Source organism: Salminus brasiliensis, chromosome 3 (genome assembly GCF_030463535.1).
Source record: "Salminus brasiliensis chromosome 3, fSalBra1.hap2, whole genome shotgun sequence".
In the NCBI taxonomy this organism is placed as follows: domain Eukaryota; kingdom Metazoa; phylum Chordata; class Actinopteri; order Characiformes; family Bryconidae; genus Salminus; species Salminus brasiliensis.
This window is the reverse complement of record NC_132880.1, coordinates 38,503,617-39,080,332: the sequence shown is the minus strand read 5'-3', so window position 1 is coordinate 39,080,332 and position 576,716 is coordinate 38,503,617. Positions and strand designations below refer to the sequence as shown.

The 576,716-nt window shown below is 41.2% G+C and overlaps 11 protein-coding genes and 1 long non-coding RNA gene across 22 annotated transcripts in view; 6 read left to right on the top strand and 6 right to left on the bottom strand.

Annotated features, from left to right (window-relative positions):
- Positions 1-5,875, bottom strand: part of elmo1 (engulfment and cell motility 1 (ced-12 homolog, C. elegans)) — a 103,418-nt gene extending 97,543 nt beyond the window's left edge. For all 4 annotated transcript variants that reach the window (XM_072676083.1, XM_072676087.1, XM_072676086.1 and 1 more), the window contains exon 1: positions 5,743-5,875. The gene's annotated coding sequence lies outside the window, so the exon portion shown is untranslated. The remainder of the gene's footprint in view (positions 1-5,742) is intronic.
- A 4,254-nt stretch (positions 5,876-10,129) lies between these two features.
- On the bottom strand, positions 10,130-15,556 carry rp9 (RP9 pre-mRNA splicing factor). The gene is made up of 6 exons (XM_072674840.1): positions 15,268-15,556; positions 15,002-15,032; positions 14,731-14,860; positions 14,108-14,199; positions 13,794-13,855; positions 10,130-10,963 (listed from the first exon to the last, which is right to left on the bottom strand). The coding sequence occupies exons 1-6, from the start codon at positions 15,414-15,416 to the stop codon at positions 10,762-10,764; spliced, it is 666 nt and encodes a 221-aa protein (XP_072530941.1). The 5' UTR covers positions 15,417-15,556; the 3' UTR covers positions 10,130-10,761.
- A 1,694-nt stretch (positions 15,557-17,250) lies between these two features.
- Positions 17,251-36,720, bottom strand: c3h18orf21 (chromosome 3 C18orf21 homolog). Its single transcript, XM_072674839.1, has 5 exons — positions 36,478-36,720; positions 30,574-30,593; positions 29,953-30,152; positions 18,299-18,495; positions 17,251-18,166 (listed from the first exon to the last, which is right to left on the bottom strand). The coding sequence occupies exons 1-5, from the start codon at positions 36,573-36,575 to the stop codon at positions 18,022-18,024; spliced, it is 660 nt and encodes a 219-aa protein (XP_072530940.1). The 5' UTR covers positions 36,576-36,720; the 3' UTR covers positions 17,251-18,021.
- Positions 36,721-38,686: 1,966 nt separating this feature from the next.
- LOC140551416 (uncharacterized) lies at positions 38,687-45,423 on the top strand. Its single transcript, XR_011979257.1, has 3 exons — positions 38,687-38,831; positions 43,753-43,831; positions 45,178-45,423. It is a non-coding gene; the product is annotated as an uncharacterized lncRNA (long non-coding RNA).
- An 18,933-nt stretch (positions 45,424-64,356) lies between these two features.
- On the top strand, positions 64,357-86,497 carry poc1bl (POC1 centriolar protein homolog B (Chlamydomonas), like). Of its 2 annotated transcripts, XM_072676082.1 has the most exons (12): positions 64,357-64,737; positions 65,000-65,147; positions 70,974-71,412; positions 74,641-74,810; positions 76,686-76,875; positions 77,503-77,688; positions 78,102-78,219; positions 78,766-78,942; positions 80,466-80,597; positions 81,083-81,193; positions 83,145-83,297; positions 83,385-86,497. In XM_072676082.1, the coding sequence occupies exons 3-12, from the start codon at positions 71,036-71,038 to the stop codon at positions 83,511-83,513; spliced, it is 1,743 nt and encodes a 580-aa protein (XP_072532183.1). In that variant the 5' UTR covers positions 64,357-64,737; positions 65,000-65,147; positions 70,974-71,035; the 3' UTR covers positions 83,514-86,497. The 2 variants fall into 2 exon arrangements, with proteins under 2 accessions (XP_072532183.1, XP_072532182.1); XM_072676081.1 differs by lacking the exon at positions 65,000-65,147.
- A 1,581-nt stretch (positions 86,498-88,078) lies between these two features.
- On the top strand, positions 88,079-113,086 carry galnt12 (UDP-N-acetyl-alpha-D-galactosamine:polypeptide N-acetylgalactosaminyltransferase 12). 3 transcript variants are annotated; one of them, XM_072676080.1, is made up of 11 exons: positions 88,079-89,186; positions 92,705-92,874; positions 95,223-95,412; positions 95,502-95,687; positions 97,091-97,208; positions 97,975-98,151; positions 102,460-102,591; positions 103,333-103,446; positions 105,516-105,671; positions 107,689-107,868; positions 111,047-113,086. In XM_072676080.1, the coding sequence occupies exons 1-10, from the start codon at positions 88,822-88,824 to the stop codon at positions 107,824-107,826; spliced, it is 1,746 nt and encodes a 581-aa protein (XP_072532181.1). In that variant the 5' UTR covers positions 88,079-88,821; the 3' UTR covers positions 107,827-107,868; positions 111,047-113,086. The 3 variants fall into 3 exon arrangements, with proteins under 3 accessions (XP_072532181.1, XP_072532180.1, XP_072532179.1); XM_072676079.1 differs by lacking the exon at positions 111,047-113,086 and adding an exon at positions 109,956-110,953; XM_072676078.1 differs by lacking the exon at positions 111,047-113,086 and having other exon boundaries at positions 107,689-110,953.
- A 29,299-nt stretch (positions 113,087-142,385) lies between these two features.
- Positions 142,386-397,995, top strand: gabbr2 (gamma-aminobutyric acid (GABA) B receptor, 2). Its single transcript, XM_072676076.1, has 19 exons — positions 142,386-143,474; positions 204,126-204,263; positions 278,985-279,155; positions 296,134-296,235; positions 305,721-305,786; positions 306,059-306,247; positions 308,043-308,285; positions 316,843-316,903; positions 324,137-324,217; positions 325,035-325,185; positions 325,841-325,973; positions 328,736-328,843; positions 334,795-334,917; positions 378,583-378,693; positions 384,501-384,725; positions 386,477-386,659; positions 386,780-386,909; positions 388,504-388,621; positions 392,804-397,995. Exons 1-19 carry the CDS (start codon positions 143,205-143,207, stop codon positions 392,967-392,969), a joined length of 2,769 nt encoding a protein of 922 aa, XP_072532177.1. The 5' UTR covers positions 142,386-143,204; the 3' UTR covers positions 392,970-397,995.
- A 2,837-nt stretch (positions 397,996-400,832) lies between these two features.
- On the bottom strand, positions 400,833-430,178 carry elp2 (elongator acetyltransferase complex subunit 2). Of its 3 annotated transcripts, none has more exons than XM_072676074.1 (22): positions 430,038-430,178; positions 428,662-428,740; positions 428,395-428,465; positions 427,935-428,076; positions 423,660-423,737; positions 423,333-423,397; positions 422,371-422,437; positions 421,844-421,987; positions 421,547-421,630; positions 421,345-421,445; positions 414,726-414,857; positions 414,406-414,555; positions 413,618-413,809; positions 413,218-413,287; positions 412,998-413,096; positions 410,248-410,305; positions 409,126-409,198; positions 406,942-407,140; positions 404,253-404,374; positions 404,021-404,163; positions 402,956-403,069; positions 400,833-401,281 (listed from the first exon to the last, which is right to left on the bottom strand). In XM_072676074.1, the coding sequence occupies exons 1-22, from the start codon at positions 430,167-430,169 to the stop codon at positions 401,101-401,103; spliced, it is 2,496 nt and encodes an 831-aa protein (XP_072532175.1). In that variant the 5' UTR covers positions 430,170-430,178; the 3' UTR covers positions 400,833-401,100. The 3 variants fall into 3 exon arrangements, 2 of the variants coding, with proteins under 2 accessions (XP_072532175.1, XP_072532176.1); XM_072676075.1 differs by having other exon boundaries at positions 406,954-407,140; XR_011979301.1 differs by having other exon boundaries at positions 401,192-401,281; positions 402,956-403,055.
- A 239-nt stretch (positions 430,179-430,417) lies between these two features.
- abitram (actin binding transcription modulator) lies at positions 430,418-433,916 on the top strand. Its single transcript, XM_072676073.1, has 6 exons — positions 430,418-430,518; positions 431,774-431,825; positions 432,254-432,383; positions 432,464-432,540; positions 432,660-432,729; positions 433,403-433,916. The coding sequence occupies exons 1-6, from the start codon at positions 430,440-430,442 to the stop codon at positions 433,538-433,540; spliced, it is 546 nt and encodes a 181-aa protein (XP_072532174.1). The 5' UTR covers positions 430,418-430,439; the 3' UTR covers positions 433,541-433,916.
- ctnnal1 (catenin (cadherin-associated protein), alpha-like 1) lies at positions 433,909-506,469 on the bottom strand. 3 transcript variants are annotated; one of them, XM_072676070.1, is made up of 19 exons: positions 506,041-506,469; positions 469,615-469,804; positions 461,503-461,690; positions 459,029-459,148; positions 457,276-457,365; positions 455,704-455,874; positions 455,135-455,335; positions 450,573-450,659; positions 450,199-450,357; positions 449,303-449,395; positions 446,792-446,942; positions 444,791-444,828; positions 444,647-444,697; positions 444,044-444,198; positions 441,435-441,483; positions 439,704-439,760; positions 437,641-437,760; positions 437,005-437,088; positions 433,909-436,067 (listed from the first exon to the last, which is right to left on the bottom strand). In XM_072676070.1, the coding sequence occupies exons 1-19, from the start codon at positions 506,158-506,160 to the stop codon at positions 435,903-435,905; spliced, it is 2,289 nt and encodes a 762-aa protein (XP_072532171.1). In that variant the 5' UTR covers positions 506,161-506,469; the 3' UTR covers positions 433,909-435,902. The 3 variants fall into 3 exon arrangements, with proteins under 3 accessions (XP_072532171.1, XP_072532172.1, XP_072532173.1); XM_072676071.1 differs by lacking the exons at positions 469,615-469,804; positions 506,041-506,469 and adding an exon at positions 464,910-465,388; XM_072676072.1 differs by lacking the exons at positions 433,909-436,067; positions 437,005-437,088; positions 437,641-437,760; positions 439,704-439,760; positions 441,435-441,483 and adding an exon at positions 442,979-443,406.
- A 28,454-nt stretch (positions 506,470-534,923) lies between these two features.
- Positions 534,924-543,693, bottom strand: sla1a (Src like adaptor 1a). Its single transcript, XM_072676069.1, has 8 exons — positions 543,469-543,693; positions 542,388-542,472; positions 540,918-541,017; positions 540,731-540,817; positions 538,904-539,007; positions 538,649-538,780; positions 537,250-537,379; positions 534,924-535,968 (listed from the first exon to the last, which is right to left on the bottom strand). The coding sequence occupies exons 2-8, from the start codon at positions 542,449-542,451 to the stop codon at positions 535,764-535,766; spliced, it is 822 nt and encodes a 273-aa protein (XP_072532170.1). The 5' UTR covers positions 542,452-542,472; positions 543,469-543,693; the 3' UTR covers positions 534,924-535,763.
- Positions 543,694-574,927: 31,234 nt separating this feature from the next.
- Positions 574,928-576,716, top strand: part of ccn4a (cellular communication network factor 4a) — a 6,961-nt gene continuing 5,172 nt past the window's right edge. Inside the window, exon 1 of the mRNA XM_072676068.1 lies at positions 574,928-575,030. Within this exon, the coding sequence (XP_072532169.1) occupies positions 574,983-575,030 (48 nt within the window). The 5' untranslated portion in view covers positions 574,928-574,982. The remainder of the gene's footprint in view (positions 575,031-576,716) is intronic.

Here is a 576,716-nt window from a genome sequence, read left to right as displayed (position 1 = left end):
ATACAATCAGCACTCTTTGTACTGTAACAGATACCGCAGAGATCCTCACACAAAAGCACAGCGGGATCTTGCAGAGAAACAAAACCATGAACGATTTTCATGACTGTCCCGATTAAGAACTGAAGCGAGTCTCACAAAGGAAGTTCACAATGCAGACGTCAGGCACGCCCAAAACAAACATTTCTAGTGGGGTTAGGCCTAATAAGATCTAATGGCACTCAGTTCATCAACAGGAAAATGCAATCCAAAGAACAAGGGCAAATCTGGCCTCTAGAAAACAAACAGTCTGAAAACTGCAGCTGATAATGCAATATCCGGCAAAGGCTGAAAACGAAGGAATTCACTTGTCAAAGCAAAGGAAGCTACAGGCAAAGAGAGTGCAGTCTTTCTTAGAAGTTGAAGCAATGGGGAGATTTCTTAGGAGCCCAAGCACAGCACAGCCCTGCTAACTTGATGATATCGGATTCACGTCAGCATCAGACAGATGTTTAGATTTCACCAACATTTAAAAATAATATTTCATGATGCATTCATAGATCTGGCAGGCACTGCTCTTTTGAGGTCTATCCACAGATTTTTGATGAAGTTCAGGGGATTGCGCGAGCCACGGCAAAACCTTTAAACTGCCCCTTTTGAAGTAGTCTATTGTGGATTTTGAGATGTGTTAAGAATCATTAGTGCTGTAGAACACACTCTTTTTTTTTCTCCAAACATCTCTCATAGTTCATTTTCATCAGCCCACAGGACAAAAAGTTTTCTAGGCTTTCCAGACCTCAACTTGACCTCAACCGTTCTTTTCGTTACATTATGAACTGAGAAATATGGCTACCGGAAAGAGATGTTTAAGGACAATTAAGTTTTCTGATATTTGGGACACCATTTAAGGAGAAATTAATACATTTCTATTAAATGAGGAGTATTTATAAAGCTTTGAAATTGACCATTTTTGACATTTCAAACAGTATTAACACATAAGCCATAGCTCTAACAAGCAAAAGCTCAAATCTCTTGACTGTCCAAACTTTTGCATGGTGCCCACCCCCCCACCTAAAATGTACAAATTTACAAATCTAATCTTACTTCAAGTGTTAAAAGGAATGGATTGTATTTCACTGTGTGCTTTTCTGAGATCAGTTCATCTTCTACACACTTATCTATTCACAATAACATTTTCACCGGGGGGCCCAAACTTTTGCATGTCACTGTACATCAAAAGCATCACATTTGGACACATCAGTCCACAACTCCTATATTGTTGTTGTTTCCATTCCTTGCATTGTTCCTATATGCTACTACTAACGACCTAGATTTTCACTTCCACTTTTACTCTTTTACTGCCTAGTCTTCTAAATGTGCTCTCCAATTAGATTTTCAGTTTTGGTATGATGGGACCCGCAGTACAAGAGGTCAAAGAGACTCGCCCTCTCTCACCGGTCTCTCTCTGTACAGGAGGTCTGAAACAGAGTTTAATGCTGTCCATCCCACAGAAATACTCTTATAGTCAGGGAACCAGTGAATTAGTGGCACCACAAGCAATAAACCCAGAACACCTGGCATGTCACAGTACATAAACATTAAATCTCACCCTGATAGCAAGTCTGGGCTAAACTGGATCAAGATCTAAGCCATTAGTGCTGTACTTTAAAGCCATATGATCCATGGAGTGGTATCAGGATCCCTGCTGGATTTATAGAGATTTGCATTTGAGCTCCAAGTTCGTTAGCGTCATCGCCCTGAGCCAACTGCTCTTTTAATGGCAGTGCCGGAACAGGAGAGGTGGTGAAGTGAGGAGACGGTGGGGGGAAGAGTAGCTAGCCACGGGGACGCTGCTTGATATTCTGGCTTGAGGGTTCGGCCAGGAGCCTCCGCATCTGAGAACTATAAGAGAAACTTTTTACAGCAGCCACAGCTGGAGCATACAGACAAGCACAGCTGGACAGACCTCGAGCACACAGCTGCAGAGAGCAGAGGCACAGCTCTATGGTGAGCCTCTGTACAAAAGACACTCTGTGGCCAGGCAGAGGCTGAGAGGCTGGCATAATGTGCCAAACTAGCACCAGCAAGGTGCTACAAGTTCATACAGGAGAGGAGCAAGCACATGGGCATGCTGCTGTATTCCTTGGTTACTGACTGTACGGCTATAAGGAAAATCTGGTGGGTTAAGACCCTAAATCATCTATATTCAGTTTAGTGCATGAGTACAATAATGCATAAAGGGTCCATATCACAGAAAACATCACTGTCCTCACAATTAAAGGCTCAGTAGTAGTGCTAAGAAAAGATGGAGAGTTTTAATTAAAATGTTTACAGTTGGTACAAAACTTTGCGGTATGGTGTAGTGGATAACAACACTGAATTCCTCATAGCAGACTAGGGTTCGATTCCCTGGTTGGGCAAGCACACCACACTACACCGATAAGAGTCCTTGGGTGAGACTCCTAACACTATTTTCTACCACTAATGTAACATAACTTGAATGTAAGTCTTGCGTGTTGAAAGTGGTAGTAAGTTCAGACTCCTGCAAGTTGCGTTGCACAGGCTGTAAACACCTGCGGGGTGTGCGACAGGATTTACAGATTGAGAAGAGGTGGTACAGTGAAGTAAATGTCTCGTGTGGAAAATGGGTTGCAAAGCAGATGTTAATAGTTGGCAAAAAAGAGTGATTGCATTTGGGCATGCCAAAGGACATTGTGTAAAGGAGGTAGCTAAATTTGCATACGGTCATACGGGTCTACCAGCAGTGGCAAAAATCCCAGTCTCATCAGAACTGCGGTTGAAAGATGAAAATGACACCCTCGTTCAATGCCATCCTCAGGAGCCTGAAGTTACCACCACCTTAAACACTCATGGTGACTATTTTCTGTCCAGGGAGCTTTTACAGAACATTACCTGTCTCTGTACTGATGCTGAGTATGAGGGCTTAAATATCCAAATACAAGAAAGTCTCCTCATAATTCACAGACTCCCATCATTATGGCTTTAACACCTCCATTTGCACCTGTCGTCTTCTGTAATTAATCTAAGACCAGAGGCGATAATTACATGCATGGCAACATTCATCTCAACTGGGATGCAAATTAATCAAACTCTGCAAACTACGGCCCAGTGGAGGAAGGGTGTTGATCTACCCGCCATCAGAGTGTGTCGACTAGCCCCAGAAAACCCTTTCAGCAACTACAGCAACTTCAGTGCATAAAAAGTGAAGTGTCTAAACCTGCAATACAGGGTTCTAGTGAAGACTGTTCCAGGAGACCCGCCATTAAGAGGCAGAGATAAGACAGGGCAGGGAGGAACCCATCAGCAGAGCAGCAATTTACAAAGCAACAACTCCCTTAAAGAGTTTGGATATGAGCTGGGTGGGAAGGAGAGAGAGAAGTGAGATCCGCTAACAGTTCAGAACTGATCGTAAATTGAAAGTGGAAGGTGAGAGACTGAGGAACTGCAGAAGAAATTTATATCCACGTCAGACATGCGGTAAATTCAAATGAGCTCCTTCTCACATTTAGACAAGCCGGACGTTCAGGAGAAAAACAGACAATCTCTGCTGCTGACTCTGCTGCTTCCCCACAGATCTGATATCAGGAAAACAGGCAGAAGGCGCCTACAATCTCAACTGACACCCTTCTACACCACATGTTCTGTGTTTCTAAGCTCGGTTAAGTGGCCTGAAAGTGGACAAACTAACCACATGTGTGTAGTGATGCTCAATAAACCAACCAGCTCTGACACATGTGAGGCATGTGTATGTACTGCACTACACACTGTCATCAGCTGTCCTCATAATAACAGAGATAGCCATCAAATAAGCAGTTGGACCTTGGACACCACACATTAGTCACATATGAATGTGAGTGAGTCCACTGCTATTACGACCATGACTACAGCCATCCATTAAGCATTGACTCCGCTGTGATTTAATGAGATCTGACCCAAAAACATAAGACGTGTGCTTCTGGACTGCTCTGTACGGACACATGCGTGCTGGCCAGTCTGTGCAGCATGGACATGAGTTCACTGGGCGAAGCCACTGATGTCACCATTAGCCTGAAGCCCAACAAGTGACTCAACTACTTGAGGATGAAAGAAGGCGACCGACGCTGCAAAGAGACAAAGTCTTGTCCAACGCCGTCAACCCATTCTCCCAAATAAGCTGAGGTTTTGTTCAAAACCGAAGGAAGAAAGAGGACATCTGGTGCACTGAACTTTTAGTGGATGTAGACGACCTACAGAAATACTGCAGGAGGTTCTGCAGGATTCATATACCAATCGTGCAGTATACTGCATCTGCATAGCCTCATTTTAGGCTTTATATAGAAGCTTGATACGTTGATTTTGCCGGCTCCCAGATCCGAACCTCACCTTAAAAACTAACCCTGACCTTAAACTGTACTCTGGTGCTTGTGCGCCTTAACCCTGATGCTCTTGAGAAGTAGCTGTTGCACAGATAAGACTGCAGATCAGAGGAAAGTGAATGAGAAGGCCAGCCAGAATATTATAACACATTCTAATAATTACCATCATTTACTACAAACAATAATAAATGACAGGAACATTACAGTAGGAAGACATCATGGGTCATTATCCATTACTAGACATAGCATCTAGTTTCCTACTGTATAGTATTACTGTATGTTTAATGATGTTGTAATTATGTACATTCATATCTATCTGACCCATCCAGCTATCTATCTGATCTCTCCAGCTATCTATCTGATCTCTCCAGCTATCTATCTGACCCATCCAGCTATCTATCTGACCCATCCAGCTATCTATCTGATCTCTCCAGCTATCTATCTGATCTCTCCAGCTATCTATCTGATCTCTCCAGCTATCTATCTGACCTATCCAGCTATCTATCTGACCTATCCAGCTATCTATCTGACCTATCCAGCTATCTATCTGACCTATCCAGCTATCTATCTGACCTATCCAGCTATCTATCTGACCTCTCCAGCTATCTATCTGACCTCTCCAGCTATCTATCTGATCTATCCAGCTATCTATCTGACCTATCCAGCTATCTATCTGACCTATCTAACAATGTAGACATAAACAATGGCACTTTCCAACCCTCAGATATCCCAGTAAACCTAGGGGAAATTGAATCCCATTAAAACCATCACGTAACACGCTAATAGCACCTCTCATTAACAGCTACAAGGCCAATCAACCCTCTCTAAATTCACACAGACCCCCTGCAACGCTGACAAGCCCCTTAATGTATACATTATACTGTAAACTTCCACTTTTCGTGCAGTTTTCATGGCAAACGCTGCTGCTGCTGCTTCATGGTACAGCTGTGTGAGGCGACACTGCAGGCTGACACACGACGCTCTGTGGACAAAAGGCGACACTTGCTTTACAAAGTTAGCTGGGTCTTGTTCTGGAGGCTACCCTGCTGTCACGCCGAAACACGGAGAGCCAGGCGCCGAATAAAACCTTTAAAGTTAGATAGCCCGAGAGAGAGAGAGAGGGAGACGAGGTGGGCGCCACCACTCTCCTCACCCCTTTAACCTCTTCCCACCCTTCCTTCCTTCCTTCCTTCCCTCCTCGCCATCTCTCGTGTGTTTATGTCCACTCGTATAATCACACGCAGGGGTGCCGCACCGGCCAGCTGTCCTCAGCCCAGCGGGAAACTATTCACCCACCGCCCGGAGAAGTGAGACACAGACCGGCCGGCTGGTCTGGTGTGGTCTGGTCTGTGGCCGCGCCGCAGAAGCAACACGGAGGCGTTTCACTAACCTGAAGCGGCGAGGCTCCACCAAAGTGCTGCTGTTGGGAGTTGGGAGCAGTAGCAGTGCGCTCCCCGTCTCCTATCTTTCTCTGTTTGTCTCTGTGTTTCGCTCAGAGCACAGACACTGCTGCTGTTTTCACTTCCTCCTCCTCCTCCTCCTCCTCCTCCACCCTCTGCTGCTTGGTTCCCTCCGCTCAGAAAGCGAGGCAGCGCACGGACCAATCGCAGCGTAGGAACCCTGAGCGCTGGCCACGCCCTCTCACTCAGAGCCTCACGAAAGCCAGCCCAGCATGGAGTCCACAAACACAGCACTGTACATCTACACATCTGCATTACATGTACTTGCACTATTTGTCCAAATGTTTGTGGACATTTCAGCTACTTTTAGTTGCACCCGTTGCTGAAACCCATTGCTAGAATAAAGACTCTCTGGAGCAGATAGATATGAGCCTATTGGCACCATGCCTCATGCCAGGTGTGGGGTATAGAGGGGTATAAAGCCCCCAGCATTGAGCTGTGGAGCAGAGGGACTGTGGACTCTCTCTGGACTGATGGTGCTCCAATACCTTTGGGATGAGTTGGGGAGTTGGGTATGAGGTGGGGTGATGATCATCCAACATCCTAACCTTACTAACACTCTGTCACTGAATGCAATCAAATCTTTACAGCAGTGCTCCAACTTCAGAAAGCCTTTCGCTGGACAGTGGAGACAGTTACTTCAAGAAAAGCAGGATAAACTTTTGAATATTTCTCTTTTGATAACACTTTAGAAGAAACAATGAATGAGCAAATGTCCGAATACTTTTGTCTGTATAGTGAAAATAACTACACAGCACAACATACCAGCACTAATATACTGCTACATCTCCAAAACAAGGGTGTTTTATCCCTATTTGCAGAATAATCATGTACACAATCTCCTACAGTCTCCACAGTCTCTATTCATAATCTCTCTCTCTCTCTCTCTCTCTCTCGTGTTCAGTCCCTGAAAGATAAAGCCTTTTCTATCTTTCTACTACAGAATACGCAGAGTTACATGAAGGAACCATTAGAATCAAAACCCCACAACCTGTATTCATAAAGAATAACCTTATTTAAAGCAACTACATCAGCTTGGACAGCCATTTACTCTATTATAAAGAAATGCTACAAGTCACTCCTGCTGAAACATCCAGCTCAAGACCAGCTTTTTCTTTTAAGTCTTTGATGGTGAAGGTGGTTGAAAAGCTGTTCATGCAGACAAAAACATCCCCTATGTCGGTAAGCTAACTGGTTAACCAGCTCTTGACCAGCATAGTGTATGCTGCTTAGTCATGCCAGTCTTACTGGTCAACCAGCTTGGTCATGCCAGTCATACTGGTCGACCGGCTTGGTGATGCTGGATGTGCTGGGCAACCAGCTTCGTCTTGCTGGTTGTGCTGCTTAGTCACACTGGTCAACCAGCTTGGTCTCGCTGGTCAGTCAGCTTAGTCATGCTGGTCATACCAATCAACCAGCTTGGTCATGCCGGTCATACTGGTCGACCAGCTTGGTGATGCTGGATGTGCTGGGCAACCAGCTTCGTCTTGCTGGTTATGCTGCTTAGTCATGCTGGTCAACAAGCTTAGTCATGCTAGTCATACTGGTAGTCCATCTTGGTCATGCTGGTCACGCTGGTCAACCAGCTTGGTCTCGCTGGTCAGTCAGCTTAGTCATGCTGGTCATACCAATCAACCAGCTTGGTCTTGCTGGTCAACCAGCTTGGTGATGCTGGTCACGCTGGCCAGCCAGCTTTTTTTTTCAGCATGAATATCACAGTAAACTCCTGTATAAGAAGATCTTCTCATTTTCATATTTTCAGTGTTCGGAAACCTTTTTATCACCTTCTGCGTTTGATACTTTTAAGGAGAAGTTGTTTTTGTTGTTTTCTACGATACTGTAAAGCTTCCAGTTTTGACGGTGCTGAAGGGCCTTTAACAGCTGCACCAATCCTTCCAAATGAACTTAAACCACTCGCTCTTAGAACACAAGTGATTCGATAAGGAGCGTCTGGTTCTCGCTCTGGCTGAGGAACACAGGGGTAGGTGCCAGTTAAGAAGACTCATCTGAGAGATTGATGTCTGCAGTCAGATAAAAGAGCTGCACACACACAAGGCCCTAATGCTGCTGATTTATCTGATGCCTCGGGCCAAATCGCCACAGAGACAGAGGGCTACCATGGAAAAAAAGGGGGAAAGCAGAGAAACCACAGGAGACTCAGCACACTATTACTAGTAGATACACATATCACACACACACACACACACTTGCTGTAGGTCAGCAATTACACCAAGCCAACACATTATTCTAAATCCAAATAGAATGTATCCCAAGGCCTCGGTTAAATAGGCTGCTTATGATATTCGGTGGATGCCACTGCTGGCTTTCTTTTTTTTCATTCTGCTCATATGTATTTAAATAGCATCTAATTAAGGCGGGGCACAGCCAACGCGCTCTTTTAATGTGGAGCGCTGTGTTAAACTCTGCACGGAATGGCACACACACGCCCAAGACAGCTACAGGAGACGGATTTCTAGGCTGAGCTTTTTTTCTGCCTCATCTCTCCATACACGAGGTTAATGATTAAAAACACTAACCCCTCTGTGCTCTCATAAGTGGGTGTGATTACGTCATGATGACGTGCAGAACATTGAGCTGTGGGTACAATAAAGTAAATTTAGACAATTAATTATTGTCTGCAGAATTGGCACAGCAACTGATGTCACTGTGATCCACCTCCTGCATCCGCAGTTCTGCAGTACCACATGTGATGTTACAGAGCCCTTGCATTTTCCAACATTGCTAACTTTTAATGCTATTTATTAACTTATAATGAAATCTTCATAAGCATAGGTGGCCGGCATTACTGAACCGTTACTGGTTCTTCACACGTTAGAGAACAAAATATTGCCAAACTGAGAACTTAGAACCCTTCTTCTAGACAAGCTTGACAATTATACTGTCCACTAGTTTCTCTGAGTCATGTACATGAACCCTAGAATTCTTTATCAGACTGAAAATCTATAAGTAGTGTGGACATGCAGGTATGTGTGGTTAGTTAGCGTACGTTCTGTTTGTATAGCCTATAACCATCTGCAAACTTTTTTATTGTATGTTTTTAAATGCTAATATCAAATGATCTTTAGTCATCAAAATGATTATATTCGATAACATTGACTATCAGCACAGACCAAATGAAAATGGCTGTTCTGTAACATGCTTAAACCACTAATTCTTTAGACAAGGTTAAAATTAAGGTTACCTTATAATGACTTTCCCATAAAGACTAAGTCGCTGCACAGTAGAAAGGTGCACCACACTCCCTATACCCTAGCATTCTTTATCAGACTGAGTACTGTGTTCAAGTGTTTCTGCACGTGTGTTTTTAATTAGCTGATGATCTGATGATTGCCTAGCCTCTAATTAGGTACAACCTTTCTAGTGTACATATCTTTGAACAGGGCACAGGTTAACATTACTGCATAAGGGGAATGGCTAAATAAATGTAATATCAGACAAGTAATACTAACGTTGCTTTACTTATATCTTCACTTATTAAAATTATAATATGTAATAAGATTAATGATCAACACAAGCCAAGTGGATTTGGATGTTCTATAGCCTGCTTTAACAGTTGAGACATTTGTGATGAATTCACAGCTAAGGTGTCTTTCTTATGATTTTTCCTTGAAGATTGATTCTGTGAAGGAGAACAGCCCACCATGCTCTTGATCCCAGCAGTTTTTCTCAGACTGAAACTCTACATATTGACTTATATATGTGTGTAGTTAATCAATTAATTTCATCCATTAGCTGGTGTTCTTTTTTTACAGCCAACAATCATGAGCAAATGTTTCTACTGTGTGTTTTTCAACTGAGAATAGACTAAAACGACTGTATAATTGCAGTGACTTAATTACAGGAGAAGCATTTGGGAAAAATCCTGTGGCAATTTATGATAACATTGTAAAATATTGTCTAGCGCTGGACAATATGGCCTCAAATCAATGTCACGATTAAGTGAACATTTTACCTTGATTATTATTAATCAACGATCATTTTAATGCATGACAGACAAAGCATTGTTTTTCGGTACAAGCTGCTTGAGTTGTTTAGTGTTTGAATTCTACTAATAGAATAAAGAAAAAAAAGAAATGAATACGGGCAAGATTAAGTTAATTAGAGGTTCTGAATGTTGGTTTTGATTATATTTGATTAATTGTTCAGCCCTAATATCTTTTATATTCACTTAAGTATGACGATCGAAAACATCCATTATTAGCACAGAGCAAAAGGAAGGCATTCATGGCGTAGGTGAAATTTCAGTGCAAGTGCAAGATTCTCTTGTGACAATAATTCACCCAATGGCTTCACAAGTGAGGAAAACACTGAAAACGTGTTTAATAGCATCACTTTAAATAAATGAATGAATTTTCAGCAGTACAGAATGAACATACTTTCCAGATTTGCATGCGTCTATCTTACAACTGGACAGCATATTATTATAAACATGGTAATTTTAATTTCTTTCACATTGGGTCGGTCTGCTAGATATGGATGATGCCTAATCATGGACTACACTGCAATGTCAATACAAATTCACCTCCGGAAATTTAGCATTAGTGTAGGTTTTGGCTCAAGCTTGGTCAGGTAAACTGCTCTACATAGAATCACTTGCAAAGCACACGCAGCAAACACTCAATACATTCAATACAAATATGCCTTCCTCTACAAGCAAAGACAATCTTGAGGCGCATACATGCTAATATGAACCATCCAGCTATGGGGCGGATGAAGATGTCACATAAGCAGACCATCCTTGTTGACAGGGGGGATGAAATGCCTGTATGCATTATTAAACAGCTTTAGGGAGCACCCAGCAGGCTAGGGGGAAGGGTGGAGCCAAAGTAGAGGTCCAACAGAGATCTCCATAGCTTCTGCAGCTCTAGAGCTATGTCTAGAAACATCATTCATCTCCCGACAGGGATACCAACACTAGCTTTCTTTGTTCAGTCTGAGCCATCATCACTACTCTTCGACTTGTGTTTCTTCTTCCTCTTGCGCTTCTTCTTCTTCTCCTTCTTTTTCTTTTCTTTTTTCTTTTTCTTTTTGTGGGTGTGGCGAGAGGAAGAGGAGGAGGAGGAGGAGTTGGATGAGGATGAGTCTGAGTCAGATGTGGTGTCCTGTAAGAGCTGCCTTAGCTGCTGGATCCTGCATAGAAGTAGTAGTTACAGAATTAATACAGACCATGCAGTGTGTGCTGTAGGGAAGAAATAAATAAAATTAAATAATAAAATAAATAATAAAAATAATAAAATAATAAAATAAATAAATATATATATACCGCCTTTTGAACACAAATAAGTACATATCTACACACCAATCAACTGCAACACTAGCACCACCTAATGCGAAGTATGTGCTCTTGTGCCACCACAACTGACCACTCGAGGCATGGACTCCACAAGACCTGTGAAGGTGTCCTGTGGTATTTGGCACCAAGATGTTAGCAGCAGATACTTTAAGTTGTGAGGTGGGGCCTCTACGATGCGTCTTGGGTGCCCACTGACCCTGACGCCTTTGTACTGGTTGTCCTTTCTTGAACCCCTTTTGGTAGGTACTGACCACTGCACAGCAGGAACACCCTACAAGAGCTGCATGATGTTTTGGAGAATGTTCTGACCCAGTAATCTAGCCATCACAACTTGTCAAAGTGCCTCAGATCCTTATGCTTGCCCATTTCACCTGCTTTTAACACATCACCTTCAAGAACGGACTGCCTATCATATCCCACCCCTTTATAGATTTCAGAGACCGCAGATACTGTCGATGTTATGTACTAATGTTATGGCTGATTGATATAAGTGGCAGTCTAGAATTTAAGTTCACAATTAAGGTTTATTCCTTCCATGAATATTGCCTGTGCAAGCAACACTGCACCACTTTTATTTGACTCAGCTACTCTTTCTTGCAGGCAGTTATATGGGAGTTTTCATTTGCCAAAATCCATGCAGTTCTCTCTGAGAACTTTTTCTTGGTCTTCCAAATCCAATACTGTTTTTCACACTGGACTGATATTTCTTAACATCGCAGAATGTGATATCTGACCAAGGGTTTCAAATGTATAAGTACATGGTGCAGGAAAGGCACCTAGTTTGCACACATATCTACTGAAAAATTCATAGGCATTACCGGTCCTTGCAAATAAACTTGCATTGATTGGATATGCATTTATGCATATGTCAACAAGCCTGCATCACAAGGTACAACATGCAACTAACTTCAATATAGCCGTTCCCATGCAGCCATGAAACTGTTAAGAATCTATCAGTGGGGCCTTGTTCTTCAGAGGGTCCATATCCTCCCCTAGAGGTCCGTATCCCTGGGAACCGCACAGCAGCAGCACCCCACTCGCACAGCCTCGCTCCCATTGATTTGCTTCTCTTCATGCTGAGATGGTTGCATCAGTTGCAAAGCCCCTCAAATCTGTTTTTCAACTCTGGATTTAACAAGACTTTTCTTGTATTTTTTTGACAAGCTGCACTAAGCCGTCAATAAGACAAGAAAACTGTCTCCGAATAGCTAATTTTCATAAAGACAAAGAACAGCGGTTTCACATTGCCTAAACTCAATAATTATAAACCATTAAAGTGATGTGTGCTGATCTTTTTTTTTTTTTTTTAAATGTTAAAAAATAAAACACAAAACAAACAAACAAACAAACAAAAAAACACCACGTCACCCAGACACTACTCAGCCTGACAGACTGTAAAATGCTGCTCCACTGGAAACTTGTGTCTATATGAGGCCTAAATAAGAGATGAAATCAACTCCATGCCTGCAGAAAGTTTACTACTCCCCCAGCAGCACCTAATTACCCCTTTGTAACAGAAGTACGGCGTCATCACATAGCTCATGATAATTACAGTGTGTTGAACAGTTACATAATAGTCTGGGCTACATGCTCTTTTGATGCACAGATACAGTTAAGCATTTATAAAGAATGTTCATGATAGGTCTTCATGTTCTAAATTACTTTCTAATTACATAACCGATCCCTGAGCTGGCAGGGCTTTTAAAAATTCAAGTATGGTGTGTTTAAAAGACATGAACTGCATGAACCACAATGGATGATTTCCTTTTAAATGAACAAGTCACTTTCCAAACACAACATCATCACTGCATTAAATACTCTGCGTTATACTTGAATATGTTGTCTCGTCACTTACGGTCTTACTTTGCAGATTCTGAAATGAGCTCTGGACAAAGACAGAGGTTTGTAGGTTTACACACCATATGGACTAAATTATTGATTTTATCCTGCTTTTGTTGGAATAACTGTCTCTACTGTTCAGGGAAGGCGTTCTACCCAATTCTGGAGCATTGCTGGATGGTCAAGATGTTGGATGATTACTACACCTCATCCCCAACTAAAGGTAGAGGTAAAGGTCTGTCAGGTCTACTATGTACAGCGAAATGTGTCCTCTGCATGTGTGTGTGGTAGTGAACACACACACACACACACACACACTCACACTCACACTCACACTCACACACTAGTGAACTAGGGGCAGTGAGCGCACACACACCCCCAGAGCGGTGGGCAGCCAACTCCAGCGCCCGGAGAGCAGTGAGGGAGAAGGGCCTTGCTCAAGGGCCCAACAGTGGTAGCTTGACGAGCCCGGGTATCGAACCCACATCCCTGTCATCAGTAGCCGGGAGCTCTAACCGCTGAGCCACCACTGCCCCATGGACAAAGCACCATCATTCCAGAGAACACAGTTCCACTGCTGTACATCTCAATGATGGGGGTTTTATACCCCTGCAGCCCACACCTGGCATCAGGCATGGTGCCAAATGGGTTATGTTCATCTCCTCCAAAGAGTCCTTTCTATTGCCAGTATTTCTTTACAGGGAGACAAACGGTGTGGAAGTGTGTGTGCATTTGCACATCTGTTTCAGCAATGGGTGTAACCTAAAGTAGCGGAATGCATTCATCAGAAGGGGTGTCCCATGTGGGAAAGTGAAAGGGGGAATTTACCTGGTCTCTTTTTCATTGCGCTTGTTTTCCCTAATGATGTCATACATTGGGTCTTCATGTGCCTGCAACCAAATTATTAATTTTTGTGATAAGTCACTTTTGTCAACACTAAATATGAAATTAAACACTGCTATGAGAGCACAAGCATTTCTACTATTTTTGTACACAAACTTGTATTTAAATATATTACCAGACCAAATCATGAAGCTTAAAACTTGTATTATTCAGAGTCTTCCTGCCACAGTCCATAATTACATGACATTAGATTTTAAGACCTTTTTCAAGGACAGATCACATTCTGTTGAGGGACTCACCACTCTGAACTGCTCCAGTTTTTGGTTGCCTTTGATGAAAAAGGGGCATTCTTTGTCACCGGTCCTGTGGCCATACCGCTTGCACCTCCAGCCTAAAATAGACACAAGACCCTTCTAACAGTCACCTTCTGTGGAGGGAGCAGCAAGATTTCAAAGATCAGATATAACACTGTCAATAATTTGACAAAAATAATAATAAAAATTGTATTTGCTTATTCTCTTATTTCAACGTCTATGACATACTCCGAGTGCCTTCACTCTACCACTCCTCCAAGCTACAGTTTCCTTAGCCTGGCCATCTCCGCTCAGAATACATGAATGAAAAAGGCAGCCCATTACTGCTTGGACAAAAGTGACACCACCTGGTCTGTGGGAGGTACTAAAGAACTGCAGTTTGCTCATTTTGACAGGAAGACAAACCCCATTTGCCACTGAACAGCTGTGTTTGCATGCTCATTAAACTCTCTCACACTAACACACTGTCTCCCAAAAAGTATCGGCTCTCTTGTAAACAAGGATCTTTCCTTCTTGTTTAGTTTCCCCACCTTGGATTAACCTCACAGGCTATGAAACAGCCTCTCATTTCTCTTGTGACGTATTGGGACAGCTGGCTGCTGACTTACACTGCATTACTTTGACCTCCTTTCCAAGAGGCATCCACAGTCCTTTGGTTGGTGCATGGGCCAAGAAATCCCTGGCATTCTCATTACCAGGAGCATCAGGAATACAGTCTTCAGGTCTGTATTCTTCTTCCTGCAAGTATGTTGACAGGAAATAACACTGATTTAGGTCTACAATGAGCAAACAGTGAGATTAGCCTTTATAATGTGAGCCTATCTGAAGAGCATATGGATTTATCATCATCATCATCATCATCATCATCATTTGACAGACCTTTATAAGTCCAGGGGGTGGGTTTTCATAGCTGCAAAGGGAAAAGAGACATATAGATAAGGCAGATATGCTTTTATCTGGTGGTTATTAGTTATTAGTGACTGTTGGGTGTCTCTAACATCTCCACACTCAACACCACGACTGCCACCAGATCACTGACGTCCCCACAAAGCACGTTAACCAGTTGTGCATTTCCAAAAGGACACCTATTAGCAATGCATAACCCATAAAGCCTTATAACCCGTTAATGTAAGTGACTAACTTACAAGGTCTCCACGTGCTTCAGCGCCTGCACCTCCTGGGTGAGTTTAGCAGTGTGTTTCTTGAATTTCGCCTCCTCATGTTTGGAGTCTTTGGGCTTCTTTTTGTCTCGTTTTTCCTCGTCGTGATCTCTGCGCCGCTTTCTGTCCGACATTGCAGTTGGTTTTGGACATCTACTAACTTTACAAAGGTACAGTTTGTATTAATACAGTTCAATTTTTGAACAAACACTTAAAAACCCTTTCTGTTGTTTCTTCAGCTGAAGCGATAGAAAGTTAATAGCCTGTTATTCGCTTCCGGGTGAGCTGGTTTGGTGCTGGTTTTTCGAGCTATCAAAATAAGAGTCCCTCATTATATATATATATATACACACACACACCTAAAGGTAGATACCAAAAGGTATTAAAAATAAAATTAGCAATATTCATAATTATTCCCTATTTTCCTGTAGTTTAATTGAGCAGAGCGGAGCAGTTCTTTAGTACCTGCTCCGCTCTGCTCAATTAAACTACAGGAAAATAGGGAATAATTATGAATATTGCTAATTTTATTTCGAATACCTTTTGGTATCTACCTTCAGATACATATAACTATTAAGGATATTATGCCAGTATTAATACATATATTTTTAAAAGTCTTAATTTACCTAATACCTTGTAGACTAATTTGTTTACACTATGTCTAAATGTTTGTGGACAGCCCTTCTAATGAATGCATTCAGCTACTTTAAGTTGCACCCATTGCTGACAGAGATTGTCTAGACCCTGGAGTAAAGCATTGGCAATAGATTAGGACCCTCTGGAGTAGAGAAAAATTATGGCTCCCATTGACCCCATGCCTAATGCCAGGTGTGGGCTAGAGAGGTATAAAAAGCCCACACCACCCCACCTTTTGGGCTGGGAGGCAGTCCTTTTGGGATGAGGTGGGGAGGTGATCATCCAACATCCTAATCTCACTAACGGGCTTTTTGTTGAATGCAGTTAAACCCTCACAACAGTGATCCAAAATGTAGTAGAAAGCCTTCTTCCCCGGACAGTACAGACAGTTACTCCAACAAACTCCCAACTCTTTTTTTAATACACCTAATTTAAGGCAAGAAACCATGAATGAGCAGTTGGCCCAATATATTTATCCACATTGTGTAGTTCAGATCTGGCAGTTGTCTTTTACATTGTGTCATAAAATGACTTGGAAAAAATCTTTTTACACTGACTTCCATTGAAATTATGAAGGTTTTTATGCTGTAAAGTTGCCATTTCGGAGATACAAGAATAGGTTTTTACATAACAGCGACCATAATGGACTTATATGGACTAAATCATGTTCACATATTGTGTATGAGCAAAATGAGAAGGGGTAGACGGAAAAGTAGTCCCTATCCCACACGTTTTGCTACAATCACATTTCCACTGTATTAACATCCAAAAGGGACAGACCTTCAGTTCTTTGCTTAATGAAAGGACTTTATCGAATTTTAGAGTAAGGATTAATTCTCAAAAAAGTATCATACTATAATAATCCCACATAATTAATTTTCAGCTATGAAATACTAATAGTACCTTCTCTCACATGTATAATTCAATGCTGAGACCCCAATAAATATCAGTGTGTTATGTTGACGCTTTAAACCAAATGACGCGCGTTAAAAAAGAAAAAGTTTCAAATATTGGATTAGACATGATCTCCATGATCATCATCTCCTTTGTTCCTAATCTGTAGGATGACATCCTGTAATCCTGTACACATAAAGATTACATTACATATTTTTAATGCCTTTCTAAGTGTATTTGTAGCATCAACAGATACAAGTGGGTGAAAAACACTGGATATCAGTATAGCAAATGACTTTGAGAGGCTCTGAAATCCATCATGTGAAGTAGACATAGGGTCAAACAGGTCTAATTATCTCCTTATTTACAAGAACCAGTTACTAACCATTTAAATTCACTTCCATAAACATGCTGAAAGTATGTCGCACACAATCTTCATTCAGTGTGGACCTGGTTTATTGAAAATAGAAAGTGATGAAGTACATAAAAACAGTGATTTTCCAACAAGCTGTATTTGGCTGAAATTGCATGAGAGTGACATTCAACAACACATCTTTGGTCTTTGAAATACAGTTGCAGGGCAGAAGAACAGCCCAGCAAATGTAAACATCAGATGAACCACTAGCAACAATCACAACTTTGACCATGTGTGCACCTTAAGTGTACAAATGATCTCTGTTACAAAGGCATTGATATAAAAAGTAGTAGTAGTGATCTTTAAATAACAGGATCACATATATATTCATGTGTAAACTCAATGAACAATCACTGGACATTCAATAAGCAACCAAAGTGACCCTTCCCCTCTAGTTGCCAGTGATATAAAAACAAATGACGACATTCCTTTATAGCACAGATACAGTGCTTACAGGCATCCAGCTGTGCTGAAAACCTCTGTGAAGGCTGTGTAATTAACTGTGTGGTTCTCTCCAAGTCCTTAACTCAAACGGGACATGACCGATCCCAGGACACCCCAGAGGGAACACGTACGATTTGGGGGTGACTGTGCTGGTAGTATGGAAGCGTGGAGTTTGTAAACCAGGCTGTAGAGACTCCTCCACTCATCCACTTGGTGGCACTGTGGCACACGTGGAAGTGACCAGCAGTCCAAACCCCCTGCCCCACTCTCCGAGCTGCTCTGAATTCCAGGAGCGCTGCTCAAAGTAGGCCACAGCCTGCCGTGTGGGGTTTCTTTGACCCTCAAGGCCCTCACAAAGAGGAGAGGAAGTCTTTCAGACCCCCTTTTTTACTCTTCTGGCTATCCTCAAGCATCAGTAGCTTCCGAAGACGAGAGAAAGCGGACTTCTTCCCACTCTCTGTCTTTGATGAGCTGCTGGGGTCAGATGATTTTGACCTGCAAAGAGAGAAAACAAAAAAAGAGTGAAGAAAGCTCATGGTTAACAGCTGGTCAATAAATGTTCAAGCAAACATGGAGGTCTGCTCAGGTTTTATAAATGACAATTCACTGAAGTTTAAGTTAACTTACGCCGGTGTTCTGTGAGGTGTTTTGTGTGGTGTCTTCTCATGGATCCCAGACTTTGGAGTAGGCTTGTTTGATGACTGAGGAGTCCTGCGCTTGCCCATGCTCATCGGGGTGCCATAGGTCTTTGAAAAGGCAGCCAGAAAATCCCTGTTAACTCCAACTTGCCTGGACGTCTTATTGCAAGCATGACAGGTGGCCATCTACAGAAAAGAGATAAAATATCAGCATGTTTTTCCACATTTCAAGGGGCAGAAATATTATATAAAAATATAATAGAATATAAAGTAATATAATATAATATAAAATATAATATAAAGTATAAAATATACTTTTAATACATTAATTTTACCACTGGTACATTCATAGTACACAGTGGTTTCATACTTTGTAACACACTTGCAGTAACTAAAAGACCAGACTGAACACCTCGGATGGCTTTGTAAAGGTAGGAGTGGATGAAGAGAATGGAAACAAGGTGGGAGTATGTGTGGTTTTCGCTGCAAGGAGCCAAAGTCAGCAGCATTAATGAATCATGCTTGTGGAGTGGCAGCTATGGTGGGATATCTGATTATACGTCTGCACACTCCAGAGCAGGGGACTTCAGAGACATCATAGGGAGACAACATGTGATGTTCTCCCTGTGGCATGAACTATCTCCCAAATATGAAGCACTCAGAAAAATGGTGGAATGGCCATCATGGGTATTATCCCCACATTATCAGTATATGATCACTCATATCAGTACAGTTAACAGCAGCATACCAATGACAAGATTTGTATTAACAGTAATAAGTAGTGTATAATACCTGCATAGTAACAAGTAACTCATTGGCTGACTGTTAATTACACCATTAGCTAACTTTAGGTAACTGTTTTAACATTTGTTAGCAACTTATTTTTGTTAATAATACTGATATTTGGATGTTGAGTATTGTGATGCTGTGATTACAGTAAACGTATGCGTGATAGAGAATTTTTACAGGAAAACAAACAACAGCTAAATGTCTCAAGAAACACCGGGCAAGCCCAAGCCCCATCTTCACCACCAGCCCCAAAGACTCACTACAGCAGAAAGCAACAGGAGGTACACTCAAACTTAAGCTGGGCAATACAACAGCATTGCCCAGACACACCAGAGCCTCCGGCTGCACAGCCTATACACACATCCATTTCTAATGAAATAGCTCCACCAAACACAAACGAAAGATCACACTTTCAAAAGTTGCAGAACTTACCGAGACAAATGTAGCCATGTTTGTTGAACGAACCAGATGGTGGAAACAAGGCTAGATGAGAATGACTCAGGTTCTCTGTGTTTACAACAGGCTGCGTGCACAATGTTATAAAGCAAAAGTGGCTCAGGCACACAGGCCTTCCGCCAATCACCTCCCTGGAGGCGGAGACACAGAGTAGTTCTGAGATTTCATTGGTGATCAAAAATAGATTTTTTTTTTTTAAACCCAATTCATAATGTAACAACAACAACAACAACAACAACAACTCATTTTCATAATTTAAACAAAGCACTATTGGACCAAAAGCACCTACAAAATATATAACAGGAGGGCCTTTTTACTACCATGTAGGTCATTTTAGATGTTTTTATCATTTGTTATTACATTGGATACCTCTTCTTATTTTTTTCTTTAAACTTTTTATATATATATATTACACACCCACACACGTCGGCTCTTTTGGTGCACTGATACAGATTAGAATTTATAAAGAATGTGCAAGATGCACTATATGTCTACGTGTTCAGGTGTTTGTGAACACCCCTTCTAATGAGTGCATTCAGCTACTTTTATTTGTAAACCTACTGCTGATACCAATGACCAAATGCACATGCGCACACACACACACACACACACACACACACACACACACACACACACACACACACACACACACACAGACAGCATGTCTAGTCCCTATACAGAACCATTAGGACTCTTGGCACCATGCCTAATCCCAGGCGTGGGCTAGAGGCGTATAAAGCCCTCCAGCATTGAGCCGTGGTGCAGTGTAACTGTTCTCTGGAATTATGGTGCTCCATCCAGTACTTTAGAGATAAGGTGGGGATAGTCAAAGGGTATTGTAGAAAGCCTTGTAGCTTTGTATATTGGGTGTCTCACACACACACAAACATTTTTCCATTTTCAAATGTTTTACCATAGAGAGTGGGGAATCCCCATATATTTACATTTCTAATTTGAAAATGAATGCCAAAATAATTGAGTGGAAGTATAAGTGGTATTTGAATACAAAATAAAAAAAATCAGGTCTGCAGGACGGAATAAACACAACAACACCTTAAAAGGGTCAGCAGAGCAACTTTGGCTTAAACACTATTAAGGCAACAGCTGAGGAAGCCAACAACACCAGTCGTGATTGCTGATTAGATGACTACACTTCATAAAAGTCGAAAGTGCTCGTAAAAAGAGAAGAGCTCTAGACCATATGTAGCTGAAAAACGTGCCACAAAACCACAGTCACAAAATACAGCAGACTACATCAGAGGCAGCAAGTGCTCTCAAAACAAACAAAAAATAAAAAAACAAACACATAATAAACCAGCTAAAAAAAAATACCATACTTTCTTATGGAAAACAGAGTGTTGTCATTTTGCTGATTTATGATTATAATCCTCTGGTCTAAACCAATATGGTATATCTATACTGGCCTGGATTAAAATGTAGTGGTCCCAAATTACAATTTATTCAGTACTTCAAAGGTTTGTGGAAGAATAGTTGAAAATACAGTACTGTGATATCATCTGAAAAAATTGTAATGATAGAATTCCTTTCCAAATGTATGGACACCATTATATATATATGGCAGCAAGTCTGCAATATGTAAAAATGCAATATATGGTGCAATAAGTTCACCAGAAACGTGATCCAACATGTGATATTAATAATGCAGTTATAATTCAAAAATAATGCAATTTTAATACTATTAATAAATTATGTTTATCTCTGGTGGATAGGTCACAGAAAACGAACAGTGGGATTTTCTCCTTTTGTATTAAGCAGCAAAAAAGCATAAGGTGTTTGATTTAATGTGCCCACTGATATGAGTATTTCACCTGCCCACATTGCAATGACAATGCTAAAATGACATATTATGCAGCGCGCGCACACACACACACACACACACACACACACACACACACACACACACACACACACACACACACACACACACACACACCTTTTCTGATGTAACAGGCTCTACTTCTCTGGTAAGGCTTTACACAATATGTTGTAACATCTGTACTGATGTTGGACGATTAGTTCTGCATCAAAAATGCCACTTCAATTTATCCCAAAGGTGTTGGATAGAGCTCCATCACCCCAGTGAGCACAGTAACACTGCTCCACAGTTCAGTGCAGGGGGACTTCACAACCCTATAGCCGATGTTTGGCATTGGGTGTGGTGCTTTTGGAAGGCATATTGTTTAGGAAAACACAATTTTAATGCAATACACACAAGCTGTACATCATCAATTCCATGTAAAAACTTTGTATCTCCATTGTTGTTGTTTTACAACAATTTCAATTGCAAGTTAAGATACTATTAAATACACATAATAATACACATTAAAAGTAGGGATGCACCAATCCAATATTAGGTTTGAGTATTGGTCCCAATAGGAACAAAATCAGCTGGATCACGTATCAGATAATTAGGTCAATCCATGGAACCGATTCTTTCACTTTAATTTGGTGGAGTAAGACTGCACTAAATGTGCAAATAAATAAATGACAAATGGTAATTCAGTACATTTATATCTTTGTGATAATTTGTTAAACAAAGTAATGTTTAAGTCAATCCTGATGCCTAAAGTCTCTCCCACATGGTGAGGTATACGGTTTATTAATTCAGCAATGGTATCGGGCTGGTATCGGGTATCGATCGATATGCAAAGTTTATGTATTGTATCGGAACTGAAAAAAGCCGGATCGGTGCATCCCTAATTAAAAGATCTACAATGTTATGTATTTACATTAAATCATCCACCCTCCTCACAAGGTATCAGTAACCCCTAATTAACACAGTATCACAGAAGCACAAGGGCTATCTATAGGCTTCTTACACTGATTTGTAAGAAGCATTGTAATAGAAACCTCTGCAGTAGACTAGTGACGAGAGCGGAACACATTTAAGCCAAAGAAACTTTTCTCTTCCTCCAAGTTAATCCTACCACAAATCCCATGCAGGACACATACAAAAGTGTCACACTGGAAGGCCTATAATTAATACATTAGTCACAATCACAATCACAATCAGTGATGTACTGGGATGGCTATAATTTTATTTCCCACCATCATGTGCAGGTCTAATTTCCTGCAGTACACAGACATGTATCCGGTGCTATTTAATGCACACATGCGAACGGGTTGCTATGCCTATACAGCAGGAGGAATCGGAGGGTCCTCTAAAGCATTTACATACCATCAAAAAGTCAGCAGCTCCGACAAGACTGATTGATGCAATCAGTCAACAGCAGCTGTGTGCACAGAGAGCGGCAGGGAACAGAGAAAGACCATGAATAGAGACCAGCTGTATTTAGCTTAGCGTTGGGCAGACTACACACAGTCATGTCCGATACGTCACTATGGCTGCAAAAAACCTTGCAGTGTATACAAAAGGTGCTACACTATATTGACAAAGGTATTGGGACACCTGCTTATTCATTGTACTTCCAAAATTAAGGCTTATTAAATCAAGTTATACTGCTTTTGTTGGAGTAACTGTCTCTATTATGCAGGGAATACTTTGGTCTACTAAAATTGCTTTGAGGATTTGATTAATTTGATTTAGCAACAAGAGCGTTAGTGAGGTCAGGATGTTTAGGATGATCACCACCCTACCTCATCCCCAACTCATACCAAAAGTATTGGATGGAGAACCATCATTCCAGAGAACACAGTTCCACTGCTCTACAGTTCAGTACTGGGGGTCTTTACACCCCTTTACTACTGTAAAAAATGACCTGTGTAAAGTGTTCAACAACCCAAAAGGGTTTAATGATATATATATATATATATCATTAAACCCTTTTGGGTTGTTGAACACTTTACACAGGTCATTTTTTACAGTAGTAAAGGGGTTCTTAAGGTCATTTCTTCCCATTTGGGAGGTGCCAGTTCTCTCAGACTCACCTAAGCTCCAGATAGGGCTGGCTCCGACTGGAACGCTTAGCTTTCTACACGCTTCCTGAGCACTCTACCACAGACACATGCACAAAATCAATCCTGCAGATGGGCTCTTTGTGATCTATTAATAGGCCAGGCTCCTAAAATACCCTCCTAGCCGCAAGCTGGGCTAGGCTGGCTGCTGTGACCTTGGTACCGTGGCTTTAGCAGGCACAGCTGCCCTTCATATGGAAGAGCAGCAAACGTCTGCTTGTGTGGGTGGGTAAGTGTGCACCGTTATCGAAACGTTGAGACCCATCTGCTCTCCAGAACAACTGATCCCTTTTACCCAAACATGGGCAGGCCACTCCAGGGGAAAACAGGATGTCACCCACATCAGGAGCTGTGAACAGACTGTTGAAGGGTAGGGAGGAGCAATTAAGAAGCTAAAAGAAAAGATGCTCTGGGCAATAGATGCCGTTTAGTAGAGATGCACACATAAAGGAATTTTGAGCCAATTTCCAGAGTTTCGCATGGATACTCCTAAGCACCATTTTATAGGAGTAAATACAAAAACCATTTATACATTAAATTATCCCCAAAGCTCTCTTCATAGAAGTCTAGTATTATTTATAGCCATCCTCCAACACCTGGATTGGTAAATTAGGAGAGCTGTTGATGGAATTTAACACATCCCTAAGCAGGCTGTTTGGGGCGTCCAGGAGAAATCTGGAGATCTCAACTACTTTCTTCCAAAATAAAAACTTTTCTTGTTTTATTTATTTCTTTTTACAGTATGTGTTAACATGCACCTGTTATAATGTGATCTGGTGGTCTTACCAAAAAATAAATTAATTAGAAATGATGTACAAACTTATTATAAAGGTTTTTTTAATAATGCGCTTAGGTGCCCAAAACCTCTGCACAGCACACAGTACCATCCCTTCCACTGGTACTGGAACACCAAAGCCAAGTCGTTTGTTTTTACTTTACACTGAAGACATTTAATGAATATAATTATTACATGAGCAAGCGTCCTAAAGTCTTAAAGTAAATAACGCTTATTATCTGACTGTTTACTATTATACATCAATCTGGCAAGCAAACTGACTTCACCAAGCATAGAGCTCAATGGACCCATTGCGCAAAACAGGCGAATACGTGCACCTTTATCCTTTATCCTTTTAAAAAATCATGCAATTGCAACAGAGGTAAGGCTCTATAAAGCTCACATCAGAGGTGTCATAATATCGCGATAACACAATTTATCACAATAACTGCGCAGCAAATAATTGCTCAATCTAGTTTCTTTCTACATAAAATACATGTTTATGCGTCAGCACCTGTTTCAGGATTGGCAGATATGTACACGAAGAAAATGTTAGCTTAAGTTATTGGCAAACAATGAATAAATAAAATAAACAAAATGCACATTTTAAGCTTAATCATCATTACTGAGACATGCTGCTCTTTCAGAGTACAAAAAAAAGTCATTAAATATCAGTTTGAAATATCAGTTAAATCTAACCATGTCCGAATAACCCTAACCAGGTCTGTCAACACTGACATGACATATTATTGTGCATCCCTAGATATCACTCAACAATGGTCAGTTTTTCCATGATGAATAGAACACTAGCCACTAATCACGAAGCAAACACTGAATAGGAAATATCAATGTAAATGATGAACAGCCGCATCAAATCCCATCTTGTACAAAAACTGTTTTAGGATTAGGACACATTAAGCATTAAAATCTATTAAAATTAATATTCCAGCATTTATAAGCTAATATCCATCTGCTACATCTATAGCATACAGTCCATTACCATGGATGCATTTTCCTGTACTTCCTGTAGTAAAATATTATAAACAGTTATCACAGAAGTCAATCAGCCAGTCCTGTAGCTCCTTTTATAAGTGTGTTTTAATTCAAAAGGCTTTCTGTTCTTATTTTTTTTTTATGTACATATACATTTTCATGCGATTACTGTAAATAGATGAGGCAAAGGTTGAACAACACTGAGGTATTCCTTTAATCTTCCAAATCATGTTGCTAAGAACACAGCCAGCAAGACCTTAATAATCTTCTGAGGACTTAAAAAAACAGTTTAACAGAGTTAACCTGAAACTTGATCAGTCTAAAATGGGGCTCAAGCCCGGTTTAAGGTGATGTAGAGGATGCAGAGACACGGCAGTTAATCATCTTGTCCCACGAATTCCGCATCCAAGGTGATAATAGCAGATCAGGACAGTGGCACGTGCCGGATGGAGCCAACGGGGGAAGTATGTATGGGAAATGAGATACACCGAGGTGGTCTTTAAGCCTATGGCCCTCGACTGCTGTGCTTCACCCAAGAGACTCTCAGTACTACACAACAGATAGATAGCATTTCAAAGCAGGAGTCATATCTCTTTATCCACTACTAAAAGTTCACTCGTTTAAAACCATCATAATGAAGTTAAGTCGGAGTAATGTAGACTGGAGACTATTTATAGAGTGTCCTGTCAGGACAGATAAAATAGCCATCATCCCTGCTTGTTGACGGAGACATACCGGAGAAAGGATGCTTGAAATAATTCACTAAAGACCTGACAGCGCTTGCACGTGAACAACGTGCCGTTTGCTCAGACTGATTAAAACTCCAAGGCCAAACAACCCCCGCTTTGCCTCTTCCGCTCTGTCATCTTATCCATTGATAAACATACTGGGTGTCGGATGCTTTGGTCTCTTCAGTGGAAATGGTTCCCTTAAGCAGCTTCTACTTTCTAAACCAAAGTATCAAAAAAAGGAAAGAAAGAAAGAAAATAAATAAATAAATAAATAAAATCAAACAAAAGCGCAAAAAAAAAACCAACAGAAAAGATCGATCTATCTGAAATAGACAGATATATAGGTTTTAAATAGTTCACTTTCAATAAACAATAGTCAAGGTTATATATTAAAAAAAAAAAGTTTTTATTCCAGAACATTTTGGAACATTTCTATTGGTTGACTCATCATGAAATTGTGAAACAATTCAAATTATGACAAAAGTAATATATGTATCCCTTGTGCCACCACAACAAATATGGGAGGTAGGGCCTCACATTAATGAGCCTTAGGTGCCCATGACCCTGTCACATACCACAAGACCTGTCCGGTGTTTTGGAGATGTTCTGACCCAGTCGTCTAGCCATCACAATTTAGCTTCTGTCAAATTGTCTTAGATTCTTATGCCTGAACACTATTTAACACAAACGACCACCTTCAAGAACTGACTGTTCACTTGCTGCCTAATATATCTACCTCTTTGACAGATGTCAATGCAGATGACGATCAAAGGGTGTAGGTTGGTTGCAAACAAGCATAAAATATCATAGCCTTTTGTACCAGCCACGTGCAGCTGGGTTCACGTGTCTACAAAGCGCAATTCGCTTCTTGGCTATTTTTGCTGGCTGATACATTTAGGCCTGCTACTCTTTTCACTCGTGAATGCACGATTGCTGGCCAGGCCGCAGAGCTTCACCACTTACAGATAAACAAAACAATTAAAGGAGAAAACAAAATCAATCCTAGTAGAACTGAACCACTTTCTCCTAATTTCTCCTAATCACCATTTCCAACCGGCCCAGCATGAGACAACCAAACAGGGACTGAAACGTGTGATTAATAGTATTCTACACACAGACGCTGAACAGTCACGCTGAGCAGCAGAGAAGTCATCTTGTCCAGCTGGACGCTGGAAAGCTATTGATGGTAGGTGAAACTGAAGCCCTGGGAATTGCCAACTATTTCAATGGACCAAATTAGTAATGGCAATATGTCACTGCAAATCAGACATTGCTGTGTGCACATATTTTAAGAGACCCTTGTGTCATAATATGCATATGCAAAGATCATTTGCATGGCTAGAAATACATATCAAAGGAAAACAAAATGTGAATGATGAGGGAATGGAGAAAGATCATATGCAGTGCAACAGACAGCATGGGCGACATCCTCCATGCCCAAACATGACTTTGTAGGCCAGGCAGAGGTCAACAAAGATGAACTTTCCTGACTTTCCTTTCAGCAGTTCACTCACATGTATTTCATTCCTGATCCTTTTGCCAAGCGCTGACACACACACGCACTATGAACACTATCTACACACTCCAACTAATGTTTCCCCAGAGATCCTTCCCTCTCAGTATCAGTAACATTAAGCTATTAAAACAGTGTGATTTAGCACGTATACCACTCTTTTGTATGACACAGAGGGCAGAGTTTCCACACAGCCTGGAAAATCTGGAAAACCCGGAAATTTAGGGACTAATTTTCCAGTCTCCAGGAAAACGAGAAAGCTGCTAAGGGGGTGAGCCACTCAGATTGCATATTTTATTTTCTGATGCTGTATTTATTAAAATCTTTAATGCTGCACTGTCATGTGGACAGAAATGTTACATGGCCACCATGTTCATCCTGTTATTCAGCTTGACAATAAGACCCCATTCAACTGAGAGATGAAGAGATACCGTAAACCTGAAAAACTAAAGTCAGATTTTAGAAATTCTTTAGAAATTCTTCACATTTATTGTAAAAACATACTTTATACTTTATCATTATCCAAATACACCATATGTTCAAATGTTTGTGGACACCCCTTATAATGAATCCATTCAGCTACTTTACGTTGCTCCCATTGCTGACACAGATGTACAAATGCGCACAAACAGCTTTTCTAGTCCATGTAAGAAAGTACTACCAGTAGAATAAGACTGTCTGCATAACAGATAAACATAAACCTATTGGCACCATGCCTAATGCCAGACCGGGGCTACAGATCTATAACGCCCACCAGCATTAAGCTGTGGAGCAGTGGAACAGTCTTCTCTGGAGTGATGGTGCTCCATACAATACCTTTGGGATAAGTTGGGGAGTTACAGATGAGGTGGGGGGGGGGAATCAAACATCCTGACCTTAATCATCAAAATCCAGTAACCATGAGTGTACAATCAATTTATACTAAGACACTTTTAATAAGTTATTTGTATGCATGTTGTCATGTACTGTACAGCACGGTAGGTCATGGCAAAAAATGTCCTGGAAAATGTTTTCCTAAAGAAAGTGGGAATCCTGGGAGGGTTTGTACTACTACAATAAAACCGAAACCCTAAATTTACCACCACCACTAAATACTTAGCAGTCGCTTCACATACAAAGAGGGCTGAAGAAGACAATTAAATTTAAATTCAATTTAAATTAAATTTCTATGTCTAAAAGTCTCTGCTGTGGCGGTGAAGTGTCCCAACGGGGATTCCATGCCAACATTCCTCTCTGCTTGTTCTGCATTCTAATGAGGCTGCAAAGTCAATGGCAGACATGCAGAGGGCCACGTCGATGGTACTTTCCCTCTCAGCCTGGGGCACAGAAACAGCCCCTGTAATGGGCCACAGCATTTCCATTGTCCTTAGCCGAATGAGCAGCCACATTCTGCTATCTGCCTGTTATCCACTGTGCTCGTGTGGACGTGGCCCAGACGCTGAACAGAATGACAGCATTTGCATTCCCAAGAACTACTCTGAACCACATATCATTAAAACTAGAACTTCAGAGTGAGCAGACTTTGCCGCATACATATTTTCCTGGTCTTTCATATCCTCTATATTTCTGAAAACAGAGTGGTAGTAGTATAGTACCCTAATCCAGCCTCAGACAGTCTCCTCAATGAGGCACATGGACCATCCTATATTCATCAATCATATATTTGTCAGTTACAATCTGACTGGCTAACACTAGACATGCTGATATGCGCCGTTTTATCAGTCTGATGGGAAAACAGTGTTTAAATACCAAACAAAATGCCATCAGCCTAGGTCAGCTGCCTTATTTGTACACTGTGACACCTATGTTAAGGACATTGCTATCTCTAAAGGTTATTTGTGAGTTGCAGTTAAGGCAGGAGATAGTGGGTAAACTACCACTAAATGCTTTGTTACACACAGGTCTGTTTTTGCTGCACTGACATTTACATTACTTACATTTAGGGTGGTGTAAATAGTGTAGCACTTTTCCCTTACAAAACGCACATTTATAGACGTCCACAAGGGGGGGCTCAAAGTGTAATTTATATTAACGCCAGCGGGAAGAAAGTAGGTTACACTCGATCACCTCTAGGGGGAGCCCAGGAGTGAAAATATCATCTCAATTCTGCCATTCTGTCCCCCCCATGCGCAGAAATCAAAGGGCCTTCCAGTGGTTCATTTTGTGTTGTTTAAACCCCAACCACTAGATGGCAGTGGTATGCACTGTTTAAAACCTACTGCTCAGATTGCATAAAATCTTTTTACTCCTAAAATTAGTCTGAAAAATGGTAAAATAGCACCTTGCTTTCAATATTGCAATATACATCACAATACATTAAATCATAACTCCTGTATTGTGAAACATATCGCATCACCTGGTTCTTGCCAATACACAGCCCTAGTGATTCTTGTGATGATTAGATCTGGTCTGCATATGCAGTGCACTCAGTTTGGTGTACAGACGCTCACCAGAACATTGGAGGCCTTTCTGAACTTCTGGAGAACCTTCATTTCTTCTGAACTGAGCCTCTTGTGGGCCGCCTCTCTCCTGAGCAGCCTCTTCACTCGCGCCGATGGCCTGCGCTTGGGCCTCACCCGCATGCGGCACTCACCCGGTTGGCGCCACTGGAAACAGAAGGGGCAGAGCACAGTCTCTGGCAGGACAGGAGCTAGAATACAGGATAAAACCTCATGAGAGTTTTGGCCTGTTAACTAAAACACAGCAGGTGATGGCTTGCGCTATTTTGAGGCTGACAGGTATTTCTTTCATGTAACAGATAAAAATTCTTACATCTTTTCCAATATGTGGTCATCTCGCTCTGCAGAGAAGCAGGCTTTAAGCCTGGGATAGGGCCAGAGAGTGTGTGTGTGTGTGTGTGTATATATATGTGTGTACAGCCTGTGTTTATTATATGGGCTTATAGGCATTGTCAGGGGTTACTAGTCTTTTGCTAACTCTATATGCCCCCAAAGTCTATTATAAAGACTGCTATTCTATTACCAAGGCCCCACCAAGGTCAAAACAACAATCCAGTCCAAGGAAATAAATAACACTGAAGTAATACAGTTTAAATGCCTCATGTAACTTACCAATTATCTGATGCCTCTGCCTGAAACAAAGACAAGAGAAAAGGTAGGGTTATTTTATGAGTTGGCAGCTGTTGTGCATTTTATTAGCTATAAAATTACAAAAACAGATCTGTTGGGCAAGGTGCAGAAACGTGGGTGAGAGAAGCAGCCCACCATTCTGAACACGCTGTGATTGTTGTTTTTAAACACACTCAACATCCTGACAGCTGCCATAAAACGTGAAAGTCTAATGAGCAATTACACTGCAAAGCAGGGGTTCTCAAACTTTCTGCAACCAGGTATCTCGTCCTATGTCAAAAACAAAATATACAGGTCTGGCAAGTTTTCTACTTAATCTGCTGTACGCTGGATTTTGGACTTGTCGGAGAAAGCACAGAACAGAAAACTGAAGAGAAGCACCCTAGATATTTTCCTTTAAACATCAAATACTAGTTTACTAGATTTTAAAATGTAAAAAATCTCCAAGGAAAATGGGAGTCCGATATCCGTAAGTATTCCACGGTGTGGTTCGGCTCCTGCTGGATGTTGCTGTATGCTGTACACACAGTTCATGCTTAGTTTTTGACTTGTTAACTGGGAAGTCGCAGCTTTGCTTCTACAACACCCAATCCATCTGAAGGAGCTTCTCGGTATAACAGACAGGGGGATTAAATCTATACACTGTAGGGCTGTAGATCTCCAGGGCTGGAGTTTGCTGTTCCCGGTTTACTGTTCAGCTGATCTGAGGTCTGAAACAATCAAGTTTAATGCAAGTGGAACAGCACAGTAACCCCTAACATTTCTAATGTTTGGAACACAATCCAAATGTTTGACTATTAGGCAAGCAGAACAGCACAGCAACCACCTAGCAACCCCACAGCAACCAACCAGGGAATTTCTTAAGCCGTGCAGCCCCTTTGCATTCTGTTTGCCAATCCAACTGCTCAGATTTTAGAGAAACAGAACAGCATAGCAACCACCTAGCAACCCCATATCAACCATCTGGCAACCCCCTAGCAACTACGAGTGAATTTCTTAATCTGTGAAAATCACTCACCAGTTCCTTTCTTTTCTACATTTAGAGATACAACCAACTGGTCTAAGCAAGGCAAGTACAACAGCACAGAAACAGCCCAGCAACCCCATAGCAACCATCTTGCTCAAGTTGAGCAATCATCCTGCATTGGTTTAGGAAACGTACAGGAACAGCACAGGAAAAATCTAGCAACCCAACAGCAACCATTTAGTAACACATAGCAACCATCTGGTAATTACTCAGGTTGTGCGATCATACTGTAGTTCAGGAAATGGACTCTTCTAGTTCTATGAACACAGTCCAACTGTTTGAATTTTAGACAAGGTGAACAGCACAGCCATCGCCCAGCAACCCCATAGCAACCACCTAGAAACACTACAGCAGCTACCTTGGAATTAGTGAAGCTGTGAAATGACTTGTACGACAGCACAGAAAGAGCCTAGCAACCCAATAGCAACCACATGGGAATTGCTCAAGTTATGTAATCACTCTGCATTTCTTCTAGTTTTATGAGCACAGTCCAAATTTTCGTCAAGGAGAAAAGCACAGTTACCGTTTAGCGACCCCATAGTAACCACCAGGCTTAGGTTTTCAAATCACTTTTTCTTCAATGCATTTTTCTAGTTCCAGGAATCTATCAACTATCAACTAATTGCATTTTAGACAAGTATAGTCAGCACAGCAACCGCCTTGCAACTCCATAGTAACTACCTAGTGAGACATAGCAACCACCTGGGATTTTCTCATGTTGTGCGATCACTCTGCATTCTGTTTAGGAAACACTCTTCTTTAGTTTTAGGAAAACAATCCAACTGTTCGGATTTTAGACAAATATGTGGTTTGCTGGGTGTTATTAGTGTATTTGTAATATCATAAAAGGATGACAAATGTTTGCATCCCATGATTTAAAACAAACAAAAAAAAAATCCTACCAAAAATATAATGAAAAAAAATATATAATGAAAAAAAAAAAAATTATATATATATATATATATATATATATATATATATATAGATTAGATACAAATATTGCTTAGCAATGCCCAACTATAATTAGGAAATTCGAGATGTTATGATTGGACTGATTCCTAAAAACTGTAATCAAACTGAATCACTCTGTAAAGTCACATTACCAAAGCAAATGGGGCATTTTTATGCAATCTGCTTTATTAACAATCAGTTACAGTGATTGTGTTTTAGCAGCCTGTTTTAAGAATGCTCAGCGTCTCAATCAGTCCTCTACTCCACTGTAAAGGCCTCTTGTGTAAATGTAATTAAAATACCTCTAACGCATCTCCTTATAAGTGCACACTCAAGTCAGATAAACATCCGGGACTACACGAAACCCTCTCAGAGATGCTATCAACAAAGCACTCAGGATGAAGGGGGCTCTCAGTGGACGCCTGATAAAAAGGAAAGAAGGGGAAAAAAAGAACATTATGGTCACCACACAAGTCGGCAGATAGCTTTAATGTACAGGGCAGGAGTAATTCCAGCTAAAGGGTCTGATCGATGGGCACTACGGGCAGGCGGCTACACACCCCGAATAGCAGCTGCTCAGTCTGGTCCTAGTATGTGAAAAGGCTTAACAGGAACCATTCCAACCACGAAATAAGCAACTTGCGAGCGTCCTTTCGAGCACTTAATCAACACTGGCTGTCATGGTCCACATATAACAGACATGAGGCTTCCAGTAAGTTGCGTACAGGCTTGGGTGTGAGTCAGAGCTGACACCTTATTCGTAAGGGGGCAGGAGGAATGTGAAGGGTTTAATATGTACAATGAGGCAAACATCTGAAGCATGCAGGGCTACAGCACTGGCCAGGGACGGAAATGACGTTTCATCTAAGATAAGTTACACAATTATCTCTTGGCTAAATTGCTGAAGGCTACTCCGCAGTCCCAGTTAATGGGACATGGAGATCGAGCCTATTTGTAGCTGCTCCTAAATTGTAGAAGAGCCACCTGCTGTTCATCAGGTCTTTCCTGACATATGACTCTGATTATATAACTATAATTTATTGTCTTAAAAGACACACAGATAGCATATACTATATGGGCAAAAGTATTGGGACACCTGCTCATTCACTGTTTCTTCCGAAATCATAGGTATTAAAAAAAAATTCAAAAAGGATTTGTCCTGCTGAATTACACTCCCTACTGTCCAGAGATGGCTTTCTATTAAATTATGGAGCATTGATGTGAGGATCTGATTGCACCCAGTATCCAAAAGAACCATAGTGAGGTCAGAATGTTGGGTGATCAACTCATCCCAAAAGTATTGGATGAAGCACCATCAATCATTCCAGAGAACACAGTTACACTGCTCCACAGCTCAATGCTTGGGGACTTTTTACCCCTCTAGTCCATGCCTGACATTAGGCGTGGTGCCATTAGGTTCATGTTAATCTGCTCTAGAGTCTCCTATTCTATTGGCAATACTTCTCTACTGGGCCTACATAAGCTGTGTGCACTGTGATAAACATTTGCACAGTCGTGTCAGCAATGGGTGCAACTTAAAGTAGCTGAAAGCATTCATTTGGAGGGCTGTCCACGAACATTTGGACATACAGTGTACGTGTACATGGTGGATAGACATTTCAGCCGCTAATGCCTTTAAACAAAGAGATGATATGCTCACTGCCTATTCACTGGATCAGGAATTCCCCCCCCTCAGCCAGTGATGATCTTCATAAATGCCTAAAAAACAGGACATTCTAAGCTAACTCAGTAACTCCCTGTTGTTTTGAAAGTGGTCCAGGAGCTCAAAACAAGAGGTTACACCATAAATATAATTACTATTAATCCAGACAGGAAGCTAGATATTTTGGCCCAAACCCACACAGGACATCCAGCCACAATTCCAGCATATCTGGGCAATTTTCTCCACTGCAATATCAACACCTCTCCCTAAAATCTCACACAGGTTGAACTCATAGATGAAATCTGTGAAGTTCAGAGGATTTAAGGCTTTGACTCGTCATTACAAATCCTCCTGACATTTCAATAACTTAGCTTGATAGATCTCAGTCGCTGGCATAAAGTTCAACAACAGCTCCAAAGAAAATCTCCCAAATACCACACAGTGAACACACACAACATGCATGTGTGTTTGTGCATGTGTGCGACGGGGCTGTAGGATTAACCATTTTAGAAGACACTCTCCAGCGTACATTCAGTTTAATACGTGCCAGGCTTGTCACGGTCATACACCAAACAGAACAGCAGTGTCACATGAACACTGTTGTGTACAGCACACGCACGTCCAGATGCAGTCGGCTGCCGCCCACAGCCAAGTGTTGAGAGCATAAATCCTCCACCTAACTTGACGTTCATGATTATGACTCAAGCCTGACTTATATGTCTCAACATTTACATTTACATTTACATTTATGGCATTTAGCAGACGCTCTTATCCAGAGCGACTTACAAAGTGCTTTGCTATTTACTCAAGAAAAAAAACCTTAGCTAGTTAGAATAGACTAATAATTCAAAGATACCTCTAAGTCACATAAGCTGGATATAACAGCACAACTACTTTGTCAGCCTACTTTCACCCTTTTCGTCGGTGGTCAGGACCCCAGAGCAGGTGTTATTTGGATGGTGGGTCATTCTCAGCACTGCACTGACATGGTGGTGGTGTTTTAGTGTGTGTCTGATCTAGTTGGTCCACTCTGTAGATATAAGGTCAGAGACAGAAGCTCATCTGTGCTGCACAGTTTGTGTTGGTCATCCTCTAGTCTTTCATCAGTGGTCACAGGATGCTGCCTACAGGACGCTGTTGTCTGGATATTTCTGGTTGGTGGACTAATCTCAGTCCAGCAGCGATGCTGAGGTGTGTAAAACTCTGACCCACTCGTACCAGCAAACACATACTAACACAGCACTGACACCCATGTCAGTGTCACTGCCCAAATAACCCAAATAACTATACTATACACCAGTTGCCTCAAAAGAAAAGTAGATTTCAGAGGGAATGGCAGAATGTAGAAGGTTAGTGGTTCACATATCCAGACAGTTGTTAGGCTGTTGCTGTGTGGTCAATAAGGTGATATTGCAAGGTGGTTCTTATAATGTTGCAATGTGGTTGATATGGTATTCCAGGTGGTTTCTATGGGATCCTAGGCATTGCTAGGGTGCTGCTAAAGAGTTGCTATGGTATGAGAGAGTGACCCACCACCCAAATAACACCTGCTCTGTGGTGGTCCTGGGGGTCCCAGTTGAAGAACAGGGTGAAGGGAGACTAACACAGTATAGAGAGAAACAGATGGACTACAGTCTGTAACTCGAGTGGTCCTATATGGTAAGTGGGGCTGATAAAATGGACAATGAGTGAAGAAACAAAGAGGTGGTGTTAATGTTAAGGCTTATCCGTGTGTTTTTCATATTAAGGCACTTTTTATTTTTGCTGTATTGAAGTCAGTATCATGGCAATACACACTTCTGTGTATTATTCATTTACAAATAAATCCAAAACACTGAACACATCATTTACTAAAGAACAACCTCTCTGTGTACAAGCCACTATAACAGAAGTGTCTTACTCCTGATCTGGTGTGTAATTATGTTATGGTCATAAATTAATGGCACCCGTGGGCTAAACCGTGCTGCCCCACTAATAATAATTAGGAGCTGGTGGACCGGTCAAGTGCAGCTTTTACCAGCCGGGACTAAAAACACGTGGGGATAATGGGCCTCATGTAAACAGTGGCGAGTCTGCCATCTAGCGGTGATCCTTCATCATTACAACAGAAGCCACCATCAGTATCTAGCAGTCACCACACTGTGTCCTCCTGGAGATCTATCCTGCAGAGTCGAATCCCAACCATTAAACAGTTCTGAAGATGATCAGCTGAAGTGTAAACCAGGCTGATCCATGCCTTACTTACATGAGGAAGCGCGCTTGTTCTGGACACGTGTGTGTGAACAGCGCAGACGCCTTCATGAGAAACATCTCGGTTTTGCTGAGGAGCTTCGGGTCAGCCATGGTTCTTCACGGCTGCAGTGATCAGACACACAACAGGTTCCTTAATACCAAAACAAAACGCTGGTGATGTTATATTCAAGCGACTGAGGGAATCAAGACAATAACAATAATGTTGACGACAAGCTAACACGCTAGTCCAGCTATGACTACCCACAATCATTCGCGAGTGACCTCAGGGATTATGGGAAATGAAGTTCTTCTGCACACACTCGGTAATAGTGAGGGAATCCAAAAATGCTAATATCAAGTATATATATATATATATATATATATATATATATATATATATATATATATATATATATATATATATAACCACCTAATTTCTACACTCTATAATTACATACTCTATAATTACATTACACTACTTAGCTTCCTTTTATCCTATTCTCCAATTGTCAGGACCCCACAGGACCACCACAGTGCAGCCAGTGCTATTATTTGGGTGCTGGGTCATTCTCAGTGTGTAAGTGTGTGTTGCTCTGGTACAAGTGGATCAGGCACAGCAGTGCTGCTGGAGTGTTTAAACACTGTGTCCACTCACTGTCCACACTATTAGACACTCCTACCTAGTCGGCCCACTTTGTAGATGTAGAGCCAGAGAGAGCAGCTGGCACGGTTTGTGTTGGTCACAGGATGCTGCCCACAGGGCGCTGTTGGCTGGATATTTCTGGATGGTGGGCTCAGGGATGCTGAGGTGTTGCTCAGTCCAGCAGCACTGCTGTATCTGATCCACTATTAAGGATATCCCTACTAAAATCAGGGCAAAAAAAAACCCAGATACAATAATATCAGTTTAGGAAATATTAATGTTAAGAATTCCATCTGTATTAATAAAAAAAACATGTATAAAGATGCACTTTTAGTCACTTAATGTTAATTATTTATCTCTGCTCCTTTTAACCTTTCTGTATTCTCCTCTCTCTTTGTAAAGCAGTCTGTTGCATTCAATACCTGCGTCCACTAAGCTGCCACTGTTGGGCCCTTAAGCAAGGCCTTTACCCCTCTCTGCCCCAGGGGTGCTGTAGCATGGCTGACTCTGAACTCTGACCCTAGCTTTCCAAGCTGGAATATGCAAAAAAAAAGAACAATTAGGGGCAGCTGGGGCCTAATCGTTAGAGAAGTGGGCTTAGGGCTGGAAGGTTGCTGGTTCCATGGCTAAGGTGCCCTTGAGTAGGCACTTAACCCCCAGTTGTTCCCTGGATGCTGAGATGACTGCACGTTGCCCACTGGCTCTGGTGTCCTCTCTGCCCTAATTACTAGTGTGTGTGTGTGTGTGTGTGTACACTGCCATGGATGGAGAATATGTTTTATAAATGAATAGTGAATAATAATAGAAATAATATTAATAATGTTATTATTATACTTTTATATCATTATTATTATATTATACTTTTATATTAGATTAGTATGCTTCTCCTTTCAGGACAGGCGTAGTAGCTAATGTAGGTATCCTTCTGGAGTTTTTAGAGCAAGTCAAGGTCAGTAAGTGTCTGTAACACTGGCAGTAGCGCTTCTGCCTGCAGATCCAGAGGCTGAGAGACTGGACTCACACCATTACAGCCTCGCCTCAGAAGGGACGAGCATAAACAGGCCACCTCGCGGCCAGTCTCGTGGTGTGGCTTCTCTCCCACCCGGGAACAATAAGAATCGCATTGACTTTGCCAAGCCCCCTGGTGGTGCAGTGTGTGTGTGTGTGTGTGTGTGTGTATGTGTGTGTGTGAAAGTGGACAGAGCCCATCCCGTTCACTGTGCAGGTGGTGGACACACTTCTCATGACGAGCGACCAAAAAAGACTGCTAAAAAAGCTGGACCTCTCCACGGTCAGGTAAACGTGACCGGGCAGAGAACAAGTTACGGAAGACGCTCCGTGAAGCACGACCGTAAATCTACCATACCGCCTGTATTCCGACAAGCCCCGCCTCCTGGGCTAGGATTGGACGGTTCGGCCCCGTTTTCTGTGCTGCGATTGGCTAGTAGCGTCAGTTTTCCAGCGATGGGATTGGCTGGGCAGACCCTGTCTTCTGAGGTGGGATTGGTTAGTGGTTCCCACTCAGTCCGCCTATAGGCAGGAGGCGGGCTTTTGTCGGAATACGGGTGGGGAAAAGCCCTAACGCCTTGAGGACAGTGCTGGAGCTGGAGAGCACCTGCAGTCCTGGTCTGAAACGGTTCACCAGCGCTTTCTACAGACACACAGCATCTTCCAGAGGAGAGCCTGGACTCGCTCGGTCAGAGAACTCGCCTCCAAAACTGCAGGTAAACACATTTATTCAACGACGAGTCTTTTAAAGAGTCTTTAAGCCAACGTTTGATTGCATTGCAGCTCCTTGCAAGCTTATAGTAGTAGTTTTTTTCTGGTATTGCTAAAAAGCATCTTTTACTATTACTATACACTTATTGCATTACGATATACTGTGCGCTTTATTTATTCATTAATGTATTTATTATTGTTGTTATTATTATTATTATTATTATTATTATTATTATTATTATTAATAATAATAATAATACTATTAATAACTATAATGTATATGTATGACATAATGCATGTGATAGACCTAGATAGACCTTTATTTTATTTTGTTAATCTATGTTATATGTTTGAGGTTTGCTTGGCACAGTTTTCATTGGCAAATTATTGACGTCATATTATTATTTCACCCTTCATTCATTCATTCATTCATTCATTCATTCATACATTCATTCATTCATTCATTCATTCATTCATTTCTCTTAGTGATGACCTGAGACAGTGCATATACAACCAGATTCATAGACACTGGAGATTTCAGTTTATTATTATTTCCAGACCTTTATTTTACAGTTACTTAAATCACTTTACCTGTATCTGTATCACTGACTATGTTGTCTATACTATATATATATATTATAATATTGTAATATTAATATCTTGGTTTTTTTTAGAGGCTATTTAATACTATTTCCCCAACAGGATTACCATTAACATGTTTGCCGTGCGATTGTGTGCTCATTTTAAAGGTCCAGTGTCTTTGGCAGCTATTCTCAGAAGCTTCTGAACTTTTGATGCTTTTGCTTCAGCAGACTGCCAAAAGAAGCATTTCTCTCCTGCATGACCTGGCAAGAGAGAGCTCTGCATGCACACTAAACTGATTGGTAGGAGGCAAATAGCTAAGCTTTACTTTCATAACACGACACCTCCCCCGATTTTTTTGCTGAGACCTGTGAATGATAGCTGGGGCACTGATGCGGGACCCCGAGAGGTGGGAGATTCAGGAGGCTCAGGGTGGAAACTGCACACTTTCCAGTCCATTTAGCTCAGTGTGTTGCCAGATGCAGTAGCAGGCTCACAGTAGAGCTGATGTAGGTCCAGGAATGTTTGGGTGTGGGATGAGCATGGGAATGAAATGCTGTTTTGCTTAACACATGATTTAGTTTTGTGAGAATGACTCGAAAGCTAATAGGCAGCTAACCTTAAATATTCAACTCATTTGCATCTCCCCTTTTTTGATGAAAAAAAGCAATGAGAGCAATTTAGAACCACATTCGGCTTTTCATTCTGTATTCAGAGTGAAAACCGTGCACTCAGACCCATTCACTCATCCTTCCAGTACATCTGTCAGAGAAAAGAATGACATTCAAATCTGTTGTCTGCAGCCTAGACGGGAATTCTTAAGCACGTTGGGATGGGTTTTGAAAAGACTCTGTTTTGTTCAAAGAAAAGAGAGATGCTAAACTGGAGGAGACACTTGTGTTATGAATAGAACTGAATGAAGGGCGTCATTTTAATGAAGCACTTTTTAGCTGCGCATCTCATCCAGTCTTTGTGAGGGATGGAAAACACAGGGCCTTGGGGCCAAAACAAATGTGCATCCTTAAGTAGTCTCAAGATAGTTATTTTTATGCTGGTTAAAAGATATTTTACTGAAATGCAGTTGAAGTCAGTTACTATGTTCTGGTTTGATTCATCTAAAAATTGCGACATCATCTCTAGGAAAAATGCCTCAATGACCAGTAGCCAACATAAGACCTTTTGGATAAAAGCCACATATCCATCCTGCTCATTTCTGCAGTGCACAAACGCACCTGGACTGAGGTTTCCATTCAGTTGTCATCAGATGGTCCCAAAAAATGCACACTTAGTAGGCCCTGACCTCACCATACATGACGAATACGAAGTTTCACTCTCCATACGTGGAGTATACACTGTTTGAACCCTTATTAGCATTCAGCTGTACATGGCTGTAACAGTTTAGAGAAAGCTGACACAGTGAACCTGAGCATAACTGCAGACTACTACACTAAATAATATGTACAAAATATTAGAAATGCATTAAGTAGTGAAATCTGTGGTTTGGGACACAGCCAATTTGCTACCATCCACCCAAGCCCTGCAAATGCCACTGCAGCAATTACTTCTGAGAGGACATAGTGACTTTTATGTCCACTATGTCATCAAAATCTCAATATCATAATATGTCACATAAACCTACTTATCCACCTCACGTTTTTGTGATATTTTCCATCCATGTAGGATGCACATTTATATGCACATTTTTTTAAAAATCACATAAAAGAGGTGGATGTAAAAACCCCCAGAGATGGCATATCAGTCTTGAATATCAGAGGGAAATTAATGAATTATTTAGACCCGATCCTGTAACAAATCTAGCCTGAAACAGCACACACTCGCACTGAGCGATGCTATATTGTAAGCTGCGGCTTCCTTCCTGTGGGTTAGTTGAGTGTTTGGGTAACTTGAGCATCACAGTCCACTTTTGGATGCTCGTCGTTTTTGTCAATATTTTATTTTGAAATTGACATTTTTAAACAGTAAATACAGCAGTAACAGAACCATGAGTACACACATTATAAACACTCCACCCACCCCAGATTCCAGCATTGACCAGCTCCCCTAGAAATAGATGCTCATACTAAGAGAAGAGTTTCAGTTGAAAACAGCTCATTTAAATAAGACATAATAGCTTGGCTTCTGTAGGATTTCAGTATCAGTATGAGACCAAAAAGTGCTATTATGCCATCTCTAATCTGGGTACAGTGTATAGAAAGAAAAGGGCACTTCCTAGTATAACTGCAACCTCCCCCCCCTTATTTTAAGACTTGCTTCAGGCCAAGTTAGTTTCTGTGGTTTGCTCTGGTTATGGGAGTCAGTAAAACAAGGCAGTTAAACGCCTCATCAAAGTGACATTTCAGGCTATGTCTGTCCTGACGTCTTCCTGCATGAGCTACGGTGCTGCAGGACACCCTAATCAGGTTTAAGAGAATAAAGATGCCAGGCTTTTCAAAGGGGTCATGTGGTTCAGTGCTCAGCCAGAACCAGACTTTTCATTGCCCATCTCAGCGTGGATAACAAAAGGACAAGACGGAAACTCACAAAGTGGCGTCTTTCAGCGAAGCACGAATCACATTTAAGCTGTCATGAGCTCACCAATTTTCTGGCGTGTTATTTTTGCTTTCTGACAGTGCTACCATCTTGGCACGTCCCATTCTGTAGTGTGTTATGTGATGTCAGTCTACTGAAAACCTTCCTTATGAAATCCTTTTATTATTTTTAATTAAGCCTGGATAGCTAAAATCAAACACGGAGTGATGAATCGGAGCTTGTCAAACACAGCTAACGCTAAGCCATCTGAATTTCTTTTACTTGGATAAAGCACAGATGGCTCTTATAATTCCATGTCTGTCCGTCCACTGATCTGATAAAGATTAAGCTCCTGTCACTTAAATATGTGCCGTGGCTTGTCCTGGTACAGAAGGAGGTTGTCGCTCTGGTCCGAAGGCCGTGTACATCCAGCTAACAGTAGGCTAGCAGAACAGTGCACCACATTGTTTTGGTGGCAGGCACAGCCGTGGGTCCGTGCGTGATGGGAATGGGGCCCTTCAGAGAACACAGCACAAAGGAGCCTCATACCGACCCCCAGATCACAGCCCACGTGCTCTGTCCCAGCTTTGTGCTGCTTTCGAAGATGGCAAGTGCTTTCTGAAGTGAGCACTGTAGCTATTCCTGCTGGCACGGGTGCCACTCTTTTTCCTGAGCCATTGTTGCGGACCCCACAGTAGCCTATTGTCACAGCGCGAGGCCCCCTGTTCAAAGAGGAGTTTTTTATTATTTGCCAGTCACAATGCTGCGCACGTATCCGTCCCATTCCACACTGTCATTGTCCTGATTGTGTAAGTGCTACTTATTAACTTGCATCAATACTTTAATTACAAGTCTCATTAATCGGCCACAGCCACTTTAGTGAGGCACCGCGCCAGCTCGTTTCAAATCTATCTATTCTGCTGTCGCGCGGGTAATAAAAGGCAATTCAGATAAGCAATGGAATAAATACATTAATGGGTGGCCTAGTTTTCTCTTAACGGAATGAGCCTACATTCTGCATGCACTTAAAGTGATTTCGAGACTGCCTTTCAGTCTCTTCAGCAGAAATATTGGTTTAAAACAAATCAGACGGCAGCTTCTGGTTGTGAGAATCAAAATTGCTCCAAGTATTCTTGCATACGCTGTTTATTCTCAGTTAGATATGATGTCAATTCATCACTGTGAGACATTACTCTCTGCTGACATTACTCTCGTCTGACAATGTCAAAGCTGCTCAAGAGGGCACATCCGCACTCTCTCATTTCTACATTATCTGATTGAGCCCAGGCTGGATTTCGCTGTTTTGTTCTGTGTGCAAGTTTTTCTCCCCCCCCCATCGACTCCTCTTTCTGTTAACCTTGCTGTCCTTGGGCCACCTGGTGTCACGCTGTGCTCAGCCTCGCAGTTTCTGAAGTTGGCTGGACACGTTTTCACACAGAACTGCAGGGTGTCACTGATTGCTGTCCTTAACATATATATATATATATATATATATATATATATATATACATAAATAACACCTGCATAATATTGAGAAGATCCCCTTTGAGCCACCACAACAGACCATGTATCTGGATCTAAAACATTAGCAGCATATTCTCTAAGTCCTGAAAGTTGTAAGGTATGGCTAATAGATTGCATCAGTGAGTCTTAGGTGCCTATTACCCTGTCACCAGTTTCCTGGTTGTCCTTTATTGAACCACTTTTGGTAGGTTCTAACCACTGCATACCAGACCCCCCCCCCCCTAAAGACTTGCCTGATATTTTGTCAAAGTGTCTCAGATTCTTATGCTTGTCCATTTTTCCTGCTTTTAGCACACATCACCTTCAAGAACTGACTGTTCATTTGCTGTCTAATTGATCCATCCATTGACAGATGCCACTGTAGATGAAGGTAATCAATGTTATTCACCATTAATGTTATGGCTGATGGGTTGAGAATGAGAGAAAGAGAGTGCCCTATACTTTTCAGTAGGGACTGACCACAGATAAGGTCCACAATGATATAAGGAGGCTCATGTGTACTTCTCGACAGATGAATGAGAGCCTAAAAGTGCTGGAAAACCTTGAAACAGGGGCTGAAGCATCCACACTGTGACATTTTCTGAGATAGCCTTTCATTTTGTTATTACCGTGGGGATTTAAATACCTGAGATAAAAATGGAAACATCTCTGCTCCAGCAATGACCGATTTCCGAGGCATGAGGCTCTCGAGAGATTTTTCTCTTTTTGTTGGAAGGTGACTTAAGATGTCATTAACCTCACTTTCAGGCAATTTGGGCCATGGCAGCCTTTTTTTCCTCGAGTGGCTGCAGGAAATGGTCTGCCCTCCCTGGGTGCAAGGTGAAACAGGAAGGCTATTTTCAGTGCTGTTGATAAATGCAGAGACCAAGCATGGTAGAACATCCTCTCTCTCTCTCTCTCTCTCTCTCTCTCTCTCTCTCTCTTTCTTTCTCATTCTCTTTCTTTCTTTCTCTCTGTCTGTCATTATATCACATTCTTTCTCTCCCTCTCTTCTACCTCTCACTCTCTAATTCTTTCATTGTCTGTTTCCCCATTTTTCTCTCTTATTCTCTCTGGCCTTCTCTTTGCATCTTTGTCTCTTTCTCACTTTCTCTCTTTCTGTTTCTCTTTGTTGGTCCTCTCAACCTCTCTCGCTCTTTATCTCTCTGTCTTTTCTGCCTCTCTCCTCCACTGTCCTTCCTCTTGATTTCTCCTTTCTCTCTTTCTTTCTCTGTGCTCTCTCTGTTCTTCTTACTTCTTCCTCTGCCCATTGTCCTTCACTGTCTTCTCTCTCTGCTACTCATTATCTGCCTTCTCTCTGCCTCTCTCTTCGTCTGACCTCTCTCTCTGTTTCTCTTTGCCTCTCTTGTCCTCTTTCCCCCTCTCTGTCCCTCTGCCCCCTCTCTGTTTTTCTCTGCCTCTCTCTTTCTCTGTCATCTCTTTGTGGTTCTCTCTACCTGTCCCTTTCTCTGCCTCCCTTTTCCCTTCTCTGTTCTTCTCTGCCTCTCTTCCTTCGTCCTCTCTCTCTGCCTCTTTCTTCCTATGTCCTCTCTATTCCTCTACCCTCTCTCTGTTTCACTCTGTCCTCTCTGCCTCTCTCTCCTTCTGTCATCTCTTTCTTTCCCTGTCTTTTCTATTTTTCTCTGCTTCTCTCTTCATCTGTCCTCTATCTTACTCTCTCACTTCCCTGTCTTTTCTAACTATCTCTCCCTCTCTCTCCCACTTTCTCTCCCCCAGCGGAAGCAGGAGCAGCTGAAGGTGATCGGTGGCTGGGCCAGGGGCTGCAACACAGGACATGGGAGCTGCCTCTGACTCCCGCTCGTGTCTTGTGTTGCAGCCAGTGGAACTGCTGCGCTGTGCACGTCAGAAGTCCAAAAAAACAGCATGAAGATCCAGCACCTCCCTCCACTCCAAGCCTCTATGATGCACAGTCCTCACTTCTTTGTTAGTAGCCTGTCAGAACTCTGCTCACTCCTGAATAAAAAAGCAAGAGTTTGCAAAAGCTTGTTACGTGCTTTTGTTACGTGTTACCGTAGATGATAGCGAACGTGTTCCACCTTGAGCCAAAATGCAACTTTCCGCTCCTCTAGCAAAAGCTAACATTATTGCAGAGCAACCAAGTGAGACAAGGTCAACAATAATGCACCTGTGTGTGTGTGTGTGTGTGAGTGAGTGTGCGCATGTGTGAGTGTGTGTGTGCTGCCTGTCTGCTCCCTTATTAATGGTGCTTTATCTCCCTCAAGGTTAGGGATGAATAGCACCGATGAAGAAGCAGCACAAGATTGCCTTTTCTGCACACACACACACACACACACACACACACACACACACAAAGAGTGGCCTCCAATGAGCCATTTTCAGCCTGGTGTAAATATTCAGATCATGTTGCTGCTGTGCCAGCTGAGAGCTGCCATGCTGAGGGGAGCAGCTTCAGGGTGGTGGGCATAATCTAAACTTGCGAAATGAAATCATTTTCTGTCGGAGTTTCACTTGATTGGAATTCAGACCCAAGAGCAAGTCCAGGAGGTCGGGCTGTTTTCTGTGGCAGCTGAATTGTTGAAGGAATTGCAGGCCATGCTTTGAATGCAGCCTGACAGAAGCAACTGTGGCTGTGGCTCAGGCTAATGGCAATTGAAAACAGGAATCTTCTTCAACACAGCGTGACAGCGCACAGGTTGATCTTCTACCAAACGACACCCAAATACAGTAACGTGTGGGACGACCATATGCTGCTTTTTTTTTCCCAACTTGGGGGCGGAAAAAAAAGGTGTAAAAGGAATTCAAGTGTAAAATCCGTCCAGACTGTGCATGTGCTGCCGTTTGTCCCATTTATTTTAAGTTCGAAAGCCCGCAAAGAACATGACGCATAAACAACTTCACAGACTTCATCAGGCATGCCAGATAAGGACTTGTGACAGATGCCACAGGCTTGGCATCAGTCAAGCACCTCAACGCTGCTGAAGCCTTTGACGCTTTTGTGTGAGGTTCTGCTGAGAAACATCTCCCTCCCCAGTTCTTCCTTTCACAGATTCTTCTATTCAATTCGGATCACTGGGCCTCATTCACCACTTCCTTCCTAAGAATTCTCTACCATTTGTTCTTGAGAAAAGTTATTGCAGAATTATTAACAGCCATGCTTTTAAAATAATGGATCGCCTTTGTCCTTGTAAATTGAACAAATCCCTAATGCGACAACATTGAGGAATGTGAGAATCTTCATGAAAACTGTGAAAGTGAGTTTCAAGAGGAAACCTTCTTAAGAACGGTTGGTGAGTGAGGCCCATACTTCTTATAGCACCCACCAATTATCAGGACACTCCATGGGCCTGTTTACACCTGCCATTAACATGCGTTTTGTGTGCGGAGAGTATCTGGATAGTATTGGACCGGATTCTGTTTACACTGAACATTAAAATGCGTCTCCAGTGTGACCAGATGAGATCTGATTTTACTTACCTTTTGACTTTACTGTCTAAAAGGCTACAGCAACCCATACGTGATTTCTGTTTTACCTCCTGTAAACAGCAGTTTCTCATCAAATGTCTCCTGATCTGGGAGACTGTGAACAGTTTAAAGGAACGATGGAACACCATTACAACACCGTGGAACAACGGTAGATGGTTCTCGCATTTCCGTAACGGCTTAATGAGAAAATGCCATGGACTATTTAATCAGCAAGGAAACAAACTCTGTAATACTGCTCTCATCTACTGGTAAATAAGCGTGAACGCACACATGCACACATAAACTGCACACAAGAGAGAGAGGGAGCGAGGGAGGTGGAACAAGAGGGCGCACAGACCCATGTCCGCTTGCCTGAATGAATCCGATCACTGAAAGCACATTCGTTTACACTTGTATCAAATCTGGACGAGATCCGTCTCTGACCACCTTGAACGTGGTTCAAGTAATCCGATCATAATCTGATCGCAGTGCATCTTGGGGGTGTTTGCACCCGTGATGCCGGGTTAATGTTAATGGTAGGTGTAAACAGGCTCTATTAGCGGGCCTAGAGCATAGGTAATGTGTCATGCTCATTCTTATCATCCCTTGTCTCTGGCTTAACCTTGTAATGCGGAGCAGTGACTGGATTACTGAAGCTTCTGATTGGTGGAGTCGGGCTACTGGCTGGCTGCCATGCCCTTTAGACGGAGACTTAACCGCATCTGTCACTGCATTACTTCAAACGCTCGCCCAAGAAAGAGCTGAGCTGAATGCGGAGAGGAAGCTCACTGTCTCCTCTCAGCACGCCCATTCATCAAGCTCTTTATCAGCAATATTCTTTTGTATTCATTTACACACACAAGGTCAACACACGTTTGTGCCGCAGAGAAGGGCACTTCCTCCCTCCGCTGCCTATTATAAGCCCACTTTAGCACCCCTCAGTGAAAAGACCTCTCCACACCTGAGAAGGCTTTCCAAGGACTCGTGCCTCGACAGCGTCCTCACTCAATATACAGTTCCTCCCCAGAGAACGAGGGGAGGAAAAGTGGCCCCTTTTTCAGAAATGTGAAACAGAGTGCAGTGGAGGAGAGAGAAAGAGCTCAATGTGATTTACTAAAGGAACACTTCAGTGCTTTTCTATAACCTAATGTCAGTCTGCTGTATTAGCGTTAGCTTAAGGCTCACTACTATGTACAGTAATCACTACTATTTTCTATGTATTTAGTAAACCAACTGGAAATGCATTGACTTGAAACACAGGATTGACTGGAATGCAAAGGTTTGGGCACTCCTAGCTAAATTGCCTTCTAAGGAGAAAACAAGTAAAGCTAACATCTGCAAATGTTTGTTTTTATGCAAATGTTTTTTTTTTTTTAGAATAACTAAACAGGAAAATATTGAACATGTGCAAATATGCATACTTTCAGTTATAAAGTCACAGGCCTTAGGCCTTAACTGACCCGTCCAGACTGGTAAAGCAAGTCGTTTGTCATTGTAGGCAGGCCAACTACCGTGGCATTTGACAGATGTTCTTATCCAGAACACCCTACATTATAATAATGTTACACAGGTTGGAGAATGTAATGTTAGGAGTCTTGCCCCAGGACTCGTACTGGTGTTGCATGGTGTGCTTTCCAAGCCAAAGGAATCAAACACTTGTCTGCCACGGGAAAGACAGGGCTGTCACCTACTACGCTACACCAACCACTGCTGGTGTAATGTAAACCATGTGCTCCTCTCAGCAGTTGGCTGAAGATCTGAAAGTAAAGCTAGTTTATGCATACGAAGCAGGGAAAGGCTTTGTAGGACAGTCTGGGGGCAAATGTGACACAGTCAAGAAACTAAAGCTGAACAAAGGCTGGCTTCTGCAACAGGCAGCTGGTCTAATACATACCTAAAACTCCAACACTCCAGTCCTTCAAGAAACACTTTTTGAAAAAGCTCAACATTGGAAGTATGTGAATAGATTTAAATTATTACGCAAAACAGCAGATCATTGAATGTGATTGTTGAGTATTATAAATTGTAAGTATGTGACTTTGGTTGGGATGAAAAAAGCTTAGATGCTTCGCTTCCTTCTTCCTAGTTTTATTTCTGATTTGTACGCATTTTCATTTTCATAAATTTGGATCACCAATTACTCAACTCATATATTTTGGCCCCCTATCACATGCAATGCTCCCAAAACTAGGAGGGTGAAGACCAACACACGCCCTGTTTGGCACGTGCAACACCTCTTTTTCTGAACTGCCGCTGATGCAACTTCCCTGATGCATTGCGGCTCTGATGCATTGGCCAGCAGACACCAGTGCCGGCCAGCACTGCACTGGAGTGATGTGGAGCGAAAATTCCATCTACCCACCCTGGAGAAAGCAAGGCCAATTGTGCTCTCTCCGGGCCTTGGCTGCCGATGACGAGCCGTGTGACCAGGATTCAGAATAGCGATCCTCTGGTCATAGTGACAGTGGATTATTCCGCTGGACAACTCGGGCCCAGTCTCGCTTCTATACCCAGCTAGCAGAGAATGTTATAGGAACGTGCATTTAACATTATTAGAACCTTAGACAACACTCCCAGTTAGACAAAAACTAACATTATGGAAACATCTGAAGTTACAATCTGAAGTGCAAATCTGAAAGTACAATAAATAAAACGAATACATAACCAAACTGATATCACAATGATAAATTAGATTTAATGAATGAGTCATAAAACGTTTTGTGAACTTAAATATTTTCTCATTTATACTGATAATTTAAAAAGTTTAATGATGAACTTGCATTACTTTTTGAATAGCTGTTTCGTTTAGTCTCAAACATTTTTTCAAGTAGGGTGGAACTATGTCAGTTTTGGTGGCGTAAAGAAACTGATCAGACTGGTATATAACAGTACTGGGGTTTTGGAACCAACAAAATATGTCATTTGGGCAGCTGTGCAACTTTCTGACATGAATGGATGTGTTGTTTATTTCTAAATACGGAGAAAGGATCGGCTTTTGTAACTGACTACACATTACAGCTGCAGCACATAGACCTCAGGTTTGAAAGGGTGGCGTATTCCTTTAAAACATCAGCTTGCTCAGCAGGCCTCAGTGACAGCTGTGATCCACAGTGTTAAGACAGTCCATCAAGGGCTACACTGCCTGTGTGGTGCAGCAGATGGAAAAAAAATATCACCAAACTATGAGGAAGAAGGATTAAGGGGTCAGAGTGACTTTGAGGATGTTCGAGGATATTGTGGTGGAAGGTGGCAGAGGTCCAGTAAAGGCAGCCAGGCGTAGCGGGGAGGACGCAGACAGATGTAGTTTTAGCCGTGCCCCCGCAGGCCAAGCTGGAGTGGCAGTCTGAGTGTGATAAGGTACACGTCACCATCTGCTCCGCTCTGTGGGCCTAGGGCTGCAAACAGGGAAAAATGGGTAAATTCATTTAAAGAGACATTGCACTATTGCGTCATCTTTTTTAGTAGAGTAACTTGGGATCCTATGGGCTCCAGTGCAGAAGAGGATATGTGTGCCCCCTTCATGAAAATTTCCTAAATATGGTAACAGTTTTTTATGTTGTCAGTGTCACTTACTGTGGCTATGGCTCACTATGGCTAAGCAAGCATATGGCTATGGTGCTCTAATGTAGAAGTTGACATTATGGGCTATGGGTGAAGTATGTTATTAAAAAGCCAGTCACACGGATTTCTCACTTTTTATTTTATTTATTTTTATATGATTTTTTTAAATAAGCAGTTTGATGTAATGTAAGCATTTCTTCCATGTTTAAATGTACTGTTCACACTGTTCACTGTTGTGATATCACAAAACACCTGCTCTGGCTCTTCTTTTGGGTGGGAAAAATAAAACAAAAAATCAGGCAGATATGGATTTGGAGGAAATGTGTAGCTCAGTAAAGAGCAACTTAAGCAAACCTATATTTACCTTTTGCTTATATATAAGCAGATTATATTTACCTTTAGTAAAAAAAAAAAGATCTGACTTATTTAGAGGGGTAAAGACAGGGTGGAAATTATTTAGGACTTTAAATCATATAAAATACATAATTAAGCCATCTTAATTAAACAAACATAAAGTGAACCTAAAGTACAAATACATCATAAAAACATAAATACAAGAACATAAAGAATTTGGATAAGCCAGTAGTGTTAAATGGCATAAGTAGTGATATAATAGGAATTAAGTAGTGATATAATAAGGGTCAAACAGTGATGTTGAGGCCCCTTGTTGGCACTGGCCGCAGTGCAGTTGCCCCTCCTACACTTCCAGTACTAACACCAATGCATAGCTTGGCGTGCATTTTTAATTTCTCCTATTTGGGATTGGTAGGACCTAACAAGTATAAAAACTAAACTTAGTCTACAGAAGGTCCTCATATGAGGCCAAAGGGTCATAGTTTTAAAAAACTACGAGAAGCAGAAATGTAATGTCCCCATGTGAGGAGGCAGGGTCTCAAGAGGTTAATAGACTTGCATTAAATCCCATGGGCCAGTTTCATAGATCCAGATTAAAAAGGCTAAGCCTAGACTGAAAAGAATTTCCAGTGGTACTAAACTGAGCTCGATTTATGTCTGGGAACGCAGCCATTCATATACTGCAGCAATACTCTTATTTCACTGTTTGGGTTGAACAGGAAATCTTGAAAAAGAGCCAATGTAAATTATTACCAATGTAATCTTTCCCTACATCCCACATCTTTCCTGTGGTATCTAGATAGACAGAGGCGAGTGGGCTCTTCTGTTGGTCAGGCCACCAGGAGCTGGACTGAAAACCTTAATGCTGCATTCAGGTGCTCATCAGATGGTTGTACATTCTAGATGATTAACTAGTAATTAGAAGATTTTTGAAAGGTATGCCCACTGGAAAGCATGGAGATCCAGAGAATATATATCTAGCCCTTTTCTGTTATATTATATTTCACATTTCATAAAGTCATGTATCAGAATTTAGAATCCTGCATTTGACACTGGTACACTCACATTACTCGTTAGATTAATTGCCAACATAATTGAAATGCCTGCGTTTAATCTAAAGCAGGCAAAATCTGCCCATGTGCACTTAGCATTAGCTTCGCCTTACCCTATAAGAATTCCTCTTGTGAGCTAGCAGCAGTAGCGTTATCATTGAGGTGTTTCCTTCCTGTGTTTAAGGGTTTGAAATTCACAGCCCAAGCTGAAGGCCTAGCTGTAATAGTCACAGCTTGCCACCGAACAAGGACACAATGTTAGTGATGTGAAGCACCAGGGGGTGTCACTACAGATTTATGGATAGGGGCTAAGCCTTTACATGGAAGTCTGGGGCATGCTTGCCTCAGAATAAATAAAAAAGCCCCTAAAATGTATGTGTTGTGAATTTCTACACAGATTACACAGATTAGATCGGTCTGATTCTAGTATTTGTCACAGATAAACTTCCAGCAGACACAGATCAATTAAAAGAACTGAAGTCGAGCAATGCTTTCTCAAGGTTGCTTCTGGGGAATGTACGTGCAGGTTTGACATTTTATGCAGGGTGAACGTTTACTCTGAACAAATGAGGATATAGCATCAAATAGAAACACCACAGAAAGGTCGGGAAAGTGATATGCTTGTATATGATATCTGGAAATTGAAAACCAGAGAGCTATCTAACTCAGCACATTCTGCGGACCTGTCTGTGCTAACTGCTCTGCTTTAAACATCTAAAGGCCGACTCTGGCTTTTCACATCAGCATCCGATGTGCGGAAAATGTCACACTTCATCCAGACAGGGAAAGTGGAAGCTTTCCGTCCGCCTCTGCGACTCACAGCTTTCAATGACTTCGAATGGAGGAGGCTGCAGGCGGAGACGCAGGTGAGTAAAAGGACAGTAAGGGCAGACCTCTCTGTGCTGGGCCTGGCAGATTGGGGACATACTCTCTGACCTTTATCATGATTTATTTATCTCCAGTGTGAGGACAAGAAACCGCACTGTTGCCAGCATTCACAGAAAGTAGAAGCTTTACTGGTGTTGGGGGACAGCTGGGTAAAGCCATTTTACTACACACAGAAAATAAATGATGGATGTTATGAGCAGGGGTATCAATACAGATTTGAGGAATGAAGGGTAAGCTTTTACTTGGGAGGCCCTGGGGAGGGAAAATGAAAAGCCTTGAAAATGTCAGATGTAAAAATGTGACAGATGTAAAAATCGATCACAAATGTGGCTATTTTTACATCGGCACACAGCATATCTGTCTCGTTATAGTAAGCACTAAACTCATACAACGTAAATACTCTCTGTCAACTTCAGCAGACCCAGATCAATCAAAGGGAATGCTATTTAAATACACTATAGCCTTTTAACTGTCCAGACCTGCTCCTTTGGCTTTGTCAGCCTCCTTCAACTGCATTCTCAGTAACACACTGCTTATTATGCTGTGTTTCATTTACCACGGACATCATATGTCTAAACTGGGAATTACGTCACACCTGAGTCTACTGTGTTCAAGATAAAGATTTCCATAATTGTACAGTATAAGTGTATTTCTAAATATTTAATTTGAAACTAACCAAAATATGGCCCACTTTTTATATCCTAGGTTAGCACAGTTACTGATACCTGCTGATATCAATGCATTATATAGCATTTTGCACGTCCAAACATCACAGAAACAAATAGAAGCTGGATGATACTGTGTGTACTATTGACTTAATGAGACACAAAGAGACAGAAGTGCTGATAAACTGTACAATACTACTGCTTTTATTACTGTCGATGTGAGGTGCAGCCATCTTGGATTTTGAACTTGGGGTTGGTGAGGCTCACTGGCCTTCTGAGCTTCCGTCTCATTTTGTGTATAGGTTGAGGAACTGATTCACTCTTCATAATAAAGCTGCTACAATGTGGTTTTAAAGTGATGCCATAGACAAAAGATGCTAGTAAGAGATTTGTAAAAAAAAAAAAAAGCTTCTTCACACAAACAAACATGGTTCTTCTGTGGAATTGCTCAAAAGACCTTGGTAGCGTCTTTATTTTTAAGAGAAACATATTTGTGTTATAATCAACCCTGTGGGACTTTTCCACTGACATCTACTTACTAAATAACTGTCATTGTCTGTTTGTTTACAAAATCACTGTATTCATCATGTTACTCTGATATTAGCTAGCTAACAAGCACAAAGCAGAGAGAAAATAATAGCTAGCTGTTGTAGACAGGCTATGTGTCTCGATAGCCACTGTAGGCACAAACTTTATTCACAAAATCATCCGCCTCTACACCGCATTGTTCCCAAAACACATACTTCTTAATCATAGGGGTTAGGGGTGCAATAGCAAGGCATTAAAATGGTGTGCTGAACGGAATAAAAAAAATGAAATGAACCATTTATTGATTGATTGATTGATTGATTGATTGATTGATTGCAGCAGTGATACCCTGATGCCAGCGTGTAAATTAAGGCAATTGTGGCTATATTTAAGGTGGAACTCAAAAAACAAGCTGGAGAATGAAGCGAATAGAGGAGCGAACCCTTACTTTTGAAAGGTTAACCCTGTTACTAAAGGTTCATTGGTTTACAGGGCATTGGGTCCCAGACAGCCCAGCAGCAGCCAAAGAGCCAAACAATGCTGGGACAGAGCTCAGGTCCTAGCGCCTTTCTACACCACATACTTTAAAGTTGCACTGCTGGGTAATGTATTAATGTACCGTGTTGTATTCAAAATGATAATGTACCTTCAGGCATATTTAGGGGGGTCATAAACATTTAGGAAGGACTAAAGCCCCCCAAAACCGGACTAGCGACGCCCCTGATAATAAAACTAGTGGGTCAGTTGTTAGTCAAAATGAACGGGCTGCTTTTACCACCCGTATTCCGACACGCCCCGCCTCCTGCACTGGGATTGGTTAATAGGAGGAAAACGGGTGGGGTGGGGGGGATTTGTTCCACGTGGACGTGTGTTTGAAAGCACCTCGGTAGGAGCAGCAGCAGCAGCAGCAGCACGACGTGGCCCTTGATTAATGTGCTGTGGGGGAGGAGGCCAGGAACAATCCCCCCAGTGTTATCAGGAGCAAGCAGAGTCAGGAGACTCATCCCACAGCACGGGACTCTTCAGGAGACAGGGAGAGAACTGCACATTAGCAAACATCTCTCATAGACTTTCACCCATGCCTACAGATCAATACCAGTTTTCATCATCATCACCATGATCAGCATTGTCATTGTCATTATGATTATTTCACTCTCTGTCATACACATGTGAAAAATATATGGGCCCAGTGAAAGAGGACTGTATAGTGTGCTGGCTTACTCTGAATCTTACTGATCTCTGTTACATTAAAGGTATATATAATATCTCAGTGGTTATGCAAAGTACATTTGCAGTACATTTTACCTGACCAGCATGTTCATACTTTTAGCAGTGTGTGCTGGGCTGTTTTGTTCTACAAACAATGACTGAGTCATTCTACAAAACTGGTGCCATTTTCAACGTTTGATGAGATGCATAAAGCATAAAAATGTGCCAAAGTGTGTTTTCAAAGCTTAAAGCTATTCACAGTGCTCTTGCTAACAAGAAGAAAATGATGAAGAAGAAAATGATGATCCTAAAAGAGTAACATACTTTTAGTAATTTTTCATTAGTACATGGCCATTTTCATATATCTGTACCAACCAACATAGCAGCTACCTCCAAAAATAAATGCTATTAACTATGTATGTGTATAAATATATATATATATATATTTAGCATCACTACTGCACCGGTACAGCCCAGTATCGCTAACATGCTAGCTGGCTTTGCTCAGCATCACTACCACAGCATTAGTCACAAGCCAATCCTCAGGGATCCTGAGCCCTTCACATCTAAAACTAGTAAATATGTGGTCCACATCTTAAGAGTCCTTTACCAGGCAGGGTCATATGAAATGGTACATGCGACATTGCAGATGTCTATGCCACAACCCTTTTTAAAGTAAAGAGCATACATTTTTGCTCCCATACAATCTATTAATCTATCCTTTAAGCTCAACCACTTTATCAAGCCAAAAAGATAGGAAAGCTGTTAATTAATTAATTAATTAATTATCTAATTAATTTATTTATTTTAGACTATTAATGCAAGAAAATGATATTTCAAACTGATTGGCTTATGTACTCGGTCCGAAACTTGATCTTTTTTTGTGAATGTGGCGTCCATATCTGAATAAAAAGAGTAATATTAGTGGGGATTTCATGCCTAAGTTGGGAATTGAGGATTTTATGCCTATTTTGAGGATGAACATATTTTCATATTTTGTCTTGCAATGTGGAAATGGCAACTGTTCTGTAGTATGACTCAGCATCACGTACTGCACACAAACCTATTTGCATTTAAATTTTCTCTCAGTTTTCAGAGTTGGTGTTTTTATCTGAAATGTGCTTCTACAGCGCAAGATACAGCGCTAAAATGGCCGTCTTCACTGGTGTGTGGCATATAACAGGGCAGCACGATTGCTTTTACAAACTCTTCTTGTAATGCAGCAACTGAAAATTTATCATAACACTTTTATAGTATGATCTGACAATGAACTTGTCTGGGTCTGTTTAACCTGTCAAATCAAGTGTCTTTCTAAAAAAAGATTTTTTGATCCCTTTTTTATCTTAAATGATACAGTTGTGTAAAAATGAATAAGGCATAGTTTGTGACACAAACTAAAACAAAAAATGTCATAAATTGTTATTTGTTCATTTCAAAAGTTATTTTAAAATGTGTTATAAAACAGCATTGGGAAATCAGTAACATTGAGAAATCAGAAACAGCACTGATAAATCAGTAATAGCATTGAGAAATCAGTAACAGCATTGAGAAATCAGTCACAGCATTGAGAAATCAGTAACGGCATTGAGAAATCAGTCACAGCATTGAGAAATCAGTAACGCATTGAGAAATCAGTAATAGCATTGAGAAATCAGTAACAGCATTGAGAAAACAGTAACAGCATTGAGAAATCAGTAACGGCATTGAGAAATCAGTAATAGCATTGAGAAATCAGTAACAGCATTGAGAAAACAGTAACAGCATTGAGAAATCAGTAACGGCATTGAGAAAACAGTAACAGCATTGAGAAATCAGTCACAGCATTGAGAAATCAGTAACGGCATTGAGAAATCAGTAATAGCATTGAGAAATCAGTAACAGCATTGAGAAATCAGTAATAGCATTGAGAAATCAGTAACAGCATTGAGAAAACAGTAACAGCATTGAGAAATCAGTAACGGCATTGAGAAAACAGTAACAGCATTGAGAAATCAGTAAACAGTAACAGCATTGAGAAATCAGTAACAGCATTGAGAAATCAGTAACAGCATTGAGAAAACAGTAACAGCATTGTGAAATCAGTAACAGCATTGAGAAATCAGTAACAGCATTGAGAAATCAGTAACAGCATTGAGACATTGGTAGCAGCACTGAGAAATCAGTAACAGCATTGAGAAATCAGTAACTGAGAAATCATGCCATCAGTTAACTTTCGTCTGTTTTTAAAGGGTTAACTGCTGCTCACTTGATTTAGTGTTGTTGGTGAAGATGCAACTAGTTTGGCACTTCATGTTCCTCTCTCTCGCTCTCTCTCTCTCTCTCTCTCTCTCTCTCTCTCTCTCAGGTGTAGGAACACGAGCCACTAAAGGCACTGTGATGTTTTAATGCAAAAATAAGGACACACAGTGTCATTGATGCGAAGCAGCAAAAGCTATTCAGGATCTAAGAGTGCCCCCTTTGTGGAGAAACATGTGTGGGTGAGTGATTGAGTAAGTAAGTGAATTTCAAACCAGACCCACGAGGTAAAAAACCCCACTATAGTATGTAGTTAGGATTTACACTACTAGGAGGGTATTAAAAAGAGTCTATCCTGCTTTTGTTGGAGTAACTGCCTCTATGGTCCAAGGAAGGCTTTCTACCAGATTTTGAAGAATTGCTGTGAGGATTTGATTGCATTCAGCGACAGCGATTCAGAGTGTTAGTGAGGTCTGGATGTCATCCCCCACTCCCCAATTCATCCGAAAAATATTGGATGGAGTACCACCAATTCAGAGAACACAATCTCCACTGCTTCAGCACTGGCTCAGTGCTGGGGGGCTTTGTACCCCTCTAGTCCATGTCTGGCATTAGGCATAGTGACAATAGATTCATGTTTATCTGCTCCAGAGAGTCCTATTCTATTGGCAGCACTTCTCTACAGGGACTAGACAAGCCTTTTCCTTCAATAGAATTTCCTGGCATTTGGCACGCCAGTGCAAGTTTCCTCATGTCTACTGGTGCTGCCTATTACTCGCCTATGCTGCCTGCCAACGTCACACTTCCTCTTTACGCTTTCCCCCTTTTGTCTCGTTTAAGCCACAAACAAACAGCTCGGGCTGTTGCCGAGGCAGCAAGTGCAGATCTGTGGAGCGTGTGGTAAGGGTCATTGGGGTAAGTAGTGGGTGAGGGCCAGTGCAGAATAAAAAGCTTCCCAATTTCTTGTTAGCGCCGCCCTTTTACAACGATTCAAGATAAGCTGCACCAACACAAAACTCACTCCTGCCATTTGTTACAGAGAGTGCAGTGCTGCTCTCAGATCAGTGTGAAAGGTCTCACACTTGCTGACACGTCCAGAAAGAGTTGAAATCAATGTAAGTAAGTTGCTGACTCGTCTGTTTGGGACGAGTCCTTTCTCTGCACAGCTCACAGTGTTTTGCTCTGCGGAATCGCTGGATGGCACCCTGCCAACCGTAACCATGGGCCAACTCAGACTGAGGACGACAAAGTGACCCCAGTGACCTCTGCTGCATAATTTTAGTTGTTGAGATGTACACAGAGTCAGTCATTCAGAATGGTTGTTGTGAAATGGGCTATTTAACAATATACCCTGTATGTCCAAATGTTTGTGGACACCTATTCTAAAGAATGTTGCACCCATGGCTGACACAGATGACACAAATGCACACACACACACAACTTGTCTAGTCCCTGTAGAGATAAACATGAACCTATAAGAAGGGTATAAACCCTACCTCACCATTGAGCTTCGGAGTAGTGGAACTGTGTTCTCTGGAATGATGGTGCTCCATCCAATACTTTTGGGCTTAGAGTGAGAATGAGGTGGACTGGTGATCAACCAACATCCTGACCCTACTAATGCTCTTGTCGCTGAATGCAATCAAATTCTCACAGCACTCCTCCGAAATCTAATAAAAAGCCTTGTCTGGACAGTAGAGACAGTTACTCCAACATAACACATTTTTAATACCTATGATTTCAAAGGAATCAATGAATGAGCAGGTGTCCCAATACTTTTGTCCATATAGTTTATAATCCTCATCATGAACATAAAATGTTACAGAAATGAACAAGAAAACACCTTTTTAGGCTATTTTGCCTTATAACATCATATTATATATATTATATACAATTTTCTAAATACATACATTGTAAGTGGGATTCTGCTTACTTAAAGATTAAAGATTAGAAATATTTATTAGATGCAAAAGTATTAGAATATGTAGTGTTTGATCTATTCTGTTATTTAAATTTATGACATTTAGCAAAATCACAATTACCTAGAGTAACCGTGGTCAAGGTTGCCAGCACCTCCTGATATGGATAAATAGACAGTCATAATGACTGAAGATGCTGCAAGGTCACCACTCTTATTACTATTCTGTGTATGAGAGCAGCCTCTGTGGGCCAGAATCAATTTCAATTAAGGAACAGTGACCTCCAGAAAGAAACTAAAAACTACAACTAAAAGTGTATGATTTACTTTCTAGTCAGGGCAAGAAAACAGAGTTATAAATCATAGTACGTTTCATAGATCCCAGTAGATGCGGTAAATCTATGATTGCGTGCTTACGGTTATGACTCAGCCTCCATTTACACTGCACCACTATATTCATTGCCATATTATAAAAGCATTACAACTGAGACACTACATTTGTTTCTGTAATTATAATGTGACTGCAATTGTTTCTGAGAATAAAACATATTTTAATGAGCTTTACAATAAATGGAGTTTCAAGCGTGTTTAATATTGTCCTCATCCATTTGTTTACAGCAGCCATGTCCATTAAAATGAAGCAAAACAACCATTTGATTTTCATGAGTTCCAAGCGATTACCACTAGGTGACAGCAGACTCTGAATTATTAGACTTCACTTGCCCTGTTCTGGTCTGTGGGTTCAAATAACTGAATACAGAAATGCTCGTTTTGAGTTGAATGACACTCTTGACACTAAATGCTCAGTGACATTTTAGGAAGACTGAATGGCAAAGAACCCCCATCCACCCAAACGTAGGTTATATCCGTTCCATTATTTAGGCCTATTCAGGGTGCCTGTGTCTATTATCCCACAAAGTATGCTAAAAAATTCACATAATTCGTTGTAATTCAGCACAAATGATTTGCTGGACCACTGGAAAAGGCTCATTCTTGTCACGCCAGAGCACACAGCAAGGACTAACACAAAGGCTTCAGCAGCGTATTAAGTTTGTGCACTGAAGAAAGGCAGTAATGTAAGACATACAGTATAAGCACCTGCCTTGTAAAGGTTGCTTGATGTTATCAGGGAAATAGAACTCTAGTACCCGCCAATTCCTGGAGGGGAAAAAGAGTCAATTGGTTTTAGCAAGGAAAAGAATAGCAGGCAAAGACCACCAAACCTGGGGAAATGCCAAGTGTCACAGGTGTCTGGCAAACAATGGCTCCGAATGTTGCCATGCTCTGTGGACACCAGACGGCATCCGGCACTAGCAGGACACGTTGGGAAGGACTGGCCGGTCCCTCCATGAGTAAACAAAGTGGGTGGAGACAGAGAAAACCAGTCACTCCACATTTAGTAGAAAAGAGCAAATATCTCAGATATCTCAGCCATTGATAATATCAGTTAGGTGGCCTGTAGGTATGTAAGAACCTTAAGACATACCTAACAGCCTTCTTACTACAGCACGCAATAGCTACAATAATGTGAACATCATAAATACACCATACAACCACAAAAAAAGCCTCACCAGCAAAAGGTCTGGCAGAAAATATACTGGAACATCAGGGCCATAATTGCTGGACTTTTTGGCTCTTAAAAGGTTACAAACATGGTTCTAAAAAGGGATATTCTATGGCATCACTCAAAAAAACAAACATTTAAACCACCTCCATACTATTTTTAAAAGTATAGGCCTTTAGATACTCAGGATGTTGGATGATCACCAACCTACCTCATCCCCAACTCCCTAACTTATCCTAAAAGTACTGGATGGAGCACCATCATTCCAGACAACACAGTTCCACTGCTCCACAGCTCAGTGCTCAGGCTTGGCATTAGGCATGGTGCCAATAGGTTTGTGTTTTCTGCTTCAGATAGTTTTATTCTATTGGCAGTGCTAGTGCCTGTGTGTGTGTGTGCATTTGCACATCTGTGTCAGCAATGGGTGTAATTTGAAGTAGCTCATTAGCTGCATTCATTAGAAGGGGTGTCCACAAATATTTGGACATATAGTGTATCTCTGTATTTTTGCCCTTACCACTTATATTCCGTACTGAATGCTGTGTTGCTGGGAGCTGCACTGTTCTACGTGTTTATACTCTGTCCTTTTGTCCTTTGTATTTATCATATTTATTGTACAGTTTGTGCTCTGTTTGCATATTTGTAGTCATGTGTGGTGTCAGGTTGCGCTTTGTTGCACGGTGACCCTGGAGGAATGTTATTTCACTTCACTGTGTACTTGACTATGGCCAAAACAACATCTTGAACATATTGAAGTCTATGTTTTTTTCATATAAGATTAGATATAGCTATCTTCCTAACTCACCCTATTCAGGGGTTAAATTGGCTGTATTTACCAGCATTGTATAATCATGACATGTCATCTTGCAAATAAAACCACCCCGTCCATATCAGTGTAGGAAGACGTAGATTGGCATGGAGTCAAACGTTGCAAGTTATCTAGAGTGACAGACTAGAACCAGCATAAATGTTTCAAACAAAAGTGATGTGCAATGTCAGTGCAATGTCGGGGTAATTGAGCTCAGCTTTCCCTCAAACAGTCCTTGTTGGCCAAACTGCAATTTAAGTTCGAGCCTGTTTAATTATTTCTCTCGCTACTTCGGCTTTCGAGACGATGAAGAATTGTCTTACAGAGCTACAGCAGGCAGTGTATGCTGGGCACACTGTTGAAAATGAATGTCCAGTATCTTTTCCTGAGGTTTCCTGGAATTTTATCTTTCTTTTACATGAATATGTTGGGCTTGATGAGGCTTTGCATGCTTGGGTGGGCTTTTTTCTGAATAGCATTTAGACCTGTATTTCCAGTTTGTCCCTAAATCAAATCTTACAGGCATCCACTTTCACATTTTGCAGCACATGTCCAAACAATGGTCGATCCTGGCTTATCCAACATTTCTTCTGAAATCAGTGAAGGCTTTATAATGAATAATGTATGATTTACTTGTATTCAGCCACAAGAGCATTAGTGAAGTAAGGTACCGATGTTGGACAATCAGTTGTGAATTGGAAATGTACCTCCAACTCATGCCAAAGGTATTAGATGGAGCTCAATCACTCCAGAGAGAATGCAGGCCCCACTGCTCCACAGGCCAGTGGCAGCCCAATGGCAGGGGGCATACACCTCTTTAGCCAACACTTGGCATTTGACATGGTGACCTTTAGGATAATGTGAGGCTGTTCCAGAGCATTTCATAGAAAAGTAAGAGACTTGATTGCTTTCTCTAGAAAAAGAAAGGATGAGCTTTCATGGCTTGTGCACACACAACTTAGTGGTTGTCCACTGGAGTAGGATAGTGGTAGGCTTACCGTGTGAATTTTCTATTCACCTTTCCACTTATGCTGACAGAAACCTTAGCATCTTTAATCCTACACTTTTTTTTAACATGAACAGGGTCTAATCTCTCACTGAATGTACCTTTTTTCAGCTCTGCAAACTCAACATTTGAATTATGCTCTGTAGCATCTAAAATTTCCAAATGGGTTTTGGAAACAAGTGCTGTAGAGTAATGAATCAGCAAAGGTCCATTTGAAGAAAAAGAGGAACTGCATTTAATGAACATTACACCGCACCAAGGATGAGGTGGATCTATCACACTTTGGGTTTGTAATCCTGGATTCCAATGTAAAAAGCTGAGGTTGAAAAAAGAGATGGCTTCCACAACAGCATAACCTCAAAATCCACCATGGACCAGTGGAGTCACTGGCTGGAGCACATTTGTGAATAGACTTTTTAAAAAGGCCACACTGATGATTTCTTTTTATGTTTTAAGAGACAGATGAGTGTATTAGGACTTGCTGGGAATATTTGCTGGAAAGTTTTACAACTTCTCAATAAAAATTACAAATAAAAAAACAAAACTTTTGCATCAGACTGTGTAACTGTGGTCTCTCCTCACATTATTGCACATAATGACACATTCAGTTTGACGTAAATGATCATTAAAAAAGACAGAGGCATGTAATTGTATGACGTGAACTACGTATGTCACGTTTACACTGTGAAAGAGTTCAGCACTTCAGCTCCAAACACCTTCAAATCAAATCAAATCACGTTTATAGTCACGTCACATTACACAGGTGTAAAGGTGAGTGAAAAACTTTGGTACATCGTTCCTCACTGTAGTAAAAAACAACATATTTACAAAATAGAAATCCTGAGTATTTACACGTTAACTTATACTATACATATACACACATTATTTGCACTTTGCAGTGGTTTAAAGCAGTTTAAATCTACAGGTTTTATATCATCTGGAATTGGGTAAGTGGGGAGAGAGAAAAGCCCTTAATAAATACAAAGAATGAAAAATAAATCATAAATAAAAATAAATAAGAGATGAACTGAATGCTCTACCATTTAGCTATTTAATTTCACTAAACAAATTTGAAATATATACTTTTTTAAAAATGTCTACTGATGTAAACATATCAAAATATGTCTTTTATGTAATAATGTAATACGTCCTGGTATTAGGATTAGATTGAAAAGAACATTACCCCCCCCCCTCTCTACTAGATAGGAGAAAACATCATAATAATGTTATTTTTGAATGAGATTTTGTTAGATTATAGCTATATTGTTTTGTCTTATTTATATTTATGTTTGTTTTTTTTTTGCATCTGCTCCTGTGTTATTAATATTTTCACTCTCAGTTTATGCTGCTGCAAAACATGACTTTCCCTCAGGGATTAATAAAGTGATCTACCCATCTACCTATCTCCCAATCATCATCATCACCATCATCATCATCATCATCATCATCATTTCTGTCGTCATTGTGAGCATCATTGGGTATTTTTCTCCTGCGAATATTATTTTGCTGTTTTTTGTCTAATCACGGCGAGATATCAACCGAGGTCGAAAGATATTTTATATAAAATATTTATAAAATGTTTTATTGCTTGTTTATGATTTTCATGGCGAAGCTGGGGTCACGTGACGAGCGGCATTAAGTGAAACTTGGCCAACTTCCTAAAAGCGAAGGCCCCCGAGAAGAAGATGTGCTCTCCGCCCCAGAGCGGCGCAGAGAGGGGCTGAAGCTGCCTTCCCCGCCTCATTAGCCTGGAGCAAAAGTGCTCGAACAGTATGGGCTTACCAGCGAGGCTAAAACCACCCTCCATTAACGTTATGTGAGAGGAAACGGGGGGAGCTCGGCATTCGGGGCTGCTGTGTTCTGCTGAGTGTGTGTATGTAAATGTGCGCGCGTGCGTGTCTGCGTGTGTGTGTGCGTGCGTGTGTGTGTGTGGATGAAAGAGAGCTGACAGCTCCAACCCCTTTCTGCAGCAGCGAGTTAGCTAACAGGCTAAGCCCTGCTAACCCACAGCACTCCGTGAGGGAATCTGACAAGCAGCTGGAAGGACGGGGAATGCAGACGACAGGTAGGACCTCTTACAGCCTGCTGCACAAAGCAAACAGCCTGTTTACGGTCTCAGTAACTGCAGCCCGGCTTGGCCAGGCCAGCTAGCCCGCGTCCGCTTATAGTGTAACTGTGAGGGGTTTTGGTTTTCTGAAGCTTTCTGATGAAAACATTCATTAAAAACTTCAAACCGGGTCACAGAGTAACGTAGTGCTAGCTAACCTCGCAGGCCTGCCCCTGAACGAGTGATCGTGTTAAAACTTCTCTCTCTCTCCTCACTGCAGACAGTTGTTTTCACTGCTGACGTTTCTGAAAGTGGAAACCTGCGGTCGTGCTTGTCTCAGCTCTGTGCTCCACTGTGGAACCCAAATACAGGCTCCACTGACCGCTAGAGAGGGATCCTGCTGTGCTCATGATGATGTGGAAGACCAGGTGAAGGATAGGTGGACTTTAGGACATGTCTCAGTCATCGAGTTGTCCACAGCTGTTGAGTAATATTCCTGTGGAAGGATTAGTGTGGTCAGAGATCTGTGAGTTTACCTGCATAGAGAATGAAGCCAGCTTGGTAAATGGAGAACATGCTGTCGGAGTTGTGTAATAGCTGAACACTGTGAAATCTGTGTACATGTACATGTCAATATAGGCAGGTCATCATATGTATGTAGTACAGTTGGATGGATGTATGTAGTGTGTATATGTATATATATGTGTATGTATATAAAATATATATATATACATACACACGTGTGTGTGTGTGTGTGTATATATACACACATAATGTATGTATATATGTGTGTGTATATAATATACGCTAATATAAGTAAGGTAATATGACTGTAGTACAGTTGGATGTATTGTGTGTGTGTGTGTATATATATGTATGTATGTGTATGTGTAATATATAGATAGATAGATATAAAATTACACATACACACACACACACACATATATATATATATATATACACACATATATATACACATATATACACACATGTGTATATACACACATATAATGTATGTATATATGTGTGTGTATATAATGTACGCTAATATAAGTAAGGTAATATGACTGTAGTACAGTTGGATGTATTGTGTGTGTGTGTGTGTGTATATATATGTGTGTGATATATATATATATAATTACACACATACACACACGCACATATATATATATATATTAGATAGATAGTTAGATAGATAGATAGATATAGTACGGTTGGATGTATGTAGTATTATATATTTTTTTTAGTGTATATGCATATATAGCAAATTGTAATAGATACATGCGTACACACACATATCCATCTGTGCTGCATAAGTAAAATTACATACACTACACTGTACTACATTCAGTTCAGGTCCTTTATTGTCATTATACTAATACAGGGTTGTACAGTACAACAAAACATTATTGGGCTATGTCTCCAGTGCAGAGAGGGTAGGACATGACACAATATTGGGTCTATGGACGAAAAAAAAAAAAGACAGGGTGCGTAAACAATAAGTACAGAAATACACGAATATGTCCATGTGCAAATGTGTGAATGACGTCTGGGTGATTAAGATCCAGCTAAGTTACTATACTAATAGTTCAATGGAATGAATATGTAAATGAGACCAGTGATGTGTTGTGTACATACATGCATTGTAATTTACACATGTATGTAGTACAGTTTAGTGTATGTAATATGATTAATGTAGTTGGATGTATGTAGTACCTTGTTGTTGTCACACACAAAACCTTGATTCTCCAAAATCACAATTTTACAGTAGAAGGAAAAAACCTTCTTGATTTTAAATGGATGTCAGCACAAGCAATTTTATTCCAAATAATCATAAATGGAACAACTACATGATTCACAGTGGACAAACAGCAAAAATAATGATGTAAGGTTACACAGTGTTACCCAGGTAGGCAAATGTAGCAGTAGGGGTCTTGCCCAAGGACTCTTATGGGTGCAGTGTGGTCTGCTTTCCTGGCTAAAGAATCTGACCGCTTATCTGCTATGGGGAATGTGGTGGTGGTATTGTGGTGTTACCCACTACACCAAAATAAGAGTAAAATAAGATAATGGCCTTCTAAAATAGCTTGTTACTTGACAAAGTGCAAGATAATGATCATACCATTGAAGATCTCTTTCTCTAGCTGAAGTTATTATTATTTACTATGGCATGTGCCCCAGTTGTGCCACCCCTCATTCTTCAAAGTGAGCTAGCATCCATCTCTCCGTGCAGAGAAATGAATGCAACATGCAGTTTAATCTTTCTCTTGTATTCTTCCTCTGTCTAGTGTGAGTTACCCGTCCACAGTCATTGTATTGCAGTAACAGTATTGTGGCCACAGTGTGCAACATCACATGGGGTTTAAGAGTACAGCAGCAGAGATTGAGAGACAGGATCAGCCTGAACGTCTATCACTGCCACTGTTTGTCCAGATCCCTGCCAGCTGAAATATTAATGATGACCAATTATGTGATTACAAACCGGGTTTCACTGGATGATGATGGATCCTGTTCAGACACAGCCTTGGCTCTCTTTGCCAAGCTCTGTTAACCTCGCAGACTGGGATGGTTGCCTAATAGTAGATTTTAAATGGCAAAGTAAGAAACAAGGTGATGCTGAGGAGCTTGTTTTTCCAGTCTGAGGTGAAAGACTGGTGTTCATTTGAGTACATGCTTAAGGCTCTGCTTGAGTTATTTGTAGCTTCATAACTCTTAAAGATATATAATATATGTATGTATATACATGTATGTGTGTGTGTGATATATATATATATATATATATATATATATATATATATATATATATATATATATATATATATATATATATATATATATATATATATATACAATGTATATATATAAAATGTGTGGTTGGTGTGGCGCAACAGATAACACCACGTGGGAGACTGGGGTTCGATTCCCAGTCTGGGTGACTCTGCTGTGCTACACCAATAGCGTCCTTGGGCAAGACTCCTAACACTACATTGGCCCACCTCTGTAATACAAGAACCTTGTAAGTCGCTCTGGATAAGAGCGTCTGCTAAATGCCATAAATGTAAATGTATATATGTGTATACACTGTGTGCAGAATTATTAGGCAAATGACTATTTTGATCACATCGTCCTACTCCAAGCTCTATAGGCTTGAAAGCCAACTACCAATTAAGTAAATCGGGTGATGTACATCTCTGTAATGAGAAGGGGTGTGGTCTAATGACATCAACACCCTATATAAGGTGTGCTTAATTATTAGGCAACTTCCTTTTCTTTAGCAAAATGAGTCAGAAGAGAGATTTGACGGACTCTGAAAAGTCAAAAATTGTTTTTGAAGCGTGATCACTGAACAATCAAGCGTTTCATGGCAAATAGCCAACAGGGTCGCAAGAAACGTGTTGAAAAAAGGGGCATAATAACTGCCCATGAATTGAGGAAAATCAAGCGTGAAGCTGCCTAGATGCCATTTGCCACCAGTTTTGCCATATTTCAGAGCTGCAACGTTACTGGAGTATCAAAAAGCACAAGGTGTGCGATACTCAGGGACATGGCCAAGGTAAGGAAGGCCGAAAAACGACCACCTTGAACAAGAAACATAAGATAAAACGTCAAGATTGGGCCAAGAAAGGTTTTATGGACTGATGAAATGCGAGTGACTCTTGATGGGCCAGATGGATGGGCCCGAGGCTGGATCAGTAAAGGGCAGAGAGCTCCACTCCGACTCAGACGCCAGCAAGGTGGAGGTGGGGTACTGGTATGGGCTGGTATCATCAAAGATTAACTTGTGGGACCTTTTCGGGTTGAGGATGGAGTGAAGCTTAACTCCCAGACCTACTGCTAGTTTCTGGAAGACACCTTCTTCAAGCAGTGGTACAGAAAGAAGTCGGTATCGTTCAAGAAAAACATGATTTTCATGCAGGACAATCCTCCATCACATGCATCCAAATACTCCACAGCGTGGCTGGCCAGTAAGGGTCTAAAAGAAGAAAAAATGATGACATGGTCCCCTTGTTCACCTGATCTGAACCCCATAGAGAACCTGTGGTCCCTCATGAAATGTGAGATCTACAGGGAGGGAAAACAGTACACCTCTCTGAACAGTGTCTGGGAGGCTGTGGTGTCTGCTGCACGCAATGTTGATCGTAAACAGATCAAGCAACTGACAGAATCTATGGATGGAAGGTTTTTGAGTGTCATCGTAAAGACAGGTGGCTATATCGGTCACTGATTTGTTTTTGGATTTGTTTTTGAATGTCAGAAATGTTTATTTCTAAAGTTTGTGTTATATTGGTTTACCTGGTGACATGTATGTATGTGTATGTGTATGTATATATATATGTATATATATATATATATATATATATATATATATATATATATATATATATATATATATATATATATATATATATATAGCCTACTTGCAGTGTTTGGCCCAGACTGTTTACATTTAAATTACATGGTTGATTGATTTTAAAAGTAAGAGCAACTTAAAGATTGTTTCAAGTTTTTGAGCCCATTTATTTAATTATATATATATAATATATTTAATTTTTTTTTTTTACAGATTCAACTGTATCAAATGCAAATGTTTTGCACCTGGCATATTAGCTTGTGGATAGTTTGTTGATTTGTGCATAACATACGCTTGATTCAAAAACCCTGTTTACACCTCGTCACTTTCTATCTTAAGTATCTGAATTATATCTGGATATCTGGCCAAGCCACTTTAAAATGCATTTGAAACACATCTGATCACTCAAACCACTTCAGAAGGTGGCCTAAGATGCATGTGAGCCACGTTATAGCAGTGTAAATGCATCCGCCTCTCCAAGACACATTCCAAAACCTACCAACCAAAACACCAGTAATAATTGTCACACAACAAGCGTATGTGCATATTCTGTCTCACACAGCGATCGGATTTCTGTCTGACTAACCAGGGATGCATTTGACTTCCCAGTGTAAATTCATCTTATCTTTACAGTAGTGTAAAGTATTTCATACCAACAACTATGAGTATAATTGTGTTTTATTCAGTATTTCACCCATTTAACTAGGAATAATTATACTATTTTCATAATGAAACACGTAGGTGGTCAGTGTTTTAGAAGTGGGTGATACACAACAGGACCAAAATATTGCTCATTTATTGTTTCTTCCAAACTAAGGAGTACCGGGTGACTGTCGCTAGTGTCCTTTCTACTAGATTTTGGAGCATTACTGTGAGGATTTGATTGCATTTGGTGACAAGAGTGTTAGTGAGGTCAGGATGTTGGATAATGAACACCCCACCTCATTATACCAACTTATCCCAGAAGCATTAGATGGAGCACCATCTTTCCAGAGAACACAGCTCCACTGCTCCACAGCTCAATGCTGCTACCCCTCTACCCACTGGGGCAGTGGTAGCTCAGCGGTTAGAGCGCCGGGATATCGATAACAGGGTTGTGGGTTCGATTCCCGGGCTCGGCAAGCTGCCACTGTTGGGCCCTTGAGCAAGGCCCTTTACCCTCTCCGCTCCCCGGGCGCTGGAGTTGGCTGCCCACCGCTCTGGGTGTGTGTGTGTACTCACTGCCCCTAACACGTGTGTGTGTGTGAGTGTGTGTTCACTACCAGATGGGTTAAATGCGGAGGACACATTTCGCTGTACAGTCCACACTGTACAGTGACGAATACGTGCACCTTTATCCTTTATCCTTTATCCTCTAGTCCATGTCTAGCATTAGGCATGGTGCCAATAAGTACATGTTTATCTGCCCCAGAGTCCTATTCTTTTGCCAATATTATCTACAGGAACTAGATAAGCTTTGTGTGTCATGGTCAGTAATAAGTGCAACTTAAAGGAGCTGAAAGTGTTTATTAGAAGGTGTGTCCACAAACATTTGGACATGTAGTGTATATCTGGTGCTTAGTGTTATAAGTATTCTCAATATAGGAAGTGAGTTTTGACACACTGGAATGTAAATTATGACAATAACTTATTTTGGTCTCATCTCCATTAAACTGAGATCACAACGCTGTATTGTATCAGTTTCTGAATTTTGTGAAGTTACACCCCTGTTTTTTGCTTATTTCTTAACATTACTGTGTGAGTTCCTTTTTTTTTCTTTTTTTTTTTTCTAAAAATATTTAAACTTCAGCCTTGGCCTAATCACCTAACTTGCGTCATGGCCCAGTCAGTTTTACCTCAGGATATCAGACCTCTTTTGTTTGGAAAGCTATTCATTTTCATGTTGTTTCACAATCTGTTTCAGTGAGCAGTAGCACCAGAGCTGTTTGAGTGGCAGCACGGAGTGCTGTGTGTGTGGTCGGGGAGATGAGGTTGCGCTTGTCAAAGAAGGTGACCCTGCTGACGAAGGCATGTTTCTTCCTCTCCGTCCTATGGCTCTTCTACCTCCTCCTGTTCCGCACCTCTACTGCGGCACCGTCCGAGGATGGGGCTCCCCGCAACCTCCTGGTCCGGCAATTCTCGTCACAGGCTGAAGAGGATGTGGAGAGCCTTAAGCGGCCCATTTATGTGAAGCCTCCGGCGGACCCTAATGCACCTGGAGAGTGGGGCAAGGCCACCCGGCTAAACCTCAACTCCGAGGAGAAGAAACAAGAGGCGGACAGCATTGAGCGCTATGCCATAAACATCTTCGTCAGTGACAAGATATCCCTCCATCGCCACATTCAGGATAACCGGATGCATGAGTAAGCTTATCTTCCCTCAAACTTGACAGAGGATTAATTGAAAACTGTAGTATATTGCTATTGGAAGACCCAAACAAAGTTCAGGCTTCAAAAGAGCTACCACTGATGAGTGACACGTAAGCAAGTCTGTTTCAGATTGTTTCACAATTTCACACCGCTTAAGGCAAGTGTGTGTTGATGTAGGAATGCAGTTTACATGGTAGGGATAAGCTTTCATTACTTGCCATTTTATAATCTCGTAATCTCCTAGACAAGTGTAGTAGTGGTAGTAGTAGAAATACATCATTTTTTCCCTTTAGACAGCACATTTCACACATACAATGCTACTCAAGGTGCTTTACAACATTAAATGATGGCCAAAAAACCTAAACAACACATAACAAATAAAATAGATTTGTATATTATACATTATGTATGTTTTAACAAAATAGGTAAAGTTGTTAGATATTTAATATAACCAAAATGAGGCTACTACTACAAGTAATACAATACAATACAATACAAGTAATTTTTTATATAGAACTGGTATGTGTTGGTGCCTAAATAATATTGGACAGTGTTTCAGAGCTTTGATGCATAAATGACAGAGCACTGTTTCATCAGGCATCCATTCTGAGATATATATTAAGGTGCTAGTCCATTAAGTACTGGGGGGGGAAAAACCCAACAACTAGGGAATCTTAAAATCTGTTCCTTAATGAACAGGCAGCTAGTGCACCAACTACGACCTGTGATGGGAGGTGGGAACGGAATGGAGCATGACATGATCTCGCTGGAGCTGGGTGCTGATTGGTGTACTATGTAGCTGCATCAGTTTTTGCAATTAATGCCTGTTCTTCACAATACATCGTAACGTCTCCATAATGCACATTTCTGCATTGCAATGTCACAAGCTGTATTTCCATTATTGCAGCTTAATTAACATTTTTACATTTAGTCTCTTTATCAGTACAAGCTTATTTAAACAGAGTCCATGCATCTACCCATCCATGTCACGTACCTATCCATCATTGCACTCCCCCATCCACCTATCCATCCATCCATCCACAGTGCAGATACAGTCAAAAGTAGTGGACATGGAGACTTATGGGCCTAGATTAGCATTACAGAGGAACGTCGCATGGGTTGGGTGGGTTACAAATTTAGTAAACTGAATAAAATGCAGACATTTTAGGGCAGGAACCCAGTGTTAACTCAGCCCAGTGTTGAATAAACACTGTGCTCGTCCAGAGCATGATAAATACATCTTGAAATATTGATTTGAATTATTAATTAAATAGAAACTTCTGGTCGATGCCAGTAATCATTAATCATTCAGCTACCGCCAATACCAGTATGGTTCCGATTTGTGGTGAAACGGATCATGGAATAGAGTTTTGCTGCCGCTGTTGCCTTTTACGGTAATAACTCCTTAATCTTGATGCAAAGCTGCAATGGAAACATACAGACTGAGCAGCTGTCTGTTATGTGAAGGGAGCGCGTGGATAAAATCATTACGGTTTCTAAACATTGAGCCATAAGGGAACACCTCGAGCACAGCCACACATTACTGTAAGGCGTGTGAATCTTATATGGCACAGGCTGAGTGTAAAAAAGAGAAATCTTCAAGTAAGTCAACCTCAGAATGACTAACTCGGCTATTAAATTTTAATGTGGAATGGAATGAATGTTGCTTCCTCACAAACCAACTGGGTCAAAATAAAAGTCACTAATACAAATGAAGCAGTAACACACAATACTGTCAAACTCAAAGCTAAAATTACTTTGTCTTTGCCTTCTTTTTTATTTTTTGTGGATACAAAAAAACATCTGATCCGATACACCACTAATTCTTGTCATGCAATCCCATTTGATGCCTTGTGCATTTTAAGCTCTAGTGGAAAACTAAAGAAGCAGACTTGGACAGCAGACATGTCTTTGCTGATTCAGTGCTTTTGAGTTGAGGGGGATTTGCCCAAACCAAACCATTGCCTTAAGTAAGAAACCAGGTCTGGCCTCTAATGACCCTGTGATTTAAAATGAGGGGGGAAAAACCCTACCTTTATCACCAAGTTAATGTCATGTTAAGGTCTATTGTTCATGGGCATAGATTGCTAAAGCAAACCATGTAAGCATGTCATGACTACATTAGTATAGCGTGAAAATGACAATGTTGGGAAGAACTTTGAATGTTCTCCACATGTGTCCCTGTAGACTTTGGCAAGTCCCACAGTTCAGTCACTGGTGTGGTTTTATCATGCGATTCTCTTTTGTGATGTTCTTCTCCTCTCGTGCAACGAGTTTCTCTAATGAAGCACAGACTTGTGTGTGAAAGCTAGTCTGCCTTGCAGCATATGCTCCCACGCTGCCCCCCTTCCCCCCCGTTAGCTCATCTCAACCATGCTGGTTTAATCAGGGATCTCTCTCCGAGTCTCTTTAATGAGTCTCGCTTTGCCATAATGAGGAGGCGTTTTGCATAATCCCTGAAACAACTGTAAAACATTTTCTCGGTAATGAAGGAGTGACCAAAAATGAAGGAGTGACTTGCTTTGCCAGTGTCTCTAAACTCTGTTTCAGATGCACCATCAGCCTGTTCTGGAGCTCTTAAGCTGCACTAACACATTTTTCGACACTGTCTGAGATCCTTGTCAGCTGCCGTTACATTTTAACACCCTCTTTCAAAAATGCTCTTCAGCGTGTCAGTACTTGTCTGCAAGTCAGTCATTGCCCCCTATTAGTCTTCTGCAAAGGCTTATTTTCTGTCCTTGTCTCTCTTTCCATATCATGTGTTGTGATGAGTGATCCTTGAAGAAAACGGCACTACTCGAGATTTGGTGCTTCTAAGTGAGTGCGTGGAGCCTCTGCCCTTGTAGTTGTGTTTTGGAGTGAGTCCAGGAGCAGTCTGCAAAACACAAGCTGTCACCCTCTATTTAGTCAAGGATACTGCTGCCTCTCTCCTTTAACCACTGCTTCAGCCCCTGCTCTCACGCATTGGCTTCTGTTCTCCAGGCCTCTGTGAGAAACTGCTCTGGCATGTCTAGCTGACGTGTTAAAAGCCTTTTTGCTTCACACTCCTCTATCCTTTCTTACCTCGAGTCAGTCATTTTCAGTTTTTTAATGACACAGATTCTTAGACTAAAAGTCAGTCAGTCATGCAAGTCTGGTTCAGATGGATTCTAATGGGATGTTAAGTATTTAATGGTGCTGGTGACCTTGAATAAGCCTGAATTTTCCATTGTGCTTTCACAGATGTAAATCCAAGAAGTATGACATCCATCGCCTTCCTACCACGTCTGTGATCATAGCCTTCTACAACGAGGCCTGGTCCACCCTGCTGAGAACCATCCACAGTGTCCTGGAGACCACACCTGCTGTCTTGCTAAAAGAGGTCATACTCATTGATGACTTCAGTGATCGAGGTGATGCAGAACTTGAGTGTGTGTGTTTGTGTGTGTGTGAGAGAAGAACATAGACTTCTCTAGTCACACCCTACTGTTTATATGAACATTAATCTCTAGCTTGGTTCGGATCCAGTGCTGTCTTCAGCTCAGACATTACACTGCTGCCTGTGGCTTGATTCTTAACTGACCTCATAAGAAACCATTTCCTCTCAAGTGGCCTCCCTGAAGCGGCTGGAATCTCGCACTCATTCTGAACCCATGCGGCTCTTGCTGAGACACCAGAAATGCTCTTTGGCAAACCCCTGATTTAAGTTCATTTTGCCCTGCCTCAAGTGTAGTGGTATGTAATTATAACTAAATTAGGCTGATTGCTTGGAGTTGAGTAAAGTGGACGTGATAAATACTTAATGTGATGTGGCTAAACGTAAACTCTGGATTCAGGGCCCTCTCATGTTCTCTTCCAAGGGAAAAAAAGAAGGATCAGCAGAACTTGTACCAACCACACGTTCATACTTTTGCTGTGATCTCATCTCAGGGTCTGCTGTTCCTTATTTTGTGCGTTGTTCAGTACATTCCCTTCAGTTAATCCACTCTTGGCCTGTTTCTGATGTTCGTTTTAGATATAAAGAAGAGAAGAACTGAACACAGTGGTCACACTTATTATCCTTATTGATTATATTAGTAATTAGCGAGTAACCTGCTAATTGTTTTAATGATAAATTGTGGAACAAGGCATGGGGAAATTTGTGAGATCATCCACATCAATAAGAAAGTCTAAAGAAGGTCTAAAAACATGACTGGTTGCAAATAACCCTTTCCAAAATGGTCATGAGACGTCTCTTAGCTTTGCCCCCTGTTTCAGTACTGTTTAACACCCTCTCACTAATTTAGCTTACCCCTTTGTCATCCGTGATATCAACAGTATGTTGGTACTGTAAGTGGCCACTCACAGCACAAGGGGAGGCGTGAAAAGTGTACCGTATTTGATATCCTGAAAGCCAAGCCAAATGTCACAATAAAAGTCACGAATACAAATGAAGCAGTAGCACAAACCCCTCATTAACTGAAAGCTAGAATTTGTTTCCCATTTATCTCTTTTCTCTCTTTTTTGTCTGATTGGAATAATTATCTAATTTGTGACCTTAAACAACACCAGTATACACCACTACTCATTACATAGGGAGTGTACAACCTAAAGCTCAGCAAACAATTGGTTTGTAGGGGGTCAGGTCAAAATGATTTTCTGGGCTTTAAAGGTTGAAGGTTTTCTTGTTCTGCAGCTGAAATCGACGCTTGCGTTCACTTGATCCCTCACCCCTCTGAGGGCTCATATAACCAACTCCACTTCAGCTAATAAAGTAATGAAATTGCTGAAGATGCTGTTGTGAATTCTTCTGATGGCAGATGAAGCGGCTAAATGGATGAGGACAGTTTAAACTGGTATTAAAACACAAGGCTAGTTTCATTAGTCTCATTAACCTTCATTTTAGTTTTGTTTAAATTATCGTGAGACCATTGAATTGTGAATCAATTTGACTCGTGCACTCAGGGAATCATTACACCCCTAGGAACCAGAGGTTTTTATCTTTTGGAAAAATAAATGTTCGTGTTCCCTTACAAATTTATGATTTTTTTTTTTTTACTTTGGAAGAGACCTGAAGAATACTGGGCAATTAGTGACTTTTTTTTAAATCAAGTAATCAAGTTTAATCAAGTAATCATAAGAGCTCTAATTATTATGTAAGAGAGAACTGTTAATTAGGCCTGTAGAGCGCCCTGGAGAGCTCAGGTGTTCTCTGGCATTGTTGAGCACTCTGCTGGGGACCAGTAAGCCTGAGTTACTGCTAAAGCTGCTTTTCTCTCTTTCTCACTCTCTCTCTGTGCTAATTACAGTCTATCTGAAGTCCCAGCTGGAGCACTACATCAGCAACCTGGAACGTGTGCGTCTCATCCGCACTAATAAAAGAGAAGGGCTGGTCCGAGCCCGACTCATCGGTGCCACCTACGCCACTGGAGACGTGCTCACCTTTCTAGATTGTCACTGTGAGTGTGTGCCCGGCTGGATCGAGCCACTCCTAGAAAGGTATACTATGTGGTGGTGATTTTCCATTACGATTAGATATAATGGTCTTTAATTTTGAATATGTGGCTTTTCAGTCTGGAATTTTCTGCTTGAACCCACGCCTTCTACTAACTTAATGAACTAGACCACAGCAGGGGCTCTATCCCCCACCATCGCTATGCAGTGCACAAGCCAGAACTAAAGTTTATTAGACTGTAGTTCCAAAGGCGAGAGAGAGTTGTGTTTTTTAACATGGAGCTGTCCTGCAATATTTAATCTGAACCACATTTGATCTTATGTCAAGATGACCAGTAAGAACAAACAAGAACAGGGCAGCTGATCACGTATTGCTGTAGAGCATATCCTGTAGCCCTATCCATGGAGGGCTAGCATTGACGTAGGCCATTAATAGGACTTCATGCTTACTCTAAGTCCCACCAGTTAGTTTTTATTGTTGTTGGTTTTTGTTTTTTATTTTAATAGAAATATCCATAACAGTATTCCTACCCTGTGTTGGGAGCAGGTCTCTATCATGCATGAGAGATCATGTCCACTGAGTAATATAGGAGGAAACGGAAGCATTGACGGTTTTGGAATATTGTCAGCTAAACATCAACGCTATATTGGTTTGTATGTCATTTCTTGCAGAATTGGGCAGAATGAGAGCACTATCATATGCCCAGTGATCGACACCATTGACTGGAACACCTTTGAGTTTTACATGCAGACTGAAGAGCCCATGGTGGGCGGGTTTGACTGGCGGCTGACCTTCCAGTGGCACTCTGTGCCGGAGATGGATCGCAAAAGACGGAAATCCCGGACTGACCCCATTAGGTTGGTGCTTCATCTGCCTCTCTGAAAAGAGCTCAACTTTCCACATTTCTTAGTAATTGAAGGAGAACATGTAAAATGCTAAGCAGGAAGAGTCCGGCCAGAATCCGAGTTTTTCTCATTAGTGTCTAGCAGATGGCACATGGGTCTGATATGCATAGTTGTTATGTTAGCATCTCTTTTAGTTAATGCAGTTAAACTGGGATTTAAAGGATGAATGTTTAGGAAGCACATAGGTGCTTAAGCTCTCTGGTGTGTAATTGTGCTGCTCTCTAGTCCTGGTTCTGAAAGACTAGATGCTGGCCAGAGGCACTGAGTGCAAACTAAGGAACACTTACCCACTGGAGAGTTGGCAGGGATGTGCTGATGAATATCTCTGATGTGCTGCCAATGTTCTGCTCCTCTACATTTCACAGGTCTCCTACCATGGCTGGGGGTTTGTTTGCTGTGAGCAAGGTCTACTTTGAGTACCTGGGAACTTACGACATGGGCATGGAGGTTTGGGGAGGAGAAAATCTGGAACTTTCATTTAGGGTAAGATCTTCATAGTGCTGTGTGTTTTCCTTCAAATGTTGGTAGAACTTTGATAGCCTTACAGTATCAATGTAATTACTTGAATCCTGCATATTAGATTCCTTTCTTCCGAGCCTGTAAAAATGAAGATTGATGGTGCATACTTCTGAGTAATGTTTTATGCATGTGGAAACTGAATACAGCACAGCTTCTTCAAGAGACTTGTAGGAGCTTTCATTTATAATTGATGGACTGTGAATTGGTTTACAAACACATTTGAAAGGATATTATTGTGAAGTGTTCCTGTCCCATAGCCACTTCTGCTTTTTTGGTTTGAGGGACAGAATTTTTCAAAATGCAAATAATGTCACAGTGCAACATTTCATGGAGTTCAGGAAAGGGAACTGAAAGAGAGTGCCAGTCATTCTGACGGTTATTTCTGCTATGATATTGTTATTTTCTGGTCTCATGCTTGTTCTTATGATCGGATTTTCTGAATAAACCTGGGTTTGCTTGCCTTTTGAGGAAAATCAAAAATGTGGGTTTTTGTTGTTATGTTATTTTCAGGTCTGGCAGTGTGGTGGTTCCCTGGAGATTCACCCATGCTCCCACGTGGGTCACGTCTTCCCTAAGAAGGCTCCATACGCCAGGCCCAATTTCCTCCAGAACACAGTGCGAGCTGCTGAAGTTTGGATGGACTCCTACAAGCAGCACTTCTATAACCGTAACCCTCCTGCTCGTAAGGTACAGCTTTGGTCCACGGCCATTTGTTTTTATTTGTTCTTCTGTTGCCTGTGCTCGAAAAGCACTGTGTCAGAATGCCAATACAGAAAGTAGGCCAGGCATGTATTATGTCTCACTGAGCTTTGCTTCTTGTAACTCCTGAGTTCATATAACTGCACTAATACTAATACGACTGCATTATTAAGGACAGGAACATTTGATCAAGCAATACATTACACCCTTCCACATCTAGGTAGATTGATGTGCTGGCAAGTAACACTGGCAGGCTTGCTCCCCCAGATTAGAGTATCACAGTGCTGATGGATAGGTAATGGTGTCCCTGCAGGAGCTCGAGTGTGGATTATTTTGTTACATCCTGTTTGAATGTAAACACCCCAACGTTTGTGAGTGATCTGGGTGTGGACACTAAAGGTAGTCCTGCCTTATGTTTGTAATAGTAGGTCGTGTTTAACCTGTATTTGACACGTATATGTAGCTTGTATGTTCTGCCACTAAGAATGACGTGTCTGTGTTATCCTGGAATTGGACTGGGGGTAGAAACCTGCAAGATCCTTAATTGTATAGAAAGCAACGCTCCGTTTTCTATATATTATCTGTTAAACTGGTAGTTTTTACACAAATCATAATTTTTTACACAAAATTTTTACTTACTTGGAGTGTAGTTAAAAAATTTGGTGCCTGAAGTATGATTGGTAGTTGGCTTTTAGTTGGCTGCCCTTGGAATAAAAGGAAACTGTACATTTATTTAGTTTAGCTGAATTTCTTATCCTAATAGAACAAGGGAATGTCCAGACCTGTAAGAATAACTAGTAATGATGCCAATAGTAGACCACTACTTCCAGTGTAATTCTGTGCAATTCCGTGTAATTACTAAATAATAATCCTAATCCTAATAAATAGTTTCAGTATTTATTTTATTTTTTTGGCAATTTGCCCATCTCTGTTTACGTGTTTAAAATGCTGCATGCTTCATGTCACCTGTCAACTGCACCAGGTGCAGTTAAGTGTTATAGCAGACATTTTGGCACCATTCCATAATTATCCATAGTCCTAAAGGTTAAAGGTTATCAGACCGGTTAAGCCACACATACCCACGTGTCCTGTTCCTCATTAGCTCTGAATGCATACGTGGTCTTTGTCTATGCTTGGGGGTAGAAACTGGACTGTAAAAACCTGTATGTTGAAACCGGTCTTCAGACTGTGTGTGGACCAGCTTTTGTGATGGACTAGAAGAGGCTAGACCAGAAAACTGAGCTGGACTGGTTTCATGGGTGCTCATTCTGTGTGCAATGTAAAGAACACCATTCTGCATTCCACCCTCCTGATTCTTCTCTTTTGAACTGGAGAAATTAAATGTACAACAGTTTGATGTAGTCATTTGGATGAAGCCAGACATGTTAGCTGATTTAATTTTGGGGTGAAGACAGGATAGTGTATTTTTGTTTTTTGCCAAACTGTTGCTTTAAGATTGACTCTTCTTGATTCGGTGCTGCTTGTAAGAACTTATGTATGCTGTCTCATAGGAAACATATGGGGATATCTCAGACAGGATTCTTTTACGGGAGCGGCTCAAATGCCAAAGCTTTGACTGGTATCTGAAAAACATCTACCCTGACCTCCACGTACCAGAGGACAGGCCCGGCTGGCATGGAGCTGTAAGTAAAGTGGAAATCAATTGCTAGAAACAAACAAACAAACAAACAAACTATACATTGTTAGATGAGGGCTAGCTAAGATTGGTGCTTATACACTGTGTGGACAAAAGTATTGGGACACCTGCTCATTAATTGTTTCTTCCTAAATCAAAGGCACTAAAAAAAAGAGTTTGTCCTGCTTTTGCTAGAGTAACTCTCTCTGCTGTCCATGGAAGGCATTCTACTACATTCTGGAACATTGCAGTGAGGGTTTGATTGCATTCAGTGACTAGCCTGTTATAGAGAAGGTTGCCCACTATGTCCACTATACCAAGCCATGATTATGAAGTTTTGTTAAAACAGATCAATCTGACTAACTGCCAGACTGGAGTGCTCCAGGACCAGAACTGAAGTGCCCTATATAACATTTCTGTGTGTTCCTCCACCCACTGTCCTTTCATTTTCTTTTCTGTCATTCTTTTCCCTTGCCTGTCTCTCTGCTGCAGGTTCGTAGTGGCGGGATCCCTTCTGAGTGTCTGGACTACAATGCTCCAGAGCACAGTCCCACGGGGGCGCACCTGTCCCTTTTTGGCTGCCATGGACAGGGAGGCAATCAGGTAATTAAAATCCGTATCCTATTCCTGACAACAGACAACAATCTGTCAAAAAGATGAAAGAGGTATTCTGTGAATGATCGAGCTATCGTGTGACTACAGCATGAACACAACATGATGCAGTTCACCCCCAGTTTTGTTGGCATGTGGCCAAACCCGTTTTGTTTCATTTGCCAAAAAGCAAACGGGCTTTATGTGTTGTGAAATAGGATTCCACGATGAAGCACTGTACCCCTTTCAATTCTTTTTCCAGCAGAATAAGTGAATCGTCTATAAGGATGTATATTTAATGGAGAAGTGTAGGCTTGGGTGTTTGTCTTGTGATTGATATCACTGATTACTCATTGATGCTGTGCATCAGGTGTCTCTGAAAAAGCACCATGTGTGAGTGAAAATCAATGTTTCCACAGCCCAGACTGTAAGGGAAACCGTAGCCACCTCTCCACAAAGACTGGTCTCCGCTTAAAAGATATATGAGGGTCTCTGAGCAGAATGGCCGATGTGGCCTGGGTAAATATGTATGTGCTCGACAGGGGCCATGTCTTTAAAGAAGCTCCATGTGGACGATATGTGAGAACTCAGTGAGTGAGAAGATTGATCAGCGCCTGGTGATTGATTACCACACTGCAGTGTGGAAGGCTCTCGGCTTAGTTAGTTAATTAGTATAAGGAGTTTATAACCTACAGTACAGTCTAACATGCTTTCTTGCGTTTAATCTGAGCCTGTGCCCTGCAGGGCTGGGCTGATGTCTGACATGGCAAAGCAGGATCAGCAGGTGAAAGCCACTCTTAAAACAGAACTCTCTTTGTAGAGACACACCTCACTCTTGACCTTTATCCTGAAAGAGTCCTTCTGTGACGTTAGAGAGGGAGAGAGAGTGCCTGCTTACTTACTAATTATTAACCTCACCTCCATTGTCTGACAGTTTAGTAATACCACACATCGCTTTTATGAATCGATTCACAGTGAGTTCACAGTGTTTGCTACTGCTGTTTTAGCGGTGTGGCTTTTGCCTAATGTCAGAGAGTTTATGAATGAAATAGATTTTCAGGGTAAGTGTTATGGCTCATTTGTGCTCCCTTTACACATGAAAATTAACATGTTTCAAATGTTGTCACTGCCCTTATACTGCCATGCGTCTTCTATGGTTGGGCTCCCCTGTTACTGGTGTCAGACCAGCTGCCCACCCTCCTGCTACTGCTAGCTGCCTACCGACTAAGTTGAAGCAGTTGTTTGCTACTTCTAATATTATTATTATTATTATTATTATTATTATTACCATTTTTAGTTTTTCTCACCATCTCTATTATGATTAAATCAGCACACCTGAGCAGAGGAACAGTCTTGGTGACTTTTATCAATATAATAAATCTAATATCTAAAATATATATATATTTTTTTTATTATTATTATTTTGTTTTGTTGATCTCTTGTCCTGTTACTGGATTCCTGGAAAGCTGCTTTGTGATAACGGTAGTAGTAAAAAAAAAAAAAAAAACACATACTATACAAAGAAATTGTATTTAATTGTTTAAAATACATCCACTAGAGGGGAGTTCAGCCTTAAAAGTTTCTAACATCAACAAACATGGCGACTGTGGAGGAGGTTGTGATACTGTATGTACTACAAAAAAGACGAAAGAGGCGGCGTGGTAAACAGTTGTGAAATTTCCTTACACTTCTACCTTAAATTACAAAGTGTCAATTCTCAAAAAGTATTGATTGTTAACTAATAGTTTACATGCAAAGATTGGTGGCAGACAGTGGTTCGTTTTGTGCTGTGTTTATACCCTGACCACTAGACAGCAGTGTTGTGCTCGGCCCAGCTCTACCCCAGCTTCTCTCCAATACACAGCCCTAGGGTGATGCAAGTGTGATGACTTAGGCCTACTCTTAAGAAGGTCTGATCTGTTTAGCTAACAGTTGTTTCTTTTTCCTTTGTTCCATCTCTAAGTATTTTGAGTACACTTCTAAAAAGGAGATCCGCTTCAACTCTGTGACCGAGTTGTGTGCTGAGGTTCCAACGGGCCAGAACTACATAGGAATGAAGCACTGCTCTCGAGATGGAGAGCCTGTCCCTCCCACAGTCATCTGGGAGTTCAGAAATGTGAGTGCTCCTCACAGACCCCTCACAGATACACTCTGACTCTTTGCTTCATGTCCCTAAGCTAACGTGGTTATTTTCTTGTTCCAGGATGGCAGTATATATCACCCTCACTCAGACATGTGCATCACCTCTTACCGCACATCACAGGGGCGCACAGATGTGCATATGAGCAGATGCTCCAGCGTAGACAAACACCAGCAATGGAAGTTTGAATGACTATAATTCCACGTCACTCTTAACCGAAGTGCAATTACCATGAAGACAGCTCTTCATTCATGGGGCGGAGGAAGGAAACGACCTGGCACAGGCCTCTAAAAGCACAGATGATGTCAGCACTCCAGTGGCTTGGTGCAACCATTCGAAAAGCTTCATTTTAGTTCTTTCTATGAGTTTCTCTGTTCTCTATAATGTGTAAACTCATTGGACTACCCAGAGGAGGACGGCGGAGCCGAGAGGCACCACAACTAGGTGTGGAAATGGAAGATGATTCAGTTGCTTGGAAAGAACATTGGCTTTTTGCTGGCAGAAGGTTGGCTTGTCCCAGCTGAAATGATGGACTGGAAAAAAGGTTTTCAGGATGGCTAACCAGGCTGTCAGTTTAGTGCTTTTGCAAATCAAAAGTGAGCTGGAGTGCCATTTTTTCCCCCCTTTGTCTCTCTGATGGGTAGCTTTGAATACCAAGAATGTACCAAGTCCTCTCTGTAGCATCATGGGAAGATGTGTTGGAACAGCATTTCATTTGTGTTTACATGGTTGCACTACAATGTTTTAATTAATTAATGCATTCGCAAATTTGTGAGTTGCCCCTGGTTGGTTAAATCTCACAGCTGTTTTATTTATAAAAGATTATATTAGATGGGGATTTTCAGGGAGTGAGGTGAACTTTTTGGGCTTGCTGTATATCCCCCCCCCCCTTGTCATTACACTCTGATCCATTTATTTGTTTTGTGGCTGTAAATATACAAAGACCTGGGGGTCTTTTTTTTCCCTCATTAGGATGTAAGTATAAATTGCAAAGACTCTTTTGTAGCAGCACATTGCGTCTAATTAGTTAGATTATAATTGGAAAAAATACCTGGATAGACTTAATAGATTACATTGTTTTACATTATGCTTCAGTTAAACAGGGCCAAAAGCTGAAGACTGCACATGAAGGATGTCAACGGATGGGAAAAGGACAAATGCACTCCGAATATGATCAAATTGTGCCTTATTGACCACTTAAGCCTTTAATGACCACTTCTTTTCTTTTTTTTTAATCATCATCTGATTTTTTACTTAGAACTGAAGAATTCTTCATTCTTGTCAGTATATCTAGTTTCCCATGTGCAATCTTACAAAAGTCACACACTGTTAACAGTCTAAGTACCTTGAGGAAGTTTGTGCAAAAACTCTGGAGGAACCCCTTAAGGTGGTCTGAGGAATCTTCAAGGAACCTTTTTCCTGAAGTTACCTTAAGAGGTTCCCCACAGTTTTACTGAAGAAGAACCTCCAAACATTGCTCAAGAAACTTGGACTTTTAACAGTGTATGTCATTTTGGTGGATGTTCTTATCAAGAGCAACATTTTAAACATGTTCTAGAGGTCAGTGAATGTAATGGTAGGGGTTCTGCCCAATGACTCTTATTGGTAGAACAAGGTGTGCTTGAACCAGAGTCCACCATGTGAAGAGCTGTACTCCTACTCATAACACTGATAGTGTGGTGGGTAATACTTGTCACCTTGAGACTGAATTAAATACAACGTAGAGACCTGAAAAATGTTTAACTGCAGACCTATTGCAGTTTTACTGAAGTGCAACCTACAGTGGTCAAAGAGAATGTTCTACATCAATTTCACATTGTTATAAAAACAATTCTCAAAACTATTGAAATTTCAACATTTTATAAACATATCTATAGAAACTGCCTTGTTTTCTGTATTAAAACTTCTAAGAGAGTGGTCTCCAACCCTGCTCCTGGAGAGCTATGCTATATATCCAAATGTTTGTAGACACCCCTTCTAATGAATGCATTTAGATCTGCTGACCCAGATGTGCAAACGTATACACACAGCTTGCCTAGTCCCTGTAGAGAAATATTGCCAAATAGGACTCTCTGGAGCAGATAAACATGAACTTATTGGCACCATGTCTAATTCTAGGTGTAAACGAGAGGTGTATAAATTGGTGATAATTCAACATCCTGCATGCTCCAAAACCTAGTAGAAAGCCTTCCCTGGACAGTTGAGACGGTTAATCCAACAAAAGCAGTGTTTTGTGCATTTTGTATACTATCCTTCCAGACTTTGGAACTACTTACTACCTTCAGCAATCCTTGATCCTTTGAACAGGGTCTGTTATATTTGCATTGGAGCTAAAACCGGTAGCTCTCCAGGAGAAGGTTGGAGACCACTGGGCTAAGGAGACAAGAAGGTTTCCCCAAATGTTAGCCAAAGGAAACCTTTAACTTCGAATATGTTTCTCACAAAGGTCTTCCAGCTGTCAGAATGACATACTGTACAAAACCGAACACTTTCAAAAGCCTTATTTTTCTAGATTGTCCAGTTTGAAGGGATGGGGGCTAGATTACAGGACCAGTCATTTCACTGGTCTCTAACATGATTTCATGGACATTACAAAAAAAACAAACAAAGCAACTATGGCCTTGAAGAGTTGTCATAACTGACAATTTATTTTTTTTTGGCCATTTGCAGAATGGCATTCAAGGTCTCCAGCAGCCTGTTTGGGGGGTCTGTCTGTCTGTCCGTGTGTCCGTCTGTAGATGAAGCTTGGTTATAAAGGGACCTTAAGGGGATGGTGTAAAGTGTAAATGAGTATTTTAAACTACTGAATAAGCACAAACTATGGTGGGTGTGATTGAAAAAGACTTGTCTTGTTTGTTTGTGTGTGAATCATGTTCTGAATCGTCCATTTCTGAACAAGTGACCTTTTAATGCTTAAATGAATCAGCTGTCATTGTACTGTTTAAATCAAGGTGATTTTTTTTTTTTTTACATTTGAACTGTACACACCATAAAGATGAGAAACATCTGTGGTCCGTCTCTGTGCTCTGCTGTAGTGCCACCTGGTGGTGGAAGTTCAGCTATTTGCATATCCTGTAAACCTTGCATCTCCATTTTTGTCCACGTTTTATGATGAATGGACCAATAGAAATGCTCCAAAATTACTTTGAATAAACTTTTTTAGACTTCCATTAAAAGCTAAGAAGGGTTTTTTTCTGGCTCATGTAAAGCTGGCATTTTGGAAATACAAGTTTTTAATCTGCCAGCCTGCAATGTAAAATCCCACCTTGTCCATCTTAGAGTCATGGTTTCACGCTCGACTTGTATAAGGGCATTATAAATAAACTCCAAATACGTTTATAAGGAGCCTAGTGATACATAATGATGTTTCTCAGCAGAAGTAATAGTGCTGACTGTATTTCCTACAAATGAAAATCACTGTTATAGTCATTATGTTGGATCACACATTTTTTTTTTACCCATGTGAATTCAGTTAGTGGCAGCGAGCTGCCAAGGTGCCAATGATTGATGATCCTGTATGGAGGATGCATTGCTTTACTATCTGTTGCAAAAACAAAAGCATTAATCCATAGTCTTGTGATAAATGAGTATCATTACATGTTTTTGACAGCTCTTTTCAGCTCTTGCCATATACCTGCCTTCTGTTTGCATTTTTTTTAAAGGCTGTGCAGAATGGTGTGCAGTGCACCATAGATTATTACGACACCCTTTGTCACCTTTACAATAAGAGTACTCAATCAGAGCGTGTGGCACTCAGATTACCATTTCATCTCTGTTAGATTCATCAATTATTGAGCATTTTAATTTGGATAAACATGTATTTTGTTCCGCACATATGAGCTCACGTTTAATACACATCCCAGTCATAAGCCATGGTAGGTCAAAATGCTTTCGCATGGATAATCTATTATTCCAAGGGTCATGATAATGCTCTGCCATTATTAAATACCTTAAAGGGCTTGTACCATGGAAAAAAATACACTCTTATTTTTCTTTATTTTGATTCAGTGTGTAAACACTGTGCGCATACTGATAATCCCTCGGCCCACATGTTCCTAAGATTGAAACAAATTTGACACTTTTATAATATTTTTACATTAGGTTTTTTAGTGACATCACAAACACCAAGGTATTGTCTCTGGCATGACTCTATTTTATGCTCACCACAGCATTTCAGCCCTGCCCTTAAATGTTGACTTGATAAGTCTTGATAAGGCAGTTCTGACAGAGCAGCCAATCAGGATGGAGATTATTTAAATTACACAGTAACCGAAAAACCTGTTTAACAAGGGGTGAAGGGGGAGGGGAATGATTATTAAAAATAAATTAATTAATAAATAAAAATTATAAATATATATATATATGAGAAAAACTTAGTATGGCTGTTTTGGTGGGTGTTTTTTTTAGGTTTGTGTAAAGGTAACACTCTCAGACTGTCCCCGGCTCAATCCCAAACGGCTCCTGCTCCCTACAAAGCGCACTACCTGGGTACTATAATGACTTCCTCACTCAAAAGCGCCCTAAACTGCCCAAGACGAGCCGATTGGGAACCAACCACTTTAACGCTCCTCGCGTATTAAACAAGTAACACCACCAATATACAGGAAATGACTTTCTAAAGATTAAACACATGCAGTTGCTGGTTTCTTTTTTTTAATTTTTTTTAATGATCCACTTAATCCACCTTAAACGGCGGCTTCTGAACGTATAACCGCTGCCGCTTCACTTAAGGTGGACCGTGAAGTTCGCAGGAGCGGCTAGCTAGCTATAGCAGAGAGCCGCTCTCAGAAAGTACGGCGAAGTTTTAGGCCGTCAGCACTCGCAGAGCACTCCGCGAAATCAACTTAATAACACTAGAAACACTTTCAGTGCAGTTTAACTTGTTTATTAAATGCTTTTAGGGTGGTTTCAGGCGTTGCTCCCCCTCTCTCTCCTCCCTCCAGCTTCCTGGAGGCCGGTCTGGACACTTTCCGCCACTTTACCGCGGAGAACGTTACCAGCAGTAGGAGCGCTCAGCGCTCAGCTGTTCACCAGCTAAAGTTTCCTCTACCACAAAAATGTGATGTGTGGACACGGGCGGGCGCTAAATGGATTTGGATTAGCACTTCTTGCTGTGTAAACGCCCCGAGAAGACTCTGTGATTTGACCTGGATTTCTTTCTCCTTCGGCGCTAGCTTAATCTAGCTGTAGCAGTTAGCTAATCTGATCGGGTAAATCCTCCTTCCCCGAACCCCGAGCTACACGCTTCGCCCTCGGCTTCAGCTCCTAGCTGCGGCTGCTGCGGCCGACGCGGAGATGAGCAGTCGGCTCGTTTTCGGTTGGTCGTTCACGGGCTAGATTCAGGTCTCGTCCATGTGAGCAACTTTCGTCTCAGGCTGAAACTCTGGGAATGGGCGGACTTTCAGAAGTTGTCATGGAGTTGAACTCGGGCAGCTCGGGCAGAGAGTAGCTAGCTAGCCAACTCGGCCGCTCTCTCGGCACCAGGAGCAGGAGAGACACCATGGCAGTATGGGGGAGAAGGAGCCGACCAAAGTTAATACTCTGCATTCTCGGAGCCTCGGTGCTCGGATACTTCGTGTTTCACAAAAACAGCCCCACAGGCGAGGCCAGTCGGGCGAACCGGCGAGGGGTGGCAGACGGCGACAGCGCCGCTGTGGACGACCCTGAGTTCCTGAAGCGAGCCGTGTACGAGAAGCCTCCGTTAGAGCTGAACGCGCTGGGCGAAATGGGGAGAGCTGTGAAACTGGACCTGACGGGAGAGGAGAAGAGGGAAGAGGAGGACAGCATTAAAAAACACCAGATTAACACTTACGTTAGCGACAAAATATCGCTCCACCGCAGACTGCCTGAGAGGTGGAACCCCCTGTAAGTCTCCTTTTCCTTCTCCTGTAGATGTTTGGAGCAGCTCGGACCTAGAGCCGTGGGTCCCAGCCCTGGTCCTGGTCCTGGAGGACCTGTTCTGACCCTGTCCTGCACATTTGAGGGGTTTCCTGCTCTGACACACTACCTTCAGCTCAGGAAGGGCTTGTTATTTAGCTGATTAGCTGGATCAGGGGTGTTTGGAGCAGGGTGGGCAGGAGATAGGCCTCCAGGAGAGAGACACAGTGGTTGTGGATTGAGAATCACCAGCGTTTCAGGGCAAAGTGAAGGCAAGCCTGGCACTGTTGAGCCTCACAGCATCTTTACTTAAGATATGAGAGATTTTAGTAATAAGTGACTGAACTTTATTCTTATGTAGTAAAGATCTGCTGTGCATGACTGGAAGCACCTGCAATGCAATGTACAGCAACTTGACTTATTTCCCCCCTGAGATTAATGTCTTAATTATATTATTGTTATTATTGTTAATAATAATAATAATAATAATAATATTATTATTATTATTATTGTAGATCAGCTTTTGAACAATGCTGTTTGAAAGGGTTTTACACAAATACACACCAATGTGTTATATAAAGGTTTAATTTTAACTAAGGCATGAAGTTTTACTTGCCTTCTCTTCATACGTCTTCAGTAAATAATTGCTAAGCATGACTGGAAGCACATGATGTGCAATGTACAATAAATAACAGTACAGTCTTATAATAATAATAATAATAATAATAATAATAATAATAATGAGTTGCACCCATACTGATATAACATTGGTATCGGAGCAGATACTGGCACTTACACACAGTATTGGGATCGGCAACAGAGAGCACAGATACCATGAAGCTTACTGACGGCCTATTTATTTATTTATATATATTTTTTTTACATAACATTTTTGTTTGCATACATTGACTGAAATATAAATCCTGATTTTTATAGTGTTCCACTTTTTATAGGTTGTACTTTTTCATATCTTTTCAGAGTAGATATCATTATTGGTACTTAATGTAAAAACTATCTGAAAGGTATCTGAAAGGAAAAAGAGGTATCAGTGCATCCTTAATTTATTAATATTATTGTTATTATTATTATTGAGCACTTTTTGAACAGGTATTGGCTCAGAGTGCTTTGCACAACGTCTTAAAGCTCAATAACGTCAATAAAAGCACATTTTGGCACATTGTAGGGACTTTGTCATATTACTTTTAATCCAGCCTAAGATTTCTATAAACTATAAATGGTGCTTAGTAATGTAAGTCACTATGTATCTTATAGTACTTAACGATAAAGAAAAATGTCAGTTTAACATGGAAAAAGCATAAGCATAAAGTAACACATGATACACCAAAAGTAATATAATATATCAAATGTTTTTGCATGACAGCGTCAACCTCTTATCGCTAAACTAGCAGCTTCACAGGAGAAAGAAAAAGACCTTCTTAACTTTCAATGAATTCTTTTTTATTATTTTGGAGCGTTTCTATTGATCCATTCATCATTGGGTTTTTACACCCATAAACTGGCAAGTCAAATTGGCTAAAAAGCTGCAAACATATATGGAAATACAAGATTATTTTGCCGAACAGTGGAATTATGCTGCATAGTCACAGTCTGAAATGGTGAAACTAAGAGTATTAAAGCTGTTGCTACAGCTGTGCAAGTTCATGGTACAAAAACAATGGATTCTACTGTACACTATCAGAAGAGAGCCATTGGTGCTGTAGTGATGTTATTGCTGTTGGAAGTTCTTCTGTCCTTTACTGTGTTCAGTAAAGGACGAGTTCCTCAGCAAACAGCTTCCACAGTTTCACTAGAAAACCCTTGAAAGCAGGTGTGGCATTGTTTAGCAGTCCTCACACTTCAGTCTCCGTAAGATAAGAACTAGGCCGTTAGCCAGTTTACACTGAGCTTAGTGATAATTCTGTGGAATAAAACAAAAAAGTTGTTTGCCGTACAGATATCACAAACACAGAAGCTACTTAACTGACTCCACTGAGGCCACTGAAGAGAGACGTTAGCTGTGTGTATAATTACTTAACACACTATAAGGTAAACATTTACATTTTAAAGAGTGTTGGTATTTTCATGTCATTTAGTATGTTCATGTCAATGTTATGGCTAATCGGTGTACTGTATTAACACCATCTCCTTGTATCTGCACTCACTGTCCATTACATTAGCTCCACTTACCATGTAGGAGCACTTTGGAGTTCTACAATTACAGGCTGTAGTCCATCTGTTTTTGCATACTTTGTTAGCCTCTTTGTTAGTCCTACGACCACATACTTTTATTAGCAGTCACAGGACGCCGCCCACAGGACGCTGTTGGCTGGACATTTCTGGTTGGTGGACTATTTCCAGTCCAGCAGTGACTCTGAGGTGTTTAAAAACTCCAGCAGCACTGCTGTATCTGATCCACTCCTCCCAGCACAACACACACTCACAAACCACCACCATGTCAGTGTCACAGCAGTGCTGAGAATGACCCACCGCTCAAATAATACCTGCTCTGTGGTGGCACTGTGGGGCAGGGCTGCAACAAACGACTCTTTTGATAGTTGAATAATCGATGGATCATTGAAAAACATATTTGATTATTCAGATTATCAATTGCTTAGTTACCAAACAACTCTAATGTAGCTTTTAAGCTTTCAAATTTTAAGTTTAGTTTGATGTTATTTTAAGCATTTGCTTACAGTAAATTGTCCTGCTAATATAATATATAGATGAAACTTTAATATAATTTTCCTGTCAAAATGTAAAACCAGTAGTGTGCAAAGTAGCAGCAATAAAATAAAGGCAAATCAGTTTCACATCAACCTTCCTTTCAGACAACATGTTTAGAGTTATGAGAATTCCATAATTCATATTTCAGTTGCCAACTTTTAATTGACAAATCAATTAGTCATTATGCCCGAACTGTAGGGTCCTGATCGTTGAAGAACAGGGTGAACATGTGCAGAGAAACAGATGGACTACAGCCTGTAATTATAGAACTACAAGTGCTCTTGTATAATAAATGGTGCTCATAAATGGACAGTTAGTGTAGTAACAGGGAGGTGGTGTTAATGTAATTCATGCTCAGAAAAGCACAAATGTCATTCGAAACAACAGATTACAGGGTAACAAGTAGCCTAACACTTGAGGTATAAACAATGCAGAAGCTTGGGCTGTCTAGCTTGTCTCCATTTTTAGCCCAGCACAATCATATCGACAGTAACACGCCACAAAAGCTTTGCTAGAATTAGTACAAAATGTACATGGAGTCTGACACTAAGCATTAGCCATATTAACTGATGAATGAATGGATCACTGACTATCACAAAATGCAGCAAACGTGAGACCCTCAGAAAAGACCAGAGGACTTATCAGTACAGTTTTGCATTTCAGATCTGCTAATATTTTTGGCCGCAGTTTTATAATATCACTGTAAATATGCAAAACTCAAATTATGATGATCTGCATCAGGTCAGAGTTCTCCTTTTGTAACTACTCTTTTTAATCCTTAGATGCAAAAATCTGAAGTATGACTACCGGAGCTTGCCCTCGACCTCTGTGGTAATTGCCTTCTACAATGAGGCCTGGTCCACTCTGCTGCGCACAGTTCACAGCGTGCTGGAGACATCACCTGACCTGCTGCTTCAAGAGGTGATCCTGGTGGATGATTACAGTGACAGAGGTATGAGCTGGACTTTGTACTATAGAAATATGACTCTAGGGACACTTTGTCGTGTTTAGGGTTCTGCTTGGAAAACGTATTTACATGCAAACACAAGAAGAGGCTGATCTAAAGCGTCAAATATTTATATATTGAACAATTCCATGACAAAATTTTGTATTTGTCTATTTAAATTTTTTCATTTAATAATCGGCAGCAGTTTGTCACCTTGTGTTAATTTCAGTCTGTGATGAATGTGCAGATTGCAATGCTCCCAAATGACCTGGGGTAAAATACAATAAAAGTTGGGAAGGTTTGGTTATTCTCCTGTGAAGTGTTTATTTTAGGCCTACAAAGTTCTGTTTTGTCATTGCAGCAATATTAAAATGTGTATATTAATCTCTGTGTTAGCTGTTGTAATCGCCTTATAGCCTAGATTCTTATCCCAGGAAGTTTAGTCACACTGATCCAGCTCTCAACTCAGCTAAGCGACCAGAGGCTATAGAACATTGTTCATCTATTCTTGATGAGCATGTATCTGATACACAATATGCTTTTCTAATATATCACAGATATTGTTAGTGCTCTAAGAACACTGATCAACTGCAGGTTTTAATACAAACTGAGTAATTAGTCTGAATTAATTAGATTAAGTGCAACAGATATTAAATAAAAATCACTGTATTCAGTACTGAAAATAGTCTGAAGTTGTTTTTAAGAATCTGTCGCTACTGATGTATTTAGTCTAATTACATGCATAGTGATAAATATCATATATTTACAAAAATGTCTTTAAATATCGTGATATAGTATTTTTCCATATCGCCTAGTTCTACATTCAACCTCAGTAGAGAAAAGGATTAAATGAAGTAAACGTTAGGATGACATGTGAGTTTCTTTATGCAATTCATCCCAAAACATTAGAATAGCAAATGTGCTTTTTTCTGTTCGTAACTGAACTCAAAAAGGTAAACTATTATATTTTATATTTGTTACATGTAGTGACATATTTTAGAATTTGTTTTTGTCATATGTATTGCTTATGGCTCATGAAAATCAGAAATCCTGTATATAAAATGATTAAATATTTTGTTTCAAATTTGAGTAAATTACCATTTGAACAGTATAAATACTGTTTATCTCTTAGTCCAGTTCAGCACACGCAACCATCGCCATGGGGATCACAACTGACTTGACAGTGGTCCAGAAAACAATCATCGACACCCTCATTAAGACGACTAAGCCTCTGATAGTCATTGCTGAAAAGTTGGTTGTTCGGAGAGTGCAGTATCAAAGCATATTAATGGAAAGTTGTCTGGAAGGGGGAAAATGTGGTAGGAGAAGGTGCACGAGCAACAGGGAAGACGGCAGCCTTGAGGGGTTGTCAAGGAAAGATTATTTAAGAACTTGGACCTTGGAAAAGGTGACACACAGGAAAGGTGATCGAAAGTGCTCATGTCAGATGAAAGTCAATTTTACATTTAATTTGGAAATCAAGGTCCTTGAAGAATGGAGCACAGAATCTAAGTCCAGTGTGAACTTTCTGCACCCTGTGATGACCTTCTGGTGTTAGTCCACTGTGTTTTATTAAGTCCAAAGTCAACACAGTGTCTACCAGGAGATTTTAAAGCACTTTATGCTTCCATCTGCTGACAAACTTTTTGGAGATGCTAAATCTCTTTTCCAGCAGGACTAAACCTTCCCACAGTGCCAAAACTACTATCAAAAAGTTTCCTGAACATGATATTACTGTGTTTGATTGGCCAGCCAGCTCTCAGGACCTGAACCCTGTAGAGAATCTATTGGATACTGTCAAGAGGAAGATGAAGCACCCGATCCAGCAATACAGACGAGCTGAAGGCCACTATCAAAGCAACCTGGGCTTCAGTAACAGCTCAGTAATGCCACAAGCTGATTGCCTCGACATGGCATTGAAGCAATAATTTGTGGTAAAAGAGCCCCAACCAAGTATTGGCTGTATAAATTAACATATTTGATGGACAGTTTCTGTATTGTACATCCTTTTCTGTTTGATCTTATAAATATTCTAATTTTGATTTGGATTTCTTATTTTCATGAGCTATAAGCCATACTGATCAAACATAGAACAAAAAAAGCCTCAGAATATGTAATTTTACACAAAAAGAATATAAAATAAATGACAGGGTTGTTAATTCAATTATGAAGAAAATGAAGATTTAATGTATTTTTTTTTTTTAGATGCACTTGTGCAATGTAGGTGGAATATTAATTTTGCGTTAAAAACAGATCTATGAAGATCTCCAACAACCACTGAATGGATTTTATGTGGAAAGATTGTGTAAGAGATTCTTGCTCCTGTGTGGTAATTTCAACATACTCTCCTTTAGAGCATTTGAAGCAGCCTCTGGAGGACTACATAGCCAGCCTGAGGAAAGTGCGTCTGATCCGAGCGAGAAAGAGAGAAGGCCTGGTCAGAGCTCGGCTTCTTGGCGCATCCATCGCCACGGGCGACGTGCTGACTTTCCTCGACTGTCACTGCGAGTGTCATGAAGGATGGCTGGAGCCCCTGCTTCACAGGTAAAAGCACCTCAGCATTCTGTCATTCTTTCGGTCCTTCTTTTCAACATTTGTGCTGAACTCCAAATGTCCATGTCTCTGTCCTGCAGAATAAAGGAGGAGCCCACTGCTGTGGTGTGCCCAGTGATAGATGTCATTGACTGGAAGACTTTCCAGTACCTGGGGAACCCGGGAGAGCCTCAGATCGGAGGCTTTGACTGGCGCCTTGTTTTTACCTGGCACACTGTTCCTGATTACGAGCAGAAACGCAGGCGCTCCGCCACAGATGTCATCAGGTACATAGCTGGAGCAGATTGTGGCCAGGGTGGGGTTAGCACTATTATGTGGCTGACATCTTAAGTGAACATTAAATAGTATAGTCACTGTTTGCACTGCAGGGTGTTCTTTTTGTGCCCATTGAGCTTATTTAAGGGCTTTGAGTTTTATGCTGATTGCAGAAATTCACCTTATTTCACATTTCACTTAATTTTTATATAAATTGCTTAACTTATTTGTTAAAATGAAATCAGATAAAACTGGCTGCCTGTTCCTGTAGAACACAGTAATATTAATCTGAGACATTACAAGAACCACATGCTAAAATACCATGAATGCCTTGCTTTGTGGTGTTGCTTTGTGGGGTTGTTGTGTATAGCTGGGAAACAGTTAATCAAAATCTGAGCATGATTAATGTCCCAAATGGCTTGATTTTAACTGTCAAGCTATTCTATCACACTTCTCATGAGTAGCACACATTGATATGGTCAGTTTTCCATTCTTAATCTGGTAACTATTGGCAGCTACAGTTCGGCAGTTTGAACGCTGCACAATTTTCTGATGAGATTGGCATGTATAACCAATTATTTTGATGTTTTGCCAATACGACAAGCTAGATCAACAGAACAAATAAACTAAACACGGAAACAAATACTAAAGATGCTGTATAAGCTAAATATACTTATCAAAATGCAAAGGTAGTATTATGAAAGTACACTATATGGCCAAAGTATTGGGACACCTGCTCAGTCGTTATTTCTTCTGAAATCCAGTGTATTTAAAGAGTTTATCCTGTTTTTGTTGGAGTAACTGTTTACTGTCCAGATATGACTTTCTACTAGATTCTCCTAGATCGTTAGTGAGGTCAGGATGTTGGAGGATCACCATCACACCTCATCCCCAAGGCATCTTAAGAGTATTGGCTGGAGCGCCATTATTCCGGAGAACAGTTTCACTGCTCCACAGCCCTGTGCTGGGAGACTTTATGCCCTTCTAGCCCACACCTGGAATTTGGCTTGGGTCCGATTGATTTGTGTGTATCTGCTGCAGAAAGTCTATTGTACTGGCAATACTTCTGAACAGGGACTAGACAAGATGTGTGTATGCCTGTGCACATCTCTGTCAGCAATGGGTGCAACTTAAAGTAGCTGAACACATGCATTAGAAGAGGTGTCCACAAACATCTGGACATTGAGGGTTGATTTCCCAGACAGAGATTAAGCTAAGCACTGGACTAAAAAGCATGAAAAATGTAAATTCTCCATTGATAGGAATAAACAGAGCATAATAAGACTTAATCCCTGTCTGGGAAATCGAAACGTAGTTTATAAATAAAGAGTTTTGTGGGTCTTTGTATGTAAAGTGTGTGTCTATAAGTCTCTAAAAGATGCAAACTTCAGGGTTATCGCTTATCTTCTTTCAGATCTCCGACTATGGCTGGGGGCCTGTTTGCAGTCAGCAAGAGATACTTCCATTATCTGGGCACATACGACACAGGAATGGAAGTTTGGGGAGGAGAGAACCTTGAGTTTTCTTTCAGAGTAAGTTTATTTGGACCTGTGTGAGCGCATTATTTGCCATTTCATTCTCCTCCACGCTGCAGTGGTATTTTGTGACCATTTTGTTTATTTGTACCTGTGGAGTGATTGTACTTATTTACAGAAGATCTCTGGGTCAGCCTATGTTGTTTATGTGATCAGTCAGCCTCTATTTGGCAGCCAACTCTGTGATTAGTCAAACCTCAAGTGGTCTGTGCTGTATATCTTCACCCAACTTCGCTGTATGCTTGTACTGTGTTAATTTACCTCCATTCTTTAATTACTGACTTTAACATAACACAACATAACGTATGTATCTCAGAATTGTGTCATTTACAATGATGTAATAACAGGAAGGAACCCGCTTCTGTGGGATTATTATATTGTGGTTGGTGTGGCGCAACAGATAAAACCACTAGCTGCCAGTGAGTTATTACACCATGTGGGAGACCAGGGTTCGATTCCCAGTCTGGGTGACCGTATGCTGCGCTACACCAATAAGAGTCCCTGGGCAAGACTCCTAACACTACATTGGCCCAACTGTGTAATACAAGTCACCTTGTAAGTCACTCTGGATAAGAGCGTCAGCTAAATGCCGTTAAAGTAAAGTAAAGTAAAGTAAAAGTATATTGCACAACTTGCTTGACCATTAAAAAGCCAAGAGTAGTTCTGTCCGCTCGTCAGCGCACACACAGGCTTGGTTATTGCATTGCGTTCTGCATCACTGCATTAAAGTAATTCCTTTCTCATGCTTTTGCTTTTTATGAAGATCTGGCAGTGCGGAGGCAGTTTGGAGATCCACCCCTGCTCCCACGTAGGTCATGTGTTCCCCAAGAAGGCTCCCTACTCGCGCAGCAAGGCCCTGGCCAACAGTGTACGGGCAGCAGAGGTCTGGATGGATGGCTACAAGGAGCTGTACTACCACCGCAACCCTCATGCTCGTTTGGTATGAAAACACTGATGAACACCGGATGATGTGAGAGTGAGCTAGTCATGCTATAAAAGCCTTGATCAGCCAAGACCTGTTTGTAAGGAATTTAGCTTTGTAGTAATGCTGTTAAGGACAGCATTGGCCTAAAGAGAGACAAGCAGGTCTAGGACTAAAGGGTCTCTGGTTTGATCCCTCGACCTGCAGGAAGGTAACAGCGGCTTCCACTTCTTTTGTATTCAGTTTCTAAAATGTAACTGCCAGATCGTGGACATGTATAATCACCATAGTCCAATAGTCACAGTTAACTTCATGATGCGTCAAGCATGGTTCCCATGCATTCTGGAAAACCTAGAAATTTAAAGACTATTTTCCAGTCATGGAGAAAACCGGTACAAATGTCCTGGAAATATTAGTGAAATCCTAGTAAAGTTAAGCTGTTGAGCCACTAAGAATGCATATTTTAGCATCTGATGCCCTATTTTATGTAGTCTTAATGCAGCATTGTCATGTGGACAGACATTACACCTGTCTCATGTCTTTCCGTGTTTACAAATGTAAGGAAAAAGACGACATGTTTGACATTCATTATTTGCGTTGGACGCACAGATGGAATTTGGCCTCCACCTTTAACCCATCAGTGCAGTGAACACACACATGCACACTAGCGGGCTGACTCGGAGCAGTGGGCAGCCATCGCTGCAGTGCCCGGGGAGGAGAGAGGGTTAAGGGCCTTGCTCCACTCTTGTCGCTGAATGCAATCAAATCCTTGCCCCAGTGCTCCAAAATATAGTAGAAATATTTCCATAGAGCAAAGGGACTGTTACTCTGAAAAAAAAAGAAAAAAAACAAAACTTTTTTTTTAATGCACTTGATTTTAGAAGAAACTATGAATGAGCAGGTGTCACATATAGCCTTGGCCTATCACCTACATTTGGCAAATGGCAAAACTGTAGATTTTGGCCGAACCATCTCATTAATTTGTGCTTATTGTGTCTTGATGAGCATTTGTTTGCCTGCCTGTTTCATGAGGCATGTTTATCACCCTGTCATCTAAATGACAGCTTAGCAGCAGCATAAAAGAGGCCTTGATTGATTATGAGGCCTCTGAGAAATAGGATACACATCCATGCTTGCTTATGCACACACATGCACTCAAGCTGTAAGCATGAACATATTGAGTGACAGGCAGCACTGAGTTGACTGCCATCCCAAGGTGACACACTGTGTGTTAGGTGTAAGATTACAGCGGTGAGAAGTGGATTCTCTCTCTGGGTGTTTGCGTCTTCTACTCGCCCTTGAGGAGCGCCTGCACCCGATGCTCCTCTGAGCTCTGTACTTAAGGGAAGGGGCACTCTTAGCATGGTATCGGGTACCTAGCACATCTCCCCATCAGGGAGGTTATGCCAGGTTGGCAGTGCCAGGTGGAAATTGATCTGGTGCGATTGGAGCTGATAAGGCTCTTTCTTCTTCTGGATTTGTACCACAGGCAAACACCAGCGCTGCCAGGGTGGATCAAGTGTGACCAAGTCTTGTCCTTCTCTAGGCAATTTTGTAAAAGGATCTCGCTCTCTTTCACTCTCAGAGACTCAAACCATGTTTTATTAATGGGCCAAATCTCTGTGGATTGTGCCAGTCTGGCATAAAAGCTCAACATAGCGACCCTCACTCGTAGATCTCGATCATCAGCTAGCTTAATCAGACTGATTTTGACGAGTGCTTCACAGCTTGGTTACATGCAAACATTATATATTATGGGTGCATCACCACATTATTAGAAAACTGAGCGCTGTAAGTTACACCAATATCCAAATGTTTGTGGACACTACTACTACTAATTAATGCATTCAGCTACATTAAGTTGCACCCATTGCTGACACAGGTGTTCAAATACATGCACACAGCATGTCTATCCCCTGTAGAGAAGTATTCTCTCTGGAGCAGATAAACATGAACCTATTGGCACTATGCCTCTGTGTGGTCTAGAGGGGTATAAAGCTGAGCCATTGAGCTGTGGAACAGTGGGACTATGCACTGGAATGATGGTGGTTCATCCAATATTCTTGGGATGTTAGGGATGAGTTAGGAAGTTGGGGATGGGGTTGGGTGATGATCATCCAGCATCCTGACCTCACTAATGCTCTTGTCAATGAATGACGGAATCAAATCTTCACGAATGTTCTCCAAAATCTACTGGAAAGTCTAACCTGCACAACAGAAACGGTTACACCAACAAAAGCAGGAGATTTATTATTCATTTGTTTTTAATACACTTGGTTTCAGAAGAAACAATGAATAAACAAGTGTCCCAAAACATTTGTCCATATGGTGTATTTTTGTGAGCTTTTATTGTACTTGGGCAGCCAACCGAATTAGCCACTGCATGAAGCTAATGAATTACCTTCTCATCAGTAGAAGAAATGGTAGCTCATTTGGAGCAGCCCCTGCAGTCATCTGTCTTTGCACAGTGCTGCTAAATGGCTCAGACAGGGTTCTGCCTCCAACAGATGTTGCTCGCAAATAAGTGCGTCTGCACGGTTCCTCTGTGGGCCATAGCTCAGCAGGACCCTGCATCTGAGATGGCAGGAATGTGGGCTGACCGCAGCCATTCACACACAAACAAGCCCCATGCCTCTAGCCACATTTCAGGTTGTGTAAGGACTGCTTAAAGGGTGAGGCTGCAGCACGCATTCCTCATCCTTGAGATGTGAGGTGGCAGTGTGTGGGTGACTGTTTGTCACTTGGGTTATCATGTCGAAATGCCCGGTTGTTAACAGCACAAAGTTTTGTCCTGGCTGGTGGATGTTTATGTGGTTTTTGGTGGTAACAGTAAAACAGATGCTGCTGCTGTATTCAGCTGTTTTGAAGGGGAGTGCTGATGCTGATGGATAGCCTCAGCTCATTTTTATTGTTCTTCTTGCTGTGGGTCAATACCCTCTGCAGTGGCTTCTGCTGTGCTATTACGGGCAGTACATTTTTTTTCCTTTCTTTGTCCAGGCGGTCTTATGATATTAATAAAAATATATGAGGCACTTAAGCTTAAATTCATGTTCTTCATAATGCCACCTAGTGTTCTCTTTATGACATGCTTCAGTCTAAATGAATGTCACATAACCGAGACACTAGGAATATCCTTTGGGAACTTTAAACATGACATTGTACTGTCATGTATCCCAAATCTCTATCATAGCTCAACCTTAACTGGAGTGTCAAGATCTGCTCGTGGTGTTCAGTGTGTGCTCTGGGTGTCCTGCACACATTTCAGGTTCACCTACAGTGTGCTAATATATATTCATGCTAATTTTGCATGTTTTGTGTATCTGATACAGGAAACAGTTTCAGTTTCTCAGATTCAAAACCTTGCCTCTGTACTTGATGGCAGTGGTCAAAAGCTGATCTGTTCAAGCTTCAAGTACGGCTCAGCTCGACCCGTCATTCCCTCAAAATCCATGGAAGACAAGCATCCAGGCTTTTTTCTGTCCTGGCACCAAAGTGGTGGAACGAGCTTCCCCTGGGTGTCTGAACAGCAGAGTCGCTCGCTGTCTTCAAACACAGACTGAAGACTCACCTCTTCCGAGAGTACTTGGGCGAATGGCAGTATAGAGTGGTCACCTTACTGACTTGTGTTTGACTTAGAGGTATCTCTAAGAATATAAATAGCAAAGCACTTTTGTAAGTCGCTCTGGATAAGAGTGTCTGCTAAATGCCTTAAATGTAAATATAAATGTAAGTTTCTCATACAAAATCTAACATAAGACAATGAGAATGCTTCATTTAGCGCTATGATTGGTGAGATGTTTTAGCCTGCTGCACTTACCTGGAAAGGTTCAATTTTAAGAAGCATTATCTAGCATTCTTACCATAAAATAACAACCAATTTATTGCTTTATCGACTTGTAATAAGGAGAATGACGTCTCTGTCATTCTGCCACTCCGGACTGGAACCCTAGTACATACTGCAGTGTAACTGGTGGAGCTTCATGAGACCTCTCATAATCTGTGTATTGCTGTGTCACTTTGTGTAACCCATGTCATAATTGTTTAAAATTATCTTCTGTGTCAGTCCACATTTCTCTGTCACTTTAGATACCAGTCCTGTATCGCTAAGCATGTCCACAAATGCATGTTTAGAACTGTCAATGAGTTTAGAACTGTAAGTGTGTGTGTGTGTGTATTTAAATATATACACACACATGTTTGTGTCTGTACAAGCACTGTGTGTGCTGCTAGTTTAGCTGACCTGCAAAATAGGGACTGGAAAGGTTCTGCTACTCTAGAGCTTTGTGTTTGAAACCTAATGTAATATCAATCCATTCTTGCTTCTAGGAGGCATATGGTGATGTGACGGACCGGAGGAAATTGAGAATGAGGCTACACTGTAAGGACTTCAAGTGGTACCTGGAGAACGTCTATCCTGAAATCCATGTCCCAGAAGACCGGCCCGGCATGTTTGGAATGGTGAGGTGACCGACTACACTATTTAGGGCTCCACAATTTAGCGCTACAAATGCAAACAAATCTTTAAAGCAGCACTATGTAGCATTTTCCCCTCAAATATCAGCTTTAAAATCATGCTGAGAATAGTGGCTCTCTCTGTGTTTTGGGGTCTTTTTGAGTTTGAAGATGGGGCTCAATTCCACATTAACGATTCCAGGCAAACTTGGTAATGCTTATTTGTGCGGGGCTCCAGTTGTGTTGCGTGCATTGTCTCTCCAAATGAAATGTTCTTTATCTTTTGGAATCAACCACATAAAATCAACCATGTAAAATGCTGTTGAACTCACATAATTTCAGTGTAGAACTGCACGGTGGAGCTCAGAGTGCCATTACCTAGTAATTTAGCTAGTTCTACTATGTTCTGATTAGGGCTGCCACTAACGATTATTTTATCTAATGATTTATCTGACACTAACGATTATTCGATTCATTGATGAATTGGATTAAAAATACATATCCATGTCTTTATTTAAAAATTGAACATTGAATAACAGAGCAAATAAGTGCAATGTGTATTACTCTACCACCTCAGTCCACAAGCTTCTTTTCACTTTCAGCTTGTTCATGTTTACAGTGTATGTGTAAAGTGCGTCATTTAGCTGTGGCTCAAAGTGCGATTTACACTTTTCAACTGTAGGGGGAGGCCAAGAGGGCTTTAATTGATTATGTTTCTCTCTCATTTTTGTCTCTCATTACTTCTAGTTAAAGAATCGAGGAATGACCAACTATTGCTTTGACTACAATCCACCTGATGACCATAATGTGGTTGGGCACAGGATCATTCTGTATCCGTGTCACGGCATGGGCCAAAACCAGGTAGGTGTCTCTTCTGACATTTTTTAGCAGTTTTGCACTTTTTTCTTTAAGTTCTCTTACAGGTAAGCACTGTAACTCATTTAGTCTCCATATCCCATTCTGAGTTAAATCTGTAAAATGTGAGTTAAGTCTCATCTCTAAAATATGTCCCCCTCCCTTAAAGACTGTTGTACAGCTGTATGATAACAGTACAGTCCATTAAAACAGTCCGTGCAGTCCTGTTATTAGTGCCTCTTGCTGCCTGGTTGCCTGGCATTGCAGTATGACTTCAGCAGCTCCTCCCTCTCGGGGGGATATGAAATTCAAAAGCTGCAAGACCCAAAGACGGGTGTGTGCACAAGATCAACCTAACCTACCAAATGCTTTTAATATAGCCTTACCATGTAATCACTATGACTGGCTTTAAAACAATATGCCATGTTATTACCTTATTTATCTTTTAAGAGCAGTCTTCGAGGACTGCTCTCTGAATAGATCATGTATGGGCGATGATTTCAGCGTTGCTTGGTGTGGGATGTTTGTGTAATTCTCCATGGTGACATTAACCCATTGTTATATATGCTTGCTAATATAAACACAGGACCTTTTATATTGTACAGCAGTCACTACTTGCAGTGAAGTACAGTATTTTAGGAATACATTTTTAATTCTAGTTGTGTTAGAAGATATATGCCTTCACTGTGATGAATACCACCACAGTGGGTCACAATATGCTTGTGTAAGTATGTTGTAGATAATGTCAGCAGTAAAAGCACACTGACTAACACCATGTTTAATTACAAAGAGAGCAAAAGTCTAAATAAAAGTCATTTGTACTCATTAGTGTTGTCACAATACTAAAATGTATCCTTGGAAATATATTGATAAAAGCAATTTAAATTGAGAGTCTATTTTCATAATTATAAGGTAGGATAAACATGTAAAATATTCAGAATAATTTTAATTTAGAATTGAATCCTGTTAACATTCATCATCTCTTTGTGCTTTATTAAGTACAATAGCTTTTTTTTTTTTTTTAGATATTTTTTACTGAGGATGATCCATATATATTTCAAGCATCTCTGAGGCCTGACTGCTTTGAAGAAGTTAATGTGAGACTTCAAATCATGGCAAAATATCAGCTTTACATTGACTACTCACACCAAATGCTCTTAGCACAAGAATAGGATAATAAACATTTATCAGGATGAGTCACCCCATTAAATGTTTCAAAGCCCCTGAAAACGAGAACAATCCCCAACCTCTTGGAACTCTCTGTACAGTGAGGGGCTCCTTCTGTTCACATTACTGTCATAGCAAATAAATCCATGTGACAGGTTAGTCCTTTTTCCTGAATGTAAGAGACTAATCTAAACTAAACTCTTACTAAAGCTGGCAGAAGGCAGGCTCCTCTGCCTCAGAAGTCCTTGTGATTTGAATGTTACTAAACTACTTTTAGTATGAATGTTATTTGTGTTTATTTGGATATTAATGTTTTACTAAGAAAATAAACACTTCATGCCCAGAAAAGAAGTTTTTTTTTTTATTGTAATTTTCAAAGGTGCCTAAAACTTTTGGACAGTACTGAATATCATACTTTTTGATAGTATTGTTGTTTCTTGTTTGATCCAATTTACCAAATGTCAGGGGGACATGTAGTGTATTATTCCTCATGAAAAGTAATATGATAACATCACCTACCCCCAGTGTCTGTGTAGTAATGTTATTTGACATTCAGTTGACCTCTCACCAGATCTGCCTTTTATTTTAGTGTTCTAGTGTAGAAAACACAAAACTTCTAAAGCCTTAAATTTTAAGATTGATGTGAAATGATGATCAAATCTTAGATTCTTTAAAACATTCTATGATTTTCGGGAACATAGCTAGCAGAATAGCAGACGAGCACAATCAACGTTTGAAGCTCTTTCATCTAATCATGAAGACACACATACAAAATCTACTGCCTCTAATGTCTTAAACTTAGGCTTAATTGATGTCTTGAAACTAGGAGGGCCCAATGTTGAATCTCATATTCTTTGATATCTCTCTCTCTCTCTCTCTCTTTCTCTTTCTCTCTCCCCGTGTTTCAGTTCTTTGAGTACTCTTCAGACAAAGAGATACGCTACAACACAAGGGAACCTGCCGGTTGCGCTGTGGCTGACCCCATCAGTACTTTCCTCAGCATCAACCTGTGCAGAAAACCCAGGGAGCTGGTGCCCGAAGACCAGAAATTTGTTCTCAGAGAGGTGAGATGGTGTAACTGGTTGTGCGTGCGTGTGTGGGGAGACGTGTGATGTTTGAAGTAACTTCAGTAGACATTTGGTGTTCATTTGAACTCTGGGAGAAAGCTCTTGTTCGTAAACTCGTTTGGCAGTTCTTAAGCTGAGCAGTGAATGTTCAGAAGAGAGATTCATTGTTTCCCAAACAATGTCAGGAACATGGTTATCAAATTTGTCACAGAATGCCTCTGTTCCACTTTTCTCTGTCATATTATTATAATTTTGTATAGCACCCTTCATTCTTAGTCCAAAATGTAAAAGTGTTTTATACCATAACAATAAACCCCCAATCCCAGTCAGTAAGTCTGACATACTGAGGCCTCAGAATAAACTATTCTCTTACCTTTGCCAGGACTGAGATGACTCAGATGCAGTTAGTGAGCAGAAGGGGACTTTGTCTGGATAGCAAAGAAAGATGGGGACATTGGCCACCATAGCGCTGAGTAGGGCCAGTGATGGCGTCCTTTGGGGACTGGGAGAGGGTGTGAAACGCTGCGTTTGGCTGGTGCCTACGTTTGAGTGAGCCTGAGGCCTTGGAGTACTCTCAAAGAGAAAGACCAAAAGCTCTGACATTAGGCCTTCTCGTTCCGCAAGCGTTCGAATGGGAAGCCTTCGGCAGTCCTGCAGGGCTTTCATTTCAACACACAACAATCAGCTTTTCCGTATGCTAATGTGTAGCTCTGCAAATAGCTTGTCCTGGATTTTTTTGACAGGCTGTTTTGGGATAGCTTAGATGAACAATGACTCTGATAAACTTTGCAGTAAAAACTTAGTGGGCTTTATTCAGATGTGTACATCATTTCCACATGAATCAAATATGAGCTTTAAGAAGGTTTGTTTATTTCTTCAGTGAAGTGAAATGCAAGTATTGAGGAATAGGGGCTGTTTACACCTTGCATTAACAGATGTTTCTGGTGATTGGATCACAGTCGGATTTCATTTGATCACGTGAAAAGACACTCAGGGCGCATTGTGATCGGAAAATGATCAGATCACAAACTACATCCCGAGGTGGTCAGAACACCCCATTTTGTTTTTGGATTTTTTGACAGTTTTTCTCCCAATTTGGTACTTCTAATCAACCCACCCGTTCGTAACTCACCCTAGCACTAACAATGCGTCCGACACTAGGGGAAAGACCGACTGTTTTCATTCTGCCACCAATACGCTTGAAGAAAAGTGTCTGGTCTCCCCAGCTAATGGACGCCTGTGCCAGCCAACATCACTTAAGAGTGATTAGAGGAGATCGCCCCATCTACCCACCCAGGGAGAGAGAGAGAGAGAGAGAGAGAGCACAGCCAGTTGTGCTCTCTCAGACTCTGGCCGCTGTTGGCCAAGCGGCATGGATCAGGATTCAGACTCGCGACCCCCCGGGCCATAGCAGCAGCGTGTGAGCCCTGAGCTACTCTGAGTCCCACATCTCGACCACATTTAACAGAAGTGTATATGCAGTGTGTTTTACATGAGTGTAGATGCTTTTGTTGGAAAAGTTAACACAAGGAATAATTGCGGTTATGGCTCCTGGTTTATTGCTCTTGGTCTCTCATGCTCTGTGTTTGTATGGTAGGTGACCGGTGGATAATTAACTGCATCTGGCAGTATTTCAGTTCCTTTGCATTTAAAATAATACTTTTCTTAATGACGTTGCGGGAATGTGTGAACCACCTGTTGTTCCACTGCGTTGTGTAAACACCCCAACATTCCTCAAAACTGTTCAGGATGTCCAGGTTTTGGACCACCTCGGTGAAAAAAACATGATATGCTTCGCTGATAGGTGTTGAAATGCTTTTTACACAGGAAAGTAAAACCGGTTCTCATCTGATCACACTGGTGAAGCATTTAAGTCTAAATCCAGCCACATACTATCTGGATGAAATGCATGTTAATCTCAGGTGTCTAATCTTAACAGCCTTTTAGGGGTACAAGCATTATTCTTGATGCCTTATGCTGTCTCATGATGTCTTGATGTCTTGTGTTTGAACAGGATGGCACTCTATACCATGTCCAAACTCAGAAGTGTGTCCAGGCTGTGGACAAAACGGACAACGGCAGCCCTGGCCCTGTTCTCAGGCCTTGCACTGGGTCAGCCCACCAGCAGTGGTTCTTTGAGGAGAGGTCTTAACAGAGGAGAACCTTCCTACCTTCCTCCTTCCTCCTTCCTCTGGTACTTGTTCTGCAGATCAGCAGCTCTAGTGTCAGGTTTGAATGGACGTTGTATAAAGACGATTCTGTCACTCTCAGACCTTTCTGTACATACATTGCCCAACTTCTCCCCACCTTAGTCTTTTTTTGATGTATTCAAGACTGTCTTCACACGAGGGTAGTGTGTTCTGGAATTATGGATATTCTTCTGATTGAGGTGTGCAAACTTCATTTAAAATTGGTTACAGATTTTTTTGTACTGCACTCATAAAGATGTTTCAGAGGGTGCTTCTTTGAGCAATGCCATAGAAGAACCACATTTGGTTCCATAGCAAATGGTTCCATGTTAATAATAGAACACAGTGTCCAAATGTTTGTGGACAGCCCTTTTAGTTAATGCATTCAGCTACTTTAAATTGCTCTGTAGCAGATAAACAGGAACCTGTTGGCACCATGTCAAATGCTAGGTGTGGGCTAGAGTGGTGTAAAGCTTCCAGCATTGAGCTGTGTAGCAGTGGCACATTTCCCCTGTGAAACAATAGTGCTCTATCCAATACTTTTGAGATGAGGTCAGAGGGGGTGATGATCATCCAACATTCTGACCCCTGAGCGGGTTTCCCGATACTTTTGTCCATATAGTGTATGTGAGTGTTAAGAACTTAATTGGTAAAGAATCTTAACGTCACATGAATGTTCTTTAGACCCTTTAAAAGGTTCTTCCTCACTCTCAAATTACAGAACCTTTATTTTTCAGAGTGTATAGCTAAAGCAATGATTGACTAAAATCAAGGGCCGGATCCATGTTCAGATACAGTACGCTGGTTTCCTACTCTTTTCAGTGCAGATGTTTTTTGATCTTGAGCTGAGATTCTTATTTCAGTTTTCTTTAATTTTTTTTATGATATCTCAGTGTGTTGCGTCATGCTATTCTATGCTAGATGCTCAGTGTTACTGGCTGAAACACATGCAACACATTCTAAACGTCAGTTTTGCCCAGGCTTCACTGCGGTAATTGAATATTCTAACTGGCGTTTAGAATGACACAATGACACAAGCTGGACATTTTGTGTTATTTTAATCATCATGTGCTGTCAGCTCAATTAGGTGTCATCCTCCTATTTAGTGGACCACGCTTTTGCACACTCTAGATCATATCAGGAAAAATTCACCTCTGCCGTTTGGTCAGTCATCAAAGTCATCTCTTAAGGGCAGCTGGAACGCCCCTACCTTCTCCTTCCACTTGCATTTTTCTTTTCAAGATATTCAGCCTCCGTGACATTGGTGCAGTTATCGTTATGAACCACTTGATGGTGCCAACTCCTCCATTTTTCCCCTCACATGTCCTTCTGCTGCATCCTCCATGTTCTCTTTTCGGGTATCACTGCTCATTCGCACTATTCACATTTCGATTACAGTACTTCAGATTGTTGATCCTAACAGTGCAGAAGCATTTCATGTTCAGGATGAGGATTAATCCACATACTGACATTTAAAAGCATACGTTAGGCTACCTCTTACGTTAGGCTGTAGTCACGCACCTGCTGATGAGGACCTAGAAAATGATTTTGCTGATGGGACCATGTTTTGAATAAGTGTTCAGTATTGTGCGTAAGGGACTTTTTATAGGTTTTTCTGAAATTAGGCTATTCCGTATTAATCAAATCAGATTTTTCTTTATATTCCATGCACTCAGTTATAAGGGTAACCTGAAGAGGTTTGAACATGAGCAAATTTCTTTAGGTCTGTTAAATCAGATTGTTAATAAGCAGTACAATTCACATGCTGATTTTGCAAAATGCATAGATTAACAACAGAATAGATAAACCTAATGTTAAAAAATATTTATTGTTACTGGTTTATAACTATAATGTGCAGTGAGGAACTGCAATGTGTTATGTTATGTCTTTTTTTTTTTTTTCCACTGATTGTGTGTGTGTGTGTGTGTGTGTGTGTGTGTGTGTGTGTGTGTGTGTGTATATGTATGTATGTATGTATATATGTGTATATGTATGTATGTATGTATGTATGTGTGTGTATATATATATATATATATATATATATATATATATATATATATATATATATATACACACACACACACATATATAGTGCCTTACCTTGTGTTACAGGAGACGCAAATCATTCAGATCACAGATCTGAGAGATGAAAATTTACTTGATGACACACCTTTTATGACATGATTTTTTTTTTCTCATTTGTTTCTACATTACAATAGATTACTGATATGAACATATGGTTTTTTTTTTTGGGTGAGCTCTGCCTCCCAGTGATCGAGTTGAGGGCGTGTGACATTAGCCCAATACTACACAGATGTTCATGGAATTTCTGCAGATAAGCAGGCGGCCCTCTTATTGATTATCTGTGGATTTACACTGGAGCCTATTGTGTCAGCGATGGGGGAGCTTCCTCTGGTAAAGCCTCAAAATGCAAGAGGGTGGGGAACGGATTAAGCTGTGAGGGGAAGGTAAATCTATGGACACCAATTATGATCTGTGTAAACCTGTTTAGCTTCATAAATGTTAACTGTTGTGTCATTCATGACATGGCAAAGATGTCCATATCCACAACACGGAAAAATCATAACATCAGTGTATTTAAATGTACGTGCTGGCTTTGGTAACTGGTTCACTAAATGCAACAAACAGCTAAAAGAACCGCAGTGTGTTTTAGACCCACTGCTTTATGCACTTTATTGCAAAGCAATATCACAGCAGAGGGCATTCTAACTGCGAGAAGCAGTTATGTCGGGCATCTGCTTACTTTCCATAATCTACACAGTCTGTTTCTTACATCACGATTGTAATATAATCGGAACGGGATTTACAATGAAGGCATGATTTTTGTGATTTATCTGTATGCTGGGAGTTAATTCAGGTCACTTTTGTTGCTGTTATTCAAGTGTCCTTAACAGATCATTTTTGTATTTCTATTAACTGGCAATTAAAATCTCTGTGATTTCTGATGTAACATACTATTCAAATGATGTTCTGTTAGAACCTTTGGCGGGATCAGACGTGTTTCAGGTGTACCTGGGTCTTATTTGTATTTTGAAATTTAATATTTGACAATAAAACCTTTCAGTAACATTCTGGGAGTACAAGCCATGTCATGTCTGATGTCGGGTCTAGTATGAAGAAGCTTTTTCCCACCTGACCCATGTTTCTTTTTTCCCTCCCTAGGAACTCTAGAACACTAATCTTCCCAGCCATAACATCCCTTCGAAATCCCCTTTTTCTTAGGCCTACTTCCATCGCTTTCTCCTGTGAAAGGATTATGAGCTAGCTGAAATCACACCCGCCACTGCAGGAATATTAAATCCTAAAGTTTCCTCTGAAGTATAGCATGTGTGCATGCTGTTCTACTACTTTTTAATGCCAGTGCTTACAGAGAGAGAGCGAGGGAGAGACATAGAGTGTGAGGTGTGGAATACGTTGGAACGAGAGAATGGATGAAGAAGAGGAGGAAGAAGAGGAAGAGGAAGAAGGAGGAGATAAAGGAAGAGAGAGAGTCCTCACTCGCAGCATATCTGATTGGTTTGAACATGTGCAGCTGAGTATGAGAGAGCACTCATGCCAAGTCGCTCCTCGCTCTGCGCTCTGCCCCGCAGTCATTCGAAATTACTCATTCATGATGCGCGTCTGTTTGATATTTCATACTGTGCGTGGGCCTTCTTTGTTTAGTGTCATCTGCCTCGCACTCGGGCGGCGGGAGGGGATTAACAGAAACCCCGTAACTGCACTGCTACAGAACACACCAGAGGGCTTTTGGGAAGTGGCGCCCAGAATCAAGCCGATGTCCCTTTTTCTTGCATTTTGTCCCCCCACCCCAACGCCAACCCAGAGCCAAGCTCTGCTCTCTGCTCTCTGCTCTCTTTCTCTGCTCTCTTTCTCTGGAAGCCTTTTGGAGTGTACCTCTAATTCCAGGGAGGCGTTGGTGTGCCCTAACTGTGACGCACTGAGGAAACGCTTATTCTCAGTGCCTTGCTTGAGCGCTTGCACTCTGACAGAACGAGGCAGTGCAGTTTACACTGAATTGGATTATACATACACAACCCTCTTACAAAACTATACGAGTTGCTATCCTAAGAAATCTGCATTAGTAATGGAAATGATCTTTCTGTTAAACGCAGCTCACACCTCGGCGTGAGTGCTACATTTGGGATCTTTGATATCGAGGCAGCTTGCTCGCCTACGTCCCATGTGTTGTTGAACAGGGTCTGTGCACACCCTAAGCTGCTCCTCTCACCAACTCAGAAAGCCGGAGTTGGCTGAGGGAACCAGGACATGCACTGACCCATCTATATCCTCTCACTAACAGCTCGATTTCCTCAGCTGGCTTCATGTAGTAGCTGTTTGGCAAGGCTTACAGGTGTCCTGCTTGCTTTCTGAGAATGAATCTGCAGAAAAACACTCGTAACCATTTAAGGAGACAATTTTTCTGTACTGAATTCCTTAAACGGCAGTTGTTTTGGTCTCGGAAACACAGAATTTGGATTTTATTTTGATAACTATAGCTTTGAATACAGTCTCAAACAGAGGCCTACTCACTGAAGTGAGATACAAACACCATGCTGTCGATCAGAGATCTTCCACAGAATTGTGGGCATCATAATCGGAATGTTGCCGAAAATTCCAGTCGCCAGGGCAACAAGAAGGCAAAAAATTTAAATAGTAACAGGGGAAAAAAGATGATGCTGCTGTCTCTCCACACCACAGGCTTCATGCAGACTCAAGCAGTATGATAAATGGACTCTATTGCGAAGAAAATCCAAGGTAAGAGTGGGGGTTGGTGATTAAGAGTCCATAAAAAAAAGAAAAGAATTTGGTCACTTGTTTGTGCCTAATTTCTTGTGCCTGCGAAAGATTAAACCTTTTGACCACATAATTTTCAGCCTTTCTGTGGATGGCCATTAGGACCGTTATGTATAATCCAACTCCCCATGGCACAGACTGCATTATCAGCTTTCAATTCCATGGCCTCTTTCTTCCTCTTCATGTTTCCTTTTCTCTCTCCCTTCCTCTTGCTGCTTGATTAAGCGGAGGGTGGCCCCTCCTCAGTCCATCCGTTCATTATCAACAGCACTCTCTCTTAGTTTTACAGTTTGCTAAAATGATCAGCATGTTTTAAAAGGCAAATATATATTGTTTGTGTCTGCTGAATTTGAACACCGAAGAGTGCTTTTTGAGACATGGGTTCAATAAAGTCACTATGAAGCACTTTTTCATTTTTTTTGGCTGAAAAAAAAAATCTCCATTAACATGGTAATTTAGTGTTGAATTAAGCTGTGTCCGGAAGACTAGCCCTGAACAATAATGTAATCATTCCGTATACTTCTTTTATTCTTGATGGACATTGGACTCTCTTTAACTGTCTCAGCTATTATAGAGTATTTCTGTCTTTATGTCTGCTATATTAGAGCTTGATGTCTCCAAACTTGTTCCAAAGGGATGGCACAAAAAGTTCTCCCCAGAAAAGAGAGGCAAGATAGACAGTGGCAGCAGAAGCCCTTCAAAAGCAGGTAATATCATCACTGTGCTCTAGCTTGTTTTACTGATTACTGATTTACTAAAAACAAGGGTCTGGTACTGTTATAATGCTGTGGGTAGCATTTTCAGTGATGAATCTTATTAATAAGGCCATGAATGTTGCCATTGAAGAATCACTGTTGGTTCCAATGAGCTTCTAATGAATTGTTAGGTAATTTATAATTATAGTATTTTTTTTATTTTTAACCTGAATTGCTCTCCAATTTCACTTGCTTGCCAGTCTCACTCAATCACATATACAGTTCTGCCAGGCTGGATGTCTGTGTTGGCAAGCGTTTTGCTGAGGAATGGGCAGGACCATCTTACCCACCCAAAAAGATCTAGGCCAAGTAGGGTCTCTTGATATCTGTGGCATCACCAGGCATTGAACTTGTAACTTCCTGAAGATAGGACCAATTCTTGCCCTATTGCACCATTAAGGAGACTGTGTGGTTCTTTAAAGAATCACTTTCTGACTGATGATATGAAGAACCCTAAACCTAAAGGTCTTACTTAAAAAAAACAACAACTTTGTGGCACATTTATTTTTAGTAGTGAAGGCTTAGAAGGTAAAAGATAAAAGGGAAGCTGGCTAATGTTGTTCTCTGACTAGTTGTTATAATGTTATGTTGTTTTGATGTATTGATTTATAGGGCAGCCTATATCCTTTCATATAATGTCAATGTGTTATGAGGAAACTGTGAAAATCTTTGGCATGTAATAAACCAGGCTAAGGGGCAATCAATCTTGGGCAAAAGGGCTTATATCTTGGATGGATTTACCATTAAAGGCTTACAGACTCGTTAAAGGTCAAAGCAAATCAAAGTCATTATTTTGCCTTTCACTGTGTATTTTTGGAAATGCATGGCCTTTTTCGCTGTCTGTAATCGTCTGAAGGAGCTTCACGTTTAAACACTTGTGAAAAATGTCCTCTTGTAAAACTCTGCAGAACCCATGCTCTGCATATTTTTAAGTTATCGATCATACAGATAGATAAACAGATAGATACTGAATTGGTCTTGAAGGAACATATCAAGAACATCTGATTCCTTAATGTGCTGGGTCCGGTGTGTTAGAGTGTGCAGTCTCTCTTCATTTGGACAGTATGTGTAATCCACCTATAGATGATCTTGCTACAGAAGTTCAGATTGTTCCATAAGTCCAAACTGGCAACATATGTCAACAGTGCCAGACATGGGCTAGAGAGGAATAAAACCCCTAAAACTCTTTTAGGCTAAGTTGGGGAGTTGAAGATGAGGTAGGGTGGTAATCATCCAACCATCCTGATCTCACTATTGATCTTGTTGCTGAAGGCAATCGAACAACAATGCTTCAAAATCTAGTAGAACGCTTTCTCTGGACAGTAGAGACAATAACTCCAACAAAAGCAGGATACACTGTACAATAGAAGTGCAAAGCAAGGTGTTTGGGAGCCACTGCTGTAGTTAGTGCATATGAACCTTTTGATATCTGTCCAGGGCATGAGAATTCAACAGACCGTTTGAAAGTACAGTCCATGGCAGTAAAGGACTCCTCATCCAGAGCAAGGTCTGGCCTCCCAGTGCTTCATTCTGGCCCTGACACCTGTAATGCTGGTCCCTCACACAACATCAGAGAGCTAACAGGTGTGCCCCCTAAGGACATGCTTCCATCAAAAGCTGAGAACAACATGCCCACACCCGTTGACGTTGACTTTGACTTGTCCAATCAAGTGGGTCCCCAGCAGCATTCTGTTGACTTACCGAATGCTCTGAGCTCAATAGACCCTTTCTTCATCCGCTCAGTAACCGGAACTGAGCTAGTGTGTGGGGAGAGTAGGTATAAGTGTTTGGGCTGCTTGCGTTACTACAGTCCCTTGGCCAGTTTGCTGGAGCACATTCAGCTGGGCTGGAAGGAGGGCTTCAGCTGTAAGGTCTTCTACCACAAACTGAGGAGCATGCATGAGCGCAGAGATTGCATGAGTGGGCAAAGGGCAAGCGCACTCTCCAGATACAAGCCTCAGTCTAGTGACCCCACACTGGTCGCCTCGCCAGTGGAGACTCGTAAAAGCTTCAGTCCTAGAGATAAGAAGACGGATATGATCCACAAGTGGCTGCAGACAGTGGAGATAACCGCAGTGCCTGAGTGAATAAAGTGGAATGACTCAAACATCCCCAATGTGTTTCTGAATTGTGCTACAACTTTGGCGCCGTTCACATTAACAGGCTGAAATGACTTGAATCTCATTTTTTCCTTAATCTAACACATATCTGAATTTCAGTCTGATCTTTGCAAATCAGATTATAGTCACATTAGTGGGTCTAGATCATGCTATATAAATGTGTATGATCAGATTTTATGCATCTTTGTTGCTTGCACATAGGACCAATTTTTCATAGGCAAGTCTCTTTACTTGGTGGCCATCTCTGCAGGGCTGCCAGGCAGTTATTTCTAGTGCCACAAGACCAGGCTCTGATCTCTATGAATGGGGAGATTTTCCAGCTTGTTGGGGCTCCTGCACTCGCGCAGATCTCCACACTGAGGAGGGGCTTCATACTACCATGTTTACCCTCCTCTTCTCGAGGCATAACCAGCAAGCTGATTTTTGTGGATAGACTGGACTTTATCTGCAAACAGATGCCATATTGTGCGTTACGAGAACTGCCATTCATATTCAACTTGTTGCCGGGTTCCTCATTTATACCGCCTCTGCTGAGGTGACGTATTAATGTTCGCACGCAGGCCATTTCAGGATCGGATTCGTTCAGATGCAGATCACTTCATGAATGTGAACTGTCAAGATGGCCAAAAAACGGAATGTGAACGTAGCCTTTATTTATCAGTTTCAGCTTGGGTTGATCATGCTAATGTGACATCATTTCAAAGCTCTGAATAATAAAAATAATAATGCATATTTTTAGAACAAGCATAATAGGCAACAGGCATGAGCGTGCATGAGCACGTGCCTGTGCAGAAAAACACACATAACCACATTCTGAATGCCTGAAGCAAAATGTTGGCGTTTTTGCCTTCATTTACATCACACACGAGTGCAGCACACTAATCTAAAAATGGTCAACATTGATGACTTACATGGCATTTATGACAACATTGTTAGCAATCTAAAATCCCCCTAAAGAGGAGCCTGCATTTCCATGGTGACAGAGAGATGAGCACAGTCAGAACACATATCACACTTGCAGGGCAAAGTATGGAGTATGCTCATCCTTTCAGCCCAAAACGAATGTTCCTGGCACTTCCTGTCAAAACAAGCATGTTTCCCTCTCAGAGGGGGGAAAATTCAGTCGACACATTTGAAACAGCTTGTTCTGGTGGTTGATGGAGGATCATAGGCGCTTCACTTCAGACTAAAGGCGTATGTATGCACCATGTGTTGTATCCTGAGTGATTTATTCAAGTGGATGTATGATACAGTTTGCAGTGTGCATGTGTTCATAGCCCAATTTTTCCTGAAACCTGTGCCAATGTGCCAATGCACACCAATCAGCCATAACATTAAAACCAGCTGCCTCATTGTGTAGGTACCCCTTGTGCCACCAAAACAGCTGTAACCCGTTGAGGCATGGTCTTTACAAGACCTAGCCAGTATTAACATTTGCTATATAGTGTGCTATAGGGGCTCTTCTGTGGGATTTAACATTCAGCCTTCATCCCGCCTGCCCGCATGCATCAATGTAAGTTGGACCTTGTTGTCGGTTCACTAGTTGTCATTCCTTGGACTGGCTTTTCTTAGATACTTAATGCTGCATACCGGGTACATCCCATAAGACCTGCCTGATGTTTTGAAGATGTTCTGATCCAGTCATCTAGCTATCACGGTTTGGCTCTTGTCAAAAGGGCTCAGATTCATACGCTTTCATCACCTTCAAGAACTAACTGTTCACTTGCTGCCTAATATGTAGATCCTACCCTTTGACAGATGCTACTGTTACAATGGGAATACATGTTTTTCAGTTTATGTGGGTGGTTAATGTCAGGCACCGCGAGCTTCATCAGATTTTACTTACCTTTTCAAGTGTATGTACATTAGAGTTTGCCACGTGTGCATGTTCATGAGTCATTTTTGCTCTGCACTTGCCATTTATTTTAGAATGAAGAGGTTGATGTTTCTTTATGTATTACCATGCATTCATAATGTCAGGAAATGAGGGCTTCGTCAGAGGTTTATTAATAGACACAATGATGCAAGGCCTGAAATGGCCCTCTTTCAGATCCCATGAGATGATCTTATTCTCTTCAGTTTTTGAGAGTAGAGAATCTTTGGGCAGTGCGGGCCAGTGGCTGCGATCACCTCCAGGCCCTAAACTTCAGTCCAAACCCCAGGGACTCTTCACAGATCAGGGGAGAAGTCAGGCCTTTGTGGACCTGCCAAGAGCCAGAGCTTCCGGGGCTTTGCTTTTTTACATTCCAACACCAGTGTGGAGTGTGTTAATGGCCAGCTGCTCTAGAAGTGTTCTGGCAGCCTGAGGCTTTACCCTAGTATAAATGCTCTGCAGGGTCATATCTCCAACAGCTGGATGGAGGGGTATGGCTGCAGGGCTTTCTACAGAAAGCTGCTGTATTTCCAGCTGAAAAATCAAAGCTCAGAAGATGCCAGTATTTACACACAGTAAACGTTCACCAGTAGCTCTAATGCCTTGCCCAGTCAGCAAGCAGTTTAAGGACATAAATGAGGCTCTAGGCCATGGATTGTATGGACATAGTGAGGAGGAACGATGCTGTTCACAAGTGACTGAAGAAGACTGAAATAAGCTGCATTGCTCCTCTACAGCGCAGCACAGTAGGACCACCCGCAGCTGGCTGGCAGCCATCCTCTGCCTCTCACAGATGGTGTGCTAGACATGTAACTTTGCACTGAACCTCCGAAACCGATGCTTTAAATGACTGGTTTTGGTCATTCGTAATTGTTGTCTCGTGGAATGTTCGCCTAATTAGACATTGTCCCTAATGAGATCGGATATGCAGCTGAGTAATGTTCACATATGCAGCTGTAAAAGCCTGGATTGGTGCACAGTCAGACTAAATAGTGCAGAATGAGTCTTCGCTTCATGCGGTGAGCGTTCTGATATCAGGCATGACTGCCCGCAGGCATCTGCTTCTCTATCCACTCAACTGAATCGCTTAATTGAGCATCATTATGTCCTTTGGAGGTATTGGGGGGGGGGGGGGGGGGGGGAGAGAAAAAAAAATCCCCATGCCAAAAAATTAAGCAGTAAAAATGAAACGTATTCTTCAAGCAACAAAGTAGTGGAAATTTGCCTTCAAAAAGCATAGATTTTCCTAGTAGGATTCGAAAATCCCATTGATGCCCAGATGGTTGTCAATAAGTGCAGGTACAAAGACTAACCCAGAAACAAGTCATTTGGTGCAAGTCTGAGTCGAGGCTTGAGTCTTTAGTAAATAATTTCAGTTTCGTTATTAGTTACAGGCATTCCATTAAACCACATTAAACCCCAATTATAAACCTGTGAGGGGGCTAGTTTTCTGATTTTGCTCATTAATCAGAGGCCTGGGGTTTGGGCTCGATCCTGGGGAACCCACATCTTTGAGAAGTTTAGTGGTTTCCTCTAGGTGCTCCGGTTTCCTCCCACCTCTCTAAAACACAAATGCTAAATATTAAAAACACACTATGCTAAATTGACCCTAGGGGTGTGTGTGATATCCTATGATGGACTGGTGCTCTGCCCCGGGGGGGTTTCCTGCCTTGTGCCCAATGACTTGTGGCACACTTGTCCATAGACAGCTCATACATACCTTTAACTAAGGGTAGCTTCTCCCATAGCTAGCTTCAGAGCCAGACTGGGCATCTTTTCTGCCTGTCTGGGGTTTTGGGACTTTCTCTTTCCCAAAGGGATGAGTTGGATTGGAATGTCGAAAGTAATTTGAATGAATAGAATTGAATGGGTTGTATAGTGTCTTTCTAATACTCAAGGACACTTTATCAACAATCAACACGATACACAATCCTTTATACTCAGCACTCAACCAATACACAGCCAACTACTCAGTATACTCCCAAAACCAGAACCAACCATCCACCTGGAGATAGACAGTTGTTACCTGAAAGACTGCATTGAATACTAAGGGGGTTCACTGTGCACTGTCTGCAGTTGTATCAACTATTATCCAAAATATTTTTTTCAATGATGATGCCAAAACCAATTCTTGCATGTTGCTGCTTTAATGAATTCCTATTTCTCGAGCGACCCCTCATAAAGGGCATGCTTTACACATGCATTTCAGGACAAGCTGAGAGTTACAGAGCCAACACTGAAAGTGGACTGATGAGGTAGAGTAATATTACAGGAGTTTACATAAACATGACTTTGGTTACACAATTCTTCCAAGTATTTTCACATAGTGCAGTTAGCAGTGGGCACGAGCCGGAATTAGCCACAATGTGGAACCTATTCTCACTATTGCAAGTCTGTGGAGCATCAAAAAGAGTTTGAGGCTGTTATATTACTTAGTAAAAATACTACATAGTGATGCTTTAAATGGTAATTAATTTATCAATTTGCAGTTGAATAAATGTTGATTTCCTGTTCTTAAAACACTTTAACCATTGATCAAACTATATATATATCTTTATATACTCTATAATAATTCAAAAAAATCATGTTATTGAATAAAATCATATTATAGAATGACAAGTGATTTAAGACATTTGAACAGTATTGTATATTTTAGTTTGTTTTTTTTTGCAGTCCCTAATTTGCATGGTTGCCATGGCTTATGTTGAACTTCAGGTATCACTGAATCTCACTTGAATATGTTAAGCACAGAAGCTGCGGTTTAAGCTTTGACTCAGTAGTCCAGGCTCTCTGTGAGGGGAACTGGTTTACTCTACTGCACTGGATCAGCCAGTCCCTCTCTTCCTCTCTCGCTCTCTCGGCAGTTGGTGGGTGGGCTGTGAAGAGATTGTGGGCAGGGGGCGCCGCTGCCATGCCAAGATATCGACCTTTTGAAAGAGGCAATCGATGAGGCTCAGCGCCAGGGGCTCCGGAACATTTATGGCTGTCAGGTGGGAGGGAGGAAGTTCACACAAACAGCGGTGGCGTGCTAATTGCCCTAGGTTGCTGGCGCCCCTACAGTTTTGGTTCAGGTGGTGTGAGTGTGTGTCCCTGTGGAGCCTGCTGTGTGTCCACAACAGCCCTGGGGAGCTGCAGTTTCCTACCAGTGCCCGTGCTCTTCTGCACAGATGGCTGCAACCACCGCACAAACACTTTCTATTTTTTCCCTGTTCATACTCACATCATATTACTTTGCCTCAAAACCTTTAGTGCAGTTAGGTGATACCAGCACATCTTTTTGAACTGCTTTAGTCATGTAGCATTGGTAAGTGATAAGAACATCATGTTCTTCGTAATACCATGCAGTTACCTGGTGGCGTGTTGCTTAGAGATGGTGCAGAGACCAACCCTGATGCCCTTCTTATGCAGTCAGTTGTGTGTTGGCCATGGACAGCACGTAGCTTATCACCTGCACTGCTGAGCAACGCAGTTCTCTTAGCATGGCCACTTGGTAACACACTGATATCAAAGCTGCTGAAGTCAACTAGCCAACTGTGTGAAATTCTATGTAGTAGCTAGAGCATTTACATGTTGCAATTTTCTATATTTTCATTAAGAGCAAACACTTCAAAGATATGTTCCTTCCTAAAAATCCTAATTAATATTCTTGTCTTTATGTGGTCAGGGTCCTGACCTAGCACACATTCATTAAATTATATATTAATAATATATTTTTTGTGTTTATATATATTTGTATTATATATGGTTTGGCATTTCATTATCATTAATAGTATGTACAATGAATATAAATAATACAAAAAATAGCTGTCTATTTTGTGTGACAGGGTGGTTTGGTTGAGCTTGACAGACCCTGTTCAACATGGAAAAAGCAACAAATAAACAAAACTTGACTTCTTCTGGCTGCCTCAAAGGCGGAAATGATGTCACTTCCTCCTTGTGATGTCATACAAAGTAATGTGTACATTTAAGAGTCATCTAGCGTAATAGAGTTGTAGGTCAAACACAAACTCTACAATTTATACAAAAACAATGATTTTATTTTAAATAAATGTATCTTTTACAAACAGGGACACACATATAATCCTGTAAAATAATAGATAAAAATTTTCTTATAAAACATTTATTTGCTGCTGTTTTAGACGCAAATGTAACATTGGTCAAGATAGACTTGTGAAAATGGCCATGTACTAAAGGAAAATCATTATAAATAGTACTAGTATAGTTACTCTTTAAAATATGGTATTTTCTCATATACCATCTTACCAAGAGCACTTGAATCACTAGCTTTAAGCTTTGGAAACACACTGTGGCAAATCATTTTTGCTTAAGGCGTCTCCTCAAACATTGTAGACGCAAATGGCACCTGTTTCGTAGAATGACTCACTTTGTCCCAAGACGCAACAGTTGTAATACAGAATAACTGTTTTCCTCTAAAACAAAAGTGTTTTAGCAGAGAGGCCTTGGGTTTAAATACTCTACAGAAATCCATTATTTCATAAACACAAAATGCTAAACACAATCAGGAGGGACCTGTGATGTCCCTATATGGGCTGAAAGAAGCTTCAAAGAAGTAGGGTTCAAAGTGTTATGGAAATAGATCTCATTCAGCTGCCCTGGCTCAAACCTTAAGTGGCAATAATTTTGGCTTTCATCTGCTGTAAGGGTCTAGTCGCTCCAAGACCTGTGAATTTAATTTAATTTCCAAATTTAATTTTGAACTTCAATCTTTTCACAGATCTGGAATTGAACTTTTGTGTAAACTGTGAAATTTAATCTTTCATTTGCTGAGTGTGACGATCGTGCTTCACGTTTATGTACTTTAGCCATAGCATTAAAACCTCCTGCGTTTATTGTGTGGGTTCACCTCATGTCGCCCGAACAGCTCTGATCCGTCAATGCATGGACAACACAAGACCTCTTAAGGCGTCCTGTGGTATCTGGCACAGAGATGTTAGCAGCAGATTCTTTAGGCCCTGTAAGTAGTGAGGTGGGACCTCCATGGATCACCCAGATGAGTTAACAGTTATCCGTCCATAGAAAAACAAATCAATGAGCCAAAACATTATGATCTCTGAGAACAGACGTTGTTCAGGCTCATTGATGCGTGGGGTAACGAAGAATGCATTTTCTGAAATCAGTTTATGGGTGCCAGCATTTTTGGCCATGGCAGTAGTTTTCCGTTCATTAACTACAGTATTTTCCTTCTCTCTTTTCTCTTGTTCTTAACTTTAATGGATGCTATTAGTGAAAGATTTTATTCCAAGTCAGAGTTCAAAAACTTGAGAAAACAATGGGCTGATTTTAATGAGATTTCTCCACATTAGTCTGTGTATTATACCACATTGCGGTATGTAAGTGTGTGTAACGAGCGGAGATGGGGGGGATGTGGAGGGACTGTGGCAGGATGTCTGGCTGCATTGTGTTTTAAGTGGTTGGTATGCAAAAGGTATGTTTAGTTTCTGATGAAAAATGACTTTCAGTACAATTGCGTTTCAGCAATGCATGCTCAGCCAGATCATCAATTATGGATAAACAACTGACAATCTCATTAATCATGCATGACGTTTGTTTCACTAAGTTGATATCCTCCTTTTCTGTTGTTTGTTTGTTGTTTGTTTTTTTTTTCGACACATTTGAATTGGACTGACTCGAGCATCTCCTGTTTGAGTGCTGCTAATCATATTACATGCTGAAATTACACTGCATCTTTGCTTCCATTTCAGGTTCAGAAATGAAGGTCACTGGTGTCAAATACTACTACAGGCCTTAATCTCCTGTTCTATATCCTCTCTGCTCATGCATTGCTTTACACACATGTTATAGTCTGAAGATTATTGGTTAAAGGAGAAGAGCTGTGGTTAATAAATCATGTCCAGGCCTCCCTTAAACATGTGTTTTTGGTAGTGAACATGAAATACATAAAAAACAAAGTGTCTTTGTTCTGGGTATCAGTACTAAGCAAGAACTCTCACACCTACACAGCCTCACTGTTCTTAGTTCACTACAACGCTGCAAGCATTTTTTAATCTGACTTCAGCAACCATGTAAATATGAGATGTAAAGTACAGAACTGGCCCATAATAATATTTCATGTGGAAAAGTACAGTTCTGTGATACAGATTTTTCTAACTGTTCATTTCATTTGATCAAATGTCTGATTCAACAATGTAATGACTTACAATGTGTTAAATCTTCAAATATCAAATTTGATATGATTAGATTCATCAGCCTGGTCTGAAGAGGAGTTTGTACATATGTGACTAAAAGACCATTTTAAAAGACCAAAATCTTCCCAGGACAATAGAGACAGTTACTACCCTTGATTTTGGAGGAAACAATGAATCAGCAGGCGTCCCAGTACTTTTGTCTTTTGTCCATATAGTGTATTCTTTAACTGTGAATATAAAAAAGTGATGGGGTGGTTACTAAATACAGAGTGTGTCTAGACTGCATTTCTCAGACAGACAACAGTGAGCCCAAGCTTTCTTAGCAATCCGATTGCATCCACTAGCCATACCACACCAATCTCTGCCATACGAAGAGCTGCAGGGACATATTTTAAACTGGCACCCGTGCACTCAGTGCTCCTGTCCAGTCACACTTGCCACGTGCATGTATAAATCATGGACCGGCTTTTAACCTTTCAGGAGCAAATGCACATTCGTCTCTTTGGATCCAGCTCATTCCATAATTAATGCCACTGCTCCAATGTGCTGGAGGGCCATCTCTTGCGAACAGAGCCTCTTCCAGAGCCTTGAGTCATACCAACAAGCTCTCACAGACATGCTGGACACACTGATGGCATAATGCATATTTGAGCTGTCATGATTACTTTATTAAACTCTAAACTAGTATCAGGCCTGGCCCTAAGAACATCATCATTAGGTGTGTTGTATACCTGGTGCATATTCAGTAACGTCTCAAGTTAAATCTTTAGATCGGCCAAAAGCTGATCTGTACCAAAAGCCCTTTGAGCTTCAAGTACGGCTCGCCTTGACCCACCATCCTTTATAATCCACGGAAGACAAGCATCCAGACGCTTTTTCTGTCATGACACCGAAGTGGTGGAACAAACTTCCTCTGGGTGTCTGAACGGCAGACTGAAGAACCACCTCTTCCAAGAATAATAGGCAGTGTAGTTTATGCTGAGTATTGTCCCTGTACTGACTTTTGTGTTTAGTAGTATCTAAGCTTAGAGGTGTATTTTGGACCCTGGCCGATACCAACTAAGCTAAGGATATTTCTGAGTAAACAGTGAAGTACATTTGGAAGTCGCTCTGGATAAGAGTGTCTGCTAAATGCCTTTAATATAATATGAATTTGGACTCTCCAAATAAAGTAAAAACAACAGTTATTTTTATACATTAATAAAAAGTCTCCTGATAATCTGCTCAATGTACTGATATGATATTATGATACTATCAATTGCCATAATTATATGCATATTTTAAAGTTTACTACTGGTCTGTCTATAGAGCAAAATAACACATTTCCGTCTCGTGTGTCAGCATGTTTGATGCAGATGAAATGGGCAGACCTGAAGAGCTGAGTGACTTATTGAGTGACAATATTCAAATCGTTATGACTTCCCTGTAATGGTAGGTGATCCAAGAAAAGAGCAACCTCAAACCAGTGACAGGACGTTGAGTGCCCATGATGTACCGTGAAAGGAAAACAAGCTGGTGGAGGGCGTGTAATGCTCTGGGCAGTGTTCTGCTGGGACACCCTGGAGTCCAGGCATTCATTTGGACATCGATTTGACACATGCCAGCAACCAAAACATCTTTGAGAACCAGATAAGCCCCTTCACAACAATAGCACTGTTTTCCTTGGTGGCCGTGGCCTCTTTCAGCAGGATAATGTGCAATGAGCTTTTGTAGTCCAATGTTCAATGTATTATGTGTTCTGAGATGCTTTTCTGCTCACCGCAAATGTGTGGAGTGGTTATGTGAGTTACAGTAGCCTTTTTGTGAGCTTGAACCTGACTGGCCATTGAGGTTGACCTCTCTTTGACCTCTCTCTGACTGACTGTTGTGCTGAAAATCTCAGGAGATCTGCAGCCAATCCAGCTCCAACAAACATGCCACGCTCAAAATCACTGAGATCATATTTTTAACCCATTCTGATAGTTTATGTGAACATTAACTGAAGCTGCTGGCCCATAACTGTATTGCTTGCTACCCCATGATTGGCTGATAAGATGAAAGCATCCCTGAATAGATGTACATTGATTAATAATTGCATCAATAAGTAGGAGTTTCTAATAAAATGCTCATTGAGTGTACATAAGCCTTTTTAAAGGCTTCTTAATTTATGCTCAAGTGTTTTACAAAGCTATTCATTTTGTTATTGCAGTTCTTTATTATTTGGCATCATGTAATTGGCAAAATGAATGGGTAGATATCCTGCTTACTAATTTCATGTATAGTGACAGCACTAATGCATTTGGAAGCATGCCTACAAACACATAGAGCTGGAGAAAAGGAAAAGGAGGTGGCTGGTCAAAAGACTTCTGTAGGACTATACTGTCACATCAGGAGAGCACGATTAGCAAGTTAATATATGTGGCCACATTTATTGTTTTGAAAGCTTAGAGAGAGTAGGCTGTGTAACCCATCCCCCAGCATTCAGACAATGGAGAATAAAGGTAACACTCACTGCTGGCATGTTTCTGAGGCTGACTGTGTGAGATGTTCCAAATTACATGCTTTTCAAGCTCTCTAGAAAGAGCACAAAAGCCTGTGAGTTATTTACCTGCTTGCCTTGCACTCCTCTGCCGCCTCCTCATGGCTTCTCCTTTGTTGATTCTACACATTGTCTGTTTCAATTGCACCATACTTGGGGCGAGAACACTGCAGTTCAAATTGGCCTTAGAAAAAAGCAGAGGTTTACACAAACAATTAATTGGACAGGACTGCAAACATTATGGATGCAATTTAGGAAGCTCTTGGGAGATTTGTCATGCTTGCATTATGGTAAATTGTGAACTATTTGTTCTCAGTTGCATGAATGTAGATACACCACGTGGTGCACATATTGCTGACACAGGCTTTCAGTTGCGTACGAACAGCTTGTATAATCTCCAGAGGAAAGCATTGCTTATAAAATGTGATACTCTAAAACAGTCACCCATGGTCACAAGGTCATCGTGCCCAATGTCAAGTGTCGGCCAGAAGGGTACAAAGCCCATTATTCAGTGACAAGAGTGTTAGTGATGTCAGAATGTTGAATGATCACCACCCCACCTCATCCCCAACTCATCCCAAACGTACTAGATGGAGCAAAATCATTCCAGAGAACACTGCTCCACAGCCCAACAGGCATGGTGCCCAAAGGTTCATGTTTATCTGCTCTAGAGAGTCCTATTCTATTGTCGGTACTTCTCTACAGGGTCTAGATGAGCCGTGTGTGTACATTTGTAGATCTGTGTCAGCAATGGGTGCAAGTAGCAAGTAGCTGAATGCATCCATTAGAAGGGATGTCCACAAACATTTGGACACATAGTGTAGTTTGCTGCAGACTTTGTGTTGATTTTTTTTTATTTCAAAAATCAAGTGAACACACTCACACCTGGAGCAGTGGGTAGCCACCTCAGCGCCTGGGGAGCATGTGGGGGTTGAGTGCCTAAGGGAGGAGAAAGCACTATTCCTTCACTCCACCACCCCCAATTCTTGCCAGTTCACGGGATTAAACCGGTGACCTTTTAGTCCAGCTAGGCCTTGGCTGCCCCTGTCGAACAATCTAAATAAATGACCAAAATAAATAATCTAAATAAATGACCAAAATAAAATATGACTCATTTCTGTAGTTTCCAAAAGTATTTATTAATAGTTGTGTGTGTGTGTATGTGTGTATGTGTGTGTGTGTGTGTGTGTGTGTCTGGCTGCACAGTATACTGTAATATCAGTGGTACAACCTGAGGTTGCCAATGTTTGACAGTAGAGGTGCCTGGGGTGACAGTTGGTGGGACGTGTCTTTTGGGCCTGGCTGGATGCAGGGTTAATTGCCTGGTCCTGTCTGCCACTCTGAATGAGTGTGTGTAGAGGAACAGTAGATGCACTCTGACATGTCATGTAAAGCGTCAGACGTGGGCAGTCCTGTGGAGCGGCTGTGCAGCGACTGTGTAGTGAATCTGGGGTTGGCCAGGCCTGACAAACCAGCTCAGATACTTATAAGTGTTCCCTTGGGGAGAGATCAGGAGCACATGGCTCCGGGAGCACATGGCTACAGCTCGTAGATCATTCATTTGGTGCAAGTTTATTTATTTATTTATTAGTTTTCCTTGTTTGATGTAGTGTGTAAACATTGCTCAGGTTAACTGTTTGTGTATTACACATAAGGTTGCAGGAAAAAGGAAGAAAACCCTTTTGAATGATCTGTATTTCTGCCATATTTACTAATAAAATGTGGTCTGATTGTTACTTAAATCACAAGTGTAGATACACACACTTACTAACTAAACTAATAACACACAAACAGTTGTACTACTGTTCATTTCTTTTATTGAGCACATTGAGTAAATATCCACAATGCAGGCTAGAAAAAGTAAGTGAATACTTCAATTTATTATCCCCCCCCAATTACCTCCACCAGACATTTCTTGTTGCTGCAAAAAAAAAAATGTAGATGTGTTTCAGTTCTTCAGTGTTTTGACAGCGTCCTGATAGGGTTATGGTCAAAACCCAGATCTTCTTCTCTTTCAACCAATCTTTAGTTGATTTGCTTCTTATCTGTACATAGAACGTTTTCACAGCACTATTTTTCCCAGAAGATGTTTTATTTTTTTCCCAGACAGTAGCAGCTTCCTTTGTGGTGTCCTGCAATGAACTCCATTCCTGGTCTATGTTTTTCTAAAAGTGGACACATGAGCAAAAGGTTTTGCAGTTTGTAGAGTCTCTCACCTCTTTTGTGATTGGCAGTTGTGCTCTTGGAGTGATCTCAACAGGGCATCTATTCATATGGAGAGTAGCAAGAGTCCTGAATTTTCTCCATTTGTAGACAATCTGTTCACCATTGATGTCCATCCAGATCTTTAGCAATGCTTCTGTAGCCAGTAGTTTTCCAGCTGCATGCATCTCTATAACACGTCAACATAGGTTTACAAGGTGAGTAAACACATTTTGCCAATTAGCTTGTGATGAAGTCATTAACATATATGTCCACTTACTTTTTCTAGCCTGCACTGTGGATGTTTACTCAATGTGCTCAATAAAACTGAATGTAGTATGAAGTGGTGCTGTGGACACTGACCATGAAGTGGCTAGATATGCTAACCCACCATTTATACAGGCTAACGTTATTTACCGCTATTTACAGCTGTCTTTCTCATGAACATAGGTCCTCTTTAGTTATACAGCCTCCCACATCACTCTGATCTCTTTGTGTTGTGTTCATAACGATGCTGTTCAAGCGAAATTCTCCTCTTTTTACAATTATTGCGACACCCTCCAGTGGTGTGTTTATTGCCACTATAATTGTACTGTATCTGTGGATCCACTGTTGGACCAGAAGTAATAACGCAAAGTAAACAAAGATGGCAAACCCTGTTGTTTCATGAAAAATAAGAAAATAAGATGCATAATTGTGAAATAATTTAGATATATTTTATTAGTAACCAATACAGAAATCCAGATCATTATAAATGGTTCAACTACTTTTTCTCACAACTGTAGCGGTCTTAAGGTCACAGAAACAGTCAGCATCCTCTTCTAAGAGTTCAGAGAGATAGAGAGAGATTGAAATATGGTCACGTAAAACTGAATGATGACTGCTTTTGGTACATAGACCCGCACAAATAGCATAAGTGGACCTCAGGGAGAAAAATACAATATAAGACAATGTTGGATTTGGCTCCTTTTAATTGCAAAGTTTGCCGGTACCTGGCACACCACCCCAGTAAGCGTACAGTAGACTGTTCGTGATACGAAGGCAAGCCATTTTTCAGTTGCACTAGGGAGTTTGAATCCAGGGCTTAATTGCTTCTAGACTGCTTAGTCATTCGCCTCCCTACTGTACCACCATCTACTGCCGATAAGCACTGGCAGTATAATGAGGCAGAGTCATGCATTGACTGTGGCTGTAAAAGTAATCCTCTTTAATGTGGGTAATGACAGCTCTGTTAAAATCTGATTCCTGTGGACGGAAATTTTAATCAGTTAAGTAAACAGCATGCGAATTAGATGAAACCCAAACCGCTCAAAGTTCTCCAAGACCTCTGTGATATCTCCCATGCTAATGAGACATGCAGCATGATTTTAAGGGACACTCATATCCAGTGGAGCTCATGAGTGACAGGACTTCCAGAGAATACAATACAGCTGTCGTCCTCCTTCTATTCCGGGTGGTGTGAGGCAGGGCAGGCCTACAGCACAAGTGCTAATGAACAGGAGCTGCTGGTCACTCACAGACCTACAGGGGGAAAGCCCAGATTGTGCCGTGACACACAGTGGGCTCTTGTGAACAAATGGTTCATTTGGACCGGCTCTTTTACAATAAATTGCTTAAACTGACTTCATTCAGTCATATTCGAACATTTTGTGAACAACTCGGCCCATTTGATCAGCTCCGCTAATCATATAGGAGCACTGTAGTTCTATAATTACGGTCTGTAGTCCATCTGTTTCTCTGTATACTTGGTTAGCCTCCTTTCACCTTGTTATTCAATGGTCAGGACCCCACAGGACCACCACAGAACAGGTATTATTTGGGTGGTGGGTCATTCTCAGCACTGCAGTGACACTGACAGGGTGGTGACAGTGTGTGTTGTGCTGGTGGTACGCATGGTTCAGGCACAGCAGTACTGCTGGAGCTTTTTTAAACACTGTGTCCACCCACTGTCCACTGATGCTGTTGGCTGTATATTTGTGGTTGGTGGACTGTTCTCAGTCAAGCAGTGACACTGAGGTGTTTAACAACTCCAGCAGCACTGCTGTGTCTGATCCACTCATACCAGCGCAACACACAATAACCCACCACCACCAAGTCAGTGTCACTCCAGTGCTGAGGATGACCCACCAACCAAAAAAAACAAAAACTAACAAAGTATGCAGAGAAACAGATGGGCATTAATTATAGAATCAAATGCCCAAGACAGCCCATTTAGTCCATTTTCACTGGTCTTTTAAATAGTAAATATCTTATCTTATCTTGTTGACGTGTTGACAGTACAGCCTTCAGGTTTTTATTATCACCACTGGGAAAAAAGCTTATTTCATAGGTTTCTCCACAATGCTTTATTTCACATCACACCCCATACATTTGTTTACATCTCACTGACTGCAGACATATTTGGAACTTCATGTTCTCACTGTAGGCTGTAGCTCCATTCCTTCATCTTTGTTCTCCAGAAGTAGCAATTAGAGACTCGCTTTTTGAACGTTAAGACACTGAACATGAAGATGATATAAGGTTCTTGATGACAATGTTAACAATGTCGCAGGTTCACCGATTAGCCATAAAACTACTTGGAGGTGAAGTGAAAAACATTGACTTTCTGGTTACATCGACACCTGTCAGAGGGTCAGATCTACATATTAGGCAGAAAGTGAACATTCAGTTCTGGAAGTAGATGTGTTAGAAGCAGGAAAAATGTGCAGGTGGAAAGATCCCAAAGACTCAAACAGTGATGCCTAGATTACTTGATGACATCCCCAAAACATCAGACAGGGCTTGTGGGGTGTTTCTGGTATATACTGGTCAGTACCTACCAAACATGCTCCAAGGAAGGACAATTGATGAACCGGCAACTGGGTCATTGGCCTCTAAGGCACATGGATGAAATTCTTGGAGTGAATATATATTTAACTAGGCCCCACAGCTCTAACAATAATGCCAAATTACTTAATGGCTATGTTTTTTCATGGCCCCTGTCAGTCACAGGCCCTTAGAACCATCTTAATGTCATCTTAAAAAGACAGGAAGCTTGATATGAACAAAACCAAGATCCAAGAACTCATCCTTTCTCATCCAAGGTTAATATGCTGCTCAGTTTTGATGCTGTAAAGGAATATTATCATTTTATCTGGAGAACTTTTGAAAAATCACCATTCTCCTTAAAAGAGCTACATTTGCATGATAAAACTTTCCTTTGGGATATTTCTAAATGAATTATGGTTCTTTGAACAATGCTCCAGAGGTCTAGAAAACCTTCACTGGATGTTAAGGGTTCTATACCGGTGTTTACCCAAGATTCTGTTCTTTCACACTCACACATCTTTACTACAAACATGCTTCTTTAAGGAAAGTGTTTTTTTTCTGTGGCATCAAACAAAGAATCATTTAGTGTTGTTCTTACTTGTGCATGCAGTTACAGTTGTTTTTAATCTGTTTTGAGAAGCAGGAAGACCACATATGTGTAATGACATAAGAGGTGTTACATAATATCTGTAAACTGGTACTGTCTAAGTTGTGCAAATACGGCAGTAATGAGATGTAATTTCAGTGAATCAATAAAGTCAATGTTTGACTCAATAAAGTGGACAGCTCAATAGAATCAGTTTGGTTAACTGAATCGAACCTTGATTGACCGGGTTCACTGGGAACGCGTTCTCCGTCAGTACATCTGCAGAACGCTTTGTTTCAGATCTTATTTCCTCTCGCTCTTGCTGGAGACACTGCAGCAATCGGCGGAATACGCTGTGGGTTTCTGCTGCTGGTGCTCAGCTGAGCAGGTGATGGATGTGACAGATGGAAGGACACTTCTGGGATGGTCCTCCGGCACTTAACCATATTGCTCACGCTGCTTATTGAGACATTATTGGCGAACAGTCAGAGGGGAATAGGTCAGGGAGGAGAGTATTTTCCTTTGTAGCAAAGATTCATCCAGAAAATACATCAACGCTTTTGCTAAAACGTACATAAGGGCTACAATAGCAACCACCTGTCAAAACCATAGCAACCACCTCACTGCTCTTTTATCCCATGTGTGTTTGAATATGCCAATCTGCTCATCTGTGTGCATATGCGCACCACAATGTTCTAATCTTCTTGCTTCTAAAGCATCCATTATATACTGTAGACAAGTCTCCAGCCGATGGCCTGTAGAACGTATACACTGTTTGATTATGCATGCAGACTGTCCAGATAGAGAAGATGCGCATATCGCAGCTGCATTTGTCTGGGAGGCATTCCTATGCAAGCTGTACATAAATATACTATATCTGCCTTTCCTCTTCTCTCCTTCCTCCTCAGTCTTGTGCAGTTATTTGAGCCTCATGAAACAGTACAGTAGCTATCTCTACTTCATGTCCCACACAAAACCTTATAGAAGTGACTCTGTAATCTCTGTTGTCATGTAAAAATCGTGGATTACCCAAATCTAGCATGATTACATACAGACAGTGAAACGAAGAAAATAGAAGGGCACTGCACTACAGCGTGTCCTTCTTAATGCCTGCTTATTGGTGACCTATTTACCACCAGCTACTGCTTTTGTCTCTCCAACAATTTAATCTTTAATCTTTGAACAGTCTAAGAAACTGTGAAGGAAGAATGAGAAGGACTCTAGATTGATTGTAAAATGTTCTGAGATAGAATGTGCTATTTAAGCAGATATACAGTATATACACTACTTTATATATTATGATTGCGCATTGCAAAAGGTTTATATCACATAGATTTTGACAGCGTTCCAGCTCCAGATTGTTGGGTCTGAATTGTGTGATTCATATAGGAATGAATTAGGTGCAAAGGTTTCTGCACCCTTTCTATGTGGACCATAGGCTTTCTAAGGGGTTAAGTGGCCTTGCAGTGCAGCAAATGAGAAAAGGTACCGTAGCCCAGTTCTTTAAGACAGACTGTCTGTGTCACTGCAGTGCTGAGAATGGCCCATACACATACCTGTGGGATCCTGACCATTGAAGAGGGGGCTAACAAAATTAGCAGAGAAACAGATAAGTCTGTAATTATAGAACTACAAAGTGTTCCTGTATGGTAAAAAGAGCTGATAAAATGAGTGCAGAAACGAGGAGGTGGTATTAATGTTATGGCTGATAAGTGTATGCTGAAGAGGATAATGCAGTTTAAATGTAGCCTGTTGCTAGGCTATGTAGACTATATATAGTCTATGGCAGGTTAGCTTGTATGTGATCAAACTGTAAACATCTATGCTCATGTGTACATTATTTGACTGGAGTTGAAGACCTCTGCTTTACGCAGTGTTGCTGTTGGGACTTGCGTAGGTCAGGTTTGCCCCAGAAGTATATTTTGGCCTTCTCGCATAGAACATACAGTCTGCGCCACAATGTTGTTCAGGGCTGCCATCAAGTCACACTATGTGCACCCTTATTAATACACAGTTGGTCTAGCGCTCCTATGTCGGGGGAGAAAACACAGAATTGGATTACTGCCAGAAAAACGAGTGGCTTAAATTGTAGAGGTGTTGAAAACACTTATCGTGCTATCTGAAATGCCATAGATCAAGTCTCTTTTATGTGCGGGTCAGGGATAGTAGTGGAGAAAACTAGTGAAATGAACACACTTTTTGATTATTGTTAAACTTTGTGGAGAAGCCTGTAGAGTTTGGCATGTTTTTTCGATGTGTTTGGAGTGCACTCGGGCCTGCGTGCTCATGAAAGCTGCATTTTCTCAGCAAGTGCTGGAGCTGCCATAAGGATCACTCCTAAATGGTTGGTATGCATTGAATTGTGAAAACTGTGACTTGATTCGGAAACCAATTATTGTTAAGAACACTCTAAAAACCCATCACAGATCACAAGCATGTCTGGAGTAAACAAGCGTAGCGCTGTCTTGCTGCATATACGATACACTTCACACTGCTAAATTGTAACAAAGCCACCACAATTGTTCTGCGCTTCAGCTTATAGTGTGCCTTACATTTTCTCTTGAGCCTGGAGTGTATATTAACTCTGGTTTTGTCTGACTACTTCGGTGATTCTTACAAATGTACAGCTATTGCATTCAGCCCAGGCGTAAGCTCTAAATTGCATACATCAGCCATAACATTAATACCACTGACAGGTGAAGTGAAAAACATTGATTATGTTCAGTATCTAGAGTGGCAGCTGTCAAGGGGTGGTTAGTAGGTTCTTGAAGGTGATGTGTTAAAAGCAGGAAAATGGGCAAGCAAAATAATCTGAGCCACTTCGACATGGGTCACATTATGATAGCAAGACAACTGGGTGAGAGCATCTCTAAAATGTCAAGCAGGTCTGGTGGGGTGTTGCTGGTACGCAGTGGATAGTTGGATAGTACCTACCAAAAGATCAACCTGTGAACCACTGACAGGGTTAGGAGCACCCAATGATGCATTGTGTTGCTTCTTGGTGCCAGGTACCTTCAGAGTTCTTGTGGAGTCTAAGCCTCGAATGCACAGACATGTTGTGGTGGCTCAAGGGGGGCCTACTCAATATTAGACAGGTGGTATTAATGTTATGGCTGATCAGTAGATTCCACACTGATGTATTTTTTTTTCTTGCTTGCACTGAGGCATTAAATCTCTTTTAATTTCAAGGCTAAAACTGCTCTAATGTCTTCTGAAAGCCTCATTCACTGTGTTTTGCAGATGTTTGTTGAGTGAACAATGTGTGCTGTTAATGAGAATCCTAAGAAACCTATAAAGAGGCACCTTGTTAATGTGATCTAATCCCCAAACACAGAGGAGCCATGGCTGCATTATGAAGTGCACAATTGCTTCCTTCTCAGACAAAGTAGTTAGATTGCTGTCATCACTGGGAGAACAGATGGTTGTGATCACACACAATCAGATAGTTAAAATGGTGAATGTGGTCCAGTGCCTTGTGACTAAACTTTTAAAATAAAGGTTTCTAAATGGTTCTTGGATTTGACATATAGTCCTATGCAAAAGTTCAGGCACCCTTGGTCATATTATACATTTTGCCTTTTTTCAATTGAGAGGAAGTAAGCTTTGGAAGCTAATTAAGTATCCATCCATCTATCCACCTGTCCTCTAGCACAAGGACAGGGCGCCAGTCCACCACAGGGTACCTAATCTAACATAACACACAATATTGTCAGCAAATCCTAATTTTTGTCTTTTATAACATAAAAACAATGGTAAGAAGACACTTTAAGCATTGTAAAGGTTCAGATGTTTTTTGACACCTCGATTAGCAAATCGCAGTCAGCTGAATCAAATTTCCAAGCTTTATAAATTCTCGACTTGTCAAACCTTGTACTAACACTCATCAAACATGAGCTTCTCTAAGCACCTGTCTAAACATCTGAAAACTAAAATAAGCAATACCCACAAGGCAGAAGAACTCAGGGGAACTGTGGTGGTTAAGATGAGATCTGAGTCAAGACGGTGGTACACACCAAATAACACCTTGCCAGCTGTGAGGCCTGGGATAGATCTATCAAGTTTTGGAGTTGTGTTGCCAAAATTGTATGGATGGAAGGAAGAATGGATTTCACAAAATACCAGCAATTCCTGACCTAATGTCAAACCATCTGTTAAAAGGCTGAAGCTGAAAGAGCGTGGCTTTTACAACAGGATAATGATCCAAAATATACCTCACAATCCACCACAGACTACCTGAACAGAAACCGATTAAAGCTTTGGGAATAGCCCTCACAGTCTACTGACCTAAACATCATAGAAAATGTGTGAATAGACCTTAAACAAGCTGGGCAGCAAGATGAGCCAAGAATATCTCAGAACTAGGGACCTTCTGCAAAGAAGAGTGGGGGAAAAACTGCACTACAAGAGCTGAATATCATTTGGCTTTTAGCTGCATACATTAATGATTGTGTTTTTATTTTTGAATGAAAGACAGAGTAACTGTGCATTAGGATTTATTAAAAATATAAGTAAAAAAATGTTGATCCATTCACAAAACTGGTTCTCTAAAGAGCTATTCAGTATTCATTTTTAGTGTAGGGATCTAAAAGGGATTCTTTGATGACATTGTTGATGTCACTGGATCAAAAAATCAATGCTTCTTTGGAATGTGTTCAGTTTACAAAGACAATGGGATCTATTACTATAAAATTGTAGCTGTGAAAAAATCTGTAGGACTTTTTGGCAGAACATTTCTCAAGAACAAATTGGAGTAGGAACATCCTGGTGAACATTGTTGCCTTCATACTACAAACAATCTCAGAACCTTCGGCATTGAATTGATGTTATATGACAGTCAGTTTACTGTTCGGGAGATATCTGTTCATAAAACGAAAACATATTAGCATTGGAATATTTTTGTTTGCCGCAGGACGTGATAGTGGGAATATGACAACATGCTGTTCATTTTCCACACAGAGAAAATGGCTTAGACTGGGGGTTAGTCTGGATCTGAACTTTAAAAAGACAACAAGTCCCCAGAGGTCTGTATAAGGGTCTACTAAAGGACAAATCCTCCTGCTGTCAGGTAAAACATCTTTATTGGGGTTCTCCCCAAGAAACATTCAGAAATGGTTTAATATGGTACTAAAATCTTCCCAAACCTCTAACTTTTATGTCTTATAATATTTTCATTACAACTCAGGGCCTGCCTTATTGAAGGGTGCAGTAAATGGGCAGCCAGGGATATTAGAACCTGCAGCTCCCTGTCTTTTAATCTTATTTCTTTTATGTATCCTCAAGGGGATTGAACCTGTGACCTTGCATTTATGGATCTGAGGCAATTCATAACTGTGCCCCTGGCACAACTCTTATTGCATCTTCCAGGACACTTTAAATATCATTGCTATGTTGGTGTATTTGTTCAGGCGGCAGAGAACGCTAAGGATCTCGTCTTGAGGATGCCGAAAGGTTTGTTTGAATGTTTGCTTCTAGTACCCTAGAACCTTTCAATAGCACCTTCCTGTTTTACAAATGACATGCTGTAAATCTCACGCCTGAACGAATATTTATTTCCCCAGGATCAAACAGGATTATCATTCATAGGTGACATGTCTCCATTTTCATGATACGGTTCTCTTAATAAATGACTAGCTGAGGAGACACTGGAAAATGGTCAGGGATTTTTTGGAGGTTTCATTTTTCATTTATGCTGTTTTGAATATTTGACGTTCAGAATTCCAACTGCATCCAGCAGGAATGCATTGTCAGAGGTGCACTGAAGGGTATCCTTGGGCTGTCCTATTAATCTCTATTAAGCAGAGACATGTCAGACAAGCCTGTAGGTGTGTGTGTCCCTGTTTGTCTGTCTGCTCGTGTGGGCGTGTCTACATGTGTAGCATGGACAGGAAGATTGCTCCGTTTTCACCTGAAAGCTTTGCTTTTTGCTTCTGTAGCCCGTTCCACATATACAGTGAATCCATATGGTTCCTCTACCCACATTCTAACTACAACAGTCATTCAAATCTTTTATAGACACTTTAATATGGCTTCTCCTGACCACAGAATTATAACACTGCAACTGGAAATCTGTTGTTGAAATCTGTTATTGATCACTTCTTTATTTAAAGGTGGGAAAAATGTAACGTCATCATGTTAGAAAATACTTCATAAGGTAATTGTAAGTAATTGAACTGGGTTTATTCAACTCAGGTAAATGCTTTGAATCAACTAATATTTGATTCAAAGTTTAATCACTTTCTACCAAATGAAGTATGGATAAACCACTTATTTTTTACAGGAAGTTCTTCATTTATAATAATATTATTTGCATAAGAACAAAAACTGAATTAGTGAGAAATAGATTATCTGACATTTGAACATAAAATTAAAATGAACTTTTAGTTAAGGCCATGGTTCTGTTTAGAACAGTTTGAACGAATAAATGCTTCTTTGCCTGGTTAAGTGGTTCTACATTCCAGAAAAAATTGCAAAATATGTTCTAAATAGATCCTTAAATAAAATAAAAAATGCTTCTATATAGCACTAACATTCAACTGAATGTCTCTTAAATGCAACTAAAATCTAAATTAAATGTAAATTACTATCTATTAAATGTATCCCTACACTTAACCCTAACCTTAACCATACCCTTTAAGCTTTATGTTTAGGGTTAGATTTGAGGTTAGGGTTAGGGTGAGGGTTAGGATTTAGGGTTGATTCAAGGGTATGGTTATGGTTATTTGCAGAAATGCATTCAATAGACAGTCATTAACATTCAACTTAGAGTTCAGTTGCATTTAAGAGACATTAGGTTGAATGTTAGTTAAATGTCCAGAGAGCATCTACAAGCCATCTGTAATGAACCATCCAAGTAAAGTGATACCAAAGAACCATATTCACCACAAAGAACCATGTTCGGTTCTTTGACAAAGCTGTATCTAATTGCTTATCTTTATATATTCTACCTTATCTTCTATACTGTTGTTTCATGTCTGGTCAATGCCCCAATAATTTGCTTTAGTTTGAATAGTAACCTACAGCAGAATTTTACTTGTCCTATAACTTGTGTCCTATTTTCCCCTAAATTCTTAATATTTCTTCTGTTTATTTCCAGGTTTATATAAAACAAATCCAGCAGTATTACAGAGTTTGTTCCCTTGCGCTTGTAGTATATTTATTAGCTATGCAGATGTTCATTGACCTGAAGGAATGATATGGAGTTGAGGAATAATATAGTAAGGCCCATGGGTTAGACTTGGGAAAAGAAGAGCAAGATCCATTCCCAGGCCTAATTTGATAAACTGTACATGAACTGAGCAAATAGAGGCTATTCTTTAGACTGGACATACTTTCCATTGTATGTGACAGGGATGTTAAGGGGTCAAGCTGTGTCTTCATCACGTAGACCAAGTATGGTAAACAATGGTGGGGACTGATTTATATCCCTTATGTATAAGATGTGGACATCCTGCATATGGGAGCAGTTCAACAACATATGACGTGTAGTAGGGTATAAAACGCAAGGTATTTCTCTGTCTAGGGAGAGAGAGCAGGAGGGAAAGGGAGAGAGACCCTGACCCTGTCTAGAGAGAGAGACCCTGAACTGGCAGGCTCTCTCCACACTGTACTTTTGACTGGAATAAAATGTTTAATTATTGCAACTGAATGACGTGGTCATGAGTCTCCTTTCCAAGAGAAGTCCCTCCAAGAACACCTCAGGCTTTAAGTAGCCCGTCGTATTTTCTGAGCCATTACAGGATTGCGAGAACCATCTTTTGTTCCTCTGTGTTGTAGAACCCCTATTGTTCAAATGTAAACATAAGCTGGTCAAAGTAGATCCACATGCTATCCAGATATAAAATGCATGTTAAAACAAGTCCAATGTGGTCTCAGAAGCCTCCAGTACAAAGCCTAGTAACAAGAAAAAGAATCAGATTCAAACTCCCGAATTTGGGGTAGGCTCTGGACCCAACGCGACCCTGACCAATGTTAAAAAAACACGAAGATGGCTGGATGAACAGGGGTATAATGATTTCTTGTAGGCTGACATGCAATTAGTTAATCGGTTCCTGTAATGATGTTACAGCCTTCAGCAAACAGCAAACTGCTATTCAACACCTTATACTCACGCCCACAGTACATTAACACACATGTGCAGTACCTTCTGGTCATTCTGGTCATTCACAATGTAATCATTTAAATGGTTTATTAGATCAGATTCTATTGAACAAGTGGGTGAGCATTTATCATTCGACACAGACAATATATTCCCCTGCTGAGTCACTGAGAGCTCCCCTTTGTCAGTTTTTCAGATGGACTTTGTATAAAACCATGGTACAATGAAAGACACTCGAGCGTGCAGACATTTGATGAATACTGCATTGTATTACAGCTCACAGCCTGCAGTGATCTACACGGGGCAAAATGAGTCCTGGCTCACTGTTCAATTCACTGTTTTAAAGTCCACTTGGACTGGATTGCACTAATTATACATAATGTTGTACTTAAGTGTGTGGTATATATAAGTACATATATATGCTGATATACAGCTGAAATATGGCCAATTTTGAAAATGCTTATTTCAAACAAGTTGGCATATATATCACACACATATTTAAATAAAATGTAGAAAAAGTTAGGACACCACATGAAAATAATTTTTTATATATTTTTACATAAACATCTGGACATTTGATCTTCATTTAAACAATATTAAGAGATGGAGGTAATACAACTAAACATATAAAACTAAAAATAAGTGTTTTCTATCAGTTATTAAATATCATTAATAAAAATGTAATTTTTTTGTGAGAAATAAGTGAGGACCTTATGCCTCAATACCTGGTATTTCCCTCCTTGGCTGAAACAACTTCATTTAGGTGTATCTTATAATAAACTACCAGTCTCTGGCTTCAACTGGGTCTGTTTTCCCCACTCCTCCATGCTAATCTTTTTCAGCTGTGTGACGTTTCAGCTTTAGTTTTTAGACAGATGGACTCAAGCGCCCTCTGACACAAAGAATTCCTAGTGGATTCTATGTTGGAAAGCTCTCCAGACCCTACTGCAGAAAAGCAGCCCCAAACCATGACATTTCCACCTCCATGCTTTACAGCTGATATGGGTTCTTGTGCTCAAATACTGTGTGTGGTTTACACGCCAAACATGTCCTCTGTTACTGTGTCCAGATAATTCAACTTTAGATTGATTTCTCCAAACTACATTGTCCCAGATGTCTTTTACATTGTCCCAGATGTGATTTCTTTTTGTTTTTTTGTGAGAGCAAGCGTTTACTCCTTGCACACCTGCCATGAATATCCTGTGTGTGGTTTCTTTCTTAAGGTAGATGCTGTAATTTGACTTTAGCTGTGGCAAGAGTGACCTATAAATCTGGGATGATAGTAGTGATAATTTGGGGGTGTCAACTTTTTTCTCACAGGAAAACTGTATTTTTATTCATTATATTTTACAAACGATAAGTTCAAGTGGAGATCAACTGTCCATATGTTTGAACATATTAAAAAAGGACAAAGATTGGGGTGTCCTAACTGTTTGACTGTGTATTGAATACAAGGTAATTACATATATTCCATTATAAACGTCATATATTTGAGATCTGTTTATTGTAATATTAGATTTCTGTATGGGTAATGTGTAAATCTGCTCTTCTTTACGTTATCTGAGGTTTCTTAGAAAAGGGAATAAGGTATACACAGTAGATAACGATAACACCTTTAACCACTATTCAACCTACTGGTTTCAGGGTTATATTGAGATCATGTTCAATTCATGTTAAATGCTGAGTGTTTAGGTCATGTGACGTCGGGAACAGAATCCAAGAAAGAAGACGTCATGTCGACGTTGTGTGTCCGCTGGGTAGTAAAACCCTACGCTCTAACTAGCCGCCACGCACATCTGGTGCAGCCGGTTCAGGACCACGGACAGCGCTCCGCTCTGCTGGAACAGGCAGGACTTTCTAAACCGTCAGAACACAGGAGATCTCTAGGAGGAGAAGCACTGAGGCTGAATTAAAGGGTCCTGGAGCAGGACAGTGTAGAAGCAAATGTTTAGCAAATCATTAGGATGGCATTGCTAGGTGGCAGTGTTCACTGGAAGGAAGTGTAGTGCTGGGCTGCAGAGGACTGTATGTGCAGTTTCCTGCAACTCAGCCGCTGCTTATCAGTAACTGCTGCTCTCTCTAACCCTAAAACCTTCATATCAATTACAGGATCTGGAAACGTTCATAACATCTAGCAGAGGTTTCTAGTAGTTTATTCTTAGATATGAATGTAGCACGAGATCGTTACAGCAACCGTCGTAGTAACTAAAAAACACACAAAACACACAAGTGTGATTGGAGCCCCCCTCTACACCTCTCTCTCTCTCTCTCTCTCTCTCTCTCTCTCTCGCTCTACCTATCCCTCTTGCGCGTGCACCCTGCTTGCTCTCTCTCTCGCACGTTTCCTCTCTCTCACTCTACCTATCCCTCTTGCGCGTGCACTCTGCCTGCTCTCTCTCTCTTCCTCATGCGCGCGCACTCTCTGTCTCTCTCTCTCTCTCTCTCCCTCCCTCTCTCTTGCGCGCGCATTCTCTCTCTCTCTCTCTCTCTCTCTCTCTCCTTCAGCTCTAAATAATCTACCCCCCTCCTCCTCCTCCTCTGGTGTTTTTTTTCTGAGCCACTCAGGCGCGCGCTCTCCGCAGCAGTAGCAGCAGCAGCAGCGCGTGCAGGCCGCTCTACTCTTCCTCCTCCTCCTCCTCCTCCTCTCTTCTTTACTGGGGATTTTGCTTCAGGACTCCAGGCGACGCTTCTCGTGGACTTTACATCTTCGCCGTTTCGTTCGTAGGTGCACGCGCTCGCAGACTGCCAGCCTGCGCAAGAAGGAATTCCGGGCTCGAGCTCGCTCTTTCGCTCTGGACCTGCTGCATCCATCCCTCGGCAGCGCGTCAGTGCTCGCTCGCTCGCTCGCTTTCTCGCTCTCCCGGGGAAACTCTCGCGCTCTGCATCTTCGCACGGATTGAACAGGGGATCGTGTGCGCGCGGGAGAAGGAGAGAGAGAGAGCAGAGGAAAATACACACACACACACACACACACACGGGACCAGAGCAGCACCGGCGTGGCGCGCGGAGGGGGAAGCCGCACCATCTGAGAGTACCCCCTCTCCCCTCCTCTCCTTCCCCAAATCTTCATCCTCCCATTCTTCCTCTTCTTCCACTTCCTCATCAGCCTCTCGTGGAATTAAAGCGCTCGTGCTCTTCTACTTTTACCCCCCCCCCCCCCCAACCTTCCTCACCACTTCACTAGCGCGCGCCTTCGAGCACCTACTCCCGCGCCACCCTCCTCCCTTCCTCTCCCTCCCTCTCCAGACCTCTCTGCTTCTCTCAGAGCATCGCAATGCCCGCGCGCTGAGCCCCGCGCGGCTCTTCTAGCTCACCCCCCCTCCCCTGCGCGCGCACGGCGGCAGCAGCAGCAGCCTCGGCAGCAGCAGCAGCAGCTTCAGCAGCAGCAGCAGCAGCAGCGGCATGGCTCCGTCCCTGCTCCTCGCCTCGAGCTGCCTGCTCTTGGCGTCCGTGGCCACGGCCAAGGTATGCAACGACTACACCGGCCACGGCGTGGACGCGGCGTGGTCGGCCAGGGACGTGCCCATCATGGTGCTCATGCCCATGAACGAGTCCGCGCTCATGAGCAGCATCAGCCAGGGCATCGAGCCCGCGGTACAGCTCGCCATCCGCCACATCCGCGAGTCCCGCCAGTACGCCTTCTCCCTCATCACCAAGATCTACGACACCGAGGTACGTGGGAGGAGGCTCATGCCTTTAGTGTTTGTTTATGTGTCGTGTGTGTGTGTGTGTGTGTGTGTGTGTGTGTGTGTGCGTGTCCCAGTGTGCGCACATATCCAGCAAACCAGGATCGTCTTATTCAAGCCTGTACGCAATGTTGCACAACTCGTGCGCTACGTCTGGCGTTTTGAAGCCCTCAGACCACCAAAACAACCCAGATACGTTCATGGCCTTATTCAGTATTCAGCATCCCCTTCCATACATAGCCCCCTCCTACCAGGTGTTGTGCAAAAATATCGCCCCCTCCAATCCCCCTCCAACCCCACGTGCACATAGCTCGTGACACCGTCACCCACCTCCCTGCTCATTATGGACAGGTAGAGCTGATCATTGATCAGCCTGTAGCTGAGTGTAGCAGTCCACAGCAGTGGCAGTATCAGCATTCATGCAAAAGCCCCACATTTGAATGCTAATGCAAGATTCAAGGCTGTGTACATTGTGACAATACATTATGCAGCAGTTTCCATAGTGCAGTAAACACACTTGCTGCTCAGTCAGCTGGGAAAGCCATCATCATGCTATCAGGGGTCCAAGCACTTTGTTTTTAATATGATTATTAATATTGTACATGGACGATATCTGGACTGCCTGACCAAGCAAAACAGTATGTCCCTCAATCTACACCACACCCCACCCCACCCCACCCCACCACACACATACTCTTGATTCTTTATTCACGCTCCCTGTACGAAAGCCCACAGCTGAGCTTGCCTGTCTCCTCACCTGGATGTGCTTGGTTTCCTTTACACCTGAAGATGGCAGTCATTTGTTAGGGTTTCTCTCTTGCTGCGTCTGACCTGGGCTCCTTCAGCTCCTTCAAGGATACAGGAATTGGATTGTAATGGTAGCCTCGACACGTTAAGGCTCAGACTAAACGCTCAGCTCTGCTGGATGAGCTCAGGGATCTATAGAGGAATATGGATGACTTAGTTGGTTGATGGTTGACAGTTGTTCCTGGGCCCTGTCCAACACATTTGGCATGCTGTATGCTACAGTCCCTCCACTCCCTTGCCCTTGGATTACTTTTATCTGCATGTCCCAACCTCGCCTAATCATTTACTGAGCGTCTGCATTATTAACGGTTTATCGTAATTTCCCTTCTCCCCACCATCTGCTAGCAAACAAAGTAAACAACAAGCCTCATTCTGTGTTTAGAGAGGTGCAAGTGTGTCCAGTTTATGAAGGGCTCGTTTAAAGGTCTTGCTTTGTTTATGTAGGACCAAGGAAATGAGGAATCTCGGGGAAGTGTGTGCCAGAAGGGTTTATATAGGCTAATTATTGACGTAAAGCCAAGTGCAAATTACACAGGCGATAAAGAACGTGTAAAAGTTGGCTCATTAAAACAGATTGTCACTCTGACTAATTTGGACCTACAAGCTTCAAACCGAATCGTCTCCCTGTCATGGTTATTGTATGTTGCAGTAAAGGTCACAAGGTCTGATAAATTAGCACCTTCCAGCTAACTACACTGAGAGAAGCGTCCCAATATACACAATATGGCCAAATATTTGTGGACACCCCTTTTAACGAATGCATTCAACTACTTTAGGTTGCAGTTATTGCTGACATAGACGCACAAATGAACGAACACACTCACAGTTGGTCTTGTCCCTGAACAGAATTGACATGATTCCACACGTGGGCTAGAGGGGTGTAACACAATTCCAATTTTCTGGAATGATGATTTTCTGGATGATGAGGTGGGGTGGTGTTAATCCAACATCCTGGCCCCACTAATTCTCTTGTCGCTGAATGCAATGAAATCCTCACAGCAATGCTCCGAAATCTGTAACAGTAGAGACAGTTACTTCAACGAAAGCAGGATAACCCCTTTTTTATTCTCTTGATTTTAAAGAAACAATACATGATGTCCCAATGATGTCCCAATACTTTTGTCCATACAGTGTAGCTGGCTTTATTCGTGAATGCGTTGTGTCTTGCATCTTTTGCTGTGTTTTCATACAGCAAGTGATGGTTGTGCAGCATAAACTAGATTGCAGACTATTACACAGATTGCTTGAGTCAATTATTCTGCCTGGGATTTGCCCTTAATGCCTCTGTGCTCTGATGTAGGCCTTCTAATAATTTTCACCCTCCGCAGTATCTAACAAATCATCATCAGCTGGATGTGTCGAAACTTGATCACACATTTATTTATTTATTTATCTATCTCAACAGGAAGCATTATGTAATGGTGTGAGAAAGCTGTTTTTAAGGTTAAGGGTTTGGAACTAATGTTTTCATGGATGGCATGGTGATGCTGCAGGTAGTGTTTATGCTCTAGGGGCCTGGGGTTGTGAGTCCAGCCCTTGCTTTGGTCACTAACTGTGAGAAGTGAGGGCATGTCCAGAAACGTTTCCCACTGCTCCTGCCCTCCCCTTCCCTTCCCTTCCCTTCCTACTGCTCCTTTCCTACCCTGGAAGAACACAATGAACTCAAGGAGATGAAAGGAGCAGGAGGAACGGAGAGAACCAGCAGCAACTGGAGAAATGGGACAGCTGATCCTTTTCAAATATGATGTTGACTACTGACGAACTGAGTCTATCGCATTTGCTTTCAGCACACCCCTAATACTCCTACCTAATACTCCCACCTAATACTCCCGAGACAATCACAGTTGCTGCCAGCACATGTACAGCAGTTCCATCCATTTAATTGCATTAATTGTAAATGTAGAAATCATGTGCTCTCTAGGTGTGCATGCAGTGATGTCACTCCAAAATCTTCCTTGTATAGCATACTCTCGTGTATCCTCAGTTAAAAGCTTCTTCAGTGGGTATTTTAAAGGGGTTTCCTCTGGTATTTGGACAGGTAGTAGGATGGCATCACAAAATCAGTTTCCAGGTTGTGGAGGAGGATCGGTATGAAAAAGCAGTATCTTTTAGGGTCTTTGGACACACCCCTTGTGTCCAAGTGAGTTTTCTCTAAGTGCTCAGGTTTTCTCCAACCTCCCACTCTTAAAAATGCAGGTGCTTCAAATGGTTCGTTTAGCGATACCATAGAACTGCTAGAAGGCTCCAGACTCAACCAGATCTTAGACCAGATCTAGAAAAAGTGTAAAAGAAGACTGTGGTGAATGCATTGGGTTTCTGTTATGTTACATGCACTGCTCTAGGGTCTGGGCATTCCACCAATGACATACATCATTTCTTTCGAGCCTCAGCATGGTCAGAGAACATTCAGTAGGTAACTCTTTCAAACCAATGGTTTCTATTTGTCTTAATGGCAGAAAGGAGAAGCACGATGCCACCCTCACCTCTCAGTGAGAAAGCAGTCATGCAGATCTTTTACACAATCATTTCTCAGCCCAAGGAGCTCTTCATAGCTCTCAGAGAGCACGGCCCTCTTCTGCTTGTATCTTTGAGGTGATATGAGGGTATTCAGTGTGATGGTTTACGCTCAGATGTGAATTCTAACTAGGAATGGCAAAGAAATGTTAATAAAAGGAAATCATTAACGTCTGCAGTTGCAATAACAACAAGTATGAGGCCTGGTCAGGAATACAGGTGTTTTCTATTCTTATGCTCATTTCTGTTCCTGGACTGTAATTGATTTTGTAATAAGTAGGCATAACACTAGATAACCAGTCAAATCCATGAACAGTCCAAGTAACAGTAATTCCAAAATCCAGGACTGGGAACTGGATTCAAGCACCAGAACCGCACCTGTGCAGGAACCTCATGTTATCTGTTACAACACCCCCAGATATGAAAAAATCATTTAAATCTATATAAAGAAGGACGGCCTTTAGTTTCTAGATCAATACATAGATTTCTCTGTCACTTCTACTTAGACTTCACACACAACACGCACATAGACATTACAACAAAGCAGGCACTAGTAGTAGTAGTATATGCGTGTTGGGATTTAACAGGGCAGATGTAAGTAATCAGTCCCGGAGCAGAGGCTCTTTATCCCTTTATCCTCTCTCAGAGGAGCGGAAGGTTGGCAGAACCCATCCGCTCGGCTGGGCCGGGGCGCTGCCGCACCAAGCAGATCCACAGGGCTACACGCAGCACAGAGCCACTGGAGGGATCCAGAAAGGCATGCAAGAGAGAACTGGGAGTGCAACAAAGCTCCTCACTAGGCCCAGTTGAATGTATTTTGTGATGAAACACACTGTTGCACATCTGAAACAGCCGCAGCTCTTTCTCTATTACTAAGAGTATTTTTTAGTCAGTCTATACTCACAAAAATACAGGCTTCTAAATAATTATTGGACTAAAAAAGCTAAGGAGCTCATGTGAAAAGAGTCTTCACACTCACATAATCTCAGAATGCTTCCTCAAAGAATCATCCATTAAAGACTGAATACATATAATAGGAACAAAAGAGCAGTTGCTATTTTGTGCTTTTACCTCATTAAATACAGTTGCTGTCACTCAAAAACATTGTATGTCTATTCTTATTCTTCACTTTTTGGCATAATCTGAATCTTTGGGACATAATTTTGCAGTTGTTCTTTACATTGTATTCAAAATCTATGATGAATGGACCAATAGAAATGCTTCAAAGTGACTTAAATGAACTAAATATTTTTACATTGAATATTTTTTACTTCTACCTAAAGTTGGAAAGCTGAATTCCTGAGATACCATGTTTATACATGACACCAACATAGGAAAGGTCTCTCTAAAGGCATAGGTTATTATATGGAATCCATTTCTTCGATTTAGGCTGATAGCAAATTCTGGCTTGGTGGAAATGCATGCTGTTTAATGCACTGATACAAGGACCGAAAATGAGTACAAACAAATTTGCAGTAAAAATAGCATAAAAAGACTTTTGGCTTAAATAGAAGAATATGACAATCAAAGATATGAGCAGAACAGGTTTGTATATCATTCATATATAAATCATGACTTTTGTTCATTGATTTTTGTTCATGTTGGAATTCAGTAGTAAATTTAAAAGAACAGCGAGTACATTTACTAAAAGAAATGCTTTTTGTAAGTGTACCCTAAGATTCTGAAGGAACCTTCACAGAATTTAAAGACCGAAGTTTCCTAGTGCCCCGGGTCTACGCCAGAAACCTTTATTTTTAAGAATGTATGTCCAGGCCTTATGAGAAATCTGAGAGCTTGTTTTCTGCAGGATGCACTTTAACTCACATCTGCAGTGTGTCGTCCTTTAAAATTGATTATTGCGGTCGTGGAAAGCTTTACCTTGAGAAGCTGTGATTTGCCTCAGGCCACACCACCCACAGAGCGCTGGAGCTCAAGTGGTACAGTGAGGTGAATAAGAGGGGGAAGGTGTTTCAGAAAGAGTGAGAGAGGGAGAAAGAGAGCAAGATTTGAATTCTTTTATTAGCCCCTTGGAAGTACAATATGACCTACACGTTACACCTGTCACAGTTATTCAACAGCGTGTATGCAAACTGAAGTGGAGGAAAAAGGCCTTTGTCATCGTTTGCTTCATATGCTCACTGGCCCAGCTGTTTTGTATTGGTGTTGAATAGTGTTCTGTAACAATATTTCATGAATATTACGGACCTCTATGAAAATATCAACGAAGCATGAAATAGCTCTAATATCCAAGAGACGTGGTGTTATTTGCCCAGATTTTACAGTGTCGTGATTGTTCCTGGAAGAGTATAGGATAGGGCGTGCTGCCTTGAGAAAGATTTCCACAGTGAGGATTCGCAGACTCATGTATGGAATACTAATTTCCTTTTCTTATCCATAACATTTTGTGCTTGGCTCCAGCCATTGACCTCCTTAAGTCCAACACATCCCTAAAGACCTTGTGTAATGCATACGGATATATCTGGTGCTTATGCCTCGTGAGGGAACAAATGCATCTAGTCAGGTTTACACACAGCGCACAGGTACTTGTGTATTGGTCTAGGCCATAAGCATGTATTATTTTTATTCTCAAAGGACCAAGACCCCTCAGTGCAAAGTCTCCTCTCATTAACTCACAGTGAGTTAGGAGGTTTGTGAAAATCTCAGCCTCAGTAGGTTGCTTCAAGGTAAAGGATAAAGCATCCTAAGAACATAGAATGTGTAGATAATAACTTTTAAGTTCTGTCAGAGACGAACTGTGAAGGCCTAAATACTTTTCACATGCTGAATCCGTAAGGAACTGGCTGAAGGGGAGAGAAATCGGGAGCACTTGTATATCTAATGTATTTATTTGACTTACAAATGAACACAAACGCTCTGGCACTTAGGCCTTTGCTAGCGTGCTCATGGTACATCAGCCAACACCACTGGTATATAGACCAACCAAAGGTGTATTCCACCCCCTTAAGTCAACAGGTCACAGGTAGAATTCATCATCCACCGAAATAATGTTAATTTTGCCTCCCTAAACTTTTCACCATGTCAGTGATTCAACATCCCTGTGTATCAAAGATGGGAGTAAAATAAATGATATTGGGCAGATACAATCTCCCTCTGGTAGACTTTTCTTGCAACAAGCAAGTTGTAGCTTACTTCTTTTACCATGTGATGTGTCTATTGCACAAGTATACATTGTGATGGCAATGCCGAAATGATATATTGTGCAGCCCTACGCTAGATATATGATTTTATCTTTATCAAGAGCCTACTACTAAACAATTCTCAAAAAAAAAAAAAAATCCAACATCGATCTTAATGTAAACATGTGTTTCTAGAATAAAACTAAAAAAAGATTCAGAGTACCCAAACTTTTTGTTTTTGGGGAACCAAACGACAAAAGACAAATCAATAAAAGTGTATTTTACAACACTATAATTTGTTAAACAATTTTTCAGAAATAGTGTTACATTAAAATAAGAATGTTAAGGTGTTGAATAAAATAAAATATGGTCACTTTTGCAGAAATTGGTGCCTCAATTTCTGATGATTTGTACATATTTTGAGACTGTCCAAATGTCAATAAACCAATAGAAATGGTCAAAAATTACTTCCATTAAAAGTTAATACTTTTATAAACGATTATTTTTCCACTTGAAATATTGAAAAAGATTACAGATATTGAAATATTTTTAAAACAGGGTGATATGTTGTTTTTTTCACTGGGCAAGGGTGGGGGTTAGATGTATTTTAAGAGGCCATGGTGTACAACTTTTTTTATATGGATGTTCATTAAACACACTCCCAAATCTCCTGAAATGCTCTGTGGAGAACCATGTGTGTTTTTAAGAGTGTACAAGCAAATGATGAACATTTGCCTACAAAGTAATCATACTATTCTCAGTTTTCTCAGTGAAGGCCCTGAAACAAGTAACTACAAGTTGATTGCCATGGCTATTCAGTCTGACAAAGCAGGGCCCAAGTCATATTTCCATTAGACTGTTTAGGACAGTTTATGGGCACATTGCAGGCATCATGGTTTATAAGGTCAGAAAGTCAAATGTGCCCCCTGTCACCAGTGCATCCAGTACATACAGAACAAACAGCAGGAAAGAAGAAGGCTTAATTATTGGAATAAGGAGAGCTGATGGCTCAATGGGATGTTCTTTCAGTATTTTCAGTGAAGAGAATACATATAGGTGCTTATACTGATGTAGATTAATGGACTTTATGTCAGTGTTTAATAGCCCTGGTTCTGGAAGACCCTCTGACCTTCACATTTTGTTGTTTTCCACGCTTCCATCAGTCCGTTAACAAGAGCTTTCTGAGTAAAAGTGGGTGCGTTAAACCAAGAAAACACAAAAAATGAGCAGAGCACAGGTTGGTAACTTGTGATTTTCTGTTGTTTAAGAACTCACACACAATGTAAAGGATAACTGGCATTCCCAAACAAACAACAAAACATTAAGAGTTATGTTATTTTAACATGACAACAACAGTGTAATGCTACTAATAGTTAGGCATAACTGCACAGTATTCTCTTACTTAGCCCCACAATGTCCCACTGAGCCTAATGTCCCTACCTAAAAATCAGTGTTGCCTTTTCTCCTGGCTGAAGCTAATCGTTCGTTAGTGGATGTTTAGAGTGGGTTGCTAATTACTGACCTTTTGATGAATCATCACCATAGCCTTGAGTCAGGAGGCTAATGCTCTGTGGTGTTCCCCCTGACCTTGCCACCACATCATGGAAACATCCTGTGTACAGTACATGCAGGATGCTGAGCAAGAAATTTAACACAAGAATGCTTCCTGCTGTGTCCAGAGGACACCAGGGCAGTGAGGTGCCTGGGCACTGTTTTAGCGGCCTAGGCCTGCTGCTTTCTGCTGTCATTTCCTTCATTCATAGGAGAATCAGTTTACATGCTACGAAGGTCTCACAGGACAAAATATGGTTGGTTGAGTGTTTTCCATTTTATATTCGACCCTTAATTAAAGATTTGGCGAAGACCTATAAATGTCTTGGAGAAATCATTTTTGCAGTAATTTTGTGTTCTGCCGAGCCTGCAGAGATGTGCAGCCCTATCAGAGCTGAAACATCTGCTCTGAGAGGCGTATTTTAGTGCCTGATGAACAGTTTCTGATAAGAAAATATGTTCATGCTTTTATTGTGAATCTGATCTCTGCCCTGAGCATTCATTTACAGCCTTTAAAACAAGAAGCCCTGTTGTTATTCTGGTATTGATAAGATTGGAGATAAGGCTATACTATTCTGTCCCTAGTGCAAGCATTCCTCATAAATCTTACTTAATTAAGTAATAAACCCTCTGTGTTGATGCAGCTGTATTGTAGGTTTTCAAGATTAGTAATGGAGAGATAGAGACCTCTTATGCTGAAACATCATATTACAGTTATGCATATTATAAGTAATACATTAAACTACAACATGTGTGATAGCATTGTGTGATTCCTTAAAGGCACAATCATGGAATTGAAGTGCTTATCGTTGACATCAGGATATATTTAGTGATTTTCTACAACTGCTGCAATGATGTCACCCTAACCTCCATTTCTACATCCAGTCTGTGCAGCTGAATCTGAGCAGAGCAGAAACACACACACATACACACACGCACAGAGACGTGGGCATTTGACAGCAGCACACCAGTTCTCTTTAGCGTTCGCATTTGCCTCTTTGATTATCCAGCAAATGAGATGTGTGATTGTTTCAAAAGGTGCCGGACTGGAGCATCTGGCTGCCATTAACATGAAACAAACATTTGCTCAGTGATTGGTTCTGTTGCTGAGGACGAGGTGGGGGAAAGGGGGTGGCTGAGGTGTGATGGAATGCCCGGGGAAGGCGCAGGAGGTGGTTATGCACTCCGATTCCTCTTTCCTCTTGCCAAAGCGCTTCAGGGCAAATGGACACGGAGTCTGGCCTTGTCTGTTGGGCTGTGAATTGGTGAACACTGACCTCTCGGCATTCCTTGTGTTATTTGTGCAGTCGATCACCCAGCTTAAATTGTGTTCCTTTTTCAAAGGTACAGACCCCCCCCCTTCTCTGTTTGTATTAATACACTGCAAATGATGTAAAGGCAGGTGAAATCAGGTTAAATATAGTCAATAAATCTATTTGGAGGTTATAAAATTTATAGTATACACAATATAGACATATTATAGTAGTTTTGGTTCATTTTATATAGTGAACTCATCTGCACAGTTAAATCGGACCCTGGTTTGTTTTCACCCTCTGTGTGATTTGTTTGGGCAGGTGTGAATACAGTAAATGTACTCAGATGTGGACCAAAACAACCACACCCAGACCCTTGAGAGGAGGTTGTATTGGTCCGGTCCCAAATGAACTCGGCTCGTTTGTGGTGGGAATGTGATCTGACCTCGATCCGACCCAACTATTTTTTGTGCTGTGTCAGTTTGAGCTAAACGGCTCTCATAGCCAGGTGTTAACCTGGTATATTGCCCAGGTAATTACTACACTTATGAACAAATGCTGTCTCGGGCCACTCTGGTGATGCTGCTACTACACTATGTAACTTTAGAGGAGTGCAATGAGATGCCTTATGCGAGAACTATGTAATGCTTAACACCACGCGTTACACACCAACAACTATGAGTCTTCAGCTAACTATAAGAGGAAGTTAGCTTGGTATGGACATCATGGCAGAAGCTGCAAAGAGACTAAGGAAGACATGGCTGGAGGATACAAGACAGAAGCCAAGCTAGCTTTCTTCCTGTTAGACTATTAAGTAATAAAATGTTAGCTGCCATACTTATCCTGTGACGTTGGCTTGCTTGCTGTTTCGTTGTGTTAGCAAAGTTGTCGAGTCACTAGTGTTTGATTCTAAGCTAAGTCTGCCCATTTGTTTTTACAGAGGTTTAGCTGCCAGCTAGACATCTCAAGGTGATGTTAGCAAACTTGCTTGATCGCACTCTCGAACATTAGAACAGGTAGTAAGTCCTTTTGCATCGGTTGCTGTCTAGTTGTGTCAGTGGAGTCCAAGGTTAATTAAGTTGACTAGCTGTTGTTTGCATGTTGGCATTCCCCAGTATTCCTATATGCTACAGCCATGTGTTAACAGCATATTGTCTCTGGTTCAGGTTTTGTAAGCTTGGCATAACTTGGTCAACAAATGCACATGCATATAGGCTTGGGCAATTAATTGAAAATAATCGAAACTGACATTCAGAACTTTTACCCTGTATGTGTTCATGAACCGATCCCTTAAAAACATATATAACAGACAATGAATTTTGTTTGTTGTTTTTTGAGTTATGCTTAAAAAACGTTATGTTGAGTTATGCTTGTAGTGGAACTACATTGCTTGTAATGGAATTTACAACAGCCTCAGATTACACTCATTATTATTATTATTATGAACTGTTATAAGGAGAACTTTTAAAATTAGCTCCTGATTAGTGTGTAGCTTTCCTCTAGTGAGGAAGAAAAGCTTGACCTCTAGTTAGTCTTATGCCCTCAGCCTCTCTGAGCATTTTTAATTACTCTGTTTTTCTTCTCAAAGATTAAATCCAGGATTTACCCCCCAAACCCTGATGTGAACATGCTCCAATCAGGAGATCTATAGCATTATTTATCAGACAGTCACAAGGTTAATGAAAAACCCATGCGTTCTCCTGACGTTCAGTACATGCTCTCCTCATGGCCATACACAATCAAACACATTGTCCTGTAGCTCTGCAGAGTGCACTGAAATTAGAGGATTTAGAAAGGATAGGGTGTTGTCATTAGAGATTGAACAAACGCCATGTGAACACTGTCTTTCTCCAGGGGCCGGCAGAGAGTAATAAGCGGAAAGTTTGCCCTTGTCAGTCCTTTAATTACATTAAATCTTGTGTAATTCCTGGACAGAAAGGAAGGAGCTGCCGCTGCATAGATTGAGTCTGTGTGATGAACCCTTGGGACTGTGTCTTTAGAGACATAGGGCCATTGTGGTGGAAATGTCCATGGGCAGGTGCTGCCAGTAACCAACACAAAATAACTACACATGTGTGTAAGCGTGTGTGTGTGTATGTAACAACTACATTGTTGTGGACAGACTGGCTATTAAATCAGACTTTCTCTGTTCCCTCGCAATATGCTCTGATTTCCCTATTTTATTCGATTGATAGTATTTGTGTGCAGCCTGTTTATGGCACTGTGATGCAAATGTACAGACAGTTTCACATTTTGTAATGATCTGCAGTCCTATTTATGGTACAGACTGAAGTCCAGGTTACTTGATGCACCGCAAGCCACGCTGATGCACGGGTCAGGCCTTTCACGCAAAGGTGCAGAATGATGATGGTAATGGTGCTGATAATCCTCTGCATAAGGTCTCTTAATCTTCACATACAGGACCAGATTAGAACTGCCCTTATTCAAATGAGAATAACATTTAAGAGAACATGTTCCTATAAACGAAAATGCTTAAAAGGCTGAAAAGAGCCTAGTGTACCGTACATATGCTGCTGCGTCTTACTGCATATTTGCATGAGCTGTAGAGTAAGCAGCCACAGTAAGTGTGTTTTTTTCCTCATGCTTTTTAGCCTGGTCTGACTCATCATTCTCATTATTCATCAACTTTGAATTTCCTATGAAAGGTGGCACTCATGGGTTTATTGGCCAAATAATCAATGCAAGCCGACGTCCGAGTGTGTGCCAATCCTTTGCAACGTCTTTGTTTTAAAAGCTGTTTAAAAGCATTTTAACTTCACTGAAATGCTACTAAAATGTCTGCATCAAAGCCATCTCATTCTCATGGCAGGCACTGCCGGGCTGACGTCCGTGGCTCTACGCCATGATTCCACGTTCAGGACTTTCAACCATTTTCTAGGCTGCAATGTGACAATTTTTCAAAATGCTGCTGTTTAGAAAATTACAGTGACATTATTTTTTAAGATTAAAGTTATGTGTGTGGTCATATGAGGGGTGAGAAAAGCCACACTATCTGCAAGTTGTGTCAAACTGAACTAAAATATGTTGGAAACATGACAAACATGAGGAACCATATTACACGTTTCCACTGAAAACAGATGCAAATCCTTGAAAATGAAAGTTGCAATAGAGTTGGTAGTTTTATTACCAAAGATTTGCATCTATATTTAGTCATTGAGAATCAGGGCTTTTGCAGTATATTGTACACTTAGGAGCTTAAATACAGCAGCTCCTAGTCAATAGCAGGTATTTTTTACAGCAATCCCCACACTCTACATCGAGACCAAAACAGAAGTCGTTGGGATAGCGGTAATGTGATGTGTGAACATCCACTGCCACAGAATCTTGTCACTGAAACTGGGCATTTTATCACCGATCATGCAGCTAACGTGTCATGTGCTTCAACATAAGAGCAGTGAATGAGAGCCACACAGGTGCAAATATGGCTGAGCTGTTAAAGAATGTAGCATGTAGAAGAATGGCAGCAGTTCCTGTACGGTGAAATGCCTTATTTACAGAAAAACGCTGTTCTTTGCCATTTGAGTGATTGTATCCAAGAAAAATTCTGAAACTCAATAAATGGATAAATCTAGGCCCTGCTATTTTACAAAAATGCAAGCGGAAAATTGACATTCGAAAAGTCACAATCCACAGTTTGTAGTTGCGTAAAAGGAAACCAGTGGTAATCAGTCTTGGGTGTTGACCTATGTGTTCAGAACAAGTGTGAAAATGCCCTTTTTCCACACTTGTCCTGAATACAAAGACATTACAAGAAAAGGCAGATTCTCCTGACCACTAGAGGCACTATATTGCCTGTTTTTCATGTAAACTCTAAGGTGATAACATTTTTAGATCTATTCATTTATAGATCTACACAGAACTAACATTTCCTGTCTGTTGATTGAGTGTGTGGTTTATTATAATATTCAAAGTGTGTTGTGATGGCTATCCAGCCCTTAAAATGGTAGTTGCTGATGTGTTCAGAAGCAAGCTAAAATTAAATGTATGATGTAAGAAAATCTAAGGTAAGGTAAGAAGTCTAGGGGTGAAAATAAGTCTAAAAAGTAAATAAATAAATAAAGATTGTTGATTTGTAAAGTGTAAAAAATGTTTTATTTTTGACTTAAATGATGGTAAATAGATATAGTTTAGTTGCTGTCTTGTGGCGATGCGATATTTATTTAGTGGGCTTCTTCTTAAATGGACAATTTCATAGGCCGTTGAACAACAGAGCTGCAGGAGGCTGCATGTGATGGATGGCCTGGCTCATGGAGTGAATGAAGGCCAGTCTCTCTCTAATGAAGTGTTACTGCAAGGTTTCTGTCTACCTGCCCCTCTTCACCTGCTGAATGTGTACGGCTTGCTCTGTTATCTGAAAAGCTGTCTTTCTCTAAATTCCTGGGAGTGCAGTGTACTGTTCTCCTGACCTAGGTATTACTGCAGGGGAACACTGCTGGCCTGTACAATGTACAGAGTGAGGCTTCATTTGGTAAAGTATACAGTTCAGTTCAGGTCATAAGAGTTTCTCAGGCCCTATGAAGATGCTGGCTCAACACTGTTGTGTAGCATTTTTATCTGTTTTCACGCTGTGAGATGAAGACATAAAGTTTCTGCTGATTTCAGCTTCCTGGGTAGGAATGGTCCACCTTAAACAATCCTTCCAGCAGCAAGAAAGGAGAAAAAAAGAAGCTATTTCACATCCATTTCCATATAATCCAACTTTCATACAGTCTGTCTGGCCTGGGTATCATTGTGATTAGAAGTCTTCTGCATTTTTGTGAACTATGAGCTTACCTCCAACTGCTCATCCTCCTGCTTGCGAAATACTGTGCTATTTGAATTCCCCTTCTGCACATATTGATTTGATGACTAAAGATGAGGCAGTGGCATAATGCCTGCAGTTTCTTGGTTCTTGTCCAAGGGAAAAGAATACCACCAGTTCCCTCTTTTGCATCTCTAAGCTCCCAGCGCTGAGGAAAACTAATACTTGGGTGTGCATGCTTTGCATACAGTACAGCCTGTTCATAATTGGAGGATAACACCCTTATTATTGTTATAGCTGTTTAGTCCAGAACATTGGATTTGAGAGGAAACAGTGGCTGTGAGATTAAAATGCACGTCAGCTTTAATTCAATGGCATTTACATTGACAGTGTAATGTATGAAACCACATAGGAAGCACATTCTTGGTTACACACTATATGGACAAAAATATTGGGACATCTGCTCATTCATCATCTCTTCTCTTGAAATCAAGGCTATTAAAAAATATACTATCCTGCTTTTGCAGGTAACTCTCTCTCTACTTTCCAGAGAAGGCTTTCCACTAGATTTTGGAGCATTGCTGTGATGATTTGACTGCATTCAGCACTTTTAGTAAGGTCAGGATGTTAGATAATCACCACACAACCCCATCCCTAACTCATCCAAAAAATATTGGATGGAGCACCAGCCATCATTCCAGAGAACACAGTTGCACTGCTCTACAGTTGAATGCTGGGGGCTTTATACCCCTCTAGTCCACACCTGGCATTAAGAATAGTGCCAATAGGTTCATGTTTATCTGCTCCAGAGAGTCCTGTTGGCAGACCTTCTCTAGAAGCTGAGTCAGCAATAGATGCAACTTAAAGTATCTGAATTTGTTCATTAGAAGGGGCGTCCACAAACATTTAGACATATAGTGTATATACATGCCATGTTTGTGGGTCATAAGACCAACATGTAAATAGGTAGGTGCAAGGTAAATGGACTGAAGGCTGTTAGAAGACAGAAGTTAGAAAACTGTTTATGGTGACTGTTAACTGTGCCAAGATTTTGGCAGAATCTTGGCTGAATCTTTCATTGTAATAAAGTGAAAAACCTCATTCACTTAAATCTTATACTAAATATGTTGCTTAGTTCATTTCCATATGAATGACTTATATAAAAAAAGGAGAGTACGTCTGGATCTACGCATGCAACTTTGACATGCAACTAAGTTATTTATAAATCACACATGACCACAGGACTGACGCATGTGAACAAGCTTTCCAGCACTGCCTTACTTTTAACTGATTTGCATATAAATGTTTCCACTAATAAAAGAGAAACAGGTGAACCACAGTGCTTGTTCTGTTTTGTACACTAATGCTAGCTGTACAGGCCTAATTTAAGGGTATTTGATTAATTTAACTATTTTTATATAACTAGGGGGAAAAAGAGCTCTGAGAAGATGATATCAGCTCATGGTCGTCACGACTAACAAAAGAGCCTTTTCCACAGAGCCTGAAGTGCAGGATTCTCATAAAGGGCAAGTGAGTTATATATCTGGGTTTTATTGAATCATTTAACTTGTCCTAAACAAGTAAATCATGTCTATTTTTGGATGCAGCTCACCACATCACTCCACTGCTGCGTTCTCTTCACTGGCTTCCTGTAGCTGCTGCCTGAATCAGATTCAAAACCCTGATGCTGGCCTACAAAGCCAAGAATGGACCAGCCCCTCCATACTTGATGGCAATGGTTAAAAGCTGAACCGCACCAAGAGCCCTTCGAGCTTCAAGTATGGCTCGGCTCGACCAGCCATCCCTCAAAACCCACAAACCTTGTGTTTACTAGTGTCTAAACTTAGAGGTATCCTTAAATTTAAGATAAGAGCATCTGCTAAATGTTGTGAATGTAAAATGTTAATATAAATCAACTAATAGACATAGTGTTGTATGTGTTGACATAGTGTTTAAAACGTATAGCTGAGCCTAGCCTAGCTTAGCACACTAACAAGAACAAATAAAATCTCATCATTCAACTAACAGATATTTTTTTATAATTATTTCCATGTCTTACCAGGTAGTGTTGGGTCCTTATGATTAGCTAGTTGATAAGATGGTACTTGGTTGGCCCTTCTCCCTTCTCTGGTCGGTCTTGGGCCACGAACACGGAGCAGTACCTCTGGATCTTGACCACTTGTTCTCTCTAGCCAGCCACAACATGGCATCTTGGGCTTGTCGCTTGCTTGCCGGCTCTCTTGCTCTCTCTGGCCAACTGCAGTGTAGTACCCCAATGTGGTATATTTGGCTGCTGGCTGGCTTGCTCTCCTCAGCTGGGTAGAACAACCAGCTAGCTTTACTGGTGTCCCAACATTTCATGTCCTGCAGTTCTTCCCCTGGTCAGCTAGCATGCTATACTACATGGACAAAACTATTGGGACACAATAGTTTGTTGGAGTAACTTTCTCTACTGTCCAGGGAAGACTTGATGAAGATTTGAATATGCACAGATCAGTGCAGTCTCAAATGTGTATGCTGAGAGAGTTCCACAAGGAGTACCTGTACCTCTGTCTAAATCTCAAAATATTTTCTGGAATTTAAATGATTAATTGTTCTCATGATGACAGTGGAAGGATTGGATTTAGGAAATCAATGTGAGAAGCCAGTAGAGTCTTGTAGGTGTGTGTGTTCATGGATCGCTAGCTCCAGTACTTGCATCATGGTATTGATCTATACACATTTTCACAATAATTTCACATCTTAGAATCATTACTTTAATGCCAACTTTTGTGTACAATAATTTTACGATCACATCCATGCATATTAAATGTTTCATGAATGAGACCCTGGAAGTCGCAGGGTTTCATGAAAGCATCAACGAGAACTGTTAAAAAATATCTCTATAGCGAAAAAAATCTCCGCCTCTGCACCTCTCATTCTCGTCCGTGCAGACACACAGCTCTCCCCTGCTGCGATGTTTATTGGGCTGCAGATTCTCTTGGCTTCGGTTTAACGTGATTGATAACCAAAATTAAACATGTCTGGTTGTGATTGTGCTGGTAGATTAGAGATGAGGGCTGTCTGTCTTTGTAATCCAATAGGATGTCTTCAGTAAGTGATTGTTGTTTCATTATTGCATGCACATTTGATAATTCCAGACCATCTGCTGGAGAAATAAAGATTGCTATTGCTACCTAATTCCAGCTCACTCCCATATACACACAGCAGCACTCCAGGCCTGCATAACAATTGTGGAGTAGAACAGCTTGCTGTGTTTTATACCCCACTGCAACTGCTTGGTTTTGTGAGGCACTGGCTTTGCTCTAATGGCAGCAGCAAGGATATCTTAGGATGTGGTGCTATTCATAGCATTCATAACATTCCTAGTGTTATTTGCAAATGAGGAAACAGTGCCATCTGTGAAGTTGAAGGAGTAATTTAAAAGCTACTGTCATCGTCCAAATAAACTAAAAGGAGAACATTTGGACTCTCTAACTTTTCTGGGTGTAAGGAAACAGAGTTCTGAACTCATTTTAGACTAGAAAACCTGGTATTGAAGAACTAGTAGCACACTGCGTAGCCTTTTACGAGGAGAGTTCTGGTATTGTCTTCTTCTTATATCTGTTGGAACCCTAGGATGTGAATGAGTTGTATTAATTGTATTCTCAGCCCAAAGAAAATGATAATATAGCCTAAATATATATATAGCCAATGTACAGCCTCAGTATAAACCCCAAACCGTCTCAGTCGCTTTGGGGCTGTTTCAGCACACCAGGCCCAAGGGGAATAGGAGCGGCTACAAATTTATGCACTGCCATCACTTCAAAAAAATAGTAAATAGATCAAGTATAAATGGATGATACTCTTATAACCCACTTAAAAATAATTAGTATTAATTAAATTTTAGTTTACCAATTAGCCCCATGTTCATAACACATATGTAGACTATAGGCTGTGCAACCCAAAGACTTCACCCATCTGAGGATTTCTTTGGCTTTGAGGTTTGCGTCAGAACTGAATGATGCGAGGTATCTGTGCCATGCATGACAATACTAAATGCCTTCATGAGTGCCTCCGTACTTGAGACAAAAATGCAAAAAATCCTTTTCCACAGGATATTAGGCAATATTTACACACATTCTGATTTGCATGAGATTAATATAAGCAGAGGTTGTTTTCACAGCTCATTTTACAGAAAGTAAAAGGTGTTGGAATCTGATCTGGGGTCATGCAGTCCGTAAATATAACTGACATGGGGTATTCGAACAGGACTAACTTTACTGATAAACTGTGTTGGCTGCTTTACATCACCGTGACAGCCCACTGTAGCTGCACAGCATAGCCTGGTCTAGCATTGGTTTAGACATGTAACAACGTTTTTTGTAATAATTGTAGTTATAGTAGTAGGGTTATCTTTTAGCCTAGGACCTGGCCAACTTCTGGCTAGTACCCGTGTGTGTGGCACTCCCTATGGCCATGACTTGCAGCTCTCCCCTTGGCCGTCCTGCGGATGCCCGCAGCAGCACTTTCTCTGGTTGACCCTTCTCTAACCCTTCTCTGATTTGCATGAGATTAATATAACCTGAGGTTATTTTTACGGCTCATTTTACAGAAAGTAGCGCTTCCTCTGGTTGAACCTTCTCTAACTGATGACACACCCAGTTGTATAGCATTAGCCTGTAGGTTTTTAGCTTCACCTCCAAATGATCCTGAAGTAACCGTTGCATTTAAGCCTACAAAACCTAGACCCATTTACACCTGGTCACTTCATGTTACTAGTATCTGGACTGTATCCTGATAAGATTTTAGCCACATGCATTTACACTTGGTAGTCAAACGCATCTCTGGTAAGTCTGAAGACTGAAATCCAATCGCTGTGCGGAACAGAATATACGGATTCGCTGCAGTTATGTAATTTATTTGCTTGTTAAATGTGTCTGGGGGAGACGGGTGTGTTTACACTGTTGTAACATGTGGCTCCAATGCGTATCAGACCACCTCCTGAAGTGGTTTGAGAGATCAGATTTGTATCTGGTTTAAATGCATTTTGGGGATTTAAGTGGTTTGGCCTCATCCAGATATAATCCTGAGGCTCAAGAAGAATGAAGTGACCAGGTGTAAACGGTTATGCACACTCAGTGGGCTGGGTGTAAATATAACAAGTCAAGACTGTTATGTTACAATTTGGGGGTTTTGGAATTGGCAAGTTTTACAGCGCCATTATATTTTTTTTACATTTGAAAGAGGGCGTACCAGTGTTTAAGGTTTATATCATGTCACTTTCATGTACCCAACTCTCATTATTTAACTATGCCAGGGTAAATTTACAATTTTACCTTCTAGGATGCCTTTAAAAATAGAATCTGGCTATCCTTTTATCACCTGCTTTCGTTACATTGTCATTGCTGAGGTTAAGGTTGTTCTTTCAAATTGTTCTTTCAAATCATAGACCCTACATCTAATAAAACCAATTAGATCACTCCACCAATTTCATTAAAATTGTCAAGCCATATAACAGCTTTGTAAAAAGCAATGCCTGTGTCCAAGCCCTTGAGACCTGACTGGTATTTTCAGACCTGATAGAAACTGTATTAAGCTGTTTCTATCTTTCATAATTGAAATTGATTTGAATAATGTCTAATATTTACCTCCATCGTATGTTACTCTGAAAAAAAAATAATGGGGACCTGTTAGTAGGCCCCCGTGACTTGCTGCTTTAAAACCTGCTTTTATTGAATGAGTGAGTCTTATATTAGAATTTACAAGATCATTGCTCCTTGGATGTATGAATCAGAATTATACACGCTCCCGGTAGTTGTTTGGCCCTGGCGTCTTCATAAATATTATTTGTGTGCTTGGGCCTGGGTACTTCTGCTCTTGTCTCTGACTGGCGTAGAGGAGCTCTATTGATTTCTCGCTGTCCTTTAAGCCTGCATTTTGAACTGTATGAGCGTTTCCCCTCCAGTTTCTGTTTTATCTCCAGTCACTTCTTTGAAATGGAAATGCCCAAAGGATGAGCAACCACTGATAAGCGCCACATCAGTAAGTGTTGTCACGTCCCCCCCCCCTTTTTTCATTCCTTTAAGGTGCACACAAAGAAAAGAAAAGAAACAATGACAAAGAGGCACGAGGAAAGATATAATGAACATTATTTGAGTGCAATTCAGTGTCCATTCAGACCAAGCTGCTACAGCAATAGATGATTCTGCTATTGTGAAAGGACATTCAGGGTATTGTAACTGTGACACTGGGGAAAATCGACTCAGCCAGGCCCCCCTTCTTACACATGCATACAGATCTAGCAGTAATTTGGAAGTGCGTGAGAAGATAAGAGCTTTTTTTTCGAGACTGGTCATCTTTGTAACGCCCTTTCGAGTGGGATTGTTATGAAACTAGAAGGATCCAGACCCTGGTTTCTCTTTTTTCTGAGAGAGGGCAAATGTAAATGTCACTTATGTCAGGCTGCGGAAAGGTCTAGATGCCTGGGAGAGAGCACTAAATGAATTCTGACAGAAGAGGAAGCTCTGAAAAGCCAGCCATCCAGCATGGCCTACAAGCACAAGGAGATGATCTGCATCTAATAAGTGTTGTCGAGCATGTTATAATCAAAGATGTAGCCATTTTAGACCTCTGCAACTTTAAAGCTCCCACATTCTCTATTGCAGATAAACACCAGACATGGGCTAGAGGGGTATAAAGCCCCCAGGCATTGAGCTGTGGAGCAGTGGAACTGTGTTCTCTGGAGTGATGGTGCTCATCCAGTACTTTTGGGATGAACTGAGGAGTTGGGGATGAGGTGGGATGGTGATCATCCAACATTCTTACATTTACATTTACATTTACATTTAAGGCATTTAGCAGACGCTCTTATCCAGAGCGACTTACAAAAGTGCTTTGCTATTTACCCAAGAAAAAACACAGCTAGTTAGAATAGACTAATAGTTCAAAGATACCTCTAGGTTTAGACACTACTAAAACACAAGTCAATAAGGTGACCATAGTACTCTGCTATTCGTCCAAGTATTCTCTGAAGAGGTGGGTCTTCAGTCTGCGTTTGAAGACAGCGAGCGACTCGGCCGTTCGGACACCAAGGAGAAACTCGTTCCACCACTTTGGTGCAGGACAGAAAAAAGCCTGGACACTTGTCTGCCGCGAATTTTGAGGGATGGCGGGTCGAGCTGAGCCGTACTTGAAGCTCGAAGGGCTCTAGGTGCGGATCGGCTTTTGATCATTGCCATCAAGTACGGAGGGGCTGGTCCGTTCTTGACTTTGTAGGCCAGCGTCAGGGTTTTGAATCTGTTGCGGGCAGCTACAGGAAGCCAGTGACCTGGCTGACCTCACTAACGCTCTTTTCACTGAATGCAATCAGATCCTCACAGCAATGCTCCTAAATTCAGTAGGAAGCCTTCTTCCCTGAACAGTAGAGACAGCTACTCCAACAAAAGCAGGATAAACTCTTTTTAATACCCTTGATTTTGGAAGAAACAAGGAATGAGGAGGTGTCCAAATACTTTTGCCAATACACTGTAAACCTTATTACTTTTTTTTATCACCACATTTCTGTTCATTTAACACTAATAGTGTTTATTTAACAGTGGCAGATTTACTGTGTATGGGATCTAAACGTGACTGTTGAACTGACTTGACAGCCTGGATGATTTAAAGCAACCAGTCGCCTCATTTAAGTCTGTAATTTACTGAGGGAGGATACGCTCCAAATTGACGTCATTGGAAATCATTAGTCACTTAAATATACACCGTTAAATTAGACCAGTTAAACCTGGTCCAGACCTGATAAATGTGGTAAATGATTTAGGACAACTGATTTCATAGACTGTCTGTTTGTGTTGTTTTTAATTTAGTGGTGAAACTTGAAGTAGTAGATTTTATGACTGTATTACATAATTCATAGAAATACATCAGTATTGGAAATCACTGGTCACTTAAACAGAAACAACAAAATTAAAGACATGGTGATTGGCATTTGTCCCTTTTCGCAGTGGTATGGTTACAGTTACAGTTAGTCAGTACAACATATATATTGGACTATATTGTATATATTGTATATATATAGTATGTAGCATTGAATAACTATAATAATACTATCATTTGGTTTCCCTGCTCTAACAGACCTACTAACCCTGATCGTTAACAGATAAGTAAAATCAGGTATGCTTAAGCAGGAAAAACACAAAACTGGCCTTTTAGGACCGGAATTGCTCACCGTGGACTTAAAAGCTCTTCTGATTTACACTATATGGACAAAAGTATTGGGACACCTGATCATTTATAGTTTCTTCCAAAAGTATATAATAGTTTATCCTGCTTTTGATTCTAGAGCACTGCTGTGAGGATTTGCTTGCAATCAACAACAAGAGCATTACTGAGTTCACAATGTTGGATGATCACCACCCCACCCCATATACATGTGCTTTAATGAACGACACATTAGGTGTAAGGACTCCAAACCAAACCTAAGGCCTAAATAGTGGCAGATCTAAACAGAGTCGCGTCACAGTGTTTATATTTTCATCTTGACTCTCCAGGAGACAGTTCAAAGAACTAGCATGCCGCTAGAGTCATCCAGTACAATGCCATAGAACAGTGTTAGCACCTATTTAATTCATTTATTCATGAGTGTAATTGAAATATTAACACCACCAGCAGATGCCAGAGGCTCGGCGCTGGGACCTGAGCCTGCTCGCAAGGCACTCAGCGCAAGAGCGGAATATTTTATTGACGTGCCTCACTGTGTTTCCACAGCGCAGGTTAATCTATTCCCCTTTCCGACTCGTGTACCTGGATCTCGGAAGTCCCTTACAAGACAGCTAATCATGATCCACATTTGCGAAAGGCATCAAATAAAGGCCTGTTTGTATATTTTGCGATGGCTTGCAGTAATCGCTTGTCTTTTGTCTTTATTTTTTCTGCACTTTTGCCCCTCATCTCAAAGTGACCCACATTTTCATTCTCTAATAATATCAGTCGATGAGATTCCCAGTTTAATTTGGGCCGTATCTTTAACCTGCTGAATTTGGAGTAGGCGGGCTTTTTGGTTCGAAGGGATGTTTAAGCTGATGTGTTGTGAGTGAGTGTGTTGCAGAGTGCGCCCACGCACTCCGCTAATTTTACCCCAGCTCGAGGTTTTGGTGAGTACAGGCTTCGCCGGCCAAAGCCTTTCTCCTTCAGACGGACGTAATCTCAGTGCGTGGCGGATGAGTGTGTGGAGAAGGCTGTAGGTGAGCGGAGTGAGGAGTGAGTGAAGCAGGAGGATGTTTGAGGATGCAGATGAAGACAGGCTTGTGGAGATGTGTGTGCGAGAGGGAGAAACCAAGACGCCAAGATCTTCCTCTCTCGCTCGCTCTTTCTCTCTCCTCGCGCCATGTGCTCTCTCTGTCACATGTCGTTGCTACGGCAGCGGCGAGGAAAACACCACCCACTGGGACGCAGGGCCCACACTGGGTTGTCAGGCTGGCTCTTTCTCTTTTTTTCTTTACTCTTTCCCACCACAGCATTGTTTCTTCTTCCTCACTTTTTTCCTTTATTCCCTCTCTCTCCTCTGTCTTCCATGGTCCTCTACTCTCTACTCTTTCCCCCTCTCTTCTTTTAACTTTCTCTATCCTCTCTTTGCTCCCCCTTTCTTCTTTTACTGTCTCTACTCCCTCTGCATCTCTCTCTCACTTTCCTTTTCTTCCTATACTGCTGCTCTCTCTATCTCTCTCCTTTTTCTGATCTCTTTTCTCTCCCCTCCTCTTTTTCTACTCCCCCTACTTTCTTTCTCACTCTCTTCTTCCCTCTTTCTCTACTCTGCCCCTGCTCTCTCTCTAGCTCTCACTTTATCTCATCCTCCTGTCCATCTCTCTTTTCCTCCTTCGATCTGTACTCTCTCTCCCCCTCCCTCTTTCTGTACTCTGCCCTTCCTTCATTTCTGTACTCTACCCCTTCTCTCTCTCTCTCTCTCTCGCTCTCTCTTTCACTCTCTCTCTGTTACATTGTCTGTCCTTCCTCTATTCTGTCTCTCTCTAGTCCGAGCACCCCCTTACCCACCTCCCACCCCCACACACACCCTCTCTCACTTTCTCTTCTCGCTCTCTCACTCCTCAGGCTTTATCAAAGAGAAAAAATGAAACGCAGGGAGATGGAACTGCCACAAGGCATCAAGAGTCACAACGCTGACACTGGAGAGAGGGAGGGAGGAAGGAGGGCACACAAATGTCTTCAGGAAAGGCAACTGTGTGTGGGCGAGGGGTTGTGGGGGGTTGATTTTGTACAAGAAACTTGGCATGGTGTTTGTGTGTGAGTATGTCTGTGTATGTGTGTGTGTGTGTGTGTGTGTTTTGGAGGTGGGGATTTAGTGTGTATAATTCAGTGTGGTGGCCTGTGTGACTCACCCCGGTCTGGCAGTATTCTTGGGGCTTGCAGCTGTGATCCTCCAGGTTTCACTTCACTTCCAGGTTCCATAGGTTCCACAGTTTTCCTTCCTTCCTCCTGCTAGCGTAGTGCGCTCTGTCTCGTTGTGTGTGTGTGTGTTCCTGAGCTCCTTTGCTGACACATATGCCTGCTGCTGTCAGGCCTGTTGTTGATGTGCTCCTGCTGACGAAACAGCTGAATATATCCTGACAGTCCATTAGCATTTACTGCACTGTGCAGATTTATCCATTTAAATTCAGCAGCAACAGAAACATCTCTCCTGAACCACCGACGTGATTTTCAGTGCAATTCACAACTGCCAGTTCCTCTGTGAACTCTTAACCCCTTTAGGAAGTTAGATTCTTACCTTACACTCCAATTGAACTCTTTGGTCCCCTGTTATCGTCCAGTTTTCAGAATATTTTTTCCAGCTTTTTAAAATGCTTTTTTAATTGTCATTTTTACCAAATTTTCTCCCCAATTTATCTAAGCCAATTACCCCACCCACTCACTGGGACTCCCACTATCACTCCCAACACTAGGAGGGTGAGAACAAGCACATGTCTCCTCTGATACATGTAAAGTCAGCCACTGATTCTTTTCGAACTGTCGCCAGTTCAGCACCACTAGGCAGCCAACATGCTCGGAGGAAATCGCTGAATGCCCAGCTCTGATACATCAGCCAACAGACGCCTGTGCAGGCCAGCATCACAAAGGGAGTACTAGGGGGGACAAAGAGAGCGCCATCTACCCAGGCCAATTGTGCTCTCTCTATCTCCGGCTGCTGATGGCGAAGCAATGTGACCCAGGCTAATTGGCTACCATAGGGTTGAAGACTGGAAAAATGTAGCCTGATCTAATGAATCTGAATTTCTGCTAAAGCACACAGATGGCAAGGACAGAACTTGGCACCAACAGCTTGAATCCATGAAACCAACCTGCCTGGTGTCAACAGTCCACGCTGGTGGAGGTGGTGTAATGGTGTAGGGAATGTTTTCTTGGCACACTTTGATCTTGTTAATACCAATCAATTATGTTTGAATGCCACAGCCTGTTTGAGTACTATTGCTGACCATATGCATCCCTTCATGACCACAGTTTACCCATCTTCTAATGGCTACTTCCAGCATGATGATCACCATCATCACCACCATGTCACAAATGCCACAAAATATGACACCAGCTGGTTTCATGAACATGACGATGAGTTTATTGTTCTTCAGTGGGCTACCTAGTTATGTCAGCTTGGACCAAAGGAATGTTTCCAACATCTCGTGAAATACATGCCATTAAAAGTCTGGATTGAGAGCAAAAGGAGGCTGAACCAGTTATTAGTAGTATAGTGTTCCTATAAAAGTAGTTGGTGCATGTGTTAATTAGAGTTAAGATTTTTTCGATTTTGGAGATACAGTGTTCTGCTAACAGTGATATCTAACGCAGTCAGTAGTCCACCAGATCGTTTTCTGACAGACTTTTAACATTAGTCAATGGCTTATCTTGTGAATCTTTCTTCTGTTTGCTCTGAGATCAGTCTCACTTGTGAAGTGAAGATGAATCTCAATTGTACTACTTTAATCTTAATTCTGCCACCTGGTGCAGCCCACAGGAGAATGAGTTCTCCCTTTAAGTCTTGTTTTCTCTCAGTATGTCTGAATACTTTGTGAGATCTTCTTCACGCCACTGTCACTTTCTAAAAAAACTGCTCTGAATTAAACCCTTCATAGAATTGCTGTTCTAGTCGCTTTTGCCTTTTACTCGTAGTCCCTGATGTTTCTTTGTTTGAATGTTTGAAGTGTGTGAGCATACAGTAAACATGACGGACCTCTTAACTGTTGGCTAAAGCCTCTGTGTTAAAGGTCATGGAGAATTAAAAAGCCACAGGAGTCTCAACAACACTGGCAATTAGTCACCATGCCCTTTCTACCAAGATAAAAAAGAGGTGAACTTTTTAATCCAGTCTAGCAGATTCACAGGGTGTGATAGTGCTTTGAGCCTCGTGGCTAGAAACTCACTCCTCCATTGCTGCAAGCTCGTCCTCATCCACAGCTATCATCCCTTAGTAACAGCAGCAGCAACAGCAGTGCTGCAAAGATCCCTCTGGCACAGTGAAAATCACTGGACAATAAAGATCTCAGCAGTGCTGCAGCTCCATCAAGGATGAAATCAAGGGTCTAATCTGTTCTAACCTTCACCCAGCATCATAATATATGACCATGGGGCCTAGCTCTTAATGTTTAATCCACTCACTCTGCCCTTGGCTGGATTACGTGTTTTTAAAAGGAGTAAGGAAAACTGCCTTCTGTTCTTAGTCAGAATGGTTAAATTCTTTATTTACCGTCCATAAGGTAAGAAGACACACATATTTCACACACATATTCTTCACAAAAAAAGTGCTACTAAAGATTCTTTGGGTGATGCCATAGAAGAACCATTTTTGTAGATGATGTAACTGTGAAGAACCATTATATACACTTTCTGAAGCCTTTAAAAAGCTCTTCACATACAAAAATGACTCTTTATGGAACCAAAATGGTTCTCCAATGGAATCACTCCAAAAACCCTTAGCAGCGGGTTTTACGAGCATGGATGTGAAAGACCTTCTAAAGGTTAAAGAACCCTCAATTAATGGAATGACTCTATATCAATTAAAGGTTTTTCCCAAAGCCACACGTCCAAGCCAAGAGCCCTTTAGACATTTTCGTAGGGTAGATTACCATTTATCACATGGACTCTCATGAACTCTCTGTGCCTTTAAGGGTGGTTCCCTGGTTTTCCATGGCGTGTTGTGCTGTTAAGATATCCCTAGAGGCAGTGGTGGTAGTCAACGACGTAAAGAGAAGTCACTGGGGGCTTAAGGAGGGGGGTGGTGCAGAGTGGTGGAGGGGGGGTTGAGTCGGGGTAATAGCAGTAATAGCAGTTATCCTCAGCCTGCGCTCAAGTCGCCCTGCGTTACAGCTCTATGGACAGCTCTATTCATTTACAGCCCTATTCACCCACACTACAGTATTTATTTTTAGCTCGATTCATGTGAGTCTTCTGCCTCACTTCCGCTGCTTGCGTGCTTTTGTACAGTGCAAACACAGCACCTCTCTCTCTACCCTGTAGCACTCTTTTTTCTTAAAGGCCTTCATCTCAAAAGCCAGTCCCATTGCCACACCAGCCCTCCCTCAACTCTGTTTACGGTTATGCTGTTGTATCCATTACAGCCTTTTGGGCTCCTTTTGCCTCCCTAACACAGAGGAAACTGTGCCTTGGACTAATTTCCACATTCCTGGTGGATTGGTGGACTGAGCTTGATTGTCATGCAAGAAACCAACCCATAGAGCAAAGTGCCGTTCTGCACAGGCTTCATTTTGACAACAGTTTCTGTTACACATTAGCACAATCAGTGCACTGTGGCTGATGGCTCTTTTTTACATGTACACAAGTTATGACTGGTGAGTTACAGTTGCACGGTATAATTCAGTATTGTCTCTGACTTGTAGCTCGTTCAAACAAGTAGAGAAATCTAGTGGAAATTGGGTGTCTGTGATGAGGTGGTGTAATCAGAGACATGAGCTGATTGACACGGTACTCGATGCTTCAAAGGCGATAATCATCACAACAGGAAACAGAACTGAACTACCTTCTTCAGGGGGTTCTTTGAAGGCAACAGTATAGAACCGTGACTCAAAGCACTTGGCTTAAATGGACTCTTCTTTCCCTGGTTAAAGAATTCTTCTTCTTCTTAATCTTAAAAAATGGTTCTGTATAGCACCAATAAATCATCTACTATGGTTAAAAATCATCGAACCCTCAGTACTGTACAGCTATATAAAAACATCTTTGTTTAACATGTAGAGAAATCCTATTTAATTTGAAAGAGCTGCTAAACCATGTTAAATAATATGGATGTGGATTTTATCCTCTTTGCTGTTAAAACAGTGGGCTTTAACAATATTTTAGGCTGTGGTAAAGTAAACTGACCTCCACCTGCTGGCCAAGAAAGGCTGAGAGTATTTTTAATACCTTAAATTGTGCTGATGACTTACATGAGGTGTGCAATGACCACAATATAACAATATAATGATTTCTACAGATATGTATAGATGATTTCCACAACCACTCCCCTGTAATTACTGGAAAACACATTGTTGTTGAACATTAACTTGGATTTAGGAAAACTACTGCTCACTTCTGCAGTCTAGGTTCTTCAGTAGGGGTGTGTTTGTCACTTTTGCATAATTTAAAAAACAAGAAATGAAAAGACAGGAATCATCAATAGGCCATCACATGTGCTCACAATGAGAAGTAAAGTTAATTACTAAGCATTGTAAAGCAATAGCATGTTTGTGTTCAACGTCAAGACAAATATATATATATATATATATATATATATATATATATATATATATATATATAATCTTTTACATATTTACATGTTCTGTAATTACTGGAAGATTTCAACTCGAACCTGTTGAAACCAAATGTATCAATTAGGGATATTCTAATCCAGTGATTTTGCCCTCTAATCGAATCTGAGCCTCTTAATTCTGAGTATCAGGCCATTCTGATCTGATCTCTACGTTATATAATATAATATATAGTATACACATCGTTTAGATGCACCAGATGGGGCTCTGAACACTGTGGTTAAAAGAAAGAGACCCAGAACTTGATTGGGATTAAAATAGCCAATACCCGATTCATTAAAATATGCCTGGGTCAGATCAGGTGTCATGCTAAGCTAGACATGGACGGGTGAACACTCGCAGGGACGGTGCGATGCATGATAACGTTTTATTCAAATGAACAAGGGGAAAACACAAGAGTGCAGCAATAACAGAAAGGGATAAACAAGACAAACGTGACAAACTAATGCGGGCAAAACCTGAAGGCCACCTGAGGCTGGTAGGCAGCCAGGGAGCAACGCGAGGGTGGGCCAACCTAACGGAGGGAGGAAGACTAGGACTCCAAGATACAGGAACCCAAACCACGCTCGTCAGGCGCTGATAAACTTACGTGACTAGAGTGCAAGGGAACCAGACGCCGAATCTCACTGGCGACCAACCAGTGAACCAGACAGCGAACTCCTTCTGAACGTGAAACAGCTCCGATAGAGCATACACTACCGAAACCCGTAGACTCTCCTAGAAGTCTCATGAACGTGAGGCCAACATAACGCTTGGCGTCGCAAGAGTAATTCTCAGCCCAGACCTAGGCGTTTGCTCCCCTTTTGTACCCCAGCTCTCAGGTGACCCAAATCAGAACATGATAACAGGAATCGGGTGTCAACGTAAAAGTCCTTGAACATGAAGCCTGTGGTCCGTGGCTCGGGACCGCCCTCGGGGTGGGCGCGGCGACGCGGCCCTGACATCAGGACATCCCATTTGAAACGTTTTATATAGTAAATATGTAATTACATGTGAACATACATAGATATTTAACACATATATTTGAAAATAATGATGTGATACATATGATATGATAAAAATATGATAAAACTCAGTTGCAATGAGTTGCAATGGAAGTACATTATTATTTTAAGTCATTTCTATTGGTCCGTTCATCAGGGAATTTTGAGAGAACAACTGCAATGATATATATGAAACACATATACCATATTTGTATAATAACTGACATGTACATGTGTTTACTACATACAGTATATACACACATATCTACTATTACCTACCAGTCATAAATACATAATACATGAGTTATATATTATTCATTTTTATGTGTGTATGTGTGTGTGTTTTGAAATGCATGCCCAATCCTTGATGATATATGCACGTTTTAGAGTTTACCCAGCTCCCAACACATCTGATGCAACTAATGATCTAATTATCACTTAATTGTGTTCAAGCAAGAAAAACACTACATGCAGGCCAGTGTTACTCCAGGACCAGGACTGAGAAGCACTGGTGTGTTCAAATGTAAAATTGCTGAGATAAAACAAGACACGCAGACTAATATTTCCTCCTAATGGGTTGTATTTGATTCCTTTCAGCTTGGTTAGGTCAGTGTCAGTAATTTTCCTGCGAATGCTCTCAGTTTCCTTGTCCGTGAGCCGACCCTCGTGAGCAGTGAGAGAGGCAGCAAGGCCTTGCTTGCTCGGCCACCTGATCTCACATTAGTGTCTGTGTCTTTGGCAGGGTAGCCCAGTTCCACCCCGCTGCGTCACAAGACTGGAAGCGCAGCTGACACTTGTGCTGTATAGAGAGGGAGAGAGAGAGAGGGAGAGAGAGAGAGGGAGAGCGCAGCCGGAGTGGCTTTTAGATTCTGGGCTGGCTGTTGGATTTTAACATTTCATACCGAGCTGTTAATGCACTGGGCCTCTCTGCCTGTGTGTCTCACCCACTGACTTATTCATTACAACTAACCATCATGAAGTGCCTCACTTGCTCTCTTTTTGGAAAGTTGTGACTTACCCAAGGTTGGAATAAAACTTTTTCCTCTGCCTGTATTTTTTTTAAGATGGCAGGGGTTTCTCTTTGGTGGGTTGAGTCAGGTGGCGTGTCTAAATTTTGTGGGTCAGTTTGGGCTAGTCCAGGCTAGCAAAGGCAAGGCAGTGTGTGTTCGCCACTGTCTCAGCTGGGACTTGTCCCACTTCATGATCTCTCTCTATATGTTCTATATCTCTAATAACTCTAATATTACACTTTAACACACATGTAATAACAGCGTAACTACTAATGAGGTAGTTGCTGTTACGGATTTATTGCAGTAGTACAACTTGTGTAAATTCACATTACATTGTTATTACATGGATTATTAATGTGTTACTGTACAGTTATTAGACATAAATGACAAAGTGGGACATCATTTAACCACACAAATAACCATTTGAGCATTTTTCATTTTCTGACTTGTCGTAGTTCTGTATAGAACCAGTGCCTTTGTTAAAGAACCCAGAAGAACCTTTTAGACATTATAGTTTTTGTCAAGTTATATTACATATTAAATTTGGTAGCAAAGATGGTAATGGCCAACACTAACACTGCCTACTTATAACAGCTTCACTATATGGACAAAAATATTGGGGCACCTGCTCATTCATTGTTTCTTCCAAAATTAAGGGTTTTAAAAAAGAGTTCATCCTGCTTTTATTGGAGTAACTGTCTCTACTGTCCATGTAAGGATTTCTACTAGATGTTGGAGCATTGGTATGAGGATTTGATTGCATTCACTGAGAAGAGCGTTAATGGGGTCAGGCTGCTGATCACCTGATGATCACCACCCCACCTCATCCCCAATCCCCCAACTCATCTCAAAAGTATTGGATCGTTCCAGAGAACACAGTTTCACTGCTCCACAGCTAAATGCTGGGGCTTTATACCCCTCAAGCCCACGCCATTTGTCCATCTTTTTAGCAATGGGTGCAACTTAATACTTAGAAAGGCATTCTGTAATATTTTTTCCTCCATGATACAGATATTATATCCCTGGATTGCCCAGCCCTGCGTTCACTCACTGTTTCCCCTTATCATGAAGGTCACTTACAGTCCTGCTGGCGTCAGAAACAGGATGTGGCTTGAGTACAGTAAGCGAAACCAATGCAGAGATTGGTAGAAGGCTGCAGATGGGAGGGAATGATGAAAGAGTTGCGATCAATGGACGTGGGCAGTGTGAGGAGGAGGAGACCCCCTGAGTCGTCTGATTCAGCTCCTAAATAAAAGAGCAAGAACTGGGGAAAGAGAAGCAACTCTTCAATACTAAGGCTGAACCGCTCTCTCTCTTCCTCTCTCTTTCTCTCTCGTTGTGTGTGTGTGTGTGTGTGTGTGTTTGTGTGTCTTTGTGAGAGGATTCCAGGGATGCAGTTGTTCTCTCAAACAGGCAGGAAGAGTAGGCAAGAGGCCAAAGCAGTGTGGAGCACAAACAGTATTGATCAGTGTTCATTTCGTGTAGTGTGCATGGTCTTATAACCTCTGCTATTTTTACACAGAACGTTTACCAGGTTCAAATGTGTTAACCATTCCAACAAAATAATATATTACAATAATATTATTACAACAGTTGTTGCCCAAAGATGGCAAAACACATTTGAATCAGGTAAAATTTAAAAATCAAGTTTATATATAAAAAAAGATTAAATATATGGCCTTTTGCTGACGCTCTTCTCAGAGTGACGTACAAGGTTACTTGTATTACAGAGGTGGGCCGACGTAGTGTTAGGAGTCTTGCCCAAGGACTCTTATCAATGTAGCGCAGCATAGTCACCCAGACTGGGAATCGAACCCCAGTCTTCCACATGGTGTGGTAGCTCAGTGGCAGGTAGTGGTGTTGTCTGTTGCGCCACACCAGCCACACAAGATCAACAAGATCCTGCTTTTCTTGGAGTAACCGTCTCTACTGTTATTAGCCAGTTTGTTCTGGCCTGGATGCTGCGGTACCTCCTGCCTGATGGCAGTAAGGTGAACAGGCCGTGTGCTGGGTGGCTACAGTCCAACCGGATCTTCTGGATTTTTCTCAGGCAGCAGGACCGGTAGATGTCCTCAAGTCAAGATATTGAATGATCACCATGATGTGGCATCGCTAAGCAGCCGACACGCTCTGTCCCTTGCTCCGCCGCACCAGCTTACAGATGCCTGTGCCAACCAACATCACTTAAGAGTGATAAGGGGAGAGAGCGTGATCTACCCACCCAGAGAGAGCCTGGCCTATTGTGCTCTCTTGAACTCTGGCTGCTGATGTCATGGCATGGCTCGGGATTCAGTTAGACTATCTAGAACATCAGTGCACAGACACACGACTCTGCTCTTTTGTGTTCTGAATATGAAATAGATCACTGAGTGTGGCATTAGGCTGGCATTCATAACACGTCAGGCTCACAGCATCCGAGCCTGCAAAAGAGAGGCCCACTACAGTAGATAGAGCAGAGGATTAAACGAATGACTAAAATTTACACTTGTGTGTTTTTTAGACCTTAGTGGTCGGAGAAGGCTCATGAATGATTCATGGTGCGAAATTAAATGTATTCCCTGCCTCCCTCTGTGTGTTTGTGTGCAGAGTGCCTGTGTGTGGAGGGTTTGTGGTATGCTGACGGGCAGCCATTTGTGCGGCTTTGCTCCAGAGTGAGAAAAACAGCATCTTAGCGGCGTGCTGGATGTGAGAAGTGGTGGCCTGGCCGGGGCAAGGGGTGTAATTGTTCAGCAACAGTGCATGTTTTGGTTGCCAGAGTTATCCTAGTGTCGAACACGCCGAGGCCAGAGGGAGAGGCCCCCGGGAGAAAAAGCACACCTACTGAAAGCCCTGGCAAGCAATTTGAGACCTTGTCGTTTTTAGAAAATGCAGCGAACATGACTTTCGGTTGCACCGTAACCATGGAAACAATTCTCGACTTGAGGAGAAAAATAAGATTTTATTCAAAAAAATGCTCGCAAGCACAGACTCGCACCAGCGCACTTGTGTACAACACACAAGCACACAACAGCGTCGTACCGAACAGCCCGCTATCTTCACTTAGTGGCCACCTAATTCGGATCGTTCCAGTACTTGATCGCGCTTAAGGTTTGGATGCAGATAAACCAGTTAACCCCTCAACAGGTATCTTGTTGCCATGGCAACAACTGGGCCCGACCGGCATACCGGCTAATTCTGCTTCTCTCAGATTTTCCACAAAATGCAGCAACACATCAAATGCTACATGTTGCATTGTAGTCCATCATTTCCTGTGGTACTGATGAAACAAGCTGCAAGTTGGAGGGATGGAGATGTTCCTCTGTTTGTTGTACATATATACACAGATGTGTTTTTTGATCATTTCACATGTGAAAATGACATATAATCAAATGTACAAACACATTCTCTCACATGTGAAAAACCCCCGACAATCTGCTGCTCGTGTCGGAGCCCTTTAATGATTAGGACGAGGTTACTGCTTGACAGAGAGAAAACACATAAAAGGGAAGACGGCCTGTACCCCTTAGAAGAGGCGGTGTGGAATTGAAAGAGTGAGGGAGTCATTCAAAGCGAGGGAAAGAACGAAAAAGCAAGAGACATGCAGCAGCTCTGTGTGTGCGTGTGTGCGTGTGTGAGTGGCTCCTGCGAGGCTGCGCCAGTGCCCACGCTTTTCCACCCACATCATCATCTCAGCACATGCAATGCTAAATTCTCTCTCCTTCCGTGCCTCTCTCTCTCTCTCTCTCTCTCTCTCTCTCTCTCTCTCTGTCTATCTTTCTCCATATTATACATACATACACTACATGGACAAAAGTATTGGGACACCTGGTCATTCATTGTTTCCTCTAAAATCAAGGATTTTATTTAAAAAAAGAGTTATTATTTATCCTTCTTTTGTTGGAGTAAGTGTCTCTACGGTCCAGGGAAGAAGGCTTTCTACTAGATTTTGCATAATTGCTGCGAGGATTTGATTGCATTCAGTGACAAGAGTGTTAGTGAACTCATCCACTGCTCATTCAGCTGCTCCACAGCTCAGTGCATGGTGCCAATAGGTTCATGTTTATCTCCTATTTTATTGGCAGTACTTCTACTTATACTGGGACTAGATAAACTGTGTGTGTGCATTTGCACATCTGTGTCAGCATTGATTACAACTTGAAGATGCTGAATGCTCAAATATTTGGACACATGGTGTATATGTCTGGCTTCTCACAAGCCCTCCCTCCCTCTGTCCTTATCACTCGCTGCTGTCCTCCCCTGACAGTGAACATTCTAAATTATTTCACTTCAGGGCTCCCCAGAGTGCGCTGCAGTTGTGTGTCTGCATATTACGCGCTTGAATCCATCCCATAAGAGAAACACGAGTGTTTAGTGACCGCATTAGTAATAATGTATTGGATTCGAGGGCCACTGCTCTCGCAATGTTGCCGACAGTCGACGGGAAAAAAAGATATAGCGCAGTCGATCAGAACATTGTGAGCTTCTGTTGTGAAGAATAGGTCACAAAATAATAATTCTACAAGGCTGTTGTTCTGTGGGTTTAACATAAGAGGCTTCTGTGTGTGTGTGTGTGTGTGTGTGTGTATGTGTGTGTGTGCGTGTGCACTGAGGAAAATCAAACAGAACGAGTTTGCGCACCATTGGAGATTCTCAGACTACCAGCTAGAGAACGAAAGGGAGAGAGGAGAGCATGATAGAGAGAGAGAGAGAGAGAGAGAGAGAGAGAGAGAGAGAGAGAGAGAGAGAGAGAGAGAGAGAGAGAGAGAAAATACAGCATGGCAAAGGAAAGACCCTTTAAGACCCAGCTCTGATTAATGAAAGAGGCGAAGAATACTGCTCTCATACTGTCACCCTGCATTTACATCTAATGGTCAGACACCTTCTGTACCCTGCTCTCTTTCCCTTTCATACATTTTGTGATGTGTGTGTGTTTGTGCGTGTGTATGAGAAAGAGCTTGTTGGTGCAGTACAGTCATTTGAAGAAATTAGGACACACCATAAAAACCTTATTTTTACCAAATTGTTGCTTTACAATTTTAGATAACTGATTACCCAACCCACTCGTTATTACTCTCTCGCTGTCAGATGTATTGTTTCCGACCCTGGCAGGGTGAGGACTGACACTATCCTCCTTCGACATATGCACAACCCGCCACTGCCTCTTTTCGAACTGCCGTAGATCCGGCCAGGCAACCAATGCGCTCAGAGAAAAGCGCAGTATGCGCACCTCTGAGGCGTCGATAGGGTCTCAGTTTGTTTTTTCTCTTGATTGTTTAGATTGTTGAAGTGAGTGTTATCACCATGGCAAGATCCAAATAGCTTTGTAAGGCCTTTAGAAAGAAGGCTGTAGAGGCAGATGAGTCTGGGAAGAGATTCAAAAAGATCCTAGAAATCTGCCGTTCCACTGTCCACAAAATAATTTACAAGTGGGGAACATTTAAAACAACTACCAACATGGCCAGGTCAGGTCGTCCTAGCAAGTTCAGCCCAAGAGCAGACCAAAACATGTGTAACAAAGTCTCCAACATTGTCTCTTAAAATGTCATCAATGGACCTAGACTTCACAAGTTTCCCATTATGTTTCATTGTATCTTATTGTTTTATCATATTTGTCCTCCTGTGCCTTTGAATTAGTTTAAACAAGAAGTGGGTCCGTATTGGAGTTAAACCCAAGCACCATGCTGCGTTTAGCTCTGTAGTCTCATCTTCCGCCTCTGCTAGCACAGCTCGTCCAGATAATGCCAATAGTATAGTTAATACTGCTGCTCAGAGACCTGAATATCGGTCACTTTGTTTATAGAACAGATTTGAAAAACTGCTTGGCATCAGGGGAATTCCCCAAACCAGTGGATGCAATGCAGAAAGCAGTGGAAGAGTTCATTTAGAGCCAGAGCTACAGGCCCCAGTCTGCAGCCATAGCAGAAAACTCTTGGTTTTTGGGGTATTACCGATATTTTCGAGAATGAAACAAACAAGCCGGAGGTCGAAAAATTAAAATGGTCTTTATCGATTTCTAACACACTCAGAAAGCTCAAGGTGCATTTATTTATCAGTGGTCCTCTTTGTGCACGGAGCACCAGTATGTTCTCAAGGCTACTTGGATTAAACACTTGGCTTCATGAAAGCTGCAGGTCAAATGGACTGAACTTTATTGACCATTTTAGCTTGTTTTTCATAGATAAACATGGATAATGGAAAGACTCTACCCGAACAAGAGCAGTGTAAATTGTTTGACAGAGAACTTAATGTTCTTACTTAATGTCCTAACACATCAGCACAACACCCAGGGACTAGATCAGGTGATGTCTTCACTCGTGGGCCCTAACACCTTCCGCCCACTAAGGTTACAGACACTGGATGAGTTGCAGACACTGGATGAATGCCATGATGAAAAGCTTTTTTTTTAGCTGCCAGAGACACCAAAACCCCAAGAGCAGTCTACCTTATCCACCATATCCCCACACTATCCTCACCTGACCTAAACCTCCCAGCAACCAAAAAGAAGCTGGCAAAAAATCCACCCAGCTCCTTCTTCATCGTCATTCACTGCCTCATCTCCACCTCCATACACCAGACCCTCGCCAGCAAAGGCTTGAGCTCCACCACCAGCTGTAGCACCCTAAAAAAGAGACAGGTTGCCTCATTCCTAACTCATTCCAAAAATACTGCATAGAGTATCACCATCATTCCAGAGAATAAGGTTCCACTGCTCCACAGCTCAGTGCTGGGGGGCTTTAAACCCCTCTATCCTATGTCTGCCATTAGGTATGGTGCCAATAGTTTCATGTTTATCTGCTCCAAAGAGGTCTGTTGTATTGGCAGTACTTCTCTACAGGACTAGAGAAGTTGTATGTGTGCAGTTGCACATCTGTGTCAGCAATGTAGTAGCTGAATGTATTTATTAGAAGGGCTGTCCACAAACACTTGGACATATATTGTATCTTTGTGCAGTTCTGAAAGGGGCATCAACAGTATTACTAGTAATAGTCTACTGGCCTTCTTTCATTATTGCTGGCGATTTAACACACATATTAATAATCTCAAGGACACTTGCTCCAAAGAACTCTGTGCCATATTGGACTCTTTTGGTCTCTCACAGCATGTGACCATGAGAGCACACTGTCATGGCCACTCTCTGGATGTGGTTATTTCAAAGGGGCTCAACATATCAGCCTCTTTGTCAGATCATTACTGTGTGTTCTTTGATATGTGGGCCTCACTAAACATCAAGCGCATGTGCATTTGTTTTAGGAAAAGGTTCATAAATCACCGCACAGCTACCCTTTTCAGGAGCAAAATGGGCACTGCACCATGTCCAGTAAACCTGTCTCTGTTGATGCTTTGGATGCTGGATAGCTTCAACTGTAACATCTAATCCATAACACATCATTAGTGTTATGGATTAGATTGCACCAGTTAAAGTTAAAGCCATATCATGCTGACAGAAAGCACCATTGAGAAATTCTACTTGGAGTTTAACTCCAAAAGATGAATATAGGAAGGTGCTATAGACAAAGATAATTTCAGGCCACCTGTGAAGTCTCATGAAAAACCTGGATGCAAAATTGCTTTGAAAAATAACATAATGTTTCTGAGAGTGTTCAAGTCATCTGTGGTGTCCCCCAGGGTTTGACTCTTGGGCTTCTTTAATTTACTTTTTACATGCCTTCTCTTTGCCAGATCCTACAAGACTACAGGATATCTTACCATAGCTATGCAGATGATACTCAGATGGAAGTATTTGGACCTCTCCCCAAAAGACAACTTCCCCCTTGCCTCAGCATGCCTTAAGTACATCACTAATTAGGTGGAACCTACATTTCTGCAGTTGAGTAAAGATAAAACAGAGATTTTTGGGAATCAGAATACATGTATGTAATCAGACACATTTTCTGATATGTGGCAAGTACAGTGAAGGAATAGAGCTATTGGCATCAATCACTGTTTTGCTCACTTCCCTGTGTAAACATAAGATTATGGAACATAATCAGACACCAGAACTGTCTCAGGTGGCGTGCTGGTAAAACACAACTCTACATGCAGAGATGTGCACCACAGCTCAGATCCCATGCGAGCAGTACCATTTTCTGTTCTTGGCCAGCAGTCCCTCTGGGCTGCAATTGGCTGAGCTCCTAAGGGATAGGATTGGATGAAAAGAGGACACACTCTCTCTCCTTGTTTGGAATGCAGTACGGATTCAGTCAGGCATCTACATGATCATGTTACACATAGACACTGACACTCAACATCTGTGCAGACCTCACCTTTGTGCGGCTCATACTTTACTGGTTTACCCGTTCCCAGTCCTTCTAAGCCAGTATCTAATTCTGATAGACAGTGTTGGATAGACAGTGGAGATATCTGCATAAAATATAATAATATCTGATTTTTTTTTTTTTAGCTTATATATTGTTGAGCTTTTTTTGTTGGGATATATTAAACTTACCTTCTTAAATTTAAGAGTTCCTCTTAAATAAAAAGGGGCTCTATTAAAAAGAAACATTTAAAAGGCCTCACATTTTCAGTTCATTTAATCAGAAAGTCTGTGTAATTAAATCATTAAGATGCAATTAAAGTCATTCACAGGGATCTGATGTAAAACACACCATTCTAGAGAAAATTACAGTGTTGGAATTGTTGATATTCTGTAATAGTTTAAAGATTTTAAGCTATTATTTGCAGGGACGTATACACAGCACATGGTCAAATTGTATACAAATATTATGTATATATATTATATTATATATTTTTGGATTTACCATTATCTTACTGCTATCAACATTACATCTCAGACATAGCCTATAAAATGGCTATAGTGGTGTTGTAGGCATTATGACAAATAGTTCCTATCACCACGACTGTAAAGAACAGCCAAAAGGTTTCTTTACAGATTTTCTTTGCACCAAACCACTCTGAAACTTCAACAAATGTGGTCATTCTCCTTTAATATTCATGAGGGTAACTAGCTAAACTATTTCTATCTATCCCAACACTCTCCATATCTCATATTACATCTTCTGGCATTGTGCATTTTAGCTGATGCTAAGCTAGCTTGTCAACTTGACCTAATGCAAAAGCAGAGATAGCTGACTTTATTTCACAATGCTAAGTGTTCAGTGAGAACATGTTAAGGTTTAAGGTTAGTTAATTGAGATGTTCAGCCACTGTCTGCTGTAGCTATGGCTGAACGCCAGGGCTGTTATGGAGGAGCAGGGCTGAGCATTAACCCACTGTGTGACCTTGTTTTCATGCATCTTGAAGCTAAGACAGTGATTAAGCTAAAGCCTAGCCTATTTTCTGTGACATTACTTAATCTAATTGCAAACACAGTGAATTATACACTGGCACCCCCTCCCCCTTGGGCCATGAAGCCACAGAAAACCATGCCAGCATTATTTTAGTAGAGACTGGCATTTGTGTCACTTTAGGTTTTGTACAGTATAAAGCCCCCCAGCGTTGAGCTGTGGATCAGTGGAACTGTGTTCTCTGGAATGATGGTTGGTGCTCAATCCAATACTTCTGGGATGAGTTGGGGTGGTGATGATCCAACATCCTGACCTCACTGATGCTCTTGTCACTAAACGCAATCAAATCCTCACAGTAAGGCTCCAAAATCTAGTAGAAAGCCTTCCTGGACAGTAGAGACAGTTACTCCAACAAAAGCAGTATAAACTCTTTTAATGCCCTTGATTTCAGAAGAAGCAATGAATGACCAGGTGTCCCAATACGTCTGCCCATGTGGTCAGGTCTATGGTCATTCGGAGAGGGGATGCTATCTCCTGCCTATGGATTTGTCTTTGCTGTTCACCAGTGTCCAGCTCAGTTAATAAGGCTTGAGAACCCAACTCAAAGTTCAGCTCCACTGTACTCCACTCCTAACCTCTCAAAATGCCCTGCATCAGCTGGAGCTTCAAGGAACTGAAATTTTCACGAGAAATTCTGCTCTTGTCTGAGTGAAGTAAACCTTGTAGTGTCCTAAGAGATGTAGTTCTGAGGGTCTTGAGTATCTATCCAGAGCAGGTTCCATCTAGTTGGTATCTATCCAGTTCATTCGTTTCTCAGTATGTGAGCACCATACAGTAAAGGTCCGCTGCCATAATCATCTTCAGAAATGTACAATTGATTACGTAATCCATGGAGGGTCTGATATGTAACTACAACACAATCCAGAGTAGTGCTGACGTAGTGAGCTTGGAGATAGAGAGCTGTCTCCCTCATCACATATTCCTGAGAGAGAGAGAGACAGAGAGAGAGAGAGAGAAGAGACTGGCCTCATTTTGTAATGGCCTGTCAGTCAAGCTGTGGTGTGATCACACGTGCGTGCTGTTGCGGGTGGTGGCTTCACACACAGTGAGGGAAGGAGGCTTTTTTTCCCTGCTGTACCGTGGAGATTCAGCTGTCGGCCCGCGGCCCTGGCTCCCCCTGTTGGTTCTGCCTCACTGCAGGTGGCATTTTCTTGGGGTGGAACGAGTCTGACAGTGTGGTGCAGTGGAATCAGCCATTTAGCTCCAATGTCTGCATTGGAGCTCCTGAAGGGCAAGATTTTATTCATTTATCAGATCAGATTTTATTAATTGAATATATTTAAATGGTGAGATTAAATATATGCTAATTGAAACCTAATAAGATCCTAGTTTGGCTCTGAATGTAGTTGCTGTATTGTAAAAAAAACTGGTTTCTAGTAACTGACACGAGAGATGGCATGCTGCCAGTTTTCTGATACCGAGTAAGTATTGGTGGAGACCAATACAGATCCAGTGTTTTTGGAAAATTTAATCTATTACTTGTCTCTTCCTTTAATCTGCAATCACAAATAAATAAATGGCTTAACCTCTCCACACATTGCACAACAATATCACTCTCTATGTCACTGGAAAAAATATTTATCCTATGGAGTCTGCTTAAATATCCAATATTTCCTTTGTAGAAAAGACATAAAGATAATCTCATTGGGTATAACAGCTCTGAGGGTCGTTTTTATAATTACTGTCATGTGAAAAAGTTTGCATGGACACCCCATGCAAACCTCTGCCTTTTTTGATATATTTTAATAAAATAAACACATAGACATTTGATATTTACTTGGCTAATATTGTGAGATGGAGGTAATATAACTAAACTTATTAAATGAAAGAAATGTCATTTAAAATCATTTTTTAAAAATCAATTGTTAAAATCATGTAAAATATTAAACTATTTAAAACTAATTAAACAAAAAAATAAAAATAATAATATAAATAAAATAAATACTAAAAAACACAATTTGGCTGTAACCAAAAAGTTAAGACACCTCCACATTTATTACTACTTCAGATACCTAAAGCTAGAACCAGGTGCAGAACATCAGGTAAGATGCTTAGAGCAATGTTAGAGAGGATTTTGGAGGAGTCTGTCTTATTTAATTTTAGACATTTAGACGTTTGGTTTGCTCTTGATTGGTCATTTTTGATATTCAATTACAAAAAAAAGCATTAGTGAACAACTGGCAAAGACCAGTGCATCACTGTTGCTTTATAATAACTACTGTTTTTTAATGACCCTGTTCACTTACAGTGTGAGCTTATTTATGCTGAAACATTTAAAATAAAATAGCGTGCATAAATAAATACAAAAGCTAAATCTAATGTAAATCTTTTTACATCATAAAAGCTAGACATCTAGTTACAATCGTGAGAAATGTGAATATTTAATGAGCAATTAAAATCATAGTATACTATTTAGCTGATGTGTTCTTTGGTTAATGTTAGGATACTTTTGGCTACAGTTGTCATTGGTTACAAACATTAGTCCAGTGCTTTATGCTGGTTTTAGCCTAGAGCTAACAAATCATCATCTAACTGACACAGTCCAATAAATGCTGCTCATTCCTGCAAAATCTCAGTTAACATACTCTGAGTAGGCTATTGGGTAACATAACAACTTTACATTGTACTGTCCCTGTTGCACATAGAAACATCACTGATACTGTTAGCACCACCTACCTAATATTGAGTATGAGCCCCTTGTGCCAACTCAACAGATCTGACCAATTGAGGCATAGTCTCCACAAGACCTCCGTAAGTGTCCTGTAGTATCTGGCACCAAGACGTTAGCAGCAGATCCTTTAAGTCCCGTAAGTTGAGAGGTGGGGCCTTTATAGATCGCATCAGTGAGCCTTAGGTGTCCATGACCCTGTCACCAGTTCCCCAGTTGCCCTTTCCTGGACCATATTTGGTAGGTACTGACCACTGCATACCAGAAACACCCCACAAGACCTGACTGATGCTCTGAAGATGCTCTAGCCATCCCAATTTGGCTCATGACAAAGTGACTCAGATTCTTACGCTTGTCCATTTTTCCTGCTTTTAACACATCATTACCTTCAAGAACTGACTGTTCACATGCTGCCTGATATATTTACCTCTTGACAGATGCCACTGTATCAGTATTTCACTTCACCTGTCAGTGGTGCTAATGTAATGGCTGACTGTTGTAATTTACTGTAGCAAGTACAGTATGTGTATGTCTGCTTTCACATTCAGGGCTACTGATAAAGGTCTTTAGGAAATAAGAGACATTGAGGCAGAATGAAAAGCACCGAATCTTGTGCCTGTATAATCCTGTGTGGTTTTGTGCAGCACACTATCAGATAATGACAGCATATGGTGTGAGATCCCACTGATCAAATCCCTGATCCCCAACTGGGCCACAGCCCTGCGAACATTGAGCGGTCAGTTTCTGAACAGACATTGCCAAGAGCTTCTGGTCATGGGAGTTTATTGGGACAGTGTGGCAGTGCACAGCCGTAGTACATATGTTAAAATGCGGCAGTGCATCATGACGCATAAGACTGATGGTGCCATGGTTATATTTGGAAGAAGAAAACATTTGCCCAAATTGAACCGGTCAGTACCTACCAAAAGTACTCCAAGAAAGGTCAACTGGTGAACTGGTGTCAAGGCTATGGGTACCTAAGGCTCAATGGTGCGATAAAAAAAGGGGATGTAAAAAGTTCTGCCTAATGTCTCAGTGCTAGATACCACACGATGCCTTCAGAGGTCTTGTGGAGTCTATGCTTTGAATGGCCAGATCTGTTGTGGCAGCACAAGGGGAACCTATTTAATATTAGGAAAGTGGTGCTCATGTTAGGAGTTTTTTTTTAACCTTCAGCAATGGGAATAACTTACAATTCTTCACACATAACTTAGCATAACCTACACAACTTTTCATGGAAGTCAGTAGAAATTATTTTATTTCAAGTCATTTTAGAGCATTTTATTGGTGCATTAATCATGAAATTTGTGAAAGAGATCATATAGTGTGCCTTGCAATCAGTAGGTCCAGTGCCTCATCCATACAGCTCATACATTTCTGTTACAGTGGAGGCTCTCAAGGGGAACTATAGCTTTCCAGTTTGCTATTGCTTTTGTTAGTTCACTGCTCTTTGATTAATGTATAGGTCTCAAGTGAGCGCTGTTCAGCGTAGTCTGCTGAAAGTGCCGACCATATAATGCATTTAAAAACTGGATTTCAATGAAAGGGCAACAATTGCAGATTCTATTCCAGTAACACACATTGCACAAGCAGCTACAGTTCAGTCTGAGTAGTTTAATGGATCAAACTAACGACTGTAGAAATCATTGACAGCACAACGTCTCTCAAATAGGAAGCAATCATCGGTCTAGTGCCTCTGCTGGCTGGTTACAGTATGATGTGTTGCTCTGTAGCCCCATATGTTTCAGTGGTAAAACAGACTATTTCCATTTCCATTTCTATTGTCTAATTCCAATCGTTTCCCTCTGCTAATATTAGAACTTTAAACAAATGATGTGAAGTGATTTTTCAAAAAAAGGAAGCAAATGGTCAGCCTTGTCTGACCGAGACCAGCTGAAATAACTGCATTGAGCCCTTTCTATTAATTACCTGGAGCAGCTGGAGTTGTAGTGGAACTTACATGAACTGGACTTTTACTATTGAAACATTCAGCTTACTGGACAAACAAGGAATCCAGGGGAAAAATCTGCTCTGCTTCTGCACTGTAAGCTCATTGAAGGCGTTCTGAGACACACTTGGTCTGGGAGAAAGGGGCGGGTCTTTCAAACAAATAGGTGAGTCTGACTTCGGCTCTGGACTCTGCTGCACAGACTCAGGTTGCAGACTATTTTGGCTTTAATCCAGCCTTATTATTAACATGTTAACTTTGAAGACTTAGTTCCAACGTAAAAAAATATTATATTGTATATTAGAAGTGGGTTGTATTGATTTTTTGGTTGTCTATTTTCTACTAAAATATACTAAAATAGTCCAATTATTTCATTATAATTAGACTTTTTCATGATGGGCTGAATAATTGTCATGAAGTCAAACTCTTAAGAGGTCAGAGAATGACACCCATAAACCCATGTGATTTGTATCCTTTTGTTGAGGCACAGCTCGCAGAATGACTGAAGCCCTTAGCTTCTATGGCTTTGGGAAATGTATCCTCATTTCTTTTTGTGTCTCGGAAATCAATAATATGCATTCAGTTATGTATTATTACTCAGGGAAGGTTCAGAATAGCAGGGTGGAGAAGGCTTGCCTGTCTCTCCACTGGGATGGAGAGACTTGGGGGTGCTGGATTGAATACTGTGATGAAATTCGACCTGCTCTACTGAGTCTAAGCCTGTTGGCTTTTTACATTCATTTGTAAAGAGAGACAGAGTCGGTTGTCAAAATTGTCAGACAGATATGCTGAATGTTCCATTCCTGGAGAGGACATAGATCATTCAGGATCCCCCTGTTTGACATATGCCCTTTATTGAAGGTGACTTTGAAAGAATTCAGTGGGTATATCAGTGTGGGGCCCCAAGCCTATTTGATTAAATGTCCCTTAGCAAGCTGCACCTCGACCAGAAACTTTTGGCAGCCATCAACAAGCTTCTGGCAGATTTCCAGTTGGATATTTGACCACTCTTTTGGCAGAATTGGTAAAGTTCAATGCATTATTTTGGTTTCAATATATATAAATAGTTCAACCATTGTGCATAAGTTTGAATTACTGACGCAACCTGGACAAGCAGAAATCAAACAGAATCAAACAGTCAGGACTTTGAGAAGGCCATTCCAAAGTTTTAATGTTATCATTTCCACAACCACCTCTGATGTGTGTTTTGGGTCATGTTGTTATGTGTCCTGTTGGTACACCCAGTTGTGTCCAAGTTTATATTTAGGTCTATATTTAAACAGTAGGAAACTCTAATGTGTGTAAACTAGACATAGTGTGAACTATAAATTGCCCAACCTTTTAAATGTAAATGTGTTGTTTGTGTCCAGATTCTTAGTGCAATGAATAATTTATGGGGGCTTCTGTGCATTTAAGACAACCACTGTTGTAGACAAGACAAATCAGGTCTGCTGGAAAATAACCAGTGGTGTTTCAAAGCCATTATATCTAGAGAGACTCGTGGCAACACGATGTTCCAAAATCAGAGAGATTTGTGAAGCCTGTTACACTTCAGTTCAGTATTTGTGTCTTTTTATACTACATGTCCAAATGTTTGTGGACGCCCCTTCTAAGGAATGCATTTGACACAATGCCAGATAGGCTAGAGGGGTATAAAACCCCTGCCCCAGCATTGAGCTGTAGAGCAGTGAAACTGTGTTCTTTGGAATGATGGTGCGCTCTTGTTGCTAAATACAATCAAATCCTCACAGCATTGCTCCTGCAAAAATAACAAAAAATTCTTTTTTAACCCTAGATTTCAAAAGAAACACTGAATGAGCAAGTGTCCCAAAACTTTTGTCAATATAGTTTACGGGGTTTAAATCTTGTATAAACCTTTTAGTTATAATATGGCTTTGTTATCTTGGAATTGTGTGCTTGTGTTTGTGTGCCAGAGCGAGCCCAATGTGCCGCAGCTCTAATCAGGGTATACAGCTTAGACCACCAGTGCTTCATCTTTATTTAGAACATAAGAAAGCGGGAAAGCGGGACATATGCTTACGCCACCCGGAGACACAGTTGTGAGGTTTACGTATGCAAAGGATTGCTGCATTTTTGATGCAGTATAGGAGGAGTTTGGCTGAGAGGCTCTATGACCTACTTCAGATGCTATTGGAGCTCCACGTTCACGCTGTGCATCAGAAACTCAGAAATGATTTAAACAGAAGAAAGCCATGTTGTTGTTTGAGGGGTTTCCTCTGTATGTGTGTGTTAGGGAGGGTGTAGAGGAAAGCATATTAATTAGTGAGTCCAGACTAAGTCACAAATAAGAACGTATTTCTTTTAAAATGGAGAAGCTTGTGAAGCCTGTCTGACGGTCAGAAGCCCAGAATCAGCACAAACTGTATGAAAAGGTCGACTATTACAGTTTTTTCAGCAAAACACAACAAAGAGAACTCATTACACAAGAGCTGCCATGATGACCTCGGCCAGCTGTTGAGGGACTGGAAAACAAGGATTAGAAAGAGATGTCTCACAGTCATTCACCCCCCCCCCTTTGCTATCTTTCTGTGTCTCACTAGAGCTCTCTCACGCCAATTCTCTCTCTACTCTCGCATAATCTCTGTTTCTTGCTCTTTTTTAATGTCCCTCTACCACTCTGTCTTTCTCATTCTCTCTCACACCAATTCTCCCTCCTTTCAGGTAAGCTCTCTCTCTCTCTGTTGCTATTTTTCAGTGTCCCTCTACCACTCTTTCTCTCTCACATCAGTTCTCTCCTCTCACAAATTCTCTTTTTACATCTCTCTCTCTCTCTGTTGCTTTTTTCAATGTCCCTTTACCACTCTGCTCCCTGTCTCTCACACCAATTCTTTCTCTCACTCTCTCTCTCTCTTGCTCTTTCAGTGTCCCACTTACCTTTTCTCTCTGTCTCCTTCACCTATCCTCTCTCCTCTCACTTTCTGTGGCTCTGTTTTATTGTCCCTTTACCACTCTGTCTTTCCCTTTCCCTCTCTATCTCTCTTACACCAATTATCTTTCCTCTCCCAGATATGTCCAGTCTCTCTGGTGCTCTTTTTTATTGTCCCTCTACTGCTCTGTCTTTCTCTCTCTATCTCTTTTGCACATCAATTATATCTCCTCTCTCTGATAAGCTCTCTCTATCTTTCACACCATTTATCTTCTTTCTCATTAATTATCTCTTTCTCTCTCTCTTGCTCATTTTCAATGTCCCTAGACCACTCTTTCTCTTTATCTTCCTCTCTCTCGTTTTCTTTTGATAATTTTGTTTGTTGGATTGTTCCCCTTTTTCTCCCAATTTGGTTCTGCCTATTAACCCACCCTAGCAGTAGCACTAGCTACTTGCACTAGCGCTAGCAATGCTCCCAACACTAGGAGGGTACAGCGGCGTGTCCCTAGCTCCACCACACCAGCTAACAAGATCTCTTTAGATTGATGAGCGGATAGAGTACTATGTACCCACCCAGAGAAAGCACGGCTAATTGTGCTCTCTCAGATTCCGGCCGCTGATGGCAAAGCGGTGTGTCTTGGGATTCAGACCTGTGACCCCCGGGCCGGAGTGGAAGTGCATTAGACCGCTGAACCTCACTGTCTCTCTTTCTGTCTCTCTTTCACACACCAATTATCTCACTTCTCTTATAAGCTCTGTTATTACCTCTTTATCATATTCTCTCTTTCTTTTTACTCTCACAAATTCTCTCTCTCTCTCTCTCTCTCTCTCTCTCTCTCTCACACACACACTGTATCTCGTCATCCCTCTGTTGCTTCTCTGTCTCTCTCACTCTCTCTCCCAGACTCTCTGTAACTCTTGCCAGCTCCCAGTCTCTCTCTCCTTTCCTCTCTCTCTCTCTCTCTCTCTCTCTCTCTCTCTCTCTCTCTCTCTCTGTAACTATAGCAACGCCGTGTCTGACACCAGCTCCTCAAATGAGACAGTATTGTCCATTTGCTCCTACTGTAGAATATATGGTCACTTACAATGCGCCATAAGTGTGTTTGTGAATGGTTGTGTGTCGGAGTGTGTGTGCGTGTATGTGTGTGTTTCTGAGCCAAAATCCGCATCTCTCCAGTAATCGCACTGCAAAAACTTAATGAAAAACAAACCGCTCATATGCTGGTTCGTTTCAGGTGTCTATCACGTATCGGCCGGCCACCTGGCCGTGGTTTGTTCAGTGATGTGTGGATTGATGAGTGATTGCTGGAGCTCATTGTTGGCTCCTCCAGTCGCTGTAAAAACGTGCAGGCTGATGAATCTGTGTGCTGGTGGCTTTGTGCCTCACAATCAGAGCTGGGCAGCAGCAGCACTCAAAGCTCTCCACCTGAACAGGCTCTCCAGCCCTGCACAGCACAATGCCTCTGCATAATTTCTCACTCCACTGCATCAGCAAGCAAGGCTTCATTTCCCCTTCCTTCACTGTAGGTATGCTTCTGTTAACTCTGTGTACCAGAGGCACACAGGAGGGAAAATATGGAGAAAAACATTCGCGTACTGTCTGTAAATGGACCAGAGGCCGGTCAACAAACAAGATGTAATAGACTGACCACAAGGGCTTGAGTTGTAATACAAAAAGACCACTTCTGCCCATCCCTCACAAACAGATACAGGTCTGGTTACTGTAGATCACTGGTTCGAGGTGTGTGTTTAATGTAAATGTCTGAAAACACTTTCAGTTACTACTATACTATAGTTCTATCATATTACAGAGATCAGCGAATGTAGCATTAGGCATCATTAGGCTCTTATTGGTATGCATAGTGTGCTTGGATAAGTGGGGTAGGATGCTGTAGGTAAGGTGGATGCTCACTGTGTAAAGTGGCTTTCATGACATCACAAAAATTTTATATGTGCTTTTCGCAGCTTCATTTGCATATTTGGACTGTATGAACTTAAGAGTGATTGAACATGTTGAAACTTGTTTACAGTGTTTATGTACTTTATCAAACGATATCAAACAAAACAAAAGAAAATAAGTTTAAGCCTTTAATTGAAGGTGGCCTGAAGTAAAACAAGGTCAGATGTGATGTTATAGCCCTATTTGTTTCTTTGCCTCGGAATTAAACACATTTAGTTTAATTTTATGACAAGCCAAAAAAACAATATGCTCTATCATTATTGGCTGCTTTACGGCACTGTAGTGGCTCACAGAAGCCGCATAATAAAACACTGTTTTAACCCTGTAGCAAAAATGCTGTAATTATTACCGAAAAGTGGTAATGTCCTCTTATTGCGTCCCTTCATTGTGATGTGCTAAAGAGCTGAAGAGATTGTAGCCAGGTTAGCTTTCCCGTCTGATGTGTGTTGAGCTCCAGTTTGTTTTTGAGGGAGCAGATGATGAAGAGAAGAGATAGTAAAAGCCAATCACCAAAGCCAAAATGGCAAGTGTTAGGTTTTAGTCTCGCGCTGTTCCCCTTTTTTTTTGTCCCACAGCTCATGATTCATTGGGTGCTTTCGATTCATTGGGTGCCAAGTTTGTGCTCCCCTTCTGTGGACACTAGCACAGCAAAAGCCACGGTCATGAGGACTGGTTCACGTAGCATCCCGTATTCCCATTACTAGCTCCGTCACCGTCAAGTTTTACCACTTTACTGCTTTTTTCTAGAGGGCTGGGTCTGTGTATATTTTTTAGGTGTAGATATAACAAGTCACAACAGTTTTTGAGGTTAATTGTATGTCAGTTCCATGAACAGATCTTTAATTATTAAACTATTACTACTACTACTACTAACTAGAGTGAAACTGGGATGAGTGTCTGTCCATAAATAGTCCCTACAGCTCATCAGAGTTATATGGATGGATGCTTCACACTGTTTTCAGTGGACTGTTGTCAGACCAGTGTGGGCTTTGGGTGTAGACTGTAATATGGCCATGCCACTCAGCTGTCCGCCCCTCGTTCTGCCCTATGTCCAGAACAGGAGCATTGATGAATGACACCTATTACTCCAGACATTATGGCCATGCAGGCCTGAGGTTTTCACAGGTTGAAACAGCCCATCTTATAAATACACAGCTCACACCTGACACAAAGAGGCTCAGTGCATTGTTGAATTGGAAGTGCAACTGCATCAACATTAAGGGCTCTGCTGCTGTTTGTGAGACAGGGATCGGTCAGAGATTAGACTGATCTTTGTGATGAAAAGCTGCTATACATATTTCTTGCTTGCAAAACATCTTTTTTTGCCCATCTTACACAAAATGCTTAATGGACTCCATCGGAGCAGTGGGTGTAATGAGAAATAAATGGGAGAAGCACAGGCACCGAGGAGACTAAGCCTGTGGAAATGGAGTTTCATGACAGAAAGGGAGTGGTAGTGTGAGTAATTACTTGTCCCCCACCACAACTAAAGATCAGCAGCATCAGAAGAGCCTAACTTTCTAGTAGCAACTGAGACTTAACATAGCTTGGAAAACACAGCATTTGCATTTTGTGGAGGTTCTTCACACTCACATCATGTTTACAAAATATGTTGTTTTTTGATGAACTGTCCATCCATAAGTTCTTTCTAAAACCAAAGAACGATGGATCATCTGTGGCATTGTTCCAAAGAACCCTTCATTTTCCAGTTTGAGTTCATCTGTTCCTGCCCAGGAGCTCAGGAAACTAAAATTTGCCTTAGGCAGCACAGCCAATCTTCTCTCATAGGACGGTTTGAAAGTGTGAGAAGTTCCCAGCTCAGATTTTTGCTCCCTGAAGCGAGTCACTGTTCTGAGTTTGATGTTCTGAAAGCCATGACTGGCACTGATCAGAAGAAAGGTCTAAATGAATGAATTAACAGGCTAATCATGGAAATGTTCACCCATCTTTCCTCATATAGGAGCACGGGTGAAGATAATTAGACACTAGAAATGGAGTTACTACATACAGTATCATCTAAGGTATTAATAAAAACACAGAAAATGCAGAGATGTGTCAAAGGGAGATTCGCCTGAGGACCTTGTAGCATTGCAGTGCAGCAAAAGATGGGGATGAGGATTGTGCTGAGGGAATTAGAGAGTGCTCCACTTTCTAAATCTCCAAAGGACCAAACAGAGCACAGGAGCTGCCCTGAGCCTTGCGTCCCTTCCTTGGGAGACATGCTGGCTGCACATCTCTGCCTTTTATCCCGGCCCAATGTTACACCAACGTACTGCATCACCACAATTATCCAAAATGGCAGTAATTACCCCCGCCTCCCCTCCTCAGCTCTCCAGAGGAGGCATCCTGGGGAGAATGGAGGACCTCGGGCCAAGAAATAATTAACTTGATAATGGCCTCCCTTTCCTCAGCCATCCCTCTCATTCTATCTCTTTCTATGTTTCCACTAATTACGCAGATACTGTATATTGTTCCTGGTCCATTTTCATACCAGTATACTAAGAGCCCTTTTCCTACATGCTTGCTTGTTGTGGAGTTCCACAGCACCATATTATGTTGCCTTCTGCAAAAAGACTGCTACTTTAGCCTTTACTTATAAGGCCTCTACTTGCGGTTAATGTTTGTTGTTGCATTAATGATGTTCTCACCACATGCTTTTAAGACTTTTTTCTTTCTAACAGTTTCCCCTGACAACATTGCATCAAATCAAACTCATCAGAGGACAGCTCTTGTTTGCCTCATAATTTTAATGACGCATATTCTCATGGCAAGCTCCGCTGCCAAGCAGCGTAACCTGTAATACGCTAATTCCTTCAAGCCTTCTGGAGCTCCACCGCAGACCACTAATAAAGGTTCAGTGTATCCACAGTGAACTGACTGGCACTTTCACAGCCAATTTGGACGTATTCTGGTCTGCATGCTTTTCAGACCTCTGTAAAAGCAGCATGGCAATCTGATGATAATCTGGACCTGGCTATGCCACTGCACCAGCACTCCATTTTAAGCCTGTCCAGCTGCGGCCACACAAAGCCAGGGGCAAATAAATACCTGGTGAAATGGACGATGCCGTCTGGTTTATTGGAGATACAGATTGACCCACAGTCACAGGATTTACTAATTTCCCTTCCATGGGCTTCCTGTATTGGATCTCCAACTAGGACAGAACAATAGAATGTGTTATTGTGTAAATCGTAATGTGCCTTTTTTCAGAGTGTTCTGGGTATTGTCAGTCGTTCTAGAATACTGAACATCTGCATGGTCCATGAAAAGACTTTAAAGAAAAGATTTAGACTCATTAGACAGCATGTAAAAACAACAACCCAGTGGATAGTAACTGGCAGTCTCACCGATTTTTGCTCAATCAATGCAGCCTTTTAGCCAATACACTGGGGCCTGCTGTACAAATGTTACCAGAAGGCGCTGAGGCTACTCAGTTCAGTTTCATATACTCCAAATGTGAAAATAGCCCATGCTAAAACCCCAATAGCGAGTACACTAGTGGTTTTCACTCACAAATATCCCAAAGCCCAGACTGCATGTCTCAGGGTCTGGGAAAAAAATCAAGGTTGATTTGCTCACATGAGTGGAGCTGACTGAGCCTCTAAAGCAAGCGATGGGGAACAAACAGCCCAGGCTCTCTCTTCTTTATCCATGCACTTATGTATTGGACTCTGCTGTCAGTTGATTGTTATATATATATATTTTTTGTGACAGCACAGAACGTTGTGCATGACACAAATGTTACGCTTAAAACTACTTTACTCCATCTGCCTCTTGTAGAAGCATGTTCCTGATCAGAGCACAAGTACAACATACTCATATCAATTGCTGGGTCTGCTGGTGCTTTCTTCTTTAGCAGAATAGCTGCTTTTCTTTTCCGTCTCCTTGCTGCCATAACCAAACCTCATTGCTCCATTTATTTCCCATTTCTGAAGTTCATTCATGTTCAATGCTCCAGTAGGAATAGTTTAAAATGACATTGGTAAGATACTCTTAAAAGTAACAGTGCTTCAAATGGTTCTTTGAGTGATGCCATAGAAGAAACACTTTTGGTTTCATAAAGAATCATGTTTGCAACAGAGATGTGAGTGTGAAGGACTTTAAACTGGTTCAGAACCTTTACACCATCCTTTACAAGGTTCTTTACACCAAAAGTGGCAGAGGTCACTAACAGGTGAACTACAGTAGGGGTCCAGGTTTAGCAGTCCAGTTGCATGCTTTGTCAATACCCACATAATAAGCACTGTGAAGTGAGTAAGAGAATTCAGAGAAGAAAGCAAGTCAGTGGAGTTAATTCACATGGCGGCTCTAAAAAGAGAACACTGGAGCGAAAACCCAGTTTTCAATCCAGAATGTACAGACTTATACATGTTTTTCCCACAGGCAGTTCGAAACCAGTATGTTATTGTAGTTATTATATAGTTATGTAGTTAATATGCATTTTATTTTAAGATGCACATAAAGCTGAACTGAGAGTACATTTATTTAGAGTATGTTTTATTCATATTTTGTCCAGTTCAGTGTGAGAACTGACTATAAATACTGTTAAAATAGTAATTGCATTGTAATTGTTATTGTTATTTCATTTGACATTCATCTGTTGACTAAATAAAATGTTGATGTAGCTACTAGACTGCTTCAGTATACAGGATGGGGCACTGAATCATAATTCACGTTGGACATTATGATGTTCCGGACCTTGGCTTGAGAATTTCTTCTCTAACTGAACCTTATTGATTTTTAATGAAATACCCCTGGTCTGTGGCATCAATCAAAGAACCATTTGAAGCCCCTTTATTTATGAGTGTATGTGATTTTTCTTTTTCACAGCAGCAGTGTTATGCACCTGCAGTGCAGTGTCTTCTACCGTTCTCTTTCCATTTCTATCACGGATGCATTTCCTCATGTCACACTTCCGAGCAGACAGGCCAGGTGGATGGTGGAGATGGTAGATGGAATTAGGCAGGTCCTGACCTTAATCAGCCATATAATAACTACAATCAGCTTCTGCCTGGGTGTGGAGCTGACACTTCCCTATGAAATGCTTTTCAACATCTAATCTCACATCGCTGTAAAAGCAGTGTTTGGTTGGTGCCCTCACTCTAAACTCTTGACTCACATGCCACGAGGTTAAAAGGGCTTTCTGGGCAAAACCATGTCATCCACATGGTTTTTAAGTGACTCATTCATAGCAGTAAACTTAGAGGCCAAAGTCTGCGGATAATTTTTCTTTAGGACAGCAGATTTAATAGGGATTATAATGCTAGGCAAAATATGATATAAGATTTGAGCTATTTACATAGTTTTGTTGACCTAAATGCAATATGGCAAAAAACAACTGATCTGCTGATAAGCTGATCTGATTGCTTGTTGGAGCCATGAATTCTGTTTCCTGTTGATCTCTCTCTTTTTACTGTCAAATTTTCATTTCTAAGCTCTCCCCACTGCGCTAACCGCACTCACTGCACATAGTTGTGAGTTCCTGAGGCTCAGGCTTTGGCAGAGCTGCTGAATTCCCCTCCTGGACAGATTTTGGCGTGTCATATGTGTCGACCCTTTTGTTTGGTCTAATTTCGTACATGCCATTACCAAACTCCCTGTGTAAAAAGCAGATTGTGTGTGACAGGCTGTTCCCCATTTGGAGCCACTCTCTCTGTCTCTCTCACTGAGCTGGGGGCCTCAGGTTGCTTATTTGAGTGCAGTAATTTGCCATTGACTAGAGACAGGTGCAGCTGCTACCGTCGCCACAGTTAACAAGGCGTTTTATCATGGTTAGCTAGCCTTGATTATCCCTTGATGTTACGACAATAGCTTGGCCGGCCATTTTGTGATGCTGAAGAAATGGTTCCATTAATAATACTAAGTCCTCTGTCCCCTCCAAGGCTTGCAGCAGTACTACTACAAATTTGAACAATTAACATTAGTCCTTCTCCATATATTATTCGTATCAGAACTGCACAGCTAATAAGTTGCACAGCTAGTAAGCATGTGAAACTCAGGAAATACTGTTGAATGCCAGTGTTATGAAACACTGTAAGTAATGTGTGCATCATATTTTTGTAGTAGTACTTTGCAGAGGGTTTATTGTAATCCATGATGATGGATGAGGAGAATAACAGAGAAAGTGGAAAAAAACATTAACTTGAGAAACTGGAAAATTATATAACTGAAGACTAAACCAACAGTAACAAGAAAAGGCGGGGGTAAAACACCACTGAAACAGAGACTTCAGGATGTAGATATACCACTATATAAGGGGTATTGACAAGAAGAAGGGCTACAGGCAAGACAAAGGTGGGAACCTTACCAGGTAGGGCAAGGCTGAAGACAATAACCAATACAAACAATGAAGCACATGGACCAAGAGCACATAAGGAATGAAACCAAGGAACACAGTCAAAGATGGGACAAGGCTGGGCTAGGTGTTACAGAGGCCCATCCATTAATGCACAACTCCTGAGGCTGAAAACAAACATCCCACGGTCTGGCTCAAATAGGGAGAGACTACTGGATCACTGCACAGACAAGATACTTTGCTGGGGCACAGACAGGGGACTGGACAGGCAACAGGAACAATGATGCAAGAGTAGACAGGATGGGAGGCAGGACAGGTGACAAGGACATTGATGACACAGGAGATGGTACAGGCAGAGGAATGGGGACAACTGGAATAGACAGGGTTACAGAAACAGGCACGGTGACAGGGACCTGAACTGGAGCAACAACAGGAACATGGATGAAGACATGAACAGGGCAGAGGACTGAAGATGAGACAGACAAGTGTGCTTAACAGATGGAGAAGTGGGTAAAGGACAAGCAGGGGACTGAAAGGCTGGCCAGGCAGCAGCCCAGGAACCAAAGGGGGAGCAGTTTGGGAAGCAGGAGCGGGAACAGTTCCAAGAACCAGCATGGGAACATTTCCAGGTACAGTAGACAGTAGATAGGAGACTTGAAGGCCAAGGGCAGGGAAAGCTTCAGTAAGCCAGTGCTATCCGGAACACTGGTCAGAGCCTTGAGGGCAGACGGACCTGCACCAGTGCCCCTGGTGGTGGGCTGGACAGAACTCAGAGGAGACTCTTATGCTCTGCAAAGTGTGGCAGTGAGCAAACTCCTGGTACAGAGATAGGTTGCTAAGAGAACCCTTCCTGTAAAAGTCCAAAATTCTCTCTAACATCCTGGCTTCTCTAGGTTTCTTGTCCAAGGGGAATATTTGCCCACTCAATAGCCTTTTTTTCTCAAAAATGGTCTTTGTAAAAAGTATCTTTATAGGCTCTAGTGTGAGACAGGTGCTTAAAATAAAGCTTACACTTCATGTGGAACCATTCACAAGGTGAGTTGTCACCATCATTCTCACTCTCACAGGGCTGGGAAATGGGAAGACTGGATAAGAGTCTTTCCAGTCTGACGAGTGATATTTTTTATATCCCAGTTTGTTCTGTTGAGCTAAAAAATTACTTGGTGTTAGAGGGACTAATAAATATGCACAGGACATACACCAAGTTCTAATTACAGTGGTGGCTCACCCTTCACCATGCAATTGGTTTGTTGACTGGAGATATAGTATATCCACACTCTATGGTAAATATATGGATATGTATATCTTAAATGTCTTTTAGTGTGTTAAGTCTGGTGAGTGGTTATTGTATAGGATAGATACAGTGTTCTGTGTGGTTAGTTGTGTGGTATATGAGTACACATGATTGGGACTCTTACTCATGAGCTCTGAGGTCAAAATCACTGAATCAGAGCTGTTAGGGGCTTAGTAACCACATCATCTCCAAGCCAGATGAACAGAAAGCTATCAGGAAGTTGCCTGTTGTGTCAGCACTTTGCATTCTACTCTGGATCCTCTGGATTTTTCCCTAAAAGTCACCTTTGAACCTTTTCTAAGGTACAGCTCTTGTAAGACCCAACCAGTGGTTAATATAATCGTTAATGTCGGCTTTGGCTCCTTCTGCATTTAGTGTTGGAATTGTGAAGCAGGTTCCCATGGCAACATGGTTGAAGCCTGCTAGGCAGATTCTGGATGTGTGCCTTGGAAAGCAAACGACCATGTGTTGTGTGACGCCACTCAAAAGCACCTTTTCATTGCAGAGTAAGCGGCTCAACAATGGAGGTATGGCCACCCTTTCATGCCTTTAAATGCCATGTTTTGTTCACTAGTTGGGCCCTAGTTGGCCACAATGCAGCAACTAAATGTGTCACATGGCTTGTTCCTGGCATTCCATCAGATTTTACTGGAATATGCTTCTCCGGTACCATGAAAAAATGTGACAGATTGATGCATAGTTACCATGTAGAGCCTGGGGCCTACATGGACTTGAAGGACAATGATCCTGACCTTGACTGTTTTGTATGGATGATTACAGTGTCAAGATTTTGAATATTACATCATTCATTTATACAATTTTTTTTATTTATGCTGCAATAAAATACACAGTTAACTCCTATTAATGCACTCTATGCTGAAACCCATGCCTCTTCTAGAATTCCTAGCTGTCAACAATGCTACCCAGCTGATGAGAGCTTCTAATGTTAATGCAGTCGTGTGGAGTGCGCTGTGATTATTTGTTGAAACCAGTGTTAACTGCAATTCATAATCAGAATCAAAATAAAGTGACAATAATTGCATTAATAATTGCTGTCAATTGCACAGCTGTAGCTAAATAGGCATGGACCAAAGTACATCAATCACTGTGCTACGTTTTTAGCATTTTAGATACAGCGCGATCTTGTGTGTGTTCACTGAACTTTATTTCTGAATTGTCTCAGAATTGATTTATTATCAAATGGCAAGCTGGATTGTTTTCCATATTTCATTTTTCACAATTACTGGTAACTGAATTAACGCAAAGATGGGGAAAACATGTAAATGAGATCTGCTGATTGTCTTCAGCAATGTGGACACCATCACTTCAATAGGCTTATTCTGCAGTGCCTCATCACATTCTTATTTCCTTTCATTCGCCCACTGCTATTTTCAACATTTCTATTTCTGACACAAAAGAGAACTGACTAGTGTGTGGAGTGAGAATGAATGTACTATCAGCACTCTATCAGAGGTAGCAACAGGCTATCAGGGACTGGTTTAAGGAGGACAGTAGTGGTTCTTGGGGGTGGGTGGGTGGGTGTTGGGAGCTAGACGACCTCAAGCGGGACTTGTAGAGTGTTGTCGGTATGCAGTCGATAGTATATACCAAAAGTCCTCCAACTTAGTACAATCGGTGAACCGGCAATGGGGTCATGGTTGCCTAAAGCTCATTGATGCTCATGAAGGCCCTTACAGGACAGCTGCTAACGTCTTGTTTCCAAATACCACAGGACACTTTCAGAGGTCTTGTGAAGTCCATGTCTCGACTGGTCAGATCTTTAGTAGCAGCGCAAGGGTCAACTGTGTGCCTTGAGCCTTGTGCAAGTTTTTTGATGTTATGTTTGTTTAATACAGGTAATAACTAACTTCACTGCTTATTAAGCTAGCTTTGACTCAGGGTGGGGAAAAAGGAGCCTCCTAATGCAGCTGACATTTACTGCTCTTAGACAATTATCGTTCAGAGCTCAGCACTTATTTTTTCTATTGAGACAATTGAGCAAATTGTGATCCATTTTAAGTTGTTTCACTGTCATCTAGCCAGCTAAATTGCATGGGTGCTCAGCTGAATCCTTGGAGGGGCTGTAGTGTCTACAGGTGTTTGTTCCGACCACACAACACAACACCTGATTTCACTAATTAGGGTTTCTACTTTGTAACAGAGGACAGCTCATTAGTAAAATCAGGTGGTGTTGTGCAAAGCTGGAACAAATACCTGCAGACACTCCTGTTCTTCTTAAGCACCAGGGCTATACTGCTTTTTGTTCTTACCCAGTTCTTGCAATCAGACTCAGAGTTAACAAGACGGATGGCATCCCCTTCTTGTATCCCCTAAAAACGAACAACTACCACAAGGGGAATTCAGGTAACAAGATGAATTCAAATGTGTTCTTCTTACTAACAAGGAGAATGCATCTCTCAAATTGTTCCATGGTCACCAGAGGCATGTTTGAAGTTCCTCAGGAAAAATACTGTTAGGTGTATCTATTTTTAGTCCTTTGTGAGACAATGACAAGTCTGTAAATGAAGAACTGAAGAGAACATGGTGTGCTCTCTATTAGGTGGACGTGTGCTTTGTACTAAAGTAATGATGTTCCTTTGTTTGCCCCCCTGAGGACCTTGGTGGTCAAATGTCAAGGATCAGAAGCTTGAATGACTTGTAATGTTTGGAAGTCTCAGAGATAGTGTTCCTCTCAGTTTGTGAACAGGAGTCAATAAAGTTCAGTGGTTGGGCAATAATAGACCTTTTGTAAGTGTTTACCAAGAACAAAATACCATTACAAACACAAAAAAATCAGACCAAACCTGGTTAGGGATTTATATTGCAATCAATAGACCTTACTCCATCTTTTTCTTTCCCTAGAATTTGCACAGAGCAAAGAGTGTTGCCATGGTGATGTGAAATGGCTGCACACTGCAGCAGTGGGTTGGTTCACTTTTGCAGAGGACTGCATTTGGCACTTTCAGAAACTAAAGGCCTAGAATTCACTGGGTTCTCATGAATGGAAACACTTCACTTTTTAAAATAATAGCACTTCAAATGGTTCTTGAAGTGATGCCATAGAAGAACCACTTTTGGTGGCATGAAGACCCATGTTTATCATAGTGATGTGTGAGTGTAAAGAGACCTTCACTAGATGGAAAGGTTCTTTACCAGTTTAAAGGCTCTTCACATTTCACAGACGGCTGTATTACGAACGGTTCTTTATGGAATCAAAAGTGGTTCTTCAATGGCATCACTTCAAGAACCCTTTGAAGCACCTTTAGTTTTAAGATTGTTGAATTGTTATTTGTATATAGAGAGTATGGTCTGTAGTAATTGTATTGGTAGAAAGAATTTCAGTCAGTGGCTTATCGACATGGTCTGTGATGGCCGCATGGACCTGGACCAACATCTATTCAGATCTGTATTTAAGAACTGCAATTACCAGCATAACACAATTGACTGACTCCCTCTCTGTGTTGTTCTTTCCTTCTCCAGTGCGACAATGCAAAGGGATTAAGAGCCTTCTTCGATGCAATCTGCTATGGTCCCAAACATTTAATGATCTTTGGTGGAGTGTGTCCATCAGTGACGTCCATTATCGCAGAGTCATTGGAGGGCTGGAACCTGGTGCAGGTAAGAGTGGCACACTTGTGTATCTTTCATTAATACTGCAGTGTGTGATGACAGGTTGCAGTATAGAAGTATAAAGTATTGTCCTTTACCATATCTGTGGCATTGTATATCACTGTCTAAAACTTCATGGATGTTGACTCCACTGGACATTCTTGTTGAGTTGAGGCTGTATAGGCTAACCCAAGGTTGGAGCATTCCTGGTAGAGCTTTCTTGCAGATCATGTCCTTGTACAGCAGTGGTAATTGTTGTGGAACCATGACAGCGATGGAGCAGCAGCTACAGAATCTCCTCCTGGCAAGCTACGCATTTGCTTTTGTGTTGGCGGGAGTGTGAGTGGATGTAGAAAGACCACCAGTTGTCCAGAAACGATTACAAAAAAGAACAGGGTGTTCATGGGGAAGGAAAAGCACTTTGAGCTCAGCGTTCTGTGACAAAATACCCCATATCCAGGCTATTGGTAAGGGTGATGGGTGATCTTTCTCTAGTAATCAGCTGTGAAAGTACCAGAAAATGGGAGATGTCCATGTTCCCGCAGAACCACAATGACCCCAGAACGTTCCTCTCTATTGCTCAGACCAAAACAAGTATGGAGAGCAAACTGGAGTATGTTTGCTTTTGGCTAATTGATTCATTTCCTCTTCCTGATAGGCCGGTTCCTCCCGAAGAACGTGACCGGGGGATGGGCAATTGGATGTTCTTAAATATAGATTCTTTTCTCATTAACCTGAGCAGAATAATTCTGCAATTAGTCTTCTTTAATCCACACAACCCTGATCTGTTTTATGGTGAGCAGAGGACATGAACATTAAGAAAAAGCATTATCCAACCCCATCGAAACTGAGCATCAACGTATTGCTCCAAGACACTGCAGGCTACCTTTACTTTTAATTAAAAGACACGTTTGAGAAGAATGCCAAATTGCATAGACATATTTGAGCTGTATCCGGGTTGATGGGTCAGGTAATTAGGCTTAATGAAAGACCTCTTATGAGAGGTTTGTGGATGAGAGGGAATTGTAAAAAATGTGGCTTGTGTGTAAGGCACTGCCTGAAAAAAGGTTATTTAATGATAGAATTAGATTAGTACTGTATCTTGCAGAATTAACCTTCAGTGGACATTGAACCCTAGAAGTCATTGTATACTTTCCCAGGTGTTGAGTGTAGATCAGTGGATTGCAACCCTGGTTCTTGAGCATCTCATGCTCAGCACATTTTATATTCTCCCAATACTCCTGATTAAAAAATAATTTACAAGCCTTTCCTGTGCAGATGAAGGTATGATAGAGCAGACAGTAAATAAGTAGTTCACAAATGTAGGGCAGTGGGAAATCCCGGACCAGGGGTGAAAACTTGTGATGTAGATACACTATATGTCCAGATGTTTGTGGACATCCCTTCTAATGAATGCAGATAAACATTAACGTATTTGCACCATTCTTAATGCCAGGTGTGGGCTTAGCATTGCTTCAAAATCTAGTAGAAAGTGTTTCTTTGAGGGTAAAAACAGTCACTATACCAAACGCAGCATAAACTCTTTTTTTAGTACCCTTGATTTAAGCAAAATTGAATGAGGAGGTGCCCCAATACTTTCACCCGTATAGAGTACGAGTCTAGTCAATATCTGAATTTTTTTTTTTAAACTACTGCTGTTATACTGTTGATGCCTACAGTTGCAGGATATCAAGTGTCTGTGTTACTAACAATAATATTCTTTTAAAACCCACATTTGACACATTACTAGATTAATTAACTGATCATTACCTCATATTCATCTCGTACAAAAAAATGTGTTTTTCACTGAGAGTTTCCTAATTGTAAAGCAGGAGCTAAGCAGCTGTATGTCCATGATTCTATCTTTTATGCACTTTTTGTTACAATACACACTACAAGTTGTACCATGCATTCTTTGTGGTGTTCAAATTGTCAAATGTAATTTAGCAGCTTTTAAATGCTCCTCTCTTATGTCACGATGCAGCAATAAAACCCATCAGGTTACAATGATTCAAATTAAATGTCACTCAGATTCTAGAAGAATGAATAGGTTCAGTGGCGGCACTTCATCCTCCCTTGGCGCATACATGGAGCTGTAGCCACTTGTGTGATAGTGATCTTTTGAATTAGGCAGAAGAAAATGAGGACAAAAAAGGGCTGTTTTGGTATTATTAAACTGTTGCAACCTGCTATCAGTATCACTAATGCATTTTGTGTGATGATACACACAAGTGGTTTGCCCAGGCCAAACCATTTATTACAAACTTATGTGGCCTTGTAGTTAATTTGTACCCTAATAAAGTACTACAATGCTTTTGGCTGTTGTTTCTGTGGAATTGTCTCCGTTCAAGCCAAGTGAAGGCTAATTTACGATTCTTAAACAGCCTATGGTCCGCCGCTGGGTCGAAAGTGTTACTACAAACTTCTATTTTTTAATAATTTTGTTGAGACCTCACTAACACTAGTAATGCTCCAAAATCTAGTAGAAAGCTGTCCTTGGACAGTAGAGACAGTTGCATCAAAAGCAGGAAAAACCTTTTTAAAAAGGAGATTTCAAAGGAACTGTCTCAATACCTTAGTCCATGTATTGTAAATACAGTTTTCCAAGAAAATATATTTTCTTATATTCTGCTTTAGAAGAATAGTTATGCGCGTAGCCTTGTATGTAAAGAAATAAATAAAGAAAAAACATGTAATAAAACACATTTTAATATATTATTACAAACAGCAAAATAAATAAGAACTCTCAAACCTGCTGAGGCACCAAAAACTAGCCTTCCAGTCATTCCTACGTTTCCTGTTTCTTTTTTGGCCTTAGGGGATAGACTACGATTTATAGACGGCTTTATAGGCTATGCCCTCTGTAAGTATGCTAAGTTGAGTGAGAGCCAGGCAGCGCTCCACTCTGAGCCGACAGGCTCTCATCTGCTCCCTGGCGAACTGGTGCCAGAACCAGGCTGCTGTCGACACACTCCAGCAGACACTGCCCTCCTCTCTGACGTCAGACATAGGAGTGGGAAGAGCAGCTAGCTCCAGAGTCATTCATATGCAGCCACATGCAGGGTGGCTAGCACACTAAGATGATCAAGGGAATGGAAATCCATTTTGCAAGCACCCCACCAATCCCCACCCCCACCCCCATCGCCCCACACACTGTGAATACATAAGTAAGCATGTGCTTAGGCCATGTTTTTGTTGTTCACTGTGAATGCATTGCTTAGAAACCACTTTTCAACATTTTACCTGTTCTCAGGAGCTTAGAGCTTTTTACACATTTCACATGTTCTAGTCGGGCGTTCAGGAACACACTGTGAAGGAGCGCTGCCAGCCAGTTTGACCAATTTTCATTTGGAATCTGATGATATTTTCAATTAGACGGCCAGTCTCAGTTGACACTAGAAATAAAATCTGACCTCCTTTGATTTGCTAAGGACTATCACATGATATTAGCACTGAGGAATTCAAAGCATGCACACACACACACACACACACGTCTTTGTGACGGGTGCTGCAATGATCAGTTTGCAGGCACCATCTGCCCTCGGATTTATGTAATGACTGATCCACAAGCAGCTCTCTCACATCCTGATTGTGACTCATGATGCCCAAGCATGGTTTTAGCGAGAGCTTCACACTCACTCCACTGGCTCTTTTCTTACAGGCCTTGTGTAACATAATGTGCTGGAAAGACACCCTGGTCTTCTGAGGCTACTGTACTGTTTTAAAGAGCAGGACCTACAGATGACACACTGTCAGTGCTATATATATGTATTGGACTGAAAGAGATTTGATCTTCATTTGAACAGTACTGAGAGAGGGTGCAAATACATTAAACTGAAGAAATATCTTTTCAAATAATCAGTAAAATGTCATTTTTAAACACATCAGCTGCAAATGACTAGAACATCTTTAGAGAGGAATCTGGAGGAGCTTAGTGTAGTTTGGTTTGCTCTTGATTGTTGAAATGAGTGGTATCACCATGCCCAGAGCTCTCTGGGGCCTTAAGAAAGATGTAGATGAATATAACCAGAAAATAATTAACAAATAAAATGACTGCCAACAGGCCAGGTCAGGCCGCCCTAGGAAGTTCAGCCCAATAGCAGACCACAAGATGTGTGAAGAATTTCCAACTGTAAAATATCATCCTACACGTAGCTCTTGCCACACTGGATGTCAAAGTACGTAATATACATCTACCACCAGAAAGAGGCTGCACAAGTTTGATTTTCATAAGAAGTGTGCAAGGAGGAAACCCTTTAAATATGTTAACATTAGGTTTATGCTGTACTCATTTTTTCACATGACTGTATGGTGGCATAGGTGGGTAAAAGATCAGTACACTGAACTGAGCAGGAAAACACAAAAAGAGTAAAAACATATCACAAGCTTTGGCTTTTGTGAAGAATTGTCAGTTATTTTCACATATCATAGTGTAGTTCCCACTTAATTTTGACTCCCAGGTGGCAAAGGTTTATACAGACGACCCAATTGCTATTTTATTACTTTATGGGTGAATTGGCCTGCCTGCTACAAAACTTTGCCAAGAAATGCTTGGAAGAGACTTGATCCAAGACAAATCTTCCATCATGGATCAATCCTGTCAGCAGTTCAGTGTATCAGAGTACAGTGTACCAGAAACGCATTTATTGCTGTTGCTATTCTGGTTCCTGATCTGGTTCTCAATCATTAACATTAGTGTTGACTATTAGTATCACTGTTAAATGTTTTAAAAAGAGATCTTTTTTTGTATAAATGATTTTAAACAATTGATGCAGGTACTGGTTAGTTTTTCTCATAATTTGGTACAGCCAATTAACTCCACCTGTTCGTGACTCCCCCTAGCAGTAGCAATTCTCCAGAGACTATGAGGGTACGGTCATAACATGTCTCCTCCAATACATTCAAAGCCAGCCATCGCTGCTTTTCAAACTGCCTCAGGTGTGGCATTAACAGGCAGCCAACATGCTTGAAGAAAAGCCATGGTTCCCCGGCTCTACCTCTCCAGCTAACAGACGCCTGGGATGGCCAACATTGCGTTAAGAGTGATGAGCAGAGAAAGCGCCATCTACCCACCCAGAGAGAGCACGGCTAATTGTCCTTACATACGACCCCCGGGCCATAGTGGCAGTGCAACAGACTGCCGAGCCACCTTTTGAATTGGGTGTGCACTTGAATATAGTCACTTACCTCCTTCTTACAATCTATCCTGCATTATTTCCTCAGACGCTTACTTACTGTTTATTAAGCACTGTGCTGATCACAAGAACGAAACATTTGTTTTTTCCTCATTCTTGCTTATTAAATAAAGTGACTGAGTCAGTTAGGGACCTGAGTAGAATAATGCTCAGACCCACCCAAATGTTCAAAACAGCCCTGCTTAGGTGTGCTAGGTGTGGTTTAAGGCACATAGCCTTGGAGTAGAAGACTTGCTTCAAGCACATTGACCACTGTATGGCCTGTGTGTTCTCTCACTGTGCCATAGTTCTCTGTGCGTTCTCCCAGCTCAGAACATGATCTCAATCTTCTTCTGCTCAAATGACCGCAGCACTGCAATCCCTTAATCACCACCAGCCTTGATGCAACACTGAGCAATGCTGATGAACAGCAGAGACAGAACAGGAACACATCTGATCCAATCCAGGTCTGAGTTTGTGGCATTTAAAGTGTGCCTGACATGGATGGCTTACTCTTTTAAGAGTGCTGCTTGTCTTCCTCCAGACAATTGCTTGTTGTTTCTAGCGTCAGATAGGCTCTTTTTATAATGAGAAATCGTTCTTGTGCTTTCTCCTTGTCTTTCCCCCTTAAACTCTTTCTCCCTGCTGGAAAGAAAAGCTGGTTTTCACTGCAGTCTCTCTAAGCACCATTCTAAACTCCTAAATAAAAGATTAGTGCTGCTCCTGTATGCTGCTCAGCTGACGTCAGATCCTTTCTTGTTGGGTATCCATATTTCATAGACTCCAAGTTTAAGTCCGAATCATTGGTTTAGCTCTAGCAGCTGTGTTGGAGGGGGCGTCTTCTATAGGCATGGTCCATTCCAGGTTCTCCCGTGCCAGAGCCCACTTCTACCAGAAAAGAATTAAGTGTAAGGGAAATGGCCTGTGGTCCCCCCTCACTCACTAATAGGAGGACTGAGACATTAGGATGGTCACTTGGTCAAAAGGACGATTAGGTACAGAAAGCTGGAAGGAAGCTTCCTCCTGTCTCTCCGACAGATTCAGCCACAGACACAAAGCTAAAGAAGCCAATTAGTACATACGGATCCTACAGCTGTTCAGAACCTACAGGGCTCATTTTGATGTTCTTGCACATGTGCACACGTGCATGCACATATTTGCCTCAGAACTAAAACTGCTAGCCAAGCAGATTACTGCTGTCACTCATACTAATAGTAGTCTGGTTTGAGGCAAAGTGGGGGCTAACCACTGTCTCTATTGTAGTAAGCCTATGGTGGAATTAGTTTTTAGTTGGACGAGCTTTAAAGAAAGGTGGCAATAATTCTGTTTAAGCGAATGCAAATTTGTAACACATTTTGGTTGTAGCAAAACTATCAGTTTCCAGTTTGAAATCCAGCGTTACTCATTTTCATCAGGTAGCTCTAGCTAATTGAAACTTGGCAGGTTGGAAATGACAACAGCAAATTTGCCAGTATGCTAAAGTTGGCTTGAATACGGCCACCTTCACATTACCAGTCTGAGGTGAATCTCAGATTTGCATTAATGTGACAGATCTGACTTTTTTCAGGGCTGTGTGGACATGTCAAATCCGTGGTCCAATTTTGTGGGCATGCAACATGAATGTGAACAGTTTTGCCTATATGCGTGTGCTTAGTGCTGTGATGGTGATGGAGGAGACATGCATAAACATGTTAAATTAAAATATGTGTGCACGTGTGCTTTTACAGGGACAGATTTATTGACATTACAGACAGAAACAGGTCACTTACATTCATTAATGTGAACCGTCAAGATAACTATCAATCGATCTATAAGCAAAACATCAGAATTGATTGTAATGTTACATGGCTTGTAATGTGAATGTAGCTTTAATGACAAAACTGCACATGGTCTTTTGTAATGTAACCTTTCACACACACAAATGAAATAACCCTGACTTCAAATAAATAATACTCTCTAAGTGTAGCATTGTAGCCGAGTGCTTCAGCTCCCAATTGCATTGAAGGAAATTTTTGCCAATGTTGTGTGAATTTTGTCCAAGCTTTCTACAAAGTGAACCAAGTGACCAAGTGAATGAAAAAAAAACATATTACATAAGGATGTAATTATAAGACTAAAAGATGAGTAAATGTAATTGAAACACACACTGTCCTGCTCATCTGGAGCCAGATGTTGTTTGTAGTTCATATCTGATTCTTAGAAAGTTTTGTAGAAATCTATTGCTGCGTCCTAATTGCATAATACACCATAATACTACAAGGTACTGACTATATACTATAGGATGGTAATAGTGGATCTATAGGATCTTAATAGTGCAAGTTTGACAGTTTAGCACACAAAATATTAATGTACTAACCTACTACTAACTATATACTAACAGGACATGATAAGTATTGCTATGCCAACATATGATGATTAAGCAGATTAAGCAAGATGGTACCGTGCTTACATTTGAAATTACAACATTCTGTGTAAAATACATATTAATGCACTGGTACATGTCTTTTGTTCAGATGTTTCATTAAAGAATCTTTTAGCGATCTTTAGGCGAACCATCCACCATGCACCGCACAGTACGCTTGTGTGGCTCGAAACTTGAAAGGCATGTACTAAGTCTCTTAATTATTCATGGGTGTGTTTTGGGCGTAACGTGCAATAAACCAATCAGCGTGTCACTTACTATTCCCTTTAAGAGCCAGGTGCTTTGACTTTATACCCGTTGGGCACGCACCTGTGTTGACAATTCACTGCCAAGATAGTTGACAGTTGACGTCTGCTTAGGTTGTTTTCAGTCCAAGATAACAATAAGGCAGAAATTTACCTGAACACACTTAATTTCGAGACCACTGCACCCATTGGCGTAAATATATTTGCAAGCCCTGTTGCTATTTAAACGACGCAGGTGGAAGGCGTGTTGGTGGGGTGCAAAATAGCAATGAGCGTCGCGTCTCGCCTTTCGCAGGGCGTGAGATAGGGCCCATAGAAAATCCACTAGCTATAGCATTACCCCTGCTGAAGTGGCAACTTTCTAAGCTAAAAACTCCTCCTTATTACACTAAATGTAAACCACTTCAGTGGCTAAAATATGTCCCTGGTTTTGCTAATGTAAACTCCTCTGTGTGCTCTAAAATGTACTTTGTGTGCTACTTGGCTCCTAATTAGCTACATGTTTGAGGAACAGAGCAACAGTAAGTAAGTGAGGTGGAGATGTTTGAGAACCACACTCTGTGTAGGCATTTCTAGCTGTGAGTTTGCAGCGAGTTTGTACCCATCTCTCAGTGCAGTTTGTCCACTTTACAGTCATTAGCAACATTAGCTGCCTCCCTGCTGTGCTCCTCTAATCTTACTAAACACTGCCGCATTTACTCCAGACTACTTACCATCACCTCCGCAAAGATGCATGTTACACACTCAGCCGCTCATTATGCAATTATGATTTTATTGCTCCCATACATGCTGCCCAGGGTTCTGCAAAGCTGCAAAAGAACTCTCCTCTTTTCCCTTGACACACACAAAGACTTCTGTGTGACTTTCCAAAAAGAATTGATGATGAATGCTCTCTGAATTTCACAAGCTCTGGCCCTTCACTACTATATATCCTTTACTACCATATGTACTATATATATATATATGATTTCCTGACTATTAAACATCATGTAAGGAATGACAGTATAAAGTATGTCTGCAGACCTGTAAAGACAATGCCTTTATTATGTATTTTATGTGAATTTAATAGTGTGTTTTAGTACAACGGATATTACAACTGTCTACGATACAAGCCTTAGGGACTAACCTTTTATTTTTTCCTCCTTTGATCTATTTTAATTTGGCTTATTTTAGCATTTGGCTTTGATATTCCTTATTTAGGTCGCATGTTTCGTAATACTTTGAAGAGCGAGCTATGAATCATTTACTTCTAGAAAAAAAGGCCACGAACAAGGAAATACAGCAGTGAATAGAGTCTATAATTAATGCCAATCCATCAATATTACAGTTTAATTAAACAAAATTTGATGTATTTAGAGTCTGTCAGAGACTTCCTTGAATGCCTTCCATGTCTGCACCCCCCCCCCCACCCAAACAGATGAGCAGGGAAATAATATTGGAAAAAATTCTGGTTAGATGCCAATATGAAGCTGTTAATCATGAATGTGTTTTTGTTTACACAGTTTTTTCTTTTTCGTTTTGGTCTGTATCACTCAATTTGTCAGAGCCTCTCTGTGTACTGTAATACTGAATGATCGCAACATCAAAACAATATTGAACCAAGGTAAGATACCACAGATGACATTGTCTGATCAAGTATGCACACATTTGCGTGCATTTGCATATTAAAACACACTAAATGGGACATTTTCAGTTCTGATTTGGGCCACTTTCATACATGGTACTAAAATGTGATACACTTCCAAAAACACGACAGAGCGGCTCGTTCTGAACAGTCAGATCTGAATGCGTGCAACTTCTTTTTTTTTTGCTGTTATTTTATTTAAACTAAATTAGAGGACACAGATTAGAGGGGTCTGTTGCTGCTGCATCAAAGAAAAATAAAAAGCTTAAAAACATCCAAAGTGGCCGTGGCCAAATAACCCCCAACACATGTGAAGCATATGCTTTTGCGCATGCACATCAGTTGTAACATGTACAGAAATCCAGTTATAAACAAAATTCCATAAAAGAAACTTTTGTAAAATCCTTTAGGGTTAGGAATGAAGAGGATTCTTATTGTATGAAGTGTGTTGGGAAAATTGATTCTGAGAAAAATGATCATCAAATGGCAGTACACATTGAGATTCCTGGAAACATGCACCAATTATACAAATGTTGTCAGTAGTATAAAGGAAATGGAGATATTTGTATAATCCAGTTAGATTCCATATGATAATGTTTTTCAGTGATAAATGGCAGGATGTGGCTAGAGCTAAGCTCCATTAAAGTTGCTAACTTCCAGAGAAACAAAGTTAAGAGTGGACACAAATTCACAAAACATTCTGAACTAGTAAGACTGTTGTTAAGTTTCAACATTTTTTTATTATAGACATGTTATAAATCCATTTTATCCAAAGCCCTGGTCTCCTGTACGTGGGGCGATGGTGTTAGCAGCGATGGTCACTGTGCTGCTAGTTTCAAAGTTATCTACTGCTGTTCAGATCAGAACTCCTGATCTCTAAATTTGCCCATGTCTCTTTTCTGTTGAGACTCTCGTTAATACCTTATATTGCCAAATGTTTGTGGACAGCCTCTCTAATGAATGCATTCAGCCACTTTACCTTTCACCCGTTGCTGATACAGATGTGCAGCTTGTCTAGTCCTTGTAGAGAAATATTGCCAATGAAATGGGACTCTCTGCTGCAAATAAAAACATGAACCTCTTGGCACCATGCCTAATGCCAGACCAGGGCTAAAGGGGTAAAAAGCCCCCCCAACATTGAGCTGTTGAGCAGTGGGACTGTGTTCTCTGGAATGATGTTTTGGAGTTGGGGAGTTAAGGATGAGGTGGGATAGTGAGCATCCAACATCCTGACCACACTAATTCTCTTGTCGCTGGATGCAATCAGATCCTCAGTGGAATGCTCCACAATCTAGTAGAAAACCTTCTTTTCTGGACATTAGGGAGTTACTTCAACAAAAGCAGGATAAACTTGCTTTTAAAAGCCTTGCATTCGGAAGAAACATTAAATTAACAAGTGTCCCAGTACTTTTGTCCTTATAGCGTACGATTACTGCTATAGGGGATGCAATAGAACTCGATGTAGGTCTCAAACTGAGTTATATACTGGAGATATTACTCTCCTGAAGTTTTATCATGATGACAACTTCCCACATGACAACCTTGTTGAAATGTTGTTACTCACGAACGCTGCATTTGTTATCTACATGTAATATTAGTACGCCACTCAGGATTTCACATGACACTGTTAATAGTCTGCTAATCGCTGAGCTAACAGAAGTGGGTTGTAGAATAATTAGCAGGAAGAGTTTACTATTTAAATGCTTTCCTTGTCTGTTCTTTTACATTTAGTAATTTAGCTGACACTTTTGCCCAGAGCAATGTACATTAACGGACTTAAGGACATCCCCTGTGAAGCAGTGTGAGGTTAAGTGCCTTGTTATGATTCTAGGCCAATAAAAGACACTGTTAGTGTGGTGACCAGCGGCTATAAAACATTTTTGTTGATAGTTTAAACTGCTGCCACGGGCTTGTGACTAGGTAGTATAAAGGGTAGTGTATTTAGCCGTTAAATACACAGAAAATAGTGCATGTCACAATCGCATCACTTGACAAAGTTGAGCACAAAGTTTAAGGAGCACATGGATTTTAACTAGCATCTTAGCGTCTTTTAAACGAGCAAGTGTATGACCAGTATGACTGGAAAACTTAATGTTAATGAACTCAGGGGTTGCTGTGTTTCGGCAGTGTTGTAGAGACGCACTGTGTGTTGGGGAAGCAGCTTTGAATAATCTAATGGAACTAAAGCATCACGTTCTACGCCGAACATTCCAGTGCCACGTATTGACCAGGGACATTTTTACTGTTGCATGAAAACCTCATATTTTTCAAATTACATGAGAAAAACAAAAGGTAAAATGATTTGATTCCAGGTCATTTTGGAATTAGACACTGGAAATGGAAAGACAGTTTAGAGGTGAAAGATAGATGGACAATGGGCTGTTTTGCCATTGAAACATATGGGGATGGGCTGAGCAACACATACTGCAACCTGTGGTGGCTTCACTTTTAAGAGATGCTTTCTAAAGGCATTGGTTATGACAGTGACCACTAATGGTGAGAAGACACTGCAACATTACTATACCTCTGTTATGACTGGATCGAGGGCTCAGGCCAGAAAACAACCTCTGCCTGACCAAATGACCAGACCCTCTGCCAGACCAAACAAGGGAAACTTTATAGATGTAGGAACCAGTATAGGTTTATTGTCAGTCAATGGAGGAATCTGACTTCAGGGGTGAGCATACACAAAAACAACAAACAAAAAACTACATCAAAACAAACCTAAGGCACTCATCCTCTACTTTATCCCCAAATATATGAGTCAGATCAAATATAGCAGAGCTAGCAAGCTAACAGAATGTAAAATAGAAATGTTGGGTTCATCTGAGCAGGATTTTCTTCCAGGTCATTGAAGGGGAGGAGTCCTAAATGTCTCTCTGGGTCATGCTTCTTCAGACTTCTTCAGAACTCTGGTGGCCAATTACAGTACTGCAGACTGCCAAAACAAGAAAATACACAAAAGACAGCAGCAGCAGACAAAATAATGGCTGGAGGATTGTAACAGCCCTGACATAACATGTTCATGCCAATGTTGTGTAGCACAGTTCATGCAGGTTACTGTAGCATCATTACAATGGTTTTGCACTGCAGTATCACAGTAATATGATGCATTAATACACCCATTCATTAAAAATAATACAGTTCTCATCCAAATACATTCAAACCCAGCTCAAGCCTCGACAGACTGGGCATCACTAAAAAAGGATAGGAGACTCTCACATGACCATGCTACTGATACAATCTGCTCATAGCACTGAGAATGAAAAGCTATGGCCTGTTTTCCCCTCTACGATACACTGTGACCCACCTGCTTCAAGCGTAAACTACTCAGCAAGAGAACGCCTAGTCTTCTCAATATGGGAGCTGCAGATAAAATGCTCAGAGCAGTGCGGAGACGTACCACTGTTTCCACAACACATTAGCGATGCACAGCTTTAAAGCAGCTGCATTAAAGTACTGCAGCACCTGGGAGAAGCTAGGGATGCAATTAATTCCACACTGCTGTGCAAATTAGGCCTCTGTATGCATCTCCACATTAACGTCTGCATCGACTCCTCTCTGGATCTTTATGAAGGTACATCGGCAGACACAGACGCCAGTCTTTGCGTACACACTCGCCTTCGGTTTCATTCTTTGCCACAGAGTCCAGGTTCCCCTTTACCTTAAGGAATGTAAGGCATTAGAAATAATGAGCACAGTCCAGACAACTGTAAGAAGATAGGGGCAGTGGTAATGGAATGTCTGGAAGAGGGAGTCTATATTTTCCACTCTGAGTGACTCCAAGGCTTGTGTGTCAACAGCTCATCAAGACTGTTAGGTAGTTTCTACCCTAGACATGCAGTGAGTACTGTGTGGGTACTGGATGGGTTTCTGTGTGTGAAAATGTGTTGACTGCTTTGTGTTGTAGGAAGACAGATTGGAATACCCTGGTCTGTTAGCAGTGTTTTAGTCATTTCTGCACTCAAAAGCAAAAAATGATCCTTCAAAACAATCAAATACATTTGATTGGGTTCTATTTGCAGTGCTAATTCAGAATGTGACGCTAAATATGGGCCTGTTTAATTGCACTCCTAAACCTAAAGGTACTCCATATGGCTCTTTGGGTGATGCCATAGAAGATGTTTATATAATAGAGATGTATGAGGGTGAGGAACCTTGTTAAGGCTTAAAGAACAATTCACTTGTTGTAAAGGTTTTTCAATTTAAAGGTTCTTCACACACATCTCTATTAGCCTTTGTATCACCTTTATTTTTATGAGGGTACACCGATTAGCCAAAATATAAGCACCACTGACATGTGAAGTGAAATACATTGATTACCTACATATACAGTGGCATCTGTCAAGGGGTAGATATATTAGGCAGCAAGTGAACAGTCTGTACTTAAAGGTGATGATGTGTTAAAAGCAGGAAGAATGAGTAAGCGTAAGAATCTGAAAAAACACCAAAATATCAGACAAGTCTTATGGGATTTTTCTGGTATGCAGTAGTCAGTACCTACCTGAGGTGTTTCAAGAAAGGACAGCCGGGTGAACTGGCGACAGGGTCATGGCACCTAAGGTTTATTGATGCGATGCATGGAGGCCCCACCTCACAACTTACAGAACTCAAAGGATCTTCTGCTAACGCCTTGGTGCCAGATACCACAGGACGCCTTCAGAGCTTTAAATGGTCAGATCTGTTGTGGTGGCTTAAGGGGGGGCTACTCAATCCTTGTAGATGGCCTTTGCACACTGTTTACATGGAACACAAATAGATGTGTTATAAAGTAAACTACCAAAATGTAGAACATTTGTAGAGCAAAACTGTCAGAAATCTCATAAATCACTGTTGTTTGCAAGTCCATACATTGGAAACTACACTGGGAATGACCATGGAAATGGCAGTAGCCTTCAATGGAGCTAATTATAAGTCACTCATCAACCCCTCCAACAAACACACTCTTCCACTATCAGCTATTATGCTCAGTGAGGAGGAACTTGTAAAGATCTGGTCCTGGAGCAAAGCAAATGTCCTGACGCTTATCAGAAAGAATCCTTACATTTCTCTGGAAATTAGAGAAAAGACCAAACCACATTTAGAGAGCAGTTGCTCTTCAAAGTGCAGCTCCATTACAATCCATTAAAAAGTGCTTTTGCTAGATCGAAGCTGGAGATCAATAAAGGCCAGTTAAACGTCTGACACAGCTCACTAATATCTGTAACATAAACTCACAGTCAGAGAGAGAGAGAGAGAGAGAGAGAGAGAGAGAGCACAATTGTGTTGTAATAGAGGAGTGCCCCATCAAAGACACACCCAGCCACAGTAGATTTGTGATTATCAGACACACAAACAAACACAGATGCATGCAAACACACACTTACACACACACACACACACACACACACACACACACACACACACACACACACACAATTATACCAGTGTAAGGCTAATTCCTAATTCGTGCATGCTTCCCACCCTTCCTCCCGGCTGATTCAGTGCACCAGAAGCACAGACAAAATGGGTGATTACCTCTCTGAGTTACACTCTGAGGCAATCCAGTTTAATTAGCATGAATGCAAGCCCTTCGCTCTCTCTCTCTCTCTCTCTCTCTCTTTCTCTCTCTCTCTCTCTCTCTCTCTCTCTCTCTCCCTCCCTCTCCCTCTCTCTCTCTCTCTGCCTTTCACTCCATTCCTCTTCCTTTATCTACTGCCACCTTTTTGCTCTTCTCTGTTTTCATTGCATCCTGGTTGGGTGTTATTGAGCGTGAGGATGTGGAGGCCTCGAGCATGCTTGAGGTTGAATTTAAGAAGAGGATGTTTTCAGCACAGCGGGTCACTGACATTTTAAAACACTCATTCTCTTTCTGAATTCTATTTAAAACCACGAGCTGTGCATCAATCAGCCAGTAATCTGAACCGAGGAACGCTTTGTATTGTATGTACACTGACATTCAAGTGCAGAGTTGGTTCAGAGAGAGCAGAGACGTTTTGCTCACGTTAAACCAGTTGGGTTGGCGAGAAAGGCATAAAATGACTGAGATGTGCTAGTCCTGTGTAGCTTCACAGCCTGACTGAAGCCAGACAGTCGTTTAAGGTAGGTCTAAGTTTTATGGCTGTGGCAATGTGTATGTGAGAGAGTGGAAATACCTCTCAAACCATGCAACTACAGTTTTCCTAATTGTGAGGCTTGAGGATTGGGTCAGAGCATCTCCAAAATGGCACATACTATAAGGTGTTCCCAGGATGCAGTGGTCTGTACCTACCAATAATGCTCTATGGCAGGACAACCATTACACTGGTGACAGAATCCTGGGCGTGTGTGTGAGTGTGGGCATTTACATATAAATAAATGTGTGTGTGTGTATATATGTAGTCGTCACACAAAAATCTCGCATCTCAAAAATGGCAACTTTACTGTTGTGAAAGTGATTTTGGAGCATTTCTGTTGGTCCACTCATCATGAAATTTGACACAATGTAAAGTTTTTGGGTTTTGACAGGGACAGGGACTAATTTTAACACAATCCAGAAAGTTTTATAGTTGCTATAATTATACCAAAATATACTAAAATATATTATGTATTAGTAGTTAACCTTTCTGTTAATCACAACTATTTGACTTATTTAATAAAACATTTGAATTACCTTTTGGTGTGTGGTTTATAATATTTATGTTTACACTGTAAAGCAATCAATAAATATACAATAACATCAGACTAATATGATTTGCTACATGAATTCAACCCTTGAAATGGCAGTGTGTATATAATTTGTATACAATAAGAATATATAAGTTATCCCATACAATGATCTGAGGTAGCTACAGCTCCCAAGAGCTCTGACGCAAAACCAAAAACATAGCACACATGTTGAACCACCGGTGAAGACAAAATGATATAATTTGTTCCTTTATCATACATATTTTATATTAAATATGAAAAAAGAGAAGTTATATAAGATGCAAGAATATGATCTGCAGTTTGATTCTCCTTTTCTGTGAGTGAGGTTGAGGGCTCCATTTGAAAAGCTGTGATAATAGTCCATTTAGAGTGTGTTAGAAGGCCATTAACTGAGCAATTTAGCCCACCTCTTTGCTGCGCTGCTCAGGCTAATGACTTGTGTGCAGCAGCGCCATTCCCATCTATATGCACTGCACATTTGCACTTCAATCGATAGCATGCGAAAGCGCTGCCATGCTTGATGGTAACTCAAAAGTGCGTGATGTAAAATGTCTGGTCCGCAGTTTGTTTACCTGAGTGGATATAGCTACAGAGCTGTTGGCCGCTGACTTTTAAGAGCCCAGCTGGATGTTTTGAGTGCAGTTGAACTGCATGCCAGAATAACCGTCTTAGTTGTGAGGAGTGCCTTTTATATGTCCAAATGTTTGTGGACACCCCCTCTAATGAATGCATTCAGCTACTTTAGGTTGCACCCATTGCAGACACAGAGGTGCCAATGCACACCCACAGCTTGTCTAGTCCCTGTAGAGAATTATTGCCAATAGAACAGGACTCTCCGGAGCAGATGAAGATGAATCTATAGGCACCATGCTATATGAGCTGAGGAGCAGTGGAACTGTGTTTTCTGAAATGATGGTGTTCTGTCCAGTACTTTTTAAATGAGTTGCAGAGTTACTAGTATTTTGTAGCATGATGTATTTATTGTTAATCATGAGTGGGTCATTGAAACTAGTGGAGAAATTCTGTCGCAAGGCACAAATTCAAGCGATCATCAATTACACAATATGCTAATTATACATAAACAATTCTATGTAATGGTTTGTGTAGGTGTCAGTGTAGTTATACACTGTTCCGTTGTTTGTATTAAACACACAAAGACATAACAGTGATATTACAGAGGCACAGGATCTGTATAAATGAATCTAACACACAGTGTCAGCTGAAGAGGGTGTTGGGACTGCTTCTTCTTTCTGCTCAGCATGAGACGACATGCTCAACGTTATGTTCCATGACTGCCCACTGCATGATATACATGTTTATATGTGCTTTCTGAATGCTTCATGAAGCAGACCCTAATGAGTAATGACTCATTTTATAGCTTGCACAGTGCAAAGGAATGCAGTGTTGGATCATTCCATGTACCTAATGAGATTAATTGGTTCTAGCATTTAGCATCAGTAAGCGTGCATTTGCAAATTGTTGGTGTTGTGCAAAACCTTGTATCTCCAAAATGGCAACTTTACCAGAGAAAACCTTTGTCAATGTAAATGTCAATGTAAAAAAGATTTCAGTCCAGGTAATTTTGGAGCATTTCTATTGGTAAATTCATGACTAAAAATATTCACCCAAGGTAAAGTACAACTGCTTTAAAAAATGGAAGTACAAGGTTTTTGCACAGCAGTATGGTATAGACAATGTTTTTATGTGCATGTGTGTGTCTTGTGTGCAGTCTCTTTCTGCACACCATGCAACCCTGAGTGCTAGTATCAGAGTTAATCATCATCAGCACTGTGTGTGTGCTCTGTGAGTGTGATGGTGGGTGGAGTGCTGTAATGTCTGCTCATTCACTCTTCCTTCAGCACCGAAGCCATGGACAGCGCTAGGCATGGGATATCGCACTGATTTAGAACCAAATGGCTGCTGCATCGTCACTGCAAAAGAAGCCTCCAGTCCTGAATTGCTGGTTTATGAGGAACGCATCCCATACAGTGACACTTTTTTTTCCTTTACTCATAAATAATTTTATCAGGTTCATTTACTATATCTATGTACACTACAGTTAAAAGATTTGGAATCACAGTTTGGAAACTGTTAGGATTTATTACATTCATAAGAAAGATGATTGCCAGTAGTCTACATACAACAATGGACCAAATTGTTGCTATTGCTTATATCTCAATTGCTATTCAATGAATGTGAATCTGACTGTTGTTCTTTATATGAGAGTATATATATATATATGTATTTCTTCACTGCCTGCCATCAGCAGCCGAAGCCAGAGAAAGCGCAATTGGCCTTGCTCTCTTTGGGTGAATAGATGGCTCTTTCTCTCTCCCCACATCACTTCAGTGTGACGCTAGCCGATGCATCAGAGCTGGGTACCCGGCACTTTCCTCCAAGCACTTTAGTTGCCTGGTGATGTTGCTTCAGCAGCAGTTAAAAAAAAAAGCCAGTGGCTTGTTGGTAGGGGCTTGTATCAGTCCTTAACCTCCCAGTGTTGATAGCATTACATGTGCTGGGGAAGAGTACAAACGAATGGGTTGGGTCATTGGCTAACCTAAAATTGGGAGACAAATTGGCCAAAAAAAAAACCCCACACAATATTATTATCAGGAGGAATTTGGAATTTTGGGATATATAGTCAGTATGGAGGTGCGGTTTAATTTTAAATTTTTTATCTGTCACTAAAGCTCATACGAGTATATAACTCACAGCAGTGTTGCTGTGGTTTTTAAATGGTGTAACCAGCAAGTAAGCTGTTTCTGATAAAGCGGCAAGTGTGTGTGGATGCAGTTTTTCCTTCACCACAAATAAGAAATATCCCTCAGAAGCATTTAGCTGTAATTTCCACATGAGAGACAGGGGGAAATGAACCGCTTTCCAAACACTTGGCTACTTGGCAGCCCTCTTCTAGTCAATCAACCATCTTTCCTCTGACAGTTGGTGTTTTCTTTACACAGCTGTGCTGACACAGATACATGCACACATATACACAATGCACACACGTACATGCTTACACGCGCACACACACAGTTCCCTGAATGGGCCAAGGCATAAACAAACCCATGAAGAAAGTGTTTTCTGTAGTGCAGTGTACTGTATATAAGCAGTTTCTTTAGCAGTGCCATAGGTTTACGTATACTGTAGTCACACTTTCTAATTAAGATAGCAAGTCATTTGCAGTTATCTACTTCACAAGAGAACTGATAGAAAAAAAAAAAACACGAGTATGTTAAACATTTTGACATTGCTGTGTTTTTGCTGCAATTCTGAAAGCATTACTAAGGCTGTTTATTGGGCTCGTGGGAAAATTCGACTGCATTTTTATTAGTAAAACAAAAGCCTTACAGGACTGACTTGACTCTAGTCTTTCTTTCTTTTATTAACATGACAGCTTTCAGCTTGCAAGGCCACAGAAGGTCTATGAGACTTCCTGTTTAGTGCTATTTCTGTAAGTGGATCTGTCAGACACAATCAGTCACCTGATCAGAAGTGCTTAAAAGTCAGGGTTGGGCTTGCTTTCAGACAGGTGTCTGGAGCATTTTAACTATAAAAAGATTAACAACAGTACTGTACATTGCATTAAAGTTAGAATTACATTATTTTTGCACATTTTACACAGTATGGACAAAAGTATTGGGACACCTACACATTATACTTACTGGAGCTTTTTTGACATCCCGTTCTAAATCCATAGGCATTAATATGGAATTGGTTCCCTCTTTGCAGCTCTAGCAGACAGCCGACCCTGCTCTGTCACTTTATGAGTTGCTGTGGTTCCTAAACACTTCCTCTTGTCAATAATATCACTCCCAGTTGATGGTGGAAGGTCTAGTAGGGATAAAATTTCACAAACTGACTTATTGCAGTGGTGGCAGTGAGCTCTTTATGACCACCCATTATTTCACTAATGCTTGTAAATGCAGATGCATGGCTAGGTGCTCATTTTAATACATCTGTGGCAATAGGTGTCCCAATATTTTTGTCCATAGTGTGTAGCATGGAGTATTTGCTAATGTCAAGATGGTAGTTGCTAGATGCTAAAAACTAGCATCAACACGAACACATATCCACACAGTGTTCATACTTACTTACCTGCTTATGATTATTTAGAAGATGATACTACCTTTGACATTGGGTCTACTGATTACTGTATAGCTCTATTTTGGATGTACTGCAGTTTAAAACTTTGGCTTATGGACGCAGTTGTCTTTTATGTTTGACTGCATTGGCTGATGTTGAGCGAGCTCTTTTTTCCACACACTCAATCCCCTGGACTCCCAGAGTGAATGGAAAGCAGGAAGATATCAGAATCTGAGACACGGATGATGCATTGCTTACTGTAGTTTTTAACTTGTCCTTGTAACACTACTTTTGGCCATCAGCCAAGCACTGTTCTTGGTATAGCTGACCATACAACACTTGCCAAGGCAGGGAGGAAACAGGCATTCTGACGACATGCCCACCCTATCTGAGCTGATGGTGATATTTTATGGATTCAGTGCTGCTTTAAAGAGAAATTTCATAGCAGAGAACTCCTGGCAGGTTATAGAAAGGCAGTGTGAATCCTATTAACAAAAGTGATTCACATAAAATCCTCATCGACCATATATTAAAAGACAATTCTGTCAAAGAACTAAAATTATAAAATTACAATAGATACTAGAGATTAAAAGGCTCCAGAGCTGTCAGCTGTATATAGGATTTTCAACTGGACAAGTCAGTTGTCCAGATTTCATACAATACTGTGCACACATTTTAGGCACCTGTGAAAAGAATACATTCAAAAAGTTTCTTATTTGGGCAGTAAGTGTTTATTTACTTAGTAAAGCATTAATACTAGAATAAATAGTGGTGGTTATACATCACTATGTTCATTAAAACATCCCCCAAGTGCTCCTTATGAGAGTCTAGTAATATTTATAGCTATCATCCCAACACCTAGTTGGGAGGTAAATCAGTGCTTAATGATGGTAAATCAGGTGAGCTGGAATTTAATCATTCATACGGTAAAGGTTTTAGAATATGTGCTTATGTGCCAAAATTATCTGCACAGTACTGTACCTTTCCACAAAGATAACTGAAGAACCATTCTGTAAAAAGTTAAGCTTTTAATTGTGAAAGATCCTGTTTTTTTTTTTTGCCTAGCCCAGTTTATCGAGGATTGGGTTTTGCTATTGACATACCACTGAGTAGGACTGCATGGACCGATGAGGCCTGAAGCTAGATTAGTGTTTTCACTACTAGAGGCTTGATAAATGTGGGTGTGAAGGTTTGCAGTTGCTGCAAATTCAGTTGCCAATGTATTTAAAGCAGAAAACTGTAATCAGCTGTAGTTGCTGACTGGCTACTTTGAATGGTAGACCCATTTGCTCTGTGCTAGGTTTAAGTCCTGTCTTCCTGCGGGTTGTTACAGAAGCCATAGCTGCCCACAGGGCCTCTGGGTTGCAAGCTGCCGCTGCAAAGTCATCAGCATGCTGTAACTCAATGATCTGCTCTGATCTGAGTTTGGTGCTAGCCCTCATATTGAAGACGCTCCCATGAATCTAAATTCAGCAGTAACTTCTGCTTCTTGCTCTTCTCTCTGGCATATCAAAGTAGTCACTCCGACACACGCACGAACACCAGGAATATATTAAAAAGCACTGCCTGTACAGTTTAGTTTGCTCATTGAAAGTGACTTTCAGTGACTTCCCAGCATTACTGTGTGAATAATGAGAATTCCTGTGATGACTTTGCGTTGTTCCTGTGTGAAACACGGAAGGGGAAAGCTGAGAAACATGCAAAGACAACTTAAAAAAAATCCCTTTTACAGACTTTGGAAAATTTACAGATGCAATTTACAGAGCAGGTTCTGGTGTCGTTCCCTGAAGCTGTCTACTGACAAATAACATGTCAACAGTTTTGCGCACCCCAAGCTTTGTGGAAACCATGCTGTGTTTTTGAAAAACTCAGTTCAAATATTGAAAGAAGCAACTTATTGAGGTTGTTTGCCAAAGCCTTCAAAATGGTCGACAGGAGTGAGATTACTCCATTGCACACAGATCTCACAGTTATAAGATACGCTGGTGCATCTTCTACTTCCGATTCTTCTAATGTTTAATTCAGATGGAAACGCTGGTGATTCATCTAAGTGGTGTAGGCATTGAGCCTTGTACACTTGTATTTCCTGGACTTTGGTGGGCCATCATTCATGGGTGCATTTAATTCTGAAATCAAGGGCTCTAAAAAGTTTATCCTGCTTTTGTTGGATTAACTGTCTGTTCTGTGCAGGTAAGGCTTTTGGAGCATTGCTGTGAGGATTTGATTGCATTCAGTGAAAAGAGCATTAGTGAGGTCAGGATGTTGGATGATCACCATCACACCTCATCCCTACTGCTCCACAGCTTAATGCTGGGGGGCTTAAAACCCCTCTAGCCCACGCCTGGCATTCACGTTTTTCTTCTCCAGAGAGTCCTATTCTGTTGTTAATACAGTTTTCAACAGGGACTAGACAAGTTTTGTGTGTGTGTGTGTGTGTGTGTGTGTGTGTATTTGCACATCTGTGTCAGCAATAGGTGCAACTAGTAAATAGCTGAATGCATTCATTTGAAGGGGTGTCCACAAACATTTGGACATATAGTGTATGGTGTGTTTTTATGGTGAGGTTATTCTTCATTTTATGCTCTGACTGAGCCATCCGATTCCATTGCCATGGGCCTTTCCTTTGCCATTGATACAAGGCATAGTTTGTTATTGCTTAGGCCTACTGGTGTTTAAGTGAGTCCAAAGTTCAAGCTGTTTTTTGCAGCAAAGAAAACACTGTTGATTTAGACTTTCTTAGAGATAGCCTCCGAAGATATCTTCACTGACCTTACTGAACCCTCCTTAAAAGGTTTAGTCTCATTAAGTGCAGCCACATTGATCCAGTAGCACTTTAGGTCACTGGCCATGCATTGCTAATTATTATCCAGTGTCCATTGCCCATGCCACTACACATCACTAGACACACTGATCCGGTTTGCTAGTTTTAAGGGTATTTCATTTTTTTGTGCATTTCCATAGCAAGTGCTCAATATTTGTTCTGTCTCTTTGTAGAAACATGGACTTGATGTTTGTGTTACTAAGAAAGTCTAATGGCCTGGAGAGCAGTTTAATTCTGTTATTCATGCAGACTTTTTGCAAACTTCTAGAGAGGCTATTTGGAATGCAGACTTTAGCAGACTGTGACCCTAAATCAATACTAAAACTTTCAATTCCTGTCATTATTTTTATATTTTTGTACCTTTATTGCCATTATACTTGTACAGTACGACATATTTCTTATTTTTGAAAAGCTGGGGTCAGAGTGCAGGGTCAAGCATGCTACAGCATTCCTGGTGCAGAAAAGATTAATGGCCTTGCTCAGAAGCCCAATAGTGGCAGCTTATCGGACATAGGTATTGAACCCACAACCCTGTGATCAATAACCCAGCAAAACATAAAGAGTTTAAAGGGAAACAAGGGATGTTTTTCAATGTAATTGGGAAACAATGTATGCACAAATGTTTGAAATTTGGTGTCTGTATCAACTGGTAGTCTTTAATCATAAGCGCTTTTTAAAACCTTGCTGATTTGCGGCCTGGTGATGATGTTGAGCACTTTAGTGAATGTCACAGAATGTAGTCTGAGTATATTGTCTAGAGTCTTTGCACATTTATGGCAGCAATGGGTGCAACTTTAAGTAGCTGAAGACATTCAATTTAAGGGGTGTCCACAAACATTTGAACATATAGTATATGGGGTGTTTTATGGTGAGGTTTACTGGATTAACCTGATGTGAATCAAATGTCAAAAGTAAAACAGAACATACAGGTGGAAAGCTGGAGTCAGATGCTAGTCGCAGTCAACCATAGAGGACTGCTTACCTCCTGTAACACCTCATCAGCATCCATACTGGACAAGTGAGGTCAAATACTGATAGAACAGAAGGCATACAAAGAGTTTGTACCAGGAGCACATGGAGTTTTGCCATTGGCTTGCCCAGATCTGTAAAGCTGCTTTATTACAACATCCATTGAGAAAAGCTTTGTACCAATTCATTTGAATTAATTATTATTTTCCATTTCGCTGGCACACAGTGTTGTTGGCAAACATTGGACGCTGTTTAGAATCATCACGTTGATCACATTTTAGAGCAAAACAAGACTTTTGTCTTTTCAATGACATGACCCAATGGATGATGGTTAATTTAACCAAGAAGATTTGGAAGGTAAACCGGTTCCATTCTGATTTCAGGTTGACTTTAAGCAAGTTTAGGCTCTTCTCTTTTCAGGTTGAGCAGGGAGATCCTTAAATAGGACTCAGTAGTCTGCCACAGGCAGCTGCCACTCAGTCTGCCAGCAACCATCACCTTGTGCCATTTGACATGCAGAGGTCTGACTAGGAGCTTCTGGAACGTTCAGACTAACTCCTGTCGATAAGCCACCAGACGTGTCCAGTGCCACTAGACGTGTTGAAGGAATTAAAGGAAAAAGTGCCCTGCTATCTTGATTGGGGGTATATGGCCGCAATGGCGAGAAGAACCTCAGATTGGTACATCTCCACAACCACAGTCTGCTGGATAGTTTGGAATGTTCTGGCTGCCTTGCTTTCTCTCAGGGTCTGCTCGGCTCTGTCTTCTGAGGCTTGCCTACAAGGCAGCGGGACCGTGGATGTTCCTCCGCAGTTAGCTTGGATTTGTGTGAGTCACCACAAGGAGGCCTGCAGGAGTTCTGGAGTGTTGGAAAGACTGTGTACTACCAGAGGCTTACACAGTACAGTACTGCTTCCCAGCAAGCAGATAATGGATGGCACTGGTCTCCACTGTGAGCAAGTGCACTAGATGCATCACGTTCACCCTGCTGGCAGCTTTTGACACACAAACTCACATACAACATGAACAAACTGATTTTTTCTCTAGTAGATAGGATTCCATTGAGACCTCTTGTGTTGATGAACAGAAACATGTCCTGTCAGGCACACCTCATCAGAAAAATTCAACCTGTGCAGCATCATAGCTTCATTCATTTGCCCTGTTTGATGACGCATTCCTCCAGGGCCACAATATGAAGCTGAAGCCAAGCTTGAAAACTTGGACATTCCACACTTTAATACCCAAATGATGAATATATGCAAAGAAAGAAAGTAGTGCAGAACTCAATTTGATTATAAACAGGGAGATGGCACATGGCAGAGGCCTGTTTTAAATTTTAATCAGAACCTTTTAGCAAGCAGAAGCAAGTGAAGCCAGTTGGAGAAAGTGGCCTTGGAGACAAAAGCAAGAAAGCTCATTACAGCGCTGTTTCTCTCTCTGTCTCTCTCTCTGTCTCTCTCTGTCTCTCTCTTTCTCTCTCTCTCCCACTCTCTCGGCCTCTCTCTCACACAGACACAGGCATGCTCTGGCCTAAAGGCTGCAGAGGAAAGTGGGGTGTAATGTTCTGGAACTGAGTACTCTGGATAAGCGAAAGAACCGAAAGCTAAACCCATAGCATAGCATACCAACTATTTAATTAGCACAATGCCTCTATCTGTGAGTAAACAGGTGTAATCTGGAGGTAATTTTGACGAGACTGGATATAATTACTTCATATTATGAGTGTCTTTTGTAATAACGTTGGTGTACATATGCCAAGGGCCAAACATTTCCCATGCACCGCACTGGTGTGAAAACAGCTATTGGTTCTGTCTAATCCTCTACCTAATTGGGCCTTCCATCCTAATGACAAGGCTTCTAGTTCACGTACTGTAGTTTTGTTGGAAATCTGAGATCTCCTGAGCCTACACCCTGCTTTCCAGATGTGTAAAGAGGTCTCAGAATTCTAAGCTAGATATTGTGTTACAGGACTTTTCCCCTTTGCTTATCTGTGAGTGATAAGCAATGAAACATGATGCCACAGACCTCTCTATGCAGCAGGAACTGTAGCATCTATTTAAAACATGCAGCTTGAGGAGAAAGGGTCTATTTTGGTCTGTTAGTTGGCAAATAAACTAAATTGGTACACTATATGGACAAAAGTATTGGGACACCTATTTATTCCTTGTTTTTTTTTTTCAAAATCAAGGGTAATTAAAAGAGTATATCCTGCTTTGTTGGAGTAACTGTCTCTACTGTTCATGGATAACTTTCTACTAGATTTCTGTGAGAATTTCTGTGAGGCTTTAATTACATTTAGTGACAAGAGCGTTAGTGAGGTCAGAATGTTGGATGATCACCACCCCACCTCACCCCCAACTCAAACCGAAAGTACTGTATTGAGAACACAGTTCCACTGCTCCACAGCTATGATGCTGGAGAGCATTACACTTCTCTAGCCCATATCTGGAAATTGGACATGGTGTCAATAGGTTCAGCTTTATCCACCTCAGAGAGTCCTATTCTATTGGCAGTACTCTTCTATAGTGACTTGACAAGCTGTGTGTGTGTGCTTTTGTACATATATGGCAGCAATGGGTGAAATGTTGCTAGAGTAGCTAAAGTAGCTAAAGTTCATTAGCATTCATTAGAAGGGATGTCCACAAACATTTGGACATACAGTGTATGTCAGTCATCTCAGAGTGCATTTTATCTTGATGTGCTTATTGTGAAGCACTGAAGGGTGCTTAAGTAGGCAAGACTAGACTTAAGCCTTGTCTGGGAAACGGTCTCTAATACTAACACATTTGATTGGTTCTTTACACACAAGGACCTCTTGTAGGCGGTTGTTTAAAGTGCACTCATTGCGTTCACACACATGTTGTATAATCTCCATAGAAAAGTACTGTCCAATAGAATGGGATGCTTTGGAACAGCCATGAGCACATGAGCCTAAGGTCACTGTGTCCACCCAGCATTGGTCTGTGGGGTCCAATGAAATGATGGAGCTCAATCCAGTACCTTTAAGATGAGTTGGAGTGGCAGAACAAATCCTCCTTTCTAGCACCTATAATAAAGGCTGTTATTACAGCAAAGTAGAGAGTATTTAGATCTACTGAGGGACCTCTGTTTGTGGCTGAATTTGCTAAATTTAAAGCATTTACCCAAACATTTACACATCTGCGTTTACCATTTTGTGAAGGGAAAACCAACATTTACATTTTACATTTACAGCATTTAGCAGATGCTCTTATCCAGAGTGACTCATTAAAGTCCTTCACTATTTACTCAAGAATAACCTCAGCTAGTTTGAATAGACGAAACATTCAAAGATACCTCTACATACCGCTTACACACTACTAAACACAAGTCAATAAGAAGACCATAATACTTTACTCTTCGCCCAAATTCTCTCGGAGGATGTGGATCTTCAGTCTGCGCTTGAAGACAGCGAGCGACCCTGCTGTTTGGACACCCAGGGGAAGTTCGTTCCACAACTTCGGTGCCAGGACAGAAAAAAGCCTGGACGCTTGTCTTCCGTGGATTTTGAGGGATGGCAAGTCAAGCCGAGCAGTACTTGATGCTTGAAGGGCTCATGTTGCAGTTCAGTCTTTGACCATTGCCATCAAGTAAGAAGGGGCTGGTCCATTCTTGGCTTTGTAGGCCAACATCAGGGATTTGAATCTGATGCGGGCAGCAGCTACAGGAAGCCAGTGAAGTGCCGCTGCATTTTGGATAACTTGCAGGGGCTTGATGGTGCGCAAGGGGAGAGCAGCCAGAAGAGAGTTTCAGTAGTCAAGTCTTGAAGTGACAAGAGACTGAACAGGCACCTTAGTAGCCTCTCTCTCTCTCTCTTTCGAGAGAGAGGATCAAATTCTCGGAATGTTGTACAGAAGAAATCTGCATGACCGAGTTAGATTTGCAACATGACTTGAGAACGATAACTGATCATCCATGACTACACCAAGGCTTCGAGCTTCTGTAGATGGAGTGACCAATGAGTTCTCAAAGAAGATGGCAATATCATTGTGAGGTCCAGCATCAGAACATCCTTATGAATTTCCAGTGAAGTAGATGCGTTGGGTGCTTGTGAGGCTATCGGGGGGCTATCGGGGAAGAACTGTGCCGAACTGACCAAAGACCCTTACAAGCACCCAACTCATGGGTGCTGAAATTTAGTTCCTTTAACCACAGACATGGGCTCTCTTTTTTAGAAGGTAGTGGCTAAAAGTTATTTGGTGCTCTATAACATTTTATCATGACTGTGGTGATAATCTATATCAGTGGTTCGCTCTATAAAGATGGCCTCCCCCGTTGTGCAAAAATCAAGAAAAATACCCTTAGACTCCAGATGGTTAATAGATAATAAGCTAAATAGTGTAGCTTCATGGTTGTTTTATTGTCTTAAATAATGAGAACATGGTAATGTATGGTTTTCATTGAGTAAACTGTCCTTATGCTGTCATTTGAACATTTAGAAAACACACTTTCAGTCAGATTTTCTCCACTTGTCGCTAAGCACTGAGCGAGAGAATTAAAATCACATTACACTGTGCTTTTGTTATTGCTGCTGACTTATAGGAATGAAAATGTTTTATATCCCAGGCATTTTTGCAGAGATCTATAACATGCTATTATTGATTACATATCAGTTCTGAAAATGATAACTAAGCTCTGTGTTGCTAAACTGCTGTGGAAATGATTTTACCTGTTTTGCTTTTCACTGAACTGTAATAATTCTAAGCAGCACTTGGAAATGGTCTCTGGGAGTCCTATTAGATCAGATGAATGGCTCTGAGATCACTTGGCTGATCCCAGTCGTGCCATCCCTGGCCCTGTTATTTATATACTTGTCAGACTAGTCCTGTGATTTAATACCACAGTAGCTTAAATTTCATTCCAATCTTTTGGCATGGAGATCAGGATGTGCCCTTCCTTTCAAAGCCTGTGATTAGTATTTCCTCTGAACTTGTTAACCTTTTTGGAAGATTATTACTTTAGCTACATTTATATGTCTGAAATAGTTCACCATTATGTCGTTCAGTGGAGCACCATATACCCTTTACTTTCAAACCTGAAGAAGAGCCCATTATCCCATGACAATCATATCCTACCAGCATGCCAGTGGGAGTGCAGCCGGTTGATTGGCTGTGTTACCTGATATTTGTTGTTCAATAGGTTAGTGCTGGCAGGTCATAGCTTCCTGCGGTGGAGCCTGTGCATTTTTAAAGAGGCCCACTGATTTACCAGCAAGACTTCCTCTTCTCATGTTGGGAAATGCACAAAAACAGCCAGCGTGACCTTTACCAGCAATAAACACAATTAAATATGAATAAGAGAAATAATTGAAAGTAACCCATACTTTCTTTAGAACATCAAAACTGAACTAACAGATGCACTTGAGAACCATGGAGAATGCTTCTGACATTTCGTTTGGCTTCTGCTAAAGAGTGCAGTGCAAATGTCCTGCCGTATGTCAGCTGCTTTGCACCACATATGAAGCTATGTTTAATTTCCATCACCCTTTTGCAACCCTTAGCTCCGGTCACATTAAGATTCTGTAGATAGATTTTTATAAATGTGAAATCTCAATGGGAATTCACGTCAAAGACCAACAGCTCCCCTGCTCTGGCAGTGCTGTCTCTGACGAGGTGGCCCAGCTCGGAAGACCCAAAACAGAGCGAATGCTTATGTTAGCCGTGTCTAAGCACTGCTGTTTCTTCTTCACTTTAAATAAATGAATAAAAGAGAGGGACTGCACACGCAGTCAGGAGATTTTCTGATTTTACTGTTTGCTGTATGTGATTTAGCCCACATGCTAATTGCTGAGTTAATCCACTTATCACCCACCACATGTATATATGTATGTATGTATGTTTCTGCTAACCAAATTAGCTGGCATGCTGTGAGCAGAGCTGAGCACATAGGTTAACTTAAATCACTCCACTGACACCAACTACAGCTGTTATACGTAGTTTTAACTTGTTGTGTTTCTACTGTTAATGGTAGCTGCGTAAGTAGACTGGTTTTCAAAAAAGAAGACACTGGGGACACACAGGCGTCCATTGTGATTAGGACGTTTTATCGGTTATCAGTTATTGGTTATAATTATTTATTATTATTTATTTATTTTATATGGTTGGCAAATTAGCTGATGTTTACTTGCTAACAGCCCCAAAATGGAGTCAGAGCCTGTTTCACAAGGCGAAGTGAACTGCAAATGTCTGCTTAATAAAACTGCCATTGCTGAGGTATGCCGATGCTTTGTTTTTTGGTCTGTGGCTGTGCGCTCTGTAGCCTGCTAGCCTTGGCTAGAATATCTATCCCCAGCATAAAAGATCACTGAGACAGCTCGAACCTCTCCATGTCCCAGCAGTCTGCTAGTGTGAAGTATTTATTTTTCCTATTGATCGCTCCTCACAAATTCTCCACCTCTCCCTCTTTACCTCATTGATCTGTGTGGCTGAGGGGCAGCATTATTTGGGAACGATGCACTCGATAGACTCGGTCCTGTATCTCAAGGCTCCTTGGGGCTCCTTGCTGAGCATGCTCTTTCCTCGCCGTTCTCTGTGCCTCCGGGTGCTCTACAGTGAGCAGTGGATGAAAAATGCAGTCTGCGGATGCCTAGTGCATAAGCAGTGGCCATTAGCTCTTCTCACCACTCACTTACAGTTAGCTATACATCTCCAGTCACTTACTATAAGAGCACATGTACACATACGGGCATTTGTAGACACGTATTTGTTTGTAAATGAATTCAGGAGATTTCAATGCTATGTTTATGTTCTTGATTTAAATAGAAATGCTATGCAATCACATTGTATTGTGGTAAATAAGGAAAAGCTGGTCTGAAATGAACGGATATGGGAAAATGTATCCTACCTTCTCACACAAACATTTGGAAAAATGTGGTCTACCATTTGTGTGGTCTATCCACATCTCGGAGCTTGATCTAGCACTGGTCAAATTAAAACCAGAACCTTATGCCCCCTGGGAATTCCTAAAAGCTTCTTAGCTAATTCATCTGGTAAGGCCTCAAACCGCAAGGTCGATGGGAAAGTGAGAGGTGTGAGAAGTGGCCCACGAATGGCTTTTTGAATCCAGAATACACACAATTAAGCTAATCGTTGAAACGCATGCTGGATCATTGAGTCTCTTTGCGCTGCTCTTTAGTTCTTTATTACTAAGCATAAATACTGGCTATAGCCAATGAATCACCTTCAGAATGCTTTTTGGCAGCCGCTAATGGCAATTTTACACACAGCATTAGCACCCCTTGATTTGCATTGTGAATTTGGCTTGTATGTGCTTAATCTGATAATCTTGTAATCACCACTTCTCTATAGTCCCTGTATTTAAAAAAAGTGCTTTGTGACCCTTCCAGACCTCTGGATGTATTAGCGTGAGACCTCTGACCTGCAACCAAAGAATCTGACCATGTCTTTCTGAGAAGCAATGATGATAGGATTTTAAAAATTAAGACCCTCTCCGTGAGCTCAGAACGCCCCTGCCCCCTCAGGTCTGGGCAAATTGAAAAGGCAGCAGCAGGCCACAGCGAGCCACACACCCCAGCCCTCCGCTGCTTTGAAGCCTCCGTGACACAATGAAGTTTCTCTGCTCTTAAGAACGACTGCCTGACAGATGTGCAGATGCTATCTGAAACCCATTGCTGAAAAATTAAACTCCCTTGATTGAGGTTTATCTGAGACGGAGCTGTTGCTGTAGTTCATTTCTTGTTCTTCAGGCCTGCGGCTACATTTCATAACCACCATTTCAGGGGGTGGGGTGGATGGGAGGGGGGTTAATGGAGAATCCATTGTTGATTGACCAAGCTCGGGTTAATTAATTTTGCTCTGTGTTCTTTGCTCAACTTTGCTCCCAGAGCTGGGCTAATCAATCCCTTTACATGGCTGTATTATGAGTGTGCTATCAGCATGAAATAGGAAATGATGTGTGTGAGCAAGAGCGTGTGGAAGTCTAAAATATTCTACAGTCATGAACGAGAAGGGGGGGGGCAGATAAGACAAGATAGCACAGTTTGGAGAATGTTGTGGGTAAATGTAGCATTTTTACTTTAAAATTACAACCTTATAATCATGGTGGTGCCTCACTGACCTGTAATAGGGAAAGCAGCGTCTCTATTGTGGCAATTCTGGGCTCAGACAACTGCATAATGTAGCATAACCCTTAGTCATATTTGTGTAAAATACAGTAATATTTAAAATCCTCATGCACTTTTCATTGTCAGTGACAGTTCTGTATTTCTCAGCTTGTCCAGAAATGTGTTAATCTTGAGAAATGTCTCAAAGCACAGATTCCACTTCCAGACTGTAGGCGGAGGCCAAGAGCAAAAACTAAAAATCTTACATACTGATGCTTTAACAGATGGTTATTTAAATAACTGTTTCTGTAAATGAGATGTTAAAGTGTGAAGATTGTACAGTACTGTTCATTTTTTACAATTATATTCCTGTAGAGATTAGAGAGCCTGATCTCACAGTGAAAATGTCTACATTGGTTGTTTGTTACGTTGTAAAACATCTCATTGCTCTCGTTCAGGGGAAATGCGACCATTAGCGATGAAGAAATGAATACTGGTGACTCCTCTGAGAGTCATTTCACACTTGAGAATAGACTCACAATTGAGAGTTGGCTCGTGAAACCCAACATTGCTGTAAACAAGCAAAATCAACAAAAATGTAGAATGGAATTTGAAAACCTTAATATAGATCTAAACCTAACAGTAACCCTTATTTTTAATCTACACCTTAATGTGTGTATTTCACTCAATGACATACTTTAGTCATACTTTAGGACTGAGACAGTCAACCTGTGTAAATGATTTTATGTGAGCTTATGTTGTATAAGATCATCTACTTGCATAAGGATGAGGAAGGTCTGAGGAAAATAAGTTTTAAAAAAGGAGTTTCCAATACTGGAGTTAAAAAACTATGACAAGATACAGAGAAAACTACTAGTAAAGGTACTAGCAGACATGCATGACTTGTTTGACCATCAGATAAACAGCACTTAAAGCTTTCATCTTTTGAAAGATTCACTCTCGATTGTGAGAAGAGTGCTCAACACTGTGATTTTGAAAGGTTTTAAAGCTAATGAAGAAGACCTTATTGAAACAAGTACTTGGATAAGCAGACAATGCTCTTCTACAACTGAACTTGGGAGGAGGTGAACATCTCCCTGCAGTTGCTTGGAAAACTGGAAATAATGGAAGCTGTAATAAGGTGAAGGGTATAAACACTAAATATGGAAACATCTTTATATTTAGTTGCTGAGGCTTCAGAGCCCTGAGTCTGAAAAACAAATAACTTGCATTTGCTGGCCATGTTGACTAGAAATGAAAGAAATGAAGATTGGTCTCTGACTTTTGCACTGTACTCCCAAACACACACTTAGGAACCTTTATGTTTAAGAGTGTAGAGGATGCTAGCTATAGGTAGCACACATTCAGAAGGGATCAAAAAAAGCTGTGTCAGGGACGAACACAGCAGACAGCGGTCTGTGAAAGCTTTGGTGAACATCTGCATGCGGTGTCTAAGCACAACAGTACATCCCTGGGTGCCTTCTCAGTCTTTTCTGTTGTAAACAGCTATCCAACGTTATCCTGAGAGTATTTAGCTTTATGTATGCATGTATAGGAAACGTCCTTTAGGTCTGCTGTCTAAAACAAACAGCCTGTTGGAATCAGCTGTGTGTCGGGACAGAAGCCTTGATGGCATGTCTCACATTGAGAGTCCTTGGCGCCAGTGTGCCGCAGATGATCTCTGATACCCTGATAGGAGGGAGGGCTCCATTGGCAGCCTGGTCACGTCAGCAGTGAACCAGGCTAACGTGGCGTAATCACAGCTGCACAATGAGGCCCACGGATGAGGGAGTGAAGGTGTCTGCCTCAGATGGGATGGGCGTTAGCCTCCAAGATGTGTCATCCTCCCTGATGGAGGTACATAACACACTTAAGTCCCTCCTACCATCACCCCACCCCCACCAAAAGGACTTTGCCTTGAAAACACAGTGGCTGGATGTATGGATGAGCCCAGGTGCAACGCATCATGTCCTCTGATGCGACGCAATATGCGTTCACAATGCACCTGAACTTTAACGTTAGATTTACTAAGACTGATGGTCACGTGAACACTCGTGAGGTGCAGGGTTTTGAAGGGGCTCTACAGTGTCAGGACATTATTTATAGGCATGTAAAAACGCTCCTCAGCATTTTTTATTTCGACCCAAACAAAATCACATAGGAAAAAATACTATTTTACTTTTATTATTATTATTATTTATGCAAAAATATAGAAAAATCTAAAGGGTTCACTAATGTTTTTTAGGGGCAGTGGTGGCTCAGCAGTTAGAGAACCAGGCTATCGATAACAGGGTCGTGGGTTCGATTCCCGGGCTTGGTAAGGCCCTTTACCCTCTCTGCTCCCTGGGCGCTGGAGTTGGCTGCCCACCGCTCTGGGTGTGTATATACTCACTGCCCCTAGTTCACTAGTGTGTGTGTGTGTGTGTGTGTGTGTGTGTTCACTACCACAGATGGGTTAAATGCGAAGGACACATTTTGCTGTACAGTGACAAATACGTGCACCTTTACTTTTTTACCTTTCAAGCACTGCTGTATATGTTATATAACAACCTCATACTCAAAAATACTCAATAAATGCTTTCCTTGGTGCCTTTGTTAAATGAAGTACTTTCATGTCAGAAGATTCTACAGTGGTATAAATCTATTCTGCATTTAAAAAAACAGACTTGGGCCAAACATGGACCTGGTGCATAGCGCACCCACAGCATGCCATATGTCATGCTCGATCTTCTCACACATATTCAGTAGGGCCGATTCCAAGAGTTTAATTCGTGTTACTCTGTAAATGTTCTGCTAAATATTCTTTTAGCACGTGTTTGAGGCTTGTGCCTCTGTTTAGCAGCTGTGTCTGTTGTCGTTGTTAAAAAAAAAGCCTCTCAATAACATGTCTTTTGAGACTCTAATTCAAATGTACACCTGATATTAAAAATCCATGCAAAAACAACCGCAGTTAGTTGCTCAAATGAGCAGAATGTGTAATCTGCCATGCTTTCTCACTCTGCCCATATTTATGCAGTCCTCCTTGAAATGCATATGCATGAGTGAAAGAAACACAAATTGTGTATAAAATGTTTTATGCCTGCAACTGCTGCAGAAGCCTTCGCACACTGGGCCTAGTTCTTACATCCAATAACATGATCACTAAGATTTTTTAAATTGTTCACATACTACTTATACAGTTCTAGGAGGGTAACCCATGATATTTTCAATTTAGCAATTTCCGATCTCCACCTATTAGCTAGAATGCTTATTACACAATGCTAGCAATGCTGGGACTGGGAATGCTAGCATGTTCTTTCTCTGAGTAACAAGAAGCCAGCCATCCACGTTTTAACATCACTAGACAGCTGAACACAGTTTGAGAGTAATACCCCCAACCACTGTTACATCAGTCTCCAAGACCATCACCACACGTCCAAACCAGAAGACTCCTGATGTGCGTGCGCTACTGAGGACCCGCGACTCGGCCTTCAGAGTGGGTGACAAGGCGGCCCTGAGGAAAGCAAGAGCCAAATTGTCAAGAGCCATCCGAGAGGCAAAGCGCACACACGCCCAGAGAATCCACAGCCACTTCAAGGACACGGGTGACACGCGGCGCATTTGGCAGGGCATTCAGGAAATCACAAACTACAGGAAAATTCCACCGTCCTGTGACAGTGATGCCTTCCTCCCTGATGCCCTGAACGACTTCTATGCATGGTTTGAGGCACAGAACAACACGTTGGTGAGCAAGATCACACCCAAGCCAGACGAGCAGGTGTTGTGCCTGACTGCAGTGGATGTGAGGAAAACTCTGTGCAGAGTGAACCCACGGAAAGCTGCAGGACCAGACAACATCCCCGGCAGAGTGCTCAGAGAGTGTGCAGACCAGTTGACAGATGTTCTCACGGACATCTTCAACGTCTCCCTGCGCAGCTCCACTGTCCCAACGTGCCTCAAGACCACCACCATCGTCCCCGTGCCGAAGAAGTCCACTGTGTCCTGCCTCAATGACTACCATCCCGTTGCTCTCACGCCCATCATCATGAAGTGCTTTGAGAGGCTAGTCATGAGGAACATCAAGACCCAACTGCCCTCTTCATTGGACCCCCTGCAATTTGCATATTGTCCCAACCATAGCATACCATAGCAACCATAGCAGCTGACAGACTGGTGTACAGTCAACAACCTTCACTGGAATGTAGAGAAGACCAAGGAAGTGGTTGTTGACTTCAGGAAAACAAAACACGACCACTCTCCACTCAACATCAATGGCTCCTCTGTGGAGATCGTTAAGAGCACCAAATTCCTTGGTGTCCACCTAGCGGAGAACCTCACCTGGTCCCGGAACACCAGCTCTACAACCAAGAAAGCCCAGCAGCGTCTCTACTTCCTCCCTCTCCCTCTACCCATCCTCACCCTCTTCTATAGAGGGACCATAGAGAGCATCCTACGCAGCTGCATCACTGCCTGGTTTGGGACCTGCACAGCCTCTGACCGCAAGACCCTCCAACGCATTGTGAGGACAGCTGAGAGGATCATCGGAGTCTCTCTCCCCTCCGTCATGGACATTTACACTGCCCGCTGCATCCGCAAAGCAACCAGCATTGTGGATGACTCCACCCACCCTTCACACAGACTGTTCTCCCTCCTGCCATCAGGAAGAAGGTACCACAGCATCCGGTCCAACGCGACCAGACTCTGCAATAGCTTCTTCCCCCAAGCCATCAGACTTCTCAACTCAACTCAACTTCTGAACTGATGTCTTTTCTGTTACATGCACTCTCTCTCTCTCTCTCTCTCTCTCTCTCTCTCCAACCATTTAGCCCAGATAAAATGGGAAGCATTTTTGCACAAAGCATTTGCACTAATAACCTTACTACCTCACTGGACTCAATATTTATTACACACTGCATAATTTGCACACTACCGCCAATTATTTATTATTCTCTGTCTGTACTGTGTTGTGTTGTCTGTCCGCACTTGTATTGTGTTGCACTTGTGTTTTGTATGCACTGTCTGTTGCACCATGGTCCTGGAGGAACGTTGTTTTTCGTTTCACTGTGTACTCTGTATGTAGTTGAAATGACAATAAAACCCACTTGACTTGACTTGACTTGACTTGATCAGCTAATAGACATTGCACTGGCGAGCATCACGCCAATTGTGCTCACAAGGACACCCGGCCATAAATAAATATGGTATCACCGGACCTACACAATCCCTGTGATGGGACTATTGCTTTGACAGCTGCTTTACTCGTTCTTTATACTCTTCATACTTTGAGAAGTTTTTAAAAGAACCAGATGTGGTTCTTGTGTGGGACTGGTGTCCCAAAAGCATTATCTGCTCTGCGCTGTTGACTACAAAAAAAAATGGCATGTATTTTAAAATTTTTTAATAATGCATACATTTTTTGCATACAAAGATTGACTTGCTCAAACAGGTCAGCATGGTGGTTACAAGACATCTAATCTGCACACAATTTTATGTACATTATCAAATATTGCAATGTGATGCAAATTAATGAAAAAGGTACTTCACAGCTCAAAAGAGCAGAAAATGCTTGGTCAATAATTGAACCTCCAAGTCCGCAGTCTATCGGAAAATGATTTCCACCTCTTCCTCTGATGCTGCACTCAGTCACCCATTCCCATCCCTTCTGCCACAGGGCTTTCATGGCGAGCAGAATCACAGAAATGTGCTTTTTCCTCATCTGATGAAAGGCAGACTATTTCGAGAGTGTGTCTGGGCTTTGGGGGGGAACATTGGTTTCTCAGGTTGACAGGCGGAGCCATTTCCCTGGTGAGGAGATATTTCTAGCAGCCCTGTTCAGAGCGGTGTCTTCAGATGGCAGACAGACGCTCTGCTGAATAGGGAGATGCTACAGCAACTGGGTCAGAATCCTACAGAGAGGTTGTGAGTCGAAGACCTATCAGGGTCTGTTTTTGACTGACATGATTTTTTTTTATCAGGTATGTCATTTTTACCTAGGAGTTCCCATGTTTTCGTCCAAGCAATGCTCCTCTTTTGACCTCCCATAGGTGTGGTAGCTAGTTTGCCAACTGGGCAATTCCCAACCTTAGTGTAGAGAGTGATTGAGAGTGATTACCAATTACCATTCCAGCAATAGCAATAGGCAGCAGTCTGAATACATGGATGATGTCATTCAAAAGAGTATTGAATGATTTATTTCTGTCCTAATTTGTACTAAAACTGTAAAATATACCAATCAGCCATAACATTAGCTGACCGGTGAAGTGAAAAACTCTCTCTACATTGGCATCTGTCAAGCAGTGTATATATTAGGCAGCAAGTGAACAGTCAGTTTTTGAATGTGATGTGTTAAAAGCAGGAAAAATATGAAGTATGAGGATGGCTAGATGACTGGGTCAGAGAACCTTTAAAACAACAGGCAGGCTGTGAGGTTTTTTTTGGTATGCTGTGGTCAGTACCTCCCAAAAGAAAGTGTCATGGGCACCTAAGAATCATTAATTCGATCCATGGAGGCCCCACCTCACAACTTACAGAACTTAAAGGATCTGTTGCTACCATCTTGGTGCCAGATATGGGCAGCACCACAGCTCAGCTCCTTTCTCTTGTTTTATGAGACAATCTTTAGCAGCCCATTATTCTACAGGTATGTTAACACGGTTCATCTGTAAAGTTTGAGTAAATGACTTTAAATAACACGTGAAATAGATGCATCTTAATCACTTAGAGAGCTGAGTAAAGTAAAGTTTTAGGTGAAGCTCCTTCATAGAAATATATGTAATACCGGTCAGCTATAGTTAAGAATGCTAGGCACTGACACAGGCAGTGACTGATAAACTAATGGGAGCTCATTACAAAAAACTATTAGACAGCAGTTAGACTTGACTATTTTTTGTATGCATGGCCAACAATTAAAGGCAGATCTAAAGGGGAAAGTATATTTCTATGCTGTTCACCACCTCAAATCTTGACTAATGCTCTTTAAAAAGATGAGCAAAACATGTTCAGACAGAATAAAGATTCATAAATTCAAACCAGTGCTGGAATGTTAAGAATATGATGTAGACTATCATTAAATAAATATTGAATGGCTAGTTCAAACAAACCTTGTGATTACAGCCTGTCAAAGATCACAAAGCTAAAACACAGGCTGCATGATGGCACATTTTGTTTTAGTATGCAGCCTGCCTAGTGCAATCTAGGGTTAAAAAGAGCTTTTGAATGACTGATTGAATTTAGAGAAGAGTAGATGATGACTTTTGTGCGAGACATGATGTTACAACATTAGCACTTTAAAAGCAGTGACATATGTATGACAGAGTGGGTTGAATCTGATAAAATGGGAGCGGAATAAATACAGTCATTGTCACTTGAAAATGCTTTTGACCTTTTTAAACGCTTCTCCTCACAGTTTGATGAACCATACAAATGTGGCAATGGGAACAATATTGATGAGAATTTTAAGAAAACTGTGGAATGGCAGTGACAGTAGTTTAAAAAGTCTGATTGAAAGCATTCTTCACAAGATTACAGGGTTTCAAACCTGCCTTTGAACATTGATATGATATGAAAACATGATGGCATACAGTTCGTCTTTATGATTAGAGTTTAACCCTCTAATCATTATGTTCAGCTGGAACGAACAGCAACAATGTTCCCAGGTTAAAATGACGTGTTTAGCCAGGTTTAAGAATCTGAAAGTAGTTTAAAAATAATTAATAATTAATATAATTGTTTAATAATTAGAATAAAAAAAAAACACAACAAATGTTTGGCAACAATTTTGGTGTACATTTGATATTTTGACTTTGAAATCTCTATTGTCACTACTGGGTCAAATTGACCGGAACAGTATGTGTGTAATTAATTATATATATAGTAATATATTAACATGCATAATGTAAACACTGTAAATTAGTAATTTTCCATTTGCATGTTCTTTTCACTAATTAAGCCCAGCGGAAAAAATGTCATGCTCCAAAAGTGATTAATCTTTCCTTTTTTCTTTTTTTTTTTTAAACAACTTTTACCCACCACATAACAGGAGGGTTAAAGTAACTACTTTCGTTTCTGAAACTGGTCAACATACAAATCTGAAGATTCTAAAGGAGACTATGTCCAGTTTTTCCACTGTTGATTGCACTCTTGGTTTAATAGTTTGGTAATGTTTTCCCTTAATCATAAAAAGTGTCAATTATTGCTGGCGGTAATGAAATTAGTTCCAATTTGATATTAATTATTTTCTTTTAAGCTCATTAAAATATGCAGAGAACATTTCCTCCTATCTTGAATAAAGAGAATCCACTTTTGTGACATTTCTTGACATTCTTAAAGCTGACGACACAGACTACATTGAACATAAATGTAAGCCATTGTGTAACATTATTATCACATTTAGAATTAAACATACAGTCAAGTAATTCGATCTTTAATAGCTTAGCAAAACTAAAGCAACAGCAAGGTTTCTCAACAACCTTCACAAACTACTCTCACAAACCCTCCTACACTCTTACAAAGTGAACAAGAGCAATGTCTGACCAGTGGAGTGGAGCGCCTTTAGCATGAACAGAACATGCATGAGAACAAATGTTCTGCTCAGCTGTAGAGATGCCTGAGGGGTAAGTGATGTCTCTAGGCCCAAAGACCTACTTCAGCTAAAGGATAAAAAAAACATTCTCCAGAAACAGAGAATGGGCCAGACAGTCAGACAGATATGCAGGTAAGAAGAGAAATAGATGAAGTGTAGCGAGACAGAAGCAACCCCCAATGGACCTCCTCCATCAGGAGTTCTGCAGCACAGTATTTGACTACTGGTCTCTTGCTGAGGCCCCACTGTCTTATGGGATGCAGCACTATATTGTGGTGTTGAAGGACTGCATTGGTCTGGAAGAAGCTGTGATTTGAGCTAGCAGACTTGTCTTGCTGTATAGGAATTTAATAGCATCATCCTGTCCAGTCCTACAGGACCCCTGAGCCCCTGAAAGTCTTGCAAATGGTTTTGTGTCGCTCATCATGTAGAAACCGACATTCCCTAATACACCCCATGGGGAGGGAGAGACGTTTCAATGGTGTTGACAGAACCAGGACACATATGCATACACGCATACACACTTGCAGTGAACACAGACAAAGAAACAGACTACTGTTATTCCACTAACCCAAAGGGGTTCAAATACTAAAAAATATCTGTGAGGCTCGCTGCTTTATGTCCTGAGTAAGCAGGAAACATGGATGCATTGTGTTATTTCTTATTGCGCTTATTGTGTTGGTGACCCATTGCACGCTTTGGGCATTAGCAGGATTAGCTAAGCTTGCACTGGAAACAGACATACATAATTATCTTAATTGGTACCTTAGAAAAAAGTGTCCCAATGAGTAAGGACCTGTTAAAGGCCACAGAGGCACAGCATTCAGATTGTTCGAAAACTGTCTCAGAGCTAGCCTGCATTCATGAGTTTTGGTCCATCTGTACTGACCTCAGCATTATGCAAAATGTAATAATTAGCTCTTAGCACTCTGCTAAGTGTTGCCTGACATTTGAGGAAGCCTAGTCATGGTGGTGCCAACTTTATTAACAAAACTTTAGTTTATCAAGACCTGTGTCCATATACTTTAGCCTACTGTCCCTTTTCTTTAGGTAAAGCTAAAATTATAGCATTTAAAGAATAGAATAGAATAGTCAAAATATTTCTAATTTGGACAATTTTCCACAGAAGTAGTTGGTTAACCAAGAAAAGTTTGCTTCCTAGCTTTGCAAAGGGGCTATTGGGCTTATGTACTGTATCAGTAACTAATGAAACTAGCTGCTAGTGTCTAAAATGATCACATGTACCTTAGGTAAATTTACTTGCTGAGTGTTCTGGTACAGGACAAACATTTTTCATCACATTCAAGCTAAATAGTTAGTGACATTAGCTTTGTGTTCAAAACTAAAGAAGGAAACACTTTTTTCTTAAAATTTTGCATTGTATGAAAATGGCCAACAGGTGTATCTGTTAAATATATCATTTTTTCTTACATTAAATACAAGTATTTCATTTTTCTATTGTAAAATGCAATCTATTTTTTAAATGTATTTAGTCTAAATAAAAATTGCTAAAGAATATATATTTTGTTAAAACTATTTTAAATGTTTTTGTTCTCGGTTTAAATAAACTAAATCTAACAACATCTACCTCTATTACCTAACTTAACTGTTACCTAACTTAACTTTTTTCCCCCAAATATTTTGAAGTAAATTTTGCATTATAGGCAATATATTCTAAAATGTGAAATTGTATGAAAAATGTATTTCAAATACATACAAAAAAAATATTTTCTATATCTGTTCATGCTAGTGCTAGGCGATACCTCAAATCAACATCACAAATAATTGATTATTTTTACCTTGATTCTGATTAATGAATGAATATATAAGCTGCTTGAGTTGCTCAGCTGACTCAGTCTGACTCAGTGGGTTCTCCTCAATGTTGCTTACATGTCACAGTCTGGACAGGACAGAGTCACTTGACTACAGACACATGTATGTTGTATGTTTTTAATAGGACAGTACATGAACGCACACAGTGGGAAGAGTATTAACAGAAAGATTACCAGAGGTTCTAGTGGTTTTGATTTTTTTTTTTATTATTAATTGCCCATCCCTAGTTCACGCTGTGCTTGCATTAAGCTATCTTAAGAGTGTGATCTTAATTAAACATTACTGCGGTCACCACCTCCCCTGAAGTCCAAAAGCAAAAATATACAGTGTATATATAGTGTTGAGTGGGACGCCAGGGTGAGATGAGTAGAGAATGAGAGATAGGCAAAGAAGGAGAGAGAAGCAGCAAATCAAGTTGGGAGGCATATGTTGAGAGTTTCAGTGATGGTCCGGGATTTAACACAAAGTCGATAGCACTGCAAAGCGCAATCACAATATGTCTGCAGATTCAGATCAGCGTGATCAATGTTGCAGCCAGCCGCTCACTGCCGGCCTGATGAAAATGAAATGGTTTATGTGGGGAGAATCCTTGAAGTCTCCCCTCCACATCCCCTGCATCATCACTGTCACAGAAGTACAAAACTCTCTCACGCGTGCCTGCGCTCTCTCATACACACACAAACACCGAATAATTCACCCTCTCTTATTCTCTCCCTTGGCCTCTTGTTTTATTCAAAAGACTGTTTATGTAAAATAGGGGGATTTCATATTTAGCCAGAAGAGTTTTTTTTCCTCATGTTTTCACTCCAGTAGAACCATGCCTATCGCCTTCATGTGACTAGTCATAGCCTCATGCCTGGGTGCTCGCTGGTCTTTTGGCTGACACTGAGATGATGGGCATGGCTCAAATTCCAAAGTCCAGCCCACCCTTTGGTCCAAGGTGACTGCATCACTTTAGCTTCGACCAGGCAATGTCCCTCAATCCAACCACTGAAACTAATCCAGGACTTAATTTTGAAGACACCTGCTTAATGTCCTCTGCAGGGATTGTGGAGACTGTATAATGCTGTAGTCAATATTACATTTGGATGGAAACAAACAGGTTAAGATCTGGAAATAAACAACAGAAATTTGTTGTCTGGATTTTTTTCTGTAAAATCTAGCACGATTCAGTTAAGCAAGCTTTCTCATTGATCAGGACTTTAGGAGCTGGACAGGAGGCCTAATTAGTAAGTGGCAATAAAATCAATTTTTGGAGCAATTAAAAACATCACTCTAGGCCAGGAGTGGGCAATGGGGGCCACAGGGGGAGTCCAACACAGTTTGCTGATTGCCCTGCTATAACAGACCTAATAGACCTGGCAATTAACAGGTGGGTTAAATCAGGTGTACTTGAGCAGGAAAAGCACAAAACTGTGCGGGAATCCGGCCCTCTAGGACCGGTATTGCTCGCCTCTGATCTAGGTAGTCAGAGATGCATCACTTTCAGAAATTAAAGATACACTACTGTATGTGTCCATGAGACATATTCTAACCAGGTTTCAGTTGTTGTTGGAAATGGAAAACAGTGGTAGCACAAGCTTTATGCCCGGCCTTTTTACTGGGTCGCTGTAAAACTGCAACATACAAGATAAACTATAGTTTACTGCCTTTTACACTCTTTGTGTTTAATATTTAATGGTCATAAAATATGTCCATGTACATCAGTGTTAGCTTAGTGCTAACATTCTATTAGAAATATTGTACAAAATCAGATTTCAGACAAAAATCATGCAGTTATCTTTATTTTCCTCCTTACCACTTCTGTCCTGCACTTGACCACAGAATATCTGCCCACTGATATAACCCAGTTTCACCTATGTACTATACACTGGCACACTTTGTCTCTTTGGGAATTGCAAAGTCAGAACACACATATCTCTCTCTTTTTTTTGGAATGTCCTGAGGAGATCTGACAGACTGAAAAAAAAACCCAGCTGGTAAAACTGAAGACTGAAAGATGTTGTCAGCTTTGCTCTCGTGTAGCAGTGCAGGCATAACAGCTTAAAAATTTGGATTTCACATAGAATGCTTTCCACTTTTACCTTTTTTAAACCTCTTCAGCCTCTGCTCTTCATCTCAGCATCCAAGCAGAAGCTCGTCATCATGTCCTAAAATAAGACTCTCCAGTGTCTCCAACACGCACTAGGCCTTATATAATTACCCAGCTTGTCAGCTCAGCCACAGCGAAGAGCGCTGTGCGTAGCTGCATTACTGTTGCATGAGAAATCATTTGGGCTGTTCCTGAACTTCGCACAGTCTCCAGATAGGGGCTGCTTCTTCCTGTATATTCTTCTTCTTGAGTGCATTGCATGGCACGCTCATAAATGCTGCATGTGCTGCTATATTTTAGGAAAAGCAGCTCCTGGAGCCTCTTCTGGAGCAAGCAGAAAATGTATGGACTCTCCTAGGAGGCACATACAAACCCTGTGTGTCAGAAGTAGTTAGAAATAGCACATTGCCAGCATCTACAAACTCTTGCGCCCTTGCATTTTAAGGGAATGGAGGGAGTAGTTAGCCACTACAGAACAATGACTTTGCAATTGTTGGGAGCATCGAGCTTATATAGATATTGCTATTTTTCTCTTTTGGACATCATTTACACTGTGTTAAAAGTAATAGGTCAGTAGAAATGATTTAAAGTGACCTGGAACAAAATGATTTAGAAGGTTTAGAAGGTTTTCCTTCCTTCCAAAACCAAGGTTTTGCAGACCAAGAACACATATTTTTATACAATATTTAGAATTAGAATCAGAATCTCTTTATTTAAGTATGGTACAATTAGAAGGAAGTTTACCTGGTGAGAGCAACACAAGTATGACATGTAACAAACAAACAAACTGTTAACAAGTATTACACTAAGAGAGAAAAATAAGCGAAACAATAAATAGAATAAAAATAATAAGTATAAAAAGTACAAAAAAAATAAATAAAAGAAATAATAAAAACATTTACAGAAAATTAACATCTGTACAGCTGTGCAAATAATCATAGTGCAAATGTTATGCATGTTATGTTTTTAATGAGCGGTAAACATTAAGCTCACTGTTACTATGTATCACTTGATGTTTCATGCCCTCTGGAAGGCTATGTTTTTATAGAGCATTTCAATCCAAAAATGTGGGTTGTGCAGAACAAACACATAAATGGGAGGGTAAGCTTTCAGTAACAGATGTAAACATGAGGTAGACACTAATGGTTGCTGTTGCATAACTAGGGCTGCTTGTCAATGGTAAAGGTGGCTTAATAGGCTACATTCCTATCAAAGATTACAGACAAACTTTTGTCTTTTGAATGATGTACTAAGCTTAGTATGACCAAGGACATGAATTAACAAGGTTTTAAATGTCGATTTTAGGTTAACTTGCTGTAAATACTGTGATTTGTCAGTGCTGTTGTTACATAATAAACACATGCGAACAAAGCTAAAAATGCATACAGTTTTTTTTAACAAGACACATTTTATCATCCCTCTGATTAAACAAAGCAAAAATAAATGCTAACTTATCCAAACTGTAATCTGGCTAAAAATTTTTTTTACAAAAAACACAGTGCATCCAACAATAAAGGCAGCTTTAAGCAGTGTTTACAAAGAATGGGAAAATACAGCAGCTCACCAAAACCTCTGGTTTCATATGCTGATGCATTATACTCTACAGACCTCTGAATGAACCTTGTCGAGCTAGCACTTACATCTTTGCATCTGAGAAGCTCTTACTACGTCATACCAGCATGTATCTTACCAGGGTTTAGGTCCGAGATCTCATCTGCACACAGAACGACACAGACCTGCGGCATGAAATAATCCAGCAGGCGTAATCCGTGGTGCCGAGGCCCTTGCACGTGGCTGGAAATTGAGGCAGCGTAAGTGTCAGTGTTGGATATTAAATTCATGCATTATTCATGTGCCAGTTGCTGCTCACAAGGATTTGGCCCCTTCCCGCAGAGCTATGCATGACTCTCCTTCTGAAGCGCTCTCCAGCAAAGCTGATTAAAGATGGTATTTTCCTTTTTTTTTGTCAATTCTTAAACGGTGTCATGGGCTCTGGGTGAGTGTGTGCTGTATTTAATGATGCTCTTGTACAACATTTAGGGACCAACAAATAGAGTATACAGGTTTATGTATGCTAGGGATATGTATAATACATGAGTATTAGTCTTTGGGCTTGCATCAGCAGCTGCTGCTGGGTTAATGGCGCTATTCAGGCTAACATGCATGGCTGCTTCCCATCGGCCTGTTCACACACAACACTGATTACACTACAAATACCACTGTCACCATGTGACCGTGAACAAGACATTGGGTCTTACCTCAGTGACCTGGAACCTCTTAGGCATTTTATGAAGCCATGGAAAACCCTTGCTTAGAGTGGCCTAACACACACACACACACATGTACCACCAACTGTGACACTAGGTATTCAGATTTGTATGGTTCTGAGCAAACTGAGGAGCAGTGTGTGGATATGCGTTTTTGACTTTTACACTGGTGATGTGCAGTCTGAACAATGACACAATTAGAAAGTTTAAAATGTTAAAATATGTAGAATATCAGCTTTCCTTTCAGCATTTCCAGCTATATATATATATATATATATATATATATATATATATATATATATATATATATATATATATATATATATAATATAAATTACATTATAGAAAGGCTCTGCCTGACCCAACCTAATGTAGATATTTTCAGGTGCTGCTTGTTTCAGCTGTTTTTTCTTCAGTAAATGAGGCACATGCTCAATAGGCTTCTGGTTAGATAATTGAAACCTAAACTGTATTTGGTCTTGAAGTCTACGGTTGTAGATGTAGATGCATGTTGTGTCTTACTGCCCTAGTGTGCGATAAAGTACCACACAGTCTTTGGTATTTGGTTGGATCCGAGACGTTTTGATGTTCTAAAGACATCTGCATTTATCAAGCAATCATTGATAAATGTGACTGCTTTACTTATCCCCGTTTCACAGATGAGGTGGGGATGTTTTTTCTCTGCATTCTGTGAAACTGTGATACATTTGGGCCATCATCTTATCTGTCCTTAGGGTGTCATATTGTCTCCCACAAAAAAAAAAAAAAGCAAATTAAAACATGCTGGGTTAAAGTCAACCCAGTTTGGGTCATTTCCACAACCCAACACTGCGTGGTGAATTTAGTTAGGACTGAAATCACTGAGAAACTCTAATTACATTACCCCACCGCCCCGTGTAAAACTTATATCCTGTATGACTAGGGCTTTAGTCAGTAACCTAGCCGCTGGGCTACACAAAGGCTCTACCTAGCGTTTGGGTAGAAAAAACAACCCATCAGTTTTTAGAGTGCAGGAACTGTCACTGGGGGGAGGGGTACCCTCTAGGGCACGTCTTCTGTACATTAAGTTTGGAAACATAATTTTCTTCAGGCTTTTTATTTAAATTTTCTGTTTTACGGAGTTGCAAAATTATGCTGCTTTCTCCTGGGACACTGAATGTAATGTACTTTTGCAGGCACATTTATATTATTTGTACCATTGTGAAATAAACTACCTGTAAAATAGCTTTTTTCTAAAAGTCTATATGCATTTTTGCAAAGTATCATTGCACCAAACACAAAGACCCGGTTCATAGATACCATATCTAGAATCTGCTGTCTGCTGATATTGTGCACTTAAACCTCATCTAGTCCTTTAATTTCCATGCAGAGTGCTGAAGTACAGAGCGGCAATAGAAAAACTGCCACCATTTGTATGGACTGATGGTAGCAATCAGTCATATGTATGGGCTGCATGCTATTTTCTTGGTATTTGCATAATATCTCTTAACACAGCTGATAGCATGGCTATCAAAACCGCTACATGCACAAGGGTTGAATAGCATATCTGCTCGGTAGCCAAATCATTCATGTAGTCTCGAGACATCATGAGTTTTACAGCGATGGTAGAACACAAAGCAATCTCACTGTGGAATATAGTAGATTGAAATCTGATTGATTCTGGGAAACTCGCATGGCGGCAAAATGCCTGAGCGGCAGCACCCATGCTCTTTCTGTTCAGTCCCAAAGCAGAGAGACATGTCCCAAAACAACTGTCATTTGAAGCCACTCTTAATCAGAATCAATGCAGTCATTAAATATGACTTAAATGCTTTGTTGTTTTACATATGGAGCTGTTTGATATTGATCTTTACAATCAATATGCAGTGTGCTATATGGTATTCACTAGACACTGTAGGCACTCGTCCGATGTTTTTAACGACCCTACAAACAGACTGTAAAAGCATGGGTAGTTTCCTCAAAAAAGTCAACAGCTTTTTTAGTTCTACATTTAGTATTTAAAGGTGCTCTAGAATGGATTAGTAGAATATAGCTTCCTTGGCATAGAATAACGAGAGTTTGGTACATGGAAGTGGCATACCATAAAGCTCAAACACTCTTGTGTGCTCCTTCTAAAGCAAAAAAGTACCTAATTTTTTAATTGTTCCAGATGTGAGTAGATACTCCCTTTTTATTTTGCATTGCATTGTGGGATATTACACAACCGGTTCTGAGTATACTCAACTTTGACACTTTTGAGTATACACCACATACGTCATACTCAAAAACTAGTTATTATCAGTAATTTCTCCACAATTTGGATGCACCCATAGTGTGTTTCAGGAGAAACAACAGGGTTGTAAAACACAGGCTTGTATAGTACAGTGTTTTTCACCCACTTTTGTATGAATTTGTATGAAGTTCAAATAATAAATGCATTCTTTGACAGACTGAATTCATCCTGCTGTTGTCAGCAGCAAGCGATGATTAATAAAGACAAGTCCTCTGACAGCTATACTTACCCCCGTTTCGCAGATGAGGTGGGATGTTTCTTTTTATCTGCATTCAGCATTCCAACTCTGATACACTTGACTATCTGCCACTATTAATATTACCACTATTATTATCATTACTCTGACCATCACTGCCATGACTATATTAAGTTCTACTACACCATGATTATTATATTATGATTCTGATCAGAGCAGTTCAGTGGTTCAGTGGTTTGGTAACTTTTATCAATAAATAGTTCTGACCAGAGGAGGATGGGCCGGGTCGCCTTTGTGAGTCTTGGATCCTCCCAAGGTTTCTTCCTCCAGCTCTGAGGGAGTTTTTCCTTGCCACTGTCGCCGTTGGCTTGCTCACTGGGGGTCTTGGATCCTTCATGTCTTCTTACGTTATTTCTTTTTTTTCTGTCTTTTACTAATTACTAATTATGTAAAGCTGCTTTGTGACAACAACAGTTGTAAAAAGCACTATACAAATACTTGACTTGACTTGACTTGATACAGGCTAACCATCATCTTATCTGCTCCAATAACCATCTCTATGAGCAGTTTCGATCTGGTTTCCATCCTCATCATAATTCAGAAACAGCGCTCCTCAAAATAACAAATGACCTCTTGACTGCAGCAGACTCAGGTTTTTTATGCATACTTATTCTCCTTGGTCTGAGTGCAGCATTTGACACCATTTTCCATTCTATTCCCCTCCATAGGCTATCAGCTACTGGTTTTTCTAATACATCTCTGGACTGGTTTACCTCATATCTCTCTGATCGCACTCAGTTTATTAAATTAAAGACATTTATATCCCAGCCATCTCCTTTCACTTCTGGTGTTCCTCAAGGTTCAGTCCTCTGTCCTATTCTTTTCATCATCTATCTTCTTCCTTTAGGTCATATCTTTCGTAAGTATAACATCCAGTTTCATCGATATGCGGACGACACCCAGCTCTACCTTTCTAGCAAACCCACCTCCATCCTCCCTCTGCAATTGTTCACAGGAAGTCAAGTCTTGGTTCTCCTCCACGTTTCCTAAACTTAATATATCATTGCAAAAGTAAAAGGTTTCTCCATTCCCATTGACACCACTTGTGTTTTCCCTTCCCTTCAGGTAAAGAGTCTGGGTGTCGTCCTTGATAGCACTTTATCTTTCCAAACCTCTATAAATAACATCGCACGGTCTGCATTCTATCTTCGTCATATTAACCGCCCATGTCTCTTACTCCCGTACTGCCATCTTTGGTTCACTCCCAGGTCACATCCAGCCTGGAATATTGTTCTTTTCTGTTTGGTCTGCCCCTCAAGTCCCTTCGTAAGCTACAACTGGTTCAGAATGCTGCTGCCCGTATCGTCTCCAGAACCTCATCTATTCATCACATCACCCCAGTTCTTTAGCAGCTCCACTGGCTCCCTGTAAAATTTCGCATTGACTACAAACTTATACTGCTCACCTTTAAGGCTATCCATCACCTCGCCCCTCCATAACTCACCCAGCTCCTTCACGTAAACAGACCCAGACGAAATCTCAAATCTTCTTTATCTATTAGTCTTACTGTCCCCCCCAGCCTGTTTAACTACTATGGGATCTAGAGCTTTTAGCCGCTCTGCCGCCCATCTTTGGAACTCCCTTCCACCGGACATCTATAACATTGTCTCCCTGGATATTTTCAAATCATGCCTCAAAACTCATTTGTTTAGGACAGCATACAGTCTGTAGCCCTTGATTTTATGTTATTTTAAAAATGCTTCCCTGTTTTTATTGTTGTGTGTTGTGTTTTTTGCCTTTTTTTTATACGGAGACCTTGAGAGTCTGAAAGGTGCCTATAAATAAAATGTATTATTATTATTATTATTATTATTAATAATAGTATCTGTCCTTAGGATGTCACATTCTTTCACACTCCAAAAAAAGAACATTCTGGGTTAAAATCAACCCAGTTTGGGTCATTTCCACAACCCAACACTGGGTTACTGTACAACAGAACACATGTTGGGTTAAACTGACCCTGCATCGCTAGGTCATAAGATGGGCCATCTAAATACATGGTTACAGTGACCTAGGATTGGGTTGTTTTTAACTTCTTTATTTTTGTAGTTATACTATTATATTAATATAATATTTTCCTTTTCTTACTAAAATAAGGTAAGGGTGCACGTATTTGTCACTGTACAGCAAAATGTGTCCTCCGCATTTAACCCATCTGGTAGTGAACACACACACAGAGCGGTGGGCAGCCAACTCCAGCGCCCGGGGAGCAGAAAGGGTAAAGGGCCTTGCTCAAGGGCCCAACAGTGGCAGCTTGCCGAGCCTGGGAATCGAACCCACAACGCTGTTATCGATATCCTGGCGCTCTAACCGCTGAGCCACCACTGCCCCTAAAATGAACTATCTATCAGTTGAATATGAGCACTGAGTTGTGTGTATACTCAACTTTAACACTTTTATATAAACTACATATTCACAAAATAGTTAGTATCAGTAATTAGTGGATCATTTGGATCCACCCACAGTGTGTTTCAGGAAAAATAAAAGGGTTGTAAATAGGCTTGTACAACACAGTATTTTTCTCATGCTTACTATTGATCCGTCAGCTAATTTGAACAATTGAAAATAATAAATACTTTCTTTGACACCTTTAAATACTAATGTATTCCTTTGTGCTGAGTGTTTTCACTGTTGTTTGTAGTGTTTACACCGAGTTAAAAGTTTAAAGTTGCGCTTTCTGTGATTCAGATCATCTCCAGACAGATCTTTCCATAACTGGTGGGGGAGCTGACTGATGGACTGTAAATTGAATTACTGCTGGGGAGATGTGTAATATGTAGAAAGAGCTGTACCAATCTTCAAGACATTATAAATGAAAATTGAGGATTAGGGTTTTTTTCTCTTTTTTTGTGAATGGAGAGAGGAAATGGGCCTGCCAGTTATATTGATTTCAAGGGAGCACTTTCACGGATATATAACCAATTACAGCCTGAGCCTCCAAGACTTTGGCAAGTCATTGTTACTTCTCAGGCGCATATTATATTCCACAGCCTGCTACCCAAGGGTAAATATTCCAGCAGAAGAAGAAGGGGAGAGTCTGAGAACCTTCCTGTCCAATCTAATTTCATCCTCTGTACTTTCTGACCAATGGGATGTGGTTGCTTCACTATCTTAATTTCCATCTTGGCTCCACTGGCTTTCAAAAGCTACAGGACTGCTTGTCCAATTCACTCCTCTATTGGTCATTTGTTTATGCACTCAAGCTGTGTGTCAGTTATATTGTCTATCATTAAAATTAAGTTTGTTTGTATAAACAAGATGTGAGAGGGAAGAATCTGTTTAAAAGGTTTGAAGGCCAAGTTCTGAACTAACGATTAAAGGGTTTTTTAGAACCATGAATCCAAGCCAAGAACCATTGAGGAACTTTTATTTTTAATAGATTGCACCCACTGCTTATTTACAGTGCAGTGGATAAGTAGTTGGACAGTAACACATTTTATTGTTGTTTTGGATCTGTACCCCTCTGTATCTGTGTTTCATACAGTGTATGATAGCCACCATTGGTTCACATCCACAGATTCTAAACAGCACCATCAACAACAACAATAAAACTTGCGGTGGGTCACGGTGGGTCCCAAACCGATCTATAATCATTCAGCCTAGAGCAGGAACACACCCTGGACAGGGTGTCAGTCTATTCCCAGGTGGAAGGAGGAAACCCATGCAGACACAAGGAGAACACATTGAACTCCTCACAGGCAGTCATCAGAGCCACAGGCCCCTGGTGCTGTGCAGCACTACCTGCTGTCCCACCATGCAGCCTAATATCAAACTCACCCAGTTTTACATGTATCAAAACTGTAGTAACTTGTGCTTGCTTGGTATTTGAGCTGTTTCTTTACTTTTGTACTGGATCTGTAGCTAAAATAAAAGGATGCTTATATCACCCAAAATCATTTTCTATAACATACATTTCTGTTATTTTAGCTTCATAACTCCACAGCAAAACTAAAGATGTAGACTTTGGTCTCACATTTTGCCCAAAAGACCTTGTTGGGGACACTGGGATAACTGGGTAATTTAGAGTTTTTGGTGAAGTGTTCCTTTAAGTCTAAAATAACTAACTGATTTGGAGAGCCAAGGGGCCACAATCAAATATTCCTCAGTCTCTTGGTAATTTTTCAAGCGGAGAGAGTGAGTGAGAAAGAGAGAGAGAGAGAGCGAGAGAGAGAGAGAATTTAATGCATTGTCATGATGTGCGGATACTTTCAATTTATATTGTCATGATGGAGGAAGCTCTCAGTTTATAGATACATGCCCCATGTGATATCTTCAATACAGTGTTTACTTCACCAATAACCTAAACACAATCTACACATTACTCTCTCTCTCTCTCTCGCGCTCTCTCTCTCTCTCTCTCTCTCTCCCTCTGTTTCAATAATTGATTTTCTGTTTGACCGTGCATGGAAGATAATCACCTCCTGTCCACCCATGTATGTGTGTCTTGATGTCTGTATGCGAAGGTGTGAGTGTGTGTGTGTGTGTGTGTGTGTGTGTGAGAGAGAGAGTGTGTGTGTGACGAGGTAAGCAGAGAAATAGCAGCTCATGCAATGTAATCCCCTCACTCCCTGAAGGAAAGAGTGACTCGGAAGGGAAAAAAAGAATAATAATGGTTTCTACACTTCAGCATCTGCTCATTAATCTTTCATATGGAGCGATCTGCCAGCAGCAGGAACACAGTCCGATTTCAGGTTACGCTATCAAATCTCAATTTATAAATAGAGATAGTTATAGAGAGTGTGATGGGACACAATCACTCATCTCCCTTTGAGTGCACTGCTTTCATTTTTTACAGCTGTTTAAGGGTCAGTGTTTCCTGTGCTGAGATAACAGGTAATTTGATAAACCTTTTTGAAAAACTGCACAGGTCAAATCAATAGATCTGCTTTAGTAGAATCCAGCCTAATCTGGGGAGTTGTGAAATTAGATCCAGTTAATAATTATAATTGACTTCTGACTGATTTTATTGATATGATGACCCCTGGCTTGCTCCCACCTTCATTACCACTTAGCTAGAAGGGGGAATCCCTCTCACTTTAGAAATGGAATTATTAAGGAGGTTTGATTGTTAGTGGCTGTGTCCCAATCACACATTAAACACTGTTTTTACTGTTTTTATTAAAACCTGTTTTTAGTGTATGTACACTATATTGACAAATGTAGTGGGACATCTGATCATTCATTGTTTCTCCTGATATCAAAGGTATTGAAAATAGTGCATGCTGCTTTTGTTGGAGTAACTGTCTCTACTGTCCAGGAAAGGCTTTCTACTAGATTTTAGAGCATTGCTATGAGAATTTGAGGTTTGATAATGATCACCAATTTACATTTAACATTTATGGCGTTTAGCTGACGCTCTTATCCAGAGCATCTTTTGAGGTTACTCATATTACAAATGTGGGCTAAAGCAGTGTTAGGAGTCTTGCTCAAGGACTCATATTGGTGTAACACAGCATAGTCACCCAGACCTGGAATCGAACCCCAGTCTCCCACATTATGTGGTAGCTCACTGGCAGGTAGTGGTGTTATCTGTTGCACCACATCAACCACTCTCATCCCCAACTCCTCTTTTCATCCTAAAAGTATTATAAGGAGCATCATCATTCCAGAAAGCACAGTTCCACTGCTCCACAGCTCAGTGGGTGCTTGGGGCTTTATACCCTCCTAGTCCACACCTGGGAGTAAGCATGGTGCCAATAGGTTCATGTTTATTTGCTGATCTATACTGATCTGACCATTAGTAAAGATAGGGAATGGTGCACACAGTATCCATGATAGGTGTTTATTACCCCCCCCCCCCCACACACACACACACAGTTCTTCCAACATTGTGGTTATTTCTTTGGATGCAGAAAAAACATCTCCAGTTCAAGTCACTAACATTAACTCTACATTTACACTAACATAACTGCCAAGAACCTCTACTCCTCCCAGTAATTACTTGAACCTGCCCTCTAGCTGGATTCAACACAGTCCAGAAGAGAATTAAGCCAGTGATTGTCACTTGTCATTCTTACTTACTTATCTAACTTATCATTAGATGTGGTCCCCTTACAGGTTTTGCTAGGGTAAGGGGTGGGCCCTTTTGAACACAATACAATAACGATTGCCCACCACAAAACATTTTCAGTGGGAGGGGAAAACTCATATCATCCAGTAATGATAATTCTTATATTTTCTTTCTATGTATCACAGAGTGAAAACGCTAAGCTAAACTACATGTCCAAATGTTTGAGGACACCTCTACTAATGAATGCATTCAGCTACTTTAAGTTGCACGCATTGCTTGTCTAGTCCCTGCAGAGAAGTACTTCCAATAGAATAGGACTCCCTCTGGAGCAGATAACATGAACCTTTTGGCACCATGCCATACATGGGCTGAAGGGGTATAAAGCTCCCAAGCATCTCTGGAATGATGGTGCTTCATGAGTTAAGGAGTTGGAGATGAGGTAGGGTGATGATCGTCCGACCTTACTAACACTCTTGCCCTTGAATGCAATCAAATCATTACAGGAATGCTCCAACATCTAGTAGAACCCCTTTGGCAGGGTAGTAAAGACAGTTACTCCAACAAAAGCAGGTTAAAAAAAAACAAAAAAAAAAACAACAAAAAAAACTTTTTTAATATCTGTGATTTCGGGAGAAGTAATGGATAAGCAGATGTCTATGTAAATACTTTTGTCCATATAGTGTAGCTTAGAGATCCTCCCTGGAACATCTCAGATAATGCTTTATTATTTCCACTTCACATTGACATAACTTTCCCACCATAACATAAGCACCCCCACTGGGCTGCACACAGAACGACATCACAAGATCATAAATTATGCATGCACACTGCAGATTTCGAGCAAGCTTTACCACACTGGTTCAGATTTAGCTTGCTAGCACTTTAAGTCACGTTTAAGCACGTTTCATCAGACCTGCATTTGCTATCCTTTGCAGACTTCTCAAACTCATGCCTTCAACTGTTCTAGATTCATGAGCATAAAAAAGACATCCATTCTCAATTTAAATGCATTTCAATGACATGCAATACCCTTAGTAGTGCAAGAGCAGCATCTGCTTCTACAGAGGAGATCAATAAGCTAATGAAAAGAAGCTCCTGAGCCCTCCTCCCCCTCATGAAGGAGAAATACCTTCTTCAGCTCCAAGGAAGTGAGGAATGCTGAAGGGCACCTGAGTCATGTGATCAATACTCCTGCGCTGTTTAACCCGGTCATCCACTTTCAGGCCCTCCCTTTTTCTTTTCCAAGAAAGCATCTGTAAGAACTAGTGCTCTGCTCTGATCAGTTCCAGCTTTTTGCAGAAAAACACAGCACACTGATGGCTTGGCCTGCTGAGAGAGATGGCGAGGATGGGTGGGAGTATTTATGCAGCACTCTGCTTTCTGTGTGTGATTGTGCGTGGCTTTGTTTCTCTCTGCCTCCTCGACATTGCTGATATTGCATTTCTCTCCAGCCGTGAGGATGCTCATTTCAGGCTGCATATTTTTTGTCTCTGAAAGTCTGGAAAAATTTAACCTCATAAAATGACAGATACAGCTGGCTATTATTAGTATCCAGGACTCAAGCTGCTTAGACAGCAAGCATGAGGCAGATGGGGCAGTCCATCAATGTGTAGGCCTAACTGATGGACCATTGGCCTGTTGGCTGTAGTGAAACATATTCAGCACTCCCAGAAACTGGGCTGTGAAATACCTGCTCATCTAATCTGCGTCCTCCCCTAACCTTCAGCAATTTAGAGATGCTACTGTCATTCTGCTGTGGTGTTGAAATGGCATTTTGTATGATGTCATTGATTACAGAGTGAATTATCCAGTGAATTACATTTGCATTGTTTTTACATTGTAGAACAGCTTTGAGTGAAGTGATGTGAAAAAATGTCAGTTCTTGAAGTTGGATATGTTGGAAGCAGGAACAATAGGCAAGCATAGACAAGGGTCAAATTGTGATGGCTAGACAACTGGGTCCGAAACAGCAGATCTTATGGTTGTTCCCAGCATGTAGTGGTCAGAACCTGCCAAAATATTGCCTCATGAAATGACAGATACAGCTGGCTTTTATTAGCGTTCAGGACTCAAGCTGCTTAGACAGCACGTACAAGGCAGATGGGGCAGTCCATCAATATGTAGGCCTAACTGATGGACCATAGGCATGTTGGATGTTCTGTATAGTGCAGTTGTATAGTATTTGTATAGTTGTAAAGTCTTCACTGCAACATTCAACAGTAACCCCCAGTGCAGTTGAACATGACAAGATGACTCTTCTCAGCTACCTCTTCAGCTTTCTCTTATGAAATACCTGCTTGACGAATCTACATCCTTCTCTTAACCTTTAGAAATGTAGAGTGGTTACTTTCATTTTGCTGTACTATTGGAATTATGTATTTAATTACACAGTAAGTTATGCAGTGAATTACATTTGCATTGTATTTACATTCTAAAACCCCTTTAAGTGAAGCAAAGTGAATAACCTTGATTATCTGATTACAGTGGTACCTGTCAAGGTGTGGGATATACATTTACATTTACATTTAGGGCATTTAGCAGACACTCTTACCCAGAGCGACTTACAATGTGCTTTGCTATTTACTCAAGAATAACCTCAGCTATTTTGAATAGACTAATAATTCAAAGATACCTCTCAGTTTAGACACTACTAAACACAAGTCAATATGGAGACCATAGTACTCTACTATTCGCCCAAGTACTCCCAGAAGAGGTGGGAAATACATATCAGGCAGCGAGTGAACAATCAGTCCTTAAAGTTGATGTGTTGGAAGCAGAAATAGGCAAGCATAGACAAGAGGTTCAGAGCATCTCCAAAACAGGATGTTCTTATGTTAAACCAATGTTAAACCAGTTAAACCAATGAAATGACAGGGACAGCTAGCTATTATTAGTATCCAGGACAGCATGAGGCAGATGGGGCAGTCCATCAATATGTAGGCCTAACTGATGGACTGTTGGCCTGCTGGGTGTGAAGCAACACTATGTGTGCTGCATTGTGTAGTCTTCTCTGAAACATTCAACAGTGACCCCCCCCCCCACTGCAGTTGAACTTGGCCTGGGCATTCAGGCTATATCAGGACAGCTCCTCACAGCTATTTCTTCCTGCAGGAGCTGTGAAATACCTGATTGTCTGTCCTTCCCTAAGCATTTAGAAATGTAGAGATGCTACTTTCATTTTGCCATTGTATTATCATTTACCAAATTATCTATTTAATTAAGTAGTGTGTTATGCAGTGAATTACATTTGCATTGTATTTACATTGTAAAATTGCAAACCTTCCAGTCCTGGGCCATGGGTGCCCCTGAAGTGGTTGATAGAAGGACATCCAGTTAACTGCCTACAGGGTCATGGCTCCCCTAAGCTAATTACATGGGAAGCAAAAGCTAGTCTATCTGGTCCAATACCATAGAATTGCTGAAAAAGTTAATACTGACTGTGGTCAGAGATGTTTCAATGCCACACCTTGACCCACACAATATTTGGCCGGCGTTTTTAATGTTAAAATTGATCAGTGTATTTATTTCATCATAGTTACAGAATAGTAATCCTAATAATAATAGCAAGAACTCTATAATAATCTGTCTGTTTATAAGGTTAAATGTCATATTCCTCATTAAATCATGAGCAAACTGATGTTTTTTTAAATAACCTCTAGGCAAAGGCTTGTTTGCTGATCCCTGGTGCTTGATAGATAAATAAAAAAACAAATGTAATATGACATCCTGTATTCTGAAGGAAGACACGAAAAAAAGCTGTGCCCCCTGTGACCACACTTCATGGTAGAAAAAACAAGCCATGAAATGTGGGCCTGCTGGTCATTTCTGTGGCAGCACGCATCTAAACAACCTGCCAGATAGAACATTGTAATTGGGGTTAAATGGCCTCAATTAGCAGCACGTTATTGGAAGGAGCCCGGCTGCATGTGTGTCTGTTCAGTTTCTGTATCTGTATTAATATGCTCTGATAGGAGAGAGTATACAGTCATGTGAAAAAATTAGGACACCCTAATAAATATTTATTTATTTATTAAGAAATATGGACATTTATTTTACATCCGTCTCTTTGTATTTTTAAAATGAAGATCAAATCCGTGTTAAAAAGAAAAAGCTTTCCTTGAGGTGTGCTTATTTTTTCACATGACTTTTACATGTTCCCCATGTGTCTAAATACATCACTGCATATATCCTCCTTTAAAGGCTAGTTTTCCATGTGGTTTGTTTCAGAGATTGTCTTGATTACACTGTCAAAAAGAAGTAAATGAGAAGGTGTGTGTGTGTGTGTGTGTGTAGATCCAGTGTTCCTCCTGAGCAGTACATCAAGCTGAGCTGTCATGCTGTGTGTCAAATTCCTCTCTTGCATACTGAATGCGCTCTGTGTGGACTTTACACTCCTCAGACGCTGATTAACAACCTGCTCTAGTGTGAATATCTTCAGTGTTTCTATATCTTCAGCCATGAATAGCAGCAGCAGTGAAGAAGCTGTGACTGGGATTTATGCCCTTCACTCATGTGTTTGTTTGACTATATTAGCTGTGTTTGACAGTGTGTGTGTGTGTGTGTGTGTGTGTATGGATGTCTGTTTGATAAATGTTAAGACTGGAGCATGCTGTTTGGGGAATTCCACTGGAATCATTATTCAACTCTGTGACCTCAGGCCAACACGCTAATCATGTATTATCGATGTCCTGTAAACCTCTGTTTTCCTACATCTCCCCTCTAGAGACCCAATTGAATTCCATAACTGTTCAACAGAATCCATTCTTCTTCTGAGGCTCATGGTCAAATCCTACAATAAATATGAGTGCATACGCTGTCCCTGATAGGTCAGCTTATTTTTGTTGTGTGTGTGTGTGTGTGTGTATGCCAGCTGTCCTTTACATTGTGTGAAGAATTCATAGCAGACAACTGATTTGTCAAACTTTGTATATGCAGCCGTTAAGATGTAAACAAAGTCATTGAAAGTTGTTTGATGTGAAATAGTTCATTCTAGAGAAGCTTGGTGGACTTTGCAAAGTCTACAGAACAATAGCGTTTTTATCTGCTATCCCAATCCACCAGTGAACCTACATGTCTTCAGATTTTCAGATACAATGTTGCTATGTTGCAATTAGGGATGCACCAATCCAGCTTTTTCAGTAAACGGCATATCGTTGATACCCAATACTAATCAAATACCATTGTTAAATGAATAAACCATGTACCTCACCATGTGGGAGAGACCTAAGGCACCAGGATTAAACATTACTTTACTAACGTTGTAAAATAAAATATAACAACTGAACACATAGACATAAATATACTAAATTGCTATTTCTTTGTCACTAAAATAAACAATTATCAGCCAAAACTGAAAATAAGTAGCTTCACTTTGTTAAACACACAAACAGTAATCAATCTTATTTTACCATTTTTAGCATAATTCAAAATAAAATCTAGCAGCTGAACCTGAGAATAAATAAGTAACTTGGTCAACCATATGAGCAGCAATCAAAAATTGCAAACATCTAAACATTTAGTGCAGTTTTACACCAACAAATTAAAGTGAAATGATCTGTTCCATGGATCGGCCTAATTATCCGATCCCCGATCCAGCTAATTTTGTTAGTATCGGGATCGATGTCTGATCCTAATATAGCACTATAGTTACAATAGCAGTAAAACTTTCTCTTGGGGACTTGTTTTCCTTAAATGTTCTGCACATACATATACTATGCCTATACATGGACAAAAGTATTGGGACACCTTATTGGGCAACTCATCCCAAAGGTCCCCACTGTTCCACAACTCAATGCTGGGGGGTGCGGGCTTTATACTCCTCTAGCCCATGCCTGATATTAGGCATTGTGCCAATAAGTTTATGTTTGTCTACTACAGTGGGACTAGACTAGATAAGCTGTGTGTGTGTGTGTGTGTGTGTGTGTGCATTTGCACATCTGTGCATCAGCAATGGGTGCAACTTAAAGTAGCTGAATGCCAGCAAAGCAAATGAGTTTTCATGCTAGGCTGTTGGCATCATGCCTAATACCAGGCATGGGCTAGAGGAGTATAAAGCCCCCCCCCCAGCATTGAGCTGTGGAGCAGTGGAACTGTGTTCTCTGGAATGATGGAGCTCTATCCAACACCTTTGGGATGAGATGGGGTGATGATCTGACCTCACTAATTCTCTTGTCCATGAATGCAAATCCTCAAAGCAATGCTCCAGAATCTAGAAGAAATCCTTCTGTGGACAGTAGAGACAGTTACTCCAACAAAAGCAGGATAAACTATTTTTATTGTCCTTGAATTCAAAAGAAACAATAAATGAGTAGGTGTCCCAATACTTTTGTCTAGTGTATTTTCGAGTAATTAGCAGATTCTGGTGGTGATGTGTTTTCTTTAGGGCACCTAAAGGATATCTAGTGTCTTCTCCTAAACAATCACCATGTTGGAGATTTAGGTCAGACAGTGTCAGTGTACCTTTAAAATATATTGTGACCATGTCTAAATCTGGCCTCTTCAAGAACTGTTCACCACATGACATCTCCCAATCAATTATGGGTCAGTGTATCTCATGTCTAGTGCTGAGGAGGTCTATGTTTAGGTCAGACAGGACCAATGCATTGGATGAGTGGGATTAATCTTTGCTTTTTACTGATACTGGTACAGTAGGAGACTGCATTACTGCCTGTTAACAGGCCAAAGGGCACGACTATGGGGCTTAACTATGACTGTTTGCTTTCTCCAGGAGCTCCAGGTCGAATTGTTGCCAGTCTTTCCCCAGAGACACAGGCTGGTTGTCTCACTTAATTTTTTATGAGGGAGTCCAACCGGTGTTTACAAAACCAGCATCAAAATATTTGTAGTTCTGCCCTCTAATACATGCCTTCCTCCGAAGTGCATGGAGGCAGCCACTGCATGTTTTCTAGCCACAGGCATTGCAGCATTGCTGAGCAGCTGGATATGCTTGGAGGAGGCTGCCAGCTGCCTGACGTGACCAAGCTGATGCCTGATTGGCTGGCGAAGCTCTTGGTGACTGAGTGGTGGAGGCACCATGCTGTTCTTTATGCTCAGGCAGAATATGTGTGAAACCACTGGGAAATGGTAGAGTAAGCAACGGATGCAGTTTGGGCTGGAAGTTACGGTTGGTTGTTTGCACAGAAATACTTCAGAACGGGATTCTCAAAATGCAGTCCCGGCTTAAATCAATTATAAATATTTTGTATTATGATTATTATTTTACAATTATAATAGTATGAATGATTGAAATTTATTAAATTAAATATTTTTATTAGTATTGCTAAACAAAACCACTCTAGAGCTGTGAAATTACATAAAAACACAGTTTTGAGTAAATCGACCTTTCTGTTCTTTTCTTGTACACAGATATGCACATGGGTTTGCAGCTCTAGAGTGGCGCAACTGTCTAACTGCCTGCTTGTCAGAAGACAGAACATCAAGTTTGAATCTCACCATGGTCAGGAGTCTGAGAATAGAAAGGCCTCTGCACATATGATAGGGGGAGTTCTAACCAACAGCTGGGAATAAACAGTGAAGAAATTGATGGGGAGGGGCACAGACTAAATATCTCTCATAAAATATTATTGAGCTTTTCCTCATTCACTGACATTTTTGAGGATCAACTCAATGTGTATTGAGATATAGGACTAAAATGTGAGTTAGACTAAGTTGAGTTAACACTGTAATCAGTTACTGCATCATTTTAAGTTGGCTTGAGTTTATATTTGTTACTGTGTAAACGTATAGTATGTATGCATGCAAATGTATCAAATGTATACAAAAGCGCCAAGGATTTAGTATTTTTAAGAAAGTAGTTACCTTGTGAGCTAGTTTGAAGAACAAAAAAAATATTCCAGGCTTCTACTGGATGCCCTCAACCAATGCTCAACCGATGCCAATGTTCAATTCCATTGGCATCTGATTTACCATAATGAAGTATTGATCACCTGAATCAGGCGTTGGATGATAACTACAAATAATACAGGGCTGAAAATCCAGTTAGTGGGTAGAAAATGAAAGAAATGAAAGGAGAATTGTTTTTTATTTTATTATTTATTTATTTAAAAAAATATTTTACAGTTTCCAAGGACTCACATAATGCTACCCGTGGTGGGAGTGTAAAGGCTAGAATGTGCTTCCTCCAAGTCACAGCCACCAACTGCTGTTAAGATAGTGTTGTTGGACAGCTCAATGCTACCTGACAGTACTATTGCATCAGCTAACATATGACCTCACTGACTAGCATCATGCTGACCATGAGACTTTTGCACTTAATACACCTAACCCTATTTGGGTTCATTTTCCAAAATAATGAATTAAAAGTTATTAAATAACTACGCTGTGGTTGCAGTTCATAGCTGTAGTTCCACATGTGGAGTTCGTTGTGTAATGTGTAATCCTCCATTAAATTAAAGACATGGAACACAGTATGGTTTCATAGCATTTGCCTTTTTAATTAGAATAATCAAAGAGTAGTTTTACAGATTTCAGTGTCTGTCCTCTTTACCAAAGAGCGTTTTTATTTAACGATAAATAAACTCTGTACTAGCCTGTCTACTTTCTTACAGCTCTTAGAATTGATCCAGGCATCACTTTACTTGGATGGTCCACTGTAGATGCCTCATAGATGCTGACTTGACATTCAGCCGAATGTGCATTAAATGCAGCTGAACTCTAAGTTTAAAATACACTGTCCACGGCTTCCCTAAATTCTCCTCACAGCTACTACAACCGGAAACAGTGATGCATACCAACCATAAACCAGAATTCTATTCGATTCTAAATGCAAGGCTGAGTGGTGTTTTTTTGCGTCATTTAGAAAACTTAAAACATCCTATTAATTTGACTGGAGTTGTATAGATGTTTCTTGTACACAGCAAAGCACTTTTCTTTGGAGTTAGAGTTTAGAAAGCGTGTTAGCTAAGCTCATGCCTAGCTAACAGTCAATGTCAGCTGATGCACAAGGCTGTCAATACTTAATTCTGTGAGGGTCTAGAGTTTGGAATTGGCTGGAGAACTTTAATGAGAATGAAATGCTGTCTATTGACCGAATCAGCCTGAGTGTCAGGAGAAACTGCTACATTAGCCCTCCCTCGGTCAGAGAATGCACAATGTCTTCTCCACCGACCCTGCATGCATTTTTCAATCCCGTACACTTTCGCTCTGCACCTCCCTCACACATACACACACACACACCAAGTGAATGTTTTGCACTCGCTCCCTCTTCACCTCTCAAAGTCATTTATTATTTTTCTAAGAATGAAAAAAAATTGCTGCTCCTTTATTGGACTTATTAGCGAAGCTGTGTGACCTTCCAGTCCCATGGCTGTGGAGCTGAGAGGTGTGACAGGCAGTGGCTTCTCTCTCTCTAGTTTTAATTAACGCCAGCACCAGGAGATTGATGGAAAGGAGACGCAGGTTGTCGGCATGGCGCTACCCCTGGGGGGGTGGGGGGATGGCAATTAAAACCCGGGTGAAGCGTGGCAGCACGAGCGGCAGGATGGAGGGACAATGGGGGAGGAAAGGAAAGAGGGATTAGGCGAGGGATGGAGACTCACCTGCTGCTCTTCCTCACCGCTTCACAGCCGCTCATAAAGTATGCAGGGCCATGTGCCTGTTGCCGACAGGCGTGCGTGTGTCCACCTTCTTTTTACAAAAGGCCCTTTTTTAATTCTTTCAAACTGTAAGGATTCCTGGTACTAAGTTTAAGTTGAAGCTTACGGTTACTCTCTTCTTATTACTTTAGTCCTCTAATTACATTTATGTAGCTGCAGTGGCAGATTCAGAGCAATTCGATAGGAGTGGCTACAGTGGGACATATAGTGTGGGATGGAAGTGGCACAGCGAGACTTAATAAATATCAAGAGGAACAAGAATAAACCAAACAAGCAAATAAACAAACAAACACAACACTCTGATTACAACCATCTTTTACCTGTCACAGAAAACAGCAGGGAATTGTTTATTGCACCAATTATCAGAGGTCATACAAATACCGTATGAATACAAATGAAAAAAAAAAATGTTGTTTACAGATGATTTTTTGGGATTTCATTAAATAGATTATCTTTTGCCTACCTTTAACTGCACAAACTACTACTAACTCTGCAACTGCAAACTACCAGTTTGAAAGTTCGTTGTCACAGTTTGGTCAAAAACAAAAAAAAAAAAAGGAAAAAGAAAATTTAAACCTTTAAAACACCCTCAGCTTTGATACACACACATACATTTTATTTATAGACTTGGTTCTTTTTAGAAGCAAGGGGTTCTTCTATGGCATTCCTCAAAGAACCATTCATTTACATTTACATTTAATGCATTTACATTTACATTTAAGGCATTTAGCAGATGCTCTTATCCAGAGTGCTTTGCTATTTACTCAAGAATAACCTCAGCTAGTTTGAATAGACTAAAATTCAAAGATACTTCTACGTTTAGACATTACTAAATACAAGTCAGTAAGGAGACCACTCTGCTATTTGCCCAAGTACTCTCGGAAGACTCTTGTACTCACAGTCTGAGTTTGAAGACAGCGAGCGACTCTGCCGTTCGGACACCCAGGGGAAGTTTGTTCCACCACTTTGGTGCAGGACAGAAAAAGGTGTGGACTCTTCTTTTCCGTGGATTTTGAGGGATGGTGGGTCAAGCCGAGCCATATTTGAAGCTCGAAGGGCTCTTGGTGCAGATCGGCTTTTGACCATTGCCATCAAGTACGGAGGGGCTGGTCCGTTCTTGGCTTTGTAGGCCAGCGTCAGGGTTTTGAATCTGATGCGGGGAGCAGCTACAGGAAGCCAGTGAAGAGAACGCAGCAGTGGAGTGACATGGCTGAATTTAGGAACATTGAAGACGACCCATTCGAAGCACCTTAAAGTTCTTTGGGTTGGGAATTTCTTGACACCTCACAATTTGATTTGGATATGATTCAGAGGGCTTTGATGCATTGATTATCGCTGCATCTTAATGCATCTCTTTTCAGGATTTCTTTTTTCTCACAGTGTGACTCTACTTGGTACTTTTAAAGCACAGCATGTGTAACCCTCCATAATGAATTTACTTCTGTATTTTATTAATGACTGTCACTGTCAGCATAATATAATCATATTTTCGAGATTGGATGCTGCTGAATATCAGCTGCAAAGTGCACAACATAGTGTGAAGGCCCTGCTTCTCAACTGAGTCCTTGGCGATAGAAGGTGCGATAGGGTTGGTAATTCGTTTCGCCCTTCAGTGGCAACGTGTAATTTGGTTTCTTGTGTTTGTTGGGTTTCCACAATAATTTAGTTTGGGTTGACATAACTTGCAGATAGTGTGGCTCTTGTCCAGGTCCTTTTCCCCTTCAACTTCATAGAAGCCAAAGTGCTTCCATATGCTAGCTAGCTAGTTGGATTTCTCGCTCATCTATCTTGTGTCTCTGTTTTGTGCACTGTTTTATGTTCTGTCAGCATTACATTATCAATGAACATTTTTTTTTTAATTCAAATTTTCAATCAGATTTTTGATTCAGAATCGTTCACATCTACATCAAGATGAATCTAAGAATCAATTGTTCTACTATTTGTAAGAATGTAAGTAATTCTGGTCCATTTGGTCCATGACAGTATCCCCTGACATATGCCACATTCTAACATTATGTGAAGCATGTGTATGTGTCTCTGTACTCTTTGTACAGTATGTTGGGTGCAGATTTGGATCAGATGTGCTTTGCAGCAATGCTACATGATCCCATGACACTTTCATATACAGAACAGTGTTCCTGTTGAGTGCATTTGTGTGTATTGCTCCACTATATATGCACTATACATATATAAGTGTATTTGCATGTATGCATGTGAGAGAGTGCACATGTGCACTAGAGTGACTGTAGAGGCTGGATTTGAATAAAGCCCATTCCTCATAATGTTATGTAAACTATAGCAGCCACAGCCACTGAACTCCTTGCCCCTCTAAATGAGACATTCTAGCCTGGATGTCTGTGGAAAGAGCCAGTCTCTTGCTGAGAGAGTTTGTGAGAAAGGGGAGGAAGCCTAATTCTGTGTGATAGCTTTCACGCCTCGCCCTTCCATCTGACTGAGTGCTACAGCTCGGCCTGTAAAATGCAGTGGAAGCGGGACGGGACGGCCCCAGCTCAGGGATGAGTGTGCGCGCCCTAAAAGAGCCCTTGCTGATGCAATGCAGGTCATTACAGAAGAGCCAGAGAGGACACAGATCTCTTGATTGAATTTAGAGGAATGTACCAGCCCAGAGAAATGACACAAAGGTGCTGTGAGGCATTGCAAACACTCAGGTATTCTCAGAATACTAGCATTTTCAGGTGCTGGGCTGACTCTCTTATCCAGAGCAACTTACAAGGTTACTCATATTACAAAGGTGGGCCAGTGTTAGTGTTAGTAGTCTTGGCTAAGGTCTCGTGTTGGTATAGCACAGTCACCCAGACCAGGAATCCAACCCTGGTCTCCCACATAGTGTGTTAGCTCACTGGCAGGTAGTGGTGTTATTTGTTGCACCACACCAACCTGCACTCCAAGAAATTTTTAGAAGATCTTTTTGCGAGTTCGGACCATACCACCAGCATATGATGATTTGGGAGGACACTGTAAGAGAGGGAAGAGAACTCTGGGCTGGAGTTTGGGTGGCTTCTGCTTTGTGGTAGAAAGCCACACTGCTCTCTGATAAGTGATCCCAGATATGAGAGATATGGCAGAGTTGAAGGAAGGTTACTGGGTGGTATTAGATTGTGAAGACTTTGTCATGGACATGTGAACAAGGTAGAGATGGAAATTATAAGACATTTGATTACGAGGAGGGGCTTCAGCCATGTTTCTTCACCATAACATTCAGTTATTGCATAGCTCCACTTTAATGGATACGTCTTTAACGAAAAACTGCTGCATTTGTAGAATCCCTTTATTTCACCAAGCTTGTTACACATATGGTTGAGTGCAAGGTCAGATGCTACCCTGCATTTTTAGGGGAAAAGCTGTTAGCGCATTTAGTTGTGCAGGATTTGATGACCCTACATTTTATACCAGAGGGAGGTGGTGGAAGAGGTGATGGTCCCTTACCATGGACAATAATTTAGACACTTTTCCATGTACTTAATAAAAGAACTGAAAAGCCATTGACCACAAAAACCACTTTACAATGAAAACCTTGTTTTCTAAGTTCAGCTAAAAGCATTTAAATGATTGTCTGTAGTGAATGATTATATGCTACAGATAGAGGTAAAAAAAAACAGTCAAAGTGTTCCATTAAAGAACCATTTACTCAAAAGGTCTTTAGGGAGCCAAAGGGGATTCCCTTGTGGCATCGCTCCAAACCCACCTTTATTTTCTAGGGTAAGTGGGAAGAGAAGCTGGGTCATATAAAGGCCCCGGTGCAACCCTTTTCCCCCTGTGTGGGTGTAGGATGAAGATTAAAGTGGCCTCCCAAAGACCCTTTAAAACTCTGCGGGTCTCGTGGGTGGATTTGGATTTAGCACTAGCGGCATGATAAAGGCCCTCCTCCGCCTTAATTGACAGCGTTAATCCCTGTGTTTGGAACAACAGTCACATTGTCGAGCTGTAATGAGTGATGGGATGGGTGGCAAAGGGGGCCTCTGGAGCTCCTCTCAGTGTTGTCTATCATTTTAGACCAGGATTCTTTGCAGCGCAGGAGGATTACGTAATGATGACGCGTGTAAACCAATCTTCACTACCAATTGCATGTCTCTTAAACATGTGAGTCAAGCTGTCTCATTTTAAGGTGTTGCCAGTGTTGATTCTAGGACTGAATAAATGGCCCATGATTCCAAGAGAAATGACCACAGAAATTACCACAAAATAACCAGTAATGATACAGAAAAGAGGCCTGTTAATTTTTTTCCTTTTTGTATGATCAGAAATTATAACTAGATGACTAGATGAATGGCTCAACAGCAACTCAACAGAAGATTTTTACACACACACAGTACAGAGATAGAGTAGTGAAAACACTGGAGGGTATTACTATGGTCTTCTAACCAGCTGTTTGTCACCTCTAAATTATTCTTTAACATAAAAAGTGTATGTATGTGACTTGGGGGTAAAAATTGTTCAGATGTGAGCCTACTTACAACCTAATTACAACAAGCCTAATTACAGTTAGATTCCTTTTATGGAATATATACAAATACATGTGTAAAAATACAAATAAAAAACATAGTATAGCATGGTTTGAACACTGTAATTATTCCTGAGTCTTACTGGATGGTGTTACTGTCCTCTAGTTGTATTCTCTCAGCATGATGGGCTGGTAATATGCAATATGCCAGTGCTGTGGCCTCATCACTATGTACAAGTCCTCCATGCACTCTCTCACAATGTAGTTATTAGTCTATTCTAACTAGCTAAGGTTTTCTTGAGTAAATAGCAAAGCACTTTGTAAGTCGCTCTGGATAAGAGCGTCTGCTAAATGCCATAAATGTAAATGTAAATGTAGTCCAGCGGTTTTACACACAGCATTGAGCTGTGGAGCGGTGGAACTGTGTTCTCTGTAATGATGGTGCTCCATCCAAAATTTCTGGGATGATTTGGGGAGTTGGGGATGAGGTGGGGTGATGATCATCCAACATCTTGACCTTACTACTGTTCTTGTCGCTGAATGCAATCAAATTCTTACAGCAGTGCTCTCTCCCTGAAGACAGTTACTCTAACAAAAGTACAATACATTCTCTTTTTAATACCCTTGGTTTAAGAAAAAACAAAATGCTTTAATTTAATTAAAATATTAATGTAATTGAAACTTCAATTACTAACTTTAATTAGTATTAGTATATCAAAAGAGAGAACTCTTTTTACCTGTAAGGTCTAAGCAGTGATCTGGAAGACTGGAACCCTAACCCGCTCTGCTGAAATTGCCTATATGACTGTGTAAAACTGTAGTGTGTATGATTCTAAGATAAGGATTACAAGGCCCTATGTTTTAAAAATGAAATTACATAGAGGTCACCTGTGGGTCTCCACATGAGAGGGCCGTTTGAGGCGTATTATGATTAATGGAAGGCAGATTTGTCATTAAGATAGCTACGTATTTTGCAATTCTGCCCGTATGCATTTAATGTCTTCTGCTTTCAGGATAATCTTCACTTCTGAGACGCGCTACTTGTCAAATAGAATAAAAACTCTTAAGACTTTGAAGAAGGAATGTTGTCTGGAAAGTGGGGGCCACTGGCTGCCACAGCGCTAACATGCTGCTGGCTTCTGCTAATCATTGTCATTATCAGCAATCTTACTGTCTTATCTCGCGTAGCACAGCAATTAACCCACTGTTGATTAGCATCAATAACTTTCCTAGACGACACAAAATCATTATATTAGATCTTTTCGGGTTCTTGATGCTGTGAGAACACCGTCTGTCTCTGAAACAACAACTTCAGTCAGAATTGGAGGAAAATGTCCAGACCTTCCACTGTTTGAGCTTAGTTCTAATGAAATAATGATATTTCCATTGCAAGACCTTTAATGGCTTGAACAGACTCAGACTTTTTGGGTTTCAAAAATGTAAATTCCATGCAGATTGTCTACAGTTGGAGAAACGGCTAACATTTAATGATAGCATTCTCTCACCTTTTCTGCTGCAGCAGCTGGTCTGTCTGTGTCTTTACTTCATCAAGTTTCTGGCACACTTTTTTTGCCAACACAGTTACAGTGTAATTGAATTTGTCTAAATATTTTTAGCCCAGGTTCATGCCACAGTTTAACACAATGCAGAATGTCAAAGTGTTGCTATTTGTAAGTTCTCCAGTTGTCAAAGAGTGTGGACGTCAGTGGGACATTGTGGTCTGAGGAAAGGACATAATCTAACACACTTTTTCCTTGATTTTTCCCCAACCAAAATGAGCCCGCAAGCTTTTTTCGAGGGAGCTCAGATGCTAATGATGCCAATTCTGGAATCAATTTAGTCAAAGTTAGACGGCCTCTCCTGGGCTCTTCTGATGTTTTGTGCTTAGCAAGTGTGATTGTGTGCATCAATCTCAGTCAGAAGTGTTGTCTTCCACAGAAGTAGCAAGGGAATGGTGTGAGAGCGACACCATCAAGTAACAAGAGAGCTGACGAGACAGCTGACTAGATGCGATCGTTAAGATGATGGATATTTTAAAGATGGTGATATTCTCCAACCTGAGAAGAGACAAAAAAAATGAGATGAAAGCTTTTTGTCATTAGGTGCTGTTATCGTGTTAAATCTGGCCTAAAAAAAGAACACACAATGAAAAAGGATCAGGTGGTGTGTGCTGTCACTCAGGAGGCCAGACCAACTCACAATTCCCACTTCATTCCCAGCCAGCACGTGTGCGGAGATACACCGAGGACGGCGCAGGCCGAGGAGCTTAGAGCACATCACCACTTTCTCCTATCAAATGAGCTAGAAATTAGAGCAGATGAGGCACATTTCCCATGTCCCTCTTCATGTCAGCGAGGTCACAGCTATAACACACTGCAGGGCCAAAGGTGAACTCCATTTCAGCTCCAATTCCGCTCACACATGGGAAGGTAATTTAACTTAGAACTGATTTGATTGTGAGCAATGCCATTTCTTCAATTCCTCAATCTACTTTCCTCACTTTACTCACTTTCCTCAAGCCCTGTGGTTTGGTGGAACTGAATAAAGCTGACCATGTCTTCACTGGCTTCCCTTCTCTGGAGAAGCCTGCTAGTGCACCAGGGCAGTCAAGGAGTCCATTAATGGCGGTGGCATACTCTTGAAAACACTTTTTTATGGAAAATGCTCTTCTGCGTAATGCGAAAAAGTGGTTGGCTAACTAAATAAAAAAGTCGCAACCATTTCCACACTGTTTCATTTCCATTGGAATAAAAGTGCCTCTGATTTGCTCTCCAGTTAGAGTCTTCACTGTGGTTTTTACACAGTAATAAAAATCTTGTCAGAATTGGATGTGCAGCACTGCGCAAAACCACTCACGACTGTAAGCATAAAAAATAATAAATAAATGTGATTCTTTAACAACTATGGAGCTGCTTTGGTATTCTGACTCAAAGAATTTCCATATGTTTATCTCGGAGAGGCTAACAACCTTCAGGCTGTATTATAGCCTGAGGAACATGTGTTAATCTACTGAGCGAGGGCTGTCATAAACAGCACACCATGATGTGCTCTGCTCTGTTTTGGCTTCAGCTAAAGCTACAGAAAATACATTCTGTGGTGTTTGACAACATGAAAGAGATGTTGGGCCTAAATGAAAAGTTTTATTGTCCCTTTTGAAGTTATACTGTATGGCCATTGAAAACTCTTCAGCTCTTTAGCTCCCTTTTTTTGAGCACAAATTGATTTCGACCTGCTTACAGTGCAATATTTGGACAAGCAATGGGCCGTCTGCTTCAAAAGGAGCTTCAGTTAATTTGTAGAGTCAGTGCCCTTTTTTCTTAAAGTCTATTTTCCAGGAGGAAAAGTTCTGAATAGACCTCCATCCCTGCACAAGAATGAGGAATTAGAAGGGAAGCAAGCACTTTTAAGCCTTCAATTAGGTCATGTTTGCATTCTCATACATGCAGATGCAGACACACACACACACAAACACGCAGTGAAGGCAGACAGCTGAGGTCAACTGTCAGTGGTGCAAACGTTCGCGGCTGCTGTCACCATGGGTGCTCTCAGAAGGTGTGAGCTCTGTCTTTTTATAGAGATGTGTGAGTGTGTTGATTTGCTCACACCTGCACTCTGGACTCCCAGTTCCTGACAAAGGAGATTTGACCTGGCTCGTCACCCTTTGTCCAGCATGAAAAGGCCAAACACAGAGCTGATGGACATGGACACGGGCATCAGAATACAAGCTCTCGTTATTGCTCTGTAATTAAATCAAGATGATATCAGTGTAATCTAACACAATGCTGATGGCCTCCATCACCCATTGATACCAACATATGTGGCTCATAGTGTGTTGCATTGTAAGATACTGGGAGTGCATTATTTAAAAAAAAGGGTTCTCTCTGAAAATTCTTTTAGCAGATCTCCAAACTGCTGTGGAATTATGTTGAGTAAAATGATAATAGGTTTGCAGACAAAAAAGGTAAAAAAGGTAAAAAGGAAATCAAAGTCAAGTATTTTGTAATTGGATAATTATGTGGAGTAACAGGGTGGTAATTATGAACTAACAAACACTATAATTTACGCAATTAAGCAGGAAAGTAAATCAGAAGGTTAAAAAAGAATGTTAATAGTAAGACCCCCATAAAACTATAGTATTTCTAGTAATTCTTATAGTATAAGAATTGTTGGATATACACTATATGTCCAAATGTTTGTGGACACCCCTTCTAATGGATGCGTTCTGCTACTTTGAGTTGCACCCATTGCTGACACAGATGTGCAACTGCACACTTACACAGCTTGTAATAGAATCGGACTCAGTATGAACCTATTTTTGCCAGGCGTGGGCCAGAAGAGTATAAAGGCCCCAGCTGTGGAGCTGTGGAACTGTGTTCTCTGGAGTGATCCAGCTCCATTCAGTACATTTGGGATGAGTTGGGGTCCCAACACCCTGACCTCACTAATGCTCTTGTTACTGAATGCAATCAAATCATCACAGCAATGCTGCTCCAAAATCTAGTAGAAATCCTTCTCTTAATTTTTTTATGTCACAATGATACAAATACACTAGTAACACCAAACCAACCACACATGGTTCCACAGCAACTACTTGGCAACCATGAGCAGCTACCTGCGACACCATAGCACCTGCCTAGCAAACACCCTAGCAATTACTAAGCAGCTTCATAGTAACTACTTAACAACATTATTTCAAGCATCTAGCAACCCTGTAACAACACCTTAGCAACACTAAGCAACTTTTCAGCAACCACCTGGGAGACCATAGAAACTCCAAACAGTGACTAAGAAGCCCCATACAACCAACACCATAGCAGTCACCTAGCAACATATCAGCAACCACTTTGCAACCATCTAGCAACACTATAGTAACTACCTTGCAACCACCTAGTAACCCCATAGAAACCACCTGGGATATCATTGGAATTGCCTAGCAACACCATAGCAACCACCTAGCAACACAATAGAAGCCTCCTAGCAACCCCATAGCAACCACCTAGTATACCATAGCAACCACCTAGCAAAAAGAATGTCACCCTATTGCAACCATTCTGTTTCCTAACAACGTCTAAATTAGTTACACTGTCTTGGAATTTAATAAATTCTCGTTACCCAAAATAATTTTCTAGTATTTTGGAGCTGGTTGATATCTAGAATTTTTGTGAACTGTAAAAGGAATGGTTTAAAATAAAAATGTTCCATTAAAATAAAATTGTTGGAAATATGTATTTGATAAACCTTACATTAAAGCATATTTCCCTGTGTTCTCTGTGTTTACAGCTGTCTTTTGCGGCCACAACACCTGTCCTGGCAGACAGGAAGAAATACCCCAACTTCTTCAGAACAGTTCCTTCAGACAACGCAGTGAACCCAGCTGTGGTGAAATTCCTCAACTACTACAACTGGAGCAGAGTTGGCACATTGACCCAGGATGTCCAGAGGTTTTCCGAGGTAAGTCTAAAGACCTGAGTTCAGTGGAACAAACAGCGCGGAAGGCTTTATTGATTGAGTTTTAAAAATAACGGCACATGTTTAAGCTACCCATTGGATTCAGACATGGCTATATTAAAAAAAAGAAATAAAAGGAGGCTCGTGATGTACCATGACTGTTTTGTTCGTTAGAAATCAACTCACATCACAGATGCACACAGAAACTGTGTGCCAGCTTTCATACAGCGGATATAAGTTTGCTGCTTTCTGTCCTGGGGTTTTTTGCTTTTTTTCTAATTTATTCATTTGTGAAATCCATCTGCTGCCTGATTAAGGACTCTCTCTTTTGGGAAATGAAATGTCCAAGAGTGACGCATACAGTATATCACTCAACACAAATGGTTGGGAAAATGATTCTCAGAAATATGTACCACGTTTTTTTATTATATTATATGATATGATATTATAACAACGCGAGGGTGTTCTGCATTTGTGCTCTGGTTTGTGCCACCGTCCTGTTGTTGGTAATATGATCGCTGATATACTGTAATGCTGGGTGAACTAACCAGATGCTTGTGGATTTAAAACTAATTGATATATTTATTGAGAAAAGGACAATCCAAAAAAGAAGTGTCATAGCCAGGCCAGGCCACAGGAACAGGAGGATCAGCCTAAAGCAATGTACACTATATGGCCAAATGTTTGTGGACACCCCTTCAAATGAATGCATTTAGCTACTTTAAGTTGTACCCATTGCTGAAAGTGATGTCCAAATGCACACACACACACACACACACACACACACACACACACACACACACACACACAGCTTGCCTTGTTCCTGTAGAAAAGTACTGCCAATAGACTGCTGGAGCACATATGCATAAACCTATAGGAATCATGCCTAATGCCAGGCGTGGGGTAAAGGGGTGTAAAACCCCTCAGCAATGATCTATGGAGTGGTGGAACTGTGATCTCTGGTATGATGATGCTCTATTCAATACTTTTGGGATTAGTTGGTAAATTGGGGATGAAGTAGGGTGGTGATCATCCAACAACATCCTGACCTCACTAATGCTCTTGTGGCTGAATACAATCAGATCATCAAAGCAATGATCCAAAATCTAGTAGAAAGCCATCACAGTAGAGACAGTTACTCCAACAAAAGCAGGATAAACTCTTTTTAATATCCTTGATTTTGATCAAGGAGGAAGTTTGCTGATTGGTGGACTAAGAAAATGTTGTTGTAATCATGTGAACAGCTGATGACTCTAAGAGTTGGAGTCCAAAAGAGCAACCCCAGTGTCATTTTGGGGATGTCAATGAAACTGTTACGTAGCAGTGATAAGGTTTGGGAATTGGCCGGTTTTAATGCTCAGTTTTTGGTTATGCTGGATTTTATAAAAAATTAAAATACCATGATTGCATTGAACGAATATGAGGATGTCTTGAGAGCTTGCTGGTTGAACACAGTCTTCTGGCTTTGAGGAAGAAGTCGTCACTGTGAGAGCAGCGGAAAAGGTAAATCCCTTTATCTTACTCACCATGATGGAGTTGCAGGGCTTAAACAGAGAGAAGGGAAGGGCCCGATCCCATCAACCCGACAGAGGAGAGCTCCAGAAGCCTGATTAGTACGTTATGCTGGTGCCACGCTGCCATCATCAGCTGCGCACCAGAGCAGGGTGGACAGTTGCTGAGCAAAATGTGACATTTTAGAGCAGAAAGGAGGTCATGTGCTGTTTTATTCAAATTAAGAAGTGAAGATAGCTGCATTTGAAGCTAACTGTTAGGCTAATCGGGTCTCTGGCCATTTCTTAGGAACATGGCTTGGACTGGGACTTGCACAGTGACTCCCAACCTCTATTTTGTTTTAGCCGTTATTTATATTTGATAAAAAGAGAAGCTGCTATGGGGAGCTTAAAGAAAAGACTGGAAAGGCAGGGGAACCATGCAGAGCATTCATGAAGCAACTTGGAGTTGGGTTTACCACTTAGGGCATGATTGCAGTAGTCAGGGAAAGGGTGGAGACATTATAAACTGCAGTGTCCAGAATAAATAAATCAATAAATGAATAAATAAATTAGTTAATGAATAAATGAATAAAGGCACGTTTTCTTGACGCAATATTTGAATTGTCAGATGAAAGGCTTTACCTGTATAGAAGACATGCTTATTAACTTGATCTTACATTGAAGATATCTGATGCAAATGTGACCTGAGTGATGTCCATGGTCACCAACACATCTAGAAAGTTATAACCTACATTCAGTATATTCACATTCATACACTATATGGACAAAAATATTGGGACACCTTCACATTTATTACCTCTAAAATCAAGGGTATTATCTTTTTGAATTACCCTGCATTTGTTGGAGTAACTGTCTCTGTGGTCCAGGGAATGCTTTCTACTAAAGTTCGGAGCATTACTGTGAGGAAGGCTGTTTATGGAAGGCTTAACAGAAGAAGATCTTTGCGGACACCTGGTTGCACACACCTGGTTCTGTGGTCAGATGAAGGGAAAATAGAGATTTTTATGTTGACAACCATTGAGTTTGGCATAAAAGGTGTCACATTCATGCAAATAAGAACATAAAACCATCAACAGATGTAGCACATAGCACTTCATAGAAGGCCTTGCAGTCATAACGCCGTAACACCATGGTGCTCAAGTTCCTTTTACACTCTAGTTCCATACATGTATAGATAGAATAACTCTTCTCAAACTCAATGTTTGACTGTCTTCACAACTTTTGACTGACTACCTTTCTGGGTGTAAATTTCAAGTCTCATAAACCCTGGATTTCCGTGGCCTCCTTCTGGGTTTATTTGAGGGCTGAACTAAAAATTACATTCAGGTCTGGACCTCAAGGAGCCCCAGATAGACCAAGGGTTTTCTCCTGTCCAACTTAGAAGCAATATACAGATACTCTGTAAGGATACACGCTGGTCTAGTCCAGCCCACTACAGTCACAGTGACTTCACCATTATCACGCACCTTTTTAGCCCCCCACTTTGATGGTTTTGGAGGCTTTTCCCAAATCCCTCTCCACCACTAACCACAGGTTCACATGTTGCTGTCATTGCTGGGAGGCAGGAGTATTTGTGTGGCCTTACACTAAGAATACAGTGGGGCACTAATGTGTCTAAGTATGTGCGCTCCAGTATTCACCAGGCTAGGGCTGTTTGTTTGCCTTGGGTAGTCTCTGTTCGTTTTAAATGAGGTGGCAGAAGCGACAGTGCAGCACATGTGCAGGGCCGATGCTTTAATTTAGTTTCTCTCTTTTTCGCTCTCTCAGCGGCCCACACAAATAGTAACCCACCGGGAACTGTCTGGGGCCTCTCAATGGCCAGTCCATCTCTGGCTTAATTTAAGGCAGTAATAGCAAACTGCTGAGTTGCTCTGTGACACTGAGAGGAACTATGTTGGTAGTTGCTGAGCGGGGGCGGCTGTTGACGCAGAATGACAATGGCAGTGTTTGCACCTTCATTAGAAACAATGGTTTTAGTTTTTTTAGGCACGTCTAGTGTGTGGTGGCCTTGAAGTGCACTGTGAAGTACATTTGTGGGTATATAACGTTGTTGGGATATTTTGATTCAGAAAGTTCTGGCAATCATATTAGGATGCACACTGTCCAGTGTGTGGTGGCCTTAATGACATATTAACACAATCATATTAGCAATCACATTAGGATGCATGGCATTATGGCTTCCAACTAACACCAGGAAGTGCTGCTTCTGACATGGACCATGATTTTCTGCTATGCTAGCAGGACAAATATCCAAAGCATATCCAAAAAGGATTTCATTGATTACAGATTCAAGATTTTGTAGCCTTAAAACCTGTGAGGTCAGATTAACCAGAGCCTCTGAAGGATCTAACTAGATTTCCTTCTCCACGCACTGCAGGAAAACACACTGTGGTTTTGTTACATGGACTACGCCAATCAGCCATAACATTATTACCACTGTCAGGTGAAGTGAAAAACAATGATCATTTTTTTCTACAGAGGCTTCATCTTTCAATGGGTGGTTATATTAGACAGCAAGCAAGTGAACAGCCTGAAGGTGATGTGTTAAAAGCAGGAAAAAAGGACAAGCATAAAGATCTGAGCCACCTTGACAAGGGTGAAATGATGATGGCTAGAATATTCTGAAGGGTATATATACATGCTGTATGTGTGCATATGTGATTGTACTGTAGAGAAAACGGTTCCTTTTATGGCGTAATTCCAGTTGCTCCTGTGAAGTGATTTCCCCCCTGTCCTGCCTTGCGTTTGATATCTGACACATTGCAGGAGGCTGTCAGCGGTGTTGTGCCTGAGTGTCTATCAATAAGTGGATTAAGGGCTGTTTTGAATCACACTCCAGCATGCTGTCTTACAGATTAAGCCCCAATCCGCCTTTTTATGAGGCGAAAGATTAGATGACTAGGTCCTCAATGTGGAATTAAATCTATTTGTCAGGCTTTGCACATCATGCAGGATTGTGTGTTCTTCTCCGTGTGTGTGCATATATGTGTGTGTGTGTTGGTGCGGGTATTGTTACAGCACTTTACCAACCCCTAGCACTGATAGAGATGACCATGGCCAGCCACAGGATGTAAATGTGTACCCATTCTGACCTGTTTTTGTAAGGCGTTCATTCTCTCTCTCTCTTTCTCTCTCTTTCCATCTTTCTGCCTCTCTTTATCTCTCTCTCTCTCTCTCTGTCTCTCTCTCTATCTCTCTCTTTCTCTTTTTCCATATTTTTGTGTCTCTGTCTTTCTCTCTCTTTCTTTCCATCTTTCTCTCTCTCTCTCTCACACACTCTCTCTCTCTTTCTCTCTCTCACTTTACCCCTCTTTCCATCTCTCTCTTTCTTTTTTCCATCTTGCTGTGCCTCTCTCTCTTTCCATCTCTCTCTCTCTCTCTCTCTCTCTCTCTCTCTCTCTCTCTCTCTCTCTCTGTCTTTTTCTCTCTCTCACTTTCTCTCTCTTTCCATCTCTCTCTCTCTCTCTCTCTCTCTCTCTCTCTCTCTCTCTCTCTCTCTCTCTCTCTCTCCATCTTGCTGTGCCTCTCTCTCTTTTTCCATCTTGCTGTGCCTCTCGCTCTCTCTTTTCCCATCTTTCTGTGCCTCTATCTCTCTCGCACTCCTCTCTCTCCCTCTCTCTCCCTCTTTCTTTCCAACTCTCTCTGTCTCTCTTTGCTTTTTTAGTTCCATCTTTCTCTATATCCTTTCCTCTCTGTCTCTTTGCTTATCTCTCTCTCTTTCTCTCCTTACGTATCTTTCTCATTCATCCACCCATCATCCATACATCTATCTCACGGCCATCCATTCATCTTTCTCTTTGCTTCTCTCTCTCTCTCTCTCTCGCTCTCTTCCTCTCCCTCTCCCTCCCTCTCCCCCCCCCTCTCTCTCTCTCTCTCCCTCTCCCTCCCTCCCTCTCTCTCTCTCTCTCTCTCTCTCTCTCTCTTTCTCTTTCGCTCTCTCCCTCTCCATCTCTGTGTCTGACCCCCCTCAGCATGACAATCATAGGTAGCTATTTTTAGGCAGGGTTACTGGTTACTGAGTTACTACCCACTGTGTTATCACTGAGGAAGGCGATAATACAGAGAGAGAGAGAGAGAGAGAGAGAGAGAGAGAGAGAGACCCACCTGCTCTTTGCTTGCATTACTCAAATTAGAAAGCATAAACATAGGCCAGGCTGACGTGGCTGTAATTATATTTCATCAGGTTGAGAAAATATCTGTTGTTATGCAGTTTATTACTGAACACACCAGCTTATTAAATTCCTCTTCTGCTGTATCTGTCTGTGGTGCAGCAGCTTACCTTAACCAGAGAAGGGCATGACTTCTACATTTGTAGAGTAGGTTTGATGTACCGTAATTAAAAGTACAGTATTACTGTTTGTGTGGTGTACAAATCTGGGGGCTATTTAGTTTAGCACTCTAGCTGCCATATTAAAACCTCAAAACTATTATTTTTTTATAGTTTTTTATTTATTTAAAAGTGACATCTGCACTTTACAGAGTGACTGACTGACTCAGTGCCCACTGTACTGTAGTATAGTTTGGGAAAATGCCACAGAACACATTCTGATTGGTCTAAAGTAAAATTTGCTCTTTGAAGAGATGAAATAAACCAAATTGAGAGTGAAATGTCACATTTAGGATTTAATGGGTTCATGCAGTTGTAGTAGTTCACAAGTTTTTTTATGATTGTGTTTTAGCATTTATTCCTCTGTAGGGTGATTTTGTCGTATTGATTTTTTGTATTAGTGACACACTGTGCACACTGTCTGTCTCATTAGAGGGGAGGGATAGGACGTGCGGTGGTAAAGAGCTCAACGTGCGTTAACTACTGTTAGCTTTTAACCCTTTTTTAGCCTTGCTTTTATATTCCTTTACATTGTTTACATTTTGGGGGTGTCAGTAAAATAAGTCAAGGCTGTTATGTAACTGTTTTGTACGTTTTGGGGGATGGAATTGGCCTGTTTTACACTTCTGTATTACTTCTCTGAATTTGGCTTATAAAAGGGTACACAGCAGTGTCAGAGGTTCACGCTATGTCATTTCCAATTGCCAAACTCTCATTATTCAACTATACCAAGGTAAATGCTGTTCCATTCTTGGGCACCTTTAAAGAGATAGACTTAACATTTCACAATTTAGCTAGAAAATGCAGGGTTGTTAGATTTGTCTCCTTTAGGCCAATGAAACCTGCATGTAGGCCCACATTTCAGTTCTTCAGGCACATACAGTTGCAGTTGAAACTATTCACCCCCCCCCCCAATACAAATTAGATTTATTAACAACATTTGCAACCTTTCACCTGTTTGCAATAAACCAATCAAACAAGAGCAATTTCAGTATCTCAACACAACTAATAGAGCATGTGCTTTCTCCAAATATAACACAAAATACCACTTTTAATAACGACTGCATTCTCAGAATGATTTAACTTCTTCCTGACAAGCGTCTTTAGTATTTAGTAGAGCACTCTGTTATGACCTGCTGCAAACGTGATGCATAGCCAGACACAAGCTTCTGGCAGTGTTCCTGAGGAACCTTAGTCCATTCCTCATGGCCAATGACCTCCAGTTTACTAATATGCTTGGGTTTGAGTGCTACAGCCGCCTTCTTCACATTCCACTATACATTATCTATGGGGCTCCAGTCAGGCCAGCCAGAATCTTCCAGGACTTCTTCTGAACCAAGCTGTTTTGAGAAAGCACTTTGTTAGTTGTGTTGAGATGCTGTATTTAAATTGCTCTTGATTGTTTTGTTGTTTTTTTTTGCAAAAAGCTAAAATATTGCAAACTTTGCTGGGGGGATAAATCATTTCTCCACAAAATATGCAAAACTAAACAGTCATCAAATAATTCATAATACATGTTACATTAGGACTAATAAGTGAATAATAATAATCCTAGAGTTTAGTGTGGTAGAGAAAGGAACTTGCTATTATAAAGCTAATAATAATAATACTATATTTGGATGCTGTTATGTTGGATCTGTTTTTTTGTGATACAGTGACCCCACATCAACACACCTCATATGCACGTCATTGCACATAGAGAAACATGCACGGACACATATATATACACACACTCCCATGCATGCAAGCATACACTCTTAACTGACCCTGCTGAAATGAACAGGTTGTGGGGAGAGGGGTATGCTTTTTACCATACAGTTCACCACATGCTTCCTCTACTATATGTTCTCATTCACACTAAGGTGCTCCATTAGTGACCTATATGATACACTCCAGTTCTTTCAGTAATGGCTCTCTATTTTGGTGTGTGTGAATATGTGTGGGTGAGTGCGTGGAAGTTTCTGCTTGTTTGATCACTGATTAAACATTCCAGCAACACAAGCACAACAGCCCGGCTTACCAAAGCTAATTGCATTCCCTGAGGAGATGACCGAAGCAAAAGTCATCCATCTCTTCCTGCTTTGATGGGAGCTTATGGGCTGCCATCATATTTGTGTGTGTGTGTGTGTGTGTGTGTGTGTGTGTGTGTGTTTGTGTGTGTATGCATGGTCTTTTGTGTGTGTTGTGCACCTCTGTGACAGTTGCAGTGGGGAATGCTCATTAAAAACCAGCTCTAAAAATAGAAGTTTATTGCTCTAACATGCCCTTCACTTCAGCGATGCATAAAGCATGTTGAACAGAACCCCCCCACCCCTCCACCCCCCAAAAAAATACACACACATACACACCCCTGCTGTTTGTGTGTGTTTAAGCCAGCCCGAGTCTGATAGCTTACTCTGTAGATTAGAAGGCATGTTTACTGCTCTGGGAGGATGGGGAATCCCACTGCTGTCAAACAGACCAGTACACATTAGGGCAGCACTTTAAACCTTTTTGTGTAGCTAATCAGGATCTTCCCTGTGTGTCGTCATTGCTGAGATTTGACCCTGAAGGTCCTACAGGGTCAGATTTTGTAATAGCCATAGTATATGAGTGGACATAATAATCATCACATTGATGTATTTATTACTGTACTTTCAGTTACGCAATAAAATTATTATATAACTCCTAACATGAAAATCATATATGGACAAAGGTATTTGGACACCTGCTCATTCATTCATTATTTATTTCTTAATCAAGGGTATTAACTGGTGGTAGAACTGGTAATGTTACTTTAATAAACGGCGGTAAAATAATTGCCTTCATAGATTGTATTGGGAAGTTTATTTTTTAAATGGGTTACAGATTACTAAATGTCGTGTAAATCTGTAAGCAGTGGGTGAAATATGTCATATGTATAAATGGATCTAAATAAATGTTTCACACGGTTTGTTTGTGCAGTCTAGTCACAGCTCGAGGAAACACTGTATAATATTCAACCACTATATATTGTACATGCAAATGTTCCGGATTGAAACACTTTTCTGCAGCATTTTATAAAGGTAGAATAATGACTAGATGGTGGAAATTCTGAAACAAATGTTTTCTGTGCTTATTGTGCCTTACAGTGCCTTGTATGAAGCTCATTTCAGAACTACTGTCAGATAATGTATAAAGCACCAGAAAAGATATTCTTCACTCTTTCATATGGTAGCTTTGTTTGAGGAAGCTAGAATAAGTAATTCTAGAAATGTCTGATTTCTGTCATCACTGTTTTAAACAATTCTGACTCACTAAGTTAGATAGAGCATTTTACATCAAACCTCTCTGACTTTGAACACTTCTTAACCATTAATTACTATGTAGACATTTTGAAATATTGGTGCTATTCCTCTTTAGCCTAGCATTAAACAAAGAGCATCACCATAGGATGATGTCCAATTTCAAGTCGGCAAAAACAATCATTGGGGATATTTTGCTAATAATCAATACGCCCGACATTCAGCCGGGCCCAGTACACGTTCATTCTTACTTAGCCTGAACAGGCCTGTCTTGCAGCCGTCCATGTAAACCTCAGTGTGCTTGTCCTGTGGGAGAAGTGCAACACAGAATCAAACGCAAATAAAGGTCACACAGTTGTCTTTCTCTCTCAACCCAGGCAAACAATGAGTCCAGTAGCTGTTGGGCCTCTTGTCTTGTTTGATTACCTTGGCGTAGTGCTCTTATCTGTGGAGACAGGAAACCGTAATGTCTTGTCCAGATCTGAGTGGTTATGGTTTCTGAAGAGCAAAAGCGAGTTCTATTGATCTAGCTTGTCTGCACAGTTGTTTACATTGTTTCCTCTGCCTCTAAGTGGTGGGCTGTGGGGTTTTAGTACCTTGGTGTGTGTATGTGTGTATGTGTATGTATGTGTGTGTGTACTGATGCATGTGTGTGCCCTGACACGAGGTGGATCTTCTGCAAGACTGGCAGAGGATGTGAACACAATGAAATTGAGGCTAGAATTGATACTGAGCAAATCTTAGCCATTTTGCCATTGCTGGAAGTCTTAATGGAGGATTTAGGCACGCTCCCCCATGTACCAGTTGCAAGCATGCTATTACAATCATGAACTAGTCACTGGAATTTGTTTCAAGGTCACAGAGATGAATATTAGATGGAACGTGAGGAGGTGTCACAGCAAAAAATGACAACCTCTCTGGTGGCACAATTGCTGTTATCTGTCGAAACACACATAAGAAAGAAGGTTCAGAGGCCACGGGATGAATCTTGTCATTCAGTGATCTCCCTGCACTGTGAATCACTGAAAGCAAGCTATTGTAAAGAAGGGTTCTCAAAGTAATGATAATAAATCTTATTCAGGCATTGCTTCTCTTTCTTTTGAGGCAGAAAAGCTTCTGAAAAAATGAAATATAAAGTGCACAGAAATATAGACTCTTATGTTCCAAGTTAGAAAGCAGTGAAAATGTAATAACTTCTGAAAAGAAACACCATGAAATCTTTTCCCTAGCTTGATTTTATTTAGAACAATGCCTTAAGAAGATATTTCTCTTACAAATGAAGAAAGTAATTATTACCCAAAAGTAGTATGGATTGTTATTCAGATGAGAAGATATGAAGGCTCACACAGCAGTAAATGAACTTGCCCTTTTATTTATTGATCGAGGTGACATAGCCAGGTGGAGGGCTATTTAGCTAGCAGCAAAGTGATATGCTGATAAATGATAAATAATTCATGGAAATGTATCTTAGTGTAAATGTAGATGGCCCACAATGTGAAAATCAGCATGGTATACTGTATGTGTATACTCCAAGTTATGAAAGGTACAGTCTATGTATTGTAGCTTTCAAGCAAAAAAGTATATTCTCTTTTCGACTATGAACATTTTAACCCTGGCCAGTGACCGCCAGCAGGCCAAAAACTGTTACACACTTCTATTACCGAAGAATAGCCCCACCAGTTTGTACAAAAGTCCCCGTAGTTACTGATTAATACACCTTAGAGTGTAATAAGCCTTGTTATTATCATATGTATCTGGGAATTTTGGTACAAACAGTTTGTTTGGGTATATATGGTATTTCCAGTGAGGAACCTGCAGAGGATTCTAAGCCTTTAGATGTTGCCTTATGATTTCTGGTAGTTAGAATCAACATATTTGTACATTTTAGGTCATTTCCAGTCAACAGAATCATATTGGTTGTTGTATTAACTCTATAAAACTGCTAAAGAGTCCTTGGGCAAGACTCCTAACACTCCATTGGCCCACCTCTGTAATATAAGTAACCATGTAAGTCGCTCTGGATAAGAGCGTCAGCTAAATGCCATAAATGTAAATTTAAATGTAAATGTAAAGACAATGAAAGTGTATATTAGGATATTACAGCCAAGAGAGATCATGTGCACCAGCATTATCTTAGTGCTAACCTACTACTGGAAACTCCATTGGGGCGTTATTAACAATTAGCAATTGTTTGGTCTGAACTAAAGACCTAATTTTAGTTAGACACTGGAATATAAAACAAACGTTTATAAATTAAGCAAAATAAGGGGGTGGGGGGGGGGGTAATGCAGACTATAGGCAGTGGTGGATAATTTGAGTCCAGAAAGCAAAAATCCCTCCAAAAAAGATTTTGTTCCAACTGCTTGGATTAGAGACTTCTCTAATTTGCTCAAACCAGCAGCAGAGCTGTCCATGCAGAACCTGAACTACCCTCCTCTAACAATGGGCACTTTAACATAACTTTAAAAGTTAAAAATTCTTTTTGTATGGTCCTTTCTCCCCAAGTGTGTGTGATTTCTGCAGGTGAACGTTGCAGGGATTTCAGTGTTTGTGCAGCAGAGCTGACATTTGTCCGAGGCGTGCCGCGATAGTGACCACTGTCCTCTGTCTGCCCTCATAGCCCCGTCAGGCTGAGAGAGCAGATTCTGCCTGGCACACACACACCTTCTGATGTCTCAACATTCTCTGTGTGTGAGTCTCAAGGGACAGAGCTCAGATCAGCTGGAGGCGAGGCAGGCCGGGCTATGGGGGGTAAAGAGCTAGAGGACACTCAATGATGGAGTGTTGTGCATTTTTAAAAGGGTGGGGAAAACTACAGGGAAAAAAACAATGCACCACCACAGCGTGACCTGCCATTTATCATGTAGCTGAGCCATCAGTGAGATAATAGCTGCTGAGAGATAATCAGGTTTGTTTGGTTTTCTGGTAAACAGGGGCTTCTTCTTAAGGATTGGTGGGAGGTATCTAGTTATATTTACATATTAAATGTTATTAACGCAGCATTTTGCAGCATTTGTTCCTTAAAAATCAGCTTCAGAATCATTGTGATACTCTGCAGACTTGCTGGCAGGGAAACCTTTACAAGTAACACTGCGTAACCCAAGTCATGTTTGTGTAAAATCCTGTAATATTAGTCTACCACCTCAGTCCACATGCTTCTTTCAGCTTCAGTGAGGGTTCCCTATCTCTTAGCCTCATCATGTGTAAAGCGTGTCCTTCTTGTGAGGTGTCTTTAAGCTTGAATTACACTTCCTGGAGGCCAGGAGCATATGTGGAAATACCAATTATCGCATAATGCTGCATTAGGCCAAATGGTACCAGGTTTGTATTTTCCTGGGTGTTTTGAAATCTGCATTATAGGCACTGCACACCAGTACAATGGAATTCAACCCATCTGTGGCAGTGAACTAAGGTTGCAGTGGTATCCTGGTTTAAGGTATACCATGGTATGAAAATTAATTATTATAGTACGTTGGACATCTGCTTAATACCTGTGTTTAAAAACAATGTCTTACTATGTCCCTATAATTTCTTACTGGTTTTGAAAACCACTCAATTGATTAATGGGGAAAATAATCAGCAGAATACTCTCTAAAATAAATAATTATTAGCTACATACACAAATGTTCAAAAATGTTTGACATAATGTGCTGCTTTCTTATTTACTTGTTTATTTGTTTATTTTATTATTAAAAAGAGATGTTTCATGTTTAGTAAAGCATTTGTTCAGTCAGACGACGGTCTGCTTTCATTCTTTTAAGTGTAATTTTATCTGATAATAATCCTAATAATAATAATGATTATAAGACAAAGAAGAAGAAGAAGAAGAATTGTGAAATACAGAATAATGTAATATGATAAAACTGTGATAATTTCTAAAATGGTTATCATACCATTAAAATCTCATACTGTTGCAACCCTACAGTGAACACACTCGTGAATTGGGGGACACCTTAACATCCAAGGTGCAGTTGGAGATTAGGTGTCTTGGCCTAGGTGTCACCCCTACTTCCTGCCAGTCCAGGGGACTGAAATGGGGACCTTCTGGTCCCAAGCTCACTTCTATTTCCATATAATGGAAAATGACATTTTCCTTGCTGTCTAACTCTTTTACTTACTTAGCAAAGATTTAAAACTCATCAGTCACTCAGCAGTCTGTACAATATACATACATCAAAATGCAAAAACAGCCTTTTTTAATTTATTGTTTGTGATGTTAGAAAAACATATACATTTACATATATACTCTTATTCAGCCTAGAGCAGTTTTGCCCCGCCTACTCACACTGAAGATTATGACTGCACACGCTCAATTGCAACTTCGCCTTGTGATATCCTTGTTATTTCAGATAAGTGCACACTAAGCCGCAGTGCATCAAAAAGTTCAGCAGATTTCAGCTTTATGCAAATGAATGTACTTTATTTTTCTTGTGAGGTTTGATGTAACATTAATAAATCCAGCATTCGGATTGTCTGCTTCCAGAGATATTTAGTTCCTGCTCATTTTCAAGACAGATAAACCTCAGAAATGCCCACCTGACACCAGCAGAGAGAGCAGAGGAGCAAATTGAGAGTGCAATTGTACATGTAGCGTAAGGAGTGTTTCCACCTGAACGGCGATGTAAATAAGCCACAATTTAGGACACCCAGTCAGAAGAGAGGTCAATTGCATACACTGATAATCCGTAACAATAAAATCACTGAAAGGTGAAATGAGTAACATTGATTGTCTCTAGGTGGGATATCCTAATACACTCGGTCTTGAAGGTGATGGAAGCAGGGTAAGTGGGCAAGAAAGGACAACCTGTGAACTTGCGACAGGGTCATGGGCACCCAGATCTCATGATGCAGAACTTGGAAGCCCCATCCCACAACGTATAGGACTTAAAGACTTTGCTGTCTTGGTGCCAGACACCAAAGAATGCCTTCAGAGGGGACCTCCACAATATTAGGCAGACGTATATAACTTAAAGCAACATATTGTAGCAGTTCACCATCAAATCACAGCTTCGAAATTATTATGCTCTACTGAATTGTACTAACATCTATATCATTCCCGTTCTGAGCTTGGAACGCTGGTAACTGCACTATGTAAGTCTGGTGAAGCAGGCAGGACAGTGTTCGCGAGAACTGTGTAACAGTGCCTAACCATTGCCATGTAAAATGCTGTAATTTTACTCTACTGTGTCAGTAAATATGCTTCTTTCACTTTTAATTATGGTTCTGGCTTGGCTCTCAGCTTGACCAGAAATGCATATGTGAAATGTGTCCTTTTTGAGGGGTGGCTCAAAGCCCAAATTACACTTCCAGGTTTTAAAGGGAGGACCAGGACCAAGAAATGCCAATTCTCACATAATGCAATTTTTATTTTATCAACATTTAAAAATATTAAGGGCTAAAAATGTATGTAAAAGATATTAGCTTTTTGGGGCATTTTTGGAGCTCCTACTTTTATACAGAAATCATTATGTCATTATTTTATTTAAAAAGTACCTTTATTTGACTTCACCCACCTCGGCCCTAAAGTACTTGACATGACACGAACAGCGTAAAGGCAGTGCAGTGTAATTGGGTACTAATGCTTGGTCCAGCGTGTTACAATGTGTTTGCTCGTCTAATTGAGTGTAAGAGATGAATAGTTGTAGCTGATAGTAAATTAGCCCATGGCAAAAGCTGACACTCGGCTCTCTGCTCCACTTCCCTTTTCCTGAGTCACTCTGCTTCCTGTTTACTCTATTTAGGCCGGGTTCACCTGACAGGTCACTGCATAAATGCACTATGTATTTCATCACATCACACTCATCTTCTGCCAGCTTTAGACCAGCATTCAAATCCCATAATCCTTTGGAGCTCCTTTACGGCTTCACGTTCACCTGACAGATGCTCCTCGCACTTCCTTGCTTGGAGCTAACCACTACAGAGCCCCAGGGTCCAGGCTGCAGTAGCACATACACAAGGGCTATTGTTTATCTATGCTGTTACACAAGCCCCCCCCCCCCCCCCCCCCACACACACACACACACACATACACACGCTGGCACCCACGCGCTCACCTAGACAGGGATTATCTGGATCTCCATTAAGCTGCAAATGTGTTCGCCACATTAGTAATCAAAACAATGTGGAGCAGCTCGCCTCGTCTGGCAGGAAGTTCACACTGCGGTGGGAAAGAGGCCACGTTATTCATTCTCCACTTTTACTGTAAGAGTCACATGGGTGCAGATTCCAGGATCTGTCCCAGTCCTAAGGTGAGCTGAGTGAGGAATGTCTGGTGGAAAGTATCTGACAGCATTATTATTTCCAGCTGAGGATGAGTTTCCGCTCACTGTAGTTACTATGACTGAGGTCTTCAATGGGAATGGGTGGGCCTAAACGGCTGTAGACCGCTTAAGTGGATGTATGCACATGCTCCGTAATTCAGAACAGGCTGTTTTTGTATAGATAAACTATATGTCCAACTATTTGTGAACATCCCTTCTAAATAATGTATTCAGCTACTTTAAGTTCTCATGAAACAGATGTGTAATTTCACACACAGCGCTTGTCTAGCTTGTCCATGTTGAGAGGTATTGCCAATAGAATAGGACTCTCTGGAGCAGATAAACATGAACCAGTTAGCACCATGCCTACTGCCAGGAATGGTCTAGAAGGCTATAAAGCCCCCAGAATTGAGCTGTGGAGCAGTGAAACTGTGTTCTCTGGAATGATGGTGCCCCATCATCCCAGAGGGGATGAGATTCCCTGACCTCACTTACGCTCTTGTCGCTGAATGCAATCAAATAATGCAATCCAAATAAATAAATAATAAATAAATTATTATATGCTTTTAATTATATATATATATATATATATATATATATATATATAGGGGCAATAATCTAGTAACTACTAAGCAACACATTATAAACCTATTTGTATATCAACCATCCAATTGTCGTCTGCTTATAATAACAAATCTAGAAGTGATTAAAAGGTTAGAATTTGCACCTTCAATGTATTTTGTCTGCTTCTTTTAATAAGACACGAGTAAAAAGCAATTAATATTGATTTACACTATTCTTTTGTTATTGCCAGCAGTAAATGTGTCTACAAACTGTTTAATCTGACACAGTTTAAGCCCTTAACATTGGGCTCGAACTATGTGTACTTGTGACTGGCTCGTCCCTAGCTTACCTAGTGTGACCCCCTTGTGAAAGAGTGGTGATCACTGAGGCATGTATCCCTCTGACAGTGCACAAGTCGATCTAATGTGATTGCTGCCTCCAATTCCCAAGGCCTTTTTCCCAGAGCGTGGGAAAGGGGACTTTCCATCTCTCAAGTTAGCATGCTTTTACTTCAACTTCTCTATCTAATAAGCTGAAAGCCCCATGAAGGCACTAAAAGTTATGGCTGGAATCCAGTGCAGGAGAAAGAGAGCAAAGCCTGATGATCAATCCTGATTCAATCTCCCACTGTGTCTGATGTCCAGAGTGAACTTGCCTGTTAGGGCAATATTTGTGATCCATTTGTCTTGTAGATGTCTGTTGTTGAGGGCTTCTCCTTGGGGTATTAATGCTTCCTCTCTGATGGCTGTTTAACCCCACATTTTTTCACAAGCCTTCGTGGTCAAGTATTAATGTTGAAAGGAGGCATTGGGAGGCTGTTTTGTGTAAATCTCAGTGGGAGAGCAGGGGACCACTGGAGAACAGGCTCCACAGGCCTGCTGCCTTCGGGCTGCTGCACATGTGAACAATGAGTCTTTGGAGTCAGATCCACCAGAGATTGGAGTGAATTGAGGCATACATCAGACTGATTGTTCTTGGCAGCCTCACCATCTACCAAAATCTCTCATATTCTAACATTCTCACTCTCTGTCTTTCTCTCTCTCCTTTTAACAGGTGCGCAATGATTTGACCAGTGAGCTCGAGAAGGCCGACATCCAGATAGCAGACACTGAGAGTTTCTCCAACGACCCCTGTGTTAATGTGAAGAAGCTAAAGGTAAGACAGGCTGATGCTATTTAAAACTGAAGTAGAAGCACCAACAAGCCTCAGTGTCAGTCACATCACATCACTGGCGTATGTACAAATTACAATAGCATATGTACAAAATATAATAAGCAGAGGCAGACCTGGGTCGACTAAGCTGCCTCTGTTGGGCCCTTGAGCGAGGAGGCCGTTATCCCTCTCTGCACCAGTATTGAGCATAGAGAGGTAGATCATCTTTATTTGGGAGCAGCGGTGGTAAATGTGTAAAGTATGACATGTGAATGTCCCAAGCGAAATTTACAGTACAAATTAGGGATTTCACCATAACGCTTTGACCAGTGTATGACCCCTGATCCAATCCGATATACCTTAATGCTGACTATCGGCCAATACTGATCCAATCGTTGTGTCCTGGAAATAATACAGCCCCGCAACTTGGTAAGACATGCTGTTGATTAACACTAGTAAAATCACTGTATTTTTCATATAATGATGTTTATATAATGATAATTCTGAACTCATTTATTATAAGTTTTTTTAAACTTTATTGTGTTTAATATCTTATCACCTAGTCTGACTGACTTGATCATTCTGTTCCCAGTTCCTTTAAAACGCTGCAGTTAGATTGTGCTCACCATCCACTGTGTGTGTTTCAATGGTGTGTATGTGTGTGTTCACTGCGCAGAAGGGTTAAAGGCAGAAGACAAATTCCTTCTGTGTCACAAATTGTTTATATGGTTGTCTTGTCTCTCAGTCTAATAACTGTTCACTTACTGTGTATAGTGTGGTTTAATTATTGAACCAGGGTCACACTGAGATTAAAAATCTCTTTTGCAGGTGAGCTCTGGCCAAAACAGATGAGCTGTTATTTGCTTTTCTAATGTGTGTGCATTATTCAGCAAAAACAGCAGAAAATAGACGAGCATTTTACAAAACAGTGGTTTAAATCATCCTTTTCTGATGATAATAAAAAAATGCTTTACAACAAGGCTCTGATTACAACAAAGCTCAATTAGGCACTGCCATTTAACCCACCCATTTGTATCCCCCTAGCACTAGCAATGCACCCAACACTAAGAGGGTAAAAGACTTAACACATGTCCTCCAATACATGCAAAGCCAGCCACTGCCTCTTTTCAAACTATCGCTGATGCAGCAATCCTGGGCAGCCGAGTGGCACAAAATCAGGATATCCTGAGTACAAATATCAAAAACAGTCAAATGTAACAGAAGTTCTGTTCAGAGCTGGTTAGTAAGAGCTGCTGCACATGGGGAAAAAAACCTTTCTGAATGACACATTGATTTGGTTTTGACTGTTTGGAAGCATTTTCCATTTTCTGAAATATGTTGTGACCACAGTGTGATGGATCTGCAGTTAACATAGATGACATATTGACTTAGATGTTTAATATGATCCCTGTCACATCAATATCATGTTTTTCTATTTTATCGTATCATTTAAATATACGTACCAGCTGTTCTCTACCATATATAAACATTTTATGATGAATACATGAATAGAAATTACATTGCAGTTTGAGAAAGTCTTTGATTTTTCCTGTTGCCCTACCATTTTGGAGATGCATATATATATATATATGTATATATATACATTTTGTCTTATTCATGTTGTATAAGGATATTTACTGTAGAACTCCTATTACATATCTTCCAAACATCACATAGACTGTCTTAAAAAAAAGTGTTAAATACACTTTTAATATATTAGGTATCCCTTTCATCAAGTTGCTGGAAATAAAAAACACAGCAGTTAACATTCATAAAATATAACACACTCTATTATTAAATGTGTTTGTTACTGTAGTTGTATTCCCCAGTGTGTGCTTAACCTTTTCCAGTGGATCTCATGCTAGTTGACTTTTTGTAGCTTCTCTGTACCTCTTCTGTAACTTGGACAGAAAGTGACTGAATCTGTTTGCTCTGGGTACAGTTTGTACTGTAAGGCTTTAAAGTCTTTATCTTCGTGACTGCCCTGAGCAATTGGTTGAACTGTCTATGAACTATTTCTGACAGCCAGTGAGATGTGCTTCTTTTTGCCTTAGTTTGCTGCAAAAGAAATTGGAATAGCATTTATAAGGGTCATATCATTCAGTCAGTAGACATATGCTGTCCATGGTGCTGAAATACTCTGCTTCAGTTCTATGTATCTGTCCATCCATACATCTATACTTTTGCCCTCCCCCCTTGCCTATCACTCACACTTTTTCTTAAGTAAAACAAACTTTAGCCTCTTTCAGACATGGAGGGTAACCAGAACTTTTCCTGACTTTACCCAGAAGAGCTGTATGTGTGAACGTAAAGTCAGGATCAGTTGTACCAAACATTTCACAAACCTTTATCATGCCAGCCCCCCAGTACAAAGTCCAGATAATGTTCAAGTGAGCCCATGTGTGAACTGAGCGGGTAATTATTTCAGAGAATTCACAGTAGGTGTTTAGATAACACCATTATCAATGAGTCAAAAGCCTCGTTCATCATCTTTGATGTGCTATGCACAAAACACTGCCACTTCTCCAGCATATTTTTGGCATCCCGCCCTTTGCTTAAACCACGCAGAACATTTCCTATTTTGAGAACTTGTCTGACACGGTACAACCTTCAGCTGCACACTACATGTGTGAAAAGTCCTGATTCTCCAGTCATTTTCCAGAGTTCATATCTGAAAACGCCTTCTGTGAGCAAAATGTATTTTTGGGTACATTTAGCAACATCCCATAAAATAAAACTGTAAGGTGAGAAGGAGAGGAGTGAAAACACCTCACCCTCTACTGACAGGTAAATCTGGAACACTAAAGTACAGACTCTTAACACAAGCAGAACACATTCATCTGAAAGCTTGTTCCCACCATATAGTGAAGAATCACTCACCTTTAAACAGCATCAAAGTTATCACTGAATCTGTCAAAAAAGCTTGTTTTCTGAATATATTCTTTGAAATTTTATCACAATCCTGATGTTCAATTCAATTCAGTTCACCTTTATTGTGATAATACTAATCCAGGCTTGTACAGTACAATGAAACACTGTTAGGCTATGTCTTCCGCACAGAATAGGGAGGACACGATTGAGAAATGCGAGACAGGTTGTGAAGACAGTATGAAGAAAGTACAAAGACAATAAATACAAAAAATACAAAAATATACAGATATGTGCATGTGCAAATGTGTGCATGAAGGCTGTGAGACTAAGGAGGTTGTTGTGGTGCAACAGATAACACCACTACCTGCCGCTGGGCTACCACACCATGTGGGAGACTGGGGTTCGATTCCCAGTCTGGGTGACTATGCTGCGCTACACCAATAAGAGTCCCTGGGCAAGACTCCTAACACTACATTGGCCCACATATGTAATACGAGTAACCCTGTTAGTCGCACTGGATAAGAGCATCTGCTAAATGCCGATAATGTAATGTAAGGTCCAAATTAAGTTACTGTACTAATAGTAAATGGAGTAAATATGTAGACCAGCAATGTGCTGTGCGTGTTAATAAAGAGTAAAACTAAGAGTTTAGGAGTGAATTCTGAGGTGGATCAGGTCTGGATATGTAAACAGAGTGTATGTACAGTTCAGGAATAAGCAGCAACCAGTGTTTGGAGAACAGTGAAAGAACAGTACACAGCTTATGTCCAGAGAGGGGGTTCAGTTAAATGCATATATATTTGAAAACAAATAATTACATTTGGTTTAAAACTAGTTGTTTTGTACCTGGTGGCTCCATGCCAGAGGTCTGTGCCCACCCACGTCTGCAGAAAATCAGCATTACATGCCACCTGCAAGTTAAATAGTTTGGCCCGTTCCTGTCTGCTCAGTCCTGAAGAATCTTACTGACATTCAGTATTTTACACAGTCAGTTCAGTAATAAACAATCTTCTGTCTAAATAACTCAGCCATCAGGACTATTTCATTTTACCATGATATAACTTTACCATTGGCTATTTATTCTTAATAAACACGTTTATTTTCGGCAAGCTGGACACAGCTGTGACCTTATGAACGCTCTTCCACCATCTAGCCAGTGCCCGTGGGCCAGAAACACACGCCTATGCTTTATACGCTACACTAATACATGCACTTCTAATAGCGGGGCACTATTTGCAGTAGTATTGTGTGGTTTGGGACACGGCCTGTAAGACTGCAAACTACTTAAATTGCAGGATTTTTTCAGATGTATGTGGTGTCTCCTGCTCCTGCCAGCTCCGGCCTGGTTCAGCATCAGGCGTAGACCTCCTGGCGAGACCCCAAGCAGCTCCTACAAACATTCATGCCTGTCTGAGCTTTTGACGCTTACATGTATTTATTTAATCACAAACTTTGGTTGTGACGTTCCCACAACCTGTCTTATTTATTTTGTCCTTCAGACACTGCTTAGCAGTCTTTGGTAACCAACTTGTCATTTATTTGGTTTGTGTGAATATGAAGCTAATTAGTAGTCTATCTATCTTTCTTTCTTTTCCACCTACAGAAGAGGCAGAAGTTGAATGACCACCTCTCCTGCAGTTGTTACTGCTCTTTTTTTCTGCAATCTTCTTTTTCTTGCTTCTCCAGCTAATGTCCTCACCATTTTTGCAGAGTCATGTTGCACAGCATATTTTACTCTCTGAGGTCATTATAACTTCAATTACTGAATTGACATAGTACCTTTGTGAATAAAATTCCCCAAATAGGGGAGAACTGGAGCAGAAATTTTTCTCTAAATTCAGCAGGCCCTGATGTTTCACTCTTTGACATCCTCTCCCAGTCATGCATCATTCATTCATTTGCCATCATGCTTGTATATTGTATAGGCATCTGAATGTCAGTCACTGGATCCTCTGAATTCTAAGGTCGTTAATGAAAAATGAATTAGGGCCACTTTTGGTACATATAACCACACAAACAAGTGTGTTTCAGATGGAATATGGTAACACTATAGTTTGGCCCCTTGTAGATACTTAACAAAACTCTTAACAGAGTATCAGTGACATACAGTATCAACAAGATATCAGTGAAATAGCAGTAGGGAACCATATTAACACATCTAGAAAGTACACTATATGGACAAAACTGACTTGTAGCAACGGAGGCATAGAGCAGTACCACCTGGTCTATGGTGGTCCAGTGGACTAAGATGCTGCCAGTATAATCAGAGGATCACTGGTTTGAATCCCGGGTCATGCTGCTTGCAGCCATCAGCAGCCAGAGTCCAAGAGAGCAAGAGAGCACAGAACGAATCATCCTCCTCTTTACATCACTTATAGTCTGAGGCTGGCTTCACTTGTGTCAGAGTGTAGGGAGCATTGCTAGGCCTTCCAGATAGGGTAGAAAAATGAGTATGATTAGAAATAAACTAAAAAACAAACAAACAAACATAATCCTTGCCCTCTATCGAAAACCGTTATCCTAACCCTCACCTTGGCCTATATCCTGACCCAAATCCTAACTAAAACCTTACCCTAACCCTGGCCCTAATCTCAACCCTAACCTTGCCCCTAATCCTTACCGAAATATTTTACAAGAGATTTGGCATGACCATGCCATTGTTTGAAATTACATTTATTTGCAATGGGCAAAATCTGTTCTTAAAATGCATGTGTATAGATCACATGATCTTTAGTGTGCAACAGGCAAAAATTCATGCATTCATGCATCAACGTTAACTAGCGCAAACATAGCACATACAGACACGCTAGCAGAAATTAGTCTTATAATAGACATGGCTTTTCTTTGTTTGCATCAGGCCATACTCAAAACCACTGGGATCACATTCTGATGGTGCTGGCCTATTTCTGCAGGATTTTACACACTGCACGGCTGGCACATAGTATGCTGAATAGTAACATTTTAATGACATCAACAAGTACAACATTAAACCACCCTAAAAGCACCAAGGATTCTTAAAGGCCTGAAAGTCATTGGGAAATACAGAGCCAAAAGTGAGCTATTAACTACAGACCTATAAGAGACCCAGCTAAACTTTTCACAAGTGTGTTCTAATGAGCAGCTTCAATTAGCCTCAGTATAAAGTCTGGACTGCAGCTCTTTCCCTGCCAGCACACACAGCTAGCACAATACAGTAAATTCAGCATAGAACTGTGCATGGTGTGTGGCCTAACAGTCTTGCTTAGCTTCCTCCTAGAACCACAGAGAGTGCCTTCAAAAGGGCCTCGCTTTCCACAATACCTCCACAGCACCACATTGGAGCCAGAGAGCATGCTGGGAGAAAAGAATCACAAAAAAAAAATGCTGGGAGAAAAAATCCTTACCGAAATATCCTGACTTAAATCCTAACTAAAACCTTACCCTAACCCTGGCCCTAATCTCAACCCTAACCTTTCCCCTAATCCTTACCTTACCTCAAAACCTTATCCTAACTCCATGGCAATAATCCTGACCCTCACCTTAACCAAAACCCAATCCAGGTTACAGAACTAGGAGATCTGTATCAGCTTGTTGATGCTGTTGAAATGGTATGTGTTTTTTTGTTTTGTTTTTTTTGTTTTTGTTGTTTGTTTTGTTACATGTTCATGTTTGAAGTTATAATCTACAGATATAAATACAGATGTAAACTTAATAAAACATAAAATAAAATAATAAATTCAGCAAATTCTAAATAAGCTTTATTTACACAGTTGATTAAAAGTCTTGGGCATCTACTGAACCCTGACCTACTGAGCTACTCAATATAAAGCTTGGATGATGGGCTTTCAAACACAAAACGAATCATCCTTAACTTTCCACCGTGCTACTTTTAGCATGAGCTACTCCAATTAATCAAAAAGGCACCACACATGCCACTGTGAGCTAGAGTAATGTATTTGTGTGGGAAAATCTCACAACAATGGAATCAGTGGAAGCAAAAAGGTATTAACAGTTTGGTGCACCAGCATGGATTCAGCTTTTATGGGGCTGGATTGGAAGGAGAGAGTCAGTGCCAGAACTCCAGGATAGCTGGAAGCATTCACACAGCTGGAGCAATTCAGGTTAAGTGCCTGCACCGGAGGGGCAGGCACAGGGGTTTCCAGTGACTGGAGTTTGGGAGGCCAGCAGAAGGCCCTGAATGAGGGAAGCAGGAGTATTCCACACAAAAGCTCCAATCTCCCAGCATGCTCTCTGGCTCCAATGTGGCGCTGTGGAGGTATTGTGGTAAGCGAGGCCCTTTTGAAGGCACTCTCCGTGGTTCTAGGAGGAAGCTAAGCAAGACTGTTAGGCCACACACCATGCACAGTTCTATGCTGAATTTACTGTATTGTGCTAGCTGTGTGTGCTGGCAGGGAAAGAGCTGCAGTCCAGACTTTATACTGAGGCTAATTGAAGCTGCTCATTAGAACACATTTGTGAAAAGTTTAGCTGGGTCTCTTATAGTTCTGAAGGTTTAGACAAAAGCTGGTCTAAAGTTAATAGCTCACTTTTGGCTCTTTATTTCCCAATGAATTTCAGGCCTTTAAGAATCCTTGGTGCTTTTAGGGTGGTTTAATGTTGTACTTGTTGATGTCATTAAAATGTTACTATTCGGCATATTATGTGCCAGCCATGCAGTGTGTAAAATCCTGTCGATATAGGCCAGCATCTTCAGGTAATGTCCAGATCAACCATCCGAATGTGATTCCAGTGGTTTTGGCCTGATGCAAACAAAGAAAAGCCATGTCTATTATAAGACTAATTTCTGCTAGCGTGTCTGTATGTGCTATGTTTGCGCTAGTTAACGCTGATGCATGAATGCATGAATTTTTGCCTGTTGCACACTAAAGATCATGTGATCTATACACATGCATTTTAAGAACAGATTCTGTCCATTGCAAAAAACCAAATGGGATAGCTCACCAAGCCGTAACTACTGCTAAGACCAAAAAACCTGATGGGATCATTTTCCATTGGACATGTAAAGAATGTTACCCCTTCTGTTTTCAAAAAGAATATGATTTAATTAAACATGATTTTATATATATTAAAAAAAACAGATTTTCCAAGAAAGCATTAGGCCTTCTCTGATGGCTAGGAAGGCCCGGTGGGATCTCTTCTGCATGGCTGCATAAATACATAAAACCCACTTCATGTTTTATCACCTGTTTTATCTGTTATGATGTTTAATAGAAGTTCATGTTCTTGTTAGTACAACACAGTGCATTAATTTATACTGTCATGACAAACAGCTTTTCCTGAAATCTACATAAATAAACACATACATCAGCCAGGACCAACCCCTCCCCTCCCTTGGTACTTTATGACAGATCTAAGAAAGGATACTTTAAAAAAACACAGGTTTGTTTACTTTGAAGTAGCACTGTGGCACGTCCGTGCAGTTTTAGTGGGCCAACACACCATCTGTGGCTGCAGATATCCTGAACCTGAAAGTACTGTAGCTTATGCTTCTTTGCAATCTGCTGGTGTATGAGTGTATGGAGGAGCGTTTGAAGAGTGTCTGCAGTGCTGGAGTGAACCTAGCTGCTGCTGATAGATTGATCTTCTGTGGTGCGGAACCAGACGAGGTGGAAACACAATGCTGGAGAGTGAGCTGAATTATTTACCGACTCAATCATGCAGCATGAGGTCGGGTGCTGATGGAGAGCTCTCCTCTGGCCCTTTTGGATATCAAACAATTCTCAGTACTGACATTAATGTCTGTCTTGTAACAGATGGAGTACCTCCGCATAATATAGCCCTGCCCGGCCGAGCTAAACACCCTTCTTCAAGCTTTAGAACGTTTGCACACCCCAGCTCCTTTACTAGCTCTGACAGAGGCTAGACTGCACTGTGCTCTGCCTGTTCTCTCTGGAAATGGGAATGCGACTACTTTGATGGGCAGAGATGTGAGGAATTTTGTTTACATATGAACAGAATTTTACTGAATAAAAATAAAGAGTCTGGGGAATTGATCACAGTGTTGTGGGTTTGATACCTGGGTCCACAAAGCTGGCACTCTTAGTGCCAAGAGGACCCAAGAAATTTCTGGACAGGTAAGCATGTGTGCTGTTCTGCATTATACCTGTATTCTACAGAGCAATTTAGTGGACCCAGGACCCTGATCTTAACCCTAACCCAAAAACAACCCAATCCCAAGCAAGGCTCCAGAGTTCCATAGCATGGCTGACCCTGGCTTTCTAAGTTGGGATATGAGAGTATGCAAGCATAACTTATAATTTACTAGTTCAGACCATGCCTTCAGCATATATTAATCATTGGGCAGGAGACTGAAAAGGGGGGAGAGAACTTCCTCTAGAGGTAGACCAGGGAGATGTGATGGTGGAGTGTTGTGAAGACTTGCCATGGACACATAGACCAGGTAGAGCTGGAATTTATAGGAGGTTAGACGGTGAGAAGGGGTTTCTGGCATGTTCCTCTTCCTAAAATTCCACTTGTTATATCAGATTTGCTTATTTCTCTTGTCTACAGTGGACCATCCAGCTCTTTCAGGCGTATTTTTGTTTAAGTTTGATTGGCATAATTTCAGAGCACACAACACTGAAGCGACTCTTTCTTTTTTTTTACTGTGTCTGTAGGATAATGACGTAAGGATAATCATTGGCCAGTTTGATGAGAACCTCGCCTCTAAAGTCTTCTGTTGTGTGAGTATTTTCTTCTGAAGCTTCTTGTGCCTTGTAGCTTCAGGAATCTCTGGAGAGTGCCTATGTTTTATTAGTATTATTGACACCCCTTATATATAGCATGCACTGGACCTTGAACCAGTATTTAAAAGCTTCTTCTTGAGCAAGCACTTGTTTTAGCATTAGGAAGATTAGAGAGTCAATACATCTGGTTCTGAAGCTCAGCTAGAGGATGAAGCAAATGTTCATTGAATCCCTGCTACAAATCCCTTCTGTACCTCTGTGCTGTCTAGGCCTATAACCTGAACATGTATGGCAGCAAGTATCAGTGGATCATCCCGGGATGGTACCAAGGCAACTGGTGGGAGCAGGCTAACTCCACCAACTGCACCACCAAGAAGCTGCTGACAGCCATGGAGGGATACATAAGTGTGGACTTTGAGCCTCTCAGTGCCAAGAGGATCCAAGGAATCTCTGGACGGGTGAGCATGTGTGCTGTTCTGTATTATATCTGTATTCCACGGAGGGAGGGAATACAAACGGATTCTCTTACAAGATACAAAGGCCTGCTAAAGTACCTTTAAACTAGTTTGTGTAGCAATCAAGTGTTATCAGTTCATGTTTAATGACAATGCCTGTCAAAAGTGAATCCAGCACAGGTCTAGCGACCATTAAACACTGTCTTTCCAGCTCCAGTGTCCAATTTCCAACAGTTTTCCCTATGCTAACGTTATTCCTACACATATTACTTCCCCCCAGAAATAAGTAATTCTGCTGTCTCATAAAAAGGCAGAGTTACCCTTAAGATGAAGTAACTGACAGCCTTGCCTGAAATAGACCGTCTTTCAGACTTTTTAAAATAGTTTCATAATGTAATGTAAATCATTTCATGATAAAATACATTAACTGTTCTTTTACTGCTAAAACATCACAATTACTGGACATAGTGGGTATCCTGGGGCTGCGCTATAAACTCGTCTTAGACTGCCTTCATTGTTCTGGGAGAAGGTGGTGGGTTTACCAAATGAGTAGGCGAGTCTGACTCTAGCTCAGGTCTACAGTCTCTACTGCACAGAGTTTGGTTGCATTTATATTTTATATTTAATTTATGAACATGGCAGACAGTTTTTGGTTATATTTCTATAGAACGGAAGGCAATGGAACCACAGCCACTACGTGTGACCAATTACTTAACTTTTAGCTTCTGTAAGAACTTACTCTCTGAACCACATACAAATGTATACTAATCGGAAAGTACAAGAAATGACAACCCAAGGTCCTTTCAGTGCTTCCGTTTTGAAGGAATAGTCAGTGAACATCTTTTAATGGCATGCCACTATCTCTGACATTTTACAAACCTAAAAACTGGTTCAGAAAGGACTGCCTCAAAAGAAAATTGTTCTGCATAAATTTAAAAAATACCACCTTGTTTGAGTGGTTCAGCATCTAGGACTTGAACCACAAATGAATAGAAAGGTGAGATTTAGGGAAGGTTGGGGCAGTCTTTTCTTTATCTTTAGCCATTTCATATTAACATGCTGAATAGATCTAAATAAATGCTAATGCTTTACAGCAGTGGATTTTTTTACAAGCTTATTATAACTATATAACATATATTTTACAATATATCTTTACAATGACATCTTTGCATGCCTAATGTAAGGTGGTCCGTGTGCATTGTATGATCTCCAACTTTGGTTCCAATACTTCAGATATATCAAACTTTCTTCAATGCTCTTGATAGAACTTTGGGATTCTTCAGTATGAAATGTAATTTCTCAAAAAAAAAGAAAAAAAATTGAATTAAAATTGCTAGAATCTCTACTATACTATCTCTACTATATTTGGAAATCCAGCTATGATGAGTGTCTTAACTTTTTCTTACTGAAATGAACTTTTTTGCAAAAGCCTTTATCCTTAAGAATCTGTTCCTTTAAGAACATTTTCTTGTTCCTCAAAGCACATTTAGAGGTTCCTCCAAAGTTCTTTAAGGATATTGTCCTTTTAACACTGTTAACATTCTACTATAATTTGGAGAATTGCTGTAAAGATTTGATTTAATTCAGCGACAAGAACATTAATGAGATCAGGATGTTGGATAATCACCACCCCACCTCATCCACAACTCTCATCCATCATTCCAGAAAACACAGTTCCACTGCTCCACAGCTCAGTGCTGGAGGGCTTCATACCCCTTTTCTTGTTCCTCAAAGCACCTTCAGGGGTTCCTCAAAAGTTCTTTTTGCCAAAGTTTTGTTGCTTCTTTCCAATGTTCAGACACCCCAGGAGTACGAGCTTGAGTACACCAGGGAGCGTGAACAGAAAGGAGTAGAGGCCAGCAAATTCCACGGCTTTGCCTATGATGGCATCTGGGTGATCGCTAAGACACTGAGCCGCGTCATGGAGCTGCTCCAGCAGAAGCAGCGGCACAACACCTACCACAACCAGACGGTGGACGACCGGGAGGTGGGCAAAATGGTGCTGGACGTGATGAACGAGACCAACTTCTTTGGAGTGACGGTGAGAGTCTCTTGTTTCTCTGTCAGGCTTTTTCCATGGCAGTGCGAAATGTAGGTTGTCAGCTGGGTCCCTAATGAACTGTGATGCTCCTCAGGAAGCCTCATCTAAATTCATGAAAGCAGGAAAAAGTGCTTAGGGAAAACAACAGTGATCTCCAATGAGACTTGAAGAACATGTCTTCTGCAGAGAAATGCTTCAGATTCTATACATTACAGTACACCCATCCTTTTGAAGCTGTTTTTTCCCCTTTATATATACCCCAGGGGACATGCAGCTGACTGGAGAGTCACGGTTTCCAGTTCTTGGCATTCCTTCCAGCTACTCGCACTAAAAAGCCCTCACTTTTACTAGCAGCTAGCGAGATCTATGTGTGCAGTTCTGCAGCGAGATGTCAAGCGACATTTCCTCAGGCGCAAATATTATAAAGGCCATTCGATGATTGGCGAGTGAGAGCTGAGGCAGTGTCAACATGGATAGGCGAGATATTAGCAGTGTAGACAGGGCTGAGGAGGAGAAGGGGAGGGGTGAGATCACTACCTGGAATGGCAGGCCAGGAGCACAAACATACAATCTAATAGAATAAACAGAAAGAGTGTGTGAGAGAGCGACAGAGGCGGCCAGTAGAGGGATGAGAGCTCAGACGAGAGCAAGAGAACACTGGACGCATTTGGTATGCAGGGCGCGTCCTGCCTGCAGACATGCCTTGTATGTGTGTATGTGTCTGTGAGAGACTGGAAGAATGGGATGCTGCTGGAGACGGCGGCTCAAGATAAGAAAAAAAAAGGAGCCATCAAAGCTCAACGCAGCAAATGTAAAAGCTGTGGAGGGAACAATGAGTGATGCACAAGAGCTAATGTAGCGACAATTGAGATCATTTGCATACAAGAGAAGATGTGTCATCTCTAGGGAGGGATTATGGGTACAAATCGCCCTATAGCTGACCCTTTTTAGTTTTTAGCCAGAGGTGATATCTCATCGGTTCCCTCCCTGCTTCCCTCGTGGACTGTATCTTAGATGCTCTGCCTGCCAGCGCTGCTCACCACGGGCCCCACGCGATCACAGCCACCCCTCCTATCACGCCACTGCCGGCCTAATGGAGGGGAAATCACAGCAGCAAAACAAACAGCTCTCACGGCACGAAAAGAGCAGTAACAGCAGCCGAAAGGCAAAATAAGAGTTTAAAGACAACTGTGTGGGGTGCTTATGCCAGAATGGTTGCCTAGCCTGTTTTTTTTAATACCCCTATAAGGTATAACCTTGCTGATCAGTTCACAGAATTAGCATTGGATTCTTGCTATGCCATTTCCTGTTATAATTGCCATAATTGCACACGTGGAGTCTATTCTTAGTTCTTTAATGATGCATCAGTCTCGATACACTGTAACAGCACCTTGGGTGATTAAGAAAATAAACACAACAACACTGCTCCCCAAATACTTTACAAATTGATTTTGGTATAGCAGTGGCGTTTAGCCAGAGTGGGTGTGATGTTGTTAGCATTTCTCCCTGATATGTGGTGCTGCTGTAAAAACAGTCGAGTGTTTTCACCGTCCAATATTTCTTTGTGATGAGCTCCCATGAGTTTATCAGTCACTACCTTTGTTAGCTATTTAGCATCATAAGTTGCAGCTTACCACTAGTATGTACACTATATGGACAAAGGTTAGGGGTATTACCCTGATTGTCTGCTGTCCAGGGAAGTCTTTTTACTATAATTTGGAGAACTGCTGTAAAGATTTGATTTAATTTAGTGACAAGAACATTAATGAGATCAGGATCTATTGGATGATCACCACCCCACCTCATCCCCAACTCCCCAACGCATCCTAAAAGTATTGGATGGAGCACCATTTATCATTCCAGAAAACACAGTGTCACTGCTCCACAGCTCAGTGCTGGAGGGCTTTATACCCCTTTTAGTCCACACCTGGCATTAGGCATGGTATCAGTAGGTTCATGTTTATCTGCTGCATGTTTACTGCCCCTTGCCTAAACATTTCCTGTGGTGAGAACACATCAGACACCGCAATTCTCTGGCTGTGCGCTACATGTACGAAAGGGCAACTCTGGATAATGTACGATAATGTTCTCCTACATTTTCCAGGTTTCATATGTGGTAAATATTTATCTATTTATTGTGTAGGTAAGTCTTTCACTCAAACTATTCTAATTATAGAGATTTATAGCGTTTAAAGACCTGAAACATTGCTAATTCTATATCCAGATTAATCTAATTTATGTATAATAATTATCTCCATTTTGGAAAAGCACTTCTGATGTCAACTCTTGATGTAGCATGTTGTGAAGTGTTTTTGCTTACAGTACAAGTAGCTGCCAATGCAAGCCACTTGCATTGACAGACAGAGATTGGAGTGGAGTAATGGGGTATTGAGAAGTGTCTCATAGAGTTACTGACAGGAGGTCAGAACAGATTTTCAAGCTGGTTTACTCAGGCACCTTATACACAGACTGATGGGCTGATGCATTTGTATTTTTCATAAGCTTCTACATATTTTACAGTTCATTTAAAGTGAGACAATTGACTAATGCACCATTAAAATCATGTTATTATATCATAGGTTTTCCTACAAAGGTCATTTTCATCTTCCAGGTTCCCTTCGCTGCTACTGATGAATTCCCCCCCCACACACCCCCGGATATGCTTAAACATACCCTGCACATGTGCAAGCTCTGCCTCCTCGCCTCTATTGCTCTCTTTCTCTCTGTCAGACTCTGAAACCGCCAAGCTGGTGTATTGATCGAGTGGCAGCACGCTTCAGGAAGTAAAACATTAGCTTAGCAAAGCCTCTAGGGAGACCGGATCACTCTGAATGAGAGGTGGAGGGGTGCACCACTGCTGAGCTTTTGACTGGAGAAGAGCCAGACAGTTTTTACTGCTCTGAGGCTGAGCCTCAATCTCATTCATTTACTATTCTTTTAATAGTAGCAGTGCTATATTTCTGAATGACAAAAGCAATGGCCAGTCCTTAAGAATACTGTTCACTCTGTTTAAAAAAAGGTGCCATTAAGTGCTCTTTGGGCTCTTTGTGCTCTTCATGCCCTTTGTACTCGATACCACAGAAGAACTACTTTTGGCTTCCTTAAGCACTATGTTTGAGTAGAGATCTGAGAGTTTGAGAACAACCTTTACATAATCTTTCTTTACATTATGTAGAGATTCTTTAAACTTTAGAACAATCTTCATACATATCATAAATCCTCCTACACTATAAGTCCAAATGTTTGTGGACACTGCGCAGCAGATGAACATGAACCTACTGGCATCATTTTTAATGCCCGGCATGGGCTAAAGTGGTATAAAGCCTCCCATCATCATCGGTTGTTGCCATCAGAGGCACCTTTGAAGATGATCAGAGACAAGCTACGCAAATCAGATCCATGCATTGCTGACGGCAGCAATTGACCAGTTGATCGGTGATCTAATGAAGCATTGTGGTCTGGTCAGTCAAACAACCTTTGTGTTCCATTGCACCTATAGTCATATGTTAGCCATGACTGTCAGTTGTGCAGTGTAGCCATGTAGAATGTTTTAGGAGTATGTACTCCTGGCAGACAGACTGATGACCAGAGGCAGTAAGCTTTTCGTGCCATGCAAGAATAGGATGTATTCAGACCGGAAAAGCGTGTGATGAAAGTGGTGTATGAGCTTAAACGTACTGTTTATGCAGCACATGCATTTCACACCCTTATACATATGCATTTGTTGGATACCACAATACATGGAAACGGGTAGAAATATTGACAGTGTGACTGATTACATATGCCGGTCAATTTGCTAAAGTGTTGGGGGCTGTTTTGCATAAATTTCCTCTGCCTCTTAAACTAAGGTGTAAATCAGCGGTGGTGTCTAAAAGGGATGTTGTAGAGAGACGTCCATTAACAGTGGCGGCACACATAGTGGCAAGACAGCAGACAGCTCTTAAAAACATGCTGAATGAATATTTTACTGAATATGCTCATACGCCACTTTATGGTTCCATAAAGAACAATGGTTTTGCTTTGAACTGGTAAAGAACTTTTACTTTAGGTGAGGGTTCCTTAAAACCTTTAAGGTTCTTCACACTCACACGTCTCTATTACAGCCATGGTTCTTCATGGAACCAAAAGTGGTTCTTCAATGATGTTGCTCAAAGACCCTTTTAAAGCACCTTTACTTTTGAGCGTGTTGTACTGTTTCATATGTTATAACACAGGGGAGTATGGTAGGGACTCATGACACTGACCTTCTGCAGTTAGTAGGCAGTCCTATGCAGAGCTTATGTGATTAAATCTGAATTGAATGTGAATTTCAAGTGCATTGCGAGTCCATGACCCAAGGCCTGTTTTGAGTGTGGGGAGTGTTGAAAGACCACACTCACAGATGCATCATCAGTGAACGCAAAGTGTTTCAGCACCTCCGGCCTTACAGCACACCTGAGAGAGAGGGAGAGTAGAGCCGATTAGACTTTCACACTTGCCCAGGGTTTACATACCCCCTACCATTACCCTGCACTCCACACACACACACAAACACACTCATCATCAGGCCTGCCTGGCTTTCAGAGCTGATGCCTGTTGGCCAGCAGACAGTACAGTTCATCTGCTGACAGCAGGAATGGAGGTCTGTGTCTCTTTCACAATCAGTAATGACCTGCATCTACAGACAGCTGAGGGCAAACATATTTGGCAGAAGTGGGTAGAGTATCCCAAACCCGTACTCAAGCGAAAATACTGATACATTGGTAAAATAAAAGTAGAAACTCGTTGTACCTTACTTATAGAGTTCCTTATGGAGCTGCAGTGGAACAAGATTCAGCATCTAAAACTGCAGGTGTTTCTTAGATGATATATTACATTAATACTATCTATCATTATCTATTAAATAGTTTGATTGCAATCTTGTTCTACAAAAATATATAAACTGAATTAAACTGATATAAAAATGAAACACAAAAACCTCTGAGGAGTAAAATGTAGATTGGGTGATTATAAAGAAACCAGGAAGTGTAAACTCAATTAAAATGAATATTCCACTGTTATAAGTGCCCCCCTCCCACTTACTCCCAAAACCACTCCCCCTAAACACACGAATACTCAAAGTCTGACTAGTCATGATAGGAAGTGTTGAAGAGATGATGGAAACAGCAGGGGGATTTGGTGGTCTTGTAAACCCATGCTTTAAAGGTGTGGAAGTTGAAGAGTCTTTTTCATAACTACAAGTAAGAGCTTCTGCCAAACTACATCCAGTATAAATTGCCAGTATTGACTATCATAAGATAAATACCATCAAACAACACTTGCTCCATAAAACTACAGTGCATTGTTGAATACCTCGCACACAGATGTATGTAAGATGAAGGTATCTAGCGAGCTTCATCTACAGCTTAGACCAGCCACACAGATCTGGATATGTTTGAAATTGTAGGTTTTACTCTTCAACTCTTCAATCTCTCTGAACACACGGGAATGCGAAAACAGCCCTGAAATGTGTGTGTGAGCATGCCAGCCCAGCAGGGGGGCGCTAAAACTATCATACTGTCCTAAACAGCTTCCAGTTGCAGCTCGATTTCTCACCAAACATGAACATGCACATTTTTAACACCTGAAGATTTTACTGTTAGATACATAAAGACTCCATGTACACCAGAAATAAGCTTAAATCAGTGCTACTTGATAATTACCTGTCTAACAGAAAAACAGTAACCTTGAAGTTAATTTTCCAGGCTTTCGGCTTCTTCGGGTTTTGCTATATCGGTAGGTAGGCAGGTATATAGGTAGGCAGGCAGGTAGACAGGTAGATCCAACCTTTTTATTTGATTTGAATGAAATGATTGTACTGTAGAGGTCTCTACAGGCCTGTGGCCTCCACACATACTACAATTTTCCCAATTTTAAATAAACATGTGGAAATGCAACAAGTTACTACTTACCTCTGGTGTTTGGTAGACGGGTAAAAATAAAATGATGGGATCTCTTTATTGTGGGAGGGATTATGTGATTATACAGCAGCTGTACAACCAGGATCAAGAGGCTGCACAGAAGTTGGAGACACAAGGGTTCGGCTTTACAGCTGAAGACAGTCTGCGTCAGAGCACACACTGAGATTTGGCACAATGAGAAGACAAATATATCTACATGCACACACACACACTAAAAATAATTATCCCACAGGCTGGTGTAAAAGGCCTGGACTATTATGGTGCTCATATATATGTGATGCTGCCCATAAATCCAAAAGAGGGGGGGTACAGTTGTGTTTCTGTAGAGAGTGTATCAAACCAGGAACCTTCTGGTCCCAAACTCACTTCTCTTACTTTAGGCCACGGCTGCCCCCCAGAAGCAGATGGGGATGTACTTTTCAAATACAATTACAAATTGAGTACACATACTATATGGACAAAAATATTGGTGTCCAGGGAATACTAGATTTTGGAGCATTGCTTTAAGGATTTCATTGCATTCAGCAACAAGAATGTGAGTGAGGTCAGGATGTTGAATGTTGACCACCTCACTTCATCCCCCATCTCCCCAGTTTAGGCCAAACATACTGGATGGAGCACCATGGGCAATATTTCTCTACATTGACTAGAAAAGCTGTATTTTCTGCTGTATCTGTGTCATCAATGGGTGCAGCTTACATTAGAAGGGGTGTCCACACACAGCACATATAATGTAGTTAGGTCTGTAATACATTGCTTTTACATTCAAATCAAAATAAAATATATCTTCTCCTATTGATGAATTTGGTATGGACTAGACATTTGCAATCCACGGTTTCAAGCAGAAGTCCTCAGTTTCTTCCAGTGAGACAAATCAGAAACAATTAAATGACAACATGCTTTTTCTGTTATTGGCCAAAATAATGGGTTCGCTTGGGAAACATTGAGTCTGACTGACCAGTACTGTGGCTGTAAAGGAGCTAGATGGTTGCATTGATTAAGCCTTTCATTCCTTTCCCCCTGAAAACCCTGAGGGCCTGTATGTGGGCCTGTGCTTCGGTTCCTCACTCTCAAAGCTAGTTAACTTGCATTCTGTTTCATGTTAGTGACTAAATTAGATCTTAAGTTTGCTTATTCACTGTTTTCTATGTTTATTATTACCATTATTCATTTCATTCCTCCTTATAGTGATACAGAGTCTTACAGTACAACAGAATACTGTTAAGTCTTCTGTGCAGAATAGGTAAGACGGTACAGTAGTTCAAGGACAGTAGCCAATCATAAGACAAGGTATATAGACAATTAGTACAAAAGACATACAAAAAATAATACATATATAAAATACATACAAAATACATACAAATCCAAAAGCTTAATGCAGAAAGGCTTATTACACACTAAGGTGTATTATTCAGTAACTACAGGGACCTCTGTACAAACTGGTGGTGCTATTCTTTGGTGATAGAAGTTTGTAATAACACTTTTGGCCTGCCGGCAGGCCATAGACTGCTTAAGTATGAACCGAATAATAAATCTGAAATTCAGGAGGTTACCAGGGTACAATGCTGCATACTTGGTTCTCGGCTGAGTGATGTGAATACATAGCCTTTGAACACATACTGTATGTGTGAATGACTCGGTAATGTCTTTAACCACAGCAAGCGTTTATCCTGAGCGCCCACATCAGAGCATCTGAAAACAAAGAGGAGCATGATAAAGGGCCTCCAGCCCGCTCTGCACTTCAAAGCAGGACGCCTTTAGAGATGAGATGGGCTCTCAGTCCCCTCCTAGGGTACTAATGGGCTTCTAATCATTGCCATGGAAATGCTGTATGCCTCTCACCTGTTATTTTGCCGGAGCGAGTGATCCCCAATCCTGCTAAACGGCTCATTAGCCAGCTCAGTGGGCAGACAGATAGCACGCGGCCTTTGCTCAACACTTAGATAATGAGCACATGAGACAATGTTTTGACAAAATGATAAAATGGGTTTTATGGATGATGCTCGCTAGTTACTGTACATGTTTTTCATTTATTTGGGCGGCCATCCACAGTGACCTGTCAAACATCCATTAATTCATTATGTTTGATAGGCTTTGTATCGTATTTTGATGCACACTATAGCGGAGCTAATGCATTCGGTCCCCAGCAGTGGCCAGGGCCTGTTATTCGGCTTTCTCGCCACACGATCCAAAATGACTTTGATTACATACTGTATTTGACTTGCTGTGGCCACTAGGAACTGGACCTCATGAGCTGGTTCTGTATAACCTCCTTTGGGACCTCTGCATGTTCTCTTAATATTTAGCCAATCAATTTTGCTACTATTAATTATGCTTGCCTCGATAAAGAGATCAATTTAATGACTGCTAATTTAATAAATGGGTCCTACAGCATGGACCATGGCAGACCTGTAGGTACAGGCTGCAGTTTGTCACTGTGCCAAGAGTCAAAGATGTGGTATCTGGCCAAAGCTTTACTTTTAGCATTGACATATATCTTTTATGTCTAGCTTTAATGTATCTGCATTACTTAGCACTGAAATCACTGCTAATGCATGCAGCCCATGTCTTAATGTATGTGACATGAATCTGAAAAGAAGTTGTGTGTGTTTCTGCAGGGTCAGGTGATGTTCAGGAATGGAGAACGAATGGGAACCATCAAGTTCACACAGTTTCAGGGTAAGTGTATCAATTATACCTGCACCTTTATTTGTAATGCAGTCTACAGATCATTCTGTGAAAATGAGGGGGACTTTTGACAGCATTATTCACTCAACTGTGTTAAATAATATTTTGCACAGAAATGTATTTATGTTTATTTTATTTTTTTTTTATTCTGCTATCATGATTTGATGGCAGCTGGTGTTTTCAGGCTGTTTAAGGTGGGTGATGTGGCTTAAATCACATCACAAATGACATAAATATCATAATACTTCAAGAAAGGTGGTGGACCATCCTACCCACCTGAAGAAAGTGAGGCCAATTGTGCTCTCTTTGACTCCTGGGTATGGATGTCCAGTGGATCAAATTGGCTTAAACAACTGCTCTGTGTTCCTTAATGCGCCCATAGTCCACACTGTTCTTATATTATATTTATTTATTTACCACTTATGGTCCACTTATGGTGTTTGTGTGGGTTTATGGAGAAAAAACTGTCCTAATAAATCTGAATGTGAAAATCTTCCAGCCTTTATTTACCTTTTTTAATTACACAGTTTTGTTTTTTTTTACCTGTGACTGGTATATGGGAATAAACTTTCCGATTCCGTGTTCCGATTGGCTGCCCTGCCAAGTCTGTGTTGAGACAAAGCAGAATGAACGGGGTTAAACTTTTGTGGTTTTCAGCTGATTTTATTTGGATTATAAGATTGATAAGAGAATAAGATTGATCATGGGATAGATAAACATACAATGATTATAAATATAGAAAATACATGTGTAGCATAATGCTGGGGGCCTGTTTACTCCTCTAGCCACACCTGGCATTAGGCATGGTACTAATAGGTTCATGTTTGTCTGGGTCCCATTTTATTAACAATACTTATCTGAAAGGTGCAACTGAATGCATTAATTCATCATTTATAATCTTATTTAGGTCTCATTCAAAAGCAGCCTGAGTTGAGACACCCCTTATAACTTTAGTGTGAATGGGAGGGGCTAAACTACTAAACATGTGTAAACTAAAGTAACTTTTATGCTTCAGAATTGTAGCTTTTTAATGTACGTGATACAGCAGACTTCCAGTTTTCCATGATATGGGTCTTATTAAGGCCAAAGCAGTAATAATATATTTCGCCACTACTAAATCTCAGTACGTGATGTCATGTAGTTATGTAGTTATGTTTTTAATCCAGCCCTTAGATGTTGTAATCCTGCTGTCTTTTTCAGTTACTGTCCATAAAACTGTACAACCATGGCCATGCTTTCATATATTAGTGCAGTTATATGTGCAGTCGTGGTGTTATGTTAGGGTCATGTGTGTGCTATATATCACAGCAATGCTGCTGCTGTGTTTAGTTTAATGGGGTCAGGCATGGCGGTGCATGGGCCTGTGTTGTTATTAATCCACTGTGCTCCAGGAAGGCCCGAGTGGGGTTCGGTTAGATGAGATTAAATCCTGGTGTAGGATTTAATCTCTGAACGGGGGATTCCCCCCATACTCACTTACACACACACGCATACACACAAACCCCACAGCAACCACAGCAAGACAACGCTACCCACTCTACTCAGTCTTATCTACCTCTGTGCAGAGGTAACCCCCATAGCCTGTTACGTCATTATGTAGGATTGTGTGTGTGTGTATTTGTGTGTTTGTAAAGCCCCAGGACAGGGAGTCCTGCTAAGCTGTGGGGTGATTGAACTGGCTGTCTGTTCGAAGGCAACTGGCAGTCAAGGGATAAGTGATGAAAAAAAAAATGTTATCAACAGTGCAGTGGAGAGGACTTGCTACTGCTTCACCAGAACAATCACAAGAGAGGCTCACAGGCCCAAGGCAGTGTTCTGTATCTCCCTCTCTCACCCTCTCTCACTCTATCCCAGAGTACACACACATACACACACACACACACACACAGCAGACTGAAACCAAATCTATATTTTAGCGATTGGCGTTCTTTTCATAACTCAAACTTAGGATCTTCTGTAACCTCCTAGTTCTGGAACTAGATTTTTTGAGGGGTTTACACAGATGAAACCAAGATTCAATTGAGAATGAGGAAGCAAAGGAGGGGCTTCTGATCCAAAGCACACCATCATCATCTGTCAAACCTTCTTTTTATCATCTTTGCTTCTTTTCTCTTTCTGGCATTTCTAATACTGTGTCAACTCATGGTTTTCTTCACAGTTTTGGAGTTACACTTTATGTCAAAATGTTTGTGGACACCCCTTCTAGTAAATGCATTCCACTACTTTATTGGGGTGTGGGGTGGTGAGCATCCAACATCCAACTTACCTCACAAATGCTCTTGCTGCTCCAAATCTAGTAGAAAGCCTTCCCTGGACAGTAGAGACTGTCACTCCAACAAAAGCAGGACAAACTGATTTTATACCTTTGATTTGAGAAGAGCATGTGTCCCAATATATTTCCCCATATAGTGTATCTAGTGTTTCATGGCCAGGTGTGGCCTGTTCTCTGTTGTTTTTCTACATCATATTAAGAAAGTGAAAGGTCTAGAGTTGATGCCAACTGTTAAACTTGCTTTTGGTAGCCATTCATGGGGACTTTCAAAGAGGAGAAGTGAAGGAGGCCATCAAAAGTAAAGAAAACTTATCTGAAAGCGAGCAGTGGATATGGACATGTTTGGCTGCTGGGTCTCTGGTTGCCAGGTACTGGGTCCCTGGTGTCCTTGGTCCCAAAGTGTCTTACTGGTATAACATAGTCTTGAAGAAGAATCAATTCACAGTCTGAAGTATAACCAACTATGCTACTTCCTCCTCTTACTCCTTTCCTCTGCTTTATTCACTGTGTACCAATGAAGGAGGAGGGATTGTCCAGCCTACAGCCCTCATTTCTTCCATCCACCTACTCTGGCAGGCCCAACGCTTTCTGTTCCTCTCCCCTGTCATGGTAGGCTCCATCTGGGCAAGGCAGTGGGTGGTGGAGCCCTTTGTAAACTAGATATAGTGATCCTGACCTCTTGATTAAGCTGAGCATATGTTTTATCCAAACTGTTTTCAGGCACTGAAACGCTGTCTGATACTCACCGGAAACAGAGCTGGCAAGGAGCCATTCTGCATTCAAAGTTAATTCCAAAAAGCTTCAGTTCAAAATGAACAAATGTACTCAACCATTCAAAGCAGGTTTGGTGTCTAAAGTGTTTTTTTAGCTACATGGCTAAAGCATGGCCTCAAGCCATGCCACAATGTTAAGCAACCTCAAATATATGTGGTTCCTGGCACTGTATGCATGGCATGCTGTTATTTAGTAGCATACCTAAACACAATTACACTATATAGGTTAAAACAGTGGACACATCTACCTTTAAACCTAAATTTCTCCATGATGTTCATGACTTCATGATCAGAGATACACTATATAGACAAAAATATTGGGACACTTGTTCAATCATCATTTCTCTGGAAATTAAGGGTATTGAAAATGAGTGTATTCTGATTTTGTTGGAGTAACTGTCTCTACTGTCCAGGGAATGCTTTCTACTAGATTTCAGAGCATTCACAGTGACAAGAGCTTTAAATCACAACCCCACCACATCCCCAACTCCCCAAAAGAAGTGAATGGAGTACCACCATTCCAGAGAATGCAGTTTCACTGCTCTATAGCTCAATGCTTCTGGGCTTTATACCCCTCTAGCCCATACATGGCATTAGACACAGTGCCAGTAACTTCATGTTTATCTGGTCCAAAGAGTCCTATTCTATTGGACTATCCTATTCTAATACTTCTCTACAGAGACTGGACACTCTGTGTGAGTGTGTGTGTGTGTGTGTGTGTGTGTGTGTGTGTGTGTGTGCATTTGTACGTCTGTGTTAGCAATAGGTGCAACTTACAGTAGCTGAATGCGTTCATTAGTAGGGGTGTCCACAAGCATTTTGACATATAGTGTAACTTGAATGTCAGCATTCTGCATTATTGTAAATGTGTAATATCAGCTTTCAAACCCTAAAAGGATCCTGATATATTAAGTAATTCATCATTTTGAAAGATCAGACATGCTATCGTGAACTGTGACAAGCAATAATGACAAGTGTATTTGACACATGCTCAGAACATCCATCTCTGTATAATAAATGACATGATAATATGATGGCTGGAAGCTGATGCTCAATGACTGCAGGCAATAGCTTCCCTCACCTGATAAGAGCAGTGTGTCCTGGAGAAGCCATTAAGCACTGCACGCATGCATGAACCCATCAGGCCATGTTTTGCCACTGAATCGCTCTTGCTGTGTAAACACCCTGCATGAAAAGCCATTCTAAAAGGGAGGTTAAGGGTGCAGGAGGGTTTAAAGGAGACACTTGGCACAGTGACTGCTAATGGCTGGTGTGTGTGTGTGTGTGTGTATGAGCGTGCGTATGTGAGAAAAGAATGAGAAACTGAGAGGCTAAGGATGCCGGGCCGCAGGAGCTTGCAGTTAGCAGTGCTCTTGTGGCCTTTAATGGTATATCTGGGGCCTCAGTTGAGAGAGGGCTGACCTGCATGGCTGATCGTTCAGTGGTCCATAACCAGCACAGACAGCTGGACAGCCTGGGCCACCACTGCTTGACTGGACTATGGTGGAAAAGAGAAACAGCAGGAAGGAAAAGAGGAAATAAGGGGAGAAGTGGACCCTTCTGCAAGTTTCAGCATGTGGCTTATATTGATCTCTGCTTTAAGAGTCACACTAAGAAATAATTAAGATTTTTCTTATTGGTAAAATTGTGTTCCTGGATCCTCATTTAATGCAACTTTAAATGCAAATTTTCAGTGTTTTTTTCTTTGAGAAATTGAGGAATATTATATATCAGTTATGTATAAGTTCATAGCTTTAATTTAAAGCCTCATATACATGTCATATTTGTTGTTACATTCAAATGAAATGTTTATATCTACCTATCAACATAGCTGTAGCTATAGCTATTCAATGCACTTCAATGTCTTTAGTGAGGCTCATCTATGATGGCTGTGGGAGAATTAATAAGAATTACTAGCTCATGTCTTATATAGAGTAAGATATGAGTAAAAGTATATGGATTTAAAGATATGCCAGTGTTACAGTTAAACACATACAATGAAGTTTAGCAAGAAAATTGTCAACATGACGATATTTGTGAGTGTTTATGCTGAGTTTATGCTCTTAACAGGGCAACTCAACCGAGCAGTCACAAACGCATTTCAGGGTAATATATATATATATATATATATATATATATATATATATATATATATATATATATATATATATTGTCACATTTTTGCCATTTATCTTTTTTCTGTTACTGCCAGTTACTTCTGTGTTGCTTGATATACATAATGAGCTATGTCACATTTTTCTATTATTATTATTATTTATTTATTTTATTTTTTTACAACAAATGAGTTTTTATTACAGTTTATAACAGTTTGATCGCAAAACAAATGTAGACCTATGGTTACAGTGCCTGTTAAAGCATTACAGGAATACTTCAACTTTTAAATCTTCACCTGTGGTATTTGTAAAAAAAAGAAAAAAGAAAAGGAAAAAAGACAGATGATTAAAATAGACAATAATAATTTATATATATATGGATTTATATTTATAATTACATACATTTATGTGTACTCAACTGCAAATCTGTTGTCTCAAACCAAACAATAATGTATTCCTTTCACATATGCAGTCAGCACTACAGAGCACTGCTACACGTATAGCATCTCTGTTTCCAAAAACTAGTTTGATCTGTTTCTCCCACCCAGTCTTGTCTTGCGTGTTCATGTTCAGCAGCCAACTACAAAGCTTTTTTTAATAAAGGCTTCTAATTGGTATTTTGCAGAGATCCATAAACATAAGAGCTGGGTTGACTCTTAAATCCCCCACTCTTAATCTCTAAAGTGAATTTGGGAGGCACAGCATGGTCTTTTTGTGAGTGTCAGTCAATATATAGCCAGGATTAAAGCCCACATGGGACAAATACTAGTACTAATATGGCTATTTGATAGCGCTTCTGGTTCGATTTGGGATTTACTGTCACTGAAACTGATTTTTATGGTACCTGCAGACTCATAACCTCAAAGTATATCTAGTTACAATGGCTAATGTGCAGTGGGCCTCTTGTTTTATTGTTTCATTATTTTCTAACATCTTTTCCAACTTTACTTCATATGTTTTCATGACACCTACCAGTTCCTACCAGCCTCCATGGCTGGGGCTTTGTAGAGTGCTTGGCCATAAGCAGTGTAAAGGATGTTTCAGTCTTGATTTTGTAATTGTAATCTCAACAATCAGAAGTGCAAATTTAAGTTTATTTTGTCTCTCAAATTGTTTTCTGGGGAAATTAAGAGTGTGGAGGAATTTGCTAAGGATTTTATCCAACCCAGAGAAGAGCTCTGCAGTGCAAAGAAAGGCTCTGCTGGACCAAAAAGGTTTTTGCAACAACATGAAGGCATCTGCAACAGGTATTCTGACAGCAGAAGAGATGCACTGGAACAATAAGCGAGATTCTGGAAAAACAATAAGGGTTTAGTTAGACCAAAAAGGATATTGCAACAAAATTATTTGCAACACAAATAATAGTGATTCTGGAAGCACAAGTATGATCCTGGAACAACAAGAAGGTTTCAACGACGTGAAGGCGTCTGCAAGACGAAGAAGGATTCTGACAGCAGGAGAGATGCTCTGGAACAACAAGAAAGATTCTGGAAAAAGGACAAGGAGTTTTACATAACCAAGAATCATTGTGTATGCACAAGAATGATCCTGGAACAACACGAAAGATTCTGGCACCAGGAAAAAAGGGCTCTGGTACAACACGAAAGCTCTTGCATCACCACGAAGGCTTCTGCAACACCAATAAGGGTTTTGCAATAACAAATAGGATTCTGTAACATCAAGTTACAGCTAACACTGAGTGTTCTGCAGCAGAGCCGAACTGATTATTCCTCGATGTTCAATTCGTGTCCTGAATGTCTGGAGTACAGCGCCATTCAGTGATTTCCTGCCTCAAACCTTGTGACTAACTGCAGAGTTGAAAAAGGGGTTGGAGCAGCAATTCCACCACACTAGGCTGAAGTCTGGACATCTCTGCCCAATAGTCCACTGTTTAAAGAGTGAAGAGTGTGTTGCAGTCCGTATCTGATGTGTAAAGTACAGAAGGGCCACAGTGTAGAGTACATTCACCGCCTTCAGTTTACCGCCTTGTTTTATCCCAGACTAAAAGAGTGAATCAGACTGTTGCTCTTATCAGAGCTGTCCTCTTCTCTGCTGTCTCTTACAGAGGGCCAGGAGGTGAAGGTGGGCGAATACAACGCTATCGCAGACATACTGGACCTTATCAACAACACCATCAGGTTCCAAGGTAAGGGAAGCCCACTACGGTTTAGGCTTGTGTGTGTGTCTGTGTTTGTGTTTGCTTGTGTTTGCACATGGGAGAAGCACATATCCCTCCCTTTTTCTGTTGCAAGTTTGACCTCATGAATAATTCAGAGGGCCTTTTTTCCTAAAATGCTAATTTGCTGTGACATTCTTTGTCGTTTGCTTGATCCCTGGAGTTTTCTGGGGTTTTTTTATACCTTCCCATCAACACACACACACACACAACATGCACACACATAGACACACACAATGGTTTCAAGGAAAGCACTGGGTTTTACGTCAGGTACTTCCTCAAATAGAACTTTGTAAGACAAGCCTTGGGAATCGATTGGAACGCTGACAAAAGCAAACAAAGGAGAAAAAGAGTGACAAAACACTGCTGTGGTCAGAGTCACTGACCACAAACACTGAATAAAGGGACATTTGCAAAGTCCCCTTAAACAAATAGAGTCTGGATCATTTGCCTTTGAAAGGCTGTTAAGGCCATTGTATTCTGGTAAGCCGTCTGTTTCTCAGGACCTTCAAGCCCTGACTGCTGGTCGTATGTCATTATTTTTTTTTTTATGAAACATTTTTGGAATGCTTTACAGAACCTTCCATAAACTCCCCAGTAACGATCCCGGCTGTGGCAGTTTGTGCCGTTCCCGGGTCATTCTCCGAAAATGTTCCAGCGTTTTGTTTTCTGCTTTGGCATGGCATTCTAAAAAAACGCAGTGAATTAGCACTACTCCTGACGACTCGTGACACTTGTATGTCATCTCTCTCATAATTTGTGTGTTTGTGTGCATGTATTGTCTCAGGTGTGGAGCCTCCAAAGGACCGGACATTTGTGCGTCTGCAGCGGCGGCACATCAATGTGCCTCTCTACAGTATCCTGTCTACCATCACCATCCTGGGCATGCTCATGGCAGGAGCCTTCCTTTTCTTCAACATCAAAAACCGCAACCACAGGTCAGAGAGGAGAGGACAACTCCCTAATTAAAAGTTGCACACTCCCATTCAAAAGTTTGCAATCCCCATTCATAGGTTTTGAATCTGCATTTATAAGTTTTGGAATCAATTTAAAAGTTTTCGATGGCGGACAACTGGCAACAGAGCGTCTCTAACATGGCAGGTCTTGTTGGGTGTACCTGGTATGCAATGGTCAGTAGATTATGAAGGCTCCACCCCACTATTTACAGAGGACTAATGCTAATGTCTTGGTGTTACACATCACAGGACGTTTTTCTTGTTGAGTCCATGCCTGATATAGTTTCATATATATATATGAAATGTCTGTAATGGCTGTAGAATATCATGAATGAAGTTATACTAAAATTAGTATCTCAAGGCAGACTAAGAATGGATGGGACCAAGTCAAAACCAAGACAACATTAAACATGATAGATGCCATAATATTCATAAAACTCATATTAATATTCATAATATCAACTTGTTTTCTTCCTTAGTGACTTAAAATATAAAAAAACATCTAAAACTTCCTTTTGGTATCAGGTTATTCCATTAATATTATTTACTGTACAAGCTGTTATTGTAGACAAAATAATGAAGTGGTTTTAAACTTCTGAGTAGTAATACAGGATCTGGTGCTCTTTTCTCTGTGCAGGCTGATCAAAATGTCTAGTCCTTACATGAACAACCTGATTATCCTGGGTGGGATGCTCTCGTACGCCTCCATCTTCCTGTTCGGCCTGGATGGTTCTTTCGTTTCAGAGAAAGTGTTCGAGACCTTGTGCACCGTAAGTATTGATCACAAATGTGTCAGTCACAGCAGTGCGATTTAGTAGCGATTTTGTGGGAGAGAATTAAAGGCATCATTCAAAGTAAACATAGATACTGTCACTGTAACACAAAAACCTCATATCTCCATTTTTCTTTTTTTGTTGACCTAACTTGAATCTAACACTTGTCCTTTACATCAGGGCCAAATTGTATGTTGAATGGAATTCTTCAAAATGACTTGGAATAAAATCTTTTTTATTGACTTCCATTAAAAATTAAGATGGATGAAGTTACCATTTCATACACACAACTTGTCTCATCCCTGTAGAGAAGTACTGACAATAGAATAGTACTCTCTGTAGCAGATAAGCATGAACCTATTGGCATGTGTCATATGTCTAATGCCTGGTGTGGCATTAGACACACCAGGCATTTAGTTCCATGGCATGATGGTGCTCCGTCTAACACTACTAGGATAAGTTGGGGATAAATTGATTAGGTGGGGTGGTAGTCATCTAACATCCTAACCTCACTAATGCTGAATGCAATCAAATCCTCACATTAATGCTTCAAATACTAGTACAACGCTGTCCCTGGACAGTAGCGACAGTTACTTCAAGGAAAGAAGGATACTCTTTTTTTAATACACTTGATTTTAGAAGAAACAATGAATGGTAGCAGGTGTCCCAATACTTTTGCCCATTTATGGTACAGAGAATACACAAATATGACTGGGATATAATATAATATAATATAATATAATATAATATAATAGACTGTGGAATAGAGTGTCCTAAATGGTTATGTGTATTGTCTGTATTGCACCTCTGCATAAGTAGTTCTTCTAGTCATATTTTGTAGATGTGTAAACATGCCAGAGAAGAAGTGTCAATCCTGTGAGGCAAGCTTTACACCAATTCAGATATTAAGTCCATATTTTAGTCCACTCTTCCACTAACTGGATCCACATTTCAGCCAGAGTTGGTTGAAATTTGCTGTTTAGTCTGAGTGTTTCATCGTGTCTGTTATACCACATACAGTCTGTTATACCACATACAGCTGTCCTCCTGGAATGTGGGAGTGTTGTGAAGGTTAGTGGAAGAGTGGGCTTAAATGGAGAGGCAAGAAGACTGGGGGAAGAGACTGGAGTAATTCTTACCTGACAGGACTAGAGTTGTCATTAAGGCTAGAGGGCAAATAACAAAGTTTTAGGGAGTAAATGAGGCATAAGTTTATTTAGCTTATATACACAAGGCCCTAATAGATTAAACAATTGAATAGCTTGAATTTTATTTTTGCCAGATAACAAGTGAATACTTTATTGAATGTTATTAAAATCAATTACAGTTGATTATAATGTTTCAAGGTCAGTGCAGCTGAATTGCTACTAATGCATTTTTAACTCCCAGCTATTTGTAATTAAAAAGCATCCCACCTTTCCATCAGCTGGATCTTGTGCTTTATCCGGCTAGCTGCAGAACGTGAAACTCTGAACCTCTGTTTAATTAAGAAGCTCTGATTGCCGTGAAGGCGTAAGCCCTTGGGAAGAGTCCAAAAAATGTGCAGTAGCAGCCAGAGCCAAATACAGCTACTCTAAACTGGCAAACCAAAGGCTAGCATTGCAGCTGCAGTGATGATGGAGGATAATCAAGCAATCAATATTGCTGCAGACAGTGATGAAGTGATCTCTTATTGTTTCTGTCTTACTTAAGCTCTTTAAATCTGCTCTTTTTTCAGTGTAGTGGCTGCTTGAAGGCAGTGCTGTTTATGTAAATAGAGGTTAAACAGAAGAGGGTGGGAGAGAAGGTGTTTATGCCCGAAGAGATGTTTTCTCAAAGTTAATAAGATTAGAAAAATAAGATTCTTTTTTTGAAGATTATGTTGTGTTCTATTGAAGATTCTGCTGCGTTCTTACTCTATTCTTAGGGCCGGCTGTGCAAGAGCCAAATCCCTCTTTGTTGGAATTCTTTTATTTACCGCTAAAAAGATTTCATGAGTGCGAACCTTACCTTCATAGAAATGCAGCAACCCTGTTGTTGCCAGCAGTATGCAGTAGAAAAACAGGCGGTTAGAAATCTGCACTACATTGTGTGTTTGTGTGGATGTAAACAAATCACTTGGTTCCCGTATACTGTTTGTGTGAGCCTGGTAATTGAATTTTTCCAGCATAAAATGAAGTGGGAAAATTATATGTATAGGTGCACTCGGTTACATACACTCATCATAGACATGAAGGCCATGCCAATATTGATCTCTCAATGATTTCTTTGACTTAATCTTTATCTTGTGCATCTTTAAGAAATAAAAACATAACCTTTTCGGAAATCAACACAGTCTCAGACTTATACACACAGGGCCACAAATATACACATTATTAATTTAGTGGGGCAAAAGGACCAACATGTCATAACTTCCTGTTAGTGATCATGATTGACTACAGCTGGTAGCTTCTCTGTGCTCACATAAAAACAGCTTATTTGACAGCGCTCATTGGACTGACCAACACACAGTACAATGGGAATGTCCAAGGGCAGAGCTCAGCAAAGATCTGAGGAGGCCTTGGGCATCGTGAGAAGCTTGGCTTTGGGCTGTAATGACCTTAAGACTTGAACACCTGTGTCAGCAGTGGATGCATCTTAAGAGTAGATGAATTCAGTATTTATAAGCATGTCTGGTCATTTGGAAAATACACTGCTTCACTGATCATTATTGCCATGTGAGCTGTCAGTCAAAAGGAAAGGTAGATGTGGTCATTGTAGTTGATATGTCTTCTGCTCAGGTTCGCACATGGATTCTGATCGTGGGATATACAACAGCGTTTGGAGCCATGTTCGCCAAGACCTGGAGAGTACATGCCATTTTCAAGAACGTGAAGATGAAGAAAAAGGTGAGCTGTCTATCATGCTGTCCAGCTGGCCTTAACGTTGTGGGAACATTTAATGAAACCTTGCACCTTCACACCCTCCTCCAGCCCATCTCCTCCCTTCTTTTCTCAGCTACAGAGGAGGGCTGAACTCCAGCCCTAAACTCCTCTGGGTTCACCTCCCCATTTCAGCTTTCCAGGGCGGTTGGTTCATACTAGCAAACTATCCATTTTGGAGATACAAGGCAGCAAGATGTGGTTTGTGCTTGTGTACTCTCCAAGACACGAGATGCCAAGATGCCTAATGAAGCCTTATTTATTTCATTTTCTTATCAAATCTAATTCAATGCAGACATTTCAGCAGAATCCCTGCAGTGACCAGAAGCACTAGCAGCTTTGGTCTGAAGTGAAGTTTCCAAATGTGTACACACACACATACAGTAATTGCTGGCCTTGAAAGCAGCCAGGAGTCAGTGTTTAAGTCAGTGTTTAGAGAGGTCAGTGTTTAGAGAGGTCTGCACTGCGGCTTGTGCTTTTGTAGAGAGCGTTTTATCCACTAACGGTTAGCTGGGTTCAGTGGAACAGAACATAGAGGTGGATCGTAATTAACCATCAGCTGCACCAGTAGAGCTCCCATTACAACAACAGCCTCCTCTCTGGAGTTCTGAGCACATTTGCCGCAGCTTCAGCAGAGAGAGAGAAAGAGCAAAGAGGATGATTAGAGAGAGTGTGTGTGAAAAAAGAAGAGACAGAAAAGGGAAGGGAAAGAGGGAGATAATGGAAAGAACGAGCAGGCAGAATTGAAAGAGAGAGAGAGAGAGTTAAAAATGAGAGAAAAGGCAAGGAAAAGGAGGAGATAGAGAAAGGGCAGAACAGACAGAATTAAAAAAGAGGAGAGCAGAACCGTTGAGGAGGGAGTTAAAAAGAGGGGGAAGGAAAGTAGAGAGAGTAAGGCATCAAGGAATGAAGAAAAGGAGACAAAATAGAGAAGAGAGAGAGAGAGAGAGTGGTGTCAGTTGTGTGTGGGCAGGCCACTGTAACATCTATAAGGTCAGATCATTCATCGGTTATCTGTGACTTACTCTGGGTTAAAGAGCTCCGCCTATAACCCACTTTTAAGATCATTCTGCTGTCAGCATACACTTTTTACCACCACCACCCCCTCACACACACTCACACACTCTACTACACACACAGACCGCAGGCTGCTGATGTAGTGTCCATCGCTGCCCCTAAAGAATGAATCACCACATGTGAACAGACTGAACTGTCACCACCAGACATTTACAGTCTTTACCAGTATGTGTGTGCATGATCCTCTGTCTGTGTGTGTATGTGTGTGTGTATGTGTGCGTGTGTGTGTACAGATTCCCCAGTCATTATGTTTACTCAAAGTTGTGACTGCCCTTTTGGGAATAGGAGTGTAGAATCACACACATACACACGCTCACTCACGTAGCACACAAACTGTCCCCCAGGGCATTAAAGGCTGTGTCTGCGTTTCCACCACTTCACATCTTCACACACCCCTACTGACCCCTATTCTGACGTGCTTTCTATTTCTGATTCCTCTCTGTTTTAGATGTAAAATAAGAAGGCATGAGAGTGCAGAGTAAGGCAGATGACAGTGTGTGTCTTTGTTGTGCGGGTGATTATGTAAAAGATGGCTAGCCCTTAGCTGCGCTGCTCTGCTGGCCTGCTTTATTTATAGAGCACACAAACACACACACAGCCCTCTGCTACTGCTAGTGCTGCTCTTCCAGTGTGGGGGCTGCATGCTGGTGAGGGCGGAGGAGTGGGCGAACTGGAAAAAGAAAGAGATAGAGAGAGAGAGAGAGAGAGAGAGAGAGGAGAAAATATGAGATAGGCTGTCATAGGCCTGGGGAAAAGAGTATGTAGCATCCATTTAGAGAAAGAAAGTGAAAAGACTGGAGAAGGAGAGGAAGACTGAGAGCAGGAGACCCACAGAGAGGTATAGTGTCACTTACACACAGACAGATCCATTGCTCTTTTTTATTGTGTGTGTTTAGACCATGGAGCACTTCGTCATATCTCACAGTTGACACCCCAGGCTATCCATTAAGATGCGTCAGATAAAAATAAAATTAAGCCGAGGGGATCACCTCATTAACTACTGTGAAAACACGCACCAGCAGTGGACTAAGCTAAGGATCTCTCCGTCCATCTATCTACCCACACTATATGTCCAAAAGTTTGTGGACACCCCTTCTAAAGAATGCATTCGGCTACTTTATGTTGCACCCATTGCTGAACCGGATGTGCAAATGCACACACACAGCTTGTCTAGTCTCTGTAGAGAAGACTAACTGCCAATAGAATAGGACTCTTTGAAGCAGATAAACATGAACATATTGGCAGTACTTCTCTACAGAGAGTAGACAAGCTGTGTGTGTGCATTTGTCCTATTCTATTGGCAGTACTTCTCTACAGAGGCTCGACAAGTATTGTCAATAGAATAGGACTGCTGAATGCAATCATATCCTAACAGCAATGCTTCTAAATCTAGTAGAAAGCCTTCCCTGCACAGTTGAGACAGTTACTCCAAGGCAGGATACAGTCTGTTTTTAATACCCTTAATTTCAGAAGATACAATGAATGAGCATGTGTCCTAATACTTTCGTCCATATAGTGCATCTGATCCTACACTTTACCTCCACCATGCAAGTTAGGCAGCTGCTTAGAGGAGCTGATTGCTGATTGTTAAGAGAAGGGATGAAATGCGCATCACCTGGCCTTTTCTAACAATGCCTTTGAACAAGCCATAGCCCTAACAAGCTATTTAAGATGTGAGCTTAAATCTAACAGGGTGCTCAGACTTTTGCGTGGTTCTCCTTTTACGCAGTTTTATTTTATAACACCAAACAAATGAATCATTATATAGCACTAGAATATCTTAGTAAAATTGAAATAGTGAAGTTGACGTGAGAGCATTAGGTATAACTCTGCTTGTTCATAATATAATAACCATATTCCTCATAACTAAGTAGTTTATAGTTTTCTGTACTGATATGAGCCTTGATTTGCATCATTGCATCCTTAAAGAAAGCCTCTCCCTCTCAATTAGCACCACTTAATCCTTCCCACTCCATCAGTGCAGAGACTAATGCTGTGGTTAGCAGAGGCCAGTCTAGGTCCTGGCTCAGCTCTTTAATCTAAAGACTGATTCCCCCTCTGCTCCAGCGTGCAGGACCCTGCCAATGACTCCTGCTATACACGCTGATGGACTACTGGGGCTGTGACAGCCTCGAATGATGACTGCTGTCGGGGCCATGTGTGTCTGTGTATGAGTGTGTGTGAGTGTATGTATTTAGCTCTTTGTAGGAACCAAATTTCCCTATGATGATGATGTTTGGACATTTGGGTGGTCCCTATGAGGACAAATGTTTTTTTGAAAATATTTACTTCCAGAACTAAGATGAACGGATTACTTCCTGTTTGTTTACTGAGGATAAAGTCTCTTTTGGTAAAAGTCGGGCAACAGATTGGATAGCAACATCACTTATTGACCTATAACTGTAACTCACAGCAGATAAGAGCTTCTGCTAAATAAATCCAAGATTTGGGTTAGACACTAGGTGTAGATATAATATTGTTCAGCTACTTTATTACACAAGTCAAATGTGGAGTGTGTGTGTGGCGTCTCTTTATCAACTTGAGAGACATGTCAGGTATTGAGTTTCTAACACAGCACCCTGCAAATCAACATGTTGTTGGAATGTGTGGATTGTGTGTTGCACTGGTACAAGTAGATCAGACACAGCAGTGCTGCTGGAGTTTTTAAACACTCACTGTCTACTCAATTAGACACTCCTAGATAGCTGCTAATCTGTTGCTGCAAGTTTGCCTAGTTCATCCTCTAGTCCTTCATCAATGGTCACAGAGCGCTGCTCACAGGGTGCTGATGCCTGGTGGTTTTATGGTTAGTGGACTATTCTCAGTCCAGCAGTGACCCTGAGGTGTTTAAAAACTTCAGCAGCACTGCTGCGTCTGATCCACTCATACCAGCACAACACACACAAACACACCAACATTTTGATATTTCGTGTCTCGAAATATCCACCACCCAAATAATAGCTGCTCTGTGGTGGTACGTGTGAAGTATGACTGTGATTATCACATAAGGAAACAGCAAGAAGCTATCTTATGCTACATAGAATTTACTGTGTCTCTAATATGATAGATATTGACCACATAATGGGTGCTCTCAGGCTGTGGATTGACCAAAGACTCTACAGTTATTTTGCATATATTTTCACTTGTTGACATGATTTGAATCTGGCAGTTATTCTTTATGTTGAGTCAAAATTTCATGAAGAATGCACCAATAGAAATAAATTGATATGAAAATGTTTTAGATTGACTTCCATTAAAAGTTAAGACATAATTTTGCTTCTCCCGTAAAGCTGACTTTTGATTTTTGGGTACAAGGTTTTTCGGGATTCTGGGATATTTTTCAGAATGATTTTCTGTAGTGAATTGCTAATGGCCCAAGCAGTTAATGAGGGGAACTGGTGACACATTTCATGTAAACAGAAGAACAGGGGCGATGATTCTGTTTTATGAATGAGCAAATGTGTTTCCGCAATGTTATTTGCTCTTAAAGTCGCAGTAAATCTGGCAGTGTGTTCTATTAATCTGGTCTGTAAAGCAATAATGGAGCTGTGTGTGTTGGGGGGCTGTATGAGGGATGTTGGTGATAATGCCTGGTATGCTTTGTGGCTGATGGTGCCAGACACATGTGTGCCTCCTTCTATGAACCCAGATACGGTGCAGAGCCCACAGTGTGTGTCCCATTTTCCTAATCACACACACACAAGCACCAAAAAAGAAGCAGCTTATGGCCTTACTGATGAATCAGCTGTAACACCGCCACTAGGCCGTGGTGATTGTTTTGTTTTATTAGTGTCTGTAAAATGGTGAGTACAGGATAATCATTGTAAAGTTATTACAATGTCTATATAATTGTGCCTCAAAAGGTTTTTCCTATCTATTTTAGGCCAATTCAGAGTTTTCCGACAGAACAAACGACTGTACTGATTAAGATCAGGCTAAATTTCATGCAGTGGAATTTATTGGGCCAATTGTGACTATAGGCAAGAAGCACACAACAACACCAAGAGTGATGGGCAGCCACCTCAGCATCCAGTGGCAGTTGGGGCTCAGCCATAAACATGGGGGAAGGAGAAAGCCCTGTTCTTTCACTCCCCCCACCCCCACATTCTGCTGGTCCAGGGGATTGAACCGGCAACTTTCCGGTCCCGAGCCCTGACCTCCTATAGCAACTGCAAGTCACGTTTTGTCATTCTGTTAATACCGCATGAAATGTCATGATCCTCCATAATTACAAATGTTTGAGTGTTTACTTGAACTGTCCACCTCAGTCTGATTGAGGATAAAGGGAAGTTATCTGGGCAGACAGTCTGCACATTTTCCTTGACCCTCACTGGCTGGCCAAGCTTAAGCCAGGTTTGTTATGATCGAACCTTTATTTGTGGGTGTCTGGGGACCTCTTGCCCTTGAGATGTGTGCCCACTCACTGTGTCTTTGTAGCCTAATGTATTGCAATATTTCCAATGACACAAAAGGTTTTGGCCTGTCTTTGTTTGGCCAATTCCAAAGCCATCAAAAGCCCATGGATCAAAACCAACTGAAGATTCTATTCTGAGCCTACCAGCCGGGGCGCCTGAAAGGAATCGTTGGGTTGCTCCTGTGTGATTCCTCTAAAGTACACCCAGTGCCTCCCCTGTGACCTTTTCTTTGATTCTGTTCGGGTCAAACGCTGTTAAATAAAAAGAAAAGATCAAACAGGTCCAGTGCTTTCATCCTCCAAAGTTCAGCATTTGAGAGAAGACTCCCTTTTGAAACGCGGTGGCGGTGGCCAGCAGCCGCCCATGTCACTCTCTGTCTCGCCCTCCATTCAACCCTGCCCATTCCTTTCTTCTCCTTTCCTCCAGATTATCAAGGACCAGAAGCTGCTGATCATCGTTGGAGGGATGCTGCTGATTGATCTCTGCATTCTCATATGCTGGCAGATCGTGGATCCCCTCAAGAGGACGGTTGAACAGTACAGCTTAGAGGTAGGTTTTTGGTCTATACCAGCATTTGCAGGGACTTACTACCACATTTACTCGTTCATCGTTTATCCCTTAGCCCACATATAGTCCATCAGCAAGAACTAGTCTGGTATGAAGAGCACTTTGGCCAAACTTTGGTGATCGGCTAAGGAAAAACGGTGTAAATTTAGGCTTTTAGGTCGAAGCCACATAATGTTTACCAGTCAGATGTAGTTACCATAGCTTGTGGTGAGTTGTCTCGTGTGGGTGTTATTTTTGGTCCAGGAAGTGAGCCATTCTGCCCCTCCCCTCCTGTCCTTGGTGTAGGTAGGCCAGTGGGGATGCAGTATATTGGCACAAGGTGTCGGAAAAGAGACACTTGGACGAGTCTCACTTCCCACTGTAGGGGGCGATGTGCAGAAAAGGGAATTAAGCGGGCTTCCAGAATTACCTGGACATTTTGGAGCTTTGTTTACTTTAGTCATGTGCCAGACACTGTCATCACTGATTAGATCCATTTAACTGAGCACACAGCAGAGACAGATAATGTTGTCGGTTGCCTAATGGTTATATCATGCTTTGTGGCAGAATTTAGGCTTTTTTTCAGAGCTTTGTCAGAACAGGCCCTGTTATAAAATATTGATTATTATATCCAATGACACTGATAAATTATCACAGCATTGAGTGATATATTGATACTGGTATTTTAATTAAGTGGAGCAACAAATGAGTATAAAGATATTTTGGAGTATCTAGATCACTGGTAAAGTTTGACTCTTGCATCTTCATGCCAGTAAGACCTCAATCCTCCATGGACCTTGCCACTGCCCAGCCTCTCTTTCCTACTTAAATTAGCCCAGGTCATGATTCACTTTAGTCCACAGCAGCCTTTAGAGGTCATTCAGAGACCTAGATGGGAGGTTTGAAAGTTTGATCTTGGACTAACTGGCCTCATTTTGGCCTCAGAGTTGACTTTGTACTGAAGCATATACACTATATGGACAGAAGTATTGGGACACCTGCTCATTCATTGTTTCTTCCAAAAATCTATCTTTTTTTAAAGAGCTTATTTGCTTTTGTTGGAGTAACTGTCTCTACTGTCCAGGGAAGATTTGGTTGTATCCAGCAGCAACAGCATTATTGAGGTCAGGATGTTGGATGATCACCACCCCATCTTATCCCCAACCCCCCAACTCATTCCAGCAGTATCATTCCAGAGAACACAGTTCCACTGCTCCACAGCTCAGTGATGGGGGGGATTTATACCTCTCTAGCCCACACCTGTTATTAGGCATAGTGTGAAAAGCTTCATATTTATCTGCTCCAGAGAGTTCTATTCTAATGCCAGTACTTCTCTGCAGGGACTCTGCAGGGTATTTGCACATCTGTGTCAGAAATGGGTGCTTAAAGTAGCTGAATGCTTTCATTAGAAGGGGTGTCTACAAATATTTTGACATACAGTGTTTGCTTAATCCTTGATGCTGAGACAAGAAAGGGTTAATTCTGTCCTTTTATTTGCATTTGATTGCTATTTTCATTGTTTATACTTCAGGCCAATAGAATCATAGCCATAGCCATAACCAGCAGAGCTGTATCACCTTGCACAGAGGAAGGTTTAGTACCTTGCTCAAAGGCACAGCCAGTCAGTCCTGGGGTTTAAACCCACCCTTCAGGTTGCTACATCTTTCAACACTCGTCTGCTGGCTACAACAAAATCCAAAATGAGGTCTTAATGATATTATTTTGGCTTATGATTCTAAGCATGTGCTCACACTTGTCCTGAAACGACACTGGATCTAACACCACTGACAAAGGTTTACACAGCATTGTGGGACACCATCTCCTGCTTCCTTTTTACACGTTTATGTTACTTCAAGCGACATAAAGCCCTTTGTGTCACAACCACTAAAGTGTGTGAAGTTAATGGTTTTCTCTTGAAGTGTAGACGCCAGCGTCTAGGCCGCTAGGGGACCTGCATTAATAGGCTACAGTACTATTGGATAAGACTTGGCAAGGTCCAATCCCCTTCTAGCAGCCCCCCTGAAGCTCAGAGGTCTATGGCTCCCCAGAGCAGGACAGAGAGAAACAGAGAATGGAGGGAATTAGTGATCCGGCAAAAGCAGGCATTATGGACTGTGCCGTCAGGCTAGTGGAATCATAGCCGTCCCCTCCCAGGAGAAGTCTAGGCAGGGAGATTAGCACTGATTTATTGATGCTAGGAAAAAGCCCATTCATTCCAGCATTGCCTCAGGGTACTTAAAGCAGCCCCTTCTCCCTTCCTACCTCATTTTCAGTGCTTTATGTGACATACTATAGATGCACTGTAAAGACGACATTCTGAGCACTGAGCTTGCCTGATGGAGCACCTGTGCTTGAGAACACTGTGGTCTTGTATCTTTAGGCATAGAACCAATCAGTTCAACTGATTGCAGATGGTTTGCAAACACATCCAGTCTCATCCACTGATCATATACTGTAGCTACATTTATGGATGGGATTTTATGTGCTTGTGAATTTGACAAAAAAAAGGAAACCTCTAGAAGCAGCATGTGCAGACTTCAGAGCTTAACAGTGTCAATGAGGCTTTTCAGGAAAGGGCACTCACCAGGGACTACCCCCCAAAAAAACCTAGAAAACCTTTGCACCTCATCTCATATTTATTACATTCATGGCACTTAGTGGACGCTATTATCCAGGTAGGTAGTGGTGCTATCAGTTGCATCTCCCTACACTTGTGTGCAGTATGTTAGGGTCATCCTGCAAACATGGATGAGCACTGTGCGCAGATGTTCATGTAGATGCATGTAGAAGACTTTTGTTCTAATGTTAAGGTGTGAACAATGGGAGCACCATTATTTCAGAGAACACAGTTCCAATGCTCCACAGCTCAATGCTGGGGGGCTCTATACCCCTCTAGCCTACGTTTGGCATTAGGCATGGTGCCAATAGTTTCATGTTTATCTGCTCCAAAAAGTCCTACTCTATTAGCAGTACATCTCTAAAGGGACTAGGCAAGCTGTGTGTGTGTGTATTTGCAAATCTGTTACAGCAATGGGTACAACTTAAATTAACTGAATGCATTTATTAGAAATGCCGTCCACAAACATTTGGATATGGAGTATAGGTGGTTCAGATCTCAACGTGGGCAGATATACAGGGTTTCTGTATATGAATAGAGCTTTTAATGCTGTTAGATGGTCTGGGCATCATTTGTGCTGCTTTTACAGGTCATGTGATTTAATCACACTCTTAAAGGATTTTCAGATGGTTCTTTGAGCGGCTCCATAGAAGAACCACTTTTGGTTGTATAGTGAACCGTGTAAATGTATGTAAATATATGGAAGTATAATGTGCTTTAACTGGGCAGTTAATGGGCTTTAAGACTAAATACATTCACATGTACATGGTCAGATGAAGACCCCCTTATCCTCCAAGAGTACTTAGTGTAGTGTATGTTGAGTATTGTTTTTCGTACTGATTTTTGAGTTAAGTAGTATTCAAGCTTAGAGGTATCTTTTGGATCCTAGCCTGTACCAACTAGCTAAGGATAGTTTGTACTTTTGTAAGTTGCTCTGGATAGTGTCTGGTAAATGCCTTAAATTTAAATGTTAAAGTGACTTCCATTCCATTTTCAATCTCCAGTAAAAATGTCATCTTAGAGGTGACCATGCATGACCATCACAATTTGTCTGGTAGCCTGGCATGATTCCAGTGGTGTGCATGTTGGCTCCTCTGGAAATTACAGTTGCCCATAAACCCCGTCTCCAAACAGATACGTTTACACACCTCTTTGCAGTAGTATAGCTGAATGGTTTATCTGAGCAAAGAGTGATAGTGAAGGCTTTCCTTTGTGTGTGTTGAGTGAATGCTGGCCCAGCAGCACTGAGCCCCTTGCTCCCTCACTGCTCAACTGAAAGTTTCTCAGTAAGGGCTAGAGCAAAGTCAAGCTGCTCCACTTGGGTGTGTGCTGGTCCAGATCCAGCCAAATGAACATGAGGGGAGCAAGCTGGGAGGAAAGTGGGCCAGCTTTGGTGCAGAGTCTCGCAGCGTTACTGTCAGAAGGCTCTGAGAGAGGCTGGAGAGCTTTTATAGACTGTAACACCTCCTAAGGGATGGGTATAATTCTGCCAGAGATTAGTTGAAGGTATCTAAATGTGCAAGTCATAACTTCTAGTCATCTGCTTTAGTAGGCTTTGCAGTAAAGGCTGACATTAAAGAAATGGAGGCCAAGAGAGAAAAGGAGAGAGATATAGGAAGAGTGAGAGAGAGAGAGAGAGAGAGAGAGAGAGAGAGAGAGAAGCATACTGCTATATGAGATCCTATAGAACCCAACTACCTGTGACTTTGTGAGTGTGTGTGTGTGTGTGTGTGTGTGTGTGTGTATGTATGTATATAGGTGTGTGAGTGTACATGATGAAGGACAAAGAGCTGATTAGCATTCTACAGGGTTCTCCTCGACGCTCACCGTGCCCGCTGATTCTGTTCCCGTGCCGACGCTGCAGCAAGCTCACTCTGCCTGCACACAATATTGCAGGGAGCCGTTGCCACAGCAACGGCCATGGTTTCTGACACGCATAAAGCAGCATCGCCATCCCTGATCCGCAGACGGGGTGGGGGGGTGAGGGGTTGGGGGCGACAACAACAACAGAAACAGTGTGCCATTTGACACGTACCAAAACAAGGAGACATGCCTTATATTATTCCGGACAAATGAGTGTGTTACTCACATTCCACCACACACACACACAAACACACATACACACACTCAGATGGAAGATGTAGGATGTTCTCATAATGTACTGCACTGCTTTTATACAAGCACAGAGCCGACTGTGGCACATAAAGCTCTCATTATAAAAGTATAGAGCATGTTGAGACTGTGGAGGCTGAGGAAAACTTGGCCCAGAGCTGTACACACACACACACACACACACACACACAAACAGACACTTACAGATTAACTCACACAGTTGAATCTGTACGTACATACACAGAAATAGTCACTTTATCAGGTTTATGCAAATGCAAATATACCTTTCTCCTGCCTTCCTGAGTCACTTACAGACACACACACACACACTTTCTGTATGCCTCTCTCTCTCTCTTTCAGATTCAAGATAGCTTTACTGTCGTGACTGTAAAGAGTACAATATTGCCAGTGTATTATTACAACAGTAACAATGACAACAAAGATGGCAATAACAGCAACGATACTGACAGCAGATGTAACAACAATAGCACTGAATAAATATAATAATAATCAAAGATGCTATAAAAGGCATGTATCGTTCTTTGATGTATAAATAGTAAGTTTATAACGATAGTTGGGGCCAAAATTGCCCAAATGCTGTTTAACACACCTATTTACAACCTTTTTCGCCTCAGACAAGGGGGTTATTAAAAAAAAGCAATAAGCTCTATAATTTTATTGGCTGGTTTATGGCACCACAGCAGCTCACAGGATCTGCATATTATACATCACAAGTTAGGGATTACAGCAGCTCTGTGGGAGTCTCCTCGGTCACAGGGCGCTGCAGTTCCTTGTTCAACCACTAGATGGAACTACAGAGCTTGTGCACGTCTGCAGAAGACCATTAGAGGCAGTGTTGTGTGCTGCTTAATGTGCTGTGCTCGCCAGTCTCGTGGTTTGTACCCTTATCTATCTCTGTTGCAATGTTAATGTAGCATCTTGCTCCGCCCTCAGAGGCGATCGACGATCAAACAAGTGAGCTGAAAGGCGTTCAGCGATCGTTACTGCCCCCCTGAAACACTAATTGGTCCTTAATTAAATTATTCCAGAGGTTCACCGAATAGTGTTGCTGTCCTCTCATTGTGTCCTCTCAGTGTGATGTGCTATCCCTGAGTGTGTGTTTAACTCCAGTTTGGTTCAGCTGAGGTAGTCCAGGTTGCTTTCGAGGGGGCCAGACAGCGAAGAGAAGAGATGGTTAAAGCTGGCGTCGGCTAGCATTTGCTTTTAGCCAAGCATGATTCTCCATTTGCTCCCCAGGCTTTCGCTTTGTGGCATGCTGAGCTTGACCTCCCCTTCTGCGGACACTGGCACAGGAAAAGCTTCGAACATGAGGTCTGGTTCACGTAGCAACTCGTATTCTAATAACTGGCAGAGTCTGAAAGGCATAAGCTGCTCTGTAGTATGTATTAACAGCACCATGCTCTACCTGAAATTTTGCCAGCTTTGATTATGGCTTTTGCAAGCGGACTGGGTGTATATTTGCTAGTTGACTGGGTGTATGTACATTTTGACGCTGTAAATACTGTATACTGGGTCAGGACTGTTACAGAACGGTTTGGGGGTTTTGGAAGTGGCCTGTTTTCCAGCTCTGTTTTGAAGGAGGACACAGCAGTGTTTGAGCTTCACACAAATTGTCATTATGCAGTTAAAGAAAACACAGTTTTCCATTCCATTTTATTCCCTCTGTATCTCTCTGTCTTACACACACACACACACACACACACACACACACACACACACACACTAAGGCACTAAGGTTTCCATGTGTTATGCCTCTTCTCTTCCATCCATTACTGCTCTCTTGCTTTCACTGCTCTCTTTACCTGTGTTGTCTGTCAAATTGTCTGAAGTGCTCACGTCTTAGTGCTCTCTCTCTCTCTCTCTCTCTCTCTCTCTCTCTCTCTCTTTCTGACACTCTCTCTCACTCTCTCTCTCTCTCTCTCTCTCACTCTCTGACTCTCTCTCTCTCTCTCTCTCTCTGACACTCTCTCTCTCTCACTCTCTGTCTCTCTCTCGCTCTCTCACTCTGACTTTCTCTCTCTCTCTCTCTCTCTCTCTCTCTCTCTCTCTCTCTCTCTCTCTAACTCTCTCTCTCTCACTCTCTCACTCTCTTTCTCTCTCTCTGAATATTTCGCTCTCTCTTTCTGTATCGCTTTATGCATCTTTCTCTTTGTCTTGCTCTCTCTCTCTCTCTCTCTCTCTCTCTCCTTATCCCTCTTTCACACACTCCCACTCCTGTATACACACTGTCTCTGCACATACATTCTCCCCCTCCATCACTCATGCACAGTCTCTCTCTCCCTTTCCTCTATTCCACTTTCACCCACCACCTTCATTTTCTCTCTCTCTCTGTCTCTCTCTCTCTCTGTCTCTCTCTTGCTCTCTCTCTGCAGGCAGGCAGGCAGGCAGGCAGGGCATGAGTCACCAGTATTTTTTGATGTGCAAATGCACTTTCTGAGATGGATCTTTAATACAGGCAGTAATTGGTCTGAACATGTAAGCGCTCATTATCGGCTGCTGGAGACGCCAGATCCGGTCTGGACTCCAGAGTGTGGCCCAGTTCACTGTGGAGGCTGACGATAGGACTCAGAACGTTCCAGTATCCCAGCAGGAGAGCTGTATTATACACACACACACAATCATGCATATGCACCACAAGCACACACACACATGCACAGTCCCATGAGATAGGCCAGGGTAAGAGCGTGATAGGGAGTGGAAATCAACCTGTCAGCCTTTGGGGTGTTCACTCACTTACACTCGCCACATCGGCTTCCTTCACTCCACTCTTTTGAAGACGCTCACCACAGACCCTGCTGGAGACCACTTCAAAGAAAGTAGGAGGTTGAATAATGGAGAGGGGTGTGAGCTTGTTTGTGGGTGTATGGTGTCACTTTTAGTACACAAACACACAGACACATATTCAGTATTCACACATAAACCAGCATCTCACAAAAACACACTGTCGTACACACATCTTGTAATGCTATAGCAGGGTCTTGTCAATGACACATGAAGGCCACATCTGTATCTGACAGTATGCTTATGTGTGTTAGATCTTAGGCTGCTGTTCTGATCTCAAGGCTGCTGTTCGATTGATTAGTGACCTTCAGGCAACAGAATTTTTCATTGACGGTGCCAAAGTCATGCATGTTCACTCTTAACTACTTTTAGAACCCAGAGGGCTCTTAGATGGAGCATTAGTCGATTTTCTTTTGTTTTCTTACAAATCCAAAACTCTGAAAGACACTACATGTCCAAATGTTTGCAGACACCCCTTCTAATGAATTCATTCAGCAACTTTAAGGTGCTCCCATTGCTGACATAGATGCACAAATTCACGAATGCACTCACACACAGCTCATATAGTCCCTGTAGAATGGCATTGCCAATAGAATAGGACTCTCTGGAGCAGATGCACCTACTGGCTCCAAGCCAAATGCATTGAGCTGTGGAGAAGTGGAACTGCTGAATGATGGTGCTTTTTGAATACTTTTTTTTTTTTTTGGATAGGGATAAGGTGGGTCAGTAATCAGCCAACATCCTACGGGAGCCCAGAGTGGTCATTAAGTAAGGCGCTATCACTTTGACCAAAGGTTTACATTTACATTTACGGCATTTAGCTGACGCTCTTCTCCAGAGCGACTTACAAGGTTACTGGTATTACAGAGTTGGGCCAATGTAGTGTTAGGAGTCTTGCCCAAGCACTCTTATTGGTGTAGCGCAGCATAGTCACCCAGACTGGGAATCGAACCCCAGTCTCCCACATGGTGCTGTAGCTCAGTGGCAGATAGTGGCAGATAGTGGTGTTATCTGTTGCGCCACACCAACCGAAGGTTCAAAAAGTTTGATTCCTGATTAGCTGCCAGCCAACAGCCAACAATTGGCCTTGCTCTCGCCATGGTGAGTAGATGACACTTTCTCCCTACATCACTCCAGTGCAATGCTAGCCGGCACTGATGTCACGGCACCATGTCACAACTGACATGGCACTTTCCTCCAAGCACATTGGTTGACCGGCGATGTTGCATCGGAGGCTGTTTAGAAAAAAAGAGGCACTGACTGTCTGTGTACATGAGTGCCAGTGTTAAAATAAATGTATCTTATATTATTTTTAGCTTATCTTATATATTCGTTAAACTGAACTGCATAGTGTAGTGCTTTAGGTGAACTTCTTTAAGAGAAATATATGTAATACTGGCCAACTGCAGCTAACACAGGTAGTGACTGATAAACTCATTACAAAGAGATATCAGACAGTGAATACACTCGACTTTTTTCTTGACAGTAAATCATTACTAGCCGAATTGTTTATAGGTTTAAAGGCTTATAATTTCACTTTCAAAAAAGCTAAATGTTGTAGTGAGCAACACCACAAATCAGCGTAAAATGCTAACACCACCACACCCTGTAGACACAGGAGTTTGATCTGGTACAAATGCCACTGCTATAGAAGAATCTGTGGAGCATGTAGCATGATTAGATGATACGTATCACTAAAAAAAGAGATGTTAGAGGTGTGATTTTGGTTCATGGTCTGGAATAACAGGCATATCTAAAGGAAACAAATGGTTCCAGTGTTGTTGTGTTCACTGTCTCTCAACTGCTAAAGCTTATGTTTCTTGAATCCTGGCTAACGTTTCTTTAAAGAATCACTTTGTAAATAATATATATGTGTGTAAAGATACTATACAGCATCTATAGCAGTTAGAGTTTTCCGCCTTGAACATTCAAGCCAAGAACCGTGTGGTAGTTGGTAGCATATTAACAAACCGATTTTTTGTTATACTTAGCATTACTTACTAACCTGAAAGGGCTTCTTTACTATACGAATGTGTACACTTGTTAGTTTGTGTGCCTGTGTCTCAAAACCTGAAGGACTTTTGGTGGCACTCAATATTAAATGGCTTCAGTGCTTGTGTGAATCAATGGCTCTACAAAGCAAAGTGAGTCGTTTAGGGCTAAAACTGCGCCCTCCTCGGGTCTGAATCGATCAGGAAAATAGGAGGAGGAGGAGGGGGACAGTGTTGTTTTAAGGAACACATCGTTATTAGCTGCCATGTTGATGTAAATGTTTTTAACTTGGGTTTACCTCATCTGCCCTAACTGTAAAGTGTGGTACATTCTGGACAAGAGGAAGATGCTTGATCTGATTTGGATCAGCCACATGGTCTAGAGAAAGGGAGCATTACACTGTACCGTGACTGGAATTTTTTCCCACATCCTAAAGGACACATCTGCTGCAACTTTTGCCAGTACACTTAGCCATTCCTGTACAGAGGGTGCAAATGATGACCACAGGCCTTACAGATCCATCAGCTTTAGACTGATGACAGTGAACCAAGATCTTCTGGGATCTTCAAGGATATAAAGTCTGGAACAAAAGGAAAATGGTATTTCTTTCATTTCCAATATATAATCATGAACTCTCAGCAAAAATTGTAGAATTTTAGAACGGGACCGCAGGGATTGTTTTTTACAACCTTTACCCTGAAATATATTTAATGGCTCAGAAAACCATGCTTTTCCCTTTAGCAAATGTTTCAATTTGGTGGCATGGTTGTACAGCAGGTAGTGTGTGTGTGCCACAAAGTTTCTAGAGATCCTTATAGATAGATCCTTGCTCCAGTCTGTGAAGAGTTCTCTCTGGTGTGTTCTCCCTGTATCTGCATGAGTTTCCTCCAGGTACTCTGGTGTCCTACCAAAAACACACATGGTAGGTAAATTGGCTATGCTAAATGGACTGGTGCCTTGTCTAGCAGGTATTCCTGCCTTCCACCCAATGATTCTGTGTAGACTCCATGCCCACCGCAACCCTGATCCAGAAGAAGCAGATAAGAAGCTGGATGGAGGGATGGATGTCAGTGAAAAGAGATCTACTAAGCATATAGGCTACCTAAGTATGACAATGTTGAGTTAAAGTATCTTTGACTTTGACTTTGATCAGTGTAGCCAGCAAATTTAGAAAGAGATTTACTAGCTTAAAGAAGAGCAAATACTGAATTATCTAGGTTGGTTAAATCCAAGATCCAAGGATCCAGGATTCAAGAAAAGTCACCAATACCTTAAAGAAGTAACCCCACTCCACACGATCAAATCGCTTTTTGGCATCAAGAGAATTTGCAGCTATGGGAGTACTGGCATCGGATACTGCTCCCACTATGTTAATGAGATGTCAAGAGAGGAGGGACATTATCTATCATTATACCTGCTACATCTGCAATATTGCAGCTAAAGAATTGTGCTGTGAAGCCATCCGGCCGTGGTGATTTGCCTCAGGACAGGCTACTTATTATTTTTTTTGTATTCATTCCTTGCTTGGTTCTTGTAGAATTAAGTAGGTCTTTCTTGTCTTCAGTTAATTTAGAGACACTTGACATACCATAGCAACCACCTGAGATACTAAAGTAACACTATATCCCCCATCTAGAAAGAACTTAGCATCACCAAAGCAACCATCCGGAAAACCATTGCAACAATCTAGCAACACCATAGCAACCACTTGGCAACACCATAGAAAATGCCTGGAATACTATAGCAACCACCTAGCAACCATGTCGAAACACCATAGCAAGCACCTGGGATACCATAGCACATAGTAACACCATAACAATCATCTAGCACCATCCTAAAAAACAACTGGAATATCATAGAAAGCATTTAGCAATAGCATAGCATTCACACAGCAAAAATAGTTTTACCCTATTGATCACTTAGCAACAGCTTGACAACTGCCTGGAAGTGGGAAACATTTCCATCCTGTGTTTTAGTTTTTTTTTCTTTCGGAAAATGCATTCTTCTAGTTCTTCAAGTGGTTCATGGTTACCAAAGTGACCAAGCCATTTTGCAGACTTGATTTTGAGGCCCAGTCAGGTCTGGAGATACTCTCTGTCTGAAATCATGCAGCTTTGTCTCAGTCATACAGCCAAAATAGCTGTTGCCAGTGATGCTGATGACTACTTCTCTTTCTCTCTCTCTTTCTCTCTCTCTCTCTCTCTCTCTCTCTCTCTCTCTTTCTCTCTCTCTTTCGCATGCTCATGTGGCTCAGTCTCTGCCCACTGTTGCTAGGCAACCACTGATTGAGCATGAGGGTGATGCAATTTACCAATTAGAGGCGTTCCAAATGAAAAGTGGTGTCAAGGGTTCCTGTAGTTAGCCTAGAGTATTGTCCGTCCGCCACTACACTCTGACGCCCAGATTGACAGGGCTGTGCTTTCAGAAAGAGGGGAAGGCGCACAGCTGAAAGTGGGTGGTGACTAACACGCGCACCCGGTTTAGGAGCTTTTCAGTAGGGTTCGCCACGGCCACTCCAGTGTCAGGAGATGGATACTGCAATATGTGCTGCAGAATGTTGAATGCTGTGTAGTGTATGAGTTGCAGTGCTAGGTCATTTGTAATTTGAGTGTGTGTGTGTGTGTGTGTGTGTGTGTGTGTGTGTAAGAGAGAGAGTGTGTGTTTGATGTGCTGTTGGAGCAGAAAACATTTGCGTTCAACAGAATAAGCAGATCTCAGTAATATATTTTGCATAATTGCTTCCCAGGACAGGTTTTATTCTGTCTTACTGAACAGTCATTTATTCCCAGGAGAGACACGAGCCACACAATTTCAGCCAACTTCCTCTTCCTCCTTCTGTTCTTTCCTCTTCCTCCTTCTGTTCTTTCCTCTTCCTCTTTCTGTTCTTCCTCTTCTTCCTCTTCCTCCTCTTCATACTTTTGTTCTTCTTTTTCTTCTCCCTCCTTCCGTTCTTTCCTCTTCCTCCTCCTGTTCTTTCCTCTTCCTCCTCCTGTTCTTTCCTCTTCCTCCTTATGTTCTTCCTCTTCCTCCTTCTGTTCTTCCTCTTCTTCCTCTTCCTCCTCTTCCTACTTTTGTTCTTCTTTTTCCTCTTCCTCCTTCTGTTCTTTTCTCTTCCTCCTCCTGTTCTTTCCTCTTCCTTCTTTTGTTCTTCTTTTTCCTCTTCCTCCTTCTGTTCTTCCTCTTCTTCCTCCTCCTTCTGTTCTTCTTCTTCTTCCTCTTCCTCCTCTTCCTACTTTTGTTCTTCTTTTTCCTCTTCCTCCTTCTGTTCTTTTCTCTTCCTCCTCCTGTTCTTTCCTCTTCCTTCTTTTGTTCTTCTTTTTCCTCTTCCTCCTTCTGTTCTTCCTCTTCTTCCTCCTCCTTCTGTTCTTCTTCTTCTTCTTCTTCTTCTTCCTCCTCCTCCTTCAGTTTTTTTTCTCCTTTTGTTGTTGTTGTTGTTGTTGTTGTTGTTGTTCTTCTTCTTCTTCTTCTTCTTCTTCCTTCTGTTCTTCTTCTTCCTCCTCCTTCTGTTCTTCTTTCTCCTTTTGTTGTTGTTGTTGTTGTTGTTGTTCTTCTTCTTCTTCTTCTTCTTCTTCTTCTTCTTCTTCTTCTTCTTCCTTCTGTTCTTCTTCTTCCTCCTCCTTCTGTTCTTCTTTCTCCTTTTGTTGTTGTTGTTGTTCTTCTTCTTCTTCCTTCTGTTCTTCTTCTTCCTCCTTCTGTTCTTCTTCTTCCTCCTTCTGTTCCTCTTCTTCTTTTTTATTTTTCTCTTCTTCTTTCCATTCCGTTTCATTTTCATCCTCTTGCTCCTTTTCCTCTTTCTTTTCCACTCCTCTTCCTTCTTCTTGCTCTTGTCCTCCTTGTTCTTGTTCTTCGTTTGCTTCTTTTGTTTATCTTGTCTTTTTATTTGATCTTTTTCATTCTTCTCTTAATCTTCTTTTTCATTTTCTTTTTCACTCACTTTCTATCTTTCTTTCATCTCTGTTCATCACTGTCTCTCTTTTTTATTTCTTCCATTCTTTCTTTCTCCTCTCCTCAGACGTAGTCAGTCAGAGCTCCAGACACATTCATTACACCTCTGCAGGTCACCACAAAAAGAAAATCCATCAGTGCAGAATGTGTGTGCGTCAGTGTCTGTCTATGTGTGTTTGTGTGTGTAAGAGTGAGAGAATCCGATGCTATTACATCAGCAGTATTCAGTCTCTGTTCTAGACCTGGTATATCCAAATATGTTCATGCAGGTACAAGACAGTGTGTGTGAATGTGTGCATGTGTGTATGTGTGTGTGTGTGTGTGTGTGTGTGTGTATGTGACAGTTCCGTACAGACAGTAGCTGTGAGGCTCTCTAACAGGTGTGCTCATTAAGGCAGCAGAGGCCTGGGGCATGGTGCAGTAATGTGCGGGGCAGTGTGTGAGCCTGAGGCGCTGTGGATGGGGATTTTACTGGTGGGCCGTGAGCGGGCTGACTAATCGCACAGCCCTTCTCCACCACCGCTGTAAGGTGGGTGTTTGAAGGAGAATCACAAGGACATGAAGATACGGACACTGCTTGTGCGTGTGTGTGTGAAACTGTGTGTGTGAGTGAGTGAATGTGTGTATGTGTCTATGTGTACATAGAGGATCTGTAATTACCCTGGTATACACACACCCGGATGTACACACACACAAACACACATACACTGCTCTTCTTTAATGTGTGGCAGAGCAAGGACAGCAGTGTGTGTAATGTTGTGGTTGCCTGCCTGCAGAGCTGTCCTGCTGCATCAGCAGAGTGGTGGCAGGGTGCATACAGATGCCAGCAGTAGCAGTACAGGACAACACAGAGCAGAGAAAAGAGGAGGCGTGGGGAGGGGGGGTGGCCTCGACTTCTACACACCTCGAGCAGACTTCACTCCTGCTCACAGACAGGTCACAAAATACCAACAAATACGTTAGATGTCCAAATGTCTGTGGACACCCCTTTTGATTACTGCATTCAGCTACGTTAAGTGAAAAGTTGCCAAAAAAATAGGACTCTCTGGAACAGATGACATGAGGCTAGAGGGGTATAAAGACCCCCTACATTGAGCTGTGAAGCAGTGGGACTGTTTTCTCTGGAATGATGGCGCTTCATTCAGTACTTTTTGGGATGAGCTGGGGAGTTGGGAATAAGGTAGGGTGGTGATCTTCTAACATTCTGATGTCACTAACGATCTTGTCATTGAATGCAATCAAAGCTTACAAAGCTTACAAGTGTTCCAAAATCTGGTAGTAAGTAGAGACAGTTGCTCCAACAAAAGCAGGGTAAGCTCTGTTTTTAATACCCTTGATTCCAGAAGAAAATGTGCAGGTGTCCCAAGACTTGTGTCCATATAGTGTATTATATGGTAATCAATTGAACCTATTTTACATTTAGTTAAGCAACTATTATTATTATTATTATTATTATAAATAATAATAACAATAATGTTATTATTATAATCATTTAGTGTAATGCGCTACAACTAAGGCCCGGGGTCGTGAGTTTAAATCCTGAGCCATGCTGCTTTGCCATCGGCACCAAAAGTCTGAAAGAGCACAATTGGCCGTGCTCTCTTCACGTGGGTAGATGGCGCTCTCTCCCCTCACTCCCATCACTTTCAAAGCAATGTTGGCCAGCACTGGAGTCTGAAGAGCAACAGCGTCTGGACGTGAGTTTAGGTGTGGAGCACAAGAAGCAGAGAAGGTGGATAAACTGGGTAGTGTGACATTGTGATCATTTTTAATGCTGGTAAATAACCTTTTAAAGCTACGATTAGTGAACTTGCATTCCACAAAATAATGACATTACATAATAATCATTTGAATGATGCTGGTGATGAGCGGAGGAATAATAATCACAACCAATCCATATGCCAGTTATAACTCATAATAGTTAACATCACTGTGGCCAAAAGAAAAACATTTCATTCTGAGCTAAGAACATTTTTGCTTTCTCTTGTGGTCACCATTTTGGAGATACATGTTTTTCATGTGGAATGACATAATAGTTACATACAATAAAACGTAGTTATTAAAACAATGTTGTTAAAATAATTAAAACAGTGTTGTTAAAACAATGAAATAAAACGACAAAAAAAACTCAAGCTTAAGAATTCATATTCTTGTTGTTTAACAATTCATATTCTTCTTCATATTATTCATAAAACCTTCACATAGGGGGTGTAAAAGCTGGATGCTGGTGTAGAACTTAATTGTTTAAACTCAAAACGAAATGAAAATAAGCCAATTCCAAAAGCCTGAGCATCCTCCCGTTTCTGGAAGCAGTTGTTCTTCTTCTTTCTTCCCGTTTGGTTTTACCTCTGTGCTCATTCTCAATCCTGTTTTGCGCTTTGCAGCTGCTCTCTGTACCAGTATTTCACAGTTTGCTGTAACTAACAAAGCCAACTTGTTATTCCACTTTTGCTCATTTTGCCGCTCTGCTCATGCATAAATTAGTTTTATGCGCTTTGTCCAGTAAAGCACAACAAGAGTGAAAAGGCAAGTCTGTTCCCACACGGTAATCACCGGCAATAACACAGTCAGTAGTTGTGTATATATTTAAAAGTGTAATGCTTTTAATTGGGTTCAGAAGTACACCTTTAATTTGTCCTGAGGGGAGGGCTGTTTGTGGTTCACCATTCTGGAACTTATCATAATGTCAGCCCAATGATAAAAATGTATACACTAAATGGACAAAAGTATTGGGACATTGCTCATTCGTTGTGTCTTCTGAAGTGAAGGGCATTAAAAAAAGAGTTTATCCTGCTTTTGCTGGAGTAGCTATCTCCCCAGCGAAGACTTTCCACTAGATTCTAGAGCTTTGCTGTGAGGTTTGATTGCATTCAGTGACAAGAGTGTTAGTGAGGTCAGGATGTTAGATTATCCCCAACTCCCCAATTCATCCCAAAAGTATTGGAGGAAGCACCAACCATCATTCCAGAGAACACAGTTCCACTGCTCCACAGCTAAATGCTGGTGGGCTTTATACCTATCTGGCTCATGTCTGGCATTAGGCATGGTGCAAATAAGTTCCTGGTTGTGTGCTCCAGAGAGTCCTATTCTATTGGCAGTACGTCTCTACAGGGTCTAAACAAGCTGTGTGTTCATTTGCACATCTGTGTCAGCAATGGGTGCAACTGGTTGGGTGTAGCTAAATGCATTTATTAGAAGGTGCGTCCACAAACATTTGGACATATAGTGTTTAATGGGACAGTATCACAGCGGTATTCAGTTTTATACTGGTATGCCTCCCATCCCGACTGTTTGTATCAATGTTGTTAAGACATGGTCAACACCTCCTAACTTCGTGTCCTCTCAAATGGGGAGCACCTCTATTTTACAGCCATGTGAGAACACTCTGTCCAGACTGGCACCTATCATCATCCCTTTCCAGAGGGAGCTGGGGCTCCGTAGTCCAGATGCTAGGCTAATTAAACTCTCAGCAGCTGGGCAGCAGCGCACGCTCCAGACTACCTGGACTGAATGATGCAGACAGCTGGTGAAACAGAGCAGAGGGCACTGGCCGGCCCCTCTTCCCACCGCCGCTGAGCGTCTCTCTGACTCATGGAAGGTGTTATGAAAAAGCCCTCTCTCACAGTACGGCCTTCACTCCGTCACTGCTGTGGCACTGCGAAGGGCTTATTTATTCACTCATTCATCATGTGCTTTTTTCCTTTTTTCGAGGGCACTGATTTATTTGGGTGCCCGTCTGGGTGATGGATGGAGCAGGATAGGGTGCTGTGATGATTTGTGAGCTCTCCAGGTCTAAGCCCTCCGAGCTCTGATTAAGTTTGCTCAGGGTTTGAAAACTCTCCAAAGAGTGGCCCCTGGCTTTAGCACGGAAAAGACATTTTTTGTGGGGGTACAACTTTCCTTCCTCTGGGAGTTTTTGACATTTGGCTTTCTGAGTTTTAAAACTTTAACACTTTATCGCTTACATTGGTTAGAAACACAGAACAAAACTGAAAAGCACTAAGACTGGGATAGCATGTTGATAATTTAGGGTTAATTCAGGCTCACACAGGCTAACTCTAGCTAACAGGGTTAATTCAGGCTCACACAGGCTAACTCTAGCTAACAGGGTTAATTCAGGCTCACACAGGCTAACTCTAGCTAACAGGGTTCATTCAGGCTCATACAGGCTAACTCTAGCTAACAGGGTTCATTCAGGCTCACACAGGCTAACTCTAGCTAACAGGGTTCATTCAGGCTCACACAGGCTAACTCTTGCTAACAGGGTTAATTCAGGCTCACACAGGCTAACTCTAGCTAACAGGGTTAATTCAGGCTCACACAGGCTAACTCTAGCTAACAGGGTTAATTCAGGCTCATACAGGCTAACTCTAGCTAACAGGGTTAATTCAGGCTCACACAGGCTAACTCTAGCTAACAGGGTTAATTCAGGCTCACACAGGCTAACTCTAGCTAACAGGGTTCATTCAGGCTCACACAGGCTAACTCTAGCTAACAGGGTTCATTCAGGCTCACACAGGCTAACTCTTGCTAACAGGGTTAATTCAGGCTCATACAGGCTAACTCTAGCTAACAGGGTTAATTCAGGCTCATACAGGCTAACTCTAGCTAACAGGTTTAATTCAGGCTCACACAGGCTAACTCTAGCTAACAGGGTTCATTCAGGCTCATACAGGCTAACTCTAGCTAACAGGTTTAATTCAGGCTCATACAGGCTAACTCTAGCTAACAGGTTTAATTCAGGCTCATACAGGCTAACTCTAGCTAACAGGGTTAATTCAGGCTCATACAGGCTAACTCTAGCTAGGTGTAGCTGTGTAACAGTGTAATGGTTAACAGTGTTGCAGAATCCCAAAAAAACTGACGAGGGTCCTTGAGGAAGAAATCAGAATGGGAATATGAAATTGGAGACTTCAGACCGGTATGATCTGTTTTCAGAAACAGAGAGAGGGATGAAAGGATGAAGGGAGGGGAAGAAAGAGGGCTAGAGGAAGAACAATGGCCTGAGGGTCGATCCCTACGTGAGCATCAGAGGAAGAGCATGGTGTGAGCCGGGCTGTAAAGCATATGGCGCTATTAAACCCTGCGGCAGTCACTGAAAGCAGAGGGCCGTGGGAGCTGTGCAGCCATGTCCCTAATCAACAGTGCCTTGCCTGCCCCTCTGCCCCTCTGCCCTGGCCCACTCCGCTCCGCTGTTCTCTCTGAGGTGTTTAGAATGAGATTTCATGCCTCCGTGCGCTGCACAGCAGGAGCCCTGCTAAAACATATTTAACCCCACAGCACTTCCCAGGTACAGCCTTCCCGGATGCTGAGTGAGGAAGCATTAACGATGCACGTGAGATCCCTTTGTGCTGTCTCTTGTTAAGAAAGCTGTGAAATCAAGTGAATGCTGGGATTTGAGGTGTGCCTTCACATACACACACATGCACATGCACACCCTCACACACCCCCTAGCGAAACTCGGCAAGCACTCTCTGTGTGAGTCCTGGCGTGCTGGGGAACAAACACGAGGGTGATGGAGAGAGGTGCTAAACGTATGGAATATTTGGAGGAGAGGTGTAGAGAAGCGAGGCACTGAGGGATGAGAGAGAGAGAGGAAAGGTGTCTCAGAGACAGACCCCAGGACCAGCTCTCCCTCCTGTCCACCATCTGCACGCTCATTAACCTGCGTGCCACAGCACTCTGCCAGGAGGGGCTGGGCCAAGCATGCTTTTCCATGGTCGTATGTGTGTGTGTGTGTGCATTCACTGGAATACATTGCTTCTCACAATACAAAGGGTTGTCGATGTGCAATCATGGAATATGGTGAAGACAAGGCCCATTTTGAGGAAAACTCTGACACATGGAAGTGTTTTTACAGCAGTTTGTTGAAGGAATACTTTATTAGAGATGTTCTTGCTCCTGGTCTCCCTCTACAGTCTAAAAGTTTAATTCGTGCTTTGAGCCTCCCCTGAAGGACACGCTTTACACATGCATTTCTGGGCAAGCTGAGAGATACCAGAACAACCACTGAAAGTGAAAGAAGCATGTGTACTAAGGTGCTAGAGTAATACTAGAGGATTTTGCACAAATATGACTCAAGGTTACGCAGTGTTACACAGGTCTCACAAGTGTTGTCCTGTCTGCTTCACCAAAGCTACATAGTGCAGTTAGCAGTGTGCTAAGCATAGAGTAACAATACTAGAGAAGCTATTCTCCCTATTACAATCAGAAGAGCATCTCAGTGAATTTGAAGAAGAGTCTTTTTATTTGTGTACTCGGAACAGTACACAAATCAGCTCTCATTTAGTCTGCAGGCAGCTTAACCCCTGTCCGAAGCCAGCGTTCCCTCAGGGAAATCGAGAACCTGGTGTGTATTCATTAACCTCTAAAACTCCTCAAAACCACCGGTGTTTCCTGGCTTTTCCCCTCCACTGTCATTACTTAGGAACAGCTTAGCCAGTGTGCACTGCTGTGTACTAATCTGTTACTAAACTGATTAGTAACCCTTAGGTAATAATAATAGTCACAGAGCTTTAGGGGTTAAACAAACGCTTAACTTTCTGACATCTAGGATCTTGGGAGTTGCTTCAAGATGCATATGTCTTACCCTGAAGGTACTGATTCTTAACCTCTAGGCTATCGGAACATCACAGAGCGGCTCCAGAATATCTGGCCACCATTAAGACACATGTACAATGTACAATAACATTTTAAAGCATGAAAGGATGACATTCCACAGTTTTCCACAGTGCCATACCCCACATTTTGTTCCCATGTTGTACATTATTCGCAGGTGTAACCCTTTAGACCAAACAGTGGTTTAGATGCTGACTCACTTCTTACACTGGAAAATGTTCCAGTTTTTGAACACTGGATTGTTGCTTACTTAGACAACAACAATCATACCGAAATATTTATATATTGTAACTCTTGCCAAATAATGTGATTTTGGTATTTACAACCCTGTTATTTGTCTCTGAATGAAACACACTGATTATCCTTTTACTGTACGTTCAGACCAGCAGCTACTTTTTACCTCTCAACGCCCAGACCACTAGTCTCTCATCACCTGCGGGCGTTTCTAAACCCATGCAGATTGTTCATTGCCATGGTTTCAATGATACCCAAAACATGCGAAGGCACTAAGCCATACTCTACTGACCATAGTTGCTATATTCTAACATAAACAGAATCAAATCACACACCGTCCATTTCTTTTAACCACAGATGAAACAATAATGCAGGAAGGAAATCATATATACATTAATTCCATTCGTGCTTTAGTGCATCACTGACTGTGTGGTCAGCCTGAGAAGACAGCTGCGTTTGTTGTTGGTGATTGCTGGTGCCTATTTGCAGCGTAACTACCGCTGCTATTTTATCTAGTGCATAGAATTATTCAGGCCCGGACTGAGCACAGCAAGTTGGCTTGGTGATGGCAGATTCCAGCAGTTTTCCTCCTCCAAAAGGGGCACCGTTTCCCTGTGGTGGAGATAAAGCCACAGCACCCTGCTCGAATTTCATTAGCTACATCGCTTTACTCCTCATAAAGTTAAACTCGGCTCAACTTTGACACATTGCTGACTCCGCCCACTTAGTGTCACCAATATTTGGTGGTTGGTGTGGCGCAACAGATAACACCACTACCTGCCAGTGAGCTACTACACCATGTGGGAGACTGGGGTTCGATTTCTGGTCTGGGTGCTGTGCTACACCAATAAGAGTCCTTGGGCAAGACTCCTAACACTACATTGGCCCGCCTCTGTAATACAAGTAACCTTGTAAGTCGCTCTGGATAAGAGCGTCAGCTAAATGCCATGAATGTAAATGTAAATGCTATAAATGTAAATGTAAATGTAAATATTTGTATTATCTCCTGTCGCTGAAGATCTCCAACTCTCATTGAACGATGATTGAGGACCAGCTGCTTTGTCGCTTCCCATTACACGTTTGCCCTCCCTGGCTTTTACTTTGCTGCATGCTATGTTTGAGCTCCCCTTCCATTGACACTGACGCGGGAGCCAACAGTATGGAGGACAGAGGCGTTACGATACTGTCAGTTCCTTCTGCCAAAAAGTAGTTATGAGTTATTGCTATTCAACAGTAACAGTTTTAAAACCTCAGGACCGACTAAGTGGAGGTTTATTAAGGTACCTGTGGAGCCCCATACACAAGCCAAGATAATTGCTGGTACTTTAAGGCTCAGGTTTTGTGGTACTCAGTGTGTTTAAGGTGTGTGCATTAGCATGTCTGAGGTCATGTTTAGGCTAGTTTGCTCTAGCATAGTAAAGTAGATGAATGGAGCAGCCTGCACAAGCACTCCTAATGATCCGTCATTACTTTCTGATCTGACTGCTTAATTCACCCAAAATGGAGAGAAACAATTCCAGTTTCTTCCTAATAAGTTCTCGAGGGAGTAGAGTGCATTTGTAAGGTTGTACTGTAAAATTGCCAGTGCAGTATAGTAGCATGTGTGTGTGCCTGTGCATGTGAACAGACACATCAGAGAGGTCTGTGGCCTGATGTCTGTAGCCTGTGGCCCACACGTGATGAGCTCTGCTGCTCCAGACCAGGGTCACATCAAAGCACATCAAAGCCCTTCTGAAGCTAAGGCCTGTTAATAAACTATTATCAGCCCAGCTATATAGAATAGCATAAGTGTAAAGAAACAAACGTGATTATTTGATTGCATTTAGCAGCAGCATTGCATTTTCCCAACTTCCTAAAAGTACTGGACGGAGCACCAGTTCCAATGCTCCACAGCTCAACAGTAGGGGGCTTATTAGCCCTCAAGCCTATACCTGATATTAAGCATGTTGCCAGTAGGTTCATGTTTATCTACTCCAGATAGTCCTATTCTGTTGGCAGTACTTCTCTACAGGAAATGTGTGTGTGTGCATTAGCACATCTGTGTCAGCAATAGGTGTAACCTAAAGTAGCTGAATGCATTTATTAGAAAGGGTGTCCAGAAACATTTGGACATATTGTTTATATCGATAGAGGATGAAAAGAAAAGCAATGCAAATTCATAACCAGTTATAACACTTTAATTACAGTAACACTCAAATGGTTCTTTGAGCAATACCATAGAAGAACCACTTTTGATTCCATAAAAAAACATTTTTGTATTACAAAACATGTTTGTAATAAATTTGTGTGAAATTGAGGAGCCATCTAAAGGTTCTTCACATTCACATCTCCTTTACAAACATGGTTCTTTATGGAACTAAAAGCAGTTCTTCTATGGTATTGCTCAAAGAACCATTTAAAGCATCTTTATTTTTGAGAGTGTGCTGCAGGTTTTTCTTGTAAGTAATGAAAATGTCTCCGATTTTTGGCAGTGGTAAAACTAACAGTGCCCTGGGTGATAAATATAGCTATCGAATGTCATTCATCTCAGGCTGGCCATCTGCTGGTGGGGCTGCGCAGTATATGAGTAGGGATGCATCTCGGCCCCTGTAGGCATGAGCTTGTGTGTTGGTTGCTGACCTACAAGCTCCTTGCCCCCTTTACAGGAATAGTTTCTTAAAACCTGCACAGTTTTACCCTCATCCCAAATAGAGTCGCTTAACTAGGACATGCGTCCTGAAGATTGTATCTTTAGTTTTGCACTGGAGCTTCAAGCTAAATAGCCTATACATACTGGGAGAGTATAGCCTACCAACTAGCAACTTGCAAACTGCATGATTACATGATCACACACCTGCCTCAAACACCCTGCATCAAGCAATCACAAATCTCATCAAATGACCTACTAGTAGCCATAAAAACAGACACATGTCTGTACTCTTTATGGACAAATGTATTGGGACACCCGCTCCTTCATTGTTTCTTCTGAAATCAATGATAGTAAAAAGAGTTGTTCCTGCTTTGTTAAAGTAACTCTCTCTACTGTCCAGGAAAGACTTTCTACTAAATTTTTGGAATGTTTGGAAGCGCATTAGTGAGGTCAAGGGTGTTGTATGATCACCACCCCAATTCTCCAACTCATCCCAAAAGTATTGACTGGAGCACCATCATTCCAGAGTTCCATTGCTCCACAGCTCAAAGCTAACCCATCAAGCCCAGCACATCTAGCCAATATGTTCATGTTTAGATTAGGTTCAGAAAGTCCTATTTTATTGGCAGTACTTCTCTACAAAGAGTAGACAAGCTGTGTGTATGCAAATGCACTTCTGTGTCAGCAATAGGTGTAATTTAAAGTAGTTGAATGCATTCATTAAAAGGGATGTCCACAAACATTTGGACATATAGTGTGCAATGATGTAGATGTGCAGTTTATACAGTGCAAATTGAATGTGTAGGAACTTTCTCTACAATTTAGCTAAATCAACCTTGTAGCTCCAGTATGGAACTGAAGAAGAAAACGATTTGGCTGATTGGCTACATTTGGGAAAAGGGATTTTTCTCCACACTATTCTATGAAAAAAGAAGGAACCTCATAAAAAGGGAGAATTAGTGCAGTGGAGCTTTCGTTTTTCTCAGGGCACCTGAAGGTCATACATTGCTGAAAGGTCTTCTCCTTTCCTGCTAATTCCTGCCTCCGTTTCATAATAGCGACAGTAGAAGTTATTTCCTAAACTGAGCTGAGTTCAGCTGAGTGGAGAAGACGATTCCAGCCTAAAGAGCAGCCTCTGCTCAGGGCTTTATTCGTGGAATCAGTGTGCAAGAAGCTTCAAGTAAGATATTCTCAGTGAGTCTCATTCCTCTGAGAGTGCAAACTCGGCTCCTTATCACACTTATGCAATCGCACAGACGGTCTGCGGCCCCAGCCATCCCATCAGCTAGCGGAGCTGGATGGACTGGGCCTGGAGACAGGCCAGGAATAATGAATTTATGCCCTGCTTTCAGTCACGCTGCTACAGATCTGATAGGGACCACTGTCTGCTTCCTGTCTGCTTCCTTCCTGTCCTACCTTTGGCATTGCTGACAGTCAGGGCTCGTAGAGAATGAGGGCTGGTGTTTTGTACCATCACCTGGTCACTGTACGTAGTTATCACGTATTTATGTGATATATTTCATGCTTCACTATATGGAGAACAGTACTGGGACACCTGGTTATTCATTGTTTCTTCCGTAATCAAAAGTATTAAAAAGTTTATCCTGCGTTTGTTGGAATAACTGTCCATATTGTCCAGGGAAGGCTTTCTATGAAATGTTGGAACATTGCTGTGAAGATTTCATTGCATTTAGTGACAGGAGTGTTAGTGAAGTCAGACTTTTGGATAAAGATCACGTCACCTCATCCCCAACTCCCGATCTTCATCCCAAAAGTATTGGATGGAGCACCATCATTCCAAAGAAAACAGTTCCACAGCTCCACAGCTCAAAGATGGGGGGCTTTATACACCACTAAATAAATAGATAAACTGTGTATGTGTCAGGAATGGGTACAACTTTAAGTAGCTGAATGCATTCATTAGAAGGAGTGTCCACAAACATTTGGACATGTATATAGTGTGTATATATAACTAAGCTGTGTGCATGGATTTATACTGGTAATCTGTTTGTAGCCACTAAGGCAGAAACATTAAATGATTGCCTGTCAAAGCAGACATGGCTGTTGGGTTTAGACATGCACCCAGAAGCTCATACATCATAACTGAAGTAGCCCACTTGCTCACGTACTGGTATGTATTTATGGTGAAGCCGGGTAATTGGAGCATGGGATGTAATATGAACGTTTTCATGGTACACCAGCAATGTAATATGATGCCACAACTGTCAGTATATACGTTTTTAGCTAAAGACGGACACAAATACTGTCCCAAACAAAAAGAAACAGGCATAATTCTGCTTTTATACATTTAGATAAGTTAACAGCATGTTTGCAATCAGCATTATTATTAAGTTAATTATTAACTTATTATATTATTAAGTAAAGCATCTGATCAAGGCAAGATGGGTTGTTATGATGGAATTTGATAGGAATAGCAGTTACACTAGTATACTTGCTGTACAAACAACAGACTAACCAACCATGTCCCACAAGTCCCTTTCCTTTAAAGGTGCCATAGAATCATTTATTAAGTATTTTATCCTGTTCTTTGATTAATAAATAGTGAGTGTGTGACTTTGTGTGGAGGATAAAATGCTCAATTCTGATGTCACAGGTCTGTTTACAACCCTGTTATTTTGCCATAACATGTTTTCCTTGGGTTTGTAAAACAATCATAAGCTCTGCTTCACAAAAGCAGACACTGGCACAGGTAAAGCTGCAGTCATCAGGTAGAGGAGTCTGGAGGTAACTGGAGGCTGCTCTCTAGTAGCTCTTTACTGCATGCGCAGGCAACCCTAGCTCCTCTCACCTTATTATCATGCTCATCTGTGTTTAGTTTGAAATCCTATTTTCTTTGGCACTTGAATGAGCTGGGTTTTGTCACTCTACTGTGTTTCTCTTGGTAGCACCTTTATGAGTTACTCGTATTTCTTTCTTCTAATAGACTATATGGACAAAAGCATTGGGACCTCTTAATAATTGACTTATAATTGACAGGTGTTTCTTTCAGTCCCGTTGCCACAGGTGTATAAAATTTAAGCACCAAGCCACCATGCAATCTGTCTTTACACACATTAGTAAATAATCAAAAATAATTGATCATTCTGAAGAGCTCACTGAATTTCAGCCTGGTACTGCAGTATGAGCCATTGTTGCCCCAAGTCAGTTGGGAGGATTTCCTCCTTCTTAGATATTCCACAAAAATAGAAACCACAGCCACGAGTGCTGAGATGCATACTGCATAAAAGTCTCCAACGCTCTGCTGACTCAATAACTGCAAAGTTCCAAACCTGCAACTCCATACTGATGATTTTCGATGGGATGTTATAAAAGTTCCTGTAGGTGAAAGTTGTAGGTGTCTCAATAATTGTGTCATATGCCTCCTGTTGTTTCGTCTCGTTGCTAAACTGGATTTATAATGAAAGAAACTGGCAATAGCGTCCAAACACCTCTCGTGCTTCCATGTTACTGTTACCGTTATCATATGAGGTATGAATGAATATTTCAGATTTTTTGTCACAGTCAACCTCAGCACACATGGGTCGATAGCTCTGGAAGTACACAGAGCCTCTTGAGGCAGATAGCTTACACTGCAGCTCTTCATTATTCTCATAAGTTCTGTATCTGGGAGAAAATGAAATGTGTCGTTTGGCCAAAATGAGAGGCCAGTGCGGCAGCGTGAACTGCAGAAACCGGATCAATGTGACAGACGGCAGGTGCTCTGCCACTACCATGGGACTTGCGATGAGGTGAGAAATTGGAGTGTCAAAGAAGGAGACACAGTCCGATAATTCACGCAATACCAATTTAGCCTGCGAAATGAGCTTTCGGCTTTAATGCGAGTTGGTGTGTTTTGTGGCGCCAGAATGAGAGTTAGTATGATTGGCTGGGTGATTGATTATGATGGCATCTCCTCTGCAGCACACACATGGTCCCTCTATGGTGTAATACAGGGCGCATCATAGCGTGTTATGGCACAAGGATGGCACATTCTTGGGTTGTGCCAATGGATGCTGTGCCACCTCTCTGGTGCCCCCTTCTGGCAGGCCAGTGAAGCAGGCACGCATGGCACCCGTCTCTGTTTCCAGACTGTGCAGCTGAGGTCCGATAACAAACCAGCTCTGACCATCTGACAACAAGACAGCCAGCCTGCCTGCCAGCCAGCCTGCCAGCCTGACTCTTCTGAGCACCCCCCCTCCCCTTCGCTGCACCCACCCCTGACACTCTGCCAGCCCACAGACAGACACGTCCAGCCTAGAGCTTTTCTTCCAGCTGGGCATCAGTGTCCCCTACCCCACATCACCACACTCACACACTCACACACTCACACACATACACACATGCACACTGCTGACCACTGTGGAGACCTGCGTAAAGCTTTTATGATCAATGTCAGTGAAGGCAAAGTTTGAGCAAAGTGAGGTAGTGAATCCAGGATGGGATACATACAGCATGAATGACAGATTATTGCACTGTCTCACTGTTCTGGATAATTTCTCATATGTAGTGAAGTTAGAAAAAGGCCAGTTATCTTCATGGAGCAGAATGTTCCAACAGGACTGTAGCCATGGAAACGGATTAATAGACTTCCATAGTATTAATCATTAAGGCATTTCTACGTCTCTCTTTTTCTTTGTTCTTTTCCCTCTTTCTTTGTCTTGACCCATCATCCTCTAATATATACACTACATTTAGAGTGTGTAATGCCTGTTGGTCAAAAAGCCCACAAAGAGGATTCACCAGATGCCTTTATGCTTTTAATATGCTGATTTATCATCACTAAAAATCAGTACTTGTTTGATTCTGTTGTCTTCTGCATCGAGGTTGTTTACACTGTGTGAAAAACTTCGAAAGTCATCACTGACTAATCACTGGTGACATCCTAAATGACACCACATGCTTTCAATAAGCATTGAGCAATCTTTATGCACAAGATTTTAATGCAGACAGTTGACAGATCATACACATATAAACATCTCTACCACAGGGAGAGCATCTCTATCATTGCTACTCCAGTGCCAACTGCTCTATGTAATATTGGCAAAGTGGGCAGAACAGTGCCTGTGAGGTAACCACATAACCGGTTGTTCCATCTTTGGTAGTAAAAACTGCAACCAAACAATTGCAGTCTCGCTGTGGACCAATTCTGGCCCACTCCAGCAGATTTTAGAGCATTAATTAATGGGAGTCAAGTCAGGACTTTGACTTGGCCACTGCAAAAACTTTATTTTATTGTTTTGAGCAATTCAGAGGTAGACTTGCTTGTATGCTTCAGATCATTGTCCTGCTGCATAACCCAACTGCGCTTGAGCTTCAGGTCACAAACTGACGGACTGACATTCTCATAGATAGCAGAATTTGTAGTTCCGTCAACTGAGACAAGTCATCCAGGCCCTGCATCCTTTCATCCTTTGACTTATCAGTCCACAGAATATTGTCCCAAACATCTTGCTATCTAGATGTTTTTGCGCAAATGTGAGATGAGCTTGTGTGTTCTTTTTGGTTAGTAATTGTTTGCACCTTGAAACTCTTCAGTGGATGCCATTTTTGCCCCGTGACTTTCTTATTGTAAAGCCATGTACTACCTTGACCTCAACTAAGGAAAGTGAGACCTGCTGTTCTTTAAATATTTGTCTGGGTTGTTTTGTACTTATTTTTGACTTATTTTTTTTACTTTATTTGAATAAATCTGACATTAATCTTGTATTCGAATGAGTTGAATGATTTGAAACATTTAAACATGATTTTCAAAAATAAGAGAAATTGTTTAACACACATAAACACATAAAGTCTAGGTGTAGTGTTTCCTGTATTTTGCTGCAATAGCAACCTGCTATTGCAATCAGTATAGATATATCGATTTATCCACCTACAAAACACACGCTTCATCATCTCAGGTTCAGAGTGTCTTCTCAGCCTGTGCATTTCTGTCTCTGGCATCTACTGCTGCAACCTGCAGTGCGTTCAATACGTCAACGTGGCAGTAAGACAGCCCGTCCAAAAGCCATTCACTTCTGCGCTCCTTCTCCGCTAAAGAGACAGATTGTTGGCACGCTGCACTCACTCTGCTTTCCCTGCTCACATGAAGTGGGCCGGTGGGGGGAGAGAATGGCGGCTGTGTAGGGAAATGGAAGCTTGCTGATACATTTTTAGGTATACTTCCAAATACAGAGGGGCAGAAGCCAAACACTGCATTTATTTCCGGCCCAGACTGGGATTGAATCCTGCATTGCGTTGGTGTTGCCACCTATGGAAGAAGCTGAACTTTTCTGTTAAACACACATCCGACAGTTCTCCTTAAGGATCCAGTCTTAAATTATTATTTTAGTCCAGAATCAAGCATATTTATAGGTTGGAACTATAACAGCACATTCCACTGCTTTACAGTCCAATGTGACCCTTGGCATTGCACGCAGTGACCTTAGGCTGCTCCAGAGCTCCATGCAGTTCTGCTGGAAGTGTTTTTGTATGGAGATGACATGATTCTGGGGCACATTTTAGCACCCTTTTCATTAAAAGCCGTGAAGTTTCCCCTGTGTTAGGAATCATCACGAAAGCAGCATCGTCCACAGGAAAACTGGACGCTACTTCTTGATGTTTACACTGTCTGACAAGAGAGCGAGAGTGGGTGAAGGTTGGTCCTCTGACAAAGGCTCCCCTCTCATCGGCATGCATGTCAGGTCAGGGTGAAAGAGCCAGAGAGAGAGAGGGAGAGAGAGAGCATATGGGAGCACTCAGACATCATAAGGCATGATGCTCCCATCTCAGTGGTGCAGGGCCAGCATGGCTACACTCTCCCACCGAGCTACAACATGTGTCACTGAGCCTAAAAGCATTCAGGACAAGACAGAGGCCATTGCGCTTCTCGTCTATAGGTAACCAGACTGCCAGTATTTTATATTCAGGAATTTTGTAATACAGAATGGAAATATCGTAGCTGCCTCCCAGCACTGTGGAACGTGGACTGAGTATTTTTGGTTGTTTCTCTGTTTGAACTTGTACAGATAGTACAATTTAAAGACAGCTCCTATGGATTTCTTGTTAAGGGCTGTTTTGTTCAGCCTTTGATCATTCTCTAAGTCTGTTAAGCTGCCTTGGATCACTGATGTCCCTTCTGTTGTTACTCTGCAGTTCTACTTACACTTCAGCAAACCCCTGAGGTTAGCCAGTGGATTCAGTGCAACCGAAGCCCCCTGCAGCACTAATTCCAATTAGACTTTAGGAAGTATTTCGTCTGTACATCACATTCACTACCACTGTTTGAAGGATGGAGAGAGTTTTGTCTTTATCTGTCAGTTTGGTGTGGTAATTATGGCTGGTGGTAATGATCAGAAATGTAGAGATACATTGAATGTCTCCCCATACAAACACACTCTGCACCCTGCACTTACGACTGGAAACTCTTTGCATAGTCGCACTGCACACGCAAAGACTTTTCCACATCCACACTATACCTGAACTTCAACATTCAGTACCTGTGGTAAATAATGTAAAAATTCAGATTATATCAGACCTGTACATTTAACTGGTTATACCAAAAATGTAAATAGAAAGTATGTATAATGTGTGGATATGCATAGTATAAGTTCATGTGTAAATATTCAGTATTTCTATTTGTACATTTGTAATTTTTTTGTACTACTGTGAGGGAGGATGGGAGAAAGTGTTTCACTGACCTTTACACTTGTGTAATGCGACGTGACAATAAAAGTGATTTGATTTGATTTGGGGAGGGAGTTACTGATTTGCAGCCTCATTTATGCAAAACCACTAAACTAATCAGAGTAGCTTTGTGCTTCCTAACCACCTTCCCAACATTACAAGACTTTTCACAATTGGCATTGACTTGTGTTTCATGTCTGGGTTTGCTTTGGCCAGATTTTGCTTACATCTTTCAGTGAGGTCAGAATCTGCGTTTTAGCTCAGACTTGCAAAGTACAACTACTAGTCTGGTCAGAGCGAGGTCAGAACATATCCGATGCATCTCTCCACAAATGAACTGCTCTACAGTTTTTTTGGGACCAGGTGTCAGTGCGCTCTAAAATGCATCCCCAGGGTGACTGGATGAGCCTCGATTTTACTCTCTCACATTAAAATCACATCAACACGCACATAAATGTAGGTTTACTTTTCAATCACTTTTCACCACAGTGGTACGGCTTCAGGGGGACGTGAACGTTTTTAAAGAAACAGTGGGGGTTCCACAACCCAGTGGAACAATAAATGGTTCTAATGTTCCGCTAACTCCTACATCAAAAGTGTAAAGGACTCAAATTCAGTAAGCTCTTATAATGTGTGTAAGGTGACAATGGGATGGAGTGAATTCAATGATTAAGAGCTGTGTCCCAATACTTTTGTCCATACAGTGTATCTAGGACATAAAGTAACCCTGCTGATTATTTTACAAGTGGTCAAGTAGTCAAAATTTTGGCCAGATAACAATGAACCACCTAGCCTTTTGAAGACTCTACTTTTGTTAAGGAAACATTCTGTCCAAAAAAAAAAACATGTATCTCCATTTTTGTCAGTTTTTAGTTTGCTCCATGGTTTGAATCCTCTAGCCGCCTTGTATACTGTGTACATATTTCTGCATCAGTAGACCAATCGAAATGCCCTAAATTACTTAAAATATGCTCTTATTTTACATTGGCTTCCATTCAAAGTTAAGACCATTTTTGCCTTCTCTTGTAAAGTCACTATTGTGGAGATACACAATACACAATATACATTTTGTACGATAACATTAATCAGTAGGAAATATATTTATTATCACGAACAATCGGCCACTAATAATTTCTGAGAATCATTTGAAGTCAATCACTAATTAATTAATCAAATAATAATGTGTAATTGCGGAATTATGACAATATAAATCCTCTCCAATGTTAATCCTAGTCTATGCTCCATTCTCAACATTTCAGACAATATACTGAGTACACTGCTGCAACCATTAAACATCTCTACAGTGTCACAGAGACAGAGTCATGTGACCTTACAGATCAGTATTTCTGTACTTCTGGGCTTAAGGTTTAGGTATGCTGGGTTTGGAGGCACTACAAAGATTTGAGCAAGCTTATCAGAGAGCGAGCTTATCGGTCTTTCTAATGAGACAGTATTCAGCTGTAAACATGGCCTGTGTATGAGGCGGTTGTGCTCTAGGCCTTGTGCATGTATGATATAAATAGCATACTCTATGCTCTCTGCTTAGAAAAAATCATAAAATCAGAACAGGCTTTCAGTGCACTGGGAAAATTGACTTCATTCAGACGCAAAACCGCCATTCGGCCATAATCAGATTGGCCTTGCTCATGAGTGGTGATCAACAGTGTGCCCATAATAAGCAGGCCTCTCCTCTTCACATTCAAGTGTAAAACAGATTCTCAACCAGCTACGTGTAACACTGGCCTCACGGTAACTACATCCTCCAAGGACTTAATTAGAGAGGGAGAGGTGGAGAGGACAACAGCAACGAGGTAAAGGCAACGCGTTTGTGGCTTAACTGTTCCTCTGGTAGAAGAAGCAGAAGTGTTTTACCTATCCATCCTACACTGTAAAAAAAAAAAATAATAAATCAGTAAAAAAATTAATAAATAAATGGGACATGTACTGGCTGATACATTCCATAAATTCAACAAACAATGACTTCAGTCATTTTATAGAAATTATTTTGTGTTAAAAAACAGGATATGTTCCATCATTTTTATGTGATCAAATATACATATCTATAAATATACATGTTTTCCCTGTAAAATGTTTCTGTATTTACTGTAAAAACAATCCGTAAAAAACATGAAGTGTCCTGGCAGAAACTTGACATATCGGACAGTTTCTGTTCTTGTCTCATCTACATTCATTTGTGGTACAAGTATGCCAATATTGTAGTAGTACCAGATGACTATATTTATTTATTTATATCTGACTGACATCAAGTTACAACTAACTAGCCCATTAGCTAGCTAGCGATAGTTTAGAGACTTAGAGCAGGCTTAACAATGCTAGGTCTATAAATATCAATTATATCATTACAATGTTAACATGGGGGTTCATTTGGTTGCACCAAATTCCATCAGGGGCTAGTGACAAAAGTGAAGGCCAAAACAGTAGAATCTCCAATCGCTAACTTAGGTGTTAAACTTTAGCTTTTCAGCTAACTTTAAGGTAGTATATTTATGATTATCTGTAATACTGACATATTATGAGTCTAAATTAATGTTATGCACTATGCTATAATACTATGCTATATTAAAAGACCATTTCCACATTATTAACAATACTACAATACTACAATAGTACAATAGTATTGGGACACCTGCTCATTCATGGTTTCTTCAGAAGTCAAGGGTATTAAAAAGAGTTTAAGCAGCTTTTGTTAGAGTAGCTGTCTAAGGCTTTCTACTAGACTTAGGAGCATTGCTGTGAAGATCTGATTGCATTCGGTGACAAGCACTGAAGTGAGGTCAGGATGTTGGATCATCACCACCCCACCCTGGATGGAGCACCGTCATTCCAGAGAACACAGTTCTACTGCTCCACAGCTCTAGCCCACATCTGGAATTAGACATGGTGTCAATAGGTCCATGTTTCTCTGCTTCAGAGAGTTCTATAGTATTGACAGTACTTCCCTACAGGGATATGACAAGCTGTGTGTGTGCATTTGCACATCTGTGTGTAACATGAAGTAGCCGAATGCCATCATTAGAAGGGGTGTCCACAAACATTTGGAAATATAGTACAAAAAAATACAACAGTTAAGCCTCTGTCTCTGGTGGCTTTTCTTCTGCAGCAGCTGAGCTGTGAGGTGAAGGTAATTTATTCAGCAGGTGCCTGCTTGGAAAAACGGACAAAATACAAAGGCGGATATTTTTAGTGTACCTCAGCGCGGAATTCATTTGGAGGAATGACAAGACGCTCTCCCCAAAACATCTTCATTAAGTCCTTTCAAACCCTACATTAACTCTGTATAAGGTTTTACAATAGACTACGAATCTCAAAGAGTGTTAGATGATAGAGACCCGGGCAGGTCATGATAAGAGTGCGTGTGTGTAATCAGGTCGTTTGATAGTATTATGACCTGGAACGCTTAGTATCTGGAACCAAATTAACATTGTCGACAGATATCACACCCGCTCCTTTCTTTGCCAAACAGAATCCTGTTCAATTAATGTTAACACAGGGCTAATTTCCGGAGAGCCTGGGAGAGAGCGTGTACCTGCTGAATCAACACAGGCTAGGTAAACCGTGGGAGCGGGAAAATATGAGGTCAGGCTGATGCCGAGGAGAAGCTGCGCGAAGGCACGGCGGAATGTTTAGCAGATATTAGATCAGACGGCGTGTTTGAAGTTCAGCCGCCGTGTCTGATGCAGGGTGGCACGCGGGGTGCTTTCATAATGCAGAGGTAATAGATTGCTCTTTTCAGGAATGAATTAGCTTCTAATTTGTTATTAAGCAGTTCCAATTAGAAACTGTAGAGGGAGTTGATCTGTGCTTAAAATTAACATACAGTCTTTAAAAAAATGTGTCCCTTATGGAGCAGGGGCAGTGGCAGATAGAGCAGCTCAGCGGATAGAGCTCTGAGCTGTTCATGACAGGGATGTGGGTTCAATTCCCCGGCTTGGCAAGCTGCCACTGTTGGGCCCTTGAGCAAGGCCCTTCACCCTTTCTGTTCCCTGGGCTCTGCAGCAATGACTGCTTACCCCTCTGGGCACATGTGGTTGTCTTGTCTTGGCTTGTGATAACACTTAGAAGAACCCATTGCTGACACAGATGTGCAAATGTACACACACACACACACAGCTCGTCAAGTACCTGTAGAGAAGTATTGCCAATAGAATAAGACCATGCCTAATTCTGGGTGTACTCCAACAAAAGCAGGATAAACTCTCTTCAATAACTATCAATTCAGAAAATGGCAGGTGTCCCAATACTTTTGTCTATATATTGTAATACATCAATAGTCTAATCCATTTTGGTGTAAAATAGAATTATATTTTAAATGTTCTTTAAAGAACCATATGTAAGAACGTTTGTATTAAGAATCATTTAACCAGGCATTCAAATGGTGGAATTGTGTTTATTAAGGAACCCTTAATCTTTTTTAAGCATCTATGAATCAGTTGTGATTCTTGTCTCTGGTAGTATCTTACTGCAAGTGTATCTTTAAACCTTATATCCAGTTTTAGCTCTGAAAAAAAAAAAGATTTTGTCTAGAACCGTACATCCAAGCCAAGAACCATTTAGCATTTAGCTTTACTTCATATGATGTATCACTCTGAGGTTTTTCACAGTAGTATGTGTGTGCTTGTGTGTGTGTGTGTGTATGTGTTACGGCCAGCAGGCAGTGTGTGATGGAGAGCAGTACCGCCCCATCCCTCACAGCTTGGACTGTGTGTCCTGTGCATAGAAGCGAGCGAGGGAAGGGGCGCCGGTCCTAATTAGGTGTCATGGCTGATGGCTTTATCGTATGTGGGACCTCTGCATGTCCTTGGCTCAACAAGGATGTGTGGACAGCCTACCAGTAACAAATCTTGTTTGTTCTGTGGCAAGAAAACAAGCTAGATAGATTGGGCATGCGGGACTGAGTGCAACATCAGGATTGGAATTACTTCAGTTGCAGAGGACACCGAAGTCTGATTGTCTGATGTGGATAAAATTCTATTATGTATGGCACTTATAAATACTGAGCATCAGTTGTCATTACACTTAAATAAACTCAAAATTGACTAAAGCAGGCTTTTAGACATGGTATGGTAGAAGCCATCCTCTTTTTAGCCTCTATTTTCACCGATGGTTTACATTTGCATCTAGATTGTTTTGGTATGTTGTGGAATATTATTTCCTCCACTCATGCGATATTGCCAAAGCCTCTGGCAGCAACACAACCACCCCCAAGCTTCACAGTTGGCAAGGTGCTCTTTTCATAAAATACACTTCCTTTTTTTTCTCCAATGTACCTTTGCTAGTTGTGGCTAAAGGGTTCTACTTTGATTTGGTCAGTCCATAGCACTTGTTTCCAAAGCTCATCTGGATGTCTAGCTGTTCTGTAGCATATTCCGAACTTTGGATTTTGTTATGTGGCCACAGGTAAGGTTTCCTTCTCATGACTCTTCCATTAAGATTACATTTCATTTAATTTTACAGTGGAACAGTGCACCATCCTCTTGACTCATCTATTTGCTTTCATTTGCACCAGTTATTGAACAGTTCTGTTCAAGAGTTTTCTTGGTACTGTGGAGCTAATCTTGACATCCACAGTTTTCCAGAATTTGCCATTTTTAAATTTTGGACTGCAGAAACCATACACTGAAAACTTTTGGTTATCTTCTTACAACCGTCCCCTGCAGGGCCCTGAGTGGTCCAGTATACTAAGATGCTATGATCAGAGGATTGCTGGTCCAAATCCCGATCATGCTGCTAGCACAATTGATCTTGTTCTCTCTAGGATGGGTGGATGGCACTCTCTCCTTGTTCACAATTGACCTTGTTCTCACTAGAATGGGTGGATGGCGCTCTCTCCCCACATCGCTTTGCTGCGGTGCTGGCCATCACTAGCATCTTCTGCACTTTCCACCAGGCTGGTTGGTTACCCGGTGATGTTGCATCGGTGGCAGTTTGAAAAATAAGAGGCTAGACTGAGCATGCCTCAGAGGGGGCTTGTGTTGGTCCGCCCTCTCTAGTGTCGAGGGCATTGCACGCGATGGGGGGAGAGTACATACAGGTTGTGTAATTGGCGGTCCAAATTGGGGAGAAAATGAGTGAAAAATTGGATAACATAAAAAATGTCCCCTGCTTTTAGATCTTTAGACAGGAGCCCATGTTTGATGAGTGTGAGGACAACGTTTGACAAGTCAGAGAATGTATAAAGCTTGGAGAATTTGATGGAGCTGACAGTTCCTAATTACAACTGCTGGCATGCCTCAGGCCTGATTAGCTAATCAAGGTCTGAGACCTGGTCAAAGGAAAACCTGAGCATTGCATGCTTAGGGTACCCAAGCCTTTACACAGGCTTATTATGATTTTATATTAAATAGGGGCAGAATAAGTAGTGCTTACTACTGCCCTCACATTTGCATACGACTGTACATGTCCACAGTATGAGCTAAACTGAAAGACCTTACACAGTGACAGTAAACACTACTATCACTGTATAAGCACTAACACACTTTCCAGGCAATGCGAGCCGCATTCACTCTTTAGTCATCTGTCCACAAATTCAAATTCAGGAGCCCAATTATTTCTGTGTGTGTGTGTGGGAGGTGCAGGGAAGGTAATTATGCGAGTAAGGATACTCCTGGCAGTCACGTGACAGCAGTCTTGTGAAAGTCATCTGTGCCCGAGCTTCACAGAGAGAGAGAGCAGATGGGAGTTGTGATTAAACCTGGCTTATGACGGAGTGTTAGATTAAAGAATGGCAGCAATAAAAAGTGCTTTTTCGGCTCCGATAACAAAGGGTGCGGTCCGAAACATAGCATGGCACGTGGGCCATTTGCATATTTAAATGTGCGTGATGTTCAGGGTTAGATGCGCAGTTTAATGATGCAGTTAGCTCCTAATAAATCAGTTCTGGCAGCTCCCGGGTGCCGCCGCCAGTGCTGCAGCAGGGCCACTTTGAAGTCCCAGTGTTTGAAGTGGAGTTTAGAGCAGTGGACCCAAAATAAGCAGCAGCGAGGTGGAGGACGCTCCATGGAGACCTAGCTCCCCTGCAGCAGGCCTGAGAGCAAGGCAGGAGCAGGTAGACCTCATTTAAAGCTCTGCCAGGGGAAAGGAGGCCACACCGGCCCTTGCTGGTCAGACCGGCCCTTGCTGGTTAGACTCAGCAAGATCGGGTCACTCAGCCACAAGTTGTGAACTCCTAAGAGTCTATGTCAAAATGTCTTTTTAGTCCGTTTCAGCCATTGGCTAAGAAATGGCAGGTGATGAACATGCAGGTTTCTTTGCGTTTCACAGTCAAAATGGACCTTCCTGAGTTTGACGAAGCTCTCCTGCTTTTTATGTCACTTGTGTGACTCTTATGCAAGTTCTAATGTCTTTAAAAACACCCCAGTTCAACATCAGACTAATTCATTTAGGCTGCATCTAGGCTAATTATTCAGTTACAAATCTAAAGACATACAGTATATGGACAGAAGTATTCAGACACCTGCTCATTTATTTTTTCTTCTTAAATCAAGGGTATTAAAGAGTTTATCCTGCTTTTTGTTGGAGCAAATGTCTCAGCTGTGCAAGGAAGACTTTCCACCATTAGGCATGGTGCCAGTGGGTTCATGTGTATTTGCTCGAAAGAGTCCTATTCTATTGGCAGTTCTCTCTTACAGGAACTAGACAAGCTGCGCGTGTGCAATGGCACATCTGCAGTGGGTGCACTTCTACTTAAAGCTGTTGAGTGTATTCATTAGAAGTGGTGTCCACAAACATTTGGACAAATAAGGACTTATATAGACAATGTAGTGTGAATAAACACAGTTTGGTGAAAGTTCACATGGCAACAAATTTGACAGTATTTATGGTTGTGCATTGCAAAGACACCACTAAACAACTCTTTGACAACTACCTGGGATACCATAGCAACAACCTAGGATTCCATAGCAGCCACATACCTACACCACTGCAACAACCAAGCAACCACTTAGTAATGCAATACCTGAAATACCATAGCAGCAAAGTAACAACACCATAGCATGTACCAGTAGCCTAGCAACTGCCTCGCAGAGGAAACCACTTACGCTGCTCAATGTTGTGCTTTACTTTCAGGAATTTTGCTACTTTTTTGTCCAAGCCTGTACGACATACACGTACGTAAAGGGATTCAGACTCTGCAAGCGAGTGAGAATTCAGCGTAACAGGTTTTGGGAAAAGGCTTTGGGTGTCTACTGACTTCAGGTGTTTGTCAGCAACATTAACCTCATAGCAAACATGTCTGAAAACATATTGCTCTGATATTACACTGAACCATTACTGCAAGTGACTGCTGTAACCTCCTGAGACTCCTCGTAATGTTTGAATTTACAACCGACACATCCTCAGCGGGATGAATTATGGCTATAGCTGGATTGCTTACTCATTCATGAGCGAGCATGCTTTCCCTGAGCAGCTGCAGAGTCTCAGTGTGGGATGTTTTAGGCGCGTTTTCTAGAACTCTTCAAAAAGCATTCTTTTGGCTTTACAGAGAGCTGTCAGATTACTGCTTGATTGACACCGAGCAATGGGTACTCTTATTTCCATTGCTTTTTTGCTCTGTTGACACCCATCAATCTCTGTTGCATGTGTTTTAGCCATTGCCTTTGTCATACAGTGGGTTCAATACTCTCCCACTGACTCCAGAATGGCTTCCAGTTTCAGGCCTTCAGTACTTCAGGAAGACGCTGTCAGCTGAATGTTCGTTATAGGTGAAATAATTCAACCCTCAGGACACTTCCTGCTCCAGAACCCATCAAACCTTCACACATTACTGCTTTTGCTCAAAGTTTGTGCAGTTTTCACTATGGTGGGGTGTCAGATGGTTGTCAGAAGCAGAGTTCAACATCCTTCGAGGTTTGGGGAATGTTCCCCTGATATTACAACTGTGGGTGATGAAAAGCTGTTGTCAGCTGGGCTGATGACTCTCTCTCTTTCCATCTCTCTCTCTCTCTCTCTCTCTCTCTCTCTCTCTATCTCTCTCTTTCTCTCTCTCTCCTCTATCTCTCAGCCTCACTCCTCACATGAGGCTGTTTCAGTTGACAGTGAGTGAACACTCCATTTCCTCTGCTAAGTCTCCATCAAGTCTGTTCCTTCAACTGTTCCGACTCTCATAAGTAAACACAGTCCCTCTCTCGCTCTAGGTCTGTCTCTATCGCTCTCTCTCCCTCTTTTTCTCCCTCTGTCTGTATCTCCCTCTCTCTCTCTCTCTCTCTCTTACTCCCTCTCTGAGGGAGTCTATGCTCAGCTGCTCGTGTCCCCATGCCTCTCTCTCTGCAGACACCCTGTCACCCTTTCCAGTCTCTGATGAACAATTACATTAGAGGCCTAATGCTCTGATAAATGACAGCAGCGACCAATGAGCGGCAGTCTTGCTCGACCGTTGGCAGTTGCCTGGCAACCCTCACAGAGCTTGTCCGTCTAAATCAGAGGATTGACACGATGAGGGCTGGGGACTTGTTTTGGTTTTGTTATTTGTGGATTTTACCTAAGTGAACAATTTTGGGAGGGGTGGGGGGGGTAGATAGAGCAGAGAGATGTGAGGTTTGTCCACTGACGTAGTTCCACTAACATACAGTAATGTGTTTGTAGGTGGTGGATGCAGGCAGTGTGATGGGTGTGCCGAGTTTAACTTCTGTTCAGTTCTTGCATCATCACAGTTTCAGAGAGAAGGTCTGGTTACAACTGAATGTTGCTCAGGTCTTTTTAACTTGGTGTAAACAAACCTCTGTCCTTAAATGACCTCTAATCAGTGACATCACAGGGATTCTCTAGATCTCTCTAGACGTCTAGTATGCCTCAAACATTGAGTTCTGAGACAAGGTCATAGGTAAGGTTTCCTTCTTATGACTCCACCATTAAGATGGAAGCTGGAAGATGTTTGTGCTAGCATGCTGCACAGTTGAATAGTGCACCACCGCTTTTGACTAAGCCAAAGCTTCCCGCAGATACTGACACAGCATCCGGGACTTGACGTGACTATGAGCGATCAAGTAGAGCTCTTGTTGCTAACCGATTCGCGTCCACTGCTCGATGTATGCGCACACGTGCAGTGCACATTGGCCTAGGGACACGGATTGGGAAGCGACAGTGCCGAGTCTGCAGTGGTGGTTTTGCTTACCTCGCCTGCTAACTTGACCTCCATACTTCACACTGGCTAGAAGGATAACGCTAGTTTTGCTGTTTGGCAGCAAGTGTGTGACTTTAGGTAGCCAGCCTCGACTGTTTGTTTATCTGCATTAAATAAGAAAACCAGCGGCATCAACCAGCGTTAAGACATCTTGAGCTTTTCGGCTTAACTTGCTGGCTAGCTAACACAAGCTAATCTACACTGAACCACCCTCACGACTAACCGGACATGGCTGTCATGTTAGTTTTGTGATCATCTGTGTGCAAATTTTCAAACCAAACACACAGTGGATTATGGGTGGTCCATGCCCATTTAGGGAATATTGTTTGTACACTTTGTTACAGTGCACTGTGTACAATAGTACATAGCTCTTGACAAAAGAAACCTTTGCAGTGCTTACAGTACAAAGACCAGGGAGATTTGAGACATTTGACTTCTACTTCTACTTCTACCTGATAACATAAACATTTTGGAAAGTGTCTCTCATATCAAGCTCATATCACGTTTTCCATTTCTTACTGACATTAGACAATAAGCAACAGAACAGACTTCAACCATTCTTTGTTTTGTGATTTATCCCTTTTGTGCAGCTTGTGCACCCCACGCTATTTCATACACTCGCTAAGGAGCTGCCTCATATATAAATAGTGTTGCTTATGTTGACTGCCCTACTTCCCTTCCTCAGCCACTTTGCGAAGTCAACTTCTAAACACTTGGAGGGCTGGATGGAAACCCTCTATCGCTCAGATGTGCTTAGACAAGGGGCAGATGAAAGGCTAGCCTCTGCACACCATGGCTAAACCGGGAAGAATTGGCCGAGCCGAAGGACGTCGCTGTGTGTTCGCGACTTGGTGCAACTTTGAGGATGGGCTTGTACCCATGGCATGCTGAGGGTTTCTCAAAGTGGGACAGTAAAAAGTGGGTTAGAGCCTGGCTACTTTTAGGCCCTGTACACAGAGGCAAACCCAGTTAAGTATTCTCTTCCATGTACTTCCTACAAAAGAGCACCGCAACCGCACCACGATACACTGACCTAATTTACATGGCAGGCCGGCTCGTTTGCATCACGTGGTTGTAAATATGTCAAGCAGTCAATTTCTGACCCATAACGTCTTATTGTTTATCAGCTTTACTCCTCTGGCGTCCTGCAGAGGTAATTGGCTTATTAGTGCGGCCTTTCGGAAAGCCCAGCAAGCGGTCCCCTAGTGTCCCTGGGGAGCGCCACGTGATTCATTTCCATAGCGTTCTGAGCTGCCTAAGGTTCTTGTCTATCCTCATTTTCACCTGTGACACTAGTGTGGGAAGTGAGGGGACTAGAAATGACACTTAATGAAAGATTGTCTTGTGTAGTCATGAATTCCACAGACACAGTAGTGATTAATTAAGCTTCCTTCATGCATGCTTAAATTTTATAAAAGGGCACAGATGGAAGATTTTTATTTACCTTTCTGCTTCTGCTTTTGGATGTACAATGTACAATGTCTGCACAGAATATTAAGCAAAAGGATGGGCATTTCCAGTTATGCGTTACCTGTAGAGGAAGATTTTCCCCATCCTCACACATCGCCAGCTGTTACCTAAGCAAACTTTTCTTTTCTTCTCGGTGACCATGTTTTTTTTAATTTTTCGGCAACAACAATATTACGCAAGTGCTAGATACTTTCAGTTTTAATGGCAACTACTAAAACTGCAACCTACTATAACAGATTATTCCAGCCGTGTCACTTCAGCAAAGATGACCTATTAAATATCTGTATTTTGTATAGGCTATTATAGGATATCTAATGCTGGGGTATGGGAAAACATCCAGCCTTCACAAGACCAGTTCACACCTGTCACTACATGTTTATTGTGTATGTTCAAATGGTTTATTGTGTCGTTAAAATTTATTTTAACATCCATGGCTTCCCAAAAACATTCAGCAATGTTGAGGTCTGGACTCTGCTCCACATCCTTTAAGTCCCGCACTGTTGAGTCGTCTTCTCACACTGGAAGGATGGACAGAAACATCTGTTGGATGTTTTCAGATCTGAAGTGAGAATGGAGCTTGATTTTCTCATCTTTCTCTCTCTCAAAGATCTGCTTATGTGATGGAGGCAGACACCAGGTCTTGCACATTTGGAATAAGTCCTGCTTTTTCTGTCTTTTTTTAACAGTTTATGTCCTGTTTTCTTCCTTATGCCATTGGTTTATCTGATATATGTAATCTCTTCATAAATATCGGCTGAAAAATGAATAATGGCTAAAATAATTCGGTGGTCTCTGACTTTTCCACAGTACTCTATGTTAGCATGTATCTGTGTGTTTGTATGTATTTTGCTCCTGTGTTTATGACAGCAGTTCGGTAATCTCAAAAGCTCCAGATCTGTTATTTAAAGAAGATTTTAAAAGAGAATTTTAATTCAATTATTTGAAAATGTATTTATTTGAAATGTTATTTATTTATTTTTAATGTACAATCAGAATCGGCCATGGCCAGAATCAGTGCGTTTGGCAATCTGCCAAAGTATTGTTCTGATTTTTGTGCTCACCACTGGCTTTTAATGTAGCTCTTGCTTTAATTTAAAGGTATCTAAGAAGAAAACTGATTTAATATTTAATGTTTTGAGTGTTTTTTTCAGCCCGCACAGTGTGAGGCTGATCAAATGTGCCAAGATCATTGTAAATAAATCATAATCGGCTATAAAAAATCATGACTGTATTATGTATTTATGGTAACAGTTTGGGAACCCCAGTTGCTCTCTTCTCTATCGAAATAGATTTTTTTGGTGTGGAAGAGATTGAAAGTGACCGACAGCCCATGGCTTCTGCCCATGAAATGCCAGCATCCTGTGGCTGTTGTTGTTGTTGTTTGTGATGGTGATTTTTGTGAGTGTTATCTCCCCTCACTGTGCCCGTCTCCCTGCTGTGTCTCCACAGGCGGACCCTCAGGGGCGAGACATTGCTATCCAGCCCTTCCTGGAGCACTGTGAGAACACGCACATGACCATTTGGCTGGGGATTGTGTATGCCTACAAAGGCCTCCTTATGGTAAGTGAGAACATTCTAGAAGTGTGTGTGCCATCTGCTTCCTCCGGCCACAGTATCTCTGAATGTGACCATTTCCTCTGCCTTTATCAGGATTCAGCTGAGGTCAGGCTGCATTCTTTTGAAGGGTGCTGTAATCTCAGTTGCAGACCCATCTACTACTAGTTTTTTAAGCCAATAAACAGTGCAAATTTCAGGACAATGAATACTACAAACCACTGTACAATGTGACTTGGCAAACACCAGAACAACTACCTGAGACACCATAGCAACCATCTAATAGATCATAACAAACACCTGAGATATCATACACCCTAGCAACCACTGATGAACAACACAGCAACCACTCAAGTCAAAAAAATAAACACAATAAATACTCATTTCTGAGTATAAGGGGTATAGATATTTAACATCTTATAACACTCATTAAGTCTGACTGCTTGTGGGTCAAAACTATTGCAGAACCATGCAGTGACAGTACTGATGCTCCTGTACCTTCTGCCAGATAGCAGCACTGAAAAAAGTCCATGTAAGGGGGATGAGTGGGGTCCTTCACAATGCTGATGGACTTAAAGGTGCAGTGTGTGATATGAATGTCTTTGACAGAGGGTAGAGAGACCCCTATGATCTTCTCAGCTGTCCTCACTGTTCGCTGTATGGTCTTACGGTCTGAGGCATTGCAATTCCCAAACCAGGCGATGATACAGCTGCTCAGGATGCTCCTCATAGTCTCCCTCAACCCACCAGCCACTTAACAGCACCATAGCATCTACAAGGGAAGCCATGGAAACCACCTAGCAACACCATAGAAGTCACTAAACAACTCCATAACTCCATAGCAACCACCTAGCATACATATAAAAATAAACATAGTAACAAATTTACAGGAATCTCATTTGCCAGTAAAGTTACATTCATATCAGTTCTAATACATACAGATATATTAGTTAGAAGAACACAAGAAGGTTATTGCTAATTTTTCTTTGATCTCCAGACACTGGATGGATAATAATTTGTTAATGAAGAACTGATTAATTAGATACTAGGAATTGGAAGGTAGCTGTAAATAATGGGCTTCATTCAAGGGGAGGTAAAACTATAGTTAAGGTAAAACTAACTAAAATTAAATCACAAACAGTGCTAATTGTGTATGTTTACTAGTATACCATGTATATCATTTCTCATACACCTGTGAATTTAGTAATAAACTGATGCAGTTCCTTAAAAAGAATTGCTGTAAAAATGTTGATGTCTTTTGTTATAATTACAGACTAATTGCATAGTAATAAATGTATGCACAGTTCACCGATTCATATATTTTTTATTAAAAAAGCATTTTCTATGTTTGTAAAAAAACAAAAATAAAAAAAAGAAAAGAGTTAATCCCAAACAGGATACTCCTTCTTTAAGGGCACTCTTTCAAATGAACCTTTACATAGCACAACAGTAAGCTGCACCAGAACCCAGTCGGTTAATTGCCTGCAGCATTGCTTATTATTTTTGAGGCACTAGTGGCAGTATCATGGAATAAAAGGCAATAAAAGCTGGCCTTTGTCTGGCTCTGTGGCCTGCTGAAATGAATCAGCCTTTTATTTCTGCCGCTCTAATGGTGCCGCGTGTCTCAGTGGGCTGACAGGTCTTTACCCTTTGCCCCTCGCTGCCCTACTGTACAGAAGCAGCGGTGGAGGTCAGCAGCGAGCCACAGAAACTTACACTCTCTCATCAGCTGTTCCTGCTCATGTGTAGAAATGCTCTGTCATTGGCCTTCTCCCACACTAACACACACACACACACACACACACATACAAATACACAATCACCCTCACACAGTCTCTCTGCCTTTCCTCATCACTGTGAGTGACAAGCACTGTCATGCAATTCCAAGCTGCTTGAATGTGATGTGACACACCTGAAAACCAGAAACCAGAAACCTTTATCTTATCTGTGTGTGTTTGAAAAGCTCCAGTTTAGCAGTGTGCTCAGTAAATAATTCAGTGCTGACATGTAATTGCGGACTGAGAAAAGGGCAACAAGAGTGAGAGAGAGCGAGAAAGGGTGAGAGAGAGAGAGAGAAAGAGAGACAGAGAGAGAGGGTTACATTCTTTACACTGTTACACCACCACGACACAGCATATAAATAAACAAATAAATAAACCATATAGTAACGGTAGTAGTAATAGTAACAGTAATTGTGGATATAGTAACAGTACTAGTAATGGTAGTGGTAGTAGTATTAGTAATGGTGGTGGTAGTAGTAGTAGTAATGGTGGTGGTAGTAGATGGATTAGTAATAATGATAGAAGTAATAATAGCAGTGGTAGTAGAATGATTATTAGTAGTAATAGTAGTAGTAGTAGTAATGGTGGTGGTATTTGGAGGGTTAATAGTAGTAGTAGTAGTAGTAGTAGTAGTAATGGTGGTCATAGTAGAAGGATTAGTAGCAGTAGTAATAGTAGTAATGGTGGTGATAATAGAAGGATTAGTAGTAGTAGTAGTAATAGTAGTAATGGTGGTGATAGTAGAAGGTTAAGTGGTAGGATTGTTATTAGTAGTAATAGTGGTGGTAGTAGAAGGGTGGGTAGTAGTAATGGTGTTAGTAGTAGTAATGGTGTTGATTGTAGAAGGATTAGTAGTAGTAGTAATAGTAGTAATGGTGGTGATAGTAGAAGGATTAGTAGTAGTAGTAATAGTAGTAATGGTGGTGATAGTAGAAGGATTAGTAGTAGTAGTAGTAATAGTAGTAATAGTGGTGATAGTAGAAGGATTGTTATTAGTAGTAATAGTAGTAATGGTGGTGGTAGTAGAAGGGTTAGTAGTAGTAATGGTGGTGGTAGTAGAAGGGTTAGTAGTAGTAATGGTGCTGATTGTAGAAGGATTAGTAGTAGTAGTAATAGTAGTAATGGTGTTGATAGTAGAAGGATGGGGGGGTGGTATTGCACATGAACATTCCCCTGAACATGTGTGTGTAGTTAAGTGTGTGTGTATGTGGTCCGCTGGGAGCAGTGCTGGTTGTGGAGTCTGATGGCAGCAGGAAGGAAGGACCTGCGATACCGCTCCTTAACACACTTGGGGTGAAGCAGCCTGTCACTAAAGGAGCTGCCCAGTGCTGCCAGAGTCTCATGCATGGGGTTGGAGCTGTTCTTCAGCATGGATGCCAGCTTGGCTGTCATCCTCCTGTCTCCCACCACCTGCACTGGGTCTAAGAAGCATCCCAGGACAGAGCCGGCCCTCTTTATGAGTTTATTCAGTCTCTTCTTGTCTGCCATCGAGATGCTACTGCCCCAGCAGACCACTCCATAAAAGATGGCAGATGCTACCACTGTGTTGAAGAAAGTCCTCAGGAGTGCTCCCTGCACTCCAAAGGACCTCAATCTCCTCAGTAGGTAGAGTCTGCTCTGGCCTTTCTTGTAGAGTGCAGCAGAGTTAACTGACCAGTCCAGTTTGTTGTTCAGATAAACAACAAACTTAGTAGTAGTAGTAGTAGTAGTAGTAATTTGTAGTAGTAATTAGTAGTAGTAGTAGTAGTAGTAATGGTGGTGATAGTAGAAGGATTAGTAGTAGTAGTAGTAGTAATGGTGGTGATAGTAGAAGGATTAGTAGTAGTAGTAGTAGTAGTAATGGTGGTGGTATTAGAAGGGTTAGTAGTAGTAGTAACGATGGTGATAGTAGAAGGATTAGTAGTAGTGGTAATAGTAGTAACGGTGGTGATAGTAGAAAGATTAGTAGTAGTAGTAATAGTACTAATGGTGGTGATAGTAGAAAGATTAGTAGTAGTAGTAAGATTATTAAAAGTAATAGTGATTAGCAATAGCAGTGGTAGTAGAAGAATTAGTAGTAGTAATCATAGTAGTTGTAGTAGTAGTAATGGTGGTGATAGTAGCAGGTTTAGTGGTAGTAGTAATAGTAGTAATGGTGGTGATAGTAGTAGGATTAGTAGTAATGGTGGTGATAGTAGTAGGATTAGTAGTAGTAGTAATAGTAGTAATGGTGGTGATAGTAGAAGTATTAGTAGGAGTAGTAATAGTAGTAATGGTGGTGATAGTAGAATGATTATTATTAGTAGTAATGGTGGTGATAGTAGAAGGATTAGTAGTAGTAGTAATAGTAGTAATGGTGGTGATAGTAGAAGTATTAGTAGTAGTAGTAATAGTAGTATTGGTGGTGATAGTAGAAGTATTATTAGTAGTAGTAATAGTAGTAATCGTGGTGGTAGTAGAAGGGTTCGTAGTAGTAATAGTAGTAATGGTGGTGGTAGTAGAAGGGTTAGTAGCAAGATTGGTAATGGTGGTGATAGTAGAAGGACTAGTAGTAGTAATAGTAGTAATGGTGGTGGTAGTAGAAAGATTAGTAAAAGTAATAGTGATTAGTAATAGCAGTGGTAGTAGAAGGATTAGTAGTAGTAATAGTAGTAATGGTGGTGGTGGTAGTAGAAGGATTAGTAGTAGTAGTAATAGTAGTAATGGTGGTGACAGTAGAATGATTAGTAGTTGTAATAGTAGTAATGGTGGTGATAGTAGAAGGGTTAGTAGCAAGATTGGTAATGGTGGTGATAGTAGAAGGACTACTAGTAGTAGTAATAGTAGTAATGGTGGTGGTAGTAGAAAGATTAGTAAAAGTAATAATGATTAGTAATAGCAGCGGTAGTAGAAGGATTAGTAGTAGTAATAGTAGTAGTACTAGTAATAATGATTGTGGTAGTAGAAGGATTAGTAATTGTGATATTGTAGTAATATTAGCAGTGGTAGTAGAAGGATTAGTAGCAACAGCAGCACTTTAAATGAAATTGCACAATTTTGAACTATGATAAAACAGAGTAGATAACTACTACTAAGATAATGATTGTAACATAGATGAGGAATGCTGACTTCATATCCAGGAACATCTACAATTACCTTGCGCTGACTAGTTTATAATATTTCAATGTACATATAAGTTAATTCTACATTTAAAGGTCTATGCTAAATTAATGCAACACCTGATGGCTCTGAGCAACAGTGAGTTGAGTCATATTTCCCAGATTGCTCTTACAGATTTGTAGGTGTGGAAATGACATATTTCTTTGAAAAGCCGAACAGGTGTCATTAGCTGCCTTTAATGTTAAGTAGGTCTGTCTCAATTTGTCCTCCATGCTGCACTGTGATTCACCGTCCTGTCTGCAGCTCTGGAGCTTTTCAGCAGACACATTTTATATATATGTAAGGTTAGCTTTGCAGGGCTTTGCAGGGCTTTGCAGGGCTAGACTCATAAAACTCACCATCAGATTTACTGTGACATTAAGAGAGAATCGATTTGCGGGACCATCATTTTCTCTTTACTTAACAAGGATTACTGGCCTGTTTTAAATTTTGTAGGATATCTAGCCCTTTTGATGGCCAACTTTCTTTAATGCTTTCAGACTTGTTTGGTTGCACAGGCAGGTCTTGTTGCATATACACACACTCAGCTGCTTAACTGGAGAAGGAACATTACTTTTTTCTGAGATTTCTTTTATCTAACATACAGTTATCTAACGTTGGTCATTAATATGCATTAATCCATTAACATATCAGTTTCCATTAGCTTTTATTAAGAACACATGCAGTGGTGCAGTGGTGAGTGGTGTGATGATCACTGCCAATGTAACTTCTCATTTTTAGAAGTACATGCAATAGTATATTTGACCCTAAAGTAATGTGGTTCATTGAATTTCTGTCAGTAGTCAAACAGCTGCATCACAGTGCTCTGGATTTGATCTTCTCTGACCCTTCACCTTGATAGACCCATCAAAGCCATGTCTGTTGTCTCTCTCGTTCCTCTCCACATTTGTGCAGTTGTTCGGTTGTTTTCTGGCCTGGGAGACAAGGAACGTCAGCATTCCTGCCTTGAACGACAGCAAGTACATCGGCATGAGTGTCTACAACGTCGGAATCATGTGCATCATCGGGGCGGCCGTATCCTTCCTGACCCGGGATCAGCCGAATGTGCAGTTTTGCATCGTAGCCCTGGTCATCATTTTCTGCAGCACCATCACACTGTGCCTGGTGTTTGTGCCAAAGGTGAGAACCTTGCAGAACTGCAGAGCCATTGCTCAAATTTACAGAAAAAACACTGGTGAGTCATGTTTACTGGGAGGGACAAATAACATTTGGTCCACAAAATCCACAGTGAGGGATTTCAGAACAACAGTGGCAGCACTGGCACTGATTTCTCAAATATGAAGGGAAAAGGCTGGAGGAGATTGGTTTCTTTAGATTTGCACGGCCTGTAAACAGCAGAGTTAGACGCTCAATTGTTTTGCCTCAGAGCAGAGCAGAGCAGCTGTGCAGGGAAATACAAATGACTTTAGACACAGCAGAAAAGTCATATTTTGGCCAGTAAAATCTTAAATCTAGTTGATATATGTCATATTTCTCATTTCAAGATGATTTAACTCAAACTAGTAAAAAGATCTGCCAGTATAATATAGATTATAATTTCTAATAATAAGAAATAAAAATGTCTGAAAATCCACTTAATAATATTTTAATAATCAACTATTTAGATATTACGGGTGTAACTATGCTGCCAGCTTGTGATTTGATTTACGATACTAGGTTCACTATTCAATATTCTGACTTCAGTATTTTGAGCAAAATATGATTGCATAATCTGTCTACTGTTATTGCATAATCTACTAATGAGTTTGAAGCTGGGAGGCAGAAGGAATGTAGCACATGTCATAAATGGGTTGTAGTGTGGTGCTGGTTGGTGCTGGTTATTTGCCAACTTTGATGTTTGATGCAGTTTTATTACAGTTTATAGTTAATAGAATTCTATGAATATAGTAGTCAATGTCTCATTCCTGCACATCTGCCCTGTTCTGCTCTGAGGCAAAATAACAAGTCTAAATTTTATTGCAAGTCTACTTATCACACACTCCAGGTGTAAAGTAACCTCAAATAGACTTATCTGTACAAATGCAAATGCACACAGAGCTTTTTCTAGTCCCTGTATTGCTAATACATCTGGAGCAGATAAACATGAACCTATTGGCACCATGCCTAATGCCAGGAGTGAAATTATGATGCTCCATCCAATATTTTTGGGATGGAGAGTTGGGGATGGAGAGGAGAGTTGGGGATGAGGTGGGGTGGTGATCATCCAACAACCTTCCCCCGCTAATGCTCTTGACCCTGAATGCAATCAAATTCTCACAGCATTGTTTTAAAATCTAGTAAAAGGAAATACCTCTCATTTCAGTAAAACAATATTTGAACAGGTGTCCCAATTCTTTTGTCTATATAGTGTAGGCGAATATAGTGTTAAGAGCAGGGGCTAGTGACTGACAAGAGCCCTAAAATGTATTAACTGAATATTTTGGCAGAATTGTTAGAGTTGTGGGGCCCAGTGGAACATCTTTCATGGGGCCCACAATCCCTGGCAGTGGCCCTGGTTAGGAGTCTTGCCCAAGGACTCTTATTAATGTAATATTGCTTGCCCAGTCAGGCCTAGTCTGCCACGGGGAAAGCAGTGTTGTTACCCACTGCACTACTTATTAAAGATTACAACTTTTGCTCATACAAATGTGACCTAATGACATATTGCACTTTGGACTGACATAATATTGACTGGAAGTGCTCCTGACTTGTGTCAATGCAGAGTTTGGATGCACTATTTTAGCAAGAATTATGTCCAATTTATCCATCCTCTTCTTGTTCACCAAGACCAGGCTTTGTCCCATAAGAGACTCTGCTCTCTTTGTTTGGGTCCATTCAGTGTTCAGTGCAATACCAGAAATGTAAAGAAAATATTTTCTGCCCCTTTCCAGCTTATCACAATGAGGACAAACCCAGATGCAGCCACTCAGAACCGCCGGCTGAAGTTTACACAGAACCAGAAGAAGGATGACTCAAAGACCTCCACCTCTGTGACCAGCGTTAACCAGACCAACACATCCCGCCTGGACACCCTGCAGACAGACAACCATAGCCTCCGCATGAGGATCACAGAGGTAGGATGTATACATAAAACACATCCAGCTTTGTGTGTGAGCTTCTGGCCTGATGTTAACGTTCTGCTTTAAAGCTGTTGAGTGATTGAGGATCTGGGATGTGCTTGTGTGTTTGCTTAGTTGGATAAGGAGTTGGAGGAAGTGACCATGCAGCTGCAGGACACCCCGGAGAAGACACCGTATATAAAGCAGAATCACTACCAGGACGTCAACAACATCCTGAGCATACGCAACTTCACAGACGGAAAAGGTGTGTGGAGCTCATCTAACGCCTCGCATTACCCCTCTGTCTGTCACCGATACTTTGATCAGACAGCGTGAATGACATCAGTGTGAGATGTGTGGGTTTTTTTAGTTGTTGTAAGAGAGAAGACAACGCCTGTGTTGTCAGGTGCAGCACACATAAAGCACATCCAGTACCAGACATTTCTCTGTCACTGAAGTTTCAGCTTCTGGCTGATACTGTATTTTCCCCCTGAAACTACAATCTTAAGAATAATGGTGCCAAAAGGGTTGTTTGGGGACATTTTTTAAAAGAATCACTGTTGGTTGCTTAAAGATTCTTTCAAGAGGCAGAAAAAACTTTAAGGTTTAACCCTATAGAGTGTAAAAGTAGCTGACTGGTTGGAAGATTTAATTATATAAAGTCTGTATCAGTATATATAAGGCTATAAAGAGACCATAACAATAGCCACAAAATAAACAATTAAATCAAAGGTACCAAAAAAATTAACTTTCAATGCATGGTTCTTTAGATAACCACTGTTGGTATATCTTGTGTGAGTTTTCACAGGTTTAAAGAACCTTGACCTAAAAAGTAAATAACTTAACACAGTTTGTCATTAAGGTGTTGGAATCTTCATATAATGGAAATATTTCACACTGATTAAAGAAACGGCATGTAGAATTCTTACCTTAAAATAACAGCTATAAATTAATGCTGAATAGCGCCACATGAGAGCTGCGTAATGTGGAATAATCCAATTCATGGTTGTATAAAATCCGGTAATATTACTCTACTGCCTCAGTCTATATGCTTCTTTTATCTCTCAGCTTGTCCAGAAGAAGAAGATGTGTCCTTTAGTGGTGGCCCAAAGCACAAATTACACTTCCGAAGAGCCCAGGAGCAAGTCCCAAAGCAAAACCCCAAATGCCAGTTCTCCATACTGTTGCTTTAATGGATTTTCATAGAGTCCATGTAGAGAGTGTCTCTACATGGACTTCTTACCTTAAGCTATAGTGTAAACTATAAACTATAACTATAAAAAGTCATTTTGATGCTCCACTAATCAATAATGGGGAGAATGGCATCTCAATCACTGTCACTGTGGGCTGGAACGCTGATACTGCACTATATAACCTTGGTGAAGTTGCATGAGACCTATTGCGAGAACTGCATAACGATACGTAACCCGAGTCAGACTTGTGTACTCTACACAAGTTACTCTACCATGTCAGTCCCCATGTTTCTTTCACTTCAAATGTCGGTTCTGTATTTCTCAGCTCTCAGTCAACAAATGTATAAGTATAGCTGTCCCTGAGGAGGCGCTCAAAGCAAAAGAGAGTAAAAATGAATTCATTAACACTCCACACCTGTAGGGGGAGTCCAGGAGCAAAAAATACAATATATTGCATATTGCTGCTTTAAGACCATCATTCTGTAACAACCATAAAATTTGTAAGTACTATGAAACTAATATGTAAGTTATGTAACTGGAGTGGGGGCCCCATACAGGCCTTTGCAGGGCTAAAAGAGGGACAATTATTTAACACAACGACATGAAATGCATTGGGAGAATACTGCAACATGTGCCTCATTCTGTGCTTGTATTTGTTTGCTGTAGATGGTGAGAAATCGGTTCTGAAAAATCACCTGGAGCAAAAGCCCCAAGCACAATGGGGATCTATGGATCCTTCGAGAATAAACAGAGGCCCACTAGAGGACATCAACTCTCCAGAACAGTGAGTGTTTTATCTGCTTCCTTCACTCAGACACATGGTTACACTCCATCATAATACGTGTATTTAGGCATGTTTCTCTATATGATCAGATATGGATGCACTTTTTTTTAATGCAGAGATTAACCTAGAGAATGAAGAAGTGAGAGAGAGAGAGAGCGAAACATATACAGAGAGAAACAGGTTACATAACCAGTGATTTACAGCAGGCAGTTGAGGCAGTGATGCCTGAAAATAGACAGGAGAGCACGAGAGGAATACTAGAGCTATTCCCAATGCCCATGAATGCTTGATCACATGGGGGTGGGAGTGTGCAATGTGCTCACCTTTTCATCAACATGCCATGCACACCCCTCTACCCCCTCAACCCGTACTTACACATTATTCTCACGGGTGTGTGTTTAAACAGATATCTTTGGGTGTTCTAGATAGTGCTGAATCTGTAACATGCACATGCTGTATTTTAACTCACAGGCAGACCTGCTGACATCAGATCTCATCACAGCTCATGGATCAAAATACCCGTTACCTTTTTCATAACTATGAGTGTAGGTGTCAAGACTTTAAGGTCATCTATAATCCTTTCTAAGGCACTAAAGAAACCGTATTCATAGGTTTCTTGGGTGTTTTTATTCTGACTAGGGCTTCATTTAGTGAAATCTAAAGAGTAACCAGTGCTTAAAAGTTCCAAAAGTTTTGTCTGTCGATCATCCCCACCTTGTTGTCTTATCCCCAATATGTCTGTAGCACAAGGTTTTTTTTTTTTGCTATAGGAATAGACGTGGTGCAAAGGTTGTCACCATGACACAACTACACAAGTAACACCCAAACCAACCACATGGGGTACCACAGCAATCACTCGGGATATCATCGCAACGGCATTTAGCAGATGCTCTTATCCAGAGCGGCTTACAAAAGTGCTTTGCTATTTACCCAAGAAAAACCTCAGCTAGTTTGAATAGACTAAAAATTCAAGGATGCCTCTAAGTTTAGAGACTACTAAATACAAGTCAGTAATGAGACCATAGTACTCTACTATTCGCCCAAGTACTCTCGGAAGAGGTGGTTCTTCAGTCTGCGTTTGAAGACAGCGAGCGACTCTGCTGTTCGGACACCCAGGGGAAGTTCCTACCACTACTTTGGTGCAGGACAGAAAAAGCCTGAACTCTTGTCTTCCGTGGATTTTGAGGGATGGCGGGTCGAACCTAGCCGTACTTGCAGCTCGAAGGGCTCTTGGTGCGGATCGGCTTTTGACCATTGCCATCAAGAACGGATTGACACAATAACCGACCACTTTAAAGCACATCCACAGTGAAAGCTAACCAGGCTAAAGTACAGCCCTCACATGGCCAAACTAACCCATTGAACATAATGGGACTAGTCTGTGCAGTTTGTTCCCCATAGAAATGTCTATAAGTTATTTGTTAGGACATTTTTATCCACAGATTCATCAGAAACTATTTTTTTAACATATTTAACGCATCCTCTTTTCACCATCTTAACCACCGTCTCTTACTGTTATTTGTAGCATATTTGTTTGGATGCAGATATTTGTCAGGCTTTTAGATATTTGGAAAGCTTATTAGAACAATATAAAACTACATTGGATTAATAGTGCTTGGGCCAATTGGGGCCAGACTTTTTTAAAGATTTTCTATATCTAGCAATATTCAATTCAGTTCAATTCAAATGTATTTATATAGATTTTTTACCACAAATGTTCTTAGTCCGAGCCTCTTGTTTGAGCAAGTGGCGTCAGTGGTGAGAAAAAACTCCCTCAGATTAAGAGGAAGAAACCTTGAAAGGAACCTAGACTCAAAAGGGGAACCCATCCACTTCTGGTCAACACCAGATAGCACAATAATAAGCAAAACAAAGATCAGGACACTATGGCAAATGTACCGTCAAGCCATAAACGATGAAAATGTGTGTGAAAATATTAATTTATAGTAATCCTTATGGCTCACATGCTATTATACCACTGCAAAACTGGTTCCCACGTACAGGCAGTTGCTAGGCTGTTGTTACTTGGTCACTAGTGCGACGCTGTTTTTGCTGGGACACTATGGTATAACAGGTGGTTGCTATGATGTTACAGAATGGTTGTTATGGTGTTGCTAGGTAGCTGCTAGCTATCCTACTGATTAAGCCAAGTTTACATTTTTATTTCTAGCAGAGATGTTTAGGTCGGTTGTATGAAAATTTGAATCTTGCTCAAATACCTTTCAATTGACACATTACTAATGACTACATAATGATTTTTTAGTAAAAGCCAAAAAGTGCACCCTGCTCTTCCCTACCAAGTAAGAGCTTAGCTTTCTAAATGCTGGCCTAGGTGTGATTCAGTGACATGAGGTAGTGAACGTTAGTGATTTTTAGTGTTATAAAAATCCTCCATGTTCTCCATGTGAATTGCAAAATGTACTTGAAGGGGAAAAGGAGAATTCTACTTTACAAAAGTCAAAAAAATGCCTTGAAATGATTCAAAATAGTACCCAACTGCTAACGACGTTTTACAGTATGGAGAACTCCAACAAGATGGTCCAAATACTGCAAGAATTCATCTAAAAGTCAAGCTGGAGTCACAAAGCTCCAGAGAGTGCCTAATATAAACTTATTCATTCATTCCTTCTAATGTATCACGAGCTCCTGAAGATAAAACACTACTTTTCATAAGCCAACTCACAAGGGAATACTCGGACTGGTGGCCAAGAGGGGAAACATCTGCAATACAGTAAGAATCCATCTGCAGAGTTAGCAGCATGTCTCCTGAAACAAAGATGGTCTCATAAAAAGACAGAACAAGGGAAAACCATGTAGAGCAAGAGAAGCACAGATAGATGCTCTAGTTTATTTCCAGTGGCATTAAATTAACAGAGCATTAAAAAGGTGGGTATACATAATAAATGAATGAAGGAAAAATTCTGGAACTTCTTGAAAGTACCCACAGCTTCTCTAAAGTAGAGCACTATTAAATAGTCAAGGATAAATTGTCAATCAATCAGACAGAAAGTGGCCTGTGAGGGTAAAAACTGGCCTACTTTCTGACAGCCTTGCCCAGTTTTCTCTGAATTTTGCCCAAGCGATTGTGGGTGCATAAAGAGGGGCAACCCATCTTAGTCAGACTGAATCTCCTACACAGTGGGGGTGTAAACACCTAATTCAATCAGCTATATTCTGGAAATGTCAGTGTTAAAGTCCACTGGAGGAAATGTGTGTGTTAGTTCTTTTATGTAACTGGCATTTAGATTACGTAATTGACTTGAAAGCATGTCACTCTCTTGGGGTGCAGGGTGAGGACTGACACTAGGTGCAGGCATGAAATGTACTTTGTCAGGGGATGCAAAGAGCCAGCAGCATGGTGGATTAGGGGCTGTGCAGCAGAGGGCTGCTTATGCCTACTCGCAGTGTGTGCGTGTGTGAATGTGTGTGTGCGTCAAGAGCTTACTTAAGACCACAGTCACATATATTACATCCAGAACATTGCTGCTGCTTGACTTTTAAAACCTATAATTTGTCACCCTCCTGTACAACCACAGGCACTCACATTTATGTAAATAGGAGTGAACATGCAGTGTTATGATCCAGTGCAGGAGGGAGAATGGGGGGAAGAATCTACTCAAACTTCCTTTGAGCTTCTTTCAGGTTGCAGAAAATGGATTGAATAAGTGGGGAAATTTAGGCATCAAATAGTCCTGGAGAAGCGAGTTTCCGGTCACCTTATTACAACATAATGGTGATAATGGTTAAGGTGTTTTTTATCTTTTTATTAACAGCATAATTAATTGGAGAAATCAAAGTGTTTTCTTGAAATGTGAGGTACCTGCTTAACCTCTTGAACCTTAGGCTTATAATTTAGTTTTGAATCCTAATGCAGAAACTATTGTGAATTAACCATTAGGTAACCATTTGATTTAGCATATCTTGTGGTGTCCCACTAGGCTCAATTTTAGGGCCTTGAAACTGTTTAATTATGACAGTAATGTAATTATGAAAGTAAAGAAGTGTAGGCCTACATACAGGGTCTAAGGGGTTAAACACATGGACTCTCAGAACAAACAGCAACTTCTGCCCCCATATTTTCACATTTTAAGAATATTTGAACATTTGTCTGGTTTTCTCTGATTCATCTAACTGTGCTGTATCTCCTTCCTTCTCTTATTCCTGTGTACTTTGTGTCCACAGCATACAACGCAGGCTATCTTTGCAGCTGCCCATCCTGCACCATGCCTATTTACCCTCCATAGGGGGGGTGGATGCCAGCTGCAGCCCCACCAGCAGCCCAGCTTCCAGCCCCCGGCACAGACAGCACATGCCTCCCTCCTACAGGGTCATGGTGTCCGGCCTGTGAGTGCTGCCCCGGCCCCGCGCTCCGAGGAAGAGAGTCTCCGTTTTCTAATCAACAGACTGAGCCACGTCAGCAATTAACGGAAGCGTGTGAGTGACACAGGGGGTCCGACTTTTCATACATTCATGAACCCCCACACCCTCCATCAACGTCTATGGTCTATGTCAGAGCAGAACTGATCTTCCAGGCTGCAAGGGGGGGAGGGGGGGAGGCGACGACTGGACATCCTCACACACTCACAGTGCCCACCAACACTTGCATCCTCCCCCCTAAAGTCACTCCCCCAGTCCCAAATGACCAGAAAGCAGCAACAGAGGATGCCAGCTGTGCTGTAGCCTTATCTGCTTCGGAGGGGTATTTTCTCCAAAACACCCTTTTTTGTTGTCAAAAGTGTGGACCCGCTGTCTGCTTGTCGACGTGTCGGACATTAGTAGCGTACTGCTGGCGTTCGGCGGCTGGCGGTGACGATTCAGACGTGACCTAGGACTCATCCTGTTGACCGTGCTTATAGTCATGTAAATACCATCCTCCACATCAAAGCAAGCTCTCAGTATGCTGTGAAAGGAAGTACTCGGGTTGCTGGATTCGGATAAGGCTAGGGAACCCGAAAAAAATGGCCTCTGAAAAACTTTCGAAATTGACTGTTGACAAAACAGAAAAGGCATTATAAGCCAGTCGGTGCGATCCTGCTGGCTATTGGTTACACTGGTGTACACTCATGGTATGGCGGGAAAACATTGGTTTGTTAAAAGCGAGACAGTTGTAATTGTCGCTAATCACAGCAAGCAAATGCCACTCGCCGCCAGAGGCCGTCTGTTTGTTGCGAGGAGAAGTACACTGCTGATTTGTCACAATGCTAGATTTGCACTGTATATTTTCCTTAAAAAAAATGTCACCTGATCTGGGTAACTGGTCATTAAACTGCTACACTGACTTTTGGTTCAAATACAAATAAGGCAGACAGAGGGCATGACACTGTTTAGAACAAGTGAGGCCTCGAGATGACCTTCTAGAAACCCTCTGTAAAACCAAGTACGAAGGAGCAAGCCTAATGGTCAGGTGAGATTTCTGCGGCAGTCTAGAGGGCCAGTCTTCCATTTCAGCTGCGTGTGGGCCTTCTCTCATAGAGACTGTAGTCGAGGAACGCCAGTGAACTGACTTCGGCTTGCAATCGCCGCCATCTCTTGACGTAAAGGACTAGAAATAGCTTTAAACAGGGGCTCTAAGTAGATGAGATAATACTGCTCAGAAGCAAACACCACAGAAAGCCCACTGGTTAAAGCAGGGTGGTCCATTTTCCGGTGAAAAGCTATGGTGAGATACGTTACGATGGAGAGATTGCAAGAAGTTAGCACTTTGCAGCACAATAACGGACCTATCTACTTCTTAAAGAGTAAACTGGTCACATGAGCAGAACCTCACTGTGGCCCTCAGTGCAGTTTGTGTCGCGTTCTCCTGCCACACATGCGATTCTTCTTGTAGCTGTGAGCCGAAAAGGGGTTTTGGACGGAGACAGTGTGCCGTCCGCCGCATGTCATTCGCTCACACACTGCGGACTAAATCACAGGCCCGAGGAGTTCTGCTCCCCTCCCCCGAGCGGCGTTGGAAATATATCACCTGGCACTTAGCAACAGTGAACATACCTCATAGTTGCTATAGAAATGTAACTCTGTGTGCTGTGAACTTTGCACAAACGTCTCACAGATATAGGGAGCATAGGCATATAGCTGTTGTCATACTATTTTTTTGTAAAGCTATATCAAGACAACAAAGGAACTGTATTTAAAATGCAAAGCATTGGAATAAGCTAAGTATCATCCCTCTCGAGAACAACCTTTCCTTTTCTGCAGATATCTCACCGTTGGTGTCTTGGATTTAGTTTTGTTGCGTTCGTCGAATGCTGTGCCTGTGGTCTTGTACTCGGAGCCTGAAGGACAACGTTGAATGGGAGTTGATCAGGCAAAGAAATACATCTGTAAACATTCAGTAGAGTAAAATGCATCGTGGGTTTTTATTTTTTTTCTTTCACAGCTTTGGCTTACTGCATATTGGTGTGTGAGGGTCAAAATAACCTTTGCTGTTTTTTTTTTTTTTTTGCTTTTTTGTTTGTTTGTTTGTTTATTGTTTCATTGCAAGTTAATACTGACGAGGTCCAAATGGCGACAGTTTTGGCTGTTAGTGCACCTCACCCTCAGCAACACTGAAAAAGACCTTTAAAAACACAAAGCAGAATCAAGCAAAAACTCCATAATGCCACGGCACCTCAGTCTACGCCAGTTACCGAACAGTGACCATGACCTACAGGACAGTTTGATGTCCATTTGCATATGTGCTCATTTTAAAGTACTGTCAGGATTTGCTGTTTAGATGTTTTTATCCTTGATACGAAATGAAAAACAGTCACCAAACTCCAGCCGCCATTCCAAGCAGCACCCTTACTTTTGAATCGTTCAGCTGCACGGTAGTGGATCACCCATAGTTCGTTAAGAGTTCTAGTTTAATTTGATACAGTTAAGGTCACATTTCTCTGAGACAGTATTCCCACAGTAGTAACGTCAACCTTGAAAGGCATGCACACAAACGCAGGCACATACTGCCTGGACTTCATACCACATCTAAGGGCAGGAGTGCTGATGTAGGAGTCTGTTAATGGTTGTATGGTAGAAAATGAAAAGTCAGGGGAATTTTGCTCAGTCAACCAAACAAAAAGTCTGGTCACCCATTTGTAGATCCTTGTCCTCTTTTTAAATGTGGTTCATTGCTGGGTTTTAGCTTGGAAGCCAAAAGTTGTGGTTTCAGTTGTTATTCCTTCTTATTTGCGAGTTCAGGTTTCCCTTCTCTGATAGAAACTTGCAGATTCAGTGAAGTTCAGAGGTTGTAAAAGGGCTCACTACTATCCAACCCAGCCTTTTTCAAATCCTTGTCTTGTTTTTTTTTTGTTGTTGTTTTTTTTTTTTTATGGGATGGACCTCTGAAGTAATCACGGCGCTATGAGCAAATCTGTACTGTGAGCAAACAGCATGAGAAACAGCAGACATCCCTGCTAAGAAATGATGGTCGCAGTGTGCCTCTAAATGTTCTTTGGAAGTGGAGGGATGTCTTAAGGAATATTAAGTAATAAGCAATGAATCTCTATCACAAATGAAATCACTCTTATTTTGAATTAGTCATATATTTGAATTAGTATTATTGGTGACTGGTGCGATTATTATTAAGCAAGTGCTTTGCTCCTCTAGTCTTCGCCAAGACTAAACCATCTGTTAAGTTCTCGTCCTTTCAATCAAATGAATTTGCATATTTATATGAGCCTGAACTATAAAACCAATGCATACTTGGATCAGCTGGCAGGTAAATGCCTGGTTTAGTTTTTTTTACTTGATTTTTTTTTGTTTAGAAGTACCCATGTTAGTGACAGTGTTATGCATCCATTACGATGAATCAGTGAAGATTGGTGATCACCCTTCCTTTTCATACGCTAACAACAGACAAAATGGAAACACATGATTTTTTCTGAAAGGGGCTGGGATATGTCTAGAACCGATTTTCTAATCCATTTTTGTCACTTACATACATGGTATACTATGCATAAATTGTAAACATTATTTTCCAAATGATATATACTAAATTCTAACAAATGCACAACATTTATGAAAGTGGCAATAATTAGCTCCAGAAGGCTGTCTAGACGGATATTCGGAAGTCAAATTTCACTGGAAGGGATAGTCGTTTCAAAACTATTGGCGACCATCGTTCAGTTCAGTTAGTTCAATTAAAAACCTCCTGGGAAACAGATGAAGTGGGACTGTGCAGAAAGACCAAACACACTTCTGCAGCATAGGAATCATTAGGAATAACATTCCCTATGATCCGGTACAGTCTTTCAATTAAACCAAAATCGACTGTGCACGCTACACACCCTCGGAAATACGAACAACATTCCACACTGACCACAAAGTCTTGGCCCAATGTCCATACGGCAACCACAAGCACCGGTTTGTCATTCAGTTCAGTGAGAAGAACTGTGAATTTCTGACAAGACTTCTGTTCGATTCTCTGGGGAAATCAGTGAGTGACCAAAACAACCAGGTTCCTTTTTTTTATTTTATTTTTTTATTTAATTTAGGGAGTGTGTAATAGGGAGCTAATTCACCAACTGTGGATGTATGTGTGTGTGTGTGTGTGTGTGTGTATTGATCGAACATATGGTTTACCCATTGACACAGAGGTTTGAAAAATGCAGCGTGGGGCGTGATTTGGTGATTTGTGGAGTGTCTTCTTGTTACAGGCAATAAACTATGGAACCAAGTTATAATAGCTGTAATCTTGGTCACTTCATCACGTTACCCACCAAACATTTAACACTGGACAACAGTTATTGGGGCAAACAGACTGACCTTTTTCACAAACGTCAGCCTGGACTATCAAAGGCGTTATGTTGGAGGTAACTAGTGTGTGTTTACTAGAAAACACTATGGAACAATAAGAGGGCCTCCTTAATACCCCAAAAAGAGCGAAGGACTATTTCTAATGTATATAATGTATACAACACATTTTTTTCTGTAGAGGTATTAATCTATGATAGTGGGGGGACGTTACCAATGACAAAAAAAAAATTATTACAGAATGTTGACGGTGAGCGTGTATGTCTGTTTGCCACTCTGTGAAAACGTGCCGTCTACAAGTTTACACATCGCTATTCGAAACTATTTATTCTGTGCTGGAAGACTTCTCTTCTCTTCTTTTCTTTTCTTTCTTTTTTTTGGACTTCACAAAACATTGGTGCCCATCAAGATCAAAAAGATACACAATTTTAATTTCCTTATTTTTTTCTTTTTATATCCAGTAATTTTGCCAGTGTACACTTCTGTGCTCCACGACTGTCCTGATCAGTGTGTTTCTACAAGCACACACACACAGGAGTTGTTGAAAAATCAGTGGATGTGCTCATTTCATATTCTTGTACCCTTAAACTGCATGGAAATCATAACATTTTTAATAAATTATTGCAAAAAATGTTTTTTTTATTAATAAAATAATCAAAATGAATGGCTGTCTTTTCTGATGACTTGACGAAGTGTCCAGCAGTTTGACCAGTCACGCTCCAAACAAAATAACCACAAGCAGAGCATTCCTCTCCTCCCAGGCTCACACACGCTTACTTTCTCTTACACACACACACACACACACACACACAGAGCGAGATGGGGAAGATGAATCTGTAATGACCTGCTCTGTATATTGAGGGTGATAAATAATTGAGGGAGCGAGGGCCCCATGGCAAACAGGATGCGAGGAGAATGAGTGCAGCGCCTTCATGTCAGAGTCAGTCTGCCTGCTCCATCGAGCGCTCAAATATTTAGCATGTCAGCGGCAGACAGGGGCTCAGCGGCCCTAAGCCTTGCACGGTTCCACATGCCAGTGCCTGGCCAGCGCTGGAGAGCGTGCACACTGTGTATAACAGGGAAAGCAAAGGAAATATAACAACCTGGCTGTCCCGGTCAGACTCAAATTAGCTCCTTAAATTCCAGGGTCAGCAAGAAGACTAAATCTGATGCCCGTCTTCAGATCGGAGCCGCATTTGCTTACATCATATAAAATGAATCTGATCTTTATGTTTGACCAGGGGTGGTAAAGGTACAGAGAAACTAGTTGGATCCAGTGTAGGTACGGTAGGCTGGGCAGTATACCATCAAGCTGTCTCCAAATATAAGCACAACATACGCTATTACCAACAGACCTATGCATGTCTGGTTGACCAAAACTCCACTGTTTCGTCAGTAAGGACTGAAATCTGAAGGTTTTCCCCACCCACTTACTAAGCAAAGGTGTCAAAAATCTTCTTTTTGCTTTCTGGGCCTGGATTTGCCACCTTTGCATAGGGAGTGGGCCACAGATCCAGAGCTGAGCTGCAGCAGAGATGTTACAAAAGTTTTGTTGCTTTATGTTACAAGTTTTCGTGCTTTATTAAGCTGAATGCTATCCATGAGGTTTTTATTGTCAGATTTGATTTAAATATGTTTTTGAAACCATAATCTGACCTTTAGTTTTGAGCAGTTTCATCTCCTCCTATTCATAAAGATGGGAGCCTGGTCTTGTGTGACAAAATGGCTGTTGAGTGAACAGACTTGCTTATAAGGACTTTGTCTGCAGTTGTCCAGGCAGTTAAAACGACGTTTCCCTTTTTTACTTTCTTTCTGGGCCTGGATTTCCCACCCAGGCTTACCTTTGCTTAGCCAGCTCAGCTACAGATTCAGCAAATACCACACAGCACAGTGCAGCTGCTAACTTACTGTGATCAACTGCTGCACGTCAGACACGTGCTCACGAAAAAAACTGTCTGAGAGAGCAAGGTATCTTAGACTGACCGAAAGTCAAAATGCAACAGGTTCTGTTGTGTTTAGACTCGTAGCATGTGTTCTGTCGAGTTGCGCTACCTATTGGGAAGTCCTACCTAGCAGCACTGCGCATGCGCAGACCCACAATGTTGAACATTTTCGTGATCAATCTTTTTCTTGTTTAAAAGATGATTAAAATGAAAAAAATGTAAACAAACACAAAAAAAAAACCTGTCTCCTTATAAATATTCAGATACAGTCATGAATGCTTTCTAAATGTCATAGCATTCTCCGATATGATGCTTTAAGCCTATCAAAATAGTCTATGCACTGGTTTATTTAGGCTTTACCTATGAATACTCTCTATGATTGCATACTTCGACTATATAGCACAACTCGTCTGAACACTGACTCTGCGCATACACAAACTCACCGTTTTTCTTTTTTAATGATAGCTATACTGCACTAGTTTAATCTGGTGCATTGTAATCATTGCTTACTGTGTTACATTTAGTGTTACATAAGGGTACAATCAAAAAAAAAAAGTTTTGTTTTTTGTTTTTTTTAAATCACCTCCATGACCTTTTTTTTTTTTTTTTTACCTTTAATTAAACTATAAAAATAGGGGACAATCCTACCTGCTGTTTAATTTAGGTTGCTTTACCTATAAATATACTCTAGCATCCATCTATGGCTACGACCATTTCATTCAAGTTTGCTGTTGTTTGGTACTGCAGCTCCTTTGATTTCCCACCTGTTCTGAGCATGTGATCTCACCAGTCAGCAATCTCACGGCAATCCATCCTGTGGCCCTCAGAGCACCAGCCTAACTCAACAGGGGTGAATGCGCTTACAGAACAGAAATGTGGCACAGCATACACTTCTTAATTCATCAGATATACCCCATTACCATTATACAGCTCTTCCCTAGGGGTACAGTGACACAATCTTTTCCTCAAAAGTATGAAGTCAAAAATACACTGAATAAATAAAGCTGACTTTGCTTGTTTTTGAATATTTCCACAATACTTGTCTGTTGAGATCGTTGAGAAAGCACAGAAGCCCATAGTCTGGTTCCTAATAGAAGCACGTTGAACCAATTTACCGATAGTGGCTGAAGAATTTACACATTTGTTCCCACTTTAAAATATCAAGCTATTTGTGTCACAGTTCTTCTTAAACTGAACTCTGACTAACATATATGGAAATGTTTTAGCAAAGCACAGGTTATTAAGAAGCAGATAGCGTAAGGATAGAGCCTGCTGGTGATTGCTTTAACCACACCCAGCGTCGACATATGGCTTCCTGGGATCTGTTCAGGACCATCCGGTCGTGACGATCAACCTCCAAAGCTCAAAACACGTGGGCACATGGTCAGACACCAAGAGGATATCTAATACTTCCATACCTTCTACTTTGTAGGGAAGATTGGAAAATGGAAAAAGCAGTTTTTAATAGCTCAGTTTAATAGCTAAAGATCAGTTTGAGATAGCAGACTGCTTCCATATCAGACATCACACTTTACACTCACTCCTAATATAAATGAATTATTTATTTCAATACAACCTGTTTTTGTTCTTTACATAAAACATTAAATACTACAACATCCCCTCAGGCAACAGAATCATCATCACAGCTGGAGCATGGACAAAGCTGAGCTCCATGTCTGTTATTTTCAGCACTGAATCAGTCACTGCCCGCACTGTGGATAGCTCGAAGTGAATGCAGTCCAGTCCTGGACAGCATCCATCAGGGTGGATGGGTTGAGGGTGCCACTGGAGGCTGTGAGTGTCAGGCTGCTACAGAGTCAGTGTGTTGATGTTGAAGATTTTGACGGCGTGGTCGGCTCCGGCACTGGCCAGCTGGACCCAGGCATGGTGGCCGCTCTTGCTCTGGCATTCGCTTTTGTCCCGCCGGCGGCCGGCCTGGCCAGCCTTGGGCCTCCAGCGTAGTCTCTTTACTACCAGAGTGTGACTCTGACTGCAAGCGGGTGAGCAGTCAAGGAAAGCTGCCGGCGAAATGAAAGCTATGTGATCTAATACAGCTAATCAGGCAAGTCTCTCTACTGTCACTCTCCCGCAATCTGATTTTGCTGTCCTCTCATATTCAGACCTGTCTCAGTAAAACATCTCGAAGGAAAAGCCCAATGGTACTCACATTCACAACGACAGAACTCACAAATTAGTTTTATGGTACTTACCAAACAATAGTATTTAGTAGAGCTGTCCAGATTTAATCCAGTGGATTGGAATTGGGGTCAATTCAGGCATATTTTAATAGATGGGGTACAGACTTTTTTAAGCCTGATTCACAACTGACCATACCAACCCCACTATATAACTTTTGTAGCCCTGCACAAGATCCCCTCACCAGAACTGTGTAATGCTGCATAACCATATTTGTATAAAATCTTGCAATATTACAACACCACGTCAGTCCCTGTGCGTCTTTCACTTTTCACACAGATGCTGGATCTTTTTATCTCTGCTTGTCAACAAATGCACATGTAAAGCTGTCCATAAGGGGGGGCTCAACGCATGACAACAGTGGTGTAAAAGTGAATTACACTCCCCAACTGCAGGGGGAGCCCAAGAGCAAAAAATACCAATGCAAGCATAATGCTTTATTCATTTGCAGTAAGTCTTACCTAAATTGTGTGTGGCTGTATTATCTATGAAACATTTTTTACGTATCAGCTAAAATATATGATCATTAAAATGAAATACATTTATTGATTAATTACTAAACTATAAAATATTCACTGGACAACGCACTGTAAACTTAATAATATTAAGTCGATAATTTAAAGCTAACCAGACACACACACACACACACACACACACAAAGGCATTTTCATTTTACAAAGCTCCTGTTAAGATGACATGCAGGCAAGAAAAACTCTCATTCGCTTCAGCTGGGGGTTCATAATTAACAAACTGGAGGGCAGTGGGGGAGCCGTGTAGTGTAACCAGTACTTTAGAGGCAATTCCCAGCAGGGAGAGTGAGAGAAGGCTGAGGGCTAAGCGAACACACACTTGGCCTCTCAGGCTTCTCAGTGGTGCCTCATTCGCACCGCTTCCAAATCAACAAGGAACCTGCCTACAAGAACTGCAAGCTCACCCGGCTGCCTCTGCAGTGTGGGCCAGCTCACTGACACACACATACACACACACCAGCTATCTTCAACTGTCAAGTACAGCCACCTCCACTGGTTCCCTGAAGTGTATGCTACTGCTTGGTGGAGTGTAAGAACGTATTTGAGGCAATGAGGGAGAAACAGACCAAGAGTAATCTTACAGAGATGAGACAGTATTTCTGAAATATGTGAACGACACAACAGCCATTGGGGTTTTTTTTTTGTAATAGCTTGTGCTGGATTTAAATTACAGCTCGGAGTGAATCTGACGTACACAGGACTCGCATGTGTAGCAGCCAGAATGACTGTAGGGCTGTTTAACCCCCATGAGGAATCGTGTTATTAGATCAGACAGACCCAGACCCCTTATCAGATCACACAAAAGCAGCCGTAATCAGATCAAAGAGGTTTTGTGAAGCGCTACTGGCCTGGGACCTCATGGCCTTGGCATTTTAGCATGGCTGCCTCCAAAGAATGTACAGGCTGGCGCACCGAGGCCAGTGCAGTGGAAAGGATACGAGGCATCGGTTTCAGCACACTTGCTCCAGTCTGACCCAGAGGACAGATCCTCCAACGGCCTCCACTTATACAGCACAATCTGTCCACTCTCCAGACCCACTGCCAAGAGGTAGCTACACAAATAAGAATGAGACACTAAGTAACACAACACACATTATATATAACTCTGCCCATTCAGCTCTATTTACCAAACATCAGCACTGTGTAGTTCTATAATTACAGGCTGTAGTCCATCTGTTTCTCTGCATACTCTGTTAGCCTCCTTTCTGCATGTTCTTAAATGCTCAAGACCCCACAGGACCACCACAGAGCAGGTATTTTTTGGGTGGTGGGTCATTCTCAGCACTGTACTGACACAGACTTTGTGTGTTGTACTGGTACGAGTGGATCAGATACAGCAGTGCTGCTGCTGGAGTGTTTAAACCTCAGCGTCACTGCCAGAAACTTCCAGCCAACAGTGTCCTGTGGGCAGCGGCATGTGACCACTGATGAAGGACTAGAGAATGACAAACAAACTGTGCAGCACAGATGAGCTTCTGTCTCCGACTTTGCTTCTACAAGTTGGACCAAGGTAGGAGTGTCTAATAGAGTGGACAGTGAGTGTGGACAGTTTTTTTAAATCTCCAAAAGGAATGCTGTGTCTGATCCACCCGTATGTGCACAACACACAACTGCTATGTCAGGGTCACTGCAGTGCTGAGAACGACCCACCACCCTACCAATACCTGCTCTATGGTGGTCCTGTGGGGTCCTCAGCATTAAAGAACATGGTGAATGGGTGAACAGAGTATGCAGAGGAACAGATGGACTACAGTCTGGAATTATAGAACTACACAGTGATCCTTTATGGTAAAGCTGATAAAATGACCAGTAAGTGTAGAAACAAGGCCTTAGGGAAAGCAATTACAGTGTTTTGGGAAATTCATGAAACAGAATTTTGATTCCAATAACAAACCAGCTATAATAGAAGACTAAAAATCTTAAACATCACTGAATTTAAAAGGTGTTATCTAGCAGCATCAGAGAAGTGAGCATGGCTGTCCAGAGCTAATGTAGTTTTGTACCTTTGGTCGGAGAGAAGAAAAGGGCAGACAGCCACAGCAGTGGCTGAGTCTCCAACATCCAGGACAGAGGAGCAGGGACTAACATCCGCACTGTTGTTCTCACCAACACATTCCGAAGAGTCACGGTGACCCCACATTATTACCTATCAGCACAAGCAGGCAGGCAAATTACACATCAGATTATAAAGATCTATCCCTGTGTGGTGCAGCCCTGTGTCAAACCATACATCACCTTCTTATCCCGACTTGACGTCACAAAGTACTTATTGTCAGGGCTCCAGTCACATGACCAAATGATGCGTGTGTGCACTGCTGAGTCCTTCGTGCTGTGAGTGTAGAGGGAGAAACGAGGCCCTGAAAGAAAACAAGTGCATTGTGATTTCTCATGCGTCACTCATCTATAGGTGTTTTGTCTGTAGAGCTGCTCTGTGCAGTAGAGCTGCCATAGACGGTAGGTACGTTTTTACTTGAACACCTGCACTGGACAGTCGCAGTCCCATTAGTAATTATGGGACTGCATGTAATGCTCCTGATACTGGGAGGGTGAAAACTGACACATGCCTTATTTAATACATGTGCAACCAGCCACTGCCTAATTTAAACCGCCACCGATGCAACATCACCAGCCAACTATCGCCCTCAGAGGAAAGCGTGTGATGTGGGGAAGAGAGAGCCATCTACCCACCCGGAGAGAGCAAGGCCAAGTGTGCTCTCTCAGGCTCTGGCAGCTGATGGCAAACAGCTCCACAGTTGAATGCTGGGAGGCTTTATACCCCTCTAGCCCACGCCTGGCATTAAACATGGTGCCAATAGGTTCATGTTCATCAGATCCAGATCAGATCCCTATTATATTGGAAATTTCTTCTCTACAGGAACTAGACAAGCTGTGTGTGTGGATATGCACCTCTGTGTCAGCAATTGGTGCAACTCAAAGTAGCTGAATGCATTCATTAGAAGGGGTGTCCACAAACTTTTGGACACATTTGGCTCACTTTTTGGTCCAATTTACATAACTGATTGTTTTAGGAACAAGTTCTTTTGCAAGCAGTGGAAAGCAATGAATTTGGCATCTATTGTAATCAATGCCAGAGACAGTTTAGAAAGGCAAAACTTTCATATGCTAGTGAGCTTGGCTGAGGTTCTCCTTGAGAGGTTGCTGCTGTTTAGCTATGCTATCAGCTATTGCTGATTCACAGTCTAGGCCAGCATGCCTGCTTCAGCCAGGTCGTCACGCCCCGGCAACACTACCTCACAAGCCTGTGTCTCACTCTCGCACACACGCGCACACGCGCACACGCGCACACACACACCAGCATCCATCCGTCTCTGATTGGCGAGTCTCAACTCATTAGCCTGAAACACAATGCCAGTGAGTGAGACGAATGGGACGGGGGGGTGCTTGCCTCATCTGTGTGGCCGAGGCTTCTGCACCGCTGACGCCAGGCCTCTGCCTCATCAGCACTGACACTGGCTAGCCTCCTCACATCCACAACACGCAGGCTGTGAGTAATACCAGCCTCAACTAGAACAGACTGCAGTCTACCCCAGGTTTCGACGGCTGGCGTTGCCTCCAAAACACAAGCAAATAGGCAAAGGAAAACAGACGCGCAGCCGCTTAACTCCTGTCAGCGGCAATTTAGCCACGAACGCTTAAAACCGGCAGGAGAGGAAGGCTGTGTGGTGAGTGGCAGCTTTTAAGCAGAATTTGGTACACACCAAGACAATCTCGACATGAGGGAGTACCTGGCCTCCAAACTAATAACACAGTATTGGGGTTTAGAGAAGGAAAAGCAAACAGGCTCAACAGTTTGTTTGCCAGAGTAGACGGGGTGGGTGATATGATATAACAATATGATACTTCCAGCTCTAGCTTTCCAGAGCTACATGCATCAATATATGTTTGTGCTCTCTAGACAAAATGCACAGCACTGGCAGTACCGCCTTATTTAAAAAAGTAGAGTTTAATATTAGCAAGAATTGTGAATAAGGTTAGTTTTTATATCAAAATTAGTCTTTACCAAATGATTACTGACATTTTCAAAGTTTTGCATGAAATCTGCATTTCAATTCTCAATTGGCCATAATTATTATAATTATTATTAATATTAATTCAACATTCATGATTGTTATCATCACAGCTAGAACATTGTTTTGAATTTCCAAGATTCCTCTCACCCTTTTTCTCAGTAAGTCTAAAGAGTTTTACATGGTTTATTAGAGTCTGTACCACTCAATCAATTCAGGTCTTAGCTGCGCTGTACTGTAAAACAAACTTCACAAATATGTAATAACTTGTATATATTTTTAAAAGCAGAATTTTAGCTTTTGGATGATTTTGAAAATACTTAATTTTACAGAACAGATTTTCTTTTTTAAAACAGGCCACAGAACTGGACTACCCAGTAAGAGCCCAGACAACATGCACTGTTGGTGGGAATGCTTCTGTTAGCAAGTTTTCCAGTGCCGCAAATGCCAACTAACTAAACACACGTATTTCTGTTGAGGTTTGAAATGTTTATGGCTGCAGTTTAGGAGAAATTTAGTTTATCTACAAATCTAAAAATGGGACTGAGCTTGTAGTGTCTTGCTTTAACATGAAGCTAAAAAAAAAAACAGGCTGACATCCAATCTGCTACTTTGATTCATGGCTTTGTTCACACTACAAGTAAAGGCTTTTTTTAGGCTGTTCACTCTACTTTTGTTAAATGTGACTGACATTGAAAAAAGATACTCCAACCAATCAAACACATCTGATGCAGTTAAATAACAAGCCTTTCTGAGTTAAAGGTAGTGTGTCAGAGCAGGAACCCCCTCAAATGTGCAGAGCAGGGGCTCCTTCAGGATCAGGGCTAAGAAACCCTGATGCGGTTATTCAGTGTACTACAAGTACTGAGACCCATGATACATGTCATATCAGCCACCTTTATGTTTACCCAAGCTGTCAGGGTCGTCTCGTCTCCATAGCGACCAGGTGCGATCTCGGGACACGGCGAGGAGCATGCGTCCGTCTGGAGAGAAGGCCATCTGAGTGACAGTGAGGCTGTGGCATGGGAGAGCCTGCAGCTGCTTCCAGGAGGAGGTGCTCCAGAGCAGGATTGCTGCATGCTCAGCTTTAGATGCCTGTGGGCAGCAAGAGACACGTTGTAAGAGTCTGGGAAAAGTCTGATCGCTGCTCTGACAGACTGTTTACAACAACGACAACTGAGGACACCATGTTTTACATGCCTGTCACAGGAAGTCAACATGCCATGATGCAACAGCTCAACTCCACTTAGACTCAAAGTCACCTCAGGGGGGGTCGAGGGCTTTTTCCCTCCAAATCTGACCCAAGAACCCAACCACCTTACATCCCAGCCAGCCCAGTTCATGTAAACAGACTTGTCTCCCTTTTCCAAATTTGTGGACAGCAGTGGATCCCAGTGCAGTCAAGGTCAGCTCCAGCCCGCTGGGACCCCCTCCCACGCCATGCTGACTGTTAACTATGGCCCATGAGCGATGGTGGCCGACATGTAGAATGTGCTCCCAGTCACATATCTGTGCATGCACCCAGTGTGGTCAGACAGAGGAATAGGGTCAAGCCAGGCCAGACCAGGACATGACCATTGCCTGAAAGAACAGTCTGTCTAAAATGAATGAGGAAAGGAAAAGAAGTAGAGCAGAGAATTTACACTCTGCATTTAACACCATCTGTGACAGTGCACTCTCTCACACACACACACACACACACACACACACACACACACACACACACACACACACACACACACACACACACACACACACACACACACACCTCAGCGCCTAGGGAGCAATTGTGGGAGCAACAGGTGCCATCTCAAAGGAGGACAAAGCGCTGCTCCTCCATTCCCCCTACCCCCACACTTCCTGCAAGTCCGAGGGATTGAACCGGTGACCTTCTGGTCCCAAGCTGAATCAGATTAATAACTGAACATTAAGTCTGCAGTAAATGAAAGTAGCACATTAAAGCAGGTGCAAAGGAGCTGTCTCTTAACCAATGAAACGCATACCTCCTTTGAGGTGTGTCTGCTGTGAGGAAAGTGCGAGAAAACATTGGGAAGAATTTGGACTTAATTTCCAATAAATGCCCACTTTGTGAAAGTCTCACAAGCTAATCTCTCCTCCCAGGATTCCAGTTTGTCCTAGAACCTGGCATGCTTCAGATCTAATCACTGATAGAGCCTCTTCTTTTGGAGAAGTGAAGCAACCACTCTTGATTAATGAGGAGTAACAAAGACCAGTTTGTGCAAATGTCTGAATTTAAATAAATAAGTGAATAAATGAAATAAAGTGAAATAAATAAATACATTAATTAATAAAAACCCTTTTTGGAATGACAATAAGTAATAAAATGGCTTTTGTTGGACAAATCACTTATTTTACAAAATACTAAATGTGAAACTGAGAGTACGCAGCACTTATTGTACTTTTTAAAGGATTTTTCAGTAGCCTTTTTTCCCTTGCAGTGGTTTACTTATACTCTCGCACACCAGGTTAAATTTGAACATTATATTAATACAGTATATAATTTGATGGTCTTACAAGCTTTAGATGTATATGTTTATTTTATATATGTTGTTCAGATTCTGGCAGTTCCTGCAATGGAAAGATGCTCCCTTTCTTAGTGGAAAATTAAAGAAACATGGCTCTGCATGCTGGAAACTATGTAACTGTGGTAAAGTGGGCAGGACAACAGCTGCATGAACTGTGTAACAATGCGGAAACCGTAAATCTCTCAGCTTGTCCAGAAATGCATGTGTGCAGCATGTTCTTCAGGTGAGGCTCAAAGCGTGAATTACACTTCCCGACTGTATGGGGAGACCAGGAGCAAAAGTTACCAATTCTCGCATAACGCTGCTTTACCTACGTGCTTGTCGGCCGTCTGCAGGAGAGGAGAGCAAACAATGTGCTAACAGAAGGTGACCGTCAATAGGCCTTAGTCATAGTCCTTAGTGCTAGTTGGTCTTTGTCTGACTAGAGTGCCTGGGCCTTAAATGATGTTCATTGAATCCTGACAGAAGAAGGGAAACAGTCCAGACAGAAAGAACACCGTAATGCTAATGGCCAGGTGCATATAGTGACTGTACCTTACATGCTGAGGCCACCACTGTTCTCGTAGAATCTGATGCCAGACAGAACATCTCAAAGCCATGACCATACCTGGAGAAAGACAAAGAAAGGAGGAGAAGGAGAAAGAAAGGCTGTTAATGAGAATTCTGTCACTCTTGCCTTTGAAGCTAAACCTCGGCACAGCGGGTGCTTCAGAGAGCCCGTCAGGACAGGATTTCAAGCCAGGACGCTCTTTCATGCAGGAAGCCGAGGAGGGCTGTGTGTGAGGAGGCAGGAAGGCATGCGCTACACCAGTCTATTACACCGGCTGCTTAGTCATTTCAGAAGCTGGGTAAACAAGCCTACAGCCACAGACTCGCAGACTACAGCATATGTACCGAAGCACAGCGCAGTCTGAGCTTTTCAATTTAGCAGCCACGATTCCAAGCGCTCAGTAGAGATAATGACCGAGGAAAAGATGGCTACTAATGACATTACTTAATATAGGCAATTCTGTTTAGTTCAGCCAAACATAAATGTGCTGTGGGAAGAAATATTTGCATAATGCGAAACATCTATAAATACCCTGTTGATACGAATCTAATTAATCTGCTCAAAATTAGATTATGCATAACCGATTAGAAAAACTGCATTAAAAGCCATTCCTTACTTTACCTCCCTTTACGAATGCAGAGAGCACAATCCAACCGTTTAATGAACCTTTCGCTAAACCACAGCAATGTACGAATCTCATTATAGGTCCAAAAACAACAGAAACAATGGAATGAGCTCAGCAAAAACAAGAGAGGACAATTTTGTGATGACACAAGCCTGCTAGGAACTACAATAGGAGCTTGGGCCTTTCACAAATGCATTAAGCCAATAAGTTGGTATACAGCATTAATTCTCGCAAAACCGAGAGAGCGAGAGAGAGAGCAAAACAAGTCTCTTTCATAAAGCAGGCCTGAATTTATCTTCCCTAGTGCCACAGCAGACGGGGAAGGAAAGGGTGGGGGGTGCTTGGTACGGACTCACTACTCATGATTTCTAAAGGACTCCTGCACTGCATTATTAGTGCTGCGCAGGCTGATGCTGAAGGAGGCTGCTACAGCCACATCAGCGCTGCTAAGGTGGCACAAATGAGAATAAATGAGACTCACAGCTTCTGGACTTCAGGCCACAGGGTGTTTTGGAGAAGGTGATCCTCTGTTGGAGGCTCTGGAATGGCATAACACATAGTCAAACACACAAACACGGTTAGCAATGAGTAAACACTTGGAGGCACGTTTCCTCAGTCTACTTTTTTTTCCCCCCACCAGGCTCATGTATTTAGCATCAAAATAATCCCTCACCAATTACCTCAAAAGCTATTTTCAACAATAAAAGCTCTCTGCCGCAATTTTCAATGGCTGTTAGTTTTCCTAATTTGAAGCAAATCAAATTGACTTTTCTTAAAGCAAGACTAGAAACGCCCCTCATCATTCAAACATGGATACTGATGCAACATGTGCCAGATTTCATTTGAAACAGAGTCGAAAGCTGAACTCGTCTTGCCATAGTTCATTCAACCCTGGTTTGTCATTTCCCCCCCTAATTATTCCCTCTTTGTCCCTCCAGAAGGAAAGAGAGAGCGGGGGACAGACCGAGTGCGCAAGCGAGTGAGTGTCGCATTATTCTGTTAACAACTCGAGGTCTGCCTCATTGCACTCCCCATAGCCCAGAGTCATCAATATTTTAACTTTGCAATTATATAAGCCTTCTTTCTAATTATGATTTCAGATTAAAGAGCTTTTTCAATCACATTGACAGCGTCTGCCTGTTTGCCTGGAGCGAGAGAGGCATAAACCCCTCCTCCCATCATTACCCACACACACACACACATACATACACATGCAAACACATGCACCACCACCCCTCCTCGCTCACTCACTCAGTCTATCCCAGTAATAACATCTGTTTCCAGTATCTTTGATGTGTGTGCCAGTTGAGTGGTTGAGTCCCTAATAATCTCCTGTCACTAACCAAGGCCCTCCTTGTCTATTCCAGAAACCGGCCAGGAAAGCCTCCACTGAGCTCAGTAGGTCTGCACTGGTGGTGCCGGTGGGCTCTCTGGGCCTAGACTCATTCTATCAGGCAGGATACCTGCACTTGTCTATTCTCAACAGCATGGTTAGATGAGCACAGCTCAGAGATTTCTCAAGCAGGTGGAGCTCTCAAATTGTACCTTATGCATCAGGAAGGCAGACTCTAGGGGTTACTGTAGAGAGTATTGCCCTGAGTGAAACTCACGTAATAAGTGCAGAGGGAAAGACACTTAACTGCTTTGCAATAGGGGCTGCACAGTGCATGGAATGACACTCCAGATGACTATATAGTATATATATTAGTATAATATATTACACTGCAGGCAGGAGCAGTTTCCCAAATTGTCATAAGATATACTTATTACCTTTAAAAGGATCATTCAGGGGGGGAAAAGTAATAAAAACATCCCAGTTATAAGCTTACCGAGCAATTTCTTAGGAACAGTATAGTAATACTGGGTAGGGCTTCCTTTTGCTCTCAAAACAGCTTCAATGCTTTATGGCAGTCATGCAAAAAATCCTTTTTCTGGTTCATGCTGACATGACATAATTCCTGCATATTCTCCAGCAGCACTTTTTTACTGCAAATCTCATGTTTTCCACATCCCAAAAATTTTCTACTGGATTCAGATCCGGTGACTGGGAAGCCTACTTAAGATCACTGAACTCATGGTTATGTAAAAAAAAAAAAATAAAAAAAATAAATAAATAAAAATAATAATCTAGTTGGAGACGGGTTTTGCTTAGTGACATGGAGCGCTATCATTCTAGAAGCAGCCATTAAAAGATGGATAAAGTGTGGTTATGAAGGGATACACACAGCCAGCAGCAATACTCAGACTGACTGTGGCAATCAAGCAATGATTGGTTGGTATAAACCAATGACATTCTCCACACCATTACACCTCCCCCACTGGCCTGAACTGTTGACACAAAGCAGGTTAGGTTTATGGATTCAAATTCTAACCCTACCACCTGTGAGCCTCAGCAGAAACCGAGATTTATCAGACCAGGCTACATGTCTCGATTTGGTGGGCCAGTGCCCATTGCAGCCTCAGCTTTCTGTTCTTGGCTGACAGAAGTGAAAACAGACATGATCTTTTTTTATGTATAAATAAACACACACTGACTACTAAATTACACTATGTCCAAAACTCCTTCTAATCAATGCATTCGGCACCTTTAAGGTGCACCCACTGCTGACAAAGATGTGCAAATGCACAGACAGCTTTTCTAGTCCCTGTAGAAAAGTACTGCCAACAGAATAGGACTCTCTAGAGCAAATAAACATGAACCCATTGGCACCACACCAGGCCTGGGCTAGAGTGTATGCTGGGTTGCTAAGCAATCTCAAATAGACTTATGCTTGTGTGTTACAAATCATATTGTGTTTATAAAAATAAACAAACCCACAAGAAAAATTCAGGCTTCTAATTGTGAGCAACATGACAATATTTTTCTGAGCATATCTGGGAAATAATCCGTACTTAAATAACACTGACCAACTGCATGTTTAATTACATAGAGATCATAATCAGCAACAGTTAATTGGATTCATGGTGGCACAACTGTAAAACACAGAAATAATATCAGGATTTTAATATTTATTTTTGTAATAATTTTTTTAAGTGTGGCTCTACTGTTTTTTTTTGTATCTGTTTCAATTCATTAGACTTTAAACTATAAAAGCTACATATTGTGATGTTGGATCACCCACTCTACTGCTGCTATTGTTTTCAGCTATTTGACAACTCTGTTGCAAACGGCTAACAGCAATTATACAATTTTGGAACAGCTTTCACTATGCAGCACATAACTGCACATACCTGTTAGACTCAGAGGCTGGAAGTAGGACTCCTTGTATTGGGCAGATGCGCTGTTGAAATTGTCCCCCTCCTCCTGGGTGTTTTGAGTTGCAAGGTCACCTGTCAATCAAAACAGAAGGTTCACTGGAGAATACAATCATCTTTCCAACCAAAGCAAAAGCAAGTAGGTCATTTATGAGCCTGTTCAAATGAGAGAATGTGTGTGTTAAGTGGTGTGTACCTTGAAACACAGCCTTATTGGAGAGGCCAAGTGCAGGTGTGCTAGCTCCTTCAGGTAAATTGGCTGCATCCTGCAGGAATATAAACCAAGCCTAAATTATACATTACTGTTGACCACTCCATGTTACACCAAAGGCAGTGCAGTAACATTGAATTATAACCATTTGTCTAGAACATGCCTTTCACAACATCCTCGCCCTTGCAAGACCCAAGATCCTGATCACAGAGACTGGAACTGTGTTAAGCACAGTATACAGAATGTTAATTAAGGTTCCCAACATTTAAACATAAGATCAGTGAGCCTGAGAAGAAGCCACGCTGCACGACTGGGAGAGTAATTAATACTGAGGATCCACATGGCATAATTATGTTTCCCAGAATAGAGGACTGTGAATACTCACAGTAGAAGCCAGGAGTTTCTCCAGAGAGGTGCCCGCTATGTTGGCAAAGTTCTCCACAAAGTTGCGTGGAGCCCTGAACACACGCAGGACCTTCTCATCTGCTCCAGAGACGAACTGGAACCGGCCCACTGTGGCCAGGCACTGCATGTCATAGCCGTGGATCTGAGGCCTGGAGATCTCATGCCAGGTGTCCTACATGCACACACAGACACACACAAAAAGAAACAAGGATGAATAAATCAGGCATGACATCACAGTGATCCTAAAACACATTACTGTTCAATGGGATTCATAGATTGAGAAGACATGGTAGAGTGCATGAAAATGGGTCGCAAAGCAGAGTGATTGCATTTGGGAGGACCAAAAACCTGGAGGAGTATTGAAGCGTACGGGGTCTACCAGCAGTGGCAAAAATTAGTCTACAGGAAATTCTCTGCAAGAATTGTGGTCAAAGGACATAAAAACAGTGTTTTTTCAGAAATTGGTTGTGGAGCTGCGTTGACTTCTAGAAGCAAGTCTTGCCTGGAAGTAAAGTGATTTTGCGACCCATTTTCCACAGATCGAACAAGACGTTCACTGCACTGTAGCACCCCCTCCTCTTAATCTATACACCCCATCAGACATCCTGCAGGTATTTATAGCGCAATTTATATTTATAACCTCATCATCTGCAGGAGCCTGAAGTTACTATCACCTTAAACAAGTTTAGCTAAAAATGTTGGTTAATTTGGTTCATTCTATTTTAATTGTTCCAGCAGTGAAGTGACATCTGGATTTAAATCTTAAACCTGTGAGCAATCTTTCCTCCTCCACGGCATGAACAGTCTGGTGGTCTGGTCTGAGCCAACGCTGAGGAGAAACTCTCCCTCTGAATCCCAGCTGAGATCCTGCACTGCATTGAAGTGTCCCGACATCACAACTCCTGGACTCCACTCTCCCTACACACCAACACACACTGACATCAGCACACTTTTGTTTTAGACTATTCAGTTCTCTTGTGTTCAGTATTTCTCCTGCATCATGGACTTCTACCGACCTTCAGGAAGAAATTGCATCAGCTGCTTTTGGAAGTCTTTTTAAATGCTGATGGATGAGGTTTGGTACCTACCTGCTGTTTCTGGTCTCTGTACCATAGATGCAGCGCTCCATGGAAAGCATGAGCCAGAATCTTGGAGCCATCAGGACTCATCTGACAGCCTAAGAAGCCCAGCGTGTTTCCTCCCACCTCTCCAACACGCACCTGGATACAAGAAGACACAGGAGGTGATTTTCAGATCTCTCCCAGTGAAGAGCTCACGTACTGCAGGTAGGCTTGAACACTATTTATCGCAGTCTTGACTGCGTGCGACTCCTGACATTAACAGCTAGATTACCGGCCCCTCTGAGGCCACTTTCCTAGAGTGGTGTGAAAGTCGATAAACAGTAAAATCTTTTAGGCCTAGATCATTTCAAGAGGGCATCGTACAAGCACGTTCCAAACAGCGAGGGGGGGGAACAGGCTTGCAAAACAGCATCATAGAAAAATCATCTCAAGATTTTGTGAAGCAACACCCATCGACTGCCAATTAAGGAGGCAGAGTGCCACTCGGCAGTGGGCTTTGTTTGACAGTAAATGGGAAAGAGCGGAGGAGTCACAGCAAATGCGTCAGTCTCACTGCCCCTAATGAATCTGCTGGTCGCAGAGGCCACTAATTACTGGCCATGAATCCTGGCCAATGAGAGCTGAAGTCTGCAGCTGTGCTCCATCTTAGTTTAGCCATCTATTATTAAGCAACATTACAAAGTGAACATGCCAGACCCCAAATAAATCAAACTGACAGGCCAAAGCAGAAATTATGCAAAACAGAGGCTATAAAGAAGGAGATAGAGGGGAATTTTAAAAATATTTTGTAATATATGCTCTATATGGAGAAAAGTATTGTGAGACCTGCTCATTATTTCTTCTAAAATCACAGGTAGTTAAAAAAAAAAAAAGTTTATCCTGCTTTTGTTGAAGTGAGTGTCTACTGTTCAGGGAAGGCTTTATATAAGGTTTTGGAGCATTGCTGTGAGGATCTGATTGTATTTTGCAACTGTAGCATTAGTGAGGTCAGGATGTTGTATGATCACCACCCAACCTCATCCCTTCCCCCAACTTCCCTAACTCGTCCCAAATGTATCGGATGGAGCGCCACCATTCCAGAGAACACAGGAGCAGAATACCCCTCTAGCCCCGCCTGGCATTAGGCATGGGGCCAACAGGTTCATGCTTATCCACTCCACAGACCAAACAAGCTGTGTATGTGCGCATCTGCACATCTGTGTCAGGAATGGGTGCAACTTAAAAGTAAATTAAATAAAATATATATGTACACACAGACACGCACACAACGTTGGTTATACTATAGCCTTGATTACATATAGGATGAATCAGAGTATAGGCTAAAGTCCCGTGACCTGGCTGAGCTATGAAAACCATTCATAGCATTGTATTCATTTTCCCGGCAAATTGTAAAACAAAAAGAGCAGTGTGCCCTCTGTCTGGCCCGTGTCTAACCTGCTTAATGCCGCTTGAGTGTCTCACATTAATGGAGGAAGCCAGTCGTGCTGAGAAGCAGGCACTAACATCATATAAAACAAGATAATTAGTCATGATTATGCCATCAGGGCTAACCTGGCTCCGCTTGTATTTATGGCAGTGTACAAGCAAGGACTAATGCAAACTGATTGAGACCATTTGCATTTGGCAACAATTCCAGACACACACAAAAAGAAAAAAAAAGCCTTGTGTTTGTTACATAATCAAATTGGATCCTTAGAAGATGTGGTTTCTGAGTGCTAGGTCTTGCCACCCACCACGGCTCTCTAGGCTCTAAAAATGAACCCGATTGCAAGCACGAGTAGGTAGCAGGGCACTGCTACAGCCGTGGACAAGCCACAGAGAAGCACCACAGTCACAAACAATGATGGACAGTCTATTGGTATGCCAAGCGCACAGCAAAGCTGTAAATCCCAAGCCATGTGACAGTTCAGTCAGTGTGTGTATCCACTTCTTACTAATACTGTTTGAAAAGGCCGGCTTCAAGTAGTCCCAAAGATTATGAAATCTCACTCTGCGAGCCCGAGATTATCATTTCCTTACATATTCCAACTAAACAGTCAAGATCCCATCTGATATCCGTAGTGGGTGTTCTGGCGCTCTTTAGCTCCAGCAGAAGCTCATGCGAGATGCCCTTCACAGGCCCACCTCAGCTGAGAGACATGGCGGAACTAATGATGACGATAAAGTGTGCCTTTCACTTTGAGTGGCACAGACCTCTGCGAGCCATTGTGGAGAAGAGCAACGCAACATTAACCAGATTGATTTTGAATTCCGTCCACATTGCCACTCGTATATCATACCGAGCTCCTGCAAGCAAAATGTGTAATCAGTCTTGTTTATGGGGGGGGGAACAACAGTATGGATCTGTGGCGCAATACACATGTCCAAACACTCACCAGAAGGTTTCAAACATGGACAGTCATATTTCACTGTGCTAAAGAGGTAAAACAGACAGAAGGCTAGTAAAGTTTGCACATAAATAACATAACACCTGTAACTGCAACCAATTTACATATCATCTGTATCCATAATCCTTTCGTTTAACTACCATGGGGAATTCCACAGATATTAAAAAACTGCATAATTCAAAATACAGAGATGTAAACAAAGTCATTCAGAGTGGTTCGATGTGAAATACTCTTTTCTAGAGAAACGACAGGAATCAGGAATTACCAGCTCCACACCAGAGGATTCGGAGTTATACTGTCTGGTACTCATAATAGTAAAACAGTGGTAAACTGAAAAAATAATATGTTAAACCTTGCTTCTCCAAAATGGCACTTTTTTTATGTTTTTAATCCCACTCGTTAATAATCTTCCCCCATCACATGTAATGATCTCAACTCAGGGAGTACAGATGCTACCTCCTGTGACAGTCAGCCACCGCCTCTTTTTGAACTGCCACCGATGCAATGCCACCAGGCTCAGAGGAAAGCGCCGGGTACCCCGCTTTCAAGCATCAGCTATCAGGCGCCCAGAGAGAACAAGGCAATGAAGAAATGATTGGGACACCTGCTCATTCACTGTTTCTTACTAAATCAAAGGCATAAAAAAGGGTCTCCACTGTCCAGAGAAGGCTTTCTTCTTGAAGCACTGCTGTGAGGATTTGATTGCATTCAGTGACAAAAGTGTTTGTGAGGTCAGGATGTTGGATGATCATCCCCCCCACACACACACACACACCTTATTCGCAAATCATCCCACATATTGGATGCAGCACACCCTTTCCAGAGAACACAGTTCCACTGCTCCACAGCTCAATGCTAAGGGTCTTCACACCCTTCTAGCCTGGCCTGGCATTACACATGGTGTCAATAGGTTCATGTTCATCAGCTCCACAGCGTTCTGATCTATCCATCACATCTGTGTCAGCAATGGGTACAGCTTAAAGTGGCTCAATTCATGAGAATGGATGTCCACAAGCATTTGGACATACAGTGTATATGAGTTCTGCCAAGGCTCTTTACGAGCCTTTCATCACCTCTCTAGCCCGATTCATCAGGGCTAATAAAGCGTTAGCATGTGGCTAATGGCTCAGGACTGACAGGCACTCAGTATGGTCTCACCACACAACGCCACAGCGCTAACAGCCAGCGTGACTTATTAGCAGGGCACACTTTACCCAGCAGTCCGTCTGGCCACCCCACTGCTAGCCAGCTCTCCACTAAATCTAACCAATTAGGCTAATCATTATGGAAGAGGCTCTCCTATTTAAATGTGTTAATTAGCCACACTGATGCTGGTCATTTCCTGCTTAGTGTCATTCTCAAAGGCAGTCTATTAGACCACCGTAGCATGGCCCCGTTTCGGTTGACCTGAGCGTGTTTGCGAGCGTTTCACACGAGCTGGAGGTGCCGTGATCTAGGCGTTCAATATCTCCTCTTTTTAAGCTGCTCTGTTCTAGTACAACTTTTAGACACAGGGCTTTCATTAATTCTAGCCTTTTGTCAGGAGACATTGCGTAAGATGGCAGCTATAACATAATCTCAGCTTTTAAGCAGTCAAGCTCTGTGTGAAATGGTGGGAAATGGGCGGTTGGAAGTAGGAAGAGAGGGAAAGCGTGCGAGAGCAGACGCCTGCTTCCTTTGGAGGCAGAGAACCTGTCAGTTCAAAGCCTTGCAGTGGCGTTTGAAAAGCCAGTTCACGACCCACTTCATATAATATGCCCTTTACCACCAAATACAGAGGACACACCGAATGCATTTCCATGTATGCAGCACAGACAACTAAAAAAAGGAGACACACGCAATGGTTTCTTACTACATAAGAGTTTCCGAGAAAGCAGAGCAAGTACTCTCGCTACTTTTACAACTGCATTCCCTCAACGCAGCTCATCAGTTTTAATTGGATAGAGCTCAGGTACAGTGGCGCACGTGAGCCAGCTGCAATTCACATCGAGACACCACATCAGGAGCAGGAACGTCTGTAGACAGCACTGATCTGAGCCCCACAAAGCCATACCTGCTCACCGGAAGATCAAAAGATAGCCGCTCTTATTGATCACCCATGAAGCTATGCCTGTTATCTACTGCTGGAACGCCAATCAAAGAGCCTTGTTAAGGTTGAAGGGGAAGACAGGCCTGCTTTGAGGCTGACACCGAGCACCAGGAGGTTATCTTAGGTACCTATGCGGTCATCACTGTCATCGGCTCGCAGCCAGACAGAGCAGACCATGCTCCTCCCACCTTGCCTCCACGCCGAGACTGTGCTTCCAGAGGACGAGGAGAACTAACAGATGTGTTCTGTCTGACAGAGAGGGCGGAGCACAGCAGAGGATCTGGCTTCAGCTCTAGAACACGCTTCTGCTACCTGCTCGTCCAGCAGAGGACTCTGAAGGGTTTCGCGGCTGGCTGGGAAGAGAGCCAGAGGACACAGGAAAAGCAGAGAGAGAGAAAACAGCGACCCCACTGAGAGGTGGGAACTCTCCAGCAGCCCTGTCTGAAATGCTTCCAGAGAAGAAAAGAGAGCAATGTGACTAAGACAGAGATCTATACTTATGTAACAGAGGTGCAGTATTACCTAAAACATTGTGTAACGTCCCTGTTTAGGCTTACAATAAATATAATACTTAGTAGTACAACAGACTCTTCAAGTGTGTTTAGTAAAGGCAACTGTTCTGAATACTATCATGGAATCATTTGGATGCTTAAATGGTTCTTTGCCAGGTTAAATTGTTCTTCTCTATGGAGAACCTCTTGTATGTGCTTCCTTAAAGCTTTAAACCTTTTACAAATGGCTCTAAATAGCATCATTCATCTTCTTTTCTGCTTCGTCCTGGTCGCGGTGGGTCCAGGGCCTACCCAAAATCATTGTGTGTGAGGCAGAGATACCTCTTGGAAAGGGTGCCAGTCTATCACAGGGCACCACACACTATCAGGCACTCACACCTAGGGTCTACTGTGGTCACATTTGTGTAATCTAGTAGTCTTTTTTTTATATAAGTATCATACCAAAATGAGTTTAATGTCATATGTAAATACTAGGGCAGCTTCAGCTTCAGAATGATGTACTCAGTAGTTCATACAGTTCATACGGATGCTACAGTGATTTAAAAAGGCTTCATTTGTTTTTGTGAGGCCATAAAAATGAACACTCAAGCAATAATACAGTCGAAGTCTGTGCTATAATGTGAGACTTTGGCACTGGTGTACTGCAGTCGTAAGCACGTTACAGCATGAACCTCAGATGTATCATTGCAATTATACCACAGTTGCATTTTCACTGTTTACTGTTACATTTTAAGATAAAGAGGACAGACAAAAGGTAAAATAGCCCACCCTGCTGCTAAAACACCATCAGAATATGTCCTTCAGTTATAACAGACTAGAAAAGCTGATAATTTCCCAATCATCAGGGATACAAACAACGGCCAAAACATTACGCGATTTTACAGGCTATATTAATCCCAGGACTACACACACACTGTCAAATCTGTTAAATATGAAGAACTTAGTTAAGAACATAGTTTCGTATTCATCTGCTCTGTACTCAAATCATCTCCTCTACCTTTAACCGTGCAGCAGCTCATGCTTCCTCGGGTTGGCTGTTCTAAACTGTGTCTCAAACTGCACAGTGTATCCTACCTACCTCCATACCTACCTAGCAACAGTTTAATGAGTATTAGTCTGTTATAAACCTTCTACAGATTTCAGCAGTATTTCAGTCTAGTCTTTTTTTATGAAGGACAACACAGGACAGCCAATCAGAACAGAGGTCACATAACCCAGTCTTAAGGATGCAGTAACAAAAGCAGCCTATTTCATTCTATAAAACAAAGAGTGAAATATGTTAATGATTTAAGAGCGTTTATGGTTCCTGAAACTATATGGAAGTCATAAGTGGATGACTCTGGGATGTATGTAAAGTGCAAGGAAACTGTAGGATATGGGCTCTTTCATTTCATGAGGCATCGATCCCTAAAGAATCATAATCAAATCTGTGTGAGGTCTGAGATTTACACACAAGCAGAAGTCACTGCACTGACACAATAACGAACAGAGAGCCCTAAATACACTCAGTTCCTCCAGCAGAGTTCATCACTGCAACACTGAGAATCAGTGGAACACAATCAGTGGCTTTGCAGGTTTGCTGGTTATGGCTCAGAAAGACCACCCTGACAGAAGAAGAGTATAGTGCCTTGACTAACCTTCTCCACCCACACTCCTGACTCCTCCTCCGGCCCCCAAAGGATCATGGTTTTGTCCATGGAGGCAGAGAGCAAGCTGAGAGGCTGTTCCACTATGCCGCCTGCAGGGGGAGACAAACAGCAACAAATTTAAACTACAATGAAAGTCAAAAATAAAACGTAGATATTTTTCAAACTGCTGTAGGAACACATGTGCTGAAACCTTTGTTAACTGGTGGTTGCCAGTGGATGCCATACACCCAGTTCTCATGGCCAGCTAACACGGTCTCGAGAGTCACTGCATACACTGCGGAAGAGAGAAAGGACCAGTAAGCGATAACCAGTAAAAAGCAGCTTCAGTGAGGTAAACATCTGCACATTATCTTCACTATACATGTATCCACCAAATCTAAACCACATAGCACACAGCTTGTCTCTGTTTTTACTGCAGTTTTCCCCAGACGTGGAATGGAAGTCTGAACAAGCTGGGTTTACAAGAGGGAGCAAGAACAGGCCTCACCATTTTCCTTCACCTCAAACACATCCTCCTTCATCCTGATTGCTCCCTCAGCAGACGTATCTGACTGTGGTGCACATTTAACCACCAGCCTCCACACTCTGATCAGACAGTCCTGAGAACAACTGGCCAAAAGGAGCTCCCCATCTGCAGACACACAAATAAACGCAGTACCTGCTTAGCTACTTCAGTATATCGGTCCTGCAGAGCATGGAGCCTTTAGCTGGCAGGGAGTGCTTGCTTCATGCATTATGAAGGCACACTAGAGTGAAATCAATTTGGCTAGAGGCCCCTGAGGGTGCAGCGTTTTATATTCAGAACCGAGTGCAGAACCACACTTTTACCTTATGAGTCTGAATGTGTTTGAAGTCCTGCAGAGTAGCAGTTAAGGTAATGAATCTTTTAGGATATTGGTTAAACATTATTCAGTGTACCAAGTAGTAACTGGAAACATAAAAGTATTATGTGTATTAGTACAGTACGTCCATATCCTCCTTCCTCACAGCACAGATAGAAGAGAAAACACTTACCCTTGGCTGCCCATTCCACACTGCGAACCCAATCCTCATGGCCTTGAAGTGTCAGTACTTTCTGAAACTGAACAACATGGCATGAGTTGGCATGCTTTGAGTCAACGGGTATGCCAATAATAGAACCATATCTTTTGGGGCGACAACATGCTACAGATAAAGCAGATGGACGTGATTTCATTTTAAGCTATGTTTCATTACATTGTACAGAAGTAGGTCTGTCAGCTTGTTAACTATCTAGCATGACCCCTAATTCATCTAATGTTTTAGTCTGTTTAAAGCAAGCAATCTAACTTAAACAACTTAAACAAAAAGGTAGATCAGCTATTACTAGAAGGTATAATTGCACACAAAAGTCAGTTTGGTTCACACCATGGATTGGATCTCACAGTTCCATAGGAGTACGGTACAATAAGGTTTGTACACATTATCCTTGTCCAATTCACCAGGATTGAACAAGAACTGAAACAAGATACTGAAAGCCAGAATTTTGGTGAAATACTTGTTTTTGTTTGTTTTTTTTGTCATTTTGAATCCTAAAGTAAGAACAGTGAGTGATAAAGAATAAAGAGAGATAAAAACAAGCTTGGGGGGGGTCACTGGCTATCAAAACTATTTAAAAAATGTGGTTTTGCCTCTATTTCCACAACACTGTGCAATGGGGTAGTAAACCTGAGCTGCAAATTCACTTAAGAAAGGTTGGTGTTAAAGTTATTTTTTATTGCACTGTTTGAGGTTTTAATTGACCTTATTGTTATTCGTTTATAGTTGTTTTCTTTTAATGCTTTTTAAACTTTTACACCAACTTTAATGTGATAGAGACAGAGTTGAGTCGCAAGTCATTTAATTGCGAGTCAGAGATCTCTATGAACTAATGAAGTCATCAAGATAGGAAAGCCAACATCACACTGATGTGACATCAATAATTTGACAGCAGTAACAACACACAAACTCTTCCATACCTGTCCATTAAGCTGCACATACAGATAGACTTTACGGTCATCTCCGCCACATGCCAGGACAGGCACTAAATCAACAACGAGAAATCAGTTACATTCCACACACGCCATGTGACAGACAAACGATTACATCTGTAAACAAAAAGACACATTCAAAATGCATATGCGCCGCACTGCACAGCAGATACGTTGTCAGGGGCTGCATAATGGTGCTCCATTACAGAGCTGAAACATTCAGATTTCAACATGACATTCAGTCACACAGACGCAATGGAGACAAATGACATGAAGGGAAAAGCAATTCAGTGCACAGCAGCATGCACAGCTTACCTTCGCTGCCTGGCAACAGCGCTAAGGAGACATCCATCATGAAGCCGCTCCCAAAAGATATGGTCTGGAGGCATTCCGCTAACAAAGATCATAAACACACCATGAGTGCGAATTAAGCCAGTTAGCTCTGATGCATTTTAAAGAGGCTGCTGTTGTGATGCATTCCTAATCCACACACTGTCTGAATGCAGACATGAGTAGCCAGGGGTAGGAGTGAATTACAGGTCACTCTGGGTCTGGAGTTAAGGCGGCTTGCAGGCCTGTTTCACACAATACCACGTGCTGGGAAAAGTAAAGTACAGAGGAAGTTTCTCCTTCTGAGCTGGCAATAATATGTTAATTATTCTTTAATATATATATATATATATATATATATATATATATATATATATATATATAAATAAAGGGAACACTTAAACAACACAATATAACTCCAAGTAAATTAAACTTCTGTGAAATCAAACTGTCCACTTAGGAAGCAACACTGATTGACAATCAATTTCACATGCTGTTGTGCAAATGGAATAAACAACAGATGAAAATTATTGGCAATTAGCACGACACACTCAATAAAGGAGTGGTTCTGCAGGCGGGGACCACAGACCACTTCTCAGTACCTATGCTTTCTGGCTGATGTTTGAATTACTTTTGAATGTTGGTGGTGCTTTCACACTCGTGGTAGCATGAGACGGACTCTACAACCCACACAAGTGACTCAGGTAGTGCAGCTCATCCAGGATGGCACATCAATGCGAGCTGTGGCAAGAAGGTTTGCTGTGTCTGTCAGTACACCAGGAGACGTGAAGGAGGCCATAGGAGGGCAACAACCCAGCAGCAGGACCGCTACCTCCGCCTTTGTGCAAGGGGGAACAGGAGGAGCACTGCCAGAGCCCTGCAAAATGAACTCCAGCAGGCCACAAATGTGCATGTGTCTGCACAAACAGTTAGAAACCGACTCCATGAGGATGGTATGAGGGCCCGACGTCCACAGATGGGGGTTGTACTCACAGCCCAACACTGTGCAGGACGCTTGGCATTTGCCAGAGAACACCAGGATTGGCAAATTTGCCACTGGCGCCCTGTGCTCTTCACAGATGAAAGCAGGTTCACACTGAGCACATGTGACAGACGTGACAGAGTCTGGAGACGCCGTGGAGAGTGATGTGCTGCCTGCAACATCCTTCAGCATGACTGGTTTGGCAGTGGGTCGGTAATGGTGTGAGGTGGCATTTCTTTGGAGGGCTGCACAGCCCTCCATGTGCTCGCCAGAGGTAGCCTGACTGCCATTAGGTACCGAGATGAGATCCTCAGACCCCTTGTGGGACCATATGCTGGTGCGGTTGGCTCTGGGTTCCTCCTAATGCAGGACAATGCTAGACCTCATGTGGCTGGAGTGTGTCAGCAGTTCCTGCAAGATGAAGGCATTGAAGCTATGGACTGGCCCGCCCGTTCCCCAGACCTGAATCCGATTGAGCACATCTGGGACATCATGTCTCGCTCCATCCACCAACGTCACGTTGCACCACAGACTGTCCAGGAGTTGGCAGATGCTTTAGTCCAGGTCTGGGAGGAGATCCTCATCAGGAGCATGCCCAGGCATTGTAGGGAGGTCATACAGGTACGTGGAGGCCACACACAATACTGAGCCTCATTTTGACTTGTTTTAAGGACATTACATCAAAGTTGGATCAGCCTGTAGTGTGTTGTTCCACTTTAATTTTGTGTGTGACTCCAAACCCAGGCCTCCATTGGTTAATAAATTTGATTTCCATTGATGATTTTTGTGTGATTTTGTTGTCAGCACATTTAACTTTGTACAGAGCAAAGTATTCAGTGAGAATATTTCATTCATTCAGATCTAGGATGAGTTATTTGAGTGTTCCCTTTATTTTTTTGAGCAGTGTATATAACATATATAGTATATAGACAAAAGTATTTGTTAACCTGTGTCTCTTTATTTCTTCCAAAATCAAAATAAAAAATACCTTCTAGAGCAGGTACTGTCTTTCTACTAGTTTTTAAAGAATTGCTGTGTGGATTTGACTGCATTCAGTGACAGAGCTTTAGACAGAGTTTTAGAGAAGTCAGGATATTGGATGATTACCACTCACACCCTATCCCCAACTTAATCCCAAAAGTATTAAATTAAGCTAACACCCCTCTAGCCCATGCCTGGCATTAGGCATGGTGCCAATAGGTTCATCTGCTTCAGAGACTTCTATTCCACTGGCAATACTTCTCTACATTGACTAGACAAGCTGTGTGTGTGCATTTGTACATCTGTCAGCAATGGGTGAACTTTTTTTCGTTGGCTTCACTAAAGGGTATGGTGTCCACAGTACAGTTCTTTATTGTCTGAACTGGAGCAATAAGGGTAATGCAGCCATCAAGAAATGGGAATCTTGTTGGAGTAAGTGGGGTGAACCGTTCCTTTAATGGTCTGGGGAAATGGAATGGAAATAAAAGATTGTGGTGAATAATTAAGATCCTTTCAGCCAATCAGATTACTCGACTTACAGCTTTTAAACAGCTGCACTAAGTGCAATGATGCTTCAAAACAGAAGAGCGTGAGGGTACAGATGCCTCATTCCACTCTCAGTATAGTTCTCCATTACTATGTTAAAGAAGTAGATGGGAACAGTCAGCATGAATGTTTTGTTATTTTCTGCATCTCTGGAGCTTCAGGTTAGAGTATTAGGGGGGGTTATACCTCCTTTAATTTCCTTACATACACAGTCAAAAGCGGGCAGAGACGTTCTGGTAGGCCTCATCTAGCTTCCAAATAGATGTTTCATGTCCCACTTTGTAACATTGGTGAGTCAGGCAGGGCAATGCTCGCAATAACTGCATGCCCAAAGTAAAATCCTGCGATATTAGTCTACCAGGTTAGTGAACATGCTTCCTTGGCTTCTTTTAGCTGATTTTAGCTTCTTTTAGTGACGGTTTTGTGTCTCTCAGCATGTGTACACTGGTCCTTTAGGGGGTGGCTCATGCTACCCAGCACTGATCTGAAATCAGACTCCTCCTTGTTTAACCTGCTCTTTTTAAGAGGCTTGTCCAAAAGCCCTCCTAACCAAAAAAGCCTTGCTTTCTACAGCCTAAGTAGCCTCTACTTTTCCACAGCCGTTTACATGGTTATTATCCTTTACCTTCTAATCATGACTCATTTTGTTCTTTAATTTAAAATAGAAATAATCTTTGTCTAAGAGTGGATGATGTCATCATTTGCTCTGTAAAACATTTAAACTTTGCCCCATTACAAGCTTTACTTCAACAAACCCATTAATACACCAATCAGCAATAATATAAACATCACTGACCAGTAAAGTCAAAAACACTGATTATCTTTATCTACAGTGGCATGCATCAAATGATGGGATATATTAGGCAGCAAGTAAACAGTCAGTTCTCAAAGTTGATGGGTTGGTTGAGATGATTGGGCAAGCATAAGAATCTGAGGCTTTGTGGGACAAGTCTAATCCATGGAGGCCTCATCGAGAGCTGCCACCTCAGAAAGTACAGGGCTGAATCTCCTGCTGATGTATTGCTGTCAGGCACCACAGAACAGCTGCAGATGTTTAGTGAAGAGCTGTTTTGCCAGCACAAGGTGGTTTTAATGTTAGGGCTGATCAGTGTACATTAGCACTTTTCTTTTTGAAATTGAATGCATGATTAGGTGGGAGCGATCTAGAATTAGACCAGAGGGAAGCCTGTCAAAAGATGTTTAATACCCACACTTTCAGGACCCTAAAGGCAGATGGAGCACGAAAGCACCCATTCGTCAGACAAACACACACACACACTTCCTAAACATGTCACAGAAAATCACTCATCTTTCCTCCAGGACAGAAAGAAGATGGACATTTCAAGGTCATCAGAGTGAACATCAGAGTGATTGGAGCAATCTCCTTCAGAATTAGGATGACTCTGCTGTGTTCTGCGGTTGTTTATGAGGAAACGTGAGGTCAAAGCATATACAGGCAGTGACAGCATCTCACCTTCCTTTGGAAATTATTAGGAGCCCTGGTCAATACAGCTGGATTACAAATGTAAGCATGTGCAACACGTTTCTCAGCTCATTGCACATCTGCCAACTATGGGACATTCATCGTCAACATCAGCCCAATGCAAAGTCCACACTTCCCTTTACAAAAACCTACCAGCAGATGTCAGGCTTGAAACAGTGCTGAGGACTCATGAACATCTGCATTCACTCCTTTCATTAATAATTTCTGTGACTCCAATTAGTTTCTTATTTAAAAGAGCATCGTTCACCTGCTCCACTGCTGTAGGTCCACAGTTTAACTGTAGAGTCAGATGACGTAGAGGCCAGCAGTAACTGTCCAGAGCGCAAAGCCACAGCGTCCACTGCACACACTGGCCCAGAGTGACCGGAACAAACTGCAGACGAAGCAAACTGAAGGGAAAAGTGTTAAATAAGAGAATATGTTATAAAATGTTTTTTTTTGTTTTAATTGCAAACATATTTACAGTGTCTCTGCATAGCATATGTTACACTCTTCAATAGAAATGTGTGGTTCATAGAACCAAAAGTGAATCTGCTATGGCATTACTCACTTTTAAAGCACCCTTATTTTTTAAAGAGTGTTCACTCTAATAAAACAAGTAACAACTATAAAAGCAAACAACGACATAACAATTAAATATTCATATTTATATTACCAGAAAAGCATCACTACACTGTTCACGCAAGAAAACATCATAAGAAACAAACCTTGCCATCTCGCTCCTCCCAGACAATAACACTATTATCTGACCCTCCTGAGACCAGCTGTGTTTCTGGGCCTGTGAAAATAGATGCCCAATAAATCATACAACAGCAACATGTCGTGATATCTCCAGAGCAAGTAGAGAAACTAGAATGTCTATTGATTTTATGGTCAACATTTACTTTTCCTCTCCATACATCTTTTTCACTCCATACTTCTTTCTAATCTGCAAATGTACACAAATAAAGACAGATATACTTAATCAGCCTTACCACAGTCATCTCTGTGTGCCCACTGGACAGCATTGACCCTGCCAGAGTGCTTATTCAGGAGAGCTGTAATCTTTATTTCCTGGCAAAGAGAAAAAAATCACAAAACACACTTTTTTCTTCCAACAAACAAACAAAAAAACAACAACACACTAACCTGAAACATTTTGAACTAACCAGAACATTTATGCATCACTGGATGTCTGGTGTTCTAAATGATTGCCTTTGTGACCCAGCACCAATAAATGTTATATTTCTCTGTGATTAAATGTAGCGTCCTTACTATGGACTAATCCTTGTCCTAAAACAAGCTCCACCAAGTGCTGTTCTTGTTATAACTCCCCTACTTTAGCTGGATAATGCACAAGGTGTGCACAAGAGCACAGTGAAGAATTGGGAACCAGTGCTCTTACCGATGCCCCATCAGAGAGACATATTGAGGGCTATTGAGAATGATACACATCAGCCTACACTCCTACATGCTGGTAGCGATAAATCATTTTACGACCACACTAGATATCAGAGCCCTGGCGAAATTCAGCTGATATTAACCACTCACAGTTTTATTAATATGATCAAAAATATCAACCATCATTTGAATCTTTGGACAGTTTTGCCACTAGGGAAGTTAATCCTAGGCAGCATGGTTTAACCACCATGGTAGGAAAATCAAAAACATGCCAACGTTTCCAATCCTAAATATGGTATGAGACTAGGACTAGGACAGGTTGTAATACTAAGAAAAGCTTTTAATAAAAATCTAAATGAATAAGAGTTAATTAACAAACAAATAAATAAATAAACAAATAAATAAATAAACATGTTTCAATGTTTCTGGTGTGTTTAGATGAGTTTAAGAAATATTAATATGGAAAGCAGTCATATGTCATAAGTTACAGTTGATAACTGACAATTTTGTCAAAGATTAAAGCAGTTTGCTTATTTATAAAGTGCATAAAATTATTCTAGAGCATTTCTATTGATCCAATTATTATGAATTTTTGGAACAATGTATCAGACAACTTCTGCATTGCAGTGAAAAACTGCAGACAGCAATGATATGCATCAAGAATTTATTGTTATTATTATTATTATTATTATTATTGAATAGGTAACACAAATGACAGTAGTGAGGTTGACGTAAAATCGACATGTTTACTTCATAAAAGAATCATAAAACTACTTATAGAAATGCTTTAATGGTTTTACTATACAAAAGAACCCAAATCAGTGACTAAACAGAGGAAATCTGTCAAAACTGAAGCTCCAGTTCAGCTCCAGCTCAGCTCCAGCGCTGCTGCTCCTCTCTCTCTCACTCCGCTCCCGCACGTCCAGAAGCAGCTCTGCCTCCAGCACACAGCACACTCAGCACTGCTTACCTCAGGATCATACAGGGCAACTGAATTGCAAGTCCCAAAAGCGATTAAACCTCTCCGGCTCCACGAGAGAACATGTGGAGTTCTGTTAGCACAGCAGGCTACATGGCACGTCTGAAGCACGGAGGCCGCCATGTCTGCTCTCTCCCCCTTCACCTCCGTGCAAACGATTGGTGTCACTCGGCTGTTCCGCGAGAGCTCATACTTACATTATTTGTTTTCAACTCAAACTTGTGCTCGTAAACACCGTCAATTCAAAGTTTATTTGTTAAGATACAACATAGTGAGCATTTGGGTTTACAGTCTGATTGTATGGTGTGTGTTTGTGTATGTTAAATACACGCTACTCCGCTTGTTTCCAGCCGGAGTGTAGTTGAGGCAGGACAGGAGGCGTTGTAGTCCGTCATGGTGTTTGCCATGGAAGAAGCAGATCAAACAGCTCCGTCTGTTATTGATAGATATTACACGCGATGGTATAAAACAGGTAACGGTGTTTCGGTTGTTTTGTGAGTGTAATATTGCTGACCTGTGAAAGGAACCGACAGTTACGATGTTGCTCACATACTCGCTAATGCTGCCGCTGCACCACTGGGCTCGTGCTCTTTTCCATGTAGGGTTAAAAAGAAAGTAATCGCACTGCAGTGTGGAGTTTACACTGTATACACTATATGTCCAAATGTATGTGGACACCCCTTTAAATGAATGCATTCACTTACTTTTAGCTGCTGACACAGATGGCCGCGCGCGCGCGCACACACACACACACACACACACTGAAGGGGTATTAAGCCTCCCAGCATTGAGCTGAGGAGCAGTGGAACTGTGTTCTCTGGATTGATGATGCTTCCTCCAGTACTTTTGGGATGAGGTGGGGTAGTGATCGTCCAACATCCTAACCTCACTAAATCTTTAGGTGCTGAATGCAATCAAATCCTCACAGCAGTGCTCCAGAATCTATTAGACAGTCTTCCTATCTAAACAGTAGAGATAGTTACTCCAACAAAAGCAGGATAAACCTTTTTAATAGGTTTGGAAAGGATAATGAATGAACAAGTGTCCTAATACTTTTGGGACCTGGTGCATCATCATCATCATCATCATGCTGGAAGTAGCCGTTAGAGGATTAAGCTGTGGTCATGAATGGATGCATATGGTCAGTGACCATATTCATATAAGCAAAAAAAAAAAAGCACACTCTAAATTCATCACACCACCAGACTGGACAAGGGCACAATGCAGGTTGGTGCCAAATTCTAGCCTTTTTGGAGGCTCTAACCGGTCTTGCCCATTCTCCTTTGACCTCTCATCAACAAGGTATTTATGTCTGCTAAACTTTAACTCACTGGATTCTTTTTATTACACCATTCTGAGTAAACTCTAGAGACTAATGTACTGAAATCCCAGGACATCAGCAGTTCTAGAAATACTAAAACCAGCTCATCTGGCACCAACAATCATACCTCGCTCAAAATCAGGGAGAGCTCGTTTCTTCCTCCGTTCTGGTTGTTGTCGTAAACGTTACCTGAAGCTGCTGGCCCGTATCTGAATTCTGTTATTCATTGCACTGCTGCCATACAATTGGCTGATTATATAATTGTGTGAATGGGTATACCTAGATGCGCAGGAGTTTATAATAAAAACACTTTATTTCTGTATTTCAAATACAGTGGGGACTTGTTTCTGTTTAAAGATGCACGTTTGGATCCACAGTTGTGTTCTGTTATTTTATTTATCTTCAGATATGAAAGGAAAACTATGTGAAGACCACTGCATTCTCCAGCATTCAAACAGGTACAGTTATTTGTTGTTTTGAGATCCTCAGTAAATTAGTTGTGCATATTTCAGTAAAATTGATGTATTTGTATTTTTTGAGTATGTTTAAATAATACTTGCACTGTGGAATGATTGCTTAAATAAGTCTACATTTTACTTGGCTGCATTTTGACTCATGGACATTTAGTCAGCAATTGCATTGAAGTCTAATTTGTGTTGGTGGTTCTTTACTTCTTTGTATTTGGTCACATCACTTACTTTGGAGCTTTTTATTTTAGACCTAATAATCTAATAATCCAAGAAAAGAGAAGAATAAAGCCTAACAAGCTTGTGTTTCCATGCTGCTGATCGATACTACATGCACCAAAGTTTATGTTACTCAGTTGTCTCTTAAACCGATACTTCAGTTCTGCGCTCCACTCTGTCACCTAAAAAAATGTTTGCAGAATCTGTCTTATTACTCTTGCGGAGTCTCACCCCATCCTGCAGAATGGGAGGAAAATCAAGAACATCAACTACAAGATCAGTGACGGATGCAGCCGCCTGAACAACAAAGTATCTGGGAAGTCAAAGAGGGTGAGTGTTATTGCCAAGCAGCAGCTCTGTTATAGAGCTCAGAACAGCACAATAACAGCTTGTTTGTATGGATTCTGCAGGGTGGGCAGTTCCTCACAGAGTTTGCTCCTCTGTGCAGAATAACATGTACAGACAACATGGAATACACCATTTTTAGGTGAGTTACACCTACTGTAGCCTCACAAGCTTTAATCAGAACCGTGCTAGAACCTTCAGAATGACCATGATCCTGAATATCTAGCTAGCTGGGTTTATCGTTTATCGCATTTCTCTCAGCTGTATCAGAGGACGCCTTTTAGAAGTCAACGAGGACATCCTAAAGCGACCAGATCTTCTGCTGGAAAAGGTAATGTTGAGATACCAGTACACACTGTATGTACAAAAGTATCCAGAAGTTCAGCTACTTTACGGTGCACTCATTACTGATCCAGACTTTTAGTTGCACAGGCACAGCTTGTTCAATCACCATAGAACAGCATTGGCAATAACACAGGACGTTCAGGAGCAGCCGCGCATGAGTCTAAAGTCACCATGCACAATGCCATCTGCTAGATCAGCACTGAGCTGTGGAGCAGTGTAATTGAATTTTCTAGGGTGCTGGAGTGCCAGTCACTTCTGGGACACACTTGAGTGGCATTTTTGATCTGTAACTTATCATCCATTATCAGTACTAGACCTCACTAATGCGTCCATGGCCAAATGCAGTCAAATCCTCACAGCAATGTTCTGAAACTTAGTGTAAGGCTGCAGCAAAGGGAAAACAAACTTCCAATTAATACTCTTGATTTGAAAAGCAGCTCTGGAGGAGCTTTGGACATGGTGCGTGTTGTGATTTTACAGCTTTGTAAATTACACAATCCAGTCTTTTCATTGGGGGTTGCGGAAACACAGTCTGCAGCGGAAACGCAAGCTTTGGCAGTACCCGCTCCAGATGGTTTTAGAGCCATCCATCATTTAGTACAACAAGACCTTTTTTATAAAGTGACTAATACTGCTTTTCTGTGTCCCTCTCTAACCAGCCTTCTACTGAGGGGTACATAGCAGTCATTCTACCCAAACTCGAGGAGAGCAAGAGCATCACCAATGGCCTTCTGACTAGAGAGCAATATGAGGACGTTGTCTCTAAACGGACCAATCCACAACAAGAGCCTTGCTGAGATCAGCCTTACATACATTCTCAGGAACACTGTAATCTTCTAATGACCACTGGTCATCATTTGTGGTTTTTTTTTTCTTCCCTTTTTTGTGTATTAGAGGAGAAAAGAGCTGTAGCCGTGATTGCGTTTTGTTCCACCTTTGTCATATCTGTGCTGTACAGCTCTTGGTGTAGTTTTTATGGACAATCATTTAACATGACCTCTTCACACATTGGATTAGTTTTAACACGTTAACAGTATCAAATGTTCTTTTGGACTTGCCAGGGTCTGGCCTTTGCTGTGTATTTATTTACCATGTTTAGAATTGCACACATTGACAGAGGATTTATTTTGTAAAATACATAAATAAACGACACAACCTTCAATACTTTAAGAAAAATAATGTATATTTAGGATTTTCTTGGTTTTAACAATCATTCAACTGTCAAAAGGATCAATGGTCCAAAACTAATTCCACTCACGTTCATAGCTGCTCAATCATCTCTAAAGCTTATGGTTTTGACTGCGGTGTACTTTCGAGAAAGGTTTCGGCGAGGTCTTAGCGTATATATTCTCAAACTACCGTTAACAGCGTGTTCTCACACACACACACGTACATGTCACACCTGCACAAAAACATTTTGGACTCCAGCTTATTGTATATGGCCAATAATGTTCAAAGCATGAGGCTCTGCAGCACCCATGCCCAAGAGGAGGCAGAGGATTGTGCCACTTGCTCTAAAGTACACACCAGTCCAGTCTATTGATTTTCATGTTCCAGCTTCATTCTGACCGTTTGGAGTTAGCGTACCAGAGCTCGACATCCATTCATCCATCCATTATGTTTCAAGTAACGATACAGATCACAGTGACCTACAGGGCAGTCCATATGACAAGGCAGTCACTCTCAACCATAAGTAACCCCACCCCCTCAAAAAAAAGAAGAAAAAATGGTTTTAATAACATAAACGTCACTTTTGGATCAAGGTACGATCCCTCAGAATTACATTTCGGAAAATGACCCATTTGGAAACGCCCTTTTAAACACAGTAATGCTCGGCACATTTAAAAATGTGAAGTGCGTGAAATGGTGCCTTGTAGCTTTATGTTGGCAGCCTGTCTGCAAGCCCAGTACAGAGAGATCATCGTAATACAGACCATATTTGGCGCAGATGTGTAAATGAGGCAGATATATTAAATACAGTGTGTGTGTGTCCTACATTGCAATAACTGAGGTGACTATCATTTGCAAAAAAAAAAAAAGCTATTCTGTTAACATGATAATATATGGTGATAAATTATACACTTCATCTTAACGGTAGTTTGTTCAGCAGCCACTACACATGACATGTTTGGAACTGACCTGAAGACATGCACGGGTTTATGTGTGTATATGAGTGAGTGTGAGAGTGAGAGTGAGAGAGTGAGAGAGAGAGAGAGAGAGAGAGAGAGAGAAAAAAAGACCTTTTTTGCTTAATTTGTTTTGGTGTGTGTTCCTGTATGTTTTCACACATGCACTTTGACCCAAGCATTTACCAGGATTGGGAAGGGAATGCAAGCCGGTGGCAAAATCATGGAAAAGAAGACTCAGCTATTTACCTCCACAAGACGTCTTGCAATTAGGGATGGCTCATGTGTGAAGAAAAGCAGCCACGTTATCGGAAAATACAGTGGCATACAAAAGTTTGGGCATCCCTGGTTAAAACGTTGGTTCCAATGAATAGCTGAGTTAAAGATAAAACATTCTTTCCAACATTTTAAACAAAATGAGTGGTTTCTTTTTGTAAAATTTTAAAGTGAGGGTAAAAAATAAAGTTTTGGCACCCCAAGAAAACATTTACAAGCTGGAATACTTGCTGTTACTAAGCACTGACCATGCAGGGGTCCCCAAAACCAGCATCTTTTCTGTGATTATTTAGACAGTGCACTGTCAAGACGTCATGGGAGTGTATTTAGATTCTAGAGGAAACTGGCTAAATGCAGAATGACCAGAAAAGCACATTGTGTAGCATGTTTATAAGTTAAGCTTTCAGGTTTCTGGAGAGAAAATGTTGTGAATTTTGTACATGAGGAGGTTACATCCTGTTTACCGGACATTTAGGGGTACGTTTAAATGTGCATTCCTGGTAAAATGCAATTTAAGGGTTGCATGTGTGAATTATCAAAAATTTGAATGTGCCGCTGCACGTTTTCAGTGTTAAGAGCTTTTGTGAGGCGTGGAGCTGGTATGCTAACAGCTACTGTACATCACAAAACATATGGGCCAAAGTACACAAAGAGGCACACAGTGGACGAGTACACTGCAATGCACGAGTGTGTGTGTGTGTGTGTGTGTGTAATAATATTCCAGGACAGGTTAAAAGAGGGCCTAGAGATCCCAGAGCTACTTGGTCTCCAGGAAGGTCATATTGGCCATGTGTTGTTCCAGGGATTTGACTCCGAAGCCGTTGGAGCCCTTGCCGTTCAGCGCATCCTCTTTAACTGGAGTGCTGAGATGCCTTTCTCTCCAGTGCTGTGGCGAGCCCAGACCGCTGTGCTCTGACTTACACTGACAGAGAGAAGAGCAGCAGGATCAGTTAAAGCATCTTCATCAGTTAAAATGTAAAATGCAATATGTAAACCATAAGCTGCACTTTACAACATCCCACTCATCCCATCTGCCCACTTTAACATTTGACTAACGTGCAAAATGGCCAATCACAGCCCACTGTTCTGCCATAGGATGTGGGGGGGAGGCCATTGTAAAAGGTCAATGTTGCTCTGAAAGCTGGCCAGCTTGTGTTGTACTGAATTGTAGTGCAGTGTATTGTGCTGTATTGTACTGTGCTGTATGTGTCTGGAGTGTAGGTTTCAGTATTAGTGTCAACTTCCGACACTTTGCCTACACATAAACAGAGTCTAGTCTCATCCCTAACAAGTTAACTCGACATACAGCTTTTCAGAAACTCAGCTCCAGTCCTTGAGGCCCAACAGAATGGTCTATCACATCTGATTCATCTCACAGATAACTTGATCAATACTGCAGGTGTGGCTTCAGAACTGAACAAGGGACACACAGTTCTATACCTGCTTAACTCCTTTGCAATACATAAATAAAAGTTTAAGTCATTTTTATGCATGTATTTATTTATTTATTTCCTCCCTAATTTACCCAATCCACTAGTTAATACTCTCCCCCACTATCAACAAGTAACGCTTCAGACTCTGGGCGCATGAGGACTGATTCATACCCCCTCCAACACATCTCCGCACAACCAGCCACTGCCTCTTTTTGAACTGCTGAAGTGATGTGGGGGAAAAGAGAGAGTGAGCCATGTACCCACCCAGATAAAGCTATGCCTGTTGTGCTCTCTCAGGAGTTGGCTGCTGATGGCAGGCAGCATGATCTGGTTTGAACCAGATATCCTCACAAGTCATAATAAACAGTGAGTCATTTAAAGTGGAATTCAGCTCTGCTAATGCTTCATCACATCTGGTCATCTCACCTTTTTGATGAGCTTACTACACAGTGGCAGGAGAGAGACCAAAACCGTCACAATGCCTTTGGTGTTTTGTATGGATGAGTCCACCTGAGCAAGCCCCCAAAAAAAGACAAACAGGAGAACAGTTAGAGACCCCAAAATACATTTAACAAATACATCATACCTCCTTGTTTGGGCTCAGATTTCAGAAAAGCAATCATGTCCACCCTGAGACAATAATCTAGGGTTCTTTTGACAGATGGCTCACACGTAATAGGTTTCTCTGCAGTTCTCTGCAAACTAATATGCCTGGAAACCTTGAGAAGGCCACAGGAGACATGCTAGGAGATCTTGATTGAGCTTGTTTTTCTCAGACCAATGTTTCAGCTCACATACACACACACACACACAAACATGTGCACACACACACACACCCTCAAACTCTATAAAGCCATTTATACTAGCCTTTGGCTGTGACCTTTCCTTGATCAAAGTAACTGTGTACCTTTTTGTCAGGTTAAATGCTGTTGAAAGTGTTTAAAGGAGAAGCACATTAGGCTTAAAGTTCACTGAGGGTCCAGGTTTCACCCCATCTAGCAGTAAGCATGCACAGTCTTAGCTCTTCTACATTTTGTAATGTTGTAAAGTGATGATGTAAACCTTCTGAAACGTAGCACTCTTCCCCTGGACAGGTGTCTTAGCACAGACTTGCAGCTGCTGACAGGAAGCTGACAACTTCTCTGTCTCAGACAGCAGCAGCATTTTCTCCTCATCCCCCAGCTACAAAAGGAAAAACAACATTCAGTCAGCCCACTTCAAAAACCGTTGTCAGCTGAGAGTCAAGATGTTCTCTATATCGGACTAAAGCAAACTACACAACCTGGAGCCCCACTGACAGGTTTGTAATGCAACTGGAGAACCCATCAAAACTTTAGACACACCTGATGGAATGTATGTTTTACATATTTTTAAAAATACACTACCTTGACAAAAGTATTGGGACACCTGCACATTCATTGTTTCTTCTGAAATCAAGTGTATTAAAAAAAAAACAACCTTTATCCTGCTTTTGTTGCAGTAACAGTCTCTATTGTCCAGGAAAAAATTCTACTAGATTTTGGAGCATAGCTGTGAGAATTTGATTGCATTCAGTGATCCACCTCATCCCAAAAGTGTTGGATGGAGCACAATCATTCCAGAGAACACAGTTCAACTGCTCCACAGCTCAATGCTCAATGTAGAGTTTTACTGGCAACACATTTCTCTACAGGGACTAGTGAGTCTGTATCAGCAAAGGTACAAATGACCCTTGCTTTCTTTAGAAGGGATGTCTACAAACTTGTACATCAAAAAAATAAATAAATAAATAAATAAATAAATTAGACATGCAGTGTATTCTGAACTAAAGGCTGATGGCAAAGTAGTTCAGCAGACAATAAGCCTAAATCTTAGGTGCCTCTTAAGAAGATTAGTCGAGAGAAGGAGTGTGCAGAGCTACAATAAGGCAAAGGGAGCAATAATGAAGAAATTAAAAGTCTCATTTGGACAATTCCATATGTGTGTTTTTGATGCCTACAACATGACTCTAAATCAACAATCATCAATAAACTAAACCCTTGTATGAATAGCTCAAAAATCAATCCCCTATTCTTTAGGTACAATGTTTACATTTTATAATGTAATTAGAACTATTTAAAAAGAGCAAATAATCATTATTATAATACAATACAATCAAATCTCATAGTACTTTGCACATGTTAGGCTCCTGTAAAGTTTAAAGTATCCTTATCTGGAGCTTAAGTGTTTATTTACTCAGTAAAACATCAATATTAGAATAAATACAACTAACATTCATACTGAAAGTCGTGGTTTTACATCACTGTGTTCATTAAAACATCTTAAGAGCTCTCCTCATGGGAGTCTAGTATTATTTATAGTGATCATCCAACACCTGGTTTGGTAAATCAGTGCCTAAGGATGGTAAATCAGGTGACCTGGTGATGAAATTGAAAATATCCAAGCACTGACTGGGGGCGTCCATGAGAAATCTAGAACCATGCCTTGTTCTTAAAACTAGCTCACAAGATCTGTTCTGTTGTGATCTGGTGTTTTAAAAGAAAAACACTTATTGCGGAGATAAACGGTTCTAAATTATGTGCCTAGGCGCCCAAAACCTCTGCACAGTACTGTATACGCTTCGCTTCTATTGTCACGTAACAGCGGTGGTGGCATGTAGAATAAAAAAGCCCCATACTTGTACAGCTAGCACTTTTAACAAGCCCCTAAAGTCTTCAATTAGTGCATGTGTTATGCCCCTGCCCAAGAAAAAAAAAAGCTTTCTACAGAGAAGTATTAAAAGTTTCACACAGCTAATTATCCTAAAAGGAACACCCTGAGCTGGGTGATATGTGGTAATTGCTCTTGCGGCTGGACTGCAGCTCTGTACACTTTCAGAACTGCATTACCGAGTGGACCTGCTGGAGGTTATTAATGAACAGAGCGCTGGGCTAAGGCACCAGGCGGTGTGATTATGCATGAGTGGCCTGTGTCTTGGCCCAGGCACGCAGGGTTAGCGGACACTGATAGCTTCGTGACCATCCTCCCTCTGAGATAGATGGCACTCATTACAGACTTGCAGGGAAGAGAGTGGAATTAAAGTGTGGGGTCAGGAGCTGGGGTGGTGGGGGTTGATGGCTGAGTAAAACAGGACAGCAGTGTCTTACCTGGGTGGAGAAGGACTGCAGGAAGGAGCAGAGCTGGAGACCGTGCTCTGATAGAACCTACAGACAGAATATAAAGGGATATAAGGGAATATAGGGATCTATATTCCTATAAGGGAATATAGGGATATATATATATATATATATATATATATATATATATATATATATATATATATATATATATATATATATATATATATATATATTACACATAATTTTTTGTAACAGATCTCCGCTGTGTACTCTCCGCTATTGTTCTGTAGATCAACTAATAGGTCATTTGTACAAAGTTAAGTACATTTATTGACTATATTAATACACTGGTTCAGTACTACTAAATTTTCTCTTTGGTCAGAACACAGGGTCAGCCATGGTACAGTTCCCCTGAAGCAGAAAGGGTCAAGTCTTGCTCAAAGGCTCCACAGTGACAGTTTAGCAAATGTAGGTATTAATGATGATGATGTTTAGTGTCATCATCATTAATACCTGTCATTTTCTATCCAATTTGGAAAGTCAATTACCCAGTTCCTATTCATGTGAACTCCCCCTATCGCTAGCAATCCCTAGGGTGAAGACTAGCATGTCTCCTCTGACACATGTGAAGCCAGGCACTGCCTCTTTCAGGTGCAGCTCTCCAGTGGCTGACCAACATCACACTGGAAATAATGTAGAGAGAAAGTACCATTAACTCATCCCTAAAAGAGCAAGGCCAATTGTGCTTTCTTGGACTCCGGCTGCTGATGGCAAACAGCATGATCGCGACCATTCCCCATTTCTAAATCTTCAGTTCGATTGTTGATATGACTGACATACTCTCATACAAAACTCATGTCAACTCATACAAAATTATCAATATAAAGGTATGAGGTATGAAAGACGTATTCTGGTATTTTTTAACACGGACAATGCCAATGTTTATTCTGTACATTGAGGATCATGAGAATCAAGTTTTTTTTTTTTTTACTTTTTCTTCTTTCAAGTATAGATTTTACTAAACAAGAAACTGAACCACAACTAATTATTGCACTGTTAATTTACTACAAGACGATCAAAGAACCCATAATCTAGTCAGCTGGATTACTTAGTTCTTTAAGTTAAAACAAATCAAATCAACAACAAAAAACAACAAAATCAAACAAAAAAGCATGAGTATTTTCATAGTTTCGGGTTCTGAATTGATCATTTCAAATCGAATGAGGCAGAAGAAACTTTCCCAGCCTGCTTTATACCTCATAGCACAGAGGACTTCACCCAACATAACACCACAACCGAGGCGTACAGATCGATTACTGCAGTATCATAAATTAATAAGGTAACCTACAGTGAATCAGAGTGAACCTGCTTAGCAGGTACAGACTGCAGAGGTGTTCAGTGCTCTTAGCAGAGCTGTTCTATTATGTGGCTAAGCAGATGAGCTCAGTTTGCCAGAGTAGAAGTTGGCACAGGGAATATGGTGGAGCTGGCTGGAGGCCAACGGTTCACACTGTTTGACAGACAAGCAGCCAGCTCAGCAGTTTCCACCCCTCAGTGTCTCTACAAAAGCCCCAGAGAACAGAGGGTGAGACACTGCATCTCTCAGACAAATGATGACCAGTGCTTTTAATAGTGTATTGATCTGTCTTTCCCAGAGACTCCATTGAGACTCCATTGAGACAGAACCTGGATGCTTCATGACTCTGTGGATGAAAAAAAAATGATTAAGAGTTAAAGAAATGGAACTAGGCAGCATACCTCAGCTTGGTGAAACAGGTCCAACGTAGTCTTCAGAAGACCCTCTCCCCTTAACAAAATAAGACAGAATCACATTTTATGTGTGATGGGGAAGGAGAAATACGATTAAACAAGTAAAAAATAAAAATAAGACAATATATACACTAATCAGCTATAACATTATCACCACCTGCCTACGATAAAGTTGGTTTCCTTTGTGCCGCCACAACAGATCTGATCTTACGAGGCAAGCACTCCACAAGACCTGGAGGCATCCTGTGGTATCTGTTTTGGAGATGATCTGACCCAGTCGTCTAGCCATCACAGTTTGGCCCTTGTCAAAGTGTCTTAGATTATTACACTTGTCCATTTTTCTGCTTTCTGCACATCACTTCCAATAACTGACTGTTCAGTTGCTGCCTAATGTATCCACCCATTGAGAAATGCCACTGTAGATGAAGATAATCAATGTTTTTCACTTCACCCATCAGAGGTGATAATGTTATGGCTGATCAGTGTTTGCAAGTAGTCTAAACATAAAAATTAAATGCAAAACAACATCTGAAGGGCAAATATACTGAAGTAATTGAGCTGCACAAATGTACAGAAGCTGAAACAGCAGACTAATGCGCAGTAAAAGAATAGATCAGCAAACATGGACAAAATGATCCTCTTGCATTTGGTGTAGTTGATTCGTATAGAAGCCCATTCCCATCCTGTTCCTGTATCCATTTTGGCAGCAGCATGACGGAATTTTATCAAAGTAATTTGAGAAAATGACTATGTTGAAATAATGAGGTTTGATGTTTTAAAGTTCAAGAAAGCTTTTCGGGCTTTAAAGTCATTTGAGGTAACAAGCCCATACAGAAATCAGATATACAGCCATTTATACATTTATTTATTGATTTAATTAGTTTTTGAATGATTATATAGTGTGTATATGATATATAATATATATTACACAACATTATTGAGGTCAGGATGTTGGATGATCATTACCCCAACTCATCCCAAAAGTATTGGATGGAGCACCATTCCAGAGAAAACAACTCCACAGCACAATGCTGGTGTTTTTACACCCTTGTAGCCACACCTGGCATTAGGAAAGGTGTGAATACGTTCATACATGTTAATCTGTTCCAGAGAGTCCTATTCTATTGCCAATACTCCTCTACTATACAAGCTGGTATGTGCATTTGTACGTCTGTGTCAGCAATCGGTGCAACAAGTAGCTGAATGCATGGGGTGTCCACGAATATGTGGATATTCATTATTAGATACATTAATTATGTACATGTGTATATATGCTCCATAATTCTCATACTGTTAAATATATGTGTTTCACATATGTTTGATATATGCCTGAAATACATCTCATATTTGATGTTGGCATATATGTTATTTACATGTATTCCAATAAATGACCAATATATGTCCAAATATAAAGAAAATGCATATATTCTAATATATTTCATATATCTGAAATATTTAAAGTGTCATATCAGATTCCCATTAAAAACAAGTAATTCAATACAAGTTTATGGAAATTAAGCAGTGATGGGGATCAGACAGTGGGTGACTATGTCAGCAGTGAGAATGTGTGCGTTTATTCACAGTCAGGTCAGCAATGTAGGGGTGACCATTTTCACAGTGTGAGGGTGGAAAGTGGTCTTTAGACTGGAGGTTCAGGCCCTGAAGATAGAGTATATAACAGGTTGCGGTTGAGGTGTGTGTGGAGTCAGAGGTAATGCTGCTGGCTTTCGGCAGGCTTTTCTTGTGGCCTTCTGTCATACAAGTCAAATAATTGCTGCCAGAGACAGAGAAGGAGAAAGGAAAATCATGTTTTATTCTCTACTTGTTGGGAATGGGCTTCCGTTCGCTGTCCGAAGTTCGCTGGTTTAGTTAAAGAGGCCCTAGAATGTAAAACTACATTTATCTCAGAAAAATGAGAGTTCAGCACATGGAGCCGACAAACCTCCAGAACGGTTTCCTCCTGAAAATAAATAAATAAATAAATAAACAATTCGACCTGATGAAGCAAAAGCCACAAAGGCAAACTCGTACCTGCACTAGGCTAAAAACCTAATGCTAACCAATCACCTCTTGTCACTCAAACATCCGGACCCTTAAAAACAAATTTGACTACCTCAGTTTGTGGGGGAAAGGCTTGCTAACAGCACATTACCCTGGGAGGACACAACGAGAGGAAGCCCCCACTATCCATTAAGAATCACAATTACAGTGCTTTTGTTATAGACAGGGTTCAGTGAGATTTGCACCACATTCATATGCTTCCTTATGAGGAAGAACAACTTAAAATAATTAAATGCATTTTTTGGCACCTTCTAGGCGAAATAGCCAAAAGTAATAAAAGCTTATTTCAACCAATTAGCAATGTACAAACAGCATGCCTACATGGACACCATACATATCTTGCTGATCAACTACATTTAGCAAAAACAGAAAAAATTATTTTGCTCCAACCATAAGAGAAGAAGAGAGAAGAAAAAAACGTAAATATCTTATAACACATTTTATATATATGTGTATATGTGTATATAAAGCAGTGACCAGACTTCCTAATAAGGTATTAATAACTTTATTAATGCACTGTAATTAATGTCCTGTACCTGGTAAAGAGGTACATAGAGTAGGCCATGCTGGACATGCTCTGGCACTGCCGAGCCACGTCATGCTCCTGCTCCTCCCAGCGCTCCAGCTCTGACTCCACATCTGAGGTGAGCAGCCGAAGTTCCAGACCCAGCTTAGCAATGGTGGTCTGCTCCTGAAAAAAACAGTAAGAAAACACACATCTAGTAATTCTAACTGTTGCCGGTCTGTTTTCATTCAATCCAATCCAATCCAATCCAATTCAATTCAGCTATGTAATTATACCAATACTGGGTTGTACTGCTCAACTGAACACTATTAGGCAACAAGTGGTGGCTCAGCGGTTAGAGCGCCGGGCTATCGATAACAGGGTTGTGGGTTCGATTCCCGGGCTCGATTCCTTGAGCAAGGACCTTTACCCTCTCTGCTCCCCGGGCGCTGGAGTTGGCTGCCCACCGCTCTGGGTGTGTGTGTACTCACTGCCCCTAGTTCACTAGTGTGTGTGTTCACTACCACAGATGGGTTAAATGCAGAGGACATGTTTCGCTGTACAGTGACAAATACGTGCACCTTTACCTTTTTACCTTTACCTTTTAGTGCAATTGAGCTTATTTGTTACATACCTCTGCATCAAGCTTAGCAGCCTTAACAGTCTTCAGATTAGCCGAGTGCTTCTGAAAGAGAATAAAGTCCACAGTAGAAAGACGTGATACAATCTCACAATAAAGATCTAGAACTGTTCAGGTCTTGCTTGCTTGCTTACTTACCCCTGGTCTGGGTAATGACAGGTATGTTCTTTTATCACCTGAAAAGAGGAGTAGAAAGAGGGGGACTTGTTTATTTCAAATTGAATAATAACTAAAACTACAGACTTTAAAACCTAAAACAGCCTTACCACTTTATGACAGAACATTTTTCAGAATTTTGTTTAATGACCTCCATACATGACAACATACAAAAGGTGTTAATAAAGACTTTCAGAATAAAATCGATTTACACACATGGTTACTGAATATACCACCTAGCACCATATCATCACCTATCTGCAAAAACCTTGCATGTCCAAAACTTTAGAGGAGAAGGAAAAAACGTTCTGAACGTTTAATGGAAGTCAAGATATGAAGAGATTTTATTGTAAATCATTTTTGAGCATTTCCATTGCTCCAGTCAAGTGGAGAGTTTGAAATAATGTAAAGAACTCAGAAGTTTCATTATGTCAAAAAATGAAGAAATGGAGATACAAGGTTGTTGCGTGAAAGTTACGACATGCATTTTCTGTAAGATACAAACTCCTTTTTGGGTTTTTTTCCAATGTGAGACCTCAGTGGTTTCAGAGAGAGGCCCGTCTAGTGTTACTTTGGCAGTGAGTTAACTAAAAGCTCTATAGAAAGTTAGAAAGAAAGTCATAAACACAGTGAAATCTTGCATATATGGGTAGTTCTAAATTATTGTAATAAGTCTAATTTCTTAGTAATAAACATGAGCATAAACAAAGTCTCACAACCATTTTTTATTTGTACATCTGTCACCAAAATAGGAGCAAATGACTAAAGCTAGCTAGCAAAGAACCGACTATTAAAAAAAGAAAACAATGTGTGAGACACAAGGCAGCATTCAGCACGAACAGCTATTTTTTGCCACTGAACTCCCCCTACAGGTGCACAGTGTAATTCACACTAATGGACAGCTGTACACACACATTTGTTGACAAACTGAGAGATACAGACTCAGCACCTGAAGATGCATGTGTACTGAGGCAGTGGAGTAATATTACAGGATTTCACACAAATATTAATCTGGTTATTCATATTCATATCTGGTGTTCTAATGTATCTGTCCACATGAAAGTGTAGCATTATAATCTACACAAAAAAAGGCATCAGCTGCTAAAATATGCAATCTCAGTGGCTCAATAGCTCAACTTTTCCTGGCCTTCACTAGCATTTCTATGACTGGAAAAAAAAAATCAAGGTTTTCCAGATTTTTCTGAACGTGTGGAAACCCTGTAGAAATAATAAAGCGTTATCAGACATCACAGCAAGGCCAACTTTAAATAACCATATACTTCAAAATAACCTTTTTTGTCACAATGGAAAATTTTCACTCCAACAAAAGCTATTCCCGAGGTGTGGTGTTTCCAGAAGAGGTGTTCCTGTTTCTCTTTCTCTCCCTCTCTCTCTCTCTCTCTGAATTAAATACTACTGTCATAAGGAACTCTGTCTCGGATGTGGTTTAGAAAAAAGCAGACCATTTCACATTTCAAGTGTTTAATGCTCTGGGGAGCAGGAAGCACTCAAAAACACCCGAGCAGCTGGACCACTGCTGTCCATCTTGAAACTAATAGCAACATGGGTGTATGCCACTTCTCTTACTGCGGGAAAATGGATGTGGCTTCTGGGGACTGTGCTGTGTAAATGTCACAGTAGCACAACTCAGAGGCTGAAGATGATACAGATCTCACCAAGAGGGAAAAAATGTCTTTTCAATAGCCCTCAGTCCTTAGGGCCTCAGACCATAAATCAGTAACAAAACCCGTTTTGTGTATTCTGAAAAGACCCGCAGTGATGGTACGTCAGGATAAAGTCAACAAAGAAACTAAGTAGAACATATTGTACCACGGTGGAACTGATGGGCAAGGTGAGACGGCCTCATTGAGGGCCTGAAGTTTGCTGTAGATATTTATAGGCATGCCGAGAGAAACGAAAAGGTCTGGAAGTCAGTGTGAACTGTAAACTCGAGGTGGGCTGGAGATGGCAGTGATAGCCTACCTCTGCGGCCTTCGAACACATCGTTGACCTCTTTGAGCAGGACGGCCATGTCGCACAGCTGCGACTCCCAGGCCTCACAGAACACGTCCAGGTTTTCTTTAGCTATCTTACTGTTGGGATGCAAGGCCAGCGTCTGTGCTGCTGAGATGATCTGATGGGGAAATGAGAGGGAGTCAGAGCATGGGGAAGGGAAAACGCTTCAAGAGCAGTTTGGACATCTGTGTTTAAACAGCAGTAATTTAAATTACTAAAGACTGCTGCTGTTTTAAGGCCAGAGCACACACACCAAACATTCTGAGACAAACTCCAACATTCTAATAGCCCCTGAATACAACAGCAGATATTCATTATAAGAAAAATGTGGATGAAAAATATGATGCATGGTTTAAGCCCTATTCAGACAGGATTCACTTTACATGGGATCCTGGGGTAATTCTCTTTTACACGAGAGTTTATTCCCGTCTAGATCAACTATATCTGTGCTTGTCTCAGTCTTCCTACAACCTGAATTACCTGCTGTTTTTCCACTGAACTCTGCAATGGAAGGATCATTTTAGACCCGTCCGCTGCTGAGTGCCATATTTAATCTCAGAGTGCCGGTATCACAGGCTCTCCAGTTGATATAAAAAAAAATTGCTAAAGAAAAACGAAGACAAAACTGTTTTTATGTTATTCACACGGTTTGAACCGGAGCAGCACCAACAGCTTTTTAAACGGGTAGTTTTACCTCATATAAGATAAGCAAAACACCAATAACAGGACTGCATCCATCCCAGGGGAGCGTAGTAAATAAGTCCTCTCCGCCCAAAACAATGGCAATATCGATGGCATTGCTTAGCAAAATAATGAACCAAACAGTGGAGTCAGTGAGCTGTTTACTATGTTTCAGTGTGTGAAACTACCCAACTGCCCAAACATCTTTAAAATCTTTGTTCCTTTGGTCAGTGTGCTCTGGCCTTTAGACTGAAATAGGACATTACAGATTCTCAATAGGACAATTTTCAACAGTTTCTCAACAGTAATACTATAAATATGCGCGCTATATTCATAAACTATAAACATAACCAGGACTAAAACACAGACATGGTTAATCACCACTAACAGTCTCAGTTCAGGCAGTAATTACCAGCTGCTTTTAGATGAGAATTATTGATGAGGTTTATCAAAATGCACACACAAAGCTATTGCCCCCTACTGCGCTCTTATTGGCTGCCTGACCTTTGAGCCTCATTACAAATGATAATGTGAAGTCATTCTCTATCAGAGAGGGACTGCTATACACACAGCTTATGGAGCCAGCAAACGAGTATAATCATAAATTACTCAATATTGTGGTGAATGGGCATGACCGAGGTCAAAAAGAGGAGTAGTACTTTAATTGAACTCTGCTAATTGACACTGCATACAGAGTTAGTGTTCCCATAACCAGTGGCAGCCATGACAGATTTATGTCACATGTTAATTTAAAACCATGACATTATGGTATCCTGCAGGACAGTTACCAGTAAAACGGCACCATTATACTACTGGGTATGGCATTACAGCATGTGAAATCTGTCATAACATGCTTATGTTAATGATCTGAACACTATTCTTGTTTGGCACTTTAAATGCATCCACAGTAGTGCTCACTAAAGCACAGCTGTTTTGCACTAAAAAGTGTGATTGTAGCCCTTTTGTTCAAATACAGATTTAAAATGTCTTCTAAAGTGATAATGCTACGCAACCACGCTGAATAGTGCTAACTGGAGCCATAAGGATAAATCAACAGACTAACCAAAGCAATAGCAAACTCCATTTCCCCGTACTTCCCAGAACACATAAGCTATATGAAGAAGAGTTAGAGGTTACGATCACTGAGGAGATGGGACCTTTAACTGTATACATGTTATGATATACAGTCATTGGTTGGAGCATGTGACCACAGGTCAACAGACTGTCATGGCCGGACTGCCATGGGTTCTGCTGAGGCTGCAGAGGACACAGTGTTACCAAAAGGTGAACCAGGCTTACCGAAAGGTGAAACAATGCCTGGTGTAATGAATCTCAACGTCTGCTGAGACGGGTAGCAGGCTCAGAATTTGGTGTCAACAGCATGAATATGCGGACCTAACCGAGCATATGTCAACAGTTCAAGCCAGTGGAGGAGGTGTAATGGTGTGGAGAATGTTTTCTTAGAACACTTCAGGCTTATGAATATCAATCTATTATTGCTTGATTGCCACAGTCTATTTAAGTATTGTTGCTGACCATGTGCATCCCTTTATGGTCACAATTTACCCATCTTCTAACAGCTCCTTCAGGCATGATAATGTACCATGTCACAAATAATAATGTCCAAAATTGCTAAACAAACAAACAAAAACGGCTTCATGAACATGACAATGGATTCAGTGGTCTTCAGTGGCATCCCCAGTCCCCAGTCCCCAGATCTAAGTCTAATAATACACCTTTGGGATGTGGCAAATTCACAGAACGAAAATGCTCCTAAACATCATCAGCTGTTGTTACCTGTGGGCCGATGACATGAAAGGTCTCTTCTGCATGGATACAGGTGATCTCCAACGGTTCTGTTCCAGAGATGTGGCATAGCAGTCGGCAGGTCTGAAAGCACACGGACACATGCACATGAATAAGCTTTAACACCTCCTTTATCTTAGGAAGAATTTCTTAATTAGCAGATTTGTGATAAGGGGTGTTGGAGAAAGACAAATATTATAGTATAAAGGAACGGGGCACTGCAGTCAGGCTTGAGAAACACAAGGGTTACAGACAGTAGAGCAACATGACGGCATGTATGTATACATACATATATACATACACACATATTATACATTGGCCTCCTTATACTGTGTTTTTCAAAGGTCACAACCCCACAGGACCACCACAGAGCTGGTATTAATTGGGTTGTGGGTCATTCTCAACACTGCAGTGCTAAGCACTGCTGTGGTGGTGATGTGTTCGTGTGTGTTGTGCTGGTACGAGTGGATCAGACACAGCAGTGCTGTTGGAGTTTGTAAATACCTCAGCATCACTGCTGGATTGGCAATAGTAGGAGTGTCTAATAGAGTGGACAGTAAGTGGACATAGTATTAAACAAAACTCCAGCTGCACTGCTGTCTGATTTAGTGAAGAACAGGGTTAAAGGAGGCTAACTAAGTATGCAGAGCAAAAGATGAACTACAGTCTTTAAAGTTAGAACTACAAAGTCCTATATGGAAAGTTAAGCTGAAACAATGGGGTGGTCATAATATTCTGATATATAACTGGCCAGTGGGTAGTCTTAAAGTACTCACAATACTTACTGGGCATGCTCACAGTGTATTGTGATTCAGGACTTAATATGATAACACACTATCATATATGAAGTGAAACTGAAGCTCCACTGAGCTTAAGCCTGTGCTCACCTCCACCAACTGCTCCCTCTGCTCGGTCAATGTCCGGCCATACTCAGCCACTGCCTCCAGGTTCCCCTCGCTTCCAGCTGCCTTCAAAGCCTGCAGCACCAGGTGATCAGAGTGAAGCTTCAGTAGTTCACTGGCCCTCCCCACCGCTACCTTATGGAGCTGAGCAGAAAAGAGGGATAATGGATAAAAGGCAGAGAGCAACAACAACGAAAGTGTGTGAGAGAGGGAGCAGAAGAATAGCGGGCTAGATAGACAGACAGAATCCAAGGCTGAGGAGGTGAAATGAAAAGATGGAGCAAAAGACAGTTACATGGTATTAATGAAAAAAAAATATATAGGAAAGACTGGGATCCATCAGGTGCCTGATGGCTCACCTCTCGCCTGAGCTCACTGACACTCTGACAGGTTTTCAGAATGGCCAGCTCTACTTCCTCTGTCACCTCTTTGGCTTTGAGCGACTGCTGCTGATGGAAAGGACAGAGAGAGACAGAGAGAGACAGAGAGAGAGAGAGAGAGAGAGAGAGAGAGAGAGAAGGAAATAGCAAGGAAAAAGGTGAGAAACAAGACAGAGAGCAAAAGCGATGACCTTTGACTGAATGTGCCTCAACCTTGCCAAAAAAAAAAAAAAAAACTCATAACATTCAGCGGTGTTTGACTGCACGAGTAAAAAGTGTGGTGCTGCATTGTGTGCACTTTCTAAAGCTGGGGAGTGGGGGTGTGCACTTTGTTAAACATGATAGTTTTGGAGCAGTGCTGTCATCAGGAGCCAGACAGGTGGGAGGGATCCCTTTCCGAGAGGATTACAGCAGGCCGTCAGCACAAACAGCAGACACACTGCAGTCTCCGACCGTTCCCATCCCCTAACCCATCCGACTCTACTTCCAGAAATCACAGTGTGCCTGGATGAGCTCTTATCACCTCTGTGAGCACACGCTCACAATACCTCTGCCACTCAGGGCTTAGACAGGTAGAACATAACGGGAAGGTGAAGGGCCCAAAACTAAGGAAAAGCAAATACAAGTACACTGACTATTAAAATTCATGTAGAACTGTGTGTGCCCACACTGGGACGGTTTCAAATACACTGCAGGTGTACAGAAAATTGTCTGAAGAAAGCATGGGTACCATCCTTCAGAGCCTGTGTTTGTACTGTGCCCTATTCACTTCCCCCTGCCATGACAGAGAATCAAATTGGACAAGCTAGTGAATGACTTCGAACACGTCGTTATGTGTGTGATCTCACTGCTGTGTGACTGCAAAGTGCAAAGTAGTGCACTATGTAGTGAATAAGGCACAGTTCCAGACACAGCCAGAGTATCCATTCATGCAATAATTGATTCTTATTCGCTTCTTCCTGATCAGTGTCACGGCCAGTCGGGATCTTTCTCACAATCACAGGGTGCAAAGAAGGAATAACTCCTGCACAAGACACCAGTCCATTGCAGGATACTCTTTGCACACACACTCACACCTAGGTGTAGTTCAGCATATCTACCATGTGTTTTAGGAAGGTGGATGGGAACCATTGCTCACACAGTGTGTCCACCTTAGCATGTGGGATAGGTTTCCACACACATACTCTACAACTGTCCAACATTGTCAGCACACTGTCCTTGTCCAATCCACCAATTATTTTATGACTTTAAATAAAATGGAAAGAGGCCAGAATGTAGCCATTTCTTCTGAAATCAAGGGTATTTAAAAATGTCATTCCGCTTTTGTTGGAGTAACTGTCTCTACTGTCCAGAGAAGTCTTTCTCTTAGATTCCGGAGCACTGCTGTGAGGATTTTATTGCATTTAGCGCCAAGAGCGTGAGTGGGGTCAAGATGCTGGATGATCAACAACCCACCTCATCCCAAACTCATTGGATGGGGCACCATCATTTCTTTATACCAGGCCTTATACCCATCTAGCCCAAGCCTGGCATTAGGCATGGTGCCAGTAGTTTCCTGTTTATCTGCTTCAGAGAGTCCTATTCTATTGGCAACACTTCTCTACAGTACTAGACAAGCTGTGTGTGAGTGTATGTGTGTGTTCGCACATTTGTGTCAGCAATGGGTGCAACTTAAAGTAGCTGAATCCTTTTATTATAAGGGGTGACCACAAATATTTAGACAAACAGCATACAAGTCCCTTCCTGCACATAAAGAAACTGCATCCTTAAGATGCACTTGGTTAGATGAGGCCTACAAGCCTGCTGGGTCTTTACATTACTGAACACATGAATGTCATCGCTGTCAGCAGGCACTCTAAAAGGAACGCTGCTTTACAATATGAAAGAAAAGTGAAAAGCTATTCAGAAGACCTAATAAAAACAGTAGTCAAGGATGAACGCACATGTATAGCTAAGGACTGTTACACAGCAGGGCTATATATAGGGGAGGAGGACTGAATGTTCTCGCAAAAACAAAAGGACAGGACATTTGGGGTGTAGGACTCTCTCCTTTATGAGGTAGAGAGAGACAAACAACTTCATAAAAATGTTCTTTCAGCTTACATCTGGGCAGCAAAGTTGTCCATCCTAATGCAGGATGAATAAATAATGAAATAAATCGTGTTTATGTCCAAACCCATTCGTCAAGTGAAAAACTGCACAAGGACAATGCACCAGAGGATCTGTGTGCACTGGATTCCTGAAATGAACAGGAGAAAGACACCTACAGAGTTACATTAAGCAATCTGTTTGGGTCAGGGGATGGTTTTGTCAACTGACTTAACTTACACAGACACACAGTCTGTAAGCACTGAATTAGCATAGCACCACTGGAGGGTTTTTTTTGTTTTTTGTTTTTTTAACCACTGGTGATCTCCATGTGCTCGGCCAAACATCATTTTTCTGATAGAGTGAATGTTTTCAATATCAGTAAACAGTTTGCAGGGTAATTCAGAGCACATTCACCCTCACTCATTACTTTCGTTCATCTGCTTCTGCACATTTATTAAACAGAAATAATACACTGTAACATGAAAAGGCAACAAAAGACCACATTCAGTGCAATTTGGAGTAACAAAACATCCAAATAAACACTTTAAAAATAAATCTTAAAGTAGCTCTATGTTAGGAAGAAAACTGTGGCATGAAGCTAGACCTTTTCTGTAACACACTGAGTTTATTGGGGAGCTCATAAGCATTAGTAAAGGTGCATGTTGGCTATTTAGGAAGAAATCTGATTACTGAGTGACTTGGGTGGACCTGGAGTTCACTGATCATCAGATTACTGAAGTGCTTGGAAAAAGTGTTGAACGGATTATTGGTATAATCTGATTTTCTGCACTTATCAGTTATGTGCATGTAAAGGCTTCGGATGTGGAGGATCACGAGTGAGTATAAGCTAAGTGAATAAGGTGCATATACAGGTGCAGGTGCAAAGAAATTGACGGAACTAATCTCTTTACCTTCTCCAGGTAAAAGCAGGGTGACCCAGCCCGTCCTGCTGGAAGACTGTCTGCTGAGGTCCCCTCTACCTGCGTCAGACCAGCTGCCACCTACCAGTCTGACCAGCAGCCACGCCAGACCTGTGGCACACCGTCCTACTACTGCTACCTGCCTAATGCCCATGTTAAAATCGACTCTAAAATAGACTCTTAACTATCTGCCACTATTAATATGACCACTATTAACTATCATTACTCTCATTACTCTGACCATCACTGCCATAACTATATTAAGTTCTACTACACCATGATTATTATATTATGATTATGAATATGTTGCACACCAGAACAGTTCAACAGTACAGGTGGTTTTGTTAACTTTTATCAATAATTTATAAGTAGTTCTGACCAGAGGAGGATAGGTCCCCCTTGTGAGTCTTGGTTCCTCCCAAGGTTTCTTCCTCCAGCGCTGAGGGAGTTTTTCCTTGTCTTTTTTTACCTTTTACTAATTACTGATTGTGTACAGCTGCTTTGTGACAACAGTTGTAAAACCCGCTATACAAATAAATTTTACTTGACTTGACTAAGGTGTTATGCAGGAATTGCTATTTAACCATTGGTCAAACCATTTTGGTGTTGGTATGCAGTTTTCTTTTTCCTCCAAACACAGCACTGTGCATTTGTGCTAAAACGTTCCAGTTCCCATCCTTTCCTGAACTCTACTCTTGTTTAATGTTTTTTTAACAGTGGACACACAACCTAAGCTTTTCTGCAGTATTTAAAGTCTTCTGTAGGTCTTATTCTGTTACCCCTGGGTTCTATCTCGTCTCTTTCAGGATTGTCCATTGTGCTCTTGGAGAGCTCTTAACAGGACTCCCACTCCTAGAGACAGTAACAATAGTCCTGAACTTTCTCCATTAGTAGATAATTTGTCTCCCTTCTCCATTAGTAGACAATTTGTCTAACCATGGATTGATGTACACCCAGGTATTCAGCAAAGCCACTGTAGCCTTTCCAGCTTCTTTCATCTCTGTAATATATCTTCTGAGGTCTTCTGAAAGGTACTTGCATTAAGGCATAGTTCACAGTAACCAATCTTTCTTGAGCAGAACAGATCTGTGCAGTAACCATGCTTTGTGTGCTTTTATTTAACGAGCAAAGCACCTGTAAAAGTCTCACTTCCAATCTCATCTCCTGAACTGCGACACCTTTTGCCAATTAGCTCTAGGAAGTAATTAACACCAAGCGTTACTTACTTTTTTTAGCCTGCACTGTGGATGTGTATTCAATGTGCTCAATAAAAGACATGAAAAGTATGACTGATGGAGTGTTATTAGTTTAGTTAGATTGGGTTGGTCTATAGTTGTAACTCAGATAATGATCAGACAACATCTTATTAATAATCAATGCAGAATTCCAGATATTTCCAAAGGGTTTACTTGCTTGTTTTGCAATTGTACCTGCATCTATATTTAGATATATAGAGGGTCAGAGATATGTTGCCATAGATCTGTTGTCTGTCACTACTGATTATTTTGTATGTGTGGTAGGATGTCATACCGCCTGGCTCCAAGTGGAGATGAGTTGCTGGGTTTCCTGACGTGTCATGTGGCACAGCTGCAGTATGCCTTCTCGCTGCTCGTGGCTGGTATAGGCCGAATCTGTGAAATCTTCAGTCTGCTCCACCAAGGCCTCCAGCTGTGCTGCCACAGCCTCACATGGCACACAGTACAGAGAGTCCCTCAGACCCTCCACCTTACCCTGAGACACATGCAGCAACTCAGTCAGACTAAACACTGGAATTATTACAGAAGGTTTAGTAAAATGTGAAATCCCATACATTTTTGTTTATTATAATCATTAAAAAATCATAATATTAACTTTCCGTAAATTAACCAAATTCTGTTTTAGAGAAGGCATAGCAGTATGTTAGGTCACTGAAAGGTGGTACTAACTGCTTTCATTCAAGTACAAACTTGTCAAGAGATGACCACATAAGTGCTGAACATAACAGGACTACATATTTTCTTTTAGAGAGATTTTATATGATTTTTTTATGAATTTGGAGTTGTTCCATTCTCTGTGTCTTCTGTAGTATCTGTGCACAAACCCTTGACCCATGCCTGCACCTTGAAGTCTTTAATCCCAGCATAGATGCTGATGGGCAATGTTTTGGCTTCACCACTAGTCCGGGCATCGGTCACAATCTCTATGACCTGGTCCAGGGCCAGACGCATTCGCTGGAACACAGCATCTTTGTTGATCCGTGCAGACTCACAGTCTGGGTGCCTCAGACACGTCTGGGGAAGGAAAACATCACCAAAGTGAGAACTGAAGCAAACATTCATATTTAGACATTTTCCCATTCACATTCCATTCACAGGAATCAGGTCCAAATACTGAAAACACTGCACACAGTCTCATTTCTGACAGATAACATGTTTTAACCAGGTGTTTTGAACTGGTTAAAAGAGACTTTTATTAAAAGAAAATATAAAGGGGAAATTAGGGATAATTAAGCTTTATTTGGTGCAGGTCTTCCTGATATAAAGAAAACGTTAACAAAACTGTATTTCCTAGATTAGGGTGAAGCAAACTTAAAGACAGGAAACACCCCATGTGAAGACCACTCAGATGTCAGTGGCACAGCATTTAGAATAAATGTATGTTAAGGCTTTACATTTTCAATAAATACAACAATAATCAGGATGTGTTTCTGATATGTTTGTCAAAAACAACATTTTAACCTTCTTATGAAGGATGAGGTGGGGGGGGGGGGGAGTATTGGATGGAGCACCATAATTCCAGAGAACACAGGTCCACTGCTCCGCAGCTCAATGATGGGGGCTTTATACCCCTCTAGCCCATGTCTGGTATTAGGCATGGTGCCCATAGGTTTATGTTTATCTGCTCCAGAGAATTCAATTGGCAATGCTAGACAAGCTGTGTGTCAGAATGAGTGCAACATAAAGTAGCTGAATGTATTTATTAGAAGAGTTAACCACACACATTTCTGTTATTTTCTCTTTTGGTTAGATTAGGACACTTCCTAAGAGTGGATTATTGTATCATTACTTTCATAACATGATCTATTTCAGGGGTCCCATGTCAGGCAAACTCACCCTATTTCAATGTGAAGCATATTCTGTATATGCTGTACATTATGTAAATATTGCATATAATAAAATACGGAACAGAATCAGTCTAATACACATTTTCTTTTTGCAAGGGCGCTAGCGGCACAAACACAGCCACACCCCCACCATGGCTGAAACCATTCATCTTTGCATTCACTCTGGTTCGGTTTAACTCTTGCTTTATTGGTAAGCTTGTTAAAAATTACACATGATGAGCGGAGCCTTCCGGCTGGGGTTGAACATTTTTAAACTTGATGGAGTAGAATCTCTGGTAAGTGTGTTTGGATGAGTTAGGAGTGTATTTAGGGGGGAAAATGTTCATACACACAGTTCTACATATGTTATAGTATTAATAAAAATGTTACTGTATGTGCTCATTTATGATTCTTAAAGACATAAAATTGGAATCGGCTCAGTCATAGGTTAAAAATCAGCCAAGAAAATTATAGTCAGTGCATTTCTTAAGGCTGTGAATAAAAGTGTAAATTTGGTGCACAGGGTTAGTAACCAACAGTGATCAAACTGCACTTAAAACAGCAGGTGGTATTCCTGCTCTGCACTGACCTTGGAAGCAGTGAGGAGCATCATAGTGCACTTTTCCAGCACCGCACGGGCTGCAGCCATTCGCGCCTTCTTTTTCTCATCCTTCAGGTCCTGGGAGACAGATAGGAAATGTGAGTAAGATTGCACTGCTATACGTTGTTCAGGAGCTGCCTAAAAGCTTATCGGAAAACTGGTTCATAGCCCAGAAATGTCTCTCTCAATAAAGCGGTTTGTTCAAGGTGCTATGAGGTGCATGCCCATTGCTCTATCTCTACTCCAGTTGTGTTGCCCTGACTGAATCAGACGTCCCACCCCCTGACCACAAAAACATGGTCACTTGATAAGGAACCGAGCTTTTGGGCCCCTGCGTATGCATACAGCATATTTCTGGGGGCTCTGTGGACCAAGAAGCCTGGAAGCAAAGTGCACAACCACAGTTCCCAATTGCTTCAACAGAGATAGAACAGATTCAACAGAAACGTTCTGGCAGGATCTTCAATCTCTGTAGCACACTATAGCTTCTGTAGGAAGACCGTAGCAGCTGAGATGCTGTATGTGTCTGTACATCTGCGCGTGTTTATGTTTGTCTGAGCTTTCTCTTCTAGGCTGTCTCACAAAACCAGATGTGATTATCTGGTATTATATTCCCCTTTATAAAACTGAATAGATGGGGGCAGCAGCAGATTGGCAGGATAGCTCTGCAGTGAGACAGATAGAGACGTGATGTGTGTGTGAAACACTGACTAGCAGAGCAGAAGCTTCCGGTTTGAAATAAGATTCTCCTATCTGCTCTCTGACGCTGTGTGCTCTTCACTGTGACTTTGCTGACTGGAACGATACATAGTAGGATCATACAGTAGGAACATATCGGCATTTGATTGAGAGATGGAGGTAAAATAACTAAATCACATGAACTGAACAAATGTCTTTGTAAAACAATCTTTAATCAAATTGAAACACAGTTTTCTTGTGTTGAAAAAGTTAGAACACCTCCATATTTATTATAACTTAAAACGCCTACAATTAGAATCAGACGACTAAAACAGGGTTAGAGAGGATTTTGGAGGAGCCTTATTTAGTCTTATTTAAACCTCAGGCATTTAGTTTTCTCTTGATTGTTGAAGTGAGTAGGATCACTATGGTCAGATCCAAAGAGCTCTCTGAGGCCTTCAGACAGAAGGCTGTAGATGCAGATGATTCTGGGAAGAGATTTAAAAAGATCTCAGAACAATTAGAAAATCAGCTGTTCCACTGTCCGCTAAATAACTGATTACTGGAGAACATTTAAAACTGCCAACAGCAGGGTCAGGCTGTCCTAGCAAGTTCAGCCCAGGGGTCTCAAACATTCCTAAAATGTCATCCACTGTGGCAAGATCTACCTGTAGGTCTAGTGATGTCAACGTGCAGCATGAACCATCAGAAAGAGACTGCACCAGGGCAAAAAAAAACTGTAGTCCTTGTCTTTGTCCAGGTGTTCTTTGGCAATATTGTACAATTTAACTTTTAATACATTTTACTCTCTTATAATTTAATTCTGTGAATTTATTGTAATGTATTTACTAAGCTTTGACCCTATTTTCAAATATCGGCATCAGTAATAGTGTTCATTACTTTACACCAAAATTACCAAGACTCAAAGTCAATTATGGGTCCTTTCTCTCTTTTCACTATGTGGCAAGTTTGTTTACACACACTTTCGTTTCAAGTCGAGAGTTGTGTGTCTGGGTTGAGTGCCGTGTTTTAAGTGTGTGTTTGGGGTAGCGAGATGACTCACATTTTGCCGGTCTCCTGTAAGGTGGGCGAACTCCACCATCTCATTACCAAACTGACTAAAGATCTGCACAAACTCCTGAAAGGTGCTGACTTGCTCCAGCTGCTGCAGTGTCAACAGCACCTGAAAGAACATACATATACATACACATATTCACAACATTACATTTATGATATTGCATTACACATTAAACGGGCTAATCCTTTAAAATTCACTCAAGGACAAAGACTCGTTAAAGGCCGGCTCTTCATGCATGTGTAAAGACTGATCAACACGCCAGAGTATTACAGAGTGTTTTTAATCACATCAGAACATTATGTTCATCTCGTGCCCTGTGGAACTTGTGTTGTTTTTGAGAAACAAAAAAATAGGAGAGTGGATCCTGACATGTAGACCAACCTCCACATTCCTATCTTATATCTCAGTTACACGCAATAGCTGCGCTTGTTTTGTTTATGTCACACGCCTCCTTTCCATGAAGCAGTCTTGGTGTTTCCTTTCTAGTGAGTCTTTTCATCGTGTAGCTACAATGTAAGTAGTATGATTGGCTGAAGAGATTCTTATTAATCACCATAACAGTGTGCAGAATTCACAGTTCGGTTCACACTACGATTTGAACATTACGGTAGGAGTTTGGAACAACAGGGGGAATAAAAAGCATAGAAACCCCCTGAATGCATGATTACATTTTTATTTATTTTTGTTTTTTTTCGTCGTCATTTCAGACATCAATCAGCTTGAGCGAAGCTTAGCAGAGCATGTTGCTAACTTGCTAATGGCTTACAGCTTAAGGCAGGGGTTCCCAAACGTTTTCATGCCAGGACCCACCTGTATCAACCTTTATTTTAAATGAATATTGTTCATTAATATTTAGACATGCTTTGTTTATTTCTACATTGATTGTTCTGATCTATATTTACAGCTACAGGTTTCCTTCTCAGCACAAATTAAAGACTGCTGTTAAGCATCACAAGAAACAATCACTCTATTTAGGATGATCTTAACACTACGAAGCCGTTGAGAAACTGAGCTGGCATCAGTTGTCTGCTCTGTATCTGATCACCCTTACTATCAGCATTATTTTCAGTGATGTTTTACAGAGCAAACAACCAGTCACTGCAGATATAAGCCCTATTCGGACAGGATTCGTTTTACAAGGGGAGGTGGGGTAATGTAATTGTTACTCAGTTTCTCAGTGTTTTAGTCCTGTCTGAATACGCCATGTCGCTCTGCTAATTTCCTAAAACTTTAAATTTCATGTGGCGGCAGTGTGTAAGTCCAGTAGCCACTCCCATCTCAGCCGTTTATGCTAAGATTTCTTACCCTGTGTGAACCGGCCATAAATTTAACAGCCATCCATCGGTAAAATTACATTTATTCTCCTCTTTATGTAAAACTAAACCGCCTGAATCCTGTCTCATTATTTGTACTGTTACACCCCTATTTTCTACTTTAGGTGGCCTTTTCCGAGCTCTTCTGCAGATAGACGGGTGTGCCTGAGCTTAAATAAATTAAAATTACTAGGTCCTTTTGGGACTGCTCTCATGTCCAATTTAAATATAGCAGTGGATACAAAAAAGCTAGCCTTCAGACACCAACCATGTCTTGGCTGATTGCATACATTTGGCGTAAAACTATCACAAAATACTCCCCCTAGCTGTCTGGAGTCCCGCAGTCTATTAAAAATGAGAACGCCTCTGAACGCCTGGTCTCAGAAACAGAAGGATCTCATAGTAACAGTGTAGCTGCAGGTCAACAGGACTTGACTTAGCCATATCATCACACATTTAGGCACAGGCTGTAAGCTCCACATTACACGATTGAAATGTCAATTCAAATATTGATCTACCAAAATCACAGCAAGAACAGTCAAATGTTTTAAGTGGAAAATATGAAGAGGAAAAACGAAGAAAAAACTGTCTCAGAATTTGAGAGAAAAGCTTCGAATGGGTAGATACAGCGAGCAGAAGCAGCGCAGGAGGACTGGACTAGGGAAACAGATAAAGTGGCTGCTATTTGAGGCTTCTAGCGAGTGGTGGGCGTTATCAGGCCTGGACAGGGACAAATTCAATTGGGTTCCTCTTTAATGGAGAGCTGCTCTGCTGCCGGTCTGTCCAAACAGCAGTAACTGGACGTGATTAGCTCCAGCTCTGAGTGTGCGCGCGCACACACACTTATTCATTTTGACAGTAAAAACAGGTCTTGCTGCCCTGTCAAGATAGGTGCACTGCTTCTCTTCAATTATCTCTGAAGAAGCTGGACTCAATGTCTATTCCCATGCAATGATAAGATCTGAAAGTGAAATAAGCAGTGTGTGTGTGTGCGCGCGTGTCTGTGTGTGTGTGTCCATACATAAAACTATATAAGAGCCCAGAGAGTTACAGGGTGTAACATAATGACTGATATGGAGAACACGGTGTGTATTCTCAGTAAGAAGATAAAGGTGTGTATGCTTTAGGTAGCAGGATGATTCTTACTTTGTTGCGGGAGCTGATGATCTGCTTGATGACGATGCGGTCTGCGAGCACCAGCACTTTGGTGACGGAGGAAAGCAGCATTCGGGCAGCCTTCACCATGCCCGTCCTGTCACTGAACACTGTACCGCGCCCATCGGATTCACTCTGCTCCGCCCCACCCACGTCTGTCAGCTGCGCTATGGCCATGCCTGTAACACACACACAAAAGCACCACATGGACACATGGACTTTCTCAGCATGTCCTAGAGAAAGCTGTAGGCCACATGTATGAAAGATGAAAATGATAGATAGATTTTGCAAATGTTTGATACATTTGGGGAGTGTAATTCCCTTTTACACCACTGCTGTAAATACAAATCACACTTTGAGGGCACCTTCAAGGACATAATTTAAATGTGCATTTCTAGACAAGCTAAGGTATTTACTGATGGTATAGTAATATTAACCCTATTAACAGTCTATGGCCCGCTGGCAGGCCGAAAATGTTCTTACCAAAAAAGAAGTCGGTGAGTTACTGAATAATAAAGATGGTCATAGGCCTTTCTGCGATAAATTGTATTTGTGCAATATAATAACTCTAGCAGCTCCACCACAAGTGCTCAATCATGCTGCAAAGTCAATCAAATTTTCACAAGTATCTGACTGTTGGGTTGGGCGGTCTCCACTTTTTACTTTTATACCACCTCCAAATATTACGGTAGTTTACGTTATTATCAGGGGCTGGGAGTAGCTAATGCTCCTACGTTCACATCAGTTTAGTGCCCTCTCATCTGAATTATTTCAAAACTATCACAATCAATCTCATCATCTCTATCAAGTACAGTTTGCTCACACGGGTAACAACTAAGTGAACACTGTGCAGGATAAGTGTGAAATCCCACATATAAACATTTATACTAGAATGACTGAAACCAAGCAGCTGCTGGTGAAAGGGCAGAACGCTGAAATTAAAGATGTCTTTTCTGTTGTGGTGGGTTAGTAGCCAACTCGTTACACTAACCTCTGCTTTAGTTGCTCAGCTGCAGAGCCAACGAGTGCCACACAGCACAGTGCAGCAGCTATTCTGACTAACGGGGCAGTGGTGGCTCAGCAGTCAGAGCTCCGGGCCATTGATGACAGGGTTGTGGGGTCGATACCCAGGCTGGGCAAGTTACCACTGTTGGGCCCTTGAGCAAGGCCAGTCACCCTCTCTGCCCTCCTGGCGCTGGAGTTGGCTGCCCACCACTCAGGGTGTGTGTGTGCTCACTGCCCCTAGTTCCCTAGTGTGTGTGTGTGTGTGTGTGTGTGTGTGTGTGTGTGTGTGTGTGTGTGTGTGTGTTCACTAACACAGATGGGTAAAATGTGGATGACACATTTCGTGGTACATAGGACAGTGACGAATATGTGCACCTTTACCTTAACTGCTGCACATGTACATGCTAAAAACCTCCATGTCTGAGAGAGCAAAGTGAATCAACTTGTGTGGGAGGGACAGAAAACTGAAATGCAACAGGTTATGTCATGTTTGGAGTTGTACCACATAGCTAGATTTAGATAAATACAAGCTACCTAGCAAACTGAACTCCACAGTACTGTGTTCCAGCTAACTAAGGCTCAAATCACACACATTTAAACAGTAAAGTTTTACATCTGAGAGCAAAACGTCGGCCATCGCCGATCTGCATCTCGTAACTTCACTAATGTTAGCTTAACCAGCACAATGTATCTATAGGAACCACGTAGGGAAGGAGGGTATCTAATTTCTGGATATAAGTGCTTGTCGGATGCATTTCTATCTGTGCCTTTGGCTGTTTTCAGATACATTTGGCAAACTGGTTCCTCCAGGTTTGCTTGATCTCCATTTTATTTGGAATGACTCAAGTAGTTTGTTAAACTAGCAAATACCACATCCAGTTTGCTTTCCCACCTAGATAGACATAGAACAGAAATCTGAGACGTCATACATGTCAGAATTTTAAAATATCGTTCTCACTGAGTCCTATTTTTTAAATAAGGTGGTAAACCTTATTACAGTTATACTGCCCAACCAGAGTGTATGAATCAGGTGGATCGGATTAGAAACACAGTATAGTACTTTCCAGGATAAACACCAGGAGCAAAATATATTTTCTGCAGAAATTTTGCATAAAAATGAAATATGCTAGGTGTTAGTGTTGCTCATTAGACACTGCATTTACAGGAGGTTTGGATTCACAAAAAAAACTAAAGACAAACTGATTAAAAAGAAAACGTACAGTATCCAAACCCTCTCATTACTGCATCATTACTGTTACTGTTCCCCAGCTGATGGATTTGGATTTGAGCATCTTTCTCCCCCTCTCTTCACAGACACACTCAGACCAACCAGTAAACATTCACATCTAAACTGACTTGTTTAGTTGTCCTTGGATGGGAAACACTCATCTCCTACAACTCATTCTTTACAGTTATCTGAACACTTATATGTGCCACTAGCCAACATTGCAATGTTCTACCACATGCCATTCCTCACTGGAGCGGTATGTTAGCAGCAGACATTCATCCATGTGTATTCTCAAAAGGCACAGGAGGCACAACCCTGCTCAGATGCATGGGCTCAGCCAGCTGGCTTATTTTAGACTGGGTGGCAGAGCCACCAGTTGGCATATGGAGTCAGGGCATGATGAGGCTATTTTTCTGACCCCTGTCACAAAAGAGCACTGCTATTCTTAGAAGAAAAAAATAAAAAATAAAAAATAAATACAAGGATTGCAAAGGAAAGGGAAGTCACAACTCATGGATAGCAGTCTTTAGGACTTATTTCTTGCTGGCCTTTCATCATATCTTCTCTCTACTGTTCTCACCCTCAAAAAACAAACTGGACTATCTCAGCTGACTGCCAAACTAGAGCTCAACACACATCAGAAGGAAAAGTACCAGAGAAAACCAAATCTGCTGGTAGCAAGTGGGGAACACCTGAGAACTGGCTACGATCTACTCAGCTTGCTAACAGCACATTGCGCAGAGAGGACACAACCGGAGAACAGCAACGCTATTTGGTAAGACTCTGAATAGCCTCTGCAGTTTTGGGAACAGTGGTGGTAGCAAGCTGAGAAGATTGTAGCTAGCTTTGGACTACCAAACTAACTTTTGTCACAGTGGTAAACTATGCTATTATAATGGGGCTTTTGCAAGCCATCTATGCCATAAACCAGCCAATAAGCAGAGCTTTCTTTTTTTCCTACAACACCTTAGTAGGGATAAAACAGCGAGTTACGTTCTGAAGCAGTATATAACAGGATGGTAAATAGGCATGTAACATGGCTTATTTTACCCCAAACAACATCATAGGTACTATTTATACATTTAACAACAATTCAAAAACACCCAAATACATTGTTCTGCACCTTGAAAACCAAATGATTCAACACAAAATCAGAGGGACTTACAGCTCTTCCAAAAAAGAGAAAGAAGGATGATGAGGCAGAAATCTGTGCAGTTATTTTGGGGTGATGGCGGACACGATTTTTGCTGAAAAATGCTACTATTCAGTATTTGCACTGGCTTGCTCTCCAAAACACATCACACTGAAGCTGTGATTGCATCCGGCAGCTTGTTCACGGCCAGATCCACCAAGCGGCTGCATCATTCAGTCCGTGCAAAAAGATGCTGCAGTACAAGCCAAATCAGGCTGCCAATGAGCGTTCCCATACCCTTATTCATCTGCCTAACGCCTGAGCTATGCACAATCACTACACTGTTGTTATCCTTCCTACTGATACATTCCTGCTTCCAATAGGGACTCTCTTCTACCTCCGTGTCTTTACTGCGCTTTAAAAGGGGAGGCTTTTTGTGGAGGCTTAAGACCAAATCTCCTCTGTGGCACAAGAGAAAAGCCTGGGGTGCTGGTCTGAATGGCTGCCACTCCGGCCCAGTTCCCGTCAGTGCGTTGCGCTGAGCTGCATTAAAGGGACAGAGCCTGAGGCTGCATGCCTGGAGAGCTGCTCCAGAAGGTGAGTGTTCAGGACCTCAGCACTGATGCCCTTTAAAAGAATGGTTCAGGAGTGGCTCACCACCAAAAGTGGTTTGAGGCAGAGCTGCAGCTGGGAACTAGCTCTCTGTTTACACAGACCCAAAATGCATACATTAAACATAATCATCGACATCTTCAGCATTTTCATGCTATAGTTCTCCTCTCCTGCAGGATTTTCAATATGACCTTAAAACATTCACACAACATTTCACATCTTGCTGATAGTGTGCTTTAAAGACCACAGACAGAATTGGGGTGGTCTGTTTAGGGAGGCCTGGCAAAGCAGAGCTATTGCAGTTATTCTGCTGCTGTTGTAGTTTTCTAATTATTTTCTAAATAGAAGTTCTTTCTAGATCTTTGTAGATATCCATCTCTGTCTGTCCAAAAGTTTGTAGACACATGCTCATTCAACATTTCTTTCTAAATCCTATATTTAATATGAAATTTGTCCCCCAGTCTTCGCCTTCTCAACCTCCTATACTGCAGTAAAAGTATTTGCCCCTCCTGTGAAATATATATACTAGATGTTTAAACGCTGCTATAAGGATTTGATTGCATTTAGCCACAAGAGCATTAGTGAGGTCAGGTGCCTGATATTTGGAGGATTAACTCTGGATCACAAACACCTCTCCAACTCCTCCCAAAGGCCTTCAATAAAGTTCCAGCGCCACAGAGACCTCTGCTCGACTTCATTCTAATAGCAATAGATATCATAAAAAAACAGAACACCAAGTGATGTCAGCAATAAGTGGGGCTTAAAGTAGCTCCATTCACTGCCCAGTAATAATTAGAAAGGGTGTATAAAAATGTCTGTGTATTTTACTGTATCTATCCATCCACCGCTTTATTCACCCATCCACCCAACCATCCATCCATCAACAATGAGACTCTCCACATCTGGCTGCACAGAATGGGACAGATAAGATTTCTGACCTCTTGGCCCAATCCCTTTCATGTCCGGTCTTATCACAGGGCCTTTGTCACGCTCAGCAAATCTCTAATTTCCCACTATTTCCTCTACAGGGGACCTCAGAGAATTTTCCCACCTGTTCCACTAGGCTTGGTGTGAAACTTTTGCTCATTTCGTGTGAACAGGCTGAGAAATGAGCAGCAGGATTAACCGCATGGCTGCGTGTTTCAGCGCTGTGGGGAGTGGGCTGGCTAACGCTAAAGCCACTCTAATCCCAGTGAAGGCAGGTCTCCCTCACTGGGAGGTACAGGAGTGGAGCCCATCAGCCTACAGCCCTCTGTATTTACTGTAAGCTATCATCACAGGGGATCAGGATTACCATCAGCTGAGAAGAGAACAGTCAGGCAGAGGGAAAGAGTTTATGTGGGTCTTTTTACATTGTTATGAAACATACTCTAGAATTCTCCCTTTCCACCGTTACTGTATGCCTTGACACTTGCACAAAAATTCATTTAATTAGCTTCTATTTTTGCCAGGAGCTGGCTTAGTTTGCAGGAGACCAAGTAATCCTCTCATTCTTTGGTTGGTGGCCTAATTACAAAAAAAAATGAACACTGAGGAACAGTTATATAAATCTGAACTACTTATGGCCACAGTACACGATTATATCTGTACATTTCAATCAGTAAACTCTACACAGCTGGGAAAATGCCTGCTGAACGTCTAGTTGCAGTTGAAGGATCCCCCTGCTATGTGTGCTACTCTCAAGGTGAGCAGGGCAATAATGGAATGAGACATATGAAGACATGGAGTGTTTGAGGGGTATTTTTAGTGCTGCTCTTTAGGGCTAGAGAGAAGGGTAGAGAGCCCACCTCACACAATAGCAGGAGAAAAGCCATACCACTCTCTCTCGTTCTCGAACAGGCACAATTACATACAAAAAGGGCTAGAAGACCACTGAATATTCATACTAGAACTTCTTTTATTAGCCCCTATCTGTGCATGTGTGAGAGCCTTGACGCAATCACCCAGTTTCTTTGAACATCACTCCACTTTACCCAAATTGCATAAATGAAAGGCTTTCTGAGACTATGCGATGCCTGGTATAGCTAGCAAATAACAGCATGTGTGACCATGAATGAACTTGGTGGACTGAGGACATAATTTAAAATGTAAAACATGGTAAAATATTGTGCACCTCAAACACTTGTGTCCCCCTTCAAAAGCAAAACCTACATTACTAAAATAGAGGCGTAAAACAGTTACCGTAACCCCAAAACTGGTATGTATGTCACAGCCCGGGCTCATTATATATATATGCCCCCAGTATTTACATACCCCCAGCCTAGCTAGCTAGAGTCTTAATACAACAGCTACTTTGAAAGAATAGGGAAGTGAGTCTAAAAGCAACCAGGTGGAGCCGATGAAGCTAGGGGGTTGCTACATGCGCCAATCACCACATCACTGAAGTACTGCGTCGCTTGGCTATAATGAGCAAGTGAAGCCCAAGGTACAGCATCTCCCAGCTAGAGATAGTGGGCTACAGCCCAAGGTACCGTGTCGCCCTGCCAGAGTGAACGACTGAGAGCCCAAGGTACCGCATAGCCCAGCTAGAGAGAGCGAGCATAAGCCCAAAATACTGCAGAGAGCAAAGGAGGAGCCAAAGTTCTGCATCGCACAACCAGAGTGATCGAGCGAGAGCCCAAGAGTGAGTGTGAGTGACAGCCCAGGGTATCTAGTCACCCAGCCAAAGAAAGTGATTGACAGCCCAAGGTACCGTGTGGCCCAGCCAAAGACAGTAAGCGATTGCCCAAGGTACTGTATCGCCCAGTCAGAGTGATCGACTGAGAGCCCAAGGTACCGCATAGCCTAGCTAGAGATAGAGTGAGCATAAGCCCAGGACACTATGCTACGGCTGGCTAGAGAGAGCGGGTGACCAACAGCCTAAAGTACTGCGTTACGGCTGCCGGGTGAGCACTTAAAAGACTCAACCGGAGCGCTAGTCCGGCGAGAGAGGGGAGAAGGGCTGACTGAGTACAATCTCTTTAGCAAGCTCACCAAGAGGACTCAGATTGAACAGCAAACTCTATCCAGTAATGCATTACGGAATAAATACAAAAAATAATGTTTGTTTGTATTGTTTGTTTGGTACAGAACTAAGCTAGGCTAGGCTAAACATCATGCCTGTGGGCCACTGTTCGCCCCAGCCAAAGTCACATAATAATTATACATGAGAGAACAACTTAAAATACTTGATAAATGACTTCTCTGGAACCTTAAAGTTGGGGTGCTTAAACAACGGTAAAATCCTGATCTACTGAAGCCAGCAGGTCTGTGTAGCAAATGAAAAACAGATGGAAACATCAGTGAGGTCTTCTTCTTGCCTCCTGTTTAATGAGTATGTTAAGAAATAAGCACAAATGAAACCTAATTGAAAATTCTGGAAGCATGCTGCACCAGCTGAAAGGACTCATTGTTATGGGAACAGCTGACACGATATTTGGTTCAGATTAAATGTGACATGCAGTGCTGAGTTTAAGACAAATTAGTCTCGGAAGCAAGTTCTGCCTATCACTACAGTCTGGTGTTTTTCACCATTTAACATGGCCATGAGCCACCTGCTTTGACAGGACAAGGTCGTTTGTCTAGCATCTAAAACCACCAATCGTAGCATGGCAAGTAAGATACAATTGTTTATTTTAAAAAATAATAATAAAAAAATCCCACAGAGATATATTTGATACATCAATGATCAAAAGTTAGCATTTTGTTTTGGTCACAATGTCCTGCTTTTGCTGCTGCACAAAATTCACACAGTCAATGTGAATGCAACTGAAAAAAATCCCAAAAGCTCTTGCATGCATAACACACAAGTTCTTGGCAGAGCATCTGAGGTTGACCAAGGATAAATACTGTCGTTGCTGCTCAAAAACCTTCTATCTTGTATTTTGCCATTTTTGTCTTTTTGATATTGTGACCTGGATACTGCCAGCAGTTCTTGTTTTTATTGTGTCAGAACTTCATGAAGTATGGACCAATAAAAATGCCCCAATGCTTTTACTAAAAAAACATTTTCTTCTTCTGTATATTAGTCATTTTGAAGATACAAGGTCTTTGCATGAGACCAACAATATACTGCAACTGGAAGGAATGCATGGAATGAATTTGTAACTCTGCATGTAAACGTAACCAGTGCCACCAGTATACAGACCTGCTCTCCTGGCCTCGAAGCAGGCATGGCCCATCTCTTCCTTCAGTTCTTCATTCTCCAGTGCGATAGCTTCCCCCACAGCCACAAAGCGGCCCACAGCAACACTGACTGCCTGGCCAACCTTCTGGATGGCCCGCAGGGTCTTTTCCGTCTTCCGTAGCTTGTCCTTGTGATTTATCAGTGTGGTTATCTGAAACACAGAAGATACAAACAGAAATGAAGGAAGCTGAGTAACGGCAGTGTGTCTGCCAAAACATTTGAGCTGTGCCCAAGAGACTGAGAAAGAAGGGAAAAGAGAGGCAAGGTGAGATGAGGTCTCTGGTCTATTTGTAGTCGTTTAGGACCATACTGAGCTATACAAACACTCTCACAGCAAAGGTATTCCCTCTGAGCTGGGATTAAATCCATCAATTATGCATCACACATCCATTTTCAATTTCCGCTCGGGAGAGCAGTGCTCCCTCACCTCCAGCTGCCAGCCACAGCGCTAAAGGACACCTGTAATTGAAGCAAAACTGCAGGATGCATGAAGCACACAAGGAGGCTGCACATGACGCTTATTAGCAATTCATCATAACCCAACAGCTTTCACCACCTATCATCACCGTGACCATCATTAGTTAAGGGCATGGTCAGGCGCTCTGCATTTGCACTGTAAATATGATACATGTTGATCATGTACATTTATCAGAACAGATGCTAAAAACTCTTGCCTTTCTGTTGTTCTCCACTTTCAGAATCTTTATCCCACAGATCAGAGCTCTGAAGATCACCAGATCACTAAAATGTGGGCTGCGGAAGAGTTCTTTCCCATAAAAAAGTCAAACTTCTATTTTAATTTGTTAAAAATATGTGTAGAACTTTCAACACATGCTTTTATTTTGGAAGACACCCGGCTTTACCTTACCATGTGAGATCTTTCATTGGTAGCCTCACACAAATGGAATCCCACAAGCCACTTCTGCTTGTTGTCAGTGAGGCTGGTAGTTGCTTTAGGCGATTATTGACAGAAAACAACCAATCACAGTCTTCTGTTTTGGTGTGGCATGTCGGAGATGGCCCGAGGATGTACAACCGTCTCTGAACGACTCATTTTTATCATAATGTCCAGTGCAGGCAACTGTTAACTAGTGCTGCCAAGAATTTAGCTAGAGAAGCAAAACTTTGTTTTCCATCAATGGGTTAAAAGCACAGTAACAACAAGGCCCACAGCCTAATTAAAAAATAGCCTAAAGCCAAAGTCATAGTAAATAATTATTATAACTTGATACTGGCGAGAGTACTGCACAACCAGTCACTGAAAAAGAAAGGGTATAACTGTCATGGTTGGATAACTGTGTAGAGCTGTTCTTAGCTTGGAGATAACTTTGGGTACACTACATAACATTAACAGCTTATAAAAGGACTGGGTATCTCACACTTTCTGACTCGGTTTTGCTGATTTTTATGGTGAACGGGGAAAACACACTAAATCACTAGGGACAACTAGAAAAAGCAGATTTGTGCTGACCCAAAACGAAAGAAACGTGAAAAAGTGAGGTCATGTGCAGGAAGACGGAGTCAGCATGGTCTGTACAGACTGCAGAGGCAGTTGGAGGTGAGCAGCACAGCACACACTGAAGGCTCTCCTACATACAAAAACAGACGTACTTTTCTTTAACAAATTGTCTAATACCTGCCTAAACATACCATTGTCATGCTGGCTTTTCTTTGGCTAATAACATGACTTACTGAGATTGACTGGCTGACCAATATACACTACAATATTATGCTCAGAGTCTGGTCCAAAAAAACCAAAAACCTTTGATATTCGCTGACCGGTATGAAATGAGATCAGGAGAGTAAAAATCTGAGTCTGAGCAGTAAACACAAAAGTGACATTATTATAATAATTATTCAGTCATCATATTCTCACCACAGTACAGCACCAGACCTTGAGTTTTAATAAAAAATTTAAATATGAAGCTGTGGTTGGTGGCATTGACATGATTTAAGCAAACTTGCTCAACAAAGGAGATCACTTAGCTAACTTGGCTACCACAAGCAATCAAGCAATAAAATACAAAAGTGAGCATAATTAGACCAGCTCACTACATGCTCGCTAAAGGTCAGGATGCTGGGTTTTATTACTGGAATGATTTGGGCAATGTGTAATTTGCGTGTTAGCAGTTTGCGGTAACTCATGCGGTGGCTAGCATGCAGGCCCATAACTCACACACAATAAAAAAAGAAAAAGTACACAATCACAGAGCGATGACAATACAATCTCCTGACTGACTCTGCATGTGCGCTCTCTCTCTCTCTCTCTTTGATTTTATTTAGAACCAGTGGCGAAACGGTCGTGCTCAGACACGGCTAAACTTAGCACTTCCTCTGTTCTGGCTGTTCTTAGACCCAGGCCACCCCTTCAGAGGTCAGTGCAGCCAGAGCAGGCAGCGCTCCTGGTCGTGGACTCCAAACTGAATGGCAAAGTTCACCAAAGCTGAATCTGTCATGAAGTTTCGCACATGAAATTAATAAAATATATCTAAATTAAAAAAATTATTAATATCATACATGCATAAACTGCATGGCAAATTAATGTAGTTGTGCTAATGCACATTTGCCTAAAGGTGACAGTGGCTTCAACAATTTAATGGAAGAAAAAAATCAAAAGATTTAAAAATACAAAAGGCACTTAGATATTAGTAACAGAATCCTTAGAAATTTAAGAAAGTTAGGACAAATCTACATCCTGAGGCAAAACCAGATGAGAACCACTGCTATTAATCAGTTTTATGCAGGTGTGCTTCGGCTGGCTGATTCAGAGGAAGTGATGAGTGTGCATTTACGTCACTGTGAGGATGACTGTTCATCTGGGGTTTGTGTCTCCCTGAAGAAAACTGTAATCAGACACTCAGGTAAGACATATAGCTGTTTGGATGGGTGTCAATGCCCCCCAGCCAGGATTAGACGGCTGACAGACATCCTGCTTCTGAACCAGCAGACAGAGATGAATCATGTATAGTGAAAAACGTGGTCTGATGTATAGACAACTGAAAGTGGAGAGCATTAGTACAAAGCAAATGTCATCTACTTTCAAGAGTAGTGATGTATATATTAGTTCAAATATCATATCATGGAATACGCAATTTCCCACACTATGTAAATGACAGACTTTGATGTAATTGAGGATGTATAATAATATTAGAGTTATATAGAAGTATGGGCGGATAATTGTTTGAAAGAAAAATCAGCATCAGACAGATTCGCAAATCCTAAATTTCCCACAGAGGTCTATGCATGTCTAATCAGAGAGTTAGTGCTCTCCTCCAAGCGTGTTGAGCTGTCCAATGACATTAGATTAGCAGCAGTTTAAATAAAGTGGCTGGCCGGCCTCATGTGATTCAGAGAAGGCACATGCTAGCCTTCCCCCTTACCAGCACGTTATGTGATGGGGTTCCTAGGCCATGGGCGGGAATTGGAAATTACAGAAAAAAGGGTGTAATAATAACAACATTAGGTTAAAATACTGCCACCTATCATAACAAATTACATTTATTGGTACGACACATTAACACAGGTGTAAAGTTGAGTGAAAAACTCGCATGAGTAAATACACAATATATACAAACTAAAAATACTCAATATTTCCACCTTAACATACACTATGTATACACTACTGCTCTGTTTGAACATGCACAAGCTATTAAAGCAGCGGAAGTATTGGGATACCTTCACATTCACTGTTTCTTCTAAAATCAAGGGTTTAAAAAAAAATAAACTTATCTTGCTTTTGTTGGAGTGACTGTCCCTACTGCTCCATGGAAGGCTTTCTAATAGATTTTGGGGCATTGCTGAGAGGATTTGATTGCATTCAACAACAAGACAGTTAGAAAGATCATGATGTTAGATGATCATCACCCCACCTTATCCCAAACTCCCCATGTCTGGCATTAGGTATGGTGCCGATAGGTTCATGTTTATCTGCTCCAGAGAGTCCTATTCTATTGGCAATACTTTTTAAGAAGAACTAGACAAGCTGTGTGTGTGTGCGCACCTTTACATGTGCGTCAGCAGTAGTTACAACTTAAAGTAGCTAAATGCATTCATTAGAAGGGGTGTCCACAAACATTTGGACACATTTCTTTCTAAGAGATAAGAGGAGATTGGAAAACATTTGTGTTCCCCCCCCCACCACCCCACCCCACCCCGAGTTTAGTACATAAATGGGCCCTTTAATACAGTTAAAAGTACATCTCCTGCTGCAGATGAGGGCAAGTGTGTGTGTTTGTGTTTGTGTCTGTTAGAGGTCAGAGTCAGGACGCACTTAACTCAGATGTCCTTCTGCGACGGCAGCATTACACTGTGAGCTAAGAGCAATATGAGAAAGGTCTTTACCTCAATTAACCTCTGCGTGCAGCCTGGCTAAGACTGCTTGTGTTTACATGTGGAAATGAGAAATGTATATAGGCAGTGTGTGGGTGTGTGTGTGTCTGAGCTGAGGATGAGATTACGTAAAAGTGTGTGTGTGTGTGTGTGTGTGTGTGTGTGTGTGTGTGTGTGTTTGAAAGTGTGGGGTTGTGGTTGTTTGCATTAAAGGAAAGGACAGGTGGCATAGTACCCATAACTTCCTGCTGGACAAGCACATGGCCAGCTAACACTATGTAAACAAGATTGAAGCTGGGTCAGGAAACATAATATTGATTCAGTGTAGTGACCGAGTGCTAGAAACTGGGTCTCTAAACACCACCACCACTCTGCCACAGTGCCACAGTGCCATCCAAACTGTACACCAGTTAATCAGTGAAAAGTCACTAAAACTCACTTTTATTTAGTCTTTTTTAATCTCTAAATGACAGCCCATTAGAAGCCCTGCCTTAATGCTAAGAAAAACATAACTAGTATCATAGATAAATCCTTGTACGCTACATTTTTGTGGACACCCCTTCTAATAAAAGCATACAGTCACTATGGTGTACCCATTGCAGACACAGTGGTGCAAATGCACACAAACACACAGAGCTTGTCTAGTTCCTGCAGAGAAGTACAGTCAACACAATAGGACTCTCTGGAGCAGATAAACATAGACCTATTGGCACCATGTCTAATTCCCGGGGTGGGCTAGAGGAGAGCTTTGAGCTGTGGAGCAGTGGAACTGTGTTCTCTGGAATGATGGTGCACCATCCAATACTTCTGAGATGAGTTGGAGAGTTAGGGATGAGGTCAGGTGGTGATCATCCAACATCACGAAAACGCTTGTCACAGAATTCTACCAGCAATGCTCCAAAATCTGGTAGAAACCCTTCTCTGGACAGTAGAGACACTTACTCTAACAAAATCAAGCTCTTTTTAATACCCTTGATTTTAGAAGAAACAATGAAAGAGCAGAAGGCCCAATGCTTTTGTCCATATAGTGTACCTCCAAAATATATACTTTTCAAGAGAAGGAAAAAACCTTCCTACCATGCAATGGAAGTAAAAAAAATAAAACAAAGATTTGTTTCCAGGTCATTTAGGATCATTTCTACTGGTCCATTCATCAAAATCAAGCAGTCAAAAATGGACACACAAGGTTTCTGTGACGGTGAGAATGTGAAACATGCTTTTGTAAATAGTACTGCTGGAATACGAGGCAGAGATTTATTTTTTATATTTAAAAAACGATCTCAATACGCAACAAGCCAGACTCATAAAACGCTCAGCACGCCACTCTTTGTTAACCACTGCAGTATTTTCCCATGTCACCTCAGTAACAACCAATCATGAGCTAATGCATATTTATGATCAACTCTCAGTGCCTTTCTGGGGATCATAATGGACTGAAATATCTACAAACTGGCACAACAGATTCTTAAAAAGAAGCAGAAGTATTTTTTTGGTAAAATACAGCAATAGATAATCAACAGGAGCAATATTTGGTAAACCGCCAGTATAAAAGTACTATTAAATGAAACCATAACATTTCATCCACTGTTAAACTGATGGCAAACCCAAAAAGCTTCCGCATATCAGCACTTGAGCTGATAAACTTAAGTATGGGCGTGCAGAGTTCTCATGATTTATCTGTACCATCTGTTTCTCTACATACTTTGTTAGCCTCCTTTCACCCTGTTTTTCAATGGTCATGACCCCACAGGACCACAACAGAGCAGGTATTATTTGGGTGGCGGGTCAATCTCAGCACTGCAGTGACATACTGACATGGTGGTGGTGTGTTTGTGTGTGTTGCACTAGTTCGAGAGGATCAGGCACAGCACTCACAGCGTTCTATTGCTTCATTAGCGAAGGCAGACGATACCTAGACTTGATTTTAGGCTTTCAAACATGAGCTGTGCCAATCAAAGTCAAAGAAGTAATTATGAGGCTGAAAACCTAAAATCAAACCATTATGAGATGTCGGGCAAACCTTGGAATGATCCAAATCTGTGTGGAAGATCATTAGGAACAAAGAGTGCACTGGTGAGCTCATGAATCACAGGGACTGGTAGGCCAATGAATACCTCCGCTACTGATTGCAAAGGAATCCTCACAAATCTTTAGAGAAATTCTCAATTGTCTGTCAAATCAGGAGGCTGGTGTGTATTTGCGCAAACCACAAAACAGAATGGCCAGATTACAGTTAGCACTTAAAAAAGCCAGCAGAATTCTGAGACTGTATCAGAGTGATGGCAAAGGTAAAGTGTGGACTGCCCATGTTTTAAAACATACCACCCCCTATATGAAACATGGTAGGGTGTCATGGCTTGGACATGTATGACTGTCACAGGTACTGCCGCACTTATCTTCACTGATGATGTACTGTTGACGGCAGTAGCACAATGAATTCTCAGGTGTATAGGAACATTGGCAGTGGTGGCTCAGCGGTTAGAGCGCCGGGATATTGATAACAGGGTTGTGGGTTCGATTCCCGGGCTCGGCAAGCTGCCACTGTTGGGCCCTTGAGCAAGGCCCTTTACCCTCTCTGCTCCCCGGGCGCTGGAGTTGGCTGCCCACCACTCTGGGTGTGTGTGTGTACTCACTGCCCCTAACATGTGTGTGTGAGCATGTGTTCACTACCAGATGGGTTAAATGCGGAGGACACATTTCGCTGTACAGTGTACACTGTACAGTGACAAATACGTGCACCACATTGTATCTGCTCAAGTTCCAGTAAATGCCTCCAAAGTCATTGGCCAGCACTTCATTCTACAGCAAGATAATGATTCCAAACATACTGCCAACACAGGCAACACAGGTGATTTTATTTTGTAAAGATATAAAATGAAAGGTCTTGCAAGTCACCTGATTTAAATCCAATTGAGCATGCGTTCAGTACTGCGGAGAAAACCAAGGGTACAAGGCCCCCAAAAAAGCAAGAGCTGAAGATGCAGAAGAGGCTTGGCAAAGCATCACCACAGATTTTTTTTATTTTTTATTTTTTTAAAGAGACTGCTTTCATGTAGCTGTCATTGCTATATCCCAAACATCATGGTGCCCTGAAATGCCCCTCACTGTGATGGGGGGGGGGGACAAAAAAAACAACAAAAAAAAAAACTGGTCACTGCAGAAACATAGGAAGCAGATAAGACAGTCATGGGCTGCTTTCTACCTTGCTCGCACATCAATAAGCCCCTCGTTATCGACCCCCTAATGTGAATTTTTCAGATGTGCTGACAGGGTAGGATACTGAGGGTGCATGTAGTCTTTAAAATAAAGGTTGGTGAAGCGATCTTAGCATCCCCGCTACCCACTTCCCTGTCAATCGTAGGAGCAACACAATGTCAGGACTGACCACAATGGCAAGTAGCCCGAATTCTTAAATGCATCCCATCCTGCAGAAACCACAGTTCCTCATTACGTACCCCAAGCACAGGTTTGATCTACAGTAACGCTCCACTTGTTCTTAAACGTAACCTCGACTGTGGAGATTAAAGAAGTCAAAAGGACTCCATACTTTAGAGAGGGAAGAGCATCTGACTGCAAATCAGAGCAACAAAAGCTGGAAGCATTTGCCAGCACCTCCCATGGTTCCTGACGGACTGGGTTTGAAAAGAAACAGAACAATAGAGCCTCTGGCTGTGCCAATATCATTCTTCTCCCGCTCACAAAATATGAGTTTCTATGTCTGTTTGCAGGGCTGATGCCACAGAATGAATTTCAATTAGGCTCAAGGGCTTGAGGTATAAATCATCGACTCCATACTCAAGAAAAGGCTTATCTAAGGAGAAAGGAAGGATCGCACCACATTCATACTGCTAACTTTCTGAGAAGGCACTACAGTTTAACAATCACATCTAACTGCTTTTCTAAGCAATCTTCATATTCCAGTCAGCCAATTATTTGGCATAGCTACACTCATAACACACATAGCAATCCCACTGAAACACAGTATGGGAATATGGGGGAAATGAACAGCAAAGTCTCTCACCAGACAGGAATGCACACTCCTAAAAATGGTTCTTCAATGGTTTTGACGGATGACGTTGTTCTGAATACAACCATATTGGGTTGAAAGCTGGCCATTGATCAACACCCCCCTGTAATCTCTAAAGGCTAAAGGTTTCAATACCCACACCACAAATTCCCCCATGAATAACACATCTCCATGATAAAAAGATTATACACCAAAAGGTTCTACTTTTAGTTTTAGTCATTACACCATTAGAAAGCTGACTTTAGGGCTTCTCGATTTATTCTGCTGCCGAGTTTAGACTTCAACACCCTTGGCTGGAATAATCAAGTGCTCTTCAAGACCTAGATTAGCTACAGATCATGTGTTACATTAATGTTAGAATTAAACTGGGGAACAGGGTACAGGACCTGTGTGAGGGCCTTTTGAACACCGATACCAATACATTATATGTCCACGTCAGTGTAAAACCCTTCTAATGAATGCATTCAGCTACTTACGTTGCACGCATTGCTGACACAAATGTGCAAATGCTTGTCTAGTCCCTGTAGAGAAGTACTGCCTAGAATAGGACTCTCTATAGAAACATTACACCTTAACCTACTGGCACCATGTCTAATGTCAGGAATGACATATAGGAGTCCGGGGTGAGATGGGTCTGTGATCATCCAACATCCTTGATACACTAAAGCTCTTGTTGCTGAATGCAATCAAATCTTCACAGCAATGCTCCAAAGCCTAGTAGAAAGCCTTCCCTGAACAGCAGTGACAGTTACTCAAGTTACAAAAGCAGGATAAGCTTTTTTTAGCCTTGATTTCAGAAGAAACAATCAAATGAGCTGGTGTCCCAATACTTTTGTCAAAATAGTAACCTTTAAGAACTTTTGTGATGGTTGTAATGTTTTTAGAATCCTTTCCATTATGACCTTAAGGAATTTCACAATAAGCCATGTTCTCAGTGTCTTCCTGTCTCAATGGAACAAACCTCCTAACCCTTGCACCTCTTCTTCAACTTCCTCAGAAATTTGATGTAAAAATAAGCAGGCCAGTTGTGGGCAATCTGAGGTCACTCCAGTAGCGGGACAGTTTACTCCACACTCCAGATTAGATGGAGGTAGGTGTGCAAGTCTGAAGCCAGCCTGACGAAAGGCAGATAATTACTATCGGAGAGTGGAACGGCCAGAACGTGCCAGGCTTGGAGAGGACATGAGCTAAACACAAGAGCCTCTGGCCTGCCACAGTCAATGGGCAGTAAAGTGCATCTCTCTTTCCCCTTCACCCTCTGGCACCCACACTCTTTGTAAGTGGCCAGTCGCTTTGCTATAGAGCCTGAGCTTATCTCCCAGAGTGAGGTCACTACAGAGGCTGCTTAGGTTCACAGTGGAAAAATGATTAGACGTTATCAGGCGATGTCCAGTGTAGTCACAAGCAGGGAAGAGGTCGCACACCGAACAACAGTGAAATGAGTTTTATTAAAAAGCTGTTTTTTGAGAAATGTTAAGAAATGTATTAAAAAGGTACAAAATAAACAGTAACGAGATCTCAACTTCAAGCTCAAGTCACAGCGCTGAACTTTTTAACATGTTTAGGCCTAATAAAGAGTTTGGGACCATGTAGTTCTTCCATTCAATGGAAGGGAAAAAAGACAAAAAGTACACTGTGTCCAAATGTTTGTGGACACCCTCTCTAAAGTTGCACAGATGCACGCACTTACAGTTTGTCTTGTCCCTATAGATAAGTACAGACAATAGAATAAGACTCTCTGGAGCTGATTAACATGAACCTCTGAATCTGCACCATGCCCAATGCCCAGTGAGGGCTAGAGAGGTATACAGCCCCCCAGCAATGAGCTGTGGAACAGTTCTCTCTGCAATGGTGGTGCTCCAACTCATCCATCAAATACATTCAGGATGAGTTTAGGAGTTGGGAAAGAGGTAGGGCAGTGGTATTAAATGATATGTGGACAAAAGTATTGGGACACATACCTATTCATTGTTTCTTTTGAAATCAAGAGTATTAAAAAGAGTCTTTCCTGCTTTTGTGGGAGTAACTGTCTCTACTGTCCAAGTGAGACTTTCTACTACAGTCTGGAACATTGCTGTGAGGATCTGAATGCATTCAGCGACAAGAGTGTTAATGAATTTGATGTTGGATGATCACCAATGCATTTGATCCCCAATTCATCTCAACAGTATTGAATGGGGCACCATCATTCCAGAGAACGCAGTTCCACCGCTCCACAGATCAATGCTGCACAGCAGCGTTATGTGAGAAATGTGTTTTTATGCTCCTGGAATCCCTCTACACGCCGATGAACATGCATTTGTTGACAAGCTGAGAGATACAGAACTAGCAGAGAGATGAATGTGGACTGAGATGGTAGAGTAATATTAGATGATTTTACATGAATATGACTTGAGTTGTGCAGCATTATGCAGTTCTGGCAGGAGGCCAGTTAAGACTCTAACATCATAACCATGCACTTTTCTGTTGTGTTTACAATGCAAGCCAAACCTTTCAGTTTTATCTCTTGCACATATACATAGTAACTGCTATGAAAAGAAGCCCACATGTTGCTGAAGAGCTGTCATTCTGATCTCATCCCCAACCAACGCGTGGAAGCTGATCAGTGAGCTGGTGAGACATTGCTCAGCTGAATCTGCTTCACTTCAGCTAGCAAACATATGGCCAAGCATCATAGCAACAGCACAAGCTCAACCAAACAATCACTTCAAGTGTACTCGGAGTTGATGAAGCATCTATCAGTTATCACATTATCTGCAGTGTGATTTTAACCCAAGCAAAAAGAGGACCACAGCATCAGGGTTACAGTACCAGTCGAACCATTCCAGGAAATGGTCCCATATGACAACAGTTAGTGTTCCCTTTCAGAGCAAAGCGGACACGTTTTTGACTTATTCTACCCAGAGGTATTTGTTTATAACAGCGTTTGCACTCATGCAGAGCTCTCATTAACACACAGAGGTCTTTTGTCCCTACCCACAATGTAACCATGTGTGTTTCCCCTCATAAGTCAATAAAGCTTTCTCCTCACTAATTGCTAATCAGCCCTCAGAGATTCCAGCAGGTCCTTCTTTCAGACTGGAAAGTGCAGGTCTTGGTCAAGAACTGCCCTGCTCCACCCACACACACATACATACACTTGGCACACTGATTACCTTAGAGGCCTGGGTCAAATCAAACCAGGGGGCCTATGATGAGATAGCACGAGGGTCATTAACGAACAAAGCCTTCTAAAGCATTCCAGGACACTCATTACAGCACAGTGCACAGCCAAGGCCGATCAGCCCAGCTGCCAGGCATGAAGCCAGCGCACATATGCTTCAAGGTGACAAATCACTGACATGGAGAAAAAGGAGAGAAAACACACACACACACACACACACACACACACACACACACACACACACACACACACACTAGATTTCTGCTTACTGAACTCAAAAGACAGGTCATGGGAGAGGGAATGGTAAGATGATGTCCTTATTAAAGAAATATTTAAATATCCATCAAATTGGATATCAAAAAGGGGAAAATTATGGAATGCGTCAGTTTAAATAAGTATGGATCCTAGTTGCTCCACTTCAGGAATTACTACGGTTCTTTAAATTGCAACTGCCCAGCAACTTCCCAGGAACCACATAGAAACATCATAGCAACCACTTGGAATCCCACAGCAACCACTTGGAATCCCATAGCAACCACTTAGCAACATAACAGCAACCACAAAGAAACATAATAGCAACCACTTGGAATCCCATAGCAACCACAAAGAAACATAATAGCAACCACTTGGAATACCATAGCAACCACTTAGCAACATAACAGCAACCACAAAGAAACATAACAGCAACCACAAAGAAACATAACAGTAACCACTTGGAATACCATAGCAACCACTTAGCAACATAACAGCAACCACAAAGAAACATAACAGGTAGTTGCTATGGTATTCCAAGTGGTTGCTGTTATGTTGCCAAGTGGTTGCTGTTATGTTACCAAGTGGTTGCTATGGTGTTGCTAAGTGGTTGCTATGGTGTTGCTTGGTAGTTGCTATGGTATTCCAAGTGGTTGCTAACAACATAGTAGCAACTACCAAGCAACACCATAGCAACCACTTGGCAACATAACAGCAACCACTTGGAATACCATAGCAACCATGCAGCCGCATCATAGCAACTACCTAACAAAGACAGTTTCAACCCACTGGGCACATAGCGTGAGCCAAACAATTGCCTGGAAGTGGGAACTGCCTAAGCAGCACAACTATTTAGCATTTCCTTTAGTGAGTAGGTTTATTTAATACAATTCAACTGTTCAAATTAGGAGGGAACACAAACTCTTCTCCAGTGATGTGCAAAGTTTAGATCAATCATCAATCCGCCAAGATCCTAATAGTGTCCCTTTTCCCTGTTCATGTTTTCAGGAGGCTGAGGCCGTTCTCCTCTTTCTTATGTTTGAGAGAAAAAAGAAATCTGCTATAGTCAGGCTTTGTAACCACATGTAGCTTGGCTAGCTTTGTGGCCTCATTTACCAGTAACCATACCTGTACCTGAAATTTAGTTTCATTTTTATTTTATTTTTACAAACTAAACAGAGTTTGTGCTAGATCATGTTTTTGTGTTGTGTTTTCTTTTATGAGATCAGTTTATGGACAGTCTCCACAGTACACTGTACGGACAGCGATGATCCAGCTCATTTTGGCTAATCTCTGGTGTGGGACTATGTGGGAATAACTGCAAACTTCCGAAAGCTCAACAACTTTCTTAAAGATACAAAGAATCAGCTTTTAGGCGTACATTAGAGTGAAATTCGTTCTCTTCACTGTCTGCAACAGGTAGGTGGACTTTTTCTTTGTCTTTTGATAGTCACGTAATGTGGATACACATATAAAGAAACCGGAAGAAATCTACTAGCTAAGCAGTTAAGCGGCTTAGTTAAGCGCTAGCAGGCCGCACAGCTAACCACGCCAGTTGGAAACTTGCACATGCTTTTACCCACATTAGCTCATAACAGCAGGATTAGAAACAGCAGGATTAGAAACAGCAGGTTGGCAGGATTTTTTATGTTTAAAAAATAATAATAAAAAGGCTGGTGTACCCGTTTCTTCAACAACCATCCCTGCTTCTGTCTTGGGAATATGCTTGACATTTGAGTGCATGTTTACCTTCAGGGTCAACATAAAGGGGCCCAGCTTTGCACACGTTCTTGGTGCTTCATCCATCAATGATTTGACAAACTGAGGCCCCTGAATATGACGGTTTAGGTGGAGCAGCTTTTGCCCTTTGAGAGACTAGATTATCCAGATTACAAGGAACTCAAGCGATCGGATTTCAAATAAACAGGCATTCTTAAAATGACTGCCGCAGGTGCACTTATCTGAGTGGTTCTGTCACAGTAGTGGTACAGTGTTATGAGGAAAAGCAAGGGGTTGTGATAAGATGTGATGGGGAAAATCCGGCTCTTATCATACTCCTAGTAAGGCCCCCGTGTTGATACAGCAGTGGAAGCAGAGTAGTGCGGTCCCTCTTATCAGCCTGCTCTGCCAGCAGAGATCCTGCGCTCTGATCCAGCAGCTGCTGCTGCTGCCGCTGCTCATTGTGATTTAATGCAGATGGACTTCAGCAGCAAGATGTACGGCTGGACGGGGAGGGAAAAGAAGAGAGAGGAGCAGAGCTCCACAAATCTCCACAAGTGCCAGGCTGATAACACCAAATAATTCGAAAGCTTTGTGAGCTTCCGAGAATCACTAAGGACACAGAGAAATAGAGATGTCAAGGTGTCCAGAACACACTTTTTTTTTCCTTTATACTCGAAGTTTCTCCACTATTTGATGTGCCGGCACCAGTTATCACTGACAGAAATCTTTAAAAAAAAAAAAAAAAAAAAAAAAAAAAAAAAAGACCTGTAGATTATCAGCAAACCCCCATTCCTCTAGGGTCGTCAACCTGGATCAGCAATCCCAACTTCCTCCTTGTTCATTTCTCAAATATTCAAATGTGATCTATTTTAAATGCTAAACTAAATCCATATGTGAGTGCTCAGAAATATCAAGCATCCTCAAAAGCTCTTAGTGCTACAAACTACCTGTTCTCAGACAGGACAAATAAGCTGCACATGCTTATCGTTACAGATCATTGAGATACTTTTCCATAAACCTGCCCAGAAACGTGATATAGCACTCAAGGCCAATAATGTGCCCCTCCAGGCCAACGAAACAGCGAGTGGTCATGTGAATGAAAGTATGAGTGGTAAATGAGGTTTCTAACCAGCATGGAGAATGTACTCTACTTTCCAGAGGTAAAAGTAAACAAAGGCAAAAGCAAAGCACAAATGATCACTTTACAGACTGCGGTGGTGCACTGTTCTACTGTGCAGCAACACCTGCACAAATATGACCTTCATACAAGAGCTATCAGAAGAAAACCTTTCCTGCATCCTCCCCACAAAATGCAGTGACAGACATGTTCTAATGAGCATCTAAACCAGCCTGATGCATTTCATGAAAAGAACACCTTTCCAACTGTTAAGCACAGGGGTGGATCAATCATGCTGTGGGTTTGTGTCGCAGCCAGTGGCACAGGGAGCATCTACTACTAGAGGTAAGGATGAATCAATTAAATATCAGGAAATTCCAAAGGAAAACATCACACTGTCTGTAAAAAACAAACAAAAAAAAGGACCTGAAGCTTGAAGTTTGGGCACACTGTATGGTTGGTACTTCAGTGTCTTGTCAATAGGGATCACTTATTTTCTTACATCTTGCAAAATATTCCTACTTCTGTGAGATTCTTGGTTCGTCTTGCTGCCCTGCTCTTTTGAGCTGTGTCCACAGATGATCTTCAGGACTGTGAGCAAGACCTTCAGCTTGTGTCTTGTGGTTGGTGTGGCGCAACAGATAACACCACCAGTGTTATCTGTGTCACCTGCCAGTGAGCTACCACACCATGTGGGAGACTGGGGTTCGATCCCCGGTTTGGATGACTATGCTGCACTACACCAATAAGAGTCCTTGGGCAAGACTCCTAACACTATATTGGCCCACCTCTGTAATACGAGTAACCTTGAAAGATGCTCTGGATAAGAGCGTCAGCTAAATGCCAGTGAGGAGAATTAACAGTGAGGAGTCAGTTGTGGGTTATGAGGTGTGTTTAGGATAATTACTGGCCCTCACACTCCTGGAGATCCTGAGGTTCTGAAAATTTCGATATAAAATGTGGGTATTATCTAATATACAAGTGCCTTTAAAGGTGAATTAGAAAAATATATGCAAAAATCAAAAATCAACAACCGTAGAGTCCAGAGGGTTACAGAAAGACTAACCCAAACTGGAGCCTGTTGGTTTCCTTTAAGAAGGCTTGTGCCATCTAAGGTGTGTGAAGGCCGAGCGTGTCCTCGGCGGTGGGTGACATGGTGCCGGCTGCTTGAAAGCGGCATTCTCGTTTGTGCCTCAACTCCTGAGCTCTCTCTTCTTATTCAGTGGAGCACAATACCCTCCTTTCACCCAGCTCTGCGCGTGATTACTGATGCCGAGGGGCGAGCCACACTGGAAATCCAGCAACGTGCCTAGGCACTGAAAATTCTTGAGGGTTCTATGCTAAACACACTCACTCTCTCACACACACACACACACACACACACACACACATACACACACACACACACACACAGCTACGCTTGACCTTGTCTGTTGAAAGAGGAGCGTGTAATTAAAAAGAGAGCAGAGAGGTACATTACAGCAAGGTGGGTGAAGGCACTGATGGCGGTACTCTCACAGACTAAAATACAGTGAATCTTAATGGCTTCTAATAACAAAATTAAAAATCGTAACGACTGCCGACTGAACTCCTCAGACTCACCTTCATGATGGGTGTGGTTATTCAAATATACAGACAGACAAGCTCATTCGCTATCAGGTTAGCTTACTCAGGTATTCGAATATGGACAAAAGTACAGGGACGCTGGCTCATTCATTGTTGCCTCTGAAATTAAAAGGTATTAAAAAGAGTTTGTCCTGCTTTTGTTGGAGTAATTGTCTCTGCTGTCTAGGAAAGGCTTTCTAATAGATTCCAAAGCATTTTTGTGAGGATACGATTGTATCCATCAACAAGAGCATTAGCAAGGTTAGCAAGGATGATCACCACCCCACCTCATCCCAAAAGTTGGGTGGAGCACCCCTTCCAGAGAACACAGTTCCACAGCTCAATGCTGGGGGGGGGTGGGATTTATACCCCTCTGCCTGGAATTTGTCATGGTGCCAATGGGATCATATTTATCAGCTCCAAACCGTCCTATTCTATTAGCAGTGCTTATCTACAGGGATTATGCAAGCTGTGTGTGTGCATCTGCACATCTGTGTCAGCAACAGGTGCAACTCGAAGTAGCTGAATGCATGAATACTTTTGTTTGCTTTTTAAATAAATGTGCACTTACACTAACATTATATACAATGAGCCTCCTACATCAATACTGTCCCAAGAGTTTTCCTAACTTTGAGAAAAGTCCTAAAAAAAGTCTAAAATCCGGATTGTTCACTCTTATAATGACTGTCCTCATAAACTGAACAAACTCCAAATATCAAATATCAGAATTCACTATTATTGTCTAATTTGAAAACTCCAATACTGTTACATAAAAGTCTTAGCTCGTTATATTTACGTCCCCAACATTAACAGACACTTAGCCCACTAGCGAAAGCATTTTGAGCGAGGCTAAAAAGGCTAAATCTGCATGCAGAAGCCAGGGGGGCTGCGGTGTGGCCTGCAAAAGCCGAGGGACTGTGTCGCCAAGGGCAGCAGTCCGGGGGAGCAACTACAAGGCTAAGAACTAACACTAGGCCGACCAAAGATGGAAGAAAGCCCAGATAGGTACAATCTCTTTAGCTAGCTAAACACACGCTGTGCCAAGAACACCCAGAGACAGGGCTTGTAAAACTGCAATCAGGCATTTTTCACTCCAGCCAGTCACATCCCACCAATCTAAAATATTTAATGAATGCATTCTTCGGTGCCTTTCTTTATTTATAAAAATATAAAATCATTTTTCTCACAGGGAATTTCATATTCTATTGGTTTAAATATGTAAATATTACAATATTAAAACAGAAAAAGAAAATCCCAGCACTGATGTCTCAGCTTTAATGGATCTGAGGCTACAACACTGGAACACACAGTTTCCTTCCTTCCTTCTCTTTCTGTACCACACTGAGAGACCTCTTGCTCAGCCTGGCTGAAACTGCACGGTCGGCTGCAGTTCAGATAGATCCACTCTAACCCCTCGCTTTGACAGCCATGTAGCTGGAGCACCGCGCAGCACATATTTGGGGAATCCCTCAGACACGGTGTGGCTGAATGAACACTCACAGCCCAGCACTCTCCTGCCTGTGTGCATCTTCACTAAGCTAATCCAATAAACATGGTGAGAGGTGCGACAATCGATTACACAAATCTGACTCTTGGTCATCTGGGACCGATGCCGAACCACAACAAGTGCGTGCAAGAGAGAAAGCTGTATTTCTAAACTGTATTAAAGCTGTATTAATTCAGCATGTACCGTCTACAGCTTCAGACAGGGCTGGACTCAAAACCCCTTAGACCAAAAAGGCGTATTCTGAAGAAAAGGATTCATCTATATTTGGGTTCTCATGTCATATTTGCAGGAAGCACAGCGTTACACACAGCTTTTATTGGCCCGAAGGCCTCCCTGCCCATCAGTCCTAAGGCTGTACTTTAAACAGCTGTCTGATCCATGCAGTTAAGAACTAAAACCTTTACTGGGAGGTAGGAACAGGGGTAGGAAATGTGCCCCAATAAAACCATTACTGCAATAAATTGTCATGGCACAATTTCTTTACCACATCAGCTATCTAGCACTCCAACAACAGCCTGGCAACCATCTTTTATGGCACAGCAACCATCTAACAACATCAACCTAGCAACATTCTGAAACCACTTGGGACAGAATAGCAACTCCTTAGAAACAGAATAGAGACCACTCAAAACCGCATAGCAACAGCATAGCAACCACCTGGGACACCACAGCCAAAGCTTTGCAACAATATAGCAACAGTCCCGGACACCATAGCCAAAGCTTAGCTGTAGTATAGCAACCACCTGAGAAACCAAACATAGCAACAATCTGAAACTGTATAGCAGCCACCTAGCCACTACCTAGCAACCAACCGGAACATCAACATATACACATATACACACATATATATATATATATATATATAGCAACCACTTATCGAAGCATATCAACTGATGCCTAAAAGCATAGCAACCAGATACAACAGCATACCCACTAAACAGCAGCTGCTTAACAACAACATAGCAAACATTTGGGATACCATAGCATCCACTTATCAACACAGCAACAATCTAAAACAGTATAGCAACCACCTAGCCACTGCCTAGTAACAGTATAGCTGTGCAATTCCTCTCCATTTCATCAGGGGAAAAAGTGCTTTTCTAGGTTTGTAATCAACTATTTGAAGAGGTTTGTGATTTCTTCATTGATTATGACACTATACAAAAGATACAGCTCCCAAGTGATCAGAAAAACTGTAAATCTGTATGTTTCGCTTGTACACTGTATCGTGTAGATGTCTCCAAGTCTCCAAATGTGCTTTAATTAGCTGAGAACAGTCAGTGGAACTATGGCACATGCGTGGGATGAAACTTGTCCTGCTAATCCATTTGCTGTCATATCAGCTTTCAGTCACATGACACCAATGCAGCGTAAAAGACAACATCGGATGTTCTACTGGAGCACAAACTAGAACTTTCTTAATCGAGCAGCAAATTAAAGATGATGAATCACAAAGGGCAGAGCGTCTCGGCCACTGTCTGAGCGAGCGAACGAACGGATGAGTTACATTAGGTCGTCCACTCTTCTCCTCTGCTCTGGGACTGATCATTTATCCAGCCTTGCATTCGTGACCTCAGTTTCTAAAGCTGTGACAAGACAGCTCAGTGGGACTAGCTGGCACACAAAATAACCTTAGAAACGGTGGTGTAAAGTGATCTGTGCAAGAGCTGCTCTAGAAGCCTGTGCGTTAAAACCAGCACTAAATGAGCATGTGTTCGGGGTCATCCATTTTCTATTTTGCATGTAGTAGTTCAGCAGCCCTTATTTTCCAGGGTAAACACAGTGTTAAGTCCATGGTATTACACAGAAATTTCATATAGTGTTTTATATATTCCAGAGGTCTTTTCTGTATTGCATTATTTAAAGGCAAAGTGTGTTTTCATGCGTAGGGTTCGCGCCTGCGAATATTTAAGCACAAAAATAAATGTGCAAAAGTGTTTTTGTTTTTTTTTTAAGCTCAAAAGATATTAGTTCTAGTGTCCTTTACATTATATACAAGAGAAAAAGAATTTGAATAAGGTTTTATTAGTACATGGCCATTTTCACTGTTTCTGGGCCTCATGCCTACAGCTTTCTAGAAGCCCTGTTTACATACATTTGCATTTGTACTGTAAAGTTGCTGGTAAACGCTAATTTGGAAGAGGTCCTTTGTTTTATTTACTTTTTATTTATCTAATTAAAATGTCACAGTTACAAGTGAAAATATGAGAAACCATATAGAATCTGTTGAGCTCAACCTAATCACCCTGTTACGTAAAATTTTATTAAAATGTTCACTCTCTTAAAGCAAAGGAAACATTTATAATTGATGGTATGAGTGTTAGGTCAGAAACTTGACCACATGAAGAATTTGTGGCCACTTTGATGATGGATGAAATTTAACACCCAGTCACGTTTTAGTGTGAATATGGCTCACACATCTGAATAAAAATGATAAGGATTTTATGCTTGAGGAGGGAAATTTGTGGATTTTTTGGAGGATGAACATCTTTCTTTCTTTCATGTTGTGTTTAGTCCTGGAGAAAGTTTTGAAGATGGTACCCGTTTCATAAAATGACTTGCGGAATTCTTCATACTTTCACTTGTAATTGTGAAATTTAATTAGATCTAAATAAAACTAAGAACCTCTTCCAATTAGCATTTACCAGCACCTTTACAGTGAAAATGCAAATGTATATAAACAGAGCTTCTATAAAGCTCTAGGCATGAGGCCCAGAAACATGCTGCAAATGAGGGCCCACGGGGGCTGTGCTTGAAGAGAACTCATATTGTGAATGATCTCTAAGCCTCTTCCTGTGCAGAGATAACATAATGCAGCGTTGGATTGTTCAGTGGTGACTCACTGCAGCGAGTGCGGGAGAGCACAGGCTGTCTCTGTTTAAGAGTGTTAAAGCAGAACGGAGACGGACCTTGAGGACTTGTCATGCTTTGCCCACTCTCTTCCACTGTCATGCTTCATCATCTGCCCTGACTGATGGGCTGTGAAGAGAGAAAGAAACCTCCAATTTGACCTCTCGCTTTTCCGGATGAGGGCAGGACTCTGCTTTAGGTATCAAGGACAAAATCGCACACGGTATCTATGATATCTATATAATGTCCGAAATGCCAGGCAATGGAAATAAATCCCTGGGTTTATGCCTTTAGTTAGACGGTGTCCCGAGGCTCTTATTATGGGAAAGATTGGAAAACCTGAATATAATGTGTGGACTCAGTTTGGCATGCAGCGCATAGGGAATCCCAGCTGAAAAGCTCTTCATTTATTGATTAGGGGCTGCTCATATAGCCAGTGTTCCATACATTTTTAATGCAGACCATTAATTATTGAGCTTTCTTTGATTTGCACCTGCAAGTCCATAGATTGAGCGCAAGCAGCTGCCATTCAGTATATGATACATTAGCATTTGTTTTAGCTAAGAATATGCGCATGTCACCAAGTGAGGAAACCAATTAAAGGGCTCTTTGCACTTAAACCATGTGTCAGTCAGTGTTTAAAAAAAAATAATAATAAAAAATAAATAAAAATAAAATGACATAATTAAATCTTTAGTTCTTTATAAAGAAATATGTATATATGTATATATTGAACTTCTTTTAAAAATTATCTATAGATAATGTGGATGTATTTGCAGGAAAAAAAACATGAATATTTATATACATCATTTATTTGGCAAAAAGAAAAATGCCTATTCCTACTGAGGGAAAAGTTAGACACCCTCTGCTAAATATCTGATTTTTCTTCCTGGTTCAAATCAGCCCATAGCAGCTCAATAGCATCAAGATCCAGGGCCATTAATTTTTTTTCTTTTCAGCCATTCCTTGGTGGATTTTCTGGAAAGTTCTGGGTCACAATCATGTTGCATGGTCCACCTCCGCTTCAGCTGCAGTGGACACACATTCTGACTTCTTTCTGAAGGCTATTCCAGAATCAAATTAAATTAATTTGACATATTAAGTAGTACTAAATGTTATCCCTCACCAGAAAACTGCATTACTGTAAATGACATTTACATATATTACCTCTAACTCTGGATTAAATGAAGATGGCCATATGATTAAATAGACAATGTCTAGACAGTGTCCTAATATTTTTACATTACCATATGTGTCGTCTAATCAGTTCTTAAGAATTTGTACGTCATCTGTGTTCTTGGCTAAGCACAACTGTGGGAACCATATCGTCGCTGTTCAATGACAAACGTGTATCTCTACTTCACAGGACTTTTCAGGAAAAGGCAAAACTTCTTAAAATGCAAATTAATGTCAAATACGATTTTATTCCAAATACTTTTCCATTCATTCACAATGCTTTAAAAACTGAGATACATGTTTTTCATTGGACAGCTGCAATATGGTTTCCACAAGCATGTTTCACCCCACTCAATATCCATTTACTGGACACTTCCAGATTATAAACCTGAATCTAATTACAAGGCTTTTAGGAGAGATCCTGCAGATTCAAACAATGATCCCTTTATTCGGTCATTTGCTGTCTACTCTTTCCCGTTAACCAGGAGTGTACAATGTTGACTCCAACCATGTGAAAGAAGACAATCATCAAACAGCTCTTAATGTGCTGATGAGGAGTGTTATTCACGGTGCCTTTGACTTCCTGTAGGGATGTGGGTTTGTTTTATATGACTCCAAAAGTCTTATGTTCCACCTTATCCCTGGAAAACTCTTCATTTTGATGAAGGAGGCTGATGTTTTATTTGGCCAAGATCATTCTAGAAAAGAATGGGAACACGCAAAAAAAAATGTGTCCTTAAAATCAACCCCATATCAAGCTTCTGAGGGCCAAACTTTAAAAAACAGCATTATTCTTGGGAAAGTACACAAGCCATGAAATAGCATGATGTGTCTGATGTGACTTGTCTGAAAACCTTTAACCTCACTGAGAAATAGCAGTAAACCACAGTGGCTTTTAAAACATGGAGGCGTGTTTCAGACATGTGCTAATCTCCATCTTGCCAAATCAGTAGAAACCAGGCCAGGGGTTTCAGTAGAAGAACCCTTCTCCCTTTGAAAGCACAGCAAGCTAACAACAGCCTGGCCTCTGGCGAGTCCTTTGTTGTTCAACTTGACTGACTCCAAACTCTGATTACCTCTTGCCTGATTACCTTATGAAGAAGAAACCAGATACCAGCGGCCCTGAATGACAAGGATTTAGCTGCTGAATGAATCCTTGTCGTTTCTCATTTCGATGACCGTTCAATCAAAGTTAGTGTCTTACTCAGTTGAACCAGCTGATGATTGGCATGAGTGTAAATCAATACTGGGCCCTCTATAATTTTCTGCAGAATCATTATCACATAGTGCATCTGGCTGGGGCGGAAAAAGAGAGCACAGCAAGAAGTCAAAAGAAAGATAGAGACATCCCGGTAATTGTCCCCTTATCTTTTCATCAGAACCTGAAGGCACAGGCCACTCCAAAATGAAGTGTCTGCTTGACAGTCTGACCTTTTAGCCTCATTGCGGAGATGTCTGTGAAGACATCATGGTAATATTTTAATCAGGATCTTCTGAATCAGTGAGGTGTGCTCCAAATCACTCTGAGGAGAGTTTTGAGACCTGTCAATGGTCTTACTTGTACAGCACAAATCATTTAAAGAGATAACAGAAAATTAGACATTGATCCTGGCTGAATATGTAGCAGCAAACCCTGTAATTAGAAGACTTTTCATGGGTTCTCATGTGGACAAATTTCAGGTTGCTCAGGCCTCACCTTCCTTCACCAGGGCAAACCAAAACCTGCAAGAAAAATATTCACTCATATTCCACTCTACTACACTTGCACATTAAAGCCCATTAAAGTCATAATTTACATCAGCCTTCGAAGATGTTCTAGTTCCAGCAATGAACAGAAAACTAAGCTTGAAGCAGCCAAGCATGATTGATTACAGAATACAGGCTGTGACTGTAGTGACTACAAGTCACACATCACAGACATCATAGGAAAAGTGAGAGTGTATCCAGGTCTTAGCCCTCAAGGGTTGACCTGTGGCCCCTTTCTCTGCTCCCCCCTGGATTGGAGATGTCCCATGGCCACACAAACATGCAGCAATCATCCGTGCAACCTGATCCTTGCCAAGGAATGCTGTGACTGCCCCATCGCCTGCCCAGCGGAATGCACCAGAGCACCACTACCAACCTTTCCAAATAAAACTAATCTATTTACAGCCATCTTCACCAAGGAAACATTTTGACACAAGCAGGCTGGGTACATGGATCCAACCCTACCATCCATGAGCCTCAGCAGAAACCCAGATTTATCAATCCAGGCTCCATTTTTCCAGTTTTTGTGAACCCTGGGTTTCACTGCAGCCTCAGCTTTCTGTTCTCGGCTGACAGAAGTGGAACCCGACGTAGACCGGTAGATATATGCTGATTCACACATAAACAATGCCCATATCGGTGCGGTGTTTGTTTGTTTTTTAAACACTGAAGAAAACTATGACCATTAGCTCTTTTTCTGAAAGTGGTCTGTTTCTCAAAACTGTCACTCTCAGTACACCAGCTGTCACCAGCCCCGCTTACCGAGCTTCTAAGTTTGGAAAAGCAGCTGTCCTGACTAACCAAATCTCACTACCTATGCGTCTGTTAACCTAAAAAGCAGATGACAGCAGACAGACTGTCTTAGACTGTTAGACTTCATGTCTAACCAGCCACTGCTGAGGAGGTAATCACCAGGCACTGGCATGGAGACAGCCAGGCGTGAGAGATTCCGTCTAAAGCGTCTTGCCAACGAGCCTGGATCCCAGACCGGGAGTCTTTTATCAATATTCATGAGGTGGAAGGGGGAATCCGACAACACACTAGCCAGAGCTCCTCGGCGGCTGGCTAATGTTAGCATTATTAGCATATGCATTATCAGTGCTTATCTGGCCAGCAGAGGGATGCATACAGCTAATCCCACTGGCCCAAGTCTGACATGATTGATGGAACTAATTACCACAAGGAGCAGTTTTTAGATGTGTCTCGAGCACGGAGGGGTACACAGACTGGGGGAATCAAACTTTCTCACCGTCACGATAAAATGGGCTCTTTATTTAACCAGTTTTCTCCTCCTGCATTCAGCTACTTCAAGTTGCACCTATTGCTCACACAGATGTGCAAATACACATATTCAGCGTGTCTAGTCTCAGTACAGAAGCATTGCCAATAGAATCAGACTCTATGGAGCAGATCAACACGAACCTATTGGCACCATGCCTAATACCAGGTATGGGCGAGAGGGGTATAAAACCCCCCAGCATTGAGCTGTGGAGCAGTGGAACTGTGTTCTCTGGAATGATGGTGCTCCATCCAATACTTCTGGGATGAGTTGGTGATCATCCAATATACTGACCTCACGAACACTCAGAACACCTGAATGCTATCAGGTCTTCACAGGAGCAATTCCAAATATGCCAAGTTTGAGGTTGCTGAAACAAAAGCCCCCCCGGACCAGTAGATGCAGCAGTTAAGATGTGTAGCTGTATGTTTCAATGACAAAACAGGCCACTTTTCTTCTCATTTTTACTCCACTACACTGTCTTTCCATCTCCAATGTCTAATTCCAACAGTTAGCTCTCTCAGAAATCAATACTGCTATATCGTAAGAAGGCAGGGTTACACTTAGAAACGAAGCGATTGACAGCCTTGGCTGGAAGAGACCTTCTGCAGGACCTGCATGGCACCCTTTGTTGTAGTGGAACTTACATGAACTGCACTTTTACTGTTTAAGCATTCCACTTACTGGACAAACTGGGAACCCAGGGGAAAGATCCACTCTGCCTGTAAGCTCAAGAAGGGCGGTCTGAGACACGCTTGGTCTGGGAGAAGGGGGCGGGTCTACCAAATGAGTAGCATCGGAGCTCTTCTGTGCAGACTCTGGTTGCAAATTTGGCAACATGGCCAAAATGAAATTTAGCTTCATTGCTAAGAAGGCTACTGTAGAACGGAAAGAAATGGAACCACTGCATCCAAATTTTCTACCGGGACTGGTCCGATTCTACCTTACTAGTTAACCAATGTTTTTCACTTTTAGACATGATTTGAATGTCATGAAAATTAAACCAAATGTTTCTTGTACAGCTGCCAGTTTGGAGATAGCAGGTTTTTGCATGATAGTGACAGTACGCTTTACTTGTTCCTTTGTGATGAAAATGTCTGCCCCTGCTGGCCTGGTGCACTTTCATTCACTGTGAAAAAACCCAAACATAGACCACTTTCTGTGGTAACAAGACAGAGTTTTTTTTACAGCGTTCTTACAGCATTACATGTTGTGCTGGGGTTGACGCTCATCAACTTATCACGTAATCTTTCTGTGCTTTCACATGTTCCTTCATTTCTTCGTTTGTTTTTTTATCTATGGGCCACCACAACAAGAGCTGATTACAGGAGGCACCCTAACACTGTTGTAGCAAAAAAAAAAAAAAAAAAAAAAAAAAAAAGAGAGAGATCCATCATCTTAAACACTGTGTGGCGGTTAAAAAATATATGTTCCGAAAGAACTGATTAAACCTCTTTAAAACGCCACCTTTCATGCTCAGAAAGCTTGTCTTGTGGTGCCGGCTCTTCTTACCTTCTCATTGTATCACTTGAGGCTCCAGGCTATACTTTCAAAGGGCTGTGGTTTTAATGAAGCACATTTGGAACTCTAAGTATCTCAGAAGGAAGAGAATCACAAAGACTTGTAAGCCTATGTCTGCAGTCAGGTGGCTTTTTTTCTTTTTACAGCAGCCTCAGAGCTCACCGAGACCTGGAGGGAATGTTCTGTTAAAACATCTTATGCTTTTGAAGCAAACCTTGTTGTTATAGTGTAGCCGCTTGGATGGTCCGATTAATCCTGGTTTAAAAGATGGTAAACATCACTGGAAGCTCCTCGTTCTGGGAGGAGGACAAGCGCTGCCCAGAGAGACAATTAAACCCCCAAGAATTCTGAGAGGCCCTACTGCCCAGTCAGCTGTGAGAGAGAGAGATAGAGGAAAGAGGGGGAGTGGAAAGAGGTTTGTTATAAAATCATCACGTAACACTCCTGCAACACAAGCACTGCTTGCTGGTGTTTGTTGGTGTCCAGGGAGGAGAAGCACCAGCCCTTATACGTCTCTGCTCGGCTGGCGGGAGAATAAGGCGGCCTTTGTAATTACTGTTAAGGTAAATGGGGTATTCGTCACAAACACCTTACATTCCTCAGGCTCAGCAACTGCAGCCAAAGCGCTGTTTCAGTGCCAAAGTACACTGCAGAGATGAATGTTCTGCATGCCTGTCCGTTCTCGGAGGAGAAAACAAAAGGCAGAACTTTTTTCCTGTCTTGTTAACTTCTCTCGTGTTAGGTAAGCGGTACCAAGCTCATACGTCAGCGGACTAATTTGGGTGGTCAGCTGGAGTGGAATAGGAAACAATAGGACATACTATGCACTGTTCGCTTGTCCTCCCAGCTGACAACTGCATTGTTTCCCAGTATCACCCCAGGGGCCTAAGATCACTAGTAGCAATGAGACCTAGCATCTAGACCTGTCCAAAAGGACCCTCCCCTTTCTCCTCCCAGGCTTCTGCAGTTCATAGGGGTCCTGAAACAGGCCAGAGAGAGAGAGAGAGAGAGAGAGAGAGAGAGAGAGAGAGAGAGAGAGAGAAAGAGAGAGAGTCTGTCACCATACCACAGTACTGATTAAGATCTCAGCCTGCCCGATGACGGATTGCAGGTCCATGTAACATAAATACAGCCTGGAGTTATGCCAAGCAGTCACATGATCCAATAAGAGAAAGCAACAAGTTACGCCGCCCCGATCGGTTCTGCTGAAACGTGAAGCAGGAAACTCATGGCCTCAAGGCCAGTGAATCATGCTCAGAAAACCTTTACAATGGACACAATAGGCTTGTTTTATGGAAGCTAGGAGGGACAGCCTTGCCAAATCAAGGATAAGCTGGTGACAGATAAGCTGCTGAAAACACAGGGACTGAGCCAAGTTCACACAAAAATGCACCGTACACCACACTGATTTTTGACACCTGTAGTCTATTCGGAGAACAAAGAGCCAACAGGTGTCATACTGCAGATATGCTGTGGCCTAGACAGTGTAGATAGAGGAGATGCTGTAGATAGTGGTTAATGTAGTGGGTAACAACTCTGTTTTCCCTGTAAAAAGATGGGGGCTAGATACATCAGCCAGGCAAGCATACCATCATGCACCAAGAAGCCCTTGTTGATTCTTAACGCTACATGCACCTACTTGTGCAACACGAGTCAAACTGTTGGTGTCAGATCAAAACATGACTCAATGTAAAGAATAGATTCCAATCATGTCAAAAAGGGAGAAACAGCACAAATTAAGATACACAGTATCAGTTATATAAGTTCAGTTATATATATATATATATATATATAAAAAAAATATTAGCATCAATATATAAGCACAAGTCACAAAGATTGTACAAGTATGTACAGTTCACATTCACCCCAACCTATCCGCTAATTAAATAGAGGTGGGCAATATGACAATATTTTAATCAGTCCGTGATAAACGTTAACGTGGTACACGCTATGCATTTATGAGTATATAATGGATATCGCCAGTGCTTAAAGAACACTGATCAACTGATCACTGAACATTTAATTACAAAGAGTGTAATCAGTCCTATTTCATTGAATGGAGTGTAACATATTTGGAGTACAAATCCGTATGGGGGAGTATTTGAATAGCAGTTTTTTTAAATGTAAATATTGCAATAAATATTGCATATCATAATGTAATGTGTCTTTAAATATTGTAATAGATTTTATGATAAATCATAACACCCAGCTCCACAACCAAAATATATTGATAGCTATTCAAGTATATTTCATTCCAATTCCAACCTCAAAAGGCACATTGTCCACTCTTTTTCCCTGTGGTTATTCCCAATTTTAGCAAAGTCTGTCAGGGTGCTTCACATCTAAAAACATTTAAATGTTCACTTTTTCACTTGGGTATTCTTTCTAGGGGTGTAAGAAAACACTGATATATCCAAGCATCAAAATAATTGTTATGCAATTTTGTATCAATTCTCAAAAACACAGTAGCAGTTTAGAATGTATAGTTTACCAGTAAAGATTGGTGGCAGACAGCGGTTCAGTGGTCTTCAGACCACACTGTTCTGACTGGATAAAAAAAAAAAAAAAAAAAACTTTTCCTCAGAATGTATACATATAAATACACAGCCCTAATTCCTGGGAGAAAACCAGGAGAAATGGCAGAGACTTACGATAGTAGTGATTTTATGCTAGAAAATGTCAAAGACAAACAGGTAACATTAGCTAAAGACAGAACACAGCCATCATTCCCATTACGATTTAACAAGCTAGTCCTCTTCTTTGAAAGACTCAAGCATAGTAAATCAGTGGAATAAATAAATAAATAAATAATAAGACAGTGTTTAAACGAAGATAAACTGCCAAACACACATTCATCTGTTTGTTTCTGTGTGTTGTGACTGCTGAAAGCTGAGCATGTCCTCAGTCAGAGTCCTCAGTCAGAGATCCTCAGAAACAGCAGGCCGCTAATCACTTTAGCTGACTTCTATTAGATATGAACGGTCATAAATCTATACAAATGTAATCCAGAACACAGGAATAACTCGTGGAGTCGTCAGTCCTGATGTTGGAGATTGAAGTTATTTCATTTGCTATGGAATTTAAACATGGAGCGAAAACAGCACTGAAACATATACTTGGCTCTCCATCTTTCATCTGCAAAAATAAAATCTCACAATTTGCAGCACATAAAACTAACAAATTTAAAATGTTATAATTAAAAAAATCTAACTTGAAACAAAATTATTGAAATAATTATGGTTCATAATGAAGTTAAATTTATTGTTTTTAAAGAATATTTGGATACATTTGTGGGGGAAACTCTTAACAGACAAAAAGCTGAATTAATTAACAGTTTTTGCCAAAACACTGTGAACAGGGAAAACAGAAACCAGGAATTATGTATTGTGGGATTATTCCTACAAGTAGCAGCAAGGATGCCACTGTGAAATCTGTAATGGCAGTATTTCGTCCTGAAGAGCCCCTGTGACATCCGCACAAACCAGAGGAAACAGCACATTCTGGATGTTTGAAAGTTTGCCTGAACAAAACAAAATTTAAATATATAAAAAGTGGAATGGCATAAATATCAGGTTTTATGGGCACCTACTGAGTGGGATGGTAACAGTACGTGTATCATGTATTCGCATTGAACCGTCACAGAGACTACACAGTATACGCTAGCAGGGTAAATACGGTAATCTCCCAATCCCTAATGTGCCACCCATAAACATTACAGTGTAAGCCATTGGTGGTATTGTAGGAACTGTAGTGGTTGAGAAGTATTGCTATGGTAACTGTAACCTTGTTTGTATAAAAGTTGTATCGGTGCCAGATAAACACATTTATTCAATTATATCACAACATAAGTGTAAAAAAAAAAAAAGATTTTATTTTGGAGCATTTCTATTGGTCTCTGCCGACTGCCCGATTGCTATGTTGAAAAATGAAAAACGGCAAAATTGAGATACAAGGTTTTTTGCATGACAACAAAAAAGTGTTATTGATGCATCCTTATTTACATTAGACCTCCCTGTTTTCTCCACTATCCTCCCGACAACCCAGGCCAATTAAAAAAAAAAATTAATCATAATAATAATACAAAAAAAATAAATAAATAAAATCACATCTGTGTAAAAGCTGTTGTTTGACTGAGATGGGAAGCAGTGAATTCTCACTGTAGTGTGTATTAGTGAGGGTAAGACAATAAATCCACACCTGTGAGTGGCTTTTTATTGCCTTTTATACAGACACAAAGTGATAACTGCTCTCTTGGCAGCTGCTGAGAAGTAATATTTAGAGAGGAGGAACAAGTTGTTCAATAGCCAAAACACAAATTCCACTAGTTAAATGCAGTAACACAGACTGCATACATTATGGAAAATGAATTTGCTTCTTTTGTGTGTGAACATTAATTATGTAGTGTTTAAAAGGTAATCTGTAAAATTCACACGTATACAATGATGACTTTACTAATTGTCTGCTACACGGATCCACAGTCTCATCGGGGACATTACTCAATGCCTGATTACCACCGAACGCCTCACTATACAACATCCTCTTTTGTCTGAGTCTTTTCTGGTGTGAGCTTCATGTATAATGCAGCTAGGATGGTCCTGGTTGAGTTGTAATCAGTAGTAGATTTTATCAGCTCTGGCTTTGGCCTTCGTACCTCCGCTGGCTAGGCAAATATAATGCAGCAGAGACATGCACACACAGGCACACACACACACCATACATGACGGCTGTGTTGCTTTAGCGCCGGAAGGTATCTGGCCTTGTAATCCCTTGTGGTTTACACAGAGATGAGATTCATTCATCTTCATCATCACCATCGCCAAAGGAGGCACACTGTTTATCCTTTCTGCTCTCAGTCAATTCATTATTATAATGGTGCCAAGACATCCCTACTGTAACAAGGCCTGAATAAAGATTTTTTTGTGCATTCATGCAAAAATCTTGTATCTCCAAAATGCAAAAATGACAAGGAACCTTTTGAAGGACAAAAAAAAACTTCCAACTTTTAATGGAAGTCAATGCAAAAAGATTAGATTCCAAGTCATTCTAGTGCATTTCTATTGGTCCATTCAGCACCGCCTGGCAGTTATGTCCAGTGATATGAGGCCAGGTGCTAACTCTATGAATGGGGAGAGACCAAAATAAAAGAGTTACAGTTTCAAAATAATTAAAAATCTCTGACCAAAAAAAAACAAAAAACCCTTTTGAGTTTGTAGCGTCGTGTCAACAAGGCACAAAAACGATTATTTCTGATTTTTTCAGCTTGATCTGCTACTGCGCTTGCACAGATCTCCACACTGAGATGGGGTTCTCCGCCACTCACAGTGTAACCAGGAAGCTGATGTTGAACTCCCATTCATATTTCAAGCAGTAGCCGGTATCCTATATATATATATATATATATATATATATATATATATATATATATATATATATATACACACACACACACACACACACACACTACTGTCCAGATTTTATAATGTTGAAAACAGGCATACAGTGGCGACTTGTATATTCTGCATTTAACTGAAAGAGCCAGAAGAGAATGATAATACTTTAGAAAATTGCTGAGGCTACTGCATAAACGCTGGTTTTCTGAATAGCTGAGACTTTGCATGTTAAATGAATGTTTTTTTTTTTGTTGTTGTTTTTTTACTGAACACACAAAACTCCCACACTTTCACAACCCTTTAATGGTTCAATTTATGGCAAAAGCATGAGGACTCAACGTAACAAAGTGAGACAGAGAAGGGATTTTCAGCCCAATTATAGCTGCAAATATTTTCGTGAAAACGGTGCTTAGTCGGGCGGAAAAAAAGGCAGAGCCAGCACAAATATGTAATAACAAGCCGTTCTTGTCACAGGAATTTATAATCTGACTGATCACATCAAAGACTCTGCTGAATTTTCATAAGCACTATTCTGGCTTAAGATACACGATCACACCACTCTCACACAGCCACGCTGAAGTAACACATCCGCCAGGCCTAGTTAGTTGTGCCATGAACGACAAGCAGTTGCACATATTCAAAGACTAACCTGTAGTTTTAGTGACTGGTTTCGGGGCTTGATGTTCTAACAGCATCTCGGTTACATGTTTCATACACATAATGAGTTGCCAGTTTATTAGGTACTCCTACCTTGTTCTCATACTCATCAGCCAATATCAGAAGCGCCTACCATATTACGTGTAGAGGCCCTTACAGTTACAGACCGTACACCATCGGTTCCCATCTATCACGTCCATCAATGGAAAGAGAGCCCTGCTGACCGGATCTTATTTTCCTTTCTCACATATTTCAATATATCATTATCAGCTATTTGAAGTCTGATCCAGTTCAGATCCTTTATGTTTTCCATTCTAGAGGAATGCCCGCTGGAGGCCCATGGGTGCCATTAACAGACATTATTCGTAGTCCGCAGTCTATTTTCTGCTGTTTGCCTTTGCTCCTTCTTGAATTACGGCTGGTTAGAAACCTGCAACTGGTTTCAAACCCGTACAAAACAGTGGATTCAGAACTGAGATGATTAGGCCAACAGAAGCGTTTAAAGGCAATTTTCACACTACACAAGTCAGCACCCAGGATTATTCTGATTCTGGGCTCGGTTGGAGGAGGGGCTCATTAACACTGGCTTGCTGTTACACAGAAGCATGCTATGTGTGTGCATGCGTTTATCACTTTTCATTATTTTCCTTGGATACAAACACTGAGGTGACAAAGATTAGCACTTTCTGGACTCATGGCTTTCACTGTTGAGATGCTTTGGGCCACCTATTGTGTGAACCCCATGAGGCACTGAAAGGGTCCCGCTTCTCTGAATAGACCATCAGTAAGTCTTCTATCACTGACCTTTCAGCCCCATTAGCATCAGTGGTGGTCATGATCTTTATGGTGACCCACAGATCACCGTTTCAGCCACAGTGTACCAGCAGTGTTAAATCTTAAATCTCCTCCTGCGGCAGGTTGAGGTTATGTTGTGCAGCACTGGCAGAACTGTGGCTTTGCTTATTAATGTAAAGCACAATAAAGTGGGTTTGAATATTAAGTCCATATCCTGTTAAATCAAATCGCTCTCACTGTTTCTTTTAAACAAGGGACTCTGATACAATGTGATATTAAAATCTATACATGCACACTAAGCTGCAGAAACAGCTTGCCTTGCATGACTTATTTTTCCTGATGTCTGCTATATGTTCAGGCTACAGAGCTGGTTTCCCTTCAGCCCAGACTATTTTTGAACGAGGCACAGTAACAGAACAGGACAGCCAATAAGAACAGACCTCCTAAACATACTGTATATCATTCTTAAACCACGCAGGTGATAAATCGAAGCAGCCACATTAAAAGATTCATGCAACCCCATATGCAACACAGGGAGAGAACCACAGACCACTAATTTCAGGAGGATGATGCTCTGTGCCGCTCCCAGGCTCCAAAACAGCTTTCACACAACCAAACGTACCAAACTCGCAGTGTGAGCATTTCCAGGTCTGGGAGGAGGAACCCCTGACACCCCCCGCCCCCCCCAAAAAAAACACACACTAGTGTAAAACGCATTATGATTTAAACACACTAAAAAATGTTCGTTCTAAAAAAGGTTAACAAGAGAATTTACCACACTTTTAAATAGCACCATATCTTACCCAACATTTATAAGGGTCTCATTTATAGAAACTCAACTCGGCTTAGGCCGCTATTGGTCAACCCTCAGCATTAGGGTACCCAGATTCATAAAAGTACCATAAAAGTACTGGATTTTTTTTATACCCAGTCTGGAAAGGACGTGACAGCAGAGCAGACAGGCAAGCAGAAAGGTTCATCAGGGTCTTGGAGTCTAAAGCTACAGTCATTACACAGCTGTGGGAGTGAGACTGATAACACCAGAGAAAAGATCACACAGATGTGCAGCTCCACAGCCCTCCCTATGAGTCAAAAACACATGTAATATTGCCTTCTCTAACTTCATTTCCGCCCTGTAAATCAGTGCAGCTCCCTCCCACAACTCTCCCAACTCGCACTTGCATTTGCACAGATTACTTTCTCCAACACGTACGCTCACTGCCTGGGCTGAAATCGCTGTTGTTGACAGATACTTGCTGCAGGGCGTTTCGAGCCCAAAGCCACTGGCTGAAGAAAACTTCAATTATGAAGAAAAGAAAACAATTGTTTTGCTCAGCGTTGGGTTTTTGTCATTCAACACATGCACTTTTAACCCAAGAGCAGTGTTTTACACACAAACACCCAAACACGTCAGTTCTGTATCCCTCTCAGCTGCCTCACTTCTGTTTACTACTCTTGAAATTAGAGGCTTCAAGGGCTTCAGTGCGGTGCTACATACACACAGACTCAGCTAGTGTCAGCATCAAGATCATCTTTATCAGTATCAGTCTTTATACTCTATACATGCTGTATTTATTACTGATTTAGTATCATATAGAGCTATTTTTAGCTCTCCCTACTAAAAGATAAGCTCAATGAAACAGACCAGTAGAAAGGGGGGAGGGCTATCACTGGGATGCTTTGGACCACCTATTGTGTGAACCCTATGTGGCTCTGAAAGGGTCCTGCTTCTCTAGGGGGGCCACTGAATAGACCATCAGTAAGTCTCCCATCACTGACCTTTCAGCCCCATTAGCATCAGTGGTGGTCATGATCTTTATGGTGACCCACAGATCACCGTTTCAGCCACAGTGTACCAGCAGTGTTAAATCTTAAATCTCCTCCTGCGGCAGGTTGAGGTTATGTTGTGCAGCACTGGCAGAACTGCGGCTTTGCTTATTAATGTAAAGCACAATAAGGTGGGAGTATTTTACAGAGTCCATATCCTGGTCAACTGACAACTGTCCTAACATAACCTGCATGAAAGGACAAAAAATGGGGGAATATAAATATATGCACTATATGGACAAAAGTATTGGGACATTTTTCTGAAATCAATGGTATAGTGTATCCTGCTTAACTGTCCAGGGAAGGCTTTTTACTAATTTTTGGAGAAGCATTGCTGTGAGGATTTGATTGCATTTAACAACAAGATCGTTAGAAGTTTGGGAGCGCCATCATTACAGAGAGCACAGTTCCACTGCACCACAGCTCAATTCTGGGGGGGCTTTATATCCCTCTAACCCACCCCAGGCATTAGGCATGGTGCCAATAGGTTAATCCTTATCTGCTTCAGAGAGACCTATTCTACTGACAATACTTTTCTACTGGGCCTAGACAAGTTGTGTGTGTGTGTGCATTTGCATTTCTATGTCGGCTATGGGTGCAACTTAAAGTAATGCATTCATTAGAAGGGGTGTCCACAAACATTTGGAGACATAGAGCAGGTTCTTTAACCCATCAGGCAACAGGTAGCATTTATTTATTTCAGCTGATCACAACTAGGAAGATGTTTAGGGGTGAGCAAAAGGTGCAAAAGGTGCAAAAGTAAAATGTGGTGGGAAAATAATAATAATAATAATAATAATAATAATAAAAGATTTCCTTATTCCCTTTTCACAGGAAAATCACATGCATGTCCCATATTACCTGATACAGCCAGAGTATCTAAAGCCTGCAGGTTTCTGCTGGATGAGGAGCCTCAAAGCAGAGCACAGGGAAACACACATGAGGATAAGCTGGTTAACTAACTGGAGCACAGCTACCCCTAAATACGCTGGAAGAGGACCTGATACCTGAAACATAAGCAAGGATTTGAGTTTAACAGTCTGGATCCTCAACATGTGTGCACGCCAGTACCACAGGCTCTCCACTGGCTCTCCACTGGCTCAGTCAGGGAGCTGTGATAGCTTAGCTTGCTATCAAGCCCAGACCATCACGTTACTTTCCAGATGGATGTTCTCCCCTCACTGCCTTTCTCTTTCACACTGCAGCCAGAGAACAGGTAGCTATCTAGCACCCTGAGAGCCGGGCTGACTGACAGCGAGTCAGTTAACCAAGACTTTCTCACTTTCTGCTCTCTTTCTCCACAGAGTAAATGGTTGGTAGGCGGGGAGCCTGGAGAGCTGGCTGGTGCCCACCAACATGTTCACACACACACACACACACACACGAACTACGAGGCAAGTTTTCCGAGGCTTTAGGAGACTCACCTGAGAGACCAGAGGGATGAGTGTTTGCTCCACCGACCGAGTTTTGATTTCGAGTCCGCAGTCAAAGTTACCACCACCACCACCACCACCACTGCTGCTGCTACCGGGAGACGAAGCCATTCCCGCCTAGCTCTCTCTATCTGTCTCTCTCTCTCCGTGTGTGTGTGTGTATATATATGTGTGTGTTTCTCCCTGCTAATAAAAACCGCACTACTGAGTTGGTGTTTTCGTCACCTGACTATAAGATTCACTAAACCGAGCGGTTTGTTTCTCGCTAAAAGAAAACAACACTACTCGGTTCCACCGAGTAACAATTCCCGTAGTTTCCTCCAGAGCAGCCCACAGTGGCCGGTAAATCCACGGTTAGTCAGAGCCGCCGCCCGGCTGACTGGTTGTAGCCATGGAGTTTACCCAACTACAGCGGCAGGAGCGAGGCAGGCAGGCAGGCAGGCAAGCCAGAGACTGGGCAGGCTGTACGGGACAGACTGTAACTAACACACACACACATTCTAGCTGGGGAGTGTGTGTGTGTGTGTGTGTGTGTGTGTGTGGGTAGTGGGAGGGCACGGCTAACACTCAGTAAGAGGTCTGCTGGCGGTGTTTGGCTCAGAGTTGTTACAAAATCAGCGACCTATGTTGGAGGGTCTGGAAATGAGCTGGTTTCTGCCCCACACACAGGTGAAGTGAGACCTGAGTGGACAGGAAAGTTCTGAAATGACCGGCTAGAGCAAAAAGAGCAGAAGTTATCAAGTCCATAAATCGGTTGTGTTCATATATTGTAGTTGTGCTTCATTGCTGCTATACTGTAATTACACAGTACATGACAGGACTGGCAAAGTTTATGAAATGGTCTTAATTTTTTTTGCAATTGCAAAAAAAGATAACTTGATGATTATAATATTTATTTATGATTTTTTTGTTTGTTTGTTTGTTTGTTTGTTTGTTTGTTTGTTTTTGGGGGGGGGGGGTCACAGCACCACAGCACCATAGCCATACAGGCCTGAGAGTATGAATGCATTGAAGCTCTACAAGCTGCCATATTTGGTACCTCTAACTGCTCAATTATTGATATTCTAGTTTCTAGATAAGATTGTACCCACACACATATATTAAACAGGACCACATGTGGTCAATAGGTTTCCTGTGTATTATCGTATTCTGCATGGTTCAAAGTTTTCAGTTCAGTTACTTTTTATGCAATTGGGTTTATTTTTTTAAGCCAAGCAACTTTTAACGTTTTAGTTTCCTATTGATGACGAATGGAAGCCAGAATTTGGGCACTCTGCATGGTCAGTACTTTCTGCATGGTCAGTACTTTCTAACACCCCCTTTGTCTAACCAGTTCTTGTTTCTTCTAGTAGCTTCTACTTCTGTGAGATTTTTTGGCCCGTCTTCCTGCGCTGCTCTTTTGAGGTCTGTTGTTGATTCTTGTGGTGTGTTTATAATCATTATCCTGCTGTAGAAGCCTTTTAATCATCCTCAGCCTTCTTTACAGATGATGTGATGTTTGCTTATAGAATTTGATGACATGTAGTTGGATCTATTCCAGTGAAATGTTTCCTGTGCCACTGGCTGCAGCGCAAACCTAGAGCATGATCAAGCCATCCTTCGCTTAACAGTTGGAGAGGTGTGCTTTCCATGAACATCACCCTTTTTTAAAACATGCTGTACAGTAAAAATGTGTCTTACCTAATGCCAGACCAGCCAGACCATGCCAGACCAGCGGCACACCCTCCTATCACTGCTACCTGTCTAATGACCATGTTAAAACCTAAATGGACTCTTAACTATCTGCCACATCACTGCCATGACTATATAAAGTTATACTACACTATGATTAATATATTATGATTATGATTAGAGCAGTTCAACAGTATAGATGGTTTGGTAACTTTTATCAATAATAAATAGTTCTGATCAGAGGAGGATGGGTCGGGGCCCCCTTGTGAGTCTTGGTTCCTCCCAAGGTTTCTTCCTCCAGCTCTGAGGGAGTTTTTCCTTGCCACTGTCGCCATTTGCTTGCTCACTGGGGGCCTTGAATCCTTCATGTCTTCTTACGTTATTTCTTTTTGTTCTGTTCTTGTACTAATTACTGATTGTGTAAAGTTGATTTGTGACAACAACAGTTGTAAAAAGCACTATATAAATAAATTTGACTTGCAATTTGTACTGCAGGCAGATGTACTAATCTAGATGAGATTGAGAGAGGGGTGTTACATAGGTTCTGGATGTGTGACATCCTCTACGAACATTATCTGCAAAAGAATGTTTCCTCAGTGTTCACTTGGTAAAGCTGATAACCCTCCACCATTTCAGGCCAGACTGCTGACCAGAGACAAGAATCTTGTGACAAGTGACATGTTTGCACAGCGTAGTTGCTGTGTTCCCACAGTAAAACAGGCCGCTCGGGGGGTGTGAGTTTCCTCTGAGTCACGAGGATCAGGTGACATGAGAGCACTTCCCCTGATCGGGGCGGCTGGAGCCGTGGCCAAGTAAACTCAGCCATGGAGCCACACCAGACTGGCAGGACCTAAGTGCGGTTGGTTTCTATCCAGCACAAGCACTGAGGTTTACCGCTCTGCTTAGACAGCTCACATTAATATCAGATATTTCCTCCAATTGTGTTTAAAGCACACTCCAGCAGACCAAAAGAAATCTGATCCGACCATAAAGGCTTTGTGACTGAGTACTTTACCGCATCCCACCCAGGGTACTTTCCGAAGAAATCATCATCATTTACGAGTCGCATTGCTGACTGTGTTCATTTACTGTTGATACTTGCTGTCATTTTCTTATTAGATATCTTTACTCATTTGTCAGTGAAGTTTCCCACTTTGCTGATTAGTTCCTGCTTTTTGGACTTTTACAGCTGAGATTCACAGCAGGGGCCTCATTTTTTGCACATGCCTCTTGCAGTTGAAATATACAGAGGATAAGTAGAATATCCTTCCAACAGATTGTTCATTTTTTAAAGAAATGCTGATGGTGTTTTGCCCTTCTTGAGTTTCCCTTGGCTGCTCAGCTCCAGGAGGGGAGGCTGTGTGCAGCATGTAAAGCTCATAAATAGTGGGAGTTAGCATACGGGAAAAATGTAGAATAAGCACATTCATTTCCCCCTAGAACCTGGAACAGATTTATAGAATATGTATTTAACTGGAAAGTCTGATCCAAGGTCTGTAACTCAACTTCTCTTAGGTGAAATTCCTTCTCAGCTTGCAGTTACTGACCTCTTCTCAGGTAAACGAAATACCTAGTTGGACAGAATGCTTGGGAACAATAGTACGTGATGTGATGGTTGAATACTGAGTACATTGCCCACAATGTATTTAGCAACACTTAAAAACAACCTGGTCAAATCAACCTGGTTGCTGGTTGACCAGCTTAGGTCTTCATAGGCCAAGGGTTTCTGCTTGTTTGAGGTTGATGGTTTAGCTGGTCTATCAGCATGGCCAGGCTGACCAAGCATGTCAACCAGTGTGACCATCATGCAGATATCATATATATTACTCCAGTCTTGGATACACTGAGTGTATTATTAATTTCTTTGGATCTCTGACTTCTGGAGATCACAGTGTTTGACCAGCATGAGCAGCCTGACCACCAATCTGTTCATCTTGACCAAAGTCAATTATCTTTACCAGTATAACCAGCTTGGCCACCAGCTTAGTCAAGTTTGTCATGCTAATAGACCTATAATAAAACTTAAGTTAAAATATATACTATACAGGTCAATAGCTAAGCTGGTCAACCAGCCTGTTTACAAGCATAGGTTTTTCAGGTTTTCACCTGGATGAGCTGCTTTTCAACCACCGTGACCATCAAAGACCACCTTATGCTATCTAAAACCAGTTACCAGCAGAAGCTGGTCTTCAGCTGGATTTTGTTCCATGCAGTTTTATGCCATTTGGCCAACACTGGTAAATTAGTTTTTGTCTTTAACTTTTTGTGATGAGACATTCCAGTTTAAATGAGAGGCAGGGTATGTGGAATAACGGCTGGGTAAATGAAAGAGAGGACGTAGAGCTGCATTTTCTGCAGTCAATAGCTTTCCTTGATTTCTATTTGTCATTTGGAGTCATGTCGCTGTCCAAAGAAAAAGTAAAAGCACATGTGTGTAGGTAAAGGCTGTATTTGCTAAATGAAAAAAAGGGGAAAAAAAACAATAGGCTAATGGGCAGCTTTAAGTCTATGCTGGTTTAGGGACCCCTAGTGGCCAAGGCCCTTGGGCATGAGTCCCGTAGGTCTGTTTAGTAATCTGTCCCTCAAGAAAACTTCCAGTGCTTGTTTACTTGTTTTGTGCTTGTTTTGTCCAGAAAGCTAAGACTAATCCCCAGCAGTGGAACCAAAACATTTTGACTTGCTGTGTAAGCAAAACAATGCTGATGAACCCAGCATATGAAGTATTTTACCAAGAACAAATGGGGACACATCCTTAAACAGGAATATTTAACTCAAGGTTTGAAGAGAATATTTTCCTCTATTTAACTGCAGGGATAGCTTTTGCATACTGTACATAAAATAACCTAAAAGTAAACTGAAACATACACACACACCCTCTATTGTTACTAGTTAGGAAACCCATTTTTTTATTTTTGCTCAGAGTGTATTCTGTACAGTATACAGTAGTTTGATAATGTCATTTGGACTGAATACAGATACAAAATGATACAGATACTTATAAATACAGATACTTAAATTGGGTTGCTAGCTATAGAGTAAATTTTAGTACAGTAATGGCAAACACGTCTTTCTGATTAGAGCTGAGACAGAACAGTTCATTCTCAGCAGTGAATTCATTTTGAAATCATGGTATTTCTTTAGTGTGCAAATGTATCCCTAAATGATCTGTCCTGAAATATACGGTAGTATCAACGCTTCTTAATTTAATTCACAACCACTGTTAAGTGTTTAGAAACCCTGATTCAGTTGTATTTGGAGTTGGTCAAAGCCAATCTAAGCGGCCTCTCTGACCAAGGGCAGTGTGTTAAATGTGCTCCCATTCTAAGCTGCCCCAGGACAGCCCCAAACCATGCTGATTTAATTGCCTTAAAAAAACAGGCAGGCGACAGAAAGGAACCTCAAGCCCGTTGCCAAGGATCTGGGCTTTTTTTTTTCTTCTTTCCCCAACACCACATAACCGTCAACGCCTAAATCTTACACATACACACATACACATGCAATCAATCATGCTCACAAGCCTTAAGCATATGCACACCCATTAGCACTTTCTCTGTTTCTCACAGTAAGACTGCCTGGCTTGAGTGGAGGGAGAGTGTGTAAGCATGACAGGACTGCAGTGTCCTCATAGTGTCCTCTGTGTGTGTATGTGTGTGTGTGATTGCGGAATTTGACCTCTCATTGCTGGTAATTATATGTACCAACTACCCCATCTGTCTGGACAGTGGAGATAATTAGGTTATTGTTTCTGAGGCAGAAGAAATCCTGTGGCTACATGAGACAGGAGGAGAGTAGATAAAACCAGAATCGGATCATTTGCTGATGCCTGCGTGCCTGACAGTGTTGCTGGAGGTCTTCTGGCTTTTTTAAGCACAGCGAATGAGCTGGAACACACCAAGCATTTATCACACCACATTGTAAAAGGCCTCACACCCTGTTGCACAAGCCTCTAACCTCTACTGTGAGTGTGGATGTGCCCCCAAGAAACATGACCAAGTGTAGAGAGCCATTATCAGCTTTCACAGACATGAGTTTGTCTGTAATGTTTGCTTTTAGGGCTTTACAGAAACATTTCACCAAACACCAAAATCTGATCTATGGCCACATATGCACATCCGTATCATAAAAGACTTGAAAATAGATGGACCTATATTTTTAAATCTGTTAGTATCATATGTTGGACACATGCATGATATATGGATCATACTTATATTTTTGATTGGTAGATGAAAACCTTTGTGGACATAGATTTACATTTAAATAAATGTATAAATAATTCATGATGAATGGACCAATAGAAATGCTCCAAAATTAAATGGAATAAATTCTTACATTGACTTCCATTTAAAGGTAAAACATTTTCCTGCTTCTCTCAGACAAAGTTGCTGTTTTTTTCATGAAAGTCATGATTTTCTATTACATATTGTTAAATATATGTGTTAGACATACACTGATCAGCCATAACATTAGTGTCTAATATTAAGTAGGCCCCCCTTGTGCCACCCCAACTGATTGACCATTCGAGATATGCACTCCTCAAGACCTCTGAAGGCATCCTGTGGTATCTGGCAAGATGTTAGCAGCACAGGACATCCGTTAAGTCCTGTTAGCTGGGAGTGTAGTCTCTGTAGATCGCATCAATCCGTTAGCCTTAGGTGTCCATGACCCTTTTGCCAGGTCACCGGTTATCCTTGAATCTTTAAGCACTTTTGGTAGGTACCGATCACTGCATACTGGGAACACCCCACAAGAGCTGCCTGATGTTTTGGAGATGTTCTGATCCAGTCCTCTACCCATCACAAGTTGACCCTTGTCAAAGTGTCTCAGATTCTTATGCTTGCCCATTTCACCTGCCTTTAACACGTCATCACATCACCTCCAAGAACTGACTATTCACTTGCTACTTAATACAACCAGCCCTTTATAGACGACCATGTAGATGAAAATAATCAATATTTTTCACTTCACCTGTCAGTGGTGCTAATGTTACAGCTGATCAGTGTATATTAAAACTTGTGATAAGCACATGTTGGGTATAAGGGGATTATATGATGTATTTTTGTAATATATGTAATGTTTGAGATCTGTATATTGCCATACATCAGATTTCTATATGGCTACATTGTTGTGTTGACTGTGTTTCCTCTGCATTGTGTTTTCCCACAATAGGAGAAGTCACTAACTGCCCTGTTGTCAGAATCTGAATTGTTTGTGTGACACAGACTCTATTTTTTTCCCGTGGTATGGATAATAATACGTCAGAATGTGCTCTGGGCCTTCTCCGGCCCTTTGTCATTAATCATCTCATCTCAAAGGCTCAGACACAACAGCAGAGTCTTCTTCACGGTCCTGTCAGGCGGCCGAACAGAAACCACTTCAGACAAAACTGTCACCAAGCCACTAAAATCAGTGTCCGCTGGTGCTGTTTGGAGCGATCTTCATGTGGCAGCCCAGCTGAGGTCAGCTGCTGTAACAGCATGAGAACGGACAGTCTAAACACAACTGATGCACATCAGAGATGGGCTAGATGATGTTTTTTTTTTTCAAAGAGGCATACAGGACTACAGGACTTTTTGTCATCAGTGTGTGAGTGTGTATGGTTCTTTATGTTTGCTGCGGATGGTGACAATTTCTCACTAGCTCCAGTTCGTAATGACAGCTGTTGCAAATCCCAGAGGAACACTTTATCTGTCTCATAAAACACACGCTCCCAGATGTCAGAAAATAGCACGACTCATGCAGCTGCTGTCAAACATTATTAGCGCAAGGCTCTTTGATGCCCTTATTTTTGCTCGTCACACACTTTTGTTGTCTGCTACTCAAAGCCAGATCCATGCTTTTATTTCTGATGGTTTAGATGTGAGATTTGATATGAAATGATCCAGATGAGCCAGATGCCAGAGCCAGATGCCACAGCCAGGTTAAATGTCTAGCTCCATCTGCTGGATCTCCAGGCCATATACTGCATGTGTCAAATACACAGTTACCTTTAGAATAGCAGTATTCTACTGTATTGACTGTCCTGTATGAACAGCTTATTATAAGCTAAAAATTAAGTAAAATAATAAACTATTAATGAATAAAAAAGGTGTTGCTTTTACCACCTTTTAAATTAAGTTTTTTAACACATTCATTAACACTTACATAAATAATAAATAATCATGTAAAAAAAAAAACTAACTGATTGTGTTTACATTTGAGTTCAGGCATTTTTAGGCTGTAGCCAGTCGGCTGTGATGTGAAGCAGTTTGACCAATGGGTGATGTAGATGCAGGTATATGTATCTTCATCTGTCAAGGGGTGGTATTTATTAGGCAGCAAGTGGACAGTCAGTTCTTGAAGGTGATATGTTCAAAGCAGGAAAAATGGGCAAGCAAAAGAATCTTCGACACTTTGACAAGGGCCATTTTAATGGCTAGATGACTGGGTCAGAACATCTCCAAAACATCATGCAGGTCTTGTGGGGTGTTTCTGATATGCAGTGGTCAGTACCTACCAAAAGGGGTCCAAAAAAGAACAACTGGTAAACCAGTGAGATGGTCATAAGCACTTAAGGCTCATTGATGTGATCCATGGAGGCACCACCTCACAACATACAAGACTTAAAAGGATCTTCTGCTACCGTCTTGGTGCCTACATAGTATTAGGCTTATGTTATAGCTGATTGGAGCAACAGGTCATGATATAAAGAACGTAATTTGCACATTAATGTTATTTAGGAGGCAGGTGCAATCCATATCTGCCAAAATCAAAACATACTGGTCATGCTGGTTGACTATTTGGGGGAAACTGTTTATACAGGTGGACCAGCGTGGCCGGGCTGTTCAGGCTGGACCATGCTTTTTGTTTGTTTGTTAGTTTTGTGAGCGGATATGTATTGTTGGTCAGTAAAATTGTAGATATGTTGGATACATGAATATAATTAGAAGACAACAGGTTTGTTTGTTTGTGTTTGCTGATTTGATCAGCATCACCAGCATTTCATAATGTAATGCAGAATATTTTTTTATTTCAGGGTGGTAAACTCAGCACAAATTTGGCCATTTGAACAGGGGTGCTAAAACTTTTGCACAAGACTGTAGTATCATGAAAGCTCAAAGAACATACATTGCTCAGTAGTTAGAGCACCAGGCTATTGTTGAGAGCGTTGTGGATTTTATACCTGGGCTTGGCAAGCTACCACCATTCGGCCCTTGAGTAAGCCCTCAACCCTCTCTGCTCCCCGGGCTGCCCACCGCTCTGGGCAGGTGTTCTCACGGTCACTGTGTGTGTTTGATCACTATGTGTGTGTTCAATGCACGGATGGGTAAAAGGTGGAGGGCAAGTTCCAACTGTGTACAATACAAATGGTGAATATGGTTCTGTCTTGTCTTATATGGTTCTTTGCCAGTGTAAATGGCCACATTGTAGGTTAGGGAATATGTATATGGATATGGTACATGGATATGGGTTTCACTATTGTTAACAGTCAAAGAACACTTTTCATTTGCTATATACTATACTATAGTATCCTTTGCTACAGTACTTAGTATGATCCTTTTTAATCCATCTAATGCTTTTAAATTATGAATTATGTGAATATTAATATCCAATGTCTCACTTTGCATGTGGCAATGGCATGTTTCTGCGAACATCCATTAGCATTTATTATTAGAACCCAAATGAGAAATTCTTTAGGACTCATCAGAAAGACACCAAGCCATCAAACAGTGTCTGGAAATGCCACCAGATGTCACTCTTTTGCAGATTTACCTCACAGGAAGCGAGCGAGGACACGGGCCTACTGTATGTTTAAAAGTCTTTCCACTGTTCTGGCAGAAAGAGATGATGTGAGATGTTACGAATAAAACATCTCCAAGCTGTTGAGCACCAAGCAGTTTATCCAAGGGGAGGAATTGCATAAGTCTTGTGTTTTTCCTGGAAGAGCTGTAATCGTTTATCATTCTGAAATACTTTCATGGCTTTGTGAGGCTGTGCAGGTCAGGGGTTTATTAAATGTTTGGGATGGCGCTGAGCTGTGTCGAATATTCACATTACACAGATTCTTTATGTTGAAGATCAGCACTGGACCACCACTTATGGAAGGGTGGCTTGACTTCAAGGAGATGAATCCATTATGCTGGGTTGTGAAGCTGTGTGGTCTGTGGCTGATGAGAGAAAGAGCAATTCCAGCGTTACGGAGTTGGCCACTGAATGCGAAACTGTTGGGCTTCCAGTGGAAACTTGTCTGGAGGCCTCATCAAGGAGGGAGCTTTCAAAGTAAAGCTCTGGTTGATCTGTAGGTATTTCCAAAACAACGTGTTCAGTATAGATTTGTTGACCAATGCAACATTGGAATTTAGTGGTGCAGTTTGCATGCCTTTACATAGTCTGTCAGCCAGGAAGTATGTGGCTGTGGAAGCATTCATGGAGAGTGACCTAGTGCATCACACACTTGATGAGAGGCTCTCAGGAGCTGGCTTTTTATTTACACTCTGCCCACTAAATGGCTGATATGCAGCATAATACAGCACATTATGTGTGTGTGTGTGTATATATATATATATATATATATATATATATATATATATATATATATATATATCGCCATATCCTCCACAGTTAGATAGCTGTTATGCTGTTTCCGTACAGCCACAGAGTTGACTAAAAAGCTAAAGCAGAAATCTCAGCTCAGTTTTGGACCTTATCAGTTAGGAGACAGCCATCTGCAGTGCAGATAGACAAAGTGGAATACCTCTCGTGCAGCCATTCATATGCTTTTAACGCTCTTAGCTGTTGCAGCCATGGTTCCTCCAGCATGTGGAGGAGTGTTTGTTTTATGCGAGGTAGCTATCTAAGTTCTGGCCCTATCACAAGATCTCAAGTTCAGTCCATGGCGATGGCTAGGAATCCAAAACTGCACATTCCAAGGCTGCCTATTAGCTGGCATAACACAATTGGCAGTTAGTGTTCTCCTCCAAGCATATTTAGCTGTCCAGTCTAGTATCATCATGAGAGATGATAGGGTAGGAACTCAATATATTGGCCTATTCACCATATTGTGCACTACTTTAGGTGTCTGAAAACGTAGTGTCGAATTTTCAGTGCACTGTAATATATATGATGTTACTATCGGACATGGGATACCCATAATCCATCATGTTGTTTGGTTGGAAGATTTGCATTCAGCTTCTATGAAGATGGCTGTTGTTCAGATTGCTTACACAATGCGATCTGCTGTCACACAGCATTGAGCTCTCACATATAGGGATGTGTCTGAAATCGTTCACTACCTTGTTGAATACTGTTCCCTATAATAAAGCTCTATATAGTGATCTGGATTTGTACACGCAGGAGATTGTTAATATGGTACAGTTCTGGACACAGCTTTGGTCTCTCAGGGCTAATAGCATTGCACTGCTACTTTTTTTTTTTTTTTTGCTACTTTTTTCTTCTTCTTCTTGAGACAGCTCAAGAAATTCAACCTGCCACAGACCCTGATGATCCAGTTCTACACAGCGATCATCGAGTCCATTCTCACAGACTCCATAACTATCTGGTTTGGTTCCTCCACCTCACATGAAAGAACCAAACTCCAGCGCATCATCAGGACAGCAGAGAGGATCATTGGATGTAACCTGCCATCACTTCAGCAGATCTACACCAGCAGGGTGAGGAAGCGGGCTGGCAAGATTACATCTGACCCCTCACATCCTGGACACCTCCTCTTCCAGACACTCCCCTCTGGTAGAAGACTGCGGTCCATCAAAACCAGCACAACACGTCATGCTAACAGCTTCTTCCCCAGAGCTGTAGCGCTCTTCAACCACAGTGAACACCTCCCACTGTAAACCTCAAAACATACAACTGAACTGTACCAAACCAGACTGAACAGCTATTTTGCACTCTGCCTATTTGCACTATGTCTATTTGCACACTGTACAGATGTTCTTTTCTGTAAATATCAGCTCTTTACTTTCTGTAAATATCAGCTCTTTATTACCTTTAGTACTTTTTACTTTTTTAATTTATCCCCTACTCTATTTATTGTTTAGTGTCATTTCCCTGTAGTTTAAGACTGTGTTCTGTGTTTTTTGTTACTTGTCATACGTGTTGCTCTCACCAAGACAAATTCCTTGTATGTGTAACACACTTGGTGAAATAAAGAGTTTCTGATTCTGGTTCTGATTCTGATTCTTGGGCCAGCAGATGGCAACCATCTACTTCTGACTGTAACATCATGTTTAGACCTCAACTACCATCAAAGTCAGCGTACCCATGCAGTAGTTGTTCATCTGTTTGCCTTTGCACACAAATCAAGTTCTAGACTATTTTCCCCCCCGTCTCTCTCTCTCTCTCTACACTTTCTTTGACAGAGGCCAGCAGATTAATATAGTCAGAAAACATTTTAAATATTAACACTTCTGCATAAATTATGAAAAATACATATAAAATGTTGTCTGGAATTTTCTTAATGAAAATGGAAAATGGATAAATGAATGGTTTTTAGCTGCTCTGTACACTGTGTAAATCATTCTGGACCAATAGAAATGCTCCTCAGTGACTTAGAATAAAACTTTTTTACACTGACATCCATTGTAAAATTGTTTTTGAAATAAAAGGTTTTTATTGGACAGTGATGATATATTCTGCATTTTACATCTATACGTTATATCTGTGTTTTACTGTGAGGGACAAGTGCCTACACTGTTCACTTACCTTTACACCTGTGCTCATGTGACATGACAATAAACCTGGTTTGATTAGATTTTATTAGAATTCAGCTGCAGTCTGGAATGCATACAAAATGATTAAACATATACAGTACACAGTATTCAAATTCATTATCCAGCCATAAAAAAAACATGGAGATGAATACAATGGACAAGAATAGTCTTGGAACACCAAAGGTTGTTTCCACTGTATATCAGTAATTGCAGTTCCTTTATCTCGCACTGTTATCATCTGGCAACAATTCCTCCATAAATCCAAACAGAACTAACTGTATCTCTTTACCTTTTTCAGAGTTAATGACTGCCCACTTATCTGACCTGAAACTAATGGAAGATTGACCTTCGGGCTCTCCTGCCACCCACCTCAGACTAGTTGCCCACCCTCCTTTACTGACTACTCTAAAGTTTGCATGGACTCTGGTGCTAACTATGTGCTCATATCATTATTATTACCATTAACTATCATTATTACATAAAATTTACTTACCATCACAAAGATGAAGAAGATATCAGTACACCTGAGCAGAACTTATTGTTGGTACAGTAATTGTTCTCTGATCAGAGAAAAATAGTTCCCCCTTGTCTTGGCTCCTCCCACGGTTTCTTCCTTTAGCTTTCAGGGGGTTTTGCCCTGCCACTGCTCTTGCCCTTTGGCTTGCTTTTATGTTTAATGTTTTGTTGATCTCCTGTCCTATTACTGAATCACTTCTTGGTAAATAGGACTGTATAGTTCTGAAAATCTTTTTTTTTTATTATTAAAACTCTATAGTGCTAGATATAACCTTTTATTAAGACAAATAACCATTTATGCGTTTAAATGGTTTCATTTAAAACCACATCCCTTACTAAAGAACCTCTGAACCCCCCCCCCCCTCCCCTTTTTAAGGTTGTGTGGTATATGAGAAAGAAATGGCAATGCCCAGATATTGTTTTTCATTTTTTGAATAGCACTTCTGAAGCCAGACCTCACCATGTGATGTGTGTGTGTGTGTGTGAAAAAAAGACTTCAACAGGAAGCATGTGACCAGATTTTTTTACAGTTTTACATTGTTTACAGTTTTTCCCACAAAGCTTCTCAAAGAAACAGAAAGACGGGAGCAGTGATATTGTACTTTGGCACAAAAAAATCGTAAGGCAATTCTTGCTGCCATAGAGCAACACTATACAGGAAAGGGTTAATGAGTCATTACTTCCCTCATTCTGTCATTCCGACACATGAATCAAACCCAGGCTATCCTAGAGCAAATAAACGTGCTATCAATGTACCACAGTCACAGCTGTCTAAACACGACTGGTTCCACAGCACAGGTTGGAATGGGCATTCTGAAAACACGACTGACAAAAAAATTATATTTCAGGTATGTTAAAATTTTACTCATATTTCCTGACTTGGTTCCAGGAATTAGTCTCATGTCTGACATTTTCTGGACAGTCTGAGATACGTGTGGTCCAAAGTACGGGTGATGAAAAGCAGCAACAGTAATGCTACCATGGTTGGCTGCATAGTGACGTCAGGGAGCTGAGGCTAGCTATATCATGTTGCCTGTCATGTCATGAATATTTTCCCTTTTAAATTCACAGAAGATTTCAAGGCAAAATTGGGAATTTTATGGACAGGAAAGTAATGTGATCCGATGTGGAAAATGTTATGTAAGTTTCAGATGTCATGCCAAGTGTTAAGATGATGCTTGGCTGCACTTTTGTGTATCTGTCTTTCTATACTTCATGCTCCTCTGTTTCATACTGCTTCTGGGCAGAGATGGTCTTCAAATGGCTTTTGCAATTCTCATGCCAACTGGAGAAGAGGTGATTTAAAGGTTTGTGTGGAAAGTTGTTTGGGTGCTTGGAGAGACTTATCCATAAAAGAACAGTTAGATGGCTTCCTGCTTCACGGCTTTGGAGTATTTCCAAGTAGTGATATATTCGAACATTTCCTGCCAAATGTAGCATGATGTTTATGCATTCATGGAAGACCAGGATTGTTTTGGATTTCACATGTTCACAAACATTAACATCACCTCCTACTTTCTACACTTACTGTCAAGTCAAGCCAAGTCAAGTCAAGTGGGTTTTATTGTCATTTCAACTACATACAGGGTACACAGTGAAACGAAACAACATTCCTCCAGGACCATGGTGCAACAGACAGTGCATACAAAACACAAGTGCAACACAAACAAGTGTGGACAGACAACACAACACAGTACAGACAGAGAATAATAAATAATTGGCGGTAGTGTGCAAATTATGCAGAGTGTAATAAATATTGAGTCCAGTGAGGTAGTAAGGTTATTAGTGCAAATGCTTGTGAAAATAAATGCTTCCCATTTTATCTGGGCTAAATGGTTGGAGAGAGAGAGAGAGAGAGAGAGAGAGAGAGAGAGAGAGAGAGAGAGTGCATGTAACAGAAAAGACATCAGTTCAGAAGTTGAGTTGAGTTGAGAAGTCTGATGGCTTGGTGGAAGAAGCTATTGCAGAGTCTGGTCGTGTTGGACCGGATGCTGCGGTACCTTCTTCCTGATGGCAGGAGGGAGAACAGTCTGTGTGAAGGGTGGGTGGAGTCATCCACAATGCTGGTTGCTTTGCGGATGCAGCGGGCAGTGTAAATGTCTATGACGGAGGGGAGAGAGACTCAGATGATCCTCTCAGCTGTCCTCACAATGCGTTGGAGGGTCTTGCGGTCAGAGGCTGTGCAGGTCCCAAACCAGGCAGTGATGCAGCTGCTTAGGATGCTCTCTATGGTCCCTCTATAGAAGAGGGTGAGGATGGGTGGAGGGAGACGGGCCTTTCTCAGCTTCCGGAGGAAGTAGAGACGCTGCTGGGCTTTCTTGGCTGTAGAGCTGGTGTTCAGGGACCAGGTGAGGTTCTCCGCTAAGTGGACACCAAGGAACTTGGTGCTCTTAACGATCTCCACAGAGGAGCCGTTGATGTTGAGTGGAGAGTGGTATTGTCTTGTTTTCCTAAAGTCAACAACCATTTCCTTGGTCTTCTCTACATTCCTGTGAAGGTTGTTGACTGTACACCAGTCTGTCAGCTGCTGCACCTCCTCTCTGTATGCTGACTCGTCGCCTTTGCTGATGAGACCCAGCACAGTTGTATCATCGGCAAACTTTATGATGCTACTGTCCATTCTATCAGCTCCACTCACCATATAGGAGCACTCTGTAGTCTATCTGTTTCTCTGCGTACTCTGTTAGCTACCTTTCACCCTGTTCTTCAATGCTCAGGACCCCACAGGACCACCACAGAGCACATATTATTTGGGTGGTGGGTCATCCTCAGCACTGCAGTGACACCATGGTGGTGGAGTGTTATTGTGTGCTGTGCTGGTACGAGTGGATCAGACGCAGCAGTGCTGCTGGAGTCTTTAAACACCTCAGCATCGCTGCTGGACTGAGAACAGTCCGCCAACCAGAAATATCCAGCCAACAGTGCCGTGTGGGCAGCATCCAGTGACCACTGATGAAGGACTAGAGAATGGCCAACTCAAACCGTGCACTGATGAGCTTCTGTCTCCGACTTTACGTCTACAAAAAGTGTTTGATTGAGTGTCTGAGAGTGGACAGTGAGTGGACAGATTGTTTAAAAGGTCCAGCAGCGATGCTGTGTCTGATCCACTCATACCAGCACAACACACACTTACACATCACCACCATGTCAGTGTCACTGCAGTGCTGAGGATGACCCACCACCCAAATACTACCTGCTCTGTGGTGGTCCTGTGGGGTCCTGAGTAGTAGACTAACAGAGTATGCAGAGAAACAGATGGACTACAGTCTGTAATTATAGAACTAATATGTGCTCCTATATGGCCAGTACAGATGATATCATGGACAATGAGTGTAGAAACAAAGAGATGGTTTTAATATTATGGCTGGCCAGTGTAGATATTCAAACTATAGGTCATGCCCCCTAGTGTAACATGAAGGAATTGCAGTAGGGTGTGGATGAGGGGTTAAATGACCATCACCAGAACATGTTTTTCTTTTTCTGATCTGGAATTTCCAAATTTCACAATGTAGTGTAGTAATGTTGTTTTTATGCAGCTAGTAGTACCTTCTTCCTGATGGCAGGAGGGAGAACAGTCTGTGTGAAGGGTGGGTGGAGTCATCCACAATGCTGGTTGCTTTGCGGATGCAGCGGGCAGTGTAAATGTCTATGACGGAGGGGAGAGAGACTCAGATGATCCTCTCAGCTGTCCTCACAATGCGTTGGAGGGTCTTGCGGTCAGAGGCTGTGCAGGTCCCAAACCAGGCAGTGATGCAGCTGCTTAGGATGCTCTCTATGGTCCCTCTATAGAAGAGGGTGAGGATGGGTGGAGGGAGACGGGCCTTTCTCAGCTTCCGGAGGAAGTAGAGACGCTGCTGGGCTTTCTTGGCTGTAGAGCTGGTGTTCAGGGACCAGGTGAGGTTCTCCGCTAAGTGGACACCAAGGAACTTGGTGCTCTTAACGATCTCCACAGAGGAGCCGTTGATGTTGAGTGGAGAGTGGTATTGTCTTGTTTTCCTAAAGTCAACAACCATTTCCTTGGTCTTCTCTACATTCCTGTGAAGGTTGTTGACTGTACACCAGTCTGTCAGCTGCTGCACCTCCTCTCTGTATGCTGACTCGTCGCCTTTGCTGATGAGACCCAGCACAGTTGTATCATCGGCAAACTTTATGATGCTACTGTCCATTCTATCAGCTCCACTCACCATATAGGAGCACTCTGTAGTCTATCTGTTTCTCTGCGTACTCTGTTAGCTACCTTTCACCCTGTTCTTCAATGCTCAGGACCCCACAGGACCACCACAGAGCACATATTATTTGGGTGGTGGGTCATCCTCAGCACTGCAGTGACACCATGGTGGTGGAGTGTTATTGTGTGCTGTGCTGGTACGAGTGGATCAGACGCAGCAGTGCTGCTGGAGTCTTTAAACACCTCAGCATCGCTGCTGGACTGAGAACAGTCCGCCAACCAGAAATATCCAGCCAACAGTGCCGTGTGGGCAGCATCCAGTGACCACTGATGAAGGACTAGAGAATGGCCAACTCAAACCGTGCACTGATGAGCTTCTGTCTCCGACTTTACGTCTACAAAAAGTGTTTGATTGAGTGTCTGAGAGTGGACAGTGAGTGGACAGATTGTTTAAAAGGTCCAGCAGCGATGCTGTGTCTGATCCACTCATACCAGCACAACACACACTTACACATCACCACCATGTCAGTGTCACTGCAGTGCTGAGGATGACCCACCACCCAAATACTACCTGCTCTGTGGTGGTCCTGTGGGGTCCTGAGTAGTAGACTAACAGAGTATGCAGAGAAACAGATGGACTACAGTCTGTAATTATAGAACTAATATGTGCTCCTATATGGCCAGTACAGATGATATCATGGACAATGAGTGTAGAAACAAAGAGATGGTTTTAATATTATGGCTGGCCAGTGTAGATATTCAAACTATAGGTCATGCCCCCTAGTGTAACATGAAGGAATTGCAGTAGGGTGTGGATGAGGGGTTAAATGACCATCACCAGAACATGTTTTTCTTTTTCTGATCTGGAATTTCCAAATTTCACAATGTAGTGTAGTAATGTTGTTTTTATGCAGCTAGTAGTACATTTTGTGTCTCATGATATGTCACATGACAACTGGTCAGTTCACTAGCTGTGTACCTCTTCTTTTCCAAAACAACCTGTGTATATGTTGCAAGAGTTTGAATGTTGACAAGTTTCTGTTGACCACCTGTTTTTCAAACTTGCGTGCTTGGGGAACCAAAAGTGGATCTCCCATGGCATAAAAGAAAGAAGCCATGGCACATTTACAAGGGTGTGTTTATACTTGGCAACTTTGGTTTGATTAAAATGAGCCTTGGTCCGATTGCTCTGTTAGTACTGCATTTCGAACACTGATGCATATCAAACAAGCGGACCGCCCGAACACAACATGAACCTAATGCATCTAACCAAATAAACACAGAACACAGGAAGTCTCTATGCGGACCTTCCCACCCTTCTGTGCTTTAACTTCCCCTGTCTGATGCTTTAGGTTAGCGGGCTGTGTCCCAAGCCAACACTCATTGTCACACCACCACACTACACAGTGTTTCAGAACTAGTCATCACTAGAAGTGCCGTCATTAGTGTAGTTGTCTCAGTAAAGACGTGTGTGAGTGTTGACGCAGCCACAGTAACATTGAAGTTTCCTGATTTATCTTCTTTTTCCGTGGCAATAAACGGATTAGCACATGTACAATATCAGAAATGTGGTTTACTACGGATACGAAGACGACGTGATTGAATAAGCCAGGTTTAAGGGAACAGGTAGCAGCAGGTAGATGTTAAGGTTTATATTGTCTGCAGTTCACATGCACTTCCACAAGCAGCCAGTGATCTATCTGCCCGAGTTCTGCTTCCGCAATGGGAGATGTTACCCGCCTTCTTCAACCAACAACCTGCTGGATGTTTGCCCGCTATTCCACCTGTTAGTTATTGCTAGTTATCATGCAGGATCACATTTTAGTTCAGATATGTCTGTATGAACGCAAAGCAAATCAAGACTGAAATGTAACAACGTACCTTCTTCTTTCTGGGCCTGGACCAAGGGAACTGAACTACAGGTATAAACACACCCTATGAGTTTAATTTCAAATGTAAAGGAAGCTCTTGAGTGACTGTGGGAGTTGGATAGATTGAGATCTCGTTTACACCTTTTCACTCCATTTGACTAGTATCCTGATTGTTTCCCGATTAGTTTTTAGCCACATTCATTTACACCGGGTAGTCAAATGCGTCTCCGGTTAGTCAGACTGAAATCAGATTGCTGTGTGGGACTGAATGTGCAAATTCGCTTATTGTGTGGCAATTATTACTGGTGATTCAGTTGTACTGGGAGGGGTTTTGGCTGTTGGATGTGTTTACACTGCTGCAACATGTGGCTTCAATGCGTCTCAGACCACCTCCTAAAGTGGTTTGAGTGATCGGATTTGTATCTGGTTTAAATGCATCTTGGGTGTGTTTACATTTAGGCTTGAGTGTGATTAGGCTTAGGCTTCACCTCACCAGATATAATCCTGAAACTCAAGACAGATAAAGTGATCAAGTGTAATCAGGGTCGAATATTTTGACTTAGTGTTTAGATGTGGTTTCTGAATGGTGATGGTGGTGGTGGGGGGGCTCTTCTTGAGTTCTTTCTGAATGTAGTTAACTTTGAGAGGTCAATTCAAGGTCAGTGAAAGATTTGCTGAACGTGGAATAAGTTCCAGGTTTCAGTTTTGGTGTTTAGTGTTTAAACAGAATAGAATAGAATAGCTTTTCCAGGACATGTGTTTTAGACTCTAGCCTACAATTTGCACTGCACTGTCAATCATTGGACAGTTGTTTCTCTCATCTTATAGATTCATTGGAACTGACCTGGACCTGGTAGTCTGGTTTCAGGAAAAAACGCATCAAAGAGTTGAAGGGTTGTAATTCTGGTTCACTGATGGCATGATAAGCTTAATGAGGAAGCTGTGCATAACATTATACATATATATATATAGGTGAGCCAATTTAAACCGATGACAAAAGAACAGGAAAACCTATTTTTACCTCTGCTGAAGTGTCAGTTGTGCTCAGAGTTTCCACTCTTTAAAATACCTTTGTTCATTGTTCCTGAAATCTGCTTCTCTCTGCTGTTCTAGAAGAATCTGCCCTGTGGGAAACCAGGCATTCTTCCTAAGGTGAGATTAATCAATGCCACACTTGGAGATCACAAGCTACTCCACCATTAACTGAGCTGTCAGTCAAGACACATTAAAAACTTTCCTTCAAATAAGGGCTTTGAAATTGAGAGACATTTTCCTATTATGCATACTCTCTTAATCCACTGGAATAGAATCGGTCCAGTGCTAGAATCAGGCTTGTTGGCTCTGAGCTGCAGAGCTGTATTCCCCTGGGCTGGAAAACAGGAGCATGCTGCTGATAGATTGAACAGAGCAATGCAAGCCAAAATTCAGATGATTGAGAGAGGAGAGAAGGGAGCATCAGCTCAGCCAGAGTCCCACCTGGAGCTCATAAAGAGCTCAGAGAGAGCCTGTCGCATGCACTGCATACGTGGCCTTGTTGAAAAACTCTGTTCTAGTCAGAAGTTCCCACTTGTTGTTTCATTTTGCGGTTTCAACCAAAGCATCACTTCTGATCACAAAGCAGGAAGAGACCAGGCAGTTAGTCACTCTGGATAGATGCATGTCCTCTTGATCCTCACTTGAACCTGAAATAGAAGCTGTGGGTTTTGTTTTTCTTTCCAGTTTGATTTTGCATTCCTCCTGGAGGAACACACAAGCTAGTGTTTGGTCTGGAATGCCTTCATTAGAATCCAAGAAAAGCACTTTCTTCGTGTACAGTGTTTTAAACAAGAGAGACCCAAACACTTACTTTCTTTGAAGTAATTCAAAAAATAAAAAAGATTCTTCCAATGAATCGTTCTTTAGAGAACCATGTTTGGAAATGTGATGTACAAATGAATCCAATCCAAGAACCAATCTCACCTTTCTTTATAGGAATGCACTGAAGCACTAGGTGTTTTTTATTACCCAGATGGACCACTGGAGTCATGTCATCATTTTGTAGTCAAGCACCATGTTGTTTTATCCATATTTGGCACTCTGGGCCTAAGCCGTTTTTTCAATAGCAGAAATAAATGGGGTTTTCCAAAAATCACCTCTGTCACTACAGAATGACGCATGGCGTCAGTGGTCCACGCTGAGTTGAGCCTGCCCTATTGGCTCATTTTGCTGGGTTATTTCTGTGTTGGTGGGTAGCCACTGAGTTGATGACTGTTTCTCAGTGACAACCCAGCCAATGGGTTTGTGGTTAGCATTAATTAACAGCACCTTAGTAGGCAGATAAAAGCAGAGTCGAACATTTTATTGATTTTTATTAGCTTTTTGATTTTTTTAGCTTATAGATTTTATAGCTGATTATTAGGTCATTTTTAAGATTTTTTATGTCATCTGTGTCCCAGATTTTGCTGGTAGCTAGTTTCATATGTTCTAAGCTAATTTAAGAGCTGGTCATTCAGGCGAAAACACACCCTGGGTTAAATGTACCAGCGTGAATGGATTAGCGGGACCAGTCTGGTTATTAATCTGGCCATGTTTGTTGACAAGTTTGGGCATGAGCTGGAAATTGTATCATAGTTGGCACATAAGCACTATATATCTGTGTGATACTATATGATTCCCTAAACATTTATTTATGAACTAATATAAAAGTTTTTCTTAACTTTTTTCATAGTTTTTCTCTACAGCTTGGAATAAACATGGAAGAATATCCATAGGAAGCTGAGAAGAAGCATAACTATTAATCAATATTTTATGTTAATCAAACATTTGGTTATAAATAGTTGAGTTAGTTGGTTTTAAATAGAAGGAAAGGGAAATAATATCTCACTAATAACATTTAAAACAAACAAAATCCCAACTAAAGTGTTTATGTAACACTCATGATCCAGTGTATTGGGACGTCCATTTGCTGGGAAATGACCCAAGCATTTAGTCCAGCATGTTTTGAGTGTGGTTTCTGCATAAGAAAACCGTGCTTATTATATACAGTCTGAGAATAAATAGCCTGCTTCTTCTGAAAGCTGACATTATCTGTGTCCAAAAGAGGCCTGCTCAGTTTTGATATATATAGGGTGGGTTCAGAACCTGCATATCCTGCTTTCAAGGTGTTTCATAAAAGGTGTGATAAGTGCAGCATTAATCAGGCTCTGGACACATGTTCGTTTCTGGCTTTATTTATAATTTGTATGTGCTGGAATACATCTGGAACACATCTGTTCCAAGACAAGAGGAGAACAGTATCTAAATGTGAGTTCCTAAGATCCTCACCATTTCATGCCCAGAGGATTCAGACTATAACTCACACGTATGACTAATGTTCAAAGACCCCAGTCAGGTCAGACTGTTCCAGTCTGCTCCTGAAAATACTTTCCCTTTCCTCCGTGACTATAGCTTCTGAAAATCAAATATTTCCAAGATGCCTTTTGGGAAATAGTGGAGCCTTATTGTTTCCCTGTGTTGAGCCTATTTTTTAAACATGGATAGGTCTCCTTAAGAATGACTTCTTAGGTACAGTAGAGTAATACAATAGGCTAAACTGCATGCCCACAGAATACTGCAAAACAGTCGTTCACAATAGCCTGAAACAATAATGACTCATTCTCTCCTCTATATGGTTTATTTTTGCCCTTTTGTAAGTGTGTTCTGTGTTTAGTGTTGAATAGTCATAAAGTTTATTGTCACACATTAAGTGAAGGAAGCCTGCAAGCAGTTGTGTGCAATCAAAATGTCGAGACAATTAGATCATCCCACAAATGAGGTTAACTTAAACATTCTTTCTGGATCTCCTTCCCTATTCAAACCTGGAAAATAAATGAGATGTGACCTTTTATGGGGGGATTACAGCTGATTATTCAGCAGCAAGTGTGATTTTGCCTGTAAAACACTGTATAACATTAGAATACGTATAAATAAACAGCAGTACAGATATGGGTAAATAGCAAAGCACTTTTATAAGTTGCTCTGGATAAGAGCATCTGCTAAATGCCTTAAATGTAATTGTAAATGTCAGTTATTGATATGTTGGGTGGAAAAACACAGATAGGAGATCCTAGGTTTGGTTGCTGATATATCTGTGAACTCCAGTCACTGTAGGGATTTGTTCCACAGTTCCAACAGCAGCTCACTACCATTGCTGGCAACTGTGAATACTGAGGTACTGGTATTTATTGGAATACTGCACTGCATGTTGGGTTATTGCTGGTTGAGCCAGCTAATGAGGTAAAAATAAAATCAACCAGTGGATTTCCATTATTCTGAGGGAATTACCTCTAGGGGACTGCTTCCAACATCCTGTCCTGCTGTTTGTATTGCATTTGCTTGAGGATTGCTGACTAAGCCTTCATAACATTATGGAAAATAATCAGGAAATTTCATGAAAAACATGACAAGACAAGCGGCAGACGCTGCTCAACAAGAGGAATCCATTACGAGTCGTAATAATCTTCTCATAATACACAAATAGAGGCAGAAAGCATCATCATGGGAGAAGCAAACACTGATTTAGCTGTTTGTTCATGACATCCCAAAACCCATTGTGATTTGATGTGGCGGAGGATTTGGACCGCAGCAGCTGCTACTGCGCCAGGCCTCTGGGCAGATTATACTGACCAGATTACCTTCAGTCACTGCTGCTTCAACAACAGCTCTATTTTTTGTTCAGAATAGAGGAGAAGACTGGTGCGTGTTCTCACAGTCTACGCATGCAAAACTTAATTTATCACATACTGCTTCTTAGTGGTTTTCCTGCAGCTTGGATCTGCTGGAGCACAAAATATGCCTTAAATATGTGTGCAGACAAAAAGACAATGCTTTATCTCTGTCCTCTAAGCTCCCATCTGAGGAGAATTAAGCCTAAGGGTCTAGTGTTGCGCACTTTCCCACATAACAGCATCGGAGACCGGATTTACAAAAGCTTTCCAAAAGCTTTCCAAAGAAACAACAAACACTGAGATGTTCAATAATTTAACTAAAAAAAACACCCAAATATTTCAGCTCATCATAAAACAAAAGGAAATTTTCAAATGAACCCACACTTGGACTTCTCGGGTCTCAACAGCTATGTTTAGACTAGCAGCCCAAATCCAATATTTTGGTGTATCCAGATTAAGTCCAGATTGATTGCTGATAGTCTGGACAGCCAAAAACACATGACACTGACCATGACATTTTTGCTAATCATGATGTCCGGACTCGGATTCAGATCCGATCTGATTACTTGCAACATTGCGGACAGTAATTTCACCAGATTTGATTTAAGCAACATATGGGCATATGGGGCAGTGGTGGCTCAGCGGTTAGAGCGCCGGGCTATCGATAACAGGGTTGTGGGTTCGATTCCCGGGCTTGGCAAGCTGCCGCTGTTGGACCCTTGAGCAAGGCCCTTTACCCTCTCTGCTCCCTTGGTGCTGGAGGTGTGTGTGTGTGTGTGTGTGTGTGTGTGTTCACTACCACAGATGGGTTAAATGCGGAGGACACATTTCACTGTACAGTGACAAATACGTGCACCTTAACAAACTTGGACTCACTGTGTCTTAATGTCAGTCTGTGGGCAGTATCATTATACACAATGAGTTTGGTAGTATTGTTAAAGATGCCCTAGGGGGAAACTGTGTTTCCTTGGCATAGTTAAATGATGAAAGTGACATACTGTGAATCTTTCTAGAGTGAAGCCCATGTAAATAAAACAAAGCTGTAAAATGGGTCGAGAACCAAACTGTTTCTTAACAGTTTTGACTTGTAATATTTACATGAACTACTTCCAAAGAATATGGAAGCAAGACTAAAAGCTAATGCTAGCTGACCAGGTGAGCAGGGCTGATGACAGGAAGTGCCTGTTTTAGTATCTCTTCTACTAGCTAACCACACACTGCACTGAGAGCACACAGAGATGACAGTAACATTTTCTTGTTATAGTGCTAAGCTATGTTGTGCTATGCTATGCTACATGGCTCCTGGGAGCTATCACGATGACATAAACCAGCCAATCATAGCAGAATTCATGAAAAGCAGTTTTTACCATGAGCCCCTCACAATAGAAAAATCTGCTTTATTCTGTGGAAAAAGAACAGGGTGGTAAATAAGCTTGTGAACTGCATTTGAGCAGTTAATATTTATAGAGCTTAAAATATTCTTTAAAATACTCAACACATTTTATATAAAAGAAACATTGCTTCAAATGAGACAAAAATAAAAATGTAATTAAGTTAATCTATTCAGTTTTAATAATATTGGAGAAAAGTACAAATCTTCCATAATAACACATAAGGACAGTAATGAAGCACAAGTTATTCCACCTCTAGCCACTATGCAATATGATATTCCTTCCCATAGACCTTAATGGCTTGGCTATTTCAGTTTTATTCATTCAGCGCCCGAAGACAACATCAACATGTTGTAAGCCATCAGCAATAACTCAAAAGTCAGGCAATATGCATATGACTTTTAGGTCTAGTAAACAGGAAGGCACAGTTTTTTAAAAGCTTCATTTTGAGAAACATTTTTGAGAGCCCTTTTCCTGGCTTTTTAGATGAATAACAGTTGAAGTCTCAAGTTAGACACTTAAAATGCAGAGCAAAAAGATTTAAGACCCTGTTGTGAATCTGGACCCAGGTCTCAGGCCAGCGCTCCAGGCCTCCACTTCATGAAGTCAACACACTGATCCTATCTAAACTGTTTCCAGGCCAGCATGAGGTGTGTACTGTGAGACCTGAAGCAGCGAGATAACATGCACTGTCCTGTGAGGGTATCCAGTTTGTTACTGTTGAACTGTTTTCCTTCCGCTCTCCTTGTCGAACCTTTGTCTCAGTCCCACATCCTCATGGTTGTGTGTGTTCATTGGCAGTTTATATGAAGACTGTGCACATCTGCATTGCAGAGCTGTATTAGTTTATATGAGGACCAGTGCCTTATGTGTGTTGAGGAACTGGTTTAGTTTCATTTTGCAGAGAGCCTCTTATGATCAGCAGGTCACATGGGGCCTCATGGGGCTGTTTTGGTCCGTCTGTGGTCTGCTTCAATGCGTATTCATATATGTGTTCATATTGTTGGGTGATTATGAATAAGTTGGTGCTCAGTGCTATAAAAAGGTAAGTGCTGTTCATATGGTTGAGGTGTGAAAATTGAGACCGGGCAGTGTGTGTGTGTGTGTATGAGATGTGTTAAACATAATAATAACACTGCATTGAGGCAATGATTAATGTATTAATTAAATTAATTACTGATTACTCTTGCTTGAGTTGAATGATTATTAAAGCGACACTACAGAGCATTATAACCAAAGGTGTCAAAAGTATTCACATTCATTACTCAGGTAGAAGTGTAGATACTAGGATTTAAAAAGACTTCTGTAGAAGTTGAAGTATCAACTTAAGCTTTATACTCAAGTAAAAGTGTGAAAGTACTGGTTTCAAAACTACTTAAAGTTTAAAAGTAAAACTAATGTAAGGAAAACAAAAGCCAAAAGCTTAGGCGGCGCCACTGGGGCCTATAGTGCAGTACCCCACCTCCTCAAAAAAAAACTTCATACTAGGCTACATACGTCTGCTGTGTTCTTGCTGGAGTGTGACATGACATGTGCAGGTGCAATGGATCGCTTACAAACCAATAGGGTGTCAGAATGGTATGAATAGGATGCTTCCTGATTGCACAATTTATCTGGATAATGTTTTTTGGGGTTTTTTTGTTAGTTTTTTTTTTTTAGTTTTTGAACGATGACAAGCCAGAATGAAAACAAACCGAAATGAAATAGGAATAATGAGGCTTTTTTAAAATGTAAGGAGTAGAAAGTACAGATAATTGTGTGAAAATGTAAGGAGTAGAAGTAAAAATCGGCTGAAAAATAATTACTCCAGTAAAGTGTACATAACCAAACTTTCTACTTAAGTAAGATAACAAAGTCACCTTGATTATAACCCTAAAACAACAGCTTCAAAATCCTTGTGATACTCCATTGACCTATAATAGGGAGAACAGAATCACTGTCATTGCTACACTGGGCCCAGCACGCTGCTAACTGCACTATGTAACTCTGATGAAGCAGGCAGGGCACTGCTTGCAAGAGCCATATTTGTGTAAAATCCAGAATTATTACTCTGCCATGTCAGTCCACATGCTTCTTTCACTTTCAGTGATGGTTCTGTGTCTCTCAGCTTGTCCAGAAAAAAGTGTCCTTCAGTGGAGCCTCAAAGGCATGATGGGCCAAGAACAGAATGCTGAGGCTGCAGTGGGCACAGGCTCACCAAACCTGGAAAAAATGTAGCCTGGTCTGCTGAACCTCAATTTCTACTGAGGCCCACAGATAGGAGGGTCAGAATTTGACGGCAACAGCATGAATCAATGGACGCAACCCGCAAAGCAAAGTATAATGGTGCGGGAAATGGTTTCTTGGTATATTTTGGGCCTGTTAATACCAAGTTATCCTCAGTTGAATGCCACAGCTTATTTAAGTTTTGCTGCTGACCATATACACATCTTCTAATGGCTAATACATGTCACAAAGCAAGAGTTCAATGTTCTTTAGTGGCCCTCCAATCCAATAGAACGCTGTGGGATGTGGTATGACAGAGAGCATGAAGGTGCATCAAAAAAATGTATTGGACCTGCTTGATGAAGTCATACCAACATGGGCTGCAATCTCAATGGAATCCATGCCATTAAGAATTGTGTTCTGAGAGCAAACGGAGGCCCTACACGGTGTTAGTATAGTGTTCCTAATAAAATGCTCAGTGATTGCAAGTACAAGTTCTAATGTTAATTTTAGTTTAGTTTTACATGATTAAACACACATCAGTTGACTGACTGTAATTAGTACACAGTTAAGCCCTGAGTTAACCATGTATTAGGTTAATAAATACTAAATACTTGACCAGTTTCTAAGTAGTACCAAATACTTAGCAAGCATCTAACTAACATATAAATACTAGGAAATCAATTACGTTCTAACAGCACAATTCATGTAAAGTGTTTAGCAACATAATTGTACAGTCCATTAGAGAACCATTGTTTCCTTTGGCATTGCCGTTTTTGACTCCGCTGGCCCTTTACTGAACCAAAATTGGCCTGCCATTGAAAAACTGAAAACGTAATAGAACCTAATAACTGATGTAACTACACTCTGTGAAGCAGCAGAGTGTGAAACCATGCAACAGGCTCAGTGCTCTGTAGTGGTTTTCACTGCCTGAACGTGTGCACCTGCTACAGATGTGAGAGCTGTGCTCAGCCAGCAGATTCTCTACATATCTCAACTCATCACATCACTAAAGGCAAGCCAATTTAAAATGAAAAAGAAACTGATTACAGGGTGTTTTCATAACCTATTTATTAAGCTGCTGCCCCCCTTCATTGATTTGCAGTTTATTCTTATCTGCCAGTTGGGAATTCCCTGATCCCCGTTTGACCATTGAGGGCTGTGGTGTCAAACGTATGATCTCCTGTCACTTGACAAGCTGGCTGTTAGAAAGTTGCACAACACTTTTTTGCACAAAACGCTTTTTTATGTATTGTAATTTCACAGCTCTAGAGTGGCACAACTGTCTAACTGCTGCTGATCAAGTGTAAGACGATCATAAGTTTCTGATAAGACTAAACTGAGGCTCAACTCATTATGTACATAAAGTATTGTTGAAAAATATGTTTTGTAATAAGTAACTTTATCATTTTAAGTTGACTTGCCTTTACATTGTTCCAGTGTTATGTGGCCTATACACCTTACATTGTTCTAGCTCAACACTAAAGAAGCAAAAGTTTAGATATAAAACATGTCCAGTTACTTTAAACAAGTACAGTCTGTAAACACACTAACCCAGTTTCTTTTAGGCGCTAATGCTAATACTAAAGCACTGCTAACTGAAACTTTGTCGAAAGCAGTAACACTGTGAAATATGACAGTGAAAGGACACCCAGAACGACTCATTAAATGTGCATTAAAGCAGGTTTTATCCAAGAGAATTCAGAAACGGAAAACCATCATGCGTCCCTAAGCTGTAATAAAGACAAAGTGATCGGACGTCCTTTCAGCTTCGCTAGAAGTACTGCTTAAGTGATCTCAGATGGAAGCTTGACACAAACAAATGTCTCTCATTAACATCCCATTTTGGAGCATGAGGCTTTAAAAAGTTTGACACTCTTCATCCAAACAGCAGAGCAGAACGAAGAGTCGAGGTCAGCCAAGGAGCGGTCAGCATGCTGTTTGTGCGGAAGTTTGCCTAGACAGAGAGACACGGTGTGTCCTCCGCTGCAATTCAGCACAAAGCCTTAATTCCTGTGTAAGGAAAGAGCCAAATACTTTTGAAAATAAGCTGAGCTCTTCTTGTGGTCCAAAAGGAAAAGAAAGAAAATCCAGACTTGTGTTTTCATCCAAAGCTCAGATTCTGGAGGAAAATATAGTATTTGATTTGAGTGTCCGTATGATTCCCATCTCCTTTTTTTCTTTCCACACAGTATGAAGGGTCTGATAAAGGTGTGTGTGGTTGTAGGTGTGTGCTTTTGTATGTACAGACACATGCACATCAACTTTAACAATAAACATGCCCTTAATAGGACAGTCCGGTGTGACTACATCCAAAATTCCCAAGCCTTCTCCATTCCTCTTAATATTAACAGTTTGAGAGATTCAGTCAGACGTCCAGTGTTTACATGAAAAATCTATGCTCAGCTGTAAAGCTCAGACACACAAATGCCCATCCTTCATGCCAGTAAGTACCTGTGTAATTGAACTCCAAACTTCCATGAGCTCGGAACGTCTCTGCCTGTCTACTCATTGTCCTCCTCTGTTTCCATATTGCTGGAGTCAGGCATCACGTAGACAGACTTGCTCTTCTTGCTCCGGGGGATTTTGGGGCGTTCCTTTATATCAGATACTGAGAGATAGGCCGCGATGCTATTCCTCACCCCAAAGCTCACCGTGTTCTGCCTGTTTTCTGCACCACTCTGGTCAGAGGGGTTCAGCAGCTGGGACCTGTTCATGAAAAAACAGCATTCATCCATTCATGCATTCACTTCTTCATTATCGAGATAATGGCCTTTGCTATACTGCAAATATCACAGAGTGATACTGGAACATGCAAAACACAAGACTGCAACATGCAAAAAAGCTTCACTTTGTGTGTAATTTCCTCACAAAACAGGTACAAGGGTTTTGGAGAACAAAAACAAATTATTTCACAAAAAGTAGAGATGCCCCAATCCAATCAAGTGGATTGGGATCAGGACCAATCCAGGCATATTTTAATTGTTCAGGTATAGGCTATTTTAATCCCAATCCAGTTACAGTTCTATGTTTTAACCGCTCTGGCATCCTCAAAATGTCATTACCCCATAATGCAGAAAGGCTTATTACACACTACTGCATTTGAGTTTAGTCAACTATACATTTAAAGTTGAGCTAAAAAAAACATTAGATAGTATCTGCAGCTGAAATTGCTTATTGGAGATTATAAATTACACAGCCTGCAGCCTTAAGCTGTGAGCATTCTCAAAAGGTAACTGTAACAGTGGAACATGAAACCATAATAAAACACATAGCTAAAAGATATGAAAGTATACTGTATAACACTATTGCTGAAAAGCTCTCCTTTACCTGTGGGAGAACCTCTTGCTTTTCTTTGTTTTTAAACCAGCACTGCTCAGCGCGTTCAGAGTTGTGTAAAGGAGGCTAACGCTAAGGCTAATGCACACACGCTATAGAACAGCAAATCACAGATCATTCACCTCCCTATAAAATGATTTCACATTAGTATCAGTTCAGTGTGTGTACCACGATACATACACACATGTACAAGTGATTGGACTGCGGAGGTCATATTAAACTGGAAAGAGATTTTAAACACTCTAAAAATAGTGTGTGACATTACAGAAACTGTTGTGATTGTACTTCAGTAATAATCAGCAGCACTTCTTATCTAAACTATACGTCTGTGTTATTTATACAAACACAAAGCTAGGATCAGTATTGGCTGAAACTCAAACATTAAGAGATTTGGATTGGACTGGGGGGCTGGATTGGGACACCCCTGAAAAGAGCACCTTATCAACTGTAAAACATAGGGGTGAATGCATCATGCTTAGGGGTTGTGTTGCATTCAGTGGCACTGCCAATATTGCATAGGTGTAGTGAGGAATAGATTCTGCAAAATTCCAGCAAATCCTGCACACAAATATTCCTGGACCTGCTATGAGTGAGCTCTCACTCAGAGCTGCTTTGATCTCCAAGTTAAATGACAGCATTTCCTGTACTCACCTTTCCACTTTTCTCCAGTCAAAGTTACGGCGCATCACCACAGGGGGCGCTTGTGTGGTCAGGTTCGCAGGAGTGTTAGAAAGAGACAGACACGGGGAAGTAAGAACGCAGCAGATACCATCTGAGCACTCTGAAGAGAGGGATGAAAACGGACATGAATTATTTTGTACAAATAATCACACACACACACACACACACACACACACACACACACACACACACACAGTCCATACTCTATTACATGCTCTCTTACGTCAGCTGACATCTACATTGGGCGTCCATATGTGCATATAAATGGAGATTTCCCTCCCTCTGTTTTTGAAATATATTTCTATCCACACACAGATGGAAACGGTGGCATTAGCATTGACCAAAGGTCAAGCCTTGTATGGGGCAATAGTACCTCATAAGGAGAGACATCAAAACACCACGAAGGAGGAAAGAAACACAGAGTGTGCCAAATTACACACCACTCCCTATGTAGTGTACTATACAAAAAATACTGATTTCAATACGGATAGAGCATGACATATTTGTAATAGAACATATTTGTAATAGAACAATATAAATAGTATTTATATTTATCCGTATGTAAAAATCTGAAATCTAGTGCTGTCTGTGTGTAGATTTAGTAGTTTTATGACTTATGTAGTTCACTATAAAGGGAGTAAGGAGGTATTTAAGATTCAGCCAGAACATACATACAGTGTTTTCATAAAGCTCTATTTTCTCCATCCACGCAACAACAGAATTTTCATAAATCTCCACCTTGGAGAGCGTTTTCCAAAAGCTTTTAGTGACCAAAAGGATGTGTTTGTGTGGACGGGAGGCCAAAACACAGACAAAAGCCTTCATTTTTAATGTATCAAGTACCCGGATACGTGTGGACGAGGGCTAAGGGATAAGGGGAGACTGAGGGCTCTATAGAAAGGGTGAGGGCCTCCTCACCGATGGCTGTGATGTCGGCAAGATTCTGGCAAACTGGCAATCTGGCAATCTCTGAATGTTTGGACCTGCACAGCGGTCACACTCATTTAGCCCCTAAGGAATACACTTATTCTGCCTAACAACTTACCTGTGACTATTTAGTCTGGGTTTTCTGTGACAGATTCTATAAGCGTCCTATCACCACTGTGAACAATTCTGACTCAAGACTCTGGTTTCTCTAGATCAGCACATTTCACATCAAATAGCATTTATTTACAACTATTTAAATGAACTAAACTGGTGGAATTCCTCCTTTATTGAAAACTAAGAATAAAAAGAAGCAAACATTACTTTCAGGAGAAGATGTCCTTAAACTTTCCACCGACACTGTACATGTTATATATACTGGCCAATAAACAGCAAGCAACCTTAAGTTCCACTGTTCTCTGCCTAATTAGTGTTTATTTCTCACCTGAGTAGTGGTTGACCATGTCCTCCAGACACTGGAAGGTGAGCCGAGGAGAGATGTAGTACCAGCTGTTGGCCATGCGGAAGATCTTATAGTGCTTAATGACTCTGTGTCTCACAGATAGAGAATACACACCTGCAGGAAGCATCAGCCATGATCACTGCCATTTATAGACTCATGTTTCATTTGTTTTCCACACTAATACTTTCAACCTTTAGTCTGAGCTGTAAGGGTTAGTCAGGTCAGGAAGGTTCTCACCTCGCTGGCTTGGACTCTCTCTGATGAGAAAAGAACCGACTGTGTTGCTGGGTAAGCGTAGCAGCTCCTCCGCTTTTTGCCTTGCCACTCCCTCAAACAGCCACCTTGACATAACCAATAACACGCTTATAGATTATCTACTGCTGCAGTCTACTTTAATCATTTTAGTTGCACAGAAACATATGTTTTTAACACATAATTACACAAAATGTAACCCCTTAGACACTGCATGTAAGCCCACACTCCAGTTCCTTACTCTCATACCTACGTGTACATCGCTGTGATATTTAACATCAGTTTCATAGGCCCTAAAATAGAACCTTGTGGGACTCCACAACATATGCTGAACCTAGTCATTCTCAAATAAAGCACTAAAGTTTCTGCACTAGAACTAAGAACAACTGAAGAATAAACCTAGGGTTCAAGGCATGAAGGCCTGCATGTGTACCTACATTTCAATCCTTCGATACTTTCTCAGAAACTAAAGACCCCCATGTGAGCATTATACTAGTTATTATATAATTCATAGTAAGGGAGAGTGGGGCACAACCTAATCCAGTGTATAATGGATACTGTATGTAATTTAAGGTTCAAGTTATGGTCTTTTCATATTCTCATAACATCATCATCATCATCTGCAACATTTCAGAGCATCAGCTTCACACTAAAAGTATCATAAACATAACCTTTTTATTATAAGCGTTTATGAAGACTGAGTTGTGTGTATAGGTCACACTTATAGTATGTTAATCATCCGCTTGCTGCCTGTAATACAGCACCATTTTAAAGCATAATTAAACAGCTCACTTTGAGCGCTAGCCAGGCTAAATTGCAGCCTCCACATAGTATTAAAATGAACCCAACCAAAGTAGACAAGTCCATTTCCCTCCATATCAGATTAACAAAGTTAATCGAATGGATGTTTTTAAGCACAGATTCGTGGACATTTATTACAGAAGTAATTAAAATATATTTAAATGTATGAGGTTGATGCTGTTCTATGTGATCAGAAATATTGACAAGGCCTCTTTATTTTGGTGCAGAAATGTTTAATGTATGTTAGACAACCCATGTGGTTCAATCAGCATAGAATTTCACAGAATTATAACTGAGTCTGCATTATTTTACCAGAGCTTTTAGCAACCAGCACATCTAGCCCATCAGCCTTTTAAAATTATATATTAATTCTGCTCGAGAAGTTTTTAGTATAAATAATAATAATAATAATAATAATAATAATATATATATATAAAATATATATATATATATATATAAAAAGTTAATCGAATGGATGTTATTAAGCACAGATTCGTGGACATTTATTACAGAAGTAATTAAAATATATTTAAATGTATGAGGTTGATGCTGTTCTATGTGATCAGAAATATTGACAAGGCCTCTTTATTTTGGTGCAGAAATGTTTAATGTATGTTAGACAACCCATGTGGTTCAATCAGCATAGAATTTCACAGAATTATAACTGAGTCTGCATTATTTTACCAGAGCTTTTAGCAACCAGCACATCTAGCCCATCAGCCTTTTAAAATTATATATTAATTCTGCTCGAGAAGTTTTTAGTATAAATAATAATAATAATAATAATAATAATATATATATATATATATATATATATATAATCATTAATATATAAAATGTTTTTGCATGTCCACTCTCCCCTATATGTTTCATGATTTATAACTAACTTATAAAGCTGGAATTTAAGGAGTTAACTCCCCAGACTCTCTGGCAAATGGCATTTTTTATAGTGGTGTACATCACTGTCTGATAATTAACATGCCATGTTTGGATTTAATGTGCACTACTCACCCGTGATAAACCTTTGCCACATGATTATTTGGGATGTAGTTCTCAGTTCCTGTCTGGAAAGAGCGAACTCTCCACCAACAGCCATCCCTGCACATCATAAAACAGCAGCACATCATAAAACCAGTAGAACACTGCCTGAGACCTGCAGATGTTCACCTCAAAGACATTTTAATAAGCTCATACTTACTCAGACAGACCCCTAAGTATCTCCCCCATCTTAAAGATTGGCTCACTGATGTCACGGCATGGGTAGTCAGCAAGTACTACCAAGTTGTCATAGTCTGTAACTAAAGTTGGACAGAAATATACACTGTCAGTACAGTTCAGTTTTAATACAGAAGAACACTGTGTACAGTATTTCCACATACTCAACATATATGTGAAATATATGTAAATATATCATCGCTGTCGCACAAACGAAAAAGAAAAAAACTTAACTTTAAAAATAGAAGTCAAAGTACAGCGATTTTTTTTTGGAGTTTCTGTTTGTCAATTCATCATGAAAGGTCGACACAATATAAAACTACTGCCAGATTCACATGATAATAAAAAATATATATTGTTGTGTGATAGCGACAGTATGTTTTTGCATTAAATTTACTGGAAAGATCAGATTTGACAAAATGAACAATAAATTACATAATAAATAAGAAAGTAAATACAATAATAAATAAATAAAATACTAAATAAGTATGTTGTTCCAAACACTCATAATAAATGAATGCATAAATAAATACAAATGATTTATGTATAAGTAAAAACAAATGGTACATACATTAATAAACAAGTAAAATGTTAATAACAAAATGTAAACAAAAATATTTTTTTTCTACTTATTTTTACATATGGATTTATTTATCCATTAATTTTCTTATAAATGTATTTGTGTATATAATCATATGTTTCTATGTAATAAATAATGACATATTTATAGATTTATTTGTGCATTTAATCCTTTAGTAATCCTTTAGTTATGTCTTTTCTGATCTTTGTCTGAGGAGATCTTAACTTAAATATATTTTTTTTCTGAGCTAACACATCTGCTGTGATGGTTGAGGTTCTGAGCTGAGACTAACAGCAGCCTCTGTGTTACATGTTCAGCATGCTAGCAATATTTACAATGTTCCTGTATTAAATATGAAGCAGGACGTTTACATATTACATATTGTGAATTTGACTGACATTATCTGGCACATATATATATACTACACTATACTAAAGCTGGGATGCTGTGCATAAGACTTAATGTTAGCTAGCATCCTTGTTCTGTCCAAATTTCTATCAGTGCGTTGATACAATGCATGGACAATGAAAATATGACGGTTGTAGCTCCATGTCTAAAGAATGTGTCATGATGTAGTAACATCGTTGTTTGGAGCATGCATGAGATCTGCTAAAGTCAAATATTATATATAAGATACATCAAGACAGCATGCATCACAGTCTCTCTGCATACGTTTTGCTTAATTCACTTGACCTGACTTATGACCACTATAGAAATTCTTATGTATTAAATATCCATGTAATATCTATTCAATATTAGTATGTTTTGATGTTAATATGTGTATTAGCAGGGAATATTTATATAATATATATGAGAGATCAAACTTCTGAAGATGAGAATTTGATATATCTGATGAAAGCCAAAACAGCCTACCTTTTAGTGCGTCACTTGGATTAGTCTCAGGCCGCCCCTCTTGGCTTTTAATTGCATTTCCCATGCTGGCAATCCAGGAACAAAGCTGCAGTGTCACACACAGACATTCCACCCATTTTACATGCAACCAAATAGATTTTGACAACAGTCTTAAAGCCCTACAACTGTCACTGCTGCCATTTCCATTTCGTAACTTCCCCAAAGTGGCTGCAGTGTTATCTCCAGCTAGACATGCTCAGCAGGATGGGGAAGCTGTGGGGAGCCAAGGCCTACCACAATTTTCCATTGGACACCCCTTTGCAACACTATGCATAACAAATTGCTTTTGGTACAGAAAACAATGGACTTTAGCAGAAGCAGGTCTTTGCACTTATTTTTTGATTCATCAACAATACATTAATTATAAAGCAAAAATCAGTCTGAAGACAGCGAAAGTAATCTAAGGCATCTGTCTATATTTCATTAAAAACATGTATGAATCACCTTGACTCCATGGATTCCAGACATATTATTTAAATTTTGAACAGTCACATTTATTATTCAACTCCTATTCATTGTTTCCTGTGACTAAGGTTGAGGATAATATGAAATACATCTAATCTCATTTAATCTAAACATTTAATTTAAGAGAAAAATGTGTAGATCTACCCACAGTTCTTTAGGCTTAACTAGGTTAACTGCTAGGAGGTGCTAGAAATAGCAAGCCCATGTTAAGGCCTTACCACAGACCACCACACGCATTAGCATGGTGAGGGGCCCAGTATTAACACTAAGGGTTTGAAAAAACACATATGGGTAAACCCGCCTGCATCAGAATTTGCAGTATTCTATCGTAAATGACCTACTTGGTTTACAATGGTGTTATATTTGCACAAGAGGAGGTAACCTTAAATGAACTATCAGACTTGCGACAGTGTGAAAAGCAATGGCAAGCTGTATTTGGCCGTTGTAACCCTACGCCTGGTGAAATGTCCTCTTTTAGCTTGTCACATACTACCGTAATCATACCTTGTATCTTGGCACCCAGAGAAATACTTTGAACAGTCAAAGAGCCCAAAGAAAAGCCCAAAGTGTCACTTACCTCTGCTTCAGCTGTTAAACTGACACATATCCCCTCATCATTAGAGAACACTGAACTGCAGTGAAGGCAGGCCAGTCATCGTAGGTGGACCTGTGTAGCTGCTTCCATGCAGACAACCGGTGGCCCAGTAAGATCTGCTTAGGCTGGATCAGCAGAAGACACTGAAGGTCCTGCAGAACACCCTGTACTGACCATTTCAGTATGAGGCTCGAGTCTAAATGTGTGAACGCAGTGTCTGGCTGCACACTTCCTCTGGTGAAATGAGGAAGACACACGAACCACTGACCATGTTCTTTTTATCAGATATGTGTAGCCATATATGACTCAGTAATAAAAATACATAGTTCTATGGAATCTCTCCACAGATAAACTAAATGTCTACAATGGATGGACCACCATGAAAAGGTAGTGTTTCTATTACACACGTAATGCTCCGGCCATGATAAATGCTACTCCATCTTACTTTATCTAGCACTAGTTCCTGCATGCCCATACAGCACACATGGTTATACAGTATGTGCACTTGACATACATGTGAAAACTTTGATGGTTAGGCAGCGTGAACCACCCATTTGACACGTTTTGAAATATCTCTCAGAAAAGTTCAGTGGAAACTTCATATGTTCCATATCTTTAAATGTCTTAATATTGCCCATGGGCAGCCTATCACTTGAACTATGTCTTGTGTGATATGACAGTTCATCTCAGAAATAGCCTGTACTTTAAATTATTAGTTGCATCAGTTGTGTTGGCAGCAAAGGAAGTTAATTTTTAGCACATGTAACATGCAAAACTCTGCAGTACTCTGTACTGCGCAGAACAATCTTAGACATTGTACCATCTGTCCGTAGGTACTGTTGAGCTTTGAGCCTAGTTTTGTTAGTGCATGTTACTGTAAGGCATTATCTTGCTTATTTACACTTTGTCTAGTGTTGTCTGTGTCTTGTGTTATATCTAATTCCCCATATTTAACACAGTAAAGTTTTCAAAGTAAAGTACGATAATCATCATTGCATTGTGAAATCACATTCTCTGGGGGCATACTATACGTACAAAAGTATTGGAACGCCTGTGCAATAGTGAGGTCAGGACTGAGAAGATTGGATTGCCACACCTCATCCCTAAATCCTCAACTTAGGTACTGGATGAAGCATCATCATATCAAAGAACACAGTTCCACTGCTCCACAGCTCAATGCTGGGGGGCTTTATACCTCTCTAGGCCACGCCTAGCATTAGACAATGTGCCATTAGGTTCATGTTTATCTGCTCCAGAGAGTCCCATTCTTTTGGCAATTCTTCTCTACAGGGACTAGACAAGCTGTGTGTGCGCATTTGCACTTCTGTGTCAGCAATGGGTGCAGCTTAAAGTAGCTGAAAGCATTCATTAGAAAGGGTGTCCACAAATATTTGGACATATAGTGTATTTTCTGTAATTACAGCAAATTACTGCAAGGCTGACGTTAAGCTGTGCCACACAGCACTGTGGTGTATGAAAGCAGTTCAACCCTGTTACAGCTATTCAGCTATTCAGCTATTCAGTACTATCCAGTTTCACAAAAGTGCTTAAGATCATCTTTACTGCACTGGCCAACTTAACATAGTAGCATGTTGTTTAGTTAAAAGAAATGTTGTTGTTTTTTTTTTGTTTTTTTTGTTCTGCATTTGAGTTTAATCAACATTACATTTTAAGTTGAGCTCACAAACGTTAGCTAGTATCTGCAGCTGAAATTGATTAACCCCTTAGCACTCCAAGGCTTATTACACACTAAGGTGTATCACTCAGTAACTACAGGGACGTCTGTACAAACTGGTGGGGCTATTCTCTGATAATAAAAGTTTGTATTACACTTTTGGACCACCGGTCTTAGGCCTTTTAAGGGGTTACACGTGTATAAGTTACAGTTTATTCAAGCAGCACATGAAGCAAAAGCTGAATATTCATGCTAGGCTAAATCGCTAACTGACTGATTTCTAGCATCACTTCTCTCCAACGCCTGTTTGCTTGTGCCGGTGTCCGCATAGCTACGTTATTTTGGAAAATCTTGTCCACTGTACTTTTTCTGGGAATTGCCTGATCAGTGTATATATTGCCTGATCAGATATTTATATATATATAAATATACACATGTGTGTGTGTGTGTTAAAATAAGACAGTCACAAATACATCTGTTATGTAAAGCTATGCTAGAGTTAGAAAGTAAAAGTAAAAATATACGGAATAAAAAAAAAACATTTAAATAAAAAAATCTTTTTTAAGACATATAGTATGAGGTACTTTACAAAAATATGATGTTTTTATTTGAGAAACATTTTTATATTATTTACTGATGGTTTTAGTCAGTCTACTACACAAGTCAAAAGAAACCCCAGTGTGCGTCTGTGTGTGTCAGAGAGAGGGAGATTGACTTATTGCGTGTATAACACCTAGTATTGCATTCTCTTGGTTAGCTCCTGTTTACAGATAACCTTATTACAAAGGGCACTGACCTCGTTTCAAACCAGAATAGCCTAAACTTCACATGTGCATTCACTGTGTGTTATAGAGATGCTCGGCCTGTTGGTGGAGAGCAGGACACAACCTTTGATGGCCATTAATTCTGATTGTAAAATTGAGGACACCTCCCCAAACCCTTCTCTTCAACGCCTGAGAAACCGTGAAGCTTTGTGTGAGTACTTCTGTATTTTCTGATTCATGGTCTCTCCCCTTTAAAGCAGCAATAGGGTGATTTCAGTGTTCGTGAGTGGGCACACAACATCTTCCAAATGACTGTGAGAAAATGGATATCAGACGAGTCTCCTACTATCTTTACTTTCACCATACATTTCAATCCACTTGTGTAACGTGTCATGATAATGGTTTGCCATCACACTTACCCAAGCATGGCCTTTTTCTTTATCTCACAGAGCTGTGAGCGTTTCTTCTTCTTTTTAAGTACTGAAACTTTATTTGATGCTTCTAAGCCATCATTCTAGGAATTCAGGAAGAAAGATAACATTTTTGCAACATTACTTTTAGTGGAAACCCATCTTATCACTTTACATCTCTTTGTAGAAAGTCTTATCTTCTTGTCCTCCTAACATCATCAGCAGTGTGTAAAAGGAGAACAATTCACACATTTGTCATACGCTAACACTGACATCATAAGCATCCAGGACTGATCTTTCTTCAGTTTTATGGGTTTTCATAAAATAATTGGTCCTTTCTCTTGTTTTCAGGCACTGGACGGTCTAACAGTGTATTACTGGTCACATCCATTTCTGTTGTGTCCTCCACAATGGTTTGATGCTTTCCCTACACGTTGTGAATCAGCAGTGACCTCAAATAAACCAAAAGAAGAGGGCTTTTCAGCTAAAGGATAAAGAAGAAATAAGAAGAGGATTGAAGAGGCCAAAGATGGACATATATGACCAGAGAAATATGTGTGATGTGTGGATGGGTATAAAGGACATCACAGGCCAGTGACCACTGTTTCTTCTTCATTTTATGGGATCTTGTGACAAGTTATTGCTGGTTACCTCTTCTTAATAGCAACTGCAACCAAACCTTTTATGTAGATATCTTGAAACTGTAGCTGTCAAACCATCCAGGAAGTGACGAAGACCCAAAAACAGCATCTAAAGAACTGCATGCCCATGCCCCAGCTATGATCAGTGTAAATGACTCCCAGAACAATACTAAGAAAGAATGGAATCTATGGCTCAACAGTACAGTAGTAACCATTGCTTTCCAAGAAGAATTTAAAAAGGTTTTCTAAGCTTTACCAAGAAACACCTCCTGGAGTTCTGTGTTAACAATGTGTTAAGGACTTCTGAATCAAGTGGAGCAAAATATGCATGGCGAAAATATGCATGGCGAAAATATGCATTTTAAAATAAAAACCTTATTCCAACTATGAAGCATGGTGGTGGTAGTGCAATGGTTTTTACATGCTTTGCTGCATCAGGACCTAGATACATAGATACCAATTAGGGAACTATAAATCCTGCTCTGTGTCAGGGAATTCTTCAAGAAAATGTCTGATTATCCATCCATTATCTGTCCAGTAATAATGATATCAGCATAAAATTATGTGAAGAAGGGGCAGTGGTGGCTCAGCGGTTAGAGCGCCGGGATATCGATAACAGGGTTGTGGGTTTCAATTCCCGGGCTCAGCAAGCTGCCACTGTTAGGCCCTTGAGTTACCCTCTCTGCTCCCTGAGCGCTGGAGTTGGCTGCCCACGTGTGTGTGTGTGTGTGTGTTCACTACCAGATGGGTTAAATGCAGAGGACACATTTCGCTGTACAGTGACAAATACGTGCACCTTAAATTCTAATTTGATGGCCCATAAGACTATTTCTGCATGTTATTAACAAAACAGAACCAGCTGACTATACACAGTTAAAGACCATGGAGCTGGTTGCTGTTATAAGGAGGAACTTTTGTTAAGGTTGGCTGACAGACATCTACATCCTGAAAGGCAGCTTTGTGAATTTAGCCAACAAACAATCAAGGAGCGATTTCATCACCACCCGGACTGGCTGCGTTGTTTCAATTTTCATTTTCAACCACCTACTTTGGCCTAAGAAGCTTTGTAAATCTGTTGTTCTTGTAGGTGCTAAATGCACTTGTTATTAAAGCCATATTTTCATCTGCCTGCTGCCTTAGAATGTACAGTGAATACGTGACTAAGAGAAAATGCTCGTATCGGGCCTTTAATGTTGATTGACAGTACCACTGAGTGTGTGTATGGGTGTGCACTTTGGGCTTGACTGCATATAAACATATTTCTAATTATTGTATTCAGTCATTATTTTGTGTAGGAAATGGCATAAATACAGTAGATCACATACACATTGCATTTACATTTATGGCATTTAGCAGACGCTCTTATCCAGAGCGACTTACAAGGTTACTTGTATTACAGAGGGTGGGTCAGTGTAGTGTTAAGAGTCTTGCCCAAGGACTCTTATTGGTGTAGCGCAGCACAGTCACCCCCCCCCCCAAGTGTCTTAAATTCTTCCTGTAATGGCCAGTGGCCAACAGGAAGACACACTGGTTAATGCAGAAATAGTGGTCAGTTACTGAGAAACAGACTTCATCACTGAATTAAACAGTTCAAAAACAGAGATCACAAACTACAGGTGCACAGTTTCTACACAGTTTTGTTGATGCCATATTTTATGTTTCATATTTTTTAATGTTAAATTAACCATTAAAACAGCCTATGGTCTGTCGACAGGCCCAAAATGTTATTACAAAGTTCTGTTAGCAAGGAATACCCCCACCAGTTTGTACAGAAGTCCCTGTAGTTACTGAATAATACACCTTAGCGGTTAATAAGTCTTGCAGGGTTAAGAGATTGTGGTAATAAACAGTAATTGTGCTTTAAACCCTGCAGAATTGAAGATTTTGCTTGTAAATCTGAGCAATCTAGTAAAGCAGGAAATACAGGACATTGATGCTACTGCCAATTTCTCCATTTCTGCCATTTTTCCAACATGATTTGAATCTGGAAATTGTTCTTTACATTCTCTCTAAATTCCATGATGGTACACTCTTAAAAGTAAAATTGCTACAAAAGGTTTTTGAAGAACATAGAAGAACATTTTTTGGTTCCATAAACAACCATGCTTGTAATAGAGATAGTATGTGTGTGTTTAAGAGTTTAAAAGAAGTAGAGGTAAGGATTCTTTACCAATTTAAAGGCTCCTCACACTCACATTAGAAAATGGTTAATGAAACATGGTTCCTCTGTGGCATTGCTCAGAGAACTCCTAGTAGCATCTTTACTTTAAGGGGTGTGTGTAAACTGGTGGGGTGTATGTAAACATGGTTAGTGTGGCGCAACAGATAAAACCACTAGCTGCCAGTGAGTTATTGCCTCATGTTGGAGACCAGGGTTCGAGTCCCAGTCTGGGTGCGCTACACCAATAAGAGTCCTTGGGCAAACCTCAAAACATACAACTGAACTGTACCAAACTGGACTGAACAGCTATTTGCACTATGCCTGTTTGCACACCTGTACAGATGTTCTCTCTCTGTAAATATTCAGGTCGTCTGTAACTTTCTATATATAATATTTTTCAACTAAATCTGTTTCACATCTCTCAGCTTCTTCAGCTCTTTGTTACCTTTAGTACTTTTTACTTTTAAAAATGTATCCCCTATCCTATTTATTGTTTAGTGTAATTTTCATTTAGTTTAATACTGTAAATAATATGTGTTCTGTATTTTTGTTACTTGTCATACGTGCTGCTCTCACCAAGACAAATTCCTTGTATGTGTAACACACTGAAATAAAAAGATTCTGATTCTGATTCAGATTCAGATTCAGATTCAAGACTCCTAACACTGCATTGGCCCACATCTGTAATATGAATAACCATGTAAGTCGCTCTGGATAAAAGCGTCAGCTAAATGCCGTAAATGTAAATGTAAATAGAAATCTTTCTACACTAACTTCTATTGAAAGTTATGAAGGTCTTTTCCTTCTCCTGTAATGTAGCCATTTTGGAGACTTGAGGTTTTAAATGACAGTCACAATAAACATGTTATTCAAAGGGCAAGGCAGGTCAATCATCTAAAATATAAAAACAGACGTCTTCTGTGTTGAAGCTATTCCTAAGCCATGTGGAGTACTGAGTGGGAAGTGGTTTGATGATTTAGTTTAATGCACAGTTTGTGCTGTTTGTTCAGACATTTTTATGGTTTATGGATTTTTTTATAAATGTATGGAACTTGATCCCGATTTCATCTTTATGACATTGTTTCTGACTACTATTATAACATCTTATTTTTGAAAAGTTTACAGTGTAAGCCTTCACTTTTCATACGAGGCATTAACTGTGGTTGCCTTAAGGTGGACTTTTTAAAATGTCTCTAAAACTAAATGGTTAAGATGTGAAAATGATTGGGTGTACAAAATGTAAAAGGTTTGTTCAGAGTGGTTTGGTGGGAAATGAGCTATTCTAAGAATCATACTGAGAATGTTCACAGTGGTCGTAGGAACCACTAAAGTTTAATGCCTCATAGAGTTGCAGAAAGCTACTACATGAAAAGGTTAGGGAAATGCAGACAACATAGCTTGTCTAGCTTGCCCTGTAGAGAAGTATTACCAATAGAATAGGACTCTCTGGAGCAGATGAACATGAACCCATTGGCACAATGCCCAATGCCAGATGTGGTTCTGGAGGAGTAGAAGGCCCCCCAGCATTCAGCATTGGTGGAGCAGTGGAACTGTGTTCTCTGGAATGATGGTGCCCCTTCTAATACTTTTCGGATGAGTTGGGGAGGTGATCAGCCAAAATCCTGACCTCACTAATGCTCTTGTCGCTGAATGCAATCAAGCAATGCTCCAACTTTAAGTAGAACACCTTCCCTGGACAGCAGGCAGTTACTCCAACAGAAGCAGAATAAACTTTTTTTATACCCTTGATTTCAGAGGAAACAATAAATGAGCATGTGACCCAATACACATATAGTGTGCTTTAAATGTTTAAATGAAAATGTAAAATGTAAAAATTATGTTTTTTGAAGTAAATGTGTTTATGTGGTATTATTTTTACAAAAATTACATTTAAAATGTATACCTTTAATTTTTTTTTAACGATTTTCCACCCCTCCATTTTGTTCTCCCCCACTGATTACACAAACCCCAGACATTTGCTCTGCAGCAGTTGTGGTATAGAAACTGCAGAAAATTAGATTAAAGGTTTTACAAGGTGACTGAGTGTGGTGTTGTGAATAAGAGCCTGTTTTAGTGCAGTATATAATATTGACAGGCCTGCCAGTTATTTCACATTAATATGAGTAAAGAAAAAAACTAAACAGCCCCTGAACATCCTGGCTTCACCTCTACTCTTCAGATTTAAATCATCTGTTGTTTGTTTATTACATATTTGAATATATTGCATGTCAGTTTCAAATATTTGTGAAACATTTATTTTCAAACAAATGAAAAATATTGTTTTGTTGTAACAAATCCACAACGGCTGAAAATAAACAAATGAATGTTTAGCTGTGACCTGGTTAACGTCCTGACTTGAACCCAGTGCAGATAACTAACAGGGCCTCAAACAAGCTTAAAATGTCCCGATATATTTACAGCAGTTCTTTAAAGAAGAGTCAGCTTAAATTTCTCCATGTGTGACATGTTGACTGTAGTTATTTGAAGGAGGCAATTTTTTTGCACATGGGTGGACAACTTTGTTCTCTAACTAATTGAAAAATAATCATTTCAAAAATGTGTTTTGTGTTTGATAAGTAATATGAATTTTTGGGTAATTTTAATTTTTTATGACAAATTTAAAAGCATGCTTTGTGCTGATATGCAAAAAATATATATACATTTTTAGAATGTGACCTCTGTAAGGTTACACTTTTGGACATGGTTTTGTCTGAATAGCAACAATATATGGGAAATATTTAGTCAGAAACACAGAAATACACTATTATTTTGTATCTATTACAAATTTGACGCAGACAGAAAGTTTTCAGTTCTGCGAAAACCTTCTAATCTTAAACATTTCACTTCCACCAACAGTTGTCTCCATCTATTTTAACATTCTAGTTCCTGGTGCATTATATCTTTCATTGAACATTTCAGGAACTGGCTTTAAAAACAAGGCTGTCATATGTCTAATTCTGTCTCATGTCTTATTTCCACTGAAGGATGTGTTTGTACACTTATTTAAGCTCTTAAATCTTCAACAGTGCAGATCTCTCTGTCTGCACTGTCTCAGTCATTCTCTGCTATTTGAGACTGTTAGTTTATCCATGTGTTCTCTTGCATAAACAAGAGGACAAATAATAGGCCGTTCACTACACCAATGCACCAAGAAACAAATAGCTTCCATTCACCCATTTTGGCTGAATTTGAACACCACGCAGTCTTGCAAGGCGGTCACGTTAATGCTATCATAGCTCACCAGCATTAGCTTTGAGTCTTGACCGCCTATTATCAAAACCTCAGACGTGCAGGATAATTGTGTGAGGTCTTGGCCATGGCCTTTCAGACTGCTCAGGCAAGCAGAATTCACTCAGGATTCGTCTGAACCATTTAGCCTGTCTTAATCTATCTTAATCCTCTCTATTAGATCTGGGTGTGATGGGGCAGCATAATGAACGGCAGGGTTCGTGTCTAGGCCAGACAGACCACAGCGCTGGAGCGGAGATGGCTTGCTCGTCAGCTCTGTAGCGCACCACTGCTCACACAAGCCTCAGTGGAAACTCTTACACACTTGTGGCGATTATGTCACCGAGCAAACTGCACTCTGCAGCTGTGTGAGCCCGCTACCCTGCGCCGTACCACTTAGAGGAGCCTGTGTGCTTAAAGGAGCACCACGTGGCACACACTCTCAGGGAGACCTAACGACTTGAGATGAGATGTGTGTGAGTGTGAGTGTGTTAGTGTAAGGAGCTGGCTGGAGGAAACCATTAAGTCTAAAAACATCTTGTGATGAGCTAAGAGTGTTTTGAGAACTGTCTGAGTGAATAAAGGCAAGGCATTTAACCCTCTTTCCAACATTCCCTTATTTTTTACAATCTTGTTTATTCATTTGGAAAAGAAATACAAGCATTTTTATACACAGTATTGCCCAAAATGTGTATACTCATCTCCTCTGTATGGACAAAAGTATTGGGACATCTTCTCGTTTATTGTTTCTCCTGAAATCAAGGGTATTAAAAAGAGTTTATCCTGCTTTGTTTGGAATAACTGTCTCTGTTGTCCAGGGAAGGCCTTTTACTAGATTTTGGAGCATTCATGATAAATTCATGAGAATTTGAAATCTCCCCAACTCCTCCTAAAAGTATTGGATGGGGCACCATCCATCTTTCCAGAGAACACAGTTCCACTGCTCCACAGCTCAATGCTGGGGAGCTTTATACCCCTCTAGCCCACACCTGGCATTAGGCATGGTGCCAATAGGTTAATGTTTGCCTGCTCCAGAGAGAGTCCTATTCTATTGACAATACTTCTCTACAGGGGCTAGACAAGCTGTGTGTGTGCATTTGCATATCTGTGTCAGCAATGGGTGCAACTTAAAGTAGTTGCATGCACTCATTAGACGGGGTGTCCACAAACATTTGGACATATAGTGTATCTGAGTGGTACCTGTTAGTCTATCGTTCGAATGCATACAAGTAAACAATACATTGTAATTATGTGTGAGGGACTGAGCTTAACCATATAGGTATAAGCGCTAAAGATACAGGCCACCAGCATCAGGTAATTTCACATCAACCATCAGATTTCAGTGATCTTGAGCGTGGTATGAACATTGGTGCTAAACGTTTGGGTATTTTTAGAACTGCTGGGATTTTCAGCACAATAATTTGTAGAGTTTACTCAGAATGGTGTAATAAAGAAAACACATCCAGTAAGCAGCAGTTCTGCAGACAGAAGCACCTTGTTGATGAGAGAATGGCCAGACTGGTTGGAGCTGTAGGCTACTGCACAGTAAATAAGACAACCTTTCTGTACAATTGTGGTGAATAGAAAAGTGTCTTAGCATGTACAGCATATCAAACAGCGGGGAGGATGGGTACAGAAAGCCGACGTTGCAGTGGGGCACAGGCTCACACACTGGACATTTGAAGACCGGAAAAACATGGTTTGATAAATCTTAATTTCTTATGAGGGTCACAGATGAAAGAGTCAGCATAGATTTAACACCAAGATTTAACATGAATCTATGGACCCAACCTAACTTGTGTCAACAGCCCAGGCCGGTAAAGGTGGTAGAATAGTGTAGGAGATGTTTTTTTTTCATACCAATACTAATGATCACCTTCGTGCCACAGCCTGTTTGAGTATTGTTGCTGACCATGTGTATGACCACAATCTACCCATCTTCTAATGGTTACTTCTAGCATGAAAACGTACCATGTCTCAAAGCAGAAGTTATCTCAAACTGGTTTGATGAACATTACAAAGAGATCAGTGTTCCTCGGTGGCCTTCCTAGTCACAACATCTAAATCCAATAGAACACTTTTGGGATGTGGTTGAGCGGGAGATTTGCAGCAGAAATTGCTCCTAAAATATCAGCAGGATTTTTTTTGACTCAATCATTTCAACATGGACCAGAATCTGACTGGAATGTTTCCAACATCTTGTGGAACCATGCCATGAAAAACTGAAGGATTTTTGAGAGCAAAAGGGAAGACTACACAGTTTCAGTATGGTGTGTCTAAGTGAGTGTACATACAGTACATACAAACATGTACATGCCTAATTACATCCTAATGCTTATTATTCAGTCATTACATTTAAACTAATGCAAGCTATTCTTATGGTATACACGTAAGGAATGGAAGCATGAAAGTATCAACAGGTCCTTAATCTTAAGGTTAATATATACAGCAAAAGTCACTTAATCGAAGAAACAGTCTACATTCTAACCAGATGCTCCAAAAGATAATCTTGCAATGGCAACCGCTGTCCTTTTCCAGTAACATTTGGTCTCAGTCTCTGAAAAACATCTATATCTATTTGTGAACGGCTACCCTCCTGAGAGGCCTTGAGGTTAATAGAGCTATTCAACATGATTTTCCCCAAAAATGGGCAGAAAACAAGCATTTCAGCCAGGGAGAGTGAATAAACAGTAGAGAGGGATTAGGCTGTGTAGAGCCGTGATTATAGCAGAATAGGGCACCTGTGTGTTCTGGGAGCCTCCCTTTAGCCTGTAATGGCACTGTCTGGGGCTGCTCCAGCCATCAAAAGTACTACCTAACCACATTTTAGAGTCCAACTCCATCCCATAATGAGCTACTTCATCATAGGCCTCAGTTTAGGCCTCACCGGCCTTATCTCTGAGCCATTTGCTACCTGCTCATTACATCCACTCCACCTGATGTATATTTAAGATGCTTTCACCTGATGCTTAACCCACTTGACTCTGAATACAGGGTCTGTTCTCTTATGACACTCTGTAGCTGAAGCTGTGGCATACTGTATGGAGAGTAATGTGAGATGTAAATGTAGATGTGAAAAAAAAAAACATTAGTTGGAAAGGATTATTCCTATAATCAAAATCCTGCCCATGTGGAAGTCTAATATATGGCCATAAATGCACATATGTCGTAAAGGACTGGGCAAAATCTATGAACATGTATGTTGTCTACATATATGTAAGCATCATAAATTGGACACATGCATAATATTAATCATGCATAACTAATCAACATTAGCACCACTGACAGGTTAACTTAACACAGAAAGGCTTATTACACACTAAGGTGTATTACTCAGTACCTACAGGGACTTCTGTACAAACTGGTGGGGCTATTCTCTGGTAATAAAAGTTTCTAATAACGCTTTCGGCCTGCCGACTGGCCATTGGCTGTTTAAGGGGTTAAGTAATTAACATTGATGATCTGGTTCCAACGGCCTCTGTCAAGGGGTGGATATATTAGGCAGCAAGTGAACAGTTAGTTATTAACTGATGGTTATTAAAGTTGGTTACAGTTAAGTAGGCAAGCATAAGCATTTGAGACAAAGAGCCAAAGACAACTGGGTCTGAGCATTCCCAAAACATCAGGCAGGTTTTTTTCTGGTATGCAGTGCTCCAAGAAAGGACAACTGGTGAACCAGCGACAGGATCATGGGGTCATTGAGGCCCCACCTCACAACTCACAGGACTTAAAGGATCTGCTGCTAATGTCTTGGTGCCACATACCACAGAATGCCTTCAGAGGTCTTGTGGAGTCCATGCCTCGAATGGTAAGATCTTTTATGGCAGCACAAAGGGGGCCCTAGTCGATATTAACCTAGTTGATAGTAATGTTATGGCTAATCGGGTTTAGGGTGTATGGTGGCAATTATCCATTAAAAAGAATATTAATTATTATTATTAGAATTGTGTTACCTAACTAAATAAAATAACTTGTTAGCACCCTTGGCACCACAGTGATAAAATACCTTACTCCCTGAAACTTTAGGTTTGACTTTTACTGTGTTTTCTCTGGGTTTTCTGGATTTAGTTTCATTTTCTTAAATAAATAAATAAATAAATAAATACCAAAACATGTGCATGCAAGAGTTGTATAACAGAATAACTCCTAACAGAATACGGAGTGATTTTCCATGTGCTTGCTCAAGAATTATTAGGCAGATATTCCAGGAAAAAATCAGTGTGCTGTTTCTTTACTGAGGTCACAGTCAACAGCAATGTCGTTTCTGCCAGTAGATTCTGAATATATTAAGCATTGACTCAGTAGTCAAGGATGAAAACTTGAGCATTTTAGAAAAGTAAACTTCCTCAGACACTCAAGCAAACAGTACAAGATTTCTTCTGTGGACTCAGCCTAGACCTACTGGCGTACTTTTGACCATAATATGCGATTTTAGACATAGCAGGACTGGTATTCTGGTGCATATATTCATTAAACTGGCATCTTTAATTGTTGATATTTATTGTTAAAAATACGATTACCAGCTTTAAGAACTGACACCAGGCTACTGTATTTGAGAAAGAATGGATTAATGTAGTAGATTGCAGGACAGGATATTAAACTGGGCAAGCATACTTTCAACTGTTCATACAGACTATCACAATTATGCATAATGCATTCACTCAACAAACAAAAGTCAGATCAAAATCATAATTTTTTTCTATTGTGTTCACCAAGAGTTATAGAAAGTAGAAACCACTTTCAGGGCTGTTACATGAGTTGTCTTCTGTAAATACTGTAAAACATGCAATGCAACTTCTCAGTCCTGTGTTCTCTCATTTTAATAAAAAGTTACAGCACTGTTTTGGTCTTATCTGATAGATCAGTTCTGCACATCTCACACCCCTAGGCCTAATGTTGTTGTTTTTTCTAAATGCTTAAAATACTCTTAATGCTTAATGTTCTGAGGAAATGGCTTTGCCACTTAGCCTACAGTCTTCGGTCTGCAGTTGTTCTCTGACCCTGTTAAAAACAGAATGTAGATGTTGCAGTAAAGCTTGGGCTAACATACTCTACCACTCAACAGTTTGGAATGACTGTTTTCAATAACTAAAACAAACTGGTTAAACAAACATGTACAAAACAATTCGGTTATAACATCACTACTTCACAGCTTTATATATTTCAAATAACCAGTGGAAAACTGGACGAACCGAAAGAACAAGGTAGATGTGTCCAAAATGATGAACAATTTTAACATCCAAAAAGTGTTTTTACATTTTATACTAGGTCTGTAGAGCATCACTGTAGATTATTGGCTAGAGTGAGAGCTATATGCTAGCAAAAAATGTGAAGAATGCAGAATTGGAAGCACTGCCAACATTCTTGCCTGACTCCCTAATCTGAGGCATGCTGAGTGTCACTCAAATCTCCATGTATGGTCAAATTCAATGACAAATTATTTCTGCTTCCACTCCCCAAATGATGCAGCTCTCCTTGCATCTGGGAGTGCTGCTGAGATCTTTTTCTCCAGATAAGGAGAAATGGCGCTGTGGATGTGCATCAAACATTGATCTATGCTTGTTGTTTGCTTTTCCTAATGAATATGGTCATATGAAAGAGGAAGCTGATTCCAGAGTAGCACTTTTTAAGAGGAATTACACTTCTGGGCTAATGATTATGTTCATTGAAAGTTCTAGGCATAAAACCAGTAGCTTGTTGTGGTCCAAGCAGAAGATCTCTGCATAAGATCAATTTCTTAGACAGGTTCACAGCCCTGCGATTGCGTAAGAGCGGCTGATTTAAAGCACAGTTTTGGCTGAACAAAAGCAAACTCCTAAACTCAACTCCTAAATTCTGTTTATTTGCTTTGCTCTTACATTCAGACAGATTCACATCTGTGAAGTGTCCCATAAGTCATAGATAAAGGATGAAAATGTTAGATAACTTAAAATACAGTGGACGAAGTGAATTTGGCATTTAACTGAATTTTTCCATAATGGAAGGAGTCGTCCATCAAATCCGACTCAACAGTGGAAAGATAAACTAATGAACAAAGCACATTACAAAAGCTGGAATAAAAGATCCCTATTCATAAGAATGATGTTTAGAATTCTATAGGCATGCACAGTATCAGTTTAGTAACAGGTCTGTTATCTTAGGGTGTTGATTTTCAAAAACTAATGAACTAACTTTCCATTAGAAATTCATTTGAAGTTGCCATAGAATGCATTTGTTGACTATTTTAGAGCAACACCATATAGCATTATTACCTTAAAATAACAGCTTCAAAATCATTGATGTTCCACTGACCTGTAATATGGAGAATAGTATCGCTGTCGGTGCTACTCTGGGCTCAGCATGCTGCTAACTGCACTATGTAACTTTGGTGAAGCAGAAGTTATATATGAGTACAATATAGTAAAGTCCACATGCTTCTTTTACTTTTAGTGATGACTCTGTATCTCCCAGCTCATCCAGAAAAACATGTCCCTTAGGTTGAAAGTAGGAATTACACTTCCTGGCTGTGGGGGGAGCCCAGGAGCAAGAAATATTGCTTGATGTTGCTTTAGGCTGTTCTTTGATGTATAAATAGCATGTATGTGGACAAACACTCAGGTGCAGTTTTACAAGCCAATTTACAACCTTGTTATTTTGCATCAGGAAAAAAATATGTTGCCTTTCCTTTTTTGAAGGGCTCATTAAAAAAAGATAAGCTGTACTTTTATTGGCTGGTTTATGCCACCATGACAGCCCACAGCCACAAAGCATAGCATAGCTTAGTCTAACCTAGTTCCTTTAGCCACAACACGGCCCATTAGCGGCACGCCCCCCTTGGTGATGCAGTACCTCGGTCTGGCTTTTCTTTGGCTCGCTCTCCCCAACTGGCCATAATACTGTCATAAGACCATAATACCTGGACATAAGACTGTCGTGTGTGTCTGGCTGGCTGGCTGGCTTGCCATCCCTGGACAGGGAGATCCCTGCAATGTGCCACTCACCTCCAAAAGGTCCTCCACCTAGTCAAGTAGTGTTAGCTTTTACCTTTTTTTTAAAAAAAAGGCTCTTAAAATACCTGCAGACTCCGAGTGCAGTAGATAAATAACTGAGCAGCCAAAAGTCTTTAAAATCTTGTCTGCTTTTATACGCACAAAGAACACAGCCAATCACTGTTTTCTGTATGAAAAGTCTACAATGATTTGGTCAAAGATTAAATATCATTTTGGGTTATTTAAGAAGGCTGGGAACACAAGCATTATCATTAATAATCTGGAAGAGCCCTGGCCAGGAACTGCATGATATTTGCAGCTAAACTTTAGCAGCACAGTACTCGCTAACCCTTGGCTGATATCACAAGCAGAAGCTGCTGACTTTTAGACTTTCTTCTGACAAAAGCGAAACATATCCATTTCTCTGGAGCATTTGTAGTGGTTCCATGTGCTGAAAGGCAGCTTTTGTGTTTTGTAACCGCAGGCCACCTTCTAGATTTGGATTAAGGGACATCTTTCTGAAGACCTTGCGGAATCCTAAATCCTCCCCTTTGTGCACATGTCACCTCTCGCCTGGCAGCTAGACAGAAGAACAAAGGCAGGGCACATGATGAAGACCCAGCAAAGCTGTCCTGTGGACAGCGCAAAGGCAAGATACCTGTTCTGGATTTCTGGGATAAAAAGGAAAAGCTGAGGATCCAATATTGAAAGGTACTACAGACTACTAACTGTCTGCAGGGTGGACATGGCTTCTGCCTTATTCATATCTATCTTTCATCACAGAATAGGACCAACAGCACTCAGCACCCAGTCCACCACATCTGTACGGACTGAGTAACATACAAAAAACAATGAGAATAATACACTAATGTTGGATTAACGGATTTAACGGAATGAACCATCTATGAATGTTCATATATTTGGAAGCTTTTAAAAAAATATTAAACCACATTGGTTGCACATTATTGCATCAATCTTATGCTATCTAGTTCATTATATTTTAAACTGCCGTTGATAAATTGAAAGATATACAGATATATGCAATCACACTTTATCATCTTCTCTCGTTACGTTGTGACAAGCATGCTAGCTTGTGGCTAGTGTGATAGATTGGGCCTAACATTAGTGTGGCTAGAGAGTGTGATTTTTCCAGGAAGCTGTAAAACAGCTGTTAAGGTTAATCATCTAATAAACTGAACATTTAAACATTAACAAACAGTTACAATTACAAATTATTCATATCATTCTCATGGTAAATTAGGTTTATTAGCAAAACTTTCAAAATAACTTTCAGCTGTATGCAATAAACCAATCAAGCAAAACAATTAAAAAAGCTCAGCACAACTAATATAACGAGTGCTTCCTCCAAATTCAACACAAAATACCACTGTTAATGACAATTATAGTGCAGAGAATCTCCCATAAGAGCACACATTTGCAAATCAGGTGGCTGATCAAGGGCTTCATTAAAGAGTAACATGAGATAAAACATATCAAACATCTGGACTAGTCAGAGGTTTGTTGACTGTAACATTTGACTGCATGTTAGAAAAATGAGGTCCAAGAGAGTTGTCCATAAAGTTCAGAGAAGAGATCACTGCCTTGCACAAACAAGAAAAATGTTACAAAAAGAGAGCAAAGGCACTGAATAATCCTAGAGATACCGCAGAAAGCACAGTTCACAAGTTCAGAGTTAAAGGAACACTGGCTACACTACCAAGACGTGGCAGAAAGAGGAAGCTATCACCAGCTGCCACCAGATTCATGTGGAGGCAAAAGTGATTGCAAAAGACCTGCAGCAAAATTTGGTGGCAGCAGGCACTGAAGTTTCAGTTTGCACAGTAAAGCGCCATACTAAGCGCTGAAGGTCACCTCTACTGTCTCAAAAGCTGAAGAAAAGTCGGCTTCAGTATGCTCAAACCCATGTAAATAAGCCACAGAGGGTTTGAGATTCTGTTCTGTGGAGCGATGAAACAAACTGGAACTTTTTGGTCCTAAGGGATCCAGTACTTCAGGAAATGCCTTCTGTGAGAAAGCTGAAGTTTGGGCATCATTGGACCATCTAACAGGAAATTGATCCCAAGTATACCTCAAAGTCCATCAAGGCTTGGTTTCTTGGAAGATTCTCGAGTGGCCTGACTTGAACCCCATAGAAAATGTCTATGCATCACGTTTGCAGTGGGTCATAACAGTTAAAAGGTGCTCTACTAAGTACTAAAGACACTTTTCATGAAGGGGTTGAGTAATTCTGAGATTGAAGTCGTCCTTAAAAATGTAATTTTGTGTAAAATGTGGAGAAAGCTCTTGTTCTATTAGTGTTGAGCTATTTATATGGCTCTAGGCGAGGGGGTTTGAATGATTTTGATTGCAGCTGTATTAATGAAAGGCACATTATTAGCCACTGACTCTATATATATATATATATATATATATATATATATATATATATATATATATATATATATATATTAAAAAATCAAGACACCACAGTATTGTATCAAATAAAACTGTGAACATTGTAAATCATTACACCCCAAACAAAAATTATACTTTTAACAACTAACTCTTTGAATTGCAGTGTGTCAGTCATAGAACACACCACTACTGAAAAACTAAAACAGAGTGCGCTCTGAAAAACAGGAAGTCAGAGTGAGAACTGAGACTGTCATTGCCAGAGCTGGTTTGAGCTGCAATTGGGAGAAATGAAAGTCATTATGCAGTTTGACAGTATAGACTCTCTCCAAGACTGCAGCTAGGGACTGAATAACAGGTCAAAATAAGTCCTGCTCCAGCCAGGCACATCTGTATCTGTCTATGAATATGTCTGTCTGCATATCTCTGTGTGTGTGTGTGTGTGTGTGTGTGTGTGTGTGTGTGTGTGTGTGTGTGTGTTACTAATGATAATATACACTTTGTGGTGTGCTGTTCAGTGCTGCCTGAACCCATTGAACCTTAGGGTTACTATTCAGTTATTAATATATATGGCCAATAGTAAATATTGGCCTACATGCAATATTTTCTCATTATGAGTTTGTTGTGTAAATATTGCAGAATGTTCAGGAAACAGCTCAAATGATCTTCCAGTTGACAAGTACAGTGCAGTACAGTTGTGTTCAGACATTTACACTCATCACTCATGTTCAAAGGGGATGTTTCACAGCACTCATTTGATTGACCAACTTAGAGTACAACAGGAAAGTCCAAGGATGTCACAATCAGCCAAGAGGAAATTGGTTTGCATGGGCAGGAACAACCCAAGAATCACAAAAGCAAAGGCCTGCCATTAACTAGAATCAGCTGGAACACCAGTGTCACTGTCTGCAGTCAAGCTACATGGACTGAGAGGCAGTGGTCCAAGACAAAAGTCACGCTCCAAAGCCTTGTGGAGGAATGTTTTATGGTCAGAAGAACAAATGATTAATTTTTTGGTCACAATTACTGTACAGTTGGAGGTACAGCAGAGAGACATTCAACCACAACACTGTGCCAGCTGTAAAGCATGATGGTGGTAGCATCATGCTCTGTGGCTATTTTGCTGTCAGTGGAACTGCTATATTGCACAAAGTGGATGGAACAATGAAGAAGAAGGTCTACCTCAGAAGTCTTCAGCATGACCTCAAACCATCATTTCTGTATTTAACATTGATGTGTGACAGCTGTGCTGGACTATGTTGATGATTTTATGACTGTATATTGTGTATTGTTTGATTATATCTATCCTGTCCATGATGAGTGTATGAAAACTTCTACATATATCAAATATGTAAATATAAAGATTAAAATCATTTTAAGAGCTTGATACAGTCCCTGTAAAACAGTTACAGTAAAGTTGCTACAGTTACTTTCAGTGGCCAAAAACTGCTGGAAGTTAAGAAAGTTGCATTTCAGTATAAAGAAGTGGTTTCTATAATAGCAGCCACTTTCTAACGCATAACATCATCATCTTAATGAATCCGATGCAGTTCTCAGCCTGCAGCTGATTAGCATTAACATCTGGCAGTGAGACTGGGAGCAGTGGTTCTAATTCCGCCTGGAACTCCTTCTGATTCTCAGGCCTGACTCGAAACACTGAAGATAAAACTCTCCCTTTAACGACTTTAAGATGTCGCTTGCTGTTTCCTTGTGTGTGTGGTCTTTAATCAGAAAAAATAAAACACAGTTGTGAGAAATGTCAGAAATGAACAGGATGTTAACAGCACTTGTAGATTAAATCTGAAGGATGGTTATAAATATGAGTTTGTAATGCTAATCTGTAAACGGGGCTAAAATCTTATCTTGTTTCCATCTATGACATAATTGATGCTAAGTGAGATCATATCCTGTAAAATTAAGCAAACCGTTGTTTTTGGCAGAGCAGCTGTAATAATTGCGCAGCATGTCACAAATTCTTGCTAACCAACAACAGCAGGCATGAATGTTTGTTTGATTGTCTTTCTGGCAAAATGCATGATGCCTTTTTAGGTATGTCTTATTTGGATGGCTGACAATGGGCTAGTGCATGCTATAGTCAGCGAGGAGTAAAGGCTTTAAGTATTTTAAGTTTGGGGTAAATAGCTTTTTATGTAGGGCTGTGTATTGGCAAGATGCTAGCAATAAGATACAAATCATGATCTAGAGGTTTACGATTCTATATACTGTGATAAATTATGATGAGAAAGGCGATGTATTGCAATTTTTTATTATCATATATTTTCATAGTCATATTTAAAAACACACCATCATGAGCATAAAATCTGAGTAAGAGTTTATTTTTATCCAATCAGAACAGTGAGATCTAAAGACAACACTGTAATCTAGTCAGTGTTTAAACACAACACAAAATAAACCACTGTCTGCCACGAAGCCTTACATGTAAACTATTCATTAAAAAGCAATACAGTTTTTGAGAATCAATACAGTGTGGCAAAACATATAGTGTTACTCAAGTGTATTACACTTACACTCATGTACACATGTGCTACATAAAACAGATTTATCTAGACTGACTATCAGCAGATTCATGGTGTCACTGAGGTCAGAGGTTCTCTTCTTAGACATCTGTGAAATTGTATCCACCCATTTAACACTGCTCCATTTTAAAGTCATTTTAACAGAACAGTATCTGATTACAGCTGTTCGTCTATCTGAATAGACCAGGGAGCGTTCCCTGTGGAGAGTATAATGAATTTAACATTAACAGTCTGGAGACAGGATCCACAGGTGAGGATTTCAAACTGATGATTGCTTAAGTGAATCAGACTGGACACATTTGAAATGGGGGGACATCCAAATACCTCTATTGGCCTTAGTGTGCCAGACCACAATTTTAAAAAGTATATATAGATCATAATTACTGAGCCAAGGTTTCCTTCACAGCTCCCAACCACAAATATGATCCAGAAATTCTTCTTGTGTCCACACGAGAGATCTTATTACTGTGCTCATATAACCAGTGGCACACGAGTAAAAATGTTTTACTCTTATAAACTTATGTAAAAAATGTATTACATTTACTACATACTACATTTATTATTCAGTTATTAATCATAATGCAGAAACAACTGTGATTTTTTTGTGGGCCATTTGATTAAGTAGGTCTTGAACACTGGGTTCTATTTTAGGGCCTGTGAAACTGATGTTAATTATGACAGTGATGTTGTTGTGAAAGTGAAGTAGTGTCCCGAAGGGCTGGATTCCTGCACAAGCACACCTGATTCAGCTCCATAACCTGTTCATTGCCAGGTTTAGTAGGTCTGTTAGGGCAGGGAAATCAACAAACTGTGCTGGACTTCGGCCCCTGTTGCCTATTTCTTGTCTAAGGGGTAAAAAAGACAGAATTTGAGATGTAAGGGGTTGGCATGACAGCAATAATAAATGTATACATATATTTTATGTTATATACATAAATGTATGCAGATTATGAGCATCAATTATGCCGTATACAAAACATATACAGATATACTGAATTCACCCTTATAATCAGTGAATTCAGCATCATTAAGATGCACACACTGCTGATTTCTAGACAGCTTGTATAATCTGCAAAGAAAAGCCTTAGGACCTATGGTCACCATACTCAATGCACAGCATCATCTAAATGAGTATAAAGTGGAACGGAAAAACTGCATCGTCAGGAGTTCTCAAAATCTCACAGCAATGTTTTAACATCTGGTGTAAGGCCTTCCCAGAAGAGTAAGGGCTGTGCCTGCAGCAAACAGGGTAAAAAATCACTGTTAATACCCTTGACTTGAATATACAGTGGCTCATATACTGTAAATATCAATGTCTGAAACTCTCAAACGGGAAATTAAAGCAAGCCGTCTTCAAATAGTTCATGTGATTACGGAAAACCAGGTTCAGATAGATGAAAGATGGAGCAGGTGAGTAGGTCAGTAGGTCTAGACAGAAGCAGTCAAGACATTCGGGTCAGCCTTATCCTGTTTGTGGTGATCTGTCACCTTGCAGACTTCCAACCCTACTCTAACACACTTGACCCAGATAATGGAGGCCTTTACAAACATGATTATTAGATTAAGGTGTGTTGGATCTGGACTCTTCCTGGTGGTAGATGTCCAGGAACAGGACTGGGTGCTTAAAAAAAACACATCCGACACTATACGGACAAAGGTATTGGGACACCACTTGTTCATTGTTTCTTCCAAAATCAAGAGTATTAAAAAGAGTTTGTACTGCTTTTGTTGGAATAATTGGTCTATACCATCCAGGGAAGGCTTTCTACCACATTTTGGAGAATTGCTGTGAGGTTTTGATTGCATTCAGTGACAAAGTGCCAAACTGTCATCGGTTCTGATTCTCCACAAGTGGACCACAAGATCCTCCTGTCTATCCTTGCCAGCCTTGGAATTAGCGGCTCTGCATGGCAATGGTTTGCATTGTACCTGCAGGGACGCTAATACCAGGTAACAAGGCAGGGGGACACGTCTGCTCCTTGTAGTCTCTACACTGGCATTCCACAAGGCTCGGTTCTTGGTCCTCTTCTTTTCTCACTCTACACTAGCTCTCTTGGTAAAGTGATATCCTCTCATGAATTCTCTTACCACTGTTACGCTGATGACTCAACTCATTCTTTCTTTCCCACCGTCTGACACACAGGTTTCTGCTCGCATCTCAGCATGTCTCGCTGACGTCTCTTCTTGGATGGTGACTTAACCCCAGCAAGACAGAGCTGCTGTACATCCCGGGAACTGCTAGACTTCAAAACGATCTTATCATCTCCTTTGAGAACTCACTGGTCACTCCTTCTACAGAAGCTCGAAGCCTTGGTGTAAATTCAGTCATGTCACTCCACTGCTGCGTTCTCACTGGCTTCCTGTAGCTGCCCAAATCAGTAGCTGCCTGCATCAAATCCTGACGCTGGTCAACAAAGCCAAGAATGGACCAGCCCCTCCGTACTTGATGGCAATGGTCAAAAGCCGATCCCCAACCTGACATCCCTCAAAATCCGCGGAAGACAAGCGTCCAGACTTTTTTCTGTCCTGTCACCAAAGTGGTGGAACGAACTTGCCCTGGGTGTCCGAATGGCAGAGTCGCTCGCTGTCTTCAAACGCAGACTGAAGACCCTCCTCTTCTGAGTACTTGGGCGAATAGCAGAGTGGTCATCTTACTGACTTGTGTTTAGTAGTGTCTAAACTTAGAGGTATCTTTGAATTTTTAGTCTGTTCAAACTAGCTGAGGTTATTCTTGGATAAATAGCAAAGCCCTTTTGTAAGTCGTTCTGAATAAGAGCTTCTGCTAAATGCCTTAAATGTAATGTAAATGTAAGTGCGTTAGGAAATTGGATGATCACCACCCCACCTAATCCCCAACTCCCCAGTTTATCCCAAAAGTATTGGATGGATCACCATTATTCCAGAGAACACTGCTCCACAGCTCACTGCTGGGGGGCTTTATACCCCGCTAGCCCATGCCTGGCACTAGGCATGGTGCCAATGAGTTTCATCAGTTCATCAGTTTCAGGAGATGAAGTGCTACTGAATTTCTCAAGCTAAAATAATTCATTGACACAGGAAATTTCATTCCATCTGGTTTGTACAAACTTTCCCATGAGAGCCTACAGTGAGATAACACTTTCTACATGACCTCTTTGTCTCTCTCAGCATGTTTTGTTACTATAAACATACATTTTTTTTCCACTTGGCTACGGATTAACCATTTTCATTGACTTTGAAGCCAGGAGGGATTTCCTAAGCAGAGTCTGACTTTAAAACCTTCCTCCGTAAGGACCAACAGTCTAATGAGGATTTTGTGTTTGACCAAACACAGACTTAACAATGAATGTCCATTCATTCAGAGTCAGCATTGTCTTTTTCTACCATACCGTCCTCAACCAGGGTCAAACCCCCTAACTATATAACTTCTAACTGGCCTAAAAGGTTCTAAAACCTCTGACTGAGGAAGTGTCTATAATGAGACAATCTGGACTGATTGATTTAGCTTAATAGAGACATTTCTTAAAATGACCGTTTTATAGTGTGTTGTAATCCAGTCTGACTCTCCTCCCTGACCATTCACCTCCCAGTTCCTTTAAAACGCTGCAGTCAAGTCACTTAGTGTGTGTGTGTGGAGTTGTACTAACAAACTCACAAAATGACGACTTTTCAACTTTCACTTTTCAACCAAATATCAAAGTTGTTTAGAAGTCATGCAAATTGTATTTTCCAATACAGTGTGTGCGTGTATTATCATTAGTGTTAGCCTCCACTCACTGAATGCGCTCTTCAGAGCTGGTTTAAGAACAAATAAAGATCTGCGGTTCTCCCGCTGGTAAAACAGAGCATTTTAGCGATAGTTTTATAGAATTTCTGACATTATAGTCTGTTTTCATGTTCCACTGTAAAATATTTCCACACTGCAGACTAGAAACTCTTTTATTTGCCTTCTGTAAAAGCCCTTACTACTGCTGCCTGGGCAGTCATGTCCGTTAATGATGCCTTGAGAACACCAGATGGTTCTCTGAACACTGTGGTTAAAACAAAGACTCAGAACTGGATTAGGATTAAAATAGCCGATACCTGATCCATTTACATTTGCCTGGATCAGATCAGGACATCCCTACTAAGTAGACTTGACTGATCCAGTGCTAAGAATGCTTTGGTTGACAGGTTGTGATGCTTTTTGCAGATGCTGTGTCAGGTTTGGCAATGTTCGGAATGGGGTGGATAACCTCGTCAGCTTTCACTTCAAAGCTGCAGTGACATGAGAGGATTATGCTGATGAGTGTAAATAATAAGGCCTCTTGTTGCTCTGTAACAATAAACTACTTCTCGTTCTCTCTCTCTCTCTCTCTGTGTGTGTTCACTGCCATGGATGGGTTAAATGCCGTTGCATCGTTGTGCAATGGCCAATAAGGATGATCTAACTAAAATACTGTAAACCAGTGTTATCACTGGGTTCTGGGGTAAAGAGACCATAGACCTTGCCTAGTTCCTGTAGAGGAGTATTGCCAATAGATTTATCACATAAACATGAACATATTGGCACCATGTCTAATTGCAGGCGTGGGCTAGAGGGGTATAAAGCCTCCAAGCATTGAACTGTGGAGCAGTGGAACTGTGCTCTCTGGAATAATAGTGTTCCATTCAATCCTTTTGGGATGAGTCGGGAAGTTGGGAATGAGGTGGGGTGGTGATCACCCAGCATCCTGACCTCACCTTAATCCAATCAAGTCCTCAATTCCAAGCTCCAAAATCTAGTAGAAAGCCCTCTCAATACTTTTGTCTATATAATGTACTACACAATAGAAAGTAACTAAAAAGCAACAGTTTCCATCTGTTAAAATGGCTGCTGTGAATGCTGGGAAATGATCTAAACTACAGATTTCATGACATTTAATAAGGCAGGGAAATGTATTTTTACATATTACACAATGACCAACTTCTAGAACCTATCCAGCTCTTTGTGGCCAAATAAACAACACTCTCGTGTATGGAGATGTTTAAATTAATTTCTTCTATTAAACAGTTGTACAATCCTATTTTACTACTTGTTGGTTTAAAGACAGCTCTATTATTCATTAAGTGAAAATGAGAACTCCATCTTTCCTCACTCTGCCTTTATGTGGCTCGCAACATCAGGAATTATTCTTCAGCTGTGGACACTAGATTCACTCCAGGCGTCTTCCACAAGAATAGAACTTGAGAAAACAACACATACTTTTTAGCCTAATAGTGTCTTTTAAAGCCTTCACCAGGGAGAGCCATTTAGGGTAAATGAAGATATTTACTGAGGAGGAACAGTGATTACATCAGAGTGGCTAAAGTTTCCATCTGGCATATACATACTATATAAAGTACTTTAGGGTATAGAAAGTAAATAGGGTTCTATATAGAAAGTGGGTTCTCTGAGTCTACAAAAGGTAAGATTTCCTTAGCCAGGCAAAGTCTAATTTAAGCATCTAAATGGTTCATTAGGTTATCATGGTTCTATGTAAAACCACAACCTGTACTAAAGTACCCTTAAATAAACTTTTTATCAGGAGTGTGCAGGTGACATTACCCAAGGTTGGGTGGATGGAAGTCTAAGAGAGGAAAATGGGCCTCACTTTCACTGGGTGGGTGGGATGGCCCTTCCTCTCCCCTACGGGTGGGAATCTCAAGGTACCTCACAATGCAGTTATGGTGATCTAGGATTCTGTGGTAGTGAGTGTCCATGCATGTGTTACAACTATCCTACCTATTTTATTCAGTGATTCCATGACTTTGGTCTTATCGTAGCGTGTGGAGATCACTGTGTCAGTAAAATATCTTTGAGACAGGATGCTGTATCTTAGCTCCAAAGTACGCAACACATCGCAAAAGCCAAAATGCTTCCACACGCTAGCGTTTAATGCAGAGGAATTTCTGTTATGTGTACACTGCCATGACTTCCGTTGAGCTTGGAGCTTTCTTTATAGACCCTGGTTTTATAGATCCTGCTCGCCATAACAATCTTTAACAGTTATCAAGTATGTCTTGACATTTACATAAATAGCATGCTCAAAATTCTGGATTAGGGGGTTCTTGCACTGTAAGTACTTGGCATATATTGAATACCTCATATACTGAACACAGTTAGTGACATTTGCAGTCAGTGTGACTCTGGTGGCTTGGATAGGAGGATTGAGTTTCTAGTAAAAGCTTGAAAACGTGTAACTGCTATTTGTGTCCTGGGAAAACGGAATGAATGAATGCTGTGGGCTGAATGAGTAAATGGAAATGTGACACTTGAGGACAAGAACAGTAGGTCGCCCTAAGGTGCAGCTCTGGGCTCGTTCTTTATCTGTTTCTTTCCTCAAACAAAGTTGCACATTTGTCATATCAGTGTTTGCTATCGGTGTGTCTCTGTCACATTCCCCCTATTCCCACTGACAGAGCCTTCATACAACATGCTGTAAATGGAGAGAGGCCCACCTGTGCTCTCTGATCTCTGGGCAAACTCTGCCTTACCATCTGTCAGCTTTTCCAGTCATGGACCGACCTGCCTGAGACATGGAGTGGACAAAAACAGAAGCTGTTTTTTGTTCCTACAGTATATTCCGAAAATATCCCCCAGCCCTCTGATCTAGGCTTGGCCAGTGGTATTGTGCCTCTTGTGCTGTAGCTGACTAATAACTGTGGTTAATTCAGTTGGACCTTAACTAGCAAAACTTTTGACCAAGCTGTATACAGTAGGTGTTTGGGTGGATTTGGGTGGACATGACAACTAGTAAATTAAATATGCCATGTATTTATTAATATTTATTAACATTCAGCCTATTTACAACCCTGTTATTGTGCCTCCAAATGAAACATAACGATTTGAACACTTAGTCTCACAGAATAGTGTGGCTGTCCTCTCAGCGCAATGTGCTCTTGGCAAGCTGAAGAGATTGTAGCTGAGTTAGCTTAGTCAGGGGTCACTGTGTGGGCCAGTAATGTTCACTTAACCATGCCTTTTTGGACCTTGCTTCGTGGATTAGGGCACAGTCATGCTGGAACAGTAAAGGGCCTTCCCCAAACTGTTACCACAAAGTTGGAAGCATACAATTTACTGGAACTAAGGGCCCCAGGCCAACCACTGAAAAACCCCATTGCATTATCCCTCCTCTACCAAAATTTACAACTGGCAAAATGCAGTCAGGCAGGTAATACTGTCCTTGCATTCACCAAACCCAGCCAATCAGACTGCCATATAGAGAAGAGCGAATCGTCACTCCACAGAACACATTTCCACTGTTCCAGAGTCCAGTTTGCTTTACACCACTCCATCCGTGCACTCAGCATTGTGCTTGGTGATGTAATGCTTGTGTGCAGCTGGTCAGCAATTGAAACTCATTCCATGAAGCTCCTGGAGCACATTTTAATGCCAGAGGAAGTTTGTCAATCTGCAGTTGTTAAGTCAGCAGAGTGTTGACAACTTTTATATACTATGCTCCTCAGCAGTCGGCGACCCTGCTCTGTAACTTTGTGAGTTGCTGTGGTTCCTAAACACTTCCACTTTTTTTAGTAATACCACTTACAGTTGATGGTGAAACATCTAGGAGGGAAGAAACGTTACCACCTGACTTGTTGTACCGGTGGCATCCTATTACAGTACCAAGCTGAAGTTCAGTGATCTCTTTAGAACCACCCATTTTTTCACTAATGTTTGTAAAGGCAGACTGCATGGCTAAGTGGTTTTTGGCTAAGTGGTTTTGGTCGGAAATAACATGAACACCCTGGGAAACATGCTTTTGTTACTTACTTCTATTTCTCTGTCACCAAAAGAGAGCAAGGTTTGGATTTAACAGCCAACAAAACATAGAGCAAAGTATGAGAAATATTTATGTCCAGTAAAAAGCATCAATAACTTTTTATGCTTTAATAAGTAAAAATTAAAAAAAAGTTGGAGTTCCCTGAAAAAGTAGTAAATAACATTGGGAAGGGGTGCTTATCTTGTAAATACACATGACTGACACAACTTGAAGGCCCCATAAAGGTCCTGATGTTCCAGTACATGCAGTCCCCAAATGACTTTTTCCTATAATTGCATTACTTGTTAATCTGAGATACAACCAGTGAGATGACCCACAGATGAAAATACAGAAGTTGGAGCTGAAACATGTGATGTTTGTGGCATACAACAGAGGCTAGCTGATCACTTCATGTATGCATGAACAGTTGCTGTCTACATTCAAAGCAAAGTGGCCATTTTACTTTAACAGCTATAACATAACTTTGGTGGAGCTGCACCATACCCCTTGCGAGAACTGTGTAACGCTGCGTAACAGTCACAGTCATATTTGTGTAAAATCCTACAAAATATTACTCAACCATGTCACCAAATGCACATGTACTGGAGCCCCAAGTGTGATCTGTATTTACTGCAGTGGGAGCCCAGTACCTGCATTTCTTTAAAAACTTCAAAAGTTCACTTGTTGGATTAATGAATTTTGAGTTAACTGAGCATAAAATAGTAAGTTAACCAAACAAGACTTTAACATACAGTTCACCCACTGTATGCAACATACTAACACTTTCAGCCATGTTACTCCACTGCTGCGTTCTCTTCACTGGCTTCCTGTAGCTGCTTCCCGCATCAGATTCAAAACCCTGACACTGCCCTACAAATTCAAGAACGGACCAGCCCCTCCGTACTTGATGGCAATGGTCAAAAGCCAATCTACACCAAGAGCCCTTCAAGCTTCAAGTACAGCTCTGCTCGACCCGCCATCCCTCAAAGCCCACGGAAGACAAGAGTTCAGGCTTTTTCTGTCCTGCACCAAAGTGGTGGAACGAGCTTCTCCTGGGTGTCCGAACGGCAGAGTCGCTCGCTGTCTTCAAACGCAGACTGAAGACCCTCCTCTTCTGAGTACTTGGGCGAATAGCAGAGTGGTCATCTTACTGACTTGTGTTTAGTAATGTCTAAAGCTTAGAAGTATCTTTGAATTATTCTATTCTAGTCTGTTCAAACTAGCTGAGGTTATTCTTGAGTTAATAGCAAAGCACTTTTGTAAGTCGCTCTGGATAAGAGCATCTGCTAAATGCCTTAAATGTAAATGTAAACTTTAAAGTTAAGGGACCTACAGTGTCCACACTGACTGCTGAGTAAATGACAGTCACAACTAAATAGAATTCCCTCAATTCACAACAGGAAAACTAACAAAATACCCAGACAGCTAGCGTTCATTTCTTACTGGTGTTGAGAACCCATTATTGCTGTGCTCTAGATGGATACTGTTCAAGAGCTTCCCTTAACTTCTGGTATTTCCATGGCATGTCTTCAACACGAGAACCTTTCCAGTTTAATTACCTAGGGTGTGTCCCAATTGCATACTACTTAGTAATACTGACTGTTTTTTAAGAATGAATTGTGCTACATAGATAAATGCGTTAAAGCTGAGTGTACTAATATCAGTGGTTCATACTCAGAACCAGACGGGTTTTTGAGTGTGGTTACAATGGACCCTTTTAGCCCACAATGCAATGCAAAAAGAAAAGGGAGAAATATTCACGTCTGGAAAAATTAGGAAATAAATGGGGATAATGATGCAATTGCAGCAGCAACAGCAGGAGAAATTGCAGTGTTGGCATAGCAATCCTTTGCAACACTTCCTGTTAGTACAACACAGGATAGTACGCTAATATTTTGAGTACTAACCTGCCAAACCTGCACTACTAAGATTAGTATGTAGTAGTTTTCTCATAGTATTAGTGAGTAGTACACAATTGGGACACAGCCCTATTGGTTTAATGCTGCCTTCTAGTCCACCTCAGATGTTTGCACCCTGGGGGAAAAGCTTTTTTGTGTAATTCTCTTTTTCTGTTGCCAACAGAGAGCAAGTATATTTACAGTTACTGCAAACAAAACAAATAAATAATGAGCAAAGTGTAAGAATTAGGTGAGCGATATTTTTATCCAGTAAGATGTGTCGGTAGCATGGACTTTTTTCACGTGTGACAGTAAACTATTCAAATTATCATACTGAAGTGCCTATGTTGTTTAATAACCAACAGATAACTAATTTAAAACACAAGTTAGCATTGTTTTTGTTGAGTTTCCCACTTGGCGTACATGTGCACTCATCTCGTAAATGCCTTATTTCCCACATGACTGGAAGGCAGCATATGCCCACAGGACGGCCCTGAACCCCGGACTGCATTCTTAACCAAAGAATTGGCTTTTAGGTAATAAACTCATAAATTAGATTTTAAAAAACTCGCTCGGAGGCTCTGCGGCTGCTTCGAGTAAGACAAGGCTGCACAGCATTACAGAGAAATGCAAGACATATAAAAAAAAATACTTCACACAAGAGCTGCGGGACGGAAAACTGGGATATTTCTGACTTAACAGGTTAACGAGTAACGGCTGCTAATAGGGCTACTAGCCAATCATAACGAAAGGGGGCGGGGCCACATCTAATCATAGGCGGGGGGGAGGGGTTTGTCTGAATACAGGTGGGGTAAAAAAAAATTAGACCGTTTAAAGAAAGGCAGAGACGGGGCGTGTCCACGATTCTGACGTCACGGGGGTCTTTTTCAACCAAACGGGTAAAACTGGTGGAGCAGGGAGGAGGAGTGGTGTGGAGAGGGAGTGTGGAGGGAAAGGGCCTGTCAGCTTGCAGAACGAATGGGACGTGACGGGGAACGCACTGGACCTGTAGCAGCATCTGGTTCTGAATGAAGCTCAATGAATCTACCCCTCGGGATCCGTGATGAGGTGGCACCTGCCGTGGCTTCTGTTTGTTTCCGGATTACAGCAGGTAAGAAGTAATTGGACTGGACTGGAATCAGTTTGTGATTTTCTTTTAAGTTTTTATTTTTAAAAATCTTATTAAATAAATTAATTCAATTATTTTGTGTATATCTAAAATATCAGTTTTACACAATTTGAGCAAATTTGAAATTGCACATTTTTACATCATCATAATGGTTTCTAATAAGACAGTGATGTTGAAAGGTAAGTATTGTGTAAATGTGTGTGTTGTGCAAAAGTGTGTTCTGTGTGTCTCTTCCCGTTTGGTGTAATGTTGTAGTGTTATGCAATAGATGCATCTGCTCCTCTGGAGCATCAGTCTTTTTCTCTGCTGTATTTGTACAGGCTAATATTAATTGCTAATGATACAGATCAGTGCAATAAATACAGAAGAATATGAAGAATACAGGACGATGCCATCATTTAAGAGAGGGAAAGTTATTCATCTGTAAAGCACATCACGTTCAGTGTATTTGAGGAATGTGGTGAAAGCCTTTAAGTGAGAATGTAAGTGATTACACTGCCGCCTAGTGGCGAATACTCTGCTTTGCCCTGGGCCAACTTTGCCCTGCAAGTTCATATTTCTCAGAAATATGCTTTTATACTGTTTAACTTTGACCTAAATCTTAAAAAAGCTCCTAGTTATTTTGATACTGAAACCCAATAATGTTTTTTCCCCTTCTGCCATGCTGTCCATCATATTAACTGATTGCTTCAGCCAGGCTAAGAGAGGTCAGAGGTCAAAATGGCCTAAAGCTATAACCCATCAGAAACGTTGACCTAGAGAGTTAAATTATTGTTGAAGAATCAGCGAGACACTTCAGGAATGTAAGGTGACTTCAGAAATCAGTCTAGACCACGTGAGCCTGCATTCTTATAGCTTTAGTTCATAAATCACTTTCCATACTGCCTCAGTCTCCATTCATGCAAAAAAAAAAAGAAAAAAGTTGAATGGCAGTGACCTAAAGCCGTCCCCCTGAGGAATGCCCCTGTGGCACGCCTGATATTACATTCATTCATCAGCTTCAGTATCCCAGACCCAAAGCAGGATTATTAATAACTGTAACCTTCTGCTTCTGGTAATAACCAGACGTGTACAAGGTGACTGATAGGCTGCCAAGAACTTGCTTGAGGGGAAAGTACAAAGCCCTCATAAGATGATTAACAGGACTTTATTTTTCTTTTTTATTTGTAATCCTCACAAATTCCTTTTTGTTGAAATTTGATTAAGAGCTTAAGTCATTAAAGCATCATTGCTCATTTACATGTAATCAAATGTAAAGAGATTTACAGGTCAGGTTTTTTTTTTAGATTAAATGAAAATTGTATAAATTATAATAATCTGTAGAACTCTGACAAGCATGTAAACAAAGCCTTTCAGAGTGATTTGTAGTCAAATGTCAGAATTGTTTACAGTGGTGGTGATGGGAGCCAGACATCCAAAATATTTCAATATCTTTCCCAGCCGCCCTTACAGAACATTATTACACAAAGTGCACTTGCATATTACATTTAGATATTGTCTTTAAAAAGCTTTGCAAATATGTTTTTTTTTCCTTAAAAGGCACTAAAGAATGGAATTTGCACCCACCAAATTGTGTTAATCATATCTGTGTACTGCAGATGGAAACGAATGTTTTTACATGTGATCTATGATAAAATCTACAAGTTTTATGTGTGTGTATATATATAT

Bases quoted from the DNA above. Each gene is read 5' to 3' on its own strand.
- rp9 (XM_072674840.1), bottom strand. From the start codon at position 15,416: ATGTCGGACAGAAAGCGGCGCAGAGATCACGACGAGGAAAAACGAGAC. The intron at 14,861-15,001 runs GTCTGTCAAATG...ACATACTTGCAG, and splicing joins CACCCCCTGGACTTATAAAG to GAAGAAGAATACAGACCTGA. The intron at 14,200-14,730 runs GTAAGTCAGCAG...TGTCTATTTTAG, and splicing joins GGAGGTCAAAGTAATGCAGT to GCTGGAGGTGCAAGCGGTAT.
- c3h18orf21 (XM_072674839.1), bottom strand. From the start codon at position 36,575: ATGGCTGACCCGAAGCTCCTCAGCAAAACCGAGATGTTTCTCATGAAG. The intron at 30,153-30,573 runs GTAAGTTACATG...CCTGTATTCTAG, and splicing joins GCAGAGGCATCAGATAATTG to CTCCTGTCCTGCCAGAGACT. The intron at 18,167-18,298 runs GTAAGTTAACTT...CTCTCTTTGCAG, and splicing joins ACACCTCACAGAACACCGGC to GTCAAAATCATCTGACCCCA.
- poc1bl (XM_072676081.1), top strand. From the start codon at position 71,036: ATGAGGTTGCGCTTGTCAAAGAAGGTGACCCTGCTGACGAAGGCATGT. The intron at 71,413-74,640 runs GTAAGCTTATCT...GTGCTTTCACAG, and splicing joins CAGGATAACCGGATGCATGA to ATGTAAATCCAAGAAGTATG. The intron at 76,876-77,502 runs GTATACTATGTG...CATTTCTTGCAG, and splicing joins ATCGAGCCACTCCTAGAAAG to AATTGGGCAGAATGAGAGCA.
- galnt12 (XM_072676080.1), top strand. From the start codon at position 88,822: ATGGCAGTATGGGGGAGAAGGAGCCGACCAAAGTTAATACTCTGCATT. The intron at 97,209-97,974 runs GTAAGTTTATTT...CTTTTTATGAAG, and splicing joins ACCTTGAGTTTTCTTTCAGA to ATCTGGCAGTGCGGAGGCAG. The intron at 102,592-103,332 runs GTGAGGTGACCG...CATTACTTCTAG, and splicing joins GGCCCGGCATGTTTGGAATG to TTAAAGAATCGAGGAATGAC.
- gabbr2 (XM_072676076.1), top strand. From the start codon at position 143,205: ATGGCTCCGTCCCTGCTCCTCGCCTCGAGCTGCCTGCTCTTGGCGTCC. The intron at 296,236-305,720 runs GTAAGACAGGCT...CTGTGTCTGTAG, and splicing joins TTAATGTGAAGAAGCTAAAG to GATAATGACGTAAGGATAAT. The intron at 334,918-378,582 runs GTAGGTTTTTGG...GTGTCTCCACAG, and splicing joins TTGAACAGTACAGCTTAGAG to GCGGACCCTCAGGGGCGAGA.
- elp2 (XM_072676074.1), bottom strand. From the start codon at position 430,169: ATGGCGGCCTCCGTGCTTCAGACGTGCCATGTAGCCTGCTGTGCTAAC. The intron at 428,077-428,394 runs GTTTGTTTCTTA...TTTTCCCTTCAG, and splicing joins GGGAGGAGCGAGATGGCAAG to TTTGCTTCGTCTGCAGTTTG. The intron at 404,164-404,252 runs GTGATGTATGGT...TTGTGCTGATAG, and splicing joins CGTCAAGTCGGGATAAGAAG to GTAATAATGTGGGGTCACCG.
- abitram (XM_072676073.1), top strand. From the start codon at position 430,440: ATGGTGTTTGCCATGGAAGAAGCAGATCAAACAGCTCCGTCTGTTATT. The intron at 431,826-432,253 runs GTACAGTTATTT...AAATGTTTGCAG, and splicing joins ATTCTCCAGCATTCAAACAG to AATCTGTCTTATTACTCTTG. The intron at 432,541-432,659 runs GTGAGTTACACC...CATTTCTCTCAG, and splicing joins ATGGAATACACCATTTTTAG to CTGTATCAGAGGACGCCTTT.
- ctnnal1 (XM_072676070.1), bottom strand. From the start codon at position 506,160: ATGGCTTCGTCTCCCGGTAGCAGCAGCAGTGGTGGTGGTGGTGGTGGT. The intron at 455,875-457,275 runs GTCAGTGCAGAG...TTCCTTCCCCAG, and splicing joins TGCTCCTCACTGCTTCCAAG to ACGTGTCTGAGGCACCCAGA. The intron at 449,396-450,198 runs GTGAGCACAGGC...GTGTGCTTTCAG, and splicing joins AGAGGGAGCAGTTGGTGGAG to ACCTGCCGACTGCTATGCCA.
- sla1a (XM_072676069.1), bottom strand. From the start codon at position 542,451: ATGGGAAATGCAATTAAAAGCCAAGAGGGGCGGCCTGAGACTAATCCA. The intron at 541,018-542,387 runs GTAGGCTGTTTT...GTCCAACTTTAG, and splicing joins TCCAAGTGACGCACTAAAAG to TTACAGACTATGACAACTTG. The intron at 540,818-540,917 runs GTAAGTATGAGC...TATGATGTGCAG, and splicing joins ATACTTAGGGGTCTGTCTGA to GGATGGCTGTTGGTGGAGAG.